This window comes from Rhipicephalus microplus, chromosome 6, assembly GCF_043290135.1.
Source record: "Rhipicephalus microplus isolate Deutch F79 chromosome 6, USDA_Rmic, whole genome shotgun sequence".
In the NCBI taxonomy this organism is placed as follows: Eukaryota; Metazoa; Arthropoda; class Arachnida; order Ixodida; family Ixodidae; genus Rhipicephalus; species Rhipicephalus microplus.
This window is the reverse complement of record NC_134705.1, coordinates 11,551,067-12,127,782: the sequence shown is the minus strand read 5'-3', so window position 1 is coordinate 12,127,782 and position 576,716 is coordinate 11,551,067. Positions and strand designations below refer to the sequence as shown.

At 45.9% G+C, this 576,716-nt stretch overlaps 3 protein-coding genes, 2 long non-coding RNA genes, 1 other non-coding gene and 1 pseudogene across 19 annotated transcripts in view; 3 read left to right on the top strand and 4 right to left on the bottom strand.

Annotated features, from left to right (window-relative positions):
• Rrp47 (Ribosomal RNA processing 47) overlaps window positions 1-27,130 on the top strand; it is a 45,261-nt gene extending 18,131 nt beyond the window's left edge. For both annotated transcript variants that reach the window (XM_075865812.1, XM_037419251.2), the window contains 4 exons: window positions 8,768-8,834; window positions 17,893-17,948; window positions 22,439-22,556; window positions 26,948-27,130. In XM_075865812.1, the coding sequence (XP_075721927.1) occupies window positions 8,768-8,834; window positions 17,893-17,948; window positions 22,439-22,556; window positions 26,948-26,997 (291 nt within the window). In that variant the 3' untranslated portion in view covers window positions 26,998-27,130. The remainder of the gene's footprint in view (window positions 1-8,767; window positions 8,835-17,892; window positions 17,949-22,438; window positions 22,557-26,947) is intronic.
• Window positions 17,946-63,921, bottom strand: LOC119167721 (uncharacterized). The gene is made up of 3 exons (XR_005109282.2): window positions 63,559-63,921; window positions 59,953-60,063; window positions 17,946-18,083 (listed from the first exon to the last, which is right to left on the bottom strand). It is a non-coding gene; the product is annotated as an uncharacterized LOC119167721 (long non-coding RNA).
• Window positions 63,922-81,535: 17,614 nt separating this feature from the next.
• LOC119168732 (uncharacterized) lies at window positions 81,536-173,612 on the bottom strand. 2 transcript variants are annotated; one of them, XM_075865269.1, is made up of 2 exons: window positions 171,983-173,612; window positions 81,536-83,279 (listed from the first exon to the last, which is right to left on the bottom strand). In XM_075865269.1, the coding sequence occupies exons 1-2, from the start codon at window positions 172,217-172,219 to the stop codon at window positions 82,926-82,928; spliced, it is 591 nt and encodes a 196-aa protein (XP_075721384.1). In that variant the 5' UTR covers window positions 172,220-173,612; the 3' UTR covers window positions 81,536-82,925. The 2 variants fall into 2 exon arrangements, with proteins under 2 accessions (XP_075721384.1, XP_075721385.1); XM_075865270.1 differs by lacking the exon at window positions 171,983-173,612 and adding an exon at window positions 125,243-125,327.
• Window positions 173,613-242,670: 69,058 nt separating this feature from the next.
• MED17 (mediator complex subunit 17) lies at window positions 242,671-501,598 on the bottom strand. 12 transcript variants are annotated; one of them, XM_075865803.1, is made up of 14 exons: window positions 501,353-501,573; window positions 488,656-488,786; window positions 423,252-423,351; window positions 422,340-422,483; window positions 390,715-390,850; window positions 359,817-360,045; window positions 334,957-335,091; window positions 322,015-322,271; window positions 294,812-295,020; window positions 279,673-279,729; window positions 277,788-277,925; window positions 270,510-270,624; window positions 269,558-269,706; window positions 242,671-242,905 (listed from the first exon to the last, which is right to left on the bottom strand). In XM_075865803.1, exons 3-14 carry the CDS (start codon window positions 423,344-423,346, stop codon window positions 242,695-242,697), a joined length of 1,875 nt encoding a protein of 624 aa, XP_075721918.1. In that variant the 5' UTR covers window positions 423,347-423,351; window positions 488,656-488,786; window positions 501,353-501,573; the 3' UTR covers window positions 242,671-242,694. The 12 variants fall into 12 exon arrangements, with proteins under 12 accessions (XP_075721918.1, XP_075721920.1, XP_037275149.1 ...); XM_075865805.1 differs by lacking the exon at window positions 488,656-488,786 and having other exon boundaries at window positions 423,252-423,354; window positions 501,475-501,598; XM_037419252.2 differs by lacking the exon at window positions 488,656-488,786 and having other exon boundaries at window positions 423,252-423,354.
• LOC142765194 (uncharacterized) lies at window positions 316,475-320,169 on the top strand (annotated as a pseudogene).
• Window positions 501,599-501,658: 60 nt separating the features above from the next.
• On the top strand, window positions 501,659-541,817 carry LOC142765195 (uncharacterized). Its single transcript, XR_012884093.1, has 3 exons — window positions 501,659-501,861; window positions 501,937-501,999; window positions 540,076-541,817. It is a non-coding gene; the product is annotated as an uncharacterized LOC142765195 (long non-coding RNA).
• A 10,857-nt stretch (window positions 541,818-552,674) lies between these two features.
• On the bottom strand, window positions 552,675-552,747 carry TRNAT-UGU (transfer RNA threonine (anticodon UGU)). Its single transcript has one exon. It is a non-coding gene; the product is annotated as a tRNA-Thr (tRNA).
• Window positions 552,748-576,716: the final 23,969 nt, after the last annotated feature.

The window sequence follows — 576,716 nt, the reverse complement described above, 5'->3', positions numbered from 1 at the left end:
CGGAAAAATACTTCTTCGCCATCACTGATTCTGCCAAATGCACTACGACGACTCAAGCACTTCAACCGGCTTTCAACGTTAATCCAAGCCTTACGACGCACGAACAAGAACAACTCAAAAACTTGCTCCTGAAATACAAGAAATGTTTTTCATCATCCTCAAGAATTCGACAGACTCCCGTTGCCAAACATAGAATCGTAACAGAGAACAGTACCAGGCCACTCTGTCAGAGTTCGTACAGAGTGTCGACGCGAGAACGAGAGGCCATAAAGAAACAAGTCGACGAAATGCTACTTGGTGACATCATTCAGCCTTCAGAGTCCATGGGCGTCACCGGTGGTGTTAGTGAAAAAAAAGGACGGAACTCTACACTTTTGCAGTGACTATCGCCGTCTGAACAAAATCAGGAAGAACGTGTGCTTGCTCCGAAGGATAGACGACGCCCTAGATTGCCTTCACAATGCGAGATACTTTTCTTCGATGGACCTCAAGACCGGTTATTGGCGAATCGAAGTCGACGAGGGAGACCGAGAGAAGACTGCCTTCATAACACTGGATGTCCTCCTCATGTTCAAGGTCGTGCTCTGTGGCCTCTGCTCAGCACCAGCGACTTTCCAACGAATCATGGATATGGTCTTGGTTGGTTTGAAGTGGCAGACCTGCCTTGTTTACTTGGATGACGTCGTTGTGTTTTCGTCGAGCTTTAACGAACACCTCCAGCGCCTCGAATTCGTACTCGCAAGCAATCAGGAGCTCCAGACTTACCCCGAAGCCAGAAAAATGCCCCTTCGCCTACAAGGAGTTTTTGTTTTTAGGTCACATGATCAGCAAGACAGGAGTGCGTCTAGACCCGCAGAAAACAGCTTCCATCGCCGCCTTCCCGCCACACACCGACAAGAAGGCCATGCGTCGGTTGCTTGGCATGTGCGCCTATTACAGATGCTTCGTCAGACTTTTCACAGATTGCCAAGCCACTAACGCAACTCACGAAAACCGACGTTGATTTTAAATGGTAAACAGCACAAATTGAAGCATTTCAGAAACTCAAACGACACCTGCAGACACCTCCGCTATTTGCGCATTTCGAAGAATACGCCAAAACAGAACTACACACCAACGCAAGCAGCGTAAGACTCGGTGCGTTCTTGTGCAAAAGACCAACGGCCTGGAAAGGGTTATCAGTTATGCTAGCTAATTGCTGTCAAAGGCTGAGGTCAACTACACCACAACAGAAAAGGAGCGCCTTGCCATCATTTGGGCAGCGTGGAAATTTCACCCTTATCTCTACGACAGGGCCTTTCAAAGTTGTGAGCGACCACCACGCCCTGTGTTGGCTAGCTAACTTGAGGGACCCTTCAGGTCGCCTCGCGCGGTGGAGCCTAAGACTCCAAGAATTCAACATTACCGTCGTGTACAAGTCTGGAAGAAAACACTCAGACGCCGACTGCTTGTCTCGTGCCCCAGTCAATCCACCACCGCGGGATGACCAGGATGATGAGTACTTCTTGGGAATCATAGGTGCCGATGACTTCACCAAGCGATAGTGAAGCGACCTGGAACTGAGAGGGCTAGTCGAATACCTCGAGGGCCGAACCAGTGTCGTCCGAAAAGTCTTCAAGCGAGGACTGACGTCATTTTTTTTTTGAAGATCAACATCCTCGTGAAGAAGAACTTCTCCCCTGCCCGAGCCAGTTACCTTATCGCTGGCCTTCGGCAAAGCAGGACGACCCAGCGGCTGGCCACCTTGGTTTTTCCCGCACACTCGCAAGAATACAAGATAAATACTACTGCCGACGCCTTGCTACCGACATCGTTCATTACGTGAGGGCATGCCGGGACTGCCAGCGACGCAAGACACCGCCGACACGGCCAGCAGGACTTCTGCAGCCCATCAAACCACCTCGCCGTCCGTTCCAGCATATCGGTATGGACTTACTTGGGCCGTTCCCGAAGTCGGCTAATGAAAACAGATGGATCGTCGTAGCTACCGACTACCTCACCCGCTACGCTGAGACGAAAGCCCTTCCAAAAGGTAGCGCATCGTAGGTAGCTAAATTCTTCGTCGAAAACATCGTCCTGCATCATGACGCCCCAGAAGTCCTCATCACCGACAGAGGTACCGCATTTACTGCTGAGCTAATCCAAGCTATTTTGGCATACAGCCGGACAAGTCACCGTTGTGCAACAGCGTACCACCCAGACTAATGGTCTCACCGAGCGCCTAAACAGGACCATTGCTGACATGCTGGCCATGTACATCGACGTCGAACACAAGACGTGGGATACCATCCTTCCGTACGTAACCTTCGCATACAACACTGCCGTACAAGAAACGACGCAGATGACGCTGTACAAGTAGGTCTACGGAAGGAACCCAACAACAATGCTCGATGCTATACTGCCAAACGTCACTGATGAAGAAAACCTCGACGTCACCGTCTACCTTTAGCACGCGGAAGAAGCTCGTCAACTCGCCCGCCTGTGCATTAAAAATCAGCAGTCGGCCGACAGCCACCGTTACAATCATCGTCGAAGCTTCGTGGAGTACCAGCCCAGTGACTGTGTCGAGGTATGGACGCCGATACGCCAACGTGGACTCAGTGAAAAGCTTCTACGGCGGTACTTCAGACTGTACAGAGTAGTTCGACGTCTCGGACCACTCGACTACGAGGTTGTTCGTGACGGCATTATGAACTCTCAACAGCATCGTGCTCGACCTGAAGTCGTTTATGTCATGCCCCTCAAGCCATTTCATGCACGAACCTGAGGACTGTATTTTGTTGTTGTTGCTATGCTTTATTGCTTGTACCTATTGTTTAGTGTCTTTATTATAATATTTCTTTTTTTCTTAAAGCATCGGGATGATGCCTTTTTCAGAGGGGGGGCAATGCCACGTTCAATGCAATTATGAATTATCAATGCAATTATGAACAGCCCAAATTAGATTATTGTGGTGAATTGAGTGCAATAAAAAAGCCCCTATGTTCCCACATGGCCGGATCAGTCAGCCTGAAAATAGCTTTTCAAAACCGTCAACCAACTGAAGCATCGCATCTGTATAGGTAGCAATCGTATTTTTACGGGGTCATGGCCTTAACGAAGGAAACAGACTGAAATTACTAGATTAAACTATTTATTAAGCCGAACTTGTGGCTCGTAAGTGAAGGTCAGGTTACAGCGATGCCCACTGGCACTAATAGTGGCGAGCGAACGAAGTGTCAATCGTCGATCAATTGACAAGTGGTGAAGCGCGTCAGCATTTATGCAGTTGCCATCGAATCTTCTAGCGTTATCGTTAGCGGTGACGCATGTTCTAGAGTAGTCTGTAATGTTCACGAAGTAAGCGTAATGTTAACAAAATGACCTACTACAGCCTCAAAGCTTTTCGAGCATCGTAGGCGCGGTTTTTCCGTGGAGTGCAGTCCATGTGAATACACTGAGGGAATGGTTCCGAAGGAGCGTTTGATGTTATGTGCTATCATCTGTATGTGCCATGACGCGAGTAACCTAACCTAATCTAACCTTCTCCTCCCGTTGGGCTCCCTTTCAAGGACGCCCATCGCTTCGAAATTTATCCAGTGATCCAACGTCTCAGCATGTTCGACGACTGTGCAGTGCTCTTTGTAAAGCTTCCACACATCGTTGGCATGTTGCTTCATTTGTCGCGGTATGTTTTTCATCTCGCCGATGTACGAAGAGGGATACTCGGAGCAGGGAGCTTTGTAAACGACACCGGGGGTCCTGTCCATTGTTGGCCGATCTTTGGGGCGGGGGAAGAGGTGACCTAGCATACACGAAGGCACGTGCGCGATGCGAACCCCTTCCTTCTTGAAGATCCGCGCCAACATCTCGCTGGTACCCCGAATGTATGGGACCGGTTTGTGTTTCGGGGGGGGGGGGGGGGGGGCTGCCAATGAAGGTTGATTGAGGTTTTCATATCTTCTGTTGCTTTGTGCGGTGAGTGGCGGCTCAAATAAAGTTTTTAGGGTATCCGTCTTTTCTGAGGTCCGCAATCACGTGGGCCTCTTCTTTCTTTCACTCTGTGTTATTGGAGCATAAGTTCTTGGCTCCTTGGAGTAGCGTGGTCACAACCGAGGCCTTGTGGCAGGCGGGGGGGGGGGGGGAGAATCAAATTGAAGGTAGCGGCCAGTGTGTGTTGGTTATTATTCTAGACATGGCACATACAGAGGACAGCCCCACTCTGTCGGAACTCTTCTCCCAGTGTATACACATGGACTGCGCTCCACAGCAAAACAAGAGAGAGAGAGAGGGGGGGGGGGTCATTATTCACCTCGCAAGTGCTTTGAAGAAGGGGCTGCTCTCGGTTTCATACCCAACCAGACAGACTTCTGTCGAATGTTTGTATTCAAGTAAAGAAAGTGTGTGCTTTGGCTTCATAGCCTTGGCTGTGCTGTCACAAAAAGTTGTCGTGAGGCACAGGTGCCAAATAGCTGGTATACTGTGGAATATCCTTGATGTGCTGATGAAGAACATGGTGTGTAAACAATATTGGCATTCACATTGTTGCTTTCAGAGCTTATACAATATTCTTACAATGTCCACCTATTGCAGCAAATCATTCTTGCATCACCTGGTAAATGCTAGAGAAACCACCTCAATGTAACTGATGGTAGCACACCCACAATCGAATGCAACCCCTATATAGAACAGCATTGTTTCAGTTTCATGCAAAATGCTACAGATACTCGAAGTGTCTGTTACCATTCCATAGCATACAGGGATGGACACAGGATTTTTCATAAGGGGATCAGCTTAACAAGGAACCTCTGATGTTCTCTTCTTGTAGTATACATTAAAGAAAAATGCCGGCGTGGGCAATCGGGACTTCCAGGCCTCCCTTTTGAATATTAATAGGTCGGCAGACTCACTCATGAGTTGACCCACTCAGTCTCCAAGCAAGTCAACTCAGTGAGTCCGGTTGAGCAATATATTGGTCAGCTTGAGCTCGTGTGAGTCCGGTTGAAGAAAGTTTTAGCGACTCTAAGTCAGTGTGAGCTCTAAATTGAAAATACAGTAAAACCTCGTAATTCGAAGTTACTGGGACTGTGAAAAATTTTGAGTTAAGTGGGTTTATTAATTAACAAAATGTACAATAATGGGATGAAAGGAACTTTAATTATTGAAGGAAGGAACTTTGAATTATAGATCAATGGAATTCACTGCCATGCAGCATTGCCACTATCAACGATCATCAGTCTTTTCAATTAGCGCTCCACTGGTTTCTTGAACGAGATAACAGTTTTCAATGGATAACTTATTTGTATTTTATTCTGGTCTTTGATAGTGTTCATTTGTGAAATGTTATTGTTTATTTGTGAAACGTTACTAGTTATATGTGAAATGTTATTGTTTCTGTAATATATTTCTAGTTTTTCTTTCTGATTGCTGTGTTCCTGAAATGAAATTCTATTTCATTTCTTATGAATCCCCCCTTATGTAATGCCTTCGGGAGCTTAGGTTATGCAAATAAATAAATAAATAAAAGTAATCGGAAGTGGTCGTTTGCGGTGCTGGCTAGTTTGCAGCTCCAAGGGTTATGTTGTGCCACAGTACCTGGGCCGAATTTTGTCGCAAACATGGGTAAACGGCGAGCACTGCTGCTGCCAGGGCAAAAAAATTAAAAAAAAGGAAGCCTCGTTGTCAGCTAAAATATGTACCAACTCGCCCAAGCAACCATGTTACTTGCTGAAAAGGTGTGCTTCTGTGCAACACAGCGGTAACACATAGGCTGCATGTTACTTGCTGTTGCCACTGTTTGCCCATTATTTCTGGCGAAATAATTTAATAATGGCCAGTATAACGATATGTCCTACATGTTGTGGCTGGAAAACATAATCACTGAAGTTTTCCAGCTCATTTTTCGAAGTAGTTGTTACAGGCAGGAACTCCGCCAGCAGTGCAAGTGTGCAAATTGCTGGACAACCACCAGCAAAAGTTTGCATACATCGTGAATTGAATTGGGCTGACCTTTGATAATTTCTTTATATTTCCAGAATGAATGGGTGAATCATGATATGCTGACATTGTTACGGGAAGGAAGCATGTGACGTGTTTTTGGCGTGTCACTACTGTGGTGGAGTAAAGCAAATCTTTTTCACAGCTGCACATCTCAGTCAATCATAAAACCACCTTTTTATTTTATTTTTTTTGCACTGCCAGAAGCAGGAATACAGTGCTTTATTTGTCACTCACCATTATCACTACATTGCATTGCCTTGTGGTTCCTAAGGGCCATCATCCCTGCGGAATCGCAGTGAAATAAGAATTGGGGATCGGTACATGGCACCCAAAGTTTTCGAGTTAACTGTAGTGGTGCTGACCGCACCTTAAAGTTATCAACTCAAATTTATATTCCAAAATACAGGACAGCAGGAATGCTTTGAATCGAGCGCAATTTCAAAATAACTGAATTCAGATTAGCTTGGTTTTAAAGTATATTTTTTGAGCCCTCGGTGAGCTCCACCTTTTATGGCCAACCCGTGGCCTTATTTACTCACTTGTAAGCATTACTTGGCCCTATGTTGGCTCCTGTTTATACTCAAATCTATTCAAACAAGCCTCAATACAATAGTGCTTATGGGTCACCTCTGTGTTTATTGATAAGAGAAGTGAGTTTAATTGGAGTTCTATGACTTCCCCCATAAACTCCTTGACGGGATATTCTTGAAAAAGATATCTTGTGTGAGCAATAAAATGCATCTTCACTGGATTTCACTCACTGATAACTCTTATTTTAAGCTGCAAGGTCAAAAGGTGCGTCGTAAAGCACCGAATATGTGGGGTGTTGGCGTTAAAAAAGACTTAAACTAATATCAGAGAAGCCGATGTTACGTCAGTAGACTTACGGGTCGACTCACTGAGGCTCGCTCAGACTCGGGTCATAGCCATGAGTCTGAGCGAGTCCAGCTGAGCAGTATGTTGGGGAATCTGAGTGAATGCAGCGAGTCTATGTTTGAGTAAGTCCGTTTGAAGGAAATTTCAGTGAGTGCCAGTTGGAGCTCTCTGATTAAAATATATTTCTTGAGTGAGTCTCAGTCAGTTTCTCTATTTTCGCGAACCTATGGTCATAGCACATTGAATGCTTCAATAATACGCATCGTGAAGCAGTATAGGTGCAAAGCATTCAACCAATGGTACCTCGTTAAACATCACTATAGGAAACAAAAACGTGCTGCTCCAGAATCATTCCGTTTGGTGAGAACCGTTGAGCTATCCATCAAGCATGCAGTTCTGATAGCAAGGCAGTGTAAGCGGTAGCATAACAATGATGGCAGTAGCAGTGCAGGCATGCATGAATAGCCGTGATGCAGCTGTGAAGCTCCTGCACGAAGCCAGCAGCATGGTTCTCTCTTAGAGGCCGATTTTGATGTGAGCTTTGCTTTCCTAAAAACCGGCCCGCCCTGTGATTATTTTCAAATCAATTTTATAGATAGCCTCGAAACGCTTTCTTTGCTTGCCAGAATTATTGGGGACATTGTGTGTGCGATATCAAGTTTTGCAAGGGGACAAAAGTGACAGAACTTAGGTGCCACTGCAGCATCTGCTTGCGTGCTGTGGATCGTGTCTGTTTGTCCGACGCTTCCATGGTGGAGTGTGTAATGTCTTTCTCTATGTGGGCGGGCGTGTGATGGGTCGTAAACGTTGTTGGGTTGTGGGCCCTAAAGGATTCATTGCATATTCACCATAACAGCCACTAAACACGTACTCGTAGCTGATTACACTTCGTCTCGATGGCTGAGTGTTTTAGCTACACTCAAACAACAGATCGAGTAAAAAGGGCTTCTTTTTGTCCTACAGCAATTATCCTTATCTATGTTGCTTTCCTTTTCCGGCATTATCGCCACCCGCCCGGTACTTCCAGGTCACGAACGACATGCAAATTATTAGCCTGACATAGCGGTCTTGATAGGAAAGGGGCCAGTGCCGAGTTTTCAAGAAAGGAAGCGCAAGCAAGCTGGGATTTTCCACAGTGCCATCTGGCAGCATTATAAGCAACTAGGCAAACAGATGCAAAAACCTGTTCTGCTTCATCAAAGCGGAATGGCAATGCTCTCATTGACGCCTGAACAGTAGCTGTCTTTGTCCGACAGCTACAAGGAGCTTTTGCATGTAGCATGACGAGTGACAGACATGGTGTGGTATCAGCACCTATCTGCTGAGCGTCTGTTCAGCAGCTCCGCAGTTTTTGTACTCCTCGCTGGCGGTACTGGCACGCCTTTCAGGATTTGCAGTTCTTTCAGGGTAGTACGTCATACGTCATATGTAGACAGTACACTCCGTTTGGTTTTGATGTTTTGCCTTTTTGCTTATTGAAAATTATTTTCCAATTGGCTGAGGATTTCAGCGATCTGGCACCTGACAAGAGTATCTCAAAAACATAGAAGTGCAAATACCCTGAAAGGGTAAAAAAAAATTGCCGGAGTTGGCCTCTGAAGTGCTCAGCGGTGTGCTTTTATGCTCTAAAAAGTGCTGGGCTGGTTAACATTTCATTATCGAAATTGCAGGTATGAAAGAACATATAGGTGCTGTTTGAATGCCAGTAATGTGGAGGGTGTGTTTGCATCACAAAAACTGTCCTGTGTGCGGTTTACAGAGTCTCCATTTGTAGGATTCCAGCACAATAAGAGGCTTTTCTTTCCAAATGAAGCATTTTTCCTGAGCTGTACAACTTCTGGATTTTCTGTGCACTGCGTGACATGAATAGAGCTTAGCTTGCGTGCTAATCATGCATCTTCTTTTCTTCCAGCTGTCTCCTTTAGACAAAGCAAGGCTAGACCTGACGCTACTGTACAGTCTAAACTCCCTCTTTTGGAGTAAGTATGTGCTGTTGGTGCCTGCTCATTGAGCCTACATGAAGGTGCTACATCATAGCAGTTTTTCAACAAATTTACTACATAGGTGGGGTGCTGCATAAGTGGGTTACAGTACAAGGCGTTGATTATGAGAACTACAGACATGTATAGTGAGCATTAAATGAATTTGGAGCTTTGAAGGGCCACTCACCAGGCCCCATACCAAATTTTAGTTAGTGTAAGTTGTTGGGTGTCGGATGAGGAACATTTTGCCACAAAGATTTTTTCAATCTGTTTATCACGAGCGGAGAAAACGGGTTTTTTTTAAGTGGCACAAAACGAGGATGAGAGGAGGTGAGCTCGAAATCCTTGCCGCTGCTGCCGCGTAGCCTTCGCAAGCCAAATCTCTTCCCCACCCTCTTCGGCATCCGACCAAGAGATGACGTGCGCATCACGTGCCCAAACAAGTGCAACCCTTGAGCACACGAGTGGCGTTGCTTTGTTGACCAGCGTTATTTTGTGGTCTTCTGCCTGTTTCTGCCGAATGGTTTAGAAACGCTTGCTTAGACGTGGTAGGATAGATGAGGACAATAAATGCGCAAGCGCATAGGTGCGTTCCACAGTGGTCGTCTGCTCGATGTGCTAACCGCGGGTACACGAACGCATGCGAAACGCCGATACATTAGCTCCGCATTTCGCTGCAATTAACGGGAGAAAATGAAAAAAAGACGCTCACATTCCCTTATTGTGTTTCATTATTTATCTATAGCGTTATTAATCTTTTTAAGCAACAAATTACATAAACTACGCATGCCGTGTTAAATAATTTTCACTATGTCACGTGCCACTGTTTGTAACGTCAGAGCAGAGTTGTCTACGTAAAGGACTAATATCACTGCATTGCTGTATATGTAGGGCCATTCATACGCGCACCTCATGCCCTCATTCTCTGGGCGCGCGCCGGCACAAGGAAGGGGGAGCAGCGTTCATCTTAAAATTTGACCCATTTCTACGGTGGGTAGCGTTGCAAATTTCAGCAGACGTGATCATGAACGCCTCATCTACGCATTGCACTTGTCAGCTCAAAATTGGCGAACCTGATGAGTGGCCCTTTGAGAAGGATACCCGTACATCCAAAACAGGCAGATATTCAGCAGAAGATTTTTCAAGACATAAGAGGTTGTCTTCTTTGAGACACCAACTGAAAGAAGACAAGTCTGCTTGTTAAAACATTGGTTCCAGTGTTCTCATCTATTCAAGAATAGCTGTACTAGTATCATAAAGTATGCATAAATGTTGGCTTTTCCCCAAATGTCTTAAGATCTTATTTTAACACTCTATATTAGCATGGAAAATACAGCAACTTTGCATAGTTTCTCTAAATGTGGCATCAGAATGAATTTAGTCATATTAATAAATGGTGATCTCTGCATGATATCTAGATAGTGATGGATTTCCCATAGCGTCAATTCGATAGTTGGTGTGAGGCCTTTCACTGGGGACACAGGTTTTGTAATGTTGTATGCATTGCCTTTAACCGTGAATTCTGTAGGTGTTCTCTTTGAACAGTGTTATTTTGCTTTCACTTCATGTGTGTGGACACTCGGCAATTACCAAATCTGAAAAAATGTAGTTAAAGTTATCGGCAGCATGGTACTTCAACTCAGTATTGCAGTGTGAGCCAAGCAATAACTTTTACTGTCACCTGACATTATTCTTATTTCCTGCTCATGGGGTTCCTTGTTCATAGAGAGTGACTTGTTCTTCGTGTTGTGCTACCAGCAACAACATGTCACAAGCACTGATTCACCTACAATTGTTGGTGTTTCATGACAACGTAGGAAGTGGACAGTTCCGGAAATTTCAACCATCTTCATGGGGTTGCTTAATGTGCACCCAGATCTGAGGGCCTCAGGTGTTGATTCACCTTCTAGTAGCAGCCGTGCAGGGTCATCCTACTCATCAGTGAAATTGTAGATGCCGCACACTAAAACATAAAATTACCATGAGCTATCTCACCTAAAAGGGACACCTAAAAGGGACACAAAAAGGAAGCTAGTACCCTTGCTGTCTCGTTTAGAAAGAACCAACTAGCTCAGCTCTTTCTTGTTTTAAACTTTATCTGACCTAGATCGAAGCAGTTCGTGCTTGTGAAGTACTACATTATACATAATGTTCAGTCTTTCAACGTTTTACTAGGAAGGCCTGCCTTCATTAGCAAATACCTCGGGGAATCGACTAACGAAGGCAGGCCCTCCTGCCCAAACATTGAAAGAAATCAACATTTTTGCACGTTCATTCAATGCATGCATGCACATACACACATACATACGTACATACATACATACATACATACATACATAAATACATACATACATACATACATACATACATACATACATACATAAAGGACTTGAAAAGGAATATGCGAGAAGTCCGGGTAATTTTGCATTAAATGAAGTTGAAGGTAGCACACATTGAAAAGAAAAATGCTTTTACTAACGTTTCAGTCGTGGCATGGCCTTTCATCAGACTGAGTAGGTCTATTACACTGCAGCGTTTTTATGGGCTCACTTGTCAAACTATCAGTACAGCAGCTAGTGTACTGGAAGTAAAATAGCAATTGATAGTGGTTGAAAAAGACTGTTAAGGGGAGATGCGGGTCGAAAAACGCGAGTTGTTTTTCAAAATTACCGATTTTTTATTTTTGCCTGTTTTTATAAGATTAGTACCTCTACTGTTATGAAAAAAGTAATACAGGCCGAGACATTACTGGAAATGCTTTAAAATTGCATCTAAAGAGCACAAGGCTCCTGTTAAAAGGTCCAAAGTGGGCAGTCTTCAAACACCTTGCCGCCGATAATGCGCCGCCGCTCGCTATTGTTGATCGCACGAGTCGAAGAAACGAGCCTCACTCTTCAAATAACAACAGTTTCTCTCGCTGATGTAGCGCAAGAAATAATTAAAAAAAAACACTCTTCTGCACGTTTTTCGGGCGCCGCAACTGGCTTATCACATGGTACGAATCGGGGACCGCCATTGGCCACTGCGCACCTGCATGTGATGTGACACCTATTTGTGGGGTCCACGTCTTGTTGGGCAGCGCAGCGCAGCTGAACAATGCTTTTCTCGTGTAATTATCTCCGTTATGAATCAAAAAAGGCATTGCTCACAAGTGAAAGCCGTTGTGCGGCGCGCTCTGTAGGAATAGGCTATGGGCAGCTGGTCCGATTTGCGGCAGTTGTTGGCTTGCAAAAGCCAATGCATCAAAAGTCATTCACACCCGTCAGCCGGAAAGTTCGTGATGCTGCAATGGATGACATCAGCGCCAATCTTGAAAGGTCGAAAGAGCTCGCAGTGAGAGAACTTAGCAGGGACGACATTGCCATTATGTACGACAGTATGTGGCACAAACATGGCGGCAAAATGGTATGACAGGGGACTTAGTTTGGCTTTCGCAGTTCTGTCAAACTTCTTGCAGTTGACACAAGGCTCTGCCAGATGGAGCGGAAGTTTGGCAAACATTTCATGGCCCTGTCTGTGGGCGAAATGTCTGTGAGGAGTCGGCTCGAAAAAGCTGAGAGGGACAAACTCATGGTGCTGCCGTATTTTAGTCGCAGTGGCCACTACAAGAAGGATTGTTCTTTTAGATGCGGAAGCATCTTATACTCGCGCCTTGCAGTGCGCCGTCCGCGCCGTCCGCACCGCTTCTCAAACATTCGACAGCTGACGCGCGCGCATGCGCCGTCGCCCACCATTTGTGCCGCGCGCGCTTCTCCTTCGAGAACATTCGACAGCTGACAGCGCATGCGCCGTCGCGCCGTCGCCATCTGTGCCGCGCGCGCGCTTCTCCTTCGAGAACATTCAACAGCTGACAGTGCATGCGCCGTCGCGCTGTATATATACTCAAGGTCGGCGCTCGCTCGCTCAGTTGCCGATCGTCGGTTGGTTTGTACGGCGCGTCGACGTCCAAGGTCGCGGTGAAATGAATTCCAACAAATCCACAAACACATTGATCGACGTCCCTTCGACCAGCGCCGTCCTTTCGCATACGTGTGTACGTGTTCACTCATTTAACACCCCCTCCTACAACCACGTTAACCAATTTAGCCATCGACCCAAGTAAGTCGCAATTTAACACCCTATTTCACAACCACGTTAACCAATTTAGCCATCGACCCAAGTAAGTCGCACTTTAACACCCCGTTAACCAATTATATGCTCCGCATCCTCCTCAGTGTTCCCCCGAGGGAAGCTGCGGGCAATTTTTTTTGGTGTGCAAATTTCGTCTGATTTAATGATATCTTTCATTAATAAAAACTCAATTTTAACTTTAGAACTCGTTTTTCTCAAAACACAAATTTTGCCATTTTTTTCAATGTACCTCTCCTTTTTCGGGCACTTCTAGTGCTCGGATCTGCATGATATTTTGCCCAAGATTTTTCCAAGTATGACAAATGCCATTATCTAGTTTAAATTTCAATATTTTATTGTACAATAAAAAAAATGTATGTGTACCTTTACTAGGGTAGGTGAAATATGGACTTTTTACGTCTATTATTTTTCACGGGTATTACATATTTTGTATGTGCTTCCTAACTAGTTATTTGCACTCTACACTTTATTTGAAGCATTATGAACTATGAATGGTAAAAAATTACAGAAGTTTAGGGATAAAAAGCCGGGGAGGCAGAAGGGTTAAGGTTTTCACTTTGTAATGTTGCAGAGCTAAAAGTGTATAACTTGCAAGAAAATTAATTATATATTTGAAATCAGCATAAAAATTTCCATAAACAGCTCAAGTTTCATTGCTCTAGGGTGAATATTAAAAAAAGTGCATTCGAGTAGCATCTCCCCTTAAGATGGCAAGCATGATACTTACATGAATATACAAGTTTCAGATGTTGTCTGCGTATCAACAGTGTGGTGCACGGTGTGGATGACAGGTTATGTGTAAGAAGAAGGAAAAAGCACAGGGCAAAAAGAACGGCCATCACAAAAAAACAAATTAATGATAGGAAAATCCATGCTAGTTATTGCCAGATAGGTGATCTTTCCTACGTTTACATTGATACCACGACGAGTTGTATTATGAATCAAGGATTCTCTTACTTTCCCATCATGGTTCATTTTGAAGTCAGACTGAATAATGGTAGCCCTAATTTTATCGAAACCGTGGCCAGGTATACTGACATGCTTGGACAACTGTAGATCGGGGGGCTTACGGCTTGTGCACGATGATTATTAAAAGGAATTCTGAAACTAGTTTTTGTTTGACCTATGTATTGAGCTTGGCATGTCGTACACTCTTAGAGCATTAGCACTGTCCTATGTGTAGTCACTGTTGATTGCTAGTGAAAAGTTGGAGGAAGTACTTGATACTGTTTTAGATGGGGTCGCGTGCGCGCGCACATTGCAACGTGGTTTTTTGCTGGAATGACATCCTTCATGAAATGAACGTGTGGTTCTAGATTAAGTTAATAAATCACGGAAGTTCCGCGATCATCGGTAGACCACGCGTTGTTCGTTTGGTGAAGATTTCTTTCAGCCTTTCACTCTGCATTAAAATGTTAAAATGTTTCTTTAAAATGTGATTGACATTTGGAGCTGAGGCCGCATGTGACAAAATTAGGTTAGTACGTGAAGTTTCCTCTGATATTTTGTTAGTACCCAGAAAATCTGAACGGCCTAGCTCTTCTGCACGTTTGATTGCTTCTGTGATTATACTGGACAGATAACTTTGTTTTGCAAGCGTATTTCGAAGTTGGTTACAGTGGTGGGAAAATTCGCGTCTATCAAAGCATATCCTTCTAAAACGAAGTACTTGGCTGTAGGGAGTACTAGATTTACAGAATACTGTAGGGAAACTATGGAATACTAGTTTTATTGTGTTTATCATGGCTACTACTAAAATGAAGGTACTGCTGCCGATCTGTGGGTTTCCTGTAAAAATTAGTTATCAGCTTCCTATTACGAAGAGTGACCATGACATCAAGAAAGTTTATGTTGACAGGCGAATACGAAAAAGAAATTGTCGGATGAGTGTCGTTGAAAGCTGCTATTAAAGAAGTCGCAACTCACTATGATGCCAGATTATGTAAATGTCATCAATGAACTGCTTGTAGTAAAATAGCTTATATTTGTCATTCAGAAGAAATTGGTTTTCAAGGAGCCCCATAAATGTATTCGTATAGATTGGTCCGATTGCTGTGCCCTAAGATGAACCGCAAATTTGAACATATTGTGTCCCATCAAATTTAAAATATCAAGTTCTCCAGAATTGGGAGCTTAAGCAATGTAGCTAACACGGATGCGTAAACTGGTTGGTCGTCATCGCAATCATTGTAGGGGCAGAGGACTGCGTCGATGTCATCTGAGTGAGGGATATTAGTATTGTAACTCGAATGTTTCGTCATCTTCTGTCAGTATAAATCCCAATTAGGTTGCAGCCTTGAAAAAGACAAGTTTACTTGTCGAAACCTTGGCTCCAACACCTGTCCCCTGTTAACCAATTTATTTTTATTGACAATATACCGGTATTTAAAAAAAATTTAGCCAATTGCTTTTTCTGTAGTGACAGGCATCCTAAAATTGCTGAAGACATCATTTGGGACAGTAATTAAGGCATTTAAATTGACTATTTAATTAGCCAAATAAAGTGGCAAAGTGAAATGGGAGAAGTTAAGTCGTTCATGTGAAGAAACTATTGCAGCTTAGAGATTTTGAAAAGGTGGCCTCTATTAATAATTGTGGCATATTGAAATTCAGGCGAATCTAATGGCAGAATCAAAATCAAAGCAAAGATTAGTGCAACAGGCAGACGACTAGCATGACGTTGCTGTTTCAAGACAATGATTAGAGGCATGCAGTTCTTTTCTGTTCATTAACGTATGTGTGTCATGCATGCTATTAATACTAGCGCAGTCCACACACCCATGCAACGAAGTTGGGTGATGGTTGATGCATATAACGACACTCACTCATTCTGGACATCCCAGGCGAATATGGCAGTTGCACTCATCTGCATTGCAGTTTCGCCACAAAATTCGGGAGAATTTTATTACTTACCAAATATTACTAGAGGCTTCTTTTTCGAAATCTAAGCTGCAAAAGGTTCTGCGCATGGAGAACTTGTATTCTGCTATTTGATTTTACTGCCGAACTTGCCAATAAAAAAGGTAATTAGTTTTTCTTTCAATTACTGTACTGAATGATGTCTTCGATCATCTTAAGGTGCCTGCCACTACAAAATATTGGCCCTGTATCTGCATGTTAATCTGCATATGTCGTCTAAAGACGATAGTCTTGTGTCTGGAGAGAGTGAACAAAACGATTATCTCATGTTCTGCGAAAGAAAATTGGTGAATGGTGTTCTGGAGGCGCTGTGTTAGTGCCTCGAGCTGTAGCGGAGGCGAACGAGCACATCGAGGCATATTAAGCACGAGCGCCATCTGGCAGTTCAAAAACAAAGGAATGCGTGCGCGCCCGGGGAGAAAAATGCACGCTTATCTCGGAGGTGATAAAGTGTAGAACGCAAAGCGACGGGCAGGTGCCACCACCGTGTCGTCTTAGCAAAGCGATGGAAGCACTTACCTTTTTGAGCATCGCATTGGACTGTCAACTGCGGTTTTTAAAATTACTTGTGTGTGCCTTCTCTAGTATAAAGGCACACATACAAAACATCGACGCGTTGTTACGATGCCTCAGATATGTGCAATAATAGCTTTTTAATTGACACAAGTATGAACACTGAACCTTGAGCAATATTGGTGGGCGTTGCGGATGGGGTTGGCTGTTTGGTGCCGTTTGAGGTATAGGTAAGAGCGGATAAACAGACAAAATTACAGACAGACAGACCAAAATTTTTTCGTCGAAGGCCCCCAAGAAAGACTGTAGTGTATAACTGCAAGAAATTATCTTGCAGTTATCTTGGAAAAAGCAATTATGATGACAGCCACCAAATAATGCACACTCCTGATTTTTGTAAAAAGCTATTGGACACATTTGTTGAAACAGTGTGTAGATGTGGGGAGGTACAGTCAAACCCCGCAACAATGAAACTGAAGAGGTGCAGAAAAAAATTCGTTGATGTTAGAATTTCGTTGTAGTGAAATTGAGAAAATAGAGCTGATCTGCACTAGCAATAGAAAGGAACTTTTGTTCCCGAAATTCAAAAAGTATCGGCTTCTTTCTATTCATTCCTAGCAGCGTCATGATGCGATTCTCACTCACGGACAGCAACCCCATGGTGAAAAGCACCCTGAAACAATGGCCACGACAGCTTTTGTGAAGGAACCTAACAGTTAAGTAGTCCGCTATCAAAGTTTCACCAACAGTGCCAAGATGGAGGCTGGGTATCGTAAAGCAGTGACTTTTGCCTTATTTTATGCTATTCTCATCCATCACTCGCAGGAGGCTGATTTTATTGATATTTCGGACGAATAGGCTAAGCACGAACGAAATGATATGCATTGGCATAAAAAAAAGCATTGTTCTGCGCGGATGCGTGAAAGAAGACCCTGAATTGAATGACTGAGCTTCAGCTTTAAATCGCCTGTGGCTCAGAAGCAAGAAAGTGGCAAAACAAGGGTAATCTTATTGCCATTGCTGTCGAGCAATGGCAACACCCATGCTTGGTAAACAGCGGTGTTTTCTAGTGGTGCCAATGTGTGTTCTAGACTTCATCGACATATTTTCAGGTTCTGAAAATGTATTAAAATGTTAAAGATTGTGTTTACTGCATAGCATTAAATGTCTGAGCCAGAAATTGCATCGTCAGATTTCATTAAATTGGAACAGCAGAAGAAAATGCATTCATGGTGGTGAGAATACTATCTACACCTTGACTCCTATGGACTGCTGACAGGGAACCAAAGATTTTTGATTGTAGCAGAAATTTTGTTGAAGCGGCAATCATTGTAGCAGGGCTCAACTGTAGTAAAATTCTCCACACATATTTATTCGTTGCCAAGTGTTGCATCTGTAGCTTCTGTGGAAATCTTGCTACATAGTTGTTTTTGACACCAAGTTTTTTGGGATTGTTTCTTTGACCAAAAGTGTGTTGTCAACGTAATTGCAGTGTACCTCTGCACACTTGGAGAAGACCCCAAGCAGCATTCGGTGAGACAGGAATTGGTGAGAACATTCTTTTTATTGCATGCTACCTTCCACAAACTACGGTATGAAGAAGTGCAAGTTAGTGCATGAGGTGTAGACAGGTTCGCATGAGGCTTGCTGGGCTAGTGTTGTCTGCAAAAGCCATCTCCTATCCTGGAATACAACAAAGCACTGCCACTGCATTCATCAAAGGTACTCTGAAGTGAACAATGAATTTGTTTAGGTTTATAAATTGTACTCTGAGAACTCTAACAACCATGTAAATTTAACCGCTATAGCTTTATTGATAAAGGAAGAAATCTGCATCAATGTCTCATTTTTTCAATTTTGCGTCACAGTGTTCGTATATGACGTTAATGTAGGGTTTGTATTTTTATGATGTTCGCACAACAATATATCCTGGAACTTTTTATGTTATGTCGCTGACCCCTTCAAAAGACTACAGTATTGTCCCTTCCCTTTGTCCCTTCCCTTTGTCCCTTCGCTTGTCCTGTGTCTCACATATTTTACGTGCTACATCATTAATTCAAAAGACAGACCACTTCATTTCTACTGATAAGTAGAACTGCATGATAGTATTGTAAACTGCATGATAGTATTGTTCTTGTCAACACTATGGTTATTGCTGCTGGAACTTCAAGGTAGCACCCGCATTAATTTTTGGTGCATTTTCTTGCTTACCAATCATGGTGATCTTGATAGGATGACAGATTAATTTTCTAGTATGAAAAAAATTATTTTCATCTTTGGTATCCCTTTCAACTCTCCAACACAGCACATAAAAGGATTGCCCAGGCCGTGCCTTCTCTCAGTAACCGAGGCAGTGGCATCTGCTGTTATCGCAAGATCAAAACATTTAAACTACTGTACATAGAGTGTGCATTAGGCGTTATCGGAATCGTCTGTGAATTTTCGAGTGTTTTATGGTGGAGTCCTCCAAGTCTTCAGCAATGTATTTTTATCTTGGAGATTAAGTTGAAAAAATGCGCATGATCAGATGAAAAAAAAATAAAGTATTGGGGAGGGGGGGAGTTTTATAATGAGTTTTCAAACCCATGTCCTCTAGGTCCGCGACAATCAATGCTGGGCACGCTATCCACTGAGTCATGATCACCCGCTCTGGAGGCTTTACAAATGTACTTTTATTATCTTACACTTTTCCTCACTGTGGTCAGTATGTGGGGATGTCACTGTTTGAGAGTGGCAATGTGAAATAGCACATCACGACCATAGCCTCGATAATCAGCTTCTGCAACACAATGTTATGCCTCCATCCCACTCAGTGCAATTTTAAATAGCATAGCACCGTATAAATGATGCTACAGCATCCAGGCACCAATAAAGATTGTGCAATTTCTCTTTGTAAAATAGTTGAATCCCGCGACAACAAAATTGACGGGACGCGTGAAAGAATTCATCGCGGAATTTCGTTGTAGCGAAATTTTATCTCTGCACCACAAAATTTGGTAATATCTGATGATTATGACTCGTTCTTTGGTCCCAGCAAGCATATGCATTGAACTCTCGCTAACTGAGCTTTACCTGGCCGAATACTGAGTGAACGTATTTATCAAAGTATACAGAAAATTTGGAGCTGAAGTCTGGGTGCGGGTTATACTAGAATTTAGGTGCGCAAGTTGACTTCACAGCAATCAAAAGAAGGCGGCCTTGCGTCAATACATGGCTAGTTTTTTCTTCCTCTGCGGTTTGCGGTCGGGGATGCTGGGTACATGCATATAGGGGGTTATGCAGAAGAAAATGCGATCTTCAGACGACGGCTTGGAATGTGTCAAGTGCACATGATCCTGCGAAAGCTTCTCTAGAGGCCAACTGTGAAATTGACGAAGCTCCGCACGTAGCCAAAAGTGTGCGATGGGAAAGCTGTATTAGAAGAGCACCTTTAAACAGTATTCTCTATCAATGAACAACGATACCGACCGCGGTTCGCTGCGCAGCAGTTGCAGCAAACAGTAGTTCCGTTATCAGTCTGCGCTCACTGCAGTGGCTGTGCGCGTTACTTAACCCCTTAACTGCTAATTTTTTTCAAAAATTTCCTGTGAAAAAGTGCCTTTATTTTTAATTGCAGATTTCAATTCTAGTTGTACTAAAAAGTAGCTGGTCGATGTTGAAAAAATATTTTCACCACATACTTGGTCAAATCAACGGAATAAAGTTTATTTCTGAGCAATACATAGGAAACGAGCTGCTTGCTGTTAATAAGATTAAATACCCTATAAATAAAACAGTTAGAGGCGTCACATCCTCTTCACTTGTGCAGGCCAAGCACCCTTGGGGTATTTCACTCGGGAAGCTTCGGGGCTGTGCGGAAATTTTCAAAACACGAAATAACGCAAGGCGACTTCACTGACGGTCACTTGCAATGTTCGGGTGCCAGCCGTCTTCATGATAACCGAAGGAGCTACTCATTCACTGTCATCGCTGTCTTCACTTCTAGACACAAGATAAATATCTGTACTTGAATCATCACAACAAGGAATAGCTTCTTTTTCATGATCACGGGTCAGCTATTAATGGATCGGTGCCACGGCACGCCCTCTTTCCATGAAAACACCGCGCTCCTCCCGCAGTAGAAAACTAAACCCTCGCTAAAATGCTGCCGTCTTGTGGATGACACGCGATGTCACACGTAGATGCACACTTCTCCGCCTGAACGCTAGAGGAGATTACCTATTCGGCTAGGGTGAGTTCTACTCATTCAAAGCAGTTTAGTGACAGTTTGGGCAGGACGAGCTCTTTTTGTCCAAAGCATTCAAGGAGTTTAGAACTGTGTCGTTTGTATCCTTGTTCGCATGGTCACTGCAAGAAATATTGGGTTGAGTTTGTGTGTGTTGACTGCCTGCATACTTTCGTGGTAGTCCATGACCTGCGTTCAACACGATTGCAGCATTTGCGGCAGAATGCAAAATTTCACTGGGGCTAGGTGCGTGCTGCTCGCGTGTACGCCTTCACAACGCGTGGTTGTCATTCATGATCACATGGCTAATGACAACGAGCGTTAGTTTTGTTTTGAGCACAATGTGAAAAACTTATGGCGAGGGTTCTTGAAGATAGCGATTCTGCACGAACTTCAAATCCAATGGCAGCATCATGGTGGATGGGTGAGCTGTCACCAAGCATCTCAATGGCGATAAATTAATCTTCGTGTGGCGGCAGAAAGTGTGTCTCAGATGAAGACGCGGTTGTTGCGATACGGCCGTGCGCTCTGGATGTCCCGAGCCATCGTAGAATGGCCGAGTTGGTAGGGGAATTTTGCGGCAAACCTACACAAGTTCCTTTTTTTGTAAGGTAGCACTCGCGAAAACTTTGTTTCAAGAACAGTAATCGTTGGGACGAGACATTTTTCACATGTTTTCTATGGGCGGCTGACGGGGTATCGAAAATTATTCGTTGTGGTAGAAATTTCGTTGTAGCGAACTTCGTTATAGCAAGATTCGACTGTAGTAATAGCATATGGGGTTTTACATTCCAAAACCATGATATTGTCACCAGGTCGTGACGAAGGGAGCAGACTGTAGATCCAAGATGAAACTGTTTGGCTGAACTGTTTTATTTGCGGACGGTATGAGTTACGAGTAATCTTGCAAGCGTGCGAAGTCATACCCCTACTGCATACACGTGAGTATGTTATTTCATCTCTCCAGCAATCCTAGCCACATATTCAGAAATGGACAATGCAGCAAAAACCATTGGGCATACAGCGCAAGGGTTTGTTTCCTGCCACGACTGTAGCATTTACGCTGGCTGTCCCAGCGTTCGATTTTGCAATCTCCGGGCAGCTTCAGGTTGTCTCAGGTTCCCCACACACATGACTACGTTGCTGTTTCCTGTCACGACTGGAACTAGTTGTGTGAACATCTGGCTAGGTCTGGCTGCCAGAGAGCTGCCAGAGGTCTGAAAACTTGGAGATTCCTATCTTGGAGTCATCTTTTGGAAATGCATTGGTGGCAGTGTGAACGTTTAGCAAGATTGAGGCACTGTTGTATGTCGTGGTGTTTTGTCAACCACTTCTGCTGATAACCACATAGTTGTATTTAGTGCTTTCATGAAGTACAGTTTTCAGTATTCAGTAATTTGTTTATTTGCTAGTTATTAGAGAACACTCAAGTGCATGACCACTTTATTTTTGCATTATCGAGTGAAATGTGGAGTGCTTCACAGATGATTTTCTCCTGGTTATTTGTACTGAATTAAAATATTTCTCTTCTGATAAGAGACCCCTTGTATAAATATTTGGATGCCTGAATTTAAGTGCAACCTCTCCACTGTACACGGTGCTGTGAAATCACCTGTTGCGCAGTGCTCCAAAATGCAAAAAGAGCTGCTCAAAAGGTCTCCAAGTTGACAATCTTGCTGCTCCGAAAATTGCTAGAAGTGCTTGGTTGCATCACCACACTGCAACTATATTCTGGTTCACTGTAATGCCACTGCATCGTTGTGTGTGGCAGCTTGTCTGTACTTGAATGAAGATTTGAGCTGCTCACGTGCAGGACCGTGTGAAGGAGTACATGACACGGGCCAAACAAATCGCCGACAAAGCCAAGGCGCCCAAGCTGGTTGCCGGGGCTGCCCAACGCTTTGTGCGTAATGCTCTCTGGACAGCTACAGGTGAGTTGCTCGCATAGGGGCTATGTTGACTAACCATGCCCTGGTTTGCCATGCTGTGAATCGTGCTCATGGGGTGAGCCACTTTTTAACACAACCTGCAGTTGTTAGTCTGTGGACCAAATTATTCACTGTGTTTGTCAATTAAGAAGTGTGACTGATTGTCTTCTCACTGAGTGCTTTCTGCACCTACCATATGATAATTAAAAGGTGCATGTTGATTTGACTATCCATTGGCACCACTGATATGCAGCTTGCTGCACGACAGAGCACAAGTTAACGAAAACTTGTGCTGTTTTGCTGTTAAAAAAATGACGAGCCCTGGGTAAGCTGGACGACCAGCGAAGCTGTTTAGCGCATGGCACAGATATGTAAGGCCAGGCTGTTAGTGGCTGGGCTGTTTACGTTCAATATGAGTTCTATTTTGCTGTTGGAATTTTGCATGTGCTTGCATGTTTTCTTTCACATTTTAATGACTGTGTCGTGCTATGCATGTATGACTAATGTGTTCTTGAGTCGGTAGTAAACAAATGCTGTGGCAGTACCATTTGTGTCTAGGTGACCAGCCAAGTATCTCCCACATTAGTGATGCTGGATTAGTTACTTGCTACTCAAGTTTCCTTCATAGGTGTAAAGAGCCATGCTTTCTTGAAGACATGTTGCATGCATCAATAAAAGACCAGTAAACAACCCTGAGTTCCGAAAATTGTTACGAAGAAAAATGGTGCGCACGTTTGCTATATGAGCATGCTTCTGCAAGAATTTTTCGAGTATGGGCTATATAAAGGAAGTTAGAGGGGTTAGAACATCTGTTTCAGCTGGTTTTGAATCTTCATGCGTTTTCACCACCCTTTTCGCCGAAGGACGAAAATGGTGTTGCCCATCATCGTGACACCGCTGACTTTGGCTACATAACCCGACGTCAACAATACGTCATGGGTGGGCAGCCAACGACCGAGTACGACGTCGTGGATATCAGCATGTGTCATATAGTGGTGTGGGGAGAAAGTGCGGTTAGAGGAGCACACTTCTCCTAGTGGTAAAGTAGCGAGATGCCTCTATCTTCGAGGTTTTCGTTCTGGCAGCACCACTTCTTCCGGTAGTGTCGGGCTAACCGCATGAAAATGCAGACTGCACGGCCAAAACTGCATCACCGCATGGCTAAGGTGCTGTTGTGTCAGGCAAAGGCTCAATCAACGAGCTCAGTGGTATGTGAAGTTTCTCTTGGTCATGCTTGCGTCACTGCGCATTCGAGGGGCTTGGTCACAAAAAAAGTGGCGGGGGATCGTTTTTCGAAATGGAGGGTCTGTGCGGAGTGCAGTGCTGTAATATTTAGGAAATGTGATTGTCGTGGTCTACTGTACGAATTGGTGAGCTTGTTTGGGAGGTGTAAAAAAATGAGTCAGAGTAAAAATGAAGTCGCTGGAGTCTATTTATTGGCCCTTTAACAGAGGAGCACAGCGCAGCATCTGGAGCACCATCTTAGCCAGTTTCAAGTGATGTTTACAGTGCATGTGCATCAGGTGCACATGCACTTGCAATTTAATTTGCTTGTGCTCATTGCTTGTGTAATTTTGCTTGTGCTCATTTTCTGCTTTGGTGGAAGCGTGGTACAAGTTAATGGAATGTTCCACAGGCTGATTTTTGACTGCCTACTACAGTCGAACATACTTACAACAATACTGAAGTGCCATAATTTACTGTAGTGCCATGAAAATTTTATTGTTATAACTAATAGTAGGTGTAAATGAGTTGCATGAAAGAAAAAAAAAGTACAGTTGAAACTTGCAGTAACAAGATTGCTGGGTAAAGCAAAAAATTTCAGTCTTCATGGGTGTGAACTTCATGGGAATTTAATATGTGTGATAATTTAGCAGAAGAGACAAGCAGTTGATTAAAAACACATCTTACTGCCAAAAGTCAATAAAATTACCTTGCCAAGCCTTTTCCTGTAGCGATTTTTTAGCTCTTGGCTCGCATTATAAAAAGGGACTCATTGCCACGTCATCATAGTGCTCGAATTCTGTCCAGGATATTCAGCATCTTGTGCAGGGTCATTCTTTTCTCTGGTTGTTTTGGTCTGGGACCATCGGGACTGCCTGCCTCACATATGTTCTGATTATGCTAACGTGGTTGCTTGGGCGAGTTGGTACGACATAATTCACATAAAAAACAGTGCCAATAACGAGGGACAAGAGAAAGAAGCAGACAGACAGCGGCACTGACTTACAACAAGATTTATTTGCTAGAACCGCACAATATATACTTGGACAGTATCTGACAAAAAAAAAGAGAAAAATGCAAAACAAAGAAAACAGAATCCACCTAACAACCACGTAATCATCGCCACAACGCACCATGAACAACATGTGTGCTAACATTCCGAAGAAAATCTATTTCTTTTTGCGATAGCGCAATCGAAGGCCTGCTGACACATGCACTGCCCAGCCTTTCTATCTCTGCAGCCTCATAAATTTCACGTATCACCTGGTCCCGATGACGCCTAATGACGGTACAAAGCTGAAAATCGGGGACACAACCGCAGTCTCGGCAATGAATGCCGAGGTCGCCCGAAACTGTAGAGGAGACGTTGTGAGCGTGCTCTTTCAGCCGCTCATTTAAACTCCTGCCCGTTTGGCCGATGTTCCACTTGCCGCAGGACAGGGGTAGAGAGTACACCACCCCTTCAATGCATGGAACATACTTCTTCCGACGCTTGATTTTGCAGCCTCGCTCACTCCTGAAACCAGAATTCACGGCCCTGCACAACCTAGCCAATTTTTTTGGGGCAGAAAAAAACAGGTCTACGTCGCACCTATTGGCCACTTTTTTGAGGTTGTGGATGACGCCGTGGATATAGGGAATAATGACGAAGTTTCGTTTCTCCCGTTCCTTATCCTTTGTACGGTTTCGAGCATTATTCTCTGGGCTCGTTCTGATTTCTCGGAGTAGACACTCAGAAGCAACGGTCAAAACGTACATCGGGAAACCAGCTTATCGATCAACATTGCTATCGATCAACATCGATCAACATATCGATCAACATATCGATCAACATTGCTAAAAAAGCTTTGAAGTGCGGCGTCACCCCTTAAGTTGCAGTCCCAGTGTCAATAAAATAAGGGCGATTGTGGCCATTCCTTCCATGATAACATCGAGTAACTTGCATGGTGACTGTGCAGGCCTTGTGGAAGTCTCGAAGTTGGCAGTTCATGCTTGCAAAACTGCAGCGGCTAGTTTCTCCCGCAAGGGGACTGCCTTGCGGGAGAAAGGGGACGTAAGGGTGAAGGCAAGCGTTGGTGGAATCAAAACTGGTCGCCGATAGACTCGTGGAGGCGGTGGAAATTCTTAAGTTGGGATGCGTGGCATGATCAGTAGCTTTGTGTTTGGCAAAACGTGTCCGGTAAAACCATAAGCAATGTATTTGGGCCGGTTGTTGCGTGTGCGCCAAGGATTTTGAATGTACTGGCTTCAAAATTGCATTGGTGGCGACGCGGAAGGCCGGGCTATTTGTGGACATATTGGGGTGGAGAAGGTGAATGTTGGTTTTGGAGGTTGTGCCGCGACTGCGGCATAGGTCAAAGGTGCATCCACAGGTGGACACAATTGGGCCAAAGGTACTGACTCAGTGAATTAGAGATAGCCTTCTTGATGTGAGCAGGAAGATATGCGTCCGGCTGTACGGATTCAGAGGTAGCTTAGCTGGCACGCCACCTCTTCCAGTCTTTGATGTGGTTTACAGTGTTATAACGAGTGACTGTTGAGAGGCAATCGTGAGGCCCGAGAGCGACTTCGCAGATGCGACAGCGCTGCGCGCAAGCATCCTTTGTCGACGAACTCTGGCAAAAACTGATGATAGCTGTGACGGAGGCAGGGTTCCGCACAAGCAGCATGTGAAATGCCCCTCCTGCAATGCCTTAGAGGATATTCTTGGCTTTTTCTTCTTTGTGTATGGAGGCATTGACGCAAAAGAGCAAATACTGATGACATCCTGTGTGTAGCTCGTATATCTCCTGGGCTCTTAAGCGCACTGACGTACGCGTTCAGTGCAAAGATTTGTTAAAGTTAGGCTGCCAAAGACTTCTACGATTGCTGTCTTGAAGTCTGACTGGGTGAGAAGCTCCCGCTTATCGTATTGAAACTAGAGGTTTCCACAATAATGCTAATCTTGTGCACAGAAACAGATGCCCCAGCATATCTTCTTTTTGCTCTTCACTACACTGGTATCCTTAATAGTGGGTTCGACTGTGCAACTGTTTTGATAAAGGTTTACAGTTATTTTTGTGCCTCGACATAAGAAGCTGCTTTTATGTATTGCTGTGCCCTTGCTTTTCTTCATAGTTTATTGTTTTCTACTTGAAGAAGGAAAAAATCGTGCCTTTTGCTTTTTGTAGATGGCGGGCAGAAAGATGACCAAGAGCCACCACGAAAAAAGCGCCGGTGATCATTTCAACAAAACAGTGGGACCAAGTAGAGCAACAGCTTCATCTTCAAAGCAGCAAAGAAGCAGGCATCTGACTTCATCATGATGAGCTAAATCTAAGTGTTGGCATCATTAAAATTTTTGGTAAGCAGAACAGCAAGGTGTACTTATTCTGCTGCTGTGTTGCATTTTACACTGCATATTGCAGCACTTGAAATCTCGGCCAGCATAGAAGAATTCACCTCTCAACAAATGACACTAGTGCTTGTCTTGCACACACTTGTTAGTGATGAGCATTTCTTCTGCTATGCAGCTGAATTACACATGTGAGACTTGCCTTTTGTTCAGATGGGGTCAGAAACTCTCAGGAGGGTGGGTGGGAAGAACTTTCGTCACTCTGCACTTGCCCTGTTCTGTGTTCACGCTCCATCCTGGGTGTGTGAGTTCCAACTCAACCAGATACAAGCATTGCTCAAAGACGGACACAGAAAGAATGCCGGGGACGCGTACCAACTGAAAATGCGCACAACAGTGAAAAAGAAAGAAGGCACAAAACTAATATGCGCATGCCCATGCAATTTGGCAGACATCGGGGCTAATATAACTCTCAAGAAATCATCTTTATGCAAGTTAATCGGTAGGCTAACACATGTCCTATCACTATTATCGATATATGCCTCAATCATCAGGCGCGTTTCTTCATTCCTATGTGGGTATGAAATTTCGCACTCATCAAACACTAGCGGGCAGATCGCTAACCGGAGGCTCACCTTCTGATCCATCTTTACACATGTTGAGAATGTAAGAGCATATGTTCGATGAATGTGCCATTTCGTACTGATTCAACAATGAAGATCGTTAACAGTTATTTTTCATATAGACCCCCTCGGGATTAATAGGTTCATATGTCCCAAAGTTTTCACGCCTTCATTCTTTTCACACCTAATTAGTTATTTTATTTATTTATTTACAGAATACTGTCAATCCTCACGGAGATTAGTACAGGGGTGAGCATTACTGTCACAACTTTCGACGTGTGAAACAAGAAAAATCAGAATAATAAAGAACACATAATCACTGAACACAGCCCTACGGCATAGAACAATTATACATAGTTATTTAAACGATAACCAAGTACAAAGTACACCAATGGTACACGGACAAAGAAACGGGAGTTGAGAAGAAATGAAGCACAGAAAGAAAAAATACAGATCGGGTATTGTTATCAAGAAACCGTAATAAACAATAAATATGTGCAGACAAGTGCTTTGTTATGATAATTGGAAACAGGAAGGACTGAGTGAAGAAAAACAGGTGATCACTGGACATGCTAACTAGGTTAGAATAGATCAGTACCTTCAATTGGTTTCATAAAGTTCTCTAATGTTGGCTGCTGTATAATGACTGGATTCAGTGCGTTCCATTCTCGAATTACGTGCGGGAAAAACGAATAGGAAAAAGTATTATTACTAAATGAGTCTTCTTCAAGTTTCTATGCATGCCTTCGCCTTGTCGGTCTGGTGTCTCGAAAGTTCAAGTGGGCATTTGTGGTGTCCTGGCCATATTTGTGTGTCCATGCTTGCACACTCTGTTTTAGAAGGAATACGTGCCAGCTAGCTCAACTTTCTGTTATCCTAAAATTCTGTGAAAAATTCTCGCTGAAAGAAAAGTGCCTGTTCCATGGGGAAAAATACAGCTCTTTGTTGAAATGAGAAAAATATTTCACTTGTCTTCAGGAATACATTAAAATAAGCTGAAAAAGTATTACCATAAAGATCTCCTAAGAATCATCCTTGAGAAACCTAAAAACATTTGGAACATTATTAATTACACTAACAATCTATCACATAGGATTTCAGTGTCCAACCCTAATAGTACACGGCTATGAGCTGAGCTGTGCTCTGACCTTATGAATTCGCAGTTTTCTCCAGTCTTTACAAATGAGCCGCCTGATGTATCCCCTTTGCTTCCATGTATGGCTTTCCCCAGATACCACCTATCACCATAAATACTCAAGGTAAAGATACTTCTGTGGCAATTAAGGGAAAGTTAGGGGGCGGAGCTAATTTCTCTGTGTTACAAGTACAGTCAACTGCCAATTTTTCGGACCCTCTAGGGAGCGAAAAACCATCTGAAAATTCGGGCAGTCCGAAAAAATGAATGCAAGCAAAAAAACGCATTATTTTACTGATAATTTTCAATGCAAGCAAAAAAACGCACCATTTTGCTAATATTTCTCAATGCAAGCAAAAAACACACCATTTCATTGATATTTCTCGCATCAAGAGGGTCAAGGTCGAAGTAGCAGACTTCCGGAACTCTGGCAAAGCATCAGTGGGGTGGCTCTGAAAAGAGCCGTTAAAAAAATGCATGCAGACGACAGCGGGTGCCGTAAGGGCAGCCGGTGTTAGAGCTGCAGTGGCTTGAAAAACTTGTTGATCCTTGTTTGAACGGCGTTCTGCTTGCATGTGATCACATTTGCCTCGATCTGAGCAAAGGTCATGTCACCAGTGTACACCAATGACAGCATCATCAATGCTCGCATCAATTCGGCGGTCGTAGGTGGCGCAGAAGTTGGTTCCTGTTTTTCGACATCGGAGTCGTCTGAATCCGCCATAACCTGACTGACTATTTCGCCGTTGATTAGCTCTGCGCAGAAGTCTAGCTCGTTGTCTGCGTTGACGAACCACTCAAAAGCATGGAAGAACCAGCAGAGTGGAGGTCGTTGATAATACTGTTACGTAAAAATGGCACGAGGCGTGTCTATTTAAAATCTATATTCAAACTGATGGGTATGGCGTCGACTAAGATGGAAGACAGCACGCACAACCGACAGACCACTTCTTCGTTGTCGTCTTCTGACCGCTGATATGTCAGCTACGTAGCATTACCCCCCCCCCCCCCGGCGGTAAAAGCCCCGTCTCGGTGCACATTAGCTACGGTCTTCAGTAGGCAGGTGGTAAGGTTTTAGCCTGCTGACATGCACAACATCACTGGGTGTGGTTGCAGGCAGGCTTGTGGTCTCAAATGCAGGAATGATCTCATAGGTGACGTCGGTTACCTGGCGGATGATACGGTAAGGACCTCATAGGTGACGTCGGTTACCTGGCGGATGATACGGTAAGGACCCATGTAGCGAGACAACAACTTCTCTGATAAGCCAACTCGACGAACTGGGCACCACAGGAGAACAAGAGAACCGGGTGAGAAGTGAACGTCAGCATGCCGGCTGTCATAGATGGCTTTCTGGGTGGCTTGCGAAGCCGAAAGTCTAGAGCGGGTGATCTGACGTGCGTGGTCGGCACGAGCAATAGCGTCGCGTGCATATTCGGTTGACGGTATTGTAGTGGTTGGAAGTAGGGTGTCGAGTGGTAACTTCGGATCATGGCCATAAAGCAAATAAAAGGGTGAATAACCAGTAGTGTCGTGGCGTGAAGAATTGTATGCGAAAGTCACGTGAGGTAGCACCAGGTCCCAGTCATGGTGGTCGGAGGACACATACATCGCGAGCATGTCCGTTAGGGTCCGATTTAGCTGTTCGGTAAGGCCATTTGTTTGGGGATGGTAGGAAGTGGTCAGCTTGTGGTGCGTCGAGAAAGAGCGCAGAAGATCGTTGATCACACGGGACAAAAATGCGCGGCCACGATCCGTGAGTAATTGGTGAGGAGCGCCATGGTGTAGGATGACGTCGTGGAGCAAAAAGTCCGCAACGTCAGTAGCGGTGCTGGTGGGGAGCGCTCGAGTGATGGCATACCTAGTCGCGTAGTCTATAGCAACGGCGACCCACTTGTTGCCCGATTTCAACTCGGGAAAAGGACCGAGAAGATCTATACCAACATGGAAGAAAGGTTCGGTTGGGATGGAGATCGGTTGAAGAAGTCCAGCCGGGGGCGCAGTAGGTCGCTTCCTACGTTGGCATTTATCGCAGGAGGACACGTAACGGCGAACGGACCGGGCGAGACCATGCCAAAAGAAGTGGCGACGCACGCGGTCGTACGTCCGAGATACACCCAGATGACCAGCAGTTGGTTCATCATGAAGCTCGTGCAGCACGGTTGAACGCAAATTTTTCGGCACGACAAGAAGGAGCTCAGGGCCATCTGGCTGGAGGCTACGACGGTACAGCATTCCATTCAGGAGGACGTACATGCGAAGTAACGTGTCGTTCGGAGCAGATTCGAGACGGTCAATAAGTTATCGCAGAGAAGCATCACGACGTTGTTCATCAACGATCTGAAGAAACTGGGACATTGACATGACGCTGAGGCTAGGCTCGATTTCTGGTTCGTCGGGCTGATCAACAGGGTAGCGGAATAAGCAATCGGCGTCCAGATGGAGACGTCCAGACTTATAAGCAACCGAGTAGGAATACTCCTGTAGGCGTAATGCTCAACGACAAAGTCGACCAGTGGGGTCCTTCAGAGAAGAAAGCCAACACAGCGCGTGATGATCTGTGATGACACGGAAAGGGCGGCTATACAAGTAAGGACGGAATTTCGGAACCGCCCAAACAAGAGCGAGACATTCCCGTTCTGTTATAGAATAATTGCGTTCAGACTTCGAAAGCAGACGGCTTGCGTACGCGATTACACGGTCGTTGCCCCGCTGAGTTTGCGCCAAAACTGCGCCAATTCCGTGACCACTCGCATCTGTTCGTACTTCTGTGGGAGCATCGGGGTCGAAATGTGCAAGAAAAGGAGGTGTCGTTAGAGCGGTGATTAGCTGAGAGAAGGCGTCAGCTTGAGGAGGGGCCCAAGAAAATGGGACGTCTTGTTTGAGAAAGTCGGTGAGTGGCCGTGCGAGTGCCGCAAAGTTTTTCACGAACCGGCGAAAGTAGGAGCAGAGGCCCACAAAACTGCGAACATCATGGGCAGGGCGTGGGACGGGAAGTTTGTTACAGCGCGTACTTTCGCCAGGTCTGGCCGTACGCCGACAGGGTCAACAAGGTGACCCAATACGGTAATCTGACGAAGACCGAAGAGGCACTTGGAGGAATTGAGCTGCAGGCCGGCCCGTCGAAACATGGATAGAATGGTCGAAAGGCGTTCAAGGTGGGTTGCAAAGGTAGGTGAGAGAATGATCACGTCGTCCAGGTGACACAAACATGTCGCCCATTTAAATCCTTGTAGGAGCGTGTCCATCATTCTCTCGAAGATCGCTGGAGCGTTGCAGAGCCCGAATGGCATGACCTTGTATTCGTAAAGACCGTCAGCGGTAACGAAGACGGTCTTTTCTCGGTCCATGTCATCTACAGCAATTTGCCAGTAGCCAGATCGGAGGTCGAAATAAGAAAAGAAGGTGGCGCCATGGAGTGTTGCGACGCGCACCTCCGACGACGTTACGAAGGGCGCTACGAATCTCACTGCTGCAACCACTGTTTCGAAAGACGGCGATGCCAACACGGTCCCGAAGGCGCTACTGCTTCGAACTCCGCCGCAAAGGTCACCAGCCGTTTGGTAGCGTAGGTTTTTCAGCTCGCGACTGCTTCTGCGCAAAGCTAATAGACGAGCGGACGAGACGACGGTGAGTTAAGCAAGGTTTATGTACAGCATATATACAGAGGCGTTACGAATTCGGCACTGGGGCCGACAGAGACTCGAAGAGCCGAGCTCTCCTCTCTAACACATAGGTCTGCTCTAAAATGGGTCTCTGTCAAAGGGGTCTCTCTCGACGCGCCGCAGAGCTTCTTTTATATGCCCCGGGTCCAACCCAAATGTCCAACCCGAAGCGCCGCTGGTCGCGAGGTCAGAATCCTCCAATGAGGGCGCCGCTGGGCCGCGTCCTTCTTTCTCATCGAATCTGGAGAGGCTGCGCTGCAGGTGGCTGCACTCAAGGACGAGTGACGTCGCCGCGCATAGCGTCACCCCCCAGACAGGAAGACGCCGGTTGTTTACTCGACGGGCTCGCTGGCTGCGCTGACTCACTGCACGTGGGCGACAGAAAGGCGCCGCGCGTGTTTACGCCGTTGAGTTGTTCGCGTCAGGCGGGCTGGCCTTGACACAGATTGCCTTTTTCAGAGGCACGGGCGTCCGCTGTGGACTCGCAGGCATAACAGCACCCCCGCCGCCAGACTATGCGCCGAAAAGACGAGCTGCTTCCACGTGGCTCGGAGGACAGGCGCGCTCGTTCGCCAGGTCCCTCCAGGTTCGCCTCCAGGGCCATGGGGAGAATGCAGCTTCAGACTTCGTTCCGGGAACACATCCCAGTCTTGAGGACGGATCCCAGCTCCACTGGCTTGTCGCCACAACTTGTCGACCAGCTTCGCTCGTCTCTTCTGACAATCTTTGGTTTCAGCACTTGTCGATGGTTCTGCAACTTGCCAAGAACGGTTCGACAACAGACAACACACGACACAAGCAAGTGCCCTCGGTCACCCGACAGAACACCAGACAAAGTATAGTACAACATATACCTAGCAACGTGTCTATCGGAATTTCATTCCCCTGTACATCAAGAGGCACATGTGGGACACAAGACTCTTAAAATGAGAGCTCAAATTTTTACACGTACAATGACTTAACGAATTAGAATAGAACATAAAGTTGGCTCCTTGAGATCACTCTGAACGAGAGCGCTCAGCCAAGGTCGTGATGAAGACAAAATTTTGCCCCGAATCGCCAGCAAGAAACCGAAAAGTTGAGAAGGTACTAGCTAGAATGCACTGCTCAATGCACCTGCATTAGCGTTTAGCTTTCCTTTTTTTTCTTTAGCGAACGTCAAAGTTGCGCTGTCGGAGTATCACGCTCCATCTCAGTAACCGGCCACTTTTAGGCGACGATACCTATGCGGTACCAACAGCTGCTCATACTTGCGACGTTGCACGGGGGAACAACGATACGGTTTGCTAGGGATTGGCTCCTCACAGGTTAGCTCTATATCGTGTTCGATCACCGTCGTGTCTCCGGGACGGTCCGAGAACACGTATCCAAACTCGGAAACAATCCTATTCAGGTCCTCCTCCTGGACTTCACTTAACCTAGGCTCTAGGTTCAACTGCTCCAAGATTACCTCCGATTCCCTTTCGATTACCTCACTAGAACTCAAAATGTCTGCTCCCTCTTCCTCTGAAGCATTCAACAGCAGATTTACGACCGCTTGACGTTCAACGTATGCTTTCATCAAGTTGTAAATTTTGTTCGGCCGCCTTCCTAATTTCACCTCATAATTCGTATCGGAAAGCTTCCATATTACTTTGGCGGGCCCTTCCCAATGAATCTCAAGCTTGTTCTTTTTGAACGGCCGCAGCAGCACTACCTGACTTCCTACTTCAAAAGCGCGCTTCTTCGCCGATTTCTCGTAGTGCTCCTTCGACAGCACTTGTGCCGCGTTCTTGTGGCTTTCCACTAGCGCTTTAATCGAGAGGTCCTCATGCTGCTCTCGAATGAGCGTCTCTGGATCAACCCTCGACAGCTCCCTCCAACTTTCCGCTACAGGCGAGAGCGTTGCAGCCCTCTCGCTCTGATTCAATGGCGCCATGTCGTCTCCCCTTGCTACGGAAACCGCGCCGGTCGCTTCGGCGACGGGCTGCTAGCGTGACTGCTCACATGACTCACGCGGAAAATTTCCTCTCTGAGGTTCCGTCAACCCGCCGACAAGGTCACTTGAGAGTTCACCGCATTAAACAAGATCAAGCTCCTGCGAAAGCTTCCGCGCTTGCGATCACGTGAGGGCCATGTACGCTAAGTTGGGGAAGAACGATTTACCCTGCTCTTTAAGAAGCAGCTCTGAGTTGTTAGAGAAAAGATAAGGAAAACTATCGGGAAGCGCGGCAGACACAGCCACTTCGGTGCGAAGCTTACCGAACGGGCCTTCAATGACAACCGTAGCGATTAGTAAGCAAGCACTCTGCTCCTCGGCGACTTGCCTAATCCACGCGCATTCTCCTGTAAAGCCATCCGGAGACACCAATGAAGGATGGACAACATCCATGGTTGCCGCTGAGTCACGAAGTGCTCGGCACGTTTTCCCATTCAAACTAATTTCTTGGATATACGGCTCTAACAACCGCATGTTCTTTTCCGATTCTCGAATTGATGCGAAAGCAAACTTTTGCTTACAGTTTAACGCGATGTGCCCTTCCTTGTTGCAGTTGTAGCAGATTAGTGGCTTCCGTGATTCAAACACCCGTGTGGTATCAGTGCGTTGTTTAGGAACCTCACTCGATTTTTCCGCATCCGTTTGCCCTTCCCCCACAGTGTCCTTCGTAAGAGACGGGTCCTTCTTGAAATTACGGTGCGGAGCGGGTTTTCGTTGATCAGGTTTTTTTTTTTGAAAAGCCCTCTTTCCTTTCATCCTTTTCAACGCCCACTGCCCTGCTATACAACTTTCGGCGAGTATAATACTCCTCAGCTAGCTCTGCTGCCTTGTTTAGCTGTACTTCACCAAGTTTGTCCTGCAGCCAAAGTTTGACATCCTCCTCGATGCAGCGGTAGAATTGCTCCAATGCAACGCATTCCACCACTTTATCGCGGTCGTCATAAACACCTTCGCCCTTGATCCATTCAATTAAATCGGCTTTAAGACGAAACGCGAAGTCAACGTGTGACTCTTTCCCCTTTTTAGCATACCGGAACCTTTGCCTGAAAGCCTCGGGTGACAACTTATAACGTCTCAAGAGCACTTCCTTAACCTCGTCATAGCTCTCAAACGCTTCCCTCGACAAGCAAGTTATCGCGTCGGACACTTCGCCGGGAAGAAGAGCTAACAGGTTCTGCGCCCAATAAGACTGCGCCAAAGCGTTTCGCTCACACACGTGTTCAAACTTGACGAGATACTTCGCCATGTCTTCGCCTACTACGAACGGTGGCAGTTGGTCCCGAATTCTAAAACCACTGACCTGAATCGTCGGAGAAGCTACGCTAGGCGCCTGCGAACACTGCAGGATTGCCAATTCTATTCGTTTCAACTCGAGGCGCTCCTGTCTCTCGGCCTCCTCGCGCTCGCGACGCTCGCGCCTTTCAGCTTCTTCGTGAGCTTCTCGCCTTTCAGCTTCTTCGCGAGCTTCTCACCTTTCAGCTTCTTCGCGAGCTTCTCGCCTTTCAGCTTCTTCACGTTCGCGAGCTTCTCGCCTTCCAGCCTCCTCGCGGCGTGCTTCGATATCCACCCAGGCCTCATCGACTTCCTCAGCCGAAACTCCTTCATCTCTCATGATCTCAAGGATCGCTTGCTTTCGTTTCGCACGGCCCAAAGTAATGCCGAGTTCCTCACAAATTTCGATGAGTTCCTTCACTTTAAGGTTCTCCATCGTTCACACTAGCCTCTTGCTGTTTGCCCCTGTTAACAATTTACTTGCCGTACCCACTATAAGTCAACTAGCAAGACGCGCAAGCAATTTTTCACACTCCCGTGTTTACCCCCTCCGCATTAACTTTGGTTTCAAAGCACTTCGACTTTGCTTAAAACGATCAAATCTCACTTCAATGCTTCACACAGCCCTTCTTTAAACTACTACAACCTGAGCTAGAGTAGTCTGGTGAACTGAGGGGAAAACATCAGGCACTCACCGCATCGATGTCACTGACGCCGGCCGATCCCGCAGCTGCCAACCACTGTTGCGAAGCGCACCTCCGACGACGTTACGAAGGGCGCTACGAATCTCACCGCTGCAACCACTGTTTCGAAAGACGGCGATGCCAACACGGTCCCGAAGGCGCTACTGCTTCGAACTCCGCCGCAAAGGTCACCAGCCGTTTGGTAGCGTAGGTTTTTCAGCTCGCGACTGCTTCTGCGCAAAGCTAATAGACGAGCGGACGAGACGACGGTGAGTTAAGCAAGGTTTATGTACAGCATATATACAGAGGCGTTACGAATTCGGCACTGGGGCCGACAGAGACTCGAAGAGCCGAGCTCTCCTCTCTAACACATAGGTCTGCTCTAAAATGGGTCTCTGTCAAAGGGGTCTCTCTCGACGCGCCGCAGAGCTTCTTTTATATGCCCCGGGTCCAACCCAAATGTCCAACCCGAAGCGCCGCTGGTCGCGAGGTCAGAATCCTCCAATGAGGGCGCCGCTGGGCCGCGTCCTTCTTTCTCATCGAATCTGGAGAGGCTGCGCTGCAGGTGGCTGCACTCAAGGACGAGTGACGTCGCCGCGCATAGCGTCACCCCCCAGACAGGAAGACGCCGGTTGTTTACTCGACGGGCTCGCTGGCTGCGCTGACTCACTGCACGTGGGCGACAGAAAGGCGCCGCGCGTGTTTACGCCGTTGAGTTGTTCGCGTCAGGCGGGCTGGCCTTGACACAGATTGCCTTTTTCAGAGGCACGGGCGTCCGCTGTGGACTCGCAGGCATAACAGCACCCCCGCCGCCAGACTATGCGCCGAAAAGACGAGCTGCTTCCACGTGGCTCGGAGGACAGGCGCGCTCGTTCGCCAGGTCCCTCCAGGTTCGCCTCCAGGGCCATGGGGAGAATGCAGCTTCAGACTTCGTTCCGGGAACACATCCCAGTCTTGAGGACGGATCCCAGCTCCACTGGCTTGTCGCCACAACTTGTCGACCAGCTTCGCTCGTCTCTTCTGACAATCTTTGGTTTCAGCACTTGTCGATGGTTCTGCAACTTGCCAAGAACGGTTCGACAACAGACAACACACGACACAAGCAAGTGCCCTCGGTCACCCGACAGAACACCAGACAAAGTATAGTACAACATATACCTAGCAACGTGTCTATCGGAATTTCATTCCCCTGTACATCAAGAGGCACATGTGGGACACAAGACTCTTAAAATGAGAGCTCAAATTTTTACACGTACAATGACTTAACGAATTAGAATAGAACATAAAGTTGGCTCCTTGAGATCACTCTGAACGAGAGCGCTCAGCCAAGGTCGTGATGAAGACAAAATTTTGCCCCGAATCGCCAGCAAGAAACCGAAAAGTTGAGAAGGTACTAGCTAGAATGCACTGCTCAATGCACCTGCATTAGCGTTTAGCTTTCCTTTTTTTTCTTTAGCGAACGTCAAAGTTGCGCTGTCGGAGTATCACGCTCCATCTCAGTAACCGGCCACTTTTAGGCGACGATACCTATGCGGTACCAACAGCTGCTCATACTTGCGACGTTGCACGGGGGAACAACGATACGGTTTGCTAGGGATTGGCTCCTCACAGGTTAGCTCTATATCGTGTTCGATCACCGTCGTGTCTCCGGGACGGTCCGAGAACACGTATCCAAACTCGGAAACAATCCTATTCAGGTCCTCCTCCTGGACTTCACTTAACCTAGGCTCTAGGTTCAACTGCTCCAAGATTACCTCCGATTCCCTTTCGATTACCTCACTAGAACTCAAAATGTCTGCTCCCTCTTCCTCTGAAGCATTCAACAGCAGATTTACGACCGCTTGACGTTCAACGTATGCTTTCATCAAGTTGTAAATTTTGTTCGGCCGCCTTCCTAATTTCACCTCATAATTCGTATCGGAAAGCTTCCATATTACTTTGGCGGGCCCTTCCCAATGAATCTCAAGCTTGTTCTTTTTGAACGGCCGCAGCAGCACTACCTGACTTCCTACTTCAAAAGCGCGCTTCTTCGCCGATTTCTCGTAGTGCTCCTTCGACAGCACTTGTGCCGCGTTCTTGTGGCTTTCCACTAGCGCTTTAATCGAGAGGTCCTCATGCTGCTCTCGAATGAGCGTCTCTGGATCAACCCTCGACAGCTCCCTCCAACTTTCCGCTACAGGCGAGAGCGTTGCAGCCCTCTCGCTCTGATTCAATGGCGCCATGTCGTCTCCCCTTGCTACGGAAACCGCGCCGGTCGCTTCGGCGACGGGCTGCTAGCGTGACTGCTCACATGACTCACGCGGAAAATTTCCTCTCTGAGGTTCCGTCAACCCGCCGACAAGGTCACTTGAGAGTTCACCGCATTAAACAAGATCAAGCTCCTGCGAAAGCTTCCGCGCTTGCGATCACGTGAGGGCCATGTACGCTAAGTTGGGGAAGAACGATTTACCCTGCTCTTTAAGAAGCAGCTCTGAGTTGTTAGAGAAAAGATAAGGAAAACTATCGGGAAGCGCGGCAGACACAGCCACTTCGGTGCGAAGCTTACCGAACGGGCCTTCAATGACAACCGTAGCGATTAGTAAGCAAGCACTCTGCTCCTCGGCGACTTGCCTAATCCACGCGCATTCTCCTGTAAAGCCATCCGGAGACACCAATGAAGGATGGACAACATCCATGGTTGCCGCTGAGTCACGAAGTGCTCGGCACGTTTTCCCATTCAAACTAATTTCTTGGATATACGGCTCTAACAACCGCATGTTCTTTTCCGATTCTCGAATTGATGCGAAAGCAAACTTTTGCTTACAGTTTAACGCGATGTGCCCTTCCTTGTTGCAGTTGTAGCAGATTAGTGGCTTCCGTGATTCAAACACCCGTGTGGTATCAGTGCGTTGTTTAGGAACCTCACTCGATTTTTCCGCATCCGTTTGCCCTTCCCCCACAGTGTCCTTCGTAAGAGACGGGTCCTTCTTGAAATTACGGTGCGGAGCGGGTTTTCGTTGATCAGGTTTTTTTTTTTGAAAAGCCCTCTTTCCTTTCATCCTTTTCAACGCCCACTGCCCTGCTATACAACTTTCGGCGAGTATAATACTCCTCAGCTAGCTCTGCTGCCTTGTTTAGCTGTACTTCACCAAGTTTGTCCTGCAGCCAAAGTTTGACATCCTCCTCGATGCAGCGGTAGAATTGCTCCAATGCAACGCATTCCACCACTTTATCGCGGTCGTCATAAACACCTTCGCCCTTGATCCATTCAATTAAATCGGCTTTAAGACGAAACGCGAAGTCAACGTGTGACTCTTTCCCCTTTTTAGCATACCGGAACCTTTGCCTGAAAGCCTCGGGTGACAACTTATAACGTCTCAAGAGCACTTCCTTAACCTCGTCATAGCTCTCAAACGCTTCCCTCGACAAGCAAGTTATCGCGTCGGACACTTCGCCGGGAAGAAGAGCTAACAGGTTCTGCGCCCAATAAGACTGCGCCAAAGCGTTTCGCTCACACACGTGTTCAAACTTGACGAGATACTTCGCCATGTCTTCGCCTACTACGAACGGTGGCAGTTGGTCCCGAATTCTAAAACCACTGACCTGAATCGTCGGAGAAGCTACGCTAGGCGCCTGCGAACACTGCAGGATTGCCAATTCTATTCGTTTCAACTCGAGGCGCTCCTGTCTCTCGGCCTCCTCGCGCTCGCGACGCTCGCGCCTTTCAGCTTCTTCGTGAGCTTCTCGCCTTTCAGCTTCTTCGCGAGCTTCTCACCTTTCAGCTTCTTCGCGAGCTTCTCGCCTTTCAGCTTCTTCACGTTCGCGAGCTTCTCGCCTTCCAGCCTCCTCGCGGCGTGCTTCGATATCCACCCAGGCCTCATCGACTTCCTCAGCCGAAACTCCTTCATCTCTCATGATCTCAAGGATCGCTTGCTTTCGTTTCGCACGGCCCAAAGTAATGCCGAGTTCCTCACAAATTTCGATGAGTTCCTTCACTTTAAGGTTCTCCATCGTTCACACTAGCCTCTTGCTGTTTGCCCCTGTTAACAATTTACTTGCCGTACCCACTATAAGTCAACTAGCAAGACGCGCAAGCAATTTTTCACACTCCCGTGTTTACCCCCTCCGCATTAACTTTGGTTTCAAAGCACTTCGACTTTGCTTAAAACGATCAAATCTCACTTCAATGCTTCACACAGCCCTTCTTTAAACTACTACAACCTGAGCTAGAGTAGTCTGGTGAACTGAGGGGAAAACATCAGGCACTCACCGCATCGATGTCACTGACGCCGGCCGATCCCGCAGCTGCCAACCACTGTTGCGAAGCGCACCTCCGACGACGTTACGAAGGGCGCTACGAATCTCACCGCTGCAACCACTGTTTCGAAAGACGGCGACGCCAACACGGTCCCGAAGGCGCGACTGCTTCGAACTCCGCCGGAAAGGTCACCAGCCGTTCGGTAGCGTAGGTTTTTCAGCTCGCGACTGCTTCTGCGCAAAGCTGATAGACGAGCGGACGAGACGACGGTGAGTTAAGCAAGGTTTATGTACAGCATATATACAGAGGCGTTACAAATTCGGCACTGGGGCCGACAGAGACTCGAAGAGCCGAGCTCTCCTCTCTAACACATCATCATCATCATCATCAGCCCGACTACGTCCACTGCAGGACAAAGGCCTCTCCCATGTTCCGCCAGTTAACCCGGTCCTGTGCTTGCCGCTGCCAATTTATACCCGCAAACTTCTTAATCTCATCTGCCCACCTAACCTTCTGTCTCCCCCTAACCCGCTTCCCTTCTCTGGGAATCCAGTCAGTTACCCTTAATGACCAGCGGTTATCCTGTCTACGCGCTACATGCCCTGCCCATGTCCATTTCTTCATCTTGATTTCAGCTATGATATCCTTAACCCCCGTTTGTTCCCCAATCCACTCTGCTGTCTTCTTGTCTCTTAAGGTTACACCTACCATTTTTCTTTCCATTGCTCGCTGCGTCGTCCTCTAACACATAGGTCTGCTCTAAAATGGGTCTCTGTCAAAGGGGTCTCTCTCGACGCGCCGCAGAGCCTCTTTTATATGCCCCGGGTCCAACCCAAATGTCCAACCCGAAGCGCCGCTGGTCGCGAGGTCAGAATCCTCCAATGAGGGCGCCGCTGGGCCACGTCCTTCTTTCTCATCGAATCTGGAGAGGCTGCGCTGCAGGTGGCTGCACCCAAGGACGAGTGACGTCGCCGCGCATTGCGTCACCCCTCCCCCCCAGACAGGAAGACGCCGGTTGTTTACTCGACGGGCTCGCTGGCTGCGCTGACTCACTGCACGTGGGCGACAGAAAGGTGCCGCGCGTGTTTACGCCGTTGAGTTGTTCGCGTCAGGCGGGCTGGCCTTGACACAGATTGCCTTTTTCAGAGGCACGGACCTCCGCTGTGGACTCGCACGCATAACAGGAGGCAATCAAGGGCATCGTCAATGCGTGGTAGAGGGTACACGTCTTTTTTGGTAATTTTGTTGAGGTGGCGATAATAAGCAGAAACGCCATGAGCCGTCTTTCTTTTTTACTAATACCACGGGAGACGCCCAAGGGCTCGTTGATGGTTCGATTATGTTTTTCGTAAGCATTTTGGCCACTTCTTTCTGAATCACTTCTCGCTCGGACGCTGACACGCGGTATGGCCGACGGTGAATTTATTTATTTATTTATTAGAATACCCTCAGGGCCCGTAGGGCATTACAGAGGGGGTGGGTACAACATATATAACACACAAGAAAAAAGACAAAATAAAGAAACAAGTATCAGATGCGCAAATCAGGAAGGCAACATAAGTCAACTAAAAATGTATGAGAATTCAAGCAATTACAAGACAAAGATAGATAATGGAAACTGCGTCTAGTTACAAGCATTGCTGAGAAAGTGCAGTCTTGAATAACAAAGGGTCAGTTATTGATACAACGGAAGAGGGAATTGGCGCAGAGTCACCAGTGTTGATTTGGTGAGTGACAATTTCAGTCTGGCCCAAGGGACGATCATCGGTGTCGAAAATGTCACTGTACGAAGCCAAAACTTGGCAGAGAGCGTCGGCCTGGTGAGGCGACAGCTCCGATCCAATCATGTTTCGAAAAATACCATCGTCTGAGCTGGGTGACCGTGAGACTGCGCTTCGATCAAGGTCAGATACAGCGACAACACTGACATCGTCCTCTGTTATGGCAGTTAGCTGGGCTAGAGACATCTGGCAGGGCAACACCTGAGGGGGGAAACCAAAGTTAAGGAGCGGAAGTAACACACTGTTATCCGCTATGGTCGCAATGGTATAGGGCACAGTATTACTGCGCGTCAGCCGAACGTCAGTAATTGGCGTAGCGGTATAATCACCGTCAGGAACGGGAGGGGTCGATGACAAAGGCACGTACGTGACGGCTCGAGGTGGCAGGCGAACGAAAGTGGTTGGGCTCAAGCGACTGGTGGGCTTTGCTGAGTAGTCGGCAAAGATTGGTAGATCGAGGCTGAGGGTACCAGACGAACAATCAATTATGGCCGAGTGTGCCGAAAGGAAATCAAGGCCAAGTATGAGGTCATGAGGGCAGCAGGCTAGCACGGCAAAAAGGACCACGGCGTGACGACCGGCAATGCTGACACGAGCAGTGCACATTCCGATTACTGGTACAGTACCGCCATCGGCAACACGTATTGCCTGCGTCGTAGATGGCGTCATAATCTTTTGTAAGCGGCAGCGTAGAGAAGCGCTCGTAATCGACAGGTGCGCACCTGTGTCAATGAGGGCGGTCACAGGAACATGGTCGACTTGTACTTCAAGCAGGCTATGGTGCGTGGGAAGCGTCAGTAGAGAATTTTCGGCCGTCATTTGTATTGCAGCTTCACCTCTATAATCTGCAATATCTAGTTTTCCTGCGGCGGTTGTCCAGAGAAGCTCGGCGAGGAAAAGCGCCGAGGTGGCGGAGAGCGGGATTGGCGACGTAGCGGCGACGGGGAGCGAGAGCTGCGGCAACCGGACGAAGGGGCGTCAGGGTAGCGGCGACCGGGCAAAGGGGCGTCAGTAGAAGGCTCGTAAGATGACGACGAATAGAAATTGAAGGGTGCGGCGACTGAACCTCGAGGGGTCGTCGGATGCATGAGCGCCGAGGTAGAGAAAGTCTGACGTAGTTGGTTTGACCAACGGCGGCGGCAATAGCGAGAAACGTGCCCAGGCTGGTGGCAGGAAAAACAAATAGGCCTGTCGTCGGGTGTTCGCCATTCCGAAGGGTTACGGAAGGGCATTGTTGGAGGTGAACGGCGAGCGTGTCCTCGGGAGTAGAACGGGACTTCAGGGCGAGTCAAGGGACATGCTGATGGAAGTCCGAGGTTCGCATACTCCTGCCTCACCACAGCTTGTATTAACGCCACTGACGGCTGTTGTTGGTCAGAGGCGAGCGTTGCGAAAACGGGTGGCTGAAGAGGAGCCGGACAGGCGGCTTCGATTTCCCCACGAACAATGCGTGTGACGTTGTCATATGTGGGGGACTGGCGGGCGGCTTCACACGATGAGGTCGCGGCCGTGTTGGGCAGCCGGGTGAATCGCTGAATAATACGGCGGCTCTTGGCTTCTTCGAACCGCCAGCACTCTTTAATGATGGCGTCGACGATGGCAACGTTGTTGTAAACTAGAAGATTAAATGCGTCGTCTGCTATGCCTTTCAGTACATGGGCCACTTTCTCCGACTCACTCATGTGCTTGTCAATCTGGCGGCATAGGGCGATGACATCGGGAATGTACGCGACGTACGACTCCGTCGACGTCTGTGCACGAGCCGCCAGTTGATTCCGCGATGCGATCTGCCGCCCAACGGTGTCGCCAAAAAGTCGCGGATCTTCTCTTTAAAGGAGTCCCAGCTCGTAATCTCCGCTTCGTGCGTCTCGAACCACACTCGCGGTGGGCCATCAAGGTAAAAAAGCACATTGGCAAGCATAAGAGTCATGTCCCACCTATAGCTTGTGCTGACCCGTTCGTACCGGTTGATCCATTTGTCGACGTCAACGCCATCCTGACCCGAAAATACACCGGGATCACGAGCAGGAGGTAGAACGACGTATGCAGAAGTCACGGTAGGGGCAGGTGGCGAAGACGATGGTTGTTCAACCTGTGACATGGTTGGATCTATGATGATGCAGCCGTTGCGGAGCTTCGTGATGTAGACGGGGAAGTACCCAGCACCTTCACCACAAAGATGTTACGTAAAAATAACACGAGGCGTGTCTATTTGAAATCTATATTCAAACTGATGCGTATGGCGTCGAATAAGATGGAAGACAGCACGCACAACCGACAGACCACTTCCTTGCTGTCGTCTTCTGACTGCTGATATGTCAGCTACGCAGAAATATCGTCCTTGAGAGAGAGAGAATAAACTTTATTGGGTTCCAGCATGCGGGATTCCCTCCGGCCGCGCAGGGCGTGGGGTTCACCCTATCTCACGTTACACTAGAAGTCCTTGAGAGGGCACAAGTCAGTCACGCTGTCGCTTTCTTCGGGCAAGTCTGCTGCCTCTGTGTCGAGTACGAAGCTCGCGTGGCGAAAGCAGTTGCGAAGCGTGTCTTGCGTTACTGCCTTCCATGCGTCCGCAAGCATTCCGACAGCAGACCGAAGGTCAACGCTGTGCCCTTTCCCGTTTTCCGAGCACAGCACTATGCGTTTGAGTATACGTGAATGGTACAAAAGTTTCAGATTACGGATAACGCCTTGGTCCATCTGTTGGAGGATCGCAGTCGTGTGGGCGGCATGAATTCCAGCTGGATAGCCTTCAAGTTATAGATGTGACCATGCGCAGCACAGTTGTCAACAAAGAGCAGAACACGTCTGTTCTGTTGTTCAAACTTCCTGTCCAACCTGCGGGCGTAACTATCGAACAACTGCTGCGTTACCCATGCCTTTTTCTTGGCTTCGTATAACACTGGCAGCGTTGCCCCTTTAAAACACCTCGGGCTCTTGTACTTCCCGATTACTAACAAAGGAAGTTTCTCGCTGCCAGACATGTTGCTGCCGACAAGAACGGTCAGTTGCTCTTTGCTATACTTGCCACCATGGCATGCGTCACCAGCAAAAGCGAGTGTTCTTTCCGGCAGCAGCTTGTAAAACAATCCAGTTTTGTCACAGTTGAAAATGTCAGCAGAGAACTGCTGCAACAAAGACTGGAGTTTTCCACTGTGGTACTGCGCAATAACTGCACTGTCGACGGCGCCGCTTTCGCCACGCATCTCGATTCGGTAGATAGACGTGTTTTTGAGCGCTCCCGATCGACAGCGAAGATAAGTAGTTTTGCATGTTTTGAGCTGGTCTTTATAATTATAAGGCAGCAGTTAAAGTCTTTGTAGCACTTATTTTATTGTACGGCTTTTTCGGGGGTCAGTCTCCAGGTATTTATTAGTTTGTGCGTGTCTGTTTGTGTTTAATTTTTTGTTGTTTGTTGTTGTTTTTGCCACCCCGTGGGGGAAGTGCACGTACATTGAACGCACAAGTTTTTGTAGTACAGCTTAGACTTTCTCTTTTTCGTAGGGCAGGGCTCGAGTTTTGTAATTATCGAGTGAGACAAGTCATAGGGACAATTGGTGTCAGAAAGACATGGTTAAATAGACTGTAAAGTGTCCACGAATCGGGGTGGGTTTGAAAGTGGACCCAAGTGTAGAAGCAGATGAAGCACAGGCTGACGCGAAGTGTAGGCAATGTGAGGTCGAGGAAAAAATGGAGAAAATGATGGTTGCCCAGAGTGCACTGCTGATGAGAATCACTGAGCTCTAGACTGCGTTGGCGACAGAGCAAGAGAAAACGAGGGCTATGGGCGAAAGGCTGAAGTCCACCGAGGAAGCACTAGCTAAGGTGAACAGATGAGCGACTTACGGAGAGAACAGTAAGGAACCGGCAACCAGAACGGCGGAGAAAAAAGAGCAAGCAAGTTTGGAAAAAACAGGTTCAGCCGGTTCAATTGTCACAAGGCCCAGCTTCAGCGAAGTAGTGGTGGGGCTGGGAGGGGACAAAGCAGCCGGCGTCACAGGTGCAAGTAACCACCAGGTGCAGGACGCTCCAGCTGAAAAGTCACAGAATGTGATAATCGCTGGGGACTCGAATTTAAATCAATGCACAGAAGCCGTAAAAGAGAGGGTAAGAGGTGACAAGAGGGTTACAGTAGAGGCGTTCTCAGGACGCAAGTTGGAAGCAGTCATGAGGCAAGCTAGCGCAAAGCTCAAAACTACAGCTGATAGACGAAACCTCGTGATAATTTCAGGCGTCTTTAAACTATGTCTTAAATGAAGATACAGCAGGACTAGCGACCACACTGGCGAAAAGCGTCGATGACATGCGCGCCACTTCTCCTCAGGTACAGGTAGTGATATGCACGATACCGGAGGTACCGGTGCATGACAGCAACCTGCAAAGAGTGGTTGTCAACACAAACCAAGAGATATGGCGGATGAGTCGAGAGAAAGGCTTTGAGGTGGTGGAAATAAACAGAGAGGTGCATAGGTGGCGTGGTTTTCAACGCGACAGAATTCACTTCGATGGGCGGCTAGGTCATGAGGTGGGTTGGCGACTTGCAGGACGCAAAGCGGGCCCTTCGGGGTGCAGTATATCTGGTAATGAGGAAAAAAACCAGGGAGACTCTTTGACAGGTGGTATGGACAGATACGATTCCAAAGTCTCACCAGCATCTAAGATAGGTGGAGTCCGGGGTAGAAATAGTCGTAGCCACGAGCGCCGAGCCAATTCAGACATCATCATCAGCCTGACTACGTCCACTGCAGGACAAAGGCCTCTCCCATGTTCCGCCAGTTAACCCGGTCCTGTGCTTGCTGCTGCCAATTTATACCCGCAAACTTCTTAATCTCATCTGCCCACCTAACCTTCTGTCTCCCCTAACCCGCTTCCCTTCTCTGGGAATCCAGTCAGTTACCCTTAATGACCAGCGGTTATCCTGTCTACGCGCTACATGCCCTGCCCATGTCCATTTCTTCTTCTTGATTTCAGCTATGATATCCTTAACCCCCGTTTGTTTCCTAATCCACTCTGTTCTCTTCTTGTCTCTTAAGGTTACACCTACCATTTTTCTTTCCATTGCTCGCTGCGTCGTCCTCAATTTAAGCTGAACCCTCTTTGTAAGTCTCCAGGTTTCTGCTCCGTAGCTAAGTACCGGCAAGATACAGCTGTTATATACCTTCCTCTTGAGGGATAGTGGCAATCTACCTGTCATAATTTGAGAGTGCTTGCCGAATGTGCTCCACCCCATTCTTATTCTTCTAGTTACTTCAAACTCGTGGTTCGGCTCTGCGGTTATTACCTGCCCTAAGTAGACATAGTCTTTTACAACTTCAAGTGCACTATAACGTATCTCGAAGCGCTGCTCCTTGCCGAGGTTGTTGTACATTACTTTCGTTTTCTGCAGATTAATTTTAATACCCACCTTTCTGCTCTCCTTGTCTAACTCCGTAATCATGAGTTGCAATTCGTCCCCCGAGTTACTCAGCAATGCAATGTCATCGGCGAAGCGCAGGTTACTAAGGTATTCTCCATTGACTCTTATCCCTAACTGTTCCCATTCTAGGCTTCTGAAAACCTCCTGTAAGCACGCGGTAAATAGCATTGGGGAAATTGTGTCCCCCTGCCTTACACCCTTCTTGATTGGTATTCTGTTGCTTTCTTTATGAAGCACTATGGTAGCAGTTGATCCCCTGTAGATTTCTTCCAGAATGTTTATATATACTTCATCTACGCCCTGATTCCGCAGTGTTTCATGACGGCTGATATTTCTACTGAATCAAACGCCTTCTCGTAATCTATGAAGGCTATGTATAGTGGTTGGTTATACTCTGAGCATTTCTCTATTACCTGATTGATAGTATGAATGTGGTCAATTGTTGAGTAGCCTGTTCGAAATCCTGCTTGTTCCTTTGGTTGATTGAATTCTAATGTTTTCTTTACTCTGTTAGCAATTACCTTTGTAAATAGCTTGTATACTACAGAGAGCAAGCCGATCGGCCTGTAATTCTTCAAGTCCTTGTCATCTCCTTTCTTATGTATTAAGATGATGTTAGCGTTCTTCCAAGACTCTGGTACTCTTCCCGTCAGGAGACACCTCGTAAACAGGGTGGCTAGTTTTTCTAACACAATCTGTCCTCCATCTTTCAGCAGATCTGATGTTACCTGATCCTCACCAGCAGCTTTGCCCCTTTGCATGCTCTTCAAAGCTTTTCTGACTTCTTCTATTATTACTGGTGGAATGTAATCTGGGTTACTGCTAGTTCTTATAGTATTAAGGTCGTGGTTTTCTCGGCTACTGTACAGATCTCTGTAAAACTCCTCCGCTATTTTAACTATCCTATCCATATTGGTAGTTATTTTGCCTTCTTTGTCCCTTAGTGCATACATCCGACTTTTGCCTATCCCAAGTTTCCTCTTCAATGCTTTGACACTTCCTCCGTTTTTCAGAGCGTGTTCAATTCTCTCCATGTTATAACTTCTTACATCGCATACCTTACGTCTATTAATCAACTTCGAAAGCTCTGCCAGTTCTATTTTGTCTGTTGTACTTGACACTTTCATGATTTGACGCTTCTTAATTAGGTTCTTCGTTTCCTGGGAAAGCTTGCCAGTGTCCTGTCTAACTACCCTGCCTCCAACTTCCACTGCACACTCCGTAATGATACTCGTCAGATTATCATTCATTGTATCTACGCTAAGGTTGGTTTCCTCACTAAGAGCCGAGTACCTGTTCTGCAGCGACACTCTGAATTCCTGTACTTTCCCTCTCAGTGCTAGCTCATTGATTGGCTTCTTGCGTATCAGTTTCTGTCGTTCCTTCTTCAAGTCTAGGCGAATTCGAGACCGTACCATTCTATGGTCACTGCATCGTACCTTGCCAATCACTTCCACATCTTGCACGATTCCAGGGTGTGCACTCATTATAAAGTCTATTTCGTTCTTATTTTCGCCATTAGGGCTCCTCCATGTCCACTTGCGGTTTTCTCGTTTTCGGTAGAAGGTATTCAAAATCCGTAAATTATTGCGTTCTGCCAATTCTACTAGTAGCTCTCCTCTGGCGTTTCTAGTACCGATGCCATAATCTCCTACTGCCTGGTCTCCAGCCTGCTTCTTCCCTACCTTTGCATTAAAGTCGCCCATCACTATAGTATACTGTGTTTTTACCTTACTCATTGCCGATTCCACGTCTTCATAGAAGCTTTCAACTGAAGCGTCATCATGGCTGGATGTAGGCGCGTAAGCCTGTACTACCTTCATTTTGTATCTTTTATTCAGTTTAATTACAATACCTACCACCCTTTCATTAATACTATAGTATTCCTCTATGTTGCCAGCTATGTTTCTGTGAATTAGGAACCCCACTCCCAGTTCTCTTCTGTCTGCCAAGCCCCTGTAGCAAAGGACGTGCCCATTCTGTAGCACCGTATAGGCCTCATCTGTCCTCCTAACCTCACTGAGCCCTATTATATCCCATTTAACACCCTCTAGCTCCTCGAATAGTACAGCTAGACTTCCCTCACTAGATAAGGTTCTAGCGTTAAACGTTGCCAAGTTCAGATTCCAATGGCGGCCTGTCCGGATCCAGAGATTCTTAGCACCCTCCGCTGCGTTGCAGGTCTGACCGCCGCCGTGGTCAGTTGCTTCGCAGCTGCTGGGGACAGAGGGCCGTGAGTTATTTGACGTAAGCATGTGGGAGGTAGTGGCCAGATACTGCACCAGGGTGGCCAATCCTTCTCTGGTGAGGGAGTGCGTTCTCGGCGGTGTTTGCCGGTGAGGCCGCACCCCAGGCCTCTTAATGCAGTTCCATCAACACGCGGATTTTTTTTGTTTTTTTTTATCCGGTTGGGAACTGCACGGTACCGGGATTTGAACCACGGACGTCTTGCATGCGAGGCGGATGCTCTAACCACTACGCCATCGCCGCATCTTCATTCAGACATAGGGTATATTAATATGCAAGATGGTAGGAACAGGCTGAAGTGGGAAGAGATAGAAGAACAGCCAAGGGAGGAGAGGCCGATGGTGTACTGTTTTGTAGAAACAAATTTGAGGGACATGGAACAACCTCCTAACGATCCGGACTACGCGCGGGAATATTGTAATAGAGTAGAAGGCAGCAGAAAGGGGGGTGGTATCGGGGCATTCATTCATAAAAGTACAGACTTGCAAAGGGTCAAGCAGGAGTGGAAGGAACATTTATGGCTAAAAAGGAAAGTGACAGGGCAAATGACACTCCTTGGTTTCGTGTACTTGTGGACGGGAGCAAAGGTTCGAAAGGAAAACCAGGCAATGGTAGAGTGTATATTAAATGACATTCAGTAGTTAGGAGGAGAGTGCGAGATAATTATACTAGGAGATATGAATGTGCACATAGAAGATATAAATGGGTATACCAACCTGACAGGCAAAATGATCATGGATATGTGTGAAAGACTTGATTTGATGATTTGCAACAGTAGCAAGAGGTGTGAAGGGCAAATAACATGGGAGGTAGGAAGGCTGCAGTCGACGATAGATTACGCACTGATGTCACATAAGATGTATGATAACCTCAGGGAAATGCACATAGATGAAGGTGGCTCCAGAAGTCTGGGTAGTGATCACAAACATATCAAGCCAAGTTTTGGAACAGCAGTGAAAGTGGGAAGGAGACAAGATGAGCAACTACAGAAAAATTTTTAGTCAGAAAGGCAAATCGAAATAGCCAATAAACAATTTGAGAAAGTAATCACTGAGGATAATAACAGTGTGGACATACACGAATCTAATTAGACTGTTTGAGCTAGAGCTTGCTAAGGCACGTGACAAGTCACCCCGGAAAAGAAGACACAAACGCAAAAGTTGGTGGGATGAGGAAGTTAAGAGAGGCATAGCAAAACGCCAGGAAGCCTCTAGGGAACACAGACATGCTAAGCAGCGGGATGAACCGACAGACGATGCTGAAACAAAAGGTAAAAATTTCTAACCTGTAGAAGGGATGCATTCTTCTGATCAATGGAAAGATTAGAAGAAAGGGAGCTCAGTGGCTGGCAGAAGTACATAAAAAAGATAGAAAGGCAGCTGCGAAATTTTGAAACCATTTAAGCTTCCTAAGAAATGAAACAAGCCTAGAGCAGAGGTGTATAACTACAGCTCAAGATGCTAGGCTAGAAGGGGATGGAGCTATTGAATATATAGGAACAAGGGTGACAGAAAAATTTCAACAAAGAAGTGCCTTATGCACCACAATAGACAATGACGGATCAAGTGGCACAATGGCTCCATTTTCACATCGAGAGTGGGAAAGGGCTGACAAGAGGGTTCCAAGTAGTACATCAACAGGCCCAGATGGCATTCCAATTATGCTGATAAAGACAATGGATCCAAAGTCTAAACAGACTTTGAGAGAGGCAATGAGCAGAACAATAATCGATGGTGAAGTCCCCAATGGATGGAAACTTAGCAGGATGAGCATTATCTATTAAGGAAAGGGGGACAAAGCTGACATAAACAACTACCGTCCTATAACAGTGACATCAGTGGTCTACAGGCTGGCGAAGCAGATTATAAAGGAAAGACTGCAGGCATGGATAGAGGATGAGGGGGTGCTGAGGGAACTGCAGAATGGGTTTCAGAAACACAGGAGGTTAGGACACAATTTTTTGTCACTGACGCAGTGCATCGAAATAGCAGAAAAGGAACACAGGCCCCTATGGCTAGCATTTTCGGATATCAAGGGAGTGTACGATAGCGTGGTTCAAGAGGGCTTGTGGGGAATACTGGGCACACTATGTGTGGAAGATGGATTCTAATCTTTTGAAGGAAATCTATAAAAGTAATAAGGTAGTTATAAAGTGGAAAAATCAGGTATCCAAGCCCACAGAGGTGAAACGGGGGCTTAGGCAGGGGTGTCCTCTGTCACCCCTGTATTCATGACGTACTTACAAGAATTAGAGGCCAAATTAGAGGAAAGTGGACTTGGCTTCAACCTCTCTTTCGTCAAACAAGGAAAACTCATTGATCAGGTACTACCAGCATTAATGTACGCAGATGATATAGTGCTAATGGCCGACAACAAGGAAGATTTGCAGAGATTGAAGGGCATCTGCGGTAGCAAGGGAGATTGGTTATATTTCAGATTTTGTAAGGAAAAATCAGCAGTCATGATTTTTAATGACAACGAAGGTAGTGAGCTTAGGATACAGGAGGTCACGCAAGAGATAACAGATAAATACAAACATCTGGGCGTATGGATAAGCAATGGGACCTAGTACCTGAGGGAACACGAAATATACGTGACGACTAAAGGTAACAGGAATGCAGCAGTGATGAAAAATAGGGCACTGTGGAATTACAATAGGTATGATGTTGTGAGAGGAATATGGAGAGGGGTCATGGTTCCTTGGCTGACGTTCGGCAATGCAGTCTTGTGCATGAGATCAGAAGTTCAAGCAAGATTAGAAATTAAGCAACGTGGAATAGGTAGGCTTGCTTTAGGAGCTCACGGGAATACACCAAATCAGGGAGTACAAGGTGATATGGGATGGACATCATTTGAGGGCAGGGAAGCTAGCAGCAAGATAAAATTGAGAAGCGATTGAGAGAAATGAAGGAGGAGCGTTGGGCTAGGAAGGTTTTCAGCTACTTGTACATGAAGAATGTCGATACAAAATGGAGGAAGCGAACCAGGAAGTTGACTGGTAAATACTTAGAAAACAGCAGGTGGCCAAACCAAAAAGAACTATCGGTTAAGAAGAAAGTGAAGAAAGCGGAGACTGACATGTGGAAAATGGGCACGATTAAGAAGTCCGCACTAGAGATCTATCGAACTTTTAAGCAGGAAATTGCCAAGGAAAGGATCTATGATAATACTCGGGGTAGTTCTCTACTGTTTGAGGCAAGGACGGGAGTACTGCGAACCAAGACATATCGGGCCAAATACGAAGGGGTAGACACAGTATGCAGTGCGCGTGGAGAGGAAGAAGAAACTGCCGAACACTTGATAATGTTCTGTAAAGGGCTTCACCCTTAATATTGTTAATATTGTTTATATATTATTATTATTATTATTATTATTATTATTATTATTATTATTATATATATTATTATTATATATTATTATTATTATATTATTATTATTATATTAATATTGTTAATGTTAATATTTTCGAGATCACACCATCTGTCAAACCAATCGGTCAAGTGCAAATAGAGTTTGACGATATCTTCCCCATGAACGCTAAACACTTGCCCTCTAAATATTTGATTGGTTTATTAGAACAACACCTGTCTCAATTAGGTACTAATACAGTAATTGCAACGGATGCATCTATGAGTGGCGAGAAGGCAGGTGTGGGTATTTTCTCTCTCTCATTATTCTGGTCATTTTCATTACGCCTCCCAGATTATACACCAATATTTGAAGCGGAATTGACGGCCGTTATACTAGCTATTCGTAAACTTCCTGCGACTCATTCGACAGCTGTGATAGTGACTGACTCGTATTCCGTGTGTTCATTCTTATCATCGTCGTCGACATCAGCAGTACTAGAGACTTTTAAATCATTAATCCCAGCAAACATTCGCCTAGTGCGAATGATATGGGTGCCAGGCCATCGTAGTATATTTATAAACGAGATGGCTGACAAACTTGCGCGAACATCTCTTGATCTTCCAATTGTGCCAATCATGCCTCCTACAGCTTATGTAACAGCAGCGAGGTTTAGAAAACTTTCCCTTCTTGAAGACTCATCAAAAACCATGATACCGAATCCAGATTTCTCGCACCTGCACTTCACATGGAATAATAAATGGTGTCCCACGCGTAAATTGGACGTCTTGGTAACAAAATTACGTTGCCGTGTACCACCTCTTAATTTCTACTTAAACAGGTCTGGTCTGGTGCCATCCCCTCTGTGCTCAAGCTGTAACGAACCTGAACATATCGACCGTTTTCTTATCACATGTCACCGATTCAAAAATCAAAGAAAAAACTGCTTCGAAATTTTATTCAGAAAATTAGGAATATCACTTAATACTCCAATATTTTGTCTTTTGGGGCCATTTCATTGGGACATAGCGACAGGAATATCTGCGGGGCTCTCTGCGAGTTCATATATAACACAAGAAGATTACCTTGCTGAGTCAGCCATCAGCTCTCGAATTTTACTAGTCACACTACCACTTATTAATTAGCTGATACACTGCAATGATTCAACTTTCAGGAGAATTTCATATAACGATTCCACCACAGATATTCAACAAATTCTATTATTTCTCCCCTCCCCTTTTTTTTCTTTTTTTTTAACATTGCGCCAAATTAATTTCACAGTCAAAACACAGTAATCATATTCCCCTAATCTAGAAAATCTATAGGTATTTACTTGCATTAACCACCGGCTTCTTGACCAATCCCCCTTAGTGGGTGAGAGCCACAAAAGAAAGGAACAAGCAAGCAAGCAAGGGTTTCACCCTATAGTTCAGGTTGATGGCGCAGAGTTTTTCAAAGCACTGGGGTTTAGGGACCGGGAGGGCAAAATAGACTTTAAGCAAGTAGACTTAACTAGAAGGAGGATATCTGATTGGTGGCTAAAGTCAAAGCACGAGTGAAATATAAACTCTTCACTGCAAAGTACGAATCCTCAAACTCACTTTTTAAGGAAAAATAAATAAATATAGTTTTGGGTTCATTAAATATTACGGCTTGATGGCGCTAGCCACCGCCCGATCTAAAGGGTACAGCCATATCCATCCATCCATCTATCCGATGCTCGCCGCGGAGCGCTCACGTGCATTCTTTCGTGCTGTGCCTGTGCCGCGTTCAGTCGTGTGTGCTTCGCCCGTTCTCCTCCGCGCCGTTTTACAAAACACGGCGTGGATTGTTCGTGCAAGTTTTTGTGCGTTACCGCCAACGCTATGGAATCGGGCGTCATGAAGAAGAAAACGACGCAGACACACTGCTTCGCACCCGGCTGTTCGTCCGGCTACGTCTCGTCGAGGAGATCTGGTCAACGTGTGTCGCTGTTTTCCATGCCGAAAGAGCCTGAACGCTTAAAAGCATGGCAGCGTGCAGTGCCACGTGCAGATCAAGTCCCCGACGCAAGCTCAAGAATCTGCGAGCTTCATTTTGATGAGCAGTATATTGTGCGATCGTTTACGCACACGAACAACGGCGTGACAGTGACGATTCTTCGCGATCGACCTGTGCTGACAAGCGATGCGATTCCGACTGTGTTCCCCAACCTCCCTCAGTATTTGTCGAAGAAGGCACCCCAGAAAAGAAAGTCGAAAACGTCGACCTGTGGCCTTCCTGTGAAGTCTCCGAGACACGAGACAAGTAATGCCGCGTGTACTGACGAGGTAGACATTTTAGAAGAAAGAAGTGCGTCGCCTGAAGTAATCTCCCCAGGGCTCTCGAGATGCAGTTCAGGCGCTCTGAGGCCAGGAAACACTCGTCATGGTTCTATTGAAAGCTTCCTGGAATATTTGGATGAGTGGGAAAGAGCAGCTACATCCGAAGGCTATCTAAGCCAGAGCACAGCTGAAGGCCTCCGGTTCACTCTTTCGAGCAATCTGCATTTGTTGGATTATGTAGTTACCAAGCTTAATTACCATTACCTTATGACAAGCCGGTTGTGCCTAGACTCAATTGAAAGGCTTTTTGGGATTGTGCGACAAATGTCAGGGTGTAATGACCACCCTACCTCGAGCCAGTTTTTAATCTCAGTAAACACACTACGTTTCCAAAACCTCGTTAAGTTGCGTACACATGGAAATGTGTCTTCAGGATTCTTGAGAAACTTGGTAGGAAGCTACTAGGAACTGATGATGTCAGCAATACTCCTCAGCAAAGAATTGATGATCTTCTTGACATAGGCAATCTTTCTGAGGCTCATGACGTGCTGAATGGTTGTGACCTCCTTGGTCACATTTCGATGGTTGTGCAAGCCAGCGACTTGAGGCTCATATATTACATGGCTGGCTATGTGGCAAGACGAAGTATTGCCAGCACCAAGTGCACGGATTGTTCCCGACAGCTGCTTCAAGAAAAGGATGGGTCATCTCCAGAAACAGCATCCCTCACTAAAGCAGTAGACAGGGGAGGCCTTTTATACCCATCAGAGCAGCCAAATTCACTTGTGACAACACTTGAAAACACACTTACACGCTGCTTTAGTTTAAAGCAGGTGAACAGTGATAGCCTTATTGAGTTAGTTTCATTTCTTCAACTCGCAAAGCTGACTCTTGTTGGATGTGCCAAGCACAGCACAATTCTCACCAACAAGATAACCAAGTTTTACGTGTTAGCTAGGCTTCATTTCCAAGTGAAAAGCCAGAATTCTTTACGAAGTGAAAGGCAGAAGCGAATGAAATTGCTGAAATTGAGACGTGTATTGTAATGTGGTTGAGTGCTTCTATTTTGAATTTTTTTCAGCAGAAAATTTTTGCATGAGTGCCATAGCATGATAACAATGCTGCTATTGGTTGTGTTTGTGGATTGTAGTGTCTCATCTTGTAAGACAACTGGTCCTAGTCTTGACGTCATCTACTCCTCATGCATCATTCCAGTGTCAAAAGAAATCTCATGAGTACTAGCAGATGCTTTTTCTTCATTTTTTTGCAAGATACGTCACACTATTTGTATTTGCATTCCAATAATATGGCACTGTTTAAGGCGAAATTTCTGTGATTTTTCAATATAACTGTGCGTGATGTTTTATTTTATTGTATGTTCTGTTTGTGTTAGGTTTCGCTATATGTTTTGTTTTAATTTGTTCTATTTGTGTATGTGGAATGCGTTTTCTTGCTTCTTTTTGGCTTCGTGTATGTTGCTCAGATACGAATATGTTATTGTAAAATAATCTTGTATGCAAAATAAGTGTTAATCTCCGAAGTCTGCCTGTAGTGAATAAAAGCGGTGTCATTTGACACGAGCAGTGGCGATCAAACTTTTGCAATATCTCGGCAATAGTCTTACACTTTAGCCCAGCCATATTTTTAGCGAGTGCGGGTGCTATGAACTTCAGTCGCACACTGCACACTAGGATGACAGGCTACCGGTTCCAAAAAGCAAACACTCTTAGCCAAAAGTGAGTGCAGTGAAATAAATTATAAGATTACAGGGACCACAACGCAAGTATCGGATACTTGTACCGCATCAGAGCGGTTTTGAAAGCTTAGATGTATTGTCGTGCTCATGCCAAAACGAGCAGTCGATAATGAAATGAGCGCCGTGTACGCAGTAAATAGAAGGCCGCGGCGGAGGGGCATCTTACTACAAGCCGCAGAGCCACCGCTACGTGTCATGGAACGACGGATCGCCTTTCGCGCCGTGCTCGCGCCACCTCCTCATCTAGCCACCATATAATTGGGGGACGTTTACGCGGTGAGAACGAAAGGTCTACCGTAAGGTTCCTTACTAACTTGTGAGAATGTTCACCGTGCGGTGGTTATTTATCCGTGGTCTTTGCTTGGCCGGGAGCTGTATGCATTCGCGAAAACAGCCTCTGCACATGGATATGTGGTCTCGTTCTGTAATACTGTCTCTCAGCAATGTGGTAATGACTTGCCTGATCATGAACACCGTGTGTTATGCTATTTGTGGATGTATGCCGCACGTGTATGCCTGGTAAGTGCGTGTGTTGCGTAAGGATCGATGTGTCGCTTGGGTGAAGTGTATGCTTGCGCCAAAACTTTCATTGAAGCTTCGTCTTGCGTAACTGCGTGAGACAGATAGGAAATGCACAAGTTGGAAGCGATGGAATATTAGCAGGCGTTCACACGACGTTATTTTTCAAGTGGCTTAAATGTGCTGTCGCCGATTACGATAATCGGTTTTCTAAGCTATGCCTGTTCTTGTGGGTCTATACAAAGAAAAAAAAGGAAATAAAATTGAAAATATGCTGGGAGCACTAGAAAACTCCGGTCGAAATTACCACCTTAAGCGTCTTTTTAAAATTCAACAGTGCCGCAAGGCAGTCGTGTATTGCGGTAAAGCATACATATTGCGCGCGCTCGTGTGTAAATTAGAAATGTAGCACTCACATCGGGCCTCGTGTGTGCACCTAAATTGTACACGCGCTATCTTTTGTCTCATCAGTGACGATGCGGCAGTCAGTATCGTCGTCATCTTCAGCTTGTGTAACAAGCCCAGAACAATTTACCTAGTAAAATACATTTTGTCGCAGGCAATTCGCAAGGCATTCAGATTTTAGTTCATTGCAGGATTAATTCAAAATTGTTGCATGGCACCTTAAAATAAACGAAACATGCCTATCAGAGGCTTTAGTCGTACTTCAAAATTTGTGCCATGCCTCAAATTGAAAATGATTATAAAGGAAACATATACTAAGGCTGGGTGTAGATTACCATTCACAATTCAATTACCATTCATATTTTAGAAACTTAGAAAATTTGTAGCTCATGTTTTCCTATCGAGTAAGCATGAAAATAACTGTTGAAGAATGGTCTACAATTACTCGCACAGTTTGCAAAAAATAAATCTATAAAAACTTTGTCGAGCCAGAACTAAGTGCCAGGTGGTTCGAGGAAACTGGTTATGACCCGACATAATAGCGCATGTTCGAACGTCTTACATGGGCTGCTTGTTGGCAAAATGGGGTGGTAATTAGGTAAATGCCTGCAGGGATCTGCACCAAGAGACAAAACCTGCTACATCTTCTTCAAAAATTTCATTATTTGTGTCAAGCGTGCGTTCACTCTTCGTTGTTGTGTTCTCTCAGAGAGCAAGTATAAGGCATGCGCTTGAAATCCATACGTTACCCCTATGATTTTGAGATGTCATCACAGTGGACATGAACGTGCAATGTAGTTGAAAATGTTGCTGGGCACAAACTTTATTAACAATTTGAACCCGCTTATACTACAAATGTTACCACGTGACTTCAGTTAAATAGTTTCTAACTGTTGTGGTTACAGTCAGATAAAAGTAATAATGAGCTAGTTGTGCTTGAACAACAGTCTTGCTTGACTGACTGTATTAAAATACAGTAATTTAGTACCTGCATATAGAACTGACCATTTGGTTAATTTTTTTTAATTTGTGGTCCTATTTGTTACAGTTTACTTTCAAAATGTTTCATACAGGGTGGTTAAGTTTTAAGTCCATACAGTGGGAAAATTTTATCAGCAGTACCGTATGCTGTACAATCACTGTTACTTCTCCTAGAAAGCATGGTGTTCCACTGTCTCGGCTGGGCTTCTCGACCTTGACGACTGTACATGTTAAACAGTTTGCCAAGTGTAACTACTCACTCCCCCATAACTCTAAATTTTGTTGAGCTGTAATAAATAATGGGCAGTAAGGACCACTTACAAAACCCTTTTTTTATGAAGCGCTCATCAATCAGGAACAATTCTGTACATAAGCGATGACAGCAACCACTTCTCCACACATTGAACGATTAGGTTGTACTAATAAAAGCATTAATATAATGAGACCTGTTTTTTTTTTTGGAAAGTAAATACAATGCATAAAAAGTCTTACCAGTCTGTGCTTCAATATCGTAGCTAAACTATCACTGAAAGCCAGAGTCATTTACAAATACCATGTGAATTCCCGGAAAGCAGTTGATAGCTTGATATAAATTGGGGATGTCTGCAAAAAAGCAAAAAGCCTACGTTTATATTGAGCAGAAGTCCAAGTGAACATGCATGCATATGTTCATGAACTAGTTCCCTGTAACATGTGGTGCAACAGCACTAGCTTAAAAGCTTCAGGCCGCTTTTATGCTGCTCCAAAGAGGTTTTAGTTGCTCCACAAGCTGCGGAAATGCCTTTCATGAGTCACGTCGCTGTGCCTGTTCAGTCTTTAAAAAAACAGGTTTGAAGTGGATGCAAAAAAATTTTTTTTGAAGGGTTGGGTAGCAGAGAGCATTACTTTATTGAAGTCTTCAATTTTATTATGTTAGCACTGAGGCTTGCAGGTATGAGGTATGCAGCATGGTCACATGAGTAACACCTCAGAGGTGAATAATTTTTTGGTTGACAGCAAGGTATGCATGAGACAGGATTATGCAAATTGCAGAAGTAGAAGTAATGAAGTTGTTGAGAAGACTTTGTGAACAGCACAATTACAGGCTTCATGCAGAATTTGGTTTCTAGCAGGGTGAATTTACTTTTGCTGATGCTTCCGATAGCATCATTGCACTTCATAAGCACTGGTTTTATGCACTGCACGTGACTATCTTGTTTTTTCAAGGTTCACGTACTGATTAAAAAGTATAGGATCAAGAAACTTACAGGCTTTCTTAAGGCTTAATCAGGCTCACCATTAAGGTAAGTGGTGACATTTTAGTGAGTTATATGTGGGAGGTCTGTGTACATAACATCATAGTAATCTTGCAATGCTGTAGCTTTATTTGTGTAACGAGTGAAGCTTCTTTTCCTGTTAAAAATTTCTGCCAAGCAAACAGTTCCAACAGCAGGATTGGCCCTTGGGTAAAGCAGGTGGTAAGAGTGAGCTTATTCACAAGCCCTTCAAGAGCACCCACTGAAGGAATTAGTATCTATAGGGCAAAACATCCAGTGCACCAAGAAGGGCAAAGGAGGACGGTGCAGGTTGACATTTCAGGAGGGTATCTTCTGGACATCATCCTTCTCTAACCACAAGCTAGTATGGCCAATGTTTAGCAGACTCCTACTAACATAAACTAGGTATAAATGTTATTTCTCTATTGCAAGATGACACACCATATACCTTTTGAGAGTCTCCTCACCACAAGTCCTTACATTAGCCTAAAGATATTTTTCTACGGTACCCTTTTTTTGTCCTCAGCAGTTGTCTCAAGCAACAGTATGCACATTGTGACAGTCTAGCTGGTGTCCACAGAGATGGCTCCAGCCATCACGATGTATACTCCACTCAAAATGTAAGACACTGCAAAATCATACTCCGGTGTGCGTGCATAGGACCTTGAACATGTAAGCAGAGACCGCTTCTCTTGTCTTCTCTGCACTGGCACATGCTTGTCGCACACCTGTTCAAGTTTGTGACAGTGAAATTAGTTCTGGCAATGCTGTCTCAGAGGTAAGACTGTGTACACCCCCAGGAACACCATGGTGGAGCGAGCAGAGGTTCATATCAAATGTAGTAATAAAAACTGGCGACACCATGGTGACATAAGCACACTTGCATTAATTTATTACATTAATTTATTGAGGCAGACATCGCACCGCTAAGCCTAATTGTGATCTCTTTTCGTTAGTGTCTTCATATATTTCCTGTTGGTCACAGCACAGGAAGAACAATTTCTTTGTGGAAGCACCATATTTGAAGCTTGTATGACTCCAATGAAGATTGTGCGAACAGATATATTGAAGAAGTAAATACGTCGTGTCCTATAAATGGTGAACTGGTTGTCACATTCAGCCGGTGATACTGCAGGAGCTCTAGCATACACTCTAAGGTCATTTTGCATCAACAATGCCACATGCAATAGTTTAACAATAGTTGTTAATGGGCAAGATGGTGCATAGCTTCAGGGAGGTAATTAAGCTAAGGGGGAAAATTCTAGATGCCTAAGCACCACAGAAAAAATAAAAAAGCACTAAAATTTCCGCTCGCAGCTTGTTCTTTTCATTGACTAAAGCATTCCCTATCTTCCATGTTGGTACATGCACTATTTTGATGTATGTTCCTTCTACATATCACATACCATATCTGACTTTTCAAGCACAGCATTTCTCACATCGGTAAATTTGTGCATATTTGTCGTGGCCACAATTTCGGCTTGGCTTGAAGGCCTTTTAGTTAGGTGCTTATGTTAGAACTGCCATCACAAGGGGTTTGCCGGGCTATGTCTTGCCTTTTATAATATTACTGCTATTATTATTATTGGCGATGCAGCTGCAAACGTGCTCCACTATGCATTTATTGCAGATATTTCAAGAGTAGCACACTCTCTTCTCATTTCATTTTCTTGAGATGGTGTTATTAAATCCATGAGTATTTTTAGCATTATGTTCATAGAAGAGTACGTAAACAAAGGTAGCACGAATGTAACCAAAACACGCAACTTAGCTTTACAAAAAAAGTCTACTGGCTTTTTAAGCTTGCCTTTGTTGTACATAGCATGGTCACTCCTCACAACATTGTTCATGCTGTCTGAGACGCATATGGAAGCTAAGTTGCGTGTTTTGGTTGCTGACAAGGAAGGCTTCTTTTTAACTCTAGATGGCTCAATGTATAATGATAAGATAGCCACTGCTTTGGAAAAAAGCTGAATAAATCATTTTCCGAACAATTGCAGCCAATCAATTTACGTGAATCGACACGCATATTCACTTTCACATGTAAAGTCTGGTGTTCCCCAGGGATCAATCTAGAGACCAGTTTTGTTTCTCATTTTTATCAACGACATTAGACATGGTTTATCATCTACTATCAGATTATTTACATACAACTACATCATCTATAGAAAAATTAACAGCACCCAAGCTAACAAGTCATTACAGTTGGACCTTAATAAAATCGCATTTTGGTGTCACCAGTGGCAAATGCAAATTAACACTTCCAAAACCAAGGTCATGACATTTACAAGAGCACATAAAACAGAAATGAGTTAATATGAAATTCAAGCTGTCCCCATTGAAAAAGTATCCCTGTTTAAATATCTTGGAATCCATTTATCTTCTTACCTATCTTAGAATAAGCGCATCGATATCATGACTAGTTAGGTGTCAAAAGCACTTGGATTTATTAAAAAAACCTTTACTTGGTGAGCTATACCTTTAAAATGATAGCGTACACTACACTTGTCCGTTCAAAGATAGAATATGCATCCATCATCTAGAACCCACATCAATCATATCTCATCCATTAACTAGAATGAATACAAAATTAAGCAGCAGGATTTATCCCCAAGTGGTTTTCTCGCAACTGCAGCACTACAGATATTACACACTCACTTTCATTACCCCTTCTTGAAAAACGCTGACTGCCGTCATTGTTGTTGCATGTTCATACATTTTATCATAGTAAATCTGCCTTCGTGAAGCTTGCACAAACCCACCTCATAATATTTTGAAACATATTGATCACCAATTCAAAATACAGCCTTTTTGGCACGCACAATTATGTATAAACACTCACATTACTTCGAAGCACACATCACTGGAACACACTGTCGGGCAACATCGCTTGATTCATTGATCATGCCTCCTTTGTAAACCAATTCAATATTTTCTTGGAAATATCACTGTGTGAGTTTGTAAGTGCATGTATGTGCTTATTTTTACTCTTCTTTCATTGTAAACATATTTTCTCCTTAAAGATGATAGTCTTGCTTGGGATACTTCAACGCAACAATTTTGGTCTGTCTGTCAGCAAAAAGGCTCAGGTATGACCACATCCACAGCATCCACCAGTATTGCTCAAGTTTCTACGTTCATACTTCTACGATTGTTGATAAAAAGCAAAATATTTGAGGCACAATATCAACACGTCGATATTCTGCACTGTGTTTATTTATACTAGAAACGGCGAAAAGAAGTAATTCTAAGCACTGCAGCTGACAATTCGACGCTTCGCACGAAAAGGCGAGTCTCCTACGCTTTGCTAAGGTGGTACTGTGCTGCTACCTATCTTGAAATCTACAAAATATGGCCTCCAAGATTTTACGCATGATGCGTGCTCGCTATAACAAAGGCCGTCCTTTCGTTTTCTGAGAATACCGCCAGATGGCACTCATTTCTCACACAACACCTCCAAAATCCCATTCACCAGATATCTCGTGCAAAACATCAAATAAATATTTCATTATATTCACTCTTTTCAGGCAAAAGACAATAGTCTTTAGACGACAATTTTAGTCGAGTATGCAAATACGGGGCCAATTTTTTTCATGGCAATTTTCTGTATATATATTTTTTTGCACTATAGCTGTGTCTCTCTTATTGAGTTTTCATTCCTGCCACAATTTTTTTTTTCTTTTTGCATCTTTGCCTATGGAACTGTATATTACTTTGTTTACCATTTTAATTTTATAATGGCAATGTTCTGCTTTGCAAATTTATTGTATAACTAAAACCCCCTATATTAATAAAAAAAGGTGTTGATGCAAAAAGCGGGCGACTGAATGAATAAGTTTATGCCCTGTTACCAACGCTTGATCGGGAACGCGTAGTGGCAAGTTTGAAAAAAGCAAAAAAGGCAAAAACTGTCAGTTTTTATTTCAGTGAAGATTCATGTTGCCACTAAAAGCTCTTGTTTCAGAAAAAGACACTTGGTAAATAAATGTTTCAGAGTATCTTCAACGAAATTTGAAGTGTTTGAAGACTTGTGATTCGCTAAGAATTTCCAACTCAGAATCTGTCATCTTATCACTAAGTGAACAACCTTCTTTGTGCCGAAATGCATTCGGTATAGACGTAAAAGATTTATATTATTGTTTGCCCCAATGTGAAGATTTGAAGTGTACAAAGCAGTGCATAAAAGAAGATAATGATGAGTTGTTGTTTCAGTGCCAGTGTGGCATCTCTATTGCGTTGTTTTTAGAGCTCATGCAGGCCACATAAATTCTACCCTTGTGTCTTGGAAGGGAAATAATTTTGTCGAAAATCTGGTATCTGCATTGAATCATGAATATACCTGTAATTAGTTATATTTTTGTTGGATACGTAGACGGGCAGCTGCAAAAGCATTTGAATTGGTTATCATCACTCGCTGTTTGATATGTCCATGACTTCTTAGTTCTACTGTACATTAACAATTGCTCTATGCTGGTTGCTAATATGAAGAAAGATGTTAAGGAAAACGGGATGTCAGCATTTAACTTTGGAGTTGCCAAAAATTGATGAGTTACAGTTTCTCGATTTAAGACAGGCTTTTGTCAAAAATCACATATATAGCAATGCCAACCTAGATTCATAAAGCCAATTCTGAATTTTAATTCTGGCCACTCAAAACCATACAGGGAGTCATTGCGTCAACCGTGCTGGGTGCTGCTCTTCAGAAGTTACGCGAGCACCTTATGGCGCATGCATTTGATACACAAGTTGCTCGCCTTGCAAATTCTTACTTTCCGGGTGACGTGATTTACTCCTTGTCGGAAAAACTTATTTCAAAGCTCAAGAAGTTTCATCATTGTGATTCTAGTGCCCCAGAAATCAGCAAGAAAAAGAGGCAGGCAGTTATCCCATACATACACAGGATAGCACATGGTTTGAAAAATGTTGGTGCTCGTTATGGCATAAACATGTCATTCTCAGCACGTAATAAAGTGCACAATGTGTGTACTTTAGTGGATAGAGCGTTGTGTCAGCAGCCAGGGAAAGGGAACAAATGTGTCTCCAGTCATGTCCACAGATATGCTCCTTGCACTACTGGCGTGGTTCATATGGGATTCCAATGTCTTGCGGCTGCGAATATGTAGGTGAAATGGGGCGTTACATAAAAGTGCGCTTAAGAGAGCATGAGCTAATGCTATCAGATGCTGCAATCGCGTCTCAATTGGCAGCTCATTGTAGGCCATGTGGATGTGTGCTAAGGGATGGGCAGAGATGCCCGAAAAATTCTGGAGTACAGATATTGAAATTCGTGGTTTGGAAGCATAAAATACAGATACTGAGATAAATTTGTAATTGATATGACAGGATATTTCAGAGATAGTTTTGCAAAAAGACAAAAAAAAAGTGTTTCTGAACACAGAAACTAAAATACTTTTCTCTATGTCGCGGATAGTTATACTCCATACAGACATTTGTTATGTGCAGCGCAATATTTAAAATGTGCAGCGCATTGAAACTTGCAAATGAAATTGATTTATTATATTATCGCTGTCCTCTGAGTGCCATGAAGGCATTACAAAGGATGCTTACACTACATATAATTGTTAATAACCACATATTTACAGATATCAGTTGCAATGAAAAACTATGCCGTATGAAAGCATCAGTAACACGCATTGTATACCGAAATCCGGAACTCAACAGCAACAATATTAGTTATGCTAGAAGGAGCATAGTTCAAGCAAAGTGCTGGAACCATAAACAAACGAACTTCCAGTTGAAGGTTTAGTGTTTTCTAGAAACATGATAGAAAAGGCAGAAAGAATTAAGAATGGACAAAACAAGGAATGCGAAAGGAAACTCAAAAAGACCTCTTTCGAATCGCCGTTTGGCCATGCTGGCGTTTTTCAGAAATGCTCTGCAGAAAGAAGTATCGTAGATTGCACACGGCACCACGCACCAGTTTCTTTGGGTGGTTTGTGGCTTCCGCAATAATCTCCAGTTTTTCAAATGGGCACCGCAAAAGAAAAGTGAAAAAAAAAATGATAAAGAAAAAGCACTACTCGTTTTGGAATCTATTGGTTATCATAATGTTCTCCACTGTGAATATGCATTAAAAAATAACAAACCTGGGCAGCCAAAGAAAACTATCTACAGTCACGCACGTGCAAATGTTGATCTTATCCTCCAAGAGTTGTCATCTTTTTGCTTTGAATTTTTGTGCACAATGCGTAACCGCAATGTTAATGATAACTGGATCTGTGTCAAAAACAAACTAGTCCCCAAGGTCGAAATCGTTTCATCAGCTCAAAGCGCATGGTTCACGTCACACGTAAAAAGAGCAATAAATAAGAAGAAACGCTCGTACTCAAAAGCCAAGTCCTCTAACTCGGATGGTGATTGGGAACGCTATCGCGAAACATCAAGAAACTGCAAATCTTTAATTCAAGATTCCAAAGAAAAATTCTATAATAATGATATTGTCAGCGTGTTAAAAATAATACAAAAAAATTCTGGAATATAATCAATCCCATACGGAACTCACAAGTGAGTATAGATATAGTCAAAGAAGGCGAATTACTTTCACCATCCGAGGTTGCGACCGAATTTAACTCTTTTTTTTAGCTCTGTTTTCACCGATGAAAGCCCACTACCACTTGAACTTCAACCAGCTTCTATTTTGACTTTTATGAGTGGCATTACCATCACACTGGAAGGAATTGAATGTGCCATTGATCGACTTTCGAATAATTCCGCCCCAGGACCCGATGGCATTTGTCCAAAACTGCTCAAAATGACTAAACCAATTATAGCTTCTATCTTAGCCGCTATTTTTCAACAGTCACTCGACACTGGTATATCATACCGGATGACTGGAAAATCGCACGCGTCGTTCCCGTATTTAAATCCGGCAACCGATCAGAACTTTCAAATTATACACCGATCTCCTTAACAAGCATACCACGCAAAATTCTAGAACATATCATATCATCAGCCGTTATGACGTATCTTACAAAGCACAACTTTTCTATATTCATCAGCATGGATTTCTTCGAGGGCGTTCGTGTGAAACCCAATTATTTGAGCTTGTAACCGACCTACATCAGGCCGTTCATGACTCATCCCAAATTGATGCCATATTTATCGACTTTGCAAAAGCATTTGATAAAGTACCCCATGCATGAGCGCCTAATGATGAAACTTGCCCGGCTTAACATAAACAGCAGCGTACTCATTTGGATTGCAGCATTTTTAACCAAGCGCTATCAATACATTTCCGTAAATGACCACAATTCCCCCTTAACCGAAGTCAAATCAGGAGTGCCTCAGGGCTCTGTACTGGGACCAATTTTATTCTTGGTTTACATTAATGACGTAGGCAATAACTTAAGTTCTAACGTTCGGTTATTCGCCGACGATTGCGTAATTTACAGAAAAATTAACAGCTCTGAAGATTCTAATACTTTACAGACCGACCTGGATAATATTGTTAACTGGTGCGAGGATTGGCAAATGCAAATAAATGCTTTCAAAACAAAAGCTATGACATTTACTAGGTCAACTAACATGCACCTAAATTTGTATTCTGTTAATAACACAGCTATCGAAAACGTTTCTACGCTAAAATATCTGGTTGTCTATTTGTCGTCCAACCTTACGTGGAATGAACACATTGATGCTATAATTTCCAAGGCAAGTAAAACACTTGGTTTCATAAGGGGAAATTTGTATTTAGCTAGTCAGTCAACTAAACTTTTAGCTTATACTTCATTGGTTCGATCCAAACTTGACTACGCGTCTATGATTTGGAACCCAAACCAGGCATACTTAACAAACAGACTGGAGGCCTTGCAAAATAAAGCAGCACGTCTTATTACTAAGAACTATTCCCGCACATCTAGCATAACTGCCATTAAAGAATCTTTACAGCTGCCCTCCCTGGAAAAACGAAGAATACTAGCATTACTATGTCACTTCCACCGGCTCTATCATAGTGCGCCGTCATTTGCTGCATCGCGTATCAAACCTGCCCATCGCATTTGTCCGCGTCTAGATCACCCTTTCAAAGTCCTCCCTTTGTTTGCCCGTACTAATCTTCTTCGTCAATCCACGCGTTGTTCTTGGCCATCTTTCATTGGAATCGATTACCAGAAGATATTGCCACAATTTATAATCACGATTTGTTTGTAAGCCACTTGAAGCGATTTTTATTATCAGAGCCATGAACCATGTACTATGTGTGCTTGCTTTGTATTTCTTTTCCATTTATTTTTGTTTGTTTGTTTGCTTTTCTACCGTTTTTTGTTACATGACCGCTCTTGACTGTGTTTGCTCTTGAATTGAAATGTACTCAACACATTGTTCTCTTCCCCCCCCCCCCCCCCCTATGTAATGCCCTTCGGGGCCTTTAGGGTATCTGAATAAAAAAAAATTGGCATGAGGAAATACATTTTAAAAATGGTGCCCATTGTGCAGTATACAATGGTCCTCACAATGAAAATATCTGCGCTGGAATTCAATATGGCAGTATAACATTGTTGGCATGCTGAAGCAGGCCATCATTCAAACACATTCTAGTTCTGCATGAAGGAGCACAATGGGATGCGGGTAGCAAAGCAACTAGCTCGCTTTCAAGAAGGTAGGAGTCAGTTTAGCCCTCAGCAGAAATGTAGAAATGGTGGGTGCACATCTTGCCGTGGACTGCCAAGGTCACAGCATAAATTGTTTTTCCCCATTGTCAACACGTCTCAGCTCATTTACGAAAAAAAAAAGTAACAGGATACCCGTGTCCTGGAGAGTATCGCGATACATGCAATACACCGTAAAAGTATTTCACTACTGAGATACAAATACATTTTTAAAAAGTGCCTCGATACAGCAATACAGACACTCAAAAGTACCTCTTAAATACTAATGCGAATCTGCCCAGCCCTGTGTGTGCCCCACTTGTAGAAAACAAATATCAAATATTGGCATGTTGATTAGCGCATGTGTGAAATAGCCAAAGCATTTTTCATTAGATCTAACAACAAGTGCATAAGTATTCTATGTAGCACTCTTCTAGATGAAGAGCATAAGTTCTTAGAGAAGACATGAATCATTGTGTGTTTTAACACATGCGTACATGTGCACAGTTTTGATGAGTCAATATTTCCTACATATGTTCTTTTCTTTTCCAAATAAATTTCAGTTGTGAAATCAGCGCTGTAACCCTCTCCAACTGCTTCTAACCCGTTCCTTTGTAAAATATTCTACAGTGAACATTCACCAATTTGCCTAACTTACAATTCTGCATCTTTTATTTACCTAGGAAATCGGGGAAGCTGTTGCGGCCTGACAGATTCCTTTTTTCCACCCCATATTCAAACATCAGCGCTTCAAACGCTACCCCAGCTTTTATTGCAGGTGTCTGAGGACTTTCATTGTGCCCCACGTGTCAGAACCCCGAGAAATAAAACACCAACAAGCATGTGGGCATTGTGTAAAAAAAAGCGAGTGAAAGAAAGGATAAAGTAAATCTTGCTGCATGGTTTCGTTCTTGCTACGTTGTTGTTAGTTGTTGTCAAGAAAAGGTTGCATAAAATACGCAAGCACTTCTTTTTGCTGAAAAGTATATTTTAGACGTGTACAAATTAGATGGGTATGCAAATCATTAGTAAATACAGCAGTCTAGGTCAAGGTAATCTAATCCAATCATAAATGGCCTGCAGGCTATAGCCATTATAATGAACTAGAATGTGCTCCAGTAAGCCAACTGGCCGGGTTGCTGCATCCTTGTTTTATATGAATGCCGCGAGATGGCGTCACCTCTACGTTTCCTAGCAGCATTGGCTGCACTGTTGGACTATCGCAGGCTCCTTCAAACTTGCAGCTGCAGTTGATTTTATTTGTGTGGTTGTGTCCTGGTTGTTCCAAAAATCAAACAAACAACTTCCTCAGTTCCTGGGTCACAGGTTTTATTTTGACCAGATACACACATTTTTTTCATATTTACCACATACACTCACAACATTATGAGTGTGTGTGCAAAATGTGTCCATTTGTTTTATATGAGTGCCTCATATTTTATTTTTTTTTACCGCTAAAGTTTTCTTTCCACCGCACAGTTTTCCAAGCAGACATTATGGTCATGGAGTTTGCTTTTAATCGATGTGAAAAACCTGGAAAAGTCACTAAAGTTGAAAAAAATTAAATTGATAAACACCCTGTTGTGGCTTTGCTAGCAAATATGTTAGGAAATAGACACATGTGCAGTGTGGAAGTGTGCGATGTCACAGTCATGTACTGTCAAGAAACGTCACATAACTATGCTTGAAAAACTTTTCTGACCTTCCAAGTTTCAACAGATGTGTCAATGACACATTAATTCTTTCCTAGCATGAAATGCTTTCATGAGTCCACATCTATCAGGACCCCTGCCTGTGATTTTTGTCAGGTATTTAATCTGAACTGACATGCCCTAATACTTGCATACTTGCACAACAATCTGTCAAATTTGTCATCCACTCTTAACAGCCTGTAAATCCACTCCTAACAGCACCCCCTCCACTCTTCCAGCATAGGCCAAAAGGGTGATTACTTACAAACCATGCTTGTGGAACATTACTATATATAAATCTCACAATTGTTTGGTGAAAAAAATTAGGGGACCCTTAATGTTGAAGTAGAACACAAAAGTGGTATTCGATCCCTAGTGCATACTCCAACCACCTAGAGCATACTTTTTACAGAATAACATTACTTGAAAAGTTTATACTGCAGATTAATACTATGTAATCAATGTTTAAAGAAGCTTGTGCCAGTAAGGGTTTCGCTTATAGTTGCAGTCTGTGTAATGGATTTCGAAATGGTGGCTAAGGGAGCTTGTTGATACATACACATAGTTACTTCGAAGAGCACAGAGATGGGACACAGGATAGACCACGCAATACAGGTACCGGGTAGTATGCTTTAAAACACGAGCAACTATGTGCATGAAATGTTTTTAATATGCACCCACTACGTGGTCCTAAGAGAATACTCTAGTAGCATTTGTGCTTTTTGTTATTTGTGGCTGGCTTTAAACAATGAAGTCATTATGATAATCACACGTTCTGATGGCCAGTGGCTATGCACATTTGTACCATGAAATACTGCGATATTACATATTGTATTGTGAAGCATGTATACAAGACGCGTGTATTTGTAAAGCATAAAATTATGAAAAGATGAAGCAGTTCCTTGCATAGCCTAACAACATAGCATACATGCATAACTGTTTTTTTATGTTTGATGGATGTCGCAAAACAGCCCATTCTTTTAAATTTTTTACCATCATGAGGAGAGGCAATGAGACCAAAAGCTTTGGTTAAGACACTGTTGCTAAAATTTCGGGCCAAAGGAAAAATATGGCAAAATTGCTGCTTCATACAGTCAGGAAGCCAAAGAGAACACGAATATTCAAGATCATCAAATCATGCAAGATATATGAGAAAAGCAAATATGTCACACCTGAATAGAGTTCACGAATATGATGCAGCATTTATAAATGCACTTACAGCATTCAGTGCATTGACACTACGTCGAAGGAGCTTGCCATGATTCATTACCACAATTTTAATTATGTGCGAAAATGCAGGCTTAACTGAAATGTTCGCCCTTATCCGTTACAGATACAAGACATGCATAAACACAGCTTCGTTGAATGTGAATGAAAAGCAATGTTCTCCTTTATCTTTTTTTTTCATATGAATGCGTGCACTCATCTATGCCTGCTGTTTTCTCCTTGCCTTCGTCGCGTTTCAATATTATCTACACCTACCGACAAGACAGGCACAAGCTGAAAGGGTTTGTGTATGTGAAGACCTTGGGACAGAGCCGCTAGACTCAATGCCACAGGCAGAGGCACAGAATTGCGTAGAACATCTGAAGTTAAGGTTCACTGCGATTTTTTTCCCACAGTTTTAAAAGTGTTCCTCTGTACTGCTTCCATTGGGCCTTTTTGGGCAAGAAATTTGGCAGGAGAATTACAGCTTATGAGACGCTGTATGAATTACAGTGCCCTTATGAGACAATGTGACGGGTGTTGCCCCACTTATTCAAAGATGCTTCATGGGTCGATGAGCCCCATGCGTCACACTTTTTGCTCATAAATTGATGGCCATATTTTAGTGAAGATTGTGTCACACTATTTTTAGGCATGAACTTCTGCAAATTTCTGTTATTATGTGAAAAATATCGATGAACCCACGAAGGGTAAGTTAAACTGCAAAATAAGCAAAATTGAAAGTGAGAATGCAAAATATATACTATATAGTTTTAAGCCAGATTAACAATTGTCCGAGCTGCAGCAGGCAACGTGCAGAAATTCTCCAGAGCTCGATACTAAGCTTTTGCCACGAAGCGGTGCAATGGCACAGCTGGTGTGATTTTCAAACACCATTTCAAAATACATATACAACTCAAATTACGCAAGGAAAGGGAGCTTGATTTTATCATACTTCTGCATGTTTCCAAATAAAGAAAGATCTATTTACACTTTCTGGCCAGTTAATCGCTGTACCACTAAACAGCCATAAAAGTGAAAGCCATGACATTTGGTAGTCTAACAATGTACATAGGGATTTCAACATGACACCAATGTGATTTGGCATAAGCTGTAAAAGCTTATTCAATCAGTCATACATTGTTACCCTTTTATGCCAGTTTTAAAGCGATAGTTCTAAAAATCGTGTAAGTGTCGATTGTGAGTGATGAACCTTGTGAGCAACCTGAAAATCAAGAAGGAGTGAGTGAGTAAAGACTTTATTGAACATGTCCGGCGTCATTGATCGGGGTGGGGCTACAAGCACCCTTGCCTAGAAAGGTGCAAATAAAATAAGTAATAACAAATTTTCCAGTTTGCGGGAGGATTGAGTTCAGGCCGTTGGCATGGCAAGCAGGCGTTCTACCGCACAGCCACACATATGCTTGTAAATTCAAGGAAAATAACTTCATCTGCTTGAAAATGCAGTGAAAATAACGTTAGGCTTTGCAAACACAGGTGTCATGTTTACAACCTTAACAATTCAATATGTAATATCACAGTAATATTTCTTGATACAAGTGTGCACTGTAATCAGGCATCAGAACATGTGATTATCTTAAGGGCTTCATAGTTAAAAGGTGGCCAGTCATAAGAAAATTCACACATTTTGCTGCACACATTTCCTTCAGAGCACATAGTGAGTGCATACCAAGCTCGAAAAGATTTCATGCACCAAGTGCTTGAAGTACGCACTAGGGCCAGGGTATCGTTATCGTGTTCAATTCTTGAAAGCAAACCTCAAGGGTCCCCCAATTTTTCTTTTTTAAGTGAGGAAAACAAAGCATTATTCTAACCATGGATATTTTTATGCCAGCGATTTGACTAGTAGGTTAGCTCAGCGAGGCATTTTTGCGTTTATATCAAGTTTATTTGACTCAAAGAAAGCAATGTTATTTTGAAATGGCACTGTATGCCAAAGACCTGACATGGTGTCTATTGTTGAACATTGATCTCCTGGTATCCTCGGCCCTCCCTCTTTCCCTCGTTGAAGGGCCTCTTTTTTGTTTGAGAAAAGGTGACAACCCTGGTGACAGCAAAGTGTAAAAACAGTGTAGAAATATTGAAGCAGGTTGCGTAGACAACAATCTACAGACAGTGAGTGGCATACAGAATTGACTTGGCCGTCTTCAATGTGTGGGGTGGGGGCATAAAAAAAGCTGCTACAAGGCCAAAACAGATGCCTCAATTGCAGTGGCAACTATGCAAAGGGGCGGCTGGAAAGTCTACTTAAATGTTCCAAACATGAGCGTCTTGAATGCGCTGTAGTTTTATCTCGAACGAACTAGGACATGAAAAAAAAGAAAACCTAGCCCTCATATATTTGAAACAGGCACATATTGCAAGAAGACTGGTGATAAACCAGCAACAAGTTTAGCCATGCCTTCATTGTTGTCAATTGTGAGCACACAATACATACAACAGCGATACTTTTAGGAAGCACACCTTGATGTGACCGAGGTTAGGGGCACAGGCTTTCACCTAGGTGCCGGGAAAAGAGATACCTTTGAGAGGCTTCTTGACGACAGAAACACACGATTTATTTACATATTTACAGGTGTAACAAACAGAAGGCGTCGAGATGCGCTTTTACAGGAGACAGGACTGGCCGTAACGAAAGCCACAGAGAGAGCCCTGAGTGCACACGCGACGCGCTTTTCATATCCTCGGTCCGTGCATGCTCTTCTCCTCAAACGCGAACTGTCTGTCCAAGCAATGCTGATGCGCGTTCCCTGCAGCGTACCCAGACACCTCTTGCGTTTCTGCTGGACGCGTACCACATTTGGCAGGTACGCCAATGAGCGTCTATTGCAGGCTGGGTCCTTGCACTGCCAGTCATAACATTTGAATGGATACTGGCAAGCTAACTGGCACCTCCGAGCCTGTGCAGCTTTAGAAGACGGGCCCCATCTGCAATGAACCACTTTTTAGCAGCAGAAGGAAAGAAAACAAGAATACTTCTTGGTTTTTTTTTTTTTTGCTTACCCGAGGCAATATTCGAACCAGCGAACGTACAATTGAAAGCCGAGCATAATAACTCTTCAGCTCTTTACGCACGGTCACAGAAGAAATCACAGCCCTAAATAGTATAGGGGGTAGGAAAGGCAAGGGAGGATGCAAAGGAGTGAGTCAAAAAGATGGGAGAACCATTAGAAAGAGGAGGAAAAAAAATGAAGGGGAGAAACCAATTGCGTAGAGAGAGCAAAACAGACAAATATATTAACTAAAAAAGCAGGCTTGTGCAAATATTCGAATGCTTCAAATATTTGAAGGAACAGTACTGTATTCAAACTCGCTTCGACTCGATTTTAAATTATTGAAAATTTTGAAGTATTTGCAATGAACAAATAAATAACACTGATCTGCACATAACTTCCTGTAAAGGTAATTTCACTGCAGCATAGAATGCTATGCCGTGGAAGCACCTACCCAAGGGAATTCGCACTGCCACAAAACCTCTTCAAAGTTTAAGGTGCACTGCAACACTTATTGAATATGGTTGGAAAACGCAGCCAATCGGTAGTCAAGACTCCTGAGAACACGTTAGCCAAATATTGTTGCGCAGCACGAGGCCAGAATTTCTCAATAAATGTTCAAATTCACCTGAAAATTGCTTTCCTTTCATTCGACATATTGTGCTACAAGCTCAAAAATTACTCATCACAGCCATTGTATCAGCGATTGGCTGATTCGAGCATGGCACGTTGGACGTTACTGGGGCCAGGCTCACTTGGACTATAATCGTGTCCTGAGTTTGAGTGAGTACAGCTGAGTAATATTACTTGAGTTTGAGTTAGAGTGAGTCTGGCTAATGAAAATTTTAATGAGCTTGAATCCGAGTGAGTAAAATATTTGCGAGTCTGAGATGGTGAGCCCTAAGCTCAACGTGTATTTCTTAGGTGAGCCTTAGTGAGCACCACCTTTTTTTTCTAACCTATGTTCCTATATAGCCGCCTATCAGCATAACTATCGACGTCATATTTGCTTAGATTGGTAATGAAGTCTGTTCAAGCATACGTCAACACACAACCGTTCATGCGGGTATTGAAAAGAGGCGCAAGTTAGGAGATAAGGGGGTCGCCAAGACGTCCCTTCACAAACTCGCTCATGGGACATTCATGGCAAAAATGTCTGATGTGAGCTGCATATTTCATAAAAATATTCTTATTGGATTGCGACTAGTGACAGCTGTTTGCTAACTCAGACACAGGTCAAATCGCGAGTCTGAGCGTGCCGAACTGAGTAATATGTTGGTAAGTTTGAGCCTGAGTTAGAGTGGTTGACAAACAGTTTAGCGAGTCCTAATTAGTTCTGTTGAGCTAAATTTCAGTGAATTTGAGTCCGAGTGAGTTTCCATGATGAAACATATTTCTTGAGTGGGTTTAAATAAGTTCCACTTTTTCTACCGGCCTATGGCTGCTGCTTTCAAACATCAACACTACATCCTTGGGCAGCATTGAAGCAGCCGCAGCAATTCAACCATCATGTCTGCGATGCAGGATTGTTTTACTGAGGCAGGGTCTCATTTCAGGAAAGAATGAGCCAGTTTTTCACACAGAAATGTCAAACATTTAAAACGAAAGTAATTTTAAATAAAAGCAACACAACCACACTGAAACTGCACCCATTACCAAACTACTAAGACAAGCAAACCTTCGTAATTAAATGAAGTTCTGCTGAACATTTGAAACAAAAACAGTCGCTAGTAGTTCCAATGCTGGTGTCTTCTACAGCGGCAGACTCACTCTTTGCAGGTGTATTTGTTGGCTGAAGCAGATGAGAAGCCCAGTTCACCCATAAGTCATGGACAGAAGCGCTTCAGTCATAGTGTGAAAACAATCTCCAAATGTGAGCAGAGGGATCAGAACATCTGATAGAGCTGCAAGAGACGAAATATCCCTTGCAGCTTCTGATTCTTTTTTCTTTGTCGAGTTGTAGTGCTGCATGTTTATAGCAAGTTCACGACGTATTAACAAGCCTGCATTAACACTTTATATCAGACAGATCTAGCCATGCATGCACCATGGTGGCTGGTCACTGCACCATTGTAGCTGGCGACCAGAAGCAGGAACCCGCTCGCCAACCTAGATGGCCGAGTCAGCCTCCCAAAGGCAGGTCAGGACCAGGACATGATGGCTGGCAGCACGTCCTTGTTATGGTCTCGTGAATCGTAACCAACATGAGCACTGCACTGATGTTACACGCACATCACAATGTCTAAGTATATGCATTGACTTAAAATCAGGTGATGTGTAAAAACCACTGGCCGATAACAGCAGCAAAAGTATGGTTGTTACTAATATGAACCATCACTATATGCCTGTTGGTCCGCGGGCATAACTGCCTGTACCATGATATGAAGCAGCTTTGTAGAACTTCACATCATGGAACGTTTCTGTATCCGCCATCCCGAGAATGCGCTCTGTAGAGGTCAGGCTCCGCCCAGAGACTTAGACAGTATGAAACTAATACAGGTCATGCTGAACTGCTGCCTAAAACTACAGCCAGCCTAATAGAATCAAACTTTGCCATAGCAAACATTAAGACTTTCGCTAGAAATGATGCTGTTTTCTAGGGAATGTTCAGAATATGAACTATTTGTTAATGCATTAAGAACATCTTACATTGTAATACAATCACATAAAACTTATTTACAGTTAGAAAAGTAAAATTTCACCAGCTGCCCACATTAGCTTTCATTTTGCCGAAGTATGTGTTTCCACATAGCACAGCTTAGAAAATGAAGTCAGGCATTCAATCACAAAGGAACAAATCTTCTTCATCGGAAAGGGACGCTAAAGGCGAAAAATTTCTCCCGTTCCAATGATGAGTGAAAGTTTAAGAATGCCTAAACTTCAGTATTATCTACAGGGCTTAGTTCACCAAGAAAGAAGTAAATGTATGAATAGGCTCGAGGCACCCATGCAATATTCTGCGAACTCTGTAACTCCACAAAATGACATAGTCGAGTCCCAGAAAAAGTAATTACTGAAACTGTCCACAGTAGAAAAGATGATTTCAGTGCATTAAAATCTGGTATGAAATGCTTATTTTTTTATATTTAAGGTTTAACGTCTGAAAACCAGCATATGATGATGAGAGGCGCCGTAGTGGAGGGCTCCGGAAATTTCTACCACCTGGGGTTCTTTAACGTGCGCCAAAATCTGGTATGAAATGCTGCTTGGTTCTTTCTATTTCATTATTTGAACTAAGAGCCGCCGACAAGACTCATGGCTAGCTTCAATCATCCCTAAAAACGAGGGGGGGGGAGGGCAGCAGTGAAAGTTCTCTCAAATTACCTACCTGTGCCACAGAAGCTTCTCCGAAGCTACCGACTGGTGTCTGCTCATAATAGCTGAACTTTCCTTCTACCACGCCTGCTACTACTGTATTTCACGGCACCTAAGGGACAAAATGTCAAGAAGACCTACTTGGAAAGTTGTTTAAATACCAGTTGTAGCATGCTGACCACTTAATATATAACTTCTTTTTAAACAAGGCATTTTCTTAGAACGGAACAAACAGTGCGCAAACAGTATGCTTTTAGGGCCTTTTTAAAAGGTTTCATACATGTATACTTAAACATCTAAAAAGGTTGCAACATGCTGGATGCTAATGGTCCCTAAAATATACCGCAAAAATAATAACTTTCTGGCCTGCATTATATACACAGTTCATTTTATTGACCGATAGGCATCAAAATTTATTCACTTTTCCTCAAACCACTTAGTTTTTAAAAGCAAGGTGCATATAGTATAATGGTTTGCATTATTTTCTGGATAAATAACGCCTGCAGAAAGTTACCTCACTGAATAACACGGACCAAAGAATGTCATTTTAAAATTCTTTGTGGGGCAGAAGAACTAAGAATGCTAAGGATAATGACAGAGTAAATTAATAACCTAGTTTTGAAATCTATAGAAATGTCTCAAATCAGCAGCTATAGAACTAAATGGTTTCAATTTAAGGCTGATTTTTTAATGGTTTAAACATGAAATATTAACTTGATTTTGGTTTTACCCTTGGCACTTGCATTGTAGCAATAGGAAAATGCACCATCTCATTGTCTGCAACACATGATATTAAATGCCTGCGCATTAAGGTCTTATCAGAAGCAACGGTGCACGGGTCGACGCCAGATGCAATGGGGAATGCATTAGCAATGGCAAAAACGCCACAGTCATAAAAGTTCTCTTGACGCTGTACTGCCTTAGCGTGAATGGTAAGAATGTTAGAAGCTAGACTCATTATGTTCATAACTTGAGTGTCTACACTTGGCATAATGTCCTGGTCTAACGAATCATACAAAAAAAAACACTGTTTGTAGCGGCACCATAATTTGTCACTGTAACGCAATGCCCAGGAATATGCAGAATTTTAATAAAGTTGTCTTGCTTCTTAAATATCAAGCTCTCGCCAAAAAAAAAACCTCCTGATAATTGTACAGATCAGGAAACTGACGCGAAATAATAAATTGCGCTGCATTTATGATTGCATCTGACAGCCATCTCGTGCCTCGTAAGGCCACTAAATCAGAGGAACTCATTTTGTACAGGTTGCAATTATTTGGACCACAAATCGCGTCCGCTATGGGGTCACTAATTTCTTCCACTGCTCTATTAACGACTGTCACAGATGCCTTCTCTTTAAATTGAAAGTTTTTCAAAACATGCAAACGTAGTCTTTTTTCTCCCCGCTTTGTATCATGTGCACATCTCTTACGTGGTCGGCCACAAGCGGATTTAACTAGAGGTATGCTAAGCGCTGTCAGTTGCTGTGCAAAATCACTAGGTGAAGAGCTAGTGTTCGATGTCTTTGCTGGAACCTGACATAACTTATCATAATGCGAGGCTATAGTAAAGTTAATTTCACCTTTTGAATCAGATTTAACTTGACCAGATTGCTCTTTCAGTTCCGATTTATCTTCTGTGGAGCCCTTCTTCGTAGTGTCATCATCTACAGACTTGGCCAATAGGTAGTCGTTCAGGTCTACACTCCACGAATTACTTACTACTTTTGACTTTTCTAAGCCTTTTCCTTCCCCACTAACTTGTTCATTACTTAGTGCTATTTTAAGAAGTGGTGAATCATGTTTCTTATTTCTAGGGTAAGTAACAAGATTTTGGAAAAAGTCCTCACACTCGCTCAATTTTTCGCAGAGTTCAGTTGCGCTACATTGGGCTAGTACATTAGCAGCTTCCTTTGAAAGTTCCAACAGACGTGCATATGCATATTTATATCTGGCCTCTGAGTTATCAAGTTTTGGCTGTGCCTTTTTTACCATGCTCGTGGGTAAGATGCTTAGTTTGTGTGGTGACACTGTCTGGTCGGTCTGCACAAAATCAGATTTAAGCCAACGCTTTGACACACAACTTTCATCAAACAGTTCCATATTATTTTTTGATCTAGCTGCAAGAATGTGCATGCAGGTCAGCTGGTACTGCGCGTTAAATGTGCATTTGCATGTGCTTATATTATTAGTAACTTCATAAAGCTTACTGCCAACAAAAACGGTGCATTTGCCATCAGAGACAACACAGTCTCCTGGATATTTCATAAACAGCCCATATTCTTTACATACCAATTTTCTAGCATATTCGGTGCATTTTACTGACGCCTCAATGCAAAAGTTATCAGTCTTACTGGTGTTAATGCAAGTTCTCATTTCTTTATATTGCATATGGCTGAGTGCAAGAGCATCATGAGTCACACACCTTATTAGAGCTTTCACTGCCTCCACTAAGTGCATGTCACGTGTTAGATAATTTTTTAACTTTTGATTATGGCTTTTCATTCAATTGTTAGCATTATTTCCTAAACTGCATGCATTTGCACTATAAGCATGAACCCACATTATTTTGCAGCTGCGCCAATTTTTTATAAAAGTACTCCAGGAGGGCTTTGTCATCTTCAAGTGCTTCTTCCAAGTCCTGCAAGTGCTCTTGATATATATCTACTGTATGTGCAAAAACCAGTTTCGTAATTATATCTTTAACATACTTCTTATCTAGACTGTTTGACTTATGCTGCATCACTTTGGTGTGTAAGTACTTTAACACGTGCCACGAACACAACAAGATTCTACATTTGGGCAAAAGCTGCTTAATTATAATCAAGTCATTTAAATCTTTGTCCATTACCACAATTTTGCACTTCTCCTCTATGACAGGATTAAAACAAAGGAATGTCTCTAGGAAAGATTTCTGATGTCTCCCGCTGAACAAATGCATAACATACAGGCCTCCCATGGCTTGTTCCATCTTCACACAGAATCGAATGCAAGATATACCCTTCTTTATTAACTTTATACGTACCATCAAAGAACAAAACTTCAGCGTATTTTTCTAGTAACTGGACCATGTACTCTGATTGAAGCAATACGTACAAGAGATGCATTTTCTGTATTATTTTCAATATGAACTTTCCACCCAGAGTTTTCAAAAAACAATTCGTTGATTTTTTCTAACAGAAGGGCTCCATGATGAGCATTGTCCTGAATTTTTTTAACTGTTCTATGCTTCAAGTTTGTAATATCACAAGAAGTAACATGTTTTCCCGTTTCCCTCAAAATGGCATCCTTTAGGTCTTTAGGTTTCACATTACAAGAAATCAAGTCCGGAAGTTGGTCTTTTTTAGAAGCACTTAATGCACGATTATTGTACCATACAAAAATCTCGGGACCTATTTTATGGTAGTGCCCATCCGCTAAATTTACAACTTCATAATAGGGCTGTAGATTAACCCGCAGCGCAAGCTTAAGTTAAACATTGCAACCTGTACCGTTGAAGTGTTGATTGGGCCGAATATTTTGTCTCCTCGGATTTGGATACCCTGCGTGGCAACAGACAAACTTAACTCGAACATACGGAATGTCTGCTTTGTTTAAATCTTTCTTAATACACAATGGGTTTTTATCTGATCTTTCAATACGCATCGGATGGAACCCTTCACATTCCCGACCTTTAAACCTAGCTTTAAACTCTTATAAGTACTGAATTTGCTCCCTACAGAAAGATTTCCATCACCTGTGCGAATATGGCTGTGTGACAATTTTGCTGATGTTGCTTTCTGCTCCTGTTCAGGGTCTTCACCACGAGGTGAGGAATTACTGTTGTCAGGCGCACTGCTGCCATTGCGCAGAACCACACCTTCTGACTGGGGGCTCACAGTGGATGTTACACTGCAGGCGTCGGGTGGCCCACAGTCAGAAGGTGGGCTCTGCTCAAAAGAAGCAGAGCACAGTGGGACGGCAGTACACCCAGTCTTCTTCACTTTGTGGTGCACGCTTGCACCACTGACAAGAGCAGGAGAAACTGGTTTTTTGTTAGTACGGCCTTTCTTATTTTCGACTCTAACCTCCTTTTCTACACGGGGATAACCACGAGGTGTGGAAGCGCTGGTGTCAGCCACACTGCTGCCCTTGCGCAGAACCACAGCTACTGACTGGGGGCTCACCGTGGATGTTATGCCGCAGGCGTCGGGTGACCCACAGTCAGAAGGTGGGCTCTGCTCAAAAGCAGAAGAGCACAGTCGCACAGCAGTACGCCCAGTCTTCTTCACTTTGTGCTGCATCCACACACCACCGACAAGTGCAAGAGTACGCACAGAGCGCCGTTTTACTTGAGTGAAAACAGTCACAGCTGGAGCCCTGGTGCTTGCCACGGCAGTTATTGGCAGTCAAGGGTACCCATGAGCAGTGCCTGTTTCTGCGACTTAGGTGTCACTGACATCGCACTGTGACATTGTATGGTAGCAGAATCAGATTTCCGTGCAACGTCCGACCACATTTCCTTGCATAGAGATGCAGGGGCTGCAACAAGCATAGGGTCTGTGGAAAGAGCTGGGAAATTAGTTACATTATTCCAATACTGTGCCAGCCCTTCTGACTGATCACCGCGCTGGAATCGAAGCTTCTTGTGGTCCTTTTCTCTCTGGTGCTGCTGCTGTAATGCTCCATTGTGGCTTGCCTCAAGGTCCTTGCTTGCTTGCTTGATGGCTACACGTAGCAGGCACCCCGGCAGCTGGAACACAGAGGAGCACATTTACAGTTGAACCCCTTCATAACTGAAGCCCTGAAGAATGAAGTTTTCATAGCAATGAAGAAATATAACGTCTACGATGAACATTCATTGAGTACAAGGTGTTCGCTCTCTCTCAACAGCGAAGAGATTTCAAAAGCACTCCCACAATAAATGTTGGTAATATGCGACTTTTTTTTATACTCCTAAACTAGGTGAGAAAGTAGACGTAAAAAAATTGCAGCGCCGCTCATTTTACAAGTCGGGCACTTGAGTATTCGCCAAAAGGCATTTGTGCAGTTTGGGGTGGATCAAAACATCCCCCTCGACATCATTGCCGTGAACATTTCCTCAGCGGTAAAGACTCTTTCGTGTGCGCGGCGCGGCTCCACGTTGGTTATTACTTTTGAGGGAACCGTGATGCCAGCTGAGCTCTCGCTCTTCAAACAACGGAGGCCGGTTCGGGCGCGCCTCCCGCGTCCACTGCAGTGTGCGCGTTGCGGTGTGTTTGGACACGCCACAGCAACGTGCTCGCGCGACAGGCACTGCCTCCGCTGCGGCGGGAACCACGCGGAGGGTCCCTGCGCCTCAGAAAGACCCCGCTGCATTAACTGCAAGGGATCCCACCCCGCAAACGAACCTCGGTGCGAGTCATGGCAGCCGATTTGGGTGCACGTTAAAGAACCCCAGGTGGTCAAAATTTCCGGAGCCCTCCACTACGGCGTCTCTCATAATCAAATAGTGGTTTTGGGACGTTAAACCCCACAAATCAATCGAGTCATGGCAGCTGCAGCGAAAGGCCGCCTTTCTCCTCGCCTCCTCTGGCGGAAAACTGACGCGCCGCGAAGCCATCCAGCAAGCAAAAGCTTCGCTTCAGCGGGAGGCTTCAGCGACAACAACGGCAGCCACACACTCTGGCTGCTCTTTCCGCGATGCCCTGAAGGGCAATGCCACCACGGCACCGGCACCAGCGGTCACACAGCTTACACGTCCCCCCCCCCCTCCCCAAAAGGACGCAAGGGATACAGTGATGACGGCACTGGCCGCGGCCCTTCGCGCACTCCTGGAGACTACGGTGTGCAGCACGACGACGCGCGACTACTGGCCTCGCAGCTTTGCGCGCACATCACGATCTGACACACCATGGATAGTGCGTCGAAGAAGCCGCGGCCGCGGATTTTCCAGTGGAACGTGCGTTCCCTCCGCTGCCGTATCCCTGAGCTCGCCCGCTCACTGCCCCAGCGCGACCTCGACGTCCTGGCACTGCAAGAGACGCGAGTTCATGATGGGGCCCTCAACCTACCAGGGTATGTGGCTTACCACAGGGCCACGAGCTGCAGGAACAGCGCGTGCCTAAGCACGCATTGCAACAACCCGGCGCACCCACAGGGCCTGGCAAGGGCTTCTCTCTACGTGCGCGCGCGCCTTCCCCAAGTGCATCACGACGTATCGGACATCGTCGGTGCGGGCGTCGTGTGTGTGGCAGTGCGGGTGCGTGTTGGCACGACAGACACATGTGTCGCGAGCGTCTATGTTCACTCGTCGACCGAGTGGGACGCCGACTTCATTGTGCAGCTCGCCGATCGCCTCGGAAGTGCTGCTGTGTTGTGTGGGGATTTCAACTCCCATCACACGGCGTGGGGGTGCGCGAGCGTAAACGCCAGTGGCCGCGCTTTAATGGATGCCGCCCTGCGCGCTGACCTACACATCCTCAACGATGGCAACCACACATTCGTGCGTCCCGGTGCTAAGCGCAGTGCGCTTGACCTCACCCCTGTCACGGACGACTGCTACTATTCGTGGCGTCACGCGCCAGACACTGAGGGCTCGGATCACTATCCGATCCTCTTGGAGCCCTTTTATACCGGCGCCCCGCGCACCAATGTGTACAGTGTTGTGAACTGGCCCCGTTTCCGCGAACTGTGTGCTGAAGTGCCAGTCGCGGGCAACTTTCTCCAACACATTGTGCAGTGCGCGAGTGCCGCCACGACGGTGTGTCGAGTGCCGACGGGCACGCCCGTGCCCGACATTAAGTTCCTTAACCTACGCGCAGCTCGCCGCCGGGCGCAGCGCAAAGCGGAACGTTCGGACAAGGCAGAGGACTGGACTGTTTACAACCGCATCGACGCGGTCTGTCGACGCCACGCCCATAAACAACGGGATCGCAGCTGGTCCGGCCTCTGCCGCACTTTCGACGACCCGCGCTACCAACGGCGTGCCTGGCGCGTGTTCCGAGCCCTCCTCCGCCCCCGTGTGCCTCGGCATCCGGAGCTCTCCATCGCGGTTACACTTGGAATCGGCACCGCGCAACTTGCCGAATTGTTGGCTGACACTTTCGCGAGTGCGCCCACTGCCAGTGCAGCTGCTACCGTGCCCGAGCTGCCGCCACATGCACGGCCCGAACTCTTTACACCCTTTCGCTTCTTCCCCACACCAGCTATTGTAGAAGCGATCGGCGAGCTGTGCACAGCCGACTTACGCACCCGGGAGCTTCGCGATGTCCTCGACTCTCGGGGGCGCCGCTCGGCGCCGGGGGGTGATGGCGTCACGTATCAGATGCTCCGAAACTTGGATGCCACCCAGTTTCGGAATGTGCTTGACTCTTACAACGTCATCTGGCGCACGGGGGCGCTACCAGCCTCGTGGGGAGAATCCTTAGTAATTCCCATCCACAAGAAAGGGAAGCCGGAGTCCGAGCCTTCATCCTACCGACCGGTTTCGCTCACTTCGGCCGTGGGGAAAACATTCGAAGCTATGGCGCTCCGGCGCCTTCAATGGATCGCTTCTGCTCTTGATTTCCTCGCGGCTGAACAGTCCGGTTTCAGAGCACATCGAGCGACAGCGGACTCGATCTCGGACGTCGTGAGCCTTCTTGAGGAAGCCAAGCACCGTGGGGAGGCGGGATACCTCGTGCTTTTCGACGTCAAGAGCGCGTTTGACTCGCTCCCACATAACACCATCCTCCACGCCCTTCGTGAGATGCGTGTGTGCGGGAACATGCTCCAATACGTCGAGGCTTTCCTCAGTGGCCGATCTTTTCGTGTGCGCGTCGCCGGCGAACTCAGCAGTCCTCGGGTGGTGTCAGCGGGTGTGCCGCAGGACAGTGTGTTGAGTCCTTTTCTGTTCAATGCAGCTCTCGCACGCCTCATCGACCACATCCCGCGAGCCACTGCTTACGAAGTGCGCGCTGCGGTTTACGCCGACGACATCGCGCTCTTCTCCAGTGGCCCTACCCTTCGTGGTCAACAAGTCCGCGAGGGACTCCAAGCTGCCATTGACGCAGTGGACGGTTTCGTCACAGGCATCGGTCTCCAGCTCTCAGCCGCCAAGACGGAGGCGATGCACGTCCACCCGGAGCGCACGGGTATCTTCGTCGGTGCGCAGCTCGTCCTTCGCGGCCACCGACTCCCGTGGAAGCGCAAAGTGCGCTATCTTGGTCTCACAATCGACCACCGGCTTAACTGGAGGCCCGCACTGGCGTCCATCCGCAGCGACACACGGAGGATTGGCGGCATGGCCTCCCGCATCCTTGCCAATGGCAGGGGCTGCTCCCCGGACATCGCGCTGCGTTTCTTCAACGCGGTAGCGTCGGCCAGGGTTTTCTATGCCGTCCCGCTCGTCGCACGACGACCCGCGCATTGGGACGCGCTGGACACCCTCCACCGTGGCGTTGTACGCCGCCCCATTCATTCATGGCTTTTCACAGATAGCAGAACCTCTGACTCATCTCACAAGGGACGACACGCCATTTGTCTGGGAGAACGAGCAACAAGCAGCTTTTGATGAGCTGCGACAGCACATGCAATCAGCGCCCGTTCTCGCTCATTTCCACGATGATGCTGAGACGGAGGTCCATACCGACGCTAGTACCATTGGGCGCGGTGCAGTACTCGTTCAGCGTCAAGAGGACATCGAAAGAGTGATAGCCTACGCCAGCCGCTCTCTATCCCGTGCCGAGGCGAATTATTCCACTACGGAGAAAGAGTGCCTCGCAGTCATGTGGGCAATCACCAAGTTCCGCCCGTACCTTTATGGTCGTCCCTTCAAGATAGTGACGGACCACCACGCCCTCTGCTGATTGGCAAGCCTGCGCGACCCTTCAGGACGGCTAGCACGGTGGAGCTTGCGGCTGCAGGAATTTGACGTCACCATCGTCCATAAGTCCGGCCGTAAGCATGAAGACGCTGACACACTGTCACGCGCACCCCTTCATGTCGTCAGTCAGGAAGCTGAGGAAGACAAAGGCTTCCTGGGCGCCATTAGCTCATCAGACTTGAGTAAACGGCAGCAGGATGACGCAGAGATTCGTCCGATCATCGATCATTTAGAAAGCCAAGACACAATCATACCACGTTCTTTTTTTCCGCTCGTTGCCGTCGTTCTGCCTTCGAGATGGTGTGCTGTACAAGAAGAATGCTCGTTCGCACAACCGTGCCTACCTCCTGATGGTTCCTCGAGACATGCGAGACGACGTCCTCTTCGCTTGCCATGACGAACCCACATCCGGTCATTTGGGCTACTCACGGACACTTGCCAGAGTGAGTGAGAGGTACTATTGGCCAGGACTTTCGGCAAGCGTCAAGAAGTACGTCAAGAGCTGTCGGGAATGTCAGCGCCGAAAGCAACCATCTGTTAAGCCAGCTGGTTTGCTTCAGCCCATTGAAGCACCTTGCACGCCATTCGACCAAGTCGGCATGGACATTCTCGGGCCATTTCTCCTGTCTGCGGACAGCAACAAATGGGTGATCGTCGCGACCGACTATTTGACACGCTACGCTGAAACCCAGGCGATCCCACGAGCCACGGCTTCTGAGGTAGCACAATTTTTCATGCGCCACATCGTGTTACGACACGGTGCTCCTTCCAGTGTAATAACGGACAGAGGGACGGCATTCACGGCGCAGCTTACGGACGAAGTTTTCAAACTGAGCAACACCAGACACCGAAGGACAACTGCGTACCACCCGCAAACCAACGGACTTACCGAGCGACTGAATAAGACCCTCGCAGACATGATCTCAATGTACATCGACGTACAGCACAAAACATGGGACCGGATCTTACCTTACGTGACCTTCGCGTATAATACCGCCGTGCGAGAGACCACGCGATTCACGCCATTTCGGCTTCTCTACGGCCGCGAAGTGCAGACCATGCTAGACTCTATGCTACCGTGTCAAGACGAAGACGAGTTGGCAACAGACGCCGAAGAATTCGCAGAGCATGCTGAGGAAGCCGGGCAGCTCGCGCGACTGCACATCGGCCAGCAACAGCAGGCAAACGCACGACGCTATAATACCCGCCACAGAGAAGTGTTTTACAGCCCCGGAGATCAAGTTTGGGTGTGGACGCCCGTCCGCCGCCGTGGCCTAAGTGAAAAGTTGCTGAGCCGGTACTTTGGCCCATATAAAGTGTTACGCCGCACCAGTGACGTGAACTACGAAGTGGTACCGGACTCAACACCCCATGCACGGAGCAGGACACGGCTGAGGCCGGACGTCGTTCAGGTCTTGCGCATGAAACCATTTAGTGCGCGTTGCTCGTAACTTTTCCTTTACCGTACAGCATTCTATGTGTTTTTTGTTTATTTGTGTGAACTTGCTTTCTCGTTCATTGACGTTTCTTATATTGGCACGCTTTTCAATTTTTACTTTCACTTTATCCGAATTTCCAATTTCTTTTTCACGTGCCTATGTAGTAGCATCGCGGTGATGCTATTGTCGCGAGAGCAAGGTTTCCAGCTCCAGTATCTTCTCAGGAAATTTGTGCAAAACCAACTCCTCTGCTTCTTTTTTAAGTCTTTCTTTGTACTCTTCTACCTTTGGGTTTGGTTCTCTGGCCATTACAGAGCTTCGGCTTTTGACTTTAATGGAATGTGGGATAAATCGTGTTTTCCAGCCTGGGACAGGCGCCTACACGCTGCATTTACGGCTTAAAAACGGAGCAGTCAAGGTCGCCCCCGTTCGGGATTAGAAGGGGAAAGCTTACTAGGAAAAGCGTCTAGCATGAGGCAGGTCCGGCGCCACCGTCTGAGTCTAAGCCATTGTTAACAGGCACGCGTGTCATTGAGAATGACATGGGGACGCGACCACTTAGCCTGACCGAGACATAGTGGCGGCAGGTAAACGACCATATTCTCTCGCGCTGTTGTTAGAATGTCGGGGCGCCTCGCTGTCGCATGTACACCTGGTAAGCAATGGTGTACCCATCGCTCTTAAGGACGCTTCTAGAAAGCAACAGTTAATGAAAGAACTTACGGGGCCCGAGCGTGGGAACGGCCGCCGACGGTAGTCGGCCGAAGGAAGCAGCACGGCCTGGTATGGGAGAGAGTATCACGTGCGGAGGACCTTTCCCTTTGCGTGTTTCATTTTGGTAAGGAGGTTTTTACAAATGTAGTGCCTTTTATGAAAGTGTTTCTGTGATTGGTTGAGATGCTGCGAGTCCGAACATGTGATTGGTTTTTGTGAAGACTCTTTGTTCGACCAAGGGTTAAAAAGAGGATGTTTGAACTTGAAAAGTGAGCGGAGTCGGGGTCAACGGCGGATCTCACCACCGGAGACCAGCTATGCGGGCCGAGGGGTATGCCACCATTTTCTATGTTTTGTCTTTGTAACCCAGTGCATTTTGTAACTTGAAGTTGTGTTAGCTAAATAAACCCCCAATGAGTGCTCCCCGAATTCATCGTGTTGACTTCTCATCGATTGCCTCCGTGGAGTTTCAACCACACTTATTCGTCTCCCTGGTCGTCCGATGCGCCTAACTTGAACAACCCCGACGTTTCGCTACAAAGTGGTGGAGGTTGCTCGGTAACGATAGTCCCGCTCTGAAATTATGCCCCGAGTCAACAACAAATATAAGGAACCTACCTCTGACAGCTCCACTATGACGGAACCCCATACCTTCTTCTCTGCTATGTCTACCCCCCAAGCTAAACCATTCATCAGACCACCAGTCTTTAGAGGTGCGCCGGAGGAATCTATTTCCGAGTGGCTACTTTGCTACGAACATGTAGCATCACTTAATAATTGGGACCAAGCCACGAAGGTGAAATTTCTATATCTGGCCTTAGACGGAGATGCGAAAAAGTGGCACAATACTCAAATTCTAACCGGTGCCCCTAATACATGGGAAGAATGGGCGACGCTACTAAAAACGTCCTTTACGAGTCGCCACTCAGTCGAGATCGCCCATTTGCGGCTACAAAACCGCACCCAATTGCCGTCCGAAACCCCCGAGCAGTACTACTATGACGTCGTACAGCTGTGTGCAAGAGTGAACCCGTCCATGACGGAAGATGATCGGTTGCGGCACCTTATGCGCGGTTTGCGTCCGGATATTCTGGAGAAGATGATAATCGCAAACCCGGAGAGCTGCACTGCATTCCTCCAAATTTTGCAACGCATAAATCTGGCAGCTTTGATGAGCCGTGCGTCGGCGCCACAACCGATTGGCATCCAGTATTCCACCGGATTACAGTCGTGGATGCAAAACATCGCGAATCCCGTAGGGTTCGCACCTGCCGCAGCGACAGGGTACTCTCCTCCTACGTGTGTCGCCACTTGCGCCGCGGCCGAATTGCGTTGCCCACGGGAGGCTGCTGACAGCGAAAGAGACCTAAAAGCGATTGCGGACTCGATCGCCGTGCTGTCTGACCGGCTAAAAAGCATCGAAGACGAGGTGCGTCGCCCCCCAATGCCTTGGCCTCAGAGAACTTCCCGTGCCAACGACGGGCGTCCCCGATGCCAGATTTGCCGCCGCATAGGTCACATAGCACAACAGTGCTGGCAGCGATTCCGAGATGGCAGGAACGATCAGGCGGAGCTCCAAGGCAATCAGAATGTACAGCCTAATCCTTCGGGAAACGAGAATGGCCGGGCCTAGGGGGCCAGCCCGGCCGCCCCATCGGCACATTGTCGGAAGGTCAGCTTCTCACAGTCCCCACACGAGCCAACGGTACAGAAACAAAACTTGTAATTGACACCGGCTCGGCCGTAAATGTCATCTCAGAAGAATTAGCTAACAAAATAGGTGCTTCATTCAAATCGAGAAAAGACATATTCATCCGAGGAATTGGCAGAGGCTTGCTCACCCCCAATGGCGAAGCTGAAATAAAACTTGAATTTGGCACCACCAAAATTCACGAGACGTTTTTAGTGGTCAAGGATTGCCCGTACGAGCTACTCGGTGGTCTTCCTTTTTGTCGAGCAGCCCGGCTTCTCATTGACTTCTCTAAAAAAGAGCTGCAACTAAACGGTGAAATTTTCCGGCTTCATATAGACTCAAGTGCCCCCGAACATAATGATGTACTTACAGTGCGGTGCCACGAGCAAATTCGCATTGAACCTCGCACAGAAGTCGCTATTGAAGTAAAGGTCGCAAGGGACGAAATTCACCTCGTCGAACCGAACAGCACGCTCAAAAACGGACTTCAGGTTGCACGCACAATAACGAGGATCGTGCATGGGAGAGGCCTCATTCGCATAGCTAATCCTACCATGTCGCCAGTAAACCTGCTCAGTGGAACAAAGCTTGGATGGGCTTCATCTATTGATGACGCACAGCTGGCAATCACGGCCCCCGAGAACGATCAAGTGCCTCAAGAGTTTGACATAGAGACTGGGCAGCCATCTGAGCGGGATGAACTGCTGTCGCTCATTGAGAAATACCGCCGTCTATTTACGAGCAGTGACAACCCCATCCGGCAGACTCATGTCGCTGAACATGTGATCGACACAGGTGATTCTCGACCAATTCATCAGCACCCATATCGTCATTCCCCTTTTGAAAGACAACAGATTGAGCAACAAGTAGAAGAAATGCTGCGCGATGGGATAATTAGAGAGTCTCACAGTCCTTGGTCATCACCTGTCGTCCTCGTGAAGAAGCCAAATGGGACTTGGCGTTTCTGCGTCGATTTCCGCAGAGTCATTGAGGTCACTAAAAAAGATGTACACCCACTGCCACGAATTGATGACATTCTCGACGTGCTACAGGGGTCAAAATACTTCACCACACTTGATCTAACATCAGGCTACTGGCAAGTGGGCATCAAGGAGGAAGATAAGCAAAATACCGCATTTGCCTGTGGACCCGGCCTGTACGAATTCAATGTTGTCCCTTTCGGCCTGTGCAACGCCCCTGCCCATTCCAGAGAATGATTAACAAAGTCCTCAGTGGTCTTCTCTGGAGAGTTTGTTTGGCCTACTTGGACGACATCGTTATTTTCTCGAAGACTATGGCAACTCATTTGCAAGATTTGGAAAGTGTGTTTTCGGCTTTGGACGTGGCAAACTTACGACTGAAGTCCGAGAAATGCAGCTTCGCTCGCCAGGAGATCAAATATCTTGGACACATTCTCACAGGTGAAAGCATCCGGCCGGACCCAGACAAAGTAGCAGCGATCGAAAAATTCCCAAAGCCACGAAACAAGAAAGGTGTACAGAGCTTTCTCGGAATCTGTAACTACTATCGGCGATTCATCAAAGATTTCTCTCGCATTTCTCGACCTCTGACCAACTTAACCAAAAAGGATGTTCCTTTCGTCTGGGATGCGGCATGCGAAGTGGCCATGCAAACCCTCAAAGAGAAGCTGATCAAAGCCCCAATTCTGCGTCAGTTTGAGCCGGGAAAGCCGATAGAGGTGCACACTGATGCCTGTGATTACGGCATCGGCGCCGTGCTTGTACAGAAAATTGGAACTCAAGAGAGAGTCGTCGCCTATGCCAGCCGTCACCTTAACAAGGCTGAGATGAACTACAGTACCACTGAGAAAGAATGCCTCGCCGTTGTGTACGCCTGCGGACAGTTTCGGCCATACGTCTTTGGTTCTAAGTTCACGGTCGTGACTGACCAAGCCAGCCTGGCTTGGCTAATGAAAGTAAGGAATCCGAATGGTCGTCTTATGCGATGGTCCCTGTTGCTTCAGGAATTCGACATAACGTTGCGACACCGCCCTGGCCTCAAGAATGGAAATGCCGACACGCTTTCCCGCCTTCCTCATGATCCCGCGCCTGTAAGCGAAGAAAACCCCTTACCGTTGCTGGTTCTGGATCAGGTGGATGTTGGAAAAAAGCAGAGGGCAGACCCATGGATGAAAGAAATTATGCAGCACCTCTAGCACCCGGATGCGCCCGTTGTCAGGAAAACTAAAAGAACGGCACGGAGCTTTCGGTTGATCGACGGTGTACTGTATCGAAGGGCGAAAGGGTTTCAGGAGGATCGTGCTGCGCTCGTTGTCCCCAAGTGCTTGAGATCTGAGATTTTAAGGTACTGCCATGACGCCACCACGGCAGGCCACTTAGGTGTAAAGCGCACATGGGAGAAAGTTCGTTGCCGATATTTCTGGCCGAAGATGTTCTCGTACGTAAGCAAGTACGTTCTCTCCTGCCCCGACTGCCAGACACGAAAGCAACCACCGGGGAGGCCGGTCGGTTTCCTCCAACCGATCCCACCTGCAGGTCGACCTTTTCAGCAGGTGGGCATGGACTTCATTGGGCCTTTCACAAAATCCAAAGCAGGGAACCGCTACATCGTCGTGATTACCGACTACCATACGAAATGGGTCGAGGCTGTCGCGTGTCCAGCGGCCACTGCCGCAGAAGCAGCCAGAGCTTTCGTCGAACAAATCGTCCTACGTCATGGCGCCCCGGAGAAAGTAATAAGCGATCGTGGGCAGCACTTTGTCGCCAACTTGACCGAAGAAGTATTCCGGCTCGTGGGTAGCGAGCATGCCACCACAACAGCATACCACCCACAGGCCAACGGCTTGTGCGAGCGTTTTAACCGCACGTTGGCAGACATGCACAGCATGTACGTTTCCTCACACCACCGCGACTGGGATGAATTCCTACCGTACGTTCTATTTGGATACAATTCTTCCACTCACGAGACGACTGGATTCACTCCCTTCTTTCTTCTTCACGGACATGAACCGACACTACCGGTGGATGTAGGGTCGGGCGCGCAACGCGGATTCGACTACAGCCTGGATGCAATGAAAGTGGCCCGCAGGCTGCGGCAGGCTCGAAAAACAGTAAATGAATGGGAGAAGCGTCAGCAGGAGAAGAACAAGCGCAGCTATGATGCTAGGCGACGAAGTGTTGTTTATCATCAGGGCGACTTGGTGTACTTGTGGACTCCCTCCCTGGCGAAAGGGAAGACGACAAAGCTTCTTCACAAATATCACGGACCTTTCCGTCTTGTGCGCCAGGTAGCCGAGAACAACTGGGAGGTGGTAGACCAAACTGGGAACAAACGTGACGTTGTGAATGTGGCGCGTTTAAAGCCCTGCCACGTTCGATTGGGCTCCGATGCCGACGACGCGGACGATGAGTCTGATGATAATCATGAGGTGCGCGATCTCGGTGGTGATGTGCGCGAGGAAAGTGCCAGGAGAGATGACCACGGATTGCATCGAAGTGTTGTGCGCGAGTGCAGTGCAAGGAGAGATGACCACGGATTGCATCAAAGTGTTGTGCGCGAGTGTGGTTCGCGAGTGGGTCAGGAACTCCGTTTGCAACATTGTGTGCGCGGGACCCAGACCAGTGTTCCAGTACAGCAGTGCGAACGCTACGACACGGACACTGAACTTTACTCGGACTGGAAGACATTTTCAAGTAATAACCACGCACAACAGAATGTCAGTGCTTACGAAACGGACACTGAATTGTATTGCAGTACTGATGAGTGAACCCATATATTTCTGTGTCCAATGATTTTGTTTTGTTTTTCATCTGTTGTTTTTATGTAATTTTTTTAAAGCCTCTCACCTGTTATACACATGCATAAGTGTCTTTAAATAAGCATCTCACACACTTTTTGAATGCAAAACCTTTTTGTATAATTAGTCTATTTATTGTCGTGTTTTGCAGATAAAACGAGTGGGGCACTCTTTTTCGTAGGGGGGGAGGTGTCGCGAGAGCAAGGTTTCCAGCTCCAGTATCTTCTCAGGAAATTTGTGCAAAACCAACTCCTCTGCTTCTTTTTTAAGTCTTTCTTTGTACTCTTTTACCTTTGGGTTTGGTTCTCTGGCCATTACAGAGCTTCGGCTTTTGACTTTAATGGAATGTGGGATAAATCGTGTTTTCCAGCCTGGGACAGGCGCCTACACGCTGCATTTACGGCTTAAAAACGGAGCAGTCAAGGTCGCCCCCGTTCGGGATTAGAAGGAGAAAGCTTACTAAGAAAAGCGTCTAGCATGAGGCAGGTCCGGCGCCACCGTCTGAGTCTAAGCCATTGTTAACAGGCACGCGTGTCATTGAGAATGACATGGGGACGCGACCACTTAGCCTGACCGAGACATAGTGGCGGCAGGTAAACGACCATATTCTCTCGCGCTGTTGTTAGGATGTCGGGGCGCCTCGCTGTCGCATGTACACCTGGTAAGCAATGGTGTACCCATCGCTCTTAAGGACGCTTCTAGAAAGCAACAGTTAATGAAAGAACTTACGGGGCCCGAGCGTGGGAACGGCCGCCGACGGTAGTCGGCCGAAGGAAGCAGCACGGCCTGGAATGGGAGAGAGTATCACGTGCGGAGGACCTTTCCCTTTGCGTGTTTCATTTTGGTAAGGAGGTTTTTACAAATGTAGTGCCTTTTATGAAAGTGTTTCTGTGATTGGTTGAGATGCTGCGAGTCCGAACATGTGATTGGTTTTTGTGAAGACTCTTTGTTCGACCAAGGGTTAAAAAGAGGATGTTTGAACTTGAAAAGTGAGCGGAGTCGGGGTCAACGGCGGATCTCACCACCGGAGACCAGCTATGCGGGCCGAGGGGTATGCCACCATTTTCTATGTTTTGTCTTTGTAACCCAGTGCATTTTGTAACTTGAAGCTGTGTTAGCTAAATAAACCCCCAATGAGTGCTCCCCGAATTCATCGTGTTGACTTCTCATCGATTGCCTCCGCGGAGTTTCAACCACACTTATTTGTCTCCCTGGTCGTCCGATGCGCCTAACTTGAACAACCCCGACGTTTTGCTACGCTATGTACTTTTCTTTCCTCTTTTTGGGACTTGTTTTTTTTTTCTTTTCGGAAGGGGGGATAATGCCACCAGCACGTAGTGGGTCGACAGCAAGAGCGGCTCTCAATCTGGAGGAAAAAGAAGATCGCGTGCTTTCTTCTCTGCTCGAGAGTCAGCCACGACTGACGCATCGTCCTAGAGCTAGCTACCCGGTCATTCAATAAATCCCCCAGTACTTCTGACTCATCGTGACAATAGATACCCTTTCAAAGATTAATGACTACATGTCCCACGCCTAGTGTGTCCAGTATTCCCCACAATTCCTCTTGAACCACGCTATCGTACACTCCCTTGATATCCAAAAATGCTAGCCACAGGGGCCTGTGTTTCTTTTCTGCTATTTCGATGCGCTGCGTCAGTGAGAACAGATTGTCTTCCAACCATCTGTGTTTTCGAAACCCATTCTGCAGTTCCCCCAGCACCCCCTCATCCTCTATCCACGCCTGCAGTCTTTCCTTTATAATCCGCATCGCCAGCCTGTAGACCACTGATGTCACTGTTATCGGACGGTAGTTGTTTATGTCAGCTTTGTCCCCCTTTCCCTTATAGATCATGCTCATCCTGCTAAGTTTCCATCCATCGGGAACTTCATCTTGGATTATTATTATTGTGCTCACTGCCTCTCTCAAAGCCTGCTTTGACTTCGGTCCTAATGTCTTTATCAGCCTAATTGGAATGCCATCTGGGCCTGTTGATGTACTACTAGGAACCCTCCTAGTAGTGGCTTCGCTCTCATCGCGCGCCCCGCATCCACGTGTCCGTGTTTGTTTACGGATCGGGCCACGCCCACCTCCTCTCACTCCTGCCGCGTGGTGCTCCTGTTCCCTCCCCGTCCCGGCTCGCCTGACTGCTTTTCCTTTCCTGGGGGCAGCGCGGGCTGCGTCAACACCAACTGGAGGCTGCGTCCGAGACAGTCCTCTGTGTCCTTCCCCTCCTATCCTTTCCTCCTCAATCTTTACGTCCCATTCCTCCTTCCTCCGCGCGGAGCCGTGTCGGTGACTTCGTATTGAAAGACAGTAACAGCTCCGCGCTTTCCTCTTCACTTTCCCCATTAAAGAACCTCTGACGCATTGGTGCAACCATTGCTGTTTACGTTGTTGAACGATGATGATAGCAAAATCACTTCTTTTTCTTCAAGAGAATACTTTTGGCTAATTCTTTTGTTGGCAAATACGTCGCACATGACATATTGTTACGGTGCATCATCGACAGGAGCAAGAGTGGCACTTTGCGAAGATGAAAAAGACGCCTGTGTGTTAGGCGCTTGCGCGAGAGGCAACTCAGGGTCTACCAAAGTTTGTTGCAAATAACGTGTTGTATATGGAAGTTCGCCTACCCTCTCTGCTAATTAGGTTTAAATTCTTACTGTGCAAGCATTCTTAAAGATATACAGTTCACATCAAAGACTCTCATTTTACGCTTTCATTCAAGAACCGACTTTATTTTTCGAAACCCATTGGTCGTGACTACACACCCCGCAAACAGTATTTGCACAAGCGCTACTAAAGCAACTGAATGTAAAACTTAGACATATTGGTCCAATACACAACCTAAAGTCAATGCTTAGCATACAATTCGATGATATATTTCCTCATAACGCGAAAGAATTGGCATATAGGTATTTAAATGACCAGTTAGCAGATTATCTAGCTCACCTAGAGATAAGCAATATCATAGCGACTGATGCATCTGTGTCAAAAGAAAAGGCTGGGGTTGGCATATTCTCTCCTTCTTTTGACTGGTCCTTTTCGATTCGACTCCCAGATTATACCCTGGTATTCATTACAGAATTATTGGCCATTGTTCTTGCCCTACGCAAATTGCCCTCAAGCGAATCATTAGCAGTTATCATTACAGATTCCTTATCAGTTTGTAACGCACTTTCTGCGGCAGTAAATTCAGAGCTGATGAATACGTTTCGGCATTTAGTACCGAAAAACGTAAAAAAACTGCATTTGCTATGGGTACCAGGCCACCGCGGATTATATTTGAACGAAATGGCGGACTCTTTAGCAGCAGTATCCCTGGATGGGCCCACCATCCCAGTTTTGCCAGATACGGCTTACGTAACAGCGCTAAGGTTCCGAAATGCTTGCCTGCAATGGGGAAAAGGTAATTTGGATAAATTCAAAGATTTCGAGCATTTGAGCTATTGCTGGAATAAACAGTGGTGTGTATCTCGCCAGTTAGAAGTCACTTATACCACATTGCGCTGCGCAGTTCCACAACTAAATTATTACCTTAACAAAGCTCGGCTCAAGGCGTCACCGCTATGCATTTGGTGCAACGAAATTGAAACAATTCAACATTTCTTTTTATTCTGTCATCGTTATTCTTATCAGAGAAAAAAGATTTTTAGTAGCCCCATTACAAAAGCAATGAATACAAGTAAATCTACCAGTAATTTTATCACTTGGCGGAACTTGATTTGGTTACTGCGACAGGGATGTATGCTCCACTGTGTTTGATTACATCAACGCAACTAAAAGATTACCGTGCTAGTGAACCCCTACCTTTTCAGATATTTAGTTTATAATTCGTAGTTATGTCTTTCAAAAACAAAAGATGGTTTGACCGCTTGCTCAGCAAACATTTTTGTTTTTTGGTAGTATTATTTTAAGCTACTTTTTCAGATTGGCTTCATTTTCATTTTAGTTTCATTTAAGTATCCTGCCGCCCGGTTCTTGGCCCATCCCCCTTTGTGGGTAAGCGCCATCCATCAGAGGTCATCAGCATCAGCAACTCAGACATCTTGTTCGGCTGCAGATTCTCGGTGGACGCTATCCTATAAGCCTAGACCTCGCCCCGTCACATATAAGACTAGACCTCACCCTGTCACATTTGGTGGAGATGCTGGGTAACCGCCTCGCAACGGAACTTCGCAGCGGCCGTCGTTTGAAGGGTCATTCCACAACGATGACGGAACGTACGGCGTCCGCATCTGCTCTTGGTGTTCCTGCGGCCGGAGATGATGCGGTAACTACATCTCCTTCTGTGACCACAACCTTGGTGCTCGAACCCCCGCGGGATCCTGGCACATTCAGCGGTTCCGGCGACCCAGATGAAGTTGACGTTGAAGATTGGCTGGCAGAGTACGACGTAAAAAAAACGTGTGAGTACTAGATACCGATGGGGCCCGACTCTTATGCTGGCGAACCTGTTATTCTATCTTAGGGGAACCGCCAAATTGTGGTATGAGAACCATGAAAGAAAACTTGGGAGTTGGGCAGTGTGCAGAGAGAAAATGTTGGACCTGTTCGGAAAGCCGATTGGAAGAAAAATGGCCGCGAACTAAATTCTCGCGTCTCGGGCGAAGACCTCGACCGAGTCTTACATCTCATATAGAAGATGTCTTATCGTTGTGTCGCAAAGCCAATGCCGAGATGCCGGAGGCTGACAAGGTTGGACATATTCTTAAGGGGATTGCGGATGACGCATACAACCTCCTCATCTGCAAAAAATTTTCTACAGTAGACGCCATTATAAAAGAATGTTGGCGCTTTGAGCAAGCGAGGAGCCGGCGGATTAACAACGTGTTTACCCGCCTTCCAAATACGGCTGCAACGTCGTCTTGCAAAGACCGTGCAAGAATACAGCCGCCACCTCTAGATTCATCTCATCAGGTGACCCGAATTGTACGACGCAAACTTGAAGCCATTGCCTCTGCTCCGGCTCACACCGCTGCAAGTGACACGACCCCACTCACTGCTAACATGGTTCAAGCCATCGTCCGCCAAGAACTCGCCAGCATGGGTATTCCCTCGGTGTGCGCTTTGCCCAGCCCGCAGCGAGCTCCATGGCGTTCACCCTCGTCCTATTACGAGCAGCAGTTTGCGGCCCGATCTCGCGACCCTGCTGCGTGGAGAACCGTCGACAATCAACCAATTTGTTCTCATTGCCACCCTATCGGTCATGTCGTCCGTTACTGCAATTACCGCTGGTCCTCGCCACCTCGGACTTCATCTCAACCTCACTACCGACAGGACAGCACCCGCTTCGCATCTGCCGTGCAGCCTTCTCCGCCAAACAACTACAGAAGGTTCAACAGCCGATCTCCGTCACCGCATGGTCGTCAGTCGCGTTCGCCTCCAGGACATCGCCAGCCGTCTCGCTCACCGCAGACTCCCAGGCCGTCGTCCCCATTCAACCCTGCTCCTGCCTATACCCGGAAAACTGAACGGTGCAGCGCCCGGAGGTGACGCTGCATTTTCGACTCCCTCCACAAATCCTCTCTTGACGCTTCCGACGAGACAAAGTTTGTTAGACGTTGACGTTGACAGTGTGGCTATTTCTGCCCTTATAGATACTGGAGCGCACATTTCTGTAATGAGCGCGAACCTTCGCCGACGCCTACGTAAAGTGCTCACGCCTGCCGCCTCCCGCACACTTCGTGTCGCTGATGGGAGGACCCCTGACGTTCAAGGGATGTGCACGACCCGTGTGTCCATTGCCGGTCATTTTACATTAGTTCAGTTTGCCGTCATTGAAATGCGTCCTCATGACCTAATACTTGGTTTAGACTTCCTGTCACGTAATTCTGCGCTCATTGATTGTGCCACTGGTGCTCTTCAGCTTGAACTGCCGCAGTTTGCCGATTTTCCAGCTGACTATTCTCCCCGTTTATGCTCTCGTCACCACGTTCGCTTGCCTCTGCAAGCTGCTACATATGTCACTTTGTCGTGCTCACGTCATGTGCCCGATGGTGACTACCTCGTCACTCCTATAGTCGACGTACTGATGGCCCGAGACGTCCTTGCTCACACTGTTGTCGCCGTCGCTAATAATACAGTGGTTATACCACTACTCAACGTGAGTCTATTGACTCAAGTTATTCCGCAAGACATGTCTTTCGCCACCCTATCTCCACTTTACAGCTGCAACGTTACTGGTTTGGACACCGATACTACATCCCACTGTCTTGGCCGCAATTACACTCTGCCTGCAGATGACATTAACAAGATGATTGCTCCCGACCTCACTGCAGCGCAAGCGTCCAGCCTCCGTAGTCTGCTAACATCATATAGAGACGTTTTCGACTGACCACCTTCCTCTCAGCCAAACAACTGCAGTGACTCACCGGATCAACACTGGTGATGCCAGTCCTATACGGCGGCGGCCATATCGCGTATCTCATAAGGAACGCCAAGTAATTCAGAATGAGGTGAACAAAATGATTACTAAAGACGTAATATAACTATCATCCAGCCCCTGGGCCTCTCCAGTCGTGCTCGTTGAGAAGAAGGGTGGCAGCTGGCGCTTTTGCGTGGACTATCGCCATTTAAACAAAGTGACCCACAAAGATGTCTACCCTTTGCCTCGCATTGATGACGCCCTCGATTGCCTCCATGGTGCCCAATACTTTTCGTCTATCGACCTTCGGTCCGGCTATTGGCAAATTTCTCTCGACCCCATGGATCATGAAAAAACCGCTTTCGTTACGCCCGACGGCCTCTACCAGTTCAGAGTCATGCCGTTTGGACTGTGTAATGCGCCGGCAACTTTCGAGCGCATGATGAACTCCCTTCTCCGAGGATATAAGTGGTCCATCTGTTTATGTTACTTGGACGATGCCATCGTCTTTTCACCTACCTTTGACAGCCATATAACACGTCTGTCAGCCGTTCTGGATGTTTTTCGAAGAGCTGCTCTCCAGCCCAATTCTGCAAAATGCCATTTCGGGCGTCGCCAAATCACCATACTCGGCCACCTTGTCAGTGCCGATGGTGTTCAACCAGATCCCGAAAAGGTGCGAGCAGTACAACAATTTATTGAACCACGCTCAACCAAGGACGTCCGAAGTTTCGTAGTGCTATGTTCTTATTTTCGTCGATTTGTCCGCAACTTCGTCGACATCGCTCGACCGCTTACTGATCTCTTAAAGAAGGACGTTCCCTTCGCATGGGGCATAGAGCAAGCGGACGCCTTTTTGGCTCTCATCCATATGCTGACTACGCCACCAATACTGGCCCATTTTGACCCTGCATCACCTACAGAGCTTCGGACCGATGCCAGTGGCCATGGAATTGGAGCGGTCCTTGGCCAACGACAGCACCGGAAGGACCGCTTGATTGCTTACGCCAGTCGTCTTCTTTCACCTGCCGAACGGAAGTTCTCCATCACTGAGCGTGAATGCCTAGCTTTACTGTGGGCCGTGGCGAAATTCAGGCCTTACCTGTACGGCCGAACTTTTTCCGTTGTTACGGACCATCACGCTCTTTGCTGGCTGTCATCGCTAAAGGACCCATCTGGACGTCTCGGTCGCTGGGCGCTCCGTCTGCAAGAATACGCGTTCGTGGTCCACTACAAGTCGGGACGCCTGCACACAGACGCAGACTGTTTGTCAGGTTATCCGGTTGAAACGCTCGACTTGACAGGCCTTGATTCAGACCCCTGCGTTCTCTCCTTCCATGCTTTGGCTGATATCTACACCGAACAACGACGTGACCTGTCGTTACTATCCATCATCGAGCATCTGACCTCTGCTCCAACAGACCCTTCCGTTTGCCTGTTCGAACTGCACGACAACATGCTGCACCGTCGCGGCTTCAACGCTGATGGCCCGCAATTACTATTCGTGCTTCCCCATCACCTGCGTACCAGCGTTCTCGAACAACTACATGACGTACCTACAGCCAGTCACCTAGGCGTCTCTTGTACCTACGATCGTGTGCGACGTCGCTTTTTCTGGCCCGGACTGTATCGTTCTGTGGTTCGCTACGTCACTGCTTGCGACCGCTGCCAACGCCGCAAACGCCCCTTTGTGCTACCGTCTGGCCTCCTACAGCCCATTGAAATACCGACGGAACCATTCTTCCGTGTTGTCCTTGACCTGTTGGGCCCGTTTCCTACGTCCAGCTCCGGAAATAAATGGGTTGCAGTCGCCACAGACTACGCCACACGCTTTGCCATCACTAAAGCACTGCCGACAAGCTGTTCCACTGACTTCGCTGACTTTCTCTTGTATCAAGTCATTCTTCATCACGGCGCTCCACGGCAGCTGCTTACTGATCGAGGAAGGTACTTTCTTTCACGTGTTGTGGATGACATTCTCCGCGCCTGCTCCACTGAGCACAAGCTCACCACCGCTTATCATCCACAGACAAATGGATTGACCGAGCATCTGAACCGAACGCTGACGCAGATGCTGTCAATGTACGTTTCGCCAGGTCACCGTGACTGGGACAACGCACCCCCCTTTGTCACGTTCGCGTACAATTCTTCATGGCACGACACAGCTAGTTATTAGCCGTTTTATTTGCTATTTGGCCAACATCCAGCATTACCATTTCACACACTCCTTCCTTCGGCTGCCCCCTTGTCTACTGAGTACGCCAGTGGTGTCGTTTTTCGAGCCCATGCAGCCTGTCAGGTTGCCCGTGATCGGCTGCACTTGTCGCAAGCGCACCAAAAAGATCGCTATGACAGTCGCCACCAAAGCGTGCACTTCTCGCCGGGGTCTCTAGTACTTCTCTGGACACCAAACCACCAAGTCGGCTTATCAGAAAAGCTACTATCACACTACCATGGCCCCTACAAAGTGTTCCGACAACTTAGTGACGTGAGCTACGAGATCGCACCCCTAAACAATGCCTCTTCGACCCCCTCACTCCAGACAGACGTTGTACACGTTGCCAGACTCAAACCGTATCACCCTCCTCGTTCGTCGCCGCCGTACTAAGCGCCGTGACGGCGCTTCCGCCGCAGGGGAGTGATGTTATGGTGCATCATCAACAGGAGCAAGCGTGGCACTTTGCGAAGATGAAGAAGACGCCTGTGTGTTAGGCGCTTGCGCGAGAGGCAACTCAGACATCTTGTTTGGCTGCCGATTCTCGGTGGACGCTATCCTATAAGCCTAGACCTCGCCCCGTCACATATAAGCCTAGACCTCGCCTCGTCACAATATAAAGTGCCATAATTTCGATAAATGTTCTGTAGACTGCCTAACTTCTTACTGATGTGGTTCTGTCCAAACGCATGCCAAGACCTCACACAATTTGCTTACGTGCAGTGTTGTTTGGCATTTCAGCTTCAATGAAGCGACACCAGGCGTGGTTGATCTACATGACTTTGTGTGAGCTGATGGCGACCTGATTGCATGCGAGGAGTTCTGCAATGTTGCCAACATCAGAAGTACATGTCACAGTGGAAGAGTAAGAAGTGTATGAACTGGTTTCCAGATTTGGTAGGAAAATCAATAAGGCTGTGCTCTTCTGCAATAGATGGCACAATACGTAGTAAGCTGTGCACCAGGGTCTCGCCGGCTTGCCATATGCGTATATAAGAAAAGCGCAGCTGAACCATTGAGGGCAATAAAATGGATTTGTTGACACTTCTTTCCCTTTGTCCAAGTTCTTGCGATCATCTGCTCATGCTGTGAAAGTCGAAACGAATGTAGGCTGTCGCCACAGGCGCGGCTGTCATGCACAAATACCTATGCGCGTACACCAGTCACATGAATATGCCTGAAAGATCAACATACACATTTGTATAATAGACACCTGCAACATGTATGCCCCACTAGAGGGATGGTTTTGTTTTGTAGCACAATGAAGCTATACGGAGAGTCAAAGCTGGTTTTTATTTTGCTTTTGTTTTTGAATTGAATATTGGAATTTATTTTTCGTATTCTAGACGTGTACTCTGTCAACACTGAAAATGTTATTTACGTACGTCGACAACTGCAGGCTGCGGTACCCACACTTGCTTTTGTAAGGGCCTGTGATGCAGTGTTTTGTGTCATCTTGAGTTGTAAAATAGTGCCTGTACATCCTCGCAGGACTAGCTGGACTCACATTACTCACATACTCAAGCAATTTCTGTTACAAATATATTTTCTAACTTTGCCAATTGTTTCATTGCTTATGTGAGCATGCATGAGGCACCACAGCAGAGTACGTCACATCACATAAGCTGCACAGACTGCAGTGAAACAAAACTATGGCTAACTAAGACAGTAAAATACATGCAATACCCAGAGAGGAGCGGTAGCGACACTCTATTAAAAACCTCAGCAGAACCAATTGCTTCACTGCGCTTTGCAGCTTGGCATTTAATGCAATATGTTTTCTCACATTGGTCGGTATGCCAGGTAGGGAACCTTACCGGCACAGTGTCCCTTGACAATGTTCCCCTTTGCGGCACGTTCCTCAGGACGTGTTCACTGTAATGTGTTCATTCTTTGCACATGCATTTGAGCTCTAAATGTTTTTTGCAGGCAAAATCAGTTGAATGAAGGACCTGATTGTTCATGAGGACTGCTCGCCTCCACCTGTCCAGAAGATCACCATCTCTTGTTGCGCAAAACAAGGAAAACATTTTTATCACATCTTATACCCCAGGGTGTATTGCAGCAGGGTACAAAACGTTTTCTCCCAATTATGAACTGCAGACTGTGACGCATTCTTACGAAACCATGCCTTAAATAACTGGGCAAACAACTGATGCTACTTATCATTAAAACCCAATAATTACAGCGCGAGCGTGTCACACTCTCTTCACAGTGCTTCCGCGCAGTCTTCTTTACGTTATCTTTTTGAATGTGGTGCCGCCTGCCTTGTTCTTGCATAGCAGACGCCCTTTCGTGGAGAGAGCGCTTGCTTGCCAGGCAGTGCTGTGACAGCTTGCACACCAGCTGTCAAACTCACCATAAAATTATCTAAACGAGTGTCACGTTGGCCAATGAGAGCTCTGTGAAGTGCCGCATAAGGTATGCAACATGTGCAGAGAGCACGCACAATGACTGTCAGTAGAAGCAACAGCTCGCATTGATGCCATCGACGTACGATGGCGATGTTGCCAACGGCCAATATTAGTGTTTGGGGGAGGCATCTAAGGTTTTCACATTAATAATGCACCAGACGGTGTACTTGATAGTTTTTTTGGTGCACATAATTTATAGCTGATACATTCGAATGAAAGTAGTTATTTCGTTAAGTGGTTAGATGCACCAGCCATATTTTGCAGGAATGCCTTGTGGAGGTGTCTGACATACAATCTCTACGGCTGAAATAACTAGCTAGCAAATTAATGAACTAGCATGCCACCATAAGCGATTCCTTCACAAGAGCTCCAGTCGTGGATATAAATCTTCACATTTAATAGCACGAAGACCGCCACGCTAAATTGCACGTCTACATGAGGTTCCCAAACGATGAATGCACTCAACGACTCAGTAGGTCATGTCTGTGTTAAAGCAGGCTTTAAATTAAGCAAGCCTGGACATAACCCATACTCATAGTGATAGACTTGCAACTTACATCGCAGAGTCGAGTGGAAAATGTCTGCCTGAAATTCTGATTTGATTTATTTGATTGATTGATATGTGAGGTTTAACGTCCCAAAACCACCATATTGTCACGGGGTCGTGACGTGGCCAAAGACAGGAAACTTCGTGTTGGGATTTAACTGTTTATTTGGGCGAACCTGTGCCCGGTAAATGGAAAGTTTAATTACAGCAGCAGTCTTGCACAGATGGCAGTCTCGGACTGATAGCGGCGAACGCAGCGTCGGCCTTCGATCAACAACTGACAAGCGGTGAAGCGCGTCGGCATTTATACTCTTGCCGTCGAATGTTCTAGCGTTATCGCTGGTGGTGGCGTAGGTTCCAGAACAATCTGTACCGTTCGCACAGTGGGCGTGATCTTATCGAAATGATCTACTACAGTCCGGAACCTTCTCGAAAACTGCAGGCGCGGTTCGCGCTGAGAATCGTGTGGTGATTTGGGACGATAACAAAAACTTGGGAAATGGAACGTGGCATTGCCCACCTCTGAAAAAAGGCATCGTCCCGATGCTTTAACTAAAGATGAAAGTACAATAATAATGCAAGAAAGTACAATGAATAAATTACGATACAACAATAATACAAAAAAACACTCGTTCAGTTTGTTAACGCGCATGAAACGGCTTGAGGCGCGCGACATGTACGACTTCAGGTCGCGATCGGCGTCGTTGAGAGTTCGTGATGCCGTCAAGGACAACCTCGTAATCAAGTGGGCCGAGACGTCGAACCACCCTGTACGGTCTGAAGTACCGTCGCAGAAGCTTTTCACTTAGTCCACGTCGGCGTATCGGCGTCCACACCCAAACACGTTCACCGGGCTGGTATTCCACGAAGCGTCGTCGAAGGTTGTAACGGTGGCTGTCGGTCGTCTGTTGATTCTTGATACGGAGGCGCGCAAGTTGTCGGGCTTCTTCGGCGCGTTGAAGGTACTCGCTCACATCGAGGTTTTCTTCGTCGGTGACGTTGGGTAACATGGCATCGAGCGTCGTTGCCGGGCTCCTTCCGTAGACAAATTTGTATGGAGATATCTGCGTCGTCTCCTGGCGCCGTGTTGTATGCGAAGGTCACATACGGAAGAATGGCGTCCCACGTCTTGTGTTCGACATCGACGTACATTGACAGCATGTCGGCGATCGTCTTGTTAAGCCGCTCGGTGAGGCCGTTGGTCTGTGGGTGGTACGCTGTCGTCCGGCGGTGGTTTGTTTGGCTGTATGCCAAGATCGCTTGAGTTAAGTCGGCAGTGAATGCCGTTTCTCTGTCGGTGATAAGGACCTCCGGGGCGCCGTGACGTAGGACGATATTTTCGACGAAGAACTTAGCTACCTCGGATGCACTGCCTTTTGGCAGGGCTTTTGTCTCGGCGTAGCGGGTGAGGTAGTCGGTAGCTACCACGATCCACTTGTTTCCGAAAGTCGACGTCGGGAACGGCCCCAGTAGGTCCATACCAATCTGCTGGAAAGGTCGGCAAGGTGGATCAATTGGCTGCAGAAGTCCCGCTGGCCTTGTCGGCGGTGTCTTGCGTCACTGACAGTCCCGGCATGTCCTCACATAAGGAGTGACGTCGGTGGTAAGACGTGGCCAGTAGTACTTTTCTTGTATCCTCGCGAGCGTGCGAGAAACACCGAGGTGCCCTGCCGTCGGATCGTCGTGCAGGGCCTGCAGGAGTTCTGGTCGCAGAGCTGAAGGCACCACAAGGAGGTACTTAGCTCGAAGCGGTGAAAAGTTTTTCTTTTGTAGAAGACCGTTTCGTAGAAAGAACGACGCAAGTGCGCGCCTGAATACCTTCGGGACTTCGGCGGTCCTGCCTTCGAGGTATTCTATTAGGGCCTTAAGTTCCGGGTCGGCCCGCTGTCGTTCAGCGAAGTCGTCGGTAGTTATCGTTCCCAAGAAATACTTGTCATCCGGGTCGTCGAGTAGCGGTTGCTCGACAGGCGCACGAGAGAGACAGTCGGCGTCAGAGTGTTTTTTGCCGGACTTGTAAATGACAGTAATGTCATATTCTTGAAGTCTCAGGCTCCATCGTGCGAGGCGACCTGAAGGGTCCTTCAAGGTGGCTAGCCAACACAAGGCGTGGTGGTCGCTCACAACTTTGAAGGGCCTGCCGTAGAGGTAGGGGCGAAATTTCGACGTAGCCCAGATGATGGCGAGGCACTCCTTTTCTGTTGTAGAATAATTTGCTTCTGCTTTGGATAGCGATCGGCTGGCGTAACTAATAACCCTTTCAAGTCCGTCAGCCCTCTGCACAAGAACGGCGCCAAGACCTACGCTGCTTGCGTCAGTATGTATTTCTGTCTCGGCGAAATCGTCGAAATGGGCAAGTAACGGAGGCGGTTGGAGGCGATGTTTAAGCTCCTGGAAAGCGTGTTCCTGTGGCGTTTCCTACTTGAACTCCACGTCGGCCTTGGTAAGGTTAGTGAGAGGATCGGCGATGCGGGCGAAGTTTTTCACGAACCGCCTATAATAGGCGCACAGGCCCAGAAATCGGCGCACGGCTTTCTTGTCAGTGGGCGGCGGGAAGTCGGCGATGGCGGCTGTTTTCCGTGGATCGGGACGAACTCCAGACTTGCTGATAACGTGCCCCAGAAACAAGAGCTCCTCATACGCAAATCTGCACTTTTCTGGCTTCAGTGTGAGTCCGGAAGTCTTGATGACTTGAAGTACAGCTTCAAGGCGCCGAAGATGCTCGTCGAAACTCGAGGAAAACACGACGACGTCGTCCAAGTACGCAAGGCAAGTCTGCCACTTGAATCCTGCCAGTACTGTATCCATAACGCGTTGAAAAGTTGCAGGCGCTCAGCAAAGGCCGAAGGGCATCACCTTAAACTCGAAGAGGCCGTCCGGTGTTATAAACGCCGTCTTCTCTCGGTCTCTTTCGTCGACTTCGATTTGCCAATAACCAGTCTTGAGGTCCATTGACGAAAAGTACTTGGCGTTATGGAGCCGATCAAGTGCGTCGTCTATTCGTGGGAGAGGATACACGTCCTTTCTTGTGATTTTGTTCAGGCGGCGATAATCGACGCAGAAACGTAGGGTCCCATCCTTTTTCTTCACTAACACCACGGGGGATGCCCATGGACTCTTGGACGGCTGGATAATGTCATCCCGCAACATTTCATCAACTTGTCTCTTCATGGCCTCACGTTCTCGCGTCGAAACCCTGTACGGACTCTGACGGAGTGGTCTGACATTTTCTTCGGTTATGATGCGATGCTTCGTGATTGGGGTCTGCCGAATTTTCGATGAAGACGAAAAGCAATCTCCGCATTGCAGGAGCAGGGCCTTGAGCTGTTCTTGCTTATCGTTCGGTAGTCTGGGATTGACGTCGAAAGCTATGGGAGGGGCTTGGTTCTTCTGAGCAGGTTCCGCAGAATCGGCGAGGGCGAAAGCACTGGTGGCTTCGACAATTTCTTCGATGTATGCGACCGTTGTTCCTTTGTTCACATGTTTGTACTCATTGCTGAAATTCGTGAGCATAACCGTTGCTTTGCCTCCCCGCAGCTCTGCTATTCCTCTTGCGACGCAAATGTTTCGGGTGACCAACAGATGCTAACTGCCTTCAACGACGCCTTCCAAGTCAGGTGATTTAGGAGCGCCGACTGAAATAATGACGCTTGAGCAAGGCGGAATGGTGACTTGTTCTTCCAGCACATTCAAGGCATGGTGTCCTGACGGCGTGCGCGGTGGTAGTGCTTCTTCTGTGGATAACGTTATCGACTTTGTTTTTAGGTTGATGACAGCACCATGGAGGCATAAGAAGTCCATGCCAAGGATGACATCTCTCGAGCAACGCTGTAGGACTACGAAGTCTGTAGGATAAATACGGCCGTTAATGGTGACTCTCGCTGTGCAGATTCCTGCAGGCGTTACAAGATGACCTCCGGCTGTGCGGATTTCAGGGCCTTTCCAAGCTGTCCTAACTTTCTTTAACTTCGCGGCGAACGACCCACTGATGACAGAATAGTCGGCTCCAGTATCGACGAGAGCAGTCACACTGTGGCCGTCGATAAGAACGTCGAGGTCGCTTGTTCGCCGTCTCGCATTACAGTTTGGGCGTGGCGTCGGGTCACGGCTGCGTCGGCTTGTTCCATTGCTTCCATGTTGCGTCGTCCGGCCACCTTGGGTAAGTGAGCTTTTGCCTTCAGGGCTTTGCCTGGTTGGTGTTGTGTTCAAAAAGCTCCGTCGCGTCGGCGTCGGCGTCGGAGAATCTTCGGTAGTTCGTCGCACAGCAATCGCACCTCCATCGGTTGCTGCCCTTAGTTTCCCGGATACGGGCTAGGAGACCGGCCCCGCGTTGGACCAAGATACTGCCGGGGGTGCGGTGACATGCGGCGGCTGGGCGACGGTGAACGGGAAGGACTTCGTGATGTCCATTGAGTTCCTGTCAGGTAGTCGGCGATGTCACGTGGCCGATCTCCTGGCTGCGGACGCGGTGCATTGACGGCGAAGCCACGCCGTCCCATCTGTCGGTACTGGCAACGGCGGTATGTGTGCCCGGCCTCGCCGCAGTGGTAGCAAAGCGGGCGGTTGTCAGGTGCACGCCAAACGTCCGTTTTCCTCGGTGCACTGCGCTGGCCCGCTGGGGAACGGTAGGACGTCGGTTGGGGTGGTGGCGGCGGTGGCGTCTGGCGACGGAAGTGTGACGGGGCGGCGTTTTGGCGTGGACGGGGAGGAGCGTTGTGGCGCACTGCAGCGGCGTAGCTCATAGTTTCTGGCTCGGGCGGCGGTGTTTCGGGAATTCGAAGCGATTGCCGGACTTCTTCTCGCACAATGTCGGCGATCGAATCCACTTGAGGCTGCGCCGAAGGCAACAGCTAGTTTGCGCAGCTCTTCCCGCACGATCGCTCGGATCGTTTCACGCAGGTCGTCGGAGTCACTGGCTTGAGCAGCAGCGCATTCTGGAGTCAGGCGACGATTATATTGTCTGGTGCGCATGTCCAGCGTTTTTTCGATGGTGGTCGCCTCGGATACAAATTCTTGGACGGTGTTCGGTGGATTCCTCATTAGTCCCGCGAAGAGCTCCTGTTTGACCCCTCGCATGAGGAAACGAACTTTCTTTTCCTCAGGCATGTCTGGGTCAGCGTGACGGAATAGGCGGGTCATCTCCTCTGTGAAAATTCCAACCTTTTCATTTGGTAGCTGAACCCGGGTCTCGAGTAGAGCAGCGGCCCTCTCTTTGCGAGCGATGCTTGCGAACGTTTGAAGAAATGCGCCGCAGAAGACATCCCACGTTCGGAGCGTGGACTCCCGATTCTCTAGCCAGGTCCTTGCGGTGTCTTCCAGGTAGAAGTACACACGACGGAGCTTTTCTTCGTTGTCCCAGTGGTTGAGGGCGGCCACACGGTCGTATGTTTCTAGCCAGGTTTCCGGGTCTTCAAACGATGAGCCATGCAACGTTGGTGGTTCCCTGGGTTGATGAATGACGATCGCGGGCTGGGACGCTCCGGTTGTCATTGTCGCTGCAGTCGAGGTCATGGTCTTGGTCTTCCGCGCCTTGTCTTGTAGAAGGCCGTACTCCGGTGGGAGACCTTGCTGTCGGCGGCTCGTTCACTGCTCTTGGATGGCGTCGGTGTCTTCTCCGCGACGGGGGCTGGGTTCACGGCTTGACGGGGGCGTCCGGTACATGAACGAAGCAGCACCTCCACCAGATGTCACGGGGTCGTGACGTGGCCAAAGACAGGAAACTTCGTGTTGGGATTTAACTGTTTATTTGGGCGAACCTGTGCCCGGTAAAGGGAAAGTCTAATTACAGCAGCAGTCTTGCACAGATGGCAGTCTCGGACTGATAGCGGCGAACGCAGCGTCGGCCTTCGATCAACAACTGACAAGCGGCGAAGCGCGTCGGCATTTATACTCTTGCCGTCGAATGTTCTAGCGTTATCGCTGGCGGTGGCGTAGGTTCCAGAACAATCTGTACCGTTCGCACAGTGGGCGTGATCTTATCGAAATGATCTACTACAGTCCGGAACCTTCTCGAAAACTGCAGGCGCGGTTCGCGCTGAGAATCGTGTGGTGTTTTGGGACGATAACAAAAACTTGGGAAATGAAACGTGGCAATATGATTATGAGAGACGCCGTAGTGGAAGGCTCCGGGAATTTCTACCACCTGGGGTTCTTTAATGCGCACCCAAATCCGAGCACACGGGCCTACAACATTTCCGCCTCCATCGTAAATGCAGCCGCTGCAGCCACGATTCGATCCCATGACCTGCGGGTCAGCAGCCGAGCACCTTGGCCACTAGACCACCGTGGCATGGCTGCCTGAAATTCTTAATTCTGATTCTATGCAACCGTGCCTTTTGTCGCAACTCGTTGCACTTAACAGGTGGCATTATGAAATGCTTTCGGTCGACACGACTTATTATGGTATCAGGAGGTGCAAGAGCCACCGATGGCATCCCACAGCAAGGTCATTCTAGGGTGAAAGGTATTTCACAGCTCAACGCGCACTAAAGGACAAGTGCATATCCAAAAAATAGATGTGTTGTACACCATCGAATCCGTGCTTCTAAAGCAAAGTTGGTAATCGAGAGCGGCTGCAAACAAACGAGGGCTGCGAGCGGTCCCACGTGACAGCATCTAGCCAAAACCAACTCGGCGCCAGCCTCGGAGAGGTTCGAGGAGAGAGAAAGAGAGAAAGTGTGCTTTTAACCACATATATCGTGACTTAACAAAGTTGCAGGGGTGTTCGCAAACCTCCGCTACTGCGCGCAAAGAAAAATCAGGATGACAACAAGAGTGACGAAAGCCGCAAAGCAAGTTTGGGTAAAATTATTGATGCTTTTAACAACGCTAGCACATTCTTTAGCACCCACGACTATGACGAAGCTATGCAAAGCGTACTAAGCGGTCAGCCATCAAACTCCTTCAAAGCAATGTCATTATATGAGACAGAACAAAGTCACCAACAACCTTAAATACATTTTAATTGTGCTGTGTACCTGCAAGATTTGCATATATTTCAGTTCTCGCTGCTAAGAAATTGTGCCAAGGAACAGAGATTAAGTGGCTCGACTGTACAGCAGTTGCAATAGTTGCAAAAAAAAAAGCTCAGAAATTTCTGCGCACAGACATTTGTGTGTATCGCATATCATGTTACTAAATTCATGTTTCTGTATAGCTTGTGTGGGTTCCGGCTCACTCACAGGTAGCAGGCAACATCATCGCTGACTACCATGCCTGAAAAATGCTAACCTGGGCCGAGCAAGAACCGCAAGAGCTACTGCGCCCGGGTACCGGCCTTCGGGACATTACCCGGTTACACCAAGAGGAATGGTGCAAACTGCCAGAACTGCAGCACAAACTGGCCAGGCCACAGCAGACGATCCCACATTGAGCGCAGGCAGGATCGCTTAAGCATCGCGTCCTGTTTACTAATCTCGTTTCGTTCCTCACATCAAACTCTTTATTTTACTTCGTTTCGGCATGGGTTTTGCAAGAACTACTCATGCGAAACAACACTAATATTGTTAACCATAACATTTCCTCCACTTTTGACAAAGGCCATATTATTCACTGTATTTTTAAAAAATTTTGCTAAAGCTTCTGACTAGGTGTCTAATCGCTTACTACTTCTCCAACTTAGTATTCTTAACATTGACCCTAGCATCTTGAACTGGATAACCCTTCTCAATTTGTAACTTGATGCTGCATCCCGTTGTTGTGACGTGAAGTCGGGCGTCCCTCAAGGCTCTGTCCTTGGCTCATCGTTATTTCTTATTTACAATAATGACTTACCTAGAGTAATTAGTATTGCCACTAAACTATTTGCCGATGACTTTGTTTTATTCCATGAAATAACTAATCAGCATGATAACTATATTCTTCAATCTGACCTAGAAAACATATAAAACAACTGCTCGCAATGACTTAAGTTCTTAAATCCCACGCTAAATGCTAAATTATGCATTTCTTGCATCCCCCTGATTCGATAAAATCTTTCGGCTATGCCATCAATAACATCAGCCTTGAGTAGGTAAGATGATATAAATACCTCGGAATTCAGATTGCCAATAACCTTTCTTAGCATCCACACATTGAATACATCACTAACAATGCTAACAGATCTCTGTGCTATATATATATATATATATATATATATATATATATATATATATATATATATATATATATATATATATATGGAACGCGTTAAAGTCGTAGGTTCGATTTCGCTCACGGCTGCTTATTTTTTCATCCACTTTTCTTTCTTCTTATTTACATTCCATTGGTTCTAATAACTTCCCCTGTGCATTCCTTGGCATTACTGTCTGTTAGATCTCATTAATATTGTGTTAAAACACGGAAAAACTAGCCCTTAGGTATACACTTCTTTCCCTTATTTCATTGAACAAGGGTCTCGTACTGGCAGACTTGGTGTGTTTAGGTTGTATAAGAGGGAAAATGAATCAGCTGCCCGCTCATAATAAGTTCACGTGCTACGTGACGCCAAACATGCGCATAAGAGTGTTTTCAGACTCGCCGTTTGGCTTATAGATGGCGCTGACTGTCACTCCTACTTCTAAATTCACATGTAAACTCCCCCCCCCCCCCCAAAAAAAAAAGTGGATGGAGGGAAGGCCGCTGTGGTAGCTCAGTGGTTAGAGCAGCGAACGCGTTATTGGAAGGTCGTAGGTTCGATTTCTGCTCACGGCTGATTATTTTTTCATCCACTTTTCTTTCTTCTTTATTACATTTCATTGGTTCTAATAACTTCCCCTGTACATTCCTTGGCATTACTGTCTGTTAGACCTCATTATTCTATATATATATATATATATATATATATATATATATATATATATATATATATATATATATATATATATATATATATATATATATATATATATCTTGTGAGACGACGTCAGGTACGAAGGAGCGACCGTTTTATTGTCAACCCAGACGCGCGAGTCAGCAACCGAACAAGCAGCGAGCCGCTACGATGATGATGATCACGGTGCTTTGTATGCGCAGGTGAAAGTGAAAATGATGAGCAACACAATCAGCGCTCACACTATTTCCCCCCTACACGAAAGCGGTCTGCAAGACGTTCATTTAGTAAGTGTATGAGCGCTGGATATAAGGTTTCAGGCGAGACACATGGACGATCTCGGTCCCGCGACGACGGCGATCAGAAGCCGAAGTAACCGGCGCGACGCGATAATTTACGGCCGATGTTCGTTCAAGCACGGTGTAAGGACCCAGGTATCTGTGAATGAATTTTTCACAGAGGCCGGGTGTGCGAACAGGTGTCCAGAGGAGCACTTCGTCGCCTGGGTAGAATGACACAACTCGACGTGTCGCATCACAACGAACTTTTCGCTGGGTCTGAATGGTAGAGGTGTTGGCGCGGGCGATTGTGCGGCAGTGGTTGACACGGGCAGCGAATTCTTCCGGAAGGGACGCAGATGGGACAGAAGGCGTGGACAAAAAGCTGGTGTCTAGAACAAAAGATGGTGCACGGCCATACACAAGAAAAAACGGGCTGTAACTTGTAGTGCGTTGTATGGCAGTGTTATAGGCAAACGTGACGAAAGGTAGTATTGTGTCCCAGTTCTTGTGATCGGGTTGGACATACATAGAGATCATGTCTGACAAAGTTCTATGAAAACGCTCAGTAAGACCATTGGTTTGCGGATGATATGCCGAGGTGGTCTTATGGATTGTGTCAGAGGCCTGTAAAACTTCAGCGAGCACACGAGAAAGAAATGTCTTGCCACGGTCACTCAGGAGAACACGAGGGGCGCCGTGGCGCAGGATAATGGCACGCAGAACAAAGTCGGCTACTTCGCTGGCAGCTCCAGTAGGAAGAGCTGCCGTCTCAGCGTAGCGAGTAAGATGGTCTACGGCAGTAACAATCCAGCGGTGACCGGCGGCGGTAAGCGGAAGGGGTCCGTATAAGTCTATGCCGACGAACTCGAAGGGAGCGGATGGGCACGGTAGAGGCTGTAGAGGGCCGGCGGGAAGAGATGTCGAACGTTTTCGGTGTTGACATGATGAACAGGAAGTGACGTACCTGGAAACACTAGTGGAGAGGCCAGGCCAGAAGCAGCGAGTCTTAATGCGATCGTAGGTTTTATGAAAACCCAAGTGGCCAGCCGTCGGGTCGTCATGAAAGGCTTCTAAGACTTGGAGTCGAAGTGAGCGAGGTATGACCGGGACCCATCGGCTACCGAGAGGATGGTAAGTTTGTCGAAGTAGCGTTCCGTCATGAAGTTTGAAACGCGTGAGTTGTCGTCGCAAGCGGCTGTTGGGAGCACGAGATGAGCCGGTGAGCCGATCGATGATTGTACGGCAGTATGTGTCTGCACGTTGGAGCGAGGTGAGGTCTGCGGATTGAAGGAAGTCATCCGGTGCAGTGGGCTCGATGGGACTAAGACTGGTCATCTGCGTGGTCTCTTGGCTGGGAGGTGCTGCGCAGCAGGTAGATGCGTCATGATTTTGCAACAGCGGACAGCGTGACAAAGCGTCGGCATCTTGGTGTTTGCGGCCCGACCGGTATGTGACACTGTAGTCATACTCCTGCAGTCGGAGCACCCAACGACCGAGGCGTCCTGACAAGTTTTTTAATGATGACAACCAACAGAGCGCATGATGATCCGTGACGATCGTGAAGCGGCGGCCATACAAATAGGGGCGAAATTTTTGCACGGACCATACGATAGCGAGACATTCCTGTTCAGTGATGCTGTAATTGCGTTCCGCTGGGGAGAGAGTACGGCTCGCGTAAGCCACGACTTGCTCTTGTGAAGCCTGGTCACGCTGCAGCAGAACAGCGCCGATTCCGTGCCCACTTGCGTCAGTGTGTAATATAGTAGGGGCTGTGGGATCAAAATGGCGAAGAACTGGCCCTGACGTGAGGCATCGCTTCAGGGTCTGGAAAGCAGCTTCACAGTCATCTGTCCAAAGAAATGATGCACTTGTGGTCAGGAGTTTGTGAAGAGGAGCCGCGATAGTGGCAAAATCACGGACAAAACGGCGGAAGTAAGAGGCTAAGCCGAGGAAGCTGCGAAGGTCTTTGAGCGTGGTGGGCTTAGGAAAGTGCAGCACAGCGGCCACTTTGTCGGGATCAGGTTCGATGCCAAGCTTGCTGACAACGTGGCCTAACACTTTGATGCTGCGGCTCGCAAACCGACACTTCTTGGTATTTAGCTGGAGACCGGCTTTGGCTAGACATGTGAGCACCTCGTCTAGACGTTCTAGGTGTTGCGAGAAGCTGGATGAAAAGATGACGATGTCATCCAGGTAACAAAGACAGGTCTTCCATTTTAGGCCACGCAGCACCGTATCGATCATCCGCTCAAATGTGGCTGGGGCATTGCAGAGCCCAAAAGGCATCACATTGAATTCGAAGAGACCATCAGGAGTAGCAAACGCTGTCTTCTCTTTATCAGACTCATGCATCGGGATCTGCCAATACCCAGATCGTAGGTCGAGACTTGAGAAATATTCTGCACCCTGTAAGGTGTCAAGTGCATCGTCAATTCGAGGCATAGGATATACATCCTTGCGCGTAATTTTGTTTAGTGCCCTGTAATCAACGCAAAATCGCACTGATCCGTCCCTTTTCTTAACTAGGACAACAGGAGAAGACCAAGGGCTTGTGGAAGGTCTGATAACGTTACGTGCGAGCATGTCATTGACTTGTTCCTCGATGACCTTGCGTTCTGAAGACGACACGCGGTAAGGGCGACGGCGGATAATACGAGAACCGTCTGTGGCGATGTGATGAGAGGTCACCGTAGTTTGACCTAAGCCATCCGAACAAACGTCAAAACAAGTCTTGTGTTTTGACGTTTGTGCACTACTGGTCACCCCTGGAGCTCCGATCAGGTCGACGGCTGTGCTTGCCAACAGTGATGGCGCAAAACGACCCACCCCCTACCGCCTTCTTCGCACCACCCGCTCAGCCTGCTGGGCCTCACCACACCGTGAGTACCTCGCAACGAGACCCTCCAGTGTTTTCTGGCCTTCGCGGTGAGGACGTAGAAGAATGGCTGGACAGTTACGACCGTACCAGTGCTTGCAATTACTGGGATGAGGCACATAAGCTGCGCTATGTACCCTTTTATCTGAAGGAGGTTGCTAAGACGTGGTATCATAACCACGAACGCGACTTTCCTGATTGGTCAGCATTCACGGTGCAGCTGCGTCAAATATTCGGCACTTCTACAGGACGCTCTGAGGTAGCTAAACAGAAGCTCGCTACCCGCATCCAGGGGCCTGACGAATCGTACACATCGTACATTGAAGACGTTCTGGCCCTCTGCCGCCGCGCCCAAAAGGACATGCCGGAGGCCGATCGTATTCGGCAAGTAATGAAAGGCATCAACTCCGTCGCTTTTAATGCTCTTGTCATGCAGAGCCCGACAACAGTTCAGGACATTATTACCACCTGCCAGCGCCTGGACGCACTTTACTCAATGCGCCTTCCACACGCCTCCTATGACACTCGTCTTACTGGCGAGCATGAGCTGCGAGCTCTAATTCGCACCATAGTGAGAGAGGAACTTCACAGCCTTGTTCCTGCCAGCGCACCGACTTCACCTGCCCGCTCACCCCCTCCTAACCTGCGGGAAATTATAAAGGACGAATTGGCGTCGATGACGAGCGTCGCACGTACCCCGCACCTCCACCACTTGTGAGACGACGTCAGGTACGAAGGAGCGACCGTTTTATTGTCAACCCAGACGCGCGAGTCAGCAACCGAACAAGCAGCGAGCCGCTACGATGATGATGATCACGGTGCTTTGTATGCGCAGGTGAAAGTGAAAATGATGAGCAACACAATCAGCGCTCACAATATATATATATATATATATATATATATTGTAGGCATTCATTAAGCGCCTACGCTCCTGCATACAGACGCTAGTGGTCGAGGCATTGGTGGAATTCTTCTACAGCGAGACAAATCTTCACGTGAGAAAGTCGTCGCATACGCGAGCCGTGCACTGACCCCTGCTGAAAAGAATTATACCATCACCGAACAGGAATGCCTAGCGGTCGTATGGTCGATACAAAAATTTCGACCTTATCTCCACGGCCGCCACTTTACTGTGGTTACGGACCATCACGCCTTGTGCTGGCTCTCGACAATCAAGAACTTGTCCGGCCGCCTTGGTCGCTGGATTCTTCGCTTACAAGAATACGACTTCACTATCACATACAAGTCGGGAAACAAGCATCAAGACGCCGACGCCCTTTCGCGTTGCCCGCTCTCTTCGGAGCCGCTTAACAAACCCGCCACTGCTGCACACGAGAAGCTTTCGGCCGTCTCTTCCCTACATGTTTCGTCATTAACTACTTTGGACCCAACTTCTCCAAGCGAGTGTGGTTTGTTTTTATCTCACCAACGTGCTGACCCTTACTGTCGCCGCATCATGGACCGTCTTGACGGGACTTGCCGGCCCCCTAACGCTTGTCTTCGCCGACAGCTGACGCAATTCAAGCTCAACAACCACGTCCTGTACTGTCATATCTACCACCCTGATGGTCAACGCTGGGTGCCCGTTCTACCTCGCTCTCTTCGGGCTCAAGTCCTCAAGACATATCACGACGACATGTCTGCTGGACACATGGGCTTCCAGAAAACGTATGACCGCATAAGATGTCACTACTACTGGCCGGGCTTGTCCACCTGTGTCGCGAAGTACGTTGCCTCATGCGCCCTTTGTCAGCGTCGCAAGCTACCTACATCAACTCGAAGTGGACAATTACAACCGCTCCCGTGTCCCCTGCAACAATTCGAGGTAGTTGGCATTGACCTGTATGGTCCGCTTCCTATGACTGTCACGGGCAATCGTTGGATAGTTACAGCTGTCGACCACCTGACCCGCTATGCCGAAACAGCTCCCGTGCCTTCTGCATCAGCTTCGGAAGTGGTCGACTTCATCCTTCGAGCAATAATCCTTCCACACGGAGCTCCTCGTGTAATCCTGAGCGACCGTGGAAGAGTATTTCTTTCAGCACTCGTCGAAGAAGTGCTCAAGGCAGCCGGCACTACACACAAAACAAGCTCCAGTTACCATCCTCAGACGAACGGCCTGACTGAGCGCTTCCATCGTACACTGTCAGACATGATTGCGATGTATATCGAACCCGACCACAGAAACTGGGACACCATTTTGCCATTTGTCACTTTTGCGTGTAATACCTCTGTACAGCGCACAACCGGTTACTCGCCGTTCTACCTCGTCCACGGTCACTTCCCCTCTTCTTTTCTCGATGTTTCGTTCTTCTCTGCGCCTGTCAAACCATGTTCATCTTCAAGTGAAGAATACGTGTCTCGTCTACTTCATTGCCGCCAGCTGGCTCGCGTCAACACTGAAGCCAAGCAACAGGATCGCAAGCTTGAATATGATGCCTCCCATCGTGCCGTGTCTTTCAGCCCTGGCGACGAAGTCCTCCTTCTTACACCCATTCGCACTCCCGGACTGTGCGAGAAGTTTCAATTACGTTTTATTGGCCCCTACACTGTCTTGGAGCAAACGTCTCTTGTGAATTATCGCGTGGCACCCGTTCTTCTTCCAACGGACCGCCGCTACAGGGCAGCAGAAATAGTCCACGTATCCCGCATGAAGCCTTTCATACGGCGTTCATCTTCGCTTTAAAATGCGGCCAAGAACTGCGGTCAGGATGACCGCTTTCACGTGGGGGGGGGGGGGGAAGTTAGTGTAGGCATTCATTAAGCACATCATCTATCTTTACACATATTCATCATCATGAGTGGTCGTCATCTGCTTCTGCTGTGGGGATTTGTCTTGTCTGAGTTCTGTGCCTTGGGCGTGGTCGCTTCATCGTGTCTTCCGGGCCTAATAAAGGTTGCCTTTACTGTTACATCACAAGATATATATATATATATATATATATATATATATATATATATATATATATATATATACCTACAAGGAAAACATCAAAGCGGAAATGTTTTGGCAAAGTTACACGATGTTGTAACATATCCTCATAACAATTTCATTCTCCTATAGAAACACAATTGAGTAATTGCTGTTGTGATAAATAATTACACCTTACTTGTTTGTTTCCCCAGCGTGCAGCCAAGAGTGACCACTGTCGAAAGTGGGGCTTTGCTCCCTCCTGGCTGGTACGGCTACGTCTCTCGGGTACATTTGGAGGAGTTTTTGCGAAGCATCATGTCATTTAAAATTACAACTTTACAAAACATATATTAGACCCTAGCTGGAATATACTGCTTATCTTTGGGATCTGGTCAAAAAGTATTAACAACTATAATTGAATAGGTTCAGAAACATTCAGCGTGTTTATCACTCTCAAACCATTCCCACACCGCTAGCATTTCACTGACAAAATCAGACCTTGGACTAACAAATTTGAAACTTCGAAGAAAAATGTCTCGTGTATTTCTTTTTCAAAAGATCAGCTACCATAAATGTTCACCTAAACAGAAAATATTCTCGACATCTTCATACGTATCATTGCATCTTCATTCTTTTTTCATTCAAGGTTTTCATTCCTTTTTACTGCAATAATTTTTTTTCAGACTCCTTTTTGCGAAAACGAGCATTGAGTGGAACCGCCTTTCCGCATTCTATCGCTTGCATGGAGGGTGGATCATCATTCAAGGTTGCAATAACGTATTACGTCCTCAGCCTATTCTAACTAGTTTGTTTGAGCATGTATTTTCATTATATGTTGCATTGCTATGTTACGTTTGTTGCCTTTTTTGTTTTTGTATAACCCTACCCCTTCCGTAAGGCCTTTATGTGCCCTGATGTAAATTATTGAAATGAACCGCATGTTCCCTGCGAAACATGACACGCTCTGTCCATTTTGCAAAAGAGAAAAAGGCTCCCTGCCACGAACCTAGGCAGATGGCTCAGAGCTCAAGATCCCCTTCCTTCCCTTTCTCCCAAGACCCTTAATACCAAACCTCTTTGGCGTGGCAGACCTTGATATCCAGTTCCCGCCTACCAGCTCGGCTTGCACTGACGAACAAGGGCCAGGATCTGCTGAGAACATATGGGTCCTGTAACCAGTGAACCAGTTCGTCTGGTGCCCGTGTGCACCATTAACATAGTTGGGCTCAATGAAAGTTGATTCATCTCTCTGATTCTCATCATCTAATTTTTGGGCTATGTGGACTTCCCAGTTTTAGTTTCTTGTAGTGTGTCACAGAGCATCTCACAGCAGGAATTTCTTGTAACTCATTCTTACACGCTTTCTCCAAATAAATAGCAGTCCCTTCCCTGTTCTTGGGCTAGCTTGACTTTCTCTTCAGCACATCGGCATTAATACACCTTTTGCCTCTACCAGATAGTATATCTAGTGCCGAAACAATCAAAGAATTGCAATTGGGTCATTCTATGCCAAATGTTCTAGCCACTTGGCGACCGTCTCATATGTATTTGAAAAAAAAACAATCATGCTGATTCACTGCGTTGAAAACAGTGAACTGCTAAAATTTTTCTGAGAGAAAAAAATTTTTGGTCTTGTGGCTGCTTCTGAGTTTCCTGAAAATGTCATTTGGGTGTTGTTTGTGGGAAAGTTTATTTTAAAAGTACCGCTTCTTCTATCTATACCAACATTAGTCTACATGTTAAGCAAAGGTGCTTGTGTAAGGTGTTTGAAGCTCAATAATGTTAGTGCAATTCTACTCGTGGCGCATATGCCTACAAGAATTTAGCCGAAATGTCTTATGTTTGCAGTTTTTTTATTGCAATACTGCAGTTTGTATGAATAACTGAGTAGTGATTACTTTCTCGAGAAAAGGTATATTTTTAGGAAAAAAATTTTTTCAGACCTCTCAAGCAGCTAAACTTTACGAGAAAAAAATCACAAATTTTGCAAGTCATCCTTTTTATCCATATTGAAACTCAATTTGCACCTTCTGGTGCTATAAGTCACCTTTATACCTAAATCAAAAGCCAGTAAGCAGTTATTTTTGTATGCGAATTTTGTCATTACATTTTTTGTTTCAGGAAACAAAGTAATTTTTGAACTTTCCCATTGGAGCCCACCTTCCAATCTCGTCATACAACAGCTGCTGCTTTGAAATTCCACATTGCCGTCAATAGGAAAGTTTCAAAATTATTTTCTTACTTAAAACAAAAAGTTTAATGATGAGCTTTGCCATTTGAAAAGAAGTGCTGATTTGCTTTTGATTTAAATATTAGGGTGACTTTCAATTTGACCACCGCAGGGTGCAAATTGCATCTGAATATAGACAAAAATGGAATTTTGTGAAATTTATGTTTTTTTCTTTTAAATTTTATCTGCATGAGAGATCGAACAATATTTTTTCCTCAAAATACACCTTTTGTGGAGTAAGTATTTACTACACAGGTATTGATACAAACTGTTATATTGCAATAAAAAAACTGCAAATATAAGACGTTTTGGCTAAATTCTTGGCAGCGTATGGGTTGGTAAAATTGCACTAATATTACCGAGCTTCAAACATCGTGCACAAGTACCTTTGCTTAACATGTATACCAAATTTGGTATAAAAAGAAAAAGCGGTACTTTAAAAAATAAACTTTCCACAAACAACACCCAAATGACATTTTCAGGTAACTTAGAAGGCAGCCACGTGACCAAACATTTTTTTCTCTCAGAAAAATTCTATCAGTTCACTGTTTTAAACGCAGTGCTCCAGCAAGATTTTTTTGTGGTCGCCAAAATGGCTGAGACATTCGATGTATAATGATCTAATTACATATAAGACTTGCAGAATTTTTACTTTATATATCAGACATTACTGTCCTGTTTTGGAAACAAGTAAGGCATATCAGACATCTAATTTTCAGTATTTCAATTAAGAGAATAAAATGGTCTAAAATGGGTTTGATGAAATATGATCTGTGTTTATAACAATAAGAGTAACAGTAGTATTAATCTTTCCTGTGATGCACTATAGGGAATTCACATTTACACCCGATGCTTGTCAACTCATGGCAGAGATAATGCACATAAGGGAGGTAACCTCATTGGCGTTCTTAGTAGTTCTTGTCAGCTTGCTTAATCTGCCCTTCTGAGTAGAGGAGCTGCTGTTGCATAAGGGCTGTGCAACAGTGAGCTTACCCGTTGGCGCCTCTCAAATATACTGTGGTAATGAACACACAGTAAAACCCGCTTATATCATTGGTTGCCGAAGTCACAAATAGTCCCACTGTATGCGTCATTTCACTCTAATCAAATCATTTCGGAAGGCTCTACGTGTGCAGAACATGACCAACAGGCAGCCGCTCGATTCCGACGATGTAAGCATGCAACTTATGGTCAAAGGTCGTCCGTGGACCGGCAGTGCCAACATAATGAATTAACTCGGGAAAAAAACGAAAAAGGCCGTAGAGGAATGCCGCTAACTAAATTTTCCAACGTCCACGTTTACGTGGCCTTCGCCGCGCGGTACCACACTGCGCGGAAATTATGCGTAGGACGGCTGTCAGAGCTACAAACGTCTAATTTAGCCTAATTTTATCTTCCGCGGGCAATTGCGATGAAGCACGTGCACTGTAGCGCTGCAAGCACGCCTGCGTTTTCTTGGAGGAATGAATTCGCCCCTTCTAAATGCAACAATTGCAATATGTGTCGTTGACTCGTCGCTAACCCATAACTTTGATCGTCCGCAGCTGCTACCGACTAGGCAGCTAGCCCCTATGTAACATCCACATTAATTGCTTACCTGGCTACCACGTTTCGTCACGTGCACACCGTCAGCCTTCAGCATCCCCATCAGCTCGTGTGTGCCGTGCACGAAACCATAGCCGTTCTTGTGGCACAGCGCCTGCAAAATGGCATTCATCTCCACGGCATCCATGTGTAACGCCTCCAATTCTCCGACAGACAGCGCCCACTGGCATTTGCGCAAACTCGCTTGTCTCGGCAGAAATGCAGACACTACCACACGGATTGACGGATTGACATCAAGAATTCCGGAGATCAGTGATCGGAACCTGGCAATCAGCACAAGGGGTTCTTCGCGGACATTGTTAGTGCCAACGTGAAGAACGACCACGTGCACATCTGCCAGAGCATGAGCAATTAAACAGAACAATTTCTCGACCTGCACACCGCTGAATGAGCGAACCTCGACATGTGTCCTGGAGCTCAATGTGAAAGACCCTGCGAGGTCCTTCAACATTGAGTCTCCGGCAACGAGTGCATGGGTCATGTTAGGGTTTGCTTTTGAGTAGCTGCACACGAACACTTCAAGCACACTTAAAAAGAGAAATAAATGCGAACAAACTACAACGCGAAAAGTGCAACAGAATTGAGAGGCACAACTGGAAGATCACATGCAATCTCCGACACGATACGGTAGCAGAATCCGCCGGCTGTCAACGGTTAGAATGGTCCGCACAGTCAACCGCTCAACTGACTACCACTGAACAACGAGGGCACAGTGCTAGGCAGCAAAGTTCCGAAATGAGAGCTTTTGCCGGTATGCTTTCTGCGCACGCGCCAAAGGCGGGCGCAAGGCAGTATGGGAAGGCGAAGCGCAAGTCGCTGTGGGGCTTCGGCCGCCAAAGTTTCGTCTGCTTGACTTGCACCCTTGCTTGCAGCGTGTGGGAGCGTGTTGCGCAGGTTGCAGCGCGTGCGTGCGAACACGTTGTGGCAAGACTAACGCGGGTTTTTGAGTACGCAACGTACACATACCGATAGCTCCACTGACAATAGACAGGATGCAGTATATTTGGTTCCTAAATGAGTGTTCAAAAACTCCTTAAACAGGAATGGCTGTGCATCTGGGCTGGGTGTCCGGAACTTCCTTGGTAATTTTTCATGACAAATTCTGGTATCGATGCGGTGCCGGCATTAAATAAAAAGCCGCGTTGGGTGTCAGTGAAATTCGCGGTTTTTTGCACCTGCAAAAAAACCGCGAATTTTTTGCACCTGCAAAGGATGTTTGCACCTGCATGTTTTCCTTGCGGCACACAGCCCTTGCAGGAGCGAAACAGGCTATCAATATAGAGTTTCAGTGCTGCGGCTCAAAGCGGATTGCGTACGTGAGCCCTTGCATTCTTTTGTATTCTCCACATGTGCGGCAGTGAGTACAAAGAAACGCGATAGCGTGCGCGTGCTACAGGCAGCTGGGGGTACCCGGCATTAAAACGTGTGGCGTGTGCACGCACGCGCACGCCCGTGTGGATGCGGATGCTGCTATCGGGTATACACACACACACACACACACACACACACACACACACACACACACACACACACACACACACACACACACACATATATATATATATATATATATATATATATATATATATATATATATATATATATATATATATATATATATATATATATATATATTATATATATATATATATATATATATATATATATATATATATATATATATATATATATATATATATATATATATATATATATATATATATATATATATATATATATATATATATATATATATGCACTTTCACTGTGTTAAAACTTTGCGCACCGGCAAATGGATGTGAAGAATCATTGTGGCTGACAGCGCCAAGACCCATTCATAGAGTATAAGGGGACATGGCGCGCCATGTCCACTGCGCAGCGCCTTTATAAGCGCTGTGCCATGTCCTATCGTGTAGCTCGACAAAAGAAACACTGAATGCTGCATGTAACAGCAACGCGCGTCTTCGCGTCATGAAAGCATGCATGCAGTTTCGAGTGCATAAATGGAACGAATTAACGCACATGTGAAGAGCAATACGAAAAGCTCTTTCACAGCATGCAGATTATCAACAAAAACACGTCATACACAAACAGCCTTCTTGTGATTGATTAAACCTAAGAAAGGTAATTATATTTATTTTACTGTTGCTGTTTTACAAATGTGAGTAAAGATATTACAGGCGAAGCATTTCTTCTATCTATCTATCTAGCCGATCACGTTTGGGTGCTCTCGGGATCACCTCCTTAACTTGGCGTGAACCAAAATTAGTATGAGAGCTAGGGTTCCATAGTTTCACGAATACGACGTGCCGGTTAAGACATGAATAAAGTCACAATCCTGTCACGCGCGTCGTCAAACGCTTCCTGCCGAAAAGCGACACATACCCGCGGGCGGGTATGTGCCACAAGAAATTGACACCTAATTTTTTGCATCTGCCCAGAAATGACGAGAACACACGTGGAAAATTTTGACGCCTGAGCATTGAGAAATTATGAACCATTGCCCCGAAGTGAAAGCTGCTGGGATGCGAAGCAGCAGTGGTGCGCACGTCGTTGACCCAGTTGAAACGAGCGTCGACGCGGGTGCTGGAAGAACGGCTTGAAGCGAACTCGGTGCAACGTTTACTAGAGTAAACGTTTGTTTGAAACGCAAAGACATAAAAGGCGGGTTGGGCTTCGTGTAAGTTTCATCGCAGATAACGAGCTGAAAGAGTATTTCCACTCGACGTGCGGTCGAGCGTTGTGGGTGGTGGAGAGGGTGAAGCGGGAGAGCTGTGTGTTATGAGCGTTTGGAGGAGCCGGCAGCTTCTGCGGGTGAGACGTTAACGCGCAGCTGCGACTTGACCTACTTGGCACTGCTCCAATACCTGTGGCACACAAGGCACACAAGGACGTCAAACTGATTCGAACAAGGGCAATACGACTTTATCGTTTTTCTCTGCTCGCGCATCTTCATCCTCTTCTGAACAGCGGCACATACAAGCCTGCCAGCATCTATGGAAATAATACTTTCAGAACTTGTACTAGTGGCATTACCCCCCTTCCCAAAGAACATCGTCCCGATGTCACAACATAATTACCAGATGAAAAGAAAAGACATGTGATAAGTAGTACACAAGGGGGTGTTCACAATCACTGTAAGTCTACTCAAGGAGGTTTGACGAATAGTTAGCGTTGGTGAAATGGTTTCATCCTCGAAACATGGACGACGTGTGGCTGTTGTGAACGGCGGGAATCACGACTCATGTCTTCGTCAAGAACCTCGTAGTTTACTTCGCTTAGACGGCGGAGAACTCTACAGGGACCAAAATAGCAGCGTAACAACTTTTCCGACCGGCCCCGTTGTCGAATGGGAGTCCACAACCATACTCGTTCTCCGGGTTGGTAAGAGACATCGCGACGACGAGCGTTGTACCGCAACGAGTCGATGCATTGTTGCTTGTGGATTCGTTCGACTGCAAGCTTACGAGCTGCGTCTGCCAGTCTGATAAATTCGTTCGTCTTGACCCTAATCTGGCGTCTGTCTGGTAGAAGCATGGCATCCAGCATTGTAGTGACCTCCCTGCCGTGAAGCAACCGTTGTTTCTTGCACAGCGGTGTTGTAAGGGAACGTGACGTAAGGGAGGATGTCATCCCAGTTTTTTTGGTCTTGGTTAACGTACCTGGATAGCATGTCGGCGATCGTCATGTTTAGTCGCTCTGTAAGGCCGTTGCTTTGTGGGTGGTATGCAGTAGTTTTTCGATGTACTGTGCCGCCAAGCTGCATGACGTCTTGTATCATCCGGGCAGTAAAAGCTGTGCCACGATCAAATATGACAACTGCTGGTGCTCCATGTCGGAGGACGATGTTCTTCATATAAAAAGTGGGCAGTCTCAATGGCGGTGCCACGTTGTAATGCCTTCGTTTCGCAGTAGCGCATTATGTAATCAGTAGCGACTACAATCCAGTGGTTGTCGTCACGAGACTTGGGAAAAGGTCCGAGTAGATCCATGCCAATTTGTTGGAACGGTTGTATCGGAGGAGTGACGGGCTTCAAAAAGCCGGCGGGCGCTGATGTGGTGCTTTACGGCGCTGGCGCTCGTGACACGTCTTCACGTAATGCTTCACGTCTCGATTGAGCTTAGGCCAGTAATAGTGTTGGCGAATCCAGGCCAAGGTACGTGTGAATCCTAAGTGGCCTGAGGAAAGCTCATCGTGACAGGCAGACAAGACATCGGCTCGTAACGCTTGGGGGGACGACGAGCAGGTACTCAGTCGCGTAAGGGTCGAAGTTTCTTTTATAGAGAACATTTTTGTGAAAGCAGAACGATGATGGCGAGCGGGCGAATGATGGTGGTGGATGCGGCGTACGGCCTTCGAGAAATTTGATGAATTGTCGATGCTCTGAATCGTTCTTCTGCTGCTCAGCCAAGTCGGATACACTAACGGCGCAGAGAAAACGGTCGTCGAGATCGTGATCACCTGACGCTGTCTTAAGAGGAGCTTGGGAAAGGCAGTCCGCGTCAGTATGCTTCCGGCCAGACTTGTACACGACTGTCAAATTGAACTCCTCAAGGCGTAAGCTTTACCTGGCCAGATGTCCGGAGGGGTCTTCAAGGTTCGCCAATCAGCAGAGCCCATGATGATCGGTAACAACTCTGAACGGGCGACCATACAGGTACGGTCTGAAATTAGCTATTGCCCTGACAACAGCCAGGCACTCCTTTTCAGTGGTTGTGTAATTCGCTTCCGCAGATGATAAAATCCGGCTCGCATAAGCAATATGGCGTTCGACGCCGCCTTGCCACTGGACGAGGACTGCACCAAGGCCGATGTTACTGGCGTCTGTGTGTAGTTCAGTGTCGGCATATTCGTCATAGTGTCCGAGTAAGGGCTCAGACTGGAGACGCTGCTGGAGCTCGCAGAAAGCGCTAGTTTGCTCAGGGCCCCACACGAAGGGAACATCTTCTTTTGTCAGACAAGTGAGGGGTTCGGCAATGTTCGCGAAATTTTGCACAAAGCGTCTGTAGTATGCCCAGAGGCCTAAAAATCGACGCACATCACGTTTTTGGCAGGTGGTGGAAAATCTGCGACAGCCAATGTTTTGTCTGGGTCAGGCCGAATACCATCAGGGCTAACAAGGTGGCCGAGGAACTTTAATTCGTTGTAACCAAAATGACATTTTTCTGGTTTCAGTGATAGGCCTGCCGTGCGAATTGCAGCAAACACAGATCTAAGTCGCTGCAAGTGCTGCTCAAACGTTTGCGAGAAGACGACGACGTCGTCTAAGTAAACAAGGCATGCTTCCCACTTGAGAATGGAGAACACTGTATTCATCATCCTCTGGAATGTCGCAGCGGCAGAAAACAGACCGAAGGGTAGCACCTTTAATTCGTACAGACCATCAGACGTTATGAATGCTGTTTTCTCTCGGTCGCGTTCATCAACTTTGATCTGCCAGTAGCCACTGCGTAAATCCATAGAGGAGAAGTATCGGGCGCGTCGGAGGCGGTCTAGTGAGTCGTTGATGCGTGGAAGCGGATAAAAGTCTTTCTTTATGACTTTGTTGAGTTTGCGGTGATCGACGCAAAATCGGAGAGTGCCGTCCTTTTTTACTAGTACGACGGGGGACGGTTGGATTACGCCATCTTCGAGCATCTGCCTCACTTGAGAACGTATTCCCTCTTGTTCCTTTTGTGATATACTCGGTAGGCGTGCTGACGTATGGGTCATTCAGCATGGTCAGTGACAATGCGGTGCTTTACGGTTGGCGTTTGTTTTATCTTAGATGTAGACGTGAAACAGTCACTAAACATGTGGAGGATACAGCGGATTTGCTCTTTCTGCGCACATGACAGCTTCGGATTGACATCGACTGTATCGGCTACCGTGGTGTCACTTTTAACGGCTGTCTGCAGAAATTGGGGCTATCGTCGAACACGCTTCATCGTCAATGGTTTCGAAATGAGTGATAGTTGTTCGCTTGGCCAAATGCTGGTATGCTCCACTAAAATTAGTGACCAACAACTCAGTCGTCCCACGTTTAAATTGAATTATGCCGCGGGCAACACAGATTTGGTGCGACAAGAGCACCGAAAAGTTGGCTTCAGCGATACCACCACCGTCATGGTCTATGTCACCCTGTACAGTAACGAACATACTGGAGCGTAGCGGAAGTATGACGGTGTCGTCGACAATGCGAAGCGCAGTCTTCTGCGGATCGGTATCTCTAGGCTTCGGGCCATAGTCGTCAGCAAACGTTACGAGGCAGTCTCGAAGATTTATAACAGCGCCGTGCTCGCGAAGGAAATCCATGCCAAGGATAACTTTCCGGGAGCATTCGGGAAGCACAACGAAAGAAGCAACGAACGTCGAATCACAGATTTGCAGCCTTGCGGTGCATCTCCCGATTGGTGTCAAGCGATGACCACCTGCTGTCCGAAGGTTCGGTCCATGCCCCCAAGGAGTCGTGACTTTCCTGAGTTCAGCCACAAGTTCAGCGCTGATAACTGAGTAGTCGGCGCCGGTGTAGACCAGAGCAGTCACTGGATGGTTGTCGACAAGGACGGCAATGTCAGCAGAAACGGGTTCGTCCGCGATGTGAAGTGTCGGCTGAAAGGAATCGTCGAAGGTCGGCAGATGGGTCAGAGGAGGCTGTTTTGACGATAGCTTATCAGCGGTCTCACCCCCGGAGGCCGCTGATTCTAGTTTCCCCGGCGTGGACTTGGGAACCTAGCGGATTGTCCCGCAACAACATCGGCGAAAGTAGTGTATTGATTCGCGGACGTAGAGCGTCGAGGAGACGGAGAGCATGATTGGCGTCACTGAAGATTCGGAGACGGTAGACTTGATAAGTATTCTGCGATGGCCCGGGGTCGTTCCCCTTCCCTGGGCCAACGAGCGTCTGGCCGAAATCCAGGTAGGCCCATCTGTCTGTACGAGCACTCCCGGTACAAGTGACCTGGCTCACCACAGTGGTAGCATAGTGGGCGATTGTCGGAAGTGCGCCACACGCTAGATTTCCGCAAATTAGGTAGCGGATTCTCATAGTGTGGCGGGCCCAAGAAGTACTGCGGCATCTGCAGACAAGTCGGTCGTTGGTTTTCATAGTGTGGCAGGCCCGAAAAGTGCTGCGGCGTCTGCAGGCTAGTCGGTCGGGGAAAATAGCTGGCTGCCGGTGCAGGAGTGCGTACAGCTTCCGCGTACGTTAGCAGAGGAGCTTAGGTTGGCAGTGGCACTAATGGTCGTACCAGCTGCCGCACCTCTTCACGGACGACGTCTGTCAGAGCAGTCACTTGAGGCTGTGAAGGCACTGCGTGAAGCTTTTGCAGCTCGTCGCGTACAACGCTACGGACTAGCTCAGCAAGGCCTCTCACGCTTGTGACATCGTGTGTTACCAAGGATGCTGACAGACATGCAAGGTTGTCGGACCGCTCATACTGCGAAGACCGCTGTCTTAGCATTCGCTCCATTGTCGTCGCTTCACGGAGGAATTCTGCCACGGTAGCTGGTGGGTTTCGTACAAGTCCTGCAAACAGCTGCTCCTTGACACCCCGCATCAGAATGCGTACCTTTTTGTCTTCCGTCATTGCAGAATTCACTCGACGGAACAGACGAGACATCTCCTCAACGAACATGGCCACGCTTTCATTGAGTCTTTGATTGCGAGAATTGAGGAGACGTTCGGCTTGTTCTTTCCGGTCGGCGCTACCATACTTGTTCCGCAGCTGAGTGCAAAACACCGGCCAGGTTGTGAGGGTGGCTTCGTGGTTCTCGAACCAAATACATGCCAAATCCTCCAGGTAGAAATAAACATACCGCAGTTTCCAGTGCTCGTCCCACTCGTTGGCGACGGGGACTCGATCGTATTGGTCCAGCCAGTCTTCAACGTCCTCGTAGGGCTCCCCATGGAAGGGCTTTGGCGTTCTAGAGGCTGGTAGCCATGGAGCAGGCGGAGTCGCGGTCTGTTCAGTTTGGCTTGCAGTGGTCGCATATGCCATGATTCTGGAGCGTTCCGGAAGAGGGCTGAATTGGGGTGGTAGGCCTAGTTGGCTGTTTCTACCAAGGCGTCAATTTTGGGGCCGAGATCTTCCACGTGGTAACAGTGCATAGACTATTACGCAACACCTCCACCAGTTGTCACCTTACAACGTAAATAACCTGTAGATAATGGCACACAAGGACGTCAAACTGATTCGAACAACGGCAATACGACTTTATCGTTTTTCTCTGCACGCGCATCTTCGTCCTCTTCTGAACAGCGGCACATACAAGCCTGCCAGCATATATGGAAATAATACTTTCAGAACTTGTACTAGTGGCAATATGTACTCCTATGATGCAGCCATGACGTCGGGTTAACGTCAATTGTTGCTAGGTGCCATGCGCTGAAGTTGATTTATGCAGCAGCGTCCAAGGCTACCATCCTCACTTGCACCAACACTTCATACCAGCTTATTGCTTCTGGTGTTCTAATGCTCAAGTTCATGTTTGCATCATTGCACAAGTGCAAACAACTGGTTATATAAACACTTGGAACTCTTCAATGTATGTCTGTGCGTGGAACATTTGGATGTATATTTGGTGTAATTTTATGACGTGACGCTATAAAAAATTACAACATGGTCACGCTAAGCATGCCTCCGCATGCTTCGCATAACGTCGATTCCTAAGCTATGTGGAATCTGCTGAATTTTTCAGAAATATTCTTGGGCAAGATGTACTTTCAGCACGAATCTTGACATAGGAATGTGCCAGTTTTTTACAAGAAAATGTAACTCTTAGGAATGCCGATTACTATATTTTGCATCGTATAGTCAGTGTACTTAACATTTCAAGTAGTACTCTCTTTTATATTCATAGAAAACATGGCTGTATTGTATGGCTCATATTTGAAGAAAATGCTGGCAAAGCACAACTTGCACTTCTGCAGTTAACACGACATAACATAAGGTCCTACTGAACGCTTGTGTTATGCATGGTGTACTACTAAGTTATTACCATTACTTAGTGCGATCAGGCTGACATTATGATCTGTGCATGATCCAGCTCCTCAGCCGCACGATAGTGATTTGCATCGCGAAGCTGTTTTCTGGTACGACAGGCATGAGAATTTAGGGACAGCATGTGACAACAAGCAAGTACGCTAAACATGAGTGCGCCATAAATTCTGTCAATCTGTGTATAGGAGCGAAAATTCAGCCAGGTAATGGTAAAAAGGTGACGCATAGGGAAAAAACGAGGAGCCCTCAAAAATGGGGGCGAGAGAAGTTTGGTGTGCATGTGCCTCCTTCTTTCTCTCTTTTCTTCTCTCTTTCTCTTTGAGAGATCGACTTTTTTTTTTGCTCTTTTCACTGTTTTACCTTTCCTCTTTGTTTTCTTTTCTGCCTTTCGATGAATCGATTTCTACATTCTTTCCTTTCCATGTGAAAATACCCCACGGTTTCCGTTCACTTTAAATGAAACCATGGCTGTATACAGCTGAAACTAAGTGGAAGCCAACAGGTTAGAGACATGTTCCAGTTGGTCCCAGCATGAACCACTCGAGACTGAAAATGAAACCAGCTGGCCTGGAAATGGAATCAGCTGGAATCATTTATAATGATGAAACCAGTTGGTGTGAATTATTATTATTATTATTATTATTATTATTATTATTATTATTATTATTATTATTATTATTATTATTATTATTATTATTATTATTATTATTATTATTATCTTCCTTATGGCCATTCTCTTCATCCCAGAATACCTGTAGTGCAAGGCAAATAAGTGATAAGGGCTCACTGGCTTCATGATGGGGTTTTTTTGTACATCTAATGCTGACAACATTTACAGTTCGTTGTATGCCAGTACAAGTTTCATTTCAAAAAGGCACAGGGTATTTCAAGCAGTGCAAACAACTAAAGAACAGTTTGTGTAAAGCACAGGACATATGCACAACCAAATATTGCTGTGTGCTGCATCGAAGTTTAAAAGGGCTGGCACTCCCTTACCTCCTATTGCCTTGCACCTCTCTGCCAGAGGAGGACATGGCACTGCAATTTATAGAAAGGCATAAAGCTATTCTGAAAAGGTCTAACTGCTTTTCCTCATACTGCCATCACCTGAAATTTTGGAGATAAGGTAAGGTTGCATGACAAACAGGTAGCCGTGCATCAGTCATTCCCTAATACGTACCTCCTTCAAAAATCCAAAACATCCTCAGGATGTCCTGAAATGACGAAAATATTGTTGTCCTGTTGAGTGTGCCACAAGACTGGCTGATATATTTGAGTCTATTAAAATGAAGTTAAAATATGTAGGTCTCTTTAAGGACATCAAAAATACTTCCTTGAACAGTGTAGCAGTGGAGCGCAGGTTTAATGAGCAAACCGCAAATCAAGTGCAAGGTTATCAACGCAATGGTAAAAATACTAGTAATATTGATAACAATAAATGAATATATTAATAACAGGATTATAATAATATTGTTTGGTTTCAGCAAACAAAGTAACTGATTGCGAGGATTAAAAGGGGGTGCACAGGAAGGCAGTGAGGTATATCTGTAACAAATGCAATCTAAGGAATTCTCCCACTGAGTTGCAAACGAAAGCTGGTCTATTAACACTGAAAGGTAGGGCAAAAATAGCAAGACTAAAAATTTTGTTTCAAATATTTCATTGTGACATAAACATCGAGACGTCAAAAGTAATTTTTTTTCAGTCATTACACGCACTCACAAACACCTAATAAATACACTTCCAAATGAAATTGCTATAAATATTCATACTTCTCCTAAATCATAAAAGAATGCAAACCAAATAGGTCCTTTTGGTACTGATGTTTCATCTTTCACTGTGTCCTTAGATATGGTGCAAGCGTCACGCGTAACCGAGAGAAGAGACGAGAAAGAAAAGAAGGCAGTATTTGCCGAACAGTATAATGTACAGCGCTTTCTTAAGAATTACATAGAAACTGCAGTTGGGTAAAGATAACTAGATGGCGCTGTACCCTACTCTCCGATTGGCTGCATGGGGGGGCTGTGCCTGGGTATGCATAGAACGAGTGGATCTCTCAGTCTCCTGGACAGTCACCATACGTAGTGGACCATTGGTGGGGCATGAACGAAGCAGAGTGGCGGGCACGTTAAAGACGCTTGCGCTCGGCTTCCTTGGCACACGTCTCGTCGTTGTTACCCACGCGCCAACTGCATTCTCGAACGCGATCGGATTCATAGACGCATGCACGGACGGACGCTTCACCCCACTCATCATCAATCACTCCGTGAATACGCTGTGATTTTTTAATTTTTTTTCTTCTGGCATTCAAAAAATTTATTATTATTTTTTTCATTTTATCTTGCACATATGTTGTAATACCACTACTATTATTATATTCTAACAAAGCTTACTATTCAGCAGTTCAGTACATCTACATCGCCCTACATTTCATACTACACTACGCAGTATAGATTTAAAAATACGCTTCAAAGTTAGACTCCACTTATTTACTCATAAATTGTGCCATTCTCTTGATGCAGTGATTCATAGGTTGAATTTTTTTGGAATTTTCTAACACATTTGACAAGGTCAGTCATAAATATTTACTTTAAAATTAAGTCATCTGGACCTTAGCCCGAACAAAGTTTAGTACTTTGAATGCTTCGCATGAAATTGAACTCACTTTGTGCTCAGCTAAGCCCAGCTTATTTCTCATTTTAACTGCCGATGCCCCTTCCTTGCTATCATCTAAATTCCTTCATGATTTGCTGATAATGGTGTTGTCATTTGTGAAGTTACTAACACAGACTATTTGTACCACATGTTATAGATATATTGCTAAATAAAAGTAGGGTGGAATCAATCTGAAAGTCCAGTACTAACTATAAAGTTAGCAATGCTAACCACATGCTTGGCTTGTGCCAGAAATGTCGCACCACTCCTTCCTTTCTTATTGTTAACGTACAACCAAACCGAAAAATGTGCGTGCATGTGCCTTTAACACGTTTCGTAAACAGATTTTTCCAATGCCTATGAACAAGCCTTACATATGCCTTTTGGCCTGTTTGACACTTCAGGGCCTTCGATGCACTCACTGTAAGGGCACAAGAAAACTTGTGGGTCTTAAAAGTGACTTGTTTCAAGACTTTTCATTATGATGGTTGATTAAAAGTGATAAAATACTGAAGGTGATAAATGAGTTAGTTGTGGTGTCTTGTATAATAATATACATACTCTGTTGAAAAGAAGCAAGCACGTAAATTAGTAAATTCATAATGAAAACATAATGACATCAGTGCAAGATTGCCTGTTGTGGTAACTCACCTGTAGTTTGATGGTAATTATGGAATACGAATGTTTAATTATCTTGAGTTTTAATGAACTGGCATTTAGTTTGTGAATAACAGTATGCTAAAGAGCATGTACATATTCTTGTTCGGTTGTACAACAATAGTGTTAGGAAATATTTTTAAAGAATGTGTGGTAAAAAATTTGTGGCACAAGCCAAGAACATTATTAGCATTGCTCACTTTGTAGTCAGCCTGGGCATTCTAGAATAATATAACAGACGTCTGCCCAGCCAAGTATTCAAAATTACCAAGGAATTTTCAAGGGACGACTTCATAAAATTGCACCTGCATGCATGAGCTCGTGTCTCTTAGGCTTCATGCATGTGCTTCGTTATGGCAGAGCGTGGTGCAAGTACACCCAATGATTGTCGGCCACTGTTTGGTACACATGTTGTGCAGCAAAATGAATTTGAAATAAATTTTAATACAGAATGTTTCATTGCTATTTCCAAGTTGATGTAATATTTCCGTTGCAATATAAAAACAAATACATCAAATACTGGCTGTATCTTTCTTTGCAGTTATGATAAGGACTCCTAGCAATTTTAAAAGTAGAAATTGAGTATCTGGCAAAAACATGAAGCCCTTAAAATCTACAGAAGTGTTAAGAAAAATCTACAGAAGTGTACAAGTATAACACTTGCTCCTAGAGCAAAGCAACCAGCTTCGCTCTAAGAAAGATGAAGTGAATGAATAAATGAAAGTATAGTTGCGCAGCTAATTGAATGATATAATGACCCGTATGGACTTTAACCACTGGAAGGGTGGAGCGGGTGTTGTTACACGTGGACTCACAGGCTGTTAAGGATAAATAGACAAATCTGGCTGATTGTTGCGCAAGTATTAGGGCATGTCAGTTCATAATAGATAGCAGACAAAGATTACAGGAAGCAGTCCTGATAGACCTGAGCTGTTAAAAGCAGTTCAAGGTGGTAAAGAAGTAGCGTATTTATTAGTGAAACATTTGTTGAAACTTTTAAAACTAGGAAAGTTTCTCGAGCAAACAATGTTATGTGATGTTTTTGATGACTGTGACTTTGCACACTGTCACTCTGCACATGTGTCTGTTTCCTTATATATTTTCTACCAAAGCCACAAACAAAAATAGATGGCAGTTAACTCGCCTCCTGTGTTTCCTGTCTTATGCAAGTGTCATTCTGCACTTTATTACCTCAGGAGTACTTGTTGCTGGGCAGGTTGGTATAACATTATTAGGGGAAATTCTAGACGATGCGAATGTGTGGTGCAGTGTAAATATTTTCTGTAGTTCAGCTGCAAGTGACGCTCTTTCCCAGTCCTTTTTTATTTTTGCTGTTGTGCTTAGGCATCTAGAATTTTCCCCCTTAGCTTAATTACCTCCCTGAAGCTATGCACCATCTTGCCCATTAACAACTATTGTTAATGGGCAAGATGGTTAATGTTATTATAAAAGGCAAGACATAGCCCGGCAAACCCCTTGTGATGGCAGTTCTAACATAAGCACCTAACTAAAAGGCCTTCAAGCCAAGCCGAAATTGTGGCCACGACAAATATGCACAAATTTACCGATGTGAGAAATGCTGTGCTTGAAAAGTCAGATATGGTATGTGATATGTAGAAGGAACATACATCAAAATAGTGCATGTACCAACATGAAAGATAAGGAATGCTTTAGTCAATGAAAAGAACAAGCTGCGAGCGGAAATTTTAGTGCTTTTTTATTTTTTTCTGTGGTGCTTAGGCATCTAGAATTTTCCCCATTAGCTTAATTACCTCCCTGAAGCTATGCACCATCTTGCCCATTAACAACTATTGTTAAACTATTGCATGTGGCATTGTTGATGCAAAATGACCTTAGAGTGTATGCTAGAGCTCCTGCAGGATCACCGGCTGAATGTGACAACCAGTTCACCATTTATAGGACACGACGTATTTACTTCTTCAATATATCTGTTCGCACAATCTTCATTGGAGTCATACAAGCTTCAAATATGGTGCTTCCACAAAGAAATTGTTCTTCCTGTGCTGTGACCAACAGGAAATATATGAAGACACTAACGAAAAGAGATCACAATTAGGCTTAGCGGTGCGATGTCTGCCTCAATAAATTAATGTAATAAATTAATGCAAGTGTGCTTATGACACCATGGTGTTGCCAGTTTATTACTACATTTGATATGAACCTCTACTCGCTCCACCATGGTGTTCCTGGGGGTGTACACAGTCTTACCTCTGAGACAGTATTGCCAAAACTAGTTTCACTGTCACAATCTTGAAAAGGTGTACGACAAGCATGCGCCAGTGCAGAGAACACAAGAGAAGTGGTCACTGCTTACATGTTCAAGGTCCTATGCACGCACACCGGACTATGATTTTGCAGTGTCTTACATTTTGAGTGAACTATACATCGTGATGGCTGGAGCCATCTCTGTGGTCACCAGCTAGACTGTCACAACGAGCATATTGTTGCTTGAGACAACTGTTTAGGACAAAAAAAGGGCACCGTAGAAAAAATATTTTTAGGCTAATGTAAGGGCTTGTGGTGAGGAGGCTCTCAAAAGGTATATGGTGTGTCATCTTGCAATAGAGAAATAACATTTTTTCCTAGTTTATGTTAGTAGGAGTCTGCTAAACATCGGCCATACAAGCTTGTGGCTAGAGAAGGATGATGTCCAGAAGATGCCCTCCAGAAATCTTAACCTGCACCGTCCTTCATTGTCCTTTTTGGTGCACTGGAATTTTAGCCCTATAGGTACTGTAACGTTTAACTCAGAGACAAGACGACGATGAACACTTGGCTGGGCCTCGCCATGACGAATGACCCCTGGCCGTTTATTTGCTGGGCTTAAGTAGCCGCGCTCACAGCGGGGAAGGGGGAAAGAAAGCAAAGGAAGGAAAGTAAAGCGCACGAAACGGTGGAGAGGAGGAAGAGACAATATCGCCTAGGGCGAATGCTGATAGCAGATAGTCCGGTTTGTTACATCTTCTCTTCCCACATTTTCAAAACACTGATTTCTTTTGCACTCATTTACTTGATGGAAGGATGGCCCGTAGTGAAGGCGCTTCGGTTCGCTGCGCTGGCGTCCTGACCTGCGCAGGCCAGCCAGTGGGCTTCCTGGAGTGTCTGGAGAAATGGTGGCGTTATAATCTTCCTCTGGCTGAGCTGGTTGCGCCTGGCTATCCTGGGTCGTCCGGCGTGGTGTTGCCTCGGTGTCCATCACTGAACTTCGTCGGGGGCCTCGCATCGGGGTTCGGATTACTCAGGGCTGACCTCGCCGTTGAAGTTTTCGTCCGTTCGCAGCAAGTGTTGTCGCTTCCGTTTAAGGAGCCCATGGTCTTCCGTTCTTACCACGTATGATCGTGGTGCAGTCTCTTGTACCACTTTCGCTCGGCGTGACCAGCTTCCATGTTTCATCCGGACCACATTTCCGGCTTCCAAGGGTGGTAGTGGCCTGCCTTAGGAAGACTGTCGCTGTTGTCCACTCAAACACCGACGCTTCTTTCACCAGGCTACGCAGCAACGCCGTTTTGTCGCTCAAAGCTGGCAGGTATTTCCGAAAGTAGTTCACAACCCCGAGTAATCTGCGCACACCCTGTTTATCTTTTGGGGCTGGCATGGCACGGATGCTTTCGATTACATCGGGGTCAGGACGAATTCCGTCTCTTTCGATAACGTCTCCAAGGAATGCAACCTGCGTGGTGCAGAACACGCATTTAGCTGGATTAAATGTCAGCCCTTCCTCTTGCGCCCGCCTTAGTACTGCGATGACGCGTTCGTCGTGTTCTTCCTTTGAGTCGCCCCATATTAAAACGTCGTCTACGTAGACGCGCACTCCCGGCAGCCCTTCGAACATCTCTGTTAGAGTCTTCTGGAACACCTCGCTGGCTGAGGAAATTCCGAAAGGCAGACGCAAAAAACGGTACCGCCCAAATGGTGTCGCAAAAGTGCATATTCGTGAAGTGGCCTCATCTAAAGGAATCTGATGAAAGCCGGCATTAGCGTTGAGCTGGGAGAAGTATTGTGCTCCTGCCAGCTCGCTCTCTATGTCCTCTCGTGAAGGCATAGGATAGTGCTCCCGCTTAATGCTCCTGTTCACTGCTCTAGGGTCCATGCAAATGCGAAGGGTACCATCCTTCTTGTGCACAACTACCAGGGGGTTCACCCAGTCAGTTGGTTCATCCACCTTGACGATAATTGAGGCCTTTTCTATTCGTTGCAGTTCTTGTCGCAGGCGTCCTTTCAACGCTATGGGTACTCTGCGGGCAGGCTGCACGACTGGAACGGCATCCTCTCGTAGCACCATTTTGTAGGCTCGCCTGACGCAGCCGGTGCCGCTGAAGAGGTCAGGAAATGCAAGCTGGAATTTCGTTTGCTCATCGTCTACCTTCACGGCGTCCGTTGTCACCGGTACCAGACCAAACTGCTGGCATGTCTTTAAGCCAAGGATGGCTTGGCGCCCCCTTTTCACGATAAAGAACGAGACCGAATGCTGTGCTTCGTTTATCTCGAGATCTTCGGTCGCCACGCCAACGTGTTTGATTGTACTGCCGTTGTAGGCGGCGAGGACAGCGGCGCTCTTTCGCGGAGTGCTTACGTGGGCGATTCGATTGAACAGGGTTAGGGGCAGCAAATTTGCCTGAGACCCGGTATCTACCTTGAATTGTATCTCCTGACCGGCTATTTTTCCGCGAACCATCCAATCCGCTCCTATATCTCCGGTGACGCCGCAAATGCTGATGCCCAAGATGTCAAAATTTTCATCGCTTTCTTCGGCTTTGTGAACCTCGCTTATCCTCCGCGCATTGTTGCAGCATGCGGCGAAGTGATTTCGTTTCTTGCATGCATAACAAGTTTTTCCATACGCCGGGCACCGCTCGGGGGCATGTACCTTGTTACAATTTTGACACCGAGTTCCATTCACAAACTTCGTGCGGTGTGTTCGGCGTGTAACGTCAACGTGCAGGCTTTCATTTGACCATGCTGCGCTCTGAATGGCAGCAAGCTCAGCGGCTTTGAAAATTTCTTCTGCTTTCTGCAAGTTTAAGTCTTTGTCACTCAGCAACTTTTCTCGAAGTTTCGCATTATTTGTCCAAAACACCACTTGATCCCTGATCATGGACTCTTCAAGCGTACCGAAGTTGCACAGCTTTGCTTGCTTTTTTAAGTCCCGTAGGAACCGCTCGAAAGGCTCGGTCTCTTCCTGTTTTCGCAGTCAAAAAATGTGCCTTTCGTAGACTTCATTACCCTGGTCGACACAATATTCTTCAAATTTCTGCACTAACGTGTCATAATCTTCTCTGCTCTCACTTGCGGCAAACGAGAAGTTGTTGTAGACATCGAGCGCCTCGTCCCCCGCGGTGCTCAGAAGAATCGCTGCTTTTACGGCCGATGGGCGGGGCTTCTCCGGTCCCGTAGCGGTGATGAACAGCTGCAGCTTCTGCTTGAATACCAGCCAGTTTTTCCAGATGTTGCCGGACAGTTGCAGCGGTTCCGGGGGCTTGACGAGGTCCATTCCGAACGTCAGAATCCCCCTTCTGACACCATGTAACGTTTAACTCAGAGACAAGACGACGATGAACACTTGGCTGGGCCTCGCCATGACGAATGACCCCTGGCCGTTTATATGCTGGGCTTAAGTAGCCGCGCTCACAGCGGGGAAGGGGGAAAGAAAGCAAAGGAAGGAAAGTAAAGTGCACGAAACGGTGGAGAGGAGGAGGAGACAATATCGCCTAGGGCGAATGCTGATAGCAGATAGTCTGGTCTGTTACAGGTACTAGTTCCTTCAGTGGGTACTCTTGAAGGGCTTGTGAATAAGCGCACTCTTACCACCTGCTTTACCCAAGGGCCAATCCTGCTGTTGGAACTTGTTTGCTTGGCAGAATTTTTTTACAGGAAAAGAAGCTTCACTCGTTACACAAATAAAGCTTCAGCATTGCAAGATTACTATGATGTTATGTACACAGACCTCCCACATATAACTTACTAAAATGCCACCACTTACCTCTATGGTGAGCCTGATTAAGCCTTAAGAAAGCATGTAAAATTCTTGATCCTATACTTTTTAATCAGTACATGAACTTTGAAAAAACAAGATCGTCAAGTGCAGTGCATAAAACCAGCGCTTATGAAGTGCAATGATGCCATCGGAAGCATCAGCAAAAGTAAATTCACCCTGCTAAAAAGCAAATTCTGCATGAAACCTGTAAATGTACTGTTTACAAAGTCTTCTCAACAACTTCATTACTTCTACTTCTGCAATTCGTATAATCCTGTTTCATGCATACCTTGCTGTCAACCCAAAAATTATTGACCTCTGAGATGTTACTCATGTGACCATGCTCATTTAAGATACCTGCAAGCCTCAGTGCTAACCTAATAAAATTAGAGACTTTAATAAAGTAATGCTCTCTATTGCTCACCCCTTCAAAAATTTTTTTAGCATCATCGTAAAACCCATTCTTTAAAAACTCGATGATCAGAGATGCGATATATCTCCACACCTGATGACAGGTATTTGTCCAATTACAGCCACATTATAACAACAAGCAGCCTTTGTAAGATGCTTGAATATGTGCCATCATCTCAAGTCAACATGTTTTTTGAAACCACTTTGATCTTGGTTCTGGGACAGAATGGTTTTCATAAATCATTTTCTTGCTAAGCTCAAATTGCCCCTTGACAAACTGTGCATTTAATTTTAGACCATTCTTGGGGAGCTATTTTTCTTGATAACTTAAGAAAACCCGATGAAGTGAACCATGAGCTTTTACAAGGAAGTTTGCGAAATATGCACAATCATCTCCAATACATAGCCTGAGTACCGTATTTATTCGAATATAAGGTGTGGTTTTTTTCCAAAATGCGTAGTCTCAAAGTCATACCCCACCTTATATTTGAAGCTCAGTATGCCAATATGCCGATTTTGGTGTGACAGTTTTGGTTTCCACTTTCCAACCATTTACAAGCTTCCAAAAGAGCCCGACAACACTGTTGGAAATGTAACAAAGAGATTTCAGTATAAAACGCATAAAATATTATACAAACGAAGGTTGCAAATAGTATATACCGAGTTTCGGTCGCTGCAAGGTGATTGAATAGCTCGCAATACATTAGAGGCCATGGCAGCGGGCGCCTTCGACCGTGTTAAAGCAACGCCTCCTCTAGGAAGATGCCTGCCGCATGAGAAAAAAAAACAGCTGCCACACTCTTTCCTTCCTTCATTTTGAAAATGTTCTCGGTCGCTAGCGTCACTTGTGGCGGACGGTGCAACAACGCAACACTTTGCATAGCCTCCGAAACAGGGATGCACAGTTGCAGGTCTCGAACAACTTTCGACTGACGTGCCCCTAGGAATCGCAGATGAAAAACGCTCAGCTGGTACCACCCGTCGCCGTACAGTGTACTAGAATTGGCAAGTGTGTCGCGGGCGGGCACAAAACGGGTCGCCTCAGCGATGATACCTTCCTCTCCCAACCAGCTCTCAGCATGGATGGATGGATGGATGGATATGGCTGTACCCTTTAGATCGGGCGGTGGCTAGTGCCACCAAGCCGTAATACCTAATGAACCAAAAACTATATTTATTTTTTTTCCTTAAAAAGTGAGTTTGAGGATTCGTACTTTGCAGTGAAGAGTTTAATTTTCACTCGTGCCTTGACTTTAGCCACCAATCAGATAACCTCCTTCTAGTTAAGTCTACCCGCTTATAGTTTATTTTGCCCTCCCGGTCCCTAAACCCCAGTGCTTTGAAAAACTTCTTTTTGGTTTGGCCACCTGCTGTTTTCTAAGTATTTACCAGTCAACTTCCTGGTTCGCTTCCTCCATTTTGTATCGACATTCTTCATGTACAAGTAGCTGAAAACCTTCCTAGCCCAACACTCTTCCCCCATTTCTCTCAATCGCTTCTCAAATTTTATTTTGCTGCTAGCTTCCCTGCCCACAAATGATGTCCATCCCATATCACCTCGAACTCCCTGATCTGGTGTATTCCCGTGAGCTCCTAAAGCAAGCCTACCTATTCCACGTTGCTTAATTTCTAATCTTGCTTGAACTTCTGATCTCATGCACAAGACCGCATTGCCGAACGTCAGCCCAGGAACCATGACCCCTTTCCATATTCCTCTCACAACATCATACCTATTGTAATTCCACAGTGCCCTATTTTTCATGACTGCTGCATTCCTGTTATCTTTAGTCGTCACGTATATTTCGTGTTCCCTCAGGTACTCGGTCCCATTGCTTATCCATACGCCCAGATATTTGTATTTATCTGTTATCTCTAGCGTGACCTCTTGTATTCTAAGCTCACTACCTTCGTTGTCATTGAAAGTCATGACTGCTGATTTTTTCTTACTGAATCTAAAATCTAACATATCTCCCTCATTACCGCAGATGTCCATCAATCTCTGCAAATCTTCCTTGTTGTTGGCCATTACCACTATATCATCTGCGTACATTATTGCTGGTAGTGCCTGATCAATAAGTTTTCCTTGTTTGACTAAAGAGAGGTTGAAGCCCAGTTCACTTCCCTCTAATTTTGCCTCTAATCCTTGTAGGTACATCATGAATAATAAGGGTGACAGGGGGCACCCCTGCCTAAGCCCCCGTTTTACCTCTGCAGGCTTGGATACCTGTTTTTCTCACTTTATAACTACCTTGTTACCTTTATAGATACCCTTTAAAAGATTAGTGACTACATGTTCAACGCTTAGTTTGTCCAGTATTCCCCACAATTCCTCTTGAACCACGCTATCGTACGCCCCCTTGATATCCAAAAATGCTAGCCACAGGGGCCTGTGTTCCTTTTCTGCTATTTCGATGCACTGCGTCAGTGAGAACAGATTGTCTTCCAACCTCCTGTGTTTCCGAAACCCATTCTGCAGTTCCCCCAGCACCCCCTCATCCTCTATCCACGCCTGCAGTCTTTCGTTTATAATCTGCATCGCCAGCCTGTAGACCACTGATGTCACTGTTATAGGCCGGTAGTTGTTTATGTCAGCTTTGTCCCCCTTTCCTTTATAGATCTTGCTCATCCTGCTAAGTTTCCATCCATCGGGAACTTCACCATCGATTATTATTGTGCTCACTGCCTCTCTCAAAGCCTGCTTAGACTTCGGACCTAATGTCTTTAGCAGCCTAATCGGAATGCCATCTGGGCCTGTTGATGTACTACTAGGAACCATTTTCTCAGCCCTTTCCCACTCTTGTTGTGAAAATGGAGCCATTGCACCACTTGATTCGTCCTTGTGTATTGTGGTGTATAAAGTACTCCTTTGTTGAAATTTTTCTGTCACCCTTGTTCTTATATATTCAATAGCTTCGTCCCCTTCTAGCCTAGCACCTTGGGCTGTAGTTATAGAACTCTGCTCTAGGCTCGTCTCATTTCTTAGGGAGTTTAGATGGTTCCAAAATTTCGCAGCTGCCTTTCTATCTTTTTTATGTACTTCTGCCAGCCACTGAGCTCCCTTCCTTCTAATCTTTTCATTGATCAGAAGGGATGTATTCCTTCTACAGCTTAAAAAGGTTGCCTATTTTCTTTCAACATCATCTGTCGGTTCACCCCGCTGCTTAGCATGTCTGTGTTCCCTAGAGGCTTCCTGGCGTTTTGCTATGGCTCTCTTAACTTCTTCATCCAACGAACTTTCGGGTTTGCGTCTTCTTTTCCGGGGTGACTTGTCACGAGTCTTAGCAAGCTCTAGCTCAAAGAGTCTAATTATATTCGTGTATGTCCACACTGTCTTATTATCCTCCGTGATTACTTTCTCAATTTGTTTAGTGGCTATTTCGATTTGCCTTTCTGGATAAAAATTTTCCTGTAGTTGCTCATCTTGTCTCCTTCCCACTTTCACTGCTCTTCCAAAACTTAGCTTGATACGTTTGTGATCGCTACCCAGACTTCTGGAGCCACTTTCATCTATGTGCATTCCCCTGAGCTTATCATACATCCTATTTGACATCAGTGCATAATCTATCATCGACTGAAGCCTTCCTACCTCCCATGTTATTTGCCGTTCACACTTCTCGGTACTGTTGCAAATGATCAAATCAAGCCTTTCACACATATTTATGACCATTTTGCCTGTCGGGCTGGTATACCCATCTATATCTTCTATGTGCGCATTCATGTCTGCTAGTATAATTATCTCGCACTCTCTTCGTAACTCCTGAATGTCTTTTGATATACACTCTACCACTGTCTGGTTTTCCTCTCTGGCCTTTGCTCCCGTCCACAAGTACACGAAACCAAGGAGTGTCATTTGACCTGCCACTTTCCTTTTTAGCCATAAATGTTCCTTCCACTCCTGTTTGACCCTTTGCAAGTTTGTACTTTTATGAATGAGTGCCCCGATACCACCCCCCTTTCTGCTGCCTTCTACTCTATTACAATATTCCCACGCGTAGTCTGGATTGTTCGGAGGTTGTTCCATGTCCCTGAGATGTGTTTCTACAAAACCGTATACCATCGGCCTCTCTTCCCTTAGCTGTTCTTCTATCTGTTCCCACTTCAGCCTGTTCCTACCACCCTGCATGTTAATATAACCTATGTCTGAATTGGCTCGGCGCTCGTGGCTGCGTCTATCTATGCCCCGGACTCTACCTATCTTAGGTATTGGTGCCACTTTGAAATCGTATCTGTCTATACCACCTGTCGAAGAGTCTCCCTGGTTGTTTTCCTCGTTACTAGCTATCCTGCACCCCGAAGGGCTCGCTTGCCCCCCAAAAAAGCTACTGCGCGTCCTGCAAGTCGCCAACCCACCTCATGACCTAGCCGCCCATCGAAGTGAATTCTGTCTCGTTGAAAACCCCCCACCTATGCACCTCTCTGTTTATTTCCACCACCTCAAAGCCTTTCTCTCGACTCATCCGCCATATCTCTTGGTTTGCGTTGACCACCGCTCTTTGCAGGTTGCTATCAGCACCGGTACCTCCGGTATCGTGCATATCACTACCTGTACCTTAGGAGAAGTGGCGCGCATGCCATCGACGCCTTTCGCCAGTGTGGCTGCTAGTCCTGCTGCATCTTTATTTAGGACATCGTTTAAACCGCCTGAAAGTATCACGAGATTTCGTCTATCAGCTGTCGTTTTGAGCTTTGCGCTAGCTTGCCTCATGACTGCTTCCAGCTTGCGTCCTGGGAACGCCCCTACTGCAACCCACTTGTCACCCCTTACCCTCTCTTTGATGGCTTCTGTGCATCGATTTAAATTCGAGTCCCCGGCGATTATCACATGCTGTGACTTTTCAGCTGGAGCGTTCTGCACCTGGGGGCTACTTGTACCTGAGACGCCGGCTGCTTTGTTCCCTCCCTGCCCCACCACTACCTCGCTGAAGCTGGGCCTTGCGACAGTTGAACCGGCTAAACCTGTTTTTTCCAAACTTGCTTGCTTTCCTTCTCCACCGTTCTGGTTGCCGGTTCCCTACTGTTTTCTCGGTAGGTCGCTTCTTTGTTCAGCTTTGCTAGCGCTTCCTCGGCGGACTTCAGTCTTTCTCCCATTGCCCTCGTTTTCTCTTGCTCTGTCGCCAACGCAGTCTCGAGCTCGGCGATTCTCCTCAGCAGTTGGCTCTGGGCAACCATCATTTTCTCCATTTTTTCCTCGACCTCACATTGCCTACACTTCGCGTCAGCCTCTTTTCCATCCGCTTCTACGCTTGGGTCCACTGTCAAACCAACTCCACATCCTGAACACTTTACAGTCTTTTTAACCATGCCTTTTTGACACCAATTGTCCCTATACTCGATAATTACTAAACTCGTGCCCTGCACTACGAGAAAAAAAGAAAAAGAAAGTCTAAGCTCTACTACAAAAATTTGCGTATTCAGTGTACGCGCACCTCCCCCACTGGGTGGCAAAAGAAAAAAAACAACAACAAAAAAATTCAAACACACACACACCCGCACTAACTAATAAATACCTGGTGACTGGCCCCCGAAAAATCCGTACCATAAAATAAGTGCTACGAAGATTTCAACCGATGCCTTTTAATTATAAAGACAAGCTCAAAACATGCAAAAACACTTATCTGCACAGTCGATCCGGAGCGCTCAAAAAACACGTCCATCCACCTTGACAGCCCGAACTGAACTCATGGATGGATGGATGGATGGATGGATGGATGGATATGGCTGTACCCTTTAGATCGGGTGGTGGCTAGCGCCACCAAGCCGTAATACTTAATGAACCCAAAACTATATTTATTTTTTTCCTTAAAAAGTGAGTTTAAGGATTCGTACTTTGCAGTGAAGAGTTTATTTTCACTCGTGCCTTGACTTTAGCCACCAATCAGATAACCTCCTTCTAGTTAAGTCTACTTGCTTAAAGTCTATTTTGCCCTCCCGGTCCCTAAACCCCAGTGCTTTGACAAACTCTGCGCTATCATCCTGAACTATAGGGTGAAGCCCTTCACAGAACATTATCAAGTGTTCGGCAGTTTCTTCTTCCTCTCCACACGCACTGCATACTGTGTCTACCCCTTCGTATTTGGCCCGATATGTCTCGGTTCTCAGTACTCCCGTCCTTGCCTCAAACAGTAGAGAACTACCCAGCGTATTATCATAGTTCCTTTCCTTGACAATTTCCTGCTTAAAAGTTCGATAGATCTCTAGTGCGGACTTCTTATTCATGCCCATTTTCCACATGTCAGTCTCCGTTTCCTTCTTTTCTTCTTAACTGATAGTTCTTTTTGGTTTGGCCACCTGCTGTTTTCTAAGTATTTACCAGTCAACTTCCTGGTTCGCTACCTCCATTTGGTAACGACATTCTTCATCTACAAGTAGCTGAAAACCTTCCTAGCCCAACGCTCCTCCTTCATTTCTCTCAATCGCTTCTCAAATTTTATCTTGCTGCTAGCTTCCCTGCCCTCAAATGATGTCCATCCCATATCACCTTGTACTCCCTGATTTGGTGTATTCTCTTGAGCTCCTAAAGCAAGCCTACCTATTCCACGTTGCTTAATTTCTAATCTTGCTTGAACTTCTGATCTCATGCACAAGACCGCATTGCCGAACGTCAGCCCAGGAACCATGACCCCTTTCCGTATTCCTCTCACAACATCATACCTATTGTAATTCCACAGTGCCCTATTTTTCATCACTACTGCATTCCTGTTACCTTTAGTCGTCACGTATATTTCGTGTTCCCTCAGGTACTCGGTCCCATTGCTTATCCATACGCCCATATATTTGTATTTATCTGTTATCTCTAGCGTGACCTCCTGTATTCTAAGCTCACTACCTTCGTTGTCATTGAAAATCATGACTGCTGATTTTTCCTTACTGAATCTAAAATCTAACCTATCTCCCTCATTACCGCAGATGCCCATCAATCTCTGCAAATCTTCCTTGTTGTTGGCCATTAGCACTATATCATCTGCGTACATTATTGCTGGTAGTGCCTGATCAATAAGTTTTCCTTGTTTGACTAAAGGCAGGTTGAAGCCCAGTCCACTTCCCTCTAATTTTGCCTCTAATCCTTGTAGGTACATCATGAATAATAAGGGTGACAGGGGGCACCCCTGCCTAAGCCCCCGTTTTACCTCTGCAGGCTTGGATACCTGTTTTTCCCGCTTTATAACTACCTTGTTACCTTTATAGATACCCTTTAAAAGATTAGTGACTACATGTTCCACGCCTAGTGTGTCCAGTATTCCCCACAATTCCTCTTGAACCACGCTATCGTACGCTCCCTTGATATCCAAGAATGCTAGCCACAGGGGCCTGTGTTCCTTTTCTGTTATTTAGATGCACTGCATCAGTGAGAACAGATTGTCTTCCAACCTCCTGTGTTTCCGAAACTCATTCTGCAGGTCCCCTAGCACCCCCTCTTCCTCTATCAATGCCTGCAGTCTTTATTTTATAATTTGCATCGCCAGTCTGTAGACCACTGATTTCACGGTTATAGGATGGTAGTTATTTATGTCAGCTTTGTCCCCCTTTTCTTTATAGATCTTGCTCATCCTGCTAAGTTTCCATCCATCGGGAACTTCACCATAGATTATTATTTTGCTCACTGCCTCTCTCAAAGCCTGCTTAGACTTCGGACCTAATGTCTTTATCAGCCTAATTGGAATGCCATCTGGGCCTGTTGATGTACTACTAGGAACCTTTTTCTCAGCCCTTTCCCACTCTCGTTCTGAAAATGAAGCCATTGCACCACTTGATTCGTCTTTGTCTATTGTGGTGCATAAAGTATTTCTTTGTTGAAGTTTTTCTGTCACCCTTGTTATATATTCAATAGCTTCGTCCCCTTCTAGCCTAGCACCTTGGGCTGTAGTTATAAAACTCTGCTCTAGGCTCGTCTCATTTCTTAGGGAGTTTAGATGGTTCCGAAATTTCGCAGCTGCCTTTCTATCTTTTTTATGTACTTCTGCCAGCCACTGAGCTCCCTTTCTTCTAATCTTTTCATTGATCAGAAGTGATGCAGCCCTTCTACAGCTAAGAAAGGTTTCCCATTTTCTTTCAACATCAACTGTCGGTTCATCTGTCGGTTCTGTTAATAGTGTTGGTCACGAGCGCCACCGCGCGGAGTAGTAGTAGTCGTAGTACAAAACTTTATTATATACATAATCCAGACGGGCTTGAACTCCAGTGCCCCGAAGAATATACGGGGTGGAGAGCGAAGTCTGTCCGGCAGGGTGGTGCCCCTATTCCAGGGCCCCACTGGCGCGAGCCATCCGTTCAGCTCTTTGGATCAGTCGCAGCTGATCAGCTAGGGCTGGGCTAGACAGCAGTGCCTCCCATTCTTCCCACGTGCCAGTGGTGTCGTGCTCTTCATCGTGCTCGGCGCACTCCCACGTGATGTGAAAGAGTGTTGGGGTGGCTCCACACCACGGGCACATATTTCTGTACGCCGTGGGGTAGATCAGGTGAAGAGTGTGCAGATTTATGTAAGTGTTAGTCTGTATTTTTCTTAGCGCTGTTGCCTCGGCAGCGCTGAGCTTGCTGTGAGGACGTGGATACAGCTGCCTATTTTCTCTGTAGTACTTTAAAATTGTTGCGAAGCAAGGGTCCAGGGGTGTAGGGTCATCACTTGCATTGGCTTGAGTGGCTCGGTGATTTGTGAAGCCTCGAGCCGCCTCATCCGCGCGCAGGTTCCCTGTCACACCCTCGTGCCCCGGTGCCCAAGTCACAGCCTGTACGTATTTCACTGTCAGGTCCCATCCTGTTCCAACCAATATACGGAGCGCTTGTGCTCCAATTTTACCCTTTAGATAGTTTCTGCAAGCTTTTTGCGAATCTGAAATGATTGTTAATGGAGCGTTGCGCGTCCATCCCTCTTTTATTGCGAGTGCTATGGCAACTTCTTCTGCTTGTGTTGTCGACGCCTGATCTATTGAAGCGCAGGCTGTAATTTTCCCTCTATGGTCGGTGGCTACACACACATATCTCTTCGCATTGGTCTGATAAGGCGCGGCGTCATTGAATCTGGTCATGTTCAAAAATCTTGTCTTTCTGTCCAAGTAGTCAGCCCTTGCCTTTCTTCTTCCAGCATGCAGAGTAGGATCCATGTTGCTTGGTATTGGCAATACGGTGTACCATTTTCTGAATTCGCTTGGTACTTCTTTAGTTTCTTGGTGTGTATGTAATAAAGTATCGCGCCGTAGTTTTGTTAGGACTGCTCTGCCCGTTGGGCTCTGGAGAAGGCAATTTTCTTGCGCTAGTAACTTGGCCTCGGATAATTCTTCAATTGTGTTATGAAGACCAAGTGCCAGCAGCTTGTCGTTTGAAGTATTCCGCGGTAATCTCAGGGCTGTCTTGTAGGCCATTCTAATTATTTGGTTTGCCTTTTCCTTCTCTTCCCTGTTCATAATTTGATATGGAAGCGAGTATGTAATGCGACTGATGACGAGGCTTTTTACCAATTTTAGGGTATCTTGTTCTCTCATGCCTTTATGGTTGTTTGTTATTCGCGAGATGATACGTGACATGTGCTGTACTGATGCTTTGAGTTGATTTAGTGTGTGCAGACATCTCTGATTAGCTTGAAGCCACATTCCTAGTATACGTACGGTATCTTTCTCCGGAATGACATTTCCGTCGAGCTTGACTTCCAGCTTTAGATTCGGGTCAATCCTCTGTGCTTTTCTCTTCGTGAAGCGAATGAGCTCTGATTTTTCGGCTGAGCACTGAAGACCTCGTATCCTTGCGTACTCTTCTATGGTGTTAGCTGCTTGTTGTAACCTATCTTCTTTCTCTGCTAGGCTGCCTGTGGTTGTCCATACCGTAATATAGTCTGCATATATCGCATGTTGTAGACCGGCAATATCTTTGAGTTTTCCTGCAAGGCCTGTCATGGCGACATTGAAAAGTGTCGGTGAAATGACCGCTCCTTGGGGTGTTTCTTTGTTTGGAGGTTTAATGATGTCGGATTCGTAATCTCCCAGCTTGATTGTTGCAGTCCTGTTACTAAGAAAACTTTTGACGTAGTCGAACATTCGTTCTCCACAGTTAGCTTCCTCCAGACCTCCTAGTATTGCTTTGTGACTGATGTTATCAAAGGCTTCCTTCATGTCAACTGCCATAACGACGTTTTCCCCAACCTTAGAGATGTCCATTAATACTTGTTCTTTTAAAAGTAGTAGAACATCTTGCGTAGAAAGGTGTGAGCGAAAGCCAAACATAGTTTCGGGCATGAGGTTGTTCTTCTCGAGATGGTTGAGGAGCCTGGTGCTCCCCAGTTTTTCAAAGATTTTTCCTAAGCAGGACGTGAGCGAGATAGGTCTCATGTTCTCAATGGCAAGTTTTTTTCCTGGTTTAGGCACCATGACTACAATCGCATGTTTCCATTCTGGTGGGACAGTTCCAGCCAGCCAATGTTTGTTTATGTATTTAGTGAGAGCTTCAATGGCTTCGTATTTAGGTTCCTGATCATACCATTGATGATTTTATCTGCACCCGCGGCTGTGTTCCTCTTGTTACTAAATATGGCTGCTCTTATCTCAGCGTCCGTAAAAGGCTTGTCTAAATCAGGTGGCGGTGATCCTTTATACCTTCCTTGATATGAAGGCGTCGCTCCGTCTTCCCCAAAGCATTTTTTATGCATGGCTTGAATGAGGTCCTCTTTTGTACCTGGGTATAAGTGCAGCAATCGTTCAACGGCTTTACTGTTTTCGTTTTTTGTCTTCGTGGGGTCTATCATGGCTTTAAGTATGTTCCATGTTTTGGCCGTACTCAGCGTTCCATTGAGTGAATCACAGAAATTGGCCCAATTAGTTGCAGCTAACTGATTGGCGTAATCCTCTGCGCGCTGGGTGATATCTTTGATTTTTTCTTTCAATTCACGCTTACGTTTCTGTCTTTTCCATCTTTTCGTAAGGCTTCTTGCTTTCCAAAGACGTAGTAGGTGTGAGTCGACCTCAGGGGCATTGCTTGATCGCGTAATTTTTTTTTACTGTACCTTTCTTTTTGACGCCTTATTTCATCACACCAATCATTCAAGTTTGTTATATCTGAGGCAGTCAACCTTTGCTCCAGTGATTTTCTGAACGCATGCCAATTAGTTATTTTGGCAACGCCAATCTTTTTACGTATCTGATCTGTGTGTATAGTGGTGCATAATATGTAATGATCACTGCCTAGATTTTTCTAGAGTGTTGTGCCATTCCACCTATTGACAATTTTTGCACATAGTTAGATCCGGTGTCGTGTCTCTGGAGTTACTGTTTCCTAGTCTTGTTGGCATTGCTGGATCCGTCAGGAGTGTCATACCTGTAATTTCAATTTGCTGGGCTATGTTTCTGCCCTTGGCATCCTGAGTGAGGTATCCCCAGCTTGGGTCTTTTGCATTGAAGTCCCCCACCACTATGAGCGTGTTCTGCTTCGCTAGTTTTGCTGAATCTTCAAATAGTTTGTCGAAAGTTGCCTTTCTTTGTCCAGGTGGGCTATAAATGTTCAGGATGAAAATGCTTTTCTTTTTCTTCCCTTTATATAGTATTTCTGTAATGATATGTGGGATTTCGATTCCTTCTATCGGTTTATGCTGTATTGCGGTTATGGATTTGTGGACTAATGTCGCGACTCTCCATTCGTAGTTATTCACAGCTTCACCATGAGTGTCATAACTCTGCATGCTTGTCCTTATTCCCACCTCTTGGAGAGCTATCACAGCAGGTGGCCTCGGCTGCATGGCCACCAGCTGTGAAAGCTGTTCCTTTTTTCGTCGGAATCCCCGGCAGTTCCACTGCCATATGCCACACTCTTCCGTAGCTTTTCTTAGTTGCTTATGCATTGTCAGTATCTTCTTGTGTCATATTAAGTAGGCCCGGCCTGTTGTATGCCTTATCTGCTTTTTCCCTTATGTGGCTGCCATTGGTATGCTTTCTCAACGTCTTTGTGCGTTCTATCTGTTGCGCTTGAATTTTTCTTTCCAACACGTCGAGTTTTCTGTCTACCTGCCCCATGACCAGTTCAACGATGGAGAGAACTGTTTCTTTTATGGCTTCTTTCAGAATAGCTATCGTCCCCACAGTGTCGCCGTTCAATATTGATACGCTTTGTTGCTGTTGCTGCTGCTGTCCTGCCAAGGAAGATTGATTGGGTTTCTCTTGTGGTTGTTGCTGCTGCTGCTTTTGTTGGCTTCTAAGTTGCCTATTTTCTCTTTCTAAATCCCCCATTCTTACACGCATTAACTCTAGTTCTCGCTCGAGTCGCGCGAGCTGTGTGTGTGTTGATTGCGCTTGGTTTGGAGGAGGTTGGGAGGCTGCCGCTGCCCAGCTTACCCTGAATTTCCGGTGGTGGTGATGGTGGTGGTGGTGGTGCTGCTGCTGCTGCTGTTGTTGTTGTTGTTGCTGCTGCTGCTGCTGCTGCTGCTGCTGCTGCTGTTGCTGCTGCTGCTGCTGCTGCTGCTGCTGCTTCTGCTGCTGCTGCTGTTGGTAATGGTGCTGCTGCTGTTGCTGCGATGTCTTCTCGAGCTTCTTGTTCTTGTTCGTCTTGCTTTTTTCTTGCCGGTTGCCTTTGGGGCTGAAGTGGTCTCGGGAATTCGATCTGGACCTTGATCTCGAGCGGGAACTGGATCGAGATCCGGAGCGTGATCCCGCGTCGGACCCCTCCGTTAAATCCATAACCTGCCTTTCGGTGCTGAACCACCGACGCTTCAGTATTCCTGGAGATCGTTGTCCATTTTCGTGCCTAAGCTGTTTTACCTGTTCTTTTACCCGTTGGGGGACTTTCTCAAGCCTTTTAGTGCATTCTTTTGCCGCCGTTGGATGATCCCCGCCACATAGTGCACACTTGGGAACGCACTCGTGGTCGTTTGGAGGGTCTTAAAGCCTGCAGCCGCCACACACATTCACAGTGGGTGTTGGACAGACGTCCGTCCTGTGGCCTTGGCTTTTACACAGTTTACAGTATTGTCTTGTGGGTTGGTATGGTAGACATGGCATCTCACCACCAAAGTAATACACAAAACGCGGCACAATGGGTCCAATAAAGGTTATCATTGCCGTCTCAGATTTTCCCAACATGCGTGCTTGCACGATTGTGACGCCCTGTGTGCGTACTCTAAGGTTGTTGAGAAGTTCTTCCGGTGTTTCACGTTCCAGTCCGTGCACAACTCCCTTGAGAAACCCCTCAGGTGTAGAAATGTAGGTATTCACGAGATGTCTGGTGTTCTTGAGGTCGAGCGCCTTGATTTTCAAAATTTGCTCGGCGACGTGCTCGTGCGGAGTACTTGCGTTGATAATGTTGGATTCATTCCGGAGGCGCAACAGGAATTTGTCACCTCTACCTATTTCCACGTCTCCACATGCACGTGCAATCGCTCGTGCCACTTCATATGTTTTCAAGTCTTTCACCACGAGCCCTGGTTTGGGCCGTATAATAATTTTCATGTCATTCTTGGGTAGAAGCGTCGCGCGTGAGCGTCGGCGGCCTCTCATGGCATCCGGCGCGTCGCGTCTACTCCCGTGCGCCCGCTCAGACGTTCCGTAACTGCCGCCCGCGTTTTTTTCGCTGTCTCTGAAGCTGCTGTCTGCCAGAAACGCTAAGTCATTAGTTGTTCTTTTCGTAAGGTTTAGTGAAGTTTGCTGTAAATCACCAACTTGCCTGGGATCTTCCATGGCCCGCGCTTGCTTCCTTAGTCTCTTACGTTCGCGTAATGAAAGAGCAAGCTGCCACTGACCGTCTTTCGCCTCGTCGTCAGCTCCCTTTGATGCTTCATGGTGTTCGCTCGCGTCGCCGCTGGCTGACTCCACTTGTATCGCCTCGTCAGACGATGGGGAGTATTTGACGAAATCTTCTGCAGAGCCCAGTTCTGTGCTCAAATCTTGATCGTCCGTGTCCATGGCTTCCCTTGCCGTTACCTGGTCATCGTCCGTTGGGTTATTGGCTGCTGCATTGGCACGCCCAGGAGAGTTGCTGGTAGTCGATGCACTGCTCCCCGGTCCGCCGCTAGTCCTAGCCTGGCGGCCGGGCATGCCAGGTCCTTGGTCACTTCAGAAGGGAAGAAATCGGTGTCGTTGTCCCGATAACTTGGTGTCAAAATGATCACGTCATACTTCCAGACACACTCTGCGTTTGTTTTAAAGAAGCCACGAAGTTTAACGCAAAAACAGGCAAAATTTTGAGGAGCCGAGACGAACGCGTTCGATCCGCTCGACGCCACCTAGCGTCTCCCCCACCGCGCGAGCTTCTTTAAAACTGAAGGCAGGCCAACTCCGCTGGGAGCGCGAGCCATTCCTCAGGCATCTTTCTAGAGGAGGCGTTGCCGCGTTGGTTAAAGTGAGCTAGAATAGGGTAGTAGGCTCACTCGCCGGCCAGCACCATGCATTGCGGTAACGCCACTAATGTCACACAAACGGGCTTTGACGCGCCTCCGTGGCGTGGCGCCACCGCCGCAGTAAATGTAGCGAGCATTGGCGCTGGGGCATTGCTGCCTGTTTGGAGTGGCGGTCAGTGTGTGCGAGTTTTGCTACTTTGAGAACTCGTCGCGCTTTGCATCCTCAATCCCCTAGGTTCTTCGGCGAACAGTGATGTGGCCTGACAAGCAGTGACCCTCAAACGAGGTTAAAATGCTTCCGCGGGGGCAAAACCACTGTTTTGCGCCAGGCTGTCGTACAGGTTACGTCCACGTGAAGGGCAGCAAGAAGCCGTCTTTGTTCGGCGTTCCGAAGGATGCAGCCCCGAAGAAGCAATGGGAAAGAAATTTTCATGGAACGGACAAATCCCTAGACGACACATCTGCTGTGTGGGACCTTCATTTTCAGCCGAAGTATGTGCTACGGGACTACGTGCATATAATCTACGTGACTGGACTGTGTGTGACTGTAACCAGTGTGCTAGAAATGCTGTATTATTTGACAGGGAAAGTAGCATTTAAATACATATTGACATCAAAGACCAGCCAAGACCCATTAGAAAATTTATTTGGTATTATACGTCAGTCATCCGGCAGCAACGGCCACCCCACGCCAACTCAGTTTTTGCTAACCATTACTTGTCTGCCATTCTATGGTCTCGTGAAAACAGTTAGTAGGGGAATTGTGACCACGGCGAGCTAGCTTCATTGCTGGAGATCACTGCTGCTACTGACACACTGCCACAAGACGATTCAGTTGGCCGTGCAAGCACTGTGAATGAGCCTATAGTGCCAGCACCTATTGACAACAACCAGCATATTGCTAGAAGTGATTCCGGGCTGATCTTTTATGTTGCTGGCTATATTGCGCGAAAGTGTGTCATTAAAACAAACTGCGAAGTTTGCATAACACTACTCACGATGCCAGCTCAAGGAGAAGATTTTCAGCTCACTCGTCTAACCACCTTTCGTGACAAAGGTGGACTGTTGTATCCATCTAGTCACCTGTACAGTTTTGTGAGCAAGCTAGAAAACATGTTTACAGAGTGCTTTTCTTGCTACAAGTTGCATTCTGATAGCATTTTGGATGTATCGACAATCGTGAAAGAAAAGTTTTCCCAAGAAGTTGGGCGCGCACAACATGCCCCTGGCCTCTCAAAAGACTTAATCAGCTTTTTTTATTGTTACGCGGTTTTGTGAAAGGCATTAATTCTGATAGAACCGAGAAGCGGGAAAAGGCAAAGCATCTAAAGTTGAGCCGCTGCTCCTGAAGAAGAAATATCCAGTAAGCAACTGTGCCCAATATATATCTGATGAATAAATTTTCATGTACTTGTGCCCAGTACTTGGGGAGAGTGGCCACCTGTTTTTCTTATCTGTGGATTTTTATAGTCTTTGCATATGAATATTCCGTGCAGAAATAGCCAAATTACAGAGCCAAGATAATGGAGATCTGCGGAAAGAATGAGCAGCTGAAAATTTTTAAATGCTGTGAAATGTATAACATTAAGAGCTTGTGGGTGTGTACTCCCGAGTGTGTGCCAAGGTCAGCATCGCTAATAATTTCAGACGCCCGTAAAAGGCGTGCGTGACGAAAGTAGGGCCCGAGAAATGCAAAGAATCCAGTTTACAATTGATAGCCGCGCAACGTAAGCTTGGAAAAGTTCGCCATCGCTGCTTATCACTTGTAAGAGAATTTAAATGCATCTCATGTTTGCACAGCATCCCTTGCATGCATCGAGTTTTGCATGCAGTTTAATCGCGCGAGTTACGCCGACAGAGTTTATGAAAAGAATGTTTTCTACAGCTTTATTCGCACGAGTACTGACGGTATTCGGCGTGTTTCATTTAACATCAAATAACGAGCTAACAGTTTAGCTGCATACACCATGCTAAAGTGTTCTAGGTGGTTACCTACGCACCTAGCTCTACGCTAGTTTTCTTTCTTGATTTTTATTGTCTTAGCGACATCAGCGTCACCGTTTACACTGCCCGAAATTCGCGCGCATTTCCGTCCAGTGCATGGGATAACAGCGCACAAAAAGCATGATCTCAGTTGCGTACCAACGCCTCCGTTAGGCAGTGCCCTACATTGAAGTCGCTGGTGGCGCCACCACACGTGTGACATACCTGTTGTCAAGCAGGGGACCCCAGCAAGCCGACTACCCTATTTTAGCTCACTTTAACCGTGTGAACATGCTGAGCCAGCAGTAGCCGCTCCAAGCCAGTAGTAGCCGCAGCCGCAAAGCTTGTAAACAAGCCGGGACATCATTTTTCATTTTTTGTTAGAGTGCTGGAGTCCCTGCTGCAAGATTTTCTTTCTTAGTGCCTGTTTCTTATTTATGCGACCAGCGCAATGGCGAGTCGTATCCACTACGATGCAGCCTTCAAGAGGAAAGTCATAGCAGAGGCGGAAGCCACTGGAAACTGCGCGGTGGATCGGAAGTTCGACCTTCCGGAAAACAACGTGCGTCGTTGGCGCAAACAGAAGACGGTGCTCTTAGCATGCGCCGCTGCGAGGAAGGCTTTCCGTGGCCCGCGAAAGGGAGCGTTTCCCGAAATGGAAGAAGTGCTGACGGACTCTGTCAAAGAGATAAGGTGCCACGGTTTGGCCGTTACTGCCGGCATCGTGCAGATGAAGGCGCGCGAAATCGCGAGAGAGCGTGGCATCCCCGCTCTCAAGTTCAAAGCCAGCCGGGGCTGGGTGCAGAAGTACATGAAGGGGCCCGGGTTTTCGTTGCGAAGGCGGACCTCCATGATGCAGAAGTTGCCAGAAGACTACGAAGAAAAACTAATTTCTTTTCAAAGATATGTTATCGGCCTGCGACGCGACCATGGGCAGATTGGCAATGCCGACGAAACTCCAATTTTTTTTTGACATGCCGTCGGCCCAGAAAATCCATCTAAAAGGTGATCGCGAAGTGATTCTGCACACTACAGGCAACGAGAAAGCTCGGATAACCGTGATGTTAGCCTGCACCGCCGATGGGCGGAAGTTGCCCCCCTACATCATCCTGAACAGAAAGACCATGCGAAAGAACGAGGTGTTCCCGCAGAACGTCCACATTCGTTGCCAGGAGAAGGGGTGGATGATGGAAGAGCTTGTTCGGGACTGGGTAAAGTCGGTGTGGTGCCGAAGACCTGGGGCACTGCTCGCCCGAAGGTCAATGCTGGTCGTCGACGCATTCCGCGGGCACCTCAGGGAAGGTGTGAAAAAGAAGCTCATCGACAACCGGACGGAGCTGGTCGTCATCCCGGGAGGCCTGACAAGCCAACTACAGCCGCTTGACGTTTGCCTTAACAAGCCCTTTAAGGCACACGTCAGACGGCTGTACAATGAATGGATGGCGTCTGACACTGTGGCCCTGACGCCGTCGGGACGTCTAAAGCGGGCATCCCCAGCCATGCTCGCCCAATTGGTGGTCGACGCTTGGGCAGCGATCTTCGAAGCCATGGTTGCGGCATCGTTCCGCAAGTGCTGCATTTCAAATGCTCTTGATGGCACCGAGGATGACGACCTCTTTAAGTCCGCAAGTGATAAGAAAGATTCCGATACCACCACCTCTGAAGATAGTTTCTAAGTTGCACTTTCGACTCACTTCGAATAAATATCTTTGTGTACAGATAGTTCATGAATATTTGGTGTCTGCTTTGCTGAAAGGTAAGGAATTTAGTTGCCTTTTTTCTTTCATTTCTTTCGCCCTAAATTAGTGTGCAAACTTTTTTTCTTTCTCTTGTGTCCTTCAACTTCCCCCTCGCCTTATAATCGTGACCGCCTTATATTCGAATAAATATCTTTCAATTATAATGATTATTTTCATTTTAGAGCACATATCTGATGGCACAAAATCTGGAGTACCAAGGAGTCTGTCACAGGTATTTTTCACTTCTTTATTGGCGGCCATGCAACAATTTTAAATTATTCATGCGATACACTAGAAGTTTGTTGCAGTGTGAATCGCTTGCCACAATTAAAAAAATTATGGGGGGAACATATGGACTCTTTACAAAGGTTGAAGTTGGTGCCGATGCCGTCTGCCGCATGACCAGTAATGAGACAAAGCACGGCGCATCACATTAGGCCTAATAGCAGTGCTACGCTTCCATTTTACACACACACATACGCGTTATGTGTGCTTTACTGCAGTAGAGAGAGAGAGAGAGAGAGAGAATAAACATTTATAAATAACAAATGCACACTGAGCCTTCTTTGGGTAGGGCCCTCAGTCCAGGGCTCCATTGCCTTGCGCGACCCTGCGAGCCCGCTGGACCAGCTGCTGCTGCTTCTGCCGGCGTAAGCTGATCAGTGAGACTCCCAAGAGGAAGGGGTGGGATTGGGATTGGGAGGAACGCCGTGTGGGGCAGAGAATTCCCACGTGGAGTGGTACACCGTCGGTACGGATCCACAGAAGGGGCCGTAGGAGGGGTAGAGAGTCGGATGAAAGCTATTTAGCATATAAAGACACGGAAATGAATTGGTCTGTAGTTGCGGCCAAGCGACAGCATCTGCTCTGTCAAGTGAAGGATGAGGGTTACGCTGGAGTACTACCGACAGAGCCGTTACTGCAATACACTGCAAGCACTTCACCCCATGACACTGCTGTATTGCGGCAATGTTAACTTTTAAAAAGACCTTTACGGGTTAGCAATTTAAGCTCGACAATGCTCCCAGCAATGAAATTTCTATTTTATTCCATTTTTCCTATTTTTATACGCTTGCCTAAACTAGTGTTACCAGCCGTCCCATATTTTGATGGACTGTCCAAGACTTTACCCGCGCTGTCCCAGTCAGGACAGATGTCCCCGATTTTTCCCAGACCGTTCAGTAAACGGAAAAAAAAAGTTTTGTGTTATCAAAGGCACGCCAAATAACGTGCGTCCAACTGATCACACAGACAAAGAAATGTTGCTGTGGATAGCTGTAAGGAACTTGAAACACTTCAGCTGAACTTTTGCGTCAACTTTTACTACAGCATTCTACAGCGAGAGGAAGTGTCACGAAGAGCACATAGCAAAATTTAGTGCCACGTCAAAAGATTGACGCAATGAAGAGAAGAAACAACGGATTTGTTTGGAAGGCACCGCAACAAAGAAAACTAATTTCCCCACCCACACACAACTACCTTCACTGTTGGTTACCACAACCTAAACACACACTGCTAAGCAAACAAATTGTCATCATCTGCGACCACTTAATAAAGCCATTTGGACAAGAACCATCTCTGATTCCGACTTGTGCATTCCGCATCTATCTCGCGCACTTACGCAAGAACAAGCTTTAACGAAAGCGTTTGATCGACCAGCGTTTAACCAGCTGTTTGATCGGTCCTCAAGCAACACGCATGCACCTACCATTCATCCGCGTAGTAGTACATGCGTCAGACCAACATTCACAAATCACATTCCACGCGGCCTTTATTTTATGCTCGTTATCATTGCTTGTAGATTTGGGGGCAAACACTTCGGGCGAATGCCGTTAACTACTCGATAAGCACGGATGAGAAGCTCCTGAACACGGCGACATCACAGGAATTACCAAAAGCGGCAGCGACTTGCGTATGAATCACTTTCTAACAACAGAAAGCGACCACGTCCCCACGGGCAGAGGCGGTTCTCGCCATTTCAAACAGATTACAGTCCAATTCAACACCAACATCGGAGAAAAAAAAACAATACGACTAGAATACGATGAACACGCTACAGACTGTGTCTCACAAGTTAGTGAGAAACTCTACCTGAACCAAAGAATAAAGAATGCCTAAATCGCCTGGAAAAAGTTTTCCAACACAGCGATTCTAACGCCGTCTATTCATACACTTTAAGCCAAGTCAAGCCGGTTTTAAGCGGCTATTGGGTGAACCGAGCGTTTTTGCCCTCAAAAGATTCGCGCCACCGGGTGAATCGAAACACTGCCTTTTTTTATTAAAATTAAGCACCCAACTACTAATGAACAGAGAAAGTAAAAATCCTGGGAATAATGTCATCAGCTTCCTCCTGTGTCAGCACTTTTTTTTTTTCATGTCAACCGACTTGCTTCAATATTTCCACGCTTCCACATTAACCCTTCACTGTAAGTCACTCTTGCTGCCATCATGTGGGGGGCTTCACACTTGCAACATACATCACCTTAGTCTTCGACAGGTATTGGTCACTTGAAGTTAGGCAGGCAATTTCGTAGTTATGGCTAAGCCAATTTTTGAGTCTGCGTATGCTGATCAGAGTCTGTACATCTGCAAGGAATGTAGCACCCAGGTAAGATAACAGCTGGTCAGCAAGGGTGATTCACTGAATTTGGAGAAAAGGCAAACGTGCAACAGGGAGGCAGAAAGTTAGGTGGGCAGATGAGATTAGGAAGTTTGTGAGTATAACATGGCAGCAGCAAGCGCAGGATTGGGCTGATTGGTGGAAAACAAGAGAGGCCTTCGCCTAACAGTGGGTGTTGTCAGGCTGATGATGATGCTGAGCTAGCTGTTTGCAATTTATTTATTTACCAAAGTGCACGCAGCATGTTCGTTACAGCTGGTAGTTCGTTACGTTACAGCTGGTCATAGGCATTACAGTAGGCTTTCAAGGGTTGACCCCACAAGAAGAAGCAAACTTGAAGTGAATCTTTGGACTGTAAGTCATGAAACCTATAGACTGAAACTATGAATGACCTTATGTGTGCACGGTTAGGTCGAAGCTAACTTCAGGCATGAGGAAGCAATGCCCTGTTTCAATAGTCCTGAGGAAGTTTTTGTGTCAAAGAAAATGAAGGCAAGTGCAGGATGACGTCAGCTATTTTGGCACTGCTTGCAGTATTTGAAGTGTAAGGCACGACAACGATGACTTGGAAAAGTGAGAGTACACACATACGTAACGTTACTTCCTACAGCATTTATTACGAAACGAGCAAAGTATATTCAGTGAAAGCTCCTTAACTCGAGCTTCACAGGACCTGAAAAACTGTTCGAAATAACTAAATGCTGAATTCTTGAAATTATCAAATAAAAATCAAGAGAGGCGTGTAGGAAAGCGTGTTTCAATAGCGTGAAAGTTTGAGAGGGGCAAAGCATGCAGTGTTTTGAGAGAGCTTTTTTTAATGAGGCACTAGTAGTGCTAAACCGGGCATGCCGAGGCAACGGTATTTCTGCTCCACGAAGGTCGTCGAAAAACTGACTGCAGTTTATCCGAAGATGCTTATTTTTCTTTCTAACATGCCCGGTTTCAGTTCCCGACAGCATATAGGAAAGGGTGCTTGAGCTCCACTAACGTCAACGGTTATTTGTTGGGCCAACTGTTGCCTTCTTCATTTTTAGTGGACCGGAGGTGACAGAGTTTCGGACAAAACTCGTGCGCCAAATGACGCAAAGCGCCCCTCGGTGGCAATGTTCTTCCTTCCTATATGACGCAGCCCCCACACTCGCCATTTACGATGGACCGTGACTACATGACGCGCCTATAAGCCTACACATTAAGGTGCTTTGCCCCTAAAAATGAATAAATGTTTATTACATTAATGCATTTTCATTTCTCTAATTAAAACTTAGATACCACAATTTTAGTCATTTGCTACTTATTTCACAATATGAACAGGGCTAAAGACCCCTGTGTCGCTATACGAAACATACTCTGAACCCAAAGCCATGCCTTATCAAGAACGCAATTGTGGATGGTGACCATGCCTTTTTGAAGCCTGCGGCCCTTTTGGCTGTGTGCAAATGCCATTTTCATTCCTTGCATCGCGTGTTTTCGGCACTTAACCCACTCTGAGGTTCATCTGAACTGAACCAGGTTGCGGCAAATGTGACCGAAGGAACGCAAGTACTGGCCAGGACCAAAAAATACGTCTGAATTAATGAACATTTACTGTATAAAGACACCTTGTGGTGTCACAAATCGTCGGTGCAAGTAGAACACCTTCTTTGGTGATGTTGAAATTAAAGCCTGCGGACACATTTATCGCCTGCTTGATGATTCTTCTGGCCTCAATGATTAACTCAACCTGTTTATCATTGCTTCTGGTGACAACAAAACTGGCTTGAAAATCAGGACTACATTGACAATCACCGCAATGAATTGCAAGGTGGTCTTCTCTGCCATTTCTAACATTGTTTTATTTATTTATTTCAACATACTGCAGCCGCGCAGGACTATCGCAGCAGTGGGCAAGCACATACACAGAACAGCATAACAAGTGCGCTCTACATCAATGGTGATTAATATACAATAAAAATTCATCCAGTGATAAAGATCGAACGTAACCAGGTAAAGAATTTTACAATGCAATAGAATGAACAAAAAAAACTATATTTAAACGCCACCGCACGATTAACGAAAGTAGACATGTTTAACTCATGGTAATTTTGGGTTGTCGTTGGTTTAGCGTGTGCTATATATTTGCTGAGTAAAGGGAACCGTGGGGAATTAATTAAGGTATAAAGAAACTTCAAACATTTAACGTGTCGACGGGAAGAGAGACTGGTAAGCTGTAAGATACGAAGATGAGAACTTGTTGAAAAATACCTGTCAGAGCGATGATAAATGAATCGTACAGCTTTCTTCTGAACAGATTAAATTTTGTTGATGTCCGAAATCTTGTGTGGGTTCCACACAACAGATGAATATTCCAATATTTGACGAACCAGTGTTTTATAAGTGAGGAGTCATATGCTGAGAAGTGCTGAACGTAAAGTGCATTGTAGGTAACCTAATTTTCTAAGCGCACGGTTGCACATGAGATTTATGTGTTGAGACCAAGGTAAAGACTGATTGAAAAGGAGGCCTAGATATTTGTATTTTGAAACAATTCCAAGAGGGCAACCATCAAGCGAATAGGTAAATGGAGAGGGGGAAGAATGCTTGAAAAATGACATATATACCGTTTTTCGGAAGTTGATTTGCATTTGCCAAGTGTCACACCATGATTAAAATAAAGCGAATGAATCGTTAAGAATGATGTAATCATGACCAGTTTTAATCGTATGATACAAAACACAATCATCAGCATACATGCAGATTTTAACAGGAACATTACTGGCAGATTGTTAATGAAAATTAGAAATAAAAGAGGGCCTAATATTGAACCTTGAGGGACGCCAGACGTTACAGTGGCAGTGGAGGAATGAGAAGACTTGAATAGTACGTACTGAGACCTATTGGGTAGGAAAGAAGAAGTCCAGTTTACTAATGCTTCGTTTTTAAAAATAACAGTGAGCTTTTTTAGCAGTTCGTAATGTGAAACAGTGTCAAAAGCTTTAGAAAAGTCAATTTGATCACCAGCGTCAAGGACCGGGAGGATGTCATGAGCGAATTCACTGAGCTGGGTTATGGTACTAAACCTGCGTCGAAAACCATGCTGAGCCTCAGTTAAAACATTATTGCAATCTGAAAATGCTATGATTTGCTTGAAAATTACCGTATATACCGGACTATAGGTCGAGTGGGAATATAGTTCTACCCCCAAGTTCTGGTTACCGAAAAAGAAAAAAGTAAAACAACCCGAAATTGCCGAACCATATTCATTTGCGAATTGGTTGCACCGCACACCGATCATCGGAGCTCCCTTCAACCACCATCACAACTGTTCCTATTCGTCAGACCGAGCACCACTCTGTTCTGAAGATGAGAGTTTGTCGCTGGCCGCCTCCCACAGTGCGTTTTCTTTCGTGCCATACAGCGAGTTGCTGATGGAACATTTCTTAAAGGCATTTTCCAGCATCGAATATGGCAAGAAACGCCAGGCGGAAAGCACCCAGTCACAAACAGTCGCAAGCGCAGGCCTCTGTAGGCGGCCCGTCAGTGTCTTTGAGTTGTCGCTGGACATCCACTTTTGGTACTCCAGACGCACTCGGCCCTTGAAGGGCTTGTTTAGCACAACATCGATCGGTTGGAGGGTGGACGTCATACCATCTGGTATCACGGCGAGGTCCATTTTTTCATCGCCCAGTGAGCGCTTCACAGCGTCGGTTAAGTGACCACAAAACGCATCTAACACAAGTATGCTGCAAAGATGCAGCATTGCACCTGGCTGACGGTTTCAGACTTCTCGTATCCATTCGAGCATCATGGCCTCGTTCATGTATCCCTTTTTGTTGATGCGAAAGACAACACTGGGCGGGAACACTTCTTTCGGCATTGTCTTACGTTTGAGAATGATGAAGGGCGGAAGCTTTCTACCCTCTGCCATGCATGCCAACATGAGAGTGAAGCGCGAGTGCTCGTTGCCAGTGGACAGCAGCTTCATATTCTTGGTGCCACGCTGCGTGATCATGGTCGATGAAGGCATGTCAAACCACACGGGGGTCTCATCAGCATTGTCAATCTGCCCAGTCATGTAGTTGTTCTGCTCCTGAAGCCGGTTCATGAAGCCCTGAAAGTTTATAAGCTTGTCCTCGAACTCGTCTGGAAACTTCTGACAGATGGATGTGCGCCACCGGAAAGAAAATCTTTTGCGTCTCATGAGTCGATGCACCCAAGGGTTAGGTGCATGAAACTCTTCTCTCGTGAGCCCAACTCCTCGAGCGAGTTCTACAGCTTTCTTGCGAATGGTATCCACGGTCACTGGCCGCGAGCACGCATTAACTTCCTATACAAAGTTCCCTAGCGATTCTCCAGCTGCTTCGCCCACGATATGGCATTTTCCGAGGATCGCACATCTGCAGCTTCTCTTTCTGCACCCTCCAATAGCGCACGATTTTTTCTGGTACACCAAGGTGGCGCTGAGGAGCCATATTCCTATTCACTCCTGCGAACTCAACAACCTCTAGTTTAAACGCAGCGAAGTACTGCCTTCTCGTACCGCTACCCATATTCAGTGAACGAAAAAAAGACCAATGAAAATGAAACACAAGGTCAAGCAGAACGAGAACTTAGAACAGATCGGAGGCAAATCACGAACACAAAACACAACAGGCAAGAGAGTAAAATAACCAACTTGCTATTGGATTTGAATGCGAATATGACCGCGTCCAGCTTTTCATGCACATGCAAGCCACATACATGTTGGCAGACAGCGGTGCACTGTCAGCTAGACATCGCTATATAAGACGAGAGGTGACTTCAGCTCGTTGCTTTATTGAAAATATCTCGACCTATATTCCGGTTTATACGGTATGTGTTCGAGTGTTTTACAAGAATGGGATGTGATAGAGATGGGTCTATAGTTCCATAAGGACTGCTTTTTTTCCGGATTTGTATAACGGAAGAATTTTAGCCGATTTCCATGTTGTAGGAACAACAGATGTCGAGAGAGATTTCTGAAAGATAATGGTTAAATACCGACTAGTCTATGAGGAGTACCTAATGGGGAATTCGTTGTCTATATAATCAGGACTACCTTTCTTCTTCGGATGTTTTAAAATGAGATTCAGCACACCCTGGTTTGAAACAACAATATCGTCAATAGAACTGCGAGTATGCCCTATAAAAGGAGGAACAATGAAGTTATCAAGTGTAAAAACAGATATAAAGTAATTATTGAATGCATCTGCAATAAGAGCTGTATCGCCTGTAACTGTGCCATTTATTTCAAATGTGTCAATGGTAGAGTCCATTGGTAGGACAGACTTCCCAAATTTACGCGGATCATTTCTAAGCAAACCGGGGAGTGTTACTTGATAGTAAAAATCACGAGCAGCATTTGTATTGCTTCGAAGTTTCTCTTTCAGAGCAATGAATTGTGCGGCAAGAACAGCATCACCAATGCGTTTAGCACACCGAAAAACGCCCAAGTCATCGCGACAGGTGCAAAATTTCCCGTGTGATCCAAGTCAACTCTGAATTCGTCTTTTTTTTTGTTTTTAACGGTACAAAACGTATAATTCACTTTGAAAGAAGATCACTGAAGAATTTTGTTAAAGTATCAACATCTTCGGAAATACTAATCGCTTCAAACTGGGCAAAAGAAGTGCTAAGTGTTTCAATAATACCAATATTGTCAGCATGGCTCATATTGCGGAAAGTAGAATAGATGTATCGGGCCTTCAGTATAGGAAATAAAATAGATGCAAAAACAGCTTTATGATCCCATATGCCATCCACAACAGTGCACACATAACCATAATCGCAGACTCCAGGGCTGAAGAAGACAAGATCTAAAATCGCCGTGCCTCTTGTGGCATCAGTGACTATTTGCTTTAGGCCGGAAGTTAGTGAAAAGTTCAATGTTTCTCTGTGAGGTTGGGAAGCATGACCTAGCAGAGATAACGACGTCCAGTTTATATCGGGGACATTAAAATCGCCCATACATATTAGATTTGGCGAATGAGGAGCTATTTCTTGGACGAGTGCACTCAGAGAAACCAGAGTCCGCGGTCAGGTTAGGCGGACGGTAAAAAACACCAATAACAAAAGCCAATGTTTCAAAGTAAACTTTACACCAAACCGATTCAGTTTGAGACGGAGCATCAAGAACAGGAAACTTGAAGTCGGAATGTAATTATAAAGCAACGCCACCACCTCTACCATCAATTCGACCACTTCTTACGACATTGAAGCTCGGCAGCGAAATCTCGGCATAAATATTTTCGTTATGAAACCAAGTTTCCGTGACACTGATGACATGAGGGGAGTAGAACAAAGTTAGTGACAAGAAATCAGGAAACTTGTTGACTAAAATTCTTGCATTAATATTTAAAATACGAAGATTATCAGGGAAACCATGGAGGCGTCAACAAAAAGTAGGAATAGTGGCCGAAGGAGATGCCACTACCACAGTATCGCGATTACGAGACTGAAAAATTGTGTTAGACTGCGCGTCTCAGTTGTAGCGTATGTTATCAATGAACACGTGGTTGTAAACAATGCGCACGGAAGAGCCGCTGTTGCGATGGGTTCTGGTTGCCTCCCATAGCTTTCTTCTGATGAAACGTGAGTCTTCGGATATGCGTTGATCAGAGCCCTTCAGCTTTGATGCGTATTTAAGAATATGAATTTTCCCGTGAAAATCCAACAGCCTGAAAATGATAGGGCGGGTGGGGCCTGTGTGACGTCTACCTAACCTATGACACCTTTCGATTTGTGGGCAATTCATGCTCAGAGTTTCCGTGAAAAATTTTGAAACAACGTTGGTCAATGCCTTATTATCATCATCTGGAGATTCAGGAATACCGTGAAGAATCAAGTTATTACGGCGCATTCTATTTTCTAGGTCATCGTTCTGAGTCGTGACCGTAATCACCTTCTTATTAAGAGAACAAACTGAGCTTTTTAAATCTTCTACCATATCTTTAGATGCGTTAACATGGTACTGGACGAATCTAGAGCATTAAGTCGCGACTCAACAGCCTCAAAGTGCGAATTGACTGAAAAACGAAGCTTAGCAATATCCTGGGCTATTTTATTTTGCCCAGCCAGCAAGCCGGAAAACATGGCAGAAACAGAAGGTTCACTATCTATGGATACCACATGGCTATTGGCTCCGCGCACATCCCCACTAGGTAACAGAGTAGATACTCCAGAGTCAGTGCCGGAATTACTAGTAGAGGTACCTTTTATACCCCTTGGCCCAGAGTTTAGCTCGACGTCTCCACTCAAGCACAGAGAACTCAAACAGTACACAAGCTAGCATAAATGGAAGTATATAGAGATACAACGGTCTGTGGGCAACAGAGAAGCAGCAAGAAACGATCATTTGAACGGGTAGAGTGTGCGTTGTCCAAATAACATACCTGCACAATAAAGAAGCACCATGTGAGCATTGCATTGTCGCTGCTGCCATTTTGCCCACTGAAGCTGTGCTGTGGCTGGGAGCATTTTATATCCGATGCTGGTGACGTGATAAGGTTGGGCTTGATCAAGGTTTGTTGACCCAGTTTATAGTCAGCGTAGATACTTGGGGAAAGCACAGGCACAATAGTTGAACTAAGTCGATCTTTCGGCTGCAAGACAGGAAGGGCGGACTGCATATAACTGCGGGGATCTGCGTGTTGGTTTGCGCAAGTTGACGCATTCTGCACCGCCGCGCCGTTCAGGCAGAGTGCCGGGGAATCCACAAGGCTGGCCGGAAACTGCACAATAAAGAAGCACCGTGTGAGCTTTGTGTTGTCGCTGCTGCCATTTTGCCCACTGAAGCTACGCTGTGGCTTGAGCCTTTTATATCCGATGCTGGTGACGTGATGAAGTTGGGCTTGATCAAGGTTTGTTGACTCAGTTGATAGTCAGCGTAGATACTTGGGGACAGCGCAGGCACAATAGTTGAACTAAATCGATCTTTTGGCTGCAAGACAGGAAGGGCGGACTGCTATATCTGCGGTGATCTGCGTGTTGGTTTGCGCAAGTTGACGCATTCTAAACCGCCGCGCCGTTCAGGCAGAGTGCCAGGGAATCCACAAGGCCGGCCAGAAACTGCACAATAAAGAAGCACCGCGTGAGCGTTGTGTTGTCGCTGCTGCCATTTTGCCCACTGAAGCTACGCTGTGGCTTGAGCCTTTTATATCCGATGCTGGTGACGTGATGAAGTTGGGCTTGATCAAGGTTTGTTGACTCAGTTGATAGTCAGCGTAGATACTTGGGGACAGCGCAGGCACAATAGTTGAACTAAATCGATCTTTTGGCTGCAAGACAGGAAGGGCGGACTGCATAAATCTGCGGTGATCTGCGTGTTGGTTTGCGCAAGTTGACGCATTCTGCACCGCCGCGCCGTTCAGGCAGAGTGCCGGGGAATCCACAAGGCCGGCCAGAAACTGCACAATAAAGAAGCACCGCGTGAGCGTTGTGTTGTCGCTGCTGCCATTTTGCCCACTGAAGCTACGCTGTGGCTTGAGCCTTTTATATCCGATGCTGGTGACGTGATGAAGTTGGGCTTGATCAAGGTTTGTTGACTCAGTTGATAGTCAGCGTAGATACTTGGGGACAGCGCAGGCACAATAGTTGAACTAAGTCGATCTTTCGGCTGCAAGACAGGAAGGGCGGACTGCATATATCTGCGATGATCTGCGTGTTGGTTTGCGCAAGTTGACACATTCCAAACCGCCGCGCCGTTCAGGCAGAGTGCCGGGGAATCCACAAGGCTGGCCAGAAACTGCTCAATAAAGAAGCACCGCGTGATCATTGTGTTGTTGCTGCTACCATTTTGCCCACTGAAGCTACGCTGTGGCTAGGAGCCTTTTATATCCGATGCTGGTGACGTGATGAAGTTGCGCTTGATCAAGGTTTGTTGACTAAGTTGATAGTCAGCATAGGTACTTGGGGACAGCGCAGGCACAATAGTTGAACTAAGTTGATCTTTCAGCTGCAAGACAGGAAGGGCGGACTGCATATATCTGCGGTGATCTGCGTGTTGGTTTGCGCAAGTTGACGCATTCCAAACCGCCGCGCCGTTCAGGCAAAGTGCCGGGGAATCCACAAGGCTGGCCATAAACTGCACAACAAAGAAGCACCGCGTGACCATTTTGTTGTCGCTGCTGCCACCATGCCCACTGAAGCTGCGCTGTGGCTGGGAGCCTTTTATATCTGATGCTGGTGACGTGATGAAGTTGGGCTTGATCGAGGTTTGTTGACTCAGTTGATAGACAGCGTAGATACTTGGGGACAGCACAGGCACAATAGTTGAACTAAGTCGGTCTCTCGGCTGCAAGACACGAAGGGCGGACTGCATATATCTGCGGTGATCGGCGTGTTGGTTCGCGCAAGTTGACGCATTCTGAACCGCCACGCCGTTCAGGCAGAGGGCCGGGGAATCCACAAGGCTGGCCAGAAACTGCACATTAAAGAAGCACCGCGTGAGCTTTGTGTTGTCGCTGCTGCCATTTTCCCCACAGAAGCTACGCTGTGGCTGGAAGCCTTTTATATCCGATGCTGGTGACGTGGTGAAGTTGAGCTTGATCAAGCTTTGTTGACGCAGTTGATAGTCAGCGTAGATATTTGGGCACAGCGCAGGCACAATAGTTGGACTAAGTCGATCTTTTGGCTGCAAGACAAGAAAGGTGGACTGCATATTGATTGATATGTGGGGTTTAACGTCCCAAAACCACCATATGATTATGAGAGACGCCGTAGTGGAGGGCTCCGGAAATTTCGACCACCTGTGGTTCTTTAACGTGCACCCAAATCTGAGCACACGGGCCTACATTTCCGCCTCCATCGGAAATGCAGCCGCCGCTGCTGGAATTCGAACCCGCGACCTGCGGGTCAGCAGCCGAATACCTTAGCCACTAGACCACTGCGGCGGGGTGGCAGACTGCATACATCTGCGTGATCTGCGTGTTGGTTTGCGCAAGTTGACGCATTCCAAACCGCCGCGCCGTTCAGGCAGAGTGCCGGGGAATCCACAAGGCTCGCCAAAACTGTACAATAAAGAAGCATCGCGTGAGCATTGTGTTGTCGCTGCTGCCATTTTGCCTACTGAAGCTGCGCTGTGGCTGGAAGCCTTTTATATCCAATGCTTCTGACGTGAACTTGGGCTTGATCAAGGTTTGTTGACTCAGTTGATAGTCAGCGTAGATACTTGAGGACAGCGCAGGCACAATAGTTGAAATGAGTCGATTTTTTGGCTGAAAGACAAAAAGGGCGGACTGCATATTGATTTATATGTGGGGTTTAACGTCTCAAAACCACCATATGATTATGAGAGACGCCGTAGTGGAGGCCTCCGGAAATTTCGATCACCTGGGGTTCTTTAACGTCCACCCAAATCTGAGCACACGGGCCTACAACATCTCCGCCTCCATCGGAAATGCAGCCGCCGCAGCCGGGATTCGAACCGCGACCTGCGGGTCAGCAGCCGAGTACCTTAGCCACTAGACCACTGCGGCGGGGCGGCGGACTCCATATATATCTGCGGTGATCTGCGTGTTGGTTTGCGCAAGTTGACGCATTCCAAACTGCCACACTGTTCAGGCAGAGTGCCGGGGAATCCACAAGGCCGGCCAGAAACTGCACAATAAAGAAGCACCGTGTGAGCTTTGTGTTGTCGCTGCTGCCATTTTGCCCACTGAAGCTACGCAGTGGCTTGAGCCTGTTACATCCGATGGTGGTGACGTGATGAAGTTGGGCTTGATCAAGGTTTGTTGACTCAGTTGATAGTCAGCGTAGATACCTGGGGACAGCGCAGGCACAATAGTTGAACTAAGTCAATCTTTCGGCTGCAAGACAGGAAGGGCGGACTGCATATATCTGCGGTGATCTGCGTGTTGGTTTGGGCAAGTTGACGCATTCCGAACCGCCGCGCCGTTCAGGCAGAGTGCCGGGGATCCAAAAGGCTGGCCGGAAAATGCACAATAAAGAAGCACCGTGTGAGCATTGTGTTGTCGCTGCTGCGATTTTGCCTACTGAAGCTGCGCTGTGGCTGGGAGCCTTTTATATGCGATGCTGGTGACGTGATGAAGTTGGGCTTGATCAAGGTTTGTTGACTCAGTTGATAGTGTAGATACTTGAGGACAGCGCAGGCACAATAGTTGGACTAAGAGATCGTTTTGGACGCAAGACAAGAAGGGCGGACTGCATATTGATTGATATGTGGGGTTTAACGTCCCAAAACCACCATATAATTGTGAGAGACGCCGTAGTGGAGGGCTCCGGAAATTTCGACCACCTGTGGTTCTTTAACGCGCACCCAAATCTGAGCACACGGGCCTACATTTTCGCCTCCATCGGAAATGCAGCCGCCGCAGCTGGAATTCGAACCCGCGACCTGCGGGTCAGCAGCCGAGTACCTTAGCCACTAGACCACTGCGGTGGGGTGGCAGACTGCATATATCTGCGGTGATCTGCGTGTTGGTTTGCGCAAGTTGACGCATTCCAAACCGCCGCGCCGTTCAGGCAGAGTGCCGGGGAATCCACAAGGCTGGCCAAAACTGCACAATAAAGAAGCACCGCGTGAGCATTGTGTTGTCGCTGCTGCCATTTTGCCTACTGAAGCTGCGCTGTGGCTGGGAGCCTTTTATGTCCAATGCTGGTGACGTGAACTTGGGCTTGATCAAGGTTTGTTGACTCAGTTGATAGTCAGCGTAGATACTTGGGGACAGCGCAGGCACAATAGTTGAACTAAGGCGATCTTTTGGCTGCAAGACAGGAAGGGAGGACTGCATATATCTGCTGTGATCTACGTGTTGGTTTGCGCAAGTAGACGCATTCCGAACCGCCGCGCCGTTCAGGCAGAGTGGCGGGGAATCCACAAGGCTGGCCAGAAACTGCACAATAAAGAAGCACCGCGGGAGCATTTTGTTGTCGCTGCTGCCGCCTTGCCCCCTGAAGCTGCGCTGTGGCTGGGAGCCTTTTATATCCGACGCTGGTGACGTGATGAAGTTGGGCTTGATCAAGGTTTTTTGACTCAGTTGATAGTCAGCGTAGATACTTGGGGACAGGCCGGCACAATAGTTGAACTAAGTCGATCTTTTGGCTGCAAGACAGGAAGGGCGGACTGCATATATCCGCGATGATCTGCGTGTTGGTTTGCGCAAGTTGACGCATTCGAAACCGCCACGCCGTTCAGGCAGAGTGCCGGGGAATCGACAAGGCTGGCCAGAAACTGCACAATAAAGAAGCACCGCGTGAGCATTGTGTTGTCGCTGCTGCCACCTTGCCCACTCAGTTGTGTTGTATCAGTCTAGCATTCAAGCATTGCTAGGCTTGGCCAGCATGCTTCCCACTACATGATGCAGGAATCTCTTTGACCACACCCATCTGACAGTTAATTGACTTATTTTTGAGATTCATGATGCAGGTCTGAGCCCTTCAGAAACAAAGGTTGGTCATCCTGCAGAGCCTGGAAAACTTTAATGGGGCAGAGAAGAGCACCTTTAGGTCAGCCTGTTTAGCACTGTTTATCAAATTCTGGGACATGCCAGGCACAAGGGGAGTCACGGCTAGCTTAGATTTTTGACGAGTTCCTGAGGAGGCTCTTTGTTAAGGTGGCAATTTAGCAAATTCTTCAGCATCTTTTTCGCTACAGACACCAGAATGGCCTGTAAGCCAGTCTAGCCTTCGCTAGATGGTCAACGTGCTCGAGGGAATGAACGGTTGGTCTATGTGGGCAGGACTTCTTAAAAGCACTCGGCACGCACATAATGGTAATGTTATGCTTAACATGCTTAAAGGTAGCAGTGCTTTGTTTGCAGCTGACCTTATTTGTTGACAGTACATGCCTCGTAAAAGCAAAGCACTGGTACTGTTTAGCTCGTCCCACTCTAACCTCACAGTAATTTGAATGAATGGACAGGAAATACTCTCAGTTGCAACTGATTGAGCATCTACCGGTACTGCGGTTCACATGACAAACTTTTGCGACAACATATCTGCAAAGCATTAAACTTTTACGGTGCATTTTTTTTTTACAATGGCTGCCTTCTTAAGGCAGGAAATCTCATGGAGCTGTTGGCAGGCTATCCGGTCTTTACTTGTGTTAAGTTTAATGATAAGCTGTATGTATTGTCACGTGCAAAAAAAGTCATTGCACTGTGTGGTGCCATGCAAGCTGTCATTTTCCACTTGCTAATTGCAAGCTGCCATGCAAAGCTGTGCCTGACAACAGCTTCATGTAGACTGAAAACTTTGTGTAGGGATTATACTGTTGAGATGAGAGATAGTAGTGTTGAAAGAACGGATGAATATACACCCCTTTTTATCAGAATGAAAGTAATGGAGTAGAATTTTGTTTGAATATACTGTCACTAGTTGTCTGACATCTGCTGAAAATGCATGCTGAATTCTACACTCCTAAAGAACACCATACAACTGGCAAGCGAAGCGCGCCGTGCAATGCCTGCTTCCACATGTGGCCACACCACATGACCGGCATGTACACCATGTGATCAGAACGAGACTGCAAGTGTAGTGAGCAAAAGATAAACCAAGTTCGGAGTAGCTAGCAACACACGAAACTGAATGATTTTAGTTTAGCCCCATAGCTACCAGAACACTCAACTATGTGACTTGTAGTCGACAACACCAATGCGCTGGTCACCGAGTCCCTTTTGCTTTAATTTGCTCATGCTACCTTTCAGACGATTTACGGACGCTGTGTTCCCTGGACTAAAATGGCAGTCATGCCCTTGTTTATCTTGATCATGTAGTACTTCTTTCTGCTATATTCAAGCAGCAAATGCAGTGATTGAAAACTGTACAGGATGCCATTCGCACGGCAGCACTAACAATGAAACCAGAAAATGCCACTTTAGATTTCACGAGGTTTATTTTTCCGGGCACATTTCAGCACTGCAGGTGTCCACCCACACACTGAAAAGATCACGCCAGTCGAAAACTTCTCAAAGCCGTGAGACATGAGGTGAGAAAGAAGGAAGGATTGTTTTTTCAAATTTGTGGCGCGCCCACGACTTGTAGTGCTGCCACGTGTGACATCGGTGATCATGACGACAATCTGCACACAGTGCGCATGTTTACTTTAAGTGTTTTGAATAGATATCACAGGTAGTTCAGGGGCCCTTTAATAGCGTTAGCATATGCATAATCGCTGCAACATACATGGCCACCGACTTCAAAGCAGCGTGAACAGCAAGGGACTTAGCCTGCATGGAGCAAGCTGCTAGAGCAAGTATAAGAGCATAGAGCAAGCTGCTAGAGCAAGTATGAACTAGGAGAGTTATTTTTGCCACTAATTTATGTCCAGACTAAAAATTTCCAAAGAGATATCAAGAGAACTGCACCCCCAATACCTGAACCTTATCAATGAAAAACAGTTTCCCAATTCAAACGAATACAAGATTGCAGGACTATGAATGGAGAAATCTCCAAATACCATTGAAATGCTGACTACAAGAACTCTCCCGACAAACTGTTAAGCAACCTTCAAGCAATCAGATGGAGACATATTTACAAGAAATCATCTTCACTATATGACCAAATGCAACTAGAAGTATACTAACCAAACTAAAACATGGAATGTGCCGTCTGCAATGGTCATCACATCATGCAGGCATGTCGATCGGCTTCAAACAATTCACACATTTTCTAAACCCCAAGACTAAAAGAAAAATGCCAGAGTAGTGGTAGTCTATGCTACTTAGAAAACTTTCAAGCAATCACAGAAATGTCTGCCTGGAGGAGGACAACTGTTCCAGTTCATGGCTGAGCCTGCATCTCATGAAAAGGGGAGCTTTTGGGGGACTAGTCTCCTAACCTCTATTTAATTTGCCTTTTGAACACCAGCAAGGACTTCTCAGTAAATGTTCTTCGTCTTTCTCTCCAGCAAACGAAATAGCCCATCTGTTCAACATAGAGGCGGGCACATTTAAAGGGATTTTTATAAGCCACACTAGTGCAGCATTCTGTAGCTTTGTTAGTGTGCTTTAGGAAAGAAGTTTCTGCATATATTTTGTCTAATACCTGCTGTTGTTTCCTATTACCACTGCTCATTTCCTACCCATACATGAAGGGTAACCTCTGCCATAGACCCTCACGTGTGCCTGATTGGCAAGTGGAACTACCTTTACTTTGTATGCACAGATAAGCCCTCATGTCTACTTTGTTTTTCCACACAATGCACCCTTTCAATTCACAGTCAGCTTTTCGCTATTGTCTGCATGCATGCGTGTGAGCACATTTTACCTTCTCTTCTTTATTATGCAATGCATTACTTTTCAGAATGACTTATTGTCATGCTGGGTCCACCTATGTTATTCATAACTTTACATCGGTGTATTTTTGCTTAAATATTTAGCCTATGCATTTCCTGCTGAGCTAACCTAAAAATTAATTACATAAACTGGCCGACTTCCGAAGATGTCACAGACACAAACAGAAATCAATGTGTGGCCACCATTTGTACGCTGAACTTCTGGAGGCCAGCTTTTTGGACCTGTGTAAACACACTGGTACAACACCACAATCATATTGTAATACAACACTTTGTTCCATACCCCGTACTGCAAGAACTGGCCGGGTCAAGCATCTCGTCTTGCAGTTCAAAAGTTGTGAGGTGTTCTGATGATACGATTATTGCACATTAGTTGCACATTACAGAGCAACCACTATACAACACACAGATGTCTTACAAACAGCTGATTTTGTGGTAACAAGGATAGTGCCGAGATACACTGTGAAAATGCTGCGGCTTATAACAGTATTTCATGAGAGGAAGATTGCATAGGAGCAAATGTCTGCAAGGTGACAATTTGTTCTAAGAGGTGGTGGTGCCTACTTTTTACTTTGCTTTGTAGTTTGTCCATCCTTATGTCTTAATCATTGTACACAGGGAATGCTGACATTATCGAGGTCTAATGCTGAAGAAAAATAGCACAGCTCTACCTCACAGACTTGTGTAAAGCCAATGAGGATGGAATCCAGAGTGGTATAATACCTTGTGAACTGAAGATGCAAACAAATGAGCCATTTTGTTCAGCAGGAGAGGGAAATATGAAAAAAAAAACAATGTCGCGAAAATGGAAAAAGGTGCAAATGTGCCTATTACATCTGCAAGAACACAATACAAAATAAATATGCATGTCACTTTCGTGTGGCAGTGCATAAAAGAGTACCACACACACACACACACACACACACACACACACACACACACACATATATATATATATATATATATGAAAGCGCATCTACTTTCATATATATATATATATATATATATATATATATATATATATATATATATATATATATATATATATATATATATATATATATATATATATATATATATACTTAGCACTTTATTATAGTGACCCAAAGATTATCGAACAGAAACAACAGTCGTCTGCTGCTGCTGCCGAGCAGCAGAGAAACAAAAAACAGGCCGCTCACCTGTAGCATAATTGGCATCTAAAGTAACCATCTTCACTTGTGGTAACATAACTACTGCATTTTCTCCTTGTAAACTATAATAATAGCGATAATGCATAATTTAATAAAGGATGACTTTAAGCCAGTTTAAATCGTGTTCTTTAAACAGCCATGACGGTCGCGATGGCGATACGACCAACGCAATGTTACACATAGGGCCGATTAGCAACATAAACATACCACAAATGTCCAAACACCATTAAAACAAAAAAGAAAAATAAAACTGCCTGCTTAACAAGGAATGAATACCTCGAAAAGAATTCCTTGATGGCCTACTGTTGTGAGAAACGGTTTTTATACAATGAGAACGAGCCGCTGTATTTCTCTGCAACACTTTGTAGAAACTAAAGTAAATAGTAGTCGATAAAGTATATTAGCGCACATACCACTTTAGTGTTTCAGGTGCACTTACAGCTGTATATGCGCGCTCCGCCGCTTATCAACGACTAAACATGTGACTTTTCCAAATACATCACAAAAACCGAAACTGCACCGGTGGATGCGCGCCAGATATGAACGCACAGTTGTGCACGTTATGTTAACGTGCATCTCCGCGCTTGCTTTGTGCTTTTTTTATTAAATGTACGTAAGGAGAGGTTGGTGCCAATGCGTCGCGCCGGCTACTCCTAAGGAATTGCTTTGTGCTTTAATCGAGCGCTACAAGTACGAACATGGACAGTTCTGGTGCTTTCGACGATCAGCCCAAAAGATTTTGCTCTGCTTCTGAACCTCAGACAGCAACGGACTCTCTATTGCGTGTAGAAGACGGCGAGTCTTCTACACTCGACATGAAGGTACTTCGTTGCAACTTGGCAGACATTGCCGCTGCGGAACACTGGGTTCAGCGTCATAGTGCCCAAACCAACACATGCTAGATAGTAAAATACATAAAAACTAAATGCACTAGGTAAGCAGTGTTCTTCTTGATCTAAGATAATCACTTCATCTAAACATATCACTCGTAACACAGAAAAAAGAAAAGTTCGGTGCAGTTTTGTTATTTTCTTCTTGAGTATAGGACAAAATTATGGGCAGCGAGATACCACTGCAGGTTGGTTTAGTTCAAGCATTTATAATTGTAACTTCAGCCGCAATTGTAGGCCCTTGTAAGAGTAAGTCAGTCAGGCAACAAAATAGTTTATCACAGATTAGTAGGACAACTATAAAGCAATCATATGTATATCTCGGTTTGAAACTAACCAAAAGCATTTGCTCTTTTGCGAGCCTACGTATATGTCTTGAAGCAGAGGCAGAGACAAGAAAGGAGGGGGGGGGTAAACAACCCCCCTCCCTATATTTTTCATTTTTGCATGTACATATATACTCGTGCACATACAAATACACACACGAACATGCATCAAGTGTGCTTGAACCCCCTCTCACCTCCAGAAAAAAAAATTCTCGCTACACTTCTGTCTTTAAGCATTGCCTACATTGCTTGAGCCAGTAGAGCAACTTAATATATTGCACAAGCATGTGGCACCTCACATGTACTTCCTATTATGATGAGTAATTGATGGCAGTGACACTGAACAGAATTCTCTTAATATGTTGATGCTCGGGTGAGGTCCTAAAACAGACCTTCCAAATATACATGTGAAGTGAATATCGAGACCCATCTATTGTTCTTTTTGTGTCATTTTACTGGTCTTGATTAACAATTGCAACTGAGATACCAGTAAACCTAAGTAGGCAAGTTGAAGGTGCCACATTATTATTATTACAGGGAAATTCTAAATGTGGGTCTCCTTTGACGATGATCAGAGTCTTCTCTCTTAAGTGTAATTGTGGCAGTAGAATCACAATATGTAAAATGTGCATGCTGTACTCGGGAAAGACTTTCTGTGGCAATGAAGCGAAGGCTATGGGGAGTGGAGCTAACTGCTTTGTGTAAGTGCGCCAAAGTAGCTCCCGACAAACTTGTTTCGGTGCCAATTTCCGCGTTACAGATACGCGCTCGCTACACTCCATTTTTTAGCATGTGCACGGTGGTTGAGGGGGTTGAACAACGATTACCACAGCAATAAGGCGCCATAGATGCTGTGGATGAAGCCATGTTCATTTTTTTTTCAGTTTTTTTTATGATGGGGAACACACGACGCCAGAAAAGAATGGTTTTGATTGATTGATATGTGGGGTTTAACGTCCCAAAACCACTATATGATTATGAGAGACGCCGTAGTGGAGGGCTCCGGAAATTTAGACCACCTGGGGTTCTTTAACGTGCACCCAAATCTGAGCACACGGGCCTACAACATTTCCGCCTCCATCGGAAATGCAGCCGCCGCAGCTGGGATTCGAACCCGCGCCCTGCGGGTCAGCAGCCGAGTACCTTAGCCACTAGACCACCGCGGCGGGGCCAGAAAAGAAAGGTGGAACTAAAAATAAATAAATAGAAATCTAAAAAAATATCATTCCACATAATTTGGCTAATATGTTTGACATTATTATTTCGAGACTAAAAATTATGAACTATACATGTTTGAGGTGCTTAGGTCACACAATGCGAAAAATTGTTTTGGGGGACTACTCCCAGCTGCGCAGCGAAGCTATCGAAATGGTGTGTTTCGGCACTGTAGCCTTAACTGCAATGCCACAGAAAGTTGTTCCGGAGTATACCCTAATGCAAGGAATGTGTACCGATGGCACCAGAGCTGGAGGGAGAACAAGTACGGACCACCTGGAAACCCCTTACCTAAGCTGGAGGCTAACAAGAACCTCTACCAAGCACAAGGTAAGCTGTCAGCCAATGAAAGAACAGTCATACCAAGGTAAACAACAGCACCCAGCACAACACACCCCTCCTATTACTGCTGCAATATTAAACTAACCTTTGAACAAGAGAGATGTTTTTATGGCAGAGGAAGAAATGCATACCATTTGGGAAATGACTTACTAACCTTTGTAGCAAACCCTCTTGCTGTTTTTGTGCTCTTGATGGGCATGCAAACACTAATAGTATGTAGCCATGATCCAGACTCCACAGAAAAACATTACCACTAAATGCATTCCTTTTATTTCTCTAGCTTTTCTAGAAAGGTACGAAATTCATCACGTCTAGAGAGGAGCTGAAGACATATAAAGTGCAAACTGTGATCTTGTATTCATTCGGTCAAAACAATGAAAATGCTCTCTCGGTATGTTAATTTTAGGGGCGAAGCTCCTTATAGCGGCACCCGTTCGTCCCTCGTAGCCATTGTAGTATGTAACAAGTATAACATTTTGACCTCCAAGGTGGTGCCGGTGAGAGATTTCTTCTGTGCGTTTATGAACAATAAAAATAGTGCTTAATGTATATGCCAATGGCTGCTAATGGGGAATGAGAGACAGGAGCATTCGGCTTTTAGTTAACGCGCACGCTGCGATCCCCATTAGCAGCCATTGGCATGTAAATTGAGCACTATCTGACAAGAAAGGGTTGCTACGTTATACTTGCTGGCTGTAACCTCCTTAGTTTTAAGAAGGTTTAGCGAGCATTGAGCCGCAGTGCCATGAATACAATGAACTAGTATATACCATAAATGAACTCGAGGTGGTTAAAGGTGGGAAGTAGATACGAAGCGCAAGCCGTAAGAAAGTTAAAGCCGAATTCTCCTGTCTTTCATTTCCCATTAGCAGTCATTGGCATGTACATTGAGCACTATCTGACAGGAAAAGGTTGCTACGTTATACTCGCTGGGCGTAACCTCCTTGCTTTTAGAAAGGTTTAGCGAGCGTTGGGCCGCAGTGCCATGAGTACAATGCACTAGTATATACCATAAACTCGAGGTGGTTAAAGGTGGGAAGTAGACCCGAAGCGAAAGCCGTAAAAAGTGTGCGTGTGCCACCCCTCGTTTAGTCCTTGGAATGTACGCTGGATGGCGGTGCTTCTATATGGGGAATAAATGATGAAAAGATGTGAGATGGTGGTACTTGGAGTGTTGAATAGATAGACGAACGGACACACAGACAGATGCATGGATGGATGCAATGTCAGACGCACACACAGGCGGGCGGATGGACGCATGGACGGTCACACAGACGGACGGAAGCATGAACGAATGAATGGACGAATGCTTCGCCCCACTCTCCACCATTCACTCCATGGATATGCTGCCAATTTTTTTCTTTTGTTTGTACACTTATCATTATGAGCATGCTGCTTTGTGGTACAGCTGTATTATAATAGAGTGTAGCATACTCGATTCTGCAGGTTACAAACTGCATCAGTAATTATTATGATTAAATAAAACAACAGCGATAGACCAAGATGTGACAAACATACAATGGCATCTCAATTATTCATTCCCTAGCCATGAGACAATACGGATTTCACAATGCCACCAAAATCCACCTAGAAACAGTGTATAAAAACTTAATAATATGATGCAATGTTACACCCAAACTACCTTGTGAAGCAACTCACCTGTATCATCCCAAAAAAGCAATATTGTGCTTGCTCCAACCTAATGCACTCCCCATTCTCACTGGTGTTTTTGCACCAAGTGCATGCATTAATGCTAACACTCACTGCAAGCACTACAGCCCTCTTTTTTGAAAGCGATTAAAGTGGGGGAAATTAGCAGCGCGCCACTATAGAAAGCAGGGCGCACTCTCCGGAAATCGCAATAGCAGAACACAAGACTGGACTATGATTCTACGGCGAACAGCCAATTACACATCAATAACCTTGAGACAATGGGATCTCCACCTTGGTGGTGTGTTACGTTGCACCCAAGGCAAAGAGCAAACACAGAGAGTGAAGCATGTGACGTGGCCCCTTTCTGTCCATGTGTTCATTGAACTTAACTTTCAGTAAGCATGAAATACTTAAATGGCACTTTAGCAGTATAATGACTGTCTGATTTTTCAGTGACCAAACGTACAGATTATCACCCTCCTTTGTCCAATAAGACACTGTTGTTTCCCAAGTGTAATCACAGATAAATAAAACATCCACATTGTGCCAGGTTGCCATACCATTCAAGGTAAATGAAAGGTATGGTTCAGAACTGTTGCAACAGTTTCAAAAGGTTCATTTTTTATTGATGCAGGAATTGCTGTCCATACAAGTGTGGAGGACGACTTTTGGGCAGTGCTTGTCATCACTCCTATAATGCGCCGTGCTCAACAGCTTGAATCAGTCCGTGACATCATATTTGTCGATTCTACAGCATCATGCGACGAAACAAAGAGCAATGTCACAGTGCTGCTTACCTGCCACTAAAGCAGGAGCAGTGCCCATTGGCGTCTCGATACACAGTTCACAAAGCACATACGGATACGAAGTGGCGTTCCGATTGCTGAAAGATCACAGCCCCTTATGCTTCGGAAATGCACAGGTACATGTGTCTGTATCAAATAAACATTATAATTGCATCACACATCAGTGCTCAAGAAAGTGTGTTATGTCAAAGGAAATTTCGAAGCATTTATGAAGCAAGCCAACTATGTCATTATGAGTACTTAAAAACTGCATCAAGATGACATGCTGTTCAGCTTTATACAAATTTAGTATAATAGCTTTCTTGTGTTTTTTCACCAATTTTTTTGCTTGCTATCCGCTTCTAGCTTCGATGTGAACAGCGCAAAAAAAACTAAAATCTTGAACTCTATAAGCCCATTATTATTTCTGTCTCCTTCTCAAGTACTTATACAACCAAACAAATAGCTGCTTTAATCACTATGGGTGGTGCACTAATCCAGAAGCCAGTGTCAGAACAAAGTAGGCCAATCCTGGACATAATATGTTATATAAACAACATTGCACCAGCAGCCATTTAGGCTTAGCAATGCCCATATTTCTTTTATTATAATTGTACCATTTCCATTTCAAAATTCAAAAAAAAATAGACAGTGTCTTAGTGTTCTTCGTGCTGAAAATTAACGTGCAACACTAGCCTCTGAATGGGGAAGCTTTCTACAATCTTGTATGTTCGTTGACTCACCATTGTGGTTTCATTCTAGCACCAGGCATACTAGCAAACCCAACAAGAAATGCTAGCAGCTTGCTGTAGAGGACAATTGTCAGTGTAATTTGTAGGGTGTAGTATTTTTTATATTGTGGGTGGAAACATAGTGGATGGTCATACCAAACTGAGAACACTGTTTGAAAGTTTCAAACTCACTTTATGCACACATAAAATACACATATACAAAGAGCAAAGAAAGCTAACACAAAAAAGTGCAAACTGGCTAACGAGTATCACTATTTAACAGAACAGCACGAAAGAAGGGGTATCATCAGAGGGGCTCCTTTGCTGTATTATTCACGACTAATGCTACCAACAAACAACGAAGTTAAGGAAACCACAGGGGACACTATTTGTGGTTTCTTAACTGCCATGTAATGATTGTCACTCAATGATTGTCACTCATGTAATGATTGTCACTAAAGGAATTAATGCGGACGAAAAACCACCCCTTTCGTCTATGAGTTCCAAACCCCCAATTTTCAAATTACGTGTCCAATGCTCTACCAATTGAGCAATGGCAGAGGGGGGCTTCCTCATACTTTCTTTTCCTTTTTTTTTTGCAGGGTATTTATGCACGCTTAATACGTGGGAGGGTTTTTCAGGACTAGGTTGTGGGTTTGGATTTCGCCAATGAAAAGTGTTGTTGTCTGTTCACATTACTTGCTTTCAATTAAAATGAGGATCATTACACTACAGTTACGAAACCACAAATGCTGTCTCCTGTGTTTTTCTTAGCTTAATTACGTATTTGTGAGTTTCATCAGTTGTCAATTTAACTGAGCAGTGAGATAGCCCAACACAGGGTCCTTCTACAAATGGCGTAGACAGTCGGGCTGTTTGAACTACGGGAGATGATACGCGCTTACAAGTGCAGAGATGTTGTCGAAGAGGACAAGGCAGCATGGTGAAGACTGACGAGGAGAGCAGGGCCTTGACGCAAGAAATAGGAGGCACAAAATTCACACGGCCACATGGAGCCCTTAGTTCTAAGTTGTGGCCACATGGGTGAGCTCAGACACTGGGCCTAGACACACAAACTCATCAAACCCTAAGCACTGTCTGCCAAGTTTTCTTCCTTTTTCCTTTTGGAACTGGCCGCGATGGCGCATTTTTGCTTATGTGCCAACATCCTCATCGTTGTCTTCAACACCACACACACAGGCTCTATCAGTCTTTTGTGCGGACACCAAATTTCATAATACTGGGCTTTTTCAACTTTGTGCTATTATAACTAGTCGTGTTCAATTGTACGTGGCAGTAATGGTTGTAGAGTTATTGCTGTAAATGTAAACCTGCTAAGCAACTATGTCCAACACTAGCATAGGTATCATATCACAACAGTCTGTCACACTGCAATCACTGGAAAATTAATAGTGGACTTTTGTTAGTGCACCAATTAGTGTTGTTCACAAGAATAAGTAAAAAAATAAGACCACTAAATTGTAATTCTCCAACTCCGTAGTTATGCTTGGGGCTTAATTGATGTTGAATGTAGTTGAAATACAGACGAAAGACTGACAGTTCCGGGCAGGTAGTTATGCTCAACTCCGAGCATTACACTTTATTTCTTTCCATATTTTTTTATCACTACCCAGCAGCCCCTAAAGGCATTAAAACAAGGTAGGGGGAAAAGAGAGTACGAGACTGAACAGAATACATCTGTGTTCACTCAATGCACTAACTTTTCAGACAATAAATTTGTATGGATGTTTGCCTCGGATGTTTTTATACTAATAACAGAAATGAACTTCAAACTTGGAGGGTGCTCCAGGATTTTGCAATAATTATTACAGTTTAAGATGTAATGAAGCTTTATTAACGTAAATTAAATTCTAAAAATGCTAATCTCAATTTATTACGACAGGTAAAAGGTGTTCCTACCCGACGTCAGTCTACATAGCAGTACAGGTCTTCCTCCTTTTGTACCACTCAGAGACTAAACTGGCAGCTCAGTTTCGTATTGTATTTTGTGTGTTCTTTTTCGCTTAATTATGTACCAACTCATCCGACAATTAATTGTCTAAACCTGTGGCACAATACTTGGTCCCTTCCCTAAAAAATAAAAGCAGTGGACCGCCCCCCCCCCCCCCTGGAGTTGACGCAGCATTTCAACAAAACACTTCAAGGCTACTTTACCTGACACCTATTTGCGATTAATTTGACTGATGTGTAAACTCACAATTGTTTAACATTTACTGCAAGCTCCTCAAGTGTTTATGACCAGAGAAAGAAGCTTTGCACTCTGTATGGCCCTCTGCACATCAGCTGCTCTGCCATTTTCACGTGTTGCAGGCTTAATAGAGGTGGCTGACATCAGCAAAAAGCAATGTTCAAAAGTAGAACAAGCACCACTTCATGGCAGCTTTGAAAAAGGTATTGCAAGCTACATGAGTTGGCAAAGGGAGAGCACACAAAGTAACCTCTATACACCTCCACAAGTTTTCAAAGTATATTTTACATATTGCACCATCACTTGCTTTATGTGAAAAAATGAGTGACAAGTGCTCGGTAGTTGTTTGAGATGCATGGTCTTGAATAGCCAACCAAACAATAACTCGCTGCCTGGGAGAGGTGAAGTGAAGTAATGCATCACGACTGTGCCCTTTGCAATTAGCTCTTGCAGTGCGTCATTACTACGCATCTGTCCTATTTGATGCACATTCAATAGGAAAAGTACAATTTTATCGACACCTTAACACACCGCAAGGTAGTGAACCTCAGCCCAAGCCTCTGCCTCTCTGTCATAGCATACATACATACTGGATGTAAAATGGCTCTGTGACGTCCGCCTGCCTTGCCTAGCTGTAACACTATGTTCTCCGATTAGGCTCGCCCCCCAAAATATCGCAGCTGGTCTAGAGGGCTGGGAAACATCACACGTGCTGCATTTCCTTCAAGACTGGCCATGGTGTTCAATAGAGATAGTGAAGTTAGCCGCAAGTTCTGCATCCAATCAGTTGCCCCATGTTCCGTTCTCTTCCCCTTCCGCCGCATTTTCTTTTTGTCGTTTCGCACACCACAGTGTTAAAATCCAATCAGTGACACTGTTTTGCAGTCACATGCCTTTTTCCAATTATGCTGTTGCCTTACTAGTGCAGCTACTACAAAGGTTTGCCTAATCATACATCAAGAACGTTACTTGGGTTATAGATGTGCTACCAACTTACCATGTGGGCGCATTCACGTTAAACGAAGCAGCAGCTGCCAAACACCAATATACATTACACAGGCTCTCTTGATATGCAGTAAACATTCAACTAGTTCTGTAAGGACACATCTTACTTTCATTTTATACTGATTCCTATGACAGAGGGATCAACCATGTTTTTTTTCCTTATACAGCCCCAGGGTTCATACCAGCTGTACGCAGCAATGCCATTTAACACTGCTTATAAGTAAAAAATTATTACTTGACAATTTGATCACTTCCCTCAACAATTTAAATTTATTTGATATTCACACATTTTTACAGGAGCTTGATACAAGGCCCCTTGTAATGTCCCAGACTTCGGTCTCACTAGAGTACTATTGTTGCAGCATGACAGAGCAAGAACAAGATTGGCAGCTGTGGAACTATGAACGCATTTAAGTTTTAGTAACATTCACAAATAAAGAAATATTTATGTCATATGTGTGGAACCCTTCAAGGAACCAGCTTTCCAGACAGCCACCATTACCATTACTCCACTGAAGTCTACCCTAAGATAATGATTGAGGTAAAGTTAAGGGCAGTTCAACTCATAACATTTCAAAATGCGCCAGTTAGAGCAGCATGTCTCTGGAAGACATTTCACATTTTGCTTAAAGTGTTTGTGAAGTAACATATATATCTGTGCGAAAACTATGCACTGCATTTAGAAATATCTGACTATAACATAATGGCTGTCATAGGGTAATTGAGACACTGGAAATGCTTTGCTTTTCTGTTTTAATATCCTGTATACCCAGAGCACAGAAGAGCTGCAGGCTGCAAAAGAGAGTCTGCGAGAATTAGGTCACGAGCAATACAGCCAGAAAGTGGAGGCATTCCTCCAGTGTGAGCAGCAGTGGGTGTTGCTGCACAGGGTATGCCTGATGACACGAGGGCACAACACCAATAATTATTCAGAGGCATCAATTCGAATTCTAAAGGACATTGTGCGCAGCAGAAACAAGGCATATAATGCAGTAGCCTTGGTGGAGTATATAATGACCAAGTGGGAGGAATACTTTAAACTTAGACTACTCCACCACGCACACCACCAAGATCCCTCTCACCAGATCAGGTTTCAAAACCTTCTTGAAAAGATGCCAGATGTGCCCTCGGAGTGTATTGTTTGCTTGGGCGATGCTATGTACAGCGTTCCCAGCTCATCTGGATTTGGATCATATCAGGTCGATGCTAGCATCGGCCTATGCAGCTGCTGGAGAGGGAACCAAGGTGCCTTCTGCAAGCACCAAGCTGTCGTGCAGAAAGCCTTTGGGGGGCCCTTTCTAAACAGTCTAGTGCTCACACTGGAAGATTGCCTGTCACTTGGTCAGTTGGCGGCAGGTGAGTACTTCGTGCCGATGAGCCAGCAAGATCCCATTTCTTTGCCTGCCCCATAAGAACCTGTGCATCCTAACGAAGTGGACATGGAGGACAGCTTGAGCTGCGCCGAAGTAGCGACTGCACCACTAGCGCCCCTTCCTATGCAAAGCCTGTCAGCCGAGGTACCTATCAGACTGCAATTGCCGTTTGTAGACAGCACAATGTGGCACAATCAGCTTTACCTGAACTCTGCATAATGTGAACAATTGTGCAAATTCTAACAGTACCTTAGATACACATGCATGTCTATTTAGTGGGGCCTGCATAGTCCAACACATGCGCTATGCCACTGTCTTAATCGCCAACTTTTACGCAGCACATTAGGTGTGTTCTATACTGCATGTTTATGGCATGCAGTCGTGGTATGGTAACAGTGTTGCACTTCTGTGCTAGTGACTCCCTTGAACACATAAAATTGCACTTGTATATATTGCCACCTGGTGTTCTGTGCCAGTGAACAGTGGGTCAGTTCTGTGCCAGTGAACGAGGAAGACGAAGACGAGCAACTATGCCAGCGGAAACGCCCTTCTTTGTCTCTGAGATTTAGACAGTTGCGTCCCTTTGTACGTTCCTTCGAGCTCTTAGCGCGTGACAGCTGGTGGAGGTGCGGGGTACCCTATGCACCGAACCCTTCCCAGTACAAAAAGCTCCAGCCCCATACCGGTGATTACGCCTGTTCACCGTGCTAGCCGCAGGATTCGTGAACTGGACCCTGAGTTCGGACTTCTCTCAGAGGAGAAGACGGCCCCAACTATTCCAGGCAGCGCCGTCCCAAGCGGCTCCAACCCAGCCGGTATGAAAGGCGTAACGCCATTGCAATATACGCTGTTCAAATCACGAACGCCGAATCCCTTTCATGGTGCTGTCCATGAGGATGTTGAAGATTGGCTAGTCCACTATGAGTTCGTTGCCGCTCATAACATGTGGGATGACGCAGACAAGCTCCGACATGTCTACTTCAGTTTGAATGACGGGGCACATGTTTGGTGTGAAAACCGTGCATGTGTGTTCACGTCATGGGTGGACTTCAAACGCAGGCTTCTCGAAACGTATGCAAGTCCCGGTCGCCGAGAGCGAGCTGAACGGGAACTCCAGTGCCGTATGCAGATGCCAAATGAAGGCGTAGCAATGTATGTTGAGGACATGACGCGCCTTTTCCGACGAGCCGACCCTCACATGCTGGAAGTGAAGAAGGTGCGATACCTGATGCGTGGAGTGAAGGAGCAGTTGTTCGGTGGTTTTGTACGCAGCCCCCCCCCCTCCCCAAGACTACGTCAAAGTTTCTTGCTGAAGTCTTCCTGATTGAAAGCACGCTTCGGCAACGGACCCAGACGTACGAGCGACAAGTGAACTTCGCCTCTGCTATGGACTACATGGGTAGTCTTGGGGGCCACGTCGACTTCTTCCGAGAGCTCATACGCTCTGTAACTCGCGAAGAACTGCAGATGTTATCTGTACCCTCGGCACCCACTGTCAGTTCTTTGTCCGGCATCGTCCGAGATGAAGTTCAGCAGGCACTATGAGAACCGTCCTGTCAGACAGAGCCGCGGCCCCTATATGACTTCCCTCGATCGCATGTCGTACGCGCAAACTCTGCTCCAGCCAGCACCACCTTTGGCTCCGCTTCCCACTGCGGCCCCTGTCATGCTTCCGGCAGACCAAACTCTGCGCCAAGCTGCACCACATTTCCCTCCGCCTCATACCACAGCCCCAGCCATGCTTCAGGCAGTCCAAGCGGGCCCATACCTCAGTGACCACCGACCGATTCGACGAAAATCAGACGTGTGGCGGGCTCCCGATTGACGTCCCCTTTGCTATCACTGTGGTGAACCTGGGCACATCTACCAACAGTGCACTTATCGAGAGCTGGGACCTCGTGGTTTTTCAGCCAACTCCCCACCTCCTAGGTTCGGCCAGCGGCCTCCGGAACTCGCTGACTACGTTGCTCTGCAGTGCGGATCGACATCTCGGCACCACTTGCGCTCTCCATCACCGCGGCGGTTCTCGCCGAATCATCGCACCTATGCGGGCGTGGCGCAGGGCCGGTCACCTAGCCCGCGTCAGGAAAACTAGCCTCAGCGACCTTCAGGAACAAGACCGCTCAGACTGGTCATGCTCAAGGCCCCTATCGACGCGGACTGAAGATACCGTCGATACATCGACAACGACACCACCGGCTGATTGCGGAATAGTTTCCTTAGATATTCCTGTTCTGCTAGATGGTCGCGAAGTCAGCGCTTTAGTGGACACTAGTGCGGACTATTCCATAATTAGCGAAAAGCTGGCCGCCCTTCTCAAGAAAGTAACGACGCATTGTAACCGAACGCCAATTTGTACAGCTGGCGGGCATATCGTCACGCCACTCGGTATGTGCACGGCAAGACTGCAAGTCCGGGTTGTACATTTGTTGCCAGTTTGAGCGTTCTCCGGCAGTGTTCTCGAGACCTGATCATTGGCATGGATTTTCTCAGAGAGCATGGTGCTATAATTGATATTCGACGACGTCTAGTCACTTTCGTGACCACAAATGCCACAACAGCTTACGCTGACCCCAGCCACTCCCGATTGTCTCTTCGCGTCGTCGACGACACTGTCACGTTACCACCGCGTGCAACTGTTGTGGTTCAGGTGGCGTGGGACAGAGTGATGCAGGGTGAAGCAGTCGTGGAAAGCAATCACTCGCTTCTGCTGTCTTAGAGTCGTAGCGAGAAGCCTTGTTGACCTTCGTGATGATCAGTGCGACGTTTTTGTCACAAAGCTCAGCTACGAGTACCAGCACCTTTTTCCTGGAACTGTCATCGCCTACGCCAACCCAGTCGCCAATGTCACCGAGTGTTTTGCTTCTGAGGCCATCGGCACAGCTGAAGCGCCTTTCTGCAGCGTCGACATCAATTCAACGCTTTCTGAAGCGAACAAGCAGCGTTTGAGTGAGCTGTTGCTGGAGTTCCACACATGCTTTGCACGTTCTTCGAAGATACGTCAAACACCGATAATGAAACACCGTATTATCACCTACGACGACACGCATCCCATACGGCAGCAGCCTTATCGTGTTTTGCCAACCAAACGGCACGCGATTCAAACGCAGGTTAAGGAAATCCTTCAGGTTGGCGTGATACAGCCTTCAAGCAGCCCTTCGTCATCACCAGTCGTTCTTGTGAAAAAGAAAGATGGCACGCTTTGCTTTTGCGTCGACTACAGGAAGTTGAACGGTGTCACAAAGAAAGACGTGTACCCGTTGCCCAGAGTCGATGATTCTCTGAACAAGCTGCGACGGGCGAAGTATTTTTCATCCGTCGACTTGAAGAGCGGTTATTGGCAAATAGAGGTCGATGAACGTGACCGGGAAAAGACCGCTTTTGTAACGCCGGATGGCTTTTATGAATTCAAAGTGCTCCCTTTCGGCCTCTGTTCCGCTCCAGCTACATTCCAGCGAATGATGGACATCGTTGTTGTGTTCTGGGTTTCGGTTTCGGATTGACATGTGAGGATGCCAGGGGGCGCCGCTCTGGCATCTAGGATTTCAAGGCGACTGTAAATAAAAGCAGTGTGTGTTGGGTAACCGTGGAGTGCGGTTGTTGTTCTTCCCTTCGGCGTTCCGCGCCAACCCGCGTGTTCGGGTGGGTCGGCGTCCCCGCCGGCCGCGTACGTCTCCGTCGGCCGTCTTCTTCTTCTGCTTAGTCGGGACCAGCCAGCCCCCAACACAGCAATGGCGACGAGGACCTGTAAGAACCCATTTCGTTCTCCGTGTTCGTCTTTTTCTTGCTTGTAACGGACCTACCCTGATAACCCTAGACGCTCTTTGTTCCCAGCCAGGTGGCTCCTGCGTGCTGCGTCGCTTCATTCCTTCTTCATTCAGCTACGCCGCCTCTGCCTTCGTCTTCAAACAGTATACAGGCGTAATTTTCTTCTAGTCTGCACCTCTCCATTCTTGTTGCTTGAAATGGCGTCTCCTATTCCACCTCCCCTATTTCTTCATTCGCCCCGAGATCCGCCACTTCCGTGGCCGGACTGGACATTGGTGTTTCAGGCCTACGCAGACGCGGTCGGGGAGAACGCCAGCAAGCCCGAGCGTCGCAAGGTCCTGCTGCTCAACTCGTTGGGCCCTGCCGGGTTAAAGCTCTTCTATACTTTGGACGCCACCAACGCGTCGCCGTCGCCAGCGTCGGGCGATGCCTTCAAGAATGCTGTTGCTCTTTTCGATGAGCATTTTAAAGATGTTTTGTGCGATTATCTCGCACGCGTGAAATTCCAAGAAAGGCGACAATTGCCTGGTGAGCCAGTCGCCGAGTTCATAACTTCTCTTCGAACGCTCGCCGCGTCGTGTGGCTTCGGCGCGCTCGAGGACGATATGATCCGCCATCAGCTTTTCACCGGGGTAGCCTCGCAAAACGTCCGCTGCCGCTTGCTTCAAAAAGGCTCCTCGATTTCATTATCCGAAGCCCTCTCGATTGCGCGAGAGGACGAGCTTATTCGCTCCCATTTGGAGCAATTCGCTCCGCATTCAGTGCAGCAACTTTCTGCTGCGGGGGGCCAAGGCGGCGGCTCTTTGTTTCACGGGACGCGTCAACATGGCGGCCCTTCGTCTCGGCGTGGCGGCCAACATGGACGCCCGCCTGCACAGTCCTTCCGTGGCGGCCAACATGGCGGCCCCTCTGCGTCACGGGAGCGAGGAAGCCGACAATATGGCGACCCTATTCCGCCGAATTCTGGTTTTCAGGAACAGCACCGAACTCCTAACTCGTGTTCGCAATTTTCTTCTCCAAGCGCAACCGCGCATTGCTTTCGTTGCGGATCGGCTCGGCATTTAGCCAATTTTGCGCAGTGTCCCGCGAGAAACCGCACTTGTCTTGCGTGCGGAAAAATCGGACATTTTGAGTCCATATGCAATTCCCGTCCAGCAAATCTTCCGGAACCAGTTTCTTCGTCCGCTCCTTCGAGCACTGTACAAACCAATACGGTCACTGTTTTAAATGTGGATGGCCTCCACACTACGTCCGAGCCCAGCATCATAGTTTCAGTGGGCCATGTGCCCTTGTCATTTCTCGTGGACACTGGTGCCTCAGTCTCTTTAATCAGTGCCGCTGACTTTCATAGTCATTTTTCCAACATTCGGTTTTTGCCTTCACACGTCGTTCTACAAACATATTCCAAGGAAACGATTGATAATTTAGGTCATTTTACAGCTCAGGTCTCCTATCGCAGTCGCACTGCTTCCATTACTTTTTATGTAACTGCCAATGGCAGCTCGCTTTTGGGACGTGATGCCATCAGGGCTTTGTCCATCAACATCGTCGGTGCGTCTATGAAGTGTGCTCAAGTCGACGTCCAAGATGATGTTCCGGCCAACGCGCCTTCTGAATTCCACCACCTGTTCACCCGTGAACTGGGTTGTGTGCGCGGTTTTGTGCATAAAGTGATGCGTCGACCAGGTGTGTGCCCTGTGCGTGCCAAGCTGCGCCGCATTCCTCTTCTTCTCCGTGAGCAAGTCTCTGCGGAACTGTCTCGCCTTCAAGCCAGCGGAATCATCGAGCCTGTCTCTGCTTCCGACTGGGTTTCTCCACTGGTCGTCGTCAAGAAAAAAGATGGATCCCTTCGACTATGCGTCGACTTACGAGAACCGAACAAGGCGATCGTCGTAGACGGGTTTCCACTTCCTCACATTGAAGAACTGCTTCATCAGCTCTCCGGAGCGGTATGTTTCTCCAAGCTGGACCTCGCGTCCACTTATCACCAAGTTGAACTTTCTGAGTGCAGTAGAGACTTAAGGTGGCGGTTCTACTGTCGCCATATTGCGAGTAGTTCTGGAAAAAATACCAGACGGTGCCACCAAGTCAGGACTGGAAAGCCAACATTTCGGAGGTGAACTGCCACACGTGTGCCGGCGCGCCACACTGCATGACGAGGGGGTACAAATCGCACTGACACGGTTCGAAGAAATGAGGCACTGAGCAGGGGCTTTTTTTTCTCCCCTTCACCGACACCTCCATCTCTCTCCATGCTCACTAGCCCCTGACCCCTGCGGTCGCTGCTTTTCAAGAGATCCCTCATGTAGGCTGCCTAGCCTGCTTGGCCAGCTGCTCTACGTTCCATACAGTGCTGGAATGCGGGGTTGAGTGAAAAACTCTATCGCGGAGGTCACAACAATGTATACAATGGAGATCAAAACTTGGACTATGAGTATTCATGCGAGGTTCAACGGAACAGTTCGTTCTACAAATAATTGGGGTTGCTGGAGCGTGATGCGGTTCGGTGGGACAGGAGAAGGCAAATTATATTTGACTATGTATACTTCCTTCCCAGTATGACCTAAGCTTCCAAATTTTCAAAAAAAAAAACAACAAAAAAACGGGTAGTTAGGCAAATCGCGTGCTAAGAAGTGCGGCCGCTGTGACTCACGGTGCCCAACACGTGCCGACTGCATAATCATTAGTTTTCCCCACTATACGTAGCGTAATTTATTTCATTAGAATTGAAACTTCAGCAGGCTAGTATGAATTCATGTTTTGGTTGATGCAGCGTTTATTTATCACGTTGCCGTACGCAAACCATCGGACTAGTCGACAAACTATGTTTATGACGAAAATGAAGCAATTACCTCTTGTGTGTCATATGAGCGAGACTCGCACATGCGTGGCCTGAATGGTCCAGGTGCGTTATTCCCTTGTCCAAGGAACGACTTCGCTATTCGCGTACGCTATTTCAACATCTTTTTTTTTTTTCCTGTAAAGGTCGTGGCAATAACATGAAGAGTGATCGTTTCGCCCAAATCAGTTATTGACTGCAAGCTCGTAGATTCGAGGCCGTTACCTCAAGCTCTATAAACATCTCATGATAAAAACTGGGGCGGATTCACACAAACCTCCCAGGAGTGCAAGAAGGGAGGGGAAGACTTATGGTACAGTGCATCTCCCATGCATCTTTCTACACAGCCGCTGCTTGTATTACTTCTATGTCGTACCCATTTCGAGTTCGTAAAGCGCATGCAAGGCAAAAATATGAGTACACAAATACAATAGTTGCAAAGGAGTTGAAGAAAAGGTCTTGTCGCACTGGATAAGGCTTTTGGATGCATGATTGGTCAATTCAAATAACTATGTCGGCTAACATATCTTCAAGCAACGAGTCTTAGTGTTGTGTATATGCTATGCAATGAAGGGCTGTCATGCAGTAAGCAAGATTGAGTCAATACACGTTGTTGTGACAATTTATTTAGTACGAAACGAGCGTCGGCAGCACTTGGTTACAGCCACGAAGACACCTGAACATCACACACACAAAAAAGCCCGCAGAACTACAACGCATACATTCAGAGAAATGTGAAATCGCACAAAGCAAAAGTACATATAATCACGATTTTCGGATGCGAACTTGTGACAGCAGAGAATGAAGGTGTATGTTTTATTATTATTTTCCGTTATCCTATATCACACACGAACTTTTTACAAAAGTTTATTGGCGCTTCTGTGGTCATGTCTCTCGGTCATTGCTGCTGCAGAACGCACGTGAATGGCTGATGACACACCCGACACAAAGAAGTGAATTGCTACCTCATAGCTTGTTCGAGAAAGAGTCTTTGCTATCGTCAAATTTGAGCCTGCATCTGCCATTCGATATATACAAGGTCGTTCTCCTAATGTGCAGTTCTTTAGAGCGAAGCTCTTACGCACATACTGCTGCGTTGAGCGGCGGCGCCTGTTGGCGTCGTCGGCGTAACCAGTAGAGCGAACAAGGACGAAAGAGAGCGAACGCGGAGTCTGCTGATGTCACTCGCCACTGGCCTCTAACCTCGCCTTCTTCCTCCGTCACGCTCGCCGCCCCCCCCCCCCCCCGGTAGCAGCTCGCGCGCGTGCAGGGCTGGCACGTGCACTGCGGCTGGCTTCGCTTGTCGTAACGGGGCTCTCGGCATTTCGCTTGGTTCGCGGCGCCTGCAATGCACAAAGTGGTATGCGTAACGCTCGAGCACTGGCAATTTGCGTGGAAATATGTAAATAGCTACAACTGCAGATGGCCGAAACTACAGACGCACTTGGCGTTGCCCCAACACGAAAGTGCGCTCAAAATCACCATTAGATAGCATCGTCACAATTGGTGAATTTCTTGACAGTGCACGCGCCCAGCAGTCCTACGACTCAAGGCTGTGGAAAATGTCCGAGTCGCCACTCTGCTTTGCCTCCTTGTTCTTCATCGAAGCTCGTTTAGACTGCTGGTGTGACTCAATTGCTTTCACATTCCACTGTGGTCTGCGTATGGGCATGCTGCGCGTAGTACGGGGATCTACAATTTCAGGTAACATGCAGTCTCTGTAAAATCTGATTAGTTGTGGAAGCATTCTGAATTTCCAAAAGTCATTATCTCTTTCGATCCGCTGTACGTGGATGCCCTTCGACGTGCAGACGACGAAGCGGCAGAAACTTCTTTTAGTGATATGCAGCTGGCCTTGCACTTGGTAGAAATAGTTATGAGAGCAGCTCAATTTGGGTGGTTCGTGTACTTGGCTCCTTTGATTGTACTTTTTAGCTGCCTCGGATGGCTCCATGTCCTTCGAAGTGAATGGGCACTTCACCTCCACGATACCGTCGCTCGCAATTAATCCGTCTGGCGACGCCGCCAAGAATCCGTACTCTGGGTAAACAAATAATCCGCAAGGTTGCACAGCAGTTTCCATTTCTTGCTCGTATAACCGGAGTGCAACACGCTCCTGTTGTCTTCCATGCTCAAGAGCGGCACTGGTGAAATTTTTTTTATAGAGCAGGGTCTTCACGAGCGTGTCACACGGTGTCCACTCCCTCCTTCGGCATACTGCATAGAAATTCGACGCCGTTAGGCGCATGTTTCTTTCAAAATGCCATGTAGGATTATCAGCCTGTCCTCGAGTAGCCTTCTCAATTTCCATCTGCTGTTTCTCATTCACCTGCAGGCTTGCGAAAACAGCCCGTTCTTTCTCGGCATATTGCTCTGGTGGCATGTCTGGCTGCTGGCAATTCGGACCATAATGAATCATTGAGTCGTTCACCGTAGACTCCTTGCGCTTATGCTGCTGGTGGCCATTTTCTTCAAACAGTTTTCTTCTGAGAGACTCTTTGTTTGCTTTCTGAGCCGTCTTCTTGCTTGCGTAGCGCTTCAAGACGGCTGCGGGGCTCTTGCAGGTTACAGCCTTGGATGTGGTGCAGTGCCACTGTGGCCCCAGCTGAAAGCTGAGCCCAGCTCCATAACAGCGGTGTTCATAAGAGCCCTTTTGACATCTGTTGATCTGTTTACCACCAGATAGTTTGGCTACCAGTGCCATGACTGCCTCGGCAAGATTACTTGTATCATCTGTCACAAGACGGTCAGCTTTTTCGGCAATTATATTGGCAGCGGTAACTATTTTCATTTGTAGCACCTTAGGCATGGCATCATAAATGTTGTCACCTTTGGTGCCATCACAGAAGTAGTCTTTGCAACTGTCGTGGCAACCAAAAACATGTTTTGGGCCATTTATTAGGTCACCCGCAAGCTGGCGCGTAAGGTCGGCTTTCTGGGCACGCTGCTTTTGTGCAGTACCCTGTACATCTCTAAGAATGTTTGCGTAGTGCTTTATGGCCTTCCGTGCACCATTCTTTAACCGCTTAATCCTAGGGCCACTTAGGAAAGCTGAACTGCCCTTTGTTTCTTTGGCTAGAGCCGAGTGGTGTAACATTTCACAACATGGTTTGCACATTCCCTTTTTTTTACAAAGCGCCCGTACTCCACTTTCGTGAGTATCTGATGTAAAACGGACGAATCCCCGTCTCCTATGAATGTCCGGTATTCCACACCATGCATTTCCACGCTTCTCTGGAAGCCTTCAACGATAATATCCGACTCCATTGCCCCTGAGCTTTGGTTCCAATTCTTGTAGCACACATGGTCTTTCTTGCCCTTTCCCGTCCTAGAATAGTGCTCACAGGTACTGCACAGCTTGTTTCGTACTCCTAGGTAGAGGAGCTTCTTCGTGCGTTCTCCTATAATCACAGCGACACCAGAGTTGGCGGAATACCGGTGTCCATGACTGCGGTGTGACCACCCACCATCGACAATCACTGTAATATAGGGGGTTATGCCATCCTCACAGAAAGCCCCAGCTTCTTCCGCGAGTTTTTTTTCTTCTTTTCCGGCTTTTATCATTTGGTCAAAAAGGACGGTTTTCCAGCACTGCAACAAAACAAAAATTATAGCAGATTACAACGTCGAAATTGTTTTCACAATAGCGATGCCGCACTTTGTAATTGCGTCAATGCGGGAGTGAGCTCCTAGACAGGACGATTACTGGCTCACTTGTAATCCTGACATCTCACGATCAATCGTTTCATTGTATACGACGAAATGTTGCAGAGAAATTCTCATCGTGCCGTACTCCCGTTCAAAACGCTTGCCATGCACGTGCCACTGTCACTTCACGTGAATTTTACTAAAAATAAAGCACATCCTTCATCGTCTTCAGAAAGAGAAAATAAATATTTATCAGCTTATTTACCTTTCCCAGGGACTCCTCCCGGCGTAGAAAAGCCCCTTTGCTCATAGCAGGAATTTCCATGACTGCCATTGCTTCCTCGAACTGCGAGTGGCCCGATCCGATACTCATGAATGCCCAAACAGCAGCATCATTGACTCCTACGTTTGCTTTGTCAGTGAGGGACGTTGGTTCTGTGACGGGGTCAGTCGTCAACTTTCTGATTTCCTGACATTTACTGCAGGTAAAAGTGAGCTCCGACCAGAGCCCCACTCTCCGTTCTTTCACGAGTGCAAAACGTCCAGTCAGCTTAGGACAGCTGTGGTCGTCGAGACTACGAACAGCGTTTACGAAATGGGCCAGCGACACAACTCGTCTTCCAGTGATGATCGGCTCCTCTGGCTGAGTTGTGACGCTTGTCTCCAGACTCAGGCCCGGCAGCCACTCCTCGACGATGCCGAAATTGTCCCAGTATTCAGACGTTGCGTCATCCTCTCTGGCAAAACCACTGTCGTCCAAGCATGGCGTACAGGCGGCGCTTTGGCGTTGCTCTCTGTTGCTCTCCGGCGAATTCGCCTTCCTGAAAATTTTACAGGAAAGTACATCATGTGGTTAGTGAGCTAGCACCAGATGCACAGGGATCGTAGCAACTACACTTCCAAAGCTGGCATGAATAATGCTGGTGTGGTGAGGGACCGATGCAAAACTCAAAATAAAAGGGCGAGTCCTTTTCTCAGTCGGGATAATTACTGAAAAGAATTTCTTCCGACAGTCGTCTACTATGGGTTGCTTGAATGTCGATAAAAGGCAAGATAGATGATACAGGTGTTTGGGCTGCCTTCCTTGAACCCAATCAATCAATCAATCAATCAATATATCAATATATAAATTAAATAGTTTTGTTTCCAAAAAAGCATATTTACGGTAGAAAAGGGTGGCCGGGATAAAAATGAACCATTACGGATTGACAAGTGCGTCATAGCGTTTTGAGAGGATGGTTGGGCGGATAGGGCATGTGACACGCTGTGTGCGCGCGTGTCCATGCGCTGTGGGATAAGCGCTCGTGTGTACAGAATCATTTGATTGGGTGCATCTCGCATCTTTTTTTTTACTTTGAGCACAGTCTAGCTTTTATAGAACACTTTCTCAGTTACAGTGCTCAGCTTTCAAGCAAGCCGCGTGCTTGCGAAAAAAGCAGCATCAGACAAAAATGCCGGGCTTTGCCACCACTGCTCAATGTTCCGCCCGCAAATATGCTGTTCGATTGGACAAGTGCAGGTCAGAAAGATAGACGGAGCACAAGGTCACGACAAATAAAAGGCGCCCAAGCAGATAAACACGCAAGCAGGAGCGTTGTGACGTACACACAGCGTGCTGTAGGTCCTGATTCGCCCAGACCTCTCGTCACAGCGCTAAGAAGCACCTACCCTTAGCCTTTTGATACACGGCAGCGACATTTCGGATACACAAAGAAACAAGGTTTTTTATAGACACCACACGTCCGCAGATCTTAGCACTTTGTTCTCACGGGCGCGCTTTATCTAGGAGTGACTGCGTGTCCAGCGTCCTGTACACGCACCTATAGGCGCTGCAGCGACAAAGTACGGGATATAGCATTGGACAGTTTTGTTCACCTGAAGCCGTAAAACAGAAGTTCTAACGAATTTGTCTTTGCACATATATAGCCGCCAAAACTAACATGCCAACATAAAATAGAGTAAAGTATAGCAGTGTAGCTGGCAACGTAAAGCTGATCATAGAAAGAATGTCGCCCACAACGTGACAATTTGCCTTCTGCTTCCTTCCTTCCTTTACGGAGCCCACATTGCGTCTGGGGTACAAAACGAGCTCGCCACCGTATCAAGAATAGGCTTCTATAATGTTTTTTTTTCTTTTTGCTGCTGTAGCTGCGCGCTTTTATTATCAAAAGAAACCACAGTAATCGAAATGGTCTTACCTTGAATGGTGTGAAAATGCAGCTGCTGCCCGTGCTCGACATGCCGCGATGGCGGCTCTCTTCCTCTTCCGTGAAGCTCTATCCTTATGATTTGTCATGACTCATGTGAAGCCCGGCAAGGCACTTGTGCTGCAGGTACTCCCACACGCACTCGCAGCGCACGCTAAGCAAACTCTAAAGAAGCCCTCTACGCGAGCAGTGGACACCAGAGGATGCGGCAGAAATGCGTTCTATCTCTAGTGTCTCACGCTACTACAGCACTGTCGCCTTCCGTGCTGAGCACGCATTTTTGTGTCCGTCCTTATCCTCACTCAGTCCGCCTCCCCCCTCGTCATGCTGCCTCGCACCTTCAGGCTAGCATAGTGGCTGTTATTCCACATCTCCTACCCTCGTGCGAGGCCATCTAGACTATTCAGGTGTTAGTGGTGTCGCCTTGGGCACCCCTTCTTGGTACCTGGTAAAACGCGTTCCTCGCTCACTATTGACGGGGGACTAGCTGGAGGGGAAAGGCGCGTCGCGTTCGCACAATGTTCACTGATAGGCGCGTGGCTAATTTACTTATACGTACGTGGCTTTGGAAGTCTTCCTAGTTAGGAAGCACATGGTGGCAGCCACCGGCTGTGTGTGAGAGAGGGTCGGGTGAGGAGGCAGTTGTCGTTACTTAGGTAAAAGAGAAAAATTTAGTGGACTTTAGTCCCGAGAAGCTCTTGCTTTCTGTTCTCGCAGATGTCTTGTAGTGTGCGAGAAGTGCACACAAGGCCAACACGACGAGTGGTCGGCGTTCCTTTGTCGTGAAAAGTACTCAGGGTCGACTTACCCCTCGAAATCCAGACCTGCCTGGCGCATTTGTGGGATACGTCTTTCTAGCGCATTACCCCCGTTTACATGGTCGTGATGCGCCAGTTGTCGTGCCGGCTTACGGCAAACTGTCGACGCCCGGCTATACGCAAACGTGCTTTCTTATCGAGGAAAGAGGAACTGGACCCCACTCCGAACAACCGTGGAGACGGCGTGCCGGCCTCTTGTTGAATGAAGTTAGTCGCCCCAGCTGGCAGCCAACTGACTGGCAGTTGCTTCGAGCTGTCAGGCTGTAATCAATTTTACACGAATGCCAGAGTAGCCCATCGACTTTGCAAGCGCGTTTCGGAAAGGTGATGCGACGCCGTTTGCAGGACCTCTCGTCTTCTGTACGCCGCAGCTACCATGTGGTGTCTGATTACAGCGAGCGAGTATCAGATTACAGCGACTTGTAGCTGGGCGAGTTGGTTTATGTAAAAGAACTAAAAAAAATAACTCATTAGCTTAGTCGTGCCTCGAGCACGGGAAACAGAAATTCGCACAATTTTCTGCGTCATCAACCACTATATAAATAGGTACATATTAGCGCGAGCAAAATAACAATGACTTGAGAAAGGAGTGGCAGGAGGCAGGAATATCTCAGCTCCCGACATTTCTGCTTCGTCCCACTTCTTTCTCGAACGTACGTTTTTTGTTTTCTTGAGCTAATATTAATAAATTCCTTATAGCGAAAGAGGGACGCACGAAGTTCGCACAACGGGGGGCCACCATTCCCCTCATCGTGATTTACGGCCCGTGAATCGACCGGCACTCGCAAAACTGCCCATTTCCTACGCATTAGTGCAATGCGCCTTCCATTGCTTACATGAATGCGAAGCGCATGTTTCGCACTCATGTAAACGTGTTTTATGCACACCGATGTCACCACACTTTCTTATAAACTTATCCCTTTCAGAAACGTTTCTGTTCTTTTCGAGCTACTAGGCGTAAGTCCAAGATCGGCTATTTCTACTCGTCAGCCTTATGACTCACGCTAACGAGTCAAGGAGCTGCTATCTTGACGCATTGACAGTTCTCCGCACAGCAGACTTCCTAATGACGAATTGTCAGCAGGTGCCGCATGTCCTTGACATTTTTCTCTATTCTTTTTCTCCCCTTCCCCCTCTCCGTGTAGGGTATCATATAAGCCTTTCCTTTGCCTTTCTCTCTCTCTCTCTCTCCTTCAGGCGAAAGCGTCGGCAGGGTGCCTTGTCGCATGGTGTTGTACACTGGCACCGCAGAAAACAAACAAGTTTTCAGTGCATAGGAAATGTAGATGGGCTTCACCACTGCCGCTCCCCCACCAGACCTGCTCAGTGGGAGCATAGTCAAAAGTTATCCGCCTTTCTGCCTCCCTGAAGGACCTCACTTGTCGCGGGTGCTTCAAAGCAGAAAAAAACAAGAGCCCTGGTGCCTCATTGCTGTCCCCGCACCGAAGTACTTTCTTACACCACGCCGTGCATTCAGCAAATTTCATGCCACTTCGCTTCGTTGTTACTGGCTGAAAAATCTGCAAGATTTTCAGGCAGTAGCATGATTTTAGCCAGTTTATGCAGTGAGCAACGGAATAAATATTGCTCGGTTTTGTGGTTTATTGAAACCGATGACGGATATTCACAGCTGACTTCGAGAGAAGAGTTTGCAAGCGCCCGCGTCCCCTTAGAGCGAGTTTGCAGTGATTATGAGGAACGCCGTCATGGGGTACTCCAGAACATTGGTGTTCGCGCATTTCGGCGCTATGGAAATGTGCGCTTGTCGTATATAAAGGCGCAAAGCGAACACGCGTCCTCAACTCCTGCCGCACCGTAGTTTTCCCCAAAGTAAATAAATGAAATAAACACGCAGAAAGTACAAAACAGACTTCATCTCATTCCTGTAGGTGTGCCTCGTTTCGTGTTTGTGCTGTTTGTTGTGATGGGTTCATACGAACAAGCGCAGCACGTCTGAAGCTCCGTATATTTCACGGTAAAAAAAAAAAGATATTCACAAATACCTTACTCACGCACGTCTGCTCAGTTCGCTCGTATCGCTCGTTTGTCGTTCGTTTTTCTGCTTTCTTCTGACTGTCGTCGCACAGCCCTCGCTTTTCGCTTTAGTCCGTGGGGGGTGAGGAGGGCGACAAAGACGTGCACACATAAAAGAGGGACTTTCCATGAATTCGGCCTTTCTTTTCCCGTGAAGACGCTCACCCCACCCTCTCGGAGGATACTGCCGACCTGTTTTCACGCTCTCCCGCGGTACCGCGCAGCCTTATGAGACTCTGAGGGGAGGAAGGCTTACAGATGACGGTGCATGGTTTGAAGTTAGAAAAGACGTTTCCTCCTGAGGCAAAATGTTTTTGCACGCCGCATTCAGGGAGACAGGGAACCTTCAAATTCAGCGCTTTCCTTATTTTTGTTTAGGTGGCGCTAGGGGAAGATTTTCGTTGTAGTGATAGGAATAATGTAGATTTCTCAATATTCCTGCAGCTGTTGTGTGCGATTCGTGTGCATAAGTATACCAGGAGACCGTAACTGTTATAGTTTAGGCCATGCATGCTTAGATTTCATTGCTATTTCAAGATAACAACGACTTTGTTGATGTTTACGGCACGATAAATTAAGACAATTCGCGAGCTTTGTTTCGCATTTCTGCTTACTTTATTGAAAAACGCTACGTTGAGGAAATAGATCAGGGGTTCTAGTTTATCTACGTGCAAATTCAGCAAACGAACTTCAGTAGTTCTCCGCAAAAATGGGCCACGGTAGGTCTATCTAATGAGAATATTGCCCAATTTAGATCAATATAATTAAAAAGTGAGCGGGCGTACATAAATAAAATTGAGCACTCAAACGGAAAATGACATCCTCTATATACACCCAGAAAATGAATTTTCTCTAGCGAATAGGTGCCGGATAGTTCGCATCGACATTTACTAAATTTGGCTCTTTTCAAAAGCTAATCAGCAATACAGTAAAAGTGCTAGAATAATTTGCTACGTTGAGGAAATAGATAAATATGTCTTAAATGTTCTGCGCAAAGAACAGTGCTGTAACTGCAGCAGATTTTTCAGAAAATGGTCACTGCTGACACACAGTCAGACCAAACCATGTAACTAGCGCTTATTCTTGGCTCTCCCTACCCAAATGCTAAAAGCTTACTTATTTTTAATAGATATGTTTAAAATGTACAAAAATTAAGCTTTTCAATGACACATAAACCAACTATATAAGACAAGAAGAACAGCCGCCACGTCAGTTGGAAAAGTGACAAAAACGATGTGCTCGTGCCGCCGGAGTGAGACCGCCGCCTTAACCACATTTGTATCGCACGAAGGCTTGTTTCGGTTTCGCAGCGTATGTTTCGGGCTTGCATCTGCCCCTGCAGTGTTTCAGAAAATGATGTCAATTATTCTTAAGGGTTGTAATGGCGCCCTTTGTTACTTGGATGACATTTTGGTGTGGGGACGTACTCGCGAAGAGCACGATGCTAACTTGCATACTGTTCTCAACCGCATCAGTGAATGTGGTATGAAACTTAATAACAAGTCCATTTTTTCTGTGAATGACTTACAATTTCTAGGACATAATGTCAGTTCCCGCGGCTTGACACCTGTTGAATCTAAAGTTCAGGCCATTGTCAATGCCCCACGGCCTACTGATGTTAAAACATTGCAATCTTTTTTAGGTATTGTTGGTTATTATGCCAAGTTTGTTCCTCACTATGCTGATGTTGTTGAACCACTGCGTACTCTACTTCGTCAAGCACAGCCTTTTAACTGGTCAGCTGAAGCTGAGCAGAGCTTCATTCAAGTTAAGTCAATACTGGCCTCAAAGCCAGCTGTTAGTATTTTCAATAAGAAGCTTCCCATCGTCATCACGACGGATTTTGTCGGATGTTGGACTGGGAGCAGTGTTTCAACAACTCGGAGATGATCAGCTGATCAATATCGCTTTTGCATCTCGTACATTGACCCCTGCTGAACGCAGATATTCAGCAGGAGAGCGTGAAGCTCTCGCGTGTCTTTTTGCTTGTGAGAAATGGCATGTTTACTTGTGGGGCCGGCACTTCACATTACGTACAGATCACCAAGCACTAGTTGCTCTTCTTTCTGCAGGATCCGAAGGCCGCCGCCCCATTCGCATTTCCCGTTGGTGTGCCAAACTCATGCATTATAATTTCAGTGTTAATATTGTAAAGGTTCTAATAATGTGGTTCCTGATGCACTGTCGCACCTTCCTCTTCAGATACTGGTTACTGAAGAGCGGGATGAGGAAGTTGTTTTATTAGTTACTTCCTGCATTACTAAAGCTGAGCTTCAGGCAGCTACAGCTGCAGATTCCACTTTGTCTCAAGTTCTCAAATATTTACGTGAAGGATGGCCTCCCAAATGAGCTCTTGCTTCTGAATTCTCGCCTTACTTCGCAGTCCGACAGGAACTGTCTTGTGTCGAGGACTTGCTTTTCCGCGATGAACGCGTGATTCCCCCTGCTTCTTTCCGTAACAAGCTAATACAGCTTGCTCATGAGGCCCATCCAGGCATTGTCCGCACCAAACAGAATCTCCGAGACAGGTACTGGTGGCCAGCCTTAGAAAAGCAGGTCGAGCATGCAGTTTACAACTGCCATATATGTCAGGCAGCTGACAAGTCTGCCAAACCTGCATTTTCTCCGTTGCAGCCAGTCCAGAGGTCTGATCGGCCTTGGCAGAAACTCGGCATGGACATTATCGGTCCTTTGCATAATGTTCCGCAAAATGCCCGGTTCATTGTTTCTCTCATCGACTACCATTCTAAATGGCCAGAAATTTGTTTCACAAATACGGTTACTTCTGAGGTCGTCATTGAATTTCTGTCTTCAATCTTCAGCCGGAAAGGTTTTCCTGATGCCATAGTTACGAACAATGGTCCACAGTTTCAATCCCAACATTTCCAGGCTTTTCTTTCACAACGAGGAATTCAGCACTTGAGGTCATCAGTTTTCTATCCCCAATCAAATGGACAAATCGAGCGCTTTAATCGCGTTCTGAAGGAACATATCCGGATCGCCCAATTAGAGCACCGTCCCCTCAAGCAAGTCTTGACTGAATGTTTAGCTTGGTTCAGGTTCACACCACAAGGCACCACTGGAGTGTCTCCTGCTCAACTTCTCCACGGTAGGCAACCGCCAGTTGCTCTCGACATAGTCTCTTTGCCTCGTAACATAGCAGTGTCTTCTCCTGATCAAATCCGTAGCAGAGTTTTTCTCATCAACATGCAATGAAAAAGTATGTCGACACCCGTCGAGGTGCAAAGCAGTCTAAAGTTCGCACTGGCGATCTAGTCAAGGTTCGTGTGCCAGGCAAGCGCCCCAAGTATCGGGGTCCTTACAAAGTCTTGGGCCAAGTTAGCCCCACTTTGTTTCGCTTAAGTGATGGTAACATCTGGAATGCTTCGCGCCATGTTATTTTTCATACGGATTCGCCTTCAACACCTAAAAGTCTTCCACATCACGTTCCGTCCGCGCTTTTCAACTATCCATCAGATTATTACATGTGGCCTCCATGTACAGGCATTTCTTCAAGGGGGGAGGAGTTACCAGTCGGTGTCGCTGGTTCAAGTACACCAAGTCATACGGTTCACTTCGAACCTTCAAATACGGCTGAGACCGTTGAACCGGACTCCGGTCCGCAAAATTCTTCCGAAGCTCATGCTGCGAGCTCTGATGAGACCGCAAATGTTAACGCTCGTTCAGAGCCTTCGCAATCTTCCACTGCTCTTGATGTGTCACATCAGAGCAGAAGTGACCAAGGTGCAGAGACACCTGATTCTACACCCAAAAGGGCCCGCCCTAAGCGGAAGCGGCAGAAGCCCCGTCGGTTCGAAGACTATGTGATGTAGAACTCTTGTTCCGAACAGTTGTGTACATTTTTTTTGTTTGTCAGTGCATTTTCAGGACTCGTAGTGTGTGAGTTCGGTGTGCCGTGCTCCGAATTTTCATGTGTTCTAACGTACATACCTTGTATATACTTTTGTATCGATCATGTATAAATATAAACAGTGTGTGAGGAGGTTTATTAGCCGTTAAAGACAGCGACGAGACAGCGTGAAGAATCGTCCAGCGATCGGCACAGCAACGAACCAAAGCACGAGCCGAGAGAGCCGGGCGTTGGCGATGCTGCTCGCTCCAGGCACATCTTCTTCTTCACAATCGCCCCCGCTGAAAAAGGAGCCATCCTGGCGACTTAAGAAGTTTCAGGCAAAGGCTCATGGTACGGTTTCAGTCGGGAAACATGGACGATGTCACGTGCACGCCGGCGCATGTCGTCCGATCGGGAAACTGGTTCAATTAGGAAATTAACCGGAGAGGTTTTCTCCAAAACGGTGTAAGGCCCCTCGTACCGGGAGACAAGTTTCGAGGAGAGTCCCGGTGTTTGGTATGGGATGGCAAGCCACACAAGAGACCCTGGGGCATAGCTGGGATCCGGAAGAGAGGTGCTACGGGTTTCTTTCTGGCGTTGTTGCTCTTCCGAGGTGAACGCACGGGCGAGCTGGCGGCACTCTTCGGCTTGTCTAGCAGCATCGGAGATAGGTGGACACTCGGAAGCATCAGGACGGTAAGGAAGTAGGGTATCAATTGTATGGGAAGGCTCACGTCCGTAAAGAAGAATGAAAGGTGAGAATCCCGTGGTGGTTTGTATTGCGGTGTTATATGCGAACGTGACGTATGGGAGAACACGGTCCCAGTTGCTATGATCAGATGCCACGTACATTGAGAGCATATCACCTAGCGTGCGGTTGAACCGTTCCGTTAGTCCGCCAGTCTGCGGGTGGTATGCTGTCGTTTTCCGATGAATGACGTGGCATTCCGAAAGCAGAGTTTCGACGACCTCGGAAAGGAAAGCGCGGCCTCTGTCACTAAGGAGCTCTCGAGGTGCACCATGTCGAAGGATAAAGCGTTGCAAAATGAAAGAGGCGACATCGTGAGCTGTAGCGCTCGGCAAAGCGGCTGTTTCGGCGTAGCGTGTCAGGTGGTCAACCGCCACTATAATCCACCGATTACCATCTGGTGTCAATGGAAGGGGACCGTAGAGGTCAACGCCGACGCGATCAAATGGCTTGGCAGGGCATGGAAGTGGCTGCAATGCACCAGTCGCACGTGGCAGTGTTGATTTACGTCGCTGGCAGTCAGGACAGCACTGCACGAATTTACGTACAAAATTGTACATGCCGCGCCAGTAATAGCGATGGCGAAGGCGTTCATATGTTTTGAACACTCCGGCGTGGCCACATTGCGGATCGTCGTGAAGGGAGGCGCATACTTGCGATCGTAAAGTGCGTGGAATGACCAGCAACCACCGGCGGCCATCGGGAGCGTAGTTGCGTTGATGAAGAAGTTGATCGCGGATGGCGAAATGGAAAGCTTGACGTCGGAGGCATCGAGATACTGGAAGGTTGGGCGTACCAGATAAATATTCGATAAGAGAGGCGATCCACGGGTCACGACGTTGTTCGGTGGCAATCGAGTCGAGATCTAGCGATGACAAGGTCTGGAGGCAAGTGTTTCCGCACGTCTGATCTGGTGGTAAAGGTGAGCGGGACAGGGCATCAGCGTCAGAATGTTTGCGTCCACAGCGGTATACGACGCGAATGTCGTACTACTGGATGCGGAGTGCCCATCGCGCAAGGCGGCCAGAAGTGTCTTTCAACGTGGAGAGCCAGCAAAGCGCGTGGTGATCAGTTACTAGATCGAACGGGCGGCCGTATAAGTACGGCCGGAACTTTCCAAGCGCCCACACCAGGGCCAAACACTCTTTTTCTGTCACGCTGTAATTAGTTTCGGCTTTCGTCAGAGTGCGGCTAGCGTAGGCTACAACGTATTCTGAATAGCCGGGCTTTCGTTGAGCGAGGACCGCGCCTAGCCCGACGCCGCTGGCGTCGGTGTGCACGCACCTCCACCAAATGTGAGGAGGTTTATTAGCCGTTAAAGACAGCGACGAGACAGCGTGAAGAACCGTCCAGCGATCGGCACAGCAACGAACCAAAGCACGAGCCGAGAGAGCCAGGCGTTGGCGATGCTGCTCGCTCCAGGCACATCATCTTCTTCACAAGTGTATAGGTGAACTTTTTTCGAGGAGGGGATGGTTGTTGTGTTCTGGGTTTCGGTTTCGGATTGACATGTGAGGATGCCAGGGGGCGCCGCTCTGGCATCTAGGATTTCAAGGCGACTGTAAATAAAAGCAGTGTGTGTAGGGTAACCGTAGAGTGCGGTTGTTGTTCTTTCTTTCGGCGTTTCGCGCCAACCCGCGTGTTCGGGCGGGTCGGCGTCCCCGCCGGCCGCGTACGTCTCCGTCGGCCGTCGTCTTCTGCTTCGTCGGGACCAGCCAGCCCCCAACACAGCAATCGTCCTGGCAGATCTCAAGTGGAAAAGCTGTCTCATCTACCTCGATAATGACGTTGTGTTTTCAGAAATGTTTGAAGAGCATCTTCGTCGCCTTCGGAATATTCTCGAAGCCATTCGAGCGGCCAATCTCACACTCAAGCCTGAGAAATGTCATTTCGGCTACGAAGAATTAAAGTTTCTTGGTCACGTCGTGAGCGCCGTTGGCGTTCGGCCTGATCCTGACAAAACTGCTGCCGTCACCGCTTTTCCACCTCCAACTGACCAGAAAAGTCTTCGACAATTACTGAGTCTGTGCGCGTATTACCGGCGCTTTATTGAAAATTTCTCTAACATTGCGGAGCCACTATTACGCCTCACGCGTGATGACACACCATTTGTCTGGGCTGACAAACAGCAGACTGCCTTTGCGGAACTACAGCACCGGTTCTCTTCCCCTTTCATGCTCGGCCACTTCAATGAAGATGCTGACACTGAAGTACGCCCTGATGTCAGCAATATTGGTCTTGGAGCTATTTTGGTACAAAGACAAGATGGCATTGTACGGGTGAAAGCCTACGCAAGTCGTACACTGCTTCGCGCAGAATCTAACTATTCCACATCAGAGAAAGAATGTCTTGCGGTCATTTGGGCAATTACAAAGTTTAGGCCATATCTCTATGGAAGGCCATTTAAAGTACTGACTGACCATCATGCTTTGTGCTGGTTGACCAATTTACGAGACCCTTCAGGACGATTAGCACGATGGAGTCTGCACCTATAGGAATTTGATGTCAACATCGTGTACAAGCCTATCTTGTACACGATGTACAAGAAAGTAGGCTGCGGCGATGGCGTAGTGGTTAGAGCATCCGCCTCGCATGCAAGAGGTCCGTGGTTCAAATCCCGGTACCGCGCAGTTCCCAACCGGATTTAAAAAAAAAAATCCGCGTGTTGATGGAACTGCATTAAGAGGCCTGGGGTGCGGCCTCACCGGCAAAACACCGCCGAGAACGCACTCCCTCACCAGAGAAGGATTGGCCACCCTGGTGCAGTATCTGGCCACTACCTCCCACATGCTTACGTCAAATAACTCACGGCCCTCAGTCCCCAGCAGCTGCGAAGCAACTGACCACGGCGGCGGTCAGATCTGCAACGCAGCAGAGGGTGCTAAGAATCTCTGGATCCGGAGAGGCCGCCATTGGAACCTGAACTTGGCAACGTTTAACGCTAGAACCTTATCTAGTGAGGGAAGTCTAGCTGTACTATTCGAGGATCCAGAGGGTGTTAAATGGGATATAATAGGGCTCAGTGCGGTTAGGAGGACAGATGAGGCCTATACGGTGCTACAGAATGGGCACGTCCTTTGCTACAGGGGCTTGGCAGACAGAAGAGAACTGGGAGTGGGGTTCCTACTTCACAGAAACATAGCTGGCAACATAGAGGAATACTATAGCATTAATGAAAGGGTGGTAGGTATCGTAATTAAACTGAATAAAAGATACAAAATGAAGGTAGTACAGGCTTACGCGCCTACATCCAGCCATGATGACGCTTCAGTTGAAAGCTTCTATGAAGACGTGGAATCGGCAATGAGTAAGGTAAAAACACAGTATACTATAGTGATGGGCGACTTTAATGCAAAAGTAGGGAAGAAGCAGGCTGGGGACCAGGCAGTAGGAGATTATGGCATCGGTACTAGAAACGCCAGAGGAGAGCTACTAGTAGAATTCGCAGAACGCAATAATTTACGGATTTTGAATACCTTCTACCGAAAACGAGAAAACCGTAAGTGGACATGGAGGATCCCTAATGGCGAAAATAAGAACGAAATAGACTTTATAATGAGTGCACACCCTGGAATCGTGCAGGATGTGGAAGTGATTGGCAAGGTACGATGCAGTGACCATAGAATGGTACGGTCTCGAATTCACCTAGACTTGAAGAAGGAACGACAGAAACTGATACGCAAGAAGCCAATCAACCAGCTAGCACTGAGAGGGAAAGTACAGGAATTCCGAGTGTCGCTGCAGAACAGGTACTCGGCTCTTAGTGAGGAAACCAACCTTAGCGTAGATACAATGAATGATAATCTCACGAATATCATTACGGAGTGTGCAGTGGAAGTTGGAGGCAGGGTAGTTAGACAGGACACTGGCAAGCTTTCCCAGGAAACGAAGAACCTAATTAAGAAGCGTCAAATCATGAAAGTGTCAAGTACAACAGACAAAATAGAACTGACAGAGCTTTCGAAGTTGATTAATAGACGTAAGGTATGCGATGTAAGAAGGTATAACATGGAGAGAATTGAACACGCTCTGAAAAACAGAGGAAGTGTCAAAGCATTGAAGAGGAAACTAGGGATAGGCAAAAGTCCGATGTATGCACTAAGAGACAAAGAAGGCAAAATTACTACCAATATGGATAGGATAGTTAAAATAGCGGAGGAGTTTTACAGAGATCTGTACAGTGGCCGAGACAACCACGACCTTAATACTATAAGAACTAGCAGTAACCAAGATTACACTCCACCAGTGATGATAGAAGAAGTCAGAAAAGCTTTGGAGAGCATGCAAAGGGGCAAAGCTGCTGGTGAGGATCAGGTAACATCAGATCTGCTGAAAGATGGAGAACAGATTGTGTTAGAAAAACTAGCCACCCTGTTTACGAGGTGTCTCCTGACGGGAAGAGTACCAGAGTCTTGGAAGAACGCTAACATCATCTTAATACATAAGAAAGGAGATGACAAGGACTTGAAGAATTACAGGCCGATCAGCTTGCTCTCTGTAGTATAAAAGCTATTTACAAAAGTAATTGCTAACAGAGTAAAGAAAACATTAGAATTCAATCAACCAAAGGAACAAGCAGGATTTCGAACAAGCTACTCAACAATTGACCACATTCATACTATCGATCAGGTAATAGAGAAATGCTCAGAGTATAACCAACCACTATACATAGCCTTCATAGATTACGAGAAGGCGTTTGATTCAGTAGAAATATCATCCGTCATGCAAACACTGCGGAATCAGGGCGTAGATGAAGTATATATAAACATTCTGGAAGAAATCTACAGGGGATCAACTGCTACCATAGTGCTTCATAAAGAAAGCAACAGAATACCAATCAAGAAGGGTGTAAGGCAGGGGGACACGATTTCCCTAATGCTATTTACCGCGTGCTTACACGAGGTTTTCAGAAGCCTAGAATGGGAACAGTTAGGGATAAGAGTCAATGAAGAATACCTTAGTAACCTGCGCTTCGCCGACGACATTGCATTGCCGAGTAACTCGGGGGACGAATTGCAACTCATGATTACGGAGTTAGACAAGGAGAGCAGAAAGGTGGGTCTTAAAATTAATCTGCAGAAAACGAAAGTAATGTACAACAACCTCGGCAAGGAGCAGCGCTTCGAGATAGGTAATAGTGCACTTGAAGTTGTGCAAGACTATGTCTACTTAGGGCAGGTAATAACCGCAGAGCCGAACCACGAGATTGAAGTAACTAGAAGAATAAGAATGGGGTGGAGCACATTCGGCAAGCACTCTCAAATTATGACAGGTAGATTGCCACTATCCTTGAAAAGGAAGGTATATAACAGCTGTATCTTGCCGGTACTTAGCTAAGGAGCAGAAAACTAGAGACTTACAAAGAGGGTTCAGCTTAAATTGAGGACGACGCAACGAGCAATGGAAAGAAAATGGTAGGTGTAACCTTAAGAGACAAGAAGAGAGCAGAGTGGATTAGGGAACAAACGGGGGTTAAGGATATCATAGCTGAAATCAAGAAGAAGAAATGGACATGGGCAGGGCATGTAGCACGTAGACAGGATAACCGCTGGTCATTAAGGTTAACTGACTGAATTCCCAGAGAAGGGAAGCGGGTTAGGGGGAGACAGAAGGTTAGGTGGGCAGATGAGATTAAGAAGTTTGCGGGTATAAATTGGCAGCAGCAAGCACAGGACCGGGTTAACTGGCGGAACATGGGAGAGGCCTTTGTCCTGCAGTGGACGTAGTCAGGCTGATGATGATCATGATGATGATGATGATCGTGTACAAGCCAGGCAAAAAGCACGAATACGCCGACACGCTATCATGAGCACCTCTCAATCCGCCAATACTAGAGCAGAAGAGGACGGCGCCTTCGTGGCAACTCTCAGCGGACCGGATCTGATGTCTCATCAAGGAAATGACGCCGATATAAGAATGATTATAGATCACTTAGAAGGAAGCACCGCGCTCATTCCTCGTCCGATGTCGCGAATGTTGCCATCATTTTGCCTACGAAATGGCATCTTATGCAAAAGGAACGCCGGTGCTGGTGACAGATCTCATCTTCTCGTCGTGCCTGAAGCCCTCCGCGATTACGTCTTATTAGCTTGCCACGACGAGCCCACATCCGGCCATCTGGCTGATCTCTATGATCATGATCATAGAGATCAGCCAGATCTCTATGACATGATCTCTATATGGACATGATCTCTATGTACGTGGATGTGCAGCACAAAACGTGGGACGACATCCTGCCGTGCGTAACATTTGCGTATAACACTGCAACGCAGGAAACTACACGCTTCATGCCATTCCGGCTCGTTTATGGTTGAGATGTTAGAACTATGCTAGACGCCATGATTTCATATGAGGACATCGACAAGCTCGACCAATTAGCCCCCGACATCAATGAGTACATTTAGCGCGCAGAGGAAGCAAGTCAACTGGCCCTTGTGCACATCTGAACTCAACAGTACGCAGATGCACGGCGGTACAACATCCATCATGGAGAAGTTAATTATGAACCTGGTGACCAAGTTTGGGTTTGGACACTCATTAGGTTGCGAGGTCTCAGTGAGAAACTCTTGAGGAAGTACTTTGGACCTTACAAAGTACTCAGGCGTGTGAGCGACGTAAACTACGAAGTGGTTCCAGATGGAGGCTCACCATCATCCCAGCGCAGGTTACCATGCCCAGAGACTGTACACGTAGTCCGCCTAAACCATACTTTACACGGTGATGCGAATTTTCTTCTTGTGCCAGTGAACTCTTCATGTGAACAGTGAATGCTGCTTATTTCTGATTGCCGGGCTGAGGACGCATTTTCTCTCGTGCACTAATTTGTTTAATGTTTCTTTATGTTGCCTACTTTGACCCACTGCTGTGCACACTTTTGTTTGAGCATCGGGTCGATGCTCTCTTGGGAGGAGGAGTAATGCCACCTGGTGTTCTGTGCCAGTGAACAGTGGGTCAGTTCTGTGCTGGTGAACGAGGAAGATGAAGACGAGCAGCCGGTGCCAGCGGAGATGTCCTTCTTTGTCTCTGAGATTGACAGTCGTGTCCCTTTGTACGTTCCTTTGAGCTCTTAGCGCGTGACAATATACTAATAGCTCTCATCAGGTCAGATAAGCGAGGAACAGGGCTTCTGATATTTTTGTGCACAAAGTAAACATAGCTTAACAATTTTTTATGAAGTACGCATGTTCTAGTCTGAAGATGGTCAAATGCTTGCATTACAAGCAACTTTCACTGAAACCTGTTTCAGGAACGAGCAGAGATGCAAGAAGAGTTTCTCGTGGAGCTTCGGTGCATTGCATCCTTAACCAATGGCAGCTCATCCAGTGACAAGTTGTTAAGGGATGCAATATCAAACCCAAAGAAGCTCAAAACTAGGAGTGATGCAGATGCACTACTTCTGACAATAAAGCATGCTGGTGCAGTGGACCGAAGGCGTGGCAGGCAGATAAAAGTTCAGCCAACGAGTTTGGCAAGACGCAGGCCAGGCTTACCAAGGGGCTCACCACGAATGTCTACAGGACACCCAAGGAAAGTGACAGGGCAGCAAAAAGTGAAACGTTGCCATAAGCTGAGCAGGAATGTGCAAGATAATGTACCAGCAGCTAGGTGTCATTGGAGCCATGCATAGCCTCGCTCAATATTGCCACATTAGCTCATCATGTTTTGTTATCACCCCGTTTTACTGACAGTTTTACTGTAAGTAAATCATGCCGACACTGTTCGTGAAGCGTGGGGACTGCAGTAGATCGTTTTGTTCAGAATAAGCCCACTTCGTGAACAGTGCAGTTTATTCTAGATCCTACATCATGGCTAGCGTTAAGGCTAGAATATTCGATGGCAAGTGTATAAATGCCGACACGTATCGCCACTTGTCAGTTGATCGACGACCAACGCTCTGTTCGCTGCTATCAGTGCCAGTGTCTTGCTGTAATCTTATTTTCCTTTTACGTGGCCACAGGTTCGACAGAATGATATTATTCTTCACAGTACTGTCTGCTCCCATTCGTCGATGTCACGACTCCGTGACAATATGACTTGCAACACGGGAGTGTGTGGCCTCCCTACTTCAAAGAGGACACATGGCTTTAACTTGACCTCATTTCCTCAACTGAACTATATTTTCTCATTTAAAACCATCCCTAGGGGAGAGTACAGCAACGTAGTTGATGAAATGAGGGCAAGCTGGAGTCATGTGCAATATTTGAAGTAGTGAGGCCACGCGCTCCCGTGTTACTATTCATATTGAGCGCGGTGGTACATAGTGCTAGGATTTCCTACTTCAATCACGTACAATGTGCCACCTCCTCACTCCTGGTTTTTTAAACTCTTGTCACACTTTTCATACATGAAACTCCCACTTTTTTTTTCTAGGACTGGCCAATCCATGACTTCTTTGTAGCCGCCTTATATCACCTTTTGCCATTTTTCATTGTTCTTAGTTTGCCCATGCCAAGCTCTGTATTCGGTTGCCATAGCTTTTCTGCTGGTGGCATAGAAATTCGGCACACTTACTCATAATGTTCAAGAATTAGTGCTTGGATGTAAACATGATCATGTTGCAAGATATATCCATCACCGAGAAACATCAACCATCGACCTGAATAGCTACGTACTAGTTTTTTCAGCTGAATTTTTTTTTACAATTTTTTGGCTGTTTCAACCATTAGGTGTAACACTGCTATGCTGGTGTAGACTGTATATGTGTATGTAGGGCCCTCAGTGTTAATGTTAAGCAAAAAACTATGTCATCTTTCGTGCTCCTTGTGAGGCCAATTAAGTGTTTTAGAACACACTGAATATGAACCATCCATTTATGCAATCACATAGTGGCGTAATGATGATAATATCTGGGGTTTAACGCTCCCTAAACAGGATTTTATTATGAGGGACATTATAGTGGAGGGCTCTGGACATTTCGACCCCCTGGGGTTCTTACATGTACCTAAATCTAAGTACACAGGCCTAAGTAAGTGCAGCCTAAGTACACGGGCTTAAGTAAATCTAAGTAAGTGCAGTGGCCGCGGCCGGTATTCAATCCCTCAACCTTCGGGTCAGCAGTCTAGTGCAATAACCACTAGACAACAGTGGTGGGGCGACATAGTGGCATCTAAGCCGTCATGCCTCATATTATGCAAAAAGCGGTCTGCCTTATTTGTACTGTGTTTACCATGTCAGTGTACTGAAGGTTAAAGGAGGATCTTGTACTTGTACCAGGCTGCAGCATGAACAAACATTGATTCCATGCACCATTGCAGGGCTCACAGTGCATGGTTGTGCTAAGCGAAAAAAACCTCTTTTTTATCGACTGCTTTCCAGCATTGAACTACCTTCAAAGGCCCTGCCACTAATGCTTCATTGAACATTTTGAAACGTGCACAGTGACTTAGTTGAGAACTTTGTAGAATGTAGCCCAAGAATTTGCATGGGGCTTTTCTAAAAAAAAAACACTGCAGTGTTGTTAAAGAACCTTTAATTTTTAGCGCCTGGTAAAATCACTTGAGCCCCTAACTCAAGTCTGTGTTACAAATGGAAAAATCCTCTGTTTATTGTTTACTTGCATTTTGTAGAATATATATTCTTGCGTTGCTGCAAGATGTCAAAGTGATGTCAAAAACAACAGAAGTATGTAGGAATAACAGCAGAGCACAATTTACAGCATATATAAGGCTGTCAGTTGTCAGCCACTACGGCTGCTAAGCAGACGCATTTCCTGCTGCACTGTCTACTTTGCACTGTAAATCACCATTGCGATTTCAGCACACTCATAAGCAGATGGTTTGTAGTGATATTAGTCAAGTTAGTTGGTTGGTCAAACTTTAGTCAGGGGAAACTACTTTTTAATAAAATGTGGTCAGACTTATATAAGGCAACACAGGTCAATTTTTTTCCTTCCTTTCATGCACAAAATGATTGAAGAGCTATTTCAGGCTTTATTAATGTACTACCAGAACAAATTTTACCTTTCGTGACCTCAGTGACTTGGATTTTGCCAAGAATATTCAGCTATAATGGAACTAATTACTCTAACAGAGAAAGCTGAACATTAATTGACAGAAGTTTGAGCATAGAATTTGCATTCCTGAACTTGATGAAGGCCTTCAACACCATAAACCATTGTTCATGACTTGACAAACATTAATCTTTCAGTCTATCTCACCATCAACAACCTATCTTATGACCACTGCCTGAAGAAGGCTTCTCGCCCCGCCGTGGTGATCTAGTTGCTAAGGTACTCGGCTGCTGACCCGCAAGTCGTGGGTTCGATTCCCGGCTGCGGCGGCTGCATTTCCGATGGAGGCGGAAATGTTGTAGGCTCGTGTAGTCAGATTTGGGTGCACGTTAAAGAACCCCAGGAGGTCAAAATTTCCGGAGCCCCCCACTACGGCGTCTCTCATAATCAAATGGTGGTTTTGGGACGTTAAACCCCACAAATCAATCAATCAAGAAGGCTTCTCCCAATGATCTCTAATGCATCATCTCCTGCACGACACAGTTCCATCTTAGTCCTGCAAATTCATTCATTTGCATTCTCCAACCTAACTTGCTGGCATCCTCAGCCGTACTTCTCGCCTATTACTATCCATTTCAATGCTTTAGCTGACCAATGCTTACGTCTCCTTCTCATAATCTGAGCGGCTGAGGTTTCTTGGTCATTGATTGATTGATTGATTTTTGGGGTTTAACGTCCCAAAACCACCATATGATTATGAGAGACGCCGTCGTCGAGGGCTCCGGAAATTTCGACCATCTAGGGTTCTTTAACGTGCACCAAAATCTGAGCACATGGGCCTACAACATTTCCGCCTCCATCGGAAATGCAGCCGCCGCAGCCGGGATTCGAACCCGCGACCTGCGGGTCAGCAGCCGAGTACCTTAGCCATTAGGTTACCGCGGCGGGGCGAGGTTTCTTGGTCAGACCAAGTAGTAGTATCTTTTCGTGCGATACAAAAAGAAAGACCAAAGGCAAAAGGTGCTTTATTTAACTCGCAAGGGCCTCTGTACTTGCAGCAGATACACCTTTTTACACACACCAACACACAAAAAAGTTTTTTGACACATCATGTAATCACATGTGAGCACACAGTAATAGTACAGTAACACAAGCAATAGATGCACACTTAGGCTGATGACACAAACATCTATACATTAAGCAATTCAGCAGCCACGCTCTAGTGTAGCGATAAAGGTGTAGTGAAGGAAAATATTAATTTGGCGTGCATTGTTGAAGTAGCATTGCACAAACCTGCTTGTAACTGCGTGTTCTGTCCCATAACAGCATAAAAGCTCATCCCCGATGACACCTGCATCGAATACCCTGTTATAGGGCACGTAAAACAGGTTTATTTGAAGGGGCCTAACAATAAGCTTGTGACCGTGCTGCTTCTCTTCATGTCGCTGCTGCAGCTTAACTAGCTTTGGGTCACTGTTATAGTATTGCCACCATTGATGAACGAGCCCCTGTGGCTCACACCCGTTTTGAGCTACGAAGAGGAAGAGAACATTTTTCGTTGCTCGGGTTCAGGTGAACTCCTGGCTGCAGGTCTTGTTTTTGCTCGCGACTGGTGGAGACGCTGGGTACGTGTACTTCGGCTGTGTCTGCCATAGTAGAGACAGCTACATCTCCCAGAGCAAGAAGCAGCCGCCACCTGCGTGGGTTATTCCCTGAATTTGGTCCCTTCACATCGACACTCAGAAAGATGGCAACTCCGATGACAAGCCAGGCGGTCTAAACCAGCGATGCCCATGGTTCTCTTCTCACCCATGTTTTTCATGCGCCACAGACACCAAAGCCGTTCCATGGAGACATCTTCGAGGATGTTGATAACTGGCTCGACCACTTTGATCGGGTTGCCAGTACCAACGAATGAGACGATGTTCGCAAGCTGCGCCGAGTTTACTTCTACTTGGAGGATTCTGCGAAGACGTGGTACGAGAACCACGAGGGCTCCTTTGCAACCTGGCAAGAGTTTAGCTATCAGCTCCGTGGCGACTATCGGAACACCGAGAGGAAGGAGAGTGCTGAACAAGCCATATCCTGCAGAATCCAGCGGCCGAACGAACGAGTATCCATGTTTGTCGAGGACATGCTTCGGCTCTTCAAGCGCGCGGACCCTGCCATGCCTGAGGAAAAGAAGGTGCGGCATTTGATGCGCGGAGTAAAATAACAGCTTTTCGCTGGGCTCGTGCGCAATCCACCAACGACAGTCACCCAGTTCATCAGTGAGGCGACCACTATGGAACATACGCTGCAGCAGCGGTCGTCACAATACGAACGCCACATCCTGGCCACCGCATGCTCGATCACCTCTGACAGCGAGCGACAGGCCCTCGCAGACTTCATTCGAAGTATTGTTCGGGACTGCGACAGCTTCAGGCAGTGGGATCCCATCAACCTGTGTCAGCCCTCGCGGATGTAATCAGACAAGAAGTCCGGCAGGCCATCACACCCCTGACCCCAATCGCACCACCGACTCCCGAGGCCCCAGTCCTGACATACGCAGCGGCATTGCGATCCCCTGCGCCACTGGCTACAGATCTTGCTATGTGGCCCAGGTACCAGGCTATGCAGTCATTCCATGCCACTGCTTCGAGCCCGCCTCTCGGCTCAAGGTTCCCGAGCACACCCACCTTTCTGCCGTCTACCTCAAGACAAAGTGGTAGTAAGGCAAGCACGTGGCGCACCTCGGATAACCGTCCGCTCTGCTATCACTGCGGCGAAGCGGGTCACGTATACAGGAACTGTCAATACCGGCAACTAGGTCTTCGCGGCTTCCATCCTGATGCTCGATGCCCGCGCTACGGTGAGCGCCCCCGCGAAATCGAAGCCTATCTCACGGGCCAGCGAACACCTTCGACTGTTCAGCACCACCAGTCGAGATCACCGTCGCCTCGCCGGCCTACGTCACCCAGTTTGCCCTCATCGTCTTCCGCTCCTTTCAGGAGCCGGTCACCAAGTCCCCGCAAGGGAAACTAGGAACGGCGACTTCTGGGAGTGAAGTCGCGGCCCGGCGAACTGTAAAAGACCCTCATTCGACGCAACAACCAGACGAGAACCATTCCAGTTTTGCAGTGTTCTCTGACAGCAGAAAGATTGTTTCTGCCGAAATCGCCGTCTTTGTCGGCAATCATGCTGTCAACACCCTCGTCCAAACCGGCGCTGACTATTCCATAATGAGCGCCGCACTGGCATCTGAACTGAGGAAGGTTACCACACCATGGCAAGGACCCTAGTTGCGCACGGCAGGTGGCCATCTGGTGACGCCTGCTGGTATGTGCACGGCGTGCATTCGAATACGTACGTCGACATTTGCGGGCTCTTTCCTCGTATTGCACGTGTGCTCGCGGCCAGTCATTCTAGGAATGGACTTTCTTCGTGAATACGGCGCCGTCATTGACCTCCGTGAATTAGTTGTGTCGTTCGAGAATCCTTTTTGCACTGCAACTGTCAGTACGCAGTTCCGGAAAAGAGCGCTCCGTATTACCGACGATTCTCTGACTCTCCCACCTCGAAGCAGCCTCTTTGTCAAAGTAGAATTGGGACACGACGTGTCTGATGCGGTAATTGCAGAGGCCAATTTGTCTCTCCTTATTTCACGACAAATCTGTGTTGCCCGAGGAATCATTCAGTCTAGCAATAGGCATGTTCACCTGCTGGTCACGAACTTCAGCGGCGAATATCGCCACCTAACGAGACACACTGCCATTGCATATTGTGAAGAACTTGCCGATGCCGATGGTTCGCCCACGTTAGCTCTATTTTCATCGAATGGCCACCCTGACGAGGCCTTCGTGAGCACTCTCGACGTAAACGAGAGACTACCTTCGGCTCAACGAGAAAGCTTTTTGCGTTTACTCGACTCCTTTCAAGATTGCTTTGCCACTACGTCAAAGGTTAAACAGACAACACTTGCTCAGCACCGTATCATCACGGAACCCACCGAGAGACCCATCCGACAACACGCCTATAGGGTGTCGCAAAAAGAGCAAGATGCTATACGTGACCAGGTCCAGCAGATGCTTCAGGACGACGTCATCCAGCCATCAACCAGTCCCTGGGCTTCGCCAGTTATGCTAGTAAAGAACAACGGTACGTTGCGTTTTTGCGTTGATTACCGTAAACTGAACAAGGTCACCAAAAAGGACGTTTATCCTCTACCCCGGATAGATTACTCGTTGGACCGTATACGCAACGCTAAATATTTTTCTTCCATGGATTTACGTAGTGGCTACTGGCAAATCGCAGTGGATGAGCGCGACCGCGAAAAGACGGCGTTTATTACTCCCGACGGCCTGTACGAGTTTAAAGTGTTGCCTTTCGGTCTATGCTCAGTGCCAGCTACTTTCCAAAGAATGATGGATACGGTTCTCACGGGGCTCAAATGGCAATCATGTCTTGTTTACCTTGATGACGTCGTGGTCTCTTCAGACACGTTTGAACAACACGCCCAACCCCTTCATGCAGTACTTCAGGCAATCAGAACAGCGGGGCTTTTTCTCAAACCTGAGAAATGTCATTTTGGATATGAAGAACTGAAGTTCCTTGGTCACGTTGTGAGCCATGCCGGCACCCGCCCAGATCCGGAGAAAACCCGTGCTGTTGCCGCTTTTCCCATGCCCACAAATAAGCGCGACCTACGCCGATTTCTGGGGCTCTGTGCGTATTACAAACGCTTTGTCAAAAACTTTTCGAAGATTGCTGAGCCCCTCAACAAGCTTACAAAAGACGGTGCCTCGCTTGTTTGGGGTCCCGACCAGTGTCATGCGTTCGACACCCTCCGAAACCTCCTCCAGGCTCCGCCTGTACTAGGTCATTTTGACGAAAGCGCTGACACGAAATTACACACTGACGCCAGCAACGTTGGACTAGGAGCGGTATTAGTTCAGTGGCATAATGGCGTAGAGCGCGTGATCGCTTATGCGAGCAAAACGTTATCCCCAGCAGAGAAAAACTATTCTGCAACCGAGGAGGAATGCCTCACTGTTGTCTGGGCCATAACAAAGTTCCGCACATAGTTGTATGGCCGCCCATTCAGGGTAGTTAGCGGCCACCATACCCTTTGTTGGCTCGCAAATCTCAAAGATCCCTCAGGTCGTCTAGCACGATGGAACACTGCTGAATATAGAACACTGCTTGTAACAACAGTACCTGGTTTTTTCTAGTGCAATGAACATCTTATGCCGGTCATTCATTAGGAGAAATTATGGAAAGTTCACATTTATTTACTCTGGCACTGCAATATGGCACTCATTACCTCTCAAAATAAGATTATCATACAATGTTCACACACTCTCTGCACGAGGCAAGAAATATTGTGTTCAGTAATCAAGCAAGTCATTGGAATTTTCAAATTATCTCTCAAATATTGCTATGTAACAGCAACAGTTACAGAAGACATCATTATTGCAAAAACAATGAGAACAACAGCGAGGGAGACTGGGGCAATCTATTCATCGTGCACAGGGCTGCATGCACATTCACTTTAAATGCAGCTGTATGTAGTACTTGCCATGTCTGTCTTTCTGTAAAACAATATTTATCTGCCAGTTCGCTGCATGTCTTGTGTTTTCATATAATACATTGACAGTGCAATGAGTGTCATGTCAGGTTGATTATTTTTGTTACCTTCTGTAGTCTTTCTGCTTCTTTGCAAACTGATAATTATTTTACACTTTAGCGTAAACGTTAAGTACAAACTGTTTGCTATAAATAATCATCTTATCCTATTTTAATTTTTACTGTCCACATGTCCACACATATTTGTTGTTTTTGCACAATAGGCAGTTTTTCTGAACTCTGGGACCTACTAATGTGACATTTTGCAGCGTAGCTGCTTTATACCTGTTTCAATAAACTTGACATATTTTGACTTGAACAGGTAAGCTGTGCTAAAGTGTAAACAGTGTTTTCAGAAACAATGAAGAAAGTTCACCTACATAAGCGAACTGAACTGGGCCGGTTGGTATGTACATTACAAAATGTTGGTTTTAGACAAGTCAGTACCCAACCTGTTGAAAACTCTCCAGTATAAGCAAGCACTGTAAACTGCTGAAAACATGAACGGCAGCGTACGACCGTTAGACGTGGTCGTTAGAATGGGGATTAAAACTACTACTATGGAGGATTTAAAACTTAAGCATGAATTAAACACGTGTGGCGAAAAACGAGCTTCCACGCTATGGGAGCCCGCGGCCATGGTTGTACATCTCGCTCCAACGCGTAAACCTTGTCCGTCTACTACTCGTCGTAATGCCACGAGTGTGCAGATGTCGCCTGTTTACGCAGTCAGTTGCGAAACTGTTTACTTATGGCTTCAGTAGTTCAGAAACAACCTCCAAAGCAGTCGGATGACTGGCATATTGACACAATGCAACACCACGATTATCCGCTCCTCACCCCGCGAGTGCAGCGAAGGCCAGACGAGGGCGTCATGCATTGCGCGGAAATTACATTTGCAGCAGTGGCAGCCAATGAGCGCGGTAATAGACTACATGAGCGTTTCCCCTCTCGCGGGTGTGTTCTCCAGCATACGGTTGTCAAACACGCGGCCCGGATGGGATCACAAGCAAAACCCTTTGCAATCTAAATGACGAATCCATGTCCCATCTGACTGACTACATCAAAGATTGCTGGCGCAATGGCTCCCTTCTTCCGCTCACAGCAAGTTATTTAGGCGAGGCATAGCACGAGCCTGTCTTGAGAATGCTATAAATAGGTCGTGCGCCCACAATATCTCTGCGAGCTTTAAAGCTCAAGTTTCCCGGCTTAAGGCTTCGGGTTTCCCCAAGGCGTTTATCGCTTCCATTGCTGAGACTATCCTGCGGACTAATAAGACAGAGCAGAGGCAGCGACAGAATCCAAGCAACACGGATACAGAGCGTGTAAGGATAGCCGTGATTCCTTACAAACACCAGATATCACACAGGCTCAAGAAAATCGCAAAACGAGTTGGAGTTCGTGTCTTGTTCTCAGCACCGTTCAAATTAATCAGCCTCACCAAATATACAAACCCCCTGAAAACGCAGTGATCAATGGAATGCAGAGTTTAACATAGAAACAGGTATGCGGCATGCTCCCAGGAAGTTGTCTATAGGATCCCTCTTTCATGCGATGCTTGTTATGTCAGAACGACCGGAAGGTGTCTGAACGATTGACTGAGAGAACACGCTAACAATGTTAGAAACGGGAAAGATGGTTTCCTTGCTCAGCACTGCACTGAGTGCAACTGTGTGCCCCTTTTCAAGGACACAGCAACGCTGTACAAGCACAAAAATGAGCAGACCTGAGTCATTGTCGAGGCCGCGCAGATGGCACGCGAGCAGGTGTCCTGCATTAGCAAGCCCTCCGTGTCTCTGTCCGAGAAGGAACTAAGGTTCCTTGAAGGTTTCGGTGCGCGCAAGTAGTTATTTTATCTTTACCTTTCTGTTTCGTTTCCTTATAGACTTTTCTTTGCCTTTTTCTGTGCTTTTGTTTTTCTCTTACTCATGTTTTGCTCTTTGTGCCATATGGTTTTTGTCACATGGTTACTGTCTCTTCTATATATTTTCATGCTCGGCGCAATAAACTCAGTTGCTAGCTAGCGCTCGTGTCCTTGTCTCTGTGTCGTCATTTTGTTCTCACGCTATAACTATCGTCATGTCATACCAACTAGCCCAAGCTGCCACACTTCTAAGGCTCCCTTCCGCCTGCCTGGAAAACTGCGAAAGTCATCATAATTCCAAAGCCCAGCAAACCATCTAGCCTCAACAACCTAAGATCCGTTTCCCTCACTTCATGCGTGGGCAAGGTAATGGAACATGCCTTCCTGGCACTAACGATACTTTTCTCGAAGGCAACTCTATCTATGCCAACCCCATTATTGGATTTCGACCTCACCTGTCAGCACAAGACGCTGCAACTTAAGCACGAAGTTTGAAACGACCGTTCCCGTAAGACCAAAGCTACTCTCGGACTCGACCTCAGTCAAGCTTGTGACAACTTTTCCCATGCTGCTATTCTTGAACAAGTTTGTCTCCTCCAACTGGGAGAACTTGCCTACAATTACATCCGTGACTTCCTCTCCAACCACACGGCCACTCTTTCGGTCGAAGATTTACGATCAGCCCTGATTCCTCTTGGCAGTGTAGGCACCCCGCAGGGGTCATTCATCTCTCCCATGCTCTTTAACTTACTCATGCTTGGCCTTGCACAGCAATTACAACAGGTCGACAACATCCACTATACTATCTACACTGACAAAATCACTATCTGGGCGTGCCAAGGTAGTGATGGTCAAGTGGAGAGAGAGAGCCCTGCAGATAGCGATTGACACGGTTGAGGCCTATCTCCAAAGAACCAGACTGCACTGTTCAGCGGCTCAATCGGAGCTTCTTCTTTACAAGCACATTCTGCGGGGATGCCCCCCAAAACACCTGCATGAGCAAAGACCCTGTGACACCATCACCCTTCACCTTCAAGATGGCAGCCCTATCCCGCACGTCCCTAGTATCCGGGTTCTCGGTCTCATTATATCACCTAATGGCTCGAGTCTCAGCAAGATCTCCCTTCAATCTCACAACACCTTACGTGTCTCAAACGTGAATTCAACCAAAAAAGTGGTCTCAAAGAAAAGAGCCTTCTACGCCTCATGCAGTCTTCTGCCCTGTCGTATCACCTACGTTGCTGCTTATATGAAATAGTATCAGGCAGAACAAAACAAACTCGATACCCCTATACGAAAGGTCTACAAGCAAGCACTTAGCCTCCCGCACTACACCAGCACTGAACTTTTCAATCAACTGGGAGTTCACAACACCCTCGCAGAACTCACCGAAGCCCAACAACGCAGTCAGCTTGAACGGCTTACACTCAATAAAACAGGACGTTCTATTCTCTCCACGCTTGGTTCCACGTACTATCAGCCACAGGGCCCCAACCAATTCTGCATAACATCCACCGCTGGATCCACGTGGATCCCATTTTTAGAAACATGCATCCTGAGTACAATGAAGCCTGGCGCGAAGCTCGCGCTAAAACCATCACAAAAGCCCTTGCACACGCACTTGGCGTCACATTTGTAGATGCAGCTCAGTATATCCTCAAGGCACACGTTTTGTAGCTGCCACCACACGCAATGGAGTCCTACACCATGCAACCAGCGTTGCTACTCCCTCTGCCGAGACGGCTGAAGAGGTGGCCATCGCCCTGGCCACTCTAGATCCCACCTGTGACACTATTGTATGCAAGTCTTGCTCAGCCGTCACTACAGCAAAGGCCACATTTCTCCTCAAGCGCTTCGCATCCTCTGCCAGGCATCACACTTCAAAGAAAACATGATCACCCTGGCATGAATCCCTGCCCACGTGGGCCCAGTCCACCCACACCTCCCCAACCTCAACGAGGTCACCCACACCCTTGCGCGAGGCCTTCTCAACCACGCTGGAGCTACTGGAGACAAGATGGACACTAGGGACAACCTGACCACCTACAATGATCTGGTTAACAACTTTTACCTCGGTTAACAACTTTTACCTCAGACGCCGAGCCTTTCCCTCACTTCACCCGAAGCTCCACCGGGCACAGGCTACCACTTTGCGTCTACTTCAGACAAACACGTATCCCTCACCTGCCCGCCTTCACCTCATATTACCGGACGTGTACACAACCTCCCACTGCTGGTGCTGCGGCACTCACCCGGCTACGCTTCCACATATGCTGTGGTAGTGCCCGGCACAGTACAGACACACTAACACCACGACCCTTTTGTTGAAGCTCCATGAGATTCTGCGAAGCCCCGCTCTTCACGAACAAACCTGGGTGACCCAGCGTGCCCGTGAGGCGGCGTCAAGGCAAGCCCTTGACGTCCCTTCATAGGAGGCCTAGGCCCGGCCACCTAAACCTGCTGATTTTTTTAAATAAAATTTATTCTTACAGGTTTAAAAACTTTCGCTAGTTGTAAAACTTTATGCCTTGATTGTAGAGAGATTTGCGTCACGAAACCGAGAAGTAATCACCAACGCATAGCTAAAAAGCGTGTACGCGGCAGACGCAGAAAAAAGCGACAAGCGCCGGTGGAGCAGGAGAGCCCTTGCCGCGACGTCACATCGCCGCGACCGCAGCAACGCCAGTGTTCGTTCTCGGGGCTAACAGTAGTGTGGTTGTATTGCACTAGATAAGTCACCAAGCTACTATTCCTCAATCAAGGTAACGTATTTAGCATAGTTTTGCAGTTAGACATAAAAAGCCTAAAGTTAGACATAAAAACTACCTGCTGGATTCAGGAATTTCTATCTGGTCGCTCTCAAAAAGTAAATATAAATAATAATCTCTCCAGTTCCTGTGTCGTTAGGTCAGGAGTACCTCAGGGATCAGTTTTAGGGCCTTTATTGTTCCTGATATATATTAATGACATTGCGAACAATATAACTTCAACAATTCGACTGTTTGCCGATGACTGTATAATTTATAGACAGATCACATGCACTGATGACGTAGCTATTTTGCAAAGCGATCTAAATACCCTGGCTAAATGGTGCCACACGTGGAAAATGGAAATGAATACAGATAAAACAAAGGTCATGTCATTTTCTTCGAATCCAAATACTCCATTAAATCGATACATGTTATGCAGTTTGGATATTAAACGAACCTTTTCTTTCAAGTATCTTGGTGTGATATTTACTCCTGATTTAAACTGGGCCATGCATATTGAACACGTAACAAACAAGACACTAAAAAAACTTGGCTTTCTTAAGCGCCGTCTATATCTCGCAAACCATGAAACTAGACTTCGCGCTTACACTTCCCTCATCCGTGCAACCCTCGATTATGCTTCAATTATTTGGAACCCTCACACAGCTATACTGTCCGACTGTATTGAATCTATTCAAAACAAGGCTGCCCGCTTCATTTTGCACTCGTACTCGCCATACCAAAGTGTCTCAGCATTAAAACAGATTCTTAATCTTCCAGAACTTAACACTCGTCGTAAATTCTTCCGCTTGACCTTTTTTCACTCTCTGTATCATGGTATTACACCTTTTTCATGCGCTCATATTTTTCCGGCCCATTATGTGTCCAATCGCACTGACCATGCTCGTAAAGTGTCGTCCATATTTGCAAGGACCAAAAAGTACCAAATTCCCCTTTTGTGTTATCTGTAACCGAGTGGAATGAGCTTCCCAGCGAGATTGCGATGATAAACGATCCGTCTGCATTCCAATCAGTGCTGCGTACATTTCTTGATGTGTAATATGTTTACTGCTACTATATCTTACCCTGTTGTTATATCTCGTGTACCAGCGAAACGATGAAGAACTAGTGCCATGCAGATTCCTGGAATTGAAATGTACTGGAGATGTGAAATGAGCCATGTGTTACATCCTTGTCGTAAAATGTACCTTTTACCTAGTTATGTCTGATCGCTGTGTGCGTTCCTTTTATATGAATTGATGTATACCTTGTTTTTAACAGTATCCCCCCCTATGTAATGCCTCTCGAGGCCTTTAGGGTACTTAATAAATAAATAAATAAATAAAAGTTCTTATGCATCTGATGACGTCAGCTTTAGGTTGTTACCATAATTCTTAGCTCAACAACACTATCAAGATATGCCTCTCCTACGTTGAGAATTGTAGGAATGGAAGTGACCTGCTTCCGAAGTGGGAATGGGCGAAGTTTTGTTTTTTCATTCTGAGGAATTCAAAATAATTGAATTACAGCAAGGTTCGATTCCCCGGAGTGGAATTGCAATGAAATGAAGGTGCCCATAGCGAAACACTGGAGGCGAGCGTATACGGTGGTGCAGGCGATCACATGCTTAAAGCTACATGACTTGCCGTATTTTTGATGATTTTTCTATTACTACTAGGTAAGCGCTGGTGGCACGCACACCAGCGTTTGGCTTTCATTTGACGCTAATAGTATATGAAGTGTGGGAGCTAAGAAAACGATATAACATATTCTGATTAAATGTGTTAAATGTGCCAAGATCCACCCAGGTATACATACGTGTGGGTACAGGCCTACATGAGGCTTAGGGTTTTAGGGAAAATCATGGAAAGCTGAACAAGTCCGCGATAGAAGCAAGAGAGAGCATTGGTGGCAGAAAAGTAGATATAAAAGACAGACATAGTGAGAAAATGGGGTCATTCTGCCTGAAGAGGCAGAGAGATGGACCATGAGTTCATATTTCTCTTTGTTATAATAACATCTATTTAACCGAAGTATGTAAAGCAGTACTGATTGGGCCAACATAAAACGAAAGTTTTTTTTTTTTTTTGCGAACGTGGTGGAACACGTCATTGTCCCGCCGCTCATATGATCCATCATCCATCACCTAGTGAGGCCGGCAGCGAGTTTCCAAAGGCGAGCAGATACCCCCCCCCCCCCCCCCCCCCCCCGCAATGCACTGCACCAGGAGCTCCTACGAGACTCTCTGAAGCTGCACGCTCATTGCACGCAAGCCGTCTGGCAACAACGACGAAGATTTCAGATTGCCTGATATCCACTCGGACAGGTGTGGCCACCCTATCAGCCAATCATATAAACTCCAAGCCAATATTACTTGAGCGCATTCCCCAGCAGATCAGATCAGCAAGCAGCTGGTTGTCTGATTCAACACCCAGCCAGAGAGCATTAAACATGCTCTCTGACTGGATGATGTTACACTACCAGAGAATGTATTGTAAACGGGCGGTTGGAAACACATTTCGCTTAGCCATAGCGATCCGCAATGATTCTCAGCTGCACGGCGTTGTAATAAATTAACAAATGACCCTTAGGAATTGGTCTGCCAGCCCCTCAGCGTGCTTCATCGTGGCGATTAACATCGGCGCCGGCAACAAGCAACTAGCCACCAAATCAGCTATCCTTGCCGCCTGCGCCCTAAGAGATTCTTGGAATACCGGATCCCACATCCCCTCAGCATATCTTGAAAAAATGAAGTCTACTGCACCGCTTGCGAACAGTGATGTTTTTGATCACCGATTCTGAAGCTGTGAGAATATTCTGTAAGTGACCCTTAAGACTTAGTATACCAGCCCAAAGAGTTTGTACAATATCCGCCACGTTCCTTCTTAAAAGTTTTGTGATCACCCCGTTACATGGATACAATTATCAGCGCTAATTGCGCCTGCAGTGTTCGAGAAGCTTCGGGACTGTAGTAGATCATTTTGTTAGAATGAAGCCTACTTCGCGAACATTACAGATTATTCTGGAACCTGCGTCACCGCTAGCGATAACGCCAGAATATTCAATGGCACGTGTTTAAATGCCGACGCGCTTCACCGCTTGTCAGCTGATCAACGGCCCACGCTCCGTTCACCGCTATCAGTGCGAGTCTGCTACTGTAATCCAACTTTCCTTTTACCAGGTACAGGTCTGCCCCAATAAACAGTTTGATTTTAACATCCAATGTGCTGCCTTCGGCCACGCCAGGACACCTCGACGATATTGTTACGCGGTCGTGACGTGGATGAAGGAAGTAGAATGAATGTTCTGATTAAATTGTTTATACGGCCGATCTTGTGGCCACGTGAAAGGAAAGACAGATTACATCAATACACTGCGGCGAACACAGCGTCGGCGGTCGATCAACTGACAAGCGGTGAAGCGCACGGCATCTATACACGTGCCGTCGAATATTCTGGCGTTATCGCTAGCCGTGACGTAGGTTCTAGAATAATCTGTAATGTTCGCGAAGCGGCCGTAATTCTAACAAAATGATCTACTGCGGTCCCGAAGCATCTCGAGCAGTGCAGGCGCGGTTTGCGCTGAGAATTGCTGACAGTCAAACGGGGCGATAACAACACTTGAGCAGGGAGTGTGGCATTGTCCCCCCCCCCCCCTGGAAAGGCATCGTCCCGATGCTTTAACAAAGACGAAAGTACAATAATAAAATAAGAAAATGAACTATAAATACCAGAAATGAAGCACAGCAACAACAATAAAATACAGTCCTCAGACTCACGTATGAAATGGCTTGAGGAGCACGACATGGACGACTGCAGGTCGTGCACAGCACCGTTGAGAATTGGTAATGCCACCGGGAACAACCTCGTAGTCGAGTATACTGAGACCTCGAACTACCCTGTACGGTCCAAAGTAGCGTCACAGAAGTTTTTTACTGAGTCCGCGTCAGCGTATCAGCGTCCACACCCAAACATGGTCACCAGGCTGGTATTCCACGAAACTTTGTCGAAGATTGTAATGACAGCGGTTGGTAGCCTGCTGATTTTTTATGCACAAACGGGCGAGTTGACGAGCTTCTTCAGCATGCTGAAGGTAGGCGGTGACGTCGAGGTTGTCTTCGTCAGCGACGTTTGGAAGCATAGCGCCGAGCGTCATTGCAGGGGTCCTTCCATAGACCAACTTGTACGGCATCATCTGCGTCGTTTCTTGGACGGCCATATTGTACTTGAAGGTCACGTACGTAAGGACTGCATTCCACGTCTTGTGCTCGATGTCAACGTACATTACCAGCATAACGGTGATGGTCTTATAAAGACGTACGGTGAGGCCATTCGTCTGTGGATGGTAGGCGGTGGTCCAGCGAAGACTACTCTGGCTGTACCTCAGGATCGCCCAAGTTTGGTCCACCGTAAAGGCCGTACCTTTATCAGTAATGAGAACCTGTGGGGCTGCGTGGCTGGCGCAGGACAATGTTCTCGACGAAGAACTTTGCTACCTCGATGGCACGGCCTTTGGGCAGGGCTCTTGTCTCGGCGTAGCGCGTGAGGTAGTCGGTAGCTACGACGATCCATTTGTTCCCGGAATCCAACGCTGGGAATGACCTAAGTTAGTCCTTGCCGATTTGCTGGAACAGCCGGTGAGATGGCTCGATGGGCTGGAGAAGTCCGGCTGGCTTAGTCAGCGGCGTCTTTCATCGTTGACAATCCCGGAATATCTTTACATAACGAGTTACATCGACGGAAAGGCGTGGCCAGTAGTACTTCTGTATTCTTGCGAGTGTATGGGAAACACCGAACTGTCCAGCCGTCAGGTCGTCATGTAGAGCATCCAGAACTTCTGGACGTAACGCTGAAGGTACGATGAGGTAGTTGGCCCGCAGTGGCGCAAAGTTTTAATTCAGGAGAACGCTGTTTTGCAAGAAAAACAACAACTCATCGTTTGAATACTTTTGTAACAACGGTGTGCTTGCCCTCGAGGTGTTCTAGAAGGCTCCTGAGTTCCGGGTCAGGTCATTGTCACTCGGCGAAGTCGTCGGCACTCATGGTTTCTAAGAAGCAGTCATCATCCTTTGGCGGTGGTTCAACGAGGGCACGAGACAGCCAGTCAGCGTCAGACTGTTTTCTTCCAGACTTGTAAACGACGGTAATGTCGAATTCCTGAAGTTTCAGGCTTTCACCGTACGAGGCGACCTGAAGGGTCTTTCAAGTTAGCTAGCAAACACAAGGCGTGGTGGTTGTTCACAACTTTGAAGGACCTGCCGTAGAGCTAGAGGTGGAACTTCGATGTAGCCCAGATAATTGCAAGGCACCCTCATTTTCTGTTGTACAATAGTTGGCCCCTGTTTTCGATAGAGACCAGCTAGGACCACCGATAACTATTTACAGTCCGTTAGTCCTCTGCACAAGAACTGCACCGAGTCCTGTGCTACTTGCACCGTAGTGTATTTCTGTATAGGCAAATTCGTCAAAATGCGCAAGTAGCGGAGGCATCTGCAGGCGTCGTTTCAGTTGCTGAAATGCTTCCTTTTGCGGCGTTTCCCACTTTAACTCCACGTCGGTCCTGATAAGGTTTGTGAGTGGCTCTGCAATGTGTATGAAGTTTTTGACGAAGCGCTTGTAATAGAATAGGCGCATAGGCCATGAAATAAACGCACAGCCTTCTTGTCGGTGGGCGGCGGGAAGGTGCTGATGGAAACTGTTTTTTACGGGTCATGGTGAACGCCGGACTTGCTGAAGACGTGGTCCAAGAACAAGAGCTCCTCGTAAGGAAAGCAACACCTTTCTGGCTTTCAGGTGAGTACGGAGTTCTTGATTACTTGCAGTACAGCTTCAAGGCGCCAGAAGCGTTCATCGAAGTTTGAGGAAAACACGTCATCCAGGTACACAAGAAAAGTGCCACTTCAAGCCGGCCAGTACTAAATCCATAATGTGTTGGAAAGTCGCGGGTGCTGAGCAAGGACCAAAGGGCATGACCTTGAACTCGAACAGGCCGTCCGTTGTAATGAGGCATTTTTAGGGGCGAAGCGCCCTGAGACGTGGGTCGTGCATCTCCCATATGTAGTAGCCACCTCTCGCTTCATCATCATCATCATCAGCCTGACTATGTCCACTACAGGACAAAGGCCTTTCTCATGTTCCGCCAGTTAACCCGGTCCTGTGCTTGCTGCTGCCAATTTATACCCGCAAACTTCTTAATCTCATCTGCCCACCTAACCCTCTGTCTCCCCCTAACCCGCTTGCCTTCTCTGGGAATCCAGTTAGTTACCCTTAACGACCAGCGGTTAACCTGTCTACGCGCTACATGCCCGGCCCTTGTCCATTTCTTTTTCTTGATTTCAGCTATGATATTCTTAACCCCCGTTTGTTCCCTAATCCATACTGCTCTCTTCTTGTCTCTTAAGGTCACCTTCTTGTCTCTTCAGGTTACCTCTCGCTTCGCTACTTGTAATGTCCGCTGGATGGTGGTAGCTGTATATGATGAAAAGGTGCGAGATGGCGGTACTTGGAGTGTTCACTGGATGAACGAACGGACGGATAGACAAATGGACATGCAGATAAATGCACGAGCACAGACAGATGGATGTACATACAGACAGACACAGACGGAGACGGACGGACGGATGGACGTGACCAGCGGATGATTCACGGTTTGTTGATAAAATCCTTCGAAGCTACGCCCCAGACATCAGCATTCACTCCGTGGGTATGCTGTAATTTTTTTTACACGGTCTCTCTCGTTGACGTCAATCTGCCAATAGCCGGTCTTGAGGTCCATCGAAGAAAAGTACCTCGCATTATGATGTCAATCCAGCGCGTCCTCTACCCAGGAGAGAGGATGAACGTCCTTCTTCGTGATCCTGTTCAGGTGGCGATAGTGGACGCAGAAGCGTAGGGTTCCACCCTTCTTCTTGACTAACACAACAGGTAACGGCGATGGATTCTTTGAAGGCTGGATAATGTCGTCGCATAGCATTTCCTCGACTTGCTTCTTTATGGCATCGCATTCTCACGTCGATACTCTGAACGGGCTCTAACGGAGTGGCCTGGCGCTCTCTTCTGTTAGGATGCCATGTTTTGCGACCAGGGTCTGTAGAATTTTGGACGAAGATGAAAAACACTGCTTGTATGGTCGGAGCAAAGTTCTGAACTGTTTTTGCTTATGCGTCGGAAAGCTTACGTTAACGTCAAAAGCTAGTTGACACTCTTGGTTTATCGTATGAGGTTTGATAGACTTGGCCAAACGAAAGCATTGCTGGCTTCCAATATGTCTTCGATGTAGGCAACCGTGGTGTCTTTGCTCAAGTTCTTGTATTCGTTGCTGAAGTTCGAAAGCTTCTCGTAGCTCGGCTATTCCTCTGGCAACACAAATCTCACAGTTGATGAACAAGTACTGGTCGCCTTCAACGACGCCTTGCATATTTGTTGATATCTGTGTGGCGACGAAAATGCTGACGTTAAAGCAAGGGGAATGACGACTTTTTTTCCAGCACATTCAAGGCATTCTTTCCTGGTGGCGTGGGCGGCGGAAGTGCTTTTTCTGTCAATAGCATTATCGACTTTGAGGTTGACGACTGCACCGTGAAGGGCTAAGTCCATACCAAAAATGATGTCTCTGGAGCAACGTTGTAGGACTAGAAAGCTTGCGGGGTAAATCCGGTTGTTAATGGAGACTCTCACTGTGCAGATTCCTGCCGGCGTTCGGATCTCGGAACCTTCCAACGTGGTCGTCACTTTCTGCAACTTTGTGGCGAACGCTCCACTGACAACAGAATAGTCGGTTCCGGTGTTGACAAGAGCTGTCACATTGTGGCCGCCAATAAGAACGTAGAGGTCGCTAGTTCATTGTCTCATGTTGTAGTTAGGCCGTGGCGTTGGGTAAGGACTCAGTCGGCTTGTTCTGATGCTGCCGTGTTGCGTCATTAGGTCGTCTTTGGTACGTGAGGTTTCGATGTCAGGGCTAGGTCAGGATACTGTCGCGTTCTGGAGGTTTAGTCATGGTGTCGTCGGCCGCCGCAAAAAATCTTCGGTTGTTTGTCGTACAGCAACCACCCCTCCATCGGTTACTGCCCTCAGCTTTCAGAAGGACGCAGGCAAGGCGACTGGCCACAAATAGGACCAGTGTACGGCTGATGGTGCAGTGAGTTGTAGCAGCCTGGCAACGGAGAACGGTATGGTCGTCGTTCTTGCCACTGTGTTTCGGTGATGTAATAGGTGATGTCACGAGGCCTTTCACCCAGCTGCAGACGCGGCGCGTTGATGGCGAATCCCCAGACCCCATTTGTCGATACTGGGTGTGGCCGGTCTCCTGTCAGTGGTAGCATAGCAGGTGGTTGTCAGGGGCGCGCCAAATGTCTGTTTTCTTTGGTGTGTAGGGCTGGCCGAGAGGAGAATAGTAGGGCATTGGTGGCGGTAGCGCTGGCGGCGTGACGGAAGTGTGGCAGAGCGGTGTCTTGGTATCAAGGGGGGGGGGGGGGGGGGGCAGCATCAGGCTGCAGCAGCGTAATAGATCATCGCTTGCGGCTGAGGCTGCAGTGTTCTGGAAACTCCAAGCGATTGGCGAGCTCCTTCGCGGACAATGTCGGCAATCGAATCCACTTGGAGCTGCGATGAAGGCAGCAGCTTCAACAGCTTCCGTAGATAAAAGTAGACGCGACACAGCTTTTCTTTCGAGTCCCATTGGTTTGAAGGGGTACTGACACAAAAACTTTGACCTCGCGTTTTTTTGCTGCAATGCGTTGCTGGGGCCTGTTAGTCATGACACGACACATCGTTTGCTGCAGCATGTGACAGATAGTTAATTACAGGCTCCTCATTATCAATCAGTTTCAGTTTTGATATGTGAGAGTTTCCAAAACTGGGTGCAACTGTTGCCACCTAGCGTGTGCAACTCTTGACCCCATCAGCACACAGAACTGTGATGCACTTCTGCACGGTCCGCATCAAGAATTACTTTCGAATAGGAAACGGGACTGGAATGTCGCCAAACACAAAACTTTTCAAGCGAGCCCCACGGCCACGCACTCGCAACCAGCCGCCGAGAAACATAGACTTCGGGAACTAATGCGGCAAAAGAAAAATGTTGGCTATGACATCATCATAACTTGTTTTGTTGATCCCAGCGTGGTGACGTGAGGGAAGTAGGGGTGTCACCTCGGGGTACCCTCTGATGGTGTCTATAGCGCTATGAAGTCGGTCGCTCACGGAAACTTCAAAATTAATTTAAAATACCTTCCTAGCTATATTTGCTGATGATATCTTGCAGATGATATACAAATGTTCACGAGAATTTACCCCGCAGGCTATATCTCGGCCCCGAAATTTTGTGTCAGTACCCCTTTAAGGCGGCCACTCAGTCATACGACTCCAGCCAGGTCTCCGCTTCTTCACATATTTTCGCAGAAGGTTGGTGGCTCTTTCGGCTGTTGCATTTCAACTGTGACGGGTGTTGGCACAAGGGCGATCATGATGGTCGGGTTATGGCCTTGGGCGTGCGAGTGTTATCGGGTAAAGCTCTGTACTCTGGATGTAGCCCTCGCTGCCTGCGGCTAGCTCGCTGATCGAGGTTCCCTTCAATGTCCTTTTCATGGTGTGGGCTTGGCTCACGGCTGGATGGGGGCATTCAGTAAATGTGCCGGGAAGCACCTTCACCAGATGTCACAGAGTCAAGACGCGGAAGAAGGAAGCCAAATGGATGTTCCAATTAAATTGTTTATGTGGCGAAACTTGTGGCCATGTAAAAGAAAAGATAGATTACAGCAATACATTGACACTGATAGCGGCGAACAGAGCATCGACCGTCGATCAACTGACAAGCGGTGAAGCACATCGGTTAATCATGTGCCATCGAACATTCCAGCGTTATCGCTAGCGGTCACGTAAGTTCCAGAGTAACCTATAATATTCATGAAGTGGCCGTCATCTTAGAAAAATGATCTACAGCCATCCCGAAGCTTCTGAAATAATGCAGATGCAGTTTGCGCTGAAAATTACTAATAGTGAAATGAAGCAATAAGAAAACTTGAGGGAATGTGTCAATATCGTGAAAAGCGTTTCAGGGTCCTTTTAAAGTGACACTAAATGCAAATATTAAGTTGAAGTTCATTGCTCAAATAGCAGTCCATTAACCTCATAGTGCCAGTCAAGGAAATGCTTATTTTGAAATGAAATCACGTTTTAGTGCTTTGCATCGCACTAGCACTCTTCAAATTACCCGCCTCAATGTGGGAACTTTCATGTCACTGTTGCTGTGCACAACGTTGCCCAGCTTTACTGCGGTGCCACCTATACTAGTATACCAGAGCGAAAGTAGTGGGAGTGACAGCAGTAACAATGGCCATTGAACACTTTCCTGCCATGGCTTCCGAGATGGTAGGCATACTTGGTTCAACTGGGCCTTGCTAAATGGTACGACCTGTCCAGTTTAAGCAGGTAAAAATTGAACTTTTTAAACACTTGCACCATTTTTCATCGTAATGTCCAGCGGTTCTTTTTGTTTTTCATGAATCAAACAGAAATGAACAAGCATTTCATTACGTCTCCTGATGCATGGAAGGTTCTTTATTTAGTGCAGCTAATTCGATTACGAGTGATTAAATTTGGGCAGTAATTCTGGTGTTATCAGGATCATTTTGCGAATGTCCTACCCGTGGCGCATGGGTTCTCGTGCATTTACCTCAATTTCTCCGTAAGTAGCGCACTGCTGTTGATAATATTGTCATTTAGGAGTTGCCATACATTGAGCTTTCATGCCGACATAAATTGTTAGTTGCCATCAGATTCCCTTAAAACAAATATCCTGACATGTAGTTTCAGAACACGCTCGCCTGAAACAATTGTTGACAAGAAAAGAACATGATGGTGCTTTTGAAACACTACAGTGTACTCAGCTTAAGGGTGTCTTCCTGCTTTCCCCAGCCAATTCGCGCTGTCCAGCTGAGCTGGCCTCAAACAGGTGGATAGTAACCATAAAACTGTAATTCAGTGACAGCTGGAATGCAACTAGTGATTGCAAGTGCATAACAAATTGACGGTGTTCTTTTTTTTATTGTCAAGTGGTGAGTGCGGCCATCAGGTGCTCCATCTTGGATAGGAAAGAACGGCCTTGCATGCGTGCCAGGCAGACCTCGCGGAAGGCACCACTAAGGTTGTGCCATTTGCGGTCACGCACCAACGTTGACGGGTAGAAGTCTTGCTGCTGGGGTGAGCACGACACACACACCTCGGCACCGGACTGAGGACCGCACCGCACAGATATCATCCTGCACACACAATGCACACACTTGGTTAACAAAACATGCAAGGCACAATACATATAGCGCTTCTCAGTGTGTAGCATATTAGGGGCCTTGTTCATCCATCTCATGTGATGTGGTCAAGAGGTCAATACAGGCACGGCCGCTGGATTAAAAAGCGCAGGGTACATTCACCGCGCTGAGCAACTTTCAATGGGAAAGCGCGTGTCAGCCGTAAATGCAGTTGCAGCCGCTGCAGCGCGGCGGGGGCAGGAGGGACAGGAAACGAGTGGCAGCGACTCCCTCGGGGCAGCAGCCGCAGCAAATTAGCTGGTCGTTGTCACAACAGTGACCCACTTAATTGTTCTAATCAGTCTTTTTTTAATCTAATTTATAGAAGTGAAGACATATCACGTATTTAGTAAAGTACGTAGGCGCTATATTGAATTGAATTTTTGTGTGCTTGCCGAGCACCTGACGTTTTTTTTTTCCCTGAACCAGCTTCTTGCTTTGAGGCTGAAAGAACAATCTACAATGCATGTAGCTGAATTTTAAGGCACTGAATGCATGGCAAAGCCGTTGTTCTATTTATGAAGATTTGTTAAACTAAAGTATTTCGATTTTTGTGACATTTATTCAGCGCCTTCGCGTTTTTCCAGCCAAAATGCTTGACAACTAATTTTCGGGACACTTGGATTGTACGTTCATAGTTTTTATATGCTGAAAACGTATGAAAGAAACATGATTAGAATATCTTCTATGTTAATCATGGAAAGTAATTCAGCTTCAAATGCTGGATAGAAGTGGTTTCTACAAACATGGTGTCGCTCTCCTCGTAACTTTATTGAAGAGGCTGCGAAAGTATAGATCATGAGAAGCGGTGTATACTTAAGGGTTCGTTTTTCCTTGTTCGTTACAATAATGATGAGATCTAATCATTATTATTCAGATTTATACATTATTATGGTGTGTGTCTGTATGTGTGTGTGTGTGTGTGTGTATATATGTATATATATATATATATATATATATATATATATATATATATATATATATATAAAGAAAGAAGTGTATACCTAAGGGCTCGTTTTTCCAAGTTTTTACACAATATTAATGAGATATAACAGACAATAATGCCAAGGAAAGTATAGGGGAAGATATTAGACCAAATCGTAATGTAAATATGAAGAAAAGTGGGTGAAAAAATAACTTGCCGTGGGCAGGATTCGAACCTGTGACCTTTGAATGACGCGTTCGATGCTGTACCACTGAGCTCCCACGACAGCTATCCCCCCCAGCCACTTTATTGGGTTTATATGTGAATTAAACGTGGGAGTGTCAGTCAGCGCCACCAGTAGCCATGGTGGCGAGTATGGCACACTCCTTTGAGCTTGTTTGGCGTCACGTAGCACGTGAACTTGTTACGAGTGGGCAGCTGACCAATAGTCCCTCGTATACAACCCAAAGGCACTAAGTCTGCCAGTAGGAGACCCTCGTTAATGAATAAGGAAAGAAGTGTATACATAAGGGCTCGTTTTTCCGTGTTTTAACACAATATTAATGAGATCTAACAGACAATAATGCCAAGGGAAGTATAGAGGAAGATATTAGACCAAATTGTAATGTAAATATGCAGAAAAGTGGATGAAAAGATAACTTGCCGTGAACAGGATCCATATATATTCCAGAAATGATGGGGCGTCCGGGATTATTCTGCTTTATGTAAATGTTTAGGCATCTGTCGCGATGTGGTGGAGGTGTCCATTGTTTATATGTTGGTATTACAGGATGGGTTTCGTTCGGGCTTCGGCGGTCATGGTAGTATTCTCTGAGGCGCATATTACGGGAAAAGTTACGTAGATCCTTCAGAAGTTGAAACTCATTGAAGCCACCTAAGGCGGGGCAAAAGTTGAGGCCCCTTGACAAAGCACGCACTTGTTCGTTTGAAAGAACTATTTTTGAAAGGTTTACAACGCTGCTATCGATTTGAGAGGCTGGTCTTTCAAATCATTAGAATGTATTGCAGCGCATTTGGTCGCCTCAAATTGGTGCTCGCGCGTACTTAAACCATTACGTAGAAACTTCTTCTGTTTAGTTGTGTTTAACGTGTCCCTCTTACGTTCTTCATAGGCAATTGAACGTTCATACTCATGCTGTCCTAGCTTATTTAACAGGCGAGCTTCTCTGTGCTGAAGCTTTTGCGTGCAAGATTGATAATGGTAAATAATTATGTGTATGAGATCTAAGGAAGCTTTACTTAACACTTCTTCCCATTTGGCTTTGTTAGAGGCCGAAAGTTCGGAAGTAGCTGGCTTAAATCTTATCTGTGAATATTTCGGGACGACCGAAACATTCAAGTAGCTCGTAAGTGAGGATACGTATAGCTCGGAATGAACTATTTTTCAGCAATTTTCCTAGCTTCTAAAAACTCTCGCAAAAGAAGACTTGAAACATTGCCTTTAGACGCAGGTGCTTGGCATCAGTCCGTCGCACTCGTTCGACCGGTGTTTCGGCGGGTCGGGTAGCGATGATCCACGGTGGTGGGAGCCACAGTTTGGTTTTGCCGTGTTGTGTCTTGGCTTGAAGAAGCGGAGTTGTGCGTAGCACCCACAGGGGACGTTTGTTGGCGTCTACTGGGAGACATCTGCGTGGAGCGTTGTGGGGGGTTTGCAAGGTGGGCAGTCGCGCCATGATGAAGTAGTTCCTTGGAAACGTTTGCAGCAGAGTTTGCGAATGTGACTGGCGATAATGGCAAAACCTTCGAAGCTCAGGTGAAGACTATCAGCTGCCAACACACCTGTCAGGGGCAGCCAGTGGAGACCATGATCGACGAAAAAAAACTTTCCTGGAGTGCCTGCAGTAGCTGCATAGCAGTCGGTTGAAGTGCATGGCTTGCATATTTCATCGGAAAACAAATGCAAGGTTTCGGTTGCTATTACGGCGGTTAGGGCAGCGTGAAGAACGAGTGTAGCGTAAATCCTTGAAATGTGAGGCTTGGAGTTGATGATGTGCTCCAGCAGGGATCGGTATCTTTTGAATGCTACAGAAGCACTTGTTGAAGCGATGTCGTTCGTAGACAGTCCGCTCTTTGGTACCACTCAGTCCCGTAGCGGGAAGATTTTACATGCTTCCAAAAATTCACAAGCAGAATAATCCCGGACGCCCCATCAGTTCGGGAATTGGCACCGTCACCAAATTATCTCGTTACGTTGACTCCCTCATAAACAAGATTCCAGCCACATTTCCGTCATTCATCAAAGACACCAATCATTTCCTTTAAGAAATTGTAAATCTTCATGTTCCACCTGGTTAAATGTGAGTAACACTGGACGTAGCATCACTATACACCAACATACCGCATAAAGATGGTATTTCTGCAGTAATAAAGGCCTATGAAAGTTCCCCTTTTGATAAACCTATTGATAAACAAAAGCGCTTGATACTCTTTTAAAACTTACCCTTGAATTAAACAATTTTGAGTTTAACAACATTCACTATGTACAAGCCAATGGCACCTCAATGGGTATGAAAGTAGGTCCTAACTACGCCAACATATTCATGGGCATTCCGGAAGGCGAATTTTTAGGTAAAACCACGTTGTGAGGTGTGCAAACAGGAATGTATTGGACACACGAAAACCGCGTTTCCTTTGCGTTTCAACAACCACAGGGCACAAGTGAAGGTCCTCCCCAATTTGCCGTTCTCCGAACATATCAACCTTCCTAGCAACTCTTTCGAAAGCGTAAGTGTCATACTTCTACAATCCGGCTTCCACAACATACGGGAGCGCGAACAGCGGGAGTCATACTTCATAAAGAAATTCATATCACTTACCCACAAAATCAACGAGAGCCCTGGGCAACTGACGTGCCTCCGCGAAGTTTCGTGAAACACAGAAAGCGAATTACTCTATTTATTTATACGTACGTGAAGTCGCACACATAGGATATATAGCACGTGAAAATAAATGAATTCAATGCTACGTGCACCAACCGGCGCGTTAGTATTATTAGATTTTTTAAAAGTACTTTATCATTACTATTATTTTATTATTTCTCATTATATTTGTTTACGTTTTTGTTAGTTCCTCCTTTGAAGAATATCCACTCGTTCATTTTGAGTATGACTGGTTGTACACTTTTCTGCAAGAGAGGGCAGATAGGGGAGGGGGGGGAGAGCACATGAGCTTTCCGTCGTGGCGAATATTTTCCTAAAGCTGGAGCGGGTCATGTGCTTCTTGTGTGTGTGTGTGGCCTGATGCCGCGGGCCAGCCGCCGAACCACGTGAATTTCAACTCGAACCATGCGTGGGATGCGAGTAAGCGGAAATATGTTTCACTTTTTCCCTTTTCTTTGGTCGCCTTCGCTGGCAGTGCGTCTTATCTATCCCTAGCAACAATGCAGGGATTACCCGCCCGCTCCGGCGGCTCTCCGTCGCTCCTTTCTTCTTCCTCTCCTTCTTGTTGTTGTCTGTTGCTGTGCGCCGGTTTGTCTTGTTTTTTCTTTTTTTTTTTCTTTATTTCTTTTTTTTTTTTAATTTTGGGGGTCTTCAAACTGTGAGGGTGGCCCTCTGCGACGGGAACTTGTAAATTTTCGCTTAGATCCTTCGAAAAAGGCTGGTCCACCAGCCGAAACTGTTAGGATTAAATAAATATTTTATTATTTTGTATCCTATATTATATATATATATACGGTCGACATGCAAGATTTCCCGCTGCCGACGGCACTTGTTCGAAGGTGGGTTAAAGTTCAGCGATAAGATTCACGGGAGACGTTTGCTTTACCACACGGTAGCGACCCTGGTACTTCGAAAGAACTTTTGGTGACAATCCAGGGGTTGCGGCAGGCACCTAAAGCCACACTAACAAGCCAAGATCACAAGATGCAGGCGCGACCGCTGGATCCCGGCAGTGCTTCTGACATTGCTGGTCCTTAGATATCAACAAGCGGGAGAGCTTGCGGCATGCTTTTGCGTGGGCAGCAGCTTCAGACAGGGGTGTAGATTCAGTAGCACCAGCGCTACACGACGAAAAAATAGTGCCCATAGTGGAGGATGGCTCACACCCATAAAGTAGAAAGAAGGGGGAAATCCCTGGTGGCCTGCGTGGCAGTATTGTAGGCATATGTGACAAATGGGAGTACATGGCTTCAATTGCTGTGGTGAGACGCAACATACAACATCTGTTAGAAAACTATCCAACCTTATTTTTTTTTCCCGAGCACCTGATGGATTTCAAACAAGCGTGCTTGCATCAGCCAATTTTCATATTTCGTGAGCATGCGCGAATTTTTTTCCCACCTGCCAATAGCGTCAGTCGCTCAGACACAGCAATTGAGTGAGATACTGTGCAGTGCTCTCGTCGGTTTTTCATTGCAAGGAAAATGAGAGAGAGGCTGGAGCAGTGCTACTGCATAAAAATTTGCCAGAAACTGGGCGACAGCCAAGCGAAAACCTTCGGGAAGATCAAGAAGGCTTTCGGTGACAACGCTATAGGCCCCACACAGATCGAGGAGAGGTACAACCAGTTTAAAGACGACCGCACATCGGTGGAGAGTGAGCCCCACTCTGGTTGGCTATCAACATAACCAAATGACCAGGTCGTTACTGAAGTGAATGCTGTGGTGATGCAAGACAGTCACGTGACTATCTGGAAAATTGCGGAAGAGGTGGGCATCAGCACTTTCTCTGCTCATTCCATTATGATCGAAGATTTGACCATGCAAAGAGTTGCGGTGAAATTCGTGCCGAAACTGCTCGCGGTGGAGAAAAAGCAACTTCGGGTTGAAGTATCCAAGGACATGCTGGATTTCACAAGCAGTGACCCTAACTTCATGAACACCATTATCACTTCTGACGAGTCTTAAGTGTACAGGTACGACTCGGAAGCCAAATCCCAGTTGTACAGTGGAAGCATTCCATGTCACCAAGCCCAAAGAAGGCCTGCCAAGTGTGCAGCAATGTCAAAGTGATGCTGAGTGCTTTTTTTGACTCTTGCTGTGTGGTACACCACGAGCACGCACCACAGTGTCAAACAATCACCAACAGTACTACAGAGTTGTCCTCTGTCACTGTCACGAGGCTATTTTATGGGCAAGCTCTCGTGTAGGTTCCTGTAAAGCAAAACCACCGATGACATAACCATCAGTGAGAAATGAATCGACGAGACTATTTGCTTCCACGCCCCGCCGCGGTGGTCTAGTGGCTAAGGTACTCGGCTGCTGACCCGCAGGTCACGGGTTCGAATCCCGGCTGCGGCGGCTGCATTTCCAATGGAGGGGGAAATGAAGGAGGTCCGTGTGCTCAGATTTGGGGCACGTTAAAGAACCCCAGGTGGTCTAAATTTCCGGAGCCCTCCACTACGGCGTCTTTCATAATCATATGGTGGTTTTGGGACGTTAAACCCCACATATCAATCATTTGCTTCCACCAAATTCCTAACACTCAATATGTTTTAGAAACCCTTAAAAGACAAATAACAGACAAAGAACACAGCATGCATAACTAGAAAAAGGTTAGCAGGAAGACCAAACGGCTAAAGACGTGAACAGTGCATGAAAATAAATGTTCAGTAAAAAATAACCCTTAACACAACACAGCCGGACGTGGTGCTTGAAGTGGAGGCTCTGCTACCAAGGCATGAACGCACTCACCCAAACTGTGACGGCGGTGATGCGGTTGAGACGCTCACATCGTTGATTGGCAGGGAAGGAAGCATTGGGTTGGTTGAGGTCAGTGACCTTTCGCCGTTCGACAGCTGCAGCTCGCACACGAAGCCGGAGACATTTCTTGGCCAACTTCAGAAGACCAGAACAAGCCTGGCCTACGTCAGGCGACGAGAAGAAGCTCTGTGTCCAGGTGGGAGCCCGCAGCGACCTTGATGCAGGAGCTCTGCTCACCGCCACCCCTGCGCCCTGGCCACCTTCTTCACTCGATCCCGACTCAGCCACGTCTGCCTGGCTTCACTGTTCTTCTCCCGTGGCTCTCCTAAATCTCCGTGAAGGCCCCTTATTGGCTTCAAATTTTCACGCCCACAGGTGCCGCAACCGAGCGTCATCTTCGTCGTCCTCTTTGGTTCAGGCTGATGGCATCACGCACTTTTCAAATGTGCGCATTCACACCACAAAAGCGCCCCTTTTGAAAAGTTTTTTCCGTCATGAAAAAACTGCAGTTAAAGGGCCACTCACCAGGCCCCATACGAAATTTTAGTTAGACAGTGGAAGTTGTTGGTTGTCTAATGAGGAACATTTTGCCACAAAAATATTTTGAACCGGTTCATCATGAGCGGAGAAAACGGTTTTTTGAAGCGGCGCGACACGAGGATGAGAGGAGGCGAGCTCGAAACCCTTGCGGCTCCTCCGCATAGCCTTTGCAAGCCAAATCTCTTCCCCACTTCTCAGGCATCTGCCCAAGAGGTCATGTGCGCATGACAGGCCCAAACAAGTCCAATCCCCGAGCACGCGAGCGTCGTTGCTTTGTTGACCAGCATTATTTTGTGGTCTTCTGCCTGTTTCTGCGGGATGGTTTCAAAACGCTGGCTTAGACGCGGTAGAATAGATGAGCACAATAAGTGCGCAAACGCGTAGGAGCGTTCCACGGCGGTTGTTTGCTCGATGCGCTGACCGCGGGTACACGAACGCATGCCAAATGCTGACACATTAGCCCCGCATCTCGTTGCAGTTCACAAGAGAAAAACGGAAAAAAAGGTGCTCACATTCCCTTATTGTGTCTCATTATTTATCTAGAGCTTAATCTCTTCAAGCAAAAATTACATATACTACGCATGCCGTGTTAAATAATTTTCGCCATGTCACGTGCCACTGTGTGCAACGTAAGAGCCTAGTCGTCTACATAGAGGACCAAAGTCACTGCATCGCCGTGTACGTAGAGCCATTCATACGCACACGTCATGCCCTTAATCACTGGGCGTGCGCCAGCAGAAGGGAGGGGGAGCAGCGTTCATCTTGAAGTTTGACCCATTTCCGTTGCACATAGCGTTGCAAATTTTGGCAGACAAGATCATCAATGACTCGTCTACGCATTGCGCTTGTCAGCTCGAAATTGCGAAACCTGGTGAGTGGCCATTTAAATGCATGTTTCACCATACACAACACACATCCTGCCCAACGTTCACTACAATCTTACAATCAATCCACTTATTGTGCCTTAAATGTTGACACAAAATCTCCTGAAAGTTAACTACACATGTCACAGCTAAGCTACAGCGTCCTGCGCAAAATTAAGAAAATCACACTTCCCGCGAAATTGTAGTGTTCAACCCAGGATACTATACACAAACGATCTAAGTCTTTGTCCATGTGGTCTAAATCCGGATGCAGCCACCGGTTATTTCAACTTGACTCTCTGGTTATAGCGTCCCACACCAGACAAACAGCATATTTGTTTTTTTTTTTCATTGGAATACAAAACGAAAACCTTGTAGCACTTCCTATCAGACATCTGCCTGTAGTTGTGCCCCAGGATAGTCTGACAGTCCAACAAGTTGATTGCCTTAGTGTGGCAATGCTTGGACAACAACAGTAGTTGTATCCTACAAGTGGTAGTGGTCTGGAACACTTCACTGCGCTGTTTAGTCAAGTCATCGCCTCATCTAGGCCCAGACGTCTTCGGGACATCAAAGCTTGTAACCCGAACAACTTCCTGATGAGCTGACACTACAAAAGGCACCAGAGCTTTCACATTGCTCAAAGAGCTTTGCAGTGGAGCTAGCTTGCTACAGTCTTGTTCACTTCCTGCAAGGCTAGCAGTTTTACTGCGACTACAGTCAACCTTTATGTTTTGGCCTTCCTGCCGTTCCAACTTCATCATTTGTCCCTGGCTCCACTTGTGACACTGCCACATACAGTTGGACAGGCGTTTCTGCCCTTTTTGTCAGCTCACTTGTCTCATCTCATCTCATCGGAACTAAATATGAACTTCTGTCTGTACATACGATAGTTATCCACATGGCCATCAGCCCTGCCAGCGGCATCTGTTACTACAGCTGGTGGCATGCAGGCAGATACTGCTACAACCCCCTCTGAGTTTTCTACTTAACTTGCACACAGGTCACATGCTCCTTCATATAACTTCTTGTTTTCTAAACTGAACGATTTCGTAGTCGTTTTCTGCTTTTTGCACGGAGCGCTACATACTCTACTTTGACATGACGTAATCATTACGCCACGTTCAGGCGAGCTAACTGTGTTCCCCGACAATGCCTGTGCCACTGCCAGTGTTGCACAGGATGACAGTACAGCTACAGCCTCAGAGTTGTCTACAAGGCATACCCTCCTTGCTATGTCACTTGTTTTACTTCCTACACCGGAAGAATCGGCATCTTTTCTAGAGACTGCACCTTGGTTTTCGGATGTGCACTCTATGCGAACACCAATCGCTTTTTCGTCAGGATTGTCTAGAGGACTCCATACCTCTTCAATTAATTTGAACTCCATTGCACCAGTTTGCATAACCACATGGCTATAGAAAGAATTCGACTGTTCCTTTTCCGACACTTCCTGCGAAGCCATGTTCGTCACAGTCGCCAAACCTCGACTGGTCTCGCCCTCGCTCTTCCTTTCGACTCTGCCGACCACTTATAGAGAATCTCAACCTAAAGTTTCATCACAAGCGTTCTCAAATCTGCCGTTGAAAAGAGAGACCGAATTATGCATAAAAGTCCTACAATCAGAAAACACATCGATTATCCACTCTTTGGATTTCAGATACGAATATTCATCTCGCGAGTCTCTACCAATTAGTCTCCTCATTTCGGCCTCTGCCAGTTTCAGCTGCAAGTGAAGCGTCTTTTGCCCTATCTCTTCAATTTACGTTTCCTTCTTTCTCAGTTCTCTTTCAAACTCAATTTCCTGCTCCCTCTCTCCGCGAATGTACCTCTCACGTTCCTCACACCAAGCCGCCATTACCTCGTTTTTCAGACCCATGCGTCTTGCCAACTCTTCTAGGTCTGCCCTACTCATGTTCCTGTTCTAGTGTGGAGAGTTAAATGGTAAAACGGTCTCGTCCTGTCGCCGGATGCCAATTGTCCCGAAGCTATTGAATGGGCAAGCTCTTGTGTATGTTTGTGTAAAGCAAAAACCATCGACGACAAAACCATCATCGAGAAATAAGCTGCCGAGAACATTTGCTTCCACCAAATCCCTAACACTCAATATATTTTAGAAACCCCTAAAAGACAAATAACAGACAAAGAACACTGCATGCATAACTAGAAAGCGGTTAGCAGGAAGAACAAATGGCTAAAGACATGAACAGTGCATGGAAATAAATGTTCAGTAAAAAATAACCCTTAACACAACACAGCGGGACGTGGTGCTTGCAGTGGAGGCTCTGTTAACAAGGCGTGGACGCACTCACGCAAACGGTGACAGCGGTGATGTGGTTGAGACCCTCACATCGTTGACTGTCAGGAAAGGAAGCGTCGGGCTGGTTGAGGTCAGTGACCTTTCGGCGTTCGGCAGCCGCAGCTCGCACATGAAGTCGGAGACGTTTCTTGGCCAATGCCAGAAGACCAGAACAAGCCTGGCAGGCGACGAGAAGAAGCTCTGTGTCCAGGTGGGAGCGCGCAGCGACCTTGATGCAGGAGCTCTGCTGGCCGCTACCCCCGCGCCCTGGCCACCTTCCTCACTCGGTCACGTCTCAGCCACGTCTGCTTGGCTTCGCTGTTCTTCTCCCGTAGCTCTCCTAAATCTCCGTGGAAGCCCCTTATTGGCTTAAAATCTTCACGCCCACACGTGCTGCAACTGAGCGTCATCTTTGTCATCCTGTTTGGTTCAGGCTGATAGCAATGCGCACTTTTCAAACACGCACATTCACATCACAAAAAGAAAGATGGAGTGTTCCAGACCGCTAACACTTGTAGGATACAACTACTGTTGTTGTCCAAGCATTGCCGCACTTAGGCAATCAAATTGTTGGACTGTCAGACTATCCTGAGGCAGAACTACGGGCAGGTGTCTGATAGGAAATGCTGCAAGGTTTTCTTTTTGTATTCCGATGAAAAAAAAAAAAATATGCTGTTCGTCTGGTGTGGGACGCTATAACCTGAGAGTCAAGTTTAAATAACTGATGGCTGCATCCGGATTTAGACCACATGGACAAAGACTTAGACTGTTTCTGTATAGTATCCTGGGTTTAACACTACAATTTTGAGGGAAGTGTGATTTTCTTAGTTTTGCACAGGACGCTGTAGCTTAGCTGTGACATGTGTAGTGAACATTCAGCAGATTTTATGTGAACATTTAAGGTACAATAAGTGGATTGATTATAAGATTGTAGTGAACATTGGGCAGGATGTGTGTTGTGTATGGTGAAACGTGCACATGACTGCAGTTTTTTCATGGCGGAAAAAACTTTTCGAAAGGGGGGCTTTGGTGATGTAACGGCGGCACCCTCCACACTTCAACGCTGCGCGCGAAGGAAACGAATAGGAAAGAAAAGGCTGCGTAGGAATGTTTGCTTTCTCTCAAATGCCGAATTGCGCCGCGCTTGTGCCATGCTTCTCTTTTTTCTGTCCCTGCCACGTAAAGACTCTTCTCCTTTCAACGCTGCATGCGAAGAGAGAGAGGAAAAAAAGGAAGCTGTTGTGGAGTGTTGGCTCTCTCACTCGCCGGTTCCACGCTTCTCCCTTTCCTGTCCCTGCCACATAGACCCTTCTCCTTTCAACGATGTGCGCGAAGAATAAAAAAGAAAAAGCTGCCGTTGAGTGTTGGTTCTTTCTCAAATGCCGATCTGCTTCTCTCCACGTGGAGACGCTTCTCCTTTCTCGTCATGTGCTGGCCACGCAGAGACGCAGTCGTTGTTGTCGTCGTCTTTGGAGAGTGTCGGCGCAATACATTGCCACCCACAACTTCTTTTGCCAGAAGAATGCTGAAGCCGAAATAGAAATGCTTTGAAATCTGCGTGCAAAACTGGCTCGCTGCAATGCAAACGTGTGCAGACGTGCATCACCGATTACTTCAAATATTGATGGATGTCCTGTGATTTGAGAATAAATGCAAGTCTTCTGAAACTTCCCCCTCATGTGTTACCTCAATGCACATGCACCACTTCATGGTGAGCCCTCGGTTCACTTAGCTTTCATTAATTTGAGCTTCTTTTAATTCTCACAACTTTTCGGGCCCCCTCGAGTTCGAATTATCGAGATTCGACTGTATCTTACATGACACGTAGCAGCGGCGATATGTGGGACTAGTAGTAGCGGCTTCAAGTTAAGGAAAGTTCTAGATGCCTAATCCACCACAGGAAGAAAGACACACAGAGAAAGAGCATCAACACCCAACTGATTTATTTGCAGGAGAAACATAGGAAATATATAACCACCCCACACATGCGCAAAGCACACTACTTCACCTAGTCCCATGACTACAAATAAAGACAGAGGACAATCAAAAGGCATATCTAATCAAGCTACCTAGCGCGAAAATCAAACTCAGACTTGCACAAAACCACTGACGTGTCCCTTACACACAAGTCACTTTTTTTCTTTATCCAGAACACTTTCATTATTTCACGGGCCAGAGCATCTGAGCTTTTTGGGAAAACAGGAACGCAGGCAGAACAGGAGTGGCAATGTGCAAGCAAACGTGCTCCTGAATTTTTCGAATTGAAAGCTCGTGTTTCCTAATTTTGACGTTCAAACACCGTCCAGTTTGGCGAATGTAAACCCGGCCACAACTAAGTGGGATTAAATACACCACTCCCATCATGCAAACCACATACATCCAAGCGTGTATTTTCATACAGGCACTCAGTGCTTAGAAATACGTGAGCATAGACAAACACATTTAGGTAAACAAAAACATTTATTGCACAAGTTTGAGCAGAAAACCTGTAGTATAGAAACAAAATGTTTCACGGATATACACGCATTCCCCGCAAGTTTGTTCAAGCCAACAATAGTGTGTGCAGCCTGCACCTATAACAGCCACAACGCAGCCACAGCAACACTGCAGCTGGTGTGAGGTCCCACTTTCTGACCAGGCATTGAAATAGGATGACCAGTATTTGTGCGCAAATAAAAGCAAAAACAATGTATGACACAAGTACTTGCACATTGTTACATGCGTCCAGCAGTTTTCTTGTGCGTATCACGTTTTGCGTTTATGGAGAATAGTAACTTTTTCATGGCCTCACGCTTACTGGTCAGGAACATGCACGCTAGTTACACCTATTGAAATATTTATTTGTGCAGTAGTTCTAATGTGAAGATTTTGTATTTTGCATACCCTCTCCAATACTGCACGTCTGAAAAAGCGTGTAGTATTGAAAAATAAACAAGAAGTAAGTAAATTTTTACTGTGTTATGATTAATCATTTAACACACTTAAGGTGGTGGTCCCACTCCGGTCGCAACCACTTCGCATTTTACGTAGTGTTTGCCGATGCACTGGGCTCGCTGCGCTTCACGAAGAAAACTGAATTGGGTTACTTCAGAAAGCTTATTATCCCCCCTTTTTAATGACACCTGATTTTATTGCCTGGTTGGAAACGTTACCTAGTAGAAATGAAAATAATGTGAGCAACAAAAGCACTTTCACCGTAGAAGCCTCCGTTGTACTGCGAGTGCAGCAAAACTATTCAATGTAATAAAGCGGGATTCACTGTGCCTTTAGATGAAGTGGCATTCAAGGTTTTGATGAAAAGTTTTTGGACATAAACTAATTAGTAATTTATTTACATTCTAATGAAAATGGGCAAAATAAAGAAGGTTTGTATAGGAATATCTTTTTTCATTACATAGCAGAACCATAATACTTAGTGGCTATGTAGACTACTTTAGACTGATTTTCCAAATGAAGTTGCTCAGTGCTTTGACGAGAATTTGATGAATTATTATTGTGTCAATGGGGCAGTTTATGGCTGTACTTGGTCATGCATTACCGACGAAGCGACAAAACTATACAATCTGATACTCTGAACTTCTATATAATGAAGTAGCAGGCCCCTTTCTGTGATTCTATGAAGATAATTTTTTTTTAATTTTTATTAGAGAACCTACAAGACAACATTGAATATAGCTAATTTTTCTGCTGGCCAGTTCCATCGGAACTCGCTTTTTTTTCTTTTAGACGCTAACTGCCAACAGGTATTACAAATTAGTAGAAGGCTATTGTGTCTTGTATCTATTTGTGCTCACTAACTTGACCATTCAGTGCTTTAAACTAAATATTTTCAAGGAATCATAAATCTCACAACCGTTTTTTGGTGGTAGCTCCATCTATTAGATGAAAAATTAAGTTGTTTTATGTGAGTTAAGAGGGCGCGCTGGTCGCCTGAGAGAGAGGACGCGCATCACGTCGGCTCCGTCTTCCAAGAACTATTTGCCAGTAATTTTCGGTCATTCAGCCCATGAATTTTACAACAACGCGTGCGGAAAGTCACCAGGATTCCACTGACACCAAAATTCAAAATTGGAAAGGACTTTTTGCCGGATTCGAGAGGTTTTCAACCCGCACCCCTTTGGCCCGACGAGACGCGCTGAGCGTCTCATCTGACGCCGGCGCTTTCTTCGCCCATCAACGATGATGGAAGTCCAAATGAACGGGGAAGATACCTCCCCCGAAGAGTTTCTGGAAGGCACGGATTGGTGCACCATCAAATCTAAGACCCAGGTTAACCGCGCAAACGCGCAGAACAACACCCCGAACGGAGCCCCCTCCTGCACCGGCGAGGGCGCAGACTTCAACTGACAGCGTTCGCCACGACAACCGCGTAACATCAAGCAGCAAGTCATCAGAAAAAGCAAAATGCCACTACTTCTACGGAGCGATTTCAAGATCGTGATACGACCACGAGGAGGCCTCGACGTGGCCACCACTGGAACCGTGCGCCTTGCATCGGCGATTTACCGCGCGGCCAACGTACCGGCGCATGAAGCAGGGGAGGACACGGTGTGCTCCAACAACCATCAAAACATCATCGTCGTGAGCACACCCCATGCCTCTCACGCCGATAAATAGACAGCTTCAAGTCATCACCATCGGTGACCGCCACCACGAGGTAAATGCGTACGAGATGGCCCCCGACAACACGGTGAAGGGAATAATCAAGGGCATCCCGTTGGAAGAAGACGCGAAGTCCATTCACACCAGCACCGTTCACGCACGTAACCTTACACCCTGGCAGCCAAATGGCTCAGTAACACCACAACTGTCATAGTGGCGTTTGAAGGACCGCGAGTGCCCACTTACGTCAGGTACGGCGGAGCTCTCCTTCGCTGCACCTTGTATCGCAAGCAAGTCGACATGTGTCACTGCTGCGGGAGACTTGGTCACCACTGGACGTGTGCCCAAAGCCCAAGGATGAAGTGTGTCGTGGTTGTGACGCCCCTAACCCAGGCTCCACCCACCAGTGTTCCCTCCATTGCAAGCTGTGCGAGGGCGCACACATGACGGCGGACAGCAACTGCCGTGCAAGGTACAAAACGCCTTACATCGTGACGAAGAGACAATGGGAACGACGCAGGGCCAACGAGGAGGCAGAGGCCACTGCCACCAATTATTCCCACAGCAAGCCCCGCTCAAGATCCAGGACACCCAGTCGAAGCCACTCCCGATCTCGTAGCCGCACACCGGGAGCCCGAAAGCAGCAGCAACGCCGATCTCGCAGTCGAACATCTGGACGGACCCCAACGAGGGACGCCAAGGCAACTGATTCGGTGAGCTTTGTAGATGCGGTCAAAGAAAAACGTGCAACAAACGCGGAGGCTGGCGGCAAAAAACACACTAAGATAGAGGCGGAGATAGCTCAGTGAACACAGACGATACAAACTATGCAAAAGCAAATGGAATGCATGCAGGCACAGGTTCACGCAAAAGACGAACTCATACAAAAGCTCCTGTCTGCCGTTCACAGCGAGACTGATCAACAGGCAATGCAGGAAACACAAGAAGAACTCATAGAGGACGGTGAGGTTGAAGGCCCTGATACTAAACGCGGACCGGCTATCTCCCTTAAATGGTCAGTACGTCCCAAGCGTACGTGCGCAGCAACAGGCGACACCAAAGTGAAAGCACTCGAGGCTCGCGTGAGCAGTCTCGAGGAAACTATCACCGCGACTATCACGTGTACGATTAAACAGAGCTTGGAGAGCATTTATCTAAGATTGTCCAGATTAGAAGCTGCCAACAGCCCGCAGGTGACGTTGCATAGCGAAGCGGCACCACACATGTAGCACCACATAACCATGGCAAGACACTCTTCGAAACAAAAACATACAATATGGCAGTGGAACTGCTGAAGTTACAAAAACAAACGAGTGCACATACAACAACACCTGAAAACGATCCCCGAACGCCCAGACGTCATCATACTGCAGGAAACAAACGGCCCCGCCAAACTTTCAGGGTACCAGTCTATAACAGGCAAGGCGGAGAATCCAAACGTCACCACACTGGTCAAGCGAGAACTGACGGTTATCGAACACGACACCCAAGTCAAGGATATTAAAAGCGTCCTCATAGAGCTAATTCCAGCGCATAAGACGCCCGACAGCATCTTCGTACTCAACGTCTATAGCAGTCCGAGATGCCGCAAACACCGCTTTCACGTCCTTTTCAAACGAGCACTCGATATCGCCCAGGGGCAACAACTCTTCATTGGAGGCGACTTCAACGCGGTGCATACGACGTGGGATTACAAACACGATCAGCCGAAAGGCAGGCATTTGTGGGAAACGGCGCAACTCGCCGGCCTCGAGCTGGTCACTGACCCAGCAGCACCAACTAGGCAGGGAAACAGCGTCAGCACTGACACCATGCCGGACCTTACCTCTACGTGCAATACACGAAAGGTGACTTGGAGAAACACCATGCAAGACTTGGGCAGTGACCATTACATTATCTCTATAGAAGCAGAAGGCGGTCCACAGGAACACAATGCCGGTCGCCAAATGAAGATCAATTGGGAACTACTACGAAAAAAATCGAGACAAGCAACAGATTGAAGACATCAAAGACATTGAGCAATAGACCTACCAACTTCGGCAGGACATCGAGAGGGTTACGCAAATGATGCCATCAACAGCTGGGCTTGATAGAATAGACACCCGGTTACTGCACATGTGGCAAGCCAAGACCCAACTGCATCGCGGCTGGAAATGACAATGACAAAATAGGAGACTGCGAAAACGAATAGCACAGCTCAACAAAGAAATAGAAAAGCACGCACTTAACCTGCAACAACAGCAATGGGAAGAGAAATGCGCGCAGATGGATGGTCAGCTCACCACGAGTCGCACATGGCAGACACTGCGGTACCTCATAGATCCCATGAACACCAAGACCTCACAGAGGCAAGGCATATGCAAAATCATACACACTTACAGGGGAACGGAGCAAGATTTCCTACGGGAAGCGGAACTCCATTACATATCCCAAACGCCCCCGCAAGTACATCGGGACTACAGGGGAAAAGGCAATGCCATTCTAGACGCAGAATTCTCGATTTCCGAAATTGAGGCGGCCCTCGTCAAACTCAATACCAAGTCAGCCCCAGGCCTAGATCGAATATCAAACAGGGCACTGTGCAACATCAATTACAGATCGCTAGAGAAACTCACAGATTATATTAACGAGTGTTGGGTGCGTGGAAAGTTACCCCAGCCGTGGAAAGAAGCACAGATCATACTTATAACGAAACCCGACAAGAAATTGCAGCAGCAGAACCTGCGCCCTATCTCCCTAACTTCATGTGTAGGTAGACTGATGGAGCATGCGTTCCTCAATAGACTAACAGATTACTTCGAGGACAACAACCTATTACCACACACAATGATTGGGTTCAGAGGACATCTCTCCACACAGGAGACTCTTCTGCCTCTGAAACATCAAATCATAGAAAATCCTGGGTGCTCAACGAGAGCCATCCTTGGCCTGGACCTGAAGAAGGCCTTCGATAACGTTCATCACGACATCATATTGCGACAAATAGACAGATTGAACCTCGGAATGCGAGTGTGCAACTACGTCCGAGACTTTCTCACGGGAAGAATCGCACGCATACGAGTGGGACAACTAGAATCAAATCAAATCAACATTGGAAGCTCGGGTACACTGCAGGGCTCGGTGATCTCGCCGATGCTCTTCAACCTCGTCCTGCTGGGGTTACTCGAGCGATTACATCGAATTGATGGACTGCACCACACGCTATACGTGGCTGATATTACAATCTGGACGACAACTGGCAGTGACGGAGAGATCAAGGATCGCTTACAGGCGGCCATAGAATGCGTGGAACATTACCTCGTAGGCACGGGACTCACCTGCTCGGCCGAAAAATCCGAATTACTGCTATATAGACCAATGAAAAAGGGACGCCCGCGAAAGACAAAAAAACCTTCAAAAAAAGACCTTCTGAAAAACAAGAAATCAAACTAACATCATCAAAGGGCTCACTAATCCCAATGATAAAGAAGATCCGGCTACTGGGGATGATGATTGAGTAGAACGACGGCAATGATGAAGCACTGCGCACAATAATGGCAAAGGCCACCAGCACGATGCAACTCATCCGACGCATCATGAACAAACATGCAGGCATGCGCGAAGGCAGCGTCATACGACTTATACAAGCCTTTGTTATTTCACAACTAATGTACACGTCACCGTTTCACAAATGGACAGTTGCGGAAAAAGACAAGCTTAACACCCTGATACGCAAGACTAACAAGTTCGCGTTGAGAGTGGCGTCCGGAGTTAGCACAAGCAAACTCTTAGAGCTAGGGTTGCATAACACCCTCGAGGAACTGGTGGAGGCGCAACAAGTTTCCCAGCTCGAGCGCCTATCCAAGACCCGCCCAGGCCGACACCTACTCGAAAAACTCTGCATCACGTACCATACGCAGCATGGCATCAAAGTCGAAATTCCGAGATCGTTACGCGAGCAAGTATACGTACCCCCATTGCTTCGCAACATGCACCCCCAACACCATACGGGACGGCGTAAAGCCAGGGCACAACGCATTACTCAAAGTTACTCCAACGACACTGAAGCGGTTTTCACTGATGCCGCGCGTTATACCAATAAACATAGTTTCGTGGCGGTAGTTACCGGTCATCGTGGCAAATACATCACAAGCCTCACTGTGAACACGGCACACGCTGAAGCGGCAGAGGAAGCGGCTATAGCACTGGCCCTCACACAGACCAATGCCACATACGTGCTTAGTGATTCGCAAACAGCAATCCGTAATTTTGCCAACGGACGAATCTCGCAAAAGGCGTTTCACATACTCCAACGACATCCCATACATGCAGGAGAGGTCGACTTCGATAACCGAAGGCACCTGTTATGGATCCCGGCACACACAGAACTGAACACCCCCAACGAAGCGGCTCACCGCATTGCTCGAGGCCTCACTCACCGAGCATCGCCGGAGCACGACGAGCCCCCGCGGGGAACTGTAGACATCTGGCCATGGGAGGATCGTATGACCAGGTTTCACGACATCACCACACATTACCAGTTACAAAGACGCATGTACCCATCCCCTCACGAAAGGCTAAACAGAACGCAAGCGGTACACTTCAGACATTTACAAACAGATTCATACAGAAACCCCACTCATGCACGCCATGTATCCAGACATATACACTACAAACAGATGCACGTCATGTGGCGAGGTTGCCACCCTTAGTCACATGCTGTGGGAGTGTCAGGGCCTAATAAACAATTCGAACAGTCCGGATTCGTCTCACTCTTCCACCGCCAGCCTCCGCTCGCGTTGGAAGGCCGCACTGCTTAGCTCGAACCTGACAGCACAACTCTGGGCCGTCCAGCGTGCCGAGGAAGCCGCTTCAAGACAAGGTCTTAGAACCGCATCCGCGTTGGGTGCCCAGGCCCACTTAAAAACGCCGGACTCGAATAGTCTGGATTCGACAAATAAAGTTTATGTTCTTCTTCTTATGTGAGTTCAAACGTTCGTCGAATGTCACAAAATTATGCATAATGAAACGGGAAAACAGGTATAGATTATATCTCCAGGCTGCATAGTTTGCCTCACAAGGTAAGTCTAGTAGCCGCACGTAACAAACATCAACCGTAAAAGGAGAAGGGCTGAGTAATCAATCCTTTCCACTCGCACCATGTCAACAGGTGGGGCAGTGTCATCAAATTGCAAATGGTTTCGGTACGTCGGAAAATTGCGCATTCGACACGCGTTCGCAGAACTAGCGTTCCCCGCCGTGTCTTTAGTAATGTGCATCCCTTCATAGTTCGGCTGCTCGTGAAAGGAAGGGCACTGACATGCCGTGCAAACGATATGTATGTAGTGCCGCTTCAAAGGGGGACACGATGTTTTAGTTTTTGCTTTCTTGCCTTGCATATGAAGACTGTTCAGATTTCACATACTCGACAAAATAAAAAAGTACCACAAAATACAATGAAGAACTGTCAGCTCTGAGCTGACTATTGGTCAATACTTTGGTATTCGTACCAATAGTTTGATGCTCACGGTCCACTCTGGTACATCTTTTCGGCCCTTCACCACTTTAAGAAACTGGCACACTGATTCGCAGAAATACTGTCACACAGATCTCACTTCTACATCCGCATTTTCGGTGGACGTTCTCAAATCTTGTAATTGCCAAGAATTTCAGAATAAGCCTGTGTGGTCAACAAAGAATAACCTGACTTCGACGCCCGTAAGAATGGCCACATGAAAAAAATAGTGTTGATGCATATACTGTAGCACTGATAAACATTTTCGATGCAAAGCATTTTTTTGCCCGCCCGCCCGCCCGCTTGCCCAGCACATACCTGCGGGCGCGTACGTGCCACTGGTATGCGGGTATGTGCCACAGTTGATGTTCACCCATAAGCTGACAGATGTACCTATACCCCGTTTCTTATACATCAGATGCAACGCTGTAAAAGCTATGCAAGAAGTACAGTCAGAATTGTGTGACTTCGCGCGTCTCGCGCTTAGCTTTCATCGTTGTGAACGCTCATGCGAGAGAAGCACAAACACACCTGCAGAGCATCGCAAAAATCTACAAGTAAAACATCAAAAAATAAGAACCAAGACAAGCTACATAACAGGGCATTTTTATATCCGAGGCGCAAAACAGAAAGAAGAAACATCATCATGTCTCAGACGCAAAAATAATCGTACTCTTTCTGAGTGCGAACGCATTCATTGCGAGAATTCTCGCTAGCCTTGACAGCGTTGCACTTGATGTAGGAAACGGAGCATAGAAAAAGACATTCGTAGAACACATGATAATGGGCTCAGGGAAGTGGCTCTTATATGGGTGTCATCATAATCCCTTAAGATTTTCGAATATGCATAAACCCCCTTTCTTCCACCCTCCCACTAAGCGCGACGCTGAGCTCGATTGTGCTGCTACTCCATAATCTGTGTGTTCGTGAGATTACATGGAATTTGGAAATCCGCTCTTGGCCAAAATGAATTTTGTAAAGCAAACACTTCGTGGGAGCTTAGTTTATTATGATTTAGGCAGTAGCACAAGGGTGGTGAAAGCAAGACGGGAAATAGTGTGAACCAACTTATGGATTATCCCAGATCATCACATATACTAGGTAATCCACGTAATTCTCATAAAAAGGTTTAGAAAAGCCATGGACTCTAGGAGCTTCTAACTCCTATATATTACTGTGAATCATCTGTTCAACTAAACACCAACAAGAGGCACTTTATATGGGTAACCCTTATATTGTAGTTGGAGAGGGTGAAAGTTAGCAAAGAATTTCAAGATCCTCAGGTTATTGTTACCATGTTAGCTCAAATGCAGCGCCCCCACGCGGTGCTGATAGTTGTGTTGAGCTCTGCAAGCCTGGCACAGCAGTGGGTGGCCGTTTTGGAAAAAATAAACACAGTTCGTTCTGGGCAAAAGGCTCAACAAGTTCTCATGTTCTTCCCGGGCCTGATGGCTTACTGTTCACGGTAGTCTACCGCCCGGCCATCCGTTAATCTACACATGTAACAACTGGTGACGAGGATGGGATGTTCCCGGCCATCAGCATCTTTGTGCGCCAGAACTGCACCTATACCATGAGGCGATGGGTCACAGCTGAGGCAAACGGGCCTGGCAGGGTTGAAATGCATAAGAACTGGAGCTGATGTCACCAAGTGCTTGCAGGCAGTGAATGCATCTTGTTGTTCTTGTCCCCACTCTCACTTCTTCCCTTCACAAAGAAGCAAGTGCAGTGGACGAAGGAGTGACAAACGATTGGGTAAGAAGTGCCTGTAGAAGTTGACAAGTCCCAAGAAACCCTGAAGTTCCCTGACATCCTGAGGCACAGGAGCATGCAGAATGGCTGCTACCTTGTCAACATTCGGGGAAAGGCCTTCCTTGCTGATGATGTGCCCGAAATACTCAACTTGTGGCATGAAGAAGTGGCATTTTTCAAGTTTCAGCTTGAGGCCAGATTCCTGAAGCTTGCTAAGCACAGCACGAAGGTTGCGAAGGTGCTCAGCATCATTTGCCCCAGTCATAAGAATGTCGTCGAAATTGACTGCTATGTGTGGCTGTTACAAGCTGCCATTCTAGCGTCGCCAGCGCAAAGTCGGCGACGGGAATGACAGCAGGTTAGTTCGTTCCGTACGCAAGCAGAGACAGTGAAGAGATCAGAGACGTGAGAAAACAAAACAAACTTTACTCTAGTGATATTGCACCACACGGGATCTAATACAACACTTCAATACAACTAACAAAATACATCGACACTTGATACAACTAAAGAAATATATATAAAAAACAATAAATCAGCTTACGAGAGAGAACTATTACAAACTACACAAACTAACAACAATAGAACTACGGAGGAGAAAGTTCGAAGATAGAAACAGGTGAATGCATACGTGTGATGACTGGCAGCGTTGCGTCCCCGACGATCGGATGCGAGAAGTCGAAGAGAGTTCTGGCACGACTGCGATGTCGGCGGTGTTGCAACGCTGGTGGCTCCGGGAGGCTAGTGCTCGCAGGTGACCTCGGGCAGGTTGAGGTAACTCGAGGCGAAGTCCCGATGTCTACGTTGCAGACGTTAATATCGCGTCACAACTAGACGAACGGCTAAGTTTAGGTGGCCAACCAATACAGAGCCACACTAAAAACTTCTAGAAGAGATACTTGTTGATCTGTTTCTAAACCATGTTGGTCAGCGACTAGCCTGCCTAGCAGGGCAAAATCCTGCGCTTAAATCCCCCTCGTGTCCCCTCGCTCTCTTCCTTGGGAACAAGAGACCTCTACATGGGTCCAATCATGCGCGGTTCATTGTTGGAAACTCCGCCCCAAAAAATATATTGACCCCACCCCTTTTTCATTAGGAGAGGGCCCTCAACTAGCGAGAGTGACAACCTGTTGGGGTGCTGTCATATGGCTTGGCCACCAGAAGTTTTCCCGTGGGAACGGTCAGACTGTTTGGCCCTCAGCCGGTGCGTCCCGTAGTCTAAACCTTGTTCGGGGTACATCGCGGCCTTCCACGACCCTGCAGACGCCGCCGTAGGTACAAAGAATCAAACGTCGGCGGCAACGTTCGAAGAAGAACACCCCATTCTGCACTTCCCGGCTCTCTTTCATGCGCCCGCAGTTCCCGCCGGTCAGCGGGGTAGTACGGCGCCCGTTAATTGCCGTGACGCCGGGTCGCAAAAATGGCAGTCCGAGACATTGCCCCACAGCGGGGTAGTATGGCGCCCGTTAATTGCTGTGACGCCGGGTCGCAAAAATGGCAGTCCGTGACAGTGGCAGTCCCCTGAGCAAGTTCTCCATCTCGCGCTGAAATATGGCAGGAGCAGATGAGACACCAAAAGGCAACCAGGTGTACTGAAATAACCCCATATGCGTCGAAATGGTGACGTACTCCCTGGAGGCCTTGTCAAGGACAACTTGCTGGTACGCATCTCGCAAATCCAATTTCGTGAATTTCTCACCTCCAGCAAGCGCAGTCCACAGGTCCTAGATCCTTGGAATGGAGTACTGCTCCACTGTTGCCACTGGGTTTATGATGACACCAAAGTCTCCACAGATTCTGATGCGTTTATCAATTTTGGTCACAGGAACAATAGGTGCAGCCCACTTTGCTGTCTTGACTGGAACAAAAATGGAATCTCTTCTTAGTCCATGGATTTCTTGAGTTACTCCATCTGTTAAGGCATACGGCAGTGGACGTGGCTTGAAGAACCGAGGCGGAGCATCTGAAGGAACATGAAGAGAAGCTTTAGTACCCTTGAATGTACCCAGGCCTTCGTCCAACACTTCGGCGTAGTCTTGGACTAGGTGTTTGACGTTGGAAAGTGCGTGGATGTTCACTTCAACGTCGGAAATGCCGATGCCTAGCTCACACATCCAGTTGCGTCCAAGAAGAGTGGGCGATTCGTCTCCGGTCAGAAAAATAGGTAGGTCGGCCTCCTTGCCATGAAACTTCACGCTGACGTCAGCTTTGCCCTGAACCTTTTTTAGTTCCCCAGAATAGCTTTGCAGAAGCACTTGTGATGGCTGCACAGGAACCGAAGGCAAAAGCTGAAGAAGACGCGACTTGGCCATGACAGAGACACTTGCCCCCGTGTCCAGTTCCATGCGGAGCGGCTTGCCGCAAACGTCAACAGTGACGGTGAAAGGCGGAGGCGGCGTGGCGTACTCGACCGGCCACATGTCAAAAACTTCGTAAGATGAAGTGGTAGCGGTGTCCTGCTTGCGTACCGTATTAACACGATGACGATTACTCAACGACGGTGAACTGCAAGCCGAGAACGAACGTGCCTTGGTAGGTCTGTTGCATTGAGCTTGGCTGTCTCTTCGTCTCGAATTGCACACCTTCACCAAATGACCTCGTTTGTGGCAGTAATTGCAGATTGTCTTCAGATGCTTGCATTTTGATGCAAGATGTCGATCTCCGCAGCGGCAGCAGGTGATGCCCCCAGAACCTATCGAGACACGGTGAGTCGAGAAAGCGCTGCTTGTGTTCGCTTACGCTATCTCAACTGCGTCCTTTTTTGCTGCTTCCATTGCCAGGGCGGTCTGCATGGCATTGTCGAAGATGAGGTCTGGTTTTTCCAGAAGTCTTGTCTGGACATCCATGTTATTTATGTCACACACGACGCGGTCGTGGAGCATGTTTTCGAGTTCAGCCCCGAAGTTGCAGTGCTCGGACAGGCTTTTTAGTGCTGCGATGAAATTGCTGACGAATTCCCCTTTCGCGCGAACGTGCGAGTTGAAACGAAAACGCAGCACGATGGCAGAGAGCTTCGGACATTAATGGCTTCCAAGAACTTGAAGAATCTCGTCCAGCGTCTTGTCACTGGGCTTGGCAGGCTTGACCAAATTGCTGAGCAAAGCGTACGTTTTCTGCCCGCAGCAGCTGATGAACACGGCAGTACGCTTGTCTGGGGTGACATCATTCACCACGAAAAATGCTTGGAGCTGGTCCACGTAACAGGGCCAGTCGTCTCCTCCCCCCCTCGAACGGCTTGAGGTTGCCGAAACTTGGCATGATGAACAGATGGCAGAGCGGTGCGAGAACGAAGGCCTACATGAAACTTCCTTTCATCCTCGTCGCCAGTGGGAGTGGGGACAAGAACAACAAGATGCAATCACTGCCTGCAAGCACTTGGTGACATCAGCTCCAGTTCTTGTGCATTTCAACCCTACCAGGCCTGTTTGCCTCAGCTGTGACGCATCGCCTCATGGTATAGGTGCAGTTCTGGCGCACAAAGATGCTGATTGCCGGGAGAATTCCATCCTCGTCGCCAGTTGTTACATGTGCAGATTAACAGATGGCCGGGCGGTAGTGACTACCGTGAACAGTAGGCCATCAGGCCCGCAAAGAACATGAGAACATGTTGAGCCCTTTGCCCAGAACGAACTGTGTTTATTTTTTCCAAAACGGCTACCCACCGCTGTGCCAGGCTTGCAGAGCTCAACACAACTATCAGCGCCGCGTGGGGGCACTGCATTTGAGCTAACATTGTAACAGTTATCTTGTGCTAAAATGTGCCTGGCTGTTTTTGTAGCGTAAGCTACATTGGCTGAGGTTGAGCAGTTTCGCATGGCAAGAGAAAAAACAAAACAAAGGAGATGCTCGCACGACGCTACATCAAGCCAGTGCCAAGGTCGCTACATCAAAAAGAAGGTTAGCGGCGATGCCAGTGCACTCAAACGCTTCAAAACGTTTGGTTGATGTCATGTTCAATCGTTATTCCATGAACGTGAGTGAGTCAGAAAGATAGAGAGAGTGTGTGTTTGTGTACGTGCATATGTACGCACTTGTGTTTACACTTTAACAACGCCAGTTTCAGTCTGCAGCTGTCACTGGGGTACCTTTCGTCGTGTCATTGAAACAATGGCCGCAGTTGGCGGATTGTAGGTGAAAGACGCCATCTGCGTTTGTGCTCCTGGTTTTCATCGGCCGATTTGCGCCGCCTCGCACAACAGACAAGACACGTGTGAGGCGACGCTGACCTTACTTGCGCGAGCTATTTTCTCGCTTTTTGCAAGCGTGGATGAGTGGCATTGTCTGGTGTCTTCTTTCGAACTATTGCGAGAAGGAGGGAGTGTAACCGCCACCTTAAATGTCTTCTTGTAAAAATTTCTAGATAAAACAAAAACTTTTTCAATCACTGCAAGGATTGTTCCTACATTTAGAGTTTTGTGCCATCTCATCAGGGTGATCAATAAAACCAAACAACACTGTCAAGCTACTCACTTGTCTCCTGTGGGTGATGCCATGAGAATGGAGCTGGCATTGCCCAATGCTTCCAGGGGGCCCACACCCACATTGTTGCAGGTGGAGAGCACCTTCCACCCCACAAACTTGGCCAGAGTCTGCACAGAGCTCACCTGGTGCTGAGCCACCTGGGCAGAGTCACAATTCGAATCACTTGTGACATGCATAGACCTTACATCAACATTGTAGTAAAGAAGCTTTGAATAGTACAGATAAACAATGGGAGGAGAAGGACAGCACATCTCATTGTTTCAACTAAATGTTACGTACTGCTGTGCTGCTACCTTGCCAGCCCCGATCACCCATGCCAGACGTCGCCTCTAAGCGACTGCAAAGCAACATTCCTGAGTGCGATTAATGGGAGAAACAATCAAGCCCTGCACACATGTGGTGCCACCTGTCCGACACCATGCTGATCTCGTCAGGCAAGCCTTACTTGCCCAGGTGCAACAGGCGCTGTCAGCGAGCCACCAACCCCGAGCAAAGTCACCAGAGTGGTCACTCATCAACCTCGTGGCCTAGTGTCATCAACCGGGTATTGACCCTTGGAGGCGAAGGCATGATGCATGAGCAAGGGGTGCCAGATTGGTGGGCCACCGCGTGGAGAAGAGAATGTGGAGGTGGACACCACCGTTCTAATTTAATCCGCCCCACACCAACACAGCGTTGTGCTTGTCATTTGGAGAGTTGAGACTGTCAACATGTAAATATTTAGTATAAAGTATTTCCTGTCTTCCAACTCGTCCTCCTAACTGCTCCAAGCCCAAAATCTGCACGTGTTCGCACTGGCCAAGCAACCCCATTCCTAACAGGGGTGGAAGCGATTAGATAGTGCAACACCTCGTTGCCTACCAACATTGAAATGCTCAAATGAAAAAAAAAAAAATCTGAAAGGAAGAACACCTAGATGAGAATATATAAAGGTAGGTACCTGTGCCATGAGGAGGAAGCGCAGTTCCTGAGGCTCATATGAGAGTTGGATGACTCGGCCATCACGACACACTGCTCGTAGTCGTTGCTCTTCCACATGAATAACCAGTGGAGTGCTGCACAGGGCACCAATTCATTCATTTTGAGATAGGCCAAGAATCACACAGCCGTCTTTGTAGGAAGTACAAAAGTAAACACCAACAGCAATATAGACAGCCACTTTCTTACTTTTTAGTGTTGGGCTTCCAACGAAGATATATTTGCACCAACAAAGAACCACTAAAAATCTGCAATTCACTTCGTCAGACCCCAATCTAATTTGTAGTTCTACGTATAGTTGCTAAAGGGCTCCAATTTATACTTACACTTTCGCAAGAATGTTTTAACAATAAGACAGTAGAAATAAAAAATGATTTTTATTCACATAAAAGAATTCCATGCTGTTCAACTTAAGACTTGAAAATCACAATTTCACGCCACGCAAGCAGGTCCCATGCAATGTGCTGATTTGACCGAGGAGTGGGCACAGGCTGTCACCCAGGTGAGAAGAAAGGAGAAACTTATGTGAGGCTATTAATTTATATATTTACAAAAGTAAACAAAATAGGTTCACAGCCTTGACATGAGACATGAGAGGGCCTGCGAAGGCCAGAGAGCGAGAGCGCCCAACACACACGCAACCCTTATGCTCCTTATATCCCCGATCCGTGCATGCCCTTCTCGTCGCCAAAGAAGTCATCAAGCAGCCTACATAAACATCACTCACCAACAAGACACAGATGTGCAGGATTACAACCTTTGCCAGCAAAACGCCACCTACCACCCTGGCGAACGGGTGTAGGTGTCACACCTATACGACGGCGAAGCTTGTCTGAAAAACTTCTGAGCATTTATTTTGAACCTTACAAGGTTATACCATGTGCGGGTGACCTTACCTAAAAAGTATTTCTGGACGATGCCGTGTCTTCACGTTGACAACTTTGGCCTAAAACCATGCATGTCCTATGACTCAAGTCGTACTACACAAAGTAGCCCCTGTGCTTTCGCGCCTTTTCTATTACCACAAGTTATTTTACGGGTAGTTTTTTTGTGTTGTTTCTTTGTATTTTCCTGTTTGTGCATAGCGCAGGTCTCAGAGCATCCTCTTTATTTTTCCATGCGGTTGCTGGAACTCACTGTCTGATTCTCGGCATTACCATGTGATGTAACTATGTTTTTTTTTTCTTAACAAGCATCAAGCCGATGCTTTCCAAAGAGAAGAGTACAGTAAGCTCTATTAAGACAAATTCTTCCTTAAAACAAACAACACGGGAGTGTTTGTTTGGTTTGCTACAAACTCAATACCAAAAAAATCTGCTTGAAACGAACCGCGTAACAGGCCTTTTCTATTAAGACGTACTATCACAGTGGCCGACAATGCCCATGTCAAAGGCAGCATTGTTGGGCACGTTCTCTGCCAGCACTGCACAGTATTGGCCACGTCGATCAGCACGTTAACAACCTGCCCCTTTACGCCATACCGAGTCAAATGCCTAATGGTCATAAATAGCAGATGTCAGCCGTTCTTCAACGGCGATGACAGCAGGCTGGTAAGGATACCGGTACCCGCATGTAACACTCATGGTAGGAGCATGCTACCGTGCCTAAAAAGCAGTGAAAACGAAGTGGACATAGTTATATAGAGGAGAGTGCCCTGGCCATCGAGAACCAATGCCTTGGGTGGCGGCGCACCATCTAGTGAGCATTGTTGGAATCACTGGAGAGGACGAATGAGCGGCGACTGGAGAAGTGTACACTGGCAACACTGGTGTGGTGTACAAGGCGCCGGACAAGGTGCAAGTATAAAAAGCTTGCCAAGCAGCTCCTAAAAGCTTTATAAGTGCACAGCCCCAATTTGTGCAGCTCATCGCAGATTTACTTTAGTTTGCCTGCTCTTCATTTTTTTAATATTTCTGCCTACTTTTCCACTTTCAGTCCTCCAGTAGTGGTTTACTGTTTTTCATCGCAGACTTTTTACCTTCCCTATGTTGGCCTTAACACCCTCGGCTTTATGCAAGCTAGTGCCTGAGCACACACGCGAAACGTAGGCAGAGCCACTTTCCTTTCCATCGACACTATCGAGCTTCTCTATTCTGCCATATGGTAGTTCACTTAAGGGAAGGTACTCCTCGAAAAACATTTTCTCCAGATATTTGTGACAGCTCAATAAAACTTTCACCAGTTGTAGAGTTCGAACTCCTCTGTTCAAATCAGCTTTCAATTTTTTATGGCTCATTTAGTCAATTCTTTGCAAACCATGCATTTGTATAAACAATGCATTTTTTGTGCAAGCTTAGGCAACAATAGTAAGCACAAGAAAGCTCTAAAAATAGCAAATGTTGCTCCTAATGAATTGCAGAATTCAATAAAGCAAGGAAACATTGTGTAACATTTGTGTGCTGGCCTAGAAAAAAATTGTAATGCTGAGTTTGAGTTTTACCATATTCAAGAAACAAGCTTCTGAAATTATTTAGCTGAATATGCTTTGGAGACCTGTTAAAGTTATTTATTTGAATTCAGGGCATGTTATTTGAATTCAGGGCATGACGCACTGGTTTTTGAACATTAGTGATTGTACAAAATTGCACAAGCTGCCCATATCTGACGCCAATCGCATGCGGTGCGACCACCGACTTCACGCTCACAGCGAAGCTGTCCAGTGCACTGCCCCTAGCGGACGTCTCCCCGCTTCCACTTCATGACGAATACTCGCCACTTGACATGTATGTGGATGAAAAAACAGTTGCAGTACAAGTGTCATTTCAGAACAAAAGTTCTGAAAACGATGCCAGACCTTATTGTCTACTTGCCATTACACGAATGGACAGCTCACACCACCCGCAGTGCGCCGCTGACGAGGTTCTGCGTAGCATCGGTCTCACAAATAAATGTGCTTCCGCGTTCGTTCGCCCAGACACTTGCTTTTGTTGTCGAACATCTTTATTTTTAACTCTGAAGCACTGACGAAGTCATCGACACTAGGAATGAAACTTGAACAATGCAAAGCGCTGCTGCCGCGGCTAGGCCTTGCAGCAGACGAACCTCTCGCCAGCGCTCACTATTTGTGTTTGGGGTGCCTTCCCTTGTACTGGTGCCACGTAATGAACTTCTGTGAACGAAAGTAGCGTTTGTCGCCGGCATCCACGGCGTGGAAATAATAACTGAGGTGGCTGTGTTCGTCATTGTCTCGGCGAAAGCAGGAGAACGAAGAAAGCGCTCGCATTCAACTGCGCAGCGGAATGCTCGCAACCAATGACAGGGCTCCAATCATACCACGTGATGTTGAAGGCCCACTCCCCACACTAGAAAGCAGTGGGAAAACGAATTTTTTGTTGTATTTTTAGCGTGAATGCCTCTAAAAACACAGAACAGGGTTAGGCCTACATGCCCGCAAAATTTCAAGAGCCGGCGATGCCATAAAGTGAAGTCCCATGTGGGCGAAAATCGGGTAATTTCGCACTTTCACGAGCTACCCCAACTGCTTCAATTGTATTTTTTGATAACTTCTAGTAGATTTTCAGCTTTGATTTGTTAATATAGTAAAGAGAAGGCTTGGAGAAACACGAAACAAGAAAACACAAAATCTACTTTTTCGAAAAAAATCAAGGTTTTTCGATCCGCATCTCCCCTCAACACTCTTTCGCTTACACTGCCAGCTGCCTACTTGTTGATGAGACTCCTAGTTCCTTTTGCAGAAATGAGTCAATTCTGTTCCCGTACTCATGCCAGAATGACCTTAACTTCTATCTGCTGTCTTTCATGTTTTTTAGTCTCTCTTCAAAGCTAATTTTGAAGTCGCTGAAGCTGATACCGATTCAGCACCACCACACGTCTGCACATTGTAATGTAAAGTATACTCTGAACACTATTATTGTTACATTGCGATATTTTGGAGCTTTGGATAAAATGTAGGGTGACAAAAATGTGTAGGATGGTAAACTAGGGTAATTTTGACCGTAAAGCAGCATAATATCCAAAAAGCAGTTGGACACACTGGTGAGCAGTGCAGTTTGAAAACAAGTGCATTTTGGCAATTTTGGGTGGTTTTTTTCTTCTCTTAGTCGTCTAAGTTTGGGCAGGTCGACCTATATTCCCACTTGAGTCTGGTCTCCACAGCACATCAAAAATCTCAATTGGTAGTTCAGCATTGGTCCTTAGCACTTGTTTTCTCATCTCATCTTTCGTACTGGTTAACTTCATTCTGCTGTCATAGCTTGTCATGAAAACCTCGAACGTTGACCCGTTTGGTACGACAATATTACTGTTCACCAAACGAATACCACTTGCTGCGTTTAAAGAATGCAAGCAACTGCATGCCTCACTAAAAAAAAAAAAAAAAAGAACAGCTACAGTCTCACATCAAATGACACCAATGCAATAACCTGAATTGCAGCACCTTTGTTTATGGGGCCAATATTTCCCGTTTTGCTATGAAGGTTATTACAAGACTTGCTATGTCGTCACATATTTTGCCTTCTGCTATGCATTGCCTCAACAAATGTCTTGCGAGTTGATTTTACTAAATAACATCCAAATAATACTATGGAGCTTATAAGGGTTCAACTAGTAAGCGAGAGCAGCACCTAACCACATTACCTCTTTTTTTTTTTTTGCCGCGCGCAAATGGTTATTTTAGATGTGTCTTGTGAGAGTAGCTTTTGCCAGTTTGAAAAGTATAGTAGCACACGTTGCAGCATACCAACTTTTGCACAACAAAATGCTCTTTCCAAAAATATATATGTTGTAGAGCAACAAAATGTTTTGGAATAAGTAAAAGTGTGAAAAGTGGGTAAATTATGGTAGCCAGCTGCTAAACAGTACTATCAAAAACACTATATATGCAAAAATATTCAAAACAAAGAAAATTCATAATATACATTTTGAAGATAGATGACCTAGGAACAGTATAAAATATAATACCTGTTGTATAAAATGTTTATATTCGTATAGACAAAGAAAACTGAAACCGAGGTGCTGCTTCCTGGCTCGTGCCACGCGGTGAAGCATTGCTAGGTTTTTCGTGACACACAAGTGAACTCGTACACTTTTCTGATTAATTTCTTGTTTTTTTTCGATAAGAGCCTGCACGTGTTCGGATTCCTGTGATGTGACTAATCATTCTATAAATGAGATGGCGAATGAACTTCAGTATTTCGCTTAGCTCTATCCATGAGCCTCCTCACTCCACATAGATTGCTGTTCCAGTATATGCATTCAAGCATATTTTTGGGCATTTACACATTGTATTAAAAATTGGTTTCAAATCTGCATGTTACATTGCGAATTTCATCGAAAGACGATAGTCTTGCTCCTGGAGAGAGTGAACAAAACGTTTATTTAATGTTCTGTGCAAGACAATCGGTGAATAGTAATCTGCAGGCGCTGCGTTAGAGTGCCTCGAGCGTGCAGCCGAGGCGAACGAGCGCATCGAGGCACGTTAGACACAAGTGCCATCTGGCAGTTATCTTCAAAAACGAAGGCGTGCAGCCCGCGGAGAAAGATGCGCACCAGTCTTGGATGTGATAAGGTGTAGAACGCAAAGCGACGGGCAGGTACCGCCACCGTGACGTCGGTGCTCAAAACACCTTTTTGAGCATCGTGTTGCACTATAAGCGCAGCGCGATTAAACGCTACATTCCTTAGAGTTACTAGTGTGTGCTTCTTCTAGTATAAAGGTAGACATACAAAACTTTGAAGTGTTGTTGTGGCGCCTTATATATGCTCAATAATTGCTTTTTAATTAACAATCGCACAACTATGAACGCTAAACCTTGAGTGATATTGCTGGGCGCCGCGAATGGGGTTGGCTGTTTGGTGCCGTTTGAGGTATCGTTAGGGTGGACAGAGAGACCAAAAATTTTTTGTCGAAGGTCCCCAAGAAAGACTATTGTCTTTAAAAAAAGAACAATATCGGGAGCTGTTCTAAAACGTTTTGTGCTGCTCCGTCGTCAGGGCCAAGATGTGCTGCGGAGGCCTTTTTGTCGTGAGGAGAAACTCTGCAGTCGGCGCCAGCACACCGCGCTCCAGTGACGCGAGGACCTTGCACGTACAGAGTAGCTATAAGATTGTGCACAAAGGTCAGCAGCTACACACTGTCGATAGAAGAGACAACTAGAAGCCGCAAACAAAACAAACTTGTGAACGGCTGTGGATGTCCGAAACTGACGCAAAACACCGTCACCATAAAACATAAAGCTGAGGTGTTGTCATCCTCGGACTCTAAGCTTACCCTCATTTATTTCAGGTGCGGTTGCAGGACAGTTTCGAGCGGCGCGTGTTTTTCGCAGCGCAGGTGCGCACCTATGCGTGGGTGACAATGCCATAAGAGCGACTAATGACACTAGATGCAGCCAGCTGAAAAGGCCAACTTCAAACTTAATACCTGTGGCAGACATTTTGAAATATATATAATAAATTTTTCCTGAGTCCTAGCAACAGCTCTCTACTGAATAGCTGGCATAACTTTCGGGTAATTATAACTGCTCAACACAGTCAGATTATGAAGCTGGCGCATTATTTTAGCATTTGGGTTCCACTGGTTCTTTTGATTGGAGAACTTAGATGTTACTGTAGCATAACCACAAGGGGCGCGCACTTTTGGCAGGTTCGCCAGCAAAGTAAATTTTCTCAACAACACATGCACATTGGTTTGCACGAGAATTGGTCAAAAATCACCATGTTGCCAAAACGGGCAAAGTCAAATCGATTCTGAAAGTTTAGAGACTAGACTAAATATTAGGAAGTGCAGAGTACATGAGAAACAAATTCAACATGCGAAAATCTATGGTACAAAGTGTCAATCAACTGTGATAAATTTGAATAGGTGCAATAACGAAACGATTTGAATAGGTGTGATAACAAAAGAGTTAAGGCGTATTCACACGAGGGAGAACTCCACGTTTGATCTGGATTTTATCCTAATAGTACTGCACCGGTAGTTTATTCTGTGCCAAGCTATTTCGCATTTGTAAATAAAAGTTCATGCACTTTTGCACTTACTTAATTATTGATAACACCACTTATACTTCATAGCTTTCAACAGCTAATAAAAGACAAGGTTAAAAGATCATGCCACTGTTGAGAAAGAGACTTGGCTGTGTGACGCTTGCGAAAATGAGGGCAGTGTGGTTTCGCTCTCTAAGCTAAATCTGATTGTGCCCCTTTGTATTTGGAATTCCTTTGTTGACAGATATGATCTGAACAGCCTGACACACCATCTGTGCATAACGTCAAGGCTCACCGGCACATGGTCTCGTAGCCCTGTGAGAGGATGTTGATCTTGACCGAGTTGTGTGTGGGACTGGACAGGCAGGCCCAGTGAGCAACCACCAGGGGGTCCTTCACCTCACACGCAAACTGGTCAATCACGTACATGGTCCTGCAAACACACCTCTCTTCTGGAAGACCACCTCTGGGAGCACAATACATACACTACAGAGACAAGCCACAAGATGCCCACATGCTGCATTTCACTAAAGTATACCTTGTTTATTCGCGTAATCAATCCACCTTTTTTTCAAAAAAGTTGACGCCAAGTTGGGGGAACATTCATTACGCGCAAGAAAAAAAAAGTCATGGTAGTTATAAATGTCAAAATTTGGTATGTCGATTTTGCTTGTTTTTTGTAGCCCAAAGCTGTTCTTGTTTTCTACCATAGCACGGATCGACGCCAAAGTGTCATCCAGCCAATCGAGGCCATGCTCCAGCGCATGCTTGAGCAAGTTTAAAACCAGTCGTGCAGGTAGCACACTGGCCAAACGCGCCCTGCGCAGCTGCTGTCCAACTAAGTTCACTATGACGAACCCGACAACAAAAATGCAGCATGAAATCGCAACGCACAAACGTTACAGGTGCACGATCCATGGTAGGTGCGGTTGTGCTTTCAATGACCTCCGAGATGGCATGCGTGCAGCGAATGCTTGCGTGGCGCTATTAGCAAAGAGGTTTCTCTTGCATTTGATAAATGGCGCTTTGCCGCAAAAGGTGCGACTTTTAAATTTTGTTTGACGTCGTCCGCGCTCGCGCTGCTTGCAACTGTTTTGCATGGTTGCGGAACTATGTTTTGACTTTTATTGCCTTGTTACTTTGTAATATAATGGCTTGATCTAACATTGTTTTGATCGTTAATGGTACTGGCTATCAAAACAAAATAAAAAAGATTTTTCTTTTTTTTCAAGGACCAAGGAGTGGGGTGGGTTCATTACGTGAGTACTAAATACGGTACCTTCTTAAATTACGTATATACCTGCACCGAATTCACACATATGACTCTCATCACATTGAAGATATAATACTTTGACAGAATCCTGGACGTGCATCCAAAGGCAATTTCGGGTACAATTCATTACATTAGAATATAAAAGATTTTTTTTTGTATCCTCAGGGATAGATACAATCTTTTTAAATGTACACTGCCTCACACTTACTCATTCGTCAATGAGAAAAAACAGTAATTTAAGGATGCATTAAAGTGCAACGTTACAGAAGTAATACTCATTGCTGGGCAAACATGCTTGCTAGAATAAAAGATGCGCAACCACCAAATAAAAAGGCACCCTCCTCGGCTTTTTCTTTGGTGGCTACACAACCTTTTTTTCTTGCCAGCAAGCAATGTGGCCACCATGTTCAACATAGGGAAGCATCATGCTTCACGCATTTATTGTCCTAGTTTCATCCACGTTTCAGCCCTTGTTAATTCAAACCATACTTTTAATTGCAACGAGGGTGCTGATCTATGCAAAGTGCCTCAGTCACATCATGCGCCACACTTCAAAAGGCGAGCAGTTGTCCCGATTTTCATTGTGAACATGGTTCCCATGGAGAAGCCGAAATATCCAAGTACATAGTTATTCAATATCATTTTGGTCATCACGGCCAGGCGGGCATCTGTCCCACGCTCAACTTAGTTTCATTCTTTTTGTGCAAGAATTGGAGCTGACTGGATGTACAATAATTAGATATTTATTTGCATGCAAATTGAAATTACCTGAAACTCGCACAACACAATACAATCCTCCATTTTTGGAATGCAATATGGCTGTGCGAATCTGACACACTCGCACACAGTGCATCATGATCTAATTTGTGCCTGGAGAAGATCAATGGCAAGAATAAAGAGAGCTTACCGCAACCGCAAGGCAACATGTTGCGTCTGAGCGATGATCTTTTCCAGGATAGTTTCACTGCAAGCAGAGGAGAACACTTGTTGTCACCCATTCCTCTGATTGCAGAAAAAGAAAAGCTCCAGTGTGTCTGTATGCTGGCGTCATTGTGTGAGCCACCAGGCAGTGTTTATTATTCACAAGGGCAGTGTTTTGCTAACTAATCAGACACGAGTAAAATTATGACAACACCACAGCATCATGGCACCCATTATAATATAGTAGTTGTAAAAAAGATTCATTATTTCAGATTTCACAGCACCAGGAAGAAAAATGTCTAAGTTAAGCAAAATGCTGCAAAGACAGTGAAAAAATGCAAGACAGGATAATAAGGCAGTAATAGTGGTGTGCGAATACCAAAATTTTCTAATACGAATCGAATACGAATACATAGCTTCGAATACAAATCAAATATTGAATTTTTTTTTTCACTAGTAATCTTTTACTCAATCATATATTCAGATTACAAACAGTACAATTGTTATTATAGTCGGTTATTACGCACAAAAACTTTTTAAAAAATGTCTCCATCTCTGCTTCCTAAAAAGCATTTATTAGTTGAACTTGTGACTGATGTATTGGGTTCAATCCCCATGTTGAACAAACCTTTTGTATCTTTCTTTTTATGTGATAGGACTTTATTACAAAAGCTTGCGTACTTTCCATGATGACGAGTTAGAACGGAGGGTTGATTGAGGAGACGTTGCCGCGCGAGCGCGATGTGCACACGATGGATTTTCAAAGGCGCTTTCGGGAACGCAGCAGAACTACGCAGTAATTTGTCTGTCACCTTAGGTGCGTCACCATTGCCAACGGAAAACTATATGATATGACGCCATTGTAACATTACCGACAGTGCATGGCCTTTTTTATGTTTTCCATTGCACGAAAAAAACTTCAGCTTTATCGCATGACCATATCCACTATCATAAAATCAATCTGCAACTGTGAAGAGGGTATACATGCTGAGTAACAGCACACACAGCTGACATACAACTTGTTAGGCTTTGACATTTGCGCGTACATTTCTACGGTGATCCACTGGCGAAAACTGGCGTGACTACACATGAAACGGGTTACAGTTAAACTTCGATATAATGAAATTGATAAAATTTCAGAAAAATTCATTATAAAAGAATCTCGTTATACATAGGTTCAGTACGAAACTTCGGGAAATAAACGTGCAAGTGAAACAAAAGGGGGACTGAAGGCAGAGCTAACCCAAAACACTTACTTTGCAGTAAAAAAACTGCGTTATTATTGTGATAGCAATTATATAAACTTTCTCAGCGGGTTTTCACCATCACCGCCATGTTTCTTAGCAAGTCCAGATTGATAACATGCCCCCACGCATAGTAATTTCCACGAGTGAGTAAAAGTGGTAAAAGAGCGGGTAAAAGCGCAAGAGCGCCAGCAGAAAACAAATGAGTCGGCCAATCCCTATCGCCTAGAAAGTGCATAAGATAACATCTTCCGTGTGTTAAAACTGCCGTCGAATGTTCAAAGTAAACCACCCGTCTTGAACAAGCGTGAAACAAGCGGGGAGGGGCGGGGGGGGGGGATCACTTGAGTAGCAATAATGAAGCTGGAATTTAAAGGCAGTCGCGACCACTGGCGCGCTTGCTATCTCGGCGAGTATCAGTGCGGTTTTTACGCAAAAGAATGGTGTGAAAAAAGCACTTCACTTTAGAGCGGCCGTATTTGCTCACACCAGCGATTTGTAGGAGTTCCGCGATATCAGATCCAAAAGAGTTGGCTGCCAGCCTTACTTCTTAGAACATTATAATTTCTTTTTTTGCTATCGCGTTCATTGCATTGCATTCAACGCACCGTCGTGTTGCCAGAACTAATCGACTAATCGCGAAAGCTACTAGCCTGCGAACTCGCAGCGCGGCGAAAGACGGAAGCGCTTGACGAGTTGACCTTCGAAGATTCGTCCTCACCGTGGTCTCGGCGAGTTTCCATCAGCGCCTAATCTGACAACCCCTTGGTGGTAACGACACGGTTTTCCAAAACGAAGAAATTACAACTTGGAATGTAAAGCTGAGAACGGCAAGCAGATCGAAGCATGCAGTGCGCTGTTCAAGCACAAACGATGCACGAGAACAACACACACAGGACGAGAGCGAACAACGCTTACCGCTCGACACTTAATGCGCTGTATAAACAAAAACAAAAACGACGCACCAAACGTAATCACAGGTACAGATATAAGTGCGAACTAAAAAATACCGCAGTTGTTACTTCGCTGTGTTTGAAAAGTGCACTCTTTTTGCAAACTGCGCCCGTCTATCGAGGAAAGTAAACTTTGTGCACCTTGCAACTAAACGCAATGGTTCCGGCCAAGGTCGAAGACTCACGATTCTCCCCGCTGAAAGATAAGCGCAGCGCATAAGCATCAACCCCCCCCCCCCCCCCCCCGCCGGGCAAAGTACACGTGGGTGATAAACGCGCTGGGCCTGACAAGCAGAGCGCGGGCGGCTTTTTTAAAGATGATAGTCTTTTTTGGGGACTCTTGACGCAAAAATTTTGGTCTGTCTGTCTGTACATTTGTCTGTTTGTTCACGCTTAACAGTACCAGGTACACTGAACGGACCAGCCGGTACTCCTAAAGGCTGACCCCATCCACAGCACCCATCAATGTTGCTCAAGATTTAGCGTTTATACTTGTGCGATTGTCCATTAAAAAGCAATTATTGCGCCTATCTGAGGCACCAAAACAACACGTATATATTCTGTAGGTGCGTCTTTTACTAGAAAAGGCTAAGACGAGACGGTAGTGGCACCTACCCATCGCCTTGCGTTCTACACCTTATCACCTCTGAGACGGGCACGCACGCCTGTCTCAGAGCCACGCGCTACGTTTTCCAAAAAAACTGCCAGATAGCGCTCATGTCTCACGTGTGACGTGAGTTGGTGTGCTCGTTCGCCTCCGCTGCATGCTCGAGGCACTCTAACGCAGCGCTTCCAGAGTACCATTCACCAATTTCTTGCACAGAACACCAAAAAAATGCTTTGTTCACTCTCTCCACACGCAATACTATCGTCTTTCGACGACATTTGCAGATAACAAGCAGATACGAGGCCAATTTTTTTTAGTTTTTATATATACATAGATATTTATACATATACAGTGAATGATGACTGCAGCGCCGGTAAAAAACCAGCCGAGACTGTCCATATAATTGCTATGTCACGATAAAAAAAAGCAAAGCTGAACGTCGTCGGGGGCCACACCATGCGGGTGCAGTGAAACTATGCATGCGCGCACGGCCCGAAAATGAAGAGCGAACGACACAAACACAGACACGAATGCCGTGAAAAAATATTTGGTTAATTTTACTATTTTTTATTTTGGTTTAAAGCGTGTGTGTTTGTGTGTGGGGGGGGGGAGGCACACCCGCACGTACGTGCGCCCGTGGCGATGAGAGGTGGTGGGTGGCGGCAACGCTGGCTGAAGGTGTGCAGACCCACCTGCCCGCATCGCGCTCACCGGCGCGCAATGACGAGCACTTGCTCTCGCCTAGTGCGCCGTGCGCGCCGTTCCTCGGCGGCCAGGCAGATGCATGCTTGTACCAAAATGACAAAATGCGGAGCCAAATTTCTAGATTGTCCGTGGAGAAAATTCCTTATATCAAGGTTGTCTCCCGCTGTTACTTTGTCAATTAGAGGTCCCAAATACATGTGCTTTTACGGAGCAACGGCGGGGAATAGAAAAACTTCATTATATAAAAGAATTCGTTATATAGAGGTTCTTTATAAGCAGGTTTAACTGTATCCTCGTACGTCAAACTGAGCGCTCCCTTAATTGCATGCATTGCATTGCCTACTAAGCTCACTTTATGAGCTCCGTGCCCTGTAACATATACACGTCCATTTGCCGTCGCATAGAAATTTTTTTCTTTGTGCTCGCTCAGCACGGGACCAAGCAAAAGTGTGAAGATGAAGACTATTTTGTCCAGCCCATGCGGCGGCGGCAAGTTGCCTTCGTTTCCACGAACGATACGCACTTGCGGTCCCATGCACAAGGGCACGGCAGTGCACGGTGTAGTCAGTATGCTTACGCGAACTGTAACAGTGCTAAACCGCTAAGCCACACATACTGCCGGGCAGGCAGTACATGATTTAGATTGATTGAGATATTTATCATTGGTAGGTTTGTCCCGATGATTTGCAGCCGCATTCGTTGGTAGCTGTGATCACGCTCCCATAAATTACCATGCAAGCATGATCACCGCACTTGCACCGTAGTCACAGTAATTACTGCATGATCTACTGAGGCTCTTATGGCAAAAGAGCAAAATCTTAACTTCTTCACAGTGACATATGGGCTTGTATGAATTGGCTTGTGTGAATAGTGAATTTTAGGTTTGAAGCGAATTGTGATTTTGGTTAAATAATTTCGAATCTAAGTTGAATAGTATATATGACATATAAAGAAAAAATGGGCATATTTATCATGACCTTACTAACCTGCACAATACCTTTTAAAAAATGAAATAGAGCTTCCACGCAAATTCCCCCTCCCCCCTTTTTTTTATTCAATTTAAAGAAGTCGAAAGAACGTAGAGTAGTAGCAGGATTTTACTTTCAGCAGGATGCGAGTCATAACCATGAAAATATGTAACATTTTAAGATTTATTATACATAGAGCATGTAAGCCGTCATAACTAACTTTTAAGCTTAATGAAATGAATTGATTTGAGAGTAATATTTTCACTAAAAGGAGCCATGTGACACTTTTTCAAGTAGCCACGAAATGCATTCACTGAAGAGCTTATTTACAGCCACATGATTTCACCGCCACAAATATTTTTCCAATCCGTCCAGTATGCGAGGGAAAGATTTTTCACACGGTGCAAGTGCATTCTCTCTTCTCATCTTGATGAAAGCACTGGTAGCTAAGCAGGAAGGGATGGCATGGGAAAAGAAAATACGTCACACATGCTTTCTGAGCTTGTGGAGTCATTTGCCAATACAAGAGAGCAATTTTTAGCTGACTTTAAGAATTTATTTTGAATCGCAAACCGCGTGCTGCGCTATAATATTTGACTTACATGTCCTCGGTAGCCTCCACTGCCAATCCATTACTGTTTTCTGACAATGCTCAAAAAGAGTTGCAGGGCCCCTTTAAATTTGAAGGGGGCTTCGCGGCAGAGCAGATTTCTCTTGAACAGGTGCATTCGCTGTTCAGCACACCTACACAGCAGAAAACCACCTTTACAAGCAGTACATTCTGATTAGTATGCATCTATTCGTTCTTTGCAAATATTTCGAAATTTTCAGTAATTTAAATTTGAACTGAAGTGAATTCACATACCCTAATATTTGTTTGAATATTCAAAGCATTCGTATAATCGCACAAGCCTATGAGTGAATATTTGTGAACATCGAATATTTGACGAATATTCGAAATTTTCTAGTATGTGGTTATTGAATTGAATACGAATATTACAAATGCGATATTCGACGAATATTCGAAACTTTCAAATATTCGCACACCCCTGGGCAGTAGTCAACAGTTTTTCAAGAATGTCGTACTGATCCCATCAACTCAAGATGATGACGAGTTTTTAGGTTTTTTTTTAATAACCACACGAATACCTTCAGTGGTAATGAAAACAGAGTTCATGGGTGACGACAAGGTGATTTGGTTATTGATGGTCACCTGGTGAAAGAAAGCTTTTATGAATGCGTCATTTAGCACAGATGCAGATTCGTCGGGCACATGATTCCCATCAGCCATCACCAAGGCTATATAGCGCGGTGCTTGCTGCAATGCAGGACAGGACGCTGCGAACGTTAGTAAACAGAATGATAAATCTTCTGTAGTCATCGCAAGGGCCACCACCCCTTGCTTTTTCCTAGCTCCTCGAGGAAGCAATTAATTGATGACCAGAATGAAGTTGCTGTGAAGAGAAGTTAGTGACACTAGCTGTATTAGTTACACGTCTACATGGCCCAATTTCATGCACTGCATCAGTAACGTAGCCGTAGCATTTCTGATTAGCAATAAGTTTGTTATAATGCAGGTTAAAAGGGCAATGAAGCTCTTTGGCGAAGTTGGTCAGCATCGCTCTATCATGGCGAGTGGTAACAGAAAAATCTTCTCGCATAGTCACTTTGCTTGGTTTGAGCATGGGACGTTTCGAAAAAAATAATTTCTTTTGCTTTCTAGGTGGAAAACTTTACTATAATCAGACAAACTTTATTAGAGAAAAAGCTGCTGATTCTATGTGCACGTGCAACGTTATCACCAGACAAAGTCAGATGCAGGGACTGGTGAAAAAAGCTGAGGAATGAAGGGTAGTACATACATTTGCCTGGTGCTTGTGCACTTCGATTGCACTTATAGTTTTGTTTATTGTTGTGTTTCGGTTTTGTTTTGAATAAAAGAATGAACCGTTGTGAACTTTGTGACCCGATTTGAATTGGTGAGCCGAAAGGTTAAGTTGGTGAATTGCAACTGAACTTTTGCTGATTGTTGTGTTGCGACAAAGTGGCTTCATGCCAAGCGAAGCCTGTTTGTCACTTATGCTGGCATGATAGCAGGCCACAGCATAGTATAGTTTGTCAAGAGAAAGGAAAATGAGGGTGAGGAGAAAGGTAAAGAAGGAGGGGAAAACAAAGGAAAAAAAGAGAGAGAGAAAGAAAGGGAAAAAGAAAAAGCAAGAACCATACACCTACAGAGAGAGATAGGGAAAAAGAGTGAGAAAGACAAAAGAACAGAGAAATAGCCATAGAGAAATATCTCCGCTTACTGCGACCAGGTGATTTTATTAGGTTGCAAGTTCATATCCCAACAATATTTTATACTCGCAGTAAAATATTGACCCAGCTCTCTTTAAATGCCTCCATATAGTCGATATCAATAAGGTTTCCTCTGAAATTTAGTTACACTAGTGCCTTGAAAAAGATATTTATTTGAATATCTGAAGCGCGGTACCCCGACTGCACTTTTGGAAATCGACGAAAATGCTACATGTGTACAAAAGTTGCAGTTAGAGCACAAAAGTTGCAGTTAGACATGTTCGTAATAGGGCAGGAGGTCTATAAAAATTTGAAAGAAGTGTTTAACCTCATGTCGGGGACACATTCATATATTTGTAGCTCATTGTGAGCTAAAAATTCCTCACTTAATTTCACCTCAAGGTAGTAGAACACTACATTCTCATTTAGAAGTCAAATGTAACGTCAATGTAACGACACCTTCCCATTCTCAAAATATAACTGCAAAAGTAAGAACTTGTTTTATAATTGGGAAAGAACAGGCATTTTTTGTTGTTTTAGAGGAACGTGTACAACAAACACAGACTGTGAACCATTTCGTATTGTACGTCACCTCCTCTATATTAGGGCAAATAGCATTCTGTCGGACATTTCTGAGGCGTTGCAAATCATGGCAGATGTGAGTGCCCAGTGCACCTGGCACCTCGAAATGCTCGAAGTAAGAAACCTTTTTACAGATTTAGAAGAAATCGGACCTCGCCAATACGAGGCAAAAAGACCCTTCTGGCATTTTAGCGGGCTGCCTATTTGCTCCTGTGCTCACACATGCTGAAACGAAAGAGACCCGGGAGTATGTTTAGTTAACGGTGAACCCACAACTCCCCATGCTAAAGTAGACACCGTGTTCTGCAAACCATGTGGAAAAAAGGCTATTTGCATGGCTATCTTAAACCATTGGCATCTTTGTGCCATCATCAACTATAACATTCTTGCTTTCCTGTTGTAGACACAAGTCACGCACATCTTCCTTAGAAAATTTAAATTTTTGTAAAATTTATTGTGCCTACATTTACAAATGTAGAGGCCTAAAACTGTGTTTAGCCTGTCTATTTCTGCCATCTAAAATACTATTTTTTATTGCCAAGAAATGTGGCCTCTACTGATGACGACGATCATGCAGACTGTGTTACCTCTTTCAATGAGACACGAAAGCAGCTTGTGCACTTTTGTGAGACACCTACACAGCACTTTACACTCAAGTGTGTCCAAGTTGGCCAAATTACAATCAAATACAGTCAAACCAACTTATAACAATATTCTAGTCAAGGCTGGGCAGGATCCTCTCAAAAGTATTCTGCAATACAGATATTGAAATACGCTGCAGGCATCACTCCAGCTTCAGTGAAGACTATGTGTAGACTGGGTGCATGCGCTCATGGCGGAACGGCGACCAACAGTCTAGCACGGGACACCATCTAGTAAAGGTTCATTTTTCTGCTCTGCCTCTGCGTACCTTCCGAGGGCTTCAGCCGACCCTTGATCCTGAGCCTACATTTGGGACCCGTAATTTGGGACCAGCTTCCGAGAGGGAGACCGAGGTCCTAGCTTCTCAGCGAGTCTTTTTCCTCTTTCTTGACAGTGGTTGTGGAGTCTTGTGTGCAGCCTCGTCTAGTGTGAGTACGTTTTTTTTTCTTTTTCCATGGACACCCGATCAACTTGCCGAGCAGCCTCAAGGACTGATGTGGATGGTCCTGGAGTTGCAGACGAGGCGGGGGCCGATGACATGGCAGTACCCGGTGGTCAGCAGCCATCACTTAGCAATACTGCTTCACTTTTTGATCCACCCGTGGCTCCTCTCGAGACTGTTAGGGCTTGGCTCGCAGACGTTTATGCTCCTGCGGACGACCCTCTTGCACGCATGCAGCCCACGGCCCTGCCAAATTCGAAAACTCCAACATTTAGCCCGCAAGCAGCTGGGACATCTGTCATTAATTTTTTTCTTGATGACCTCCAAGTTTACAGATCTGTTCATGGCATCTCGGAGCTCTATTTGCTCCACCAGGTTCTGATAATTGCCCTGACAGGTGCCGTGGAACAATGGCGACGTCTCCAGCCTTGAAACCAGTTTGTCACAGCATTCAGAGCAGAGTACTTGCCGGTAGACTACCATATCAGGCGTGGGCTAGATGCCTGAATGCAACATCAAGACGAGTGTCTACAAGAATATGTTCAAGCCATGCAGGAGCTGCTTCGTTCGGCTGATCCCATCGCTACTGAGACCGCTAAGGCTTTGCACGCTCTCCAGTGCTGCCATTCTTGCTTTAGGCTATACATTTTTGGCCATTCATTTTCCTCCCTTGAGAAACTTGCAGGCTTCGCTCCGCAGATTGTGGAAATGCTCTTTTGGGAGCAGCACGAAGGGCCACCACCACCTACCAATGTTGCATTCGAGCCAGCCTAAGCCTGAAGGGAGACAAACACTGGGACAGTGCAGTCACACTGTCTCGAACCACAAACCTTTATGGCGGGCCTGGAGGGCTACCTCAGTTCTCTCGGCCCTATTGGTGGAGACTTTCAGCAGCGGCAGGGGTCCTGGACTTCCACCATTATCCCAACCGATGATCCTGAGCCACCAACTACCAGTCCACTCTCTCAGACCGGCAACGAAATCCTCTGAAGAATGGAGGTACCTCTCGTGCCGCATCGAGAGGGTATCGGGAGGACATGAACCAGGCTGGCTCATGCTACCTCACTACTCTGATGAGCGACCCGTGACCTATGCCGCTTTTGACCTGGCATGTTTCTAACCAGGCAAATGACCACAGCCCACGGTGGTAATAAGCTTCCCCACATCACCCAGAGCCACACCTATCGAGGGCTAACAACCCAATCTTTTGTTAGTTGGCTGCGTGGAACGTGCGGGCTCTGCTAGCTCTTTTCAAATACACTACATCAGAGTGCATGCACATTTTGCCCACAGATATACCTGCGCTCTTGGACACTGGTGGCAGCATCTCTCTCATTGGTGATGATGACAAAAAGTTATTTTGGGCTTAGCAAATGGCGGCTTCCGAATTACCTGCACAGGCAAATTGCATCCCTTCATTTCAGTGACATTTGCCCTTCAACACCTGTATAACTCGATCGTGTTCCTCAGTAATACTGCATTGCCATCTTGGTTACTCAAAACCATTGAAAAAAGCTCACTTCCTCATACCCAGAAATGAACAACTTATGCGCACATTGGAGCTGTTTGCATCACAGAGAGGTCTGGCTGTACTCCTGTCTTGCATCATCGCATTGACACAGGCACCCTTGGAGCTGCGACCCCAGGCCACTGAGCATCCACAAGTGAGATGTTGCCCTAGGAAAGATAAGTGTGGTAAGGCCGTCACAAAGCCCTCCGGCGTTTCCTGTTGCCGAATAAAGATGGCACTGAACGCCTGTGTGTACACTACCGATGCTTAAATGATGGTACCAGTTCGGGATGCCTATTCTTTTCCCTCGATTGAATCAATATTGTCAAGTCTTCATAGGGCACAAGTGTTCACAACGCTCGATTGCTCTCGCAGTTCCGACCAACATCCAGATACAGAAATACAGATACTGCAACATTTTCTTTTTTTTCAGGAATGCTCATACTCCGCAAAAACAATAGTCAATTGCAGTTCATTGTTGTAAATAAAAATTCAGGGTGCTCAAACTTGCAGTTAATTTATTTCTGTCTCACAGTACTCTCAGCGCCATTGAAAGATTTTTTTTAAAAAGAGTCCTGCAATACTTTTTGAGCATGGTCAGAAAACGCTATGAGGATGCAGAGAACGCATGTGCAAAATATTAGAGCCCAGCACGCAGCTTGGAATTCACAGTTAAGGAAGACCGGGACACGATATGCGCGCTCGCTGAGTGGGAGAAGGGCATTTGCCTGAGCGATAGGCCTTCGCACCAGCCCAGACGTGGCCCCGGCCGCGCACGGCACAATATGACACAAGCGATCCCTTGTTTTAAACTTCGCCTAAGAGTTCGCAAACTTTGCATCACACATGCCTTTCTTATTAGTGCTTGAGTGTGATGTTTTTGGCGCCCAAACTTCATGTCACAGCCAAACTTCCCTAACTACGTACCTAACGGCAGGCTAGGCCTAATCAGCGTTGGTTGCATTTCGGTAGCGGTCGCATGCTATCTAAGTTGAAGGTCGCATGCTATCTGCACTTGAAGGGAAGGGTACATATCGTTAAAAATGAGGGTGGCACATATAGCACTTGAATGATGGTTCATGCTTCGATTGCAGTATTTTGAAATCGGGCGCGCATCCGTGAAATCGAATGATTGGTGTCTTTCAGCGCGTGAAATTTCTGACGTGATTTGACATAGCTTCTGTATAATGCACATAATTGAGGCGGTCTGAGATGTTTAGTCAGTGAATTTTAGCTATGGTGCCTTCTTTTGTTAGCCCCCCATATCGCGTCCATTTCATTGGCGATGCAGGTCTATGGATGTTTAAATTTCTTCAACCTTTGAAAAATTGAATGATTGTAAGCACCACACATCGCATGCTTTGATTCTCAGACATGCGACGCTGCATGCAAATGCGGCCCTTGAAAAAGATTGTTTTGGTTATAGTGCAGTACAGGTTATAGTGCGGATTTTCGCGACTTCCATGACTTCTGCTATGAGCGCTCTATACTGCACTGGAGAAGTCTCAAGGCTGATTTCAGCTTTCTGTTATGCGAGAGAATCTACGAGGAGTTCCTGAAAGGGAGTGCTGAGGTCAGACACCATCCGACATTAACTTACAGAAGCTTAGTTCTTGAAAAAGCACTATTTCTAAACAAAAACTTTTTTGCGGGTGCACCATTGTTTGATGAAATGAGTGTGCGGAAAGGTGTTGACATGAGGGGATCTGACATGTCTTTTTAGGGGGAAGTGGATTTTTCTGGACATAGTGAATCTTCGTAAAGATGCACACCACCTGCTAGAGTTATTGTTCCGACACTTCCTTGGTCGCTGGTCCCAGACAGTGGGCAGTTTCTGTGCTTGTAGTGCTGTTCCAGGCTCAATAGTGGCAACATTAGTACACTCAAACCTCATGTTGAGAAAAGAACTAGCCCCCGTCCCTAGGCAAAGCCCACCGTTGACCACTTTTTTAGTCTAAATACTGATCTAATCCTAATGATAATACTGCCACTCGTGGTCAACATACTTGATGCTTTACAGCACTTGTGCCATGTTCATGCTATTGAACACGTCACCTTCAATAAACTTTTGCTTTAAATGAGTGGTCTTGGCTGCCTTTAGATTTCATTACACACTCATCCTCGAGGGTCTGTAGGAGCTATTTCTTACGTTTTCCCTATTTCATCGTCTTCACTGCAGTCAACTTGGAATCGTCCCCACCTTCTTCCTTTGCCTCAATCTGGGCTTTCCCACTTTTGACTTTGATGCTGTCTTGGTATTTAGATGAAATAAGCCATATGGCCTGCACTTCCTTCAACCCTGACGTATGCTCGAAAAGCATAGGCTACTATCAGTATAACGGGCTTGCTCCAGCGTCTTCGTGATTTTCCTTCCATTTCTTTTCGATTGACTAACTGGCCTTGTTTTGCTTTCTACAGGCCGTTGTATGCACTGCTATGAAGACTTAAGATAGCAACTTGTCATATTCAGTAGGCACTTATCTCCAAGACCTGGTGCGCCGTCTCTTGGATTTTCAAATGCTTTCTGGTTTTCTTTTCATACAGGTCTCTCCCATCAGGTACACATGAATAGCTGGTGCTTGTTCCCTTCATGGATGCAGCAGCTTGACGAGGCATCTAAAGTTGTAGACGGGGTCTCTAGCCTCTGAAGTTGTTCTTCAGTGCTGATCTTCAAGATTGTACTCTCTGCAGAGGGAATGCTTGACTGTCGGCTTTCAGTGTGTTCCTCTACTCGTCGTGAACTCGACTCAACAAGCATCTGTGCGACAAGATCACCATTGAGAAAGCATTGGCTAGGTGTTTTCGCTATAGACGAGGAGCCCATTTTTCCTTTCACTTTTGTTCTAATCTGCTCTTTTATTGATTCCAGATGACCTTGCTACACTTTCATTTCATTTTTTGTTTTATACTCGGCTTTCACTTTCGCTTGAATGATATGGTGAACATAGCCGCCTGCTTCCTCCATCTCAGCTTCCAAACTATCAATGTCAACTGCATCGTATACCTCATTATCGATTTCTCTGAGAAACCTATACTTGCTAGTTAAAATTTGGTGAAAATTCGTCAACTCAATTATAGGTGGGTAATCCATATGCATAGGGCGTTCTATGTTTTGATGGCTCGCATGACAGCCTTGCACACTTGACTCCACCTTTAGAAGGAAGCCTCCATGACCTGGTCCAGTGTCAGCAACGGGGAAAATCACTGGCCGGCCGTATCAGAAAACGAAGTCGGAGCCAAAACACTAGTCATCACAGAAGGTTGGCACAACACAGATCAGTCAGCTGCTGGGCTGTCATTCTTTACGATCTGGGTCTCAGCGATGGTTAGGCCTCGTACACAAGGTTCGCATAATGGCGCCATCAACAAAAATTTTCTGGGCTACACATGCGGTCAAGAAGTCATAAAATCCACTCTGCCTCACCTCTGAAGGCCATTTCTTTTGGGTTTCACGGCACCAAAATGATGTGGAGAAAAGGCCTAATCCCCATGGCGAAACCCACCGTCGACCTCTTCTTTATTCAGAATACTAATCTAATCCTAATGATAATACCGCCACTCTTTGTATTCTATACAATTTTCAACACCTGATTATAACAAAGTCACACTTGCCACGAAAATACTTTATTATATCTGAAAATTCATTATAAACATATATTTTCAGCACTGTATCTATGACAGAGCTACTCTGCATTCACGTTGTTATACCAATGATTTCTTATATTCGGGTTAATTATATTTGAGGTTTGAGTGCCCTTCAATGCATAGTGCACCTCACAATGTTATAGTGGATGCCATCACATTAGACAATTCCACGACAAATCAATCAGCTCTGCAGTCTCTGGGTAAATATTGAACGATTATAGTTGCAGATATGAGTTAGGTAATCGAGTCAAGGTCTTTCATTGAATAACCTGGCATAACTTCTCTTCAGGTATCAGTGGTGACGTCCACAACACCAGGAACAGTTCCCACACCTGTGTGAGCCTTCACAATCTGTTTGGGTGGTGATACTCTTTGCATATTTTCAAGTGCATTCGAAACAATCTATCGAAGGTTGGGAAGTTTCTGCTACACCTTGACACAAGTTGTTTAATCTTGTGAATATTTTTGCTTTATTTTTAACAGCTACGACAAAACCAAGTTTTCCACGATGACTTTTCTGTTCTGCTCGAGTATGAAGAGGATCAGGCTGGACTGGTGGTGAACATATCAGGCTGGGTTGGTGGTGATATGGTGAGCATAGTCGTCAGGCAGATACAGACGTTCACAAACCGATAGACGACTTTCTTACTGCAATAATTTGCCCAGCTTCATTGCTTCAAAAGTTATTTATACAAACATGCCTGATTGGACAATCAAGAAGAACACAAAAATGATTTAGCATTGCCCAGTCAATACTCAGCAGCAGGCATTTGTTCGCATCATCATAGAGTGCGCCATTATATTTTTGACTGTGGCTAGAGGCAACTTGGGCACCCCGTAGTACAATTTAACCGTTTCGCAACTGAAAGAAGAAAAAAACGAAACTTCCCAACATTAACAAAAACATTTTTTTGCTCACTTTGTAGAGTTTTTTTTTTCTGAATAAAACAGTACCATAATTCTCATTAAATAATTTTTTTTAGTGTGTACAAAGATACTGCAGGCATAATATCAAAGGCAGCTATGCAGGCGAGACACAGAAGGAAAAATAAAAAAAACATGTACAAGGGGAGGGTAAGGGGTTTCTCAACTGATTTTGTTGATGGACCAGGTTTTGTTGATGACAGGTGTTCGCCCATTACAGTTGGTTTCAATATTGCAATAGCAGCAGATGAGAAACTTCTGGTCACTTCAATGATGCGCTGTCTACCACCAAAGCAGAAAGCGTGTCTTTTAAATTGTGCCAGAGTAGGAAAACTCTTTTTCCGCTTTCAGGTAAAAAAAAGACGCTTAATTAAGGTTGAGGACTAACCCTTATAATGTTGTATCTTACTTATTTGAAACATCTAGCCAGGCACAGAAGTGCGGAAAATATGTTGGCTACCTGTCAAGACCTTTGTTCCCCGCCAATGCTACTACAGCTACGCTGCCGCACAACGCCGGAAGCTGTCCAGCACCTGTGTTTGTGAACAGCGAAAAGGTCTCCGATATGAAAATCTCCTAACGACTACACTCTATCAAAAGGTGCTCACCTGTGGAGAGCGTCCCGCAGGCGATGTCGGTCGTGGGCATATGGTCCAGCCAGGTGTCGTTTGCGAGGCACACCAACTGGGCCCGATGCTGGACGAGGTGCACCCTGGTGGAGGAATGCGTAGTGGTACTCGCGCAATAGCTGGTGCAGTGAGTGCTCAAGCACATGCTTGTGGTCTAGCCGTGAGGGTGGCAGGGCTGGCTGACGGTCCTGCATGGCCCACCGTCGCAAAAAGATGGCTGACGCTTTAAGAAGTGTCATCCGCAACGACTACAGTAGGCAATTTCTTCCCAGACGATGGACTCAATTACAACACAGACAGTCATGACTGAAGCTAGTACACTAGCTAATAAAGAGGCCAAATCGGCAATGCATGTCACCGATGGCCGACCAAAACAATCAACTGTCCTGTTTTGTTTGACAGGTCCAATACATATGTGCCAGTTAATTATACTATATCAACTTCATTACAACAAAACATCATGTTCTTACAAAGCATTTGTTCATGAGCACACAATCCATGCTGATAAAAGAAGATAACAAAGGGGTGTCTTTGCCAAGCTGTACATTAATCATACTGACGATGATAATATATGGGTTTTAGTGGTGCAAGGGCCATGCTAGGCCAAAGAGCGCCATGAAAGGTGATGTAAAGATAATTCACAGTAACGTTCAGGGGATGTGGAGTGAATAATGGTGGTGTTAAGTGGCTGTATAGGAACCTAAAACTCCCCACCCTAAGGCGGGTATAGCATGTAAGTAATAAAAATATGGAAGTAACATGACTTGTGTACAGTGAAGATCAATGTAATCTTCGTAACAAAAACATGAAAACTTGAGAACAGCACAAATGCCTCGTCCATGCCCTTGAGTTCAAGGGCCACGAGGTAGGTGCTTTCTTTGTAGCAGTACCTCTGCTCAGAGGTCGTGCAATGAATCCTCTGGGTATATGACATGAAAACTATGTATACAGTTTATAAAAGCAGAAAGTGACTGATATGTACCGATGAACATGGCAGGATGCAATAGAAATTGCGGTTGGTAGGGTAATGTGAAGTGCTTCTTTCTGATATCCTCCAATTCATTGCACTGGATAAGGATGTAGAGCACGGTTAGTGCTTCTCCACATCTTTCACACCTGGGTGGATCATCACCGGACAAAAGGTATGCATGTGTGGAATGTGTGTGTCCCATTCGAAGCCTTGTTAGAGTTACTTGTGTGCGGCGCGATTTGGATACTAACAGCCAATTATCAATGATGATGATATGTGGGGTTTAACGTCCCGAAACCACCTTATGATTATGAGAGACGCTGTAGTGGAGGGCTCTGGAAATTTCGACCACCTTGGGTTCTTTAACGTGCACCCAAATCTGAGCCCACGGGCCTACAACATTTCTGCCTCCATCGGAAATGCAGCCGCCGCAGCCGGGATTCGATCCCGCGACCGGCGGGTCAGCAGCCGAGTACCTTAGCCACTAGACCACCGCGACGGGGCGGCCAATTATCAAGGTATGGCTTGATAACGTGAAATTTATTTTGGGTGTGTTTATCCCAAGTACTCTGCCATTAAGCTCTGAGCTTTCATTTAAGAAATAGTTTTAGGTCAAGCACAGCAGTAGATATGGATGTATTGACGGTTCTTATCTGGGCGGATGTGGCTAGCTGGTCCGCTACTTCTTTGCCTCTCATCTCACAGTGCCCTGGCACCCAGTAGACTACAGCATGCTGTACGTGAACGTAAATTATGCATAATAGAGAGTAAAAAAAGACAAGGATGGGGTTTTTGTGTTTTTCAAGATCTTTCAGAGCTTTTACCTCTCTCAAGGAATTGGAGTAAATTAGTGCCTTTTTTAACTTTAATTTCTCAATGTGTTTAACGGCTTTAAGTACAGCAAAAGCTTCTGCAGTGAAGACGCTTGTCTCAAGAGGTAAAGCACCGGCCTCCGAAAAGGATGGGCCGACTGCAGAATAGGACACAGAAGTCTTAGACATTGAGGAATCTGTGAAGAACTTGGGGCATGTGTATTTATGTTGCAGATCCAGGAAGTGTGTGTAGATATGTGCAATGGGGGCACGCTTCGTAACCCCTAAGAAAGAGACGTCGCAATCTATAGTCTGCCACTGCCACAGGGGCACCCATGCCGCGGGATCCATCAAACGGTGTTCAAGTAGCACATCCATCTCCTCGGCTAGACCCCTCACACAAGTGAGTAGGGCTGTCAAAACGAAGAATGGCTTTCAAAGAGTGCAGCACTGGACAGATCACCGACTGTGGAGTGGGATGGATGTTCTCTGTCTGCATTGATGTTGAGATGATATAAATGACATGTAAGATCTTTGCAGGTGTTGCGACCACTCGTTGGATTCAACGTACAAGCTTTCCACAGGGCTAGTGCAAAAAGCACCTTACAAAGATGAATTCCCCAATGATGAACCACGTCGAGCATTTTCAAAGCGGTTGATGTTGCAGACTGGTAGATTATTGCTGCATAATTCAGGTGCGTGCGTATAAGGCTTCTATACAGATTAATTAGGCATTTTCTGTCATGCAGTACCTGAAAGGACTTTTAGAATATTCATTGTTCTTAAGTACTTGTTTTTAGTATATTTGGTGTGTGATATAAAGATGAGTTTAGAGTCCAAACAAAGGCCTAGAAATTTATGTTCTGTCGCTACAGGTAACCACTGGCCATGCAAGTTAATTTCAGGGTTGGGGTGGAGGCTTCTCTTTCTAGAAAAAAGTACACATTTGCTCTTTTGTGGACTCGGCCTGAACCTGTTTTTGTCGGCCCACCTGGACACTTTGTTCAGACAGAGCTGAACATGGCGTTCACACATTGCAAGGTTACATGACCTAAAACCTATTTGGACATCATCAAGATATGTGGAATATAGCATGTTATGCGAAATGCAGATACACAGAGAATTCATCTTTATAAGAAAAAGTGTACAACTCAGGAACCCACCCTGTGGTACTCCCATTTCCTGAACAAGTGGTCGGGAGAGGACATCGCCTACTCGAAAATGAAATGTGCGATCAGACAGATAATTTTCAATTATGGTTAGCGCCCTACCTCGCACCCTTAAGTGTGAGAGGTCCCTTACTACTCCAAAGCGCCATGTTGTGTCGTATGCTTTTTCCAAGTCCAGGAATACAAAAAGAAAAAACTTTTTATGTACAAATGCTCCATAAATTTGGGCCTCAGTGCGTATTAAGTGGTCGGTTGTAGATCGATCCTCTCGAAATTCAGACTGGTACGGGTCTAGTAACTTGTTTTTTTCAAAGGAATGTATTAACCGGGTGTTCAAAACTTTTTCAAAGACTTCACATAAGCAACGCGTTAGTGGGATGGGCCGGTAAATAGTGACAAATTATGAATCCTTTCCCAGTTTCCAACGGGTACCACGATAGCCTCTTTCCAGGAAGTACGGATGATACCGCAAAACCATAATGTATATTATATAGGGAAAGCAGTCTATTTCGTGTTTTGTTGGATAAGTGTTTCAGCATATCGTATATAATATGATCAGAACCTGGGGCGGAATTGCTACAGGAGTTCAGAGCTGCCTGTAGCTCTGCTAAGCGAATCTCGTCATTGTGTCCTACATTTTTTACAGATTTTTCTTTCGATCTTCTCTCGTTTTGTAACTTTGAAAGGCTTTGGAATAATGTGTAGAGCTGGATATATATTCGAAGTGTGACACCAGAGCATCAGCTTGGTCTTCCATGCATTTGTCCTGGGTGTTCACTAAAGACACCAAATAACTTGTTTGACCTTGTACTTTTTTCGCACTATTTCATACTTTGGCCTCATCTCTGTAAGAGTTTATGCCCGATATGAAATTCTGCCTGCTTTCCCTTCTAGCTTGACGGCGTGTTCTATGGCCTTGTGCTTTCATTTCTTTAAAGTTTATAAGATTCTATGCTGTGGGAGAGTTGCGAAAAGATCCCACACTTTATTTTGTTTTCTCCGAGCCCTGCGGCACTCATCATTCCACCAGGGAACACGACTTTTGCCTGTCGCCCTAGTTACTTCAGGTATGCATTTAAAACCAGCGTTAAATATAGAAGCGGTAAAGTACTCTACAGCAGCGTCAATACTTAAGGAAGCCATCTCAGCCCAAGAGATATGAGCAATGTTATTGAACTCCTCCGAGTTAGCTCTGTCAAGTTTCCACCGAGGAGCCTGGGGTGGAGATTGCTCTTGTTTTTGTGTTAAGAGGAGTATTAGGAAGTGGTCACTCCCATACAGGTTTTTAATCACTTCCCAGTTTAAATCAAGTAAGATTTATGGAGATATGATGCTTAGGTCGATTGATGAATAAGATTTTTTTTTTTTTGAGAAGCTAAAAAACGTGGGTTCGTTTTTGTTTAGTAAACATGCTCATGTAGAAAAAAGAAAATTCTCAATGAGGCGGCCCTGCGCGTCGGTGCGAGAGTTGCCTCGCAAGCTGCTGTGAGCACTAAAATGGCCAAGTACCCCGTAAGGCTCGAGCAACTAATCAATAAATGACTGAATATCGTGTTTCTGTAGCTGGTAGTGTGGGGGTATGTATAATGAGCAGATTGTGATGAGTTCGTATCCAATAATAGCTCGAGCGGCTACTGCTTCCAGCGCCATTCGTAGCGGAAAGTGTTGACATGCTACGTTCTTGTCAAGTATATTTGTAACACCACCAGATGATGCAAGAGCATCTTGGCGGTCCTTTCTAAAGATAACATATTTGCTGAAAGAATTTATGTGTATAGAGTTTAGATGCGCCTCCTGAACACACAGCACCTTTGAACAGAATTTTCCAAGAAGTTCGTGTATGTCGTCAAGATTGCGTATGAGTCCTCTAGCGTTCCATTGTAATATTGCCACGTTCCATTTCTCAAGTTTTGTTATAGCCCCAATACAGTACACAATTTTCAGCGCAAACAGCGCCTGCAGTTTTCGAGAAGCTTCAGGACTGTAGTAGATCATTTTGATAATATCACGCCCACTCCGCGAACTTTACAGATTATTCTAGAACCTACGTAACCGCCAGCAATAACGCTAGAACATTCGATGGCAAGAGTATAAATGCCGACACACTTCGCCGCTTGTCAGTAGTTGATCGATGGCCGACGCCCCGTTCGCAGCTATCAGTCTAAGTCTGCTACTGAAGTCCGACTTTCCGTTTACTGGGCACAGGTTCGCCCAAATAAGCAATTTATTATTCGACTCACAGTGTGCTTCATTTGTCCACGTCACGACCCTGTGACAATATGGTGTTCATTCTGAATGAGTGTGTGTAGTGTGTGTTAATAAAGAAAGGCTATTTATTTTACAGGGCCTTTGGCAGGCCCTGTAATTGGAGTTTTGTCAATCTCGGAGCGGTCGAGGGGATCTCGGCGCTCCTTAAACGCAGCATGCACCAGTGGTCTAGTTGTGTCCATCGCCTCTAGAGAGGCACCGGACATTACGTGTGTTGAGTAGGCTTCGTCACAATGGATGGAGCTTTTGAACCCACCGTGCCAGAAATCGAGGCAATCTGTTTAGTTTGTGTGGTGCCCTGGCTGCCACCAGGGTTCACAGGGGCCTTCGTTGGGGCCGAGTTCAGGAAGGGCGGGACAACCGAAGTTGCTCCTGCCGTGAGGGCTTGTGGCATTTGCTTCGGTACGCCAGGCGTGGCACGAGGCATCGCCGAAAACCGTAGTGGTGGCGACTCCCCTCACACCACTTCGGCGTATGATGTGTTCTCTCTATATTGCGGAAAAACACGCTGTTGCGCTTCTCGAAAGCCAGTGTTGAGTTTGATTTTTGTAGTGATAATTTCTTTTCTTCTCTTCCTGCCCTCGCAAAACTTCGAATATGCCGGATGGTCACCACCACAGTTGGCACAGTGGGTTTGGGAATAACAGTCATCATTAGCGCAATGTCCTGTGATGCTACTTCGTGCATGTAAGTTGCCCTCGGCAGCTTTGAGTGCCATTGCCAAAGCGCTGGCACTTGAAGCAGCACCGAGGGTTTGGAATGTATGCTCTCACTGGCAGCTTGAGGTAACCTGTAACTACTTCAGTGGGAAATGTCGTGCATGCAAAAGTCATTATAATGTGTTTCGTAGGAATTTCTTGGTTCTCTCTTCATATTTTTATGCGCTGTATGTGGATGTCGTTCTCGTCTTTCCAGCCTGCCAACAGTTCTCTGTCTGATAATTCTATAAGGTTGCTGTCTGATAGGACACCCTTTACAGTGTTTAGTGTGCTGTGTGGGGCAATGGTGATTGGATGGCCACCGAAAGCTGTCAAGTGGTGTAATCTCTGGTATTGTAGATGATCTTTAAGTTCAAAGAGCAGATCACCACTGATGGTCTTGTTGGCTTTGTATCCCGCACCTAGCGTTTCCATCAGACACTTGGATACAAGAAAGGGAGACAAACTTCTGGCTTTCCTTTGTGTACTCTGGCATTGAATAACATGGTATTGGGGGAGTTGTCTTTCTTAGCACACATCAGTTGAAAGATTACATTGGTGCACCACCTCTTTGTAGAGTAATCGGTTGCGAAACGGTTAAGGGATCCCATGAAATGTGCTGATTATTCAGGGGACACGCCAGCCACCCACCATGGAGCCCAACGAGAGGACGCCACGCGACGCGGTAGAAACGTAAGTGCCAGCTGTACATGGCTGCTATAACTGAATATAACTACCCAAGGTTGAACAACTACACAGGGTAAACCATCGCCGCCAGGAAACTTTGAAGTAAACAGAAGAAAGGAGACGACAGAACAGTTAATAGTGTGAGAGAAAGACGAAGATGAGGGAAGAGCGATAGGAAAAGGCGGCTGCAGATTTCCCCTGGGTGGGTCAGCCCAAAGGTGCCGTCTAGGTGAAGCCAGGACCAAAGGGGTGCGTTGCCTCTGCCGGGGGGCCTTAAAGGTTCAATCACCCGGCGTCGGCTCAAACCCCGGGATTCCCTTTTCCTCAGACACGGCTCAGCCAGGCACAGCTAGGCGTGGGAGAGGTCGAAACTCCCCGTTAGCTCAGGTCTGTGGTGTCGCTACTGGCGCATACAGACGACAAACCGAATCCGGATTTGTCGTGGAAGCGGATAATCCACCTGCAGGCGCATCCACACGACGGACGATGTCCTAGGAGAAAACAGCCAGATTACCCTCAACCGCAGATTCGGCGCTCACCTGCCCCCGCTAGCAGCATACCGGTTTGAGACTATTCAACAACATGGATGCCGACATGAAGCGACGTTTGACTGATATGTGGGGTTTAACGTCCCAAAACCACCATTTGATTTTGAGAGACGCCGTAGCGGAGGGCTCCGAAAATTTCGACCACCTGGGGTTCTTTAACGTGCACCCAAATCTGAGCACACGGGTCTACATTTCCGCCTCCATCGAAAATGCAGCCGCCGCAGCCGGGATTCGAACCCGTGACCTGCAGGTCAGCAGCCGAGTACCTTAGCCACTAGACCACCGCGGCGGGGCAAACGATACCGCAAAAGTCGAGAGCGCTCTGGAGGTGCCGGGGTTTGAACCCGGGACTTCTCACATGCGATGCAAGCGTTCTACCTCTGAGCTACACCCTCGTTGACGTTTGACTGCGATGGCTGTTGCATTGGCCGAAATGAATGAGGAGTGTTTTTCTTTCAGGAGAAAACGGAGTTGCTGGCAAAATGTTCATACAACTACATTGTTCCCCTATGTGTGGCCCTTCTGAATGCGTCTCCTGTCTTTTTTTTACAAGCGGCACGTCGTCGATTGCAGAAGTTAAAATATTTCACCACCATTGCGGCTAATAATCTCGCGTGTCAAACGACGGCGGCGACATTTCCCGAACCACCAAAAGTGATTTCTGCGTATTTGATCACCTGAGAACAAAGCCCTCAGAAACTAGGTAAACCATGCTAAAGCATGAATGATGCCGACCGGTCATGCAGCTGTCCGCGAGCCATGAAGAAAATGCCGCGAGCAGACGAAAAATGTACTGGTTGCCAGAAACCCCGAACTAATCCACTGAAGTATCGGCTTCCTCCCGCCAGAATCCCGATGTGAGAAACAAGTTGAGGTCATCCGTCCACGAGCCAAACAAACAAGTTGCGGACGAGAGGAATCGCTGATGTGAGGTCACCTGATGCGCCGTCCGTCCCGCCACATCTGGATTCGGTTCGTCGCCTGAATGCACCATACACATCGAATGCCTGCTTGTGCAGACGCCCCTGCGGCGTCAATCATACTGATTGCTCCTTCAATATACTTCCACATATAGTATAATAACATACACACTTCCATCTTCCCTGTGTATTCCAGTTCACCATAGCAATGTATATTTAAGCTATATGACTACGCTCTCCATAATCAAAGACAGATCCAGACACCCACTTTAGGGGAAGGGGGGGTCGCTTGAATCGACATAGGAAAGGGGGCGTGGTCATTACTTCTTGTTTTTACTACCACAAAAACCCTGTATTGACAAAAATACTATTAAGATGTGCTCACACTGGTCCCACTCATCCTAACAGGTAAAAGCAGTCAGACACAAGCACTGAAGAGAGGGGGAAGGGGTGCTGACAGGCTTCCAGGCCGGCGATCGCCCCTACCGTCCCCCCCTCTAGATTTACCACTGTCCATAATTCAAACTTAAAGAGACTCTAGGATTTCCTTCAAACGTAAAAAGGAAACTTCAACCAGACTTTGTCCCGATCATTTCAAAGCCTGACTGGCTTTTTCTTTGGGGCAGAGCCGGCCCAACATGCTTGGCGGTTAAATATGGTTTCTTGGCGAGCGCGTGAGGTTCGCAGAGACTTGCCACAAAACACAATAGTAAACAAAGGATAGTGCCTCCATGGTATGGCTGATATTTCCCACTGGCTGCTGTATGTGCCAAGATTCTAGGAAGAGCTGCTGTTGAAGGTAAAAGCTCTGCCCGAAAAGTTATGAGATCGAGTCAATTAAACGAAATTTGTTTAACATTGAAGTCATTTGCAAAGCACCCCTTCTAAACAGTCTCCCTTGCAGTCTATACACAACTTCTAATGTTTCTTGAGATCTTTTGAACCTGTCCTTTCATGTTGTTGACAAAGGACATCGCAGCTGAAGGTGAGCAAAGAACTGCTGAGCTTTTAAAGAAAAACAGACTTCGACAAGCAGCCGTGAGAGTGACGTCGCGTTTCACGCAAGATCAATGAACTCTTGCTGACTATGTGCTTGTGCACGTGCGGTGTGATGCGCTATCTTTCCGTATCTTTCCTCCCCTTCCTTCAATCTCCCCCATTCCCATGTGTAGGGTAGTTATCCTTGACTGGTTGACCTCCTTACCTTTACTTCTCTATCATTTATTATTTTATTTTTGAGGCCCTGGAAACAGTTAGAAAACACTTCTTTTGGCGACAATCTGAGCTCTTTTGTCATGGAGTCTTGAATGGCCTTCATTCTTCATATTTAGCAACATTTAGGGTTCTCTTCAGGAAAGAAAACTGGAGAAAAATCACATGGGGAGATGGCAAGCAAGTACCGTATTTACTCACATAATGAATGCACTCGCATAATAAATTCACCTCCAACTTTTGTTGTCGAAATTCGGATTTTCTTTTCCCCGTGTAATATACAACCCCCCTACATGCGTCCGCTGCAGTTCCGGTAACCGACACCTGGCCCCTTCTTGCTCGACCCACCTCAGCCACCTCGGCTTGTCTCTCTCTCCCCCTTTGCCCGCTGCCACGCGTCATATAGGTTTCCTTCTATCTGTGCGGTGCACATGCCCAGTCTTCTTTAAATATCCATGCGCCACAGCGAGGTTCACGAACGGTGCAAGTGTAGAGATATCGTAGTTGACCATCACACAGCGAGCGAAAGTCATGAAACTTCCCACGCCAACCGACAGTCAATTCCTGCGAATACGAAGCTTTAAGGCCCAACAACATGCAAGCAATTTTCGAGCGATGACAACAGAATTTGCTGTCGCTATGGCTGTGCTGAAGGGCTATTTGTCCCCATCACGTCACAGGTTTCTGGAAAACCAGAAAGAAATCGCTGGTCGCCCAGAAAAAATCGTGACTATTTTCCCAACATAGTCCCCGATTCTACCTTCGGTTGCAAGCAAAGTGGCTGCCGCATGTTTTGGTTAATACTGTTATCGGCGATTTGTTCTGATGCTTTTGTCATAGCTTGCTGCGATGTTGGTTGCTTGCTACAATGTCAACAGCGTTATCGCGGTCGTCGTGCGAGGTTGCCACGAAGTAGGCCAAGAGCATCGTCGCGTCGTATTGCACGCTTCTGGGCGCCCCTCGAGATCACAGCAGACACTACTGTTGCAGTTAAAAGATTGAAAGAGAAGATAGCCACAAAACGCTCTTATGCCGTGCACGGGCAGCGCAGGAAAAGCTTGCAGAAGATAGCGCCTTCAACCACCGAAGATGAGTGAAGTGCAAGAACGAAGCTGAGCAACCTAACTTCTTTTTGCATTACCGCATTTTTTAGCTCATGCCAAAAAGTTCTTATAAAATGTTCCCCGCATTATAAACACACCCCCAGCTTTGTGTCGATGTTTCGAAAAAAAAAAAAAGGCCGTTCATTACATGAGTAAATATGGTATGGTGAATGGTGAAGTACAGTAATGCTGTGCTTGGCGAAAATTTTCGACATGCTGAGAGCAGTGTGCAGTCTTGTGCTATACTGGAGAAAGGTCCGTTGTCCAGATGCTTATAAGTCAGGGTGGCAGCATAACAGTACATATAGATCACACATATACTGGAGCACGCAGATATAAATCTCCCAATTCACCGTCTGCCTTTATGTGACAAACGAGTTGTTTGTGGCACCTCTCACATCAGAAAAATTTATCAGCATCTCTGTTTTGGTCTTCCGTCGCCACACCTTTCATGATGCTGGAGTGCTTGTGAACTCTGATTTGGCGCTTTGCCTCTTTAATTGAGGATCGTGTTGAAAACAACATGTTTCCTCTTGAGCAATGATGCTATTGTGAGCGCAGTCACCAACTCTTCTTTATCAGTTGGACGTGTCATCATAATTTGTATAATTTTCTCATCTGTAGATATCATGATCGGTGTGTGCCAGCTCGAGCTCGTCTCGAAAAAAGTTCTTCCTCATAAGTGGTGGACGGTGCTTCTCGATACCCAAGTCCTCTTGCACGTTACCACTGGAGCTGCACTTGGGTCGTCGTCTACTACCACCTGCCATGGCAGTGCAAGACAATCCTGGTCCATCCAACGCCACCAGCCCAGTGCAGCCTCCGCCGCCGACCTTGGCCGTCCACAGCCACCGGCGTGATCCACCAGTATTCTCGGGTCTCAAAGGGGATGACGTTGAAGAATGGCTACACATCTACGGCCTCGTCAGCGAGTTGAACAGGTGGGATACTCTCACAAGTTACGTACGGTCCCTTTCTACCTAACTGATGTTGCCAAAACCTGGTTTCGGAACCACCTTCAAGATCTTCCCGACTGGGACACGTTCACACGGCAGCTCCATCAGATTTTCGGTTCCCCCAATGTTCGCGCTAAAGCAGCAACGAAGAAGCTTGTTGAATGCATTCAGCTGGCGGGTGAATCATACACCTCTTACATAGAGGATGTTCATGCCTTGTGAAAGCGTTTAAATTCATCTATGCCTCAAATCGACCAAATGCGCCATATTATCAAAGGCGTAAATACCGTCGCATTCAACGCCCTTGCGTCGCAAAACCCTACCACAACTCAAGATGTCACCACCATTTGCCAGAGACAAGAACTTCAGTCTCTTCGTCTTTGCCATGATACCTCGGACATTCGTCTTCCTGCGGCCCTCGACACCCGTGCCCTGGTCCACGACATCATTCGTAAGGAGCTTCATGGGCGCTGCTCTTCCTGCGCTCCACGATTTACTTTAGCCTCAGCTCCAACCAACTTGCGGGACATCGTTAGGCAAGAGATTGCATCTGCGTGATATTCACCTTGTTCGGCCGAATCCAGACCTCGTCAGGTACCAATGTACGCAGAAGTCGTGGTGCTCTCAGCACCCATCACTATTCCAGCGGCTACACCAGGTGGCCATGTACCTGTGGCGTCAGTGTCACCACCTATGCCCCCACAGCCATATTACGCCATGCCGCGTCCTCCACGCCCAATCTGTTATTGCAGATATAGGGGTCATATATCTCGCTTTTGCCGAAGGCGCTAACAGGTTGAGCAACGTCGCTACGCTCCAGAGGAACCCAGACGCTTCAGTCGACTCACGAACTACCAGTGTACACTCTACCGGTCTTCTTTTCAGCGTTCGCCCTCTCCACCTTGCAGTACTGGTCTGCCTGTGAACACCCGTGAGTATCGCCACCGCTCACCATCTCCCAATCGCCGTTCCGTGTCGCCTCTGCGGCCCGCCTCCAATGTTCTGAATTCCCACTCGGAAAACTCCCCAATACTGTTTTAGGAGAGAAAACTGCATCCAACCGACAGCCAGCAATTTCTCCAGACAGACCATCGAACTTGTTAACAGTGTTAGTAGAAGGTATACAAGTCGAAGCTCTAGTGGATACTGGCGCTGCTATTTCCATTATTCGCTCTGACCTTTGCTCCCATCTCCGCAAAGTAACAACACCTTACTTGGGCCCGTCTCTCCGTGCTGCGACGAACGCCATTTGTCGCCCACTCGCCCAGTGTACAGTTCGTGTTTTCATAGACGGTATTCGTCATCATATTGATGTTGCAGTTCTTCGTAAGTGCACCCAAGAACTCATTTTGGAGTAAGATTTTCTGTCGTCTGCACGCACTTCTATATCTTGTCATCAGCGCCTCATCCACCTAAATCCCACCGACTCTTCTTTATCGGAACACGAAGAGCGCATTCGTCTCGTCACCACTTCAGATTATGTTCTTTGGCCATCCTGAGAAGAAGTAATTAGCGTTGATTGCATCAACATTGTGGATGGCGACATGCTTCTACTACCTAATGGCCACAGGGTACATCGAGGCATTCTGATCATTCCAGGCCTTGTTCGTTTTTCTGAAGGGTCTGCTTTTATTGCTGCGTTAAATCAGACCCCCGAACCCTTATTGTTGCCCTGTGGATCAACAATCACATGCGCCATTGACCCGCATCCCATTGCAATTGTTGCCCTTCCAAGTTAAAAAGACCTACCAGAGCCAAGCATGCCGTCACTCAACTCTCCTACTCCTCTATCGGGGACGATAAGCCCTGATCTGACAGCAGCCCAGAGTCAAGAATTCCTGAATTTATTGAACAGACATCTCTCTTAGTTGGATGTTCATTCTGCTGTCCTTGGTATGACAACTTCTGCGACTCACCGAATTCAGACTGACGGCTCCCGAATTATTCACTGGCGCCCATACCGCCTGTCTCTTGCAGAAAGGAGTATAATCGAGGAAAACGTCTCAGACATGCTTTGACGGAATATCATACGTCCTTCCTCGAGTCCATGGCCTTCGCCAGTTGTGTCGGTGCAAAATAAAGACGGAACGGTACGTTTTTGCGTTATAAACCGGGCACTGAACAAAATAACCCGCAAAGATATTTATCCTTTCCCACGAATCGATGATGCAGTAGCTTTGTTGCATGGCACAAAGTATTTTTCCAGCCTTGACCTGCGATCAGGCTACTGGCAAATACCAGTGTCCCAATCTGACAAAGAGAAGATGGTTTTTACCACCCCAGATGGGCTATACGAATTTAATGTAATGCCTTTCAGACTTTGTAACGTGCCTGCTACCTTCGAACGTATGATTGATAGCATACTGCGTGGCCTGAAGCGGAAAACCTGCTTATGCTACCTCGACGACATCATAGTGTTTTCGTATACCTTTTTGCAACATCTGCAACGTCTCAAAGAAGTCTTAGGTTGCCTTGCAAAAGCTGGTTTACAGCTGAATACGAAAAAATGCGCCTTCGCAAGCAAGACAATGAAGGTTCTAGGGCACTTAGTCAGCAAAGACGGTATTGGACCGGATCCTGAAAAGCTTGCCGCCGTCCTCGAGTTTCCCCGTCCGTTGCGTCAGAAAGACCTGCGCAGTTTTCTTGGCTTGGCATCCTACTTTTGGCGCTTCATACGTGATTTCGCAAGGCTTGCCTCTCGGCTCCATTAACTTCTCGCAAGTAACACGGCATTCGTCTGGTCTGAAGACTGTGAAAAGGTTTTCCTGGCGTTGAAGCAAGCCCTGACATCCGGCCCGGCATTATGTCACTTCGATCCAGGTGCACCCACCATTCTTCACACTGACGCCAATGGTCATGGTCTCGGTGCCGTTCTACTGCAGCGTCACAACACCGCACCCGAATGTGTCATCGCTTACGCCAGTCGTACCTTGACTGCTGCCGAGAAAAATTACACAATAACCGAAGAAGAGTGCCTTGCTGTTGCATGGGCAGTGCAAAAATTTCGTCCATACCTCCACGGCCGCCACTTCACAGTCCTCACCGACCACAACGCATTGTGCTGGCTTTCGTCGCTAAAGAACTTATCGGGCCGTCTTGGCCACTGGGTGCTTCGTTTACAAGAGCGCAACTTTGATGTTGTCTACAGGTCTGGTAAGAAGCACCAAGACACTGATATTCTCTCTCGCTGCCCTCTACCCAACCGTAATAGCCCACCGTCACCAATTTCCACCACAGCATTACCCATCGCAGGTCTCAGTTGGCTAAGACCCGGCCGCCCTTCTACTCTTGTGCCGCATTAACGCGTTTACCCATACTGCCGCTTCATAATAGCACGCTTAGAAGGCACATCCACTCCTCCGAATTCCCGACTTCGCCGACAAATGAAACAATTCAAGCTTCACGATGGTGTTTTACATCGCTATATTTAACATGTTGAAGGAAACAAATGGGTCCCCGTTATACCACGTTGTCTACAACGTCAGGTTCTTGAGACGTTCCACGATGATCGTGCTGCTGGGCATCTCGGCTATCATAAAACGTACGACAAAATACGCAGTCGGTTCACCTGGCCTGGCCTCTCATCCGCCATCGCCAAATATGTTTCTTCGTGTGCCTTACGTCAACGGCGGAAACTACCCACTACTGCTCCTTCTGGCTTTCTCCAACCTCTTCCTTGTCCCGCTTTGCCATTCGAAGTCGTCGGGGTAGACTTGTACGGCCCCCTTCCCGTGACCTCCAATGGAAATTGTTGGATTGTAACGGCTGTTGACCACCTCACTCGTTACTCGGAAACAGCCTCACTGCACACTGGTACAGCCACTGAAATAGCCGATTTTTTTCTGCGTAACGTATTTTTATGCCACCGAGCTTCACATGTTCTGCTCAGCGACTGCGGCAAGGTCTTTCTTTCCTCTATTGTTGCTGAGGTTCTACGAGCCGCCAACACCAACCACAAGACAACTTCTACTTATCATCCACAAACAAATGGCTTGACAGAACGCTTTCATCATACCCTCTCGGACATGATTGCCATGTACGTTAACCCTGACTACACCAACTGGGACGCCATTTTGCTATTCGTAACGTTCGCCTACAATACGGCTAGGCAACGCACCACCAGATTTTCTCGCTATTTTCTGGTCCATGGCCACTCTTCAAGTGTAACTCTGGACGTCTCCTTCCTTTCGGCTCCTGCTACCTCAGCAGGCCCTTTGTACGCACAATTTTGTCTCCCCTCGAGCACTGTCGTCATCTGGCCCGAATCAACACCGGCATCTCTCAGAAAGCTCGCATGTCTCGCTACGACTCAACTCACTGGGCTGTCACCTTTTCCCCAGGAAACGAAGTTTTTCTGTGGACTTCCGTGCGTGTGCCCGGCTTATGTGAAAAATTCCTTAGTTGTTTTATAGGACCTTACACGGTGATTGAACAAACGTCCCCGTTAATTACCGTATCTCACCACTTAACGCTCCTTCCTACCACCGTTGCCGTGGCACAGAAATTGTGCACGTTTCTCGACTGAAACTGTATACCCGACGCGATTCCTAATATTTTCTCTTGTGCGGCCAGGAGGCCGCTTCCAGCGTGACGGGGGAATTAGTGTGAGCGCAGTCACCAATTCTTCTTTATCAATTGGACGTGTCATCATCATTTGTATAATTTCCTCACCTGTAGATATCATAATCAGTGTGTGCCAGCTCGAGCTCGTCTAGAACAAAGCTCTTCCTCATACTATTGATATTGACGAATGCAGCATCCTTCATTGCTCCGGAGAACAAAGGAGCCCTCACTGTGTCCTACTGGTCCTGTGTGAAGAAGCACGGCATAAGTGTGGCATTTACCGAAGTTTTCATGTAAAATTTTGTGGCATCTTCTCTCACAAATATCAAGAGCATCCGATAGTATGCAGACTGTAATGGTCTAGCCTTGCTGTACGATCTTCCTGACGCAAAGAAGATTGTTTTCATTCTGTGAGGCCTTGTGTGGTCTTCTGCCGATATTTTTTCTGAAACGAACCCCTTGTGCCACTCAAAAAATTGCACCCGCCACAATGCCTTATAGACATATGTGTGGCAAACGAGCGCATACGTCTGTGTGGCTGTCTTGCCCCAGAGGATTTTGTGTTTACACACTCGTTGATGGGCACGTCCATCTCTCTACATTCACTGACAGCAGAGTGCACAGACTAGTGACAAGGTATTTTTCTACATGTAGTGCCATCAAGCAACTGCCACAGCAATTAACATAAATGCCTAGCTTATTATCATCATCATCAGCAGCCTGACTACGTCCACTGCAGGACAAAGGCCTCTCCCATATTCCGCCAGTTAACTCAGTCCTGTGCTTGCTACTGCCAATTTATACCCCCAAGCTTCTTAATCTCATCTGCCCACCCAACCTTCTGTCTCCCCCTAACCCGCTTGCCTTCTCTGGGAATCCAGTTAGTTACCCTTAGTGACCAGCGGTTATCCTGTCTACGCGCTACATGCCCGGCCCATGTCCATTTCCTCTTCTTGATTTCAACTATGATATTCTTAACCCCGATTTGTTCCCTAATCCACTCTGCTCTCTTCTTGTCTCCTAAGGTTACACCTACCATGTTTCTTTCCATTGCCCGCTGCATCGTCCTCAGTTTAAGCTGAACCTTCTTTGTAAATCTCCAGGTTTCTGCTCCGTAGATAAGTACCGGCAAGATACAGCTGTTATATACCTTCCTCTTGAGGGATAGTGGCAATCTACCTGTCATAATTTGAGAGTGCTTGCCAAATGTGCGCCACCCCATTCTTATTCTTCTAGTTACTTCAATCTCCTGGTTCGGCTCCACGGTTATTACCTACCCTAAGTAGACATAGTCTTTTACAACTTGAGGTGCACTATTACCTATCTCGAAGCGCTGCTCTTTTTTGAGGTTGTTGTACATTACTTTCGTTTTCTGCAGATTATTTTAAAACCCACCTTTCTGCTCTCCTTGTCTAACTTCATAATCATGAGTTGCAATTCGTCCCCTGAGTTACTCAGCAATGTCTAGCTCAAGTTAGCCTAAAACGATGGCACTACACATAGCCACCAAGATTTGTCTTGGAAAATCACGCCTAGAGAAGAAAATGTATCAGTCTCAAAACTATACGGACGGAAGTTGTGCTTTATTTATCCAGCAACACAGCATTGTCTGGACTAATTTGGTTGTCTAATTGGCTGCAGTGCTGCGCCACTGCGCTGCATTCACTTTTAAGTTTACAAAGGTCATTCTTCAGTTGCCGAATTCTTTCTCAAAAGTTCTTAGATTCTCTTGCAGCCGTAGAGCGGGGGCTAAGCGGATAAGTGCATTTGTGTGTCCATTGGTGCCAAGGCTGTGGCACATTCTTAGCTGTGACAACAGCAGAGCCACCAGGAAACCGAATCTACAGCTTGAATTGGCACCAACTTATCATTAACCATCGACTGCTGGTTTCGCCCCAATGCTGAGTTAATCTTGCTGTGTGCAAGTTGGCAGATCTGACTTTTCTCCTGGGAGTTCGCTGCAATCAAATGTGGTACATTTTGCAAGCAAAAAGCATTTTAAGCCGCATTTCCAGCTCAAAAGCTACGAAATATTGAAGATGATTGCATGTAATTGTCAAAGAACAGCGTCCTGCTGAAGAGGGAGGTCCTTTCTATGCAGCGAGTTGCTTTAATTGTAATTTTGTGGGCCATTGGAATAAATGGCATGTTGCAAAAACTTTAAACTCAATTTTCTTGGTTCGCACTTTTAGAGAAAATGACAGTGTCTGGAAAACTATCATTGCTGAACTGCTGTGCCAACAGCTGCTTTCAAGTAAAGTTTTCTAATACACAAGAGGAAACTTTGGCGCTACTTTCTATGGAAGCTGCGATGCGTGGCACTTTAGCCAGCATGGAAATTACGGGCAGTACAAGGACACATCTAAGCTTTGTTCTATCAACTCTATTTAGCTGCAGCCACTCTGTCACAAGAGACGAAGTTCAGCAAATGTTCAGCAGTTCCATTTCACCCCTTTAACCATTTAGGCATGCTGATACTAATTGGCTCCTGAAGTTAATGATAAATTTTTTATCTGAAACATACGTTACACCATAGCAAAAAAAGCAAAGCCAAAAGTACACTTTCCATGGAAAGAAACCCAAACAGAAGAAAAGCATGGCTTTTTTACCCTAATTAACCCGCAACATGCTTTGTCTGTCCTTTGATAAATCTCTGTTTTTAGTCTATGTCACCATGGCGCTTGAACTTTGGTCTGGCTGGCACTATCGCATTGCATGTGCTTTCAGAGTAGCAGACATGACTGGCAGATGATAAGCACTAGCAGCATGACCACGCTAGCCAGAGCACTCTACAGTGACACCGGCTGAGTGCACAGATTCCTAATGACAGACGAGGCATGTCAGAGTTCAGCTGGGCCAAAAACCATAGAAAAATACCCAAAAGAAAATTTCGAATTCAGCAACTTTATTTAATATTACTAGTGCAAAAAGCCCTAAAAATTTATATGAATAAGGCATTATTTTTACAGTTACATTACTTTATTACCTTGCCACAAATACCATCTTATCAAGTGCATTCTAATAACGTGTCTTAAAAAAAATTTTAGTTTGATGCCCTCTTGTTCAGTCGGTGCAAAACAGCCTCTCATAAATGGGCAGGAAAAGTTTTGGCTATGGAAATAAACGAGCAGGACCAGTCTTGAACTTTAAGATACATGTGAAAGTTTTTTCAGCCATATTCATGATACTTAGGGCTTAATTTAAGGTATAACTTGGTTAAGTTATATTCGTGATGATTGGAAAAACACTGGTTAAGGGCATGAAATGGCCTAGTATTAAATGCAAGAACAATATCTCATATCACAAGTCTTGAACCCCCGTATTCACAAACCCAACTTAAACTTATCCTTATGACTTAAGTCAACCTTAGCCATAAGTTCACCATCAACCCGTTACAAGAACCTACCCTTGTACATGTCGTGAAACTTTCCTCGTCCTTAAGTAAGGCTCGGTTAAGGGGAGATGGGGGTCGAAAAATCGCGTTTTTTGTGAAAATTTTCACATTTGAGATATTGTTTCTAAAATCACTTTTGATCATTCAACTATCATTTCCCCAAAGGTCATAGCTGAATTCAAACAAGAAAGTGGTAAAAAGTCGATCTGCGCTAGTGAAGGTAGCTCCCGAAGTCGCGAATTCGCGCATCCGACGGCTATTTTTGAAAATCCGCCACTCGGCAACACGATGACGTCCACCATCAGGGTTTGTTCGGTGATGTAGATCAAGGCTCCTTCTAGTGCACAGGCATAGCCTCCTCTATAACTTTGTGCCTGAGCGGTCGGTCCCTCAGCGCCGTCCCCCGATTCTCTCGTTTTGCGCCTCGGCGTTCCACCAGGAGCGCTCGCATCCCATAATAGCTCGCGCCGCGCTTGCTGCAGCAGCAGGCGCACACCGCTACGCCGCGGTTTTCCCGTCGCGCGCAAATTTGGTTTGCCGTGCTCGATGTAAAACCCTGCTTGGCCCATTGTGTTTCCTGCTTGCCCTTGATGTTTTTTCTGGCACGATAGTCTCCCCCAAGAGCTTCGTTAAGTGCAGCGCTCGCTGAGACAGCCGTGGCTGTATCAAGTGCGCTTTCTCGCAACTTTTGGCCGATTTGGGTAAGTTCTTTGTTAAAAGTGTTACGTCGTTGAGAAATCCGCTTGCTGCAAGGAATCGTGCCTAAACGCTGTATTTTTGTTAGCTGCAGCACTACCGTAAAAAGAAAGGCGGCTGTTTATGCATGGTCAGAAGTTTGGTTGCGCCCCGCACGCTCCACAATGCCGTACTGCTGCATACCACGCTGCAAATCATGGAGCGACCGGAAAGAAACCGGAGTATCTTTTCACGAAATTCCGAGCCACCAAGAACTTCGCGAAAAGTGGCTTAAGGTAATCTCGAGAGACAACTGGACCCCGAACAGCACATCTTGCTATTCTACCGTTTGCAGCCGACACTTCGTCCCATCCGACTTTAAAGAAGGGTGCACGACGCGAAGACTGAAAAAAGGCTCTGTGCCCAGCGTCTTCCACGAGTACCCGTCGTATTTGCAACCTTGAAAACAAACCGAAAAAAGCGATGCGACCCTCAGGAAGCGTGCCGCGGCTGTATTAACTGACGAGCCAGCAAGAAAAAAAAAGCAGTCGGTGGTGGTGCACCACATGTGTTTACGGACTTACGAGATGATCAGTCGGGCACTTCGGACGCCCTACTTGTTGAAGAAGTGCCCAACTCCAGCAGCAGGACTGATCAATGTTTCGTCCCGAGAACGGCGCAGGTGGATAGAGCAGTACAAGTAGCCTAACGCATTTCGTTGCCAACCATCGAAAGACGGAAGTGGAAGCGTAAGGAACGCGAACTGAGGGCGCATGTTGAAAGGCTCAAAGGAACTGTTGAAAAATATACAAGGAAGCTTCAGAAACTTAAAGAAAACTGCTATGTCCCAGCGTTTTTGCAGGTTGTCGAGCAGGCAAGTGAAAATGAGTTGGCTGCCTCAATACTGCTGGAGCAGGTCAAAAATTTTCAGAAGGTGAAACCGACGTGGTCCGAAGTTACAGTCCGCCACGCAGTGGTCCTTCGTAACCTCTCAGCGATGGCATACGAACACATAAGGAGCTCAGGGCTACTCCGCCTACCCTGTCACGCTGGAGCGCTTTCTAGGTTCGTCACGCAATGAAGTAGGCGTCACAGACTTGATTAAGCAGAGGCTGTCAGCTGAGCTCGCTTCACACACGAGTGCTCAGTCACAGACGTGCTCGCTCATTGTGGACGAAATGAGGGTCAAGCAGCGCTTACTCTATCTCAAGCAGAGAGATGCCTTCGTTGGCGAAGTAGACTACAGCGACTGCTTGCCGCAGAAGCAACCGGGCAAGCCAGATGAGCCAGTTCTTGCAAACTCGCTGCTTTGCTTCATTTTAAGTGGCTTGTCAACGAGATATAAGATTCCCGTAGCCTATTTTTTTACTAGAAACTGCACCGGTGAAAACCTTCACCAGATCATGATGAACGTACTCAAAGAAGTTGAGAGTATAGGCTTTAGAATCGTGCGGATCGTTACCGACAACCATCGGATTAACGTGAAGGCGTTCCAACTGCTATGGGGGGGGGGGGGGGGTAACCTCAAGCACTGCATACCACATCCGACAAATCAAGATGGCAAACTTTTTCTCGCTTTCGATCAGTGCCATTTAATTAAAAACGTACGGTCACAGTTTCTCTAACGCGATATCGGAAAGGATGGCGAAATAACCGCCCAGTACCTGAAAGACCTCTACAAAATGCAACAGCGCAGTATTGTCAAGCCAGTGCGGTTCTTGACAAGAAAGCGCATATATCCGACTAGCATGGAAAAAATGAACGTCAGGAGGGCAGTGCAAGTCGTTTCGCCCCCTGTGACCGCGGCCCTGAAGCTCTTGAAAGAGCGGGCAGGTCATACATGTGACGCAAGCTTCGCCCACGTTGGTCCAACCGTTGTATTCATGGACACCATGTACTGGTGGTTCAACCTCATGGACGTAAGCAACTGCACCCAGCATGTCCACCAGAACAACCCGGACTGCAAGCAGTACGAATCCGAAGACGACGAACGGCTAGGTTGGCTTGAAAAATCATTTCTTGACTACCTGGCCGAAATCAAGCGGCAGAGCCCGGCTAAGAATTTTCTCACCAAGGAAACGTACGAGGGCTTGCTGATAACAACCATCTCAAACGTGGAGTGCGTTCGGTACCTTCTCACGGCCACACGCTTCCGTTTCGCTCTGACTAGGAAGATGTCCTCTGACCCAATAGAGGCCTTCTTTGGGTGGTTGAGGAAATCTGCAGGCTCGAACGACCAGACAGACGTGAGGGTAGTTTTGTCTGGGATTGAGAAAGCACTGAAGACTGGCATAGCCTGCACGTCCAGCAGCAGCAACGTGATTACTGCAGACAGCAGCAGCTGCTCCTCATCAGCACACATACTGCGATCGGCAAGAGCAGCGCAGAATGACGGTGAAGCATTTCCAGCAGAGGCAACTACGACCCTCGAGGAGAGTCTCGACAGGGGGAAGACGTTGCTCCCAACGCCAGATGTTGCTGCACTAGCAATGGTTGGTGGCTATATTGCAAGAACAGTACACGAAACCATTTCCTGTGATGAATGCTTCACTCTGGTGACTAAAGCAAACACCTCTGCGCTATCGGGTGCCTTAATTAGGCACCAGGACAGAGGTAGACTCCTCTATCTGTCAACTGAGCTCGTAATGGTTCTCCATTCTCTAAAGAATTACGCGGAAGTTTTCCTCGCAAGAGCAAGAAATATGAACCAGCCACTGAAGGCTGCCGTTGACAACGCTGCTGAAATACTATAAAAACGTGACAAACTCAAGTGCTCGACCCCGGGACACCATGAAAAACTTTTGGAGGTTGTGGTCGTGAAGTTTATCCACCCACTTTTTCTGAACTTCGCGACGAGTGTGACCGACAAACACGACTTGGCGAAAGATTTTCATGTCAAACAGTTGTCTCGAAAAGTGCTCAAGCTTTGAGTGCGAAATCAAATAAAAAAGCTAGAATTGCATTCTGCATACAGCGCTTGTGTTAAAAATTTTATGTGTGCGCATTTCTTAACGTATACGCATAATCCAATGCAATGTAGACGGTTTCTAGACCGCCATAAACGCAAGCGTGCATAGGCCGCGTCGTCTGCTGTTATTATGGGATTGGTGCGGCTTCTGGCGGCAAGCGCCAAAACCATGAGGGACGGATGGCGCGTATGTATTTAGCGCCAATGCGCGGGCACAAAAGTTATATACGAGGCTATGGCACAGGCATCCCCCTGATTTCGTATTTTAGTGAGGAATTTCACAAAACAGTCGTTTCCAAGTCGGTTTACAGCCAAGTTGCAGCCGCTTCGCGCATCTCTACCGGTCACGTGGTATGCTACCGAGGCCGCCATTGGCTACATCTGATCGGCCTCGCTCGCTGAGCGCTTGCGACGATCGGCACTTGCCGTGCGTTTCTACGTTTTTCCGAGTTCACCATGGATAACTCGAAGAACCGAGACTTCCGAGCACGAAAGTTTGCAAGCAAGAACAAGTACCGAGGGCATCGACGTAAACCGAAGCGCAAAGCAGCGGTAGAAGAATGCGAGCCGCGGGCCACTAGGCCTAACCAAGGCAGCGGGGATACGGCGGCTTGCGGGAACTTTGACGAAATCGACGCCGCGATCAAGTTCATCAGCGCATCATAAAAAAAGATTGACCAGTTCGAAAGCGAGAGAACGAAGAGTGTTTGTGGCTCTGTGAGCGGAGTATTTTGTGACATCGGCGCACTGACATCGATGGTAAGCCGTGCTGTTTGTCCAACATGCCACACCGCTGGACTCGTCGTTCGCGACACCGCAAGTGAACGTAAGGGCCTCTCTTCCTTCCTCGAGCTGCACTGTGATAACAGTGAGTGTCCCGAGTCAGTGGTTTCTGCCGCGCATAGTTCACGGCGTGTTCTGCCGGAAAGACAGCCCACCGATGCCGGTGATGACTGGAGCTACCGACGCGGCAGCTCGCGCGACAGCTTCGCTGTCAATGTGAAGGTAGCTGTGGCTGCGCGTGCAATAGCCATCGGGCATGAACAGCTGTCGAGTTTTTGCGCTATTCTTGGACTGCCAATACCTATGCATCATAAGACTTTTATTGCAATCGGCAAAAAAGTTCATGCTGCAGCTACCAAAGCTGTGCAAGAAAACATGGCGAAAGCGCGGATGATAACTAAAGAGAAAGTGGATGGGGCTGATGTTGCTGTCATGTATGATGGCACATGGCAAAAAAGAGGGCACAAGAGCCACAATGGCATCGGCACTGCTGTGTTTGTGGACACTGGTTTGTGCCTAGATTTTGAAGTGCTATCGAATTACTGCCTTGCCTGTAGCCGGCACCAGGACTTGGGTGATGAGGAAGAAACATGGCAAGCATTCCACACACCTGTCTGCGAAAAAAATACAGAGTGCTCCTCTCATGCCATGGAGACTGAGGCAGCTTTGCGCATATGGGGCAGGACATTCTCACACCAAGTTCCTCAATGATGGGGACAGCAAAGCTTATACCGCTGTTGCTGAGGGCAAGGTATATGGTGAAGTTGTTGTGGACAAGGAGGAGTGCACAAACCATGTGGCCAAGCGTCTAGGCACTGCACTTCGGAAACTGCCAACACGACTTCCACCACAGGGGAAAAGCTGACAGATGGCACAATTCAGAAGCTGCAGAACTATTACCGTATTGCAATCACAAGCAACAAAGGTGATATTCTGAAAATGCATCGTGCCATCTGGGCCTCATATTTCCATTCATCATCGAGCAACACAGCAGGCAGCCACCGATACTGTCCAGAAGGGGCGACTTCTTGGTGCAAGCATAGGCGAGCCGAAGCGCTTGGGGAGGCCCCACCCGACCACACACCAATCTTGACCAAGGCTCAAGGATTGGCTGTGCTTCCCATTTACAAGCGGCTCACAGATGAACAGTTGCTGGTGCGTTGTATCCAAGGGAAGACTCAAAACGCTGCAGAATCTTTGAACAGCAAAATCTGGTTGTTGTGTCCGAAGACTAAGTTTGCCTCCCGGACAACAGTGGAAACTGCAGCTGCTATGGCCATGCTGTGGTTCAATAAAGGACATTCAAGCTTTGAACATGTGCTAGAGGAGCTTGGTGTAGTCCCACCAGATCAACTGATCACCCTGGGCCAATCCCGCGACCAGAGGAGAATCGAAAGAATGTCTGCGTGTGAAACAGCCGAGGCAAGGGCCCATCAGCGGAACGTGGCAAAGAAAGCGTGCCTTGATGACTCCCTTCTCAAGCGGTGAGAAGGATCCACATATGGAGCAGGACAATTTTAGGTGCTCTAGCTGTGTCCCTTCTATGATATCACCAAGTTTTGTGCAAATCGCACTGTGTAATCATCAGTAAACATATTTACAACTTTCAAATGTATTTTTCTCGATTTCCATTTTGAGCTAATTCTCTCATCTTGTGCACAATCTTTTTTAGGCATAGAATAGTCCTATTTTGATGAAATTTTGCACAGAGCTTAATCAGCCACTCTAGAATACAAGTATCTACTTTAGGTTGCATTATACATCACAGATTTTTTGTTACACAACTTGATACACTGATAGATGTAAAATATGCATTTAGTACTTTTACTTTTTTTAAAAAATGTAGCACATAAATTTTCTATTTGAGGTACTTTTCTGTATTGTACTGCTCAAGCGCAGCAGAATGAGCCATTTTGCAATTCTGTGTGAAAATCCTTAGTAAGCTTTATTATGTGCACAAAAAACCCTATATTTTGATATCAAAGTTGTAGTAACTCCGGAACTACTATAGCTATCAAAAAAATAATTGCAGTTATGAAATAAGCACTGCAAGCTTTACTAACACCTAAAATTTCAAGAAGCTGGGTTATGAAATAAAAAAAACCTTTTTCGAGTAGCATCTCCCCTTAAGGTAGCCTATGACCTACCTTAAGGTCTTCCTTGAACAACATAGGTGGAGGATGGCGACTCTGCGTATTTCGTCGATTATGTGGACCGCAAAGAAGAAATATTGAATGGCACAGTGTGCACATACAAGTCACCGCCCATGGCGAGTCCTCAACGATTGACGGGACCCGGTTGAGACCTACGACAAGCAGAAATTTTTGTGCCCCCCAGCTTACCAAAAAGTGTTGTGAAGAATCTGCTTGCTGTGCTGCTTGCTGTGCTACAGGAAAATATCCATAGTCGTGGGTTCGTTGTGCCCCGTCTCAAGCAGCTGTTCATCCCATTGCACTGGGTATATAAAGTTGGCACGTTTCAACTTGGAGCCGACAGTTTCATCAATGTTTCGTAGCCAACTGTGTCATGAGTGTAGTTCAGCGGATACCTACTATGGCTGCAAAAACACTTTTTCTCGTACTGGTAAAACTTCCCAGAGTGGCGCAAAAACTTTTACAGTTGTTTGGCTGGCTGTTCACGGATGCATCAGCTGTTGAACTCTATTGCGAGCTGCTTCCACGTTTTTCGTTTTCTTTGAAGGCACACGGCGACCATCTTGGTACTTGTTGACAAAATCTGTCAGGAAGTGGCCACTTTGTCGGAGCAGTTTACTAAAATAGCAAAAAACTTGAAAAAAGTCATGCGATTACGAGAGTGGCAGAAAAGTGGCCAGACGAAAAACGTGTATTTCACCAAAAGCTGCCAGTGCCTAAAGAAATATTTCTACTGTTTATGCTTGGCTGCTTCTGTGCATGCTGTTGTTAGTTTATTGCAGTAAGTCTGATTTATTGCTGCTTGAGGTAATAATCTTATTGCGAAAGTTTACCTTTACTCGTGCCTGCACTTAATGAGTTAAGGACATGATAAAGGAGGTTTCTGATACTTTTCTCGTCCTTTTGCCCGTAGCCTTACTACAAAAAGTTAAGGTCAGTTCAATAATACGGTGGTCAAGACTCTAAACCTTAACAAAGACAACAGAGAATCTATTCCCTTTAACTTATACCAGGCCGTTCTCTATTTGGTCTAATCGCATGATCAAAGTTGCTTCTACTTCTCTTCAAAGCTAAAAAATTGACATTTGCACATGTGCCGTTTCATTTAAACAAATAATGTGCAGGTTAGTCTTGGTCATGAGAAAAATTATCATTTTTCTGCATAATATGTGATATGAACTACTCAAATTTGATACGAAATTATTCGACCAAGTCAGTGTTCGCTTGCAACCTAACAATTACTATTCACACAAACCTCATCGAAACAGGGGCCAATAAGAAAAATGAGAGGTGAGGGCGAGACCTGCAGTGTTCGGTGACAGAGGCCGATGCAGAGCTGCACGCCCGGGAAAAGGGCGGCCGTGATCTGGTTGCCCACCACCAGGTTGGGGATGGACGGCTGCAGCTGCACGGCCTCGCGTGCCAGCTGAGCAAAGAGCTCCCTGCAGAAGAGCACATTCTGCGCGGCCTCCAGACGCTGCTGCCAGTGGGTCTCGGGGCTGGAAAAGGCGTTCTGCGGCAGGTTGATGCTCAGCTGGCCACTCGCTATCGTCTCCGTGTCTGCACACCGCCATAAAAAATACTGTCACCGCCTGTTTATACATTACTGCCATCCAGTTCCATAGCATCACTACACAACCTAGTGGTAAAAAAGAAACAAGCTGCCATTCTAAAGAATGCATGTCTCACATAGGGATCATGTTTAAGCTGCTTTGACATCAGGAATCAAAAAGCATGTTAAAACCGATCTCTAGAATGACTCAAATCTGAAAACCCATTATGAATTTCAAGTTTTTCCCCCCTCTCATGTTGCAACATATGGTGGTACCATGGGCCACCTCAAGGAGAAAAAAGTGCCTGAGACTAATCACGTACCTGCAGCTTATCTAAACAAAATGCTATACTAAATCGCAATAGGCAAATAAATAATGAGTGTACCATTTCACTAAGTTAAGGGCATTTTTTCTGAAGCCATGAGCGAGAAGCAAAACATACACAGGCCACATGTTTGAGATTCGAACTTCCTATCTAAGGTGACTGAAAACGTGGTCCCAACATCTGAGACTCTAGCCAAGCTGGCACGGCTAGTACGATCATACCACAGTCGCAACTGTGCCATCGCAGCGCTTGCACCAGGAGGCTACTATTTAACAGCTAGTACTACCAAGTCTGGGGCAACGATGAACGTGCAAAAAGAATAAAGCCTCAAGGGAGTCACTGCCACCAGAAAACAACGGTAATGGCAAGGACGAAGATGACACCACAGCACATGCCACAGGCAAAAGAACACCAGCACATGAAGCCAGCAGTGTGGAAGTGTGTCAGAGCTGTGTATGCTATTTTGTATGCTACATCTCATCAGCTGTGCCTGTTAGTTTGTTGTTCTCAAACTGCTTCCAACACAAAACTGACACTCGTCAGTAATAAACTGACATTTAATTACCTGTCTAAGCTGCAGAAAGCGATGGTCAGTGTTAGGACTGATAGGACCCCAGCAACATTTCAGTTGCTGGACTTGCATTGTCCAATTCAGTAGACATGGCAATTCACGTCAACTGAACTGGACAATGCAAGTGTGCCATTCGACGGCAGTGGCAATCAGAGCGATAGTAGAACGTGCTTCGTCATCAATGGCTTCGAAGTTCGCGATCACTGCTTGCTTTGCCAAGTGTTGGTACTCGCCGCTGAAATTCGTGATCAAAAGCTGAACCCTCTGACGTTTCACTTGGCTGATGTCGCACGCGACACAAATTTGCCAAGCCAAGAGCATATAGAGGTTAGTTTCAGCGATACTGTGGAGATGAGGGTGGGACACGAACCCACATGGGCAAAGCCCAATGGATTAGCAGTCTACTCTCTTGTTGTCATAGTCGCTCTCCACAAATACCAACATACTGGCTCGCCGCGCAAGTACGATGGTGTCGTCAGCAATTCGAAGAGTTGTGGTCTGCGCAGCTGTATCCTTTTGTCTGGGTGTGTGGTCGTCACAGATCGTTATGAACAGGCCGTGAAAGATGTTAATGATTCCATGCTCGCGAAGGAAATCCATTACGAGAATTAGGTTTTGGGAGCATTCGCGCAATACGACGAAGGAAGCAATGTATGTCGACTCACGAATTCGGAGCCGTGCAGTGCATATTCCCAGCGGTGTCAATAGGTGACCTCCTGCAGTTTGGAGGTTGGGTCCATGTCCCAAAGGTGTCGTTACCTTTCGCAGTTCTTCAACGAAGTCAGCGCTTATCATGGAACAATCGGTGCTCATGTCTACCAGAGTCCTTACAGGGTGGTTGTCGACAAGAACGGAGATGTGATCAAAGACACGTTTGTCGTTGATGGCATACGTCAGCGAAAGATCACTGTTATTAGTTTCCCCGGCACGGGCTCGTGGACCTAGGTGATCATCCTGCAAGGACATCCGAAAATGTCGATTGTTTGCCAGGTAACGTCCAGTGCCGTGGAGACGGTGAGCAGGATTGGCGACGCGGAAGGGTTGCAGACTGCTGGCTTTCTGAGTACTCAGCGATAGCACGAGGCCGCTCACCATTTCTGGGTCCATGAGCAAATATTTCCATGAGCAAAACAACGGTGCCTAGAGTGTGCCTGGCATGTTTGCTCCAGCCCTGTGGTGTTTGGTGCATTCTTTGACCAGCTTTCAAGTAGAAAAACTGGGAGAGCTTTAGCCTCTTCTGCATTCAGTGAAAAACCATGCTAAAGAAAAAAAAGACGAGCAGTATTCCCCATTATAAAGCATACATCTAACGTTACATTCACAGGCCTGTGCCGTTCATCGTCATTTTCGTTCGCAATAGTTCTGGCGAGCACTGCTACGTGTTGATGTGGTCTCCAGTGATGCTTAGAAGCATGGGAGGGCCACTGTAAATACCTTAACATGTTTTTCACAGTGAAGATATGTGCAATTATGAACAAAAGCACGTACGTAATGTTCAACTTGTCCCCAATGTGGTAATGCGCCTTCGCCAGTGCAAGATTAACTACTGATTCCCCCGAGGTACATCTCACTTCACCACTCAACTATGTAAAGTCGTCACCATGCAGATTATTGGTGAACTACAAATGTGCTATTGGTAGACGTGATGATCACTAAAATGACCATATTCGCTGTAAAACTGTACAAGCAAGTTGGCTATAAAAAGGAGCCCGAATTTACAGCTGAACTGGCGACTCTGTAGAGGACCCCGCTTTCTTGTGTTGTGGTAAATCTTGTGTAGGCAGAGCATGGTTGCAAACTTCTTTAGAACATTTGCAGTCATACCACAAGAGACTGCCGATTTGTAGCAAATTTCGGAGTAGTCAAATTTTAGTTTTGGAGCATTTCAGAGCAGTAAAATATTTGTTTTGGAGTGCTTTGGAGCAGTAAAAATTAGTTTTGGAACATTTTGGAGCAAGTACTTTTGCGATTAGAAGCATCTTGGAGCACTAAAACATTACTTTTGAAGCATCTTGGAACAGGTAATCTTGCAGTTAGAAGCACTTTTGAGCAGTAAAATTTTAGTTCTGGAGCATTTTGGAGCAGGTAATCTTGCTATTAGAAGCATTTTACAGCAATAAAAATTTAGTTCTGAAGCAGGTAATCTTACTATTAGGAGCATTTCGGTATAGGTATACAGTCAAATCTCATTATAATGAAGTTGAAGGGGAGTCGTATTACTATTATAACCATTAGTTCATTATAGCCATTATAATGAACTAATGCGCAAACAGAGGGAAACTCGACGCATTCCTGACACTTGCAAATCTTGAACATACACAAATCATTTACTTCCATCAATACAAACCCCCGTTATCTTGCACCAATTACGGCACCCAAAGACTTAGCCACATGCTGCCTACTATATTGAACTCATACGAGCAGCAAGACATAAAAATTGACACATTGAAAAAATATCGATGTGCAAACACTATTATTGTAGATTTGTATTGTTTACATAGGTCACTGTCACAAAACGAGCGCTCAAAAAGGGCGCGCCGCCAAATTCTTGCGATAACGCGCGGGAGAGACGCCGCGACGTCAACGAAAAAAAAAGAGAAAACAAGCATCCAAGGACTCCCCGGGCGCGTGACCCTCCCCTCTCGGAAGCGTAGGTTTGCCGACGAACCTCCTCACCCCACAACGGCGGCCGAGCAAGCACTCGAATGTTCTAGATGGAAAGGGGCGGGGTGATGCCGGGTTGAGTCATCCGTCGCGTACAGCATTCGAACCGTCTCGCCCTCTCCCCAGCCTTCGCTGCGTATCGCGCCGACGAAATGACGAGAACTTTCTGGAATCTCGCGCGGAAGGTATTTAATGGAGCAGCCGAGGTGAGAGATCAGGAGAAGACGGAAGTTAGCGCCAGAGCGCGTAGGGATTCCGCCGTGTAGTCGGCGAAGGTTTTGTCCGTAGAGACAAAGCAGGAGAAGAAGATGATTTCCACCTGAGGGATGACGACTCGAGCTACAGGCAAGAGTGTGTGTTTACCGCTATCGAGCGAAGACGCGTGGCAACAGCTGCGTGTGTGAAGCCGACGTGTTTCCGGCGAAGAAGTTTGAAGCTTGGAGAGTGGCCAATTGAAGACGCGAGGTTTCCTGGAAGAGAAATTTCGGGGGCCAAGTGAAGACGTGAGGTTTCCTGGAAGAGAAACTTGGGCGAGGTTTCCTGGAAGAGATACTTTGAGGCAGCGGAACGACAGAGGTTTCCTGGAAGAGAAACTTCGGGGGCAGCAGAATGACAACAACGCTGGACTTTGAGTGAGTGATTCTCGGAAGAGTATCATCCAGATTTTTGTTCCAAGAACTTTGGACTGAATAGGTTTTCTATCTCTTTAGTCTTTAAGTGTCTTGGTTGTTCAATGCATGCGACTGCATTGGAGTGCGTATTGTTGTCTGTGTCCGTTGTTTCGAGTGTGCCTGATTGTACTGTGTAGTACGTTGTTTGATTGGTGACATATTGTATGTAACTACTGTGGAGTGTGCATTCTTGTGTATTTTTTCGATCTGCCATTATTGAGAATATAATTCTGTTTTGGTTATCAACTCTCGGCTCTGACTTGTTCTTTGGGCCACAGCCGGCGTCCGCTGGCGCGCCAAAAAGGACCACTTCTAAATTGTCCACGCTTTCGTGGTGCAGTTCGGGGGGCCGATACTTCGGCCCTTGGAATTAGCCCGGCGATCGCCTCCCTAATTAACGGGACCGGTGTGACAATTAATCTGGCGTCCGCGACAGGACCTTTTGGTGCACAGTGTGTCCAAGGTAGTGAGAAAGAGCCTCGAGTTGTTGATAGTGCTATCGGAACGATTTTGTGTGTTGCTCAGTGTTCTCGTCAACGAGTGCAGGAGAGTGTTCCGATATACTGAGTTAGGCAGATATTTTTTGCACGCGGCAAGGTTTTATTTGCGAGACACAATGGATCGAAAAGTTAGTCGCTCTTGGTGAGAAGATGGGTCTTTCTGGCGCCGAACTACGGAAGTGGGTCACCCAGAAGGAAAAAGAAGAGAAAGAGAGGGCCAAGGAAGAAAAAGCAGCTGAGTTGGAGAAAGAAAGGTTGGCAGCTGAAAGGGCGAGAGAAGAAAGAGAAGCGGAGATGGCTGAAAGAGAACGGCAGCGGCAGCGCGAAATGGAACTCGAGCGGCTCCGTTTGCAACAGCGAACTGAAACTCCCGTCCAAGCTAGAGTTGAAAGCAGCGAACGGGAAGATCACGGCTTCCGCTTGAACCCAAGCAAGCTGCTCGTAGCGTTTGATGAAAGGAAGGACGACCTTGACGCGTACCTTCACCGATTTGAGACGATTGCGAGGAGCCAGAATTGGCCGGAACATCAATGGGCAACTGCTTTGAGTACTTGCTTGAGTGGTGAAGCACTCAGTGTGTACGGTAGGCTGACGCCGACCGATGCAGCCTACTATGCAAAGGTGAAAACTGCTTTGCTGAAGCGATTTAGATTTACTGTGGAAGGTTTCCGGGACAGATTTCGGACAGGAAAGGCAGCTGATGGTGAGACGGCTACGCAGTACGCCGCCCGACTTAGCCATTATTTCGACAGATGGATTGAACTTTCAGGGACAGCGCAGGAGTACGATGAGCTTAGAGAGCTCCTTATTAGAGAGCAATTTCTTACTAGTTGTCACCCAAGCCTGTCGCTGTACTTGAAAGAGAGGAGAGCCAAGTCACTTGAAGAGATGCTTGAATTGGCTGATCAATTCTTGGAAGCGCAAGGCGGAACTAATTTGGCCAAGGTCAAGAAGGAGTGTCCCGAAGATTCGAAAAATTTGGCACCCGAACAAAAGAAGCGTGCACCGGAGAGTGTTCCGCGATGTTTTCTGTGTAACCGAGTGGGTCATCGCGCAAACAACTGTCGAACAATCTTTACGAGCCCTACGGTATTAAAATGTTTCAAGTGTGGTCAGACTGGGCACAAAGACGCATGTCGTAACGGAGCGAGTCAAACTCACCAGGTATCCTGTGTGCTAGCAGCACCGAAATCCGATAATAATGCCGTCACCGACGGATTTGTAGAATTGAAAAATGGGAAGAAAATTCCTATTGTGGGTGCTGTAATGACAAAACAGCCAACCAGTCTTACGAAGGGAATGCCAACGCTGCCTGGAAAAGTTGCGGGCAAAAAGGTTACAGTGTTAAGAGATACCGGTAGCTCCACGGTTATCGTGTGACGAAATTTGGTACGGGAAAGTGAGTTGACAGGCAAAACGAAACCGGTTTGCCTGGTTGACAGTACGGTTCGGATGCTTCCCGAAGCAGAAATTGAGGTTGAAACCCCGTACTTCAGCGGGAAGGTTACGGCTCTATGTATGACGACCCCCCTGTACGACCTCGTCATCGGAAACATCGACGGGGCGCGAGGGCCGAACGAACCAGAACGTTTGGGGGAAGACCCGAAGATGGAGCCCCCGCCGACACAGGGGCCGCGAGATACAGCGGAGAAAAATCCCGTGAAGGATCTCACTCGAGCCCAAGGTGAAGCCTGGGCGCAAGAGACAGTGAATGAGAACATCATCGTATTGAATGAGTTCTCATGCTGGGCAGCTGGACGTACGTCGGCACGACCTCAACCGACTGACAGTGTAAAGGTGACGGAGTCGGCCAGCCAGGCTCAATGTCGTGACATGAACAAGCGGGTGAATAACCGGGCAGGATCGGTTGAGCGTCATGACCCGTTAGCAGTGTCGGAAGTGACAACGATGGCTGAGACGCCGCCTCAGATACCGTCGTTGGAAGGGGCTCGCCAGAAGAAAACGAGGAAAAACCAGAAGAGATCGAGCGAGCACCGCAAGAAAGGACGCAAGCGCCGCTCAAAGTACACAGAATAAGTGCTGAGGTCGAATCAGAATGTGTTTGGCAGTGCTGAGTGCCATATGTTGTGTTAATGTTGTGTTATCCTGTGTCACAAGTGTCGAAGTGTTTGTGATGTGATGTATAGTATTGTACAATTGTTGTAATGAGAGAACTTTGTACATTTGTATTGTTTGGAATATGTGATGGAGTGTTGTACTCATGTACCGGTGGTTATATTTCATGTGTTGTGAGATTGAATTACAATGTACAATTGTATTGCGTGATCTATTGTGAATGTGAAGTGTCATGAGCAACGGATTGTGTTACAGTCTGTGAGAGTGTGTGGTGACTGTTCGCGCTCGTTTGTGTGGTTTTGAATATTATGAGATAATATTCTTAAAGTGGGGGGCAATGTCACAAAACGAGCGCTCAAAAAGGGCGCGCCGCCAAATTCTTGCGATAACGCGCGGGAGCGACGCCGCGAGGTCAACGAAAAAAAAAAGAGAAAACAAGCATCCAAGGACTCCCCGGGCGTGCGACCCTCCCTTCTCGGAAGCGTAGGTTCGCCGACGAACCTCCTCACCCCACAACGGCGGCCGAGCAAGCACTCGAATGTTCTAGATGGAAAGGGGCGTGGTGATGCCGGGTTGAGTCATCCGTCGCGTACAGCATTCGAACCGTCTCACTCTCTCCCCAGCCTTCGCTGAGTATCGCGCCGACGAAATGACGAGAACTTTTTGGAATCTCGCGCGGAAGGTATTTAATGGAGCAGCCGAGGTGAGAGATCAGGAGAAGACGGAAGTTAGCGCCAGAGCGCGTAGGGATTCCGCCGTGTAGTCGGCGAAGGTTTTGTCCGTAGAGACAAAGCAGGAGAAGAAGATGATTTTGACCTGGGGGGTGACGACTCGAGCTACAGGCAAGAGTGTGTGTTTACCGCTATCGAGCGAAGACGCGTGGCAACAGCTGCGTGTGTGAAGCCGACGTGTTTCCGGCGAAGAAGTTTGAAGCTTAGAGAGTGGCCAATTGAAGACGCGAGGTTTCCTGGAAGAGAAATTTCGGGGGCCAAGTGAAGACGTGAGGTTTCCTGGAAGAGAAACTTCGGGGGCAGCGGAATGACAACAACGCTGGACTTTGAGTGAGTGATTCTCGGAAGAGTATCATCCAGATTTTTGTTCCAAGAACTTTGGACTGAATAGGTTTTCTATCTCTTTAGTCTTTAAGTGTCTTGGTTGTTCAATGCATGCGACTGCATTGGAGTGCGTATTGTTGTCTGTGTCCGTTGTTTCGAGTGTGGCTGATTGTACTGTGTAGTACGTTGTTTGATTGGTGACATATTGTATGTAACTATTGTGGAGTGTGCATTCTTGTGTATTTTTTCGATCTGCCATTATTGAGAATATAATTTTGTTTTGGTTATCAACTCTCGGCTCTGACTTGTTCTTTGGGCCACAGCGGGCGTCCACTGGCGCGCCGAAAAGGACCACTTCTAAATTGTCCACGCTTTCGTGGTGCGGTTCAGGGGCCGATACTTCGGCCCTTGGAATTAGCCCGGCGATTGCCTCCCTAATTAACGGGACCTGTGTGACAGTCACTCTGCATTGCTTTGCATCATTTATTGTGCACCTTTATATATTTTTTTCCTTATTATTTCTTTTGTGTAACCTCATTGTGTACCTTTCTTATGTTCAAAAGTGATGTTACATACTCTGCGAATTACTGTGTTCATGTGTTTATGAAAGATTCCTTTTTGCTTGTATACCTTGGCCTGTCATCTACTTTGTCTTCTGCTCGTATTGTTTTCCTGCTTTATAATATTTGTTTTTTTTTTTTTCATTTTATTGTATTTCCTTTTCACCCTGTCATTGCTGATGTAGGGTCGACGGTGCTTAGTCAAGCTGAAATAACTGCAGCTTTTTTACCGTTTCCCCATTTTTCGCCATTCTATCTGTTTTGGTGAAAATTTAAAAAAAGAAAAAATAAAATGATCCATTTCTAATGAGAATTATCCAGAAAGAGAGAATGTACTCACTACCGAATATCACAGCAGCCCGCCGCACAAAGAACGGCTGTCAAAAGTCCGTCCTCATGGTCATCGTAAGCACTAAAGTGGCGTCACAGCAAGTCTGTCGCATGCAGAGCTTGCGCGGGCGTTGGTACGTCGGGTTCGCTAACATTAGGCTCCAAGGTGTCGACACATTCGTCACTGTCATCATGCACCCCCGTCACCACACTTTCGTCACCCCGTCAGCATTAGAAGCAATGTATGTGCAGAAAGTTATGCACAACGCCAGCGTCAAGGAGAGCGTCCTACGACGACTGTGTCTGGTCGCCCGCGGCACCCTCATTGGCCACATCACTGAAATCTTCGACTACAATTTTTTTTCCCGACGCCGAACTCAACAGCTTTCAACATTGCCGGCTTCTGCTCGATTGTTATATTTTTGCGCTTAGGTTTACCGCTGCTGTTGTCCATCTCATGTCGGGCAGCGAAACTAATACAGGTGGTGTTGCTCTTCCACAGCGAACGACAAAAAACATAGCCGCAATCTCTGCCGTCCCAGTGCGCAGCTGAGGCGGAGGAGGATGTCAGATGCGCGGGCAGGTCAATGAGTTCTACAGGAGAGGGGAGGCCGCCTGACGCGCACGCTCGCACGAGTTGCTGCGCGGGCAACTTCCTTAGTTCCTGAAGAAAGGGGAGGCAGGGAGACACACCCACGCGCGTGTTGGCAAGCGGCTTCGCGCGAGTGCAAGGCGCGAGTTAAAAATAACCGCAGCTGTGATGATTCGTAAACTGTCGTGCGTTAAAAGATATTGAATTGACGTATACCGAAATGATCAGTAAATGCTCGTTGTGGACAAAGGATGGTTCATTATAACCATTGCAAGGATATTTTCACTTCGTTAAAAGGAAGTATTAAATACATCGCTGTCAATGAGAATTTAAAGGGGAATTACAATTGCTTCGTTCATCATATCCCACATCGTTATAACAAGGTTCTACTTAACACGAAGCAGCGCGAGAAATGAACGTGGGTTCTATCACTGCTCGACAGAGGTGCTTCTAACATGAAATCAAGTACACACGCGTGTGCACTTGATTAAATATCCTGGATATGGTCGTTGTAAGGGATTCTAACTTCAATGACAGCGTGATGTCCTTGGAACACGAAAATCTGGTTATGAAACCAGTACTTGAGGCCTTTTGTTGTCTCTCGCCCTGTTGTTTTATAAAATAAACAATATGTTAGGCTTGTTGCATGTTAGTTTTGTTCCTAGGTATAATACCTTATTTACTCACATAATGAGCGCACTTGCATAATAAACACACCCCCAACTTTAGTCGTCAAAATTTGAATTTTTCCCCCCACATAATAAACGCACACCCTACATTTATCTGCTGCAGTCTGGCTAATCAACACATGGCGTCTCTTCACCTGTTGGACCTCTTTCGTTTTTCCGTTCTTTGTTATTTTTGCCGACCCCCCTCGGCTCACCCCCCCCCCCGCGTGTGGCCGCGTGCCATATTTTTTCCTTTCTACCTGTGTGCGGCACGTCTCCCGTATTTTTTATCTGTGCGCCACAGCAGGGTTCATGAATGTGAGTGTAGAGACATCCCAGCTGATAAGCACACAGCGAGCGAAGGTGACGAATCTGCCCGCCCGGACCAACGATCGCTTCCTGCAAATACAAAACTATAAGGCCCAACGACGTGCATGCTATTTTCGAGTGACGACTACAGCATTTGCTGTCATGAAGGGTCATTTGTCGCTATCGCGTCTCAAGTTTCTGGAAAACCATAAAATTCGCTTGTCACCCAGAAAAGATCGTGACGATTTCCACAACATGATAGCAGCCCCGACACTTGCCTCCCTTGTTCGTCGCACGTACAGAAACTTCTCATGTGGAACTGAGGCAGCAGCCGTATTTGTCGTTAATCTTGTTATCGACGGTTCGTTTTGATGTTTAGGGGGTAGCTTGCTGCAATATTCGTTACTTGCTACAATGACAACTGCATTTCCAATGGAGGTGGAAATGTAGGCCCATGTGTTCAGATTTGGGTGCACGTTAAACAACCCCAGGTGGTCAAAATTTCTGGAGCCCTCCACTACAGCATCTCTCATAATCATATGGTGGTTTTGGAACGTTAAACCCCACATATCAATCATCATCAATGCTACAATGACAACGGCGTCACCATGCGAGGTTGTCGCAAAGTAGGCAAAGTGCGTCATAGGACACGCTTCTGGGCGCTTCTCGAGATCACAGCAGATACCACTGTTGCGGATTGCGAAAAAAAATAGCCGCAAAACGCTTTTATGGCTTGCGTGTTGCGTTGCGGGGACAACTTGCAGAAGATAAGGCCATCAACCACCGAAGATGAGTAAAGTGCAACAAAGAACCTGTTTCCGAACAGTCTACGCTTATGCGAAAAGCTAAGCGACCAAACTTTTTTTTTTTATTACAGCATTTTTTACTCATGCCGAAAATGTTTTCATAAAATCTGCCCCGCATAATAAATGCACTCCAAACTTTGCCGAGATTTTTCGAGAAAAGAAGTGTGTCCATTGCACAAGTAAATACGGTATTTTTTGCTGCGACCAGGTTTCGTTTGCAAATGGGCTTCGTTTGCAATTACAGTACATCATTGCCGTACGTGAATAAACTAATGCAGAAATAACACCACTGCAATCACCTTCGTGAACAGTGACATATCTCTAGCCTTCTGTTATAGATGCGCTCATCGGAACCTTGATTGCGGTCCCACCGCAGAATGAGGTTGAGTTTCATTGCTCCGCAGAAGTACTGGCGGCCAATTTTTGAAAGCAGCAGGGGCCTGTTCGCAGAAAAGCAAAGAATTCTCTGATTAGATGCGACCGCTGTCTCCGGTGATTAAAACATTATTTAATGTTATTTAAATACTGCCACAATTACAGTGTCTACTGATTTCAAGGTTTTGACCTCATTCTGAGAGCTGCATAAAACTGCCCAGCGAGCCGCATGCAGCCCGCAGGCCACAGGTTGCGAACCCCTAAGATAGACGGTTTGGCGCAATTTACGTCGATTTTATCAAGTTGGTGCAGCAAATCTCGTTTAGCACACTTTGGCGCAGTTGGCGCAGGAATGGGATCTCTGCATTTGTAATGACTGCGGCATTCTGCTGGCAACCTGAAGGTTCTTTGAGAGGGGACTGACATCAGAAGGTGGTCAGGGTAGCCTGCTAGTGCACTGAGCATTTTGGCAGTCAAGAGTGACTCCCATTAAATGGCAACTCACTAAAAATTGCACATCCAAAATGGATTGTTCCTTGATGTTCTTAAATATATCCATGACGCGCATGCATACTGGTTGTAGGGTCCAAGGGGACAGAAACCTCTGCTGCCCTTTTCTTCCTCCCACTCGAAATCAGTCAAAAAGACCAACAGTGCCTTGACAATTCACCAAGTAAATCATGTCGCCTGCTTAGATATGATATTTCATGAGATTAAGGTGCTACCACAGGAATACTGGTGCCCGCTAACGAACTTTTCGATGAAGTCTGCCTCAATGTTTTTACATATCAACTGTGAGTTTTACCTATAACCAGAACACCATTTTTCTCAAAGAGGGCCACACAACCACAATTCACCGTAATGCATGCCAGCTGGCCTTAGACCATCGATTGTGCCCACTACTATTATGCACTCTCACATACGTTCGCTTAGGCACCTGCCCATCCGTGTATAGGTTCATCCTACCTATCCTACGAATAAAGTGTTGCAAGTTCGTACTGTGTGTGCCCTTTCTTGTCTTTTACTGTGTTGCGTTCCTTCCAGTGTTTTACCAAAATACCCCCAAGCTTCTACAATGAAAAACTGGTAGGCATCCCCAGCATTGGAGAATTCAATTTCTTCGGCTGCGAAATGACTTGCAAAAAAGTGCAAACTATGCCATGGCCATCACAAACAAGCATTGCACGTACCTTTCTGGATGGTGACCTGAATGTAGGAGATGCCCTCCAGCTCTGAAGGCAGAGTCACCTGCAGGGAGCTGCCAGCCCGATGCTCACTGCTCTTAGACACCTCGAAAGTGCCGCTCTGCCAGAAACGAGAGCCCGCTGAAAGCACAATGCTCCTCAATCACTGAATCAAGTGGTCATGAACGCAAACAATTCAAAACAGCTGCACGAGAAGCCCACAGATGGCAACACATGAAGACTGGACACACTGCTAATCAGGGTTTCAGATAAATTTTTCTAGTTTATGTCTTACTTTCGTTTCACCACAAAAAGTTCCATTCAGTTAGTTAGAGAACAAAAAAAATGTTCCGTAAGAGTTCACAACATTATTTATTTGTATGCAAGAACTTTTAGAGTAATAATTAAAATGTTGGTTTCGTCCTTACTTACTAATTCTCCTCTCAAAGTGGGACAGGGGTAAGACAAGTTTTTGACAACTTCGTACAACTTATTGTACCACGACGACCTACAAATTGGCACAGACTAGTAGCCTTTTAAATTACAGTAAACTTACTAAAAATGAATAATAAGCCGACCTCCGAAGATCTGTCGTCAACGTGGTAACGGAGAGTTTCCATCAGCGGCTAATCTCACATCCCCTCGGTGGTGACAACACGGTTGTCCAAAATCAAGAAAAACCGCAAGCGCGAAACAATCAATGCAATAGCAACAACTTGCAATGTAAAGCTGAGAACTGCAAGCAGATTGAAATGCACAGCACGCTGCTCACGCACGAATGACACACGAAAACAATATACACAGAACGAGAACAAACTAACGTTTACCGCTCTACACTTGACACGCTGTTTAAACAAAAACGAGACAGAAAATGTAATCACAGGTGCAGATATGAGTGCGAGCTAACAAGTGCCCCAGCTGCTACTGCGCTGTGTTTGACAAGTGCACTCTTTTGGCAAACGGCGCCTGCCCAGCGAGGGAAGAGATTTTTGTGTGCACAGCAACTAAATTCAATCATACCAGTCAAAGCGTGATTTTCCCCAGCGAAGAATAAGCGTGCGCGCGCAGAGGCATCTAACCCCTCTCCCCCCCCCTTACGGGGCAAAGTGCGCGTGGGAGATAAACGGGCGTCGGGGCATCGTGACGAGCCGCAAAGCGCCGAGCGTGGGCGGCTTTTATTCTTCTGTCATGAATTCTCAGATATATATATATATATATATAGACACGTATACATATACGGTGAATAACGGCGGTGGCGGCAAAAAAAAAAACAATCAGCCGAGACTGTCCATACAATTGCTACATCGCAATAATACATTAAAAAGCTGAACAACATCGAGGCCACACCATGCGCGCACAGTGAAACTATGCACGCACTAGCGGCATCGAAAACGAAGAGCAAACTACACGAACACAGACACGGATAGCACGAAAAACTATTCGGTAAGTGCCCTCTATAGGCAACATGGCCCCACATATGTGATGCTAACTAAGAGCGTGGCACTGCAACGCGCTGAAGTTGTGTTGTTTTTTTTTTTTTTTTTTTTTTTGGAGGTTGGGGGGGGGGGGGGGGCACACCCGCGCATGCCCGCCTCGCGCACACCCGCGCGCAATAACGAGCGCTTCCTTTCGCCTCGATGAATGCATGGATGGATTGATGAGGCTGTACCCTTTAGATCGGGCGGCGGCTAACGCCGCCTAGCCGTTATACTTAGTGAACAAACAACTAGATTTATCTTTTTTTCCCCTTTAAATATTGAAGTATAGGACTGATACTTTGCAGTGAATGGTTTAATTTTCACTCGTGCCTTGACTATAGCCACCAAGCAGATAACCTACTTCTAGTTATTTCTACCCGCTTAAAGTCTATTTGGCCCTTTCTATCTCTTAACCCCAGTGCTTTGAAAAACTCTGCGCCATTATCCTGATCTATAGGATGAAGCCCTCAACAGAACATTATCGAGTGTTTGGCAGTTTCCTCCTCCTCTCCACATGCACTGCATACCGTGTCTACCCCTTCGTATTTGGCCCGATATGTCTTGGTTCGCAATACTCCTGTCCTGGCCTCAAACAGTAGAGAACCACCCCGAGTATTATCATAGATCCTTTCCTTGGCAATTTCCTGCTTAAAAGTTCGATAGATCTCTAGTGCGGACTTCTTAATCATGCCAATTCTCCACATGTCAGTCTCCGTTTCCTTCACCTTCTTCTTAAACAATAGTTCTTTTTGGTTTGGCCCCTTGCTGTTTTCTAAGTATTTACCCATCAATTTACTGGTTCGCTTCCTCCATTTTGTATCGGCATTCTTCATGCACAAGTAGCTGAAAACCTTCTTAGCCCAATGCTCCTCCCCCATTTCTCTCAATCGCTTCTCAAATTTTATCTTGCTGCTAGCATCCCTGCCCTCAAATGATGTCCATCCCATATCACCTTGTACTCCCTGCTTTGGTGTATTCTTGTGAGCTCCTAAAGCAAGCCTACCTATTCCACGTAGCCTAATTTCTAATCTTGCTTGAACTTTTGATCTCATGCACAAGACCGCATTGCCGAACGTCAGACCAGGAACCATGACCCCTTGCCATATTGCTCTCACAACATCATACCTATAGTAATCCCACAGTGCCCTGTTTTTCATCACCGCTGCATTCCTGTTACCTTTAGTCGTCACGTATATTTCCTGTTCCCTTAGGTACTCGTCCCCATTGCTTATCCGTACACCCAGATATTTGTATTTATCTGTTATCTCTAGCGTGACTTCCTGTATTTTAAGCTCACTATCTTCATTGTCATTAAAAATAATGACTGCTGATTTTTCTTTACTGAATCTGAAATCTAACCTATCTCCCTCATTACCGCAGATGTCTATCAATCTTTGCAAATCTTCCTTGTTGTCGGCCATTAGCACTATATCATCTGCTTACACCAATGCTGGTAGTGCCTGTTCTATGAGTTTTCCTTGTTGGACGAAAGAGAGGTTGAAGCCAAGTCCACTTCCCTCTAATTCAACCTCTAATCCTTATAGGTACATCATGAATAACAAGGGTGACAGAGGACACCCCTGCCTAAGCCTTTGTTTTACCTCTGTTGGTTTAGATACCTGTTTTTCCCACTTTATAACTACCTTGTTACTTTTACAGATATCCTTTAAAAGATTAGTGACTCCACCTTCCACACCTAGTGTGTTCAGTATTCCCCACAAGTCCTCTTGAACCACGCTATCGTACGCTCCCTTGATATCCAAAAATGCTTGCCAGAGGGGCCTGTGTTCCTTTTCCGATATTTCGATGCAATGCGTCAGTGAGAACAGATTGTCTTCCAACCTCCTGTGTTTCCGAAACCCATTCACCCCCTCATCCTTTATCCATGCATGCAGTCTTCTCTTTATAATCTGCAACGCCAGCCTGTAGACCACTAATGTCACTGCTATAGGACGGTGGTTGTTTAGGTCAGCTTTGTCCCCAGTTCCTTTATAGATCAGGCTCATCCTGCTAAGTTTCTATCCATCGGGGACTTCATCATAGATTATTGTTTTGCTCACTGCCTCTCTCAAAGTCTGTTTAGGCTTCGGACCCAATGTCTTTATCAGCATAATTGGAATGCCATCTGGGCCTGTTGATGTACTACTAGGAACCCTCTTCTCAGCCCTTTCCCACCCTCGTTGTGAAAATGGTGCCATTGCGTCACTTGATCCATCCTTGTTCATTGTGATGCATAAGGCACTTCTTTGTTGAAACTTTTCTGTCACCCTTGTACTTATATATTCAATAGCTCCCTCCCCTTCTGACCTAGCACCTTGGGCTGTAGTTATAAACCTCTGCTCTAGGCTTGTCTCATTTCTTAGGGAGTTTAGATGGTTTCGAAATTTCGCAGCTGTCTTTCTATTCTTTTTATGTACTTCTGCCAGCCACTGAGCCCCCTTTCTTCTAATCTTTTCGTTGATCAGAAGGGATGCTTCCCTTCTACAGCTTAGAAAGATGTCCCATTTTTTTTTCACATCATCTGTCGGTTCACCCCGCTGCTTAGCATGTCTGTGTTCCCTAGAGGCTTCCCGACGTTTTGCTATGGCTCCCTTAACTTCCTCATCCCACCAACTCTTGGGTTTGTGTCTTCTTTTCCGGGGTAACTTGTCACGTGTCTTAGCAAGCTCTAGCTCAAACAGTCTAATTAGATTCGTGCATGTCCAAACTGTTTTATTATTCTCAGTGATTACTTTATCAATTTGTTTAGTAGCTATTTCTATTTGCCTTTCTGAATGAAACTTTTCCTGTAGTTGCTCACCTTGTCTCCTTCCCATTTTCACGGCTCTTCCAAAATTTAGCTTGATACGTTTGTGATCACTACCCAGACTTCTGGAGCCAAATTCATCTATGTGCATTAATCTGAGCCTATCATACATCTTATATGACATCAGTGCATAATCTATCGTCAACTGCAGCCTTCCTAACTGCCATGTTATTTGCCCTTCACACTTCTCAGTGCTGTTGTGAATGATAAAATCATGCCTTTCACACATATCCATGATCATTTTGCCTTTTGGGTCAGTATACCCATCTATATCTTCTACGTGCACATTCATATCTCCTAGTATAATTATCTCGCACTCTCCTATTAATTCCTCAATGTTCTTTGATATACACTCCATTATTGCCTGGTGCGCCGGGCATGCGCGCCACCGCCGCTTCGCGCTTTGTCGACGGCGGGGTAGCCGCGGAAGATGCCAGCTTGAACCAAAATGCCAAAATGCGGAGCGAAGTTCCTAGATTGTCCGTGGGGGAAATTTGTTATATCAAGGCTGCCTCCCGCTGTTACTTTGTTGCATTGAGGTTGAAAATACATGTGCTTCTATGAAGCAAACCCAAAGAATCCCACAGCACGAAGTTTTTCAATCACCGTTTTGCTTTTATGAAGCAACAACGGGGATCCAAAAACTTCGTTATATCAAGGAATTCATTACATGGAAGTTCGTTATAAGCAGGTTTAACTGTATAATATATCCAAGACTGGATATAGAACACGAGGATAACCCAGCCTGCCTACGAGAAATGGGAAGCAACTGATAAGATTAGAAGACAGGACAGCAAGAAAAGAAGATAGGAAAAAAAAAAGTAGGAGAGGATGAATAGGAAAAGGCGACTGCCGAACTCCCCTGGGTGGGTCAGCCCAGGGGTGCTGTCTACGTGAAGCCGGGGCCAAAGAGGTGTGTTGCCTCTGCCGGGGGGTCTTAAAGGTTCAATCACCTAGCGTCAGCTCAACCCCCAGAATCCATAGATTCCAATCTATTTATCTATGTATCCAATGATACATAGATAAATAGAAACACTCACAGCCCATTTGTCTGCAATTTGAGAGCTTCAAAAAATTCTATGTATTTAAAACTGCATAGTGAAAAAAATCACATGTCAAGACTGTTAAAATTACGTGCACACCGTGAAAAATACGTCCAGCTGCTAGCACCTGCATAAAAGGAGCGATTTACTCTCCATATAGTCCGCAAGAATTTTCACTGTCTCCCTCATGCACTGGTCTCAGAGATAACAGTGATCATTCTGCTCAAGTAAATGTTTTGGTTAGCATTTCTAAGACCATTAATGACGTTTTTCTGCTGCCACCTGCTGCAACCCACCACCAACCTCCGCTTGCCACTTCCCAAACGCGCCAGCAATGAACAGCGCCACCACGCGATGCATAGAATCCGGTTTCTCCTCCTCCGCTGGGGAAAGCGCATGTTTACAACACTAGGAAAGCCTTTCTAGCCACAATAAATTTGCCTCTCTTTTTTTTTGTGCGTCGAACATGTGTGTGCAGTGGCTGAGTTCGATTGTTCATGCGTACTGTGCCATTGCTTTTAAATATTTATCTTTGTGTGTGATCATCACCATCTGCAGCCTTATTGTTTGCTTGTTCTGAAAAGTTTATAAGTTTTTAAAATTTCATTAGTGCCACCATGCTTTTACTGTTTTTTTTTATCACAAAGCTCGTTGTTTAATTTTTGCCTTCATGCTTTCACTGTTTGTTTTTTTATCACAGAGCTTGTTGTCTACTTTGTGTCACCACCGCCCAAGCAACACCGAGACGGCTTCCCCTGCATCTCCTGTGGCCCCAGCCCTCGCAGCGAAGAAGGCGAAGTACGAAAATAAGAAAAGAATTCGGCTGCGAAGGTGAAAATATTGAAGTCCAATATTTGAATATTGAAGATGTTGCAAGTGGGAACATCTCGAAAAGAAGTCATGCAAAAGTTTAACGTGAAGAAAAGCAAGCTGAGGACTTAGGCAAAGAACGAAGACCAGATTATGCAAGCATGTGACGGCTGGCAACATGTTTAGAGATAAGAAGAACTGGCTTTGAATGACAGCGTACTCCAAGCTAGAAGAAACGCTAATGCGGGGGATCGTCAATTAGCACGATGCATGTTTGCCTTTGAGCGGCCCCCTTATCCGCGCACAAGCAAAGAAGTTAGCGTTGACCATAAACTTTACCTCTTTCAATACGTCGGAAGGGTGGTTCCATCGCTTCAAGAAGCAACAAAGGATGGTGGACGGAAGTGGCGAAGAGCAAGTTGGCCACTATGTGTACATCATGCCAGCTGAGGTGGCCTTTGAAAATTATATGTCGCAATTGACGGCGATGTTGCTGTGGCCAGCACAGTGACCGACAGCGATATCATCACCCAAGTCTTGGATGGCGAAGGGAAATCGGCTGACAAAGACCCAAGTGATGCAGACAAGCGTCCAACGCCACACAATGACAGAGACTGCGCATGAATTGGCCGTTTTAGAGGACATGTGCATGGTCTTCTTGGACAGTGTGTGCGGACTAAGGTAGTTGTAGGAACTTCACAAAGTTGAGACTTCTTTACGCATAGCCTCAGTCAAGCAAACCGTAATAACAGACTTTTTTAAGAAATAAAGTTTGATGGTGTAGGAGACATTGTTCAAGCGTTTTGTTCGTACTCCCGATAATTCGTACCTTAGGTTATTTCAGACATTCTCTTGGGTCCCGTGAAGTTCCTATTGAGAGGGTTTTGCTGTATGTTCAAACACGGAAATGTTGGTCAGCGTCGCTGATAGCAATGACAGTGAGGGTGGAACACTCTTCTTTTGCCAGCTGGCATCAAAAAGCACATGATCCTATTAGGTACGGCAGTTGATCAACAATCTCTCGCGTACTAGTTCAATCGAGTTTGCCAAAACGAAATGCTTCCATGAATGAACAAAGAAATTGAGTTGAAAGTCAGCGCGCTTTTCTGTTCATATTGTTTCTTCCTACCGTTGTCGCGCTGTAACTACAATACAACTAGTACAATTAACACTCGCCCAAATGAAGCTCTTGATGAAGAATTTACGTTCATCACATTTACATCATAATCACTATAAATAACATCCGTGACACTTTACTTGGTTTGAAATACAAACGCGATACATAGACAGGGACAGCTAAGACGAGCCCTTTCAAACCATCCCAAACAATCAACTCGCCTAATCAAACATTTTGACTTTCCTTGACTTTCTTTTCTGCGAGTTCTCATTGATGTTGTACTCTCACAAAAGGTTGTTTCATTTAACTAGAGCCACATACTTTCTTAAAAAGAAGGTAAACACCGGTCAAGCATTCTGACATTATGCTTGTCTAGGTAGCGGAGCAAGTGTTCCCTTGCGAGCTTGGCAGCTTGGTTTTGCAGCCACCGCCAGTGACGTAATCCTTTAGTGACGCTGCGGTGGTGCTGTCGCTAATCGGAGACAATTAGCAGCGTGCAAACACATTTTTGTAAAACTGGTACAAAGGCCTTTGGTCATTGCTACACCTTTAGCTCCTGTACCTTTTTCTTGGTGTCATTAAAGAAAAATAAAGAATCTGAATATGAAGTTCATAGGGCTTTCATGAATAGAGCACCACATGCACCACCGACAAGAGAAACATTGTGAGCACAACCTGGCAGAATGGACTAAGACTGAGGGACACACAACGAGGTACAAGTAAAAGGCATTGTGCATACAAGGAATCGAAAAATCCGTAGCAGTTCTGAAGGCACAGTAAGTCGAGATGGCAGGTCACTTTCACATGTGCAATCTCTACCAATGCAAAGAGGTGACTTCCATTATCTCAGAGAAGCAAGAGACAATGCGATTGTCTGTTCACTTCTGTTTGTTTTGTTCATCATGCCATCATTGTGCAAGCCAATGTTCACAGTTCAGTACATCCTTGTTTTCCTATGCGGGTACAGGATAACCTGCCCATTTACGTAATTATTGTGTGCTATATGGAGCCGATGAGATCACATAACCACAATTTGCATAGCTGTTTAATGCATCTTAGTTGCAATCAATGCTTGGCCTTTTGTGCAAAACGTACTTTTAAGGGTGTTTTAATTATGGTTTGGTAGGCTTGTGTGAATATTTGTGCACTTAGAATATTCAAGCAAATAATAATGTACAGTGGTGTAGCTAAGGGGAGGTTGGGAGATTCTACCCCCCCCCCCCCCTTGAAATTTTTCTCGCGAAACCTCCCCCCCCCCCCCCCCACCGCCACTTCCCCACATTTTTTTTTTTTTTACCGCTTTGCACTAGCATGATTTAGAAACCAAGTGGTTCTAGTGTCACAATATCATTCCTGGGCACTTTTACAATGTTTGCACACAGGAAAACGAGTCATGATGTTTGTCAAAGCTTCGGCACTCTGAGATTTTGAGCAGGAATCTCCGCCGCGATTGTTGTAAGTTGGCTCAGGGACGGGATTGCAGCGGTGTTCATACGTGTACCCGCCGGAACATATCTCGCCGAAGTCTATCACTATGATAATTTTCAGTGGGCAGAGATTCATTTTAATGGTAAAAGCCAGACACAGTTCCACGGTCTGCGAGGCCATATTCAAGCATATTACAGTTTGACTCTTCGTATGTGTGCTAAGATATCTTCGTATGTGTGCTAAGATATACTCAAGCCAGAGAATAACATTTCAATTGAACCTTTGCACTTTCTGCTAACATCTAAACACATGTGCGCACACACACACACACACACAATTTGGCTCATCCACCGTATATTCGGCTTATTCACCGCACAGAATATTTGGCTCACCCACCATACTTTTCTTGTATGCAAGTGTACAATACATCGATACATATCTTTACTATGCTCTAACGGCTAAAGCCGCTCGGAAGTGTCTAATGACGAAGGTCAGCTATCATGACTGACGCAGGTGAAAGTGAGGCAAAGAAAGCTCACGTCGACGACGATAGGACATTGACCTATGAATTAAGTGATGAGGAAATTGACTGTGACGACACATTGTTCACCTTCGTGACATACAAGAAGAAACGACTGGAGGGAATTCCAGTGGTCTTTCAATCATCAGCGAAAGGCGACAACTTTTGGAACGCGAATAGAAACCACGCTGCGTCAAAAATTGTCTCACCGGCCAAAGAAAAAGTTCAGTCGTTCAAGCCTTATATTACCGCATCTTATACGCGAAATGTTGGCAAAATACGCCATGTTCCACTTCAATACACCGAGAAGCAACTGGTTGATTTGCTGAAAGAATTTGGCGTGACATCTGCCCGCTGTCAGACATGCAAGAAACGACAAGGAGATGGTGGAATTTAATCTCACCTACTGAGAACTGTTATGCTGACCTTCAGAGAAGACAGGCCAATGCCGGAAAGGGTATATTTCGGCTTCACAAGTTACCCTGTTCAAGAATACCTAGGTCCTGCCCTTAGGTGCTACAACTGCAAGAGATTTGGTCATTTAGCGAAGAACTGTCACAGTCCACATCGCTGCAAGATATGCTCAGAGAACCATCACCACTCGAAGTGCAAGTCCGTGCTGCAGCCAAAGTGCACCAACAGTGGAGGAAATCATGCGGTTTTCTACTCGGGATGCCCTCAAAACAAAGCTGCCTCAAGTTTACGTCGGCACGAGTGGATACACGAAATTTCGCCTCCACGTAATGCGCCCCCACCTACTAACCCTGACACTGTAAGACTTGTGGCTCCAATTTCCCACAAAGAGCAGGACCAGGCAGATCAATTGAGTTACTCTGCAGCTCTAAAGAAACAGAGCCAACAACCTCCAGTCAGCGAACGACAAGGTCCGCCCTCAGAGAATCGGGCTCATCTCTTGTAGACACCACGAAAGACACCTCATCAAAGATCATCTCAGCGACTACCTCAGCACCTACTGCTGACGCAGAAACCATCTCAGTGGTTATCTAATACTCCTCCTCAATGTTCAGCTCCGATTACGGATGGACTTTCAGCGCCGGTTAGTGATTACGCATCTGTACCTTTTGCTGATATGATACTACCGATGGTATTCACAGCTCTTTGTGCAATTCTGAGTGCTCTTCCACAGGCTAACAACCTACCGGAGGTAAAAGCATTACTCTCAATGGAGCCGCTAGTGCTCCTAGAAACTCCGTCAGCTTCACGGCAGGATTACTATGATTAGTCGCTATAACAATGTCTTCATATATCAGTGGAATGCTAACAGCCTTTGTAATAGGTCAGCTGATTTTCGTAAACGCTTTGCTGAACATAGCTTCCCTGTATTATGCATACAGGAAGCAGGTGTGCGAGATGATTTCTGACTGTCCAATTACATGATGTATAAGTCGTCGCGCAGAGCTCGAAAGAGCAGAGAGATGCTTTATGTTAGAAAAGACTTGCCATCCTATTTAATGGAATCAAGTGACTCGGATATACCAGAACGTGTGGCCTGCAAAACATCTTTTACAATTAGAAGTGTCACCATGTTAAGCCTTTGTCTTTGTGGAGACTTTAATACTCATAATAAAATAGGGGGCAGTGAACATACTGACTCTTGCGAAAATGTAATCGAATGTGCTGCTGAGTAATACAATTTAACAGTGCTAAATGATACCTCTTCAACGTTTGTACAAGAATATCGTTACTCCAGCTGCATAAATGTCACGCGATGCTCATAGATGCATCGCTAACATCTATGCATCATAGATGCATAGATGTCACACGATCTTATACTTAAGAGCAATCAGAAGACGAGTAGAACGAGATTACCGTCGCCGCGGGAAACTTGAGGACTACAACATGGCAGAAAAAACTCATGCAAAATCACACCGTCGCTTACAGAAATTAAGTAGCAGGCGATAACAACAATACTGCTCGTCATTGAGTCCTTTCACTCCTATGGCTACAATATGGGTGATCGTCAGATCCTTCAGCGGTCCTGTTACCCAGAGCCATCCTTTTCAAGCTCTTTCCATAGCCCTGAGCACTCCACCAACAAATGTTGCTGACGAATTCTGTCGGTTAATAATCAGACCAGGAATCACAACTACATGCCCACAAGTTGCAAGTTCCATAACACTTGCCACTCAAAAGGTGCGAGCATGTTTTTTGTCGGAACACCCTCAACTTCATGGCGAGTTTAGCCTAGATGAACTTAAGTGTGCCCTTGAGGTCTGTCGTACGAAAACAGCTGCGGGACCAGATGGCGTTATTTACATGATGCTGAACAACCTTTAACCAGCAGGTAGAATGACACTGCTAGAGCTATTTATTGATATCTGGATATCAGAGCCTCTTCCTGATTTATGAAAATTAGGATGTGTAATTCCAGTCCTAAAACCAGGAAAGACCCCTTTATGTCTTGAATCATTCCACCCAGTCAGTTTCACAAGCTGTATTTGCAAGTTGATGCAGAGAATGGTACACAGTACAATTCAATGGTGGAGGGATCATACAAAAGTCTTGTCAGACTATATATATGACAGGTTTCCGTCAAAGCCATTGCCGAATGGATGCAATATCAGACATTGTCACATGTGTTGAGCATGAACGCATGTGTGGAAACAACACAATAGCGGTATTTCTCGACATTCAGAAAGCATTCGACTCAGTTAGTCACAATCACGTGCTGGTGGGGATGTTAAAACTTGGACTATTTGGTCGATCACTGCGATGGATTTCAAATTTTTTGAGCGATAGGAGCATATACACGGAAACAACTGAAGGACAAAGTAATTATCATTCCGTCGCACAGGGCGTCCCACAAGGAAGTGTTCTAAACCCACTCCTCTTCAACTGTGTTACGGCGGCGTTACCAGAAAAATTACCAAGCGGATTGAGGTATTCACTCTACGCAGATGACATCTGCATATGGGCCTCAGGGCCAGATATATGCGAAGCTCAAGCAGCGCTGCAACGTGGTCTTGAGACATGAACAAGTTTTTGAAGGATAAAGGCATGAGTCTCTCATACGTGAAGAAAACAGCGGCACAGTTAAACCTGCTCATAACGAACCTCCATATAACGAATTTCTTGATATAAGAACGTTTTTCAATTCCCCGCCGTCGCTCCATAGAAGCACATGTCTTTGTGACCTCTATGTAACAAAGTAACAGCGGGAGACAACCTTGATACAATGAATTCTCCCCACAGACAATCTAGAAAATTTGCTCCGCATTTTGGCATTTTGATACAAGCGTGCATCTTCAGTGGCTGCCCCGCCATCGACGAAGCACGGTTCTCTTCCTCGTCTTTTGCAGGCACTGCTAACTGCACTCTACTCATTCTACAAATCACGCCCCTGCGGAAAAGGAGCCATCCTGGCACAGGTACAACTGGTGGGTCCTAGTGCGGCTTCAGTCGGTCGACGTGAACAGTCTCACGGCCGCGACGGCGGCGGTCTGTGGATGACTGTATGGGCTCGACAATATAGTTTACCGGGGATGCTTGACGCAGGATGCGGTAGGGGCTTTCATACATAGGCAGCAGCTTTGAAGAAAGGCCTGGAGCTGAGGATGCAACGCGAAGCCACACCAATGTTCCAGGCGAATATGACTGGGAATGCAGGTTGGCGTCATGCCGGTCCTTTTGGTTTGCTTGGTCTTGTGTAGTTAACGAACGTGCTAGCTGCCTGCATTCTTCCGCATAGGTCGTGACTTCTGAGAGAGTTGCAGACACTGAAGTATCCGGGCGATACAACAAAATGGTATCCATAAATGAGGAGGGTTCAAAGCCATATAGAAGAAAGAAGGGAGAAAATCCAGTTGTGGACTGAGTGGCGCTGTTGTACGCATAGGTGATAAATGGTAGTATGCCGTCCCAGTTGGTGTGGTCAGTAGATACATACATGGACAGCATGTCGCCTAATGTGCGATTGAAGCGTTCAGTCATGCCATTGGTTCGGGGGTTGTTCACACTGGTTGTTCGATGAACAACATTGCATTCACGCAGGAGGTCTTGTACGGCTTCTGAGAGGAACGTACGTCCACGGTCGCTGAGTAACTCGCGAGGAGCGCCGTGGCGAAGAACAAGTTTGTGAAGAATAAATAAGCCCACTTTACGTGATGCAGCCTCTGGCAGTGCGGCAGTCTCAGCATACCATGTCAAATGATCAATAGCGACAACCACCCAGCGATTCCCGTCAGGTGTGTATGGAAGTGGGCCGTATAAGTCAATTCCGATGCGATCGAAAGGTCGGGATGCGCAGGGCAACGGCTGAAGCGGTCTAGTGACAGCATGCGGTGAACTCTTCCGGCGTTAATATTTTGAACATGAACGCAAGTACTGGCGAACAAATCGGTACATTCCACACCAGTAGTACCGCAGCCGGAGGCGTGCATACGTCTCTATTACACCAGCGTGGCCGCATTGGGGGTCCGCATGGAACGAGGCGCAAATATCAGCACGTAGATGGCGAGGAATCACCAACAACCACTTGCGACCTTCAATGAGGTAATTGCGGCGGTAAAGTAGCACATCGCGCATGGTGAAATGGCGAGCTGTGTGCCACAGTGAGCGACTGGCGGTACTCGGTCATGGCTTCGATAGGAACTCCATTAAAAACACTATCCAAGGGTCTTGACGCTGCTCGGATGGCATGTCAGCGTGTGTGAGGGAGGCAGAATTGTAGGTAGAAACAGGCGCATTTGCACAGTCATGGGCAAGCGGAGATCAAGAGAGAGCGTCGGCGCCTGAATGTCTGTGCCCTGACCTGTAGACGACGCGGATGTTGTAGTCTTGGAGTCGTAATGCCCAACGGGCTAGGCGACCAGATGGGTCTTTTAGGGACGACAACCAGCAGAGGGCGTGATGGTCAGTCAGGACATCAAATGTCCGACCATATATGTAAGGTCTAAATTCAGCGATTCCCAAACGATGGCTAGACATTTTTTCTCCGTGACCAAATAATTTTCTTCAGCTCTGGTCAGAGTGCGACTCGCGTAAGAAATGACGTACTCATCGAAGCCAGACTTTCGTTGCGCAAGGATAGCGCCAAGGCCGACTCCACTAGCGTCCGCGTGGATTTCGGTAGGGGCGTCTGGGTCGAAGTGACGGAGAATCGGCGGTGATGTCAGAAGATGACGTAATGTTGCAAATGCATCGTCACAGGCGGACGACCATGCCGAGATACCTTGGCTGTCAGCAAGTAAACGTGTTAAAGGGATCATTATAGATGCGAAATTACGAATAAATCGTCGAAAATACGAGCATAGCCCTATAACACTCCGGAGTTCTTTGAGTGTCGACGGCTTAGGAAACTCGGTGACGGCGCGGAGCTTGTCTGGGTCTGGCAGAACGCCGTCCTTGTTGGCAACGTGCCCTAAGATTGCGAGCTTCCGTGCGGAGAAGTGACATTTCTTCAAATTTAGTTGTAGCCCAGCCTGTGTGAGGCATTCCAGGACACTTGCGAGGCGCTGGAGATGGGTGTCGAAGTCTTTTCAAAAAACCATGACGTCGTCCAGATAACAAAGGCTTCGACTTGAGACCTCGAAGTACGTTGTCCATAAGACGCTCGAATGTGGCCGGGGCATTGCAAAGACCGAACGGCATCACGTTGAACTCGTACAAGCTGTCAGGAGTTACGAACGCAGTTTCGGGGCGGTCAACTTCATCCATAGGTACCTGCCAGTACCCCGACCGAAGATCCAGCCAAGATAAGAACTCCGCCCCTTGCAAACAGTCGAGCGCGTCATCACTTTTGGGGAGCGGATAGACATCTTTGCGCATGATCTTGTTAAGGCGCCTATAATCAACACAGAAGCGGATGCTACCGTCCTTTTTTCATGAGCACCACCGGGGATGCCCAGGGGCTGTGGGACGGCTGTATGACTCCCGGACTGAGCATGTCAGTCACCTGGTCTTCAATAACCCGACGTTCAGCTTGAGAGACGCGGTATGGACGCTGGCGCAGGGGTGCATAGCTGCCGGTGTCTATATGATGTGCGATCGAAGTTGTTCTGCCCAAACTGGGTTGCCTGTAATCGAAAGACATCCGAAAGCGGCCGAGAAGCTTTAAGAGTTGCGTCCGCTGAACGCTGTAATGGTCCGAAGCAATGGATGGAAGGAAGGCATCTGGGGTAGATGTGTTGGCCGTGATATCGAGATTAACGCTCGCGACATGGAGGCTTGCTGTGCGACCAGGTAATGAGTTAGGGCAGACTGAATCAATGTCCTCAAGTTGCCCTATACATTCTCCGCGGAACATAGTGGTTGGGACCGAAAGCAAGTTCGTGACATAAATGGTTGCAGAGGAGTTTTCCATCGTGATAAGAGCAAATGGGAGAAGAAAGTGCTTACGGGAAGTGAATTTCACTGACGGCATAAACAAGGCGGTAGAGAAAGCATAGTCGCAGCAGATTGGCACAATAGCAGACGACATAGGTGGAATGTGCGTGTCCTCAGCGATGACGACACGAGAAAAAGATGACTTGGCAGGAGCGATGTCTGAGATTGCTGATAATTCAAGCTCGGCACGGGCACAATTGACAACGGCATGATGCATGGAATGTAAGTCCCTGCCCAATATAACGTCATGCGAGCAGTGCAGAAAGATGACGAATTCAACCACATACAAAACGTCCTGAATGAGTAGACGAGCTGCGCACGTGATGGAAGGTTGTATGTGATGTGCGGTCGCCGTACGAAGAGAAACACCAGAAAGCGGAGTCGTAATCTATTTCAACTTGCGGCACATTGCTTCGCTTAACACGGACACAGCAGCTCCAGTATCGACTAAGGCGGACACGGCAAAACTTTCAATGGAGATTGGGATTTTGTTTGCAGGTTGCGAACGAGGCCTTGAAGATTTCGATAGTGGCGCAGTTCTTGCCTCGGGAACTGCGGTGGACAGTTTTCCGTGTGGACGGACACGGTGCGCCAAAGCATTGGCGATAGCGAGCGCAGGTGCGGGGAGGGTGATCGAGACGAGTGGGAGGTGCGGCGGTTCGACGATGAGGTGTTTGAAGGAGCGTGGGAGGGCGTTGGCTGTTGTGGCTCTGTATGGTCGTAGCTGTAATTGGCTTCAACAGCAGTTGGACGAGGAACGCGGCGGCGGCAGAAACGCTCGACATGCCTGGGTAGACCACAGTAATAGCATATTGGTCGGTTGTCCACTGTGCGCCAAGGATTATTGGGAGGGGTGGCAGGACGTCGATAAAGCGAAACTTGCGGGCTTGTCGGCGCCCACGGTGCGTAGAAGACATGAGGGCATTGAGAAGAGCCTGTGCTGTATGACACTGCATGTGAACGCCTTCTCGCAATGTTGGCATATGTCAACGGCGCTGATACAGGCGGTGGCTGGTGCGTAGGCGGAAGAGCTTCGGATACTTGCTCCTCAATGGTTTGGCACAGTGACGAGGGGAGTCCATGACTATTACTAGCGAGAAAGGGGACAATAGACAATTGGCGGGCAACCTCCTCGTCGATGAACTGTTGTATTTAGTGCGTCAATACTACCGGAACTGGAGAGATCGCGCCAACAGTCAGTGCTGACGTGCTGGTCGTGTCGAAACTGTGACGTCCCGTGGAAATGCGCTGCTTTCACAACTCGTCGTAGCTCTGGCAGTGCTGAATGATGTCTGTAACGGTTCGAGAAGTTTTCGCCACAAGCGTGTGGAACGCATCGTCCTCGATGCCCTTCATGATATGCTTGACTCTTTCGGCTTCAAACATGGCCCGATTGAAGCACCGGCAGAGGCCTACGACGTCCTTAGTGTAAGACGTGAAACTTTCTCCTGCCAACTGGGCACGATAACGCAAACGCTGCTTCACACGGAGCTTGTGCACTGCCGGTCGGCTGAATACGTCTGCAAAGGTCGTTTTGAAAGAGGCCCAGGTGGTAATCTCAGCCTCATGGTTGTTCAACCAAAGCTCCGCGACCCCCTTCAGGTAGAAGTGGACGCGACCGAGTTTGTCTTATCGTCCCACCGGTTGTTGACACTCACTTTTTCAAACAAAGCGAGCCAGTCCTCGACGTCCTGTTCATCAGTGCCGTTGAGTAGAACTGGGTCGCGCTCCCTTGGAATACAAGGGCAGCGGAGAGCAGGGGGTGTGGCAGCGTTCGGCTGTGCTGCAACGCCATCAGGCATGATGGACGACGGAGGTAGAGTCCGGCTACGGAGTTCCAGGGTGAAAAAGAGAACCAGCACTCTCCACCACTTGGTAGTACACGTTGAGCGTTGAGTCCGTGACACGTTTATTAAAGAACGAACACAGGTCAAGCGCTCAGCGATCCGAATCGGAGCTATCACGAGGACGAACCACGGTCCTCTTCGTCGTCTTTTGCAGGCACTGCTAATAGCACCCTATCCATTCTACAATAAATAAATAAATAAATAAATAAATATATATATATATATATATATATATATATATATATATATATATATATATATATATATATATATATATATATATATATATATATATAAAAGGAAATAGGTGTATACTTAAGGGCTTGTTTTTCCCTGTTTTGAAAAAATATTATTGCAATCTAACAGACAATAATGCCAAGAAAAGTAAAAGGAGGTTATTAGACCAAATCGTAAGGTGAATGTGAAGAAAGAAAAGTGGGTGAAAAGATAACGAGCCGAGCGCAAAAATCGAACCTGCGACTTTCGAATAACGCGTTCAATGCTCTACCACTGAGCTATCCTTATGAGTATGGTGAGGTTTGTGCAATTTGAATAAAAGTTTTGATTCACTAAATAAGTGTACTTTGCTTAAATGAAACTTCTGATAAATGAAGCAGTTTTATGGATCCCCTTCAAGTTCTGTTTAAGAGAAGTCGACTGTATATTGATTCGCTTAATTTGTTCGTCCCTTTATTTATTTATTTATTTAGAATACTGTCTGTCAATCACATGATGAAATTATTACAGGAGTAGTGTCACATTGTACATTGTAAAAACAAGCAATACACAAACCAAAAATACATGTTGCAAGCACTTAAAATTTCAAGCAATATCTCAAACATAGTGCAAAATTCGGCGTAGTGATAGGCAAAGAGCCTTCATGATTATAAACATCAGATGAATTGCCGGGGCAAGCAAAAAAACAAACAAATACAGAACGTAATTGTACAGACAGAGTTAAAACTTGCTACATCATCGATTCAGGAAATCACGGCTAAATAAAAGTCAGCACACATTCACTCGCTTGATCAACAAATTTATCAACTGTCGGCTGTGTCAACACGGTGGAGTGCAGGGCATTCCAAGCGCGTATGGCTCGCGGAAACAAAGAGTGGCCAAAAACATTGTTCTTGAAGGGATACTCATCAAGAGTGTGACAATACTTATTTCGTGTTTAGCGCTTACTGTTAACCTTAACATAACTAGCCGGATTTATTTTCAAAGAGTTGTGCAGCACCAGATACAAAAATCTCAGACTACGAAGCTTAGCGCGGCACGCCTGGGTGGGCAGATCCGCTCTTATCAAAAGAGCAGTAGGTGAGTCGGTACGCCTACAACGGTTATAGATAAAACGGACTGCTTTACGCTGTATTCTTTCAAGTGCGGCTACATGTTTGTTTGTGAAGGGGAACCAGGCCACACTCGCATATTCGAGGATTGGGAGGATAAGCATAGTATACGCTAAAAGATTTGTTTGGGGTGTCGAATGACGAAGGGTTCGCTTAAGAAAAAATAACCTGCTGAGAGCCTTCTTTGTAATATGTTCAACATGCGACATTGACATGACTAGAAGGGCAAACCGAGCGATTTCCGCAACTAGAGACAAAACACACAACAAGAAATACACAGAATGAAGAAACGTGAGTGGACATATTATCATGTCAAATTAAGAACGATATACACCGTAATCATAATTTCTTACAAGGAATCAAATGAACTCTGTGCAAGCAACGTTTCACACAGCAAAGACACATGAGACAGCGGAAAAGTGATAATTATTTTTTCAAATGACATGAAGATCGTGTATAGAGCAGCGGTCTTGTGGTAGTCACACTCATGGTGGCTTCTTAAATTTTCGAGCGCATTCTTCGACGCGTGAATGGAAAGAGGACCAAGCTACCAAAAACTTGGTGAGTCCCCTTGTTTAAACTGTCTTTTCCAAAAGCACACGTCTTGCAGAGAGCTCCCTCGTGATATTTGGAATACACCAGCCAGGCAAACAATTCTAGTCAGAGAAGTTGGAACTTCAGTTAGCGCTTATTAACTGAGAAAAAGGTGCAGCGCCTGTATTCCATGGAGTTATTAAGAAACGTCGTCTAGTCTCGTCCTCCTGCAACTTCTGGTGTATTGGCCCGGTAAATGCTTAAAGACCAATGTTGTTGCTAGCAATTACTGTTTCCGTGCATGCATGATGCTCCGATCAGGTTTTGGGAGTTCTTTCCGCAGCCTATTCATGTCCAGGCAGTGCAGAACTACAGCTGGGAACTCCTCGGCTGCTGTAGCCTTTCCGCCAGTTGTGGAGTGTGCACTAAGGCAAGCGTCACCTTTCAAGAAATGATCATCAAGTGTTACCTTAAGGGGGCAGACTGCTCTTAGACATTTTTTGTTTATTTCTTCAGTGATCTTGATCACTGCACAGAATTATGCAGTTTTTTCTGCTAATTTCAAATGTTTAATTAGTTTTTCTGTAACTCATCTTATTCCTGAGATAACTCAAGTTCACCCCCTATTGTTTAAGGCCACCATTGAGAAAAAAATGCTTAATTAAAAGTGATATTTAAAATATCCTAACATTGACTAATGACTATAGATTGAAATAATGCAAGAGTTTTTTGTTTTTAAGCCTTTCCTAATCTTTTACAGCAAAATGAACTATCCATTTTCAAAAGCAGTCGGAATTGTGTTAAAATTTTGATCAGTAATTCATTAAAAAGGCTTGTTCTTTAAATTCTGCTCCCATACTTGTACCCAACACACATACAGGTTTCCATTGCAAAAAGAATTATTGTTGTACCTGCCCTAGCTGCAGAGATATTGAGGCCTCAAAATTGAACAGCTGTAAATTTACTTTTTTGAGAAAAATGGAAAAAACTGAAAACACACAGCTTCTTCAAAAAGCAACAATCATGATGTCCATGTTTTGCAATCCTCATAAAAGTGCTCATAAATTCGTAGCAGAGCTTCTAACACAGGTGCCGGCAAATTATAAAGAGGCCTCAAAGTTGGTTCCCAATTTTTTTGCAGGTTCTGCATGCTAACAGCACCAAGAATCTGGACAGTTAGAATAACATTACAAAAAAATTACCACTTTTTGGTCTGTAAAAATTTGCAGAGAGATAGCAAAATACTTGCAGATACCAAATATGTCAATTTTAAAAAATGATTTTTTTGTCACTTTTTGGTCCCAAAGAGCAGTCTGCCCCCTTAAAATGTTTCAGCGCCGCCATCAAGTCTCATAGAAGGGTGCTGTTTGACACAGAACACGAACTACCCACCAGTACGTGTAGGCAGCATATTTCAAGGGCGTGCTTCGCACTGCAAAGAAGCAACATGTTCAGCTATATTCGGGCAGTCACACTGAATGCGAGAAACAATAACTTAAGCGATAATACATGTCGGCAGTAATATTCCTCCTTAAACACTTGCTCTTGTTTTTCCCCTGGCTGAAAGATTCGCCGGTATACGTTTTCTCCGCTTCCCTTCAGGTGCGGGTAAGGTCGCGCTCACCAGGTATCTGACTCTGCGCGCGAAAGGTCTTGCGCTTAAGATAGCCTCCTTATAGAAGGCTGGCGGATATGTACAGTGAAGGCTCTTTAATTCGAACTTCAATAATTCAAATTTATGGATAATTTGAACTGTAAGTTATGGTCCAGGCAAGCTCCATACAAGCCTATGAATAAAAAAGCCCGCTAATTCGAACGCGAGTAGGTTCTGTTGCGGATAATCCGAACTACGCGCCACCGCGCCGGCAGCTTGGCTAGTCACTCGATAGGACGGCTGCTGAGTTGCAAGGCGGCGTTGACAAGGAGCGGAGAGAAAAAACGGAGAAACTGGCACGGAGGCCAGAGTGCAGAAAATAGCTCCACTTACTCTTCACTGCCCTCCCCCCAAATTTTTTTTTTTCGGCGGCTGCCTGCTCTCCGTCCTACATAACCCCCAAGATTTGTTTTTTTTTTTTTTAAGCGCCAATCTTCGAGCCTTTGAAAATCCTGCGTAGTTGTCACTGTTACACGACAGATGACATGACCAGCACACAGCAAATCGGGTGCGTCATAGCTTCGCCCAGCCTTCTCTGCAGCCTCTGTATCGGGCGTGCATCATACACCTCAGTTGTTAGTGCTGGGAGTAGCTTCCGACTGTCGCAATTCATTGTGTTGGTGTTAGGCCTCGGCTAACATTTGTTGCGGTAACGCCGGTAGTGCCTTACCGTCTGTTGCAATTCTGCTGCTCCGACTTGATGGCGTGTGTCTGCGGCAAATACCGTCCCAGAACACTTCCTTCCAGCAAACACGACAAGCTGGCCTACCTTCCAGCAAACACGACAGCGGTACTGTAGCCCATGGACTAGAGAAATTAGAAATTTAAAATCATTTTATCAGCGTCATATGTTGCAACGAACTATTTTGTGCAATAAGTACCAAGTGACGCTTCTAAGTGCACTACACATGCTTGTGCGTGCTTGGGAGCAAGTGACAGCGCTTACGATAGCAAATTGCTTTTGCCACTGTGGCTTCAGCACCGAAGCTCTGCAAGATGACGAGCCACCAGTGCTCGAACATGGCGTCACCGCCCCATGGCGGACGTTTTGGAAGACATCTGCTTTGCGGAATACGTCGATATGGACTCAAGTGCAGTGGTTTGTGGTGCACTCACGGATGGCGACATATGTCAGGAAGTGCAGAACCTGTCGCTGCCAGTGACGATGATGGGGAGGAGGACGAAGCACTAGTGCGACCCTCTGCTGCGGAAGTCATGGCCGGATTGAATGCCGCCCGTCTTTTCTTAAGTTTTGAAGAAGGCGGAGAAGAGGCCTTCCGCCAAATTCGCTCGTTAGAGCAAAAAGTGCTGGCTGTCGCCTTCAAGGAAAGAAGGCAGACTGCGATCACAGATTTTTTTCAAAAAATAAATTGTTATGCCCTACTTGCAGTGTACTATTGTTGTTCTTCACTTTCGTTGGTTCGAACTTTTGTTAATTAGAACTAAGGCAGTTTCCCCTTGCAGTTTGAATTAACGAGCTTTTACTGTAATTATGAATATACAAAAACATGCTGCGTATACCTCTCATTCCTCGTTATAGCGGAGCTGTCGTCTTGTGAAACGCACATCGCCACGACGAGGACTATGCCATCTATGCTTAACAGATTAGCGATTAACAATGCCTTCTTCGATCGGGTGGGTCATTGTAATGATGCATTTTCGAAGACTAGTCCGTTCAATGGTGCAATGAGAGGCAGTTGCTCGAAACGGTCACTCTACCTGTTGTTTGCACCAGCGGCCATGGTCTAGTGGCTAAGGTACTCGGCTGCTGACCAGCAGGTCTTTTCAATGCTGGCGAAAATGCTGTAGGCTGATGTGCTCATATTAAAGAACCCTAGGTGGTCGAAATTTCCGGAGCCCTCCACTACGATGTCTTTCATAATCATATGTGGTGGTTCATGGGACATTAAACCCCACGTATCAATCAATCAAATACATGTTGTTTTATGTATTTTACTGCAATTACTTTACTTTTACTTACTCTTTTCACAAGCATACCCATGGGGAGAAGGGGAGAAGTCTCATAACTTTGATATACCAGTACATGTACACAATCTGCTCAAACTACCCGATAGTGACGTCACAAAGGAAAGCCGATTTTTGCCCCCCCTCTCCCCCATGTCAAGTTAATGCAAACCTCTCCCGACAAAATTTTCGGCTACGCCTCTGTTAACGTATTGCAATTCTTTTTGATTCAAAGTTAAATTACCGGATATTATAAAGTTTTTGAAAATAACGAATGGTTGTATACCGTACTCACTCGCGTAATAGGCGCATCCTGAATTTGGTCATGATCAGTAGTTCTGTACCATATTAGCACGGTCGCGATTTGATGCCCTCTTACGCTAACTGAAGCGAGGAACAAGAAAACAAAATATGACCACAGTAATGCTGCGTCAGCTCCGTGAGCTCACTGAGTGAGAAAGAATGGTGGTTGCCTAAGCGTCGAGATAACCTTTCTACCGACGCACACACTCCATATGGAACGCATTATCGCGTCTTCGTAAAGTGTGCGTTGAGCTTTCTGCTGGTAAAAATGTCGTTGTTATAGGGTTTGCTACCTCATCCACAAATTTAAAAGCTTTTCCGCTTTCGGACACGAGCTTCTGCATTTGCTGCTACTACATGGACTTCCACAAGCTCGACAAACTTTTGTTACCATTGATTTCCTGGCTGCAAACCTGAACATCAGGCGCGCTCTTGGATCAGTGCTCCAGTGTGATCTTTTCGACACTCTATCTTCAACATACCGAACTGTAGGCTAGGCCTAATCACTGTTCGTGCTTGTCAGTGGCGATGTTCGTGCTTTTGGGTGGCAGTCGCAGGTGATCATAATGCGGTTTTGTATGGAACTTAGACTTAATATATGGTACAGATTCTACGTAATTATTTTCAGTGGCTCTACTGGAAGGAAAGAGGGCTTGGGTGGTGCTAGTAACACTCGAATGGTGGTTCCTAATTCGATTGCAATGTCTTTGATTTGGGGTGCGAGCCCGTTAAATCAAACAATCGGTACTGTTCAGCCCACAAATCTATGTGGCCTGAAACGTAATCGGTGAGTTTCTACGATGGCGCTTCCTCTCCATAATTTTTTTTTCTCCTTGCACTCATTTCGTTGGCAATGCGGCTCTTGCAACGTTAATTTTTGGAAATTTGAATGCACGTTTTGCGCTAGAGTAGCCTATGAAAAAGGTTGCTTCGGCTGTAACGCAGATATTCGTCACTTCGGTCACGTATACATTATCAGCGGTTTATGCCGTAGTTGGAAATAACGCTTTTGGAAATTTTACCCCGCACAATACACACACCTCAAACTTGGAGCCAGATTTTCTGGAAAAAAAGTGCACCTATTATGTGAGCAAATACGGTAAAACTAATCTCGAAGTCACCCTCTTATAAAGGTAATTTCACTGCAGTGAAAGAGTGTCATACCATGAATACACCTTTTCGGAAATAATATCCCCACTGCTGTGAAGGCCGACTTCAAAGTTAAATAAGCATATTACCATCCCATTGATTCTTCCTTCTTTAGTTTTAAAAGCTTGTTATACCAGCTTACATGCTGTAAATATAATAAACTTTAATATGTAACATATTTAACAGATTATCGCTTCCATTCTAGAGAAAGTGAAATCCTGCAACTAAACAAGATGAATTCCCGGGAACTCCCTTTGAACGAAAAAGAGTAACATTTTAACGTACATTATATACTTTTAAACAAATATCATGCAAGTTAGTTGTGTCATAACCCGTGTGCTAATTTTTCTCTATATTATGTGATAATACGCTGTTCGAATGTGAAATCACTACATATTTACTTTGAATTCACTCCAGTTCTAAGATTAACTATTCTCACAAGGCTACATTTTTATGCCGCATTCAGTTTGTCCCTACCTTAAAGTAAGAAATCACTTCAGAGAATACGCCAGACTAACCACTGCGGTAGGACAGGTCCCCGAGAATGGTGGTGCCCACTTTGCGCAGGCGCCAGTTCTGGCGCATGTGTAGCAGCTCGGCGTGAAAATCGGGCGCCAGACGCTGCTGTGGCAAGGACTGTGCCACACTCCCTGCAGCCCGGGGGCTAGACAGACCGGCTGGATCGGCTGCCGCACCCCGCAAGGATTCGGCCCCCGAGAGCAGGACACCTGCTGCAGCTGCCAGGGCCTGCACAAAAGAAAGGCTTGTTCACAACACAGTCGAAACCTTTCATAAAATAAGAGACAAATGAGTATGAGAGACGACAGCATGCATACTTAAAAATGTGTTGATTGGCTGTGTTGATTGGCGGCACATGGAAAGGGCCTTTGCCCTGCAGTTGGCGTAGTCATGCTTCTGCTGATGATGAGAAAATGCAATTTTGGTACCTTGCTTATAAGAGACACCTCACACAAAAGACGAGAGTCACTCCTCGGTGCATGTTTCTTTTGAAGAGGTTCAACTGAATTAGGGCAGTCAGTCGCGGTACAGCCACCTTTCACAACAACAAACCACGAAGATTTAAAGAAAGCCCTTTTACTGTTCATTTGTGTTGTTTGGAATCGCGATCCTCCACTGTTGTGGCACATCAGTTACAGTGCTCCGCTGCCAGCGCGAAGGTCACGCGTTTAAGCTTGGTGCCATTTCAGTGGAGGCAAAAGTATAAAAACCCACGTACTGTACGAAATCAGTGAACCTTACAGAACACCTAATGCGGCATGCCTCATAATCATACCATGGTTCTGGCAACCCCAGATATCATTACAATTATTGTCTTTAATCGAACAAAAACAAAACGCTCTCAACAAGTTCACTTCAATACTTGTAGTTGCTTTCACCTGCACCTCTGGCCCAGGATCCATGTGCCTACAGGAGCCCTTTGGTTCCTCAAAAAAGGGCTACCTCATGAAAGTGCTTGCTGTACACATTTGTGGCATGAGAGTTCACTCGTGAAAAGGGGAGAGAGACAGAGATGCAGCAATTACAACGTATGCAATGACAGGCTCAGATGCAAACAGACAAAGATACGCATGTACAGCAGTGCCAAAGAGTGGCACAGAGCAACATGGTTGTGATAGCTGTCTTTCAATGAACAAAAGCACGTTTCGGTCAAGTGAAGTACAACAAACGCACCAACTAAAGCACCCTGCATTTTTTATAAACACAAAAATTTTTATCGAATGATTAATTCCCAACACTTTGACTTTTTACAGTATCACAGCTCTTGCAAAGCATCAGCCCGAGACACTAGGAGATGCTCGTAAATAATTTGTGTTAGCATGCTTCTTAAAACCCTTTATGGTCCAAGACCTTTTCCCACCTGCAGTCTTTTAAGATCCAAAACGAAAATACTCAAAGCTGAGCTAAAAGAAGTTTACTTGCTCTGTTTCAAGTAAAGTAATGAAAAAAGAACATGCACGGTTATCCCAGGCAGGGTATCCAGTGCCACTGCAGGTGTGCGTGGAAGAGTGCCATGTGTGGGCCACGAAGGTGACTACGCCCTGGGGGCAACAAAATGTCCGATGGGGAAAAGCAAGCATAATACAGTAATGCCCTATGTCCGTGACCTGGGGCACTACTCGCATGTGACTGGTGATAAGTGACAATTATGTTTGGCGTATAGTGCAGCGAGACAGAGTACCGGCACAATACTGCGAGTGGACTAGCACAAAGGCCGCCGCCTTATGCAGGGTTACATCGCGCTATGCACAATTTTCATTTTAAAAGTCTGCTCGTGCTTAGTTAAAAAACAAAGGAGATTAGATACAACTAGCAAAGAGAAAACTGGGTGGGGCAATTGCCTGCAAATTATGCAAAGCTAGATCCGCCGGCTACCTACAACATCCTCAACCTCAACCTCTGTGACATTGACAAAGACAGGAGGCAGCACGTTCAGGACTGAACTTTCTATTTGAACGAACTGGTGCCCCAAAAATGAAAAGACAAACCACAAGCAATGCATGCTGCTACTGATGGCAGCGTAAACAGCCTTCAAGTTATCCAATCTGCGCTGAGGTGCGTCGGCATTTATACGAACCTTATCACTGGTGCTCTTGAATGAACTAGACTATTTGCGTCCTGCCCATAATATCATCAGAACGATGTTGAGCTAGTCCAAAGCTTCTCGAACATTGCGGCACAGTCTGCACCACACATTACCAACATTCTCTGTGACTGAATCCTGAATACAAGAAAAAATAAAGTTCATAAATGCACGTGGCAATATGTTCACAATGTTTCCCACAATTTCAAGATTGCAAATAGAGCAAATGTCATTGTTATTTTCTCTGCTCCAAATAAGTTAGGTAGGCTTGAAAACTTGCAAACCCTAATAGATATATGCAGCTCATGTTAGGTAAAAGACATTTGAATAAGTTTGCTGAGAGCACTCAAAGGGACACTAAAGTCAAACAACAATTTACGTCAGAGTGAACGCTCAATGTATGACATCATCTTAAATGACAATATTATCAACAGCAGTGCCGTACTTACCGAGAAATTAAGGTAAATGCACAAGAATGCATGCACATCCACAGGACATTCTCAAAATGGTACCGATCACGTCAGACGAACTGCCTGCAATTAATCACTAGTAATTGATCTAGCAGCACTAAATAAAGAACCACTCGTGCATCAAAAGACGCAATAAAATGCTGCTTGTTCATTTCTCTTTACGGAAAAAAAAAAAAAAAAACGCCGGGCGTTACTATAGAGAATCGCGCGAGTGATTCTAAAATTCAATTTTCGCGTGCTCACATTGGACAGGTCCTGCCATCTCATCATCATCATCATCATCATCATCATCATCATCATCATCAGCCTGACTACGTCCACTGCAGGACAAAGGCCTCTCCCATGTTCCGCCAGTTAACCCGGTCCTGTGCTTGCTGTTGCCAATTTATACCCGCAAACTTCTTAATTTCATCTGCCCACCTAACCTTCTGTCTCCCTCTAACCCGCTTTCCTTCTCTGGGAATCCAGTTAATTACTCTTAATGACCAGCGGTTATCCTGTCTACGCGCTACATGCCCTGCCCATGTCCATTTCTTCATCTTGATTTCAGCTATGATATCCTTAACCCCCATTTGTTCCCTAATCCACTCTGCTCTCTTCTTGTCTCTTAAGGTTACACCTACCATTTTTCTTTCCATTGCTCGCTGCGTCGTCCTCAATTTAAGCTGAACCCTCTTTGTAAGTCTCCAGGTTTCTGCTCCGTAGCTAAGTACCGGCAAGATACAGCTGTTATATACCTTCCTCTTGAGGGATAGTGGCAATCTACCTGTCATAATTTGAGAGTGCTTGCCGAATGTGCTCCACCCCATTCTTATTCTTCTAGTTACTTCAATCTCGTGGTTCGGCTCTGCGGTTATTACCTGCCCTAAGTAGACATAGTCTTTTACAACTTCAAGTGCACTATTACCTATCTCGAAGCGCTGCTCCTTGCCGAGGTTGTTGTACATTACTTTCGTTTTCTGCAGATTAATTTTAAGACCCACCTTTTTGCTCTCCTTGTCTAACTCCGTAATCATGAGTTGCAATTCGTCCACCGAGTTACTCAGCAATGCAATGTCATCGGCGAAGCGCAGGTTACTAAGGTATTCTCCATTGACTCTTATCCCTAACTGCTCCCATTCTAGGCTTCTGAAAACCTCGTGTAAGCACGCGGTAAATAGCATTGGGGAAATTGTGTCCCCCTGCCTTACACCCTTCTTGATTGGTATTCTGTTGCTTTCTTTATGAAGCACTATGGTAGCAGTTGATCCCCTGTAGATTTCTTCCAGAATGTTTATATATACTTCATCTACGCCCTGATTCCGCAGTGTTTGCATGACGGCTGATATTTCTACTGAATCAAACGCCTTCTCGTAATCTATGAAGGCTATGTATAGTGGTTGGTTATACTCTGAGCATTTCTCTATTACCTGATTGATAGTATGAATGTGGTCAATTGTTGAGTAGCCTGTTCGAAATCCTGCTTGTTCCTTTGGTTGATTGAATTCTAATGTTTTCTTTACTCTGTTAGCAATTACCTTTGTAAATAGCTTGTATACTACAGAGAGCAAGCTGATCGGCCTGTAATTCTTCAAGTCCTTGTCATCTCCTTTCTTATGTATTAAGATGATGTTAGCGTTCTTCCAAGACTCTGGTACTCTTCCCGTCAGGAGACACCTCGTAAACAGGGTGGCTAGTTTTTCTAACACAATCTGTCCTCCATCTTTCAGCAAATCTGATGTCACCTGATCCTCACCAGCAGCTTTGCCCCTTTGCATGCTCTCCAAAGCTTTTCTGACTTCTTCTATCATTACTGGTGGGGTGTAATCTGGGTTACTGCTAGTTCTTATAGTATTAAGGTCGTGGTTGTCTCGGCTACTGTACAGATCTCTGTAAAACTCCTCCGCTATTTTAACTATCCTATCCATATTGGTAGTTATTTTGCTTTCTTTGTCCCTTAGTGCATACATCCGACTTTTGCCTATCCCAAGTTTCCTCTTCAATGCTTTGACACTTCCTCCGTTTTTCAGAGCGTGTTCAATTCTCTCCATGTTATACCTTCTTACATCGCATACCTTACGTCTATTAATCAACTTTGAAAGCTCTGCCAGTTCTATTTTGTCTGTTGTACTTGACACTTTCATGATTTGACGCTTCTTAATTAGGTTCTTCGTTTCTTGGGAAAGCTTGCCAGTGTCCTGTCTAACTACCCGGCCTCCAACTTCCACTGCACACTCCGTAATGATACTCGTCAGATTATCATTCATTGTATCTACGCTAAGGTTGGTTTCCTCACTAAGAGCCGAATACCTGTTCTGCAGCGACACTCTGAATTCCTGTACTTTCCCTCTCAGTGCTAGCTGATTGATTGGCTTCTTGCGTATCAGTTTCTGTCGTTCCTTCTTCAAGTCTAGGCGAATTCGAGACCGTACCATTCTATGGTCACTGCATCGTACCTTGCCAATCACTTCCACATCCTTAACGATTCCAGGGTGTGCACTCATTATAAAGTCTATTTCGTTCTTATTTTCGCCATTAGGACTCCTCCATGTCCACTTGCGGTTTTCTCGTTTTCGGTAGAAGGTATTCAAAATCCGTAAATTATTGCGTTCTGCGAATTCTACTAGTAGCTCTCCTCTGGCGTTTCTAGTACCGATGCCATAATCTCCTACTGCCTGGTCTCCAGCCTGCTTCTTCCCTACCTTTGCATTAAAGTCGCCCATCACCATAGTATACTGTGTTTTTACCTTACTCATTGCCGATTCCACGTCTTCATAGAAGCTTTCAACTGAAGCGTCATCATGGCTGGATGTAGGCGCGTAAGCCTGTACTACCTTCATTTTGTATCTTTTATTCAGTTTAATTACGATACCTGCCACCCTTTCATTAATGCTATAGTATTCCTCTATGTTGCCAGCTATGTTTCTGTGAATTAGGAACCCCACTCCCAGTTCTCTTCTGTCTGCCAAGCCCCTGTAGCAAAGGACGTGCCCATTCTGTAGCACCGTATAGGCCTCATCTGTCCTCCTAACCTCACTGAGCCCTATTATATCCCATTTAAGGGGGGGCGCGGCAAGTAAAGTGCCGATTTTGGTCAAAATATGCGATTTTCTGATTTATTTTTTTTCGTAATCTTCAGACCTTCAACTTCCTTGTTCTAAAATATTACAGCGAAACGTGCGCTACAAATCCCGCAAATAGTGTTTTTGCCGAGGCTAGTCGCCGAAAAGTGCGAAAAAAAAGCCCCTGAAACGGTGTTGTTCACGCCGCACAAACGCGCCAAGTTGTTGACCGGGGGCCGCCATTTTGGTAGCTTTGGAAAGAGGAGTAAGCCGGCTTCCCGATGGTCGCGGTCTCGTATTTCGCCGAGTGAAAATAAAAGCGCGAGGAGCAAGTAAAAAAACGAAAACGAAGAACGGCAATTGGCTGCGCGGGTCACGTGGTAGCAGGCGCGACCTCTTACTGGTCAAAGCTGCGCCGCGCACCTTGGCAACCTTGGAAGCGCGAGCGCATCTGCGGCCGCCGTGTCGAGAATCATCCGGCGTGCGCTTCGTTTTTTGCCAGTTTGCTGTTTTTGTGATAGTTCGCGTGCTTTTTTTACCAAGCTTTGTTTACATCGGTGGTCTCTTCTGAGTGCTTGCTCATACTGCGGTGCTATGTTGCCGCAAAAAAAGTTCCGGAGCGTCCACAAGTACGGCAAGCGTCGGAAAGCTTGGAACGAAGGGCAGACGACTGCGGCTGCCGTCCCAGTCGCAGTTCCGGACGGAGCATGCTCTTCAAGCGTCACGGAGCCTCTACTCAGACCCTTCGCTGATTGTTGTGAGGCCGAGAGTGTGGAAGGTGCCACATCGTCGTATGTCAGACCGCCGGATGCCGTCGACCGTGATGGACGCTCTCGCGAACCCGATTGCGGTGGCACCGCGTCGGCAGCCGTTGCAACTCCGGGCGTGCGCGCGTCGAACATTCTATCGCGAGTTTCGGCCCAGATTCCGAGCAGTGAAGAAATCGCGCAGCGGGCGCAGACAAGGCGGGATGTTTTGGATGCCGTAGCATCGAAGTCCGCTTCAAAGCGGAAGCTCGAGCTTCTGAACGAAGGCTGCGACGAAAATGACGGCGGTAAGGACTCCACATTTTTCATTGTAAATAAGAAGATGCTGAACGGTCTGCTTTCGTCAGTAAAGTGCAACAAGTGCGACGAAGGGTCGATACGCCTCGAGACTACGCACTGCCTTGGACTCGCGGCGAGGATGGAACTTTTTTGTGACAATTGTGGCATAGTGAACAGTGCGTGGTCGTCCCCGAGGTGCTCCGGGCAACAAAAAACGAACCCCTTTGAGGTAAACGTGCGTGCTTTGAGGGCTGTGCAGTCAGTTGGCAGAAAACAATCTGCCATAAATGACATTTTTTCTGCGATGGACATTTCGCATCGAGCACTGCACCACAAGTCCTACCAGAGACTGCAAAGGAAGTACAGCCACCCTGCCACCACATCAGCTGCCACCCGCATTGAAGCAGAAAGTGCACAGAAGGTGCATGACATTTACAAGGACCTAGGAGGAGTGCCAGGCAACATTGACGTCATTTACGACGGCACGTGGATGACGAGGGGGCACAGAAGTCATATTGGCGTGGGCTGTGTAATCGAGCTGTACACAGGCTTGGTCTTGGACCACTGTGTCCTGTCCAACTACTGCCAAGGCTGTGCGGTTGGCCCCAAGCCTGGTGACGACAACTATGAGGAGTGGCTTGAGAAACACAAGCCACAGTGCCAAAAGAACACCGATGCTAATGCAGGCCAAATGGAAGTAGAAGCAGCTAGGATCATGTTTGAAAGATCGTTTATCAAGTACAAGCTTCGATACATCAATGTGCTCTGCGACGGTGACAGCCGTACGTACCTTGCCCTCACGCAAGACAAGGTGTATGGCTACATGGTGATTAAGAAACAGGAGTGTGTGAACCATGTGAAAAAAAGAATGGGCACTTCCTTGCGCAACCTTCTTGATGAGCACAAATCCAAAGGCCGAGGACTGAGCATGGGTGGCAAAGGCCGGCTGACGCAGGGCCTGATAAAGAAGTTGATGAATTATTATGGCTGGGCCATTAAGAGCCATCCCAACGATGTTCCTGGCATGGAGAGGGCCATCATGGCCACTTATTACCATGTAACATCCACAGACCAGGATCCACACCACGACCTGTGCCCAAGTGGGACTGACTCCTGGTGCCCGCACAATCAGGCATTGGCCAAGGGAGAGCCGCTGCCGCCTCACAAACATAAACTGCCCCCTCACGTGCGAGTGGCACTGCTGCCAATCTACAAGCGCCTCTCGAACAAAGAGCTCCTTGAAAGGTGTGCGCAGGGAAAAACCCAGAACGCTGTGGAGAGTATGAACAGCCTCATTTGGTCACTCCAGTCCAAGAGCCAGTTCGCCTCCCTTCGAAGTGTGGAAAGTGCAGTTGCAGATGCAGTCTGCCGTTTCAATGGTGGCTGCAAGAGTGCGCTGCAAGAGATCACTGCTCAACTGGGCTTCAATCCAGGAGACTGCTCTTTGCGGCGAGCAGCCGAAAAGGATGCCAAAAGGGTAAAGAGGGCTCAAAAGGCGCATTGTTCCACGACAAAGAAGCGCAAAACTGGGTTGCGCTCTACAGAGGCCAAGGCCACAGCATCTCAGGATTACTGCCCAGGAGGATTCTGAGTGTTTTAGGCATTTTGTGAACTTCCAAACAAGAGTGAACTTTCAAAGTCAGTTTTCTCAACTCTTGATTTTCGCCTATGTGCCTTCGCTAGAACATCTGTCATTTTCTAACAAAGACTGATAGAGTCGTTCTGTTTTTTGCACTAGACTCAGGAAGCCTTTAGCAGTGCAATAAAGCTTTATCTCTCTTCTTACTCATCATTTAAAATTTTTACAACACATTTTATAATTACTGCGATGTGTGCGCAAAACAACATCCATGTTTTGGAAATTTTATTTATGGTTACAAGAACTAGAAAAATCAACTAATAGCTTCTTTGCACAAGTTGATGCTTTGGGAACATAATAATATGAAAAAATAATTTAATTTAGCAATAATTATCTCTTTAAGTGTGAAGAGCATTAATTAGTATAATTATGCTTGTAACTCAAAAAGTACAAGAGGTATTTGAAAACGGTTTTCATATTTGGAATCCTCACAATCATCCACATACACACACCAAATTTCATCACAAACAGTACATTAATAAAAAAATTAGTTTTACTTGCCACGTCCCCCCTTAACACCCTCTAGCTCCTCGAATAGTACAGCTAGACTTCCCTCACTAGATAAGGTTCTAGCGTTAAACGTTGCCAAGTTCAGGTTCCAATGGCGGCCTGTCCGGATCCAGAGATTCTTAGCACCCTCTGCTGCGTTGCAGATCTGACCGCCGCCGTGGTCAGTTGCTTCGCAGCTGCTGGAGACTGAGGGCCGTGAGTTATTTGACGTAAGCATGTGGGAGGTAGTGGCCAGATACTGCACCAGGGTGGCCAATCCTTCTCTGGTGAGGGAGTGCGTTCTCGGCGGTGTTTGCCGGTGAGGCCGCACCCCAGGCCTCCTAATGCAGTTCCATCAACACGCGGATTTTTTTGTTTTTTTTTTTTAGTCCGGTTGGGAACTGCGCGGTACCGGGATTTGAACCACGGACCTCTTGCATGCGAGGCGGATGCTCTAACCACTACGCCATCGCTGCTCTAGTGCCATCTAGTGGGGCGCAAATAAATCAAAAACACGTCTGCCATCTCGGAGCCAATGGCAGAAAATTGATCAATGGCCGTTGTTGCTGCTGTAGCTCCCGCTGCTTGCTTTGTGCTGCTACTAGTTTCAGCAGCCGCGCAGTAACGCTGGGCTACGATGTGCACGGCAACAATGACATGAGACGGTCCACTTCTTGAGACGGGTAATTTGAAGTGCATAAACCCGAAAAGGACCATTAAAACATGAATTTATTTCAAAATAAGCCCTTCCTTGACACAGAAGTAACGCTTCGAGTTTTCTGGACCGCTATTTCAACAGTCAACGTCCTCTTTATAGTTGCTTTAGTGTCCCTTTGAGGGGACAGGATAAGCAAAAAATATTGAAAAAATTCATTTTGTTTCTTTTCGCAGTATTTGAGATCTGCAGCCTTTTCTGAACCCGAATCAGTCGTTTGTTTTTTTCATACGATTTATTTTTCTCTGAAAGTGACATATTTTTAAAACTTATGCGGCAGCCTAGAATACCCACATTTTTACATAGCAAAGGATTCCTTGCAGTTCAAGCATCACCACCATATAGAGAAGTTACAGTTTGCAGGCTTGAGTGCACTTGGCACATTCAGAATAGAATGGGCCCAGAACTACGAAAACCAAAGATTTCTGTTGAGAAATCTGTACCTGGCTGGGAATGTCATCGTAGGCAAGCACTAAAACTATTATCATTGAGCCATTAAAAGAAATAGAGCCATCTTGCAGGACGTGTGAAAAGCTATTCGGTCCAAATACTTTCACATGGCATCAAAAAATAGCAACTAATCCCACTGCCTTTGTTCGAAGGACACCGAAACTTGGTGTAAGTTCGACAAAGCCCTGGTAAATGGTGAATCATTCGTTCATAAAGAACAGCTTCCAGCATCTCTTACTGAGTCTGTTAAGGCAAATTATCTGGAACTAGCTCATCCAGAATTACTTGCTAAATGCCTCCATGGGAAAACTCAAAACCATAACGAGTCGTTGGATCGCTGTGTGGGAGCCCGCTCTAAAAAAAATTTTCGTCGAGCACTAGACACTGTGAATATGCCCTATTGATGCTGTGTTCACTTTTAATGATGTTAATATAGTCCGTGTGAATGTGCTGTTCTATTTTGGAACTTCGCCAGGAGGTCATTTCACAGAGCAGGGCCTACACATCCTTGAACTCCATTGACAGTATTGTGCTGACATGTCTGCATAGCAGGCGACAAATGAGGCTCGCCAGGCAGTACGTTTCAATACAAAAAGAAAAAAATGATATTGGTGATGAGTATCTGGCTAGTGCCTATTGAATAGGTCTGTCAATTTAGTATTATTTTGTTGCACTTTTGAAATAACGCAGATTTTCAACTTTAAGTGCAATTAAAACATGCTTTTTTGTACTTATGTTCCTTTTTCTCAGCAACCACAGCATATAGAATCATAGATTTCAGCCGGTATTTAGATAAAGTAATAGGGAATGTGCTGAAGCAGCGTTAGTGTTGTATGAGGAAGTACTTTCCTGCAACACAATATCTATTAGCAATAGGATAGAAAAGTGGGCTGGTTGGTAATTCATGATGGTTCAGTGAACTGGGAACGCGGGGGTAAACATAGACACAAAGCAAAGAGGAGGCACACAGCACGAGTGCTCAACTAACAACAGATTTATTCTCACGTTCGAAAAACATATAAGTACACAAGGGTGTGCATGCAAACAGGAGTAAGATCATAGTGTGAGCAGCAAGTGTGGCGTTCATTCGAAGCACTTGTCTACAAATTGACAATATAGTTAAACTCACGGTCAAGTAGTGATAATGACAGATGGCTGATACATTGATTCTTACTTCTAGAAATGTGACATTCTTCAGAAATTTCACGCGTGGTTTGAAGCGGATGCCGGGAAAGTACACTTGTTTTTTCCAAACAACGGTTGACACTTGCAGGAATTGCATGTGAAGCTAAATTGGAAAAAGGACTACCTTTTAAGGAACTCAAATGCTCCCTGAGGCGTATATTCAAACATCGCCCGGTCTGGCCGATGTACATGCGACCGCAACCACTCCTAAAAAACACTTAACAAATTGTTTTGCATGTTTCTGCAAACATCCTCTGCTTTTTGACGCGCCCTCCTATGCACCATGGCGCATATACGGCCCAATTTAGGCGAAGAGGATAGAACTAATCTAGGGTAAAAGAAAAAATACAAATCCCACAATTTTCAGTCCCTACGTATGTGCCAGGTAATCTATTATTACAACTTCTAAAAAACTGAGCGGCATCAATATTGAATGTTTTGGAAAGATATCGTCAAACTGTATTTGAACAGCATTGTTAGTGGTACACTGCGGAATCAGGGCGTCGATGAAGTATATATAAACATCCTGGAAGAAATCTACAGAAATCAACTGCTACCATAGTGCTTCATAAACAAAGCAACAGAATACCAATCAACAAGGGTGTAAGGCAGGGGGACACAATCTCCCCAATGCTATTTACAGCGTGCTTACAGGAGGTTTTCAAAAGCCTAGAATGGGAACAGTTAGGGATAAAAGTTAATGGAGAGTAATGGAGAATGACATTGCATTGCTGAGTAACTCAGGGGACAAATTGCAACTCATGATTACAGAGTTAGACAAGGAGAGCAGAAAGGTGAGTCTTAAAATTAATCTGCAGAAAACGAAAGTAATGTACAACAACCTCGGAAGAGAACAGCGCTAAGAAGCTTGCGGGTATAAATTGGCAGCAGCAAGCACAGGACCGGGTTAACTGGCGGAACATGGGAGAGGCCTTTGTCCTGCAGTGGACATAATCAGGCTGATGATGATGATGATGTTAGGGGTACTAATTGAAGGAACAGCATTTATTTGAATGCCTAATTCATCCAGAAAGCTCTGTATAACCAGAATTTGAGGAGTACGAAATCTATGCCAGTATTGTCTAAAAAGACAAGTCAGGAAGGGCAACAAAAAGTGTTTCTAAGCGCCTTACCCGTGATTCATACAGCCTGAGAAACGACTGTGCAGCTAATAATTTAAAACGAGTCGCAAGTGAGAATAGCCTAGCTTCTGAATACAAGACCTTGACTGCTACAAACTTGGGAAGACCTAAGCATAATCTCAGGGCTTGTCTCTCAATGACTACCAGAGGATGCATCCTGTAAGCAGGTGCCCCAGTGTATAACACGCACTCAAGCACAGGGCGAACATACATACTGATCCAACCAATACGACAGGCAAGTCAGAGGCAAGTCCATTGCCGACATTTTCACCGCCACTGGAACCAGCAATGACTGTCAACGTGAACTCATCTATAATATAGTATGTGAACAGTTGCAAAAGGCTGGTGTAACACCTCATCCTACAATTAGCTCTATTGCAACTGTGATCACGGATGAGCTGCACTAGACCCTCCGGGACACCTTGCCTCCTGATACAGCTGCGCCAGCTTCTGCTGAATACCGCCGTGGGACAACTTACGCAGAAGCCTTGAAACGCTCTGCTCCATTGCCCTCATTGTTTGTTCATCCTGTTCCAGCTGTTTCACTCCAGTCAGCGCAGCACATACCGTACTAAAAAAACACGTACACGCCACCGCCCTTGCGCTTTGTCCGTGGCGCTTCTGTTGCCCATTGTTCGGTGAAACCGGTCCAGTACATCGATGATCGGCACACGTCTCCTTGGAAGTCTGATGTTTGGCATCGCTGGCCTCTATGCTTTCATTGTGGAGAAGCTGACCACTTGTACCGCCAGTGCCCATATCGCCATCTCGGGCTTTGCGGCTTCTCTGCGTACTCGCTGCCACCTTGTTACGGCCAGAGATCACGCAACATCAAAAACTGGCTCTCCCAGCAGCATGAAATACTGTCTGCCGGGCGCCAGTCGCGCTCGCCATCGCCGAGGCGATTTTCATCAACACCTCAGCGGTATTCTACCGCACAGTCTCCCAGCCCCCGCCGGGAAAACTAGCCGAACCGACCTCTGGGGGTGGGGTCGCTGAACGTCGAAGCCCTGAAGACCTCCTCTCGACGCCGAACAGAAACAGAACAGAAACCGGTCTGACATCACCTGCTGCTGCAAAGGACAGCCGGCTTTCACTCAACATAGCAGTGACAATTCATCGTTGTGCAGTTAATGCGTTAGTGCACACCGGCGCAGACTATTCCATTTTGAGTGGGAAACTGACAATGCAGCTGAAGAAAGTCATCACGCCATGGCATAACTTGCAGATTCGGACAGCTGGTGGCCATGACGTTACTCCACTGGGCGCCTGCACAACTAGTGTACAGATTCAAGGGTACACATTCATAGCAAGCTGCCTTGTTCTACGCGAATGCTCCCGCGACATCATTCTGGGAGTTGACTTTCTGCAGGAAAATAGAGCTATCATTGATCTGCAAGAGCGCCACGTCACATTCTCAGCCCAGAGAGCAATCAACGTGCAGGATAACGAAAGGCGTGTCGACGTACTGCGTATTTCTGAAAAGAGCATGACGCTTTTTCCACGTGCACGCCCGATACACCAGCAGCCCTACCGCGTGTCAGCTAGAAAACGTGAAGCGATACGTACGCAAGTCCGCGAGATGCTTGACAATGGTGTTATTGAACCATCCAAGAACCCGTGGTCATCTCCAGTCGTGCTTGTCAAAAAGGACGGGTCGCTAAGCTTCTGCGTCAACTACCGAAAGCTTAATGTGACCAAAAAGGATGTGCACCGTCTGCCGTGTATCAACGATTCGCTGGATAGACTTCGTCGTGCCCATTATTTCACTTCCCTCGATCTCAAAAGCGGGTACTGGAAAATCAAGGTAGATTAGCGAGACCGCAAGAAAACAGTCTTGGTGAATCAGGACGGCCTATACCAATTTTGAGTACTCCCTTTTGGCTTGTGTTCTACGCCAGCAACTTTCCAGCGAATGATAGACACTGTCCTCACCAAGCTCAAATCGAAGACTTGTCTTGTCTACCTTGATGATGTGGTGGTCTTCTCTGCCACGTTCAAAAGCCCCTTCACCGCCTGCGCAGCGTGATGGAGGCTATCCGATCGGTGGACCTCACATCGGTGGTTCCTCATAGTCCCAGAAGTTCCACTTCGGCTATGAGGAACTCAAATTTCTTGGACAAGTAGGACAAGTAGTTAGCACCGAAGGAGTCTGGCCCGATCCGGACAAGCTTGCCGCTGTTGCCGAATTACCAGCTCCTGTCGATAAGAAAGCCGTCCCACGCTTCCTTGGTTTGTGCGCCTACTATCGCCGGTTCATTCATGGCTTTTCACAGATAGCAGAACCTCTGACTCGTCTCACAAGGGACGACACACTGTTTGTATGGCCAAACGAGCAACAAGTAGCTTTTGATGAGCTGCGACAGCGCATGCAATCATGCTTGGGGAGTAAAAACAGCCCAAAAAATATAGACAAAGACAGAGGAAGAGACGACACCACGCTGAACTTGCAACTAAACTTTATTGGAAGAAACACGCACATATACTATGCAGTCGACCCACTCACGTGACAAACCAAAGGTGTCTGCGCAGCATAGCAAACAGGGTACGAAACATGCCCAATCATAATGAACAGCAACACGTGTGTAACAACCGTGAAAAAGCAAAAAAATTGCACCTTAATACTTGCCAAGAGCATACGCAAGAGTCCATAACAAACTAAGACTCACTTTCACATGGCAGCGCTGAACTGTCTATGTTTTTTGCGCTGTTTTTACTTCCCAAGCATGAACCACCAACTAGTCCAACTTTTCCTATTATTGCATGCGATCAGCGCCCGTTCTCGCTCATTGTGACAGTGATGCTGACACGGAGGTCCATACTAACGCTAGTAGTAACATTGGGCTCAGTGCAGTGCTCAAGCCAGGGCGCAATCATACCACGTCATTTATCCCGTTCGTTGACGTTGTTCTGCCTGTGAGACAGTATGCTGTACAAAAAGAATGCGCGTTCGAACAAGCGTGCTTACCTCCTGGTGGTTCTTCGAGACATGTGAGACGACGTCCTCTTAGCTTGCCATGATGAACCCACATCCGGTCATCTGGGCTACTCAAGAACACTTGCCAGAGTGAGCGAGAGGTACTATTGGCCAGGACTTTCGGCAAGCGTAAATAAGTATGTCAAGAGCTGTCAGGAATGTCAGCGCCAAAAGCAACCATCTGTTGAGCCAGCTGGTTTGCATCAGCCCATTTAAGCACTTTGCACGTCGTTCGACCAAGTCGGAATGGACATTCTTGGGCCATTTCTCCTGTCTGCGGACAGCAACAAACGGGTGATCGTCGCGACCGACTATTTGACACGCTACGCTGAGACGCAGGCAATCCCACGAGCCACGGCTTCAGAGGTAACAGAATTTTTCATGTGCCACATCGTGTTACGACACGGTGCTCTTTCCAGTATAATAACGGACAGAGGGACGGCATTCACGGTGCAGCTTATGGACGAAGTTTTCAAACTAAGCAACACCAGACACCGAAAGACAACTGCGTACCACCCGCGAACCAACGGACTTACTGAGTGACTGAATAAGACCCTCGCAGACATGATCTCAATGTACATCGACGTACAGCACAAAACATGGGACCGGATCTTACCTTACCTGACCTCCGCGTATAATACTGCCATGCAAGAGACCACGCGATTCACGCCATTTCGGCTTCTCTACGGCCGCGAAGTTCAGAGCATGCTGGACTCTATGCTACCGTGTCAAGACGAAGATGAGTTGGCAACTGACGCCCAAGAATTCGCAGAGCATGCTGAGGAAGTCTGGCAGCTCGCGCGACTGAACACCGGCCAGCAACAGCAGGCAGACGCACGAAGCTATAAAAACCGCCACAGAGAAGTGTTTTACAACCCCGGAGACTAAGTTTGGGTGTGGACACCCGTCCGCTGCCGTGGCTTTAGTGAAAAGTTACTGAGCCGATACTTTGACCCATATAAAGTGTTACGCCGCATCAGTGACATCAACTACGAAGTGGTTCCGTACTCAACACCGCAGGCACAGAGCAGGACACGACCGAGGCCGGACTTCGTTCATGTGTTGCGCATAAAACCATTTATTGCGCGTTGTTCGTAACTTTTTTTTACCGTACACCGCTCTTTGTGTTTTCTTATTGATTTTTGTAAACTTGCTTCTTTGTTGATTGTTTTTTTCCTATATTGGCCCGCTCTTTGATTTCTACTTTCACTTTATCCGAGTTTCCAATTTCTTTTTTCACATGCCTATGTTGTAGCATCGGGGTGGTGCTATGTACTTTTTCCCACTTTTTAGGACTTTTTTTTTTTCTTTTCGAAAGGGGGGATAATGCCAGCTGCACGTAGTGGGTCGACGGCAAGGGACAATACCGCATGCATGTAGTGGGTCGACAGCAAGAACAGCTCTCAATCTGGAGGGGAAAAAAAGATCCTGTGCTTCTCTGCTTGACAGCCAGCCACAACTGACGCATCATCCTGGAGCTAGTTACTCGGTGGTTTAATAAACCCCCAAGTACTTGTGATTCATCGTGACAATACCATACACTGAGATAAGAGTATTTCTTTACAAACCTAACCGACTATAACTGATCTTGCATAACAATCCCACCACGCGACCTCCCTTTGCTGCAATGTACTCAATGTGCGTCTTCCAAGACATTGATTGGTCATAAATCACCCCAAGATATTTCACGTTCACTACTTGAGGAATAGGATCCAGATAATAAGAGAGCGAGATGTGAATAGGGTCTTAGAGTGGAAATGTTGAAACATAACATTTCCTGAGATTAAATACAGATGTGAACCATCAAGCCACATTTCTACGGCTGATAGGTATGACTGTAATATTTATATTAGTTTATGAATGTCAACTTCTGATGAGAAAAATGCAATATCATCCGCATACATATACGTGTAGACGTCCTGATGCCGTGGAACAGAGCTTATCAAAATATTAAACAACACCAGGGAAAGGACTGCCGCTTGCGGGACACCTCTTGTTTGCACATATTTAGAAGACGAGATGCAGCTTTTGAAACAGTAAAACGTTCTATTGCGTAAAAAATTTTACAATCCATGATTGTACAAACTTCGGAAAGTTTAGGTTGTGCAGCTGATTCATTAACACTATGTACCGAACACTGTCGTATGCTTTTGCAATTACGAGAGTGACAAGCGCAGCATATTTTCCTTCACGCATAGCTAACTTTATGTGGCTTTCGAGGTCTATATGAGCCCGCCACATGAAGCATTCGGATCTGAAGCCAAGTTGGAATTGATTCAGGATTCCTCCCTTATTAATGAAATTTCCTATTAGAGCATTTAGAATTCTCTTGATTAATTTTACAAAGTTTGAGGTTAGAGCAATGGGCTTAATGTTATCCAAGACATATCCTTTTTCCTGAATTTTCAGTAATGGTATTACTTTTGCTATTTTCCGATCCCATGGGGGCCATGCCATTCATAACGAATAGTTAATTACATCCAATAGGTACTCTTGGGACTCTATATACATCATTTTTAACATGCCCGGCGTAACTCCGCCAGGGCCCGGAGCAGCTTATGGAAGGTTAACTAATACCTGCGACAATCCATTTCTGGAAACTTTTTTGAAGTCATCACCCCTTATTTTATGTGAGGGAGGTAGTGATAGATAGCCAGTGGAGGCTTGCTTGCTTGCTTGTTCCTTTCTTTTGTGGCTCTCACCCACTAAGAGGGATTGGCCAAGAAGCTGGTGGTTAATGCAAGTCAATACCTTTAGATTTTCTAGACTAGGGGAATATGATTACTGTGTTTTGACTGTGAAATTAATTTGGCGCAATGTTAAAAAAAGAAAAAAAGGGGGGGGGGGAGAGAAATAATAGAATTTGTTGAATATGTGAGATTGAATCATTATATGAAATTCTCCTGAGAGTCGAATCATTGCAGTTTATCATCTAAATAATAAGTGGTAGTGTGGCTAGTATATCGCTGACTCAGCACGGTAATCTTCTTGTGTTATATATGAATTCGCAGAGAGCCCCACAGATGTTCCTGTCGTTGTGTCCCATTGAAGTGGCCCCAAAAGACAAAATATTGGGAGTATTAAGTGATATTCATAGTTTTTTGAATAAAATTTCGAAGCAGCTTTTTTCTTTGATTTTTTGAATCGTTGACGTGTGATAAGAAAATGGTCGATATGTTCAGGTTCGTTACAGCTTGAGCTCAGAGGGGATGGCACCAGACCAGACCTGTTTAAGTGGAGGCTGGCACGAATTCCTAGTCTTCGTCTTCTTCGTTCACTGGCACAGGACATCAGGTAGTATTACTCCCAACGGAACATTGACCCGATGCTCAAACACCAACATGGGTAAAAATTGACATGAAAAAATAATTTAGATTTTTTCATCGCAAGCTTCCATCTTCTCCTTCCTACCGTTTTTTGGAATAAACAAACTCGCACACCATAGAAAATGCCTTCTGGGGCCGGCAATCAGAATTCCACACCAAGAATTCACTGGCACGCAAAAAAAATCGGGATCACCACACAAAGCATGGCATTAGGTGAATGATGTGTACAATCTCTGGGCGAAGTAACCAGCGCTGGGACAATGTTAAGCCTCCATCTGGAACCACTTCGTAGTTAACCTCACTCACATGCCTCAGAACTTTGCAAGGTTTAAAGTACTTCGTCAAGAGTTTCTTGCTTTGACCTCACTGCCTAAAAGATGTCCAAACCCAAACTTGGTCACCAGGTTCATACGTAACTTCTCAATGGTGGACAATGTACCGCCGTGCATCTGCATATAATTGAGCTCTGATTTGCACATGGGCCAGATGACGCACTTCCTCAGATCATTGAACGTACTCGTGGATTTCGGGGCTAATTGGTCAAGCTGGTCGATGCCCTCACACGGAATCATTGCATCAAGCATAGTTTGGACATGTCGACCCTAAACGAGGCGAAACAGTGTGAGGCGTGTATTTTCCTGCGCTGCGGTGTTGTATGCAAATGTTACATACAGCAGGATTTCGTCCCACGTTTTGTGCTGCACATACACTATATGTAGAGGTCAAGTCGGCTAACAATTGTTTAGCCTTTCTGTCAAACCATTTCTCTGAGGGTGGTATGTAGTGGTCTTTCAATGGCTTGTGTAACTCAACCTGAAGATGCCATCCAAGAGCTTTGCCATGAATTATATCCTCAATCAGTGATGACAATGACGGGGTGCCATGCCAAAGCACAATATGATGCATAAAAATACTGGCAACTTCAGATGCGGTCACTCCTGGTAGCGCCTTCATCTAAGCATAACGTGTAAAAAATAGATAGTGACAACCATCTATTTCTTTCCGGAAAAAGACAAAGGAAACAGCCCTAGGAGGTTTCGCTCCCACTTGATCAATTCGTGTACATACTTTATCGATCGGTTGTAGATGGCCTGTAGGCTTTGATGGTGGTGTCTTGCAACACTGGCATTTACAGCATCCTTTCACATAGCGTTTGACACAGGAAAACATTTTAGGCCAGTAGTAAAGTTGGCGCACCCGATCCTAAGTTCTTGAGTAGCCTAGAAGGTCAGATGTGGGCTCATCGTGGCAAGTTAATGGACATCATCATAAAGGGCTTCAGGCACAACCAGAAGATGCGATCTGTCGCCAGCATCAAGGTTTCTTTTGCATGAGACGCCATCTCATAGGCAAAATGACGGCAACGTTTGCAACATCAGACGTAACATAGCGTGATGCCACTTTCTAAGTGATCCATTATCAGTCTCAGATCAGCATCATTTCGTTGTTGAGAGATGAAATCTCGCCCACTGAGAGTTGCCATGAAGGTGCCATCTTCATTTTCAGCAGTAATATCAGATTGAAGAGGTGCTTGTGATAGGGTGGCCACATCTTCATGCTTTTTGCCAGGCTTCTACATGATGGTGACATCAAATACCTGCAGGTGCGAGCTCCACCATGCCAGTCGCCTTGAAGGGTCTCGTAAATTGGCCGACCAGTACAAAGCGCGATGATCATTCACCATTTTATGTGGTTTCCCGTATAGATATGGCTTAAACTTCGTAATAACCTAAACTGCTGCAAGAAATTTTCTTTCCGATGTGAAATAGCTAGATTCTGTGCGAGACACTATGGGGCTTGCGTAGGCTATTACCGATTTAATCCCCTCCTATCTTTTTACCAGTGCGCAGCTCTGTGTCAGCATCTTCCCCGAAATAGCCGAGCATGGGAGGAGAAGATAGCCGGTGTTGTAGTTTCGCAAAGGCACTCTGTTGTTCCACAAAGGCACCCACCACCTTCACCAGTTGTCACGTGCTAGGGGCTCAAACAAGGATACAAGCAGACGTGACTGTCAAAACGTCAGACACAAAAAAGCGCATCCTCCAGCTGTTGCGGGTTCCTTGTCTTCATCTTCGTTCACAGGCACCGAACTAGTTCACTGTTCACTGGCACAGAATAGTACCTGGCACTATGTATATTTCAAAGGCTAGGGGCAGGGTCAGATGTGTTTTTCACTCAGAGAGAAGTAAAAGAAATAACAGGTTGCTTTAGCTACTTCAATTCAGAAACTGCAAAGAATAGCTGATGCTCTCCAAAGCGACTTTTTACAGTTGAAGAAAGCTCATCTGAAAATCAATGCAGGCTGGGTGCTGTTTATTAATTAATGTATTTATTTATTCATTTAGTTATTCATATACCCTAAGGGGTGGCATTACATAGGGGGGGTAGTTACAATACTGCAGGGAAATAATTACACATAACATGAAAAATAAAAAGACAAATGCAAAAAGCCCAAGGAGTTCGTATCAAAGAAAACATAGCACTGCAATGCAGCACTCAGTAAGCCCTGAAACAAGGTATTCAATTATTCATGTAATATTGGCGCTAGACTAAAAAGAAAGCTACAAAAATGTTACAGTTCTACATTCCACATTATCTTTAATTTGCTAACAAATGTGTCATTATCACGCACAGTTACTACACAGCTTGGCAGCTATTTCAATAAGTCACAAGAAACAATGGTGAGTCATGAAGGAAGTTAGTACAGGCAAACATTGGTCGTATTTTGTAAGCATGATCCAAGCGAGAAAAAATGCAATGATTTGGTTTATTTGTGAATGTAAGAAGGATGAATCACCGATGTAAAGCGTGTGGAAATGAGACAGCAGTGCGATAAGCCTACGCTCTTCTAAAATAGGTAACTTTAAGGACGTTTTAATAGCTGTTGTGCTATATAAAAGGAAACATTTTTCTGTGATAAAGTGGGCTGTTTTGTTTTGAATGGACTCAAGTTTATGAATAAGGTATTGCTGGGCAGGATTCCAAATAAGGGTAGCATCATTCATTTTCGAGCGAACTAAAGTTATGTATGCGAGAAGTGTGGTGGATTGGTTAGCAGAGTGCAAATTACATTTAATGAATACTAGAGTTAAAATGCCTCTCAAGGACTGCAGCAAGAGGTCTTGCAAGAATGACTTGATGGTGTTTCAACTGCCCTAGTTCGCAAATGAAAGCTGGCATAAATGCAAAAAAAATACCATCGCATTTTTCAAAGCAGAGCTTGATCAGGTTGTCACAATGCAGGATATTGAATGTGCCTACAGACTGAAAATGTACCATGAGAGAAATAATCTATTGATTGTAGAATATAAAAAAAATATTTTGTATTCCAGATCAAGACTAAAAGACAAAACTGCCAGGTCTGCGCGGTAGGCACAGCACAGCCACAGCGAAAGCTAGAAGTGCGGCCTTTCAGAGCTTTTTCAAAACACTCATTGGGTAAATACTGCAAGCACACTTGCTTGGTACCCACTAGGGCATTTATAATAAACTTTTGGGTAGTAAGCCGGCATTCGCTATGCTACTTTTCGTCATTCTTCGGAGAAGCGTGGTGTCCACTAAACACTTGCTAGGAATTTTGTGCGGATTGTCCATGCAGTGGCTGCCGACGATGAGGAATTATGGCTGAAGTGGGTATGTGCCACAGTCAATAGGGAAACAAGAACAAGCTTTTGCAATGGGTTGGAGCATTAGACGGCCCACTCATTACGCTAATCGCATTGTGCGACTGGTTGTTCTTTTGCTGTTGTAAAACGCTTTATAAGTCGTATTAACGCGATTGCTTTCCCGTCATCAAGCCTGGCTAAGGCAAGTTTGACAACAAGCCACTAGCACCTGAGTAGCTCAGTGGTAGAATAATGGGCTGGCACCCAGCAGACCCGGGTTTGAGCCCCACTGTGCCATTGGTGCTAGGTCATGCCTGCCTAAGGCAAGTTTGACAAGTTACAAGCACCAGCGTAATTCAGTGGTAGAATATTGGCCTGGCACCCAATGGACCCGGGTTCAAGCCCCACTGTGACATTGGTGCAAATTTTTTTTTTCTGGAAAAATTTCACGCGATGTGGTTACAGACATTGACGGCGGCGGTGGACAATATGTAACTGCGCGTTACCCGAGTTGTGATCTCATAACAGCTTTTACTGTAAAAGAATATGTAATTTGCAGGGATCGCTTTCGTGCTACCAGACATGTGTGTCCTAAACTGACTGAGTTTGCTCAAGGACTGAAACTCTCTTTTAAGCTGTGTTAGATAAACTTCACAAGCTTAACAAAATGTTTGTTTAAAATAGAGCAGAAAAGGAGGTGACTAAACTCACGAGATCGCTAGGTAGTAAGCAACTGACATGTTTTGACTACCAGTATTAGATAAACTGAAATAAGCAACTTTGGGCATGCCCCAGGGATCTGCTTTTTTATTTTTGTTTATATCCATGATATCGTGGAGGCCCCACAGAGCAATGTGATTAAATTAGACTGCACTATTTAAAGAAGCACGAACATCAACAGAACTGCCAATGGAGTTGAATGATGAGGACTTATTGTGGGCGTAGCACAAGAAATGGATTACGACAAAGACAGGCGCTAGATTAGTGTCTCATGTGGTTCGCCTTTTTTACGTCTGTGTTTCTTGCACAAAGCCCACATTGAACACAGTGCTTTTAGCCTACAAATTGATTAGAACAACATTCAAGGTTTGTGTTACAAATAGCATATGCCTCTGAATGTCAACTTTTATCTTTCACACACAAACGTTTACCTTGTGAGATCGGCCGATAGTTTGGATGATATACTACTGAACGAGTGCAACACTGTAAATAACTTGGAGTTTGCTTTTCAGAAAATGACGTGTACTACACATATTAAGCATGTTACCTTAATAATATTCTTGTACACTTAACGTCATCAGAAGAAATTTATACAAAGCGCCCCTCCGAGGTGCAAAAAGGAACACTTTATAATGTTCACCAAATACTTGAATGCGTCTGCTCAGCATGAGGCCCTGAAAGTGTTGTAAACTTGAGCACACCCAGAACTCTGAAAGCAGTATTTCAATGCTCAAGGACAACTTTGGCTGGCAAACAGTAGCTCACCTCAGCTTACCAACGGTATTAAAACACTTCTTACAAATTCACTCTGAGCATATGTAATAGATACTAGAATGTGTTTCAGAGTTCCATTTTTCCGCTTCCGCATGCTTCCATGCACCAGAACAGAATTCCTAATGATATATTCCACTATGAAACATTACCAAAATGCCAATCACTTTTACACTCTAGCCTTCTGTGAGCTACAAAATACCCTTCCCCCTTTTTTCAGTTTTTTTTCTTTGTATTGACTTTTTTCTTTCATATCTGGTTTCAACTTGATTCTCTAGTTTGTATGCATTGCTACTCTTTCATGATTCACATAAAAAACAGTGCCAATAACGAGAGAAAAGAACAGAAGAACACAGACAGCAGCACTGTCTGACAGTGCCGCTGTTTGTCTCCTTTTTTCTCTTATCCCTTGTTATTGGCGCTGTTTTTTATGTGAATCATGTCATACCAACTCGTCCAAGCAGCCACGTTAGCTTCTTTTCCATGCTGTATCCTACCCTTTGAGAGTAATTTGTATCTTCATCTTCACCTAATTATTTGTTGTGTGAATATGCTCCTTTTTATTTTCGAGTTGGCCACCCCCAGCAATAATACCTCTATGACACTGCAGGTATTTGTATTATTTATTTTCATAATTATTAGGTAAATATTAGGAGTTTATGTATATTTGTGCACCAATTTCAAATATGCAATTATTTTTATAATATAATGAATAGTTCTTAAAATGCAAGACATTTCATGTGCCACTTGGAGAGCAACTTTTTTTCTAAATAGAAAAAGTTACAAAGCAAATCAGCATATCACAATAATCTGGAATCAAAACTGTGTGCAGTGCAACAAAATGGACATCCTAAACCCATGAGAAAAAAAGTGTACTGAACATACGCGAGTGACAACCCAGCTTGAAATCAACTAACTGAAAAATGTTTAACATAGCACAGCTATTCTTCTAATGGGTTTAGATTATCCATTTTTGTTGCACTGCATACAGTTCTTATTCTAGATTACTGTGATATGCTGATTTACCGTACTTACTCGCGTAATGAATGCACTTATTTATAAAAAATTGGAGAAAAGTTGAGGGGTGCATTTATTACGTGTGGTAAATTTTATGAAAACTTTTTCGGGAGGAGCAAAAAATGCGGTAGTGCAAAAAAAATTAGGTCACTCAGCCTTTCGCAATTTACATATGCGTACACTGTTTGGAAACAGTTTATTTGTTGCAATTACAAGCGTGTTTATTCGACATGCTAATTATATTTGCCGATACTTTGCAGATTTCTGCTTATCTTTGATTCTTGATTTACGTGTGCTACAGTTTACCCGACTAAACAAAGCTCGAGTACTATTACCTACACTAGGCTTTTTCAACAGTACCGCTTACTTACACTTTACAGCTTGCACTGCACCTTCTTAAGTTCATGTATTTATCCCTGTGATAGGGTTGTTGTTGTGAGCACTAGCCTTAAAGTGCTCTGCTTTGAAACAACGCCGTCAGAAATTGTTTTTTGTACATAGGTTATTGACCTTAAGTTTCTGCCACTTTTCTTTACAAGTTTGGCTACAAAATGGCTGTCAAGTGTACTAGCCCTTGTGAATTAACTGCAATTATGGTGGATAGGAGTGTATCGACTTTAAGTTTTCTACATTTGAATATTCAGTCAGCGCTTCCTAAAGATGGTGAATTCTGCAGTTTTATAGATGAATCTGGATTCAAGTTTTCGGTCATTATGCTAAGTGAAACTTGGTACTCCAATGATGCTGATGTTATGAATATTGATGGGTATAATGTGGTTCACGTGAATAGAGAAAGACGGGGTGGCGGTGTATGCATATATGTTGAAGCTAGTATCACCTATGAGTATGTTGATGATTGGTCTCAAAGCTGCGAAGATATGAAGCATTGTGCTTGAAATCTGAAAAAACTCTTATTACTAATGTCTATAGACCTCCTCACGGCAGCATCAATAATTTTTTCCACTTCCTAGATGAATATTTTAGGTTTGTAAATGAAAACAAATATACCTTAGTACTTGGAGGGGATTTGAACATTGACATGCTCATATCATCTAACAAACAAACGGAATTTTCCAACCTGCTTCTTTCATACAGTCTCTCAAATGTTATAGCTACACAACTCGCGTTACAGCCACTACAGCGACTTTAATTGATTTATTTATAACAAACACTGTTGATATACATCATGATACGATTAGTATTATGATTAGTGATCATTTACCAATCTATTTGATTACTAATGTACAAACTAAACAAAATCACTCAGAAGAAAGGCATATATACTTTCAAGACATCAATCCACGGTCTCTTTCTTGCTTTCGTGAAGAAATAAGCTTGTTAAGCTGGAATGACATACTCTCTTGCTCTTCACCTGAAAAGGCTTATGATCACTTCATTGATACGTTGTGCTCAGTATATCATAAACATTTCCCTTATAAACTAGCAAAAAAACCAAAACAAACTCGCAAACCATGGATTTCTTTTAAGCTACTCCAATTGACAAAGAAAAAAAATGCTTTGTATCATTCATTCGTGCCAACTCGTGACTTTGACGTGTTGAAAGAGTTTAAACCATTCCTCAATCACTTGACCAAGTTGCTTAAACAGGCAAAACATGACTATTATTATTCCATGTTTGATGGCATTGTGGATGCAAAGCAGATCTGGAATAAGCTGAATTCTGTCCTGTCACGATCGCGGCCTGCCTCTACTGCTAATGAGCTTAACGTAGGAAACGAGAGCTTTAAAAATGAAGCCCTAGCAAATAAATTTAATGAATATTTTCTATCATTGGCTGAAAGCACTCATGATCAAGATGAATTGACATATTTACCCAATCCCATCACACATTCATTGTATCTATTTGAAACTGATGATAATGAAATTCTAAACATGTTCGAAAATTTCAGGCGAAGCAAAAGTGAGGATGTGAATGGGCTAAAGTCCGAACCAATCTTTCATGTTATCGACCTGATCACACCTTGCCTCACTCACATTTACAACTTGGCATTAACATCTGGCATTTTACCACAACGGATGAAAGTTGCAAGGGTAACTGTGGTATACAAAGGTGGTGCAAGAGATAATTTAGGCAATTACCGACCAATATCAATTCTTCCTTTGTTTTCTAAAGCTTTAGAAAAAATTGTTCTACTCAGAATAACCTCTTTTTTTGACAAGCATTCCGTAATAACATCATCACAACACGGGTTCAGATCAGGCTGTTCAACCGAAACTGCTCTTCTTAAGCAAAAAGAAATAATTTTGAGCAGTACTGAGGTTAAGAAACTAACTCTGGGAGTGTTTGTAGATTTCTCAAAAGCTTTTGATAGAATAAATCATGTAACCCTATTAGATAAATTGTTACGGCATACACGTAATCACCCTAGGTTTAATTAGAAGTTACATAACCAATAGAAAGCAATGTGTATCAATAAACAGACATTACTCTTCGTTAAAACCAATTGAGCAGGGTGTGCCTCAGGGTAGCATACTAGGCCCACTTTTATTTGTTATATATATAAGTGATATTGTGAATGTTGATGATTCAGCTAGCTACATTATCTACGCAGATGACACCAGTTTTTTCGTTCCAGGAACTAAGGATGATGAACTTATACATCTGGCTAATAAAATATTAAGAAAAATAAATAATTGGTCGGTGAAAAACTCACTTCAGCTCAATTGCTCGAAGACAAAAGCAGTACTCTTTAGAGCAAAATCTACGCCTTGCAATCACACAAAGTGTCTTACGCTAAATGACTCTAAAGTAGTAATCTCTGCGTCGGCTAAAACATTGGGTGTCATATTTCACGAACTGGCAACTTGGGACCACCATACTGATCACGTAAAATATAAGCTTTGCAAGGCCTTAGGTATGCTGCGCAGATGCCAGAAGCTTTTAGCAATACAACAGAAACTCATGATATATAATGCACTCTTTGCTTCACATCTGCGCTATTGTCACCTCGTTTGGTCAAACAGCACTAAACAATCATTAGAAAATTTAGTCACACTACAGAAGCAAGCTCTACGGGCTATTGCTGATGTACCTTATAATGAGCACACGCGTGACCTATCTTTGAAGTTCAAAATTATCCGAGTTGACCACTTTTATGAGTACCAGCTTATAAGTTCTTTTAAACATGAAACGATTAGGGCAGTACTCATATGAGGAACATCGCTAATTTGTCAATAAATCAATCATATCGCGTAAACTGACACACCGAACAATGGGCAGTTCTGCGACCACGCACAAACTACGGTTTTCAAACACTCCTACCGCCTTCCTTCAATACTAAACAAATATAAATTAAGTGATGACAACATACGTCATATTTCCAAAAAGAGAATGCTTCAGCTAATTTTATGAACACCTATGTTTGTTGTTTATGATTGTGTCTGTTAAGAATGTTTGTTTCATACTTTTTTGTTTCTGCTCTTATCGCTTTGCTTTATGTATTTCTATTTTACTATTGTGACAAGTAAGAATGCTTGTTAATGTTTGCTGCTGCTGTTATTGTTCTGGGATGTGGGATTAGTCAAGCTGCCTACATGCAGCTTTTATCCCGCCATCCTTGTTGTTTAAACATGTTTTGATATATGTGGCAATAAAATTCACTTCACTTCACTTCACTTTAATCATATTTAATGGTTGATGGTGCTATCTTCTGCAAGCTGTCCCCGAACTGCCCCCGCACGCACGAAATTTGCAATGCCCATGACCTATAGGTGGCGTGCCGTGCAATCCAAGATGGCTGCGGAAGAATGATCAACTCAGGAACTCGCATAGGAAAAGATAGGACACAAGGATTTACTCCCCGTGCCGCTTTCACCAGATGAAGTCTTGATCGTCAAATGAATGTATATCGAATCAAAGTACTTTTTCAAAAGATAAGAACTGCTAAATGTTCACTACTTCATTTCTTGCCGCAATGCGAAGGGTGGTGGTGGCAGCTGATCGCCCGAGTATCTACGATGCTTTGCGTAATCCTTAACGTGCTACAGAAAACTACGCGAAACAGAATTCACATATGGACTGAACAGCACTCCGAGATATTTTATGCTGAGCCTTCCTGGTGGATTTGCCGCAGTAGTAGACCACTAGCGAGTAGCACGCCATCACGGCTGCACAGGACCAATTGTTTAACGTTGGAACTGTTTGCAAACATACTATGCCATCGTCATTACTTGCGCTGTAAGTATCATGCAGCTGCTTCTTCAACGGAAAACAAGCATTTACGTTCGCATTAAGTAGTGCTTTTATCACAGCCATGATCAGACTCTTAACAGTGCGCCATTCAATGTACTCGAATGTTGCAGGTTCCATCAGCACGATTGAAACAAGGATATCGAAATGAATGCACATGTAAGCTTTTCGCAACGGCAAAATTGTGAAAATTCGTTGAGCAACAACGTCCTTCGGATGACACCAGTTAGGTGCAGGAGAAGTTAGCATGGACTGTAGTCGTAACTTCATGTTTCATTGTTCTAATGATTTCGCTTCGCTGGTCGAGCTTAAGCGTGTTGGCCGCATATGGCACTTTGTAATGTTCACTGTAATTGGGCTACATGCAATGCACAAAGAAACTATGCTTTTATTTTGAGCTCACTGAACAATATTATGCAATGAATATAATCAAAGTGACTTAAAAGCAAGAAAAATACATTAACACACGATGGGACGTAAAGTGCAAATCGCTGCTCGTGAGCAAGCAGCTCATCATTCATCGGGTTCGTCGTTTTCACTCTCAGCACGTTGACAACCATCTACGTCCAGTGAAAAACCCTTGACTTCAAGATGGTTTCTTTGAACATCATTGCTGAAAGTGATCTGAGGTATTCTTTCCGCCCAAAAACTTCTATAGAACCAACAACGCATCATTTACCACACACAACACCCACACGGCGTCACTCACGACGTTTATCTGGGGGTGCGGAGAACATTTCACCACAGTTCACTATAATGCCCAGCAAGAAAGGAATCGCTTGCGGTGTGCTGTCGTTTATCAACGAACGTAAAAAACAAACAGTGCAGCCTAGGCCAAGGTTTGGAAGCGCAAACTGCGAGCCCGCAATACTTTCAGTGTACAATGAATGTTATGGGATTCATGCACTACAAAAGCACTGACGAATGCTATACGAACGTAAAACAAGCTGAGTTTCAACTGCGAAGGTCTTACAATAACATCTAACTATCCAAGGTGGCTGCAAAAGATCTCACAAAGCTGATATTTGTACTTTGAGGGTTATAATCGAAAGTGCGAGTTGCCACGTATTTTCCCGAAAGCTTCGCGTCTCGCATGAACGAATCAGATTCATCGTGTTGCAACGCCTACTTTATTCTGGAAACCAATTGTTTCAAACCTGTAAATGCTTGCCTCAATGCACTTAAGCAGAGCTGCTTGAGGAACAGGAAAACAAAGGTCTTTCACATCTAGTTTCTCTGAGAAAGCATCGGGGGTCATGCCTTCGTAGTTACCTCAGAATTTGATTAAACCTTTAACCCTCAAGGGATCTTCACCCACAAGATGATCAAGCTTGTCCATCGGGAGACCAGGCAATCCTTTCTGCCATGTGTACTTTTCAGATACAATAACCCTGAGGGGGAAATCTGGCTTGTGGGTTTTTAATAATCAATCCGAGAGACTCATAGTAGGAGCGAAATCGATTTTGGAATGATTCATGAGTAAGCATACCTTCATTGTCATTATCTGAGAAAGACTTACATTTTTCAAAATGCTCATTGACTTTTAGTGTGCATGCCCTGTATCACGTGCTTCAGCACATATACTGTTAAGAACAAGGACCCTTGGTCACAGAACTGGACGATGATGTTCACTCAATCAGGGCTAGCTCCGTCTTCCTTACTTCCTTCTTTTTCTCTGTCTATCACGCCTTCTCCCCCCCCCCCCTCCCCGAGCGCCTGCCCCACTTCTTTAGTTTTAACATATATGTGAGGCTCCCCTCGTTCTAAAAAAAAAAAAAGCTGAAAGTTGCCCTGTCTCTTCCCTCTCCATGTCTTCAAAGTGTAACCCTATCATCAACATGCAGAACCAATTAACCCATCTAAGTGTGTTATAGTAGTAAAGTCTTGTGAAAATAAGATTCACGTTAATTTTGAGTACATGTGACTGCCTCAACTCCTCTATGGAGCGCATACACCAAGATGCCAATTTGTAGCCGTGCATTATGCGGCAGAAATGCCGGTGAGCACACACCTTCTTTTTGGCAACCAACACGGCCACTGATCGATGCTCAGGTGGCTCCTGGGAGACTGGATCCAGCACCAGGTAGTGCTTCTGGCGGGCAATGCTCAGCACATCACAGAGCACACTCACCTCCATCAGGGACGACCTGCACATCAAATGAGTCACCATGCCTGCAGGCTGCGCTTTTCCACATGCTGCTTGAAAGGACACAATGCCAAAACTGAATTTTGGCTTTAAAGGGACACTAAAGAGCAAAATAATTTTTTACCTATTAGTAAAGTACAATTTCACAATTCCCAAAACACTACTCTTACCGCAACATGGCAAGCAAGAAAACGTGCGAAAAGAAAATGCTGGTGGAGACACCAACTTGAGATTTCCTCACCAAACACCGTGTTGTCACAGATTCTGAAGACTTCTACTGGGTCCTTTTAAGGTAACTTATATTTTTTTGTCAGTTATTGTGTTCACCATTCCGGAACATCCCAATCAAATTCCAGAACCAGTAACTGATATTATGTGGATGAGAGAAACTGCTAAATGGAAGCTGAGTGCTTCCAGACAGCACCAACACAAGACAAGCCATGCATTGATAATCACTTGTAAGTGGTTCCAAATAGCCACAAACAGCCAGAACAAACCCAGAGAATTTCCATTTCCCTCATGAATTCATATGAGTTTTCAAATCAGGCAACTAATCATGTCCTGCATTCTGGAATGAACCCTTCACGCTGCATTTGTCAAGGAGCAGCAAGACATCCATGTGACAGCAGTGGGTAGTGGGGAAGACCGCGATTTTGGAAAATACCAGGACTACACTGAAAGCTCATACGGGAGCCTGCGCCACGTCAGGGTAGGCACAGAATTCGAAACCAGCGGTCTTGCAAAAACTTATTATCATCATTATTATGCATGAGCCACAGAAATTGAGCAAACCCCACAACTTCCTACTCACTGGCTGATCGGCCCTTGTGGGCATCACCTTGTGAACTACTATACTAAACTGCTTCGATTCTCCGTACATGCATCAAGCATGCTGGAAGGAAACAAACGACCGTGTGCATAACATTTGTCATTTCAAGGTATCTTTGAATGCTTATTTCAAGCGCAGTTAGGTGCCCACTGGGCCATAATTCTTTTTGTGAATCAGCGAAGGGCAACATGCGAACATGCACAGCTGTTGACTTTATTGATGGTTCTGCTTATGATGACGACAATTAAATATGTCTGAGTGCTTTGTCATGCCGACACAGATCGGATACTTTGACCTCGCAATTTTCTGGTGTAACATGTTGCCGGGGGCCTGTTAGTCAACCAGACACATTGTTTGCTGCAGCAGGCAACAAATAATTATTTACAGGCCTCTCATTATTGACCAGTTTTGGTTCAAGAGAGCTCCAGAAACAAAAAGTCACCGGGTGCAGCTATCACCACATAGCGTGTGCCGTTAGCGCGTGCGCCACATAGCGTGTGCAACCAGGTCAGCACACTGTGACAGACTTTCGCACGGTCAGCATCAAAAATTACTTTCGAATAGGAAACGGGACTGCAGTGTCACCAAACACAAAACTTCCAAAAAGTGCGCCACGGCCACGCACTCACGATTAGCCGCCGAGTAGCATAGACTGCTGGAACAGACGAGGCAAAAGGAAAAGGGTGTCATGACTTGCTTTATTGACTGCAAAGTTTTAATGACTGCATAGTGTCGGTTCCACAACAGAGTCGAGTGCTCATGCAAACTTTAAAATTAATTGAAAATACCTCCCAAGCTATGTTCACTTTTGATATTTTGCAGATGTAATACGAATCACGGGAATCAAAGCCGCAGGCTATCTCGACAGCGAAATTTTGTGTAAGTCCCCTTTTAAAGCACCCACTTGTTGCTCAATTCCCATCTTTTGAAGCCTGGCATGATTCTAGACTTCTGTCAAATCATGCGTTAAGGAGACGCCTTCCACTATATGACATCCAAATCAACGAATCTCTGCGGTACAACACCTGCTTGACACACAGCCTTGCGTGGATCCTCACTCAAACCCACAAATTTTATTATTTTATTTGCATCTCTCTCAATTATTTGGTCACTGAAAAGATAGTTTTTTACTCGCAGCCAACAACAGCAACACCGGAATATTTTCGAAACGAGCTCACTAACACTGTAGCATTAGCAAATAATACACTCAACTCTCGTTAATTGAAGCTCGAAGGGACGTCTGAATTTTGTTTGAATTATCAAGAAGTTTGATTTACCAGAAGTTTTCAGATATATGAATGTGGATGAGGTGACACCACACAATATGATAGGCATTGATTTATCAGACCTGAAAATTTTCTAAGCGTTTTTAAACCCCAACTCCACAAAATGAACAGAAAACAGAGGTCTAAGGTCCACATTTACTGCTGATCAGACCTTTTAAAAAATCCTGAATTGCCAACTGCGTTTTTGCCATAGGTATGCGCCTTCAGCACAAAGCTGCCTATACCAGCAGAGAAGCCTCGCAGTTTACCATGTGTGTGCTTCGTTTCAAACATTTGTTTACTTGCAAAGCCTTTTTCCTTGAAGGCCTGAGGCACTTATTTTTCATTTTTTAGGCTGTTAGGATTAAATAAGGATGCAAAATGTTAAATACCATATTTACTCGCGCAATGAATGTACTTTTTTTCTTGAAAAGTCCAAGCAAAGTTGGCTGGTGCATTTATTATGCAAGGTAAACTTTATGAAGGCTTTTTTGGAAGGAGCAAAAAATGTGGTAATGCAAAAAAAAGTTAAGTCACTTCATCATCATCATCATCAGCAGCCTGACTACGTCCACTGCAGGACAAAGGCCTCTCCCATGTTACGCCAGTTAACCCGGTCCTGTGCTTGCTGCGGCCAATTTATAACCGCAAACTTCTTAATCTCATCTGCCCACCTAACCTTCTGTCTCCCCCTAACCCGCTTGCCTTCTCTGAAAATCCAGGTAGTTACCCTTAACGATCAGCGGTTATCCTGTCTACGCGCTACATGCCCGGCCCATGTCCATTTCTTCTTCTTGATTTCAGCTATGACATCCTTAACCCCCGTTTGTTCCCTAATCCACTCTGCTCTCTTCTTGTCTCTTAAGGTTACACCTACCATTTTTCTTTCCATTACTCACTGCGTCGTCCTCAATTTAAGCTGAACCCTCTTTGTAAGTCTCCAGGTTTCTGCTCCGTAGCTAAGTACCGGCAAGATACAGCTGTTATATACCTTTCTCTTGAGAGATAGTGGCAATCTACCTGTCATAATTTGAGAGTGCTTGCCAAATGTGCTCCACCCCATTCTTATTCTTCTAGTTACTTCAATCTCGTGGTTCGGCTCCGCGGTTATTATCTGCCCCGAGTAGACATAGTCTTTTACAACTTGAAGTGCACTATTACCTATCTCGAAGCGCTGCTCTTTTCCGAGGTTGTTGTACATTACTTTTGTTTTCAGCAGATTCATTTTAAGACCCACCTTTCTGCTCTCCTTGTCTAACTCCGTAATCATGAGTTGCAATTTGTTCCCCGAGTCACTCAGCAATGCAGTGTCACCGGCGAAGTGCAGGTTACTAAGGTACTTTCCATTAACTTTTATCCCTAACTGTTCCCATTCTAGGCTTCTGAAAACCTCCTGTAAGCACACCGTAAATAGCAGTGGGGAGATTGTGTCCCCCTGCCTTACACCCTTCTTGATTGGTATTCTGTTGCTTTCTTTATGAAGCACTATGGTAGCAGTTGATCCCCTGTAGATTTCTTCCAGGATGTTTATATATACTTCATCAACGCCCTGATTTCGCAGTGTCTGCATGACGGCTGATATTTCTACTAAATCAAACGCCTTCTCGTAATCTATGAAGGCTACGTATAGTGGTTGGTTATATTCTGAGCATTTCTTTATTACCTGATTGATAGTATGAATGTGGTCGATTGTTGAGTAGCCTGTTCGAAATCCTGCTTGTTCCTTTGCTTGATTGAATTCTAATGTTTTCTTTACTCTGTTAGATATTACTTTTGTACATAGCTTGTATACTACAGAGAGCAAGCTAATCGGCCTGTAGTTCTTCAAGTCTTTGTCATCTCCTTCCTTATGTATTAAGATGATGCTAGCGTTCTTTCAAGACTCTGGTACTCTTCCCGTCAGGAGACACCTCGTAAACAGGGTGGCTAGTTTTTCCAACACAATCTGTCCGCCATCTTTCAGCAGATCTGATGTTACCTGATCCTCACCAGCAGCTTTGCCTCTTTGCATGCTCTCCAAAGCTTTTCTGACTTCTTCTATTATCACTGGTGGGATGTCATCTGGGTTACTGCTAGTTCTTATAGTATTAAGGTCGTGGTTGTCCCGGCTACAGTACCGATCTCTGTAAAACTCCTCCGCTATTTTAACTATCCTATCAATATTGGTAGTCATTTTGCCTTCTTTGTCCCTTAGTGCATACATCCGATTTTCGCCTATCCCAAGTTTCCTCTTCACTGCTTTGACGCTTCCACCGTTTTTCAAAGCGTGTTCAATTCTCTCCATGTTATACCTTCTTACGTCGGATACCTTACGCCTATTAATCAACTTCGAAAGCTCTGCTAGTTCTATTTTGTTTGTTGTACTTGAGACTTTCATGATTTGATGCTTCTTAATGAGATTCTTCGTTTCCTGGGAAATATTGCCAGTGTCCTGTCTAACTACCCTGCCTCAAACTTGCACTGCACACTCCGTAATAATACTCGTCAGATTATCATTCATTGTATCTACACTAAGGTTGGTTTCCTCACTAAGAGCCGAGTACCTGTTTTGAAGCCGAGTACCTGTTCTGAAGCGACTTGATGTTGTTGGAAATAAACTTGACTTGACTTGACTTGACTTGACTTGACTTGAAGCAAGACTCTGAATTCCTGTACTTTCCCTCTCAGTGCTAGCTCACTGATTGGCTTCTTGCGTATCAGTTTCTGCCGTTCCTTTCTCAAGTCTAGGCGAATTCGAGACCGTATCATTCTATGGTCACTGCATCGTACCTTGCCAACCACTTCCACATCCTGCACGATGCTTGGTTGTGCACTAAGTCTATTTCGTTCTTATTTTTGCCATTAGGGCTCCTCCATGTCCACTTGCGGTTTCCTCGTTTTCGGTAAAAGGTAATCAAAACTCATAAATTATTGCGTTCTGCGAATTCTACTAGTAGCTCTCCTCTGGCAATTCTAGTACCGATGCCATAATCTCTTACTGCCTGGTCTCCAGCCTGCTTCTTCCCTACCTTTTCAATAAATTCTTCTATCAGTATAGTACACTGTGTTTTTACCTTACTCATTGCCGATTCCATGCCTTTATTGAAGATTTCAACTGAAGCGTCATCATGGCTGGATGTAGGCGCGTAAGCCTGTACCACCTTTATCTTGTATCTCTTATTCAGTTCAATTACGATACCTACCACCCTTTCATTAATGCTATAGTATTCCTCTATGTTGGCAGCTATGTTTTTGTGAATCAGGAACCCCACTCTCAGTTCTCTTCTGTCAGCCAAGCTCCGATAGCAAAGGACGTGCCCATTCTGTAGCACCATATAGGCCTCATCTGTCCTCCTAACCTCACTGAGCCCTATTATATCCCATTTAACACCCTCTAGCTCCTCGAATAGTACAGCTAGACTTCCCTCACTAGATAAGGTTCTAGCGTTAAACGTTGCCAAGTTCAGGTTCCAATGGCGGCCTGTATGGATCCAGAGATTCTTAGCACCCTCTGCTGCGTTGCAGATCTGACCGCCGCCGTGGTCAACTGCTTCGCAGCTGCTGGGGACAGAGGGTTGCAAGTTATTTGACGTATGCATGTAGGAGGTAGTGGCCAGATACTGCACCAGGGTGGCCAATCCTTCTCTGGTGAGGGAGTGCGTTCCCGGCGGTGGTTACCGGTGAGGCCGCACCCCAGGCCTCGTAATGCAGTTCCATCACCAAGCGAATTTTTTTTTTTTATCCGGTTGGTATCCTGCCATCCGGCTGGGAACTGCGCGGCACCGGGATTTTAACCACGGACCTTTTGCATGCGAGGCGGATGCTCTAACCACTACGCCATCGCTGTCAAAAATATATTGTGAGCACGACAAACGAATGACTCTTTATTCTCTTTGTAATCATCATAACCTGTACATCTTCTTCATCTAAAAATATCATCACCAGCGTGATTTAGCTCGAGCCTGGCCGAATAAACCGGTTCCTCACAAGTGGTGGACTGTGCTTTTCGTTCCCTCAAGTCCTCTCGCCCGTTCTAGCTGGAGCTCCGCTCGGGTCGTCGCATACAACCCCCTGCCATGGCGGCCCAAGAAAATCCTGGCCCATCCAACAACGCCGTCTTACTGCAGCCACCGCCACCCGCTCCACCATACAACACTCGCCTGCGTGATCTACCTGTGTTTTCCGGTCTCCGAGGCGATGATGTCGAAGACTGGATTAAGAACTACGACCTCGTCAGCGATTTGAACAGGTGGGACAATCCACAGAAGTTGCGCAGCGTCCTATTTTACTTGTCCGATGTTGCGAAAACTTGGTTCTGGAACCACCACCCGGGTCTTCCCGACTGGGACACTTTCGAGCAGCAAATTCGTCAGATATTTGGTGCCCCTGCAGTTCGCACTGAGGCAGCAAAGAAGAAACTCGCTCAACGCACGCGGCTGCCGGGTGAATCTTACACCTCTTATATTGAGGATGTCCTTGCACTGTGCAAGCGCTTTAACACCGGCATGTCTCAGAACGACCAAATACGCCACACTATTAAAGGCATTAACACCGTCGCCTTTAACGCCCTCACCACGCAAAATCCTGTCACCACCCAGGATGTGATAACCATCTGTCAGCGACTTGACGAGCTTTAGTCTCTTCGCCTTTCCTACGATGCCACCGACGTTCGTTTGCCTGCACCCCTCGACTTGCGTGCGCTTATTCGCGACATCGTTCATGAAGAGCTGCATGGGCGCTGCTTTTCCTGTGCTGCGGAAGTTACTTTACCTCCTGAAAAAGATAGCTTGCGAGACCTGATTAAACAAGAGATCGCCTCCGCATCGCGTGCGACGTGTTCCAACAGTCCCTGCGTGCGCCAGACGCGTACGTACGCCGAAGTTGCCGCGCTCTCTGCCGCACCCACCATTTCTGTGCCTACAACAGCAGACCATACGCCTGTGGCTTCGTTATCACCGCCCTTGCGTGCACCACCTTACTACGCACCTCAGGGCCCACCTCGGCCAACCTGTTACTACTGCAGCTATCGAGGACATATCGCTCGGTTTTGTCGAAGGCGCCAACAAGACGAGCGACGCGGCTACGCTCCCGAAGAACATTGAAGCTTCCGTCCGACCATGAACTACTTACGGCCACCCTCCCGATCGTCTTATTACCGTTCACCGTCACCTACTTACCATACGGAAATGCCTGGGAATTCCCGTACGTCTCGCCGCAGGTCGCCTTCGCCAGGCCGCCGTTTAGTGTCGCCTCTACGGCCCGCCTCCCACTCCACGAACGCCCACGCGGAAAACTCCCCAATGCAGTTTTAGGAGGCAAAACTGCATCCCTTGGACAGCTAACAATTCCTCCAGAGCGGCCATCGAATTTGATAGTAGTGTTTGCAGAAGGTGTACGTGTTGAGGTTCTTGTAGACACTGGCGCTGCCGTTTCGATTATTCGTGCTGATTTTTGTTCCCGTCTTAGAAAAGTCACCACACCTTATGGCAGCCCACCTCTACGTGCGGCGACCAACGCTCTCATTCGTCCACTTGCACAGTGTACCGTTCGTGCCTGCATAGAAGGCATTCGTCATCACATTGTTTTCGTGGTATTTCGTGAGTGCACCCACGCTCTCATTCTTGGGTGGGATTTCTTGTCTTCAGCGTCCGCTTTCATATCATGTCATCAGCGCCTCCTGCATCTAAATGCCACTGACTCTTCGTTGCTTGAACAAGATGGACGCATCCGCCTTGTCACCAAGTCAGATTATGTACTTCGGCCATACATCGAAGAAATTATAAGTGTTAAGTGCACCGACATTGTGGATGGCGACGTACTAATTCTCCCTTACGGTCTTACCCTACGTAGGGGCATTGTGATCACATCGGGGCTTATTCACTTCTTCGATGCGTGTACGTACCTAACCGCCATAAATCAAACGCCCGAGTGTGTACTGCTCCCCTGTGGCTCAACAGTATCTTGCGCGGTCGACAGTAAGCCTGTTGCGATTGTTACTCTTCCGAACAACAACCACAACAATGTTCCGAAGTCGCAATCATTGCCATTCAATGCCTCTGCCACACCTGTGTCCGCAACAATAAGCAATGACTTAACACCTGATCAAACTGAAGATTTGCTCGCCCTGTTGAATAGACACCGTTCTCTATTTGACGTGAACTCGCCCGCCCTCAGCATGACTACCACCGCTACTCACAGCATCCAGACTGACGGCTCTCGTATTGTACATCGGCGTCCATATCGCGTGTCTCAGGCAGAACGCAAGATCATCGAGGAAAACGTCTCAGACATGCTACGGCGCAACATCATACTTCCTTCCTCGAGTCCCTGGTCATCCCCAGTTGTTCTCGTTCAAAAGAAAGATGGGACAGGGCGTTTCTGCGTCGATTACCGTGCGCTGAACAAAATAATGCGCAAGGATGTTTATCCCCTCCCTCGGATCGACGATGCACTGGATTCATTACAGGGCGCAGAGTATTTTTCCAGCCTCGACCTTACGTCAGGCTACTGGCAGATACCAATGTCGGAGTCTCATAAAGAGAAGATCCCCTTTTCAACGCCAGATGGGTTGTAGGGGTTCAATGTGATGCCTTTTGGACTCTGTAATGCGCCCGCCACCTTCGAACGCATGATAGACGGCGTATTGCGTGGTTTGAAATGGAAAACATGTCTGTGCTATCTCGATGACATAGTAGTATATTCATCCACGTTCTCGCAGCATCTACAACGTCTCGACGAAGTCCTCACATGTCTTGCAAAAGGTGGTCTACAGCTTAACACCAAGAAATGTACTTTTGCTAGCAAGACAATCAAGGTTCTCGGCCACCTTGTCAGCAAAGAAGGAATTCAACCCGACCCCAAGAAGCTTGTCGCTGTCCTCGATTTTGCTCGTCCACTACGTCAAAAGGACCTGCGCAGCTTTCTTGGGTCATCTTCTTACTTCCGGCGCTTCATACGTGGTTTCGAGGAACTTGCGTCTCCGCTCCATCAACTCCTCTCAAAGAACGTCCCCTTCATTTGGTCCGAAGACTGCGAAAGCGCTTTCACGGCATTGAAGCAAGCCCTCACGTCGAATCCGGTACTGCGCCACTTCAATTCCACCGCACCCACCATCCTTCACACCGACGCAAGTAGTCATGGTCTTGGTGCGGTACTCTTGCAGCGTGACAAAAACTCACGCGAACGCGTCGTTGCTTACGCAAGTCGTGCTCTTACCGCTCCAGAAAAGAACTACACTATCACCGAGCAGGAGTGCCTTGCTGTTGTTTGGGCAGTGCAAAAATTCCGACCATATCTTCACGGCCATCATTTTACCGTCGTGACCAACCATAACGCCCTATGCTGGCTTTCATCGCTGAAAAACTTAACGGGTCGCCTTGGTCGCTGGGCGCTTCGCTTGCAGGAGTATGATTTCGATGTCGCCTACAGATCTGGGAAGAAGCATCAAGATGCTGATGCTCTATCGCGCTGTCTTTTGCCCAGCGGAAGCAATTCACCATCGATACTCCAAAACGACAGCACCTCTCCAATCGCAGCGCTAAGTTCGTCACCTGCCACCCTATCTGTCCTTGTTTCACAACAACGTGTCGACCCATACTGCCGCACCATTGTTGACCGCTTCACCGGCTCTACTACTCCTCCAAACGCCAAACTCCGTCGACAACTTAAACAATTTAAGCTTGTCGGTGGTGCTTTATGTCGCTACATTTACCACATCGATGGAAACAAGTGGGTACCCGTCATCCCACGTTCTCTGCAACGTGATGTTCTGGAAGCCTTTCATGATGATCCAACCGCTGCTCATCTAGGCTACCACAAGACTTACGACAAAATACGAAGTCATTGTTTTTGGCCTGGCCTCTCTTCAGCCGTCGCTAAGTACGTTGCCGTTGCCTCCTGTGTCCATTGCCAACGGCGAAAACAACCGACAACTGCTCCGGCTGGCTTAATGCAACCTCTTCCTTGTCCCGCCTCACCTTTTGAAGTCGTTGGAATCGACTTGTATGGCCTTCTTCCTATATCATCCAATGGGAATCGCTGGATTGTCAGGGCAGTCGACCACCTTACCCGCTACGCAGAAACAGCTTCTATACCATCTGGGACTGCCACTGAGATCGCCGATTTCTTTCTTCGCCACATCTTTTTGCGTCATGGAGATCCACGCATTCTTCTCAGTGATCGTCGCAAAGTCTTCCTATCTTCCATTGTCGAGCAAGTTTTGCGTGCCTCGAACACTGTTCACAAGACCACTTCTAGCTACCACCCGCAGACCAACGGATTGACTGAACGGTTTCATCGGACCCTATCGGACATGATCGACATGTACGTTCACCCCAACCACACGAACTGGGATGCAATTCTACCCTTCGTGACATTCGCCTATAATACGGCTGCTCAACGCACTACCGGCTTTTCTCCGTTTTTTTCTCGTCCATGGTCGCTCGCCGAGTTTCGCTCTGGATGTCTCTTTTCTTTCGGCCCCTGCACCCTCGACGGCTCCTTTCTCTGAAGAATTCCTAACTCGTCTCGCACACTGCCATCACCAGGCCCGTGTTAACAACGGCCTCTCTCGAGACTCAAGACACTCGAAAATCTCGCTACGACTCGTCTCGCCGTGTTGTGAGTTTTTCCCCTGGTGACGAAGTTTTTCTATGGACTCCGCTATGCGTCCCCGGCCTATGCGACAAATTCGTCAGTTGCTTCATTGGGCCATACACGGTGGTCGAAGAGACATCTCCTGTCAATTACCGCGTTTCTCCTCTTAGCGCTAGTCCTGATCATCGTTGCCGAGGAACAGAGATAGTTTAAACAGATCTCGTTTAAAGCCTTATGCGCGACACATTTCATAATACTGTCAAGTGATCAGGCGGCCGCTTTCACCGCGCGGGGGAATTAGTGTGAGCGCGACAAGCGAATGACTCTTTATTCTCTTTGTAATCATCATCACCTGTACATCTTCTTCATCTAAAACTATCATCACCAGTGTGATTTCGCTCGAGCCTGGCCGAATAAACCGGTTCTTCACAATATACCTATACGCATTAAATTGTGAACTTTCAAATTCTAGTACAAACTGTATATGCGGTACACGTAGAAAATTAGACAGATATATTTTATTGATAAGTTATCGTGGAATGTAACAAAGTTCTTTATAAATTTTTTAAAGCGGGGCGCATAAAAATCTATATGATGTTCAACAATGTTCAATAGCCGGGGTACTTGATACTCAAGGTCCTGACTCCCGTAGTCAGTTCGCATAAGTGGTGGCCTTCTCGTTCGGTGGCGTAATTGATATCGAGGGGGAGAAACGCGCAGCCTACTAAAATGGAGCCTGCGCTTTTTTATGTGCAAAAGTAATCTATAATAGTTGATTTGATTTGCTCTGATTAACGAGTGTTTCTCAAAAAGATTGTGTGCGGGTAAATCTCGCGGTCTACCGTTATAGTTTTCGAAAATTTGCATTGCCCTTTTTTGCAGTTTTATTAATTTGTTGTAATTTTTTGCAGTTGTTGTTCTCCATATTAATGCACAATAGCTAAGTTTTGAGTGAAAGAGGGCGTAGTACACTGCCTTCTTTAGTGTTAGTGGTATAAGACTACTAAATTTATACATGGAGCCTACTACTTTACTGAGGTCGCAGCTGAGTTTATTGATATGATTGTCCCAAGAGAGGTTTTCTTGAAATCATACCCCCAAAAACTTTTGCGTTGTTACCTGTTCTATCTGCTCTTCTTTAAATAAAACAGTAATCTTGACAGGCATTGGCTTATTTATCGGTTTAAATATTATATACTTAGTTTTGCTGACATTTAATTGAAGTTTGTTTAACTTCAGCCAGTCAGATAATAAATCTGAATAATCATTAATTTCTTTTTCAATCTGTTGTAGGGATGAATTTGAAAAGAAAAGATTAGTGTCATCCGCATACATGACTATGTTCGGTGTAGGTGAAATGCTTGGGAGGTCATTGATGTATATGTTAAATATTACCGGGCCAAGTATGGATCCCTGCGGTACGCCAGTCTGTACTCTAAGATATGGAGAGGTCACCTGATTAAGTGAAACATACTGAAAACGATCCGTTAAGTAGCTTCGCATGAGATCTAACGTTGTACCGCGTATGTCATAGCTATGAAGTTTAGATAACAGTATTTCATTATTCACACTGTCGAATGCTTTACGGAGGTCAAGGAATAAACCGACCGTGTATATACGATTTTCAATGTTTTGTAGTATTTGATGTTTTATTTTGAGGAGTGCATCCTCACATGATTTATTTTTCCGAAATCCATACTGAGATGTACTAATTATAGCATACTTATTTAAAGAACCTTCCAGTCGTGAATTAATAACAGCCTCAAAAAGCTTTGAGAAGAGTGGTAGTATTGAAATAGGTCGGAAATTGTTTACAGAATTGTCTGCACCCCTTTTGTGAATTGGAGAGAGTTTGCTTGGAAAAATTCCGCATTCGAACATTCTATTGATAATATGGGCTAGGACTGTAGATATGATATCCGATACATATTTTATGGGAGATGCCAGTATACCGTCAAATCCTGCAGCTGCATTGCATTTAAAACTACTGATTACCTTTTCAACTTCACCTGCAGTCGTAAGAAATAATACAAAAGAATTCGGCAGAGATTGTTTTGCACAGATTGTTTGGCACAGCCATCCTTGCCTGTCATGCCATTGATTTGAGGATGGTATGCCAAGGTTTTCCGATGGACAGTGCGACATGCCTTAAGCAGCTCGTCGACGGCGTTTGAGAAAAACACGCGTCCACAGTCACTCAGTAATTCACGAGGTGCACCGTGTCACAAAATGAGATGGTGAAGAAGAAAGGACGCAACGTCTATCGCAGTGGTAGCAGGCAGCACAGATGTTTCAGCGTAGCGTGTCAAATAATCGATGGCGACGATAATCCACCAGTTGCCTCGAAGAGTGTTGGGTAGAGGACCATAAATATCAATTCCAACGTGGTCGAATGGTCTCGCTGGGCAGGTTAAGGGTTGCAAAGGGCCAGCAGTGCTGTGAGAAGGCGTCTTGCGTCGTTGACACGTGGTGCATGACCGAACGTACTGGCGAACGTGCCGATACATGCTGCGCCAGTAGTATCTTAGACGAAGGCGAGAGTAAGTCTTAAATACTCCAGCGTAGCCACACTGGGGGTCATCGTGAAAGGCAGCGCAGATGTCCGAGCGCAAATGACGAGAGATGACAAGGAGCCACCTACGGACCTCCGTCACGTAATTGCGGCGATAGAACAAGCCTTCACGGACAGCAAAGTGTCTCGCTTGACGAGAGAGGGAGCGTGAAGTCGTTTCTGACGAACTGTGAGAGAGGACGTCGAGCAAAGAATTGATCCAAGGATCCTTGCGCTGCTCGGATGGCATGTCGGTGATGCTCAACGATGACGAATTGCAAATGGCAGTTGATAAGCAGGCAAGGTCAGGAGGCAGTGGGGAACGGGATAGTGCATCGGCGTCTGAATGTGTGCGTCCTGAGCGATAAACAACACGGATGTCGTATTCCTGAAGGCGTAAAGCCCAACGAGCGAGGCGGCCAGTAGGATCTTTCATGGACGCCAGCCAGCATAAGGCATGGTGATCTGTGACAACATCAAACTGGCGTCCGTAAAGGTAAGTGCGAAATTTTCCTATAGCCCAAATGATAGCCAAGCACTCCTTTTCCGTGACGGAATAGTTGGACTCTGCCTTCGTTAGGGTACGGCTGGGATAGGCGACAACGTACTCGTCGCAGCCATCCTTGGGTTGAGCGAGAATGGCACCGAGGCCGACACCCCGTGCATCCGTGTGAATTTCAGTGGGTGCATTGAGATCGAAGTGGCGGAGAACTGGCGGAGACGCGAGTAGGCGGCGCAGCGCCGTGAATGCATCATCGCAGTGGCAATTGCAGCCAGAGAGGTCCGCGCTACGGGAACGAAGCTGAGTCAGGGGGGCAATTTTAGAGGCGAAATTGCGAATGAAACGCCGAAAATACGAACACAAGCCTACAAAACTACGAAGCTCCTTTAGGGTAGTAGTAGGCTTGGGGTACTCGGCAACGGCATGCAGTTTGGCAGGGTCTGGCGATATTCCTTCTTTTGAAACTACATGGCCGAGAATTGCGAGTTTGCGGGCACCAAAATGACATTTCTTGAAGTTTAGTTGCGACCCGGCTGCCGTAAGGCACTGGAGAACTTGTTCCAGACGGGAAAGATGAGTTTCGAAATTCGCCGAGAATACAACTATGTCGTCTAAATAGCAAAGACAGATGTGCCATTTAAGTCTCCTGAGGACACTGTCCATCATTCTTTCAAAAGTCGCAGGCGCATTGCAAAGACCGTAGGGCATTACATTTAATTCATATAAGCCGTCAGGGGTCACAAACGCCGTTTTTGAACGGTCTGGTTCAGCCATTGGCACTTGCTAATATTCAGAGCGCAGATCCAGTGAAGAGAAAAACTCCGCACCTTGAAGGCAATCCAAGGCGTCATCAATGCGTGGCAGGGGATAAACATCCTTGCGTGTAATCTTGTTTAGTCGACGATAATCCACGCAAAACCTGATGGAGCCATCATTTTTTCGCATGAGGACCACTGGCGAAGCCCAAGGAGTGTGTGAGTGTTGAATAACACCACGTTGCAGCATCTCGTCGACGTGTTGAGTGATGACGTCACGCTCAGTCTGCTTGACGCGGTAGGGGCGCTGATGAAGTGGATTATGATGACCGGTGTCGACAATGGTGAGTGACAACTGATGTGCGTCCCAAGGGAGGTTGTCCGTGGTCGAAAGAGGCGCGGAAAGGGTCAAGTAGTTGAATGAGCTGATTGCGTTGGTCTTGCGTAAGGCCGGTGTCTACGCTGCGCAACAGAAAGTCTTCGTCAGGTAGTGAGGGCGCGGTGGCAGCAGTGGCAACATCCACGGACATCAGCGTCGTATTAGAACAGGCATCCAAAGGAAAGATGTCATCATAAGTGTCAAGACTCCCAATACATTCGCCATGCAATAAGGTAGCGGGACAAGGGAACGGATTGCACACGTACGCGGCACTGGAGCTATCGGCAAGTGTTATGACGGCAAACGGGACGACAAGGTTCCGGCGAGGAGCGCATTCTTGTGAAGGCCTAAAGAGGGCAGTTGAATCGGAAACGGAGTTGCCCAAAAGAGATACTGCGGCGACTGAAAAAGCAGAGATGACGACGTCAGCGGCGACGATCACCTTTTTGGGTGAGTGAGAGAGATGTATGAATGTCGTGCTGAATGGAAACAAAACGAGTTGAGCACGAGCGCAGTCGACAACTGCATGATTAGCGGAAAGAAAGTTCCATCCCAGGATAATTTCATGAGACGCATGCGGAAGGACGACAAATTCAACGATGTAAAGCACTCCTTGAATCACAACACGAGCAGTGCATGTGGCAGAAGGTTGGACGTGTTGCGAACTCGCTGTGCAACAGCGTAAGAATCGTAAGCACATCCTCATGGGTCAACGCTACTGACGGCTTTTTTTCTCGCGAATGCCGATCACGGTACAGTGATTATGGACTCCGCGACCCTCCTGCAGCCGGGAACACCTATGCCAGCATTCGAGGACAGCTTCCAGGCCTTCTCAATGGCTCAAGGGCAGGCTTAACCCGGCACCGCCAGGAGAGGGCACCTACTATTGCTCAGGAATGCCGTTCATGCTTCCCACAGTGACAAGGCCTTACTCCGTACTACATCGACCCCTGAGCCGCTTAAGGCTCATTCACACCGAAGGCGGCGCGGCAAAGCGGGATTTTCGAAGCTGCAAAGCAGCAAGTGTGTGAATCTGTTCAGACCGCATCCCTCTTTCGCCTGGCCGCGCGGCAGAAGAGGCGGGCATCTCGCGATTTTGCACATGTGTCACTATGACATGTCAGTGTTTCTCCAAAACGTACACCCGCGCCACCACTGCGCCTCTGCTGCGTGGTGTTCTGATTGGCTGCGGCAAAGCGGCGAGCCTCGGCAGGCGGCAAAAAATTGCTCCGAGAGCGATCGCTCTAGCCACCTGGTTTTTCTCCCGTTTTCGCCACCTGGAGAGGAGGTTTTTCCCGCTTTTCGCATTGCCGCCTCGCCGCTTTGGCCACCCCGCCTTCGGTGTGAACGAGCCTTCAGAGGGGCTGTCCTAGCTCCCTCAGCCACCATGCACACCGCCGCAGCACATATCTTCGTACGTTGCCCCAGGCTCCGAATCGAGCTTTCTCAAACTATCATGCGACTCTGCGTCGCAGTCAACGCCTTGACAGCGTCGATCTCTGCGCTGTTCCCTGCGGCCTTGTCAGGGCTGCACGTGATCGATGAGGCGTTGGCCACAGCTGCCTCGCATGATCATGAAGAATGAAAAAAGCTCACCCGAGAGTCGCAGGAAGCTCCGGTATATCCTCGCAGCGCTATCAGACTGCAGACTTCGCAGCCGTCATGGGCCGAGAGTGCAAGCTGAGAGCGTGATGCTCTAGGGGATGTAGGCGAAGGGGATGTAGGTGTAACTATATTAGAAACTAGCAACTAGCCTTGGGCAGAGCCTCAACATGTTTAGATGATAAATAAAAAATAGGTTCATCAATTGAATTTTATGCACGTGTGATGAAAGCGATCTCACTGCATTTAAGAAGTTGGGGAATGCAATAAACAAGGAACTGCGAAAGGCAAAAGCGCACTTTTACGAAACTCTTTTTTTCATCAATACAGAGCAATCCAGAAAAAAAGATGGACAATTATCATTGATGCCACAGGCCCAAAAAACGTGAAGCAGTGTTTTCATGACGTCACTATCAATAATGAAAAAGTGACAGGTGCCAGTTTGACAGAATGGTTCAATGATCATTTTGTGAACATGATGACATCATCAGATAGCGGGGTCATTGGCACTGATGTTAATGGTTGTACGCATCGCATTTTTCTCCAACCAACTGACGACATCAAGATTTGTCATACTTTTTTGAGGCAATGACAACATCGAAATTGGTAATACTTTTTTGTAGGCTGAAAAACAGTAACACTGTTGATGCAGATGGTGTTCAAATCAGACCAATGAAATGGCTTTAACTGACATCATTGCAATCCACCTTGTATTTCTGTTTTTTCTTTTTCTAGAAACTGGCCATTTTCCAAGTTCTATGACGAAAGCCAGGGTGGTGTCAGTGATTTTTAAAGGTGGTAATGGAAATAACTCGAGGAACTACAGGCCAATTTCCTTTCTGTCTGTCTTTTCTAAAGGTTTAAAAAAGGTGATCTCTGCAAGAATATAAAGTTGTTTTTTTTTTTCAAGAATGACATTCTTTCTGACTGTCAGCTCAGGTTCCGCCCAGGCAGGTCGACAGAGAAAGCATTGTTATGTCAAACGGAACTAATAATTGATAACTAACTAAGCAGGCAAACTAACGTTAGATATTTTTATAGACTATAGCAAGGCGTTCGATCACTTCTTCAATAATTTATTGGTTGATTGATATGTAGGATGTAATCTCCCAAAACCACCATATGATTATGAGGGACGCCATAGTGGAGGGCTCCGAAAATTTCAGCCACCTGGGGTTCTTTAACGTGCACCCAAATCTGAGCACACAGCCCTACAGCACTTTCGCCTCGACTGAAAGAGCAGCCGCCGCAGCCAGGATTTGATTCCACGACCTGCGAGTCAGCAGTTGAGTACCTCGGCCACTACACCACCGCGATGAGGTGATCGCTTAAATCATGAAATTTTAATTAGAAAGCTAGACGACTAAGGCATCCGTGGCACTCCAAACTTGTTGTTTCGGTTGTACCTTTCTGGACAAACTCAGTGCGTTGCTATTGAAGCATTCTGCTCCTCATAGCGTGAAATTAAAGCGGAGGTACCACAGGGTAGAGTATCTTAGCCTTCTACAATTTACATACGCGTACACTGTTTGGAAACAGCTGTGTTGAACTTTATTCATCTGCGATGCTTGATGGCGCTATCTTCTGCAAGCTGTACCCGCGCCACCCGCGCACGTCTTAACCGCGCACGTCTTAAAAATGTTTAGCGACTATCTTTTCTGTCAACTGTTTAACTCCAACAGTGACATCTCCTATAATCTCGAGGGCGCCATACAGTGTGTGCTACGACATGTTTTGCCAACTTCGCGGCAACCTCACACGACGACCGGGACGATGTCGTTAACATTGTAGCAAGTAACCAACAATGCAGCAAGCTACCCCCGAAGCATCAAAACAAACCGTTGATAACAAGATTAACGACAAAATATGGCCGCTTGCCCGTCGCCTCAGTCGCAGGAGTCTGAGAACGGGGCACCATTCAGCGAAAGCTCTTGTCGGCGTCAGGAGATGGCGTAGGGCGAGCCAGTCGGCCAGAGCAGTGCTGTCGTCTGAGATCGCGAGGGCACGACCGGTCAGCACGAAATCCAGCCTTTTCTTCCTTGCCTTCTTCGCGCACAGCGTTGAGAGGTGCCGTCGCGGGATTGGGCATAGTGCTGAGAGCATTTTCGCAGCACGATATGTTTGAATTAACCATCGAGTATGCTTGCACGTTCGAACTACAGGACGTTTTCGACCATTGGAATACACATAGCTTTGACAGGACCACAGCGCAAGTTCGAATTGACCGGAAGTTCAAATTAAGCTTGTTCAAATTAATGAGATTCGACTGTGTTCATTTTCCGTCGCACGCTTGGTCGCGTAGCGGTACATCGGGCCGCGAGGAGGTTTCCTTCTTTGCATTCTTATAGGTGTGCGCCCATCTGAGCATACATTGTCACAAACTGTTATAATCGATATAACGAAATAATGAATATAATGAAATAATTGTGGCTCCCCTTCAACTTCGTTATAACGAGGGTTGAGTGTATATATTTATGTTTGACCAACACATGAACAAAAACAGTTCAAAGCTGCACTTTGTCTCATTAACCTCTGGCCATCTGCCTTTCTAGTGATTATTTCAGTTAGAACATGGCCAAAACATTGACTGGAGATAAAGACTCCCGCTGCCCAAATACAGAACTCTTTTCTGCAGGACCAGGATTGATTAATATGTGGGGTTTAACGTCCCAAAACCACCATATGTATATGAGAGACGCCGTAGTGGAGGGCTACGGAAATTTCTACCACCTGGGGTTCTTTAACATGCACCCAAATCTGAGCACACGGGCCTACAACATTTCGCCACCATCGGAAATGCAGCCGCCGCAGCCGGGATTCGAACCCGCGCCCTGTGGGTCAGCAGCCGAGTACCTTAGCCACTGGACCACAGCGGCGGGGCCTGCAAGACCAGGAAGATTGTCAACGACAGCGGCTACCCTTACAGCTCCAGTGCAATCAACATCAATCACCATTCTGCCGTCGTCACAGATTCACACATTCACACTATCCCCTAGAAGAAATGCCTGGATGGTCCACAACAAAATGCAGACATTCCTTAAGAGGCCACAATAGCCTGCTTTGCCTCACAAATAGGAGTCGCCAAGTACCTGCTTGAGGTATGAATAACTCATGGCCCAAAGTGCATACTTGACACTGATGTAATGTGAATAACTCGAAAGATTTAAAGAGCACTGAAACAAAAATATTGCACCTTGTCTATTTTTTTGTTGTTGCAATAGGTCTCTTATGACCCACTTATTATGGCTGCAAACATGATCCGCAGAAGTGTGCGACAATTGTTTATTTAGAGATGTTTTAAGAGCGCCCAGTTCATGTTTCAGTTTCAAAGAGCACCAAGCTGGGCAGAAGTAGTTTCGGTAAACACCACAGGCAATGCAAACTGTGACGCAGGCGAGGTGCAGACACCGCACTGACAGCATACGCGAAGCCGCAGGTAGTGAGGACGAAGGTATATGCCAGAACAAGCCAACATAGGTTTTCCACTCCCCCCACGAGGATGTTGGCGTGCATGCTCAAATCTAATATAAATATGTTCAAGACTATATTTTGTAGATGTTGTGTACGTCTCTAGATAAGACTATCTCACTCATTATATCGGCTTTGAAATTTTGTGTAGGTGCTTTTTTCATGGGATTATTCAAACAGCATGACTAGTACCGGCAAACTTGCGTTATATGAACAGCAACAAAAAAAAAGAAAGACACTGCAGGCTCCAACTCTTAAAACACATTTTTTCCCCTATCGACTGCCACCCTAAGAAAAGTCACATCACACTCTCTTTTACAATAGCACATCCCTGACAACATATGACGATGTGCCAACCTATACTAGGCTTGCAGAAGGCAGAATACACCTACTTGAACTTGATGAAGCAAAATACTTGAGACCATAGGACGAGATGCAGTTACTTAATGGGAAACGAGAACAATCGCACACGTAACCCTGCTGATTGCACGTGAAGGGGGAGGACAATGTGAGTGATGAAGCCAGAATGTGGCAGATCTCATGCATTATAAAATTTGATTTCACCAGAAGCAATGAGTGAATAGCACCCTATTCGGGATTTTTACTTTCAGTGAAACGTTACGGGATGCAATGGCATCTTTGTGTAAGAAGTCACAGTTTCATCATACAATAGCGAGAAATCGCAATGTCCCACGAAAATTGACAAACAGCCTGACACTTTTAGTGCACTGCTGAAACACAAAGAAGGATGCTCGACAAGAACGCACACATATACGCAAGATGTCTGTCTGTCCGTCTAGCCGCCTATGACTTTTGGCTCTCCTATCCGTTTCGATAATGGTATCGATACCAAACTTGGTATGGCATAACATGACTGTATGAAGAACATATCCGACTAGTCATAACATAGAAATCATGACATGCATGTCATGAATGTCATGATTTACATTTCATGGTCCTGCAGCTCTTGCGGTGATTCGCTCACACGGCATGTTGCAAAACTAGTATGGTATGGTATGATTAATTGGCGAACACAAGCGACAGACCCTAACATGATAATCCTGACATGCGTGTCATGACACAACATGACTACATGCCACGCTCATGATGTACTGGCAGTTCACTTATACCAAATTAGGTATTACAGGACGTGCATGGATGATGAAGGTATGATACTGGTGCAAACATGATAAACATGAGATGCGTGTCATGTAACAACATGACTACATGCCACGCTCATGATGCACTGGCAGCCATTTCGCTAGCTTCACTTATACCAAATTTGGTATTACAGGACGTGCATGGGTGATGAAGGTATGATAGTGGTGCAAACATGAAACATGAGATGCGTGTCATGTAACAACGTGACAACATGCCACGCTCATGATGCACTCGCAGCCGTTTGGCTAGCTTCACAACAGCCAAATTTGGTATTAGAAGACGAAGGTATGTGACTGGTGCAAACATGATAATCATGAGATGCTGGTTATGTGAGAACATGACTACATGCCATAGTCAAGACGCCAATACATTTCGACGGGACACGGTGTGCGTGCTCGTCGGCGTTCATTTCGTCGCGTCACACCGGGGTTGCCACACCAGGCGCCGGTCCAGCCATATACTCGCAGGCACGCGCTGCGCTGCGTTGCTTTGACGCATGCACGTTTCAGCATGTCCAACGTCCCTTTGCACGAAAGAGGGAGACACAGTGTTGCCTGGTTAACGCATCGGTGAGAAATGCAGCATGTCGCATTTCGCGCTGGTTGCCGTCGGGCCACGCTGACAGGCGCTGGTCGCGTCTGGCATCAGACTATAAAGTGCTTGCGTTTTGCTAACGTCGCATCGCTGTGCCCAGCGTGCGCGCGCGTCAACGCTACATCTGAGTACATTGGGCCTTTTATAATGCGCTCGCGGCTGTTTTCCTAGCACCACATATATTAAATTTGGTGTTACTTGACGTCAATGAATGATGAAATATATGACTGGTGCAAACATGATAATCCTGACACGCATGTAATGCAAGAACATGACAACATACCACGTTCATAGCATGCTCGAGGCCGCTTCCCTAGCTTCACATATACTAAATTTGGCATCAATTGACGTGAATAAATGACGAAGGTAAACGACACATCCAAACATGATAATCATGACAAAGAAGTCATGTATGGCATAATTTACCGCCACCTCATAACGCTGTGGTGATCTTAATGTGACATATCAATCTTACTCATTCGTGCTTCGCATATCATAGATTGCCGCCGTACGTGGGATCTGCCAATTTGATTTCTTCTGATTTATTTTTGCCTTATATATATATATATATATATATATATATATATATATAATAGATTTTTCTGCCCACGGCAAAGTATTTTTTCGCCCACTTTTCTTTCTTGACATTTGCAATACAATTCATTCTAATAACTTCCCCCATACTTTCCTTGGGACTATTGTCTGTTAGATATTGTGTGAAACAAGGAAAAACGAGCCCTTAAGTATACACTTCTGTCCTTATATATATATATATATATATATATATATATATATATATATATATATATATATATATATATATATATATATATATATATATATATATAGGATATGGCACAACGGGAGCGTTGTCAACAGGGATAGATATATTTATTTCCCAACAGTTTCGGGAGGGGACCTCCCTTCATCAGGGGATGAGTATAACTCATCCCCTGATGAAGGGAGGTCCCCTCCCGAAACTGTTGGGAAATAAATATATCTATCCCTGTTGACAACGCTCCCGTTGTGCCATATCCCATACCTTCACGAAGACTAACTGGCCCATTGAATTATTACTCCCACTATATATATATATATATATATATATATATATATATATATATGATACGAATTCGAAAGGAGCATGCAAGAAATTTGTATCATACCGAATTTTTATGAACCAAAAACAAGTTAAAGCTGATCATGAAGGTGAACAAGAACTTTATCAGGGTCAACTACTTCTTCCTGAAAAAAGTTCATTATGTTCTTTTGAACTTTTCTAACACGCCTCTTAACAAAGTGCCACGGTTTCCTCACTTATGCTGCTGGTGCTTAAGGAGAGATGCGGATCGAAAAACGTGAGTTTTTTTCAAAATTACCGATTTTTTTTATTTTCACCTGTTTTGATAAGATTAGTACCTCTACTGTTACGAAAAAAATAATACAGGTCGAGACTTGACTGGAAATGCTTTAAAATTACATCTAAAGAGCACAAGGTGCCTGTTAAAAGGTCGAAAGTGTGCAGTCTTCGAGCACCTTGCCGCTGACAATGCGCCGCCACTCGCCATTGTTGATCGCATGAGTCAAAGCGTCGAGCCTCACTCTTCAAATAACAAACGTTTATCTCACTGATGCAGCACAAGAATTAATGAAAAGAAGCACTCTTCTGCGAGATTTTCGAACACCGCGACTGGCTTATCACATAGTACGAATCGGGGGCTGCCATTGTCTGATGCGTGCCTGTATGTGCTGTAAAACCTATTTGCGGAGTCCGTGTCTTGTCGAGCAGCGCAGCTGAACAATGCTTTTCTCGTGTAATTATCTCCGTTATGAATGAAAAAAGGCATTGCTCGGAAGTGAAAGTCGTTGTGCGGCGCGCTATGTAGGAATAGGCTACAAGCAGCTGGTCCGATTTACGATAGTTGTTGGCTTGCAGAAGCCAATGCATCAAAAGTCATTCACAGCCAAGCCGGAAAGTTCGTGATGCGGCAATGGATGAGGTCAGCACCAATCTTGAGAGGTCGAAAGAGCTCGCAGTGAGAGAACTTAGTAGGGACGACATTGCCATTATGTACGACGGTATGTGGTACGAACATGGCTGCAAAATGGCATGACACTGGACTTAGTTTGGATTTCGCAGTCCTGTCGAACTCCTTCCTAGCTTACAGTTGGCACAAGGCTTTGCCAGATGCAGCGGAAGTTTGGCAAGCGTTTCATGGCCCTGTCTGTAAGCGAAATGTCTGTAAGGAGTCGGCTTGAAAAAGCAGAGAGGGACAAATTCATGGTGCTGGCGTATTTCAGTTGCAGTGGCCACTGCAAGAAGGATTGTTCTTTTTGGTATGTAAATTTCATCTGATTTAATCATATCTTTCATAAATAAAAACTCAATTTTAACTTTAAAATTCGTTTTTCTCAAAACACAAATTTCACCATTTTTCCCAATGTGCCCCTCCTTCTTTGGGCACTTCTAGTGCTCAGATCTGCATGAAATGTTGCCCAAATTTTTTCCAAAGTACGACAAATGCAAGTATTTTGTTTCAATTTTAATATTTTATTGTATAATAAATATATTGTATGTATACCTTTACTAGAGTAGGTGAAATATGGACTTTTTACGTCTATTATTTTTCACGCGTATTACATATTTTGTATATGCTTCCTAATTAGTTATTTGCACACTACACTTTATTTGAAGCATTATGAACTATGAATGATAAAAAAATACAGAAGTTTTGGAATGAAAAGAGGGTAAAAGGGTTAAGATTTTCACTTTGTCATGTTACAGAGCTAAACTTGTGCAACTTGCAAGAAAACTAATTATATATTTGAAATCAGCATAAAAAGTTCCATAAACAGCTCAAGTTTCATTACTCTAGGGTGAATATTTTAAAAAAAGTGTCTTCGAGTAGCATCTCCCCTTAAAGTGCGTTCACACCTGGCATCAAAAGGAGGGAAAGCGGCGAAACTTATAGGAAATTCATGTGCTTCGCCACTTAACAGCTGGAAAAACGCGCCACGAAGTCGACACGAAAAAAAAAATCACACAGGAGAATTCAAACTAGAACGCCAGAGCGGCCTCAAGACCACGTCCTCGCCCACCAGAAATGTTCACATTCGTTGTGCCTACTGCCACCACCTTCGCCCCTTGAGCATTTATTCCATTTTTCCCTTTTCCCGAGCACTGAAATTCGTACCTAGTTATAATTATCCATGCGAAGCACTAAAAAAAAAGTTTACACCTGTACAAACATTGTTGCCGGGTATATACCAGAAGAAATGACACAAGCGGATGCACCGGCAGCGGCAACGGTTTGACTTGGCAGTGAAAAAGCGAGACATGTAAGGGCATGCTGACTCACTGCTGCTGCACCTTCTTCTACTTCTGGCGTTTGCAGCAATCGTAATCCAAACCAGGCTCTCAATGAACACATCCTTGTTGAGGCCGTGAGCTTCGTCGTGCTGCACGGGTACTTTTCTGGTGCGCCAACACGAGCCACTGCCGACGCTTTTGCCGCCATGTTGAATTTGCAGCTCATAGTTTGAGAGCTAGTGCAGCCGGTGTAGCCAATGCCACGAAGCAAAAACCTGATATGCTATCACGTGGCGAAAAAATCTAGTCTCGGGCCGATTTTTTTCCCAAGCCTCGTGCCGTGGTTTTCCGGCCACTTAGGCAGTGAAGGGAGAGAAATTCTGGTGAGTTTTTTCGCTTTCACTCCTTTTGAGGCACAGTGTGAACGGGCCTTTCTCCCACAAACAAGCCACGCTGCGTTGTTCCTGTGCAGCAGTCGATCGCACGTTCGTATCACAATGGCTGGGGATATTGTTCGTATAACACTATATCACGGCATGTTTTATATAATGTAGGCCATCAAAAACAAGCTTAAAATTCGTATTAGTGGGAAATTCCCATGAGCCATAATGGTATCGTTTATTTTATTTATTTAATTAAAAATACTGCTTATCTCAATTGAGATAAAGCCAGAAAAAAGGAGGGGGTTACCGCAGAACGCATAAAAGCAGTAAACAAATTACACTATGTGCTACAATGTGCTATGATACATAAATGCAAAAATAGGTCAACTACAGAGTATACAATATAAGGATCATTCAACTAGAAAGAGGAGTAACAGAAAGAAAAAAACTTACATAAAAATAAATAAATCAGGAATAACATAGCTGTGTTATGTTCAAAAGGTTTCCTCACTTGTCGTGATGCATCTATCTAGTGAGTTAATGTTAGCAGTTGATGAATGAAGTTCGTTCCATTCTGTTATGGTGCTAGGGAAGTAGGAGTACTTAAAGCAGTAAGAGTGTTGTGTATATCAGCTAGTGTCATGGAGTGCATGTTACGTGTACGTCTACAAGAGGTCACCGAAATATATGTAGTAGTGGTGTCAATGTTTACTTGGCTGAGTAGTAGTCGATGCATGAATTTTAACCTAGTTAGTTTGGCTATTTTCAAGGCTATAAAGGCCAGTCTTTATTTACTAATTCAGTCTGTGAGTCTAAAGTTTTATATTTATTAAATACAAACATGATGGCTTTTCTCTGGATCTTTTCGAGTTTATCAGTGTTATGTTTAAAGTACGAGAATCATACAATGTTAGCATACTTGAGTTTTGTATGCTAAAAGCTTGATGTCACGTGGCACAAGAGGGAGGTGTTTTTTGAGGAAGAGCTTTTTTAAGGCAGTTTATGTGATAGTGTTGATGTGGGAGTCCCACCTAAGAGCGTGTGTAAGTAAATAACCAATCTATTTGTTTTCTTGAACTCGAGCTGTATATTTGCGGTATTACAAACACAGAGGTGTGTTTTTTTTTCTGGTAATTATTAGGGCACCTAATTTATTAACATTAAGGGTCATTTGACAGTCACAGACTCTACTGTAAATAGATACATCTACATGACTGGCATATGACAGCTATGGCAACAACAAATATTTGCCGAGAGAGCCTTTGTATTATTGCTATTACAATAAAATGACAAGTAGTGGGCTTATCGTGGACCTACAAGGCACACTATGTACACTAGCATGCAAAGAATAATTCATGACCGAAAGGAATGTAGGAATGCAGATTTGCAGAGACATCACTTTGATTGCCACAAAGTGCACGCGACGATAATGCACGTCATCGGAATCAGTTTGAAGCACTAGCATAGATCAGTGGCAGCATGCCTGAATGCCATGTGGAATGTCGGGGTTATATTCAGGCACAAACCACTACTTTGTTCATTGCTTACACTGAAGTACTTCCCCCATCGATAACAACTTGCCATAGACCCCTTAACGTGTTTACCTTGGCAGATGCCCCGCCGTGGTGGTCTAGTAGCTAAGGTACTCGGCTGTTGACCCGCAGGACGCGGTTCACATCCCTGCTGCGGCTGCATTTCCGATGGAGGTGGAAACGTTGTAGGCCCGTGTGCTCAGATTTGGGTGCACGTTAAAGAACCCCAGGTGAATGAAATTTCCGGAGCCCTCCACTACGGAGTCTCTCATAATCATATGGTGGTTTTGGGAGGTTAAACCCAACATATCAATCAATTACCTCGGCAGATCACATCAGTGAAATTTATTTATGACTGGGCCATCCAGGGATCACTATCTAACATTCTACAGTCCTCAAATAGATGAAACTATAATGAAGTGATATGAATCACCCGTCGTGTTAGTGAGAGAGATCACCTGCACAAACTTCTGGACACAACAACATAATTGGCCAAAGTCATCTCAACACAGCTGAAACCCTGCTTTGGAGCCACAAGCGAGCCTCTTGGAGCACTTAGCAATACCACATTTTCGAATGCAAGTATTTATGTCCCAAACATTTGGAGCGCTTGCATCACTTATGATGAAATTAATATATGCACACCTGAATGCATGTTTATTTGTCAACTTCAAGAAGATCAAATTAACTTATTGCTCTTTTGCTTGTGACCAACCTTTCGTTTTTTCAGTCCCATGATGGTCGGTCACCTCACATTTTACCGCAAAACATTTCAAATTTGTCATTTATTGAGGTTTGCTCAGATGCTTTTGTTGCTGCACAAAATTGAAAACTGAGAAAATATTTCATGCTTTTTTTCTTTTGCTACAAAGTAACTATTCTGAAAGCTTTCTTGCTTTCCGTGAAGCAAAAGTATATTTTATAAGGTAAGCAGGTCATTCTTCATGGAGAGAATTCATGGGCTTGCTGCTTAGCAGGAAACAGAATATGAGGTTCAATGAGCAGGTGGTCTTTTGTGCCTGAATTTTTCTCTGTATTTGACCAAATTAGTTGTAATCAAAGGCTTGGGATGTCATCAGACAAGCTCTTTAAATAAACTTTTACCTCAGCAGAGAAGCACGATCGAGACACCACTGTATTTGTACGTGTATGCTCTGGCTTTGTGTCTTGTCAAGAAAGCTTCACAGGCCTCTATCCATAGTGCAATCTTTTATAATAAATCCTGACCCACATATTGTATTAGAGCAAGTGCCCTGCATGACGTCCTCTTGAAGTTGATTAAAACAAACAGTACCACTATTTTTATGGGAAGCCAGTGCTGCCCAGGTAATGCGCCTACACTTCCTGCATGCACGTCTCGAATTAACACGCTGCGCCACTCTGGCAAGCTAGTTGAGAACCAGCTAGTTGGACAGAGCCACCGCAAGGTCTACTACGAGCATGTTATCACACCAAGGGTGAAACAGGGTACGCTAGTACCCTGTTCCACCCCTGATGCTTTTACTGTCATGTCCCGTACAAATTCCAAATCGATAACACTTTCCCACACATCGTATGTTCTATTCGTGGGTAAAAGTGCAAGTGGGGGCAAAGTATGCGGCTGAGCCCTACAGGAGATTGATTTGATTGATATGTGGGGTTTAGCGTCCCAAAACGACCATATTATTATGAGAGACGCCGTAAAGAAGGGCTCCGGAAATTTCGACCATCTGGGGTTCTTTAATGTGCACCCAAATCTGAGAACACGGGCCTACAACTTTTTCACCTCGATCGGAAAAGCAGCCGCCGCAGCCGGGATTCGATCGCGCAAACTGCGGGTCAGCAGTTGAGTACCTTAGCCACTATACCACCGCGGCGGGGCAACCTCGAAGGAGGTAGTTGAAGCAAGAGCCAAACGATCTGGCCCACGTTCGCTGCTCGGAGGGCACGTGCGATAACACCCGATTTGACTACAGGCCCAAGAGGCCTGTAGTCAAAGCAGAGAAAGAGCCCCCCCCCCCCCCCCCCCGGTCTTGGAAGAGCGTTAGAAAACAATGAGCAAGAAGGAGTACGGGGGCAGGTGTCGCTCAAGGAACTATCAACTTTGCTTCTAACGTCGTGATTGTGATCGCTGGCATGCATGCTATCTCAGCAGCCATCAGCAGGCGAATCACATAGACTTCTACGTGCTGCACTCTCATTGATTGCAAAAAGAATGTGCAAGAAGTGTTGCTCTCTTTGAAGTGGCCGTATACTTGTGCACCAGCGTTTTGTACAGTTACATGAGATCAGATCCAAATGAGTTGCAGGGATTTAGCAAAAAAATATGCAGGAATTCAACGAACACATACGTAATAATGTGTAATCGTCCTAGGGTGCAAAATATATACATTAAAAAAAATAAAAAAAATTGGAGCACCAAAGAAGTGTACTTGCTTGTTTAACAGAATGAGCATGCACTTTAACCTGTCAGATCCGGTCACGCAAGGTCAAGTCGGAATCGCTGATCGAAAAGTCCAACTGAGAATTATCGTCGCGGCTGCTGCCACCACCCTCTCAAAGCGCATCGCCCTCGGTTCTGTCCAGCGTGTTCGAATGTCCCATTTTCTTGAAGCTGTTCTCGACAAAGCTGGGAAAAACTAGGTCGCACGACACGATACCGGAGGACCGAAGCGTTCGCACATAATTGAAAAGTCTTTCTTCAATGACAAGAAACTTGTAATCAGCAAGCGTGTACTCTTTCTTCTGTGCCGATTGCACAGATCGTCACATGTTGAAAAACTTAAAATGTATAACACATTGAAATATAAAATTACTGTACACCACCGCAAGAGAACAGTAAAAACATGAAGGAGAGATGGCGAAACCTGAACTTCCGAAACCAATCATGTATAAGTTGCAGTGCCGATGCAGAGAACGAGCAGAACAATTGACACAACAGGCCAAGCAGGCCCTCGCACACCTCAGGTGCCAAAAGTTGTCCGTGCCATAATGCAAGCGTTCATTCACACTGTAGTAAAGATGGCGAGATTAGAGGGGGACGAATGCCTGAATAGCTTCAGTGACCCGTTAACAGGTTTCATTGTTCATGCACAGTATTCTAAGGACCCTAGTTCGGGAGAAGTCTTCGGAAGAAAAGACTTCGCACTCGCAGCCCATTTAAACTGCACGCGCTTTATCAGCAGGCCACGCGCCCCGCGCACCCGTCCAAATCTAAAGGTCCACAGTCTCTTTGTATTCTCGCCGGCGAGCTGGCTTGGCCGGATTGAGGAGCACAAAATATGCGGGTAATTTTTTTTTTTTTGGTAAAGCTGACAAACTACGAGTGGTGTGCAAACTATACGATGGCTCAAATCATGTGAGCAAATATGGTAACTTGGCCAAGTTGATGCAGCGTTTCAAGACAACGAGACACTTATGACCGTGTCCCCAACAAACAATGATGCAGACAATGCTGAAAGATCTTGGCTTCAAGTACAAGAAACTTTCTCGGAAAGCACTTCTCATAGAAGCTACAAACATTTTGCAGTGTCGCTGCTGTTACATAAGGTAGCTGCAGCACCCGATTCCATTTGAGATGAGGAGGATTAGATACGAATTCTTCTGAACAACTTACCGTAACCATTACATGATGCATACCAGGTCGGAAGCAGTGAGAGTAACCACAATGATAATGAAGAATCCTCGACTGTAATGCTGGAAAAAAAGAGCTTCTCATTGATTGATTGAGTGATTCAGTTATTCATTTGTTAATTTATTTAACCATTCAATTAAGCTGATTGATGCAAACACTACACCAAATACTTTTTTGCACATGTTGCATAAACATTGAAAAGCTTTGGCGTGACAAGAGTTCATATAAACAGGCTACGATGAATATACAAAGTCGAGACAGTTCTTTTGTAATGAATGTTGACCCATCAAAAAATAAACAGAACAAGTCAAGAATGCGAAGCCTGCACAAAATGCACAGCACAGTCACAAGAAAATCTGGAACAGGAGCTTTTCTAGAGTCTTTTATGCACTCTTGGGGTCTACAAGCACACCTGCATAACACCCATTACACCATAAATCATCATAATAAATCTGAGGTGGGAAAGCACCCACCATGCCATTACGTGTTATTTTGTGGAGAAACGAAGGACCCTCCAGGTATTTATTTGTGAGGCATCATGTGCACACTCTTGATGCTGCGGCTAATAACGATGATGAACCATACTACAGCCCTTTGTAATGGGCTATGCAATCACCATTGGCTGGCTGCATTTAATTTAGCCTTCTGAAACACTTTTTTTTTTATATGTCACCATGAAGCCAACATAGTAAGTTACTTTCTTGAACATCACCCACCATGTCCCGCAAATGAGAGGGCACAAGCACCCACCATGGACGCTGGTATGCTCAGCTACTTCCATTCCTTCAGTGCAGCCAAACGTACGGGTTTCATCCCTGCCTTTTTGTCGCAATCACATGCAAGTTTTTTCCATTCAATGACACAAGGGGCCACGATCTCAAAACACGTAGTGCTGCCTCCAAAGCAAAACGTGCAGACAAAATGTGCAATCGGCTAGGGCGACCTGAGCGGAATCATGTTTTCATGTTTCACCTGAGTTTAGTGCGAACCGAGTCCCATGGCCAGAGCGAGGGCTGAAAGGACGCCTTCTCCACAGAACTCTGCTGCTCATCTGCTGCTTGGCCAAAGTCGATCTTCTGCGCCAACTTAGTCAGATTTTCTGACATGGAACATGGCCTGCAACAGGGGCTTCATCATGCATCACCAGCTCCTGCTAATACTGCTACTTTCTCATCTCCCAAAGCTTATCTTGTGGCTCAAATATGTCACGTACAATTTCAAAAGGTAAACATAATTAGTCTGGCTGGGTAAAATTATATGAACAAAAATACTCTCCATCCACTTTTAGCTTTTAATATTTAAAACTGGCCCTGTGTTTATATACCCGGTCTCTCCTTCAAAGTTTGACTGTACAGCCAGCTCCAATGAGAGTCATTTTTCTCAGAGTTGTCTCTCTCTCCACCATTACTTCAAGACTAAACTCGCTTGAAAGTCCGTTTACTCATGCAATTTCTATCATTCAACACTACAAAAATGTCACTGTTTCAAAATATGAATCAATAAGACACACATGATTTGTATTACATCAGTAGTACAACCTCAATAACATTTAGTGTCACAGATATAACTTTGGCTGGGCCTGTCGACTTGTGGGCTCTGTGTGTTCAGTCCTACACAAAGGTAAGCTTTATATAGACCCCCGGAAACGTTACTACAGAAAGAAGTACATGTGTGACAGGCAGATATTGCCTTGAATATAAATGTGCATAATAAACAACACCCATACAGCACAAGCGAGCAGATGCTAAGAAATGCTCGTTTCCCAACTCTAAGCTGAGTGCACAAGTGCGGCATGCTTTTTTTGAGGATTAAGTGCCCCATCGCCTCCATCAGTGAGATGGCTTCCTATGTGATGCATTTGAAGATCAGTGGAAGGGCACTTACTGGACGTACACCTCCTGGCCATCGTAAGTGATCTCCTGCACCTGGTACTCTTGGCATGCCTCAACGCAGACAGCCACGCTGCTGTTGTTCGACATGGCTCCTGCTGAAATTACATTCAGTGAATCATCCATCAAAAAGAACCATTTTGAATAGAATAAAACTAGTTGGAAATGTTGAGTGCAAGAACAAGACATCCACAAGAATGAGATAGGCGGCATGGGAAAGGCCAACAGGAAACACCTGCTTTTGTGCATGTCTGGTTTTTTCGTTCCAGATTTCCCTTTAGCTATGCACCACCTTGGTAAGCTTTAGGTGTCATTAAGCATAAATAAAGCTGCACGGAGAAAACTTTTCGATGGCGCAGAAAAAGCCGATAAAAAAGAGCTGGCACAAACTGGTTGCAAGTTGGCATGTCGGAAAACATCTAGCACTGTGGACAGACGGGTAAGATGGTCGTCGAAAGTAGTTGAAAAAACAATATTGTCATCAAGATAGCAGAGGCAGATGGTCCACTTCATGCCTCGAAGGAGAAAGTCCATCATGGGCTCAAGAGTCGCGGGGGCATTGCATAATCCAAAAGGCATCATCTTGAACCGATAAGGTCCATCAGAAGTCACGAAGGCTGTCTTCTCTCTGTCTTTGTCGTCCAGAGCGATCTGCCAGTAGCCTGAGCGAAGGTCTATTGAAGAGAAATATTTGGCACCGTGTAAGCAATCGAGTGCATCATCTATGCACGGTAGGGGATAGACATCTTTCTTGGTAATATGGTTGAGATGGCGGTAGTCAACACCGAATCTCCGTCTATTGTCCTTTTTTTTAAAAAGCACAGCGGGTGAGGACCAGGGACTAGATGAGGGTTCGATTATGCCCCTATGAAGCATTTTATCGACTTCTCGTTGTATAATAGCACGCTCCGAGGCTGACACACGGTAGGGCCGTCGGCAAATACGTCGAGCGCCACCGGTGTCGATGCGATGGGTTACCACGGATGTTTGGCCCATATTACGGTCGCTGAAGTCAAAGATGTCCTGATAAGAAGCAAGCGCACATCATAGAGCAGAGACTTGTTCAGAGGTGAGCTTGTCAAATAGCATTGGCTTGAAAAGGTCAAAAACAAGAACGTGATGAGAGCGACGTTCATGAAAAATCGGATGGTGAATCGCCTGGTTAGGGCGAAAACTGTGTGGTCGACCAGTGGTGTCAGATGCGCAAGTGACATGCCGCGAGAAATAACTTGCGCTGAGAAGCCGAAATTGAGGACGGGAAATGTAGTTCGGCTGTCCTTAACGGTAACCACAGTGTTGGGGAGTGCAACCTTACGTGTCATGGCCACGTCAGAAATTGGGGCAGCAACATAATCACCATCGGATACTGGAGGATATGGCGAGAGTTGGACTTAGACTGCGGCTTGCGGCGGAAGTCTGAGGAAATCGACACAGCGTAGACGAGGTGGGCTGGTAGAGACGGTCTCTGAGAAGGATGGTAGTTCGAGCCGAAGAAGGCCTTTGGAACAGTCAATGAGCGCAGCGTGTGAAGTCAGAAAGTCGAGTCCAAGGATGAGGTCATGAGGGCGATTTTCCAGTACAGCGAACAGAACTGAAGTTTGATGCTCAGAAATCGTTAATCGCGCAGTGCACATTCCAAGCACAGCAGGAGTACTCCCAACCGCTGTACGAACGGTAGGTGCAATCGCAGGCGTCAGAACTTTTTGGAGGCGGCGGCGAAGGTCTCAGCTCATCACAGATATTTGTGCACCGGTATCAATAAGAGCAGTTACAGGTAAACCATCAACGAGAATTGTAAGAAGGTTACACCTCTGGTCGGGAGTAATCGGAGGATTTGCAGTCCGAGTCGTGTATGCAGCGCCACCTCCGGGGGCTGCACCGGCTAGTTTTCCGAGCGACGGTCGTAGGGAGACCGAGAACGGTGGGGTTGGGGCGAGCGGGACAGACGACGCACGGGCGATGGCGAGCGGCTGGTCCGACGTTCTGGATTATGCTCTGCACCTGTCTCAGCACGGTAGGACGGGGCATAAGGTGCATGTTCGGAGCGAGGTCCCCAATCATAGAAGCTCGGTCGAGGTGATAAGGTCCAACGGCTGCGGCAATGGCGAGCGCTGTGTCCTATCCGATGGCACGTGAAACATATGAGCCGATCATCATGAGTGCGCCATTCAGCTGGGTTTCGTCGTGGCGCGAACGTGCGGTTCAGAGTGGTAGCCGCAACGGCTGGAGCCGAGCTGGAAGTAGCAGGGGCATTTTGATGAGGTGGCAAAATGCCCATATTCGCGGTCGCTTGGCGAACCACGGCCTGTATCATTGAAACAGCATCGAGGTTGTGTCCTGGCGCGCTGACGCTAGACATAGCGGGTGCCATAGCCTTGAGTTCCCGACGAACTATTCTGGTGACGTTTTCCGGCGCTGGTGGTTGATGTAGTGTGGGCAAATCTTCGCAAGAGGACGTAGCCGCCGTGTTGGGAAGGCGGTCAAATCGATGAACTATGCGCCTACTTTTCGCCTGTTTGAAGTGACGACATGCTTCGATGGCCGACTCCATCGTCGAGCAGTCCTTACACAGCAGAAAATTGAAGGTGTCATCGGCAATTCCTTTCAGGATGTGTCCGACTTTGTCCTCGTCGAACATGCCCTTGTCGACCTTGCGGCACAATGCCAACACGTCCTGGATGTACGCGATGTACGGCTCTGTGGATTTCTGGGCACCAGTCGCAAGCTCTTTCTTTGCGGCCACTTGACGTCCGATGGGTTTCCCAAATAGATAGCGCAATTTCTGCTTACAGACGTCCCAGCTGGTCAACTCTTCTTGATGTACCAGAGTTTTGCTGTGCCATGCAAGTAGAAGATGATGTTCGCCAACATAAGCGTAGGATCCCAATGGTTGCTGCTGCTGACGCGCTCATATAGAACCAGCCAGTCATCAAACGTCTATGCCACTTGTGCCATTAAATGGGCCTGGGTCACGAGGTTGCACCACAACGATCGGTTGCGGGGCTGACGGATCTTGTTGACATTGAGTAGCCTGGTCAGTCATTGTGGTAGCTGCAATGTGCCGTCCGCTGCGAAGATCCAGCTCCTGGGGCTGTATGGCGAGATATACCCAGCACCTCAACCAATGATGTTACGGGGAATAAAGTATACACGATGAATATACTGGCGAGCAAATGCGTACCAGGCTGCTGCAGTTCGAGCGTGTTCCCCTCAGCACTTCGTCATCGTCATTCTCAGGCATCTACTTAGCCCATGACACTATCTTTTAAGGCTTCATTGAATGTGACACATCTCCTTTGCCACCTCATGTGTAGTGCTTGTTTTGCGTTCTTTTGCAAACTGCAATTGTATGTGGCTTTCCTGAATTGGAAGTCACTGCTATTCTACGTCAGAGTTTTTCCACACTGTTGACAATGAATTACCAACTAACACTCACGTCAACCAGTTAACTACTAAAACACCTTTTACTTTACTTTATTTATGGTGAAAATAAAGTAAGTAGAGAGGTCACACATGATCGAACAAAGGCCTATGCAACACAAAATCACATTTTTTTATTTAACAAGAAATGCTGTAGTGATGACTGCCCTGTAAAAGCTGCATGTTAGTATAATGTCTACCTTGTTTTGTGTTGACCTTGATAAGCATTTCGCAAGACCCAGAAAAAACAAATAGGTTGTACATCTTTTGTCACTGATTTACAATACATGTGAACTCACAAGAAAACATGTCTAATAAAACAAAGATAAGGCAGATTAATTAACAAAGCATGTTGCGGGACCAGTTGGTGATACATCCTTAAATAGATAATACTGTAGCGCTAAATGTCACTGTTTGTCAAATATCACCACGTTTGACTTGCATGTTGTTCTCCGTCTTGTTCTCGTCAAATGTAGTGCTACAGTACTTTAAAGGCCAAATGCAATGAAATTTTACTTGGGTGGAAAAGGCCATAAATATGTAGTATATTCATTTTTTCATTCATTCAGAATGAATGTCTTAGGAGACACAGCAAAAGGCCCGAAAGGTGCCTGTGACTAGGCTGCATTGCGACAGTGCGTGATGTCATTCACAGATAATATAACTGCAACAGCACTAGTATGGTACAATAGAAGAGATTAAATCTGATCTTGTAGCTTTGAGAGGAAAACAAACAGTAAAAAAAAAAAGCAACAAGTCAGTTGTACAAATGTAGCAGTATTCTCCGATATACATTGCACAGCATATAACAACAGTTCAGTACATAACTGAGCACGACACCTTAAACTCTGAAAACATCATTTCTTTTACTTCCTTTTTGAATTGACTTGAGGAGATTCTAATTTGCAGTAGGTTTCTTGTACCTGGGCATTCGTTTAAAATGTCTGGTATTAATGTTGTCACTTTTGTTTAAGCCGTAGTTGGTGCACGATCAGGATTTGACAATTTTGTTTTAACGCAGTTCATAGGGAGCTTGTTTGATGTGATATTTTTCCTCGAAAAGCGTTTTATTACTTGTATATTGGTGCATTACCTCCAGTGACAACCTTACTTCAAGTAGGTGCTTTATCGGTAATATATAATAGTAGCTGAAGTATGGAGTTGTACTCAAAGCACAAGGGATGCTTCTAAATGCCCGTATTGCCGCTTTTCCAATGATAAAAGTGAACTTAAGTTCGTCTCGGTGGTTGTAGACCACACCAGAGAGCAGTATGTGAGGCGTGACTATACAAGTGCATAGCAAAGCTAACATTTCACCTCAGGTCGTAAAAAGTGTCTTAATTTGCACACTAGCCCGACTGCTTTATAGATATTACTCCTTGATGAATCCACATGTGGTGTCCATGAGAGATTCTCGTTAAATATTACTCCTAGAAATCCGATTGTTGATGTCTGTTGTAAAGGTATTCTTTGAAATATCAGCGGTGGGGTTTGTTGATATATCGTTTCCTTGGCTTTGAATAAAATGAATTATGTTTTCTTTATATAAGGTTCGAGTTTGTTAGCGCCCAACCCAAAGTTAAGCTTTTTCTAACCTGCATTAGAAAGTCATTCAAATTGACTCCATAAAAAGATATATCCATGTCATTTGTATACAATACTATATTTTTACATGTTTCTATATCAACAATGTCATTTATATAAATTTTAAAAAGAAACGGTCCAGGGGTAGACCTCAAAGGTACTCCATAATTTATAGGGTTGGTTTCAGATTTAAAGTTATTTATAAGTGTATACTGTGACCTGTCAGGTCAGTTAAATAGTTTTCTATTACAGACAGCACCACGCCGAGGGAGCCGTAAAGGGGTAGTTTCCAAAACAGGAGCTCGTGCTGTACACAGTCAAAGGCTTTTCTAAAGTCTAAAAAGACCCCTAGTGTGAAAATTCTTTTTTATATATTCTCAAGGATTGCTTCTTTAATCTCCAAGAGGGCCATCTCCGCTGATTTGCTCTTACAAAATCCATCTTGCTCCTATGCAATTATATTATGTACGCTTAAAACCCCATTGTCTTTCTATTGATAATGTTCTCTGTTATTTTTAAGAATATAGAAAGTATAGAGATGGGCCTATAATTGTTCCAATGGTCGAATGAACCTCCTTCATGAATTGCGGTGACTCTGGCTTATTTCATTTTGCTTGGAAATTTACTTGTCGACATCAACGTGTTACATATATGTGTCAGTGGAACTGAAATTGGACAACTCAGAGCTTTATATTGGTTTAGCTTTGATTTCATCTGGTCCCGCAAGCACAGTTGTCTTTTAGGGACATTATAATATTTTGTACCTCATCATGGTCTGTTGGTGACAAGAACACTGATAGTAAGGAGTTTTTAGCAATATAGCTTTCACAGGGCAAGTGAGAAAAGTTTTCTGTAGAGCCACCTACTGAAAGAAAGCATTGATTAAACAAAAACAGTACATTACAATAACGACAGTGAAAAATCTTGCAGTTGTCCATTTAATTTATAATTAGTGCTCTAATCGCAAGCGAGCAGATAACGCGAAGCTCTAGCGGGGTGCCCAGGCAAATCAGACAGAACCGGATATGACGAATACTACAGGGCGTCGCTGCATCGCTCTTTGTGAGCAATCCTCCCTGCTACGGAATCACTCTTTCCTGCGTGATGCCCGTTGGCGAGCGGTTGACTCGGAAAGTTTTGCAGTACGATGCCAACGCAATGCATCATCGTAGGCTGCGCAAGTCAAGGAATTTTAAAAAATGGCGGCCAAGCCCTACTCACTTGTCATGTCACAGTGCCGGTAACTGAATGTAGTAACTAACGAGAGTTTAAATTATTCTGTGCCTACTTCACGTCCCTATTTCATGGAAGAGATGAGCGAGCTTGTTGTTGGCCTGACCGAGCTTGTCGAACCAACCAACGCTGCTGGCGTTGGCGGTTTTTTCTGCTCTTCATGCATTACAAGACAGCGACTCGCCAGCAAAGTAAGGAGTACAGCTTCTTCTTGCTTCCTACATAGAATATTCATCGAAGCCTAGACCACCGGATAGCATTGTGGCATTTGCGAGACCCGTCAACAACCGGGTAGTAGCGCATCTATCCTACGTTTGCCCCATGGTATACGGCTTATTCGGGGGTACGGGGCACGTCTAGTGCAAACGATGCAGCGTTTCAACGGCGGGAGAATTTGACTTGCTGTAGAAAGCAAACGCTTCAGTGTGAACTAGGCGTATTGTGAACTATTAACTAGGTGTAAGGGGATCGTCTGCAATGTGTGCTCGAGAAGCGCAGAGCAGATGATTTTTCTGTCGTTTACGTCACCTCCGGTCAGCCGCAATGGCGTCGTTTTTTTCTAGTTTCAGTCTCAGAAACACCATAGATTACAAGTTTTTTTCAAAGACAGGCGCTCGTATTTCGAAGGCGACTTTTGGCAGGCAGCACTAACTCTAGCTAGACTACCTATACATTGACTTTTTGCGGAGAGCCAAATTTCGTTCCAGTTGGCTTTTAATTAGTAACGCAGACAAAATGTTCAATTCCTGAGCACAATGTAAACTCTTTTGCCATCTGCGCTAGTTGAATAATCTGTGAATAGGAGTTTAAACACATTAGGTATTTTTTATGCCACATCTAAAATAACATCCTCAATCCGTGGCCTGGTGTTCTCGCAATAAGTAGAAAATTAGAAGCGTTGCTCATAGCTAAGTTATGTTATTGTTTTTTTTTTTGTTCAGATGATTGATATGTGGGGTTTAACTTCTCAAAACCACCATATGATTATGGAAGACGCCATAGTGAAAAGCTGCAGGATTTTCAACCACCTGGGGTTCTTTGACGTTGCACCCAAATCCAACCACACGGGCTATCTGCATTTTGGCCTCCATCGAAAATTCAGCCGCCACAGTTGAGATTTGATCCAGAGTTTTCTCCGTTATGAAGTGTGTATATGTCTCTCTCTCTCTCTATAAATATATATATATATATACATACATAGGCAGGCATAATGGTGGTTGAGTTGCCGTAGCGTTGCATTGACTATATACATACATACATATATATACATACATATATATATATTGTGATGTAACGGTGAAGGCCCAGAAGACACGATGAAGCGACCACGCCCAAGGCACAGAACCCAGACAAGCCAAGTCCCCATAGCAGATAAAGATGACGACCACTCATGATGATGAATATGTGTAAAGAAAGTAGATGGGCTTAATGAATGCCTACGCTAACTTCCCCCTCACGTGAAAGCGGTCATCCTGACCGCAGTTCTTGGCCGCAGTTCTTGGCCGCAGTTTAAAGCGAAGATGAACGCCGTATGAAAGGCTTCATGCGGGATACGTGGACTATTTCTGCTGCCGTGTAGCGGCGGTCCGTCGGAAGAAAAACGGGTGCCACGCGATAATTCACAGGAGACGTTTGCTCCAAGACAGTGTAGGGGCCAATAAAACGTAATTGAAACTTCTCGCACAGTCCGGGAGTGCGAATGGGTGTAAGAAGGAGGACTTCGTCACCAGGGCTGAAAGGCATGGCACGACGAGAGGCATCATATTCAAGCTTGCGATCCTGTTGCTTCAGTGTTGACGCGAGCCAGCTGGCGGCAATGAAGTAGACGAGACACGCATTCTTCACTTGAAGTTGAACACGGTTTGACAGGCGCAGAGAAGAACGAAACATCAAGGAAAGAAGAAGGAAAGCGACCGTGGACGAGGTAGAACGGCGAGTAACCGGTTGTGCGCTGTACAGAGGTATTATACGCAAAAGTGACAAATGGCAAAATGGTGTCCCAGTTTCTGTGGTAGGGTTCGATATACATCGCTATCATATCTGACAGTGTACGATGGAAACGCTCAGTCAGGCCGTTCGTCTGAGGATGATAACTGGAGCTTGTTTTGTGTGTAGTGCCTGATGCCTTGAGCACTTCTTCAACAAGTTCTGAAAGAAATACTCTTCCACGGTCGCTCAGAGTTAAACGAGGAGCTCCGTGTCGAAGGATCATTGCTCGAAGGATGAAGTCGGCCACTTCCAAAGCTGATGCAGAAGGCACGGGAGCTGTTTCGGCGTAGCGGGTCAGGTGGTCGACAGCTGTAACTATCCATCGATTGCCCGTGACAGTCATAGGAAGCGGACCATGCAGGTCAATGCCAACTACCTCGAATGGTTGCAGGGGACACGGGAGCGGTTGTAATTGTCCACATAGAGTTGATTAGGTAGCTTGCGACGCTGACAAAGGGCGCATGAGGCAACGTACTTCGCGACACAGGTGGACAAGCCCGGCCAGTAGTAGTGACATCTTATGCGGTCATACGTTTTCTGGAAGCCCATGTGTCTAGCAGACATGTCGTCGTGGTATGTCTTGAGGACTTGAGCCCGAAGAGAGTGAGGTAGAACAGGCACCCAGCGTTGACCATCAGGGTGGTAGATATGACGGTACAGGACGTGGTTGTTGAGCTTGAATTGCGTCAGCTGTCGGCGAAGACGCGCGTTAGGGGGCCGGCAAGTCCCGTCAAGATGGTCCATAATGCGGCGACAGTAAGGGTCAGCACGTTGGTGAGATAAGAACAAACCACACTCGCTTGTAGAAGTTGGGTCCACAGTAGCTAATGACGAAACATGTAGGGAAGAGACGGCCGAAAGCTTCTCGAGTGCGGCAGTGGCGGGTTTGTTAAGTGGCTCCGAAGAGAGCGGGCAACGCGAAAGTGCGTCGGCGTCTTGATGCTTGTTTCCCGACTTGTATGTGATCGTGAAGTCCTATTCTTGCAAGCGAAGAATCCAGCGACCAAGGCGGCCGGACAAGTTCTTGATTGTCGAGAGCCAGCACAAGGCGTGATGATCCGTAACCACAGTAAACTGGCGGCCGTGAAGATAAGGTCGAAACTTTTGTATTGCCCATACGACCGCTAGGCACTCCTGTTCGGTGATGGTATAATTTTTTTCCGCAGGGGTCAGTACACGGCTCGCGTATGCGACGACTTTCTCACGTGAAGATTTGTCTCGCTGTAGGAGAATTCCACCAATGCCTCGACCACTAGCGTCTGTATGCAGAAGCGTAGGCGCGGTTTCGTCGAAATGGCAGAGGACTGGTTCGGATGTGAGTACACACTTCAGTTGGACAAACGCCGCTTCACATTCAGGAGACCACACAAAGGCAACGCCGGATACGAGCAACTTGTGCAATGGTGAAGCTATTGAGGCGAAGTGTTGAATGAATCGGCGAAAATGAGAAGCGAGGACGAGGAAACTGCGCAAATCTTTGGCTTTTTCAGGACGCGGGAAGTGTTGGACAGCGAAAATCTTGTCAGGATCGGGACGAATACCGTCCTTGCTTACGATGTGGCCTAACACTTTAATCGTCTTGCTCGCAAAATGGCACTTCTTGGTGTTAAGCTGAAGGCCTGCGTTTGCAAGGCACGTAAGAACTTCGTCCAGTCGTTGCAAGTGCTGAGGGAAGGTTGACGAGAAAATAACGATATCGTCTAAATAGCACAAGCAAGTCTCCCACTTGAAGCCTCGTAAAACAGTGTCGATCCTCCGCTTGAATGTTGCTGGAGCATTGCAAAGGCCGAATGGCATGACGTTGAATTCGTACAGCCCATCTGGTGTTGAAAACGCTGTCTTTTCTTTGTCATCCTCGTGCATGGGTATTTGCCAGTAACCTGAACGCAGGTCTAGGCTTGAGAAGTACTCAGCACCTTGCAGTGAATCCAAAGCATCGTCTATGCGCGGCATGGGGTAAACATCCTTGTGGGTAATCTTATTAAGTGCTCTGTAGTCCACGCAAAATTGCACGGAGCCATCTTTTTTCCTCACTAAAACAACAGGCGATGACCAAGGACTTGCGGAGGGACGTATAATATTCCGTTGCAGCATATCGGCTACATTTTGTTCAATGATCTCACGCTCGGACGAAGAGACGTGATATGGTCGACGGCGTACGATGGAAGTGCCATCGGTCTGGATACGATGCCTAATAATGGACGTCTGTCCCAGAGATGAGGAATGGGCATCAAACAATCTCCTAGGCTTTTGCAGCAAGGAAAGCAACTCATCTGTCTGTGAAGAGGTCAGTTCTGGAGTAATAGTCACAGCAAGAACAGAAACGCTTGATGGACGTCCAATAGAAGGAAGGTCAGAACACGCTGGCATAAGCGGGACAACAGAGGCAGGTTGAGATTCAGAAACGCAAGCCATTGTGGTGCCTTTAAGAATAAGAATTTTCTCAGAAGTCTGGTTTATAGCGTAGAGAAGTCCGAAGCCATTGTGGAACCGCGCTAGACCTGAAGCAAGGGCTATACCTCTTGCGAGACAGCGTGCAGATGGTTGGACAAACACGTCACCAGAGTCGATCACATTAGAAGTAATGGCAACTATCCGCTGATGACCAGGTGGTAGCTCGGTATCTTCAGCAGCGAGCAAGCGAACAGGCTTGTCATCCGCATACAGGGCATAGTCAGTTTCCATCATATGAACAACATTTTCGCGACAGCAGATGGAAGCGTTCACCATAGACAGAAAATCCCCGCCTAATATAAGCTGGTGGGCACACGAACTCAGCACAGCAAGTTGCACAAAATGAAGAAGACCAGCTATGAAAACACGAGCGGTGCACATAGCGGCAGGTCTAATGGCGTCCCCTTGAGCAGCGTGCAGTGTAGGTCCATCATAGGGGGTGGTGACTTTTGCAAACGTGAGCACAAAGAACGATCAATCACAGATGAACAAGCACCAGTGTCTATTAAAGCGTCCACGTACACACCTTTTATTAAAACAGATATCATATTATATGGACGCACTGGAGGAATTTCTGTCTTTTCGTTCGATGCAGCTTTTCCTCCAAAAGCTGCAGAGGTTAGTTTTCCGGGCGTTGGTTGGTGAATTACGAGACAGGTCGCAATGGAGACGTGGAGCGGCGGAGGGGTGAGGGTGAGCGGCGTCTAGTAGAGCGGTAAGAACTGGTTGGCTCAGATGTCGCAGTTGGAGACGGTGAGCGACGTAGCGGCGGATCATAAGGACGACGTTGGAAAGCGTACCAGCTTGTCCCATCATCCCGTCCGTAGGTGTCGAATCCACGACGTTCGTCCTGCTGACGCTTCCGACAGATGAGTGCAATGTGGCCCCGGTAGCCGCAGTAATAACAGATTGGACGAGGCGGCCGCCACGGTGGATGAAAGGGTTGGCTAGGCACACTCGGAGTAAACGAAGCCAGTGGGACAGGCGTGAAGTGTGCGGGCATCAGTTGTACGACAGGTGGTGATCCAGCGAGGACTTGTGCATACGTCGGCTGGGGTCGAGTTACTGGAGAGTCTACATACGCTGGCCCAGTCATGGACGCCAACTCCTCTTTGATAACGTCGCGCAAAACAGTGTTGGAGGGGGGAGGTGGACTCGGTGTCATTGAGAGGCCGAAAGATTGCAGCTCTTCCCGTATAATCGCCCGGATGATGGCACGCAGTGAAGCATCAGTGGTGGTGGTGTTTTCAACGCTGTCCGGCGGTAGCCGTTGGGACTCAAGTTCCTCTAGGCATTGGCATGTGGCAACAATGTCAGCGACTGTAGTCGGGTTTCGAATGACCAAGGCATTGAACGCGACCATGCCGATCCCTTTCAATAGATGACGAACTCTCTCTGATTCAGACGTGGACGTGTTGAAACGGTGACAGAGAGCAAGCACATCCTCTATGTAGGATGTGTAAGACTCACCGCATTGTTGCTTGCGAGCATCCAGTGTCTTCTTCACGAGAGCTGAACGAACCCCCGGGGTGCCGAAAATTTGGCGAAGCTGTTGCTTGAAACCTGTCCAGTCCGTAATGTCCGTTTCATGATTGAAAAACCATGTTTTTGCTACGCCTGTCAGATAGAAAGAAACACAGCGAAGCTTGGTAGGATCATCCCAGTTGTTAGTGGAACTCGCTCGATTGAACTGGTCCAACCAAACCTCCACATCTTCACCTCGAAGTCCGGCGAACGTGGGCGGCTCACGCTGGTGCGCGGTGATAATCCACGATGGATAGGCCGTGGTAGCCGGGGCCATGGAGGTAGACGCAGAAGCGCCGGTTGGCTCGTCCTGAGGCATGTTACCGGGCACCTGGCACAAACGACGACCTGAGCGGAGCTCCAGGAGGCAGATCGGGCTGGGAGAGGACGGAAGATCGTAGAGCACACTCCACCACTTGTGATGTAACGGTGAAGGCAACCTTTATTAGGCCCAGAAGATACGATGAAGCGACCACGCTCAAGGCACAGAACCCAGACAAGCCAAGTCCCCACAGCAGATGAAGATGACGACCACTCATGATGATGAATATGTGTAAAGAAAGTAGATGTGCTTAATGAATGCCTACAATATATATACACATTAATGAGACCTAACAGACAATAATGCCAAGGAATGTATAGGGGAAGTTATTACAACCAATGTAATGTAAATAAGAAGAAAAAAAAGTGGGTGAAAAAATAACGCCGTGAGCAGGGATCAAACCTACGACCTTCAAATTAAGCCTTCGATGCTCTACCACTGAGCTATCACGGTGGCCATTCCCCCAGCCACTTTATCGGGTTTATATGTGAATTTAAATGTGGGAGTGTCAGTCAGCGCCGTCTGTAGCCATGGTGGCGAGTGTGGAACACTCTTTTTTATGAGCCTGTGTGGCGTCACATAGCACGTGAACTTACTACGAGCTGGCAGCTGACCAGTAGTCCCTCGTATACAACCTAACGGCACCAAGTCTGACGTGGACTGGGAGATCTTCATTTCGCCACGTCCGTGGTGCTACCTTTACTAGATGGATAAAAATGACCAGGAGAGGGTGAGCGTGACCGAAACCCAGGAGAAACGTCCTGCGGGATCGTCATATTCATATCATTGTTAAGTCTTCCGTTGAAATAGCGCCGAGGGGTAGTGGACGGAAATCCTTGGTACCCGGCGATGCGATGAAGACAATAGCGAACGATATGACCTGCTTCCCCACAATGAAAGCACAAAGGCTGGGAGTCAGCGGTGCGCCAGATGTCACTTTTGCGGAGCGGTGGTCACATCGGCATCGAAGTTTCCCAGTAGCACCAAGGCACTGTCGTCTGCTGTGGCCGGTGGTAATGCTGTGGTGATGGCACGTTGGATAGCTATCGACAGAGAATATCAGCATAGGTTGGCCAACCGTGTCAGTGTTCGGCTCGGGAAGTGAAAGCACTTGTTTTAGCTCCTGGTGCACAAGTTCTGTGACTTACATAATCCCGAAGTCATTCAGTGTGGCGGCAAGCTTCTTTACCCCTTCTTGTACAATTTTGCATATCAGTTAACGCAAAGGACGCTTGTCAGGTGTCAATGCAGTCAAGGCAGTTGCGCTGATTTGTCTGCTGTTGTTTGGGTGGTCGTACCGGTGGCAGCGTAGCTGTAGTGCGCATTCCATGGCAGTCGCCTCCTTTCAAAATTCGTCGACACTTGAAGGCAGGCTCCACACGAGACCAGCAAAGAGCAGCTCCTTAACACCGCGCATGAAATGACTGATCATTCTGCTTTCGACCATATCGGGATATGCTCTATAAAAAAGACGGGCCATGTCCTCAACAAACATAGCAACAGATTCATTTAGCTTCTGAGTCCTGTGATTTGAGAAGTCACTGTGCATGGTCCCACCTTTTGGTGTTTGCGAAGGTGTTCAAGAACTACCACCGGAACTCGTCCCACGTTGACCACACGCGATTCCTGAACCATGTGCAGGCTCCGTCTTAAAGAGGGAAATACATGTACCTCAACTTCTGCGCGGCATCCCACCTGTTAACGTTGGTTGTGCGCTCGAACTCCTCCAGCCAGTCATCTGCGTCCTCATATGTGTTGCCGTGGAAGTCCACAGGAATTATAAGGGTGAAAACAGTCACCTGTGTGGTGCTTAGGCTGGTCATGGCGGGGCTACTGCTTCCGGGCACGGTCATGTTTTCAGGCCTAAACAGCGGCAGCTGGCGCAGTGAACTGGTGTTTTGACAAGCGGAAGTCTTTGTGAACTAGATCCGGGGCTGTTAGAAGGTGTCCTGGACATGCAAGGCACCCGCAAAGATGACTGGGCAAGAACTTCATCTTCCTTTTTTGCTGGTCAAGTTCTTCTCTGCAGGTTGAATGCAGCAATATGTATATATATATATATATATATATATATATATATATATATATATATATATATATATATATATATATATATATATATATATAGTGAAGAAGTCTTTCCAATGGGACACACGTACTTGGGAAGAGAAGAGACACAACTTACCAGTTGTCTTAATTTTATTTCCAACGGCTTCAACCGGTGGACAGGTCTTCGTCAGGGTGCGCAAACAAGTGCGACACTATGCGACCATTATATATATATATATATATATATATATATATATATATATATATATATATATATATATATATATATATATATATATATATATATATATATATATGGGTTGTAACACAACGGAAGCGTTGTCAACAATGATACACATATTTATTTCCCAATAGTTTCGGGAGGGTTCCCCCTTTCCTCAGAGGACGAGTTAAGTTTTAAATATACATGTGTGTGTATGTATGAGTGAGTGTGCGTGCGTGTCTCGTGCAGCGTGCTCGACGCTTACAAAACACGCAGCCCGTTCCAAAAAAATCTTTCTGCCAGTGAATCTGACGCTCTTAAAAGTTCGAATACGCGTGATGATATTATCATAAAACCAGCAGACAAGAGTAGCTCGATTGTAATAATGGGCAAAAAAAGTTACATAAAAGAAGCCATACGACAGTTATCTAACACTGCTTTTTATGAACAACTTCCCGCTGATCCTACCACTGACTTTCTTGTCATCGTAAAAGATGCCATTAAAACATTAATAAAAAAGAAAACGATCAACGTTAAAACAGCATGCTGCCTCATTCCGCTTAGCCTTGTTGCCAGAAGATTTTACCTGCTCCCCAAGATACGCAAGCCAGAAAATTCAGGCCGTCGCATTGTTTCGGGCATTCAAACAGAAACCGAAAACACATCCTATTACCCTGAGAGTTAGATAAAGTTTCTTCAGCCCACACACGCTTCCTTTCTTAAGGATACAAACGATTTTCTCAATGGAATAGCACACCTAACTGTACCTGATCGTTCGCTTATGGTGACGATGAATGTCACCTCTCTCTACACTAACATTTCCCATAAAAATGGTATACAAGCTGCTCTAAACTGATATTGCACTCCAAATCAGACGAGCTAATTGACAAATCAACCCTCGAGACTCTGCTGAAGTTGATTCTAGACTTCAATAACTTCGAATTCAATGGCTCTCATCATGTACAAATCAGTGGATAATCGATAGGTACAAAGATAGGCCCAACATACGCAAACCTCTTCATGGAAGTGCTCGAAGACTCGTTTATTAAGAGTGTGCCACTAAAGTCTGTGCATTCAAAATGCTACATCGATGACATAATTTTTATTTGGACACATGATGAAACCGAACTAAATTTTATAGCGAAATTCAACCAGGTACATCCCGCTATAACAATCTCCCATACTTATTCAACCTCATCTGCAGACTTCCTTGACGTCACTATTACCATTTGCCATGGACGCCTAATTACCAAGCTCTTTAAAAAGCCCCCCCCCCCCCCTATAGATAATCACCAATTTCTTCGTTTTGAAAGTAGTCACATGCACCATTTGAAGACTGGAATTTCATATAGCCAGGCACAGCACTTTAGATGCATATGCTCTGAAGATCAAGATTTTAATTCCTGTTTCACGGACCTCAAGAAAAAGCTTCTTAAGGGAAAATATCCGGAAGAAATTATTGACCATGGGATACAACAAGAGAGAGCAAGAGATCGGATGGACTGTTTAAAAGGCAGCAAAAGAAGCAATGGGTCGCAGTGAGTCAATTTGGTACTTACACATTCAGCATCTCTCCCCAACATTAAAGGTATACTGCGTAAACATTACAACATTATCACCCGAAGCGACAGACTACTAGCGGTCTTTCCTGAGCCCCTTTGAGTTGTGTATAGACACTCAAAAAACATAGGCGACAACCTTACGTCATCTAAAAAAAGCCACTGCAACAAACCAGGCTGTAAAGTCTGTCCTCATATAGTAGAACCTTCATTAACCAGAACTTTCAACCAAATTATTTTCACAATTTAGGGCAGCTTGATTGTGATTCATTCAATGTAGTGTATTTGCTTGAGTGTGGCACCTGCCACATGCAATACATAAGCCACACTGAAGCAACATCCAGAATCCATTATAATAATCACAGATCGCAAGCTAAAATGCAACCAAACCTTTCGTTATCAAAACATTTAAATATGCCCGGTCCCTCATTTAGTAATCCCAGTCACGATACTAGAATCAGGATTCCGCACCAGCCATAATCGTTAACTTTGTGAATAATATTTCATTCATAATTTAACACTGTTTCCCCTGGAACAAAGAAAAGCTGACCTGTCGTTCGCTAGATGAAAAGTGATGATGCACTGGTTATACAGTGTATTGCCTGAATCGTGCCTTCTAGGTTTGTTTCTTTTTGTTTAAACTTTTCTTCAATCATTTCACAGTGGCTTCAATTGTACGGTAAGATATCACAAAGATTATTCTTATACTATATTCTTATACTGCCATGCCATGTCATTACACCACTGCACGTGTACAACTTTTAACTACATATAAGCATGGTACCACGTCACAGTAGATGCAAAGAAACCTTGAACCATGTCTTGATTATGTGTACGCCTTTCTGTCTTTTTCTTCTTTTTGAACTACATGATACTTTGTGATTCACACTGTAATGATAACCAGTACAGATGGCACTGACCTGTTATTGAAAGGTGCTTTTAAAGCCATGTATGAATTCTTGGTACATTACGTGAAAGCTTCGTCATCTCTTCCTTTCATGCATATTATATATATATATATAATATATATATATATATATATATATATATATATATATAGACTCCCAAACAAAGTTAACAAAGTTTTCTCGTCCTCTCCTTCTTGGTATTTTTCCACTGGATCCACGGACACCCTCTTTTTCATACCATATGCCTATGGATCCCGATTGGACGGTGACGAAAACTATACTGTAAAAGTTCCCAAAGACGCCGGTTTTAACTGTTGCTGTAGGGGACTCCCAAACAAAGTGGCCTGATGAAGGCCGGTCCCCGGCTGAAACGTAGGAAAAATACACACACACACACACACACACACACACACACGCACACGCACACGCACGCACGCACAATTTTAGAATTTAGGGCAGCTTGATTGTGATTCATTCAATGTAGTGTATTTGCTTGAGTGTGGCACCTGCCACATGCAATACATAGGCCACACTGAAGCAACATTCGGAATCCGTTTTGATATATATATATATATATATATATATATATATATATATATATATATATATATATATATATATATACACACACACACAGGAAAGAAGTGGATATCCACTTCTCTCCCTTATTCATTAACGAGGGTCTCGTACTGGCAGACTTGGTGCCTTTTGTATATGAAGGACTATTCGTCCGCTGCCAGCTCGTAGTAGGTTCACGTGCTACGGTGACGCCACAGAGGCTTATAAAAAAAGGAGTGTGCCACACTCGCCGCCATGGCTACAGATGGCACTGACTGACACTCCCACGTTTCAATTCACATATATACCCAATAAAGTGGCTGGGAGGATAGCCGTTGTGGATGCAGCCACTATGCTAGCCAACGTAGTGTTATCCTTTACCGACACCGCACTGGTATGGTACGAGAACCACAAGGACGCACTCACGACGTGGGACTTTTTTGTTGAAGAGCTCCGGGCGTGTTTCGACGACTCGGTTGCTAGCAAAAAGCGGGCTGAGCAAACACTGCCGCAACGGGCACAGTTACCAAGTGAGATATGCACCACTTACATAGAAGAAGTGTTAAGGCTGTGCAAGGTGGTCTGCGCTACCATGTCGTAAGAGGACAAAGTTGGCCATCTGCTCAAATGGATTGCTGAGGACGTGTACAATTGCCTAATTGGAAAAGAAAGCCTCATTTCTGTGTGCGACGTTACTCCGCATTACCGAACCTTTGAAACGCTCAAGATGCGTCGAATTGCGCCCAAGTTTGGTCGGCTGGCTAACGTTACAACTGTTGCCAGTGTGGACACGAATCTTGACCTCGACCTCTTTTCTACCATTCAACAGATTGTTCGCGAGGAACTGTCCAACCGAGAAATGTCGTGTTTGACAGCTGATCATCCCGAGTTGTGTCTGCCATGTGAGGCTATGAATGTGCCTCCTTTGACCCCATGGCAACCGAAGATGAGCGCGGCAACTGTGGAGTACAGCCCAGCCCCACAGACAAGGATGACAACCCAATTTCCCGCGTCGCGGTATAACCGACGCCCTCAGTGCATGCCTCCTCGACACTCGACGTCTCGTTACGACGTACCCGACCAGTACATCCGTTACACAAGAACAAATGATGACAATTGATTCATCGACGTGCGACCAATGTTTCGACTTCGACGGTGTGCTATTCCTGCAGTGTGTCAGGCCACATATCGCTGTTTTGCAACCGTCGGGTGACTCCTCGATATCACCAACTATCCGACTTTTCACGACCCTTCAAACAGTCTCATGGTGTCCGGCCGCCGGTCCACATACCACCTGATGACAACTATTGGCCCAGAACTTCCGCAACCACTCCCCGGCATCTGACAGGAGTTTAACGCTCCCACCTCGACCTCGTGCTCATCGTTCTCCTTCACCGCTGCGTCGCAAAGTGCCCTCTTCGCCAACGGAAAACTAGCCAGCGCGGCCAATGGAGATGAGGTCGCTGGAAACGTGCTACTGACAGGAATACCTCCTGTGTGTATATTTAAAAACAAAGTGCGTGTTTTGGTGGATTGTGTGCCTGTGATGGCCTTGGTGGACGCAGGTGCAACAATTTCCGTGATGAGTGCTTCCTTTAAAGGTGTGTTAGGGGCGGAAAGTTGTTTTTACCTGGGATGAAACTTCGACGTTTTGTGGAGTGAGTAGAGAGCCGTTGCGCCCTATTGGTGTGTGTAGTGCTGAAGTACTTTTGGGAGGCCTTATCATAACGACAGAGTTTGCGATTATTCCTCGGTTGACACATGACGTCATTCTCGGCATGGACTTCTTGCCAGAATGTGGCGGCATTGTAGACTGTCGCACGGGGAAAGTCTTTGTGAGTGGCCAGATGTCGTCAGAACTTCTAGAAACTCCAGCGGACGACCTAACTATGGTGTGTGTCTGTGGCGATACGTTCATACCTGCGTTGTCTATCGTATGTGTTCCTGTTGTTTGTCGCAGCGCGGATTCTGACAGCTTCAATGCGAGCGTAGAACTAATGCATATAAACTGCGTAAAGAAGAATGTGTTCGTTCCCCATTCTGTGGTGCCAATCAATGGCGGACGAACTGGCCTATGGGCTGTTAACTGTTCCTCTGAGCCCGTAACACTACCCGATGGTTTGAAATTAGGTTCGGTCAGCAAAGAACACGCGACCTTATCAATGGTCGAGCTCACAGACATGCGGGAAGAACGTGCCGGAAATGGTTGTCGGAATTCGGAGGGGGCGCTTATGGCAACAATAATTAAGTCGCTTAGCTCAATCGAGCGTTGAACTTTAATGAATGTGCTGTTGAAGCACGTTGCGGTATTTGACTTTGCGCAGAAGAACAAAGTAATCCCTATCCCCCTGTCTCGAACGTGCCATACCATCTACACTGACGCGGCAAGTCCGATTCGCCAAAAACCATATTGTGTTTCCCCGTCAGAAAGGCAAATTATCAACCACCAAGTGCAGGAAAAGATGCAAAAGGGAGTGGTACAAGAGTCAGCCAGTCCGTGGGCAGCACCGGTAATCCTTGTTAAGAAGAAAGATGGATCTTGGAGATATTGCGTCGACTATCGCCGACTGAATGTCGCGACTAAAAAGGACGTATACCCGCTGCCCCGTATAGAGGACGCAATAGACTGCTTACATTCGGCTTCTTAATTTTCCTTCGTAGACTTACGATGCGGTTATTAAAAAATTCCAATGCACCCAGAGGACAAGGAAAAGACTGCCTTTGTAACCTCTGATGGGCTCTTTGAATTCAACGTGATGCCATTTGGACTATGCAATGCACCGGCAACGTTCGACAGGTTTATGGACACCATTTTCCGTGGCTTGAGGTGGAACATCTGCATGTGCTAGCTCGACGACGTCGTCTTTGCCCGCACGTTTAGTGAACCGTCTCTCGTCTGGATACTGTTTCGAACTGCATCCGAAACGCTGGCCTAGTTTTAAACTCGAAAAAATGCCACTTCGGAGACCGCCAGACGCTTGTGCTCGAGCATCTCGTTGACAAGGATGGCATCCATCCTGACCCCCAGAAGACAGCAGCAGTTGTGGCGTTTAATGCGCCGCGTTCCGTCAAGGAGTTCCGTAGTTTCCTGGGGCTTTGTTCAGACTTCCGCCACTTTGTTTCGAAGTTTGCCGATGTTGCGTATCCTCTCACATGCCTCTTACAAAAGGACTATTCCTTTGAGTGGACTCCGGAGTGCGATTCTTCATTCCGTCGATTGAAGCTTTTGCCGACGTCACGACCCGTCCTTCAGCACTTCAGTCCTTCTGCTGTGACAGAGCTTCATACGGATGCTCATAAGTATTGGAGCCGTCGTAGTACAACATTACGGTTACCGCGAACACGTCATCGCATATGCAAGTCGCTCCCTAAGCAGGCCGGAGTGAAATTACACTGTCACAGAACAAGAATGCCTGGTGGTAATATATGCAATTCAGCGGTTTAGGTCTTACCTGTACGGACGCCGATTCACAGTTGTAACCGACCACCACTCGTTGTGTTGGCTTGTCAACCTTCGCGACCTTTGCCGCCGCCTTGCGCGCTGGGCACTCCGGCTACAAGAATACAGTTTTACCGTCGCTTACAAGAGTGGTCGTCGACATGCTGACGCGGACTGTCTTTCACGTATACCACTTAGCCCAATGGACTGTGAATCCGATGACCTTGACCAGCTTGTAGTGTCTGTGTCGTCTGCATTCCCAGACTACCCCAGTTTCAGAGCAGAACAGTGAAAGGGCGCTAAACTAGCACCACTATTCGCCGCTGCATCCGCTTCCACTATTGCACGCCATTTCTGTGTGCGTGATGGACTGTCGTTCAAAAGGAACCTCTCCAGCAGTGGCGCGTGTTTCCTTCTAGTGGTCCCGCAGAGCCTGCGAACATTATTATGAGTGTCATGCATGACAACCCTACATCTGGACATTTAGGTTTGGCGCGGACGCTTCACCAAACTAAAGAGCGCTTTTATTGGCCTGGTATGCAGAAGTCCGTTGAGAGTTATGTGGCAATCTGCATACAATGTTAGCGTCACAAACGTCCATCAACTGGTCCAGCTGGTCTTCTACAGCCGATGCCAACTCCAAGCGCACCTTTCGAACAAGTGGGGATTGACTTTCTGGGCCCCTTTCTAAAATTGGCTAAGGGCAACCGATGAATAATTGTTTGCGTCGACTACCACACACGCTACTGCGAGACGATGGCCGTCCCCTTCGCATCGGCCAGTGAAGTTTCATCGTTTTTGCTACAGTACGTCACCCTCCAACACGGCCCACTTCGCCTGATTATCAGCGATCGTGGACGACAATTCACAGCCGATGTCGTGGAGGAGCTACTTCGTTTGTGTGAATCCCGCCTGCGTCACTCGACACCATACGACCCCCAAATTAATGGGCTGACGGAGTGTACCAACCGTACCATTATCAACATGTAATCTATGTATGTCTCATGCAGCCACAAGAACTGGGATGACGTTCTCCCCTTCATTACTTATGCGTTCAACACCGCGAAGCATGAGATTACCAGTTATAGCCCTTTCTTTTTGCTGTATGGACGTTCGCCCCGGCACACAATCGACACAATCTTACCTTTCTGTGATCACGACAACGTCACTATCAACGAGACTCTCTGCCTCGCCAAAGAGGCGCGTTGCATAGCTCGACTACGCACATTGGCATCGCAAGACAAAGCGAAAGCACGCTATGACATTCACCATCGACCAGTGATTTATCACCGTGGTGATTTGGTGTGGTTGTGGACTCCGATGCGCAAGCGCGGGTTATGCCAAAAGTTTTTGGCCACTTACGATGGACTTTTTGTCATTGTCCACAGACTTGAGGTCAACTATGTAATAGCTCGTCTCACGGAAAGTGGTCGACGAGCTGCCAAAAATCAAGTGGTTCATGTTGCCCGCCTGAAACTGTACACACCACGACAACTTGACTGACTCGTCCGGCGGCCTTCGTCTGCGCGGAGAGGAATGTTGCGCACATGCACGAAGACAACGAAGCGTATATGGTGAGCGCACTTGTTGCCCGGAGTGAGAAAGAAAGAAGAAGATCAGACGGATCTCTAACCAGTCGGCCACTTCCGAGCTGCCCCTAGGCAGCTCAGAAGTGGCTCACGATCTAATAAACAGCCCCTTTTAACCTCTAGCGGTCTCTTTCAAACGTAACAAAGTATACACACATTGTGGCGGTTCAACGTAAGCAGATCACCGAGACGTTGAGTTCGAGAACCGACGGCGTGTGTTTTTATGCACGAGCCAAGAGCAAGAGACATAAACAAAAGCACGTAGTCTTCTTCAGTATCTTCTTCAGTAATATATATATATATATATATATATATATATATATATATATATATATATATATATATATATATGACCGAAGAAGTTTTTTCAATGGGCCAAACGTACTTTGGAAGAGAAGAGACACAACTTAGCGGTTGTCTTAATTTTATTTCCAATGGTTTTGATCGGTGGACCGGTCTACGAGTGCCTGTTCACAAACCCTGGTCAAAACCGTCGGAAATGAAATTAAGACAACCGCTAATTCGTGTCTCTTCTCTTCCCTTATATATATATATATATATATATATATATATATATATATATATATATATATATATATATATATATCAAGCGAGTCTTTCTGGGATCTAGTGATAAATAGAAATTGGCTTGAGCAGATGAATGAACGAGAAGTTTTATTAATTCCTCCAACAGAGTTTTGGACATAAAAGCCCCCTTTCCACTCCACACACATTGAGTGGGAAGAGGGCTTTTATGTCCAGAAATCTGGTGTTGGCATCAGATCTAGGGTGGCACCAGTTTTAAGTAATATTTTCCTGGGACAAGTCGACAGGTCCGTTGCCGATAAATTGATGAATATGTCCTGCCACATTTTTCGGTATGTTGATGATTTCCTTATTGTAATTAAAACCGACAGTCAGCATAGCATGAGAGCTGACATATTAAACTTTTTTAAGGATTCTGGCCATGGGCCTAAGTTCACCTACGAGCTGCCTGAAAAAGGAGAGCTTCAGTTTCTAAATAGAATGCGGTTTCACGAGGAACATTTGCGTTGGCGGTATAAGCCTTGATCCGTAAAGGGTATCTTGCCAATCACCTCAGGCCATTCTAAGATAGTTAAGTCCAGCATTATTTATGCTGCGCCTCGGGGTGTGCTCCTGAAAACGTGCACGCATGCGTTGAAAGAAAGTTTCATGAGCCAGGTTGAGAGGCTGAAGTTGGCGGGCTACCCTGATACGAAAATTTTGAGGAGTTGTCAAAAGCTAATCAAGTAGGTGAAAGGCGCAAGTGATATGCACAGGAGAACAGAGCGTGTGTGCAATCAAAAGACACCGGTTGTGGTACCCTACGTGCGCAAGTTTTCACATTGCGTGAAAAATGTGGCCAGTAGGTATGGGGTAAATGTGGTGATGTCCACTCCCAAGAAGTTGTCCTCCATTTGCTCCCGCGTGCATAAAAGAAGTTCGGGTTTACGAAAGACCTGCTCGTACTGTCCGGAGAAGAGAAAAAATAGATATGTTCAGTGTAAATCGTGTGTTGTATATATGTTGCCATTGTCATGCGAGGGGGTTTACATAGGACAAACCGGGCAGTGCATTAACATGAGACTAAAAGAACACTTAACCTCTTTAACAGCCACTGAAGGGTTGCACCTGCCAGCTCAATGTAGGGAGTATGGCCGCTAACCTTTGGCAGATAAAGCCACTTGTTTGTTTGGAAAACATCGGGACAAGTGCACTAGGGAAAAGATCGAGGCTTTTTGCATTGAAAACGTGGGGGAGAGGTGTGTAAGCAAGGCGTCCGTGGCCCTTGGTGAAAAAGAAGTTCGGTACCTGGGTTCAGCACTGCTATGTTAAAGTGATTGTTAGTTTCTTAGGGACTGTTGCGCATGTTTTTAGCAAGTAGGAAGGTGTGTTTTTTGTTTTTTTTCTGGGTTGTTACACACGTGTTGATGTTTAATATAATTAGTCTTGTTTCGTACCTTGTTTGCTTTGATGCGCAGACGCCTTTGGTTTTCCATGTGACCGGATCGAATGCTTGATATATGTGCGTACATCTTCCAATAAATTTTAGTTCCGAGTTCAGCGCGGCGGCGGCTCTTCCTCTGTCCTTGTCTATATTTGTGCGCTGTTTTTACTTCCCAAGTATGAACCACCAACTAGCCCAACTTTCGCTATTAATGCTCTGCCATCACGAAAGCGCACAAGGCTAGGAGCGATGGTAAGTCTATCGGAGATGTAGCGTCCACACGGTGCCAGAAACACATCACCAGTACTGATCTTATCTGATGTAAGAATCAGAATATGCTCATTACCTGGAGGAATAAAATAGTCATAAGAATAAAATAGAGAATAAAATAGTCAAAATAAATAGTCAAGTGCTGGCTATGAGCATCGTTATCAGACGAAAGCGCAGTACCTGATATGCGAATGACCCTCTGATGGCAAGATATCACGGCTGAAGCTGAGGAGAGAAAGTCCCATCCTAAAATAAGTGCATTAGTATACGATGACAGAACATATATGGTGAAGGATGCCCTCAATAAAAACTCGTGCTGTGCAAACACCAGAAAGCTGAACAAAAACCGCATTAGCACAGCGAAGGGGAGGGTCATCATATGGTATCTTCACTTTGCGCAACTGGGAACACAAGTCCACACTAATAACTGAGAGCGATGCACTTGTGTCCATTAAGGCTTCAGTCCATATACCCTCTACACGCACTGAAAGTACATATGAGAAGCGTTTCGGAGGAGTTCGATGCAGTCCGCAAACTGCAGCTTTCCCTCCTAAAGCTGCACGGTTTAGTTTTCCGGGCGATGATCAGACACCGTGGTAGCCAGACGAATGCGGAGCTCATAAGACGACGAGGTGGCCTGGAGTTACAGCTCCTCGCGAATCATCGACCGTATAAACGCATGGAGCTCACTGTCATGCGTTGGCCTGGGATCTGCTGTGTCAAATTGTAAACGTATAAGTTGAAGATCATCAAGTCGCTGACACGTACTGATGATATCCGCGACCAGGGTGGGGTTCTTTGCCGCTAATAAAGGGTTAAATGCGACGGCGCCTATGCCCTTGAGCAGGTGGCTAACGCGGTCATGCTCCGCCATCGAGCTGTCGACGCGACAGCATAGGTCGAGGACATCTTTAATGTACGAGGTGTAGGACTTGCCGGAGTGCTGAACACGTTCAGTAGCTTCCGTTTGGCTATGTCTGCACGGACAGATAGGTTGGCAAATATCTGACGCAGCTGCTGCTTAAAGGTAGCGACCCCCGTCAGATATAACGGTAGGTGGGACAGCTTCACAGAATCATGCGAATAGTTAAGCGCACTCACACGGTCGTACTCATCGAACCAGACTTCGTCTTCATCGCGAAGGCCGGTGAACATCGGGGGATCTTTTTAAGGGGCAGTGATAGTACAAGAAGGCATGCCCAGGGGTGCAGGTAGGGTGGATATTGCCGTGTTGTTGTGCTCGTCTTGCGACATGACAGTGGGCTGACTGCACAGAGGGCGACCCGACAGGAGCTCGAGGAGTAGTTTGTAGTCGAAGATAACAAAACAGTGCAGCAGGGAAAGGACCAGGGACCCGCAAAGCACTCTTCACCACTTGTGGGGCAACGTATTGTCTGCAAGATACTTCTTTTACTTGCCGAGCCTCTGCCTCACAACACAGGTGAGACTGATGATGATGAGTATGCACATATGATAAAATGCCGCGTATGAATAATGCTCACAATATATATATATTGTCACGGGGTCGTGGTGACGTGGACGAATGGAGCACACTGCGAGTCGAATAATAAATTGTTTATTTGGGCAAACCTGTGCCCAGTAAACGGAAAGTCAGACTAGAGTGGCAGTCTTGGACTGATAGCGGCGAACAAAGCGTCGGCCGTCGATCAACAACTGACAAGCGGCGAAGTGCGTCGACATTTATAGTTTTGCCGTATTTATTTTGTCGCGGAGCAATAAAACATAGTACTTTTACCAGCACTTCGACCCTGCTCGAGAAGGCAGTCCAGCCTTCGTCACACAGTGCTGCGCCAACATCAACGATGTACAAGCGTTACTGGACTTCATGCCACCGTCAACAACGACCCTTATCCTCAGCGTCGGGACTAATGACCTCACCCGCAACACCGTTTGTTTGGCGTTTGACAAATGCCAAACAAACCTGCTGAACTTCATTGCTTCGCAGCATGCTGAGATACACCGGATACATGCAAGCTTGGTCCTTCCCCGATGTACGAATCGTCGCTGTGGCAGCCACAACACAGCAACTGTACAACACTGCAATCGAGAGGCATGTGAATTTAACCCCTGCCTGAGAGATTTTTGCCGCCATTTTTGCCTTACATGTTTTCTGGACCCATAGTTTCGAGTGGTTCCCATGTATGAGTGTTCTTGCTGCTGACGGCCTACATCCCAGCTATGAGGGCATCGCACTGATGGCAAGCCATATGCGACAACTCTGTCTTTGTATTATGCGCAACGTTGTATCTTGCTCATGGCTTGATCATGCAAACAGCTGTTTCCGAAAACAGAAGTCTCCCAATCGACTGCCGTCTTTCCTGGACCAACAACAAAGTCAACCCTCGGGCAGCTGACAGCTCGGCACATCTCCGAAGCAAACTTCGCTCAACCGCATACCATCCGAACAGAAGCAATACATAAGTGGGCCCTCTTTCATTGGTCAGTTGAGCAGTCCCTCAAAGCAAGGCACGCCACCCGTTTGTCTCTCGCACAACAACAACCCACCGGTGACTCTCCAAGCGGGTGTCAAGCGACAGAGCACCAGGCTCCTCAAAACAACGGTTCAAGTTTGCAGACGCAGCCACCACAAACAAGGTCCGTCGCTCTTCCTGCTTCACACCCATACAAATTTAGAAGTGCCAATTTTAGCAAAGTCTCTAATAATTGACTAGTATCGCAACGGGCAGTCAATCTATCAAACTATTCAGGTTTTTATAAAATCAAGAAGGTTATTGAAAAACGAATCCGTCATGCTCTTCACGAGTCCACACATGGCACCTAAGTAACTACTACGACAGTACCTGAAGGGCTTCGACTTTCGTTGAAACCAGCAACTTCCAAAATATCGGCCCACAACAGTGACGAACGAAATGCAATCTTAGCAAATGCTTCTTTAGACCTAACATGTGCCGTGATCGATCATGACAAAGAATCCTCCAAAGCATTAGTTAAAAGTGAGCAACAACTATGCGCCTCGCGTCTGATGAGTACTTCAGAGATCAGGGCCTTCAACGAATACGAACAAAGTAAATACACTGAAATACACTCAAAAAAGGCTAAGAAGTTGCTCCGCGACAAAATACTTCCCAAGACAGCTGTTAAAGAACTAGCGGCTTCTGATAATACAGAATTGGGTAAGTCCACAAACAATGCCAATATTTCTGAGGTTATTCTTTACGAGCTGGAATTAGCGGTACTTGCTGTGTGTTTAAACTTCTGTCCTGCCACTGGTGGCTTCAACGAGTTACAGCTGGTAAAAGATTTTAATAATTTTGCACCAAACCTACACTTAAGAGAATTCTTTCATGAACGGCCATCTTCTTCGCACATGGAACCCCGTGAGCACTGGACGCCTCCAACACAACGTGACAAGGTTCTTGATCTCTACATCTCAGCAGTATAAGGCAACATTCTAAGGCCCATAAGAAACCTACGTCCTTTAAATATATTCTGTCCATTTCTAAAAAAAAAAAAGGCCCTCAATAAGCTGCGAGATCGCGAAAACATAATTATCGAACCCGCTGATGAGGGTGGCGCTGTAGTAATAATGAATAACTTTAATTATACTGCTGAAATTCAAAGACAGCTGAATGATATCCATTTCTATAAGCGCCTTGATGACAATCCGACAGAGCGGTTCAAGGAAGTGGTTTCCAATACCATAAACGACCTTGTCAAAGATGACAAAATCAGCGAGAGAGCTATACGGTCACTACTCCCCCTTAGCCCCATCCCGGGGTGATTTTATATCCTGCCCAAAATACATAAAGCAAATAATCCTGGTCAACCTATTGTGTCCGATATCGGCACCGTCACTAAACCAATGTCTAGCTTCATCGATAATCTCATTAAGGATATCCCACCCACTTTCAATTCATCCCTGAAAGATGCAAACCATTTCTTGCTCGACATCATTGACCTCGACGTACCATCTGATTCATTGCTTGTGACACTAGACGTAGCCTCACTATATACGAACATCCCGCATATAAATGGCATTCAAGCAGTAATGGAGGCTTATGAACAAAAAATTTCCAACAAAATGGTGGACAGCAACAAACTAGCGCGGTTACTAGAACTAATCCTGAAATTGAACAGTTTTGAATGTGATGATGCGTATAATGTACAGGTTAGTGGCACTTCTATGGGTACAAAAATAGGACCAAGCTATGTAAACGTCTTTATGGGCCAACTCGAAGATGAATTCTTAGACACATACAGTCTCAAACCGTTTTAATATAGGCGTTACATTGACGATGTCTTCCTGATCTGGCAGCAAAGAAAGACAAAACTTCTGTCATTCATTGCAGATTTCCGTAATGCTTCATCCCACCATCTCTTTTTCAGATTCATACTCAAGCACAACAATAAATTTTCTTGACGTCACGGCTACTATACGTGCTAATCAAGTGACGACTAAACTCTTTAGGAAACCCACGAATAGGCAGTGTCATACCTACATTTCGAAAGTTCACATCCAAAGCACTGCCAACGGCAATCGCATATGGTCAAGCACTACGTTTTAAAAAAATATGTTCAACAAGTTCAGATTACAGACAACTGCACCAAACTTCAGGAGGCCCTACAGAAAGAAAATTATCCACCACAAATCATTAACGATGCTCTTAAACGGGCCGAGAACATTGACCATAAGAAACTTTTTATTCCCAAGAACGCCGTGCCCTCAAGCATGAACCTGGTTCCAACACACTCCGCATCTGCACTAAACATTAACAGCATTCTTCAGAAGCATCACAACATACTACTACAGAGTGATCACCTTGAAAACATTTTTCCTGGTCCCCCACATGTGCTATATCGCCGATCTAAGAACTTACGCGACATACTAACATCACCAAAGATTACCCCCCAACTTTTTCTGGTTGTCATTCATGCAACAAAACCCGTTACAAAGTTTGCAACCACATGATGAAAAACCCTTTCGTTAAGAGCACAGCATCAAACTTTCATCTAAATATAAAAGGGGATTTCGACTGCGACACAAGCAACATTGTGTACATGCTTGAATACTTTGTGTGCAAACTCCATTACATAGGTCATACTGACACGCCTTTTAGACTACATTAATAACCATAAGCCACATGCCACAAGCCTACCCAATCTACCTTTGTCTAGTCACGTTAACATTCCTGGTCACTCCTTCAATCGACTAACAGCTACTATACTGAAATCAGGTTTCCCTTCACACTATGATAGGGAACTCTGCGAGTCATTTCTTATACTCAAGTTCAACGCGATCTTATCTGGTATGAATGAAAATCCAGGCAAACTGAAGTTTCTTTCGGCGCAGAACTAAGTTCTAGCTTCATCACAGTCTGATCATAATCACTGCACACGCAGATTTTCACTACACATTTTCGGTGCAGTGCATTTCTTGACTTTGTGTAATCGATTTTGTTTGTGCTCCATGAAATCGTTAGTAACGTATCTTGTTTCATTTGACCATTTCTTGCTATACTTTTTTGTTTTTTTGTGTGTGAATGTGTGTGATTTGCTGTATGGGTTTGATAGCTTAATTTTTTGTTTGTAGATATTACCGTAAATTTCAAAGTGCTATTCATGTGATATACTTGATAGAAACATCATTCATGCATTCTCATATCATTACTTTGACGTTCTCTGCTCACTGTTCATTACTCGCCACATCACAGTAGACAGCGTATGATAGTGATGGCTCACGTGTCAGGGGCCCTTTATATACCATGCCAAATTAGGAAAAGTGCATTTTTGTATCGTGTTTTCCCTGATAAAGACTGGTCCCCTCCTGAAACGTAGGAAGAATAAAGAGTTTTCATTTTGCCCGTCCTCTACTTCGTGATATATATATATATATATATATATATATATATATATATATATATATATATATATATATATATATATGGCGTCACGTGCTACGTGACGCCAAACATGCGCATAAGAGTGTTTTCACACTCGTTGTTTGGCTTATAGATGGCGCTGACTGTCGCTCCTACTTCTAAATTCACAGATAAACCCCAAAAAAAAAAAAAAAAAAAAAAGTGGATGGAGGGAGTGCCGCTGTAATAGCTCAGTGGTTAGAGCATCGAACGCGTAATTCGAAGGTCGTAGGTTCGATTCCTGCTTACAGTTGGTAATTTTTTCATCCACTTTTCTTTCTTCTTATTTACATTCCATTAATGTTAATGACTTCCCCTGTACATTCCTTGGCATTACTGTCTGTTATATCTCATTATTATTGTGTTAAAAACACGGAAAAACGAGCCCTTGGGTATACGCTTCTTTCCCTTATTTCATTGAACGAGGGTCTCGTGCTGGCGGACTTGGTGTGTTTGGGTTGTATAAGAGGGACAATTAATCAGCTGCCCGCTCATAATGGGTTCACGTGCTACGTGACGCCAAACATGCGCATAAGAGTGTTTTCACACTCGTTGTTTGGCTTATAGATGGCGCTGACTGTCGCTCCTACTTCTAAATTCACAGATAAACCCCCCCCAAAAAAAAAAAAAAAAAGTGGATGGAGGGAGTGCCGCTGTAATAGCTCAGTGGTTAGAGCATCGAACGCGTAATTCGAAGGTCGTAGGTTCGATTCCTGCTTACAGTTGGTAATTTTTTCATCCACTTTTCTTTCTTCTTATTTACATTCCATTAATGTTAATGACTTCCCCTGTACATTCCTTGGCATTACTGTCTGTTATATCTCATTATTATTGTGTTAAAAACACGGAAAAACGAGCCCTTGGGTGTACGCTTCTTTCCCTTATTTCATTGAACGAGGGTCTCGTGCTGGCGGACTTGGTGTGTTTGGGTTGTATAAGAGGGACAATTAATCAGCTGCCCGCTCATAATGGGTTCACGTGCTACGTGACGCCAAACATGCGCATAAGAGTGTTTTCACACTCGTTGTTTGGCTTATAGATGGCGCTGACTGTCGCTCCTACTTCTAAATTCACAGATAAACCCCCCCCCAAAAAAAAAAAAAAAAGTGGATGGAGGGAGTGCCGCTGTAATAGCTCAGTGGTTAGAGCATCGAACGCGTAATTCGAAGGTCGTAGGTTCGATTCCTGCTTACAGTTGGTAATTTTTTCATCCACTTTTCTTTCTTCTTATTTACATTCCATTAATGTTAATGACTTCCCCTGTACATTCCTTGGCATTACTGTCTGTTATATCTCATTATTATTGTGTTAAAAACACGGAAAAACGAGCCCTTGGGTATACGCTTCTTTCCCTTATTTCATTGAACGAGGGTCTCGTGCTGGCGGACTTGGTGTGTTTGGGTTGTATAAGAGGGACAATTAATCAGCTGCCCGCTCATAATGGGTTCACGTGCTACGTGACGCCAAACATGCGCATAAGAGTGTTTTCACACTCGTTGTTTGGCTTATAGATGGCGCTGACTGTCGCTCCTACTTCTAAATTCACAGATAAACCCCCCCCCCCCCAAAAAAAAAAAAAAAGTGGATGGAGGGAGTGCCGCTGTAATAGCTCAGTGGTTAGAGCATCGAACGCGTAATTCGAAGGTCGTAGGTTCGATTCCTGCTTACAGTTGGTAATTTTTTCATCCACTTTTCTTTCTTCTTATTTACATTCCATTAATGTTAATGACTTCCCCTGTATATTCCTTGGCATTACTGTCTGTTATATCTCATTATTATTGTGTTAAAAACACGGAAAAACGAGCCCTTGGGTATACGCTTCTTTCCCTTATATATATATATATATATATATATATATCTGTGTGTGTGTGTGTGTGTGTGTGTGTGTGTGTGTATATTGTCACACTGTGTTGGTAGCAGTACAGGAGAGGACGTGCTGCTCCTGGACCAGAAGCAACCACCGCCAGTGCACCAGGGTCTGCTGATATCCATCGAAGCAGTCGCGGCCTTCAAGGACTACCACCACAGTTCGGCCCCTTGGCAAGTTCCAAGAGGACAATGTTTGCCACATCTGCAACACAAACTAAGCATAACCCGTTCGCCAGCGTACCCTGTGTGATCACCATGCCTCGTACACCCAACCCAATCGATGGCAATGCAGGTGAGGATGTCGAAGACTGGCTTGACCATTTCAACCGGGTCACTGCCATCAACGTCTGGGACAATCGCCATAAGTTGAAGAACGAGCACATCTCCCTCTTAGACGCGGCAAGAGTGTGGCACGAGAACTACGAAACTTCATTCACAAGTTGGCATGAATTCCATCGGCAGCTACGCGAGGCCTTCAGTAACCCCGAACGGAAAGAGAGAGCGGAGCAGGCACTTTTTTCGCGGTTTCAAATGCCGAATGAGAGCATCGCTATGTTTGTCGAAGAGATGTCGCGATTGTTTCGACATGCTGACCCCCACATGCCAGAAGACAAAAAGGTGCGCCTGCTAATGCGGGGCCTAAAAGAGCAACTTTTCGCCGGCATTGTGCGCAACCCTCTTACGACTGTGTCGGAGTTCATACGTGAGGCCACAATTATGCATGCTTCGGCAGCGGTTATCGCAGTATGAGCGTCACACGGCCATGTCCGCTGCGTGCTCGCTTGTACCAGAAGGTGATAACAGGGAGGTCCTCACAGAACTCATACGGCAGGTAGCACGTGAATAACTTCCGAAATTTCATGCAGCGTCCCCTCCCAGTAGCGCTGCTCTTACTGACGTCGTTCGTAACAAAATCAGGCAGTTCGTTCACTCCTCACCACCATCACAAGTCGAACCTCCCACGCTTTCCTACGCGGATGCCCTATGCGTCTCTACGCCGTCGACGGCACATTTCGCTCATCCACCTGCTGGGACCCCCCAACGCTTTCAGAGACCAGCCTATCGCCCGCCTTCTCAGGCGGATTTTCATCCTGGCCCGCAGAAGCCTACCGTCTGGCGCGCTCCCGACAATCGTCCTTCGTGCTACCATTGTGGCGAAGTTGGACACATGTACTGCGACTGTCACTACCGACGAATAGGCCTACGCGGATTCCACACAGATGCTCGTTGTCCACGCTATGGTGAGCGCCCGCAGGAACTGGCTGATTGCTTGGAAGTTAGCCATCATGCTCCTGTCCCGCCGCGACGACAGTCACGGTCACCGTCACCTTGTCCGTCTGCATCAACGCATCGTGCCCGACCTGCCTTTGGGTCCCCTGGTGTCAGTGGTGTAAGCCTACGCCGGGGAAACTGAAAACGGCGACCTCGGAGGCGAGGCCGCTGTCACGCGAACTAACAAATAACCTCCGCCGTTGCCTTACGACGTACCGTTAAAACCTGTTTCTGAAACCGCCAACAGAACATCCACCGCCATTACCGTTTCTGTCAACTGTTATCCCGTGACTGCGCTTGTCGACACGGGAGCTGATTACTCGGTGATGAGTGCTTCATTGGCCACCCGTCTACACAAGGTGGTGACAACGTGGGACAGCCCTCAGCTAATCAGCGCTGGAAGACACCTCGTATCCCGTAAAGGATGGCGCACCAAAAGGCTTGAAATTTGTGCGTCTTTTGTAGCGTCATTTCTTGTACTGCTCAATTCTTCTCGGCCGGTCATTTTGGGCATGAATTTTCTGCAAGAGTATGGAGCGATAGTTAATCTGCGTGATTTGTTCGTCAGTTTTGCTAACTGTGTTTCTCCAGATTCCGACATCGAGAACAAACATCGTGGCGTGGCCTTATGCGTAGTTGATGATTGCGTCACGTTACCATCTCGCAGTAGTATCTTCGTGCTTGTTGAGTGTCCATGGGAGCAGTCATTTACGGGCATCGCCGAAAGTAACCGGACATTATTGCTTGATCCGGAAGTCGTCATTGTCTTGTTCAGCTCTTGTTCAGCTTGTTCTTGTTCAGCTCTTGTTCAGCTTTTGTTCAAGTCTTGTTCAGCTCCGAAATGGCCCGACTACGGTTTTAGTTACGAATTTCGGTGGCGAACACAGGCATTTTGCGAAATGCACAACCATACCTTACTTGGAGGCATTGGATAATTTGGACGCCTTCTCTTTGATAACGACGATCTCGACTGAGAACAGCTGCGATACTGGCGTGACTAGTCACCTCAACGTCAATCGCCAGTTAGAAGAACCTAAGAGGGCAAGGCTCCTCAGTCTCCTCTCACCCTTTAGTGGCTGTTTTCCACTACTTCGAAAGAACGGCAGACTCCTCTAATGAAGCACAAAATTATCACTGAGCCCAACGTGCAACCCATGCGCCAACATGCCTGCCACGTAACACAGAAGGAGCAAGATGCTATCCGTCATCAAGTGAAACAAATGCTCGACGACGACGTAGTTCAACCATCGACTAGTCCTTGGGTGCACCAGTTGTTCTGGTTAAGAAGAAATTCATTCATGTTCAGGTCAAGAAGATGGTTCATTATGATTCTGCGTCGACTACCGCAAACTGAACAAGATAACGAAAAAAGACGTGTATTCTCTTCCTCGTATTGATGACTTCTTGGATCGCCTGCGACACGTCCGTTGCTTCTCTTCCATGGATCTTCGTAGCGGATACTGACAGATTTAAGTAGATGAAGGAGACCAAGAGAAAGAAAAAACAGCGTTTATCACACTTAACGGTCTCTATAAATTTAAGGTTCTCCGTTTTGGCCTGTGCAGCGCTGCAGCTACATTCCAACAAATAATGGACAGTTTTATGTGACTCTTGTTTAGTGTATTTAGACGGCATAGTCGTTTTGTCTACGACTTTTGATTAGCACATTGAGCGGCTTGAGGCGGTTCTTCTGGCTATTCGCAGTGCCGGTCTCTCTCTGATACCAGAAAAGTGTTATTTTATATATGAGCAACTCAAATTCCTTGGCCACATTGTCAGCAGCAGTGGCGTTCGCCCCGACCCTGAGAAGGCTACGGCAGTTGCTTTGTTCCTGATGCCGATAAAAAAAGCATGATGTACGCCGCTTTCTGGGACTTTGTGCTTATTACCGCCGCTTGGTATTGAACTTTTCGAAAATCGCCGACCCTCTACAACAACTCGTCAAGGGTGACGTCGCCTTTGTCTGGGGCCCCAAACAATCTGATGCTTTCCGCGACCTTCAAGAATGCTTACAAACGCCGCTGATCCTTGGTCACTTCAACACCAAAGCAGACACAGAAGTCCGCACTGACGCAAGTAACCTTGGCCTCTCGTGCAGTATCAAGATGGCATGGAATGCGTCGTCACTTACGCTATCCGCACGTTGTCATCTGCGGAGAAGAACTACTCGACAACTGTGAATGAATGTCTGGCGGTTGTATGGGCCATAACAAAATTCAGGCCCTACTTGTACGGACACCCCTTCCGAATCTTCAGTAACCACCACTCTCTCTGCTGGCTAGTGAATCTGAAAGATCCTTCGGGCCATCTCGCAAGATGGAGCCTTCGGTTGCAGGAATTCGATATAACGATGGTTTACAAGTCTGGCCAGAAACACACCGACGTTGATTGTCTTTCCCGCGCACCCATCGAGATCGCTGCGAAGACAAGGATGAAGGCTTCAGCTGCCTTGCCATTCTCACATCATTAAACGTGGCTGAGCAGCAACGCGAAGGCTTAGAACTGCAACCACTGATCTAATACCTTGAGGTACGTCGCCCACAACCCCCCGTCAGTTTGCATGTGATTTGTCATCTTTCTGTCTACGCCAGGACATGCTCTACAACCGCAACTTTCGTCCAACGAAAACTGCTTACCTCCTCGTCGTTCCTGCTGCTCTCCGCGATGATATTTTGCGTGCTTGTCATGGCGGGCCACCTTCAGGGCATCTTGGCTTTGCGCCTACTCTGGTGCGGATCAAGGACAAATACTACTGCCGGAAACTTACGAAAACCGTCCGGCAGTACGTCAAGACATGGACAGCCTGGCAGCGCCGCAAAAATATACGGACGAAACCAGCCAGTCTGCTTCAACCTTTACGACCCCCTCCCGCACCTTGTGAAAAGGTTGGAATGGATTTACTCGGCCCATTTCCCAAATCTACGGCTGGTAATCGCTGGATTGTGGTTGCCACCAACAAATTGACCAGATACTGTGAAACACAAGCTGCCCAGCGAGCAACTGCTTCCGATGTGGCTGACTTTTTTATCAAGAACATCGTTCTCCGCCACGGTGCTCCAGCTGTCGTCAACACAGATCGCAATACTGCTTTTACGGCACAGTTTCTCGGAGAGATCTTGATGCTGAGCGGCACGACGCACCGAACAGCAACTGCGTACCGCCCGCAGACTAACGGGTTAACCGAACGCCTTAACACAACGATTGCAGATATGCTTTCGATATATGTCGCCAAGGATCAGAAGAATTGGGATGAAATCCTCCCGTACATAACATTTGCCTACCATACGGCTTTGTGGAAAACCACCGGCCTTGCTCCTTTTTGTCTGGCTTACGGCCGTGACGTCACCACAACGCTTGACACCATGCTGCAACCAACTCTGCCAAACATGATTACCCCGGACGCTGATGTATTTGTTCAGCGTGCCAAAGACGCCCGGCAGCTGGCCCGCTTTCGCATTTTACCGCGGCAAAATCAAGGTGCTCGCCGGTACAACAATCACCACAGAGCAGTAATATACGAGCCCGGTCACCTAGTCTCCGTTCGGACTCCTATACGTCAACGTGGACACTCAGAAAAATTCTTAAGTCGGTACTTCAGACGCTACCGAGTTCTTCATCGCCTCGGGGAAGTGAACTACGAAGTTGTCCCGGCAGAAACTTCGCACCATTCTCGTAGATCACGCTCCTCGGATGTAGTTTACATCTCAAGGATGAAGCCTTACTATTTGCGTGATGTGACACCTGCTTTGTGATGTGGCACCTGCCTACAAGACAATGGTACATTTCTTTCTCGCTTCTTTTTTTGTTTCATTTCGTCCTTTTTCTTCTCAATGAACACAGACATTTTTGACTACCTTTCATTGTTTTTCGGAGTCGTGGCATTCATGCGATGCTTCTTTTTTTCTTTGGGGAGAGGTTAATGCCTCGCTGTGTTGATGGCAGTAGAGGAGAGCGAAGAAGTGAATGGCTGCTGTGGCTGAGTAAACAGTTGTCCACTTTGAGTTCCTGTCTATCGTTTCCTCTCACGACAATAAATAAATAAATATAAATATACATATATATATATATATATATATATATATATATATATATATATATAAGTCACCAGAAGAAGCGAACAAGCAAACGAAAAACGATGCTTCATTGCTTTATTGTTGGCAATAAAGCATCGTTTTTCGTTTGCTTGTTCGCTTCTTCTGGTGACTTATAACTCGACCCGAATCCAGGAAAACATTCAAGAATATATATATATATATATATATATATATATATATATATATATATATATATATATACATATACATATATATGTATATATTTACACACAACGTAAGCGTAACGTTCACAGCATTTGACCTGCATCTTTTTGATATGTATATAATTGTCCTCACGATGAATGTCATCTTCGTTCGAAACGTTGATCGGGCTATTCTGCCTGGTAAACGCGCTCGCGACCCCTACGCTGCTACTGTCTTGCAGAGTGGTGGAGGCTGCTTTCGACCCCCAGGTGCTCTCTGACGTCACGCTCCCCTGGAGCTTTGTTCGGGTCACCGCTTGCTCCACCCGTCCTCTGTCATTGCCCAAGAAATGCTGCCCAAACTATGTAGCATTCCTGCCTAACAAACAATTCCTGCCTGGATCGTCAACACCCGGCAGCATGACCCCCTCATCTTCTCCGGTCTTTAACGCGATAACGAGGTATGACTGAAAGAATACGACATGACCACTGTATAGAATTAATGGTATGAGCCTCAAAAATTATGTCACGTTGCCTTCCATCTGTCTGATGTCGCGAAAACGTAGTTTTTTTAACCATGAGAGCAGCTTCCCGGATTGGCCTACCTTCGCTCAACAAATCCAGAGGATTTTTGAGAAACTGCACATTCATTCCGAAGTGTCGAAATGAAACAAAAGCATGACGGGCGTGCCCAACATTCCTGGGAGACTACACTTCGTACATAGGAGACATCCTTGCCCTTTGCCACCGCGTGAACTCGGCAGTGACAGAAGCTGGCCGTGTTCACCACATCCTCAAAGCAACAAGCCATGTCGCGTTCAACGCTCTGGCTGTCAAAAACCCCCCCACCGTTGAGGACGTCATCACCACATGTCAACATCTTGAAGAACTCCAAGCCGTTCGATTGCACCCACACTACCCAGATGCAGTGACAGTCAAACCTTCCTCTGATGCAAATTTGCACACGCTGATTCACAGGGAGCTCCAGGCACAAGGGCTGTCATATGCACCCGCTCCTCGCTCTCACTCCCCGTCAGCTGGTCTACGCATGGTCAAAGAGGAGCTCTCATCCATGGCTTGCGCTCTCCCATCTAACTCTCCCACACCACCAACGCTGCCCATGATGTATGCGCAAGTCGCTGCCACGCCAGCTGCCTTGGTTCAGCACGCCCATCCTGTTTCTGCGCAGTACAACGTAGCAGCATTTGCACCACACTCCCCTGTCCCAGCTCCAGAATTCTACGCTCCCTGGTGCTCCTCTCGCTCAATATGTTACCATTGTGGCATTCAGGGCCATAGTTCACGATTTTGCCGGAAACGCCTGCAGGACGAACTCCGCGGCTGCGACGTTTACGAAAGGGATTCGGTGCCCTTTCTAAATCAGCACCAGCCCCGTCCTACGACAGGTTCCTTCTCTCCGTCTTCTCCACGCACCGCACCTCGCTCCTAACATGCGGGACGCCACCGGTCCCCTTCCCCTCTACAATGCTCAACATCTCCTCTGAGACTGGCTGCCTCTACTTCTGACTACCACTCGAAAAATTAGCTGATGCAGCTTCTGAAGGAAGAGCTGCATCGCTTGAATAAACAACAACACCTCCAGAGGGCCCGACCAAATTCTCATTAGTGTATTCTGAACAGGTGCCAGTTCAAGCATAGGTGGACCCGGGGGCTGCTGTTTCTGTTATTCATGCAGATTTGTGTTCTCGTATACGCAAGGTTACCCCACCTTATACTGGCACTCTCTTACGTAGCGCAAATGACTTGCAGATATGGCTATCAGCACAGTGGACAGTTAGAGTTTTCATTGATGGAATCCAGCACCATATTCAGTTTGCCGTGTTGTGCTCTTGTGCTTATATGCTTATTTTAAGATGGGACTTTCTTTCTGATGCTGCTGCTTCCATCTCTTGTCGACAATGACTAATACATATGCGAGCGACTGATGATATCTCCCCGAAATTATCACGTAAGTGGCTACGAACATTCAATGACTTTCTTGTTCCACCTGGCCACAAGCACTTATTCACCATTATGTCTGACTATATTGACCCCGGTGATGTCCTAGTCACTCCATCAGCCCGTTGTCAATCCAGAGGGATTGCACTTGCATCGAGTCTTGTACACTTGACCAACAGCACCACCTTCCTCGCTGTACTGAATATCACCAATCAGCCGATTCTGCTTGCCAAGGGCATTGTTGTAGTTTGCAGAGTGGACACACAACCTATTTCTGTAGTGGCTTCGAATACAAGTCTGGTGGAATCCCGCTCAATGACAACAAATGCTCCAACTACAATGGCTCTCGTCAATGCCATCAGCAAGAATCTGACCCCGCCGCAAGCAGACAAACTACTGACGTTTTTGACGAAGCATTAAGACCGAAACATATGCAGCATTTTTCCACCGTTTCGTACGCCGTCATTCGTCACTGACGCTGCCGGTGACGGTGGCTGAAACATCCCCTTCTGGATGATTCAGATATCTGCAGCGTTGGCACTGATGCCGGAAGCCAGTTGACGAATGGAGAACCAATCAGCGCACGGCTGCCAGCGACTTCTGCTATGTAACCACATCGTTGCATCTGTCAAAACGGCTGCTGCCCACCCAGGATTTATAAAGTCGTCGCAGGCTCTGTGTGACTCCTAAATTCTCAACTGATGCTTCTTTTGACTTAGCTTGATCCTCAGAAGCTTCGACAAGAAGCACTTGGGATTTCTTCAAACCATTTTCGAGCACCATAATCAAGTCCATCGGTAGGGTTAGCAGGCTGAATACATGGCCTCAAAGATTTCCAAGCTCAGAGGCCGTATATTAAGAGTTCTTGGTTCTTTCTATTCTCAGCAGCTGGTGCTAAATGTAAAAAAAAAAAAAAAAACTTCGGTGGCACTGTGATTTGTTTTTCCTCACCTAAGAACTGCAAATAACGCATGAAACTGGTTTTCAGGAATACTTGTTGTTGCTGCGTCATGGACACTGCACACTGCTTTGCGAATTCTCGGGTTAATTTTCTTCCACACACTCTGGACACACTCTGCAACGCTGAGCTGACGCTGGCCTTGCCGCTCCTCATATGGTTTGCCACCCTCTCTGGCGGCGTTGACGCAATGATGCCGAGAAAAGTGGCGCCGGGAAAACGCTGGCAAAAATGCTGCATTTTGCGGCACATTGTTAGGCACCTACCAAAGTCTTGCGCCACTTCTTGCTCTTATGAATTCTGCCACACTAACTGACAAGCCAAACACGCCATGCAACGATGGCTGCACGTGTCACCACACCATGCGCTGGAAAAAGAAGGCTGGCGGCTTTTCGAAGGAGTGGCACGCGGCGGGACATAAAAAGAAGTTGACAAGGTTTTCACTAGCAAGCTCAGGACCACCTTTGTGTATTTAGCTGACGGGCACAGGTTCGACATAAATAAATAGTTGTTTTAGCTTCCGCTGCTGTATTTGTTCGTTACAATATGTTTCAGGCTTTAATCTTGTGGCTGTACTGACACCCCTTGTAAAGTTGTTTGTGCTTCGTGGCGCACGTGTCTCGAGCAGAAGCCGCATTGAGGAGTTGAAACTATCGCACGGTAGGTGGCGTGTTCACGAGAGTTGACCCCCACTATCATCATCATCATGGTGGTTAGAGCAATAGCGCCGGCGGTGACCCCTGGCGGCAGGCAAGCCTTGGTGGCTGCACAGAGAGTTGAGCGAGGCTCTTTCTCTGGTGGCGCTTGGCACGAACGGTTGTCTCTCACAGGCCGACCCCGGTGCGTGGCACCGCGAGCCGTCTGCCGGGGGCCCTTGTGGTGAGTCAGGTGTTGGCGACACTGCCTTGTTTGTCATGTTGTTGAGTGTTGGTTAATATTGTGTAAGGATGTCTAAGCGTGTTGATCACAATTGATGTTATAATAGTTCGGCTGACGATATCGTCATTCTATAAGTGGTTAAATAAATGCAAGTGCTGTTTGATTTGTACCGACCATGTCTGCAGTGTCCATTCACTCAGAGCGAGGCGTGGCTCTCTCCATTTCGAGACCCCACACCGGCTACCCAACGTGGGGCTCTTGAAGCACCGGACGACAGTTTTCGCAGTTCTGTACAAGCTTTTGTTAGAGCCGGGGTGTAGTGACACCATCTGGGACGGTGGACGCCGATCGCTTGGTAAGCTGCTGTGTGCGGCGAGCGATAGGGCTGGGCCACCTTACAGAGTGGCCTTGCGGCTGCCTCTTCTGCGCCTAGGCTGGGTGCTGGGTGGATGCCGGTTGTTGTCAAGCGACTCATTAGGCCTAAGGCTCTGCGCAGCCGCCTGTCGCACGTGGCCAACTTGTTGAATCATGTGGTTGAGGTGTTGCTCTCTGCATCCCTCACTTTTTTTATCTTGCGATGCACGGGTTAGGAAAAGTGATTTTGTTTTATTTTGATGGGCATCTCGGCCGCCGTCGATGTATTAGCTAGCAGTATTGACCATTGTACCGCCTGGGCGAGGAGCCCGAAGCTCCATTCCCTTTGGCCAACTGCATTGTTCTTTCGAGTGCTTTGGAATGTACGCAGCGGGAGTGATGTAACTGCGGCTGGCTGTCTTCTGCACCGCTGGCCATAAACCCGGTCGTGAGGTCGGCCGATGGACATGCCTGGGACCTGCACAACTGCCTGCAGTCCAGCTCCCTGGTGAGTACTGGCGGCAATTGGAAGACATGTTGGTGCGAGTGACGGTTCGTCGCGCCGACGGCAACATTGCTGTTGCGTGGCCGGTACTGAGGTGCAGTCGTCGAGTCGGACAGTGCAGCAGTGTCGACCAGCAGCGGTGTCATGATGCATGGACATTACGTAGGGACATGGGTTGTCATGTTTTGTTAGAGCTTGTGTAGCGGATTTCTTGTCTTTCTGGATATGGTTTGAATTAAGGTTGAGAGGAATGCGAGGGTTGCTGACAATCCCTGTAAAGTTGTTTGTGCCTCGTGGCAAACGTGTCTCGCGCAGAAGCCGCATTCAGGGGTCGCAACTATTGTGCGGTAGGTGGTGTTGTGTTCGCGAGAGCTGACCACCACTATCATCATCATGGTTGTTAGAGCGGTAGCGCCGGCGGTGAACCCTGGCGGCAGGCAAGCCTTGGTGGTGGCAGAGAGAGTTAAGCAAGGCTCTTTTTCTGGTGGCGTTTGGCGTGAACGATTGTTTATCGCAGGGCGATCCCAGTGCCCGGCACCGCGAGCCGTCTGCCGGGGGGGCTCTTGTGGTAAGTCAGGCGTTAGCAACATCGCCTTGTTTGTCATGTTGTTTAGTGTTGTTTAATATTGTGTAGGGATGTCTTAGCATGTTGATCACGATTGATGTTATAATAATTTGGCTGGCGATATCGTCGTTCTATAAAGAGTTAAATAAATGCCTGCGATGTTTAGTTTGTAACGACCGTGTCTGCCGTGACCGCTCACTTCAAATACGTGGCGTGGCTCTCTCCTTTTCGAGACCCCCATAATCTTCTTTCGGCATACATTCCACTGCTCTAAGCCAGACTTCTGCTGCGGCTCATCGCATACACACCGCAAAACTTCTATCGTCTGTTGTCGACCATACCATGTCTCTTCCAGCGAACGCGAGATCATCGACAAGCACGTTGCTGATATGATCAGGCAAAATATCATCCGCCCCTCCGCAAGCCATTGGTCGTCACCTGTCGTTCTCGTGTGAAAGAAAGATGGCTCTGTGCGATTCTGCGTTGACTACCGCGCATTGAACAAAATAACCAGTAAAGACGTATATCCCTTGCCTCACATTGATGATGCCTTAGATTCCTTACAAGGAGCGGAATATTTTTCCAGTCTTGACCTGCGCTCCCGTTATTGGCAAATTCTAATGCACGAGAATGACAAGAAAAAAACTGCCTTTGCCATATTCAACGGACTTTACGAAGTTAACCTCATGCCTTTCGGCCTCTGCAATGTGCCAGCAACATTCGAATGAATGATAGACACTGTATTGCTGGGCCTTAAGTGGAAAACATGCTTGTGTTACCTTGACGACATCGTCATGTTTTTTTCAACATTCGATCAGTTGCACTGCCTAGATAAAGTTCTTGACGTTTCTTGCACCTGCTCTTCTGCAGCTCACACCAAAAAGCCCCACTTTGCAAGCAAAAGACAGTACTCGGACAGCGAAGATGGTATCCAGCCTGATCCCTGACAAGATTACCGCCATTCTTTGCTTCCTCCTGGGTCCCTGGTCACTCCAAAGAGCTCCGAAGCTTTCTTGGCCTTGAGTCATACTTCCGGAGCGATATACAAGACTTCGTCACCATTGCTGCACCACTTCACCAGCTCCTTTCTACGGGAATGTAATGCGTATGGTTGGACGAATGCCAAATGGCTTTTGACACCTTGAAACGTGCCCTCACATCTGAGCCAGTGCTTTGTCATTTTGATAATGCTGCACCCACTCTCCTCCAGACTGATGCCAGCAGACACAGACTCAGCGCTGTACTTTTACAATGGACAGAGCGTTATGGCTAACGCGTTATCGCATATGCATGTCACACACTCACAGCAGCCAAGAAAGACAACACCATAACTGAACAGGAGTGTCTCGTTGTTGTCTGGCCATCCAGAAGTTTTGACCATATTTCCACAGCTACCACTTTATCGTCGTCACTGACCCCTATGGGCGAATCATCCAGGGTTCATATGAACTGGGCCTTCTGGTTTTATGGAGCCCCCTCCAAGGGCCAGGAAAGATAGGTGACTTCGTTGTTTTGCCCGAAAAAGTTAAGCCCTCCTACTGGAACCGCAGAAAAAATGTGTGCAATGAAAGTGCTTCCTTCTACTATAGCGCTATGAGAGCGAATATTGCCTGTAAAAATGTTACCGTATTTTATGTATAAAAATAGATTATTTGTGCATAAATGGAAATATCAGTGATAGTTTTTCAAATGTTATTAAAAAGTATTTGTCAAAGTTTTACTTTTTTTTTCCTTTTTTTTTCCGTTTTACTTTTTTTTTACTTTTTCATAGGTGCCATCTTTTCCAAAACATTTGGCCCACTCCCTTTCCATATTGAAAATATTTTAATTTTAAACCATCTGTATTACAATTGTTGTGATCAGTAGGCTTAAACAATATGCATAACAGCACTATATCGGAATGCTATTTTAAAAGGCTTAAATGTGTGTTGTTGTATGAAATCAAAAGTAGCTAAACGATTGGTAATGTACTTACTATAGGTATGTGCGAACAGTTTATGAAAAAGGCCCACCTGTCAATTTTGGCAGTGCTCGCACGCAGGCAACCTAAGCGTGCGCTACTGCATCAGTGAAGCTGACGCACATAGAGGAAGCTATTTTTCAGAAAGGCACTCACTGATTTTCAAGAGAAGATGTCCTCTTTTAAAATAGTGTTAAACGATGCTATAGGTTAAGACGAATGGAAGAAACACACAGGGTGCATGGACTTCACTTCTAAGTATGATATGCATTCCTTCTTTTTCGTCCCAGTTTCTTGCACAGTTTAGTCGTCTTTCAGTATGATCCAACAAACCACACAAACCTTAATGCTGTCCATGTGTCATCGTCTCGTGATATTAATAATTATCACGATGACGATCTCCCCATGAGCTCCGCAAGAAAGAGAACATCCAGGTGATATTAAACACTAAAAAGAGGCTTCGACTAAATATGGCTTGGGTTTTTTGTACCTAAATCTAAAAGGTGCAAAGTCTCATGCATGACAAGCAAGAAAGAAAGGGGATGGGCGAGGGTAGAAGGGCCTTTTTATTTTTTGAACCAGGCCTTCCGCACTGTCGATCCGGCCACGCTTTGTGGTGGTTGCCAACGTTAAAGAATTTGTCTGGACATCTCAGTCGCTGGATACTTCGTCTACAAAAATACGACTTTGACGTTACAAATCCGGCAAGAAACACAATGATGCCGATGCCCTTAACCACTGTCCTTTACCATCCTCATCAAACACTCCTGACATGTCGCCATCCGTGCGACCCCGTCAACGCGTCTTCGTCAGTTCATTCACTGACTGCGGTCGATTTTTCTTCTGCCTTGCGCCACAAGACATTTGCGTCCCACCAACGCAGCGACTCTTACTGCCGCTCTACACTGCAGCGCCTTTAAGGCTCGTCTCGTCCTCCCAACGCCCGCGCCCCTCGACAGCTAGGGAACATCAAGACTGAAAACTCAGTGCTTTACCGCTTTGTCGTCTACCCTGAAGGACAGCGCTGGGTTCCCGTCGTTCCTCATTTCCTAATGGCACAGATTTTCGATGCGTTTCACGATGACCCCATGGCTGGGCATCTCGGTTTTTACAGAACCTATGAAAGCATCCGCAGTTGTATTGCCTGGCCTGAGTTTTCTACCTGCTTAGCGCGATATGTTGCGTAATGCTCGCTCTGCCGACCCTGCAAGCGACTCACTTCATCTCCGGCCGGACTCCTACAAGCTCTCCCATGTCCTGACGCTCCCTTTGATTTCATTGGGATTGACCTCTACTAACCACTATGAATATCAGCTAGCGGCAGGTGCTGGGTTGTCACAGCAGTTGACCACTTGACCAGGTATGTCGAAACAGCTGCACTCCCTTCAGGATCAGCGGAAGACATTGCCACTTTTTTCTTGGAGGCGATTTTTCTAAGACATGGCACGCCATGCATTCTGTTGAGCGACCACGGCAAGGCGTTTCTTTAAACTCCTCTAGCATGTTCTCCAAGCATGTAACACTATTCATAAAACGACTTCCAGTTACCATCCCCAAACTAGCAGCCTCACAGAGCCCTTCCATCGAACTTTGTCTTATATGATATCTATGTATATCGATGCCAATCATACCGACTGGGATACCATTCTGCCATTCGTGACCTTGGCATATAATACCGCTACGCAGCGCACCACAGGCTATTGCTCATTCTTTCTCGTCTATGGCCGTCAACCGACATCTCTGCTCAACGTCTCCTTTTTTGATGTCCTTGTGAACTCCCTGTGAACATAGTAAGGTTTATCTTTTCAAAATATCCTACCAGTGACTCGTGAAGCATCTTAATGGCCCAACACAACAGTCACCATCATTACAACATTCTTAGTTGTAAAAATACAACTAAGAAGAAAAGTTCACAGGCTTAAATTTCTGTTCCTGCTGTATAATAATAAGTTCTGTCTTTCTCCTGCACCTTATATTAAGCCTCTCACTGCTCGCCCAATACCAATAAGACATCACCACTCTGCCACATTAACGCCTTACAATGCCAAAACCAAAATATTTAGGTATTCCTTCTCCCTTGAACAGTAGCAGACTGGAACAGCCTACCTCTTAGTGCACTCAGCAACACAGACTCTATCACATGCATTACATTTTAAACCTAGCCTTGCATAGATACTCTTGTACATTGATTAGATTTTATTTCACTGTTTCACATTTTTCAGTGCTTGTTTACTTGTTGGTACATTCATTTTGTTGTCAATATATTACCTTTGATACCTGCACACTTTTTACTGTTTGTTTGCACCTTTACCTTCCTGCCTGGTCCTTTTCAAGGACTGCAGTATTCCTAAATAAATAAATAAAGTAAATGAAAAAACTCGTCGCCTTCATCGCGTATGCACATAACCTCTCGCTTGGCCGCTTGTTGCCGACGCGCTCGCCTCAATGCAGAGGCAAGCCAACAAGAGCAGAAGACTTGCTACGATCACATCCACCATGTAGTTCATTTCAGTACTGGAGACGAAGTACTGTCGTGGACTCCAATGCGAGCTCCTGGCCTGTGTGATCAGTTTCACTCACGTTTCATCAGGTGGGTCAAATTTCAAGATGAAAGCTGCTCACCCTCCCCTCTACCGGCGCACACGTAGAGAATGAGGGCATGACGTAGGCGTAGGAATGGTCCTACGTACACAGCAATGCGGTGACGTTGGTCCTCTACGTAGACGACTCTGCTCCGACGTTGTCAACAGTATACCACGTGACATGGCAAAAATTATTTAAGACAACATGCGTAGTTTATGTATTTGTTGCTTTAAGAAATGAATCAAACTTGAAATCAGTCATCAGAAGCAATAAAAAATCGAGCACGTTTTTCTTACATTTTTCCCGTGAAATGCTACGAGATGTGGGGCTAATGTGCCAGCGTTTCGCATGCATTCGGGTCCCCGCAGTCAGCGCATTGAGCAGACCACCGTGGAACGCTCCTACGTGTTCGCGCACTCATTGTGCTCATCTACTCTACTGCGTCTAAGTCAGCGTTTCCAAACAATCCCGCAGAAACAGGCAGAAAACCACAAAATAACGCTGGTCAACAAAGCAACGCCGCTCGCGTGCACGGGGGCTGGGCTTGTTCGAGCACGTCATGCGCACGTCACCTCTTGGTCGCATGCCAGAGAGGGTGGGGAAGAGGTTTGGCTTGTGAAGGTTACGCGGAGGAGCGGCAAGGGTTCCGAGCTCGCCTCCACCTGTTTTCTCTGCTCGTAATGAACCGATTCGAGAAATTTTTGTGGAAAAACGTTCCTCATCGGACACCCAACAACTTCCACTGTCTAACTAAAATTCGGTAGGGGCCTGGTGAGTGGCCCTTTAACCTTGTGAGTACTACTTCTGTTTGACGTGAGTTTGATACTGGCAGCCAATAACCAAGTTGCGGCTTGATGATATGCAATTTATTACCTGTGTGTGTGTCCCATGTGCTCTGCCAATAATCCCTGAGCTTTCATTTTAGGAAGGCTTTCAAGTTGAGTGCAGGAACTGGTATCGATGTATTGCTAGCCGTTTTGTTGGCAGATCTAGCTAGCTGGTCCACCAGAACGTTGCCTTGTATTTCGCGGTGTCCAGGCCCCCAGCAGACTACAACATGCTGCTTGGATGAGTACACTGTGCATAGGAGTGAATAAAGCGAGACAAGGACTGGGCTTTTGTGTTTTTCAAGTGTTTTCAGAGCTTTTACTACGCTTAGCGAATCTGTATATATTGTTACGTGAAGGTACACGCGACACTAAGCATTTGAAGATGTATTTACACAGCACCAATGCGCAAGCGAAGATGGAGAACGAGTGCTGAGCCCTACACCTAAATCACATCGTCTTTCTCCGCGCCTATCTAACCGCTTTTGTGGGACATTGTCTCGTAACATAACCCTCGGGTGCTGAAGCACCATCTCGGTGCTTTCTATGATGTTGCCGAGTGGTAAAGCTTAAGGCAAGATACATGAACAATGTCTCAAGATAGTGAAGGGGAGGAGAAGGAAGACACGTGCGGGGCTATCTCGTAGGTCACATCTGTCACCTGGTGCAATACGCGGTAGGGTCCCGAGTAGCGGGAAAGCAGTTTTTCAGAAAGTCCAACGCGCCTGGTCGGAGTCCACAATAGCACAAGAGAACCCAGAGTAAAGGAAACTTGGCGATTATGGGAGTTGTAACGCTGCCGCTGCTGATCTTGCGATGCTAAGAGGCGCTCACGGGCAACTTTTCGTGCTATTGAGCTCTGCGTGAAGGAACTGGAGTAAGGACTTTCTTTAAGCGGTCACAAATGTGCAAGCTCATCACAGAAATATGGGTGCCAGTGTCCACCAAGGCTTCAACAGATAAACGGTCCACTTCAACGATAAACAGGTTCTGATTGGTCAGCAGCTTTAACAGAGGAATTGGAGAGCAAGTCGTATCAGCAGCGTCACCTCCAGGAGCTGCAGCCGTTAGTTTTCCGAAGAAAACTGCCGGGCAGAGGATGGGGACGGGGAACCGGTAAAATCTACGTCGAGGTGAAGGTGAGCGGCTGTACTGGGCAGTGGTCATAAGGGTCGGGTCGTAATTAGCTGAGCCATCACGCCGTGGTAGTTTCTGGACATAGAGATGCGCTGATGAGTGGAGGTTGGAGAAGCTTGAGTTTGCCTGATACGATGAGGTCCACGTGCTTTGGCAATGGCGGGACATATGTACCACTCGTTCACATCGAAAGCAAATCGGCCTGTCGTCAGGCGTCCTCCACGCATTTGTGTCACGGTTAAGTGGAGGAGGGCGGCAATAATGCTGTGGGTGGCTGGAGGTAGATGAAATGACAGCGTCGGGACGGTGCACAGAACAGACCGTGTGAATACCCGCGTTGGCTAGTTCTTGACGAACAACGGTCTGTATTAGCGAAATGGTCGGATGAGGATCACTTGGTGCTAGTGCTTTCAAGGGTGCGAATGATATGGCCTCGATTTCGCGGCGTACAATTCTCGTGATGTCACCAGAGTGTGAATTGGGCTGGGTCGCTATACGAAGATCCTCGCAAGTTGACGTCGCAGCAGTGTTTTCTTTGCTAAGGTTTCCTTCGCTAAGCCCCTCACACGGAGTGAGTAGGGCTCTCTCATAGAAGGCCGTTTTTCAAACACAGCAAGGCTTGACATGTCATTGATTGTGGAATGTGATGGGTGACCCTTGTCTGCGTTTACATCAAGATAATATTTAAAAGATATGTAACACCTCTGTAGGTGGAGCGACCCTTCGTTTGATTCCACGTACAGGCTCTCTACGGGGCTAGTGCGAAAAGCACCCGTGGAGAGGCGGATACCTAGATGATGAACAGGATCAAGCATTTTAAGGGCAGTAGGTGTCGCAGACCGATATGATATTGCCCCGTAGTCTAGGCGGGTGCGTACGAGGCTTTTATACAGAATCATTAAACACTTCTTGTCGCTTCCCCACGTAGTGCGAGACAACACTTTTAGAACGTTCATAGCTTTTATGCACTTGGTTTTTAAATATTTGATGTGTGGTTTGAAGGTTAGCTTGGTGACCAAGATTAGGCCTAAGAACTTGTGTTCGGTATTAATGGAAAGACGTTGCCCATGCAGTTTAATATTGGGTTCGGGTTGAATACCTCTCTTCCTGGAGAACAAGACACACGTGCTTTTCGGTGCATTCAGCCAGAACCCACTTTCTTCAGCCTAATTGAAGACTTTGTTTAAACCAAGCTGAACCTGGCGCTCACACATGGCCATATTTCAAGATCTAAAGCCAAGCTGGATGTCATCGACATATGTATAATAAAACATATTGCGAGGAATGGACAAGTGCAAAGAATTCATTTTGATGAGAAAAAGTGTGCAACTAAGTCCACCACCTTGCGGCACGCCTGTTTCTAGGACAAATGTTTGGGAAAGTATGATGCCTACTCAAACTCGGAATGTCCGGTTTGACAAGTAGCTTTCGATTATAGTAAACATTGACACGCACGCCAAGGTGGAACAGGTCTCTTAGTATTCCAAAGCGCCATGTTATATCATATGCCTTATCGATATCAAGGAACACAGAGAGGAAGAATTGCTTATGAACAAAAGCGTTTCTGATCTGTGCCTCGATACGAACAAGGTGGTCGGTGGTGGATCTACTCTCTCGACACCCGCACTGAAATGGGTCGAGCAAAATGTTTGTTTCAAGAAAATGTACAAGTCGGCAGTTGAACCTTTTTTTCGAAAAGTTTGCACAGGCAGCTTGCAAGCACAATAGGCCTGTAACTAGAAACTAAAGAAGGGTCCTTGCCCTGTTTCAAAATGGGAATAACAATAGCCTCTTTCCAAGAAGTACGGATAGTGCCAGAGAACCAAATAGCATTGTACAAACAAAGTAAAGTTTTTTGAGTTTCGATTGGTAGCTTTTTTAACATTTCGTAAACCACACGGTCAGAACCTGGAGCGGAATCACTGCAGGAGTTCAGTGATGTTTGGAGCTCAGCTAAGCTGAAAGCTTGGCAGTACGCCTCGTATCTCGAACATTTGTGTTCCGAGTTTTCGCTTTTCTATTTTTGTTCTGTATTTTTGGAAAGCGTCAGTATAGTGCGAGGGGCTGGACACTGGCTCGAAGTGTGCACCGAGGAAGTTCGCCTCATCTTCCAAGGTGTCACCCTGTGTGTTTACGAATGGGAGAGTGTGTGCTTGTTTTCCTCCTACCCTACCAACCATGTTCCAGACTTTAGCCTCCTGTGTGTATGAATTGATCCCTGAGAAAAACTCCTGCCAGCTTTCTCTTCTGGCCTGCCGACGTATTCTCCTGCCTTGAGACTTAGTTTCTCAAAGCTGTCAAGATTTTCGGCTGTCGGCGAGTTCCGAAGCAACCTCCATGCTCTGTTTTGCTGCTTGTGTGCATTTCGGCACTCAGAGTTTCACCATGACACACGTCGTTTTCCAGGGTGTCCATTCGTTTGTGGGACGAATTTTGTAGCTGCATCAATCAAAAACGAAGTGGAGTACTTGACAGCAACATCAATGCTTAAAGTACATATGTCGCGCCAACTTAAATGAGTGATGGCATAAAACTGTTCCCAATCGGCTTTGCCTAATAGCCATTTGGGAACCTGTGGCGGGCATTCAGTTGATGTAGGTGTGCTTAAAACTACGGGAAAGTGGTCCCTTCCGTAGGGATTAGTGATGACTTTCCAGTGAAGTAGAGGCACAAGCGATGAAGATACTATGCTTAAGTCTATTGAGGAATAAGTATTGCTAGCGAGGTTATAATGAGTTGGTTCTTTTCGATTCAGAAGACACGCTCTGGAAGAGAGAAGAAACTGTTCAATCAGTCGACCTCGGGCGTCACAACGAGAGTCGCCCCATAGCCTGCTATGCGCTGTTATGCCAGCGAGTCCTCGTCAAACGTCCGTGCCTCTGAAAAAGGCAATCTGGGTCAAGGCCAGCCCGCAGTCCGCCTGGCGCGATCACCTCGACGGCGTGAACACACGCGGCGCCCCTCTGGCCCACGCGCAGTGAGTCAGCTGCGCACGTGACAGCGAGCCGGCGTCCTCGTGTCAGGTGGTCTGACGCATGGCGCGGCAACCCCATTGGAGGAATCTGCCTTGACGACCAGCGGCGCTTCTGATTGGACATTTTGGTTGGACCCGGTGTAAATAAAAGAAGCCCTGCGGCGTGTCGCGATCGGCAGTCCTACGAGAGAGGAGTCCCCATGTCGGAGAGCCGACATGTCTGTGAGTCGGCGGTCTTAGGCGAAAAGTTGACCTATGTATTAGAAGGAGAGCTCGGCTCTTCGAGTCTCTGTCGGCCCCAGTGCCGAAATTGTAACGCCTCTGTGTATATGCTGTACATAAACCTTGTTTAACTCACCGTCGTCTCGTCCGCTCGTCTTATCAGCTCTGCGCAGAAGCAGTCGCGAGCTGATAAACCTACGCTACCAAACGGCTGGTGACCTTCCCGGCGGAGTTGAAAGCAGTGGCGCCTTCGGGGCCGTGTCGGCGTCGCCGTCTTTCGCAACAGTGATGGCTTCGGCGGGATCGGTTCGTCGTTCGCAACAGTGGTGGCAGCGGTGGGATCGGCCGGCGTCAGCGACATCGATGCGGTGAGTGCCTGATGTTTTCCCCTCAGTTCACCAGACTACTCTAGCTCAGGTTGTAGTAGTTTAGAGAAGGGCTGTGTGAAGCATTAGAGTGAGCTTTGATCGTTTCAAGCAAAGTCGAAGTGCTTTGAAACCAAAGTTAATGCGGAGGGGGTAAACACGGGAGAGTGAAAAGTTGCTTGCGCGTCTTGCTAGTTGACTTATAGTGGGTACGGCAAGTAAATTGTTAACAGGGGCAAACAGCAAGAGGCTAGTGTGAACGATGGAGAACCTTAAAGTGAAGGAACTCATCGAAATTTGTGAGGAACTCGGCATTACTTTGGGCCGTGCGAAACGAAAGCAAGCGATCCTTGAGATCATGAAGGATGAGGGAGTGTCGGCTGAGGAAGTCGATGAGGCCTGGGTGGATATTAAAGCACGCCGCGAAGAGGCTGAAAGGCGAGAAGTAGAAGCTCGCGAACGTGAAGAAGCTGAAAGGCGCGAAGCTCGCGAACGTGAAGAAGTTGAAAGGCGCGAACGTCGCGAGCGCGAGGAGGCCGAGAGACAAGAGCGCCTAGAGTTGAAACGACTAGAATTGGCAATCCTACAGTGTTCGCAGGCGCCTAGCGTAGCTTCTCCGACGATTCAGGTCAGCGGTTTTAGAATTCGGGACCAACTGCCACCGTTCGTAGTAGGCGAGGACATGGCGAAGTATCTCGTCAAGTTTGAACACGTCTGTGAGCGAAACGCTTTGGAGCGGCCTCTTTGGGCGCGGAACCTGCTAGCTCTTCTTCCCGGCGAAGTGTCCGACGCGATAACTTGCTTGTCGAGGGAAGCGTTTGAGAGCTATGACGAGGTTAAGGAAGTGCTCTTGAGACGTTATAAGTTGTCACCCGAGGCTTTCAGGCAAAGGTTCCGGTATGCTAGAAAGGGGAATGAGTCACACGTTGACTTCGCGTTTCGTCTTAAAGCCGATTTGATTGAATGGCTCAAGGGCGAAGGTGTTTATGACGACCGCGATAAAGTGGTGGAATGCGTTGCACTGGAGCAATTCTACCGCTGCATCGAGGAGGATGTCAAACTTTGGCTGCAGGACAAACTTGGTGAAGTACAGCTAAACAAGGCAGCAGAGTTAGCTGAGGAGTATTATACTCGCCGAAAGTTGCATAGCAGGGCAGCGCGCGTTGAAAAGGATGAAAAGAAAGAGGGCTTTTCAAGGAAACCTGATCAATGGAAACCCGTTCCGCACCGTAATTTCAAAAAGGACCCGTCTCTTACGAAGGACAGTGTAGGGGAAGGGCAAACAGAAGCGGAGAAATCGAGTGAGGTTTCTACCACACAGGCATTTGAATCGGAAAACAAACGGAAGCCGCTAATCTGCTACAACTGTAAAAAGGAAGGGCACATCGCTAGAAACTGTCAGGAAAAGTTTGCCTTCACAACGATCCGAGAATCAGAAAAAAACATTCGGTTGTTGGAGCCGTATCTCCAAGAAATTAGGGTGAATAAGAAAACGTGCCGAGCACTTAGAGACTCAGCGGCAACCATGGACGTTGTCCATCCTTCATTGGTGTCTCCGGATGACTTCACAGGAGAATGCGCGTGGATCAGGCAGGTCGCCGAGGAGCAGAGTGTTCGCTTACCAATCGCCAAGGTTGTCATTAAAGGCCCGTTCGGTGAGCTTCGCACCGAAGCGGCTGTGTCTGCCGCGCTAAATGATCGTTTTTCTTATCTTTTCTCCAACAACTCGGAGCAGCTTCTCAAAGAGCAGGGCAAATCGTTCTTCCCCAACTTAGCGTGCATGGCTCTCACGCGATCGCAAGCGCGAAAGCTTTCGCGGAAGCTTGACTTGGTTCCATGCGGTGAACTCTCAAGTGACCTTGTCGGCGGGTCGACGGAACCCCAGAAAGGAAAGTTTCCGCATGAGTCATGTGAGCAGTCACGCGAGCGGCCCGTCGCCGAACCTAGCTGCGCGGTTTCCGGAAAAAGGGGAGACGACATGGCGCCATTGAATCAGAGCGAGAGGGCTGCAACGCTCTCGCCTGTAGCGGAAAGTTGGAGCGAGCTGCCGAGAGTTGATCGAGAGACGCTCATTCGAGAGCAGAGTGAGGATCTCTCGATTGAAGCGCTAGTGGAAAGCCAAATTGAAGCGCTAGTGGAAAGCCAAATTGAAGCGCTAGTGGAAAGCCAAATTGAAGCGCTAGTGGAAAGCCAAATTGAAGCGCTAGTGGAAAGCCAAATTGAAGCGCTAGTGGAAAGCCAAATTGAAGCGCTAGTGGAAAGCCAAATTGAAGCGCTAGTGGGAAGCCAAATTGAAACGCTAGTGGAAAGCCAGATTGAAGCGCTAGTGGAAAGCCAGGTTGAAACGCTAGTGGAAAGCCAGATTGAAGCGCTAGTGGAAAGCCAGAAAAACGCGACAAAAGTGCTGTCGAAGGAGCACTACGAGGAATCGGTGAAGAAGAGTACTTTTGAAGTTGATAATTAGGTAACGCTGCTGCAGCCGTCCAAGAGGAACAAGCTTGAGGTTGATTGGGAAGGGCCCGCAAAAGTAGTATCGAAGCTTTCTGATACCAATTGTGAAGAGAAATTAGGAAGGCGGCCGAACAAAATTTATCACAGTAACTTGAAAGCAGTCGTAAATTTACTCTTAAGTGCTTCAGAGGAAGAGGAAGCAGAAATTTTTAGTTCTAGTGAGGTAATCGAAAGGAGATCGAAAGTAATCTGGGAACAGATAAACCTAGAGCCTAGCTTAAGTGAAGGAGGACCTGAGAAAGAGGACCTGAGAAAGATTGGTTCCGAGTTTGAAGACGTGTTTTCGGACCACCCCGGAAACATGAGGGTGATCGAACACGATATCGAGCTAAGCGGTGAGGAGTCAATCAGTAGCAAGCCGTATCGTTGTTCCCCTGTGCAACGTCGAAAGTGTGAGCCGCTCTTGGTGCCGCATAGGTATCGTCGCCTAAAAGTGGCCGGTTACTGAGGTGGAGTATGTTGCTCCACAGCGCAACTTTGACGTTCGCTATTAAAAAAAAAAAAAGTGAAAGCTAAACGCTAATGCAGGTGCATTGAGCAGTGCGTTCTAGCTAGTACCTTCTCAACCTTTCGGTTTCTCGCTGGTGATTCGGGGCAAAATTTTGACCTCATCACGACCTGGGCTGAGCGATCTCGTTCAGAGTGATCTCAAGGGGCCAACTTTGTGGTATTCTAATTCGTTACGTTGTTGTACGTGGGAAAAAAAATTGAGTTGTCATTTTAAGAGTCTTGTGTCCCACATGTGCCTCTTGATGTAGAGGGAACAAAATTCCGATAGACACGTAGATAGGTATATGTTGTACTATACTTTCTCTGGTGTTCTGTCGGGTGACCGAAGGCACTTGCTTGTGTCGTGTGTTGTCTGTTGTCGAACCGTTCTTAGCAAGTTGCAGAACCATCGTCAAGTGCTGAAACCGAAGATGGTCAGAAGAGACGAGCGAAGTTGGCCAGCAAGTTGTGGCGACAAGCCAGTGGAGCTGGGATCCGTCGTCAAAAATGGGATGTGTTCCCGGAACAGTCTGGAGCTGTATTCTCCCCATGGCCCTGGAGGCGAACCTGGAGGGACCTGGCGAACGAGCGCACCTGACATCCGAGCCCCGTGGAAGCAGCTCGTCTTTCCGGTGCATTGTCTGGCGGCGGGGGTGCTGTTATGCCAGCGAGTCCTCGTCAAACGTCCGTGCCTCTGAAAAAGGCAATCTGGGTCAAGGCCAGCCCGCAGTCCGCCTGGCGCGATCACCTCGACGGCGTGAACACGCGCGGCGCCCCTCTGGCCCACGCGCAGTGAGTCAGCTGCGCACGTGACAGCGAGCCGGCGTCCTCGTGTCAGGTGGTCTGACGCATGGCGCGGCAACCCCATTGGAGGAATCTGCCTTGACGACCAGCGGCGCTTCTGATTGGACATTTTGGTTGGACCCGGTGTAAATAAAAGAAGCCCTGCGGCGTGTCGCGATCGGCAGTCCTACGAGAGAGGAGTCCCCATGTCGGAGAGCCGACATGTGTGTGAGTCGGCGGTCTTAGGCGAAAAGTTGACCTATGTATTAGAAGGAGAGCTCGGCTCTTCGAGTCTCTGTCGGCCCCAGTGCCGAAATTGTAACGCCTCTGTGTATATGCTGTACATAAACCTTGTTTAACTCACCGTCGTCTCGTCCGCTCGTCTTATCAGCTCTGCGCAGAAGCAGTCGCGAGCTGATAAACCTACGCTACCAAACGGCTGGTGACCTTCCCGGCGGAGTTGAAAGCAGTGGCGCCTTCGGGGCCGTGTCGGCGTCGCCGTCTTTCGCAACAGTGGTGGCTTCGGCGGGATCGGTCCGTCGTTCGCAACAGCGCATTCAAGTCTCCAAGGAGAACAAAAGGTTCCGGGAGTTCATCAATTAAGTACAGGAATTCATGTTTTTGTAGGTGATAGCTTGGAGGTACATAAAGAGCGCAAATTGTTACAAGTTTGTCGAAAAGCACAGCTCGAACAGCCACTGCTTCAAGAGATCTTTGGAGTTGAAAGTGTGTGCATGCAATCCCTTAATTCATTATAATGGCAACACCTCCGGATGATGTCATGGCATCATCACGGTCCTTTCGGAAAATAACGTATTTACAAAGAAAGTTGGTGTGTTTTGAATTCAGGTGTGTTTCTTGAACACACAGCACTTTTGGTGAGTGTTCGTGTAAAAGTTCTTGGATATCGTCAAGGTTTCTGATAAGGCCCCTGACATTCCGTTGTACAATTTGAGTGTTCATGATGAATGTAAAATAGTGCTCTGTGTACGAAAAGCGAGTGGCTGATTAGACAGGGAGTTTGAGTTCACGTAACAGGGCTGTCACCAGGCCCTGTTATCTCCTTTTTTGTTTTTTTTGGCGCGCTCCAAGGAGCCACACCACTCTTTCAGCACCAAGGATACCGACGTATCCATTGCCTCGTCGCAGGCACTGGATGCCTACACGTGCGAGCTATTAGTTCGAACTTAGGGCCTCGCCTGGTGAGGTGAAATTTTGAGACCCGAGGACTCTGGAGTCTCCGGTGTCTGTTTGGAAGTAGGCGGTGTAGCCTGGACTACAGCCGCCTTGGGGGCAGGTGCCACAACCGCCAGCTCGCCATGCGCGGGCTGAAGGAGTGACGAGGGCTGGTGCGGCGGTGCCCCCTGACACGCCGCATCAGCGTATGTAGGTTCATTGAATGGTGCGACTCTTTGCCGTGCTTTCTTAAATGAAATGTTCTCCTTCACCTTCAATGTAATTATCTTTTTTTCCTTTTTCCAGTATGTGCAGGAGCGTGAATATGCGGCATGGTTTCCTTCACAATTTACACAATGTGGCGGTTGTTTGCAGTTCTCAGATACGTGGCCTAGGACTCTGCATTGTGCACAAGTCTGGCGACCACGACAGCTTTTAGAGCCATGGCCATACCTCTGGCATTGGAAGCAACAACGAGGGTTTGGTATGTACGGCCTGATAGATGTCTTCGTGTACCCTGTTTGAATAGATTCTGGTAGTTTACTGGATGCAAACGTGAGTATCAAGTGTTTCGTCGCTGTTTCCTTCTTATCTTTTCTGATGATAATTCTCTGTACATTAGTGACATTTTGGCTCTTCCACGTCTCCAAAAGTTCAGTTTCGGTCGGGTCAAGTAAGTCTGCGTCAGATACCACACCACGAGTTATGTTCATAGATCTGTGTGGTGTTACAGTGATCGGAACGTCACCGAACGTTGAGAGGCTGTCTAGCTTTACAAATTGTTCTTTGTCCTGAATTTCGAGGAGAAGGTCTCCGCTAGCCATTTTGGTTACTTTGTATCCAGCCCCGAGAGTTTCAGTAAGACACCTGGCAACTACGAATGGTGGTACGGTCCTGGCTTGCTTTCCAGTTTTCTCGCAGTGAATGACGTGGAAGTGGGGAAATGTTTCTTTTGGTTGGTTGAAAAAATTCATGTCATCAGTGCGTACCCGCTTCAAGCCGGCACAATCAGACAGTAGGGGGAACGCTCCATGCATGCCTGTCTTATTTTTGTTCAGCAGCAATGGCGGCCACCCACCACGGAGCCCAACGAGGGGACGCCACAAGTTTGCGGATGCTGAAACCTGCAGACGCCAACCGTACAACGCCACTATAACCCAATGCGCCTAGGCCAAGGTAGGCTATTTGCACAGGGTTAACCCTAGCCGCCAGGAAGTTTGGAAGTAAACGGAAGAGACTAGAAGACAGGACAGATAAAAAGTGAGGGATAAAGACGAAGATGTAGGGAGAGAGAGATGGGAAAAGAAGACTGCCAATTTCCCCTGGTTGGGTCAGCCCAGGGGTGCCGTCTACGTGGAGCCGGAGCCAAAGGGATGTGTTGCCTCTGCCGGGGGGCCTTAAAGGTCCAATCACCCAGCGTCGGCTCAATTCCCAGGATCCCCTTTTCCCCGGACACGGCAAAGCCACGCACGGCTAGGCGTGGGAGGGAGTCGAAACCCCTCGTTAGCTCGGGTCCGTGGCGTCGCTACACACCAAACGCCTACTTGCGCAGGTGCTCCTGCGGGGAGAAAAGGTGTCTTGCCGTACACGAATAACTGTGCGACATGCGATGCGGCAGAATTGTATAAGATTAAAGGATCCCTTCAAGAATCGTCGCATGATTGCTTGCGGGAGCATGTACTGGAGCGAGAAACCGTGTTCATTTCAAGTCCAACCGTACTTCACTGCAATGGTTATTAATGGGGTCAACATATCAGCGCTGCTCGACACAGATGTATCAGTATGTCTTATTAACAAGAAGATGATACCCAAGGATGACATCTGTCCAGGAAAACCAATAAGGTTCTGTAGCTACGATGGAACTTGCAGGGAGTTCACGAAATGGACCAAGGCAGAAGTCCGCTTCCGTGGCCGGGTAGTAAGTGTGAAAAGCCTTGTAATGTCAGGCGTCCATTTTGATTTTCTTTTCTCCCGGCCCAGCATGAAGCCTCTGAAGATATTCTGTGGAATGACATCATAACAACTGAGAAAGTTGCTCCCACATTGAAACAACAGAGCCCAAAATAGTACAGTGCGCCGAGGAAGTCCAGTCGAAGTACGCGGAACTAATTTCTGTGGGAGCGTATCCCACAGCTACCACAGCAATCGAAGGTCCCTTCGAACTACCCGACAAAAACATCTTAAGAAAAAAGCCTAATGCCTTGAGCCTCGAAAAGAAAGCTTTGCTAATACAGAAGCTTCTAGCATGCTAGTCGCGGACATGATTAGGCCATCCACATCTTCGTTTGCGTCACTCATTACGATCGTACACGAAGAAGATGAACCATTCCGGTTATGCACAGACAGCAGACACGTTTTTCTTTTCTCAATGCCAAGAATCGATGAGATAATTGCCGAGACAGCCAGGTGTGAATGGTTCTCCAGAATGGACTTGTGCAAAGGATATTGGCAGGTGCCACTGAGAGCAGACAAAGAAGTTTACGGCATTCACTACACCGTTTGATGCGTTCGAATATAAGCGGCTCCCATTTGGCTGGAAGAATTCTGGTGCATTTTTCAGAAAATTATGAACTATGTACTGAAAGATTTTATTGGCAAGTTCTGTAATGTATACACTGACATCTTAGTTTATTCAAGAACCAGGAAAGACCGTGTGATTCCCGTTTCAGCAGTTCTGCAAGCAGTATAATCAGCAAGCAGTATGTATAACTAAAGATAAATGCAAAGAACGGTGAGTTTTTTGGCCAGACCGTAGTACTCCTCGACAGGCGCTTTGACAGAAAGACAAAAAGTACCAGAGAAGAGAGCGTGCAGTGAATCAGGTCACTTGCGAAACCCCATGACATTCATTCCCTTTGTGCATTCTTAGGACTTCTGGGCATCTATAAAAGACTACACTACAAAGACTAAGTGTCTTACAAACTCAATGCAGAAAGGCGTCCCGTTCATAGGGTCAGAAGCATGCAAACAGGCTCATTTGTAACTGGTTACTACATTTGAAAGAAATTTATGTAGCGCGAGGCGAAAAAACGAACACAGGAAGGAATAGACTCGGGAAGGAATAGCGCTCTGTCTTCTCAGTCTATTCCTTCCTGTGTTCGTTTTTTCGCCTCGCCCTACATAAATTTCTTTCAAATCTTTCACCAACAAGCCCACATCGCCACTCTTGTCGACTACATTGGTTACTACAATTCGGTCTGACCTGTGTTAATGCTTCCGGATTTCATGTTACCATTCGAGCTCTATACAGAAGCTTCGCACAATGGAACTAGAGTCGTTCTATACCAAAGAGATGTCAAGGAGCCTGCGTACTGAAAACTGTAAGTAATCGGCTATTTCTCATAACTGCTTACTAAGGCCTAAGTTAATTACTGTACCACAGAAAAAGAAGCACTAGCAGTTGTCATGACCTTGAGATATTTTAGGATATACTTGGAAAAAGATATTTTCAGTTGTTTACCAATAACCAGGCTTTGACTTATCATCTCGCACAGCCGAAGAGGAGAATCGCACGGACAAGCGAGATCCAACAGTAGACCGAGGTAGCTCATCAGCCTGGACAAAATCACCAGAATTCTGATACCTTGTCCAGACAGCATATACCCCAAGAAACTGATGCTGAACACATAAATTTTGTACAGGAAGGAACAGGAAAAGTGACATTTAAGAACGCAAAGGTGCCTGCGACAAAAGTACAAGCTATTCCAAGGCTGTACCATACTAGTCCAGAATCTGGAGGACATGATGAATTTTAGAGGATGTACACAAAGCTCATTGCAAGATTCACTAGGACAACATGAAAGTGGATGTCGCTAAGTACATAAAAATATGCCACGAATGTCTGGTGTTCAAAGCAAAGTTTAGGACATGAGGGAATAAAATGGTAATGCGGGAGTACTATAAGTAACCCTTTGAAGTTCTGCACCTCAATTTTGCGGAAGTCACAAAAACACGCGAGGGCATGCAAAAAATGCAAGCATTTATGGTTGCCGTAGATGAGTGCAAACGCTACGTTGCTGCTAAAGCCAGCCATGAAGACGCTCATTCCGTTATATCATTACTCGAGCGGAATCTGTTCAAGGATGTCAAAATTATAGTGGCCGACAAAGAACCAGCTTTTCAAAGTCCTAAGCTTCGGCGATGGGAAGAACGAGGCATTAAATGGCGTTTCCCAACAACATACCACCCTTAAGCTAATTCCCTTGCAGAGAGGGTGATTAGCTTCAGGGTGACATGAAGATGTTTCTGTCTTTATACCCAGACTTCAAAGCTGGGTGGAAATGCGCACTAGAGGCTGCTGTAGCACATCACAATTGCTCTATACTGCGGGACTTGGATGCAGCCCCAACTTTGCTGCTTTCGGAAAATCAAGCTGGTTGCCTGTTGATCAACAGCTTGGGTTAATTGACAAAATCGTTCTCAAGCAAAAACCTACGGCGGAAGAATAGAAAGAATGATATCGCCAAACAACGAAAAAGAACTTCAATAAGCGTCATCGATCATAGATCCCGAATATGCAACCTGGAAGAAGGTAGTGGCAGACTAAGATGCAGTGTCTTGATGTTCCGGCGCATCTGCCTCATCAAGACACTGCCCGAACATCAAGACACTGCATCTTAGTCTGCCACTACCTCGCGCACCGAATCGCCGACGGCAGGACTTGAACTGGCAATCAATGAATCGGTTTAATATGGAGGTAGAATGATTCAGCAGAGAGGCCCGCCATTTCTGATACTAGGGGTTGTTGGGAGCAGGCGTCTATTACGTCGAACATGGTTTCTCAACACTCCCGCTGCGCCGCTTCCTGGCTGCTGACGGCTTACATGCAAGCTTCGAGGGAGTCGCGCTGCTAGCACAGCACATGAGGGTGCAGCTGCGATGGACGTCGGCGGCATGGAGATCGGCGGCAATCGCTTGCACGGTCAACTCCAGTGCCAAGCCCCCTCAACAACAAGGAGCCGAGCAACACACAGAGCCATCCAGGGCCCCAGCAGTGACGATGTCGCCACTACCACCAGCGAGGCCAGCGAGCCAGCGAGTCCCACCAGTGAGTCAGAGATCGACGGCAGCTGCTTGCACGGCAAACTCCAGTGCCAAACCCACTCAACAACAGGGAGCCGAGGGACACAAAGAGCCATCCAGGGTCCCAGCAGTGATGTCGCCACTCCCACCAGCGAGGCCTTACAACACCAGGCAGACGAATGCAGCGAAGACCAAGGCGGCGGCTTCCAAATGACACGAGGAAACAAAAGGTATGGCAAGTCTTAAACACGCATGGTCCCATTCATTTCTATCGATTAAGAAAATCATTGAAAAACGGGTGCAATACGAAAAACACGCGGAACTAACCAAATATCTATCTCACGAAAGTGCACCTAAGGGCCTCCGCCTAGCCTGCAACCCCTCAATGTCTACACTAAGTGAAGCAGAAAGGGGGAAGTGGGAAAAAATATTACTAGAAGCGTCCTTGCAACTGACTCGGGTAATTGCGGACCATAGTGAGCGTAAGGCCGCCGAATACAGTGTCACAGAGGCCACGCAGAAATTCGTATGTAATCCCAGAGGGCATGAGGCAAGAGAACTGGAAAGATATGAGCTCAAAAAGAGAGGCGAAATTTCAGTAGTAAAAGATAGAAAATTCAATCGGGACAGCAGAAGCTCCACTGCTCTGCAGCAGGAAAATAGGAATGAGGCCGTACAAGAACGCCAGGGACCACCCGTACCACAACCTAACTTTGAGGAGAAAAATGGGAACTCAAAACTACAGTGCAATCCTAATCAAAACACCCTTACTCTCGAATATGACGCTGACACTCCCGTGCCACGTGATAGCCAAAAGCAGCCGAAAACTTATGAGAAAAATGTCCTCAATCTGTCCAACACAACGCTCACACCCGCTCAGCTTCAACTTTTGTTGAGAGGCTTAACCTTTCGTCCATCATTCGGTAGATTCAATGAATTTGAAGTGTACCAAGACCTCGATAACTTTGCGCGTAATCTCCGCCTCCGTGAATACTTTCATGATCGCAAGGACTGTTTGGACGAGAATAGATTGATTGGTGGTGACAAATCATGATGTCCAGGTGAGCAGACGGACAAACACCTCGATATGTATATATCAGCACTTCAAAAAGATATCATCAGAGCGTATGAAAAAAATCGGCCATCTCAAAACAACATATCAAAGTCAGAACAAAGGGCACTCGATGAACTACGAAAAAACACTGAACTTACCATCAAACCGTCTGATAAAGGGGGCTGCATAGTAATTCTAAACCCGTCGGACTACTTAAAGGAAGGGGAACGACAACTATCAGACACAAAATTCTACAAAAAAACTTTTAACGGACCCGACTCCTGAATTTGAAAGGGAGATAAAAGTAACCCTAAATAATCTCCGCCGGGACGAGAAAATTACCGGCAAAATGTTAAAAGCAATGTTACCGGCCCATCCTGTTCCCAGTCGATTCTATTTGCTCCCCAAAATACACGAGGCAGGCAATCTGGGACGTCCGATAGTATCCAGTAACAGCACATCAACAGAAAATATATCAGAATTCATCACTTCCTTAATAAAAAACATCCCCCCAAATTTTCCCTATTACCTAAAGGACACAAACCACTTCATCTGCGAAACTTCAAGTCTCGACATCCCAGGCGGTATTTTTCTGGTGACCATGGACGTCTGCTCACTGTACACCAACATACCCCACCATGACGGAATAGCGGCTATGGTTTCTGAATATCAGACACAAAATAATAATTTGGGCAAGGCGGCACTCACGGAATGCATCCACCTAACAATCCGCTCGTCTTCATCCTACAGTTCGTTCTCGGACTGCTGCTCCACGTCGGTTCGAGTTCTGGGCCACCAGTAAGGATCGGAGCTACCATCGGCGTCAACGCCACCAGTGTCTGCGCACAAGATTCCTTGTCGGTCAAGCTACGGAATTCCGTGCTGGGTCACTCGTCGTCTACCTGCGTGGATGCTCGGTGCATAACATATGCGCATTGCCTGCGCACAGCGCCACCACTCAACCCAGCTATAAAAGCCCATTTCACGAGGGACGGCACCATTAGGCACGACGGCACTCACGGAATGCATCCACCTAACAATCCGCTCGCCTTCATCCTATAGGTGAGAAGGCGATATGGAAAGTGTATCCGTTCAAATGACCCTTTCTCACTTGTGCTGCCGTGCCCATGGCTATGTGCTGTTGTGATTGACCATGCTGTGCCAACTCTTAAACTTTTACTGCTAGGCGGAGATATTGAGACGAACCCAGGCCCTGCCATCAGCCAGCAATTAAAAGAAATCGCGGCAGATATCAAAGAGATAAAGGAAAGCCGCCTACCTAAATCGACAAGAAACTAGACTCGCTCGCGAGGCTAGAAGAAAAAGTGGATTCATGTCAAGAACAAATAGCAAATATGAAAGTTGTAGTACAATCTATGCAAGAAAAAATTGACGATCTAGAGAATCGCAGCAGGCGAGCTAACTTGATAATATATGGCTTTCCCAAGGTAGAAGGCGAGACTCCCTTGACACTTGAATGTGCAGTGAACAAAAACATAATTGAAGACACCCTAGAATTAAAACCTGCAGCAATTGAACGCATACATCGCATCGGTAGAGCCCAACCAAACAAAACTAGGCCCGTAATTCTCAAGCTGCTAGACTCAAGAGAAAAATTTTCAATATTAAAACGGGGACATAAACTTCAAGGCACAAGCCTATCTATCAGAGAAGACTTTTCGAAACGAGTACGGGAAATTTGGAAAAAACTTTGGAACAGTGCGAAGGCAAATTGAGAAAATAACGAAAAGGTTTCCTTACTTTTCGACAAGCTGTATATTAATAATCATGCCTATGTCTGGAGCAACGAAAAGGATGACAAGGTTCCGCTTAAGAAAAAACACACGGAAGCTGCCTCAGAAACAGCCCGTGTAACGAGAACGACGAACGTACCCGGCGACCAAACAAAAAAGGGAGCCACTACTCGTCGTGCTGCAAAATAGGCGAACTAACACTTCTCACAGTGAATGCTAGAAGCGTAATTAATAAGCCTCACTTAGCAGCCGTCACAGAAACGTGGCTCACGCCTGATGTTTTAGATCACGAATTTACATCACCCAACTATTCCGTGATCCGAAAAGATCGCCCCACACGTGGTGGTGGGGTGGCAATATTGATAAGAAAAGGCCTCTCTTTCGTGGCCCTTCCAGAGGTACAAGATGCTGAAGCGGTTTTTTGTAAACTACTTTGTGACGGTACCAGCATATTGTTAGGTTGTGTTTATCGAAGCCCAAACTCGGATGACGATTCTATCAGTGCAATTCATGATTACATGCAACGACATGCTTACGGTTCACGTGTTGTACTCAAGGGTGATTTTAATCTTCCAGACATTAACTGGGATAGTATGTGCTATACGTCATCAGCTTCGGATGTGTTATTTGACCTCATGCTAACCTTCAGTCTTCATCAGGTCGTTTCGCAGCCTACTCGCTCGCAGGGAGTAACTGAGAACATACTTGATCTAATATTTTTCAGCGACCATTTCGACATAAACCGCATAAGAATTGATGTAACCCGCGGAATATCTGACCACGATGTACCAGTGTGCGTAGTTCCTCTTGGTGGCACAATGACCACTCATTCTTCTGTATCCGTTGTAACAAACTTCGAAAACGCCGATGACGATAGCATACTAACTCATCTCGCCCATGAATTCCTGTATTTCTCAGAAATGGGGTTGAATACATCAGTAGATGTCGATTCCCTTTGGCTTCACTTCAAATCTGTCGTACGTTTTTGTATCGCTCACCACATACCTACAAAAGCCAAACGCCCGCCAAAAAATAATCCATGGATCACGCGAGAAGTTATTCAGGCGAAGCGACGTTTGAAAAGGTTGCGTAGAGCAATAAAAACAAAAGGCGGGGGAGAATCCAGAATTCGAAAGCTACCGGATGCCATCGCGGAATTTAAGCACAAAGCTAAACTTGCTAAACAACGCTATTTTGACGAGACACTACCTACGTTCCTTCTAAATAATCCCTGCAGGTTCTGGAATCACTTTCGCGGCACTAAAACAGCAGCATCACATCTCCTTCCAGAAGAAAAAACTGTTAAGGCCAACGCATATAACGATTTTTTTCGATCGGTGTTTACCGTTGATGATAACGTTATTCCGCCAATAGAAGAGCAACATCGTACGAAAGTTGACCAATTAGACATCGCTGATGCTAGAATTTTCAACCTGCTACCTAAGCTCGACACCAAAAAAAGTAGTGGACCAGACGATATACCGAACAGTTTCCTGAAAAGATATGCAGAATGGTGTAGCAAATATCTTGGTCTCATTTTCCGAAAATCACTCACGACTTCACAACTACCTAACGATTGGAAGATCGCAAAGGTGATACCGATCCATAAAGGAGGAGACGCAGCACAATTTTCAAATTTCAGACCTATTTCATTGACCAGCACATCATGTAAACTACTCGAACACATAATCTTAAAACACATGACAGTATTTCTAGAGCACATAAATTTTTTCTCCCCTAACCAACATGGTTTTCGAAGTGGTTTATCGACGGTAACTCAACTTACTGAACTAGTTCACGACCTTGCCATTACAGTTAATAACCGAGGTCAAACTGACTTAATTCTACTTGACCTATCTAAGGCTTTTGACTGTGCATGCCACAGCAAACTAATAGCTAAAGTAGAAAATGTTTACGGAATAGGAGAACTTTCCGTTTGGATAAAAGCCTTCTTATTTAACAGGTCACAATTTGTACTCTATGAACAGATGTCTTCTAACACAGTAGCAGTAACATACGGCGTTCCCCAAGGCTCGGTACTTGGGCCATTGCTTTTCTTGCTCTATATTAATGATATCACTGCTAACATCACTTGCAACATTAAGCTATTTGCGGACGACTGTGTGATCTATAGAGAAATTAATCATTACAACGATCACATTATGCTTAATGATTCTCTAGCTGTCGTGCCTAATTTGTGCTCTAAATGGCAGATGAAAATAAACACACAAAAATCAGGGATAATGACCGTAAGTAGAAAAACAAAACCAACCAACTTCCCATACAGCATTAATAACACACTTCTTAATAAAGTTGAGGAACATAAATATCTAGGAGTTACACTGACTTCTGATATCAAATGGGACAAACACATCGCTAATATAACTTCGAAGGCGCTACGCAAACTATTCTTCTTAAAACAAACTCTAGCGCTCTCAACAACGCCAACGAAGCTGCTAGCTTACACATCATTCGTAAGACCAGTTTTAGAATATGCAAACACTGTCTGGTTTCCATATTCGCTGACTAATATAACCAAACTAGAAGCAATACAAAGGAAAGCTGTAAGATTTATTTACAACAAATATAGACGCACAGATTCCCCAACACATCTTTTAACTCAGTCAGGTTTACAAACGCTGTCCACAAGAGCGAAACACGCTCGCTTAAAATTCCTTTTCCAGCTAGTAAAAAATAACTACAAGATAGATTCATCCAAATACCTTTCATTTTCACAGGCTCGGCAAACTCGCAATAAACATGCGCGCACGTTGTCAGAATACGCATGTAGGAACGACACATTTAAGTTTTCATTCTTCCCGCGCGCGATAGCGGAATGGAACCAACTTGATGCCACTATCACAAACTCCCAATCGCTATCAGAATTTATTACACAGATGGAAAAAACTGGGCGCGCATAACAGTTTATACGCATGCAGGCGCACCAGTCCAGATCTGCTGTTCGTTAGTTAAAGCAACACCTTTTTCAATGTTCCTTTCACAGTAGTATAGCTATTTTTGAAGTATGCTTTCAGTGCTTGCTATTCCTGTCACAACTGTTCCATTTATGTTTTCCCTCACGATACCAATGCTAACATAAGTTCTTTTCTTCAATCATGTATTTTATTTCTCTCACCTTTCTGCATGGTTTCAGCTCTGTATAATGGCTATAACTTGCTTTGTATCTTGTGATTATTGCATACATTGTGTATTAATAACATAATTAATGTTTAACTTCTCTACTGCTCAATGGTTATATGATCCTCATGTCCTGTTATTATGCTTGCATGTTTTTACGTCTACATCTTTTTTTGTGTGTGTGTGAAAAATTACTGTATTGCCCAACTGCCACGCTCTCGAAGGAGAATAGCAGTGTTGTAAATAAATAAATAAAATAAATAAATAGATCTGTAAAATCTGACTCATCAACTAGTGTAAATGGCGAGGTACTGTTTACACTTCTTGAACTTGTACTAAATTATAACCATTTTGAGTTCAATGGCAAGTATTTCCTTCAAGTCAGTGGCACTGCAATGGGCACAAAAATGGCCCCAAACTTCGCGAGCACCCTTATGGCTTCACTTGAAATACCATTCATTGAGGGATGCACCATGAAACCTTTCTACTACAGAAGATACTTAGACGATATTTTTATGATATGGAACCATGATGAGGGAAGTCTTTTCCACTTCATAGAGGATTTTAACAAGTGCCACCCGTCAATTAAATTCAGGCACAAAATTTCCAAAACTAGCATTAACTTCTTGAACGTCACTGTCACGGTCAAAAATAACCGCTTGTCAACAAACCTTTACAAAAAGCCTACAGACCGTCAAATGTACCTACATTTCAACAGCAGCCACCCAAAGCATTGCAAAACGGGTATTCCATGTTCTCAGGCCTACCGGTACCGAAGAATATGCACCGATATGCGGGAATTTGACAGGCACGCGGAACACCTAAAGCATTCCTTATTGAAACAAAATTATCCGGAAGACATTATTGACGATGCCATACTACGTGCTCGCAACGTGAACAGGAATAATATAATTAAGGGACCAAACAGAGTATCTAAAACGACTTCCCAAACGAACCTTGTACTAACTTACTCCTCATCAGCGCCACGAATCAACAACATACTTTCCCGCCATTTCAACATAATCAGGCAAAGCAAACGACTAACTTCTATTTTCGCGATGCCACCTCACGTGGAGTACCGCAGGGATAAAAATCTGAAGGACATTCTTGTAAGAGCAAAAACAAACACCCCCAAAATTCAATCAGGATGCCATCCCTGCGGAAAAGCTCGATGCAAGGTATGCCCAGAGATGGTCACAACACGTGAATCCAATGCGAACTTCTCGGATTTCAAATTCTGCATAACTGAAAGCCTTAATTGTGACCCCGGTAACGTAATATACATGCTACATTGCAACATCTGCGGACAAGAATATATCGGCCAAACAGACACGCCATTTCGGCTGCGGTTCAATACCGGTACCACACCACTTCACTGCCCAAGCTACCTTTATCTAGACATCTGCGCCTGCCAAACCACAGTTTTGAAAATATCAGCGTAACTCTTTTGCAGTCCGGTTTCTCAAACAGGCGCGAGAGCGAACAGCGTGAGGCATATTTTATTTTCAAATTTCGAACATTAGTAGCCGGCATCAACAAGGACCCCGGAAAACTCTCCTACTTCCGGGAGGTAAGCCAGGAGAAAATTGGCAACAAAGATTCATAACTGGAGACCATGCTTGTTTTCTGACTCGTACGTGTACAGTGCCTTTTTTTTTTTCACATGCACACACAAGGTGAAATGTTTACTCTCGCCTACAACTTGAAGGCCAATGAAGGGAAACGAGCGAAGATGAAAGGTAAACAGCCAACCGACCCATTAATGGGACACTCCTCCCTTGCGTGTGGCGGCAATCTTGGGTGGCACCACACACGTGGAGAACTGGCCAGCACAAGATAAGAACCAGATGTGGACTTACACTTACCTTTGGATATACACAGTCAGGTATTGTGCTCAGTGTCGTTTTTTTTTTTTTTTTCACTCTTGCAAACCTCTTTTAAGGCGAGAGGGACGCGGCAGCAACCATGCTTGAACGTCTACGTTCATCCTCTGACAAAGGAAGGTCCCCTCCCGAAACTGTTAGGAAGTAAGTATGTTTATCCTTGTTGACAATGCTCCTGTTGTGTTATACCCTATATATATATATATATATATCTATATATATATATATATATATATATATATATATATATATATATATATATATATATATATACACACTAAAGATATATCTATACCTAAATATAACTTGCCGTGAGCAGGAACTGAACCTGCGACCTCTTGCTCACGGCAAGTTATCTTTTCACCCACTTTTCTTTCGTCCCACTTACACTACAATTGGTCTGATACATTCCCCTATACATTCCTTGGCATTATTGTCTGTTGGATCTCAATAATATTGTGTCAAAACTCGGAAAAACAAGCCCTTAAGTATACACTCCTTTCCCTTATTCATTAACGAGGGTCTGTACTGGCAGACTTGGTGCCGTTAGAGATTGTATACGATGGACTATTGGTCGGCTGCCAGCTGGTAATAAGTTCTTGTGCTACGTGATGCCAAACAGGCTCATAAATTTATGAGTGTGCCACACTCGCCTCCATGGCTACAGGTGGTGCTGACTGACACTCCCACGTTTAAAATTTACATATAAATCCAATAAAAGTGACTGGGGAATAGCCGCCATGGTAGCTCAGTGGCGGAGCATTGAACCTGTTATTCAAAGGTCGCAGGTTCGGTTCCTGCTTACGGCAAGTTATCTTTTCACCCCCTTTCTTTCTTCACATTTACATTACGATTCAATCTAATAACCTCCCCTATACTTACCTTGGCACTATTGTCTGTTAGATTTCATTAATATTGCCACAGTTCGATATTCGCAGAAGACACGTACAGCGATCTGCGTTCTAAAAGCCGCCGCACAGGTAGCAAGAAAGCCGCGCCATGGAACGCCGTCCTGCACGCGCCACGATGCTACGCCATGGGACCGGCACGAGACTCAAAGTGAAAAGGAAGAGACCAACAAAGCTGAAGACAGCGAGCAAGGGGCATTTTGGCTGACCATTTTGTTTATAGTTACAGGCACAGGTTCACCCTAAATAAATAGTTTGTATAGTACAAGGTGCTATATTTATTGGTAACATTCTGGTCGAGGTGCTGGGTATGACTCCAAGCCCACCACAGGCAAGGGAGAGAAGCCCAGATCCCAGAAGATTGGAGCCAGCAGAATTAACACCTGTGCACCAACGCATGAGTCGCCGACAACTAGGTGAGCAGCCAGAGTTTGGCCCCCTAATTGATCCAGCAAGACCTGTTGAGACTTCAAGCGCAAGCGTTACTGCAATGGCCACCCAGTCGATGCCATTTCTATCTCACCTCATCCTGGATTCACCACGTACACCGGAGGTCTTCCACGGTGACACCTTTGAAGATGCCAAGAACTGGCTCGGAGGCTTCGAGCGCGTTGCACGTTTGAATGGTTGGGACGTAGCCCGGACACTTTGTTACGTTTACGTCGCCCTTTAAGATTCGGCCAGTACGTGGTTTGAGAACCACGAAGCGTCCTTGCTGTCGTGGGACGACTTTCGACGAGAGCTAATTGCAACCTATCCGAACACGGACCGCAAAGAGAAGGCAGAGGCTGCTCTTTAGGCGAGGAACCAATGGAATAACGATAGCGTGGCCATGTACATAGAAGACATGTCGCGGCTCTTCCGCCGAGCCGACCAAAACATGGCCGAGGAAAAGAAGTTGCGGCACCTAATGCGCGGAGTAAAAGAGATTTTTGCAGGCCTGGTGCGTAATCCACCGCAAACTGTGGCGGTGTTCCGGTCCAAAGCAACGACCATGGAAAGGACACTACAGCAATGTGCGCGACTACAACAGAGACTTCGGCGTCTCTTTAGTTAGGGCGGAGTCAAGAACCCTCCTTACCAACGCAGACATCCTCCGAGAAATGGTGAGAGATATCGTTAAGGAGGAGCTCCAGTAACCGCGACTCACCCGAAGTCCTCCAGCGATACCCTCAATCCTGGACGTTGTACGTGAAGAAGTGCGGCAAGCAATTCTTCAACCACAGCCTGAGGTGCCCCACCGCACGCAGCCAGAACTTCAGCCACAGCTCTCGTATGCGCGAGTCGTACGGCAAGACATCAGACGCCCGAACTTTGCACAAGCTCCCGTTATGCCACCGACGTTTGCTTGCAGTACGCCACTGCCGATGCCAGAAGTGAGACCCTGCAAAAGTGATGTATGGCGCACTGCAGACCGGCGGGCGACCCCTCTGCTACCACTGTGGGGAGGCAGGTCATCTTTATCGGACATGCCACTACCGTCAGGTCGGGCTACATGGCTTCCCAGTGAATGCACCTTGCCCTCGTAACAGTGAGCGCCCTTACGAAATCGAAGAATTTTTATCTTCGCGCTATGCCTCTCCAAACACTCAGCGATATGAATCGCGGTCGATTGCACTGATGCACAATAGGTCGCCGAGTCCACGCCCATCATCTACTTTACCGAGGCGTCATTCAGCAAGCCCGCGACAGGAAAACTAGAACCAGCCACTTGTGGAGGCAGGGCCGCTGATTTTAGGAAAACTGAAAGCCCTCTATCGTTAACCAGATCAGACGACGACACTGACACAATAACGGATAAGACAGACAACTGCAGTAATGGCGACGTAACATCCGAGCTATAAGCCAACATTGACGACATCGAGACCTTATTACAGACTACTCTGTAATAAGTAGCATGCTCGCAAAGAAGCTGAAGAAAGTGCTCACTCATTGAACCGGACCGCAGATACGCACCGCCGGAGGGCACTTAGTCAGCCCCGTAGGACAAAGAGGTCTAGTGAACCTGCGGAACAGATATACTCATGTGCTATTGACTAACTTTACCAACAAGGTACAGCATGTGGCGAAGAGAGCAGCCATAGCATCACTTCATGACTACATAGAAGTCTCGGATGTTTGCACCGTAGAAAAAGAACCAACAACTTCCTCAACAGTGGACACTGTCCTCCAGAAAATAGATATTGACCGGGAGCTTTCATCTGTGCAGAAAGACCAGATTGTGAAGTTGATAAAAGAATTAGCAGAGTGTTTTTCCTCTTCATCGAAAGTCTGATGTACTCCCGTAGCAAAACACCGCATTGTAATCAAAGGACATGTTACACCAGTATGTCAGCATCCATACCGAGTAGCACCGAAAGAAAGGGAGGCGATAAAGAAGCAAGTACAGGAAATGCTCGACGACGATGTCATACAGCCCTCTTAAAGCCCATGGGCATCGCAAGTAGTATTGTGAAGAAAAAGGACAACACCATGCGGTTCTGTGATGACTACAGAAAACTGAACCTCGTCACAAAGCGGGACGTGTACCCACTCCCACGAGTCGAGGATACGTTAGATAAACTGCGCAATGCTCACTTTTTTTCATCGATGGACCTAAAGAGCGGGTACTGGCAAATAGAAGTTGACGAACGAGATCGTGAGAAGACGGCGTTTATGACACCCGACAGACTCTACGAGTTCAAACTACTCCCATTTGGTTTGTGTTCTGCTCCCGCTACTTTCCAGAGGATGATGGACACTGCTCTCCAGCCTCAAATGCCAGTCATGCCTTGTCTATCTTGATGACGTAGTAATTTTTTCCACTACGTTTGAGCAGCACGTACAGAGATTGAGAACAGTACTGGACGCTATTCACACAGCTGCACTTAAAATCAAACCCGAAAAGTGCCACTTTGGATTCCGCGAGCTTCGGTTCCTCGGGCACATTGTCAGTTCTTACGGTGTCCGCCCAGACCCGGATAAGATCACTGCGGTCAAAAATTTCCCAAGGCCAAGAGACAAAAAGGCTATGCGACGTTTCCTGGGGCTTTGTGCTTACTATAGGCGCTTCGTTGAAAACTTCTCCAAGATTGGGGAACCACTGACACAGCTTACGAAGGAAGGTTTAACATTCATCTGGCAGCAGGAGCAAGGAGACACCTTGTGTGAGTTACGACGGCGTCTGCAGTCACCTACCATACTCGCCCATTTTGATGAAGATGCCAAAACAGGCATTCATACAAATGCCAGCAACATTGGCCTCGGTGCTATTCTTGTTCAGTGGCAGGACGGGGAAGAAAAAGTTATTTCTTATGCAAGCCGCACTCTGTCGAAAGCTGAGTATGATTATTCAGCTACAAAAAAGGAATGTCTGCAGTTATATGGGCCATCAGTAAGTTCCGTCCATATTTATACGGTAGACCATTTCGAGCCATCAGCAACCATCATTCGTTGTGTTGGCTTGCAAACCTCAAGGTTCCTTCCAGAAGACTGGCTAGATGGAGCCTGCGTCTACAGGAATATGACATCACCGTAGTCTACAAGTCTGGCCACAAGCACAACGACGCGGATTGCTAGTCACGAGCCCCAGTCCAGACCTCATCTCCTGAGCATGAAGAAGATTCCGCATTTCTTGGAGCTGTGAATGTGTCGCAGATGGCTCAAGATCAGTGAATAGACCCAGAGTTACTTCTGCTCATTCAATACTTAGAGGGGCAGCAAGTCGAAGTACCACGAGTTTTGGTTCGTGGACTACGTTCCTACGTCCTCCGCAACAACGTTCTCTACAAGAGAAACTTCGAACACACCGGCGAAATGTTCCTGCTTCCGATACCACCGTCACTGCAAGTGGAAATTTTAGAAGCGTGCCATGATGACCCATCAGCAGGTCACTTGGGCATTAGTAGGATTTTGGGGAAAATCCACCAGAGATATTACTGGCCAAATATGATAGATTCAGTACAGCATTATGTAAGATCATGCCGGGAATGCCAAAGACGCAAAGTACCACCCCTAAGGCCAGCAGGTCTTTTGAAACCGATAGAGCCATTGAAAGTCCCATTTGAGCAGGTCGGAATGGATTTGCTAGGACCATTTCCTATGTCATCGTTCGGGAAGTGCTGGATAGTTGTAGCGACCGACTACATGACCCGGTATGCCGAGACGTCTTCTCTCACAAAAGGAACGGAAAATGAAGTGGCCCAGTCTTTTGTGAACCAGATAGTGCGGCGACATGGCACACCTAAAGTCCTTATAACTGACAAAGAAACTGCGTTCACTGCCAGGCTAGTACAATCTGTCATGAAACTGATGCACACCAACCACAGAACTACAGCGTACCATCCGCAAACTAATGGGTTAACTGAAAGTCTGAATAGGTTGCTTGCTGACATGATCGCGATGTAAGTGGACGTCGAGCATCACACTTGGGACACCATATTACCGTATGCTACATTTGCATACAATACTGCAGCACAAGAGACAACCCATTTCACGCCATTTCAACTTGTTTATGGTCGGACAGTAATAACGACATTAGAGGCGATGCTGCCTGTGAAGAGGACCTTGACATCAGCAAATATGTAGAGAGGGCAGAAGAGGTGTGACAACTAGCACCGAACCGCATCATTTAACAGCAGGACGTCGACGCACACCATTACAATCTAAGACGAAGGAACGTTCAGTACTCCCCTGGAGACCAAGTGTGGGTCTGGACGCCTGTACGTGCACGTGGCTTGTCAGAAAAGCTTATGCGGCGTTATTTTGAACCTTACAGGGTTCTTCCTCAGCTAGGCCCGTTAAACTACGAAGTGATTCCTGAAGTATGCACAACACGACGCCGGAATCTCCCGGAAGTTGTACATGTAGTACGACGACAGGAACTGAACAAGGGAACTGACTCACGTCGTCAAACACAAGGACAAGTCCTATTGTTTACAAACTGTCAGCCGGCAGCGCGCATCGGGGCAATGCGTGCTGAAGGGGGACTAACGCCACAGTTTAATAGTCGCAGAAGACGCGTGCAACGATCTGCGTTCTAAAAGCCGCCACAAAAGTGGCAAGAAAGCCGCGCTATGGAACGCCGTCCTGCACGCGCCACGATGCTATGCCACGGGACCGGCACGAGACTCGAAGTGAAGAGGAAGAGACCGACGAAGTTGAAGACAGCGAGCAAAGGCATTTTGGTTGACCATTTAGTTTTGAGTTACGGGCCCAGGTTCGCCCTAAATAAATAGTTTGTATAGTACCAGGTGCTATATTTATTGGTAACAATACTGTGTCAAAACACGGAAAAACGAACCCTCAAGTATACACTTCTTTCCCTCATTCATTAACGAGGGTCTCGTACTGGCGGACTTGGTGCCTCTAGGTTGTATACGAGGTACTAATTGGTCAGCTGCCGCTCGTAATAAGTTCACGTGCTACGTGACACCACACAAGCTCATAAAAAGGTGCTCCACACTCGCCGCTATGGCTACAGATGGTGCTGACTGGCACTCCCACGTTTAAAATCACATATAAACCAAAAAAGTGGCAGGGGGGATAGCCGCCGTTAAAGCATCGAACGCGCTCAACGACGCAGAAGAACATCACAGCTGCGAGCGAGCACATTTTCCGTGCCGCAAGCGGGCCGAAAAGCAGCATGCACTCCTCGGTGAGCAAAGCAGTGTTCCGTGTGCTCCCTGCCCCATTGAGCTGAATTAAACCGGCGGCCGATCAAAGTACGTGAAAGAGAGCTCACCCATACCGGCGGCGATGGAGGTGCTCACAGCAGACGCGGCAAGCGGTACTCTACGATACGCAAGTATCAATCGGGCCGTAAACTTCGTTTGCGCACATGACGCTTTTACACATAAAACTCACCACCACAGAGAACACCTGTCCCACTTTACAGACCACCATAACAGCACAGAACACCAACACACTAATACCACAGAAATACTACTACGAAAATTACCGGCGACGCGGCCTGTAAATTAAAAAAAAACTACTATTATGACGGCTACCCAGTGTTGCCAAATTGGACATGGTATTGTGGCCGAAAGTGCGAGAAAATGTATCGCCAAAACACCCTGCAGTAGCGCCAGCACGAAACGCAAAGGGAACGACGGTGCCAAAGAGGTTCTATAGCACCTCCTATGACCGTTGCGCGCCTTTGACCCATTGCAGCCAGAGTTATTCAATCATACGAGTTGCAAAACTCTGCATAGGCTCCATGTATCAAAATCCAAAATCCAAACAATGATGGAGGTAAGTAATGTGTATTGCTATCTCTTCACAACAAAACTAACTAGAAAACGCAATATTTTGTGTTTTTGCATTCAGCAAGATTGTGAGCACCGCCGCATTCTGCCAAGTAACATGACAGCGCCTACAATTTCTTCTTAGGTGAGTTGGTGCCTAAGGGGCTGAACATGTTATTTTGTCGCAATATCACCTTGTACTCCCTGGTTTGGTGTATTCCTATGAGCTCCTAAAAGAAGCCTACATATTCCACGTTGCTTTATTTCTAATCTTGCTTGAAATTCTGATCTCATGCACGACTGCTTTGCCGAACGTTAGACAAGGAACCATGACCCCTTTCCAAATTCCTCTCACAACACCATACCAATTGTAATTCCGCAATGCCCTATTTTTCATCACTGCTGCATTCCTGTTACCCTTAGTCGTTACATATATTTCGTGTTCCCTTAGGTACTCGGCCCAATTGCTTATCCATACGCCCAGAGATTTGTGTTTATCTGTTATCTCGAGCGTGACCTCCTGTATCCTAAGCTCACTACCTTCATTGTCATTAAAAATCGTGACTGCTGATTTTTCCTTACCGAATCTAAAATCTAACCTATCTCCCTCATTACCGCAGATGTCCACCAATCTCTGCAAATCTTCTTTGTTGTCGGCCATTAGCACTATATCATCTGCGAACATCAATGCTGGTAGTGCCTGTTCCATGAGTTTTCCTTGTTTGACAAAAGAGAGGTTGAAGCCAAGTCCACTTCCCTCTAATTTGGCATCTAATCCTTGTAGGTACATAATGAATAACAAGGGTGGCAGTGGACACCCCTGCATAAGTACCCGTTTCACCTCTGTGGGCTTGGATACCTGTTTTTCCCACTTTATAACTACCTTGTTACCTCTATAGATACCCTTTAAGAGATTAGTGACTACATGTTCCACGCCTAGTGTGTCCAGTATTCCCCACAATTCCTCTTGAACCACGCTATCATACGCTCCCTTGATATCCAAGAATGCTAGCCACAGGGGCCTGTGTTCCTTTTCTGCTATTTCGATGCACTGCGACAATGAGAACAGATTCTCTTCCAACCTCCTGTGTTTCCGAAACCCATTCTGCAGTTCCCCAACAACCCTCATCTTCTATCCATGCCTGCAGTCTTTCCTATATAATCTGCATCGCCAGCCTGTTGACCACTGATGTCACTGTTATAGGACGGTAGTTGTTTATGTCAGCTTTGTCCCCCTTTCCTTTATAGATCATGCTCATCCTGCTAAGTTTCCATCCATCAGGAACTTCACCATCGATTATTATTTTGCTCACTGCCTCTCTCAAAGCCTGCTTAGACTTCGGACCTAATGTCTTTATCAGCCTAATTGGAATGCCATGTGGGCCTGTTAATGTACTACTCGGAACCCTTTTCTCAGCCCTTTCCCACTCTCGTTGTGAAAATGGAGCCATTGCACCACTTGATTCGTCCTTGTCTATTGTGGCGCATAAAGTACTTCTTTGTTGAAATTTTTCTGTCACCCTTGTTCTTATATATTCAATAGCTTCGTCCCCTTCTAGGCTAGCACCTTGGGCTGTAGTTATAAACCTCTGCTCTAGGCTTGTCTCGTTTCTTAGGGAGTTTAGATGGTTCTAAAATTTTTGCAGCTGCCTTCCTACAATTTTTATGTGCTTCTGCCAGCCACTGAGCTCCCTTTCTTCTCATCTTTTCATTGATCAGAAGGGATACATCCCTTCTACAGCTTAGAAAAATTTCCCATTTTCTTTCAACATCATCTGTCGGTTCACCCCACTGCTTAGCATGTCTGTGTTCTCTCGAGGCTTCATGACGTTTTGCTATAGCTCTCTTAACTTCCTCATCCCATCAACTTTTGGATTTGTGTCTTCTTTTCCGGGGTGACTTGTCCCGTGCCTTGGCAAGTTTTAGCTCAAACAGTCTAATTAGATTCGTGTATGTCCACACTGCTTTATTATCCTCTGTGATTACTTTCTCAATTTGTTTAGTGGCTATTTCAATTAGCCTTTCTGAATAAAAATTTCCCTGGATTTACTCACCTTGTCTCCTTCCCACTTTCACTGCTCTTCCAAAACATAGCTTGATACTTTTGTTATCACTACCCAGACTTCTGGAGCCACCTTAATCTATCTGCATTCCCCTGAGCTTATCATGCATCCTATGTGAGATCAGTGCGTAATCTATCATCGACAGCAGCCTTCCCACCTCCCATGTTATTTGCCCTTCACACTTCTCAATATTGTTGCAAATAATCAAATCAAGCCTTTCACACATATCCATGATCATTTTGCCTGTCGGGTCGGTATACCCATCTATATCTTCTATGTGCGCATTCATATCTCCTAGTATAATTATTTCGCACTCTCCTCCGAATTCCTGAATGTCATTTGATATACACTGTACCATTGCCTGGCTTTCCTCTCTGGCCTTTGCTCCCGTCCACAAGTACACGAAACCAAGGAGTGTCATTTGCCCTGCCACTTTCCCTTTCAGCCATAAATGTTCCTCACACTCCTGCTGGACCCTTTGCCAGTCTGTACTTTTATGAATGAATGCCCCAATACCACCCCCCTTTCTGCTGCCTTCTGTTCTATTACAATATTCAAACGCGTAGTCTGCATTTTTAGAAGGTTGTACCATGTCGCTGAGATGTGTTTCTACAAAACCGTATACCATCGGCCTCTCCTCCCTTAGCTGTTCTTCTATCTCTTCCCACTTCAGCCTGTTCCTACCACCCTGCATCTTAATATACCCTATGTCTGAATTGGCTCGGCGCTCGTGGCTACGTCTATTTCTGCCCCGGACTCTACCTATCTCAGATACTGGTGCCACTATGGAATTGTATCTGTCCATACCACCTGTCAAAGAGTCCCCCTGGTTGTTTTCCTCGTTACTAGCTATCCTGCACCCCGAAGGGCTCGCTTGCCCTCCAAAAAAGCTACTGCTCGTCCTGCAAGCCGCCAACCCACCTCATGAACTAGCTGCCCATCGGAGGGAATTTTGTCTCGTTGAAAACCACCCCACCTATGCACCTCTCTGTTTATTTCAACCACCTCAAAGCCTTTCTCTCGACTCATCTGCCATATCTCTTGGTTTGCGTTGACAACCGCTTTTTGCAGGTTGACATCACTCAACGGTACCGACGGTATCGTGCATATCACTACCTGTACCTGAGGAGAAGTGGCGCGCATGTCATCGACACCTTTCGCCAGTGTGGTTGCTAGTCCTGCTGTATCTTCATTTAAGTCATCGTTTAAACCGCCTGAAATTATCACGAGGTTTCGTCTATCAGCTGTAGTTTTCAGTTTTGCGCCCGATTGCCTCATGACTGCTTCCAGCTTGCGTCCTGGGAATGCCCCTACTGCAACCCTCTTGTGACCTCTTACCGTCTATTTTATGGCTTTTGTGCATCGATTTAAATTCGAGTCCCCGGCGATTATCACATGCTGTGACTTTTCAGCTGGAGCGTCCTGCACCTGGGGGTTACTTGCACCTGTGACGCCATCTGCTTTGTCCCCTCCCAGTCCCACCACCACTACGCTGAAGCTGGGCCTTGCGACTATTGAACCAGCTGAACCTGTTTTGTCCGAACTTGCTTGCTCTTTCTTCTCTGCCGTTCTGGTTGCCGGTTCCCTACTGTTCTCTCCGTAGGCCGCTTCTGTTCTCCCCTTGGCTTGTGCTTCCTCGGCGGACTTCAGCCTTTCTCTCATAGCCCTCGTTTTCTCTTGCTCTGTCGCCAACGCAATCTCGAGCTCGGTGATTCTCATCAGCAGGTTACTCTGGGCAACCATCATTTTCTCCATTTTTTCCTCGACCTCACATTGCCTACACTTCGCGTCAGCCTCTTCTCCTTCCGCTTCTGCACTTGGGTACCCTTTTAAAGCCACCCCACATCCTGAACACTTTACAGTCTTTTTAACCATGTCGTTCCGACACCAATTGTCCCTATGACTTGTCTCACTCTATAATTACAAAACTAAATCCCTGCCCTACGAAAAAGAGAAAGTCTAGGCTCTCCTACAAAATATTGCTGTTCAATGCACGTGCACCTCCTCCGCGGGGTGGCAAAAGAAAAAAGCCGGTGACTGCAGCACCACGGCGAGTCATGGCGCGAACTAATATAAGTGGCCGTGTGCTAGGTGCTTTTTTGATGACCACGTGCGGCCTAGGTACGAAATCGCGCGAACATCCATAGGCGCTTTAGTCCTTAGCGGTGCGCTGACGTAGATTGTCAGCGCTTCCTCTATTTTGGTCATTGTTTTGGTCAAAGTTGATTCCTGTGTTGTGCGGCAGTGCGTATGGATTGCGGTAATATTCCTTGCGAATATGGTGATGCCGCAGTGATCCTCGGCCGACCTATCCTTCAAATGGGGTAGATCAAGCACCGTGGGTGTTTCGTGCAAGCGGTAGCGTTGAATGACCAACATCCCGCGTTGATGTGATCTGCTCAAGTGCTTGCTGTCTTGTGTGTGCTGTGCGGTGGTTTGTTTGACAAATATAGTTCCCTTCACATTTGATGATACATTAGTGTTGGCTGGTTCATGCGAACCGTAGCGTTGCGTAGGCGTGATCATGTTTGTGCAGACATACTTCCGAATGAGATTTAGGGTCCGACACACTGTACTGACGACACCTCTGTCACGCGGGTTCTTGTATGCTATATCGTACCCTTTCATATCGCAGTTAGATGACAGCTGCACCGTATTTGATCCGATTAGTTTGGGCAGTTAGCGGTGACTAATACTGGTGTCCCTGAAATACTTTTGATCGAGATCGACAGGTCTGTCGCTGCTGCACCGGATCTAGTTTAGAGCCGACGCCCTAGCTGATTGCAATCAAAAGTGCTCGTGTGACACCGGTATGATAGCACGTGCGAATGCTCAAACCCTTTCTGTGCGCTCTTGTGGTCTCTAGCTTCTTCTTCTTCATCATCATCATCATCATCATCATTTATTTTTCCTTAAAGGCCCCTGTGGGGTAATACAAAAGGGGGGGGCGGGGGTAGAGTAACATAGAAAGTTAGACATGAGACTCGTCAGGTCACAACTTTGAAACACACATCTCAGTGAAATAGATTACCTGTTTAGGTGCAAAATAAAAACATTACAATTTAAAGAGACATGAAGAACAGTGTAAGGTCGTAATGAATATTACGTGAGGTAATCAGTAAGCAACTGCTTAAACACAATGGGGTTACGCTCGGTGACTACACTATCTGGCAATATATTCCACTCTGCAATGGCGATCTGCAAGAAAGACTGATTGAAGCCCCGCCGCGGTGGTCTAGTGGCTAAGGTACTCGGCTGCTGACCCGCAGGTCGCGGGTTCGATCCCCGGCTGCGGTGGCTGCATTTCCGATGGAGGCGGAAATGTTGTAGACCCGTGTACTCAGATTTGGGTGCACGTTAAAGAACCCCAGGTGGTCAAAATTTCCGGAGCCCTCCACTACGGCGTCTCTCATAATCAAATGGTGTTTTTGGGACGTTAAACCCCACAAATCAATCAAGACTGATTGAAAGAAGACGTTGAACCATGCAACCGCTGGATGCTGCAAGAGTTAGAAAGGCGACGAGATGTACGGTGTTGGGGGTTTAGGAGTAAACCACGAAGTTGAGGGAAGTTGTAATAGATCCTATGAAACAAGCACAGCCATACAATCTTACGTCGAAATGATAATGACTCGAGTCCCAGGGATGACTTTATGGCACTGATGCTTTCATCACGCTTGTACCTGGAAGAGATGAATCTGGCCGCACGGTTCTGTATAGATTCCAAAACGTTAATGAACTATGGTTGATGAAGGCTCCAAATAGTTCAGGCATATTCAAGCTTATTCTAAATGTTTCATACGCCAGTTTTCGCCTGGCTGAGGGACACAAGGAAAGAGAACGTCTAATGTAACCAAGTGATTTAGTAGTATCCGCAGCTAATTTTGTGATGTGATCGGACCATGTCAACTTTTTATTCATTGTGAGACCAAGATAACGATATCATTCGACGGAGAATAAAGCTATCGAGTTTAGGGAGTACGTGTAACTACTGTTTGAGCGCTTACAGAATATCTGAATCACTTTGCATTTCCAGATGTTGAGTTTCATGAATGAATTGGAACACTAGGTTTCAATTTGATCAAGATCATTTTGTATGATATTGTCAAGGGGTTGTGACGTGGCCGAAGACAGGAGACTTCGTGTTGTGATTTAACTGTTTATTTGGGCGAACCTGTGCGTGGTAAACGGAAAGTCCTATTACAGGAGCAGTCTCGCACAGATAGCAGTCTCGGACTGAAAGCGGCGAACGGAGCGTCGGCCTCCGATCAACAACTGACAAGCGGCGAAGCGCGTCGGAATTTATACTCTTGCCGTGGAATGTTCTAGCGTTATCGCTGGTGGTGGCGTAGGTTCCAGAACAATCTGTACCGTTCGCACAGTGGGCGGGATCTTATCGAAATGATCTACTACAGTCCGGAACCTTCTCGAAAACTGCAGGCGCGGTTTGCGCTGAGAATCGTGTGGTGTTTTGGGACGATAACAAAAACTTGGGAAATGGAACGTGGCATTGCCCCCCCTCTGAAAAAAGGCATTGTCCCGATGCTTTAACTAAAGATGAAGGGTACAATAATAAAGCAAGAAAGTACAATGAATAAATTACGATACAACAATAATACAAAAAAAACACTGTTTCAGTTTGTTAACGCGCATGAAACGGCTTGAGACGCGCGACATAGACGACTTCAGGTCGCGACCGGCGTCGTTGAGAGTTCGTGATGCCGTCGGGGACAACCTCGTAATCAAGTGGGCCGAGATGTCTAACCACCTTGTACGGTCCGAAGTACCGTCGCAGAAGCTTTTCACTTAGTCCACGTCGGCGTATCGGCGTCCACACCAGAACACGTTCACCGGGCTGGTATTCCACGAAGCGTCGTCGAAGGTTGTAACGGTGGCTGTCGGTCGTCTGTTGATTCTTGATACGGAAACGCGCAAGTTGTCGGGCTTCTTCGGCGCGTTGAAAGTACTCGCTCACACCGAGGCTTTCTTCGTCGGTAACGTTGGGTAACATGGCATCGAGCGTCATTGCCAGGCTCCTTCCGTAGACCAATTTGTATGGAGATATCTGCGTCGTCTCCTGCACCGCTGTGTTGTATGCGAAGGTCACATACGGAAGAATGGCGTCCCACGTCTTGTGTTCAACATCGACGTAGATTGGCAGCATGTCGGCGATCGTCTTGTTAAGCCGCTCGGTGAGGCCGTTGGTCTGTGGGTGGTACGCTGTCGTCCGGTGGTGGTTTGTCTGGCTGTATGCCAAGATCGCTTGAGTTAAGTCGGCAGTGAATGCCGTTTCTCTGTCGGTGATAAGGACCTCCGGGGCGCCGTGACGTAGGACGATATTTTCGACGAAGAACTTAGCTACCTGGGATGCACTGCCTTTTGGCAGGGCTTTTGTCTCGGCGTAGCGGGTGAGGTAGTCGATAGCTACCACGATCCACTTGTTTCCGAAAGCCGACGTCGGGAACGGCCCCAGTAGGTCCATACCAATCTGCTGGAAAGGTCGGCAAGGTGGATCAATTGGCTGCAGAAGTCCCGCTGGCCTTGTCGGCGGTGTCTTGCGTCGCTGACAGTCTCGGCATGTCCTCATATAACGAGTGACGTTGGTGGTAAGACGTGACCAGTAGTACCTTTCTTGTATCCTCGCGAGCGTGCGAGAAACACCGAGGGGCCCTGCCGTCGGATCGTCGTGCAGGGCCTGCAGGAGTTCTGGTCGCAGAGCTGAAGGCACCACAAGGAGGTACTTAGCTCGAAGCGGTGAAAAGTTTTTCTTTTGTAGAAGACCGTTTCGTAGAAAGAACGATGCAAGTGCGCGCTTGAATACCTTCGGGAATTTGGCGGTCCTGCCTTCGAGGTATTCTATTAGGGCCTTAAGTTCCGGGTCGGCCCGCTGTCGTTCAGCGAAGTCGTCGGTAGTTATCGTTCCCAAGAAGTAGTCGTCATCCGGGTCGTCGGGTAGCGGTTGGTCGACAGGCGCACGAGAGAGACAGTCGGCGTCGGAGTGTTTTTTGCCGGACTTGTAAATGACAGTAATGTCATATTCTTGAAGTCTCAGGCTCCATCGTGCGAGGCGACTTGAAGGGTCCTTCAAGGTGGCTAGCCAACACAAGGCGTGGTGGCCGCTCGCAACTTTGAAGGGCCTGCCGTAGAGGTAGGGGTGAAATTTCGACGTAGCCGAGATGATGGCGAGGCACTCCTTTTCTGTTGTGGAATAATTTGCTTCTGCTTTGATAGCGATCGGCTGGCGTAACTAATAACCCTTTCAAGTCCGCCAGCCCTCTGCACAAGAACGGCGCCAAGACCTACGCTGCTTGCGTCAGTATGTATTTCTGTCTCGACGAATTCGTCGAAATGGGCAAGTAACGGAGGCGTCTGGAGGCGATGTTTAAGCTCCTGGATAGCGTGTTCCTGTGGCGTTTCCCACTTGAACTCCACGTCGGCCTTGGAAATATTAGTGAGAGGATCGGCGATGCGGGCGAAGTTTTTCACGAACCGCCTATAATAGGCGCACAGGCCCAGAAATCGGCACACGGCTTTCTTGTCAGTGGGCGCCGGGAAGTCGCCGATGGCGGCCGTTTTCCGTGGATTGGGACGGACTCCAGACTTGCTGATAACGTGCCCCAGAAACAAGAGCTCCTCATACGCAAATCTGCACTTTTCTGGCTTCAGTGTGAGTCCGGAAGTCTTGACGGCTTGAAGTACAGCTTCAAGGTGCTGAAGATGCTCGTCAAAACTCGAGGAAAACACGACGATGTCGTCCAAGTACACAAGGCAAGTCTGCCACTTCAATCCTGCCAGCACTGTATCCATAACGCGTTGAAAAGTTGCAGGCGCTGAGCAAAGGCCGAAGGGCATCACCTTAAACTCGAAGAGGCCGTCCGGTGTTATAAACGCCGTCTTCTCTCGGTCTCTCGTCGACTTCGATTTGCCAATAGCCAGTCTTGAGGTCAATTGACGAAAAGTACTTGGCATTATGGAACCGATCAAGTGCGTCGTCTATTCGTGGGAGAGGATACACGTCCTTTCTTGTGAATTTTTTCAGGTGGCGATAATCGACGCAGAAACGTAGGGCTCCATCCTTTTTCTTCACTAACACCACGGGGGATGCCCATGGACTCTTGGACGGCTGGATAATGTCATCCCACAGCATTTATCAACTTGTCTCTTCATGGCCTCACGTTCTCGCGTCGAGACCCTGTACGGACCCTGACGGAGTGGTCTGGCATTTTCTTCGGTTATGATGCGATGTTTCGTGATTGGGGCCTGCCGAATTTTCGATGACGACGAAAAGCAATCTTCTTATTGCAGGAGCAGGGCCTTGAGCTGTTCTTGCTTATAGTTCGGAAGTCTGGGATTGACGTCGAAAGATATGGGAGGGGCTTGGTTCCTCTGAGCAGGTTCCGCAGAATCGGCGAGGGCGAAAGCACTGGTGGCTTCGACAATTTCTTCGATGTATGTGACCATTGTTCCTTTGTTCACATGTTTGTACTCATTGCTGAAATTCGTAAGCATAACCGTTGCTTTGCCTCTCCGCAGCTCTGCAATTCCTCTTGCGACGCAAATATTTCGGGTGACCAATAGATGCTGACTGCCTTCAACGACGCCTTCCAAGTCAGGTGATTTAGGAGCGCCGACTGAAATAATGACGCTTGAGCGAGGCGGAATGGTGACTTGTCCTTCTAGCACATTCAAGGCTTGGTGTGCTGACGGCGTGCGTGGTGGTAGTGCTTCTTCTGTGGATAACGTTATCGACTTTGTTTTTAGGTTGATTACAGCACCATGGAGGCATAAGAAGTCCATGCCAAGGATGACATCTCTCGAGCAACGCTGTAGGACTACGATGTCTGTAGGATAAATACGGCCGTTAATTGTGACTTTCGCTGTGCAGATTCCTGCAGGCGTTACGAGATGTCCTCCCGCTGTGCGGATTTCAGGGCCTTTCCAAGCTGTCCTAACTTTCTTTAACTTCGCGCGAACGACCCACTGATGACAGAATAGTCGGCTCCAGTATCGACGAGAGCGGTCACACTGTGGCCGTCAATAAGAACGTCGAGGTCGCTAGTTCGCCATCTCGCATTACAGTTAAGGCATGGCGTCGGGTCACGGTTGCGTCGGCTTGTTCCGCTTCTTCCATGTTGCGTCGTCAGGCCACCTTCGGTCAGTGAGCTTTCACCGTCAGGGCTTTGCCTGGTTGGCGTTGTGTTCGGAAAGCTCTGTCGCGTCGTCGTCGTCGGAGGAGGATCTTCGGTAGTTCGTCGCACAGCAACCGCACCTCCACCGGTTGCTGCCCTTAGTTTCCAGGATACGGGCTAGGAGACCAACCCCGCGTTGGGCCAGAGTACTGCCGGTGGTGCGGTGACGTGCGGCGGCTGGGCGACGGCGAACGCGAAGGGCTTCGTGGTGTCCACCGAGTACCTGTCAGGTAGTCGGCGATGTCACGTGGTCGTTCTCCTGGCTGTGGACGCGGTGCATTGCCACGTTCCATTTCCCAAATTTTTGTTATCGTCCCAAAACACCACACGACTCTCAGCGCAAACCGCGCCTGCAGTTTTCGAGAAGGTTCCGGACTGTAGTAGATCATTTCGATAAGATCACGCCCACTGTGTGAGCGGTACAGATTGTTCTGGAACCTACGCCACCGCCAGCGATAACGCTAGAACATTCGACGGCAAGAGTATAAATGCCGACGCGCTTCGCCGCTTGTCAGTTGTTGATCGAAGGCCGACGCTCCGTTCGTCGCTATCAGTCCGAGACTGCTATCTGTGCGAGACTGCTGCTGTATTTGGACTTTCCTTTTACCAGGCACAGGTTCGCCCAAATAAACAGTTAAATCCCAACACGAAGTCTTCTGTTTTCGGCCACGTCATGACCCCGTGACATCGGGTGGAGGTGCTGCTTCGTTCACGTACCGGACGCCCCCGTCAAGCCGTGTACCCAGCACCTAGCAGAAGACGAGAGCGAAGAAGTGAATGACAGCTGTGGCTGAGTAAACAGTCCTCCACTTCGAGTTCCTGCCTATCGTTTCCTCTCGCGACAGACTGGTGGACGTGCTGGGTACTTTACTGTAACGTCTTATGCCTGCTGGTCCTGAACCGGAACCAACCACTGCCAGTGCACTAGGGTCTGGTGATATCTATCGAAGCAGCCGCCACCTTCAAGGACTACCACCACAGTACGGTCCCTTGGCAAGTTCCATGAGGACAATGTTTGCCACATCCACAACCCAAACCGAGCATGACCCACTCGCTAGCGTACCTTGTGTCATCAACACGCCTCGCACACTCAACCCATTTCATGGTGATGCCGGTGAGGATGGCGAAGACTGACTTGACCATTATGACCGGGTTGCTGCCATCAACGAATGGGAAAATGGCCGTAAGTTGAAGAATGTGTATATCTCCCTCTTAGACGCTGCAAGAGTGTGGTATGAGAACCACGAAACTTCAATCACAAGTTGGCAGGAATTCCATCGGCAGCTTCGCGAGGCGTTCAGTAACCCCGAACGGAAAGAGAGAGCGGAGCAGGCACTTTCTTCGCGGCTTCAAATGCCGAACAAGAGCGTCGCCATGTTTGTCGAAGAAATGTCGCGATTGTTTCGACGGGCTGACCCCCACATGCCAGAAGACAAGAAAGTGCGCCTGCTAATGCGGGGCCTAAAAGAGCAACTTTTCGCGGGCCTTGTGCGCAACCCTCCTACGACTGTGTCCGAGTTCCTACGTGAGGCCACAATTATGGAGCGCATGCTTCGGCAGCAAGTGTCACAGTATGAGCGTCAGGTGGTCATGTCCGCTGCAGTACCAGGAGGTGATAACAGGGAGGTCCTCACAGAACTCATACGGCAAGTTGTACGCGAAGAACTTCGGAAATTTCATGCAGCGTCCCCTCCCAGTTGCGCTGGTCTCACGGACGTCGTTCGTAACGAAATCAGGCAGGCAGTTCACGCCTGACCACCTTCGCAAGTCGAACCTCCCACGCTTTCCTACGCGGATGCCCTACGCGTCTCTACGCCGTCGACGGCTCATTTTGCTCATCCACCTGCTGGGACACCCAGACGCTTTCCAAGTCCAGCCCATCACCTGCCTTCTCAGGCCGATTTTCGTCCTGGCGCTCGGAAGTCCACCGTCTGGCGTGCACCTCACAATCGTCCTTTGTGCTACCATTGCGGCGAAGTTGGACACATGTACCGCGACTGTTACTACCGACGAATAGGCCTGCGTGGATTCCACCCAGATGCACGTTGTCCACGCTATAATGAACGCCCACAAGAAATTGAGAATTAGTTGGAAGGTAGTCATGAAACTCTTGTCCCGCCGCGACGACAGTCACGGTCGCCATCACCCTGTCCGTCCACATCAATGCACCGCGCCCGACCCGCCTTTGGGTCCCCTGGTGTCAGTGGCGCAAGCCCACGCCGGGGAAACTGAAAACCGTGACCTCCGGAGGTGAGGCCGCTGTCACGCGAACTGACAAATACCCTTCGCGGCTGCCTTACGACGTGCCGTTAAAGCCTGTTTGTGAAACCGCCAACAGAACGTCCGCTGCCATTACCGTTTCCGTCGACTGTTATCCGGTGACTGCGCTTGTCGACACGGGAGCTGATTACTCAGTGATGAGTGCTTCATTGGCCACCCGTCTACACAAGGTGCTGAGAACGTGGGACGGCCCTCAACTAATCACCGCTGGAGGACACCTCGTATCCCCTATAGGAAGGTGCACGGCCAGGCTTGCGATTTGTGCGTCGGCTTTTGTAGCATCGTTCCTTGTACAGCCCAATCGTTCTCAGCCGGTCATTTTGGGCATAGATTTTCTGCAAGAGTATGAAGCGATAATTGTAATCTGCGTGATTTGTTCGTCAGTTCTGTTAACTGTGTTTCTCCAGATTCCGACACCGAGAACAAACATCGTGGCGTAGCCTTACGTGTAGACGATGATTGCATCACGTTGCCACCTCGCAGTAGTATCTTCGTGCTTGTTGAGTGTTCACGGGAGCAGTCGATTACGGGCATCGCCGAAAGTAACCTGACGTTATTGCTTGATCGGGAAGTGGCCATTGCTCGAAGTCTCGTACAACTCCGAAATGGCCAGACTACGGTTTTAGTTACGAATTTCGGAGGCGAACACAGGCATTTTGCGAAACGCTCAACCATAGCTTACTTGGAGGCATTGGATAATTTGGACGCCTTTCCTTTGGTAACGACGATCTCGACTGAGAACAGCTGCGATACTGACGTGACTAGTCGCCTCAACGTCAATCGCCAGTTAGAAGAACCTAAGAGGGCAAGGCTCCTCAGTCTCCTCTCACCCTTTAGTGACTGTTTTTCCACTACTTCAAAAGTCCGGCAGACTCCTCTAATGAAGCACAAAATTATAACTTAGTCCAACGTGCAACACATGCGCCAACATGCCTGCCGCGTGTCGCAGAAGGTGCAAGAGGCTATCAGTCACCAAGTGAAACAAATGCTCGACGACGACGTAATTCAACCATCGACTAGTCCTTGGGCGTCACCAGTTGTTCTGGTTAAGAAGAAAGATGGTTCATTATGATTCTGCGTCGACTACCGCAAACTGAACAAGATAACGAAAAAAGACGTGTATTCTCTTCCTCGTATTGATGACTCCTTGGATCGCCTGCGACACACCCGCTGTTTCTCTTCCATGTATCTTCGTAGCGGATATTGACAGATTGAAGTAGATGAACGGGACCGAGAAAAAACAGCGTTTATTACACCGGACAGTCTCTATGAATATAAAGTTCTCCCTTTTGGCCTGTGCTCCGCTCCAGCCACGTTTCAACGAATGATGGACACAGTTTTATGTGGCTTGAAGTGGTACTCTTGTTTAGTGTACTTAGACAACGTAGTAGTTTTTTCTACGGCTTTTGAACAGCACATTGAGCAGCTTGAGGCGGTTCTTCTGGCTATTCGCACTGCCGGCCTCTCTCTGAAACCAAAAAAGTGTTATTTGGATATGAGGAACTGAAATTCCTTGGCCACATTGTCATCAGCAGCGGCGTTCGCCCCGATCCTGACAAGGCTAGGCAGTTGCTTTGTTCCCGATGCCGATAAAAAAAGCATGATGTACGCCGCTTTCTGGGACTTTGTGCTTATTACCGCCGCTTGGTATTGAACTTTTCGAAAATCGCCGACCCTCTACAACAACTCGTCAAGGGTGACGTCGCCTTTGTCTGGGGCACCAAACAATTCGGCGCTTTCCGTGACCTTCAACAACGCCTACAAACGCCACCGATTCTTGGTCACTTCGACACCGAAGCAGACACAGAAGTCCGCACTGACGCGAGCAACCTTGGCCTCGGAGCTATTCTCGTGCAATATCAAGATGGCGTGGAACGCGTCATCGCCTACGCTAGCCGCACGTTGTCATCTGCGGAGAAGAACTACTCGACGACTGAAAAAGAATGTCTGGCGGTTGTATGAGCCATAACGAAATGCAGGCCCCACTTGTACGGACGCCCGTTCTGAATCGTTAGTGACCACCACTCTCTCTGCTGGCTAGCGAATCTGAGAGATCCTTCGGGCCGTCTCGCAAGATGGAGCCTTCGGTTACAAGAATTCGATATAACGATGGTTTACAAGTCTGGCCAGAAACACACCGATGCTGACTGTCTTTCCCACGCACCCGTCAAGGTCGCTGAAGAAGACAATGATGAAGACTTCAGCTGCCTTGCTATCCCCGCATTAAACGTGGCTGAGAAGCAACGCGAAGACTTAGAATTACAATAACTGATCGAACACCTTGAGGGACGTCGCCCACAACCCCCCCATCAGTTCGCGCTTGATTTGTCGTCTTTCTGTCTACGTCAAGGCATCCTCTACAAGCGCAACTTTCGTTCAACGAAAACTGTTTACCTCCTCGTCGTTCCTGCTCCTCTCCGCGATGATATTTTGCGTGCTTGTCACGACGAGCCTTCGTCAGGGCATCTTGGCTTCGCGCGTACTCTGGCGCGGATCAAGGACAAATACTACTGGCGGAAACTTATGAAAACCGTCCGGCAGTACGTCAAGACATGCACAGCCTGTCAGCGCCGCAAAACTACAATGACGAAACCAGCCGGTCTTCTTCAGCCTTTGCGACCCCCTCACGCACCTTTTGAAAAGGTCGGGATGGATTTACTCGGCCCCTTTCCCAAATCTACGGCTAGTAACCGCTGGATTGTGGTTGCCACCGACTACTTGACCAGATATTGCGAAGCACAAGCCACCCAGCGAGCAACTGCTTCCGAGGTGGCTGACTTTCTCATCAAGAACATCGGTCTCCGCCACGGTGCTCCCGCTGTCGTCATCACAGGTCGTGGTACTGCTTTTACGGCACAGTTGCTCCGACAGATCCTGTTGCTGAGCGGCACGACACACCGAACAGCAACTGCGTACCACCCGCAGACTAACGGGTTAACCGAACGCCTTAAAAAAACGATTGCAGATATACTTTCGATGTATGTCGCCAAGGAACAGAAGAATTGGGATGAAATCCTCCCGTATATAACATTTGCCTACAATACGGCTTTGCAGGAAACCACCGGCTTTACTCCTTTTCGTCTGGTTTGCGGCCGCGACGTCACAACAATGCTTGACACCATGCTGCAACCAACTCTGCCGGACACGATTACCCCGGACGCAGATGTATTTGTTCAGCGTGCCGAAGACGCCCGGCAGCTGGCGCGCTTTCGCATTTTATCGCGGCAAAATCAAGATGTTCGCCGGTACAACACCCACCACAGAGCAGTAATATACGAACCCGGTCACCTAGTCAGGGTTTAGACTCCTATACGTCAACGTGGACGCTCAGAAAAATTGTTATGTCGGTACTTCGAACCCTACCGAGTTCTTCATCACCTCAGCGAAGTCAACTACGAAGTTGTCCCAGCAGACACGTCACACCGTTCTCGCAGACCCCGCTCCTCGTATGTGGTTCACGTCTCCAGGATGAAGCCATACTATTCGCGTTGACTGCAAGTCAAGAACTTTGTGATGCGGCAATAGCCTTCAAGGCAATTGTACATCACTTTCTTACTTCTTTATTTTTCATCTTGTCCTTTTTCTTTTCAATGGACACAGACATTTCTGACTACCTTTCGTAGTTTTTCGGAGCCGTGGCATTCATGCGATGCTTCTTCTTGTTTTTTTTTTCTTTGGGGAGAGGGTAGTGCCACGCTGTGTTGGTAGCAGAAGACAAGAGCGAAGAAGTGAATGGCAGCTGTGGCTGAGTAAACAGTCCTCCACTTCGAGTTCCTGCCTATCGTTTCCCCTCGCGACAATATTATGAATAACTTCATTTCTTGAAATAGGCACAATGATAAAGTGATATGGCTCTTGTATTGAACGAAATTTCTCGAAATTTCGTTGAGCCTTGTAAAAGACAAGTCCACTTGTCAAAACATCGTCTCCAGCACCCACCCCCCGTTTACAAAATTTTCATGGCTCCCCAATGTGCAATTTTCACTAATAAGTACTAATGAAACTCTATCTAGTAAAACCATCTTACGAAGTTTCTAATCTAACGAGGAATTTCCTTTCACCAGCAAAAATCTGTAGAATGTAACGTTGTCCTTACACCGACCTAAAGTTTCTTTAAAACGACTAGGCAAAAAAGCAGTAATTTTTTAATGATTTTGCCGCAACAGAATTGATCATGTGCTGTGACACTACCACATTGAACCATTTATGTGCACTCGCTTTACTTTTATGAAGCTGCATGCAGTAAGCCTGTGCAGAAGGACAATGAATGCAGCCTTTGATGGTGCTCTTACCTTGCAGATGGTGGCAGAGGTGACGGTGGTTGCTTTTATTACTTCATGGCTTCTACGACAGAAGGCACTGATCACTTCTAGCCTTTTTCTAGCTTGGAATGCTCGTACAATCACTGGATTCATTCTCCTTGTCATTACATATCGGTAACTTGTCATAGCCTCATGTTTCCCTGGTCTACATCACCCAGACACAATGTCCCTCTTCTATGTCAAATTTGCCCCTACGGATTCTTAAGACTCAAAGGTCAGGCTAGAAGTACTCTTTGATATTCTAATTGGTTCATGTTATTGTAGAAGCCACAAAGAAATGGCTGTTTTTCATGACGAGATAATGAGAAAAGGGGTCTAGAGGAGCTCGAAGTTTCGCCAGTTTATTCCTCATATCCTGCATTAAAAATTATAGGCACACACGTGTGGAGTAAGCTAGGCTCACATTGAGAGCATACTAACTAATCACAATAGGTGAACTTGTTCTCTACCTACCAGAAAGACAAAGTAACACTGGTACCTAATGAACCTCGTGATTTTATACAGAATGCATCCATGCATTCTCGAGTGGTTGTGTCCCTGCTTCTGCCAATAATCCAAACCTTATCCAGGTACGGCTCACCCTTATGAGAATCACAATACGTCGTCAGCAAATGGGCCCCATCTTCATCCTTTAACGAAAGCTCATGTTTATGTGCATGCTCATTCACGCATATTCTTGCCAGGTCAACATTCATCTTCTGTGTATGCATGGCGTGCCTCTTGCCATACCCACCTTCGTTGCTTCCATCAGATAGTATGCTAGTATACATGAGAAAGCTTAGATGATTTTCGTGGCGAAGAAAAAAGAATCGGCATGCCATCTCTGTTTGCAACCATTTTTAGGTCGTGTGCAACTCTGTGCATACACGGTACAACTCGGGTCTCGCTGTTATGCGCTCTTGCTCTACCCTAGCACCGTGGTGTTCTCTCTTGATAGTCTGGTGGAGCAACTCAGCTACAGCGTTAAGGAGCATGTGAAGGAAACCAACCACAGACAACCTGTCCAACTGGTTTTGCAAAGTCTTCTGCATAATGTGTGAGCACGACCCTGCACGTGCATACTCTGAGCATTGTTCAGCTATGGCCCTTTTCACCGTTTTTGAAAGCATCAACTCGTATGGAAGCGATTTTTCAGCACACCTACACAAAAAAGCCAACAGCCGTGACGACTCTGCAAGGTAATGCACAAAGCCAAAAACTGCAAAGAGCCACGTGCCTTCAACTCGTGTGTAAACACCAATCCTTTTTCAGTCTGCAAAAGCCTGCTAGAACAATGTTAACTATGGGCTAATATGTGACGGTGGCTTCTTTAAAATAATAAAAAAATATCATTATACGTAAGAACTTCCGAAACCTCCCACTAATTAAAAAATGTTGGTGGAACGTAATAAACGCGGTTTTGGTCAAACATAAGAAATTGCACAACACAGGAGCAACATACGAGCTACCTTTAACATAAAACTTGAGAAGGGCCATAAAAGCTTATACTACCATGCTCGCAGCGTTCCTGAAGGCAACCACACCACTCTCGTCTGTGCAACTTCTTATGTAGAAAAACAATTCACCGTGCAGGACAGAATAAAATAGGTCCTCAACATGAACCAAGAACAGGTACCCAACGAAGAATTCTTTGAAGAAAGTGGATGATTTATGAAAAATTCTCAGTTTAAAATGGGCCTCTTATGACAACTAAGTCTAGCCACTTCATTAAAACTGACTAATCACATTCTGCCAGATACCTCAATCACTCACAATTGTCCTGAATGAAACACCCGGCTTATGCATATTGGCTGTAAAAAAAAACAAAACAGAAAGGGTGTTTTGCTGCCTCTTTGCTGGCTGCACTATGCAATAGACTCTGCTAGTTGTGCAAGTTCCAAGTCCTTACTCAAAGCCACTGCCTTGCTTTTCAAAACTCTTGTTTTGATGACTCCTAACTTGACGAAGTTCATGTAGACTGCTTGTCCTGCCTTGAAGTTGCACAAATCTACATCCATTGCTACGGAGCCACTGCTTTTATCCACTTTAAATGGACTCAAATTGTTGCACTTGAAGAATGACAACACCCACCAACGTGTCCTCCTGACGAAGAGGGTTTTTCCCCTGTTCTTGCTAGAGCTTAGACACTGTTTTGTAAGCAATAGTCCTTAACTGCAACATCAACTTTTGCCGCAACTCGTCGGTGCAATACCAGTAAACAGTGAGCCAGCGACAGAGGTTCGTGGCTAAATTTTGGGTCTTTGTTGAGTACATAGCATACACTTTCTACAATGTGAACATTTCCCAGCCCAGTGAGGCCTTCTCAGGTCATGTGAGCAGGCTTCTTCAGTATGAAACATGCCTCACCTTCAGGTTCCAGTTTGCCTCAGTGATGTGGTCTGCTGAAAGCTTCGCATCGCGAAACTTCTTCAGTGCCAGCCACTCTAGGTCCAAACTGAAGCAATGTGCGCGAAGCAGGTAAAGAAAGCACGCCTGCTGCCACAAATTATGATTTCACATACTTTCGTAACATGACCAAATGAAGGTGTGACTTCCTCAAAAAGAGCACTCACTTCTTGTAGAACATGGCCTTTCGGGGAAGCCATGCCTTCATTTGGTTGTGTTAGCAAGTATTTAAAATTTTAAAACCCGAATTGTGGTGGCAGGTGCACTTATTTTTTTACCTCCTTCATGCAATGTGCTTTAGTTTGAAACTAGAGTGGCTAGTGCTAAAGAAGTTTTGCAGTGCCAACCGTATCATTCTTGACCAGGTACAATAACAAGTGCCTAGTCAGGCATGTGTTATCAGTCGAAACTCGTCATCTTTCAGAATTCACGTACTGAAGGAACTCTGAGGAACCATGCTTCTTCGGGTAAACAGGCACACCTTTCAACATGGTCACTCTTGTGCAAAGCAGCCCAGCAAGTTTATAAGGTCACGCGTGCTCCCGGGCACAACCAGTCGGAGCCCCCACTTTCCACAAAATACCACGGATCAAGCCTGGCTGCAAGTGCACTATACAGAGTCAAGGACATGGCTGTACATGGTTCTGATAAATGTCCCATATATGTTTCAACGTTGCTAGAAACCTGTCGAAAAGCAGTTGGTAGAACAACTACAATACGTAAGCAGCAGGACTGCGATGTGAGTTGAATAACCTGTTGGTATTGAAACCAACCTGCGATGTGCAACAGCTCGATAACACATGCTCTTCTTGTATATCAGCCTTTTTTTATGTCCAACGCTATACAAAGGCTTCCCCCAGTTACCTACAATTTTTCCAACCCTCTGCAAGCTTATTCAACCTAATGCGTGCAAATTTTTCAGTTCATCATCCCATCCAGCCCTCTGCCTTTCTCAGCTATTTTTCCCATCTTTTCGTAGCCACACAATCTCTCTAACTGGTCACTTTTCTTTCCCTCACATTGCTTTACCTGCCTAGATCCACCTTTTTTTTTCCTATGTCAGCTAGACTGTCATCTAGCCCTGTTTGTTCTCTGCCAAGCTCTGCTCTTTTAATATCTCTATGTTATGCTAATCCTTCTCTGTTTCTATTTTGCATAGTTCTTGATCTGTTCAGGACTTTTTTTCTTCTTTTTTTACTATCATTAGAGTTTCTGCACCATATGTTAGTACTCGCAGCATACAATAGTTGACCACTTTCTGCTTTAGGGACAGTTGTAAACTGACTTTTATGATTTGGGAATGTCTGCCATTAAAGCTTTAGCCCATCCATATTGTTTGGTGAATTTCCTTTTCATGAAGAGTGTGTCCGGTGAATATCTGACTTAAGTACATATATATTGTAAGGATTCTAGTGTACCATTGCAAACTCTCGCTCTCTTGTTTGGTCTCCTTACATTAGGTCCTTGTCTTTTACTTATTTATCTGTAACCCTATTTGAACACTTTCGCGGTTTAGACCCTCAGTTCATTGTAGTTCATCGGCACCACTGCTGAAAAGCAAAGCGTCATTTGCAAAGCGTAAGTACCGAGATATTCTTTGTCAATGTTTATTCGTGTTTCTTATCAACATGGTGGCTCGAATACTTCTGTTAAGCATGCTATAACTATTGCTCAGATTTCACCCCCTTTCCAGATCGACTTCACGAATAAAACTTTTCTGCTCTGCAACGGCTCCTCCCCCATATAGGGACTTTTATAGTTGTCCCTCAAGACCCTAAAAAAGTTCATTGTCTGTCTGTGTGCTGTGGACTCTCTGTAGATGTTGGCTAGGGTATTCATGCATAGATTATGCACTAGCTACTCTAAGACTGCTGGTATCTCTACCGAGTCGAATGCCTTTTATTAGTCTCTGCAAGGTAAGTAAATGGATGTGTTCCGTTTCGCAGACTTTTCAGTTTGACAGCGCCTGGCAGCGGGACATCTGTTGATCTGTGTATGATTCTTTAAATCTTTCATATCTCTTTTTTTCTGTATTTATTTGGTATAATATTTATATAGTTCGGTTGTATATTTGATTTGCCAGTACATGAGGCATTGTGAAGAAAGTGTTGGAAGCTTGTTAAACACGAGATCTCCATCTTTGATCGGGTCATCAATTTCGCTGCATGATTTTTCGTTGGGCATGTTTTGTAGGGCTCTATTCCATTCTCTCAGGGTAGGGTATCCAACGAGATTTGTTCCTGGTTGGACTTCTGATTTATAGTTTCTAACTTTGTTTATAGTTACTCATGGAATTTAAATGTTTTGTTGAACTTTAGCGTCTTTCTCGGTTAGGTAACTTATTCGTGAGTTGTAGTAAAAGTCTTCTGCCACCTTACTATAGATGTTGAGACTGCTGATTATATTACTTTATCTGTTTGAGTGTGCATTCGTAAACAGTTTCCTGTTGTCATGCTCTGTCCTTTCTTTGGATTCTTCATCTAATTCATTGGGGCTATAAATCCCCATGTCGGCAATTTTCTTTCTGTTAATCAGCCCTTTTAGCTCAGTCAATTCAGCTTTAGATCTTGAGTGGGTAGCTTTTCTAGATTGTTGTTTCTTTTTCTCGTTTTTTTTTGTGATATGGGAGAGTTTGCTTACTTCTTGCCCTAGTGCTTTAACCTAACTGCAGTTGGGTTTTAGGAATCAATGTAGTTAAGGTTTTGTTCATTTCCTCTATGTCATAATTTTTTTCTTGTTCTAAGGCCTCGTATACGAGTGTTCTAAGGCAGTGCTGAGAATGTGCGTGACTGTGGTTCTGCTCTATTTTCAAAAGAGCTTTACAATTTCTCTGCAAGTTATAATAATAATAATGAAATAGGATTTTTGGGCGTCTTGAAGTTATGCATTCAATTTGGCAGGCTTACTGATGATGATGACTATGGAATTCAAGCATGTGAAGCGATTGTTTTCGTCAAACATTTAAAATGGAAGATTAAAGACGAAAACTTATGCAGCACGAATCGCCGGTCATCGCTGCTGTATCTGAGGTGGTAGCTGCGTTGAATTTTGCTTGCAGCAACTTAGGTTTTTTGGCTCGTTGCCACTGCGTCTGTTTCCTGTGAGGAAAAGTGTCATGGCGGCTTCCAGTTTTGTCATTGGACCAGCGCGAAGTTCAAGCTACGTATTTATTTGCCGCAAGCACTCTTCCTCGCGATAAATCTACTCTTGCGTGACGACAGTGATGAACACAAATGTTCACAGCTTCAAAGTGCAGCTCGTGTCAAGGACGGGTAAGCTGTCAACCTCTAACTAATCTTCGGGTGAACGCGCTTTTGCACCATTAATTTCGTGGCAGTGATGGTAATACTGCTGTGTGTTAATGTATCACCATTCGAAAACGTTCTCTCTGCGCAAGTTCCTCGGTTTGTACAGCAACCTGATGAGATTATTTAAAGGCTAATAAAGATCTTGAGAACAAAGGTGAGACTTTCATTGTTTACCGTACTTCCGCCGTACGTGTTGCGTATTTTTCCTGTTGCGATACGTGTAATCATGATGTACATTTATTATGTGTGTAAATTAAACACGTTGCTGGTTTTAGGATCACGTGTAGCTCTTCTGCTGTGTTCCGATCTGCAGCGGGAGCGTTTCAACCGGGTAAAATCGGCTGCGCTGACACTGAGTGATGGACGAGTCAGCTGCTCAGTGCCACAAAACAAATTAGGGTGATACGTCGCATTTGGCCCACTTTTCTAATTGGTGTACGATTTGAAATAATAAACCACCGAAAAAAAATTGCAGATGAGCGTCGGCAAGGGGATAAAATGTTTTTCACTTTCACCCAGGAATGAACTTTCCATTGGTTAGCCAGCAGTCATGCTTCCGGCACTTGACACGCTGGCAATAAAATAAAAAAGATGCAATTACTAAATATTCTAACTTCGGTGGCTCGGTGTAAAAACATCCTTCTTTTTGTTTCTTTCATATTTTCAGTCTTAGTATAGTAGTACTAGTCTGTAGATGCAAAATGGCAGGAAATAAACAAAAGAGTGCAGGAAATAAACGATGAAGAGCAATCGTTCACTCACTAACTCAGTCAAATGATTGCTCAAAAGAAACCAAGACAATAGGTGCATTGAAGATCTACCAAAGTACAGACAAAAAAGAGCTATTATTAACACGGATTATACAAGCAGTGGCAATTGTATTATTTTTTTATTCATAAGTGTCATGTTATGAAACCAAAAAGGACAGAAGTTAAGAGAAAGACACAAGGCTAAATAGATGAAAAATATGTGAACAAAAGTTGTCGCTAGAGCTATCATCTCAACATGCGGACTTCTTCAAGGCTGCAACTGCCAACCTATCTGAGTTGTGTAGGGCAGATTTATCAAGATGAAGGGAACCCACATACAATGGTGCTAACAATCAGCAAATCACCACAAAACATTTCACATATGTTGTACCAACAAGGCCAAAATTCATTTCTTGCCTACCTTAGTGCATTTTGTATATTCTCATACTCTCTCCTCCAACTTAAACAAAGGAGGGAAGGCCACGTGCAAAAACGGGGAGATGAAAACGGGGAGTCGGCATGCTAAATTCGGTGAGTTAAAAGCCGATCCCCCGTAATGGGTTGCGCCTGGGTAAAAGAGGCAATCAATCAAAAGCCCACGAAACAGACAGAAATGAGGGGCAGGTGGGAGCAACGGTTTTGCATGGATGGGTATAAAAGGAGAAGACATTTTGCTGAATTATCTTTGCCTCGAAGAAGCACCACCTGACAATGGAAATAATTAGCCTTATAAATTTCTGGAAGAATGGCTTATTTTTTATAGGTTTTCGTTGTGTATGTGCCAAGTCCAATTGGTTGAAGTGCCCCCTTTAAAACATTTATACTTGTTGGCTGGAACGTGTTAAACTTGCGAATAAGGTGCGGCATTTTTTTTCCGAAACGCTGGTTACTGTATTTAAGGTTTAAGATCATTGAAGATATGTCCTGCCACTACAAAATGCTGCGTCATTGCTTCCCGTTATTTACCATGCTTGCTTGATGCCTATTTAATGAAACGTTAACAGGTTGTCCTGATTGTTCTGTAGAGTTGAGAGCTGGGCTAGTTGGTGAGATCATTTTACCATGTGGTGTAGTTGCGCAACTTTGACGAGGACACAAAGGACAAGGAAAGGGAGTGTCGTGTTTTTTTGTACTCTGTGTCCCAGTTGAAGTTGTGCTACTACACCATGTTAAAATGTTCTGTTTGTGACGATATCCATATTTAATCATGTTTATAATGATTAAACTAGTGCAGGTAAAACTAGATTTTATACTATGCATAAATCACTTCTAGTGCTTTTGCTTCTAACATAATCCTGAAGGGGCTTGCAGGTCTTAAATCTTGGATGATGGCTTGGATGACAACTTATGTGTAAGAAAAAATGCGGGTTTACTTTCGCATGCACTAACATGTCGCGGAACGTTTTCCAAAGCGGCTCGTTGCTTGTTAATGTTGGGTAATACTTGCGAAGGATATTATTTAAGTTTGAAAGTGCGTTTCCGTATTTGATTGCAAAGGCTAGCAGCTGGTTAGGCTTTGCTATGGGACATGCTCAACTAGTGATGATTTGCTAATTTTCAAGCTTCATTTTGGATTTTGTTCAGAGTGTTGTGCAGGTCTTTTCGCCAAATGTCTTCTTTGGCTTGCTTAATTGGTGAGCATAATGATCGATGTTGCCACAGACGCTTTTTAAACGCTTTGCCTGTCTGACAAATATTTCTTGTTTGCCGTGTCACAGATGATAGCTTGTGTAGTCTATGTATTATATGGATATACTTCTTACAATGGCCAATTAACGTAATTGTCATGAATGCACGTCAAAAAAGAGGCTACCAGCAGAGCTATTGAATGTATTCTTCAAAATGGTACTTTTTTCAATATCATCAGTGTTACTTCAAGACAACTTATCCATTGACATATCAACAAACAATATTTAAACCAACATAAATGCATGTCTTAGTTTCTGCTTATGATAGAGTTGTAAAGAACAAGTGGATTAAATGTCATGTTTTGCCACTATTGAACCCACGTGGTTGGAACTGTGGAAGGAAACTCTGGAGGGATTTATAAGCCTCTCCTGCTATTGTCTCGAGCAGTTTGGTACCCTTCACTGCAGCAATGTGGCACGGTTGAAATCACATTGTACAAACTCCGTACTCCAACACCAGCTTGCTGTGCAGCTTTGCACTTGACTCGCAAGCTTCTTACGTGTGTTTCACAAAAGCATTACAATGATACTTAAGAGAAACACTGGCCTTGTTCAGATTGACAAACTGCACCCTGAGAAGTCTAATGCCAATGTCATATGCTTCACTATCCCAAGTTCATTATTAAGGGAGAAAATTAAGATTGAAGTTTGACTATTGAAATTTGTGCCGATATGTCCATGCTTGACGTCAAAAAGTTCTAAATGGATTTTTCATATTTTTCCAATTGGCTCGGTAATATTTTCTGAAACTTCGTATGCTAGTTCTATGACATGCACAGATGACAATGTCCTTCAACTTTATGAATTATAAGCTATGTAGAACCCAGTAAACGCCATGAAAAATTACGAGGTCACGGTGTTTGGTGAGACATTTTCTTTTCGCAGTTTCACGCTTACCAAGTGAAAAAGGGCTTATTGGCATGTGTTGCGACGGAGACCCTACGATGAAAACACGATCGGGGCAGAGCGATGGTGAAGCAGATGCCGGCGACGATCAGCCCGAGGCGAGCGAGAGAAGCCCAGAACCCAGTACCCAAGCGCGGTGGTGATATTGCTTGCCAACGATGCATTTTCTTCTTCAGAATTTGCCCCCGCCGAAAAAGAGCCATCCTGGCGACCTAAGAGTTTTGAAGCACAGGACTATAATATGGCTTAAGGCGGGCGACGTGTACGATGTCATGTCCACGCCGGCGCATGTCGTCAGATGGGGAAAGTGGCTCAATGAGAAAATTCACCGGTGAGGTTTGCTCCAAAACGCTGTAAGGGCCCTCGTTCTTCGGGACGAGTTTTGAGGAAAGGCCGGGGGTTTGGTAAGGAACAGCCAGCCATGCAAGTGATCCCAGGAAATAGCTGTGGCTTCGTGAAGAGACGGCGTTGTTTTCTTTCTGGCGCTGCTGTTCTTGAGACGTAAAGGTGCGTGCGAGTTCACGGCACTCTTCCGCTTTTCGGGCAGCTTCGGACACAGATGGGCATTCGGTTGCGTCAGGATGGTATGGAAGGAGAGTGTCGATGGTGTGGGATGGTTGGCGTCCATAAAAAAAAAAAAGAAAGGTGAAAGTCCAGTGGTAGACTGCGCCACGGTGTTGAATGCGAACGTGGTGAATGGAATAATGCGATCCCAGTTAGTATGATCAGATGTCACACACATCGCGAGCATAACGCCGAGGGTGCGGTTAAATCTCTCCGTGAGCCCGTTAGTCTGTGGGTGGTATGCCGTGGTCTAGCGGTGAACAACATGGCATTCAGAAAGAAGAGCCGTGACGACTTCTGATAGGAAGGCTCGACCTCGGTCACTTAGTTGTTCTCGAGGTGCACCAAGTCGTAGTATGAAGCGATGGAGGACGATGGCTGCACTTTTCAAGGTTCAGTTGCAGCCCAGCATTGGTTAAACACGTCAGAACCAGTTGGAGCCGAAGCAGATGTGTAGGAAAATCGGGAGAGCTAACGACAATGTCGTCGAGGTAGCACAGACACATAGACCACTTCAGTCCACGCAGTGTGTTGTCCATGATTTGTTCAAACGTGGCAGCAGCATTACAAAGCCCAAAATGCATTACGTTAAATTCGTACAGGCCATCTGGTGTAATGAACGCAGTTTTCTGGCGATCAGCTTCTGCCATAGGAACCTGCCAGTATCCAGATTGTAAGTCTAAGGAGGAGAAGAATTCGGCTCCTTGGAGGCTGTCAAGAGCGTCATCGATGCGCGGTAATGGATAGACGTCTTTCTTCGTTACCTTGTTTAATCGCCGGTAGTCGACGCAAAATCGAATCGATCCGTCCTTCTTTCGAACTAGAACGACAGGAGATGCCCAAGGAGATGCCCAACTACAATTGTGCAAATTTTGGCTTCGCCAAAATTTGCACAATTGTAGTCGATATGCCCAGATATCAAAAAGCTAGGTTCAAACTCAAACGCTAAACTCAAACGCTAAAAGACATCAAGTGGATGGGCGTTTTTGGACTGCTACCGACAAAACGGGGATGATTTGTTTTCGCACACTGTTGAACAGGTGACGACGCTTCATATTGTACGCAATTGCAGCACACAATCTCAGAGGCCATGCCTCTTGCCTTGTGTTACGAGCGGCCGCGGCGTGAGACCCCTCGCCTCCGCATAGGAGGCGAGTGGTCTCAGGAGAGGCCCTATCCTATCCCAATGCATTGCGAGAAGTGTGGCGGAAGTGACATCAAACTTATGGGGCAAACAAACTCGTATGGGGCAAACAAAACGGCAGACGCTCCTCGGCATGGGTTCGTTCTTCCGCAGATTCGAAGGTCCGTTGAAATTTTGACGATTGATTTGCAGTCTGTACGTTGTGAAATGTTGTAAGTACACATTCACCTGACTGTTCGTGGGTAAAAGGCGTGGCGTTGCAGGCCGAAATGCTGCGAGGAGCGACATTGTGCCACCGTCCAGATTGTCGAAATCACGGGGGAGGCCGTAATGAAAATGCAGGCAGCGCCTGCAGCATCGTGTTTGAACTTACTTGACAGAACTTTTGCATTCTTCATTTGATAGCATTTCATGTGGGGACGAATAAGCTATTGCAAATTATGGTGGGCGTTAGGGAATTTGTCAATATGGTTGACTGGGCGAGCTGGTGATACACGACTGTTTTGACATGAGAGCGCAGTACTTAGACGCTGTCTTTCTGTCCGCGTCTAAGTAGTGCGATCTTATTTCAATACAGTCACGTTCAAGAATGTTTTTTTTTTCTTTTCACGTCGCCCAATATTGCAATCGAATGGCCGAACAGCCATGTGTACGCTGTACGTGCATTTGCGAAGTGCGTGCGGCGCTGAATTATCTTCAGCGCCGATTTAGTGGATGATCGCCGCTACTCCGACGTGCGCGTAATCGACTTCTTTGGTCCAAAAAGTACGTGCACACCGCATATTAAGTGTACACAATCCAAGAACAACTAAACATTTATTGCACTTTAGGGTATTCAGCGCCACGTACTGAGCAGGACACGATACAAACAGCGACTCATTATGGGTGCAGCACCTCCAACTGAAGAGAAAAAAAAAAAGGATATTGCTGGGAAAGTAATAGGGTTCACAATCAGTGTATCACATATAAGCTACTACAAGCTTTCATGACCAATCCCTCAGAGTGGGTATGTGCCAGTGCTCAAACAAACAGCATAGAAAAACTTCTTACAGCCAGTGCCCTACTAATTGGAGCTATTACAAGTATACCAAAGCAATGTTTAAAAGAACTATTATCGTGGTGAGATCTCAACAGGAAACGATATAAACAGCAATTCATCATGTGTACAGTACCTCTGACTAAAAAAAAAAAGAAAACGGTGAAGAAGTAATGAGCAAAACCATTATGCATTTCTTTTTAAAAGCTGCAACAAAAAACTCTCTTCAGATTTCTTAGGTCCTAAAAAGTAATTCCTTCATCCATAATTATGAAGTATGTTGCACTGACTTCTAAAGAATTCGCTGATGTCTTAGATGAAATCACATTGGTATGACAATTGCGCTTTATAACACATTCACAATTGTTCTTCCCAAACCTTGCTTTGTAGGTAATTTTGTGAGCTTAACTATAGAAGAACTTGCTCATGTTGTTCAGTCTCTCCAAATCCAGCTCCCGGGCCATATGGCATTATGGCATACATGCTGAATGCTACTTGAGGTGTCTTCTCAAGATCTCCTTAATTTCGTCAGCCATTCACTTGGGAAGGGCTGGATTCCTCCAGACTGAAGAATCGCAAAAATATTTCCCTTGATTAAAAAAAATAGTGGATGCACATATCGATTACATAAGGCCGATTGCATTAACCTCTCGTGTTACAAGATAATTGAAAGAGCTTTATACTTTAGAATCTATACATTTATTTCAAACAACTCATTACTGAGCCTTTGTCAGATAAGATTCCGACCTGGATGTTTCATATGGGATGCACATATAGATTTAGAGGGACGCATAAAGCTTGCTCGTCACAGGCGTCAATTTTCAGCATTAGTAACACTTTATTTCGCTAAGGCATATGACAGTGTTGAACACGCTATCCTGCTCAATTCATTAGAAAGCTCGCACTTCCTGGGATATATTATTAATTTGGTGTACGAGTTTCTAATGGCTAGGACATTTTATTTTTACCACAGAGGTATATCTGCCCCAAAATATCACCAGTACAGAGGGGTTCCTCAAGGTTTCATCCTCTCTCCTGTTCTATTTAATATTTTAATAAGTTCAGTCCCAATTAACAATAATGTCCATGCGTACATATATGCAGACGACGTTGCGTTCTTCGCAGTTGCAAGTGATATTATTTCTTTGCATGCAACATTACAGTCATACTTAGGATCATGAGAATTATGGTTCAAACATATTCAAATGTATCTACTGTTCTATTTTAATCGTACTTGACTTTAGCATTGTCAAATTTCGTATTCCCTAGATATCTATTTTATTCATTTCCATTAATAAAAATTAAAATTCTTTTATATTTAAATTCTTAGTGAATACGAGCCAAACATCAAGCAAGGTAACAAGATAGAGCAAGTCAAGTGCTGTCTCCTTTGTGTCTCTTCTGTAAAGAGGAGGAAACAATTAGTCATTACTCTCTTTCCTGTCACCTGTACACGTCATTGAGGAAAAGGTTCATAGCAACACCTTTTCGAAACTTTGGTCTGAAATTATCTGAATCAGTTGTTCTATCATTTGGCACCTCTACTCTGGGCTACAGTCACAGGGATGTTTACTACACCATTGAAAAATTTATCAGCTGGACTAAAAGATTATTGAGTTAAAGTCTTCACCCTTTTAAGCATTTCAATACTAATATTTTGTAATTAGGTTTGTTGTATTAACTATTTCTACCTTATACAAGAAGTATTGCAAGGAAGCACTTGTAAAAAACAAAAAATTCACCTAACACTCGGCCAATTCTCTGCATTGGGTAAGAGCCATAAGAAGGGGTGAAGAAGAAGAAACTAGAAAAGGTTAAAATTTGTAACGTAGGTCATTACTACCCTTTGAATTGGGCCAGCTTCCTGAACATTTGTCGGACGCAACCATCTTGCAAAGTTTGTGTTGTTTCTCTGCCAAGATGAATAATACCTGTGTCACACGGGCGCGCAAAAAGTCTTTTAAGTAAGCGGTCTTTTACGAAGTTGAAAGACTTTTAACAAAGAGGTGTTTGCGGCGCAGACACACGGCAGCAACGATCTCCTTTTAGTGTTTTCGTTCGAAGACGCTAGAGAAAGCGTGGCGCTAGCAGTTAAAAGAAAAGCAATGAAAATTAAACGATGTATCACGATGTACAAATTAAAGACTTGTTGCACTGCTCATTTCTTCAAATAAATTTAAGAATAAGAGATGAAAGAACACCAATCTGAATGTTTTTTGCACTAGATAAGGAAGCATTCATATAACTAGCGACGTGCACAAGTCCGTCTGGCACCACTGTGCTTTTATCTACCGTATTTGTTTTTCGCTGCTCTCGGCTGCTCTCGGCACGTTATGGGCGACCGTACGGGAGAAAAGGCGAGGATCGCAAGCCTCACGGCCTGCCTTCTCGCTCTGGAAAGCGAGGCAGACGCTGCAAAGGCCGCCAAGGAGAGGATAAAGCAGTGCAAGACCGAGCGTCACCACGTGATATTGCCGACGCGTTGTAGCTGCTTACGAGAGTAGAAAAGGAAATAACCATTAAAAGAGTTCATTACACCTTCTGCAGGAAATGAAATTTGTTTTTACAAAGAGTTTTGGTGACAGAAAAATAAGCATTCGCTCTTTTTTTCCCAGCACTCGAAAATTGCTGGCGCCCACTGGTTTCGAGGCTACTCATTCGGAGCCGTAAAAGAGATCGACGAACGCCGTTTACAAAAAAGACCGCTTTTGAAAATGAGTTCGCTCTGTGCCGTGTGTCTGCTGTCAGGAACTCCTTTTCGGAAAAAGACCGCTTACTTAAAAGACTTTTAAGTGCCCGTGTGACAGGGGTATAAGACGCATATTTAAATAGCACTCGGCCACACTTCGCACGTGGTGAACATAATGATTCTCCAGTGGGTTGTTATCGAACATGTGCCCATGGAGTTCATTAAAGATCTTTGTTCCATGAAAATCTTCAAGAACCTCATGCAAGAGATCATCCAGTAATGTCTTCGATGCGAACATCCTACAGTCAAGTACCATTCGCACAAGTGATTCACACTTGCGGCATATTCTGATGACACTTTCTGAAGAACACTGCAACCCTCCCCTAGTCTTTCTCTTTATGAGAGAAAATAACATAGAAGGAGGTTTATCTGCAAGTAAAGCGGAAGAGCACTGCTCGCACATTAGCTTGGTAGAGAGCTTATAAGCAACATAGCCGGCCATGTATACAACTATGCGACTCCCACATTCACTGATGATCTGGGGGGCAGGGACATAGTCGTGGTCAGTGGCATTACTTTTACGTACAGTCTCGTCATCAACAAGTCTTTTGCGTTGTGTCGAGGAATTCAAGAGGTGTGTAGGTGAAACTGTTGCAGAACTGCATGCTAACAGAACTGTATGCTAACATTGTCAAGAAGAAGAAAGTTTCCCGTTGCAACATCAGAGAGCTCATTCTGAATAATAACTTTCTTGAATGCAGCACAAAACTGCTGCGTGTAAGGGTTGTCATTGTGGCCACCATGTGCTCGGATAAGACCAAAAAAAGTTCCAAGGGATCCTGACAAATTTTATGAGCAGGAATATATTTCATAAAATTTTTTTCTAGGACAAGATAATTGAAAAGGGCAAGCAGGCTTTGCATACAGATAAAAAATCCGAGAAATACAGTTTTTCTACTCGCCTCTACTACTTTTCTTCCATTTGGTGACTCCCTTAAAGAACACAAGTACTGTGCTGTCACTTTGAAAAGTTCTTCAATTTGTTTCGCATTTTTCTCATTTATAGGTTTTTCCCAGCCTTTTTGATAAATGCTTCTTGAGTTTAAGACATAAAAGGTGTTGTTAATGATTTGGAGGAACTTCTCAGTTCCTGCCCTGCACTCTGCTAGAGCACTTGGCACAGAAATGCTTAGCACTTGGGCAGCAAGCCTTTCATTGTCTGCCTTTTCCATTCAATGTGTGCCTTGCGCAGCCTGTTGGCTAGGTGCAGGTTCTCTTTTTGTGTGAAAGCGTGTAGTTTTTCTATGTGTCTCCATGCCATGATTCTGCCACATCGATCAACAAAAGACCCTTTATGAGCTAAGGCATTTCGTACAAGCTTTAGCATATGGCATGGGTCTAAGAAGGCTTCTACTGGCTGATGTGTGGCTGGGCGTGGAAAAATTGTTCTTAAATTGTTGAGATTGCTAAGGTCGCCGCCAAATTTGTGCAGCATTGCAATATTAGCAGCTGCTCCATCGCATATAACGGCTCCAACTATAGCCCCGGCATCATGCATAAGTAGCAGGCATTGCTTGACAAGATTCGCTCGCTGTTCTCCAGCAATGTCATCCACTAAAATATACCCTAAAAGTAGCTTCCACCTGCCATTCATACTCACTGCCATTACAACAAAAGCTGCCTTTGCTTCTGGCATTGAGTCACTATCGTCCGCAGTGCCAATATCGACAAAGCCTTCAAATTTACCAGTGCCCCATTGTATTTGTTGCCTGATTGACATCTCATCAAAAATTAGAGTGCACACTGTCTGCTGGCCTCTTGATTGTGTTTCATTGCACTTCATTTGCAGTGCACGAAAGGCCTCGGTTGAAAATCCAGGGTTACCATCAACAGTCTGATGCCATTTTCTTATGGTTCTTGGGTGCGGTAGGCACGTATAAAAAAAAACCTTTCTCACATAGGTGTATGGACGAGGGGAATAAAAGTTCAATGTGAGAGCAAATGACCTTAGCTCAGGAGAATATTGCTTTGCTGCGGTGGCCCCTGTGCACTTTGCAATTTGTCTCTCAAGAAGGTGCCTGTTGGCAGATCCAAGACTGTTGAGAGTGTCTACTTGTTGTTCCTTCAGGAGGATGTTATCTTTGATCAGTGAGTGTAGAACCGATTTCATCACTACATTTTTTTTTTGAAGTCGCCGCCTCGATTGTTGCAAATTTTTTATGGTCTTTCTTGACGATGACTGTAGTGCAGCAAACTGTGCTGAACGGGCTCGCAGGAGTGCCTTCTCTGGTGTGTCCTCGTATGAAGTAGAAGCAAGTCATTTGCATGACAGCTTGATCGAAAGAAAGGCGAATTTTTTTGGTGGGGGGCTCATTTTGTTGTAAAACACAACCTAATAAATTTAACAGATGAATAGGCTAGTAAAAGTGTGGGCCCAATACTGTTGTTGTTAACTGTAGTCTATTAATAATGTAAATATAAATGAGTCAAAGTGGGCGAAATATCGCCATTTATTTCAGGGAAATGACAACGGTGATTTTCTGTCCACTTTGACTGAGCTGGTTGTATGAAAGCTCATGACATACAACCATCATACGACACAAGAATGCACTTTTTAGTGCATTAGACTGTTCCATGTCTGGATCATTCTGTGCCCAGCCCTAGAGAATCGTGGACAAGTTCAACTCGTGCGCAGCAGTTTTTTTATTCTACTGCCATACACAAGTTGGCTTTAGCTTGATGTTTTGCTGTGGTTTTTATAGGTGGTAGACACAATTGTAATAAAGTAATAAAAGCAGCACTGAGTTTATTTGTATAGATGACTTCACACATGCAGCAAAAATGCGAAATCTGGAATAGAAAAATACAAACATTTCTAGCCAGATTTCAGGGTAACAGTGGGGCTCAGGAATAACCAAATACAGTTGAAACCCGCAATAACGAAACCCCGCGAGTACGAAATCCCCGCGGCAACGAAATGTTTCCGGATCCCCGTCGAACGTTCATAGAAGCCCATGTATTACGTATCTCGAAGCAATGAAATGTTTTTTGGCAGTGACTGCTGCCAAAAACATTTCTGTGGCAGTGGCAGCACAGAAGTGCAGCACAGGAGCCACACAGAAGTGGCTCCCGTGCCGCGCGGAAGTGACGTCACAATAATTGTCACGAAATACGTCGTTTCCGATTTAGCGCGTTGTTTGAATTTACCGAATCGGCACGTGACTCAGCTGCTCGGCAGACGCTCACTTGCTGCTGCTGTTGCTGGAGTACGGCTGGTTGCTGCTTCTGCAAACTGTCTACAGGCCTTGTTCTGCTACACATTCGCAAGCCTCGAACATCGTCTTCCTCTAAGCTCAACCGCTCATTTTCGCTGCTATTCTATATTTACTAACGTTGTTTATATCCGCCCCAATACGTATTTTTGTGATTTTTCGCGTATAGGCTGATTTAGCAGTATTTGTACGCGGCCCTTTCTTTGGTCATCCATGTTAACGTGCTTCGTATATTTGCATAATTCATTCTTCGTTTGCATAATTCACAGCCATGTTTAAGATTAAATATTCACTCTCTTGTCTCTTTTTTTTTCATGGTGTAATTCTGAATTGAAAGTTTGTGCAACATGACGCGTTTGTTGGTCGCTGGCGATTAGATGGTGAAATACGTGGACCAGTGTTTCCCATCGCGCCGTGGCTTCTCTGTTAGCGTTGCCGCACACAGAGGAACAATGATTGAGCGCTTGCTCTCAATGATTGCGGACAAGCTGGCCAGTTTTGTTGTTGTCATTGTACATGTTGGTACGAACAAAACACTGTTGACAGTGTCAACATGTGCATGGAAAAATATCGCCAGCTCGCTCAGGGAATCATCGAAAGCAATCCCACGTTGCATGTAGCTTTTTCTGCCGTTCTTCCTCGGGGGCAGAATCGGTACCGCGAAGGGGAATAACAGTTGTCGGATGTTTGTCATTTGAATGACCACTACAGGAATGTGAATGCCGCACTCGCACATCTTTGCCTGGAGAGGCACTTCACTTTTCTGGATAGTCTTGTGGACAGCTGGCCTGAATTCTTGAGCAGGGATGGTATCCACCCCAGCCGGCTTGGCAACAAGGTGCTGGCAGACTTCCTGCACCGGGAGGCCTGTGCCTTGTCCACGCATCTAGAGAGGAGACGCATCTAGCAGTCCTACAAGGAGTCCAAGGCATCTGCATGGAGTGGATGGGCTCGGCATGAACGCTTTGCCATCAACTTGGAAGCCGATTTTCCTGCACTTGGTATACATGCACTTCAATATTCTCCTACGGTAGGTGGACCTTCCACTGCACCAGCTCCTGTCTGGAAAACCAGCAGTGCTCTCATGTAGAGACACGACACTGACCAACTGGCCAGTACCATTCATGGCATTGGCTTTACGCTCGTTGGCGGTGTCCGCGTTCGCTGCAAGGGAAGCAAGGCTTGGTGGACCTGGGACAGCCTGCCTTCCCCCATTTTCCATGGCACAAGTGTACCATGCAAGTGTACCATGCAAGGGAAACACTGAGGAGTGGCCTGTTCAGCCAATGATCCCTAGTCGAGGTGCAAGCACCACTTGTGACAGGAAAATAAGGAGAGCCTTACAGGAGCATGAGAGTGCTCTTGTGTGCTCTTGTGGGGGGAAGAGGAGGCCAGTGCTGGAAAAGCAGCTTTGCCACAGGCTGTCGGCCAGTGTGGCGACAGTGAGGAGAAACTGGTGCAATCAAAGAAGAGCCGGCGGAAGGCTGCGACACTGCACAAGCAAAAACAGAGCTCTAAACTGTGTGCAGACAGTAAAGGCAAAGTTCTTGCTGTGACAGCTGCCAAGTCCATAAGGTTCACTTCACCTATGACAGCAGTTGTGAGCCAGAAACAGATTCAGTCTGCTTCTTCCGCTGTCTGTGGTAGAAAGCCTGAAGGACGAGCCAGTGTCTCGCACAACGTCATTCGTGATTGTTTTAAAAAGGTGCAGCGTGTTACTAGCAAGCAGTTGAAAGACTGCTCAGTTAGTTCCGCGACACTTTGTGAATCTGTCACGAATGACGCTGTGAAGGAGGTTTCTGTCTGCAAAAGCCATCTACCAGCACTGACTCGGGATTGCATGCGAATTGAGCGTGATCCTGGCACAGAGGCTGGTGACCCTATGGAAGCTGGGTACACTTCAGCTGTGCAGTACAAGTATTGTGAGGCTGCTTTGACATCCAGAAGCAGGCCTGCCAGCCCTGGTGCCCAGGCTATTTGTGTAAACACTGGTGCCAACCCAACTGTCCCCAATAACCAAGTAAATGCACTACATGGGGGGGGGGTAGCAAAGTTTATTTAAATGCGACATTTGATAACTTTCCTTCCTTTAAGCAAAGCTTTCATGAGTGGTGCAGGGAGGGCAGGCATGTAGTCATGATAAATAAGAGTAATAAAAGTCCATTCACATCAGAGGATAAGGACTTCCAGTACATTAGGATTAAATATAGCTGCATTCACGGTCGCACAATAAAGCCAAGGGGATAGGAAAGCGACCAAAGCAAGCTAACAATGGTACTGGCTGTGAAATGACAGTATTGTAAACCTGTGTAAATAGCCTACTCTGCATTACGAGATAACTAAACTACAAGCTAAGCATAACCATCCCACAGAATATTATGATTTGTACCCTCAGAAGAGGTTTCTGAACTATGGAGAAAAACAAGAATTCTTTGACTTAGCTAAATGTAATATTGGCGCAAAGAATTTTAAAAACTTGGTCGAGCAGGAAACTGGTAAGAAGTTAACTACAATGGACATTATAATTACAAGCAACGATTTTCTATTCCTATCCGCAATGAGCAGGCTCATGGTGAAATGGTTTTAGAGAAGATAGAGACCTTGCTAAAAAATAATCCAAACTGGGTTATTCACTATGAAATGAATCAAAATAATAACCTGCAATTCATACTTCTTCAAACAACGCACATGCGTGAGATTTGGGAAAAGTATCCAGAGATTCTATTTATTGATGGAACGTATAAAGTGAATATTGAGGGTTATATTCTTTACTCTATATTAGTTCAGTATAGTCGTGGTCGTGGGAGACCTGTGTGTTATGCCTTCTTACGAAATGAGACGACTGAATTTGTTGAGCCCATGTTCACAAAGTTTGTAGATTTCAACCCATTTGTTGTGTCTGCTTACAAAGTAGTGATGATTTATATAGATCTCAATGAACTGCGCATTTTAACCAATATTCTTCCTAATTCTAACATACTTTTGTGTACGTGGCATGTGTTGCATTGTTTCCCGCAAAAGGTTAATGAAAAAGCTAGACAGCAACGTGATCAGTTGCTTTCTCTCTTAAAAAGCTTAGTTTATTCCCCCACTGAGCAAGACTACTTCGATAAGCTTGTTGACCTCCAAGCTATGACTTGCACAGATTTCATTTCTTACATACTGGCACTTGTGTAAGGAAATATGGGTACATGCATATTGGCAAGCCCTTCCTACATTTGGTAATAATACTAATAATCGCATCGAGTGCCACAATCAAAAAACTAAAAATTATCTCTCTTCAAGCATGCATTTGGTTCAAGCAATAGAAGCATCGGTAGGTTACATTGATAATGATTCTTTATCTCTACAGTTCTCTAAGCTTAAAGAAATGAAGCTAAACGTAAATTTAAATGATTTCAATGACCCATTTCAGCTAGAAGTGTCCCGTAATTGTACTTCTGAGGCTACAAGTAAAGTACTAGAACAGCATGAGAAGTTTAAAAATGGAAGTTATCAAGTCACTTCGACTCCTAATTTTTATGTTGTAGTTTCATCAAGATCACAGTACAGTGTTTCATTGTGCTTGGCTTCTTGCACATATGCTTTTTATAACCATTACACTCTGCCTTGCTCAAATATTTCAGCAGTGCGTGCCTTTACCAAGCAAGATCTTTTCGACAAGGCTTGCATACCGGACAGGTGGTGCAAGGATCATTTCCTGAGTGACAGCTGCACAACCACTAGTGCCACACCAGTGGTAACAAGCAGCATTTTTCAGTCACCAAGTCACCACCCTGTGTGAAAGTTGACACTGCACTAGAGAAGTATACTTATGCTTATAAGAGCCTTTGCGAAATGTCCAAAACCGTGGCTAACGTATTATCTAATTTTGGTGAGAAGGAGTTAATAGAAAAACTTTCGTCCAGCGAGGCTTTCTCCAGAAATTTAACCACATTTTCTCGTAACCAAACTTCAGCAGGCATAAAGGCTGCACCAGCTCAGTTAGCACAAACTACTGCCACAAGTTATCTTGGGCATTCTGACTGTACAAAACTTGTGGTACCTTTTGTTGAAGGAAGAAGGGAGCGGCCAAAAAAGTGAGAGCTGTCAAGCAAAAATTTTTCCCGAATCAAGTAAAAAAAGTAGGCCTTGCGACGGTTAAAGTGACATGCTAAATGTCTACAAACGGTATTCTCTTTCACATGCAGATTTAAATGTGCTGGTACAGGGCATCTCCATATCAGATAGCGTAATCAGTGTCGCAATGTATTTAATTCAGAAAACTATCCTACTTGTGTCGGCTTTCAAGATGTCAAACTAGGCCAACAATTACAATTCACTCAAATCAAAGGCCATTTTGTTCAAATCTTGCATGTTCGGAACCCTAATCATTGGCTTACAGTAACAAATGTTGGTACCGACAAAAACACAGTCCTCCTATATGATTCAATTGATCAAGATACCCCTCTTGACGCTGTCAGGCAAATCTGTCATATTCTAAAATTACAATCACCCAAATTAACCATTCAAACAATGAAGGTGCGAAACCAGTGCAACACACTTGACTGTGGTTTGCGATTGCTAACATGTATTACATAGCATCAGACAGAAAACCAGAAACTTTGAATCTTAACCAAGTTATGCTACGCAAAGATTTGCTGCAATGCATACAGAATGGTATGATCGAAGGCTTTCCCCTCATAAACTCCATGGCTGCTCGCGTACAGCCAAGAGATAGTATTTACAAGTTACATTGTGTCTGCCGGCAACCGCTGTATGGTCGGGTAGTATTGGACATTACTTGTGCAGGTTGTTCAAGAGGACTTCACGGAGCTTGTCTTGGCAGCTAACTTGGACAAAAAAGTATTTGTGTGTTCTAAATCATGTTTGCTGGTTGCCAAGGAAAAGAAACATTCTCCTAATTAATAATAGCATTCCATTTTCGTGTAGACACACAGCAAAATTTCTAACCAATCTTCATGTCTTTTCCTCTAATTTTTGCTTTTTTTAAAGGGCCACTCACCAGGTTTGACTATTTTGAGCTGACAAGCGCAATGCGTACACCGGGAGTTTACGGTCACGTCTTGCAAACTTTGCAATGCTATGCGCCGCGGAAATGCGTCAAATTTCAAGACGAACGCTTTTCCCCCTTTCTTTTGCAGGCGCGCGCCCAGAAAAGGAGGTTATGATATGCACGTATGAATCGCCCTACGTACACAGCAGTGCAGTGACGTTGGTCCTCTATGTAGACGACTGTGCTCTGACGCTGCCAACAGCGGCACGTGACATGGCGAAAATTTTTTAATGCGACATGCGTAGGTAATGTAATTTGTTGCTTGAAAAGATGAATAAAACTTGGGATACATATTGAGATGCAATAGGAGAATGTGTTTGTCTTTTTCATTTTTTCCCCGCGAATTGCAACGAGATGCGGAGCTAATGTGCCGGCGTTTCGCATGCGTTCGTGTCCCCACGGTTAATGCATCAAGCAGACGCCTGTCCTGGAAAAGAAATTAATGGTCCTGCGCATTCGAGCACTCATTATGCTCATCTTTTTAACCGCATCAAAGCCAGCGTTTGTAAACAATCTCGCAAAAACAGGCAGTAGACACAAAATAATGCTGGTCAACAAAACAACAACGCTCGTGCGCTCGAGGGTTGGGCTTGTTTGAGCACATCATGTGCACGTGACCTCTAGGTTGGATGCTGGAGAGGGTAGGAAAGAGATTTGGCTTGTGAAGGCTACACAGGGGAGTGGCAAGGGTTTTGAGCTTGCCTCTTTTCATCCTTGTTTCCTGTTGTTAAAAAAAAGAAACTGTTTAGCTTAGCTCGTAACGAACCGATTGAAAAACTTTTTGTGATATAATTCTCTCCGTCAGGCACACAACAACTTCCACAGTCTAACTAAATTTTTTTATGGGACCTGGTGAGTAGCCCTTTAAGGACTGACTTCAGGGATTGAAAGTATGAAGTTAGGCATGTTGGTAATGCATAACTGATCACACCGCACAAAAATTTGACCCAGGACAAGAGAAGGAACAAATACGAGGGCTCACTTCCAAGAAAATTTATCTTGAAAAGCGAACACATATATACTTCTGAAATGTGAAAATCAGGAATATCATTCAAGAAGCCCACAACTACCATGCGCAAATATCTTATATTCTCAAGAAAGACAATTCGTTTTGACAAAGCCACAGAGAGACAGAGTGCTGACGCAGTTCAGCTCTAGTCTTCAAATCCTCTTTGCCACGATAATTTCTCTTGTCAATTTATTTGTTGTTTTTCTTCCAGCTATAATGGTGTTGTGCAAAAGCAGTTTGCAGCCACATGTGCTGCAATAAACACGCTTGTAACCTCGAGAACAGTCGCAATCGTTTTTTGGCCTTGCACTGCAGCAGGTGTGGCTCCAAACTACTCTTGTGTGACACCATTATCATTGAAAAAAAAAACTACACGAGAAATTGTCGTGGCGAAAAAGGATTTATAGACTACAGCTGAACTGCATCAGCACTTTCTCTCACTCTCTCTCTAAGGATTTGTCAAAACGAATTGTCTTTCCTGAGGATGTAAGGTTTTCGTGCATGGTAGTTGTGGGCTTTTCGGATGATTTGTCTGTTTTTGCATTTCAAGAGCCTATATGTGTTTGCTCTTCAAGATAAATCTTGTTGGAAGTGAGCACTCGTCTTTGTTCCTTCTCTTGTCCTGGGTCAAATTTTCGCGTTATGTGATGAGTTAACTTTCTGCATGCACCGCCTTATTTTTCTCCCTTGCTGTAAGTGGTGGAGCGTTAACTACGAGTAAATAAAAACATTGCCAAATGTATGTTACCCCGACGAACCGAATTCCTTTGTTGAGGCAATTCTTTCACTGGCATTCCTTCTTTATTGACTTCTCATCACGCCAAACCTGTCTCTTCCATAAAAGTTCTAGAACTAGTTCTTGCTTTGTTCTGTTTTTTTTTCGCCAAAAATAGAAAAACTATTCTTCGTTCAGCAAATTTTCCTGAACAAAAATATATTCATATCCACCGCCAGGAATGAAAAATAAAAAAAAACAGAAGAAAAGTCATAGGCTGATTGCTAAATGTCAACTGAATAAGAATTTCGGAAATAATATCACGGATGGCGCACAACAAACACTCATGCATGCAGCTTTTTACCATGTGCAGCTGTAGACCGCAAAGAAAAAGTATCAGATATCGTATGTGATTTGCTTTTTTTTCTTTTCAGGAACACTAACTTGCCCTTTAGGAGAAAAATATGAATATCACATTTTTAAAAATAGTCATTTTTGAAAACCTGTCAATATTCAAAATGATTTAGTTGATTCATGATTATGCAAGCAGTTCTTGCATGCCTGTGGCACTGGGATTGTTAATTTGGGCAGGTTGAGTTTGTAATGTTCTAAAGCCTCAACATTTTGGCGTTATATTACATTCAAAAATTTTATGAATTCAATTATGAAATTCGCTCACAATGAGTTTGCTACAAATTAAGCAACCAAAGTCTGTGTATATATTGCCTACATTAACATCACACTGCCACAAGTCTCTAGGCGGAGCCTGCCCGCTACAGAGCGCGTTCTCGGGTGGCGGATAGAGAAAAGTCTTGCAATAAAGTGATGCTAAGCAGCTTCAATAAACCACACTGGCACTTGTGCCCGCGGACCAACAGGCAGAAAATACATATGAGAACAGGAGTCTTTTCACTTCTGTGGTGGGCAAGTTGAACGTTTTAGGTGCCATTTTTTATAGTCTTTGATTTATCTGTTGTTTTCTTCGTCTGTTTTGCTCATCTCGTACAGGTCCAGTACATTGTGGACTCACCCTGTTATCAAGTCGTCAGGACGTTGGATGATGCCGTCTTCTTCCACCTAAATTATGCACGACTAAGACGGGGATCAGAATTTTATTTTGTAGCAGTTATTTTACAAATAAATGTTAGTAAATTTTTCTTGGTTTTAGTAGTATCATTGTATATTCACAGACGGTAACCTTACATTAGACAGGAATTCAAGTGCACAGCAAAAAAGTGCTGTTATGAGCACCTGTTATCAATATCGGCTGGCCATTCTTAAATTTGGTATTTTATTTATCTCACATTAGGTAACCGCGAGTGCTTGGTTTACAGAATGAGAGAAAATTTAGCTCCCTTTCTTGCACGTCAAAGGTTGCTGGCAGTGAAACAGCGTTGTCAGCATTTTGATAGATACTTTGAAAATCAACGTGAAAACGACGGAAGCACAAGACAAAGGCGAAGTACTGAGTCTTTCTCAGCTCGTGTCTCCGTCGTGTTCGTTGCCGTTTTCCAAGAATGCATAGTTTCCAACTCGACCTTACAGATAGATTTTGAAAACTTTATAAAAAACGTGAATCCCCGAAGGTAAGTATCAAACTTTCACATAGAATGCATCACTTCTAGCGTCAACAGTTGAGCTATTACAAAACTTCGATAAGTCGCAATACACATAAAACAAGTATAGTGAAGCTTCACTGCATTGTGAAAGGACTGCGGTAAAGCCAACGTTGGCAGAAGAGCATTGCATTATACGAAATGAATGAATGCAGAGGCCACTTGTGCATCAAACAAATATAATCATTTGCGACTGCTCATGCCAAATATGCATCTTGGCACATTCTTTTCAGGGAGACAAAAGAACAATTACCAAAAGATGATTAAGCTTCACTGCATCGCGAAATCACTGCGGTAAAGCCAGCGTAAGCAGAACAGCATTACATAATACGAACATGATACGAAATGAATGCATGTACAGGCCACTTGTGCATCAAACAAATATAATCATTTGCGACTGCTCATGCCAAATATGCATCTTGGCACATTCTTTTCAGGGAGACAAAAGAACAATTACCAAAAGATGATTAAGCTTCACTGCATCGCGAAATCACTGCGGTAAAGCCAGCGTAAGCAGAACAGCATTACATAATACGAACATGATACGAAATGAATGCATGCACAGGCCACTTGTGCATCAAACAAATATAATCATTTGCGACTGCTCATGCCAAATATGCATCTTGGCACATTCTTTTCAGGGAGACAAAAGAACAATTACCAAAAGATGATTAAGCTTCACTGCATCGCGAAATCACTGCGGTAAAGCCAGCGTAAGCAGAACAGCATTACATAATACGAACATGATACGAAATGAATGCATGCACAGGCCACTTGTGCATCAAACAAATATAATCATTGGCGACTGCTCATGCCAAATATGCATCTTGGAACATTCTTTTCAGGGAGACAAAAGAACAATTACCAAAAGATGATTAAGCTTCACTGCATCGCGAAATCACTGCGGTAAAGCCAGCGTAAGCAGAACAGCATTACATAATACGAACATGATACGAAATGAATGCATGCACAGGCCACTTGTGCATCAAACAAAAATAATCATTTGCGACTGCTCATGCCAAATATGCATCTTGGCACATTCTTTTCAGCCAGACAAAAGTACAATTACCAAAAGATGAATAAGCTTCACTGCATTGCGAAATCACTGCGGTAAAGCCAGCGTAAGCAGAACAGCATTACATAATACGAACATGATACGAAATGAATGCATGCACAGGCCACTTGTGCATCAAACAAACATAAGCATTTGCGACTGCTCATGCCAAATATGCATCTTGGCACGTCTGTTTAAGGCGGATAAAGAGACAAATACTAAAATCTGATCAAGCTTCACTGCAATGCAAAAGCACTGCGGTAAAGCCAGTGTGAGCAGCAGATCATTACATGATACGAAATGAATGCATATACAGGCCACTTGTGCACCAAACAAATATAATCATTTGCGACTGCTCATGCCAAATATGCATCTTGGCGCATTCTTTTCAGGGAGACAAAAGAACAATTACCAAAAGATGATTTAGCTTCACTGCATCGCGAAATCACTGCGGTAAAGCCAGCGTAAGCAGAACAGCATTACATAATACGAACATGATACGAAATGAATGCATGCACAGGCCACTTGTGCATCAAACAAATATAATCATTTGCGACTGCTCATGCCAAATATGCATCTTGGCACATTCTTTTCAGGGAGACAAAAGAACAATTACCAAAAGATGATTAAGCTTCACTGCATCGCGAAATCACTGCGGTAAAGCCAGCGTAAGCAGAACAGCATTACATAATACGAACATGATACGAAATGAATGCATGCACAGGCCACTTGTGCATCAAACAAATATAATCATTTGCGACTGCTCATGCCAAATATGCATCTTGGCACATTCTTTTCAGGGAGACAAAAGAACAATTACCAAAAGATGATTAAGCTTCACTGCATCGCGAAATCACTGCGGTAAAGCCAGCGTAAGCAGAACAGCATTACATAATACGAACATGATACGAAATGAATGCATGCACAGGCCACTTGTGCATCAAACAAATATAATCATTGGCGACTGCTCATGCCAAATATGCATCTTGGAACATTCTTTTCAGGGAGACAAAAGAACAATTACCAAAAGATGATTAAGCTTCACTGCATCGCGAAATCACTGCGGTAAAGCCAGCGTAAGCAGAACAGCATTACATAATACGAACATGATACGAAATGAATGCATGCACAGGCCACTTGTGCATCAAACAAAAATAATCATTTGCGACTGCTCATGCCAAATATGCATCTTGGCACATTCTTTTCAGCCAGACAAAAGTACAATTACCAAAAGATGAATAAGCTTCACTGCATTGCGAAATCACTGCGGTAAAGCCAGCGTAAGCAGAACAGCATTACATAATACGAACATGATACGAAATGAATGCATGCACAGGCCACTTGTGCATCAAACAAACATAAGCATTTGCGACTGCTCATGCCAAATATGCATCTTGGCACGTCTGTTTAAGGCGGATAAAGAGACAAATACTAAAATCTGATCAAGCTTCACTGCAATGCAAAAGCACTGCGGTAAAGCCAGTGTGAGCAGCAGATCATTACATGATACGAAATGAATGCATGCACAGGCCACTTGTGCATCAAACAATTATAAGCATTTGTGACTGCTCAGGCCAAATATGCATCTTGGCACGTCCGTTTCAGGCAGACAAAAGGAGAATTACTAAAAAATGATGAATCTTCACTTCATTGTGAAAGTACTGCGGTAAAGCCAGCGTGAGCAGAAGAGCATTACACGATACGAACATGATACGACATGAATGCATGTACAGGCCACTTGTGCATCAAACAAAAATAATCATTTGCGACTGCTCATGCCAAATATGCATCTTGGCACATTCTTTTCAGCCAGACAAAAGTACAATTACCAAAAGATGAATAAGCTTCACTGCATTGCGAAATCACTGCGGTAAAGCCAGCGTAAGCAGAACAGCATTACATAATACGAACATGATACGAAATGAATGCATGCACAGGCCACTTGTGCATCAAACAAACATAAGCATTTGCGACTGCTCATGCCAAATATGCATCTTGGCACGTCTGTTTAAGGCGGATAAAGAGACAAATACTAAAATCTGATCAAGCTTCACTGCAATGCAAAAGCACTGCGGTAAAGCCAGTGTGAGCAGCAGATCATTACATGATACGAAATGAATGCATGCACAGGCCACTTGTGCATCAAACAATTATAAGCATTTGTGACTGCTCAGGCCAAATATGCATCTTGGCACGTCCGTTTCAGGCAGACAAAAGGAGAATTACTAAAAAATGATGAATCTTCACTTCATTGTGAAAGTACTGCGGTAAAGCCAGCGTGAGCAGAAGAGCATTACACGATACGAACATGATACGACATGAATGCATGTACAGGCCACTTGTGCATCAAACAAAAATAATCATTTGCGACTGCTCATGCCAAATATGCATCTTGGCACATTCTTTTCAGCCAGACAAAAGTACAATTACCAAAAGATGAATAAGCTTCACTGCATTGCGAAATCACTGCGGTAAAGCCAGCGTAAGCAGAACAGCATTACATAATACGAACATGATACGAAATGAATGCATGCACAGGCCACTTGTGCATCAAACAAACATAAGCATTTGCGACTGCTCATGCCAAATATGCATCTTGGCACGTCTGTTTAAGGCGGATAAAGAGACAAATACTAAAATCTGATCAAGCTTCACTGCAATGCAAAAGCACTGCGGTAAAGCCAGTGTGAGCAGCAGATCATTACATGATACGAAATGAATGCATGCACAGGCCACTTGTGCATCAAACAATTATAAGCATTTGTGACTGCTCAGGCCAAATATGCATCTTGGCACGTCCGTTTCAGGCAGACAAAAGGAGAATTACTAAAAAATGATGAATCTTCACTTCATCGTGAAAGCACTGCGGTAAAGCCAGCGTGAGCAGAAGAGCATTACACGATACGAACATGATACGACATGAATGCATGTACAGGCCACTTGTGCATCAAACAAATATAAGCATTTGCGACTGCTCAGGCCAAATGTGGATCTTGGCACGTCCGTTTGAGGCAGATAAAAGAACAAATACTAAAATAGGATTATGCTTCACTGTATTGCAAAAGCACTGCGGTAAAGGCAGCGTGTGCAGCAGAACATTACATAATATGAAATGAATGCATGCACAGGCCACTTGTGCATCAAACAAATATAAGCATTTGCGACTGCTAATGCCAAATATGCATCTTGGCACGTCCAGTTCAGGCAGATGAAAGGACAATTACAGAAAGATGATCAAGCTTCACTGCATTGCAAAAGCACTGCGGTAAAGACAGTGTGAGCAGAAGAGCATTACATGATACAAACATGATACGAAATGAATGCATGCACAGGCCACTTGTGCATCAAACAAATATAATCATTTGCGACTACTCAGGCCAAATATGCATCTTGGCACGTCCTTTTCTAACAGACAAAGGAACAATCACTAAAATAAGGTCAAACTTCACTGCATTGCAAAAGCATTGCGGGAAGCCAATAAATAAATGATGTGCAGCAATCAAAGGATATATGCCTTATTCATCGTACCCACCTGTTGTTGTATTAAAACTGCTTACATTCGTCTGGTTACTATGTGAATGAGAGGCAATACCTGATGTGATAATAGCTGTTATATTTCTTTAATTGCTCACTTTGGGAACTATAGCTGGTTGATCGCAAGTTGAATTTGCGTGAGTCCTTAAGTAACTTAGCCACGTGCCAGCTTTGCACATGATGTCCTAGCTGTCACAGAGTTCTATAGATAGAATTATGTGGCATGGCTTTGATTGCGTGCGCAGTGCTGTTTAGGTTAACTGCTGCAGATGGAGAATAAATATTTAAAATATCGTGGTGCGTGATGCATTTAGTCAGGCATGCAGGGCTTATTCTTAATGTACGGCTCCTGCTTACGAGCTGCACATTCTGCGATCTGCGCCGATAGACCATCTGATGGTGGAAGAAAAATTACTCTCTCCCACTAAAGGGAACCATGCATACATGTGAAGCAGTGGGCGCTAACACTTACACAGGTGGCGCCGTTGCCGCTGGCTCTCATGGCGGCGTTGCGCAGGAGATCAACCTGGGGACGAGGCGCTAAGCACGCAGTGATGGAGCGGTTTTTTTTACTGTAACATGCCAATCACTGCTAATGGGTGAGAGACACAAGACTCCTATTGGACGCAGAGACCCTCAGTACACTTTTAACTGAGTATAACGCGCACTCTGCTCATTTTCATTGTTCAACAACGCACAAGAGAAATTTATCACCAGCACTATCTTGGAGGTCAAGACTCAGTGCCTAATACGGGGTGGCCAGTGAACGGTTGTGCAGTGCTAGTAGTCGTTTTTTTTATCAAGGAAATCGCTATCAGATGCTGCTTGCGTCTGTGGTAGGAGTCGCGAGAAGGGGGAGTGTAGGAGAGAAGAGAGACGGGGAGGGGACGCGCATGCGCAGCAAGGGAGGTCACGCCGCACACAGCATTGAGCTCGACCATAACACGCTTGGCATCCAAAAATGGCAACAGTGTACGAGGGAAAATTGCTGGATCTGCAGTCGAAGATTTTCCACCAAATAATGTAGACTGCAGACTCTAGATCACATTACCGGCTGCCATTCGGCTCAGCACATTAAAAATGTCAGTTAATTTGCATGGAGCATACTACGAACTATAGCTACATGTACTTTTTAAATGTGCCCGCAAGATCACTTGTAAATTTACACGGTGTACACTAACGAAGAGTTCCCGCCTGTTTCTGAATCATTGTTACAGCAGAATACTGAAAAACATTGCTGCAGGTGCACATATATATATAGTTATATATATATATATTCACAAAGCAATACATACACGCCATTCTAACAACCTGACACATACACATGGCCTCTCTCATGGGTTGGCTACTGTGAAGAGCATGCACAGTGGCTTTCGTTGACACTCGCAGTGCATCATGTTACTGTAACATACACAATAGCGTCATAAGGCTAGACTATATTTTAGTCATGACATTCTTTGGCTCTCAAGAAGCAGGATGCTCTTCTTGAAAAGAAAAAGTGAAGGCAGATGCCACGCACAGTATACAGGAATCGATGCATAATGCGGAGCAGCTGGGAAGGAAGAAACCATGCTGTACAATTAAGAAGTAGATATTATGATTTGCATGTTAGAAAATGTCATTTATGCTCATCATACAGCGATATGCAATGCGAATTTCGCTGTAACTTAAGCTAGCGAAATTCCTGCAAGTACACCAATTAAGAGCCCGGCATGTAAATCACGTGGTGCATGATTGTATGTCATTATTTCCAAGTTACCATTTGCTGTTTATGTTCATCATGCAGTCACGTCCATAGGTTGACGAACTCACCCACGAGTCGACTCAAACTCAGATCAAGCCGTGAGTCTCAGTCTGAATGAGCTGCATAAGTTTTGCTGACCTATGGTCACGTCATATTAATTTTGGTATAAACCAAGCTATACCAAAATAACCACAAGCACACCGTGAGCGTGACATGTATGTGAGCCCATTCGTGACGTGCATGTCATGGTGTGAGGCAGGTTTACGGTTTAATAAATTGTTGCTCGGAGGGAAAGCCTCGGAGCTAAGAGATGACGAAGCCGTTTAAGGTGTGAAAAGAAAAGTAAAAACTTTAAGCCTAATTAACAAAAAAAGAGATGAGGTTGCGATGTACAGACGCTGAGTCTAAGCAGACAAACTAAAAATTGTCCTAAAAATTGTCCAGATAGAATGTTTATAAAATCAACAGTCACCGGTGGCGTTGATGGCGGCGGTGGCTCGGTAAGTTGAGGCGGCAGACGCTGGCGATGTCTGAGCAGGTGGAGCCACGCGCTGACCAGAGCGGCGACGCTTGGCGGAAGACGAGGTAGCCCTTGCCTTAGCAAGAACTGCGGCCGCTTGCCGATGCTGGCTCATGTCGAAGAGATGATCATCCCGCGGAAGGTTCCACCCTCCACGGGTGGTTCGGGATCGGAGTCTAAGCCCGGACAACTGGGACGTGACCTTGAACTGTCACGGCCAGAACTCTGGAACGCCGCGTACCTGCGAGTACACCGTGGGCAGCTGGAGCGTCCTGGCCTTGCCTGACTTCACGCGGTCGAGTCCGGAACCCGACACCGCAGTCGCGCGACACCCAGGATCTGCACTCCAGCCAGCTCGATCTCGTTCTGCCCCGCCTCGTCCTCCTGTTCTTCTCTCCCGTGCATTGGCAGCGCAACCTTTCGCGCAAACTTCCTCTTCCTTTTGGCGGGCCGCAGTTTCATGCGTGACGTTTCGCGCCAACGTCCTCATCGTCTTTCCGCTGCTCAATCGAGAAGCACCACTGCCGTCGCCTTCAAGCACGTTGTACATAACACCACGGTGCCACCACACTTCACCGACACCACCACCTCACTATACTACACCACAACGGTTTTCGCATTACCGCACCCTTAATTGATGTTATTTGTACAAAAATATCTTGTCATATCATATTTGACCTATACCTTTTAATGAAATGGCTGCGAGTGAACCAATCAATGTATAACGGTATGTATACCAATTTTGGTAAACATCCCTTTAATGATATGCTGAGGAGAGCACAACATATATATATATATATATATATATATATATATATATATATATATATATATATATATATATATATGTGTGTGTGTGTGTGTGTGTGTGTGTGTGTGAGATCTAACACACAGTAATGCCAAGGAATGTACAGGGGAAGTTATTAGAACCCATGGAATGTAAATAGGAAGAAAGAAAAGTGAATGAAAAAGTAACCAACCGTGAGCAGGAATCGAGCCTACGACCTTCGAATAACAAGTTCGATGCTCTAACCACTGAGCTATCACAGTGGCCTTCCCTCCATCCACTTTTTGGGGTTTATATGTGAATTCAGAAGTAGGAGCATCAGTCAGCGCCATCTATAAGCCAAGCGACGAGTGTGAAACAGTCTTTTATGCGCATTTTGGCGTCACGTAGCACGTGAACTTATTACGAGCGGGCAGCTGATTAATACTCCCTCGTATAGATGGCGCTGACTGACGCTCCTACTTCTAAATCAACATATAAATCCCAAAAGTGGATGGAGGGAAGGCCGCTGTGATAGCACAGTGGTTAGAGCATCAAACGCGTTATTCGAAGGTCTTAGGTTAGATTCCTGCTCAAGGCTGGTTATTTTTTCACCCAATTTTCTTTCTTCTAATTTACATTCCATGGGTTCTAATAACTTCCCCTGTACATTCCTTGGCATTACTGTCTGTTAGATCTCATTAATATTGTGTCAAAACACAAAAACGAGCCCTTAGGTACACACTTCTTTCCCTTATTAATTAACGAGGGTCTCGTACTGGCAGACTTGGTGTCATTAGGTTGTATACGAGGGACTATTAATCAGCTGCCCGCTCGTAATAAGTTCACGTGCTACGTGACGCCAAAATGCTCATAAAAGAGTGTTTCACACTCGTCGCTTGGCTTAACGATGGCGCTGGCTGACACTCCTACTTCTAAATTCACATATGAACCCAGAAAAGTGGATGGTAGAAGGCCGCTGTGATAGCTCAGTGGTTAGAGCATCGAACGCGTTATTTGAAGGTCGTAGGTTCGATTCCTGCTCACGGCTGGTTATTTTTTCACCCACTTTACTTTCTTCTTATTTACATTCCATGGGTTCTAATAACTTCCCCTGTACATTCCTTGGCATTACTGTCTGTTAGATCTCATTTTATTGTGCCAAAACACGGAAAAACGAGCCCTTAAGTACACACTTCTTTCCCATATATATATATATATATATATATATATATATATATATATATATATATATATATATATATAGAGAGAGAGAGAGAGAGAGAGAGATTGTTTGATTGATTGATTGAAAGTCACAAAAGTTCACTAAGAAATGCATTGCATTTGAAGTTAAACAATTGTAAAAGGTCACCTTTTATTAGTATATTACGTGAATGGCACCAGTGCTCTATTTGGCTTAATAAATGCAAATTATTTAATTTATTGTTATATAAATATTCAAAACACACCTATTTCATTTGCAGAACCCTCTGAAGAAAGTAGCATGTTGTGATCGTAAATATTTTGTGGCTGAATGGCTCATTGGGATGTTGTCACCCACTGACCACATTGCTTGTATTGCCTCTGTTGCAATAAAACACCAATGATGACCCCATTTCGTTCATAGACAGTGCCAAGTTCACTGCCTACATCCCAGGTCAGTTGGCTTGGGCTGAAGGCTGCTGTTGCGAACGCGTGTTGCCACTTGCATTACATCGTAAAAAAGCTTACAATGTTACAAAGTTGAAAAAAAATAAAGTATTTCTCGAGTTCATAAATAATACCTCCCTGTAACTTCACATATCTTTAGCTAATATATATAACTTTATGTACAATTTTAGTCCGCTAAGTGACCAGCAAAGTTTGTTTTCAATGAACACTGAGCGTTTTACTAAAAAAAGCGAAATTGGAATTTTTTTTTTCAGACGATATATCTTGACCACCTTAATCGTTTTCACTTCATAGCATGTTGAACAGGCTGCTATGACATTTTATTTGTGCCGTTTTATTTTGACATGCTTCCACAGTGAATATCGAATTTCAGAAATTTATTCAACTTGGCTCATGCCAAAGTCACTTAATGAATTCATATACATAAATAAGTAATTTATTTACAGTTACATTATTTCATTAGCTTGCCATAAACACCATTTTATCGAGTGCATCCTATAGACATCCTTTGAATGAAAATTGTTGTTTGATACTCTCTAGCTGAGTGGGCGAAAAGCTATAAACTAGCACAAGCAGGCAAGAAAATTTTCGTCTACAGAAATTAGCAATCAGAGCAAGTTTTAAACCCTAAGAAAAATGTGGAGGTTTTTAAGCCAGATTCTGCAAAAAGCTGTTGGAGAGTGAGAATCGTTTTAGTGGAGAGTTGTAGATGTTTGTCTGGCTTTTCTCCTGACATGTTACTCCAGATACTGGGTGATAACTATGATATAGGCAGTGATAAACACATAACACATACACTCACACACGTTCACTACACTATTCACGATGTTTAGTTCAGATTCGGGGTCCAAAAGAATGTCAGTAGCTTTTTTGTGGCATGTAACGCACTGGAGCTACTTTGCCATGGGCCTAAAATATTTGGTGAAGTTGCACAGAATGACTCTCCTTAAAAAGTATTAGTGATTGTTGTCTGTATCTGACAAACTCTGGCATTCTGGATTATTTTTGTCATACCTTTATATACAGTTTGTTTGATACTATTGAGATTTTGCTGTACTTTTAAACAATCAAAAAATATTCCCCTAGAGTTATTCAAACAAAAGACCAAATTTAATGGTACTGCATAATATTACTTGCACTTTTAAAATACTTTCACACCAATAATTCTGACACGTCAACTCTACCATGCTGTGTCCAAACATTATTGCATGACTTCATCAGTGCACTGTTATGATTTACTTTAGAGTTTTGCCTCTAAATTTAGGTTTAAAGACTTTAACAAAGTAGTACGACCTTTTCGAGACAGTGTATTGGAAGGCTCCAGACAATTTGAACCCCATTGGGTTCTTTATTGTGTCCTATTATTCCACCTGACGTGGTTCTCTAGGATTTCACCTCTACAGAAATGCAACCGTGGTGTCTGGGTTAATCAAGCCTGCATCTATTGGGCGAGTAGGTGAGTACTGTATGAGTCACTGAAGCGGCACCAGCTCTGAAAATATAAGCGCATACATGTGCACCAGCCTATTATACATGCAAGCGCTTCTCTTGAATAAAAAATGATTTTTTCGTGGCTAAATTATTTTCTTCCTATTTTTTTATTCAGGCTTAAAAATGACATAAAGAACATTCACAAACTTTATGGACAATGACTAAGCAGCTCAAAAATTGATAGCGGGGTTTCGTTTCAAAGGTAAGGGGACTTTGGTGCAATAGGATTGTCATTTACTGATTTTATTGCAAGAAACGCCTCAAGGCCCTTACTTGTAGGGATATATTACATAAAGAGGAGGGAAAAACAGATAAGCTGTAGCATCAATAAAAAGCAGAACGACAATACTCATCAAACAAACACCCAAAAAGAAGTGTTACATAACAAACAAAAAATGAAATTCTGAGAATAGAAAGGCTCTAGTGAGACAGACTACAAATAAGTAGTATTTTTTATAAGTTTATAAAATTTAAGTGTATTCATTTCAGTTGCAATATAAGGAGGCAGCCGGTTCAACTCGATAATGGTTTTAGGGATGAATGGTTTAGCAAAGTTGGAAGTACGGCAAGCTATGTGCTTAATTTTGAAAGGACGATGTTTATGTGGAAATATGATTGAAAAAGAGAAGTAATGAGTGGCAGTATATTTTATAAAAAAGGGGTAAACAAGCTAGTGTACGATGATGGTAAAGGTTATCAAGACCAGCACAAGCCTTTAGGACTGACACGCCAACGAAATAGTAATAATTAGGGAAAAAAATAAAATCTGTTGCATTTTTCCGGAGAGATCGATGTTACCTATGATGTAGGCCTAATCCAGGTGCCACATCTACGAAGTATACTCTATATTTTAGAATGAATAGAAGTAAAGTGGGTGAGTTTATGCACCTGTGCAGGAGCATGTTGTACATTACAATTTAAGAGGCAAAGACGTAGTGGCACCTACAAAGCGAAATAGGTATGACGGTTCCATGTCAGGTCATACGTAGAATGAACATTTAAATAGTTGTCAGTGGAAGCTGAATCAACATTTATGTCATTAGGAGTATATGAAGTTCAGAAAGTAGCATGAAACTTTTTGTAAACGGGACAAGTTTAGCCTTACACTTATTTAGAAATGTAGCCATGATGAGCACCAAGTTGTAATTGAACAGAGGTTACTTTATAATAACTGATAGACAGAGTTACTTTTCATGGCTCAGTGCACTACAAATGTGGTCATCACTGAAAAAGTCTAATTTGAGAAAAAATACATTTAGGCAAATCATTAGCAAATATAAGGAAAGAACAGGGGACCAAGGAAACTTCCCTGCAGTGTGCCAGATGTTAATTGAGCCGTCGAAGAGTTAGAGCCATTAACAGAGATGAATTGACTGCGATATCAGAGGAACCCTTTTATACTAAGATGCGTGTCTGAATGTTCAGTTGTGTTAACAGCAGAGTCTATGGCCCGTATTCACAAATCAACCTTGGCCTGTCCTCGAGTTCTCCTCAAGCTTCTGTACCCTCTACATGTGTTATAAAGGCACAAAAATGTTAAGGAGGTAAAAAACTACAATAAGACTGGTTCACGAATACTGGCCAACTTTTTACATCAAGCGCAATAAAGACTTACAACCGGTAAGATAAACTTGAGGTAACACCGAAGACGGTTAGTGAATACGGACCTATGGTCGGAGACCCAATCAGTGCATCGAAAATACTGGGAAACAAGGCTTCAACTTGAAAAGCAGTGTCTATTAATAAGTCATGAGTAAATTATGTCCGCTGATGGTCACAAGGAAATTCATTACAGAAACTGTGCTATTTAAACATGATGTAATCTTTGAAATAATTATTTATTTGAGTTTTAATGATGCCTTCAAGTAGCTTGGAAAACGTGTAACTTAAAGGAATGGGTTTGTAGCTTAGAGAATCAGGGCAGGTACCTGATTAGAACATTGCATAACTTAGTTTCACACCAGTCATGAGGAATGACGCAAAAGGATAATGATCAATAAAGAAGTGCAGTGAAGGCTTCAAAAATACTCCCAAATATATCTTTATTATATCGTTGCTAAAAACAAGCACATCCTACTTGTAGCATCTTTATTGTTTGTAAATAAAGAAAAAATACCATCTTTACTGATGACTACAAATTTATTGCATAGAATAGAGAAATCATAAAAGGAACTAAAGACTCGAATAGGAGTAACCATTTCAAGAGTGAAAAGAGATGAGAACGCTTTTATAATAAGATAGGCACAATGGACGTCATCCAGCTAGTCAACGTTCAAATGCATCGGGATGTAAATGTGACTTATATTACACTCCAAAATCTCCAGGGTTTAATACATAGCCTAGTGGACACGCAAGGGCGTCTGCGTAAGCAGGCGTTTGGTGTGTAGCGACGCCACGGACCCGAGCTATTGGAGGGGGGGGGGTTCTCACCAGAGATTGATTGGCCACCCTGATGCAGTATCTGGCCACTACCTCTCACATGCATACGTCAATTAACTCACGGCCCTCAGTCCCCAGCAGCTGTGAAGCAACTGACCACGGCGGCGGTCAGATCTGCAACGCAGCAGAGGGTGCTAAGAATCTCTGGATCCGAACAGGCCTCCATTGGAACCTGAACTTGGCAACATTTAATGGTAGAATCTTATCTAGTGAGGCAAGCCTAGCTGTACTATTCGAGGCGCTAGAGGTTGTTAAATGGGATATAATAGGGCCCAGTGAGGTTAGGAGGACAGATGAGGCCTATACGGTGCTGCAGAATGGGCACGTCCTTTGCTATCGGGGCTTGGCTGACAGATGAGAACTGGGAGTGGGGTTCTTAATTCGCAGAAACATAGCTGGCGACATAGAGGAATACTAGAGCATTAACGAAAGGGTGGTATGTGTCGTAATTCAACTGAATAAAGGATACAAAATGAAGGTGGTACAGGCTTATGCGCCTACATCCAGTCATGATGACGCGTCAGTTGAAAGCTTCTATGAAAACGTGGAATCGACAATGAGTAAGGCAATGAGTACTATACTGATGGGAGACTTCAATGCAAAAGAAGGGAAGTAACAGGCTGTAGACCAGGCAGTAGGAGATTACGGCATCAGTACTAGAAATGCCAAAGGAGAGCTACTAGTAGAATATGCAGAACGCAATAATTTACGGATCTTGAATACCCTCTAACGAAAACGAGGAAACCGTAAGTGTATATGGAGGAGCCCTAATGGGGAAAGTAAGAACGAAATAGACTTTATATTAAGTGCGCACCCACGCATCGTGCAGGATGTGGAAGTGGTTGGCAGAGTATGATGCAGTGACCATAGAATGGTACGGTCTCGGATTCATGGAGGAGCCCTAATGGGGAAAGTAAGAACGAAATAGACTTTATAATGAGTGCACACCCAGGCATCGTGCAGGATGTGGAAGTGGTTGGCAGGGTATGCTGCAGTGACCACAGAGTGGTACGGTCTCGAATTCAGCTAGACTTGAAGAAAGAATGACAGAAACTGATACGCAAGAAGCCAATCAATTACCTAGCAGTGTGAGGGAAAGTAGAGGAATTGAGAGTCTCACTTCAGAACAGGTGATTGGCTCTTATCGAGGAAACCAGCCTTAGCATTGACGCAATGAATAATAATCTGACGAGTATCATTATAAAATGTGCAGTGGAAGTTGGAGGTACGGTACTTAGACAGGACACTGGCAAGCTGCCCCAGGAGATGAAGAACCTCATTAAAATGCGTGAAAGCATGAAAGTCTCAAGTATAACAGACAAAAGGGAACTGGCAGAACTTTCGAAGTTGATTAATAGGCGTAAGGTATTCGATGTAAGAACATGGAGAGAATTGAACATGCGCTGAAAAACGGAGGAAGCGCCAAAACAGTGAAGAGGAAACCTGGAATAGGGAAAAATATGATATATGCACTAAGGGACAAAAAGGCAAAATAACTACCAATATGGATAGGATAGTTAAAATAACGGAGGAGTTTTACAGATATATGCACAGTAGCCAGGACAACCACAACCCCAATACTATAAGAACTTGCAGTAACCCAGATGACACCCCACCAGTAATGATAGAAGAAGTCAGAAAAGCTTTGCAGAGCATGCAAAGAGGCAAAGCTGCTGGTGAGGATCAAGTAACATCAGATCTGCTGAAAGATGGAGAACAAATTGTGTTAGAAAAACTAGCCACCCTGTTTACGAGGTGTCTTCTGACGGGAAGAGTATTAGAGTCTTGGAAGAATGCTAACATCATCTTAATACATAAGAAAGGAGATGAAAAGGATTTGAAGAATTACAGGCCGATCAGCTTGCTCTCCGTAGTATACAAGTTATTTACAAAGGTAATTGCTAAAAGAGTAAAGAAAACATTAGAATTCAATCAACCAAAGGAACAAGCAGGACTTCGAACAGGCTACTCAAGGGTCGACCACATTCATACTATCAATCAGGTAAGACAGAAATGCTCAGAATAAAACCAACCACTATACATAGCCTTCAGAAATTACGATAAGGCGTTTTATTCAGTAGAAATATCAGAAGTCATGCAGACACTGCGGAATCAGGGCATCGATGAAGCATATATAAACATCCTGGAATAAATCTACAGGGGATCAACTGCTGCCATAATGCCTAATAAAGAAAGCAACAGAATACCAATCAAGAAGAGTGTAAGGCAGGGGGATACAATTTCCCCAATGCTATTTACCGCGTGCTTACAGGAGGTTTTCAGAGGCCTAGATCGGGAACAGTTAGGGATAAGAGTTAATAGAGAATACCTTAGTAACCTCCGCTTTGCTGATGATATTTCATGGCTGAGTAACTCAGGGGACTGATTGCAACTCATGATTGAATAATTAGACAAGGAGAACAGAAACTTTGTCTACTTAGTGCAGGTAATAACCGCGCAGCCGAACCAAGAGATTGAAGTAACTAGAAGAATAAGAATGGGGTGGAGCACATTTGGCAAGCACTCTCAAATTATGACAGGTAGATTGCCACTATCCTTCAAAAGGAAGGCATATAACAGCTGTATCTTGCCGGTACTTATCTACAGAGCAGAAACCTGGAGACTTACAAAGAGGGTTCAGCCTAAATAGAGGATGATGCAGCGAGCAATGGAAAGATGTAACCTTAGGTGTAACCTTAAGAGACAAGATGAGAGCAGAGTGGATTAGGGAACAGACGGTGGTTAAGGATATCGTAGTTGAAATCAAGAAGAGCAAATGTACATGGGCTGAGCATGTAGCACCTAGACAGGGCAACTGCTGGTCATTAAGGGTAACTAACTGGATTCCCAGAGAAGGCAAGAGAGTTAGGGGGAGACAGAAAGTTAGGTGGGCAGATGAGATCAAGAAGTTTGTTGGTGTAAAGTGGCAGCAGCAAGCACAGGACCGAGTTAACTGGCGGAACGTGGGAGAGGCCTTTGTCCTTCAGTGGACGAAGTCAGGCTGATGATGATGATGATGATGATGATGATGATGATGATGATAGTGGACAGCACCTCAACTGACGGCTTGAGGCTTTCAGCATTTTTCTGTAATCCATATCACTTGCTGTTGAATTCCTAAGGATAAATAGGGTACATTGTAGACCTACACAGGCAGTTTTGTTTCTTATTTTTATTGGCTCTTTGAGGCAAAAATGCACATTTACTACACCGTACTCGTGTAACAGTTATAAGTCGTATAATGAGTTGGGGTAGTTTTGAGCGGTGTCTACTTTTGTTCAATAAAATGGGGAGAACATACAGCTAAAAGGCTCTCAGAAAAAGAAGTTCAAGGTTTATCTTATCAAAATCAGAACCTACAATTTGTATAGGTTTCGTAATAAACTGAGCTAGGCGAAAGTCTAAACAAGCTTTTATAGTAAGGCATGTGCTACCTTATCACTAGCCGAGATAGATAAAGTGACAAAACTGATACCTGGAAGTTTAAACTCCCCAAACGTTTATAACAAACACTAAATTTGGTGTAGGTGAGGTGGCGACAATATTTGCGAGTAGACCATCATATAAGGTCAGGAGGATTTTGCCCGGTCCTTTTAGACCCCCATGTTTTTGTCCTGCCACTGTTAGGCTTCAGTTATTGACTAAGTAGCCAAGAAGGACATCTTTTAATCTGTCTATTTTATGAGAGATTAAGGTGCATGTGTCGTATCAGTTTAGGTCATCGTGCACAATGAACATATGGATCCAATGCAAGCAAATCAACGCAATACAGCCATCACACATGAAGAAAGCACTTCAGCTCTTTATTCAGATATATGATCGCAGCACTTCCAACCATGCCCTGGTCACTTCAATAATGAGACATGAGGACTTCATAGATCGTGAGTTTTTTGACAAATTTGTGGTGCTTTTGTAATCTAGCTGCTATAGGCAACATTGAAAGAGGCTCTCGTGCAGTGCCAGGATTGCAAGCCTAATGTCGACTGTAGTAACATTGCCGTTACAGGTGAAATTAATGAATTAGCGTGGTTTTAGTGTTGGGTGTTGCATTTATTAAATTGATGGCAACCTGTACAGTATGGCCTGTGGACCACTGATGTCATTGTTATAGGACGGTAGTTGTTTATGTCAGCTTTATCCCCCTCTGCTTTATAAATCATGCTCATCCTGCTAAGTTTCCATCCATCGGGAACTTCTCCATCGGTTATTATTTTGTTCATTGACTCTCTTAAAGCCTGCTTAGACTTCGGACCTAATGTCTTTATCAGCATAATTGGAATGCGATCTGGGCCTGTTGAAGTACTACTAGGAAGCCTCGTCTCAGCCCTTTCCCACTCTCGCTGGGGAACGGAGCCATTGCGCCACTTCATCCATCCTTGTCTGTTCTGGTGCATAAGGCACGTCTTTGTTGAAGCTTTTGTGTCACCCTTGTTCCTATATATTATATAGCTTCGTCCCCTTCTAGCCCAGCACCTTGAGCTGTAGTTATAAACCTCTGCTCTAGGCTCGTCTCATTTCTCAAGGAGTTTATATGGTTCCAAAATTTAGCAGCTGCCTTTCTATCTTTTTTATGTACTTCTGCCAGCTACTGAGCTCCCTTTCTTCTTACCTTTTCATCGATGAGAAGGGATGCATCTCTTCTACAGCTTAGAAAGATTTTCCATTTGCTTTCGACATCATCTGCCGGTTCACCCCGCTGTTTAGCATGTCTGTGTTCCCTAGAGGCTTCCTGACGTTTTGCTATGGCTTTCTTAACTTCCTCATCTCACCAACTTTTGGGTATGTGTCTTCTTTTCCGGGGTGACTTGTCCCGTGCCTTAGCAAGTTCTAGCTCAAACAGTATAATTAGATTCGTGTATGTCCACACTGCTTTATTATCCTCAGTGATTATTTTCTCAATTTGTTTAGAGGCTAGGTCAAATTGCCTTTCTGGATAAAAATTTTCCTGTAGTTGCTCATCTTGTCTCCTCCCCACTTGCACTGCTCTTCGAAAACTTAGCTTGATACGTTTGTGATCACTACCCAGACTTTTGGAGCCACCTTCATCTATATGCATTCCCCTGAGCTTATCATACATCCTATGTGACATCAGTGCGTTATCTATCGTCGACTGAAGCCTTCCTACCTCCCATGTTTTTGCCCTTCACACTTCTCGGTGCTGATCAAATCATGATCAAATCAAATCAAAGTTCAAAGTTTATTTACATCCTGAAGATGTGGGCAAGCTTGGGCGAAAAGCGAAACAATTCGCTTGAGGAAAGCCCAAGCCCCCACATACGAGGCATAACAGTAGAGACACACAAAGATGTGAAAACGCTATCAGAAAACAAACTAGCGCGTTACATACATGAAAAAAATACTAACACAGATACTCTCACGGAATACTCTCACAACAATGATACAGGGTATGTGTAAATGTTCATGCCGATAGTCAATCGATAGAGATAATGATTTGACCCAACAATTTATTCAAAAACAACAGGCAAACATCAAACAAACAAAAGCAATGTAAATATATCTCTCTTCATACAGTACAGCAAATTATTTTTTACGGTGATTGGTTACAGGAAGTGTTTTTTAATATGACTTATACTGCGTTTCTCTACTTCTATTTCGCTTCTGAGGAGAGTATTTAGCAAGTGAGGCAAACAATACTGTAACATTTGTCGTCCGTATTCAGTTCGGCAGAAGGGGATGTTCCAGAAGTCTTGTTTGCGGAGAGAATAGAAAGGAACATTTCCTCTTAGATTAGCAAGATTTAGAAGGTCATGCTGATTTTTATAAACAGCCTTTTTATATCTGATAGCTAGTTTCCAATCATAAAATTTTTCTATGGGTACAACGTTAAAACGATGAAACAAATCCTTTGTGTGCGCATGATATTCAACGTTTGCTATGGACCGAAGAGCCCTTTTTTGTAACATTAATATTCTATGGTTATTTCTCTGTGTGAAATTTCCCCACACCAAAAAACAATAATTTATGTGAGATAAAAAAGCGTGTTGTACAGCATGAGTTTTATCGATACAGGAAGAATGTGTCGAAATTTTGCAATAGCACCCACACTTTTGCGACAGGCATCATTTTGCCTGTCGGGTCGGTATACCCATCTATATCTTCTATGCGCGAATTCATATCTCCTAGTATAAGTATCTCGCACTCTCCTCCTAACTCCTGAATGTCATTTGATATACACTCTACCATTGCCTGGTTTTCCTCTCTGGCCTTTGCTCCCGTCTACAAGTACACGAAACCAAGGAGTGTCATTTGCCCTGCCACTTTCCCTTTCAGCCAGAAATGTTCCTTCCACTCCTGCTTGACCCTTTGCCAGTCTGTACTTTTAAGGATGAATGCCCCAATACCACCGCCCTTTCTGCTGCCTTCTGTTCTATTACAATATTCCAACGCGTAGTCTGCATTGTTACGAGGTTGTACCATGTCGCTGAGATGTGTTTCTACAAAACCGTATACCATCGGCCTCTCCTCCCTTAGCTGTTCTTCTATCTCTTCCCACTTCAGCCTGTTCCTACCACCCTGCATGTTAATATACCCTATGCCTGAATTGGCTCGGCGCTCGTGGCTACGTCTATTTCTGCCCCGGACTCTACCTATCTTAGATACTGGTGCCACTATGGCATCGTATCTGTTCATACCACCTGTCAAAGAGTCTCCCTGGTTGTTTTCTTCGTTACTAGCTATCCTGCCCCCCGAAGGGCCCGCTTGCCCCCCAATAAAGCTACTGCGCGTCCTGCAAGTCGCCAACCCACCTCATGACCTAGCCACCCATCGAAGTGAATTCTGTCTCGTTGAAAACCACCCCACCTATGCACCTCTCTTTTTATTTCCACCACCTCAAAGCCTTTTTCTCGACTCATCTGCCATATCTCTTGGTTTGCATTGACAACCACTCTTTGCAAGTTGCTATCACGCACCGGTACCTCTTGTATCGTGCATATCACTACCTGTACCTGAGGAGAAGTGGCGCGCATGTCATCGACGACTTTCGCCAGTGTGGTTGCTAGGCCTGCTGTATCTTCATTTAGGACATCGTTTAAACCACCCGAAATTATCACGAGGTTTCGTCTATCAGCTGTAGTTTTCAGTTTTGCGCTCGCTTGCCTCAAGACTGCTTCCCGCTTGCGTCCTGCGAACACCCCTACTGCAACCCTCTTGTCACCTCTTACTCTCTCTTTGAAGGCTTAAGTGCATCGATTTAAAGTCAAGTCCCCGGTGATTGTCACATGCTGTGACTTTTCAGCTGGAGTGTCCTGCACCTGGGGGTTACTTGCACCTGTGACGCTGGCTGCTTTGTCCCCTCCCAGCCTCACCAGTACTTCGCCGAAGCTGGGCCTTGACACAATTGAACCGGCTGAACCTGTTTTTTCCGAACTTGCTTGATCTTTTTTCTCCGCAGTTCTGGTTGCCGGTTCCTTACTGTTCTCTCCGTAGGCCCCTCCTCTGTTCCCTTTGCTAGTGCTTCCTCGGCGGACTTCAGCCTTTCTCCCATAGCCCTTGTTTTCTCTTGCTCTGTCGCCAACGCAATCTCGAGTTCGGTGATTCTCATCAGCAGGTCACTCTGGGCAACCATCACGTTCTCCATTTTTTCCTCGACCTCACGACCTCACATTGCCTACACTTCGCGTCAGCCTCGTCTCCTTCCGCTTCTACACTTGGGTCCACTTTCAAGGCCACCCCACATCCTGAACACTTTACAGTCTTTTTAACCATGTCTTTCCGACAACAATTGTCCCTATGACTTGTCTCACTCGATAATTACAAAACTCGAGCCCTGCCCTACGAAAAAGAGAAAGTCTAAGCTCTCCTACGGAAATTTGCGTGTTCAATGCACGTGAATCTCCCCCGTGGGGTGGCAAAAGAAAAAACAACAACACAAGCGAAAAAATTATACACGCACACACGCACAAACTAATAAATACCTGGTGAATTACCCCCGAGAAAGCCGTACAATAAAATAAGCGCTACAGAGAATTTAACTGCTGCCTTATAATTATAAATGCAAGATCAAAGCATGCAAAACAACTTATCAGCGCAGTCGATCGGTAGCGCTAAAAAAACCCGTACATCGACCATGACAGTCCGAACCGAACTTTCTATATAACTACGACACCAGAAATAACTACGACACCAAATCTCACGGGAACGCTGCCGACCTATTCGGGAACTGAATCAGACAACTTCGCTCAGTGGAAGACTGCCGTAGAATCAATGCGCGAGCGGTGCGCATGGACTGAGGCAGCAACAATCAACGCAGGAATGTCTCGACTTAGGGGCCGCGCAGCCGCTTGGCACCAAACTACCGGGCACCTGCAGGCCGACTGGACATCATGGGTGACGGCATTAAAAACTGAACTTGACAAGCCTCTCCTATTCTGCCAATGGGTCACCTACGTCGACGCAAGAGCTCAATGAGAGAACGAAACTATGACAGACTATATGTACGTACGCCTCCAACGCATCAGACGAGCCTCGTATAAACTGTCCGACGACGATGTGGTTGACTGGCTCATACAGGGAGTACGGGCAACAAGCGTAAAACCCATGTTATCAGCTTTTCATGACCTGCGACGCGGAACTATCACCGAGTTCTTGCATTACGCCCAACAGCTGGATAGACGAGATGTTGGAATCAGCGACGAAAAAAAAACCTCCGACAGTCAGCAAATCGTCAAAGCTCAGCGAGAGAAATGCAGCTGAACCAACGACCACAACGACGCCCTAAGTATGCATGCTTGCCGGCTGACACGTGCGCACATTACAAAAAGAAAGGACACGGAGCAATCGACTGCCCTGATCCAGACACATGCACAGAAGATGAAAAAGCAGCAGCTGTGCGACGTCGCAGAGCGAAAAGCTCACCACAAGGCATCAATAGGGTCGCCATCGCAGAGACGAGTGGGCGAAGGATAATACTACTATAGGCCAGTGTAAATGACATCACATCACAAGCACTTTGGGACACAGGCTCTGCAGTAACGCTCATCAACGAGCAGTTTGCACAAAAGGACAATTTCGAGGTGTCTACTGGCGTGGACTGTGTATTGCGTGGTTCATTTGGCAACTCGTGCAAGCCAACCGGTGTGACTCAAGCGAGGATCACCATCGGGGATGCCTGTGCTACAGTAGAAGATAAAGTGATCAAGAATCTTCCATACGAAGTTATGGTAAGCCTTGACTAGAGACAGACCATTCCCTTTGGCTATATTAAACGCTATGATAATGGCATTCACAGTATCGAGTTCATACAAAAACTGAAAAAGAATGTCGGTATATCAACCAGCAGTGACTCGGACACACAACCGTCTCTGTCAAACTTCGTGACAGAACTGAGCACGGACAACCTCGTAAAGAGCGAAGGCTTCAAATACTCCAAAGAAATGTCCAGCCAACCAGAAGTCCACTCAACAGACGTCATCGAAGTGTGTGGAGCCATTGATGCGAAGACAACATTGACACGTGAAGTGCCCCAACTACTATCAGCGGAAGAAATCGCCCAGTTGATTCAACGTAAACCTGTTCCCGAAGATTTCACAGAGAGTCAAACAAAAATGTTGAAAACGTCTCTGCTGAACAACATTAATGTCTTCACCCACCTTAACAATGACATGGGTCTGTGCACACACGTCGAACATGCAATCGAGCTCACTGACCAAAAGCCGGTCAGGATGCAGCCCTACAGCACAAGCGATGCCAACAGGAGATTCATCCAGAAAGAAACACACGAGTGGATAAGAAGAGGTATCATTCGCCCTTCAAAGTCCGCCTACGCCTCCCTTGTAATCGTTGTCGAGCAACCACACCATGAGACTACACCAAAACGATTGTGTGTGGACTATCAATTTTTGAATGCGAAGACGGTCAAGTGAGCCTGCTCGATGCCAAAAGTCGACACACTCATTCGGAAAGTGGCCGGATCACGATATCATTCGAAGCTAGATGTCAAGAAAGCCTTCTTGAACATACCACTACGTGAAGAAGACATTTCGAAAGCTGCTTTCGGCACAGAACATTGACACCTCGAACCACTACGAATGCTTTTTGGCCTATGCACAGCACCCGCAACAATGCAGAGCGTCATGAATGAAGGTCTTCACGAACTCATTGACAGTGGTCATGTGATCGTCTACATCGATTATGCGTGCATCTTCACTGACACTAGTGAGTAACACATTAAAGTGCTTGAGAAGGTACTGAAGGCTCTTCATGACTTAGGACTGCGTGTTGTATACAGCAAGTCTATGTTTGCAGAAAAGCAGATACCATTCCTTGGATTTCTGATATCACAAGGAGTGAAGATCGATCCACAACGCATTGCAGCGATAAAGAACTACACGGCCCCGAAAACAAAAAGCGAAGTGAGATCATTCTTTGGACTCGCATCACATTACCGCAAGTACATAAAAGACTTCACAAAAATTGCTCGACCACTGACACTTCTCATGAAAAAAGATGTCATCGTTCATTGGACGCTTGAATATCAAGGTGCCATGGACACGCTGAAGAAACGACTGATGGAGCCACCTATCTTGGCGACGTTCAACCCAAACCTGCCGACACAAGTACATGTCGACGCCTCCCACACAGCGCTCGGAGCAGTCCTTACGCAGACACACGGTGACACCACATAGGTAGTGGAATATGCAAGCAAAGAGGTCTCCGTCAGCGACAGCCACAAGCAGTCGACGGAACTTGAGGCAATTGCAGCTCACTGGGCCATAACCCAACGTTTCCACTGTTACCTGCAAGGACTAGAACATTTCGAGCTCATAACAGACCATTGGGCTGTTACGCATGTTATGTCCAAAAAGAATCCCAACAGGCGATTTGCACGCATGGTCCTAGACCTGCCCACATACCATTTCACTGTGCGTCACACATCTGGCAAGACAAATACCGTGGCAGACACACTATCGAGAATGGTGAACGCAGTGTTTGTGCTGAGGGCAAATGATTCACGTCTGTGTGAAGTCCAGCGCAAAGCTGCAAAACTGGTCACTATTCTCAAAGATATCAAAGCTGCCACTGAAACGAGAAACAAAAGCAAAGCTGGCAAAAGCTACCAGATCGTCAATGGCATGCTCATGCACAGTGTAACCCGATATGGGAAGACAATACAATGGGTTGTCGTGCCCAAATCGCTACAATCTGCTCTAATGCAAAGTCACCACGATTATGCTGGTCACGGAGACGCACTGCGAATGAAGTCCAAACTATCCAAACGTTACTACGGTCAGAATATGGGCCAGGACATCGCACAGTATGTGAGAGAGTGCCGGGTATGTCAGCAGCACAACAACGCAACAGGCGTACAACCAGAAACTCTCAACCCGAGGGAGGTGCCACAAACACCCTTCCATACAGCGGCCGTCGACCGTGTGGGGCCAATCAACACAGCTGACGAGAACAAATATGTCATAACAGCTGTAGACGCAGCTACGAGGTTCATTGTCACACGGGCAGTACCGAGCAAGTGTGCATCACATGTGATCCAATCCATTGAAGAATAGATTGCCACCAAACTCGGAGTTCCAACAACCATAATCAGTGACAACAACAGCGCGTTCACGTCCAAGACAACGAATGACTATCTACATCATCACATCGAACACACGCTGACAGTGCCGTACGCACCACGGACAAACGGACTTGTTGAGAGAGCCAACGGTCGAATTCTCCCACCTTTACGCAAGAATGTTAATGGAGACGTCGATCACTGGAGTGAATACCTTGCCAAAACCACCTTCGAAGTGAACACACAGTTCCACGCTGGACTCAAGATTTCACCATTCGAACTGTTGTTTAATTACACACCTCGAAGGATAATTGAACACCAGCTGCAGGTAGACATCTACGAGCCCCAACAAGAAATTGAGATGGTCCGGCAAGAAGCATTTGACAACATAACAGCCTGCCTAAATGGTATGAAAGCCAAACACGACCGAAAGCATCCGCCAGCACCCTGAGAAGTAGGTGATAAAGTCTCGTACGAGACATCATCCAAAGCCGGGAAGTTTTATCCTTGGTACAACGGACCATACACGATTACTGACCGCGACAAGGAAACTTTCACGATCACCAGAACGAAGAAAATCGCACAGAAACAAGGCTGGCCAGTGCAACGCAGTTAAAGTGCTTTCATGAGAAAACACAAGACACAACCCCACAACTGCACGAAGACTCTGCGCAATCCCCACAAGCACCTGATGACCGGCACAGACTGAGAAAACCACCACGTTGGCTTCAAGATTTCGTCACGGATTATTAATGCGAAGACGCATTAGTCCAGGTGTGTTAGCCAATTACATCCGATGGATGGACGGATGGATGTGGCTGTGCCCCTTAGATCGGGCGACAGCAAAATATCTGCACTGAAAACCACACAGAAGTGCTTCGGGAAATTCATTTCACCTACCTGGGTAGCGAAATTTTTTCTGGAAATCGCTGTTTTCGATGAGCTGGCTTCTTGGGCTCATTGAAAAGAGCATTTCCCATGTTTAACTTTCCACCTTCAGCTGGCTCCTCGCGTTAAAAACAAGTGCACAAAAAGCAAATGTTTGAACAACGCCTCCTCTAGGAAGATGCCTGCCGCATGAGAAAAAAAAACAGCTGCTACACCCTTTCTCTCCTTCAATTCGAAAACGTTCTTGGTCGCTAGCAACACCTGTGGCGGACGGTGCAACAACGCAACACTTTGCATAGCCTCCGAAACTGTAGTGCACAGTTGCAGGTCTTGAACAACTCTAGACTTACGCGCCCCTATGGGCCGCAGATGAAAAACGCTTTGCTGGTACCACCCATAGAGTTTCTCAAAATTAACTAGAGGGAACTCTGGCGCTGAGATCGTTCAGCGACCATGGGAATGATGAGTAGTACACACATTTGCCTAGTCTTCGTACTTGCGGGCGGCGAATCGTACTTGCAGCTTTGTTTATTGCTGTGCTTCGGTTTTGTTTTGCAAGAAAGAACGAACCCTTTTGAACTTAGGGACTTGATTCAAAATAGTATGCTTAAAAGAATAAGGCTTTGAAGCACAAACGGTAAACTTTTGCTAATTTATGTTTTAGTGAAAAAACAGCTCCAAGCCACACGAGCACACACGGAGCCAGAAACAGGCCAGAAGTATGAAAATTAGACAAATGTGTGTATTAACCCATCATTCCCATGCTCGTTGAAGTGCCGTGCGTTGCAGCTCCCAGAGACACTAGCGCCAGCGTTCCCTCTAGTTAGTATTGTGGGAAACTCTATGGGTACCGTGCGTCACCGTGCTGATAGTGTCGGTCGCGAGCGCCACCGCGCAGAGCTTGTTTAAAACTGAAGGCAGGCCAACTGTGCTGGGAGCGTGAGCCATTCCTCAGGCATCTTTCTGGAGGAGGCGTTGGTTTGAAGGTGGTTTCGAGGCACTTGATTAGCTGTGGCCGCCTTGTTGCCTCAACTCGCCTCGCCATTGGCCCTATGCTCCCTCCGGGAGATCGTCGTCTGCTGCTTGTGCGTCGCGAGGACATAGCTCTCGAAAATCGCTACTTCGTGACGTGTTCACAGCTCGATGATCACTTAAGATATAATTACGCTTTAGTTAGGAGCAGTAGGCGAATGCGCGATCAGGTTACGATGAGCGCGGCGCGTCATCGGAGTCGTCTTTAGCCCTCACTTCACCGACATCGAGACTGTGGGCAGGAACGACGCGCTAGCGCACTCGTGGCGACGTGCTTCGTCGCAAGCAACGAAGCTGTAAGCGGCGGCACGGTCAGATTACTACCTGTGGCCGCACCGGATGTACGATCAGATTACTACGAGCGCGGCGCGTCATCGCAGTCGGCTTTAGCCCTAACTCCGCTGACAGCGAGACTGCTAGCTGGAACGACGCGCTAGCGCATCCAAAACAACCCGCGTCGAAGAAAGAGCGAAGGGTGGGCTGGACACCCTTCGCTCTTTCTTCGACGCACATGATGACGACGTAGCAATGGACCACTTTTTCCAGTGCGAAGGGAGAGCTTTGAAGTTGTTGCATGGCTAGGGTCGGCAAAGTAAGTTGATCGTATTTTTGGCAATAAATTTTTGGTCTGCTGGCCGTATCACTGTTTTTATGCCTCATACTCGCGGCAACAAAATTCTCGCGAAAACGAAATTTTTTGGTTTCCCCAGCAATTTCGTTATTGCGGTTTTCGACTGTAGTATATAATTTGTGTCATTAGTGGTTACCAACATTCGTTGAGTGATCCCCTGGTGCTAATTAAAAATGTTCCGCAACAGCCTCTACAGGTAAAAATGCAGGCAAATCACATGTAAGAAACCACTGGTTTATGGATTCAGTCTTACATGTATACATGATGGATGTTAGTACATTGTTATGAAAGTCATAGTGAGCACGTTGAATGTTATCTGAACATTCTTCATTAGTCAGCTATATTTCAAGGAATGCCACAACTTCACCAACACATACACAAACAGACGCACACTTGCACGTGCAGATATTCCTCATGACTGAGCATGTGACAATCCATTTTATTGGCAGCATCGTTTACCATGATGCGCTTCCTTTTTGTCCTTAGTGTTTCCAGCATAGCAGTTGGTATGGGCAGCTCCTGTGAATATTTACATCTTACTGTAACTTTAATTGGCTCTTCTATTTGATGAGTACGATGAACATTATGATGAGTCACTGAGAGCAAAATAGCGAAATCCTCTCTTGACTTGTATAACTGTGATTACTCGACAGCACACCTACCTTCTCAGTTGCTCCATCTGATAATTAAATGCCAGCAATAGAGGTAATACTGGTTAAAGACTAAGTATAGGAATCGTAAACATGCATAAGGTCCTCACACTTTTTTGATGCAATAAGAGAATGCATCCGAGTAGCAAAGAATGATTGCAGTCTGACCTATACAGCACGCATATACTGTTACATTGCCCAGCCTTTCCTCAGGCTTTCCAACTGCACGTATTTTTTACTGTAGGTTATGTCAGCAATAGTGAGACATTGCACAGAAATGCCAGCGTATGCCATGGGCACATGCCACAATGGTTAATTTGATTATTCTATTTTTGTGCCTGATTTAAAATGCTGGCCCTGATGGGCTTCTGTGAGATGGGCAGTGGCGTCACAGAAAGAAAGCAAAGAAGAGAACAGAGCATGAAATTTCTATTTATACTACGCAGTTGTGCTGATGAGGATTGCATGATTGTCGTATTGATTACTATTGCAATCCCAGTTTTTTTTTTAAATTGCTGTTGCAATAGCCTCTAGTCTATTGCCGTCCCATTCCCGGTATTATATTATTACGACGTGTATGTGCCGGATTGATAAGAGGGAATAGAAGTGTGGACTTGGGAAGAAGAAGATCTCTCGCCAGTTTTATCCGGTGCGGCCTCGCCATCCCAGCTTCCGTTCAATAAACCCCCGTACCCCTACTTCAGGCGTAACAGAGTGGTGGAAGGTGCTGGGTACAGTATACGTCGACGAACCACGGAGCCACAGCTGTTCGAACTTCGCCGGAGCCGTCGTATTGCCGGTCTGCCACCGACACCAACTGCCATGGCCGAGAGCGAAGGTCACACCTTCTCAACCACACAAAGGTCAGTGCCAGCTGCACCTCGATATCACTATATGGAACCCCGCCCGTTTGCGGGAAGAGCAGGAGAAGATGTGGATGCGTGGCTGACACAGTACAAAAGGGTGAGCCGGTACAACTGCTGGGATGCCACCGACCAACTGGGAAATGTCGCGCTGTTTCTCACGGAAACAGCTCTGATGTGGTACGAAAACCACGAAGATTCCTTAACAACGTGGGATCGTTTCACTGAAGAGCTCAAGAAATGCTTCGGCGACTCTGATTCAAAAAAGAAGAGCGCGGAGCGCACGTTGGCTCAAAGAGCTCAGACTCCTGGAGAAACGTGTACCACCTACATCGAGGAGGTCCTGATGCTCTGCAAGATCATAGACCCGTACATGACTGAAGAGGACATGGTCGGCCACCTTCTGAAGGGTATAGCAGAGGACGTCTACAACTTTTTGATAGGCAGGGAAGACCTGACTTCCGTCTCCGCCGTCCAACGCCACTGCCGTACTTTTGAGAAGCTAAAGACCCGTCGTATTGCCCCGAAATTTGGTAGGCTGGCAAATGTAACAACGGTCGCCAGCGTCGACGTGAGCCCGCCCGCCGACCTTGCCGCCACTATCCGGACAATAGTGCGGGAAGAACTACAGCGACAAGACACACTGTTCCACGACACCATCCGTCATACGCCTACCTCTTCATCCTACTACCCAGCACCTCCACCACTCTGTTACGCCTGAAGTAGGGGTACGGGGGTTTATTGAACGGAAGCTGGGATGGCGAGGCCGCACCGGATAAAACTGGCGAGAGATCTTCTTCTTCCCAAGTCCACACTTCTATTCCCTCTTATCAATCCGGCACATACACGTCGTAATATTGAGCACAACGAACGCGTGGACATTGTTCTGGAATGCATTAGAAACGCTGGCCTTGTACTTAATTCGAAGAAGTGTCATTTCGGCGAGCGACAAACCTTAGTACTTGGGCACCTTGTGAACAAAGATGGGATCAGGCCTGACCCGAGCAAGACAGCAGCTGTGAAAGCGTGCAAACCACCTCGCTCAACGAAAGAGCTTCGCAGCTTCCTAGGCCTGTGCTCGTACTTTCGCCGATTTATTCCTGCATTCGCCGACGTTGCCTTCCCCTTGACCAATCTGCTACGTCAAGGTACTAGCTTTGAATGGACACATGACTGTGAGACGTCTTTCAACCAACTCAAGTTCTTACTCACATCGCAGCCCATTCTCCGGCACTTCGACCCTTCGGCGCCGACCGAAGTTCATACTGACGCCAGTGGCATTGGCATAGGTGCAGTTCTAGTACAACGACACAGTGGAAAGGAACATGTCATTGCGTATGCCAGCAGAACTTTAAGTAAACCAGAACGGAATTACACAGTGACTGAGCAAGAATGTTTGGCACTCGTCTTCGCTGTACAGCGATTCCGTTCATACCTGTACGGTCGCCCCTTTCAAGTGGTCACAGACCATCATTCCTTGTGCTGGCTTGTAAGCCTCCGAGACCCATCTGGCCGCCTGGCACGCTGGGCCCTCCGCTTGCAAGAGTATGACTTCACGGTGTCATACAAGAGTGGCAGGAAGCACGCTGACGCTGACTGCCTTTCGCGGATGCCGCTTACTACAACACTTTGCGATGCCGACAATTTCGATCACCTAATTGCGTCAGTGACTCCAGTATTCCCGGACAAGACCACCTTTGAAAATGAACAGCGGAAGGATGTCAGCTTGGAGCCATTATTTGCTGAAGCACGAGCGTCCACTTTGGCCGGACGCTTTTGCGTTCGTGAAGGATTACTTTACAAGAGGACCTTCTCGGCCACGGGTTCCCGCTTCTTGCTGGTGGTGCCACACACACTCCGTTCCTCCATCCTGCGCGCCATGCACGACGACGCAACTTCGGGTCACCTGGGAATGACGCGAACACTCCTTCGTACACAGGAGCGATTTTACTGGCCACGCATGCGCCAGTCAGTTGAGCAGTACGTGGCCAGTTGCACTCAATGCCAGACGCACAAATCAGTCACGACTGCTCCGGCTGGACTTCTACAGCCTGTGACGCCTCCCAGCACTCCCTTTGAGCAAGTTGGCATTGACCTCGTGGGCCCTTTTCCACGCTCGGCAAAAGGCAACCGTTGGATTGTAGTGTGCGCCGATTACCTGACCCGCTACTGCGAAACGGCCGCCCTGCCATCTGCGACTGCTGGCGAAGTATCCTCCTTTCTCCTGCACTCTATCATACTGCGCCACGGACCTCCTCGCGTCATAATAAGCGACCGCGGCCGTCAGTTTACGGCAGACGTTGTTGAGGAACTGCTCCGTATGTGTGGCTCGGAACTTCGTCATTCGACACCTTACCATCCACAGACGAATGGCCTTACTGAACGAACGAACCGGACACTGGTGAATATGCTTTCAATGTACGTGGCGTCCAATCACAAGAACTGGGACGACGTCTTACCGTTCATCACGTATGCCTTCAACACTGCCCAACACGAAACCACCGGCCACAGCCCTTTCTTCCTTCTTTACGTTCGACCCCCTCGTTATACCCTGGACACTATCTTTTCGTTTTATGACAATGACGATCCTTCATTAGCTGAAACACTATGCCTTGCAGAAGAAACTCGGCGTCTTGCCCGCCTGCGTACTATAGCATCGCAAGACCGCTCAAAGCTCCGCTACGACAGCAAACACCGCCACGTCACATATGAACCGGGAGACCTTGTAATGGTGTGGAAGCCTATCCGCAAGCGTGGCTTGTCCACAAAACTTCTCGCCCACTACACTGGCCCATTCGTTGTCCTTGAGCGCCTCAGTGCAGTAGATTATAAAATAGCACGACTGACAGCTAGTGGGAGACGATCAACCAAGACCGAGGTTACCCATGTGGCTCGCCTCAAAGCTTTTAGACTGCGGGACGATGCATGAAACGCGCGGTGCGCTTCGTCTGCGAAGGGGGAAATATTACGACGTGTATGTGCCGGATTGATAAGAGGGAATAGAAGTGTGGACTTGGGAAGAAGAAGATCTCTCGCCAGTTTTATCCGGTGCGGCCTC

Bases quoted from the DNA above. Each gene is read 5' to 3' on its own strand.
- LOC119168732 (XM_075865269.1), bottom strand. From the start codon at position 172,219: ATGCAGTCCGCCCTTCCTGTCTTGCAGCCGAAAGATCGACTTAGTTCA. The intron at 83,280-171,982 runs GTATGTTATTTG...TCTGTGTTCCAG, and splicing joins GGTGCTTCTTTATTGTGCAG to CTGCCGGGGTGCCTGCTACG.
- MED17 (XM_037419252.2), bottom strand. The intron at 295,021-322,014 runs GTCTCGCCCTCA...TGGGCCATGCAG, and splicing joins TCTGTCACCGAACACTGCAG to GACCGTCAGCCAGCCCTGCC. The intron at 270,625-277,787 runs GTGAGCCTTGAC...TGCCCTGTGCAG, and splicing joins GGCTACGAGACCATGTGCCG to CACTCCACTGGTTATTCATG.